Source organism: Corvus moneduloides, chromosome 11 (assembly GCF_009650955.1).
Source record: "Corvus moneduloides isolate bCorMon1 chromosome 11, bCorMon1.pri, whole genome shotgun sequence".
Classification (NCBI taxonomy): Eukaryota; Metazoa; Chordata; class Aves; order Passeriformes; family Corvidae; genus Corvus; species Corvus moneduloides.
The window spans coordinates 2,568,305-3,095,325 of record NC_045486.1 but is presented as its reverse complement, the minus strand read 5'-3'; the positions used below and the strand labels follow the sequence as shown (position 1 = coordinate 3,095,325).

Below are 527,021 nucleotides of genomic sequence, written 5' to 3'. Positions count from 1 at the left end.
CAGCCACACCCCTCTGCCCCAACCCCTATGCTGCTCCCTGGGTCCCAACTCCTCAGGCCTAATCCCATTTTTCCCTTATAAACCATCCCTAGGCCCTGCCAGTAGCCTTGCACTGGGTTACTGTCATGGCAAGAGGTAAAATAAAAACTGAGATGCTTGAATGTGGGGCTTTACAGAAAATGGAGGCCAAACCTCCTGCAGCTCTTGGGACTGTAAAATAAGGTGGTGGCAGATGAGCCTTCCCTTCTCTGTGCACCCCTTCCTGTTCTCAGAATCACAGAAATAGGAATCATGGAAATCATGGAATGGGTTCAATTGGGAGGGACCTTAAAGCTCATCCAGTGCCACCCCTGCCATGGCCCTGGCACCTTCCACTATCCCAGGCTGCTCCAAGCCCCAATGTCCAGCCTGGCCTTGGACACTGCCAGGGATCCAGGGGCAGCCCCAGCTGCTCTGGGCACCCTGTGCCAGGGCCTGCCCACCCTATTGACCCTGAAATCCCTTTTTTCTGGCAAATTTGAGTGAAGGGATCTTTTCTGGAGCTCTCACTGCAGTAGTCTGTGGGAGCACTGCGACCATGTTTAATTACATTACTCTGCAGCCCTGCTATCCCAGAGATTTTAAAGAGAAACAGCACAACTCTTGCCCGGATCCCAGTGCCCTCAGTAGATTTAAAGCCTGTGCAGTTTGAGTGGGTTTGGAATTTATTTGAAAGCCTTCTTACACCAGTACAATTTATCCACAGAGATCAGCAGTTTACATCTTATTGATTAATGCAGTTATTGATTTATTCTGCAATTCTACTGGCCAGGTTTATACAGCACTGGAAAGTGCTATTTTCCAGCAGTGATTGACTTCTTTCTTTATTGACTAAAATGAGCTGATAAAAATCATCCACTTGCTGAGCCAGAAGTGCTTTTTTTTTGTATTCCTGCTTCCAGCAGAGAAAAGTAGCAGACAATCACTGCTGCAGAGCGGAGGAAAGAAGTTCCAAGGCTTAACCCCTCTAGAATTACCTTGCCTGAGTTAAGTCCAACCTCCAGCCTTAGGCAGACAAGAGGCTGGAAGGCTGGGATGGTAAAAAGGCAGGCAGGCATTTGGATTTGGAGGAGGAGGATTAACCTGCTCTTCCTTCTCACTTCAATGCCTGGACGGGTTTTTCAGAGCTGCTCCTAAAGTTGTTGTCACTGTCCCCTTCCCCAGACATTGGGGGTTTCGGGTGGGCTCCTAGGAAGGGCTCAAGGTGTCTCCCCAGAGGATGGAGTGTTGCTTTTCCTGCTGTTTTAGGGCAGGTGCTGTCTGCAGTTGGAGCTTCTTGTAGCACCTCGTGGCTTTGCAGCGCCATAAAGTGGAGCTAACAGCCACTGATCCTGGCTGTTCCAAGGCTTTCCCAGTAGGAGGGAAGAGCCCTGTGCTCCTGCAGCACTTGGCTGTTAATCACAGCCACTCTGAGCTGCTCTCCTGGTGGAATTTCTCCGCCAGGCCAAGGAAATTCCACTTTTTAACAAGTACTGGGGTGCAGAGCTGCACCCTCCCCACAGCCCTTCAAATATCCCAGCGCCCAGGCTAGAGGATGAAATACTTTTATTTCATCTCATCTGTGCTGCTTTCAGTTTACAAATCAGTATTACTATATTTATATACTTTTAATAGATATTTATAGATTTTTTTTATATTTATATTTTTATATATTTTACATGTTTGTATATTTGCATTTTCTGGTGAAATATGTAAAATAAAATTAATATAGATCAATAAACAGCTTCTACAGAGAACATCCATGAAAACCCACACTGTTGCAGTTCAGAAATACTCTCTAATAGAAAAGTTCTTCCAGACCATTGAGTTTCACAAGGCTTTTAAAATTTCTCTTTAAGTCTGACTCATAAAATAAACCTTTGCTCCTGTTTAATATGCACACACCTCTCTCCCAACATCCAAGCATCACAATTATCTGTTAGGAGAGCTGTGCTCTGTTGTTGTAATTATGGCAAAAGATGAAGTTGATTCCATCAAACAATGGATTTAAGGCAGGGAACAGTCTGGGTTTATGGATTTACATTTCCACGCTTCTGCTCAGGAGGAATTTCTGTCCCCAAGGAAGGAATGCAGCTCTGGGCACCTGGGGCAATGCGGGGCACAACCCCCTCCAACGCTGGCCCACACAGGGGAGCTGAGTGCACTCAGCAAAAAGGAAATTCAGAATAAAAGTATAAAACTAAAGGTTAGCAAATAAGTGATCTTTCCTACAGATCTATGAAATACAGGTACATGCAAACTCCCAAGTGGCTGTGTATATTTGAGGGGCAGGAAACAGAGAGCTGTGTAATGAAAACAGCACCACATTTCTGATTGTCCCTCTCTGCCTGAGAAGGGGAATCACAGGAGTGCTCCTGCACTAGCAGGCAGGGTACAGCACAGACATTGCTGCCCAGGGCCCAGAATAATTTGTCTAATTCAGCTCTGGCACCACATTCCCAAGCAGGAGCTCCCAATCCTCCCTCTGCATTAGGAGATGTGCATCCCTTCCTCCAGCCACTGCAAGATTTCCTCCATAAACCCATCCTGCTATAAATACAGCCCTGGCTCTCTCACTTACTGCTTGTTGGAGGACATAAAATAACAACTTGCCTTGCACTTTAAAACCTTGTTTATAAAACATCTTCATAAAGCCACTCAAAGGCACATCTGAAATACAATCGTGGCCGTTGCTCCCCATCATGCCAGCCCTATAAATTGATTCTTCTTTTTTAAATTAAAGCCATCGACGACAGCAAGGCTGCTTTGTGGCACTTCACAACTTGGAGTAAAATAAGCCTGCCAGCATTTATTGATTCACAGCCACTCTGGGCTGTGCTGGCACCTACCTGGGCATTCCATACAATTAAAGAGCCCAGCCCAAATTACGGCATTGGGTTTTAATCACTGCAATATCCAGCGGCTGACAAGGCTTTCAGCAGCATTCAAAGTGGGCAGGATGCTGACTGTGTATCCGTGGGCTGCTCCCAGCCAGGCAGGCACTGGCAGGGACATCTCTGTCCCAGTCGCCTTAATCAGAGAGACTGGACTTTTATGGCTCTGCTTTTGAGGTCTGTGGACACCAAAACACCCTCAGATTTTCCTGTTTTTCCAGGCAAGGCCTTCATTAAAGCAATTTGCTGGTAACCGAAGAGCTGCAATGGTTTACAGAGACTTTCAGGCAGAAATTTGGGTGCCTTCATGGTTTTAAAGAGCTGGCAAGATGGAGGTGCCCAAAAAATTTGGGGTTTAGTCCTTTGCAGCTTTCCTTTTTTGTTGGGTTGCTTTGGGGGGTTTTTTCTGGTTCTGAATAACCTAAACATTGCTCATTTTTTAGCCGAGAGGATTTTCCCATTTTAACATTGACTTAATTATGGAAACCCAGAATGGTTTGGTTGGGAGGGACCTTCAAGCCCATCCAGTGCCACCCCTGCCATAGGCAGGGACACCTTCCACTGTCCCAGGCTGCTCCCAACCTGGCCTTGGGCAGTTCCAGGGATCCAGGGGCAGCCACAGCTTCTCTGGGAATTCCATCCCAGCACCTCCCCACGCTCACAGGGAACAATTCTTTCCCAATATCCCATCTATCCCTGCCCACTGTCAATTTAAAGCCATTCCCCCTTGTCCTATCACTACCCTCTTTAATTTATCAATTAATTAATTACTGGTTTTGAATAATATTTTGCATTTTGATAACTCAAGATAGACTTTTTAAAGTCAAAACTTTAAAGTCTAAACAAAGCACCATTTTAAAAAGAAAAATTGGAACTTTTCTTTGGTTGGATACTAAAACATGAGGGTTTTTTCCTCCAAAAAACCCACATTTCCTTCTGTTTTTCCCTTGTAATACATCTATTTTTGCAGAGAACGGGTGCTGCCAAATCCTTCTAACCAGATTTCCCCAGATCTGTGTTTCCCAGAGCTGTTGAAGCCAAAAGAGGCACCAAAATGCTCTTGGTGTGATGCTGTGGTTGTGTTTTGTCCCTCAGGATTTTTGGGCTCTGGACTTGTCCCCTCAGGGTGGGAAAGATCCAGGAATAACCCCCCCAAAACACCCCCTGTTCTGGGAGCCAAAATTTGGCTGATTGCCCCGAGCTGTTGTTTCCTCCCTCTACGCGACAACTGTTGAGTGGAAATAATTTGAACGTAGAGAATGAAATTAGTTCGAAAAATACCCACAAATATCTGCTACATAATTTTTTAATTCTTTAAAGATTAACAGATGAGAAGTGATTAATTCAAGCTTTGCTTTGCAGATGATCTCTCAGGCCTCACAGCGTACGTGCACAGTCAATATTTTGCAAATGTTTTGATTAATAAATCTTTATATAGCCCACTGCAACTTTGTAGATTTAAATTGATGCTTGCACTCTGCATACTGATTTTCCCTGCATGGTTTCCTGACTCAGCCTCGTTAGTCCAAAGGAAAGAAAACAAAATAAACACTGCTGAGCACCAAATATTTCATTTTCACCACATAAGGTATAAAACCCTTTGGAAGCCACTGTGTTCTAGGCAGAAGGTGCCACCACTGCCCCAGGCAGCTGTCCCCACCTCCAGCCCAGTCTCCCCAACACTGTCCCTGGATTTTTTCTGGGCTATCAGCTCCTCCCACAGCAAGAAAAAATAAAAGAAGGTGGGGATCAGTCTCTTCTCCCAGGGAGCAGGGACAGGACGAGGGGAAACGGCCTCAGGCTGGGCCAGGGGAGGCTCAGGTTGGACATCAGGAGGAATTTCTCCATGGAAAGGGTGCTCAGGCCTTGGCAGGGGCTGCCCAGGGAGGTTTGGAGTGCCCATCCCTGGAGGTGCCCAAGGAAGGGCTGGAGGTGGCTTTCAGTCTTCAAGGATTGGGCACAGCTTGGGCTGGATGATCCTGGAAGGCTTTTCCAGCCTCAGTGATTCTGGGATTCTGGGATTCTCTTCACACTCTTAGGTTAAGCATCTCACCTTTAATGCTGGAGCAGAAGTTTGTTCTTGCTTTGCTATTTGCTTTGAGTTTTGTTTAATGCCACAAGCACGGAGCGATTCACAGCCTGGCTGGAAGAGCTTCCAAATAACCCTGGGCCTGGTGGAGGCACCATGGGCTGAGCTTGCCCTGGGGCGATCTGGGCTCCTGATCCCACTCCTTCCACCAGGTCTGCACAGGTCCAACTCCCCCAACCCCACCTGGACACTGTCAGAGTTGCATTGAGATAAACCCCATGATTGCATAAAGCTCATTGATAAACGTGGTCTGAGCCAAGGGACAGAGCAAGCCTCGTGAGTTGCTCCTGTTAGGGAGAGAAACCAAGCACTAAATCTCTTTGGCAGTGCCCTATCACTGGCAGGAAATATAAAAGACAAAGTGAATAAAATAAAAGAGGAAATAAAAAGGTTTTTATTTGGTTTCTCATGCACAACAGGATCACTGGAAGCCACTTTTTCTTCACGTGTGCTTCCCACAGCCTCTGATTCTCTTCCCTTCCTTTCCTGATCACATTTTCAACCCCCTCATGCATTCCTCTGGGTTGCTTCTCACCTTTTGTCCTGACATTTCTGTGAATGTTCCTGCAGATCCATATAAACCCTCAGTCTATAATCCAGGGAACTTGTGGGACAGGGAAAGTGGGTGCTGTCCTTGAGCTGCAAGGTGGCTTCGTTGTGGATCCCTGTTCCTTCCAATTTTTCTCAGTAAAAGAAGAGTTTAGCAACTCCTTTTCTTTCTCCAGACTGAACTTTGGGGTCACATCCAGTGACTTATCCTGACATTGGATTATGGAAATACAACAGGGACCTTAATTGTACAATTAAAGCATTCCCAAAAGAATGAAGCACGCTCGGGCTACTCTGATCCTGCAAAAGGAGCCATTCTTTGTAAAGAAGCCCTCATAAAAGCACTCAAGTGCCAGAGAGGATGCTCAGTATCATTTGTTTTAGTAGTAATGGAGTAGATTAACAAGAAAAAATTTGGACCCCAGCACTGTAACTCTTGCAGCAGATATTATCATTACGTGCATTTCACATTTTTGTTAATTTTGTATTCAGCATGCCAGGACCATTAATTCAGACCCAGTCTGCAGCTGAATGAGGCAGATTGCTTAAGAAAATAAACCTCTCTATTACTTTTTATAGTGTTGAAATTAATTTACAGTTCCAGTTTGTGAGAACTAAAATTGAGAATTAAAACTATATTTGGTACCTGAGATTTCTCAGAGATTAGCATTCACGAGGCAGTAAAAATATTAACTGCTTTAAATAATGCCTGCAATATTTCTAGGGTTATGAAGCATCTTCTCTTAGCTCATTTTAATTTATCTAGCATCCACCTCTCTAAGCATATTCACACCACTGGAAGATTAGAACAAGATCATTGCATTAAGAGAAATGCTATTTACAATGATGTGTAGTATCTGTATTTCCAGGGGCTTTGGAAGGCATGAAAATAAAGATTTTGATGATGTCTTTAAGGGCTCTCCTGCTGCCTTTGTGCTGCAAGAAAAGTCAAAGTTGAGGAGAATTTCTGAAGCAAAGTGGCATCGAGACAGGAGTGGAGTAAATAAAACCTTTATAGGAAAAGGGGAACTCAATAAAACACACAAACATTAGTTCTGGATTTGTCTCTGAGAATCTAAAGTGCAGATGAGAGAAATGGGGGAACCAGAGTCTTCAAGCTAAGCCAGTGGACACTGTAAAATTATGGAATTGTGGCATTGTTTGGGTTGGGAAGGGACCTCAAAGTCCATCCCATCCCACCCCTGCCATGGGCAGGGACACCTCCCACTGTCCCAGGCTGCTCCAAGCCCCAATGTCCAGCCTGGCCTTGGGCACTGCCAGGGATCCAGGGGCAGCCCCAGCTGCTCTGGGCACCCTGTGCCAGGGCCTGCCCACCCTCCCAGGGAAGGATTCCTTCCCAGTATCCCATCTAAACCCACTCTCTGTTGTGGGAAGCCATTCCCCTTTGTCCTGTCACTCCAGGCCCCTGTCAATAGTCTCTCTCCATCTTTCTTGTCACTTCTCCAGGCACTGGAAGTCCTCAATGAGGTCACTCCAGAGCTTCTCTTCTCGAGGCCAAATCCAATTCTCCTGGCCTTTCCTCATTGGAGAGGTGCTCCATCATGATTTTCTGGTTGTTGTTTCAGTCTCCTCCAAGAATTAACACCCATCTTTGGCTCTCAGGGTTGTGCCCCATCCAGCAAGCACTGCACTGCCAGTGAACACACCCCGTTACTTCTGGATGAAAGCATTAAAAAATCACAATTATTACCCAAAACAGGCAATAAATAATTTTGATGTTTGGACATGTGGGGCTTTTTAAACCTTCAGTGTGAGCCCAAGCCCTCAATCCTGTCAGAAATTCCCTTGGAATGAATGAAAGGCTGAGCTCCTTAAACAAGTGGTTGATACAAGCAGCTGAAGCTTAAAGAAAGCCATCACATTTCATAAGAAAATTGGATGAGTTGGCCACAGTGTCATTGCAGGATTAGGCTCTCAGTCAATAACATCTGTTCTAAAATGTCCCTTGCAGAAGGAAGAAAATAGGATTTAAATTTGAATCCATAGATTGAACAAGAGGCAGAGTGGCAGAGTCAGAGCTAACAAGGAACAGTACTTCCTGTGAGGCTTTGGTAAGTTCTGGTTTGATTTGGCTATTTAATGATTCAGTGAAATATCAGCTTAATTGTATTTGTCTGCAGAAAGCTCTGAGCAGCTGATCCAACCTTTTCCCACATCCTTAAACTTTGAGTTTGATCTGAGAGGCACAGTTGGAATAATTGGAAGGATATTTTGGGGAGGGAGCTGCTACAAAAATCTCCAAGCACTGTTAGGACCATGTGTGATGGGAAATTGCTTTGCAGATCTCCTGCAACAACAATTTAAAAAAAGAAAATCATTGCTTGACTATTCTTCCATATAAACATCCTTTCCTTTGGGTACCATTGGAGAAGGGATGATGTTCCCAAAGACTTTTTCGTTGCTTACATTAATAGTAATTTTTATTATCTCAAATTGGAGGGGTTTCTGTTAGGGATTTTAGGCTGAAAGCATCTCAAGCTGAGATTTTAACAGCTGAGTTCAGACTCTGAAGCACAGAAATGGCACTGCCTCAAGTTTTCGTTAAAATAAAAAAAAAAAAAAGAAAAAAGAGAAGAAAATATACTGTTCCTAATTCTGAAGGCTAAACCCCAAATGCCTGAGTGTCATTTTATGAAAATCTCCCTTACATCAGGAGTGAGTCTCCAGTGTTCCACGGCGGTGCCTTTGCAATAATGGTTTCAAATGGAAACATTTATTTTTCCCTGGTTTTTAGTAGCTACGGGAGAAGCAGGGGGCTAATTACCAATGCTGAGCTGCAAGGGTCAGATGGAGAGGAAAAAATAAAACTAAATGTTTCTGAAAATAGGTGAAGGATCCTGCTGTGGCAAATTTGGATGATGTAGCCTGGTGCTGTGGGTTTTTTAACCCTGCAGTCTATAAGTTATAGCAGAGTTGGTGTTTTTTGAGTTGGAACTGGCAACTGCTTGTAAAGAGACACAATCAGACCTGGGGAAAAGAAGTTATTAAAAGATTGAAGGGTGATTTTCCCATTTAAAACAAAGCATATTGAAGTTTGAATATATATAACATCAGCACCTGGGAATGCAGAGGTCTCTTCACCACAGAAATCAGCAATTCAGCAGCACTGAGACACTTTCAATGCTCTTCTTGAAGGTGGGTTGGCTGCTGCAGGAGAAGTATCCGAAATAGGTCATTGAAAGAGGAAAAGACCGAGTTTAAAATTATTTTCTTACTCTGTTATGCTTCCATGTCATCCTAAGATCCTGGCAGGGGAAACTATGTGGGGCTTCTCCCTGGCTTTTAAAGATGGCCTTGTTGTCACATCACTGTCTGGTAAAAAGGGCAAAATGAAAAAATAAAAGCCCAAATTAGTGGGTGAGTCAGAGTGAACCATTGGCCCTGAAAAGCAGAGGTATAAAATTGTTGGAAAGGAATGTGGAGATGCTCTACGAGCCCAAGCCTGGCCTGGTCTGCCTCCCTGAGATCACTGAACTTCTGCCTGCAGGAGATCTGACAGCAACTCCAAAAGTGCCTGATTAGGTGGGTTCTGACAGAGCCCAAAGCAGCAGCAGGACACCAACACAGTCATTGCAGGACATCCAAAAGCTTGGTTATCCCTTCCCTGTGTCCTTTAGGAGAGCAAGAGCAGGCGGACTTTGGCTCCAACTCCCCTGGGAGCCCTTCCCGTGCCAGGGTGAGCTGGCGTCACTGGCACAGCCTGCCAGACATAAGTGGATATTTGATTTTATCATCTTGCAGAAAGCTTTAGGACCCTTCCAGACTCCAAAGTGAAAGAGTTAAGCCCCTGCAGGAGCACCCTCCTTCCTCCCAACCAGGGATCTGCTCTTTTCCATGGGTGTCACAGCAAGATCCATTTCATCAGACACCAGCAAGCCACGGGCAATTACTGAGCAGAGCACTGGTGGCATAAATGAGATTAAACACCCACCCACATGTACCAAGCCAAAGCAAATGGAAAAGTGGAGGAAATCAGCCCTCAGGGCACACCGGAATACAGATTGGTTTTTGTTCTTCTTTTCTGGAAAGCACTAAGTAAAAGGTCTCCTTCATTGTGATCAGTTCAGATGTAGCATCTCACCACAGCCACAGAAAGGCAGGCACTAAGAAGTTCTCAGAAGAAATAAAGAAGTTGAGAAAATCATTTTATTGCCTGACAGAAGGGGAGGCTGCCTTAATTTTGTTGTCACTGGGAGTCTAAATGTATAAGGACAGCTGCTGTGCTCAAGCAACAATGCAATCAGTTAATGCTTTCAGCAGGGAGACATTAGCTGCTTCTGCCTCCTGCCAGGCAGGGAGAAACAAAGTTTACCGAAAAAAGGGGAAAAAGGAAACTTTTAGGTATTTTTTCCTATTTTTTCCCCTGCTTTTTGTGCAAAGGGAGAGTGAGGCCCACAGCAGAACAGGGAGTGCTTTCCAGGAGGTTCCCATTACCCCATTTTGGTGGTTGGTGTTCTGAATGTGCCTTGTCCGTCACATTTTCTGCAGCAAAGCCACATAATTCCAATTATTAAACAGCACACGGTAAGGAACAGAGAGAGGGTCACCAAAGCTGCTTTCCTTATTGACCAAAAAAAGATCAAACAGCAGAATGTTGACTGAGATATAAAATGAAGCCACAAAACCAGGAAGGATGTGGCCTACATAGAGCCAGAATTGGCATCAACAAAACGAAGACATGTGCTATTTTTACATCCCCAGTTTGAAGTGAAGGTAAAGGAGAACAAACAAGGAACTAAAACTCCGTGTAAACTCAACAATGTGTTTGTGCCTCGGAGCTGGAATAAGGAAGGCTCCTGCTGAAGGAACAATCTACGCGTCTTACCTGTAAAAAGTTGTGTGGTGATAAAAAGGAGAATCAAAGGAGGCTTCTCTTGGAATAATGATGTGGTTTCAGGCAGTTCATGAGGAGCTGGAAAAAGAGGGAGGGAGGGAGGGAGGGAGGGAGGGAGGAAGGGAGGGAGGGAGGGAGGGAGGGAGGAAGGAAGGAAGGAAGGAAGGAAGGAAGGAAGGAAGGAAGGAAGGAAGGAAGGAAGGAAGGAAGGAAGGAAGGAAGGAAGGAAGGAAGGAAGGAAGGAAGGAAGGAAGGAAGGAAGGAAGGAAGGAAGGAAGGAAGGAAGGAAGGAAGGAAGGAAGGAAGGAAGGAAGGAAGGAAGGAAGGAAGGAAGGAAGGCATTCCTGTTAGGCACAACCATCAGTCCATTTCAAATCAGGGACAAACAGTCACAGATTTTTTTAGGCTGGAGAAGACCCTTAAGGTCCTTGAGTGCAACTCAGCACTTCCAAGTACATGGACAGGATTAAGAGAGAAATTCACTCTTTTTGAGGACCTCAGCTCCATTTTCTGCAACAGAATTTTCTGTGCCCTTTCACACTCCAGTTAGAACTTGACTGAGAAACCCAAAGACTTCAGGTCCCTCCTAAACCCAAATCTTAGAAAAAACAACTGAAAGAATCGGGTTTTATAGGCAAATCGAGCAGGTAGAATTTGGCTCTTTCAGTCAGCAAGTCTGAAACATGATGAGAACACTGAAATAGGAGAGGAGGCAACAATATTGCCTTAAAGGAAACGGGAGAACGTGGATCTTGTAACTGGGATACTCTCAGGCCATCACCAGCTGAAATGAAAGAATTTACCTTAGGTAGCTGTAAGATCCAATCTTGATCTTATTCATAATTATTACATGTTGAAAGTTTAAATATTTCATATAGAAGAGATTAAAAGATTGCAAGAGAAACTGAATAATCTCCACAGACTTCAGAAAGCATAAAGGCCAAAGCCAGCCTGAAAGGAAAAGAACACCAAAATTCTGTTGTTAATTAAATCCCTTATTTATCACATTTGTCTTAATTTCAAATATTTATTGATAAAGGATTTAAATAAGAAATGACAGATTAATCCTTTCTTTGGGACCAGTGTTTATTTGAAGGTGTACTGAAGGCAGCAGAGAGAATGCCAGGCAGGCTGGACAGAAAGCACAGCTCAGTGTAGATATTAATCTGCAAAAGTGGATTATGAAAGTCATGGTTAGACATTTTCGCCAGGGTTTTATTCAGTCTGGGGAAGAGCATGGACAAAGAATTCACTGATGTCAAGCTCAGAGAAACCACCAGGGAAGGAGCTGGAAAACAAACCTCAAATCGTTTGAAAAGATTAAACACTGCCATAAAGTAAATTTAGTTAGTTGCATTTTTTGTTATTTTGGGGACATCTTCAGAGCTGTTTTATCCTTCTCTTGCTTTTCTCTCTGGCCCCCATGGAAAGAGCTCAGAGATGTGGCCGTGAGAGCTCCAGGAAACGCATCACCACATCAAATAAAGCCACATACAGACTCATCTCTAAACTGTCTTGTTATTTAAAAGACAAAAATCAGAGCCTGGTTGTGTTTCCAGTCAGAAAAAAAAGGAAGAAAGCTTTGCTGTGGTTTCAATGACAACCAGATCAGGTTTCTCACAATATTGATCAACATCACATGCAAGAGTGTGAGATGGCAAGTGGGGGTCAGGAAAGCAATAAGAGTGAAGTGTCTAAGCAAAAACACTCCTTGGACATTGTTCTGCTGATAAAATGAAGTAAAATGATCTTTGCAAAGTAGAATTCGTAAGCTGCATTTATGATCATCATCATAAATTACACAAATTTTTGTCAAAGGTTCTTCCTGCCCTCTTTGTCTTCAACAACTTAATCCAGCGAGGGTCTGGCTTGATCCAGGCTGTTGGACAAGAGGTACCTGATGTGCAGGCTGGAGAAGATTGGCTTAGAGAGGTCTAAAATGAGCTGTCAAACCCTTGCCTTATGTGCTCTGGAGAGGATTCTGAAGTCACTGAGCCCGAAATGTGTTGGGCAAAAAAGTGGAGCTAAATAAAGACGCAAAAAAATGAAATTGAGAGACTGTCTTGGCTTTATAGAAAATAGAATGACAAAGATATTCCTGTGGTAATCAAGAAAATATGGCCAAGACAGAAAAAAAATTAACTATGCTCAAGCAGAAAATACAGCTGCTTACTGTGAACAGCAGATATTGGATCTGATGGAAAGATCATCTCTAGAATTCCTCTTTCTCAGGAACGAAGCTGACACACCATTTTGTCTGATAATCTGCCTTCCCGTGATGCCACGGTGTTCCAAATGAGATAATGTAATCACTGCATCCTCGCTGAAATTATTGTGTCATGTTGTGAGCAGTTCAGGAGGTGCCACAGATGAGGAAACTGCGAACATGCCAGTGGTAAATGAAAGGCAATCAATTTATTTTAATTAACTTAAGCTTTTTTCTTATTTTTGCCAGTTCAATGTGATGCAACAATTTAAGGTGATGTTCTAAGCAGAAATTATCAGAAAGGCCTCTTGTAGGCTGTTTATAAAGTCTCTTGCTGTTGCTGCAGGTGAATTAAAGAAACATTTTTCAGGAAAGGTGGAGCTTTTTGCTGTATTGGTTTCTAAACAGAGCCCTGAAGAGAAGAAGCAGCAGCCTCTCAGACAGGGTCCGTTCCAAAGGTCAAGTGATTCCTGGGGAAAGGGATTGCAGGATGCTCTTTCCCACTTCTTCTGTTTCAGAAGTGTTATCTGTACATTATAAAAGCAAATTATGAGTAAAAATTATCCTCCAATTCTAGAAAATCTCCCAGATGTTATCAGGCATTCCCAGCACCTCCAAAAAAAAAAAGGGAGATCATGTCAGAAGAGTGTTTTGAACACAGATGGGGATGTACAGTGAAAACTGCGAAGAAAATTAAGAAAGTTACACTTTCTCACCGTTTTTCATAAACATTTCAGTCTTGTTTGATGCTTCCCCAAGAGATTTTATGCCAGTACCTCACTTTGAACAGCATCTTTAATAGAGAGTAGATGAGGTTGCAGCCCTTCAACCCTTGTATTCTTCCCTTAACCTCTGCTTACAATTCCATTTGTGTGAGATTTACATCCAGATGATAAAAAAAGTCTTCCCTCCTTCAGGGCTGATTTATTTACTTTACAATTTCAGCCCTTCTGTCTCTACAAAACAAGGAGATTTTTCCTTCCTTCAAATCAGAGCTAAGGAATACACAAATGAGAAGATGTGCCAACTTCAGCTTCTCTCCTCTGAGCTCCTTTGAATTCATTTCCCTTGAACTTCCGTCTTTAAAAACAGCAGATGACTTTAAACAACCCTCAGAACTCTCTAGAGGCATCTGTAAAATGTTTTCTCCCAGGAAATCAAAGGCAGGAGACCTTTGTTTCTCAAATCCTATGATAAATAAGGAACTCTGATTTAAAAAAAATATATATATATATAAACATGGGAATCATGTTAAAATCTTGTCATGCTGTAGAAAGCTGTACTTAACTTGCAGTTTGGAGAGGATTTCAGGGTGTACTTCAAAGCCTGCTTATTTCCCCAGACTTGCCAGAAAAAAGGCTCTGAGGGGAGGTTTTGTGTATGGGAGAGCAGCCTCTCCCAGGCTGGTTTGAGTGGGGATGTTGAGATGTTGATCTGGCTGCTGACCCCCCTATCCCTCAAAACTGCTCCAGGTTAATCATCCCAAGGAAGGAGATGGATCATCCACTGAGAGTTAAGTATCAGAGTTAAAGCAAAGCTAAATCTTGGTCTTGGATTGAAAATATTTGGGGAAATCACATCCTCAGAGCTCACTGGTGTTGCTGAAGAGCTGACCTCAAAATAAATTAAAATAAAAATAAATAAGGGTTCTTAGTGAAGAATTTGAGAGGGGATGAATCCCAGCATGTTTGAGAAAACTGGCAGAGAAAGAACAAGCAAGTCAGGATTCCCAGAACAGCATCATCCAGACCATAAAGGGAATACTCAGCACTCTACTCCACCTTCACAGATAAATTCAAATTACTCACAAAGTTTATGCTGATTTGTTTGTGCCTCACCCTTGGTAAGAATCCTTGTGCTGCATGAAAAACTAAATGAATGCTACTTAAAGTTTTGCCTTCTTGATTTGCATTTTCTATGAGACAGTAAATTAAATTCATGCTAATCTGATACATGCATTCTTCCCTGAACCATTAAAGGGGAGGTGGGGGCTACACAGTGCAATAGTTTAAATAATTATGGCTGTCACTCACAATTATTCAATCTGTTGTATATTAAGAACCAAGTTGCAACTAGAAATTATCCTCCAGTTCCAGCAAATCTCCCAGATGTTGTTGTGCTGATCAAAGTTCTTAAAATGTTGGATATAAGATGCAAGTTCCCTGGGAATGGAATACCAGAAGGAGCTAAAAGTGGAATATTTGGGTTTTAAGTGGTTGGCTTTGTTTTCATGCTTTCCCGGTAAGGCGCAGCGTGGAACTAGGAATGACAGAAGATTGTTAGGAATTCTTTAACGCTCCTATAAATAAGATCCCATAAGATCCTACATTAATATCCAGGAAAACTTTGGGAATGGATGACACCCAGGTGACAAAGCTGCTCTGCCACTTCCAGGCTTGGCTGTACACATTTTATATAGATTCATATCCATATATATATATATATATATATAATCAAGTGACCTCCAACTGACATATTCTACAGCAAACCCCTGGACAGGAGAGTATCTTGTTCACCTCTATTTTCACTCCAATTCAGTTAAAAAACCAATAATTTTTGGTGTGAATAGAATCCTGTCTCTGGTCTAGGTGGCATTATCTCTAAAAACATGTGGCTCTTTGAGTGATGTGACAGACCCTTTGAAATGCAAAAGTAAGACCAAGTTATTAAAGCTCATTTTTTTCTGCTCAAGTATTTTTAGGCTGCGCTTGCCTTTGATTTCCAGCACTGAAGGAACAATATGGGCAGCACAATAGAGGTCACAGGCAAGAACAGACAGAAATCAGGTCTTAAACTGTACCCAGGCAGATTGTCTGGTTCCCAATCCATCGATCCCAAACAGTGACCTCTGCAGAGTGCCAGGCAGAGATCTCGGCATCCCAATCCCTGCATCCCGGTCTCTGCGGGGAGGGCGGCTCGCTGGCATGACAATTGCTTCTGTGAATAAGACTCAGCTCAGCTCTCAGCCTCAACTTTTCGTGTTGAGGATGTCAGAGGATGGATTTCTGCAGTGCTTTGCAGCCTTATGGTAATGCATGAATTTTAAAAAATAGCAGGAGACTGGGAATGGAAATGGGGCTGATGCCAGCACAGAATTCCCGGGTCTGAGGCGCTTCCAGCCGGTGCCTCTGCTCTCTCCTCAAGCTGCTCTAATGCTGGTCTGAGTAGCCAAAAGCAGTTTTAAGCCAAACTTTTAGTCTGAATCCACTGGGAGTAATGGGCTAATGGGAAAGGAGACAATATCCTGAAATGGATATGAATGGATGCACTCCCAGCTGGTGGGGAAGGCTGAGCAAGAGCTGCAAAACTCCACCGAGCACTGCCCTGGGTGATGCAGAGCTGCAGCACTGCTGAAAGAGAGCTTAGTCCTTAAAACTGGAGCTTTGGAGGGGAATGAGGAAGCAATGAGGTATCTGGGTATAATATTGCAGATTTTGTTGGGCTTTAAGCAAACCCTGCTCTCCACAGTGGCCACGTTTTGCGTGTCAGCTCTGGAAAGTGCAGCTAAATCTTTGTTCTGTGACATTTAGCATCAGCAAAGGTTGTTGCTTTTTTTTCCCCAGTGCCTTCCTGACCTGTCTTTAAAGTCAGCACTGCCATCAGTCTGGGCTGACACACAGAAAATAGTGACATATCGACTTTTACAAGGGGTGCCACAACATGAATAGATGAGAGTTTGGCGCTGCATTTTCCATATGAAAGGAAGTGTCAACAAAACAGAGGAAAGTCCCCACACTTCACCCAGTTAATGAATCCCCATTGTCCATGTACATGCATATATTCAGTGCTCCATGGAATGCATCTCCTGAGAGCAAAGAGGTGAACTTTGAAGCCAAATTAAAACTTTCAACCCAAAGTTTCAAATTGTTTTGAATGTGAAAGCTCATTTCCTCAAATTCTGAAGGAATGAATTTAATTGGTTTGAGCTGTGTGCTGCTCTGGAAGGGAAGACTTGGAATCACGATAATTTGCATCTTCTTGAAAAGTCAAGACAATCTTTCTTCTCAAAGCTTCTTAGAGTCTCAAAAAGTCATGAATTGTACTTCTCCTGCCACTTTCTTGGGAACACAGGATAAGTGAGGCTGGATGGGGCCTCTGGAGGTCTCAAGTCCAACCTTGGGCCCGAAGAAGCTCATCCAAGAGCTCTGGCAAGTTTACCCCACCCAGCATTTATGTTCTCACAAAAAGGAGGAATTTCTCACCCTTATTCCACGTTATCCATAATGTTGGAGTGCCTTCATGTTTCCCAGTAGTCACTGGGCACGAACAATCCTGGGTCCAACAGACGACCACACAAAAACCCTGTTGAGACAAAGGTGTGGCAGTGGGGTGACCCCACACTCACCTGCTGGGCAATCCCCCATCCAGGAGATTCCTCTGAGGGGAAAAACTCCAGGTGACCATTCCTAGGACAAACCAACTGCCCTGTCCTGCTGGCCAGAAGCTTTAGCATTCTAAATTAAATGGCTCATTGGGACTGGTTAAAACTCAAAACTTTAAGGTAAAACTTTGATCAAAATTTGCATAAGTGTCCTAAGTTTGTGGTGCAGAACCAAGGAATTTCTAGAAATGTCTCTTTCCCCTTTCTCAGCTGCTTTCTAGTCCCACAGAGCCACTCAGGGCTGTCATACCCTGAACAAATCCATAGTGAGAGCACTAATTGACTTCGGCTGATTAACAGCTGACAAGTGCTCAGTGGTGCACTAAGCAGAGCCGGCGCTGGCTGCAAAATTGCAAATGCTCAAATCTACCAGAACTGTCACTAACTGGAATTTTTCTCTGGCAGTTCCAATGCAGAGGTCAAAAAGGGAACCAGCACGGCAGCGTGAGGAGCAGCTCGGTTTTGCTGCACAGTTGATATCTGGCCTCTGGGAACACGTTTCCTGCCGTGCCCATAGACAAATTTTCCTAATAGCACATATTAATTCCGTAGCTGATCCCAGCCGTACTACACACAAGTTGTTTCCTCTCAAGAGTTATCATGCATGGAATTATTTATTATTGTATGGAAGTGTTATAATGAAATAATGGTTGTCTCAATGCCCTAAAGCTGTAGGGTCATTTAAATGCAAGTGTCAGATGAAAAGAAAAGCCACACACTGCTTGTAAAACTGCAGGACTTGTTAGATTAACATTTCAGCCTCCTAAAGTAAGTAGATTTGAGCAACGAATCCAATATAGAAAATTGGATGTTGAGAACAGCATAGTCGAGTATTTATGAAATGTCACTTCCCCCTTAGAAATATAGACAAGTGGAGCTGAATATTCGCTTTCTTATCCCATTTCTGAGGATGGGTTTGACACCAAGTAGAGCAGAACTGCTGCAGCTCAGCAGCTCAGTGGGGAAATAAAGCTCGGGGGCATTTCTGTGCTGTACCAGCACTGCAGAAACAGAATCACAGAATCACAGGATCGTTAGGGCTGGATGAGACCTCCAAGATCATTAAATCCAAGATCTGGCCAATGCCCCAATGCCCTCTAAACCATATTTTGAACACCCGCAGGGATGGTGACCCTGGCAGGACCTGAGGCCATTTATTCCCACCCGTTCCATCACTTGTTCCCTGGGAGCAGAGCCTGACTCCACCTGGCAGAGCTCAACCCCACCCTCCAGTCAGGGAGTTGTGCAGAGCCACAAGGTCCCTCCTGAGCCTCCTTTTCTCCAGGCTGACTCCCTTTCCCAGCTCCCTCAGCCGCTCCTGGGGCTCCAGCCCCTTCCCAGCTCCATTGTTCTTCTCTGGACATCCATTTGGCCAGTGGAGATCCACCAATTTTAATTCAGGGGAAAAAAATTGCTCTAAGGTGTCAGAAGTTGGAGAAATGCTGATACAGGTCAAAAGCGGAGTTTCTAACAACCAGCTCCAAAGTCAGGGGTGGTGCTGCAGGTCCCTGAAGATAGAAGCACTAAACATAGTCCAAAACCTTGGGAATATTACCATGTCCATAGATTTATTTTCCCTGCTAAGCCCAAACAGTGGCTGCTAGGAACAAGCCATGACTTAGCTTACCATTAAAAAAAGAAAAAGAAAATAAAATTTAAAAAACTAAATTGCTGTTTCCATTGCATGAGCACAAATCCACCTGAAAATGCCTGGTGATCCCTCGCCATCCCAGTTCCCTGGGAACCTGGCTGGTAACTACTTGCAAGCTTCATTTCCATACAAAAGCAAACTGGGAACAGCAGTCAGTGGTTTCCTGTTAATAAACAGACACACAAGACAAGATCAATTAGCCAAAATGATGTGACTCATTTGTCATTTACAGAACAGCTCATCCACACAAGGATTGTGCTCATCATCCGAGGATTTGGCCTTGTTCTGCTCACAGCTCTTGAAAAAAGAAGTTTAAAATCAAAAACTCAACGACCTGTGCACCCACAGAGCCCTGATAGAAAGAATCAAGGGTTTGGCTCCTTGCTGTCTATGGGATGTATTTTCCTTCATCAGAAATAGCTGCATTACTCATCTCCACATTGTCCACATCCCTGAGAGAAATTCCAAATCATCCCTCAGCAATTCTCCTCCCTCTGGTCTCTCTGGCACCTCCAGAAGAAGAAAAGCAATAAAATGAAAACCTTGAAGTGGTGGGTGAACCACAGTGAATATTCTGGTGCTTCACTAACGTGCACCCCAACTTCAGGATCCATCACAGCTTGGTCTGATCAATCTGTGGCAATCAGCAAAATCTCCCTTTGGATTGTCTTCCTGATACCTGCAAATCTGGGGCTCGAGGTGCTTCAGCCAGCAGCATCCAAACAGACTGTCAAAAAATAGGTTTTAAACTTGTATTAATGAAGCAGGAAATAGAAGGATCAGGAGCCTGGTCAGGTGGGTGAACAAACTGAAATGAAATAAATCCACTTGTTGGGATGTGCGGCAGCACAGGCACAGACCTGACCTTGGAATACTATCCTTGATGTTCTCCACATCCGTGGAATAAAAAGTGAGGGGGAACCACAGGGTCACATCCATAGTATTTATGTTGGTTTGAATATTATTAGTAGTATTAGTATTTATTAGTATTAATATTATTCCTGAGGAATCAACCTCTTTTTTCAATCCTGCCAAGACATAGATCCCAAACACATCCATTTTCACTTTCTCCCCTGTCTCCCAGGATTACAGGGAGAACAGAAATTTCATTTCCCAAAAGTCAGAATTTTACATGCTGGAAAACCTGACACATTTTTCAGGAAATCTTCGTGATTGCCCTAAATCTTTAGAAAACGTGAAATGCACAGAATCCTCCTGTCCACGGCTTTCTGCTGCCCCGGGCTATGGCTCTGGGATGTCATTAAACCATGGAATCCCAGGATAGCTTGAGCAGGAGCCTCAGAGTCTGGAAAACAATTCCCTGAGAGCTGAAAGCTTCATTGCCATCAGCCCGAGGCTCCCTGCTAATGGAGAGAGCGGAATTGCAAATGTAGCGCAGGTCAAGGGAAGGGGAGTTTGCTCCGAGCCTCCTCGGATTCCTCCTTAGATTCCTCCCAAGTTTTCAGAGCAGCCAGAAGACAAAGGCACAAATTGGAAGGTTAAGCTTTAAGATTCATCTTAGTGTTCCTCAATCAAAATTCCAGCCAAGGCACTGGGCAGTGCTGTAGGAACGTGTCTGAAGAAAGCTTTAGGGATGGCATCACCTCTGTTCCCTATTCCTGAACCACCTGTAGTCACAGACAGCGATTCCTAAGGAATTCCAAGAGTCATGGACAGTCCCATGCTGTCCCATCCTAAGCAGGAGTGTTTCATCTGTCCAGCTGATCCCCCTTGGAAATCAAATTAAAGTCCTGCTAATGTGAGGGAGTTTAGAGAAAAATCTCCTGTTGGTGTTTACAGACTAAAGAGCAGAACTGAATTATAGACGACAGCCTGACGGAAGGCATTATATAATGAGGGAAAGACATTTATAGAGCCCATCTTACAACTCCAACAGTAAGAACTTGATGATAGAGAAAATTTAAAAGGCCAGAAAATGCTTTAGGAAGATGGAAAAAAACAAGTGAAAATTCAATACTCTGTTCCACTTCCTTCGTGCTCCCAAACAACAGGAACAAGGTTCTCTCACTGTCACATCCAGAGCAGGATGACAGCAAACAAGGCAGAAATTTCACTTCAGGATCCACCTTGAATTACACAACTATTAAAAAAACCCATTTTATCTCCTTAGCAATACTTGCCAACCATGTGGAGCCGTTAATGGCATAATTGTTGAACCACCACAACCCACTTTGTTGGCTCTGAGGTATCAAAGAAAGAACAGGAATCCCTGCTAACAGCATCATCTAGCAGTGGATTCATTAAACAGAAATGCAGGGAGAAAAACCCAGCTGAAACCACAGAGAAAGCAGTTGGGATATGGCATTTGTTGTGATTATCCCCATTCCCCTTTTAGCCACTGATGTGTCTGAATTGGGCTTCCAGGTACAAATACCTGTCAGAGAAATTCCTGACCTTATCTAAGCACGTTTTCACCTCTTCCCTGATAACACAGAGCTCTTTCCTACGGCCAATTTGTGAATTAAAGAAAAGTGATCAATTAGCAATTAAGGCAGGCTTATTCATTCTGGCAGTGGGTGACATGAAAATGTAAAAGAAAAACCCAAACCAGCTGTGGTGTAATGAAGACAATTAGGATATTATCCATGGTATTCATATCTTTGCATCCCATTAATGCAATGAAATGGCTGGATTTAGGCTTGGAAGAGCTCTGCTGGATGCAGGAAGTGTTGGCTTTGTGATTAAGTCAACAGAAGTAGAAAGGAGTTCAATTCTTGGTCTTGTTAGAGGGTTCATTTGTGAGCCTGGGCTGATCTCTGCAGGCTGGACCCCATTAGCAGCTCCTGCCTCCCTGCTGCCACCAGGAGAAACCCAGGGAATTATCCAAAAGGGCCTAATTTATGAATGTCTTTTGGGATAAGCCAACGTGGTGATAAACCCCTTGAATCTGCCCACAAATCTGGGAGCTCCTACCATCACGGGGGTTTTCCTCTAGGATCTGGACTCTGTTCTCGCTTGTGGTGTTAGGGAGATGCTTCATTCCACTTATGGAATTTCATCTTCTCACCTCTCTTGGGTATTTGGTCTTATAAGGAGGTGAGTTTTTCCAGGCCAGGCTTTGTGTCCATCTCTCTGTTTCCATCTCTCCTGCACAAGAGCTCCAATATCCTTTATTCCATTATCCGAGCCCCTCCATGGCTGTAGTAACAACACTGGGAATTCAGGGACCATCTGTCCAAGTGTAACTCATTCCCTGCCCACTCAGCTCCACAGTCTGTCAAAAACACCCAGCTCAGAAAAAGAAGCCAGAAACCTCTACTATTAAAAGTGCTCGAATTAACTGGATTTCCTTGACAGAATTGGGTTGAGGAATGACTGCACTGGGAAGATCTGGAGGGGCAGAAATTTCTGCCAAGGCAGCAGTGATGGACACTCAGGATGGTGGGGAGACACGGAAGGCTCTTCCCTGATGTTGGAACCCCATCCCAGTACCAGCAACCCTGGGGATCTGGGAAGAGAAGATTCCCTTGAAGAAGAGCTGGGATGGTGAATCCCAGTCCAGTCCTTCCATTTTCATGTTTCTCCACAGCATGAAGAAAAGAGAACGTTTGGTCTTCCGGATGTAGAGTGAAAATTGTCCAAGCATTCTTACTTTGAGGCTTCAAGTAAAAAAAATAAAACATTAAAAAAGTTCTCTCCCCTCGATATTTGAAGGGATAATAACTGTTAAAGAGGAAAACAAAGCAAGGAAACAGGCAGATCCATCAACAGGGAGCCCAGATCAGAGCTCTGAGCTAGCTCATCTTTTCTATTTTTGAGAACAAATATTCAGGGCTTTCAATACTTTCTGTTATAATGGGTATTCTCCTCATGCTTTTTTGCCTTGCTAGGGACATACAGCTTTCTTTCAGCTTTCATTTCCAATTTTATTAAAAAATAATTTATTTTTCCGCTTTCTGTTCAACAACGTCAATCAGGTTTTGCAGTCCTGCTCCCTTGCTCTCATAATACACCCAGCAGCAGGAATTCCAGAAGTGCCCAAGCCCCACTGGCAGCTCCCAGTGGTAATGTTTGATCTGTTTCAGGTGGACTGAAAACTCATTTGTAATCAAAAAAGCAAGAGACACCTGGAATGGAAACTTATTCATTCTGAGCGCTTTGAAACAATCCTCGGGTGGGTTTGAATAGACTGGAAACAGACGAATCTGAGACATCCAAAGCTGTTTTCCATTTCCTGTGAGCCACATGACAGGATTACCCTGGAAATCATATTTTCCTAGGACAAATTCTGTTTGAATGCAGGCTCTGGTGCTCGGTGCCCACAGTTCCTTCACTGCTGCAGTGGCGGCAAAGGTCCCCCCACCTCACCTACCCCTTGCTCCCCCAAATTCCCAGAGGTTTCTGCTTCCACAGGGGTGGAATTTTGACCCCAACAACCATTGCACGTGGATGTGTTGAAAGGTTCAGCTGGAAAAAAAACCCCACATTGCATTTAGGAATGACAGAAAGGTTTGGGTTAGAAAGGAACTTAAAATTCATTTATTTCCAACACCCTGCCATGGACAACTTCCACTATCCCAGGTTGCTCCATCCAGCCTGACCTTGAAGAGCCAGACTCAGTCTGGACATTGAGAAGTTTTGCTCTTTGACATTATCTAAACCCACCCACTGAAAAAAAAACCCCATATCCTTAATATCTATGTCCTAATCACCGAGTTTAAGATGAGGTTTGGGTGGAATCTCAGCAGGCAACACAAAACAGCTGTGAGCAGCAGAGCATTTTCTCAGGCTGAAGCATCAGAATTCCTGGTCCTTCCTCCTCCCCCCCCCCCCCCCCGCTGGTTCCTCACTCTCACTGTAACTCCAGGGCTGCTCTGTAAATTGGATCAGAGAATGATCCGAGTTAGAAAATATATAACCTGAAGGTTTGTTGTGCTTTGAGTTCCTTAATCCGGATAATTCCATCTGTCCTGCTCACAGCAAACCCCCAAACGCTGGGATCTGCACCCTGGAGGCTGCAGCAGGACGGGAGGCAGGGCAGGAGCCAACGGGAAAGGCTCAAAGCAGCTTTGCTGATGGCACAAATGTTTGTGCAGCCTCGCCCTGCATTTTGGAGAGCCATTAAAGCCCTGTGATCAATGCAATTCTTAATTATTTGCACTCCAGTGCTTTATGCAGATAAACTCATCAGCACTCGAGACACTCCTGTCATCTGCTCACTTGGAAATTGGGGATTTGTGACACTGAAGTTGTGTCTCACACTGAACCCCGTGACTTGTAAACAAGATTTACTCTCCTCCTCAGGAAATCAGCTGCTGCTGGCCTTGGATGTCCCTGCAAGTTGTTTTTGGCTGCTTACAGATGCTCAGTTCAGGTACCCACGGGGAGCTTTGCTTTATTTCCATCCCTGGAAATGCCCAAGGCCGGGCTGGACGGGGCTCGGAGAAACCTGGGACAGTGGGAGATGTCCCTGCCCATGGCAGGGGGTGGAACTGAATGATCCTTAAGGTCCTTCTCAACCCAACCCATTCTAAGGCTCTCTGAATGCATGCACGAATGAAAAATAATATTCCTTAGCAGTCCATGCTGTTTCATCAGTAAAATAAACTCTGACTAAGACTTCTGGAAAAAGAAAAAAGTCTCCCATGATGGTGCAGCCCAGTTCTCATCCATACATATGGATACCATCCTTCCCCACAGACATCCTTCCCCACAGACAATTATCACACAAAACCAGAGTTAATAGAACTATGCCTTGTAGTCTTGCTGTCCACTGTGGTATCTCATGTTATGGATGGTACTGCCCATTTTTCCACTTTAAATCAGCCCAAAAACATCGCTGAACCGAGCCTTTGGCCACTCCTGGGAATTCCCACGGGGCAGTGGAGGGATGGACCTGCTGAGAAAGCACCTCACGGGGTAAAAATTTCTCTAAACCACATGAAAATGAGTTTTTTAGGGTTCATGCTGATAGTAGAGCCTGAAATCTTGCAAGAATTCTGTTTCCACTTCACCATCAAGATCACTTTTTATACCAATTCAGCAAATTAAATCTTTCCTACTATCACACAGGAAGAGCTTGCTCAGGAATCATCACTTAAATTTTCTACCCAACTGTATTTATCTCCAGGGTTATCCTCCAGTATTGACCTGTTGTGAGACACGCTTTGTGGCAGGAAAATTATTTGCAATTACAAATTTAAAAAAAAATTTAAAAAAAGCAAGACCCATTCTGTACTGTGCTTGCCTCTCTCATTTAACTTGTAATTGCTTTTATTGACAATTTCTTCTTCCTTCCCCAGAGTAGTGAGGTCATTGAGCAAATCTGCCTTTTTTCTGTACAAAATGATAATTTAACTGATTAAACCACTTGCATCATCAATACACCTCCATGAGAGATTCCCATCCCACACGCCACACTGGGATTTTGTTCCCATCTGAAGACATTTCAGAGTGTTTGATGACAAACAGGACGGTATTGACTTTTTCCCTGTCTCAGGTTGTGCATCCATCTCTTTAGAAAATTACACTTGTTGTCATTAAAAATGCAGCCCAGCTGTCGTGTCAGTCATTCTCCTAAGCAGGTGTTGTTACTTTTACACTGTCACTTGCACAAACACTGGCCTGTACAAGTGATGCCATGATGATTTTTTGCCTTTTCTTTCAAACCCCTGCTATACCTTTTTACAACTCCTGTATTCTTAGTGCTTTTTGCCTACATTCTTGGCCTTGTTTGTTCAGCCAGGAGACTCAACATCTCAGAAGCTTCGTAGCTGGGGATCAGTGTGCCCCAGACCCCAAAGTCCTCTCCAGAACACATTCTGTAAACTGAGATAGAACCATCCAGGGGAAGGCTCCTTGGGGAGGGGGGCTCACTCGAGCCTCTCATTGGGGAATCTTTGATAGATGTGTTAATTAGTAACACCTATAATGTTGTACCAGATCTTTTGGGGTGGGCATTGCTGTGTGCATTTCAGTACATTCAACCTGGGCATGGTGCACCTAAGGATCCTTAAAATAAATACCAAGGTAAAATCCCTTTTTCCCTTCTAACCATGTTTGACTCTTGATTTTAAGACCAGGAAAAGGCATCACAAGTAACAGGACAAAAGGAAGTGGCCTCAAGTTGTGCCAGGGAAGGTTTAGATTGGATATTAGGGAAAAACTCTTCATGGAAAGGGTTATCAAGCACTGAAACAATTCATTTCATTATCTCAGGAATGGTTTCTGCCCTGAAACAGGGGACAGAGACAGCTGGGGGCTCCTTGGGGCAGGTACGAAATTCAGTTTCCTCCCCATTTTCTCCTTTACAGCAGGCAGGAAAAGAGCAGCAAGCCTCTGATGGTCTTTTTAACACCGGCTGGAAGAACAGAGAGTTTCCAGGCAATCCGGTTGTCACCTTGCGACAGCGAGCCCAGAATATTCTGGAGATGCCTGAAGAGAAGCTGCTTCGCACACAATTTTATCCTGCAGCCGCCTTTCACTCATCCTGTGCTGTACTCACAGCCAAGGAAGGAGCCAAGATTGAAGGAGTCTGGAGTAAATTGGAGAAAATCCCATGGGATTCCATGATAACTCCATGATATCCTTCACCCCATCCCTGTCACCCCACCCCATTTCCCAGCACACCCTTTATTTTTACATCCTGTTCAATTCGACCTTCAACACCTGGAGCCTGGAATGGATATTTTGGGAACATCTGCTCAGAAACCTCTTTTATTCCTGCAGCTGGGAAGTTCTCCTCAACTTTGCTGCCTTTTTTTAATCCCCAAATCTTTATTTCTGTAGTTCTTAAAGAATAGATTGTATGACTCAAGTTTCCTTTTTTTTTTTCCATTTCTGTTTATAGTCTTAAAAAAAGAAACAAAAAAACCCCCGTCACTAGTCCATTTTCACACAAAGTATTTAATGGAACAGCAAAGTGAGCTACTCCAGGAGTTCTGGCAAAGCTCTCAAACAAGAGGGAGGCTTATTAAATGATAAATGAGTTTAATTTCAAATTGAAAACCTTTTCTGTCTTGTTGTTTTAATTCAAGTCATTAGCTGTACCTGAGTCTAAATTAGCTACATTTGCCTGAACTTCTGAAGTATTTTTAAACACTCTTTCAAATTCCTTTTGCTTTATCTGAGTGCATCTCGTGTCCCATTTTTAATGGCCTACTGTATTCATTAGGTACTGGGAACCATCTGTTAGAAATTTGCCCAGAACAAATCCAGTTTGAGAAGATAAGGAGGCAGAACTCTGAATTTCTCTGAGCTAATAGCTCAGATTTTGGTGAAAGGGTTTGCATCACCTGCACTTGAGATTTCCACCCTGTTTTGAGAAGACAGCAATGGTGGTTAATTAAAATAAGGAGATATTCTTTAGTCTCCAAAGGATATTTGTAAATCACAGATGAAATTGGAAGTAATTTATCACTGATGCTCTATGAAATTCAGCTGTAGATCCATCTGGCCGTGGTGCTTTAGGAGGCAATATTGCTTGCAGGGCACTTTTTATTGCTTATCTCTCCTGGGGGTTATCTAAGTATTGCCTGGATAATGCCGGCAGCTCTATTTCAGCCACAAAATAATAAATGGCTCCTATTTCTACTGTACGTAATTCAGAACAAGGAAAAAAAAAATCTTTATTCATTTGTCTCCTCTAACTTTTTGCATATCACCTCTTCTAAGCTGGGTTTGTTATCCTTCATGTGGCTGTGGGAGATGTGGGCTCTGGGCCATTCACCTGCCTTTTGTGCAGAGCCTAAATGAAATAACAGCAGAGTGGAGCTCATCTAAGAAATGAACCAGACAAATTTTTGGTCTGCTGCAACCTTGAGCTGCATTTCTTCAGCTCAGAGTTGAATGGAAGGATTGATTCTGGATATATTGATTTTAGCACATTGAAATACATTCAGGAATAGAGGCCATATTTAGTGTTGTCGATGAACACAAATAAATGACCCAGAAACATTTAGGTTTGTATTTCTTTAACAGATGAGTTTGAAGTCCAATTAGGGGTTGCACAGAGGTGGTAGCTTGGAAAAATAAAAGTCTTCAAATTAAACCTTGTTTTGATGCCAAACGAGTCTGGATCACAGAATCCCACAATGCTTTGGGTGGGAAGGGACCTTAAAGTCCATCCCATCCCACCCCTGCCATGGGCAGGGACACCTCCCACTGTCCCAGGCTGCTCCAAGCCCCAATGTCCAGCCTGGCCTTGGGCACTGCCAGGGATCCAGGGGCAGCCCCAGCTGCTCTGGGCACCCTGTGCCAGGGCCTGCCCACCCTCACAGGGAGCAAATTCCTTCTTAATATCCCATCTAAAGCTGCTCTCTTGCAGTTCAAAGCCATTCCCTGTTGTCCTAACGTTACATTCCCTTGAAGAAGTCCCTCTCCAGCTCTCCTGTGCTGAATTCAGATTTCACCAGGAGGGCTCTGCAACGAGCTGCAAGCGGCCCAATTTTACCCAATATTCTCTCCCTGCATTTTCCTCCCATTCTGCCCAGAAAAGCACTGTAGGAAATGTAAAAAAGGAAGAATTTCATAGTAAAGGAACATTTTGATCCAAGATACCAGCAGAGAGACACTGCTGAGGTGAGTGCTTAGGGAGATTTAAGTCGAGCTTATCTCACTTCCCAGTGAGAGCCTCTCTCAGTGTGACCCTGGCTCCAGGTGCCCTCTACTCTGGGCTCAGTGATTCCAAGGTGTGGTGCTGGTGTTCACCTGGACCTGGTTTCCATGGAAAACTTGCTCTGGAATGTAGCTCAGGTAAAGATTTTTCCCCTGCCTGCAGTTCAGGGGAAGGAATTGTTCCCAGAGGTCCTGAGTGCTGTTTACTGTTTTTCCTGCTTTTTGATTAGATATATCTGACAACTCCTGTTGCCAGGGTTTCGTCCTGCTCTGAGCCAGACACCAGGGTTACTCACTGGGGTATAAAACACATTTTCCAGGGCCAGCCTCTGACCCACTGCTGTCAATGAGATCTTCCAGTAAAAACCTCAGAAAAATCCAAGCTCTCAATTTCAAAGGAAGTTATTTGATTTTTAATTTCTAGCAATTTTCAAATATTACTAAAACAATCACTCACCTCCCTCCCTATCCCTTCCCAACAGAGGAAAACAAATCCCAGCCAAATCTGGGGGTTTTTTTCAAGTATTAATGCAGTGTAACCGTGTTGAAATCCCAGAGGAAGCCCAGGAGGGAATATCAGGAGACCTGAGGTCAGATTTGCTCCTTCCCAGGCTGTTGACTTCCAGCTCAATGCAGGAGAATCAGATGAAAAATAGAAGTGTGATTTGAGTGTTCAACTCCAAATAAATACAGGGATGTGCTGGAATATTAAATTCCAGAGGCCAGGGGCCGTGGCAGTGGCAGGGATCCACAGCAGCTGAGCAGAGCAGCGGGGAAGAGCTCAGGAATGAGATTTGGGGGGAGTGGGGAAGCACTGGGATTGCTGGTGGGAGTTCCCCCTCTCATCCGGGTGTGTTGCCTGCTGATAAAGTGCCATTCCTTAGGAAAAGTCACGGAACAGCAAATCAGAGAATGAGAGGAGCTCACTTGGGACTTGCTCTCTCCTCTGGATGCACATGAGCTCACATATGCAGTAACTAATTTTACAAGGGGTGTTACACACTGGAGAAGCCTCAAGTAGCTCTTGGACTGCTGCAAACCGATTCTGAATATGCTCCTTTGAATTCCAGAGACTGATTTGGGTTTGGTTATATTCCAGTCCTTTAATCTTTCAATATTCATTAATATTTTCATGAATAATTTTTCGTACATCACTGAGATATGGGTGCTCTTCCTTCATCTGTCTCGACTTCCATGCAAACCAAGACGTTTCCCATTTTTTAGTTATTTTCCTATATGGTCTGCCATAAAACAAAAACAACCCATGTCACTCAGATGACCAATTCCTCACAGTAAATAGCAAATATTCAATAATTTCAGGAGTCTGCTGCCAACAGCCATGTGCAGGGAGAGGCCTGGCCTAGTAATTAACACCTGATTAACAAATATTAACAATAAATACACCTGCAGCAATCCTGAGCAGATCACAGAAATCAGAAGCAGGAAAATTACTCATTTACTTCAGTAATTTATTTCTAAAGATTCAATCCATGAGTTCAGCTGGCTGTTTATGATTTAGATAAGAGGAGGGGGAAAAAAAAGATATTTGGGGTTTGAATGGATCTTGCAAATGGGTTGAAACACCATTTCATTAAAAGATTTCTGTGAATGTGAAAACACTGTAATGTTACCATAGCTTTAATGATTTCAAGTGATTTTGCCTTTGCAGTTGGAACCACTGATTTTTAATATTAGGTCCCAGTTTTGAACTAAAAAAAACCAACTGTTTTCCTATCCTCCCCTGATATAGAAAAGAAAAATTGCAGTGTAGAACAGGAGAAATCGAATCCGGAAAAGCAGAAAGCAAATCAAAATGATCACAAATGTATTCTTTTTCAAAAATGAGATTTATTAGCCAATCTCTCAGTGTTATTAAGCTGGATGGAGAGTAGCAGGATTATTATGTTTTGCAGCACTATTCAGGAGAGCTGGAAATCTACAGCTATGCAGAAATGGAAAAGCACACGGAGGAATAGCCACTTGAAATAATTCAGTGGGATAGGGAAGGGCTTGATCGCACGGGGGTTTCGTGCTATCAGCACTTGTGGGGAGGGATTGGTTTTCCTGCAGAGAGAGCAAGGAAAGGCTTGGGCTGTGTGTTTGTTGTGATGTACAGATGTCCCTGCTCGTCTGTCCTGGGTGGTTTGGGTGAAAGCAGAGACACCAAAGTGTCCACGGATTCCAGGGTCAGGTGATGGATACGGACTCTGCTCCTCTGATGGCACCTGTGGAATTCAATCTGCTGCTACAGGAGTGTCAGATAACAGGGCTGCAATAAAGGTTCAGCAAAGATATTTGAGGGGAAAAGTTTCTCCTGCAAGCAGTGGGCATGGAGAAGTGCTGAGAGATGTTATTGGGGCTCCTGGCAATCCCATTAAATTTATTAATGCAGTATTGGTATGATGGGAGAAAATTAAAAAAAAAAATCGAGTTCTTTTAAGTTCTTCTCTAGAAAATTTAAAAATCAGCTGGGTAAGAGCTGGTGTGGTTTGTACAGGCTTTAGGAGGGAACAGGCAATAGGACAAGAGGAAAGGGCCTCAAGCTGCACCACGGGAAAATTAGGATGGATATCAGGAAAAATTTCTTCACCAAAAGCGTTGGAAAAGGTTTTCCAAGGAAGCGTGGAGTCCCCAGCCCTGCGGGTATTTAAATGGATTAGTGTGGGCTTGGAAGCGCCGGGGGAATGGTCGGACCTAATGATCTTAAAGGTCTTTTCCAAACAGAACGATTCCGTGCTAATGCCGGTGCTAATGACCCTGCCCATCTCTAAACTCCTGCGGCTTTTCTACTTCCTCCTAAACAACCTCAGTGTCCTGAGAGGTTTGGTTTGAATGTTTTAGGGACGGATTCCTCTCCTGTAAGCAGATTTTCCTGCATGTAACGAGGGTGAAGATAAAATTGTCTGATCAGAGAGATCTCCAACAGACAGATCCCATCCTATCGATGCCATATGCTCGTGCTGGATCTCCTGCAGGAGATGTGGCACTTGGAAGGGATGGGCCATCAAATCCAACTGCACTGGCCAGGCCAAAAAACCACTGCTGGGATTTACAGGATGTTGTGTAGGACTCCAAGTCCTCAGGGCAGATTTCTGCCCAACCTGAGCATGGAAATATGGGATTGCTCCAACCCAGCCCCCTGCGGAGATCAGAGGGATCAGCAGGGCTCTGGGCAGAGCCACAGATGGATTAAAACTCGAATGTTTCCCTTGATTCAAGAATTCCCAAAGGCATCCAGGGGAGAAATGCTGCCTGGCTGAAGAAGAAGGATGTGAAGCTGCCGATGGATGGTGGGAGGTGAGGGAAAGGCAGCTTCCCCTCAGCTCAGCCCTTATTCCCCAGGGTGGAGCACAAGACGGATGGATGTAGGAATTTCTTGACAGAAACTCATCCAGAAATACCAGCTGCTGTAACCTGGAGTAAGAAAACAAGGAAAGTAATTGTGCTTTGGGCTCCTTGCCGGGGCAGAGGAACTGGTGAGAATGTCCTTGCTGTCTTGCAGAAGGATGGGAATGGGGAGAAAGAATCCACCTCAAATTCCAATTTTCTCCATGGACTAAATCATTCAGCCCTTGGAGCGAGGTAGAAAATCCCAGAGGAACTCCAAGCAGATGCTTGGGAAGCAGTTTTCTTCCAGCCCTTGCCACGTGTGACCCTTTCCTCCCTTCAAGCCCCCACACTTGTGAGCAGTTTGATTTGCACACCTCTCACAGACATCCTTCATCTCATCCCAGTGATTGTTCACGCAAAACCAGAGCATTAAATTGCAAATGGGAGATTTAATTAAAATGTTCCGGGTTCTAAGATCAATAATCGAGGTAAAATAGTTTCACTTTCCATTGATATATCTGTTTTTCCTCTCATTTGAAACAAACTGTGAATTACACTTTCTAACATATTGCTCGCTAAAATGCTCCAAAAGCAAATTAAACCTTCTGGCAGCCTTTGATTCATTTTACATATTACATAGAATAACTTAACAGACATATTAGAATACGGCACAAAATAACATAATTAGGCACAGTTTCATGTCTAGAGTTCGAAAGTGTGGAAGAAACTTTTCAAGCCTTTTAACTCATTTAGTAAAACTCAAGTGCTACAGAGCAAATTGTGGGTATTTTGATCTATATGGAGTTTGAGTCCAAACTCTCAGCTCTCAGTGGAGCTCACTTTATAAAGTAACTTCTAATTTATATTCTGTGTTAATGTCAAGAAACTAAATCAGAAATCTAGAAGCAATTATACATAATAAGGTGGAATAAAGTCTGTCAGATAATTTCAATCGAAATCCCTAACACTGGTGCTATCTGAGCACTCTTCTCGCTGCACAGAGAACTTACAGCAGTCTTGCATTTTATTTATTTAAATTTTAATAATACTGGATCTCATGAGAGTTTTTTAAATCTCAGAATTAGTACAAGACCTTCAATTTAATTTTGTGGTTGTGGGTCTTAACTAGGAATGTTTTAATTTCTGTGGGATTGTGCAAGTCCAGCCTAGAACCCCTCTGGCACTTCATTCCCACAAATGAGATCCTGGCCTTAGGAAAGTTCATAGTGAAACTCTGTCAACTTATCTATAGATGAAGATTCCATCTACAAGAATTCTACTGAGAATTTTTCAATATTTGGCGCATTTCATTATGAAAAATAAGTATTGCATGCTTAATGCATGAGAGTATTTCTCCTTCTGAGAGCAAAGAGAAGAGCAGTGAATAATGTTTATCAAACAGGACTGTCTCAGTCTTCGTTCCTGCGCTGATTCGTCTCCGTGTCTGCCTTTGGGAAGTGTGAAGGGAGGGTTTGGGTGTCTCCAAGACAGGAGAAAGTGTTTATTCTCCTCTGAATTGTGAATTCTCCATGAGGAATGTTTGGGCTTCTCTGTGTTTGAATTGTGCCTGGAGTGACAGGACAAGGGCTAAGGGCTTTAAACTGCCAGAGGGCAGGGTTAGAGTGGATATTGGGAAGAAATCCCTCCCTGTGAGGGAGGGTGGGGAGGCCCTGGCACAGGGTGCCCAGAGCAGCTGTGGCTGCCCCTGGATCCCTGGCAGTGTCCAAGGCCAGGCTGGATGGAGCTTGGAGCAGCCTGGGACAGTGGAAGGTGTCCCTGCCCATGGCAGGGGGTGGGATGGGATGATTTTTAGGTTCTCTTCCAACCCAAACCCTTTTGTGTTCTATGATTCCATTCATTCAAAACCTGCAGCTCGGTTTTACTCTCGGCCACAGGATGTTGGTTCAGTTTACAACTTGGGGCCCACCATCTTTCCTGTGCTTTGCAGACCTGTGCTCTTCTCTTGAGTCATGCACCGATGAAATCACATTCTTCCAAAGGCAGGAGCCACTCTGAGCTGCTGAAGTTATCCAAAAGTCATTACAAAGATCCATAATCACGTTTCCCTTCACTACAGAGCGGATGCAGTTTGCTTCTCTTCTCTAAAACTCTGATGCATGAAGTAAAGAAAAGCAAGGTGAAGAGCACAACAATCAACCATGGCAAGTCTCCACATTGTTACTTCAATGATGCACAATCTGTTTGCTATCTGAGCACTGTAAACAGACTAATATTTCCTGAAGTATGGGATAAATCAGCCATTTAGAAGCAGCGAAGAGAAAATGATGAAGCTCCGAGTGAGTTGTGAAGCAGTGAACAAGGATGTATTACACCACGGGAAACCAGCAATATTTGTTTATTATGTCAGTGTGAGGAATAAATCTGTGGGCTAATTTGTATTCTCTTCAGTTAATTCCACTGTTCCGGGCCGAGTTTTTGTGTTTCTGTTTGAGCCTGCACAGCTCTTGGATGGTGCTGTCAGGTATCTCTGGATGGTGCTGTCAGGTATTCCCGGATGGTGCTCTCAGGTATCCCTGGATGGTGCTCTCAGGTATCCCTGGATGGTGCTCTCAGGTACTCCTGGATGGTGCTCTCAGGTATCCCTGGATGGTGCTCTCAGATACTCCTGGATGGTGCTCTCAGGAATTCCCGGATGGTGCTCTCAGGTATTCCTGGATGGTGCTCTCAGGAATTCCCGGATGGTGCTCTCAGGTATCCCTGGATGGTGCTCTCAGGAATTCCCGGATGGTGCTGTCAGGTATTCCCAGATGGTGCTCTCAGGTATTCCCGGATGGTGCTCTCAGGTATTCCCGGATGGTGCTCTCAGGTATCCCTGGATGGTGCTCTCAGGTATTCCCAGATGGTGCTCTCAGGTATTCCCAGATGGTGCTCTCAGGTATCCCTGGATGGTGCTGTCAGGTATCCCTGGATGGTGCTCTCAGGAATTCCTGGATGGTGATCTCAGGTACTCCTGGATGGTGCTCTCAGGAATTCCCAGATGGTGCTCTCAGGTATCCCTGGATGGTGCTGTCAGGTATCCCAGGATGGTTCTCTCAGGTATCCCTGGATGGTGCTCTCAGGTATTCCCGGATGGTGCTCTCAGGTATTCCTGGATGGTGCTGTCAGGAATTCCCGACTGGTGCTGTCAGGTACTCCTGGATGGTGCTCTCAGGTATCCCAGGATGGTTCTCTCAGGTATCCCTGGATGGTGCTCTCAGGAATTCCCGGATGGTGCTCTCAGGTATCCCTGGATGGTGCTGTCAGATATTCCTGGATGGTGCTCTCAGGAATTCCCGAGCCATGGGCTCTTGGGGACAGGGAGACATCACTCCAACCCAGGCACTATCAAAGGGCCCTTCTCGAGGTGTCACTGCCACACTCGGCACCTCTTTGTCTCCCTAAGCAGGGGATTTATCTGATAACATCAAGATTCTGGGCATTATCACCGAATCCCAGATTGGTTTGGGTTGGAAGGGACCTCAATGATTATCTCGTTCCAACTCCCCGACCTCCTCACAAATCAGTTAAACTGCAGTTAACAAATTGGCTCAATAAGTGTCTAATTGCCCTCGTTGGAGCTGCCTCCTTTCACAGAGCTGCTGTTTTGACTCATGATGGATGGTTTTAAAACGTGGTTACAGCTACATGAGCTTATCTCCATCAAATTCCCACAGATCCTTGATGGAGATGTTGGAGGCACAGTCACTCAGCAGTAAAACCGAGCTTTGCAGGGTGACCCCTCTGCCACTGAGTTGTTGCTCTTTGGTCCTTTTATTTCTCCCCGTATCTATTTATTTTTCTTGGTGAGATTTCCAATTCCATTTTTGAGCTCCTGAGCTGATCTGCATAAAAGCTGTTGGCTCCCATTCCGATGGTTATTAGGAGTCAAAATTTGGATGGCTGAGTCCTTGTAAAGAGAAAAGGTAGAATTTTGGCATTTAGAAGATTTATAGCTCTGATGAGCTGAAAAGGAAAAGGTCTTACAGGTTTCATGCAACAAACGTGAGAACAGAGTTAATTTTTCTTCGATTATTTGGGTGAAATGACCATTTTATGAAAACTGGGTGAGGAATCAGAGAGAGCTCATTTAGTTTTCCACTTCTCTCAAATTCTTCTGCCAACAAATATTATCTGAATTGTTTGTTCATGGAAGGCTTTTATAAAGGTCTTTTTAAAACACTCATTTCAATATTCCGTTGTAAAGGGCTGCAAAGGTTAGGAGGGTTTGCTTTGAATCCCACCATCGTTTCTTCATTAATCATCCAATTTTTGGCATTTAATTAATGTCTGTATGCAGGAAAAAAATAAAGAGCTGGATTGGTTCTAATCAAATTGGACTAAAGGTACTTCAGGAAAGCAAAGAAAACAAACACTGGTGTGACACGAAAGAAACCTGGAAGCAAAATTGATCTACATCAAATATGTTATAGGAATCTTTGGCATAAATGGGGAAGAAGGAAATGAAATGTTTTCACCATATTAATTATTTATTAAATCACAAATTTCTTGGTTAGTGACGTTCAGCTGTGGCTAAAGGCTTTCAATTCACGTCCAAAATCCTCTGAGCCCCAAACTTCAAAATGTTCCTCTTTCAATCCACGTGCAGGTAATTAAGTAGGGCGTGGAAAAGTGAAGAATTATGAGTAAATTTAAGTAAGTAATGAAGAGGTGATTTTACACTTCAAGGAGGTAATTCAGAATGAAGCTACTCCTGTCAAACAAATATTGACGGACACTGAGCTTTGGTTTAAACTATAAATTGTGTCCATTTCTGAGGAGGCAGCAAACAAGAAATGCTTCGAGATGGAGCTACCTCCAAGGAAGCCTTTAAATACAAAAAGCTAACCCCAATGAACAATTTGCAATAAATAATGTGTTATTTAGTAGTTTTTCTCTTTGCGACCCGTGTGGCAAAGAAGTGGGTTTTCCAATTGTTTTGTTAATTACAACTGTTTAATTAATGGATCTTGCAAAAAAACAACAGTCTGTGCATTATGAACGATTCAAATGATTCAGTGCAGATAATTTTTGCCCAATTTTCACAATTCCCTTTTTAAACTTACTGATAATACTGTCTTAATTTCATAGTTGTTCTGTCTCCTTTGAAGAAGAATGCTTTAAAGTAATGAAATTTTATTTCTTGATGAAAAGGGCTGGGGCATTTGGTTTTCATTAATACTTGCACATTGTAAAATCAAACCCATTAGGAGCTCAATACTTTCAAATCTAAATCCACCTTCTAAAGAGTTCTTTGTCTCTTTGAAAACATCTTCCAACACGGTCTGCATTCTCGAATAATTTTGTTTTGGTGGCAAATGCCAGATTTAGCCCTTCACACCTTCCACTATCCCAGGCTGCTCCAAGCCCCATCCAGCCTGGCTTTGGACACTGCCAGAGATCCAGGGGCAGCCACAGCTTCTCTGGGCACCCTGTGCCAGGGCCTGCCCACCCTCACAGGGGAGGAATTTCTTCTCTAAATCTCTCCCCTCCTAGTTTAAAACACTTTCCCCTTCTCCTATCACCACCTGCCTGTGTAATAAGTTGCTTTTGCTCTTTTTTAGGATCCAAAGTCAAGTTTCAGAGCCTGCTTTGTTGAGTGTTTCCCAAAACCACAACCAATGTTCTCAGCTTCTGGTTCCCTTGTTGCTTTTGCACTGAGTAACTCAGATTTGAAACAACGCCAGAATTTCTTTCCCAACTGTTTGGGAATCCTTCATTTTAGCGAAGTTGAGTAAAATGCAGTACCTGGGTACATCCATCTTTTCCCAGGGTTCAGCAGAGCTGGAGAGAGGCTTCCAGTGACCTCTGCACTGCCACACAGCCCAGCAAGGTGTGGAGCATCCACACTTTGCACAGAAAGCTGCCAACAGCTCCTCTCATCCTCTGGCATTCCACACTCCAAACAAAGACGTGCCGAGGATGCTTCATTGCCTGGAGACCCCAAGGAGCAGTGCAAGAGCCACTCCCCGGGTTTCCTGGCCATCAGCTTTTGATTTCCAGCTCAGCAGGGAGGAGCAGCGCTGTCACAAGGATTGCACACCCTTGAAGGAGATTTGGGTGTGCTGAACGGAGCTCGTTCACGCCCCGGGGCTGGACAAAGACCATGAGCAGGCTCCTCCACTCCTTTCATTTCCATACTGCACCGAGGCAATGCATTGAATCGCAACACTTAAAATGCCAAAGACTGCTTTGTTTTAATTGTATTTCTCCATGAAAGAAAAAAGAAACACCAAAAAAAAAAAAAACCCGCATTCTGCCCTTCAGAGTTCGGAGTATCCTCGACCTCTGGATGCCTTTCCAGAAAATCATTTCAAATTTCATTACTTGTTTTCAGATAATCGAGTGCATTTTGTGTTCACTGGTTCATTTAAACCTCTGCAGATTCCACGGAGTCATTTTAATGTCGGTTTATTTAGCAGCAGTTAAATCTCACCTAAAGGGAGACAAGGACAGCTCTGTTTGCTCTACCTGCACAATAAATGTACAGAACCTCAGAGAAGTTAAAAAATAACTCAGAATTACATCTGAACAGACAAAAACAAATTGTCAAGGTCTTATCCTCTACTTGTGGAAACCTCTAAAGGACTTACTAAGAAATATAAACCAGAAGATAACAAGGAGTAAACAATGAAACACAAGGCAAATAACAAAGTGGGAAGAGGGAATTGCCATCCTAGCACAGCCTGGAAAGAGGGATTAGAGCATGGACAAGACAGTGAGAGATTTTTATCAAATATCCCTGAGTGACAGACAGGTCTGTTGGGTACAAAACCTTCTGTACAGAACAAGAAAATAAATCAATTCCAAATTCAACCAGTTTGAATAAAAATTATGAGATGCTGTCTCATAATCTTTTAATCAGGTGCCACAGTTAACAAGGGGTGAGGAAAAATGACTACAAATACTCTTGATCCCCTCTTTTGTCTGGGACATATTGATGTAATCCTTTCGGGATGGATGGGATACAAAGAGCTGAAAAGTGCTCCCTCTTCCACAAGTGCAGGGAAGTCCATGGTAATGGATCAGAGAGCTCTCTGTGGACTGTACATGGACCAGGATATTCCCAATTGAAAATGAAGTGGAATTTCACAGAGATCTGCAGACCCCTCCAGTCCCTCAGAGAAACATTTGGTACCAGAGGCATTGACTGGAAACCTGTCTGTAAACTTCTATTTGGGAAAATAAAAACTCCATTAGGAGTAACCAATTATCTTGGGTTTTTATCAAAAACTTCCTCAGAAAAACTTTCCCAATGTTTTGAAGGAAAATTAATGGTGTTTGCAAAAGAAACTTGAATGAAACTTTGGTGAAACAGTAGTTCCTCTCTATCTGATTTAATTGATGTCTTCAAGACATAGACTCCAAACTTTGAGACTTTCTGGGAAAGTCGATGTGATTTGGCAGCCACTAAAATCAAATGTCGATTTCTTTCCTATTTGTGATGAACAAACAGTGCTGGAGAGTCTCATCCAGGCATTTATTCATGGGAATAGAGGTCCAGGTTCACAGCTAGAGACACCCAAGCTGGAAAGTGAGGTCACTGGGTTTGTAGCTTCTGGAGCAGAGACCCAGCACAGAATCCTGCTGAGCCCAATCTATTGTGGATCCGAGGGGTTTCTCTGTGGATTCATTCCCTGAGCCTGCTCTGACTCCTGCCTGCAAGCAAACCTCGAGTAAAGGGAGATTTGGAAGGAAGATGAGCAAATATCAAAGAACTCTGTGCAGCGGTTCCATAATCTTTCAACATTTGAATTCCTTCCTTTGAGGAATACATGAGACACAGGAGAAGGCTCCGAGGTAAAATTCACTCTTACAAGGACCTTTGAAAAGAACCTATTGAGGAGTTAATTAGGCCATTCTCTTCCACCTGGTAGAGAAAGTGTGTGCCTGAAGCCTACCTCACCAGGCAGATACTGTTCTACCTTCAGTCCACTTTAATTAATACCAGCAAATCATTCCTTCCTTTTCTGAGTGCGCATGGAAGCTCATCCTGAGTGTGATAATCAAACAAACTGTGAGAAAAGCGCTGGAGTTGGATGGGCAGTGAGGGGAGAGTTTAGAAAAACTAAAAGCACTGTATTTCCAAGGGAATCACCAGTGAGAGAAGTGGGTTTATGGCTTCTCTTTAAGCAGGGACGATATTTTTTTTAAAAAATTGGAAACCCAAACATTTTTTTGCAGACACTGCAACACCGTGCACATCCAAAGCTTTATGGTAGCGAGCAGCTTTTATCCAATCCCACATGAAAATCACCCTTGAGGAGCAGTGAGCCACAGTATTTCATCAAGAATCCCTGGACCTAAAAATCTGCAAAGCTCTTATGTGCTCCTATCTATTTTTATGTATCTCTTTAAATATGTCTTCAAGTGCTGCTCAGCAACCATTGGGCCCTCACATTGAGATGCCTTTTCAGCAGCAACAGTAGAGAAACACTAAACGTGGGCACGACGTATTTGCCTGAATAAATATAATTATATCTCCTTGTAGTTGCTTGATGTGGTGACTATTACAATTTACCACTTAGCTGGAGAGCTTGCTTTAAAAGCCAAGAATAAAGGCTTGTCTGCCTCAAACTGATGCTCAGTTCTGTCTGAATGCATCCATTCTCTTCCCATCTTTGTGCAACAAACGCCTTTCTGCTCTCCATAATAACAGCTACAATTATGTGGATTTTAGTCTCATGATAAACTTGTACACAGGTGCTAACAGCTGCAAGGAGGGAGTGTAGCAGCTTTTTCTGGCACTGGAAGGAAGCATTTTCTCCCAGGGTGGTTTGTCTCCTGGGGTTGGTGGTTGGAGTTTGGTGGCAACAGATCCCTCAGTGTTCACATTCACACAATGAAGTATTTCTTATCTACGCACAAGGAACCATTTTTCTTAACATTAACTGTATCTCCAAGCTCTCTGAAGGTTCAATTTTGGTACCACTGGGTTGGGGGACTTGAGTTTTGTTTTATTTTATACAATTCAGCAGGACAGGAAGATGAGATGGACAGAAAAATCCTTGAGGCTCCAGCTCCAAACTCATTTTTATTGTTGTATATTGAAAGAAACTCCAATATACATTTTGCTTTTAACCAATTTTCATCCATCTTATTTCAACCTCACTGAGTCCTGAATCTGTCTCACTTTTTTTTACTTTCTCTACTTTGTTCACAGCAGAAACATTGTGAAGTCTCACTCGGGGTAGGTCATGTTGCACGGAGACAAATATCTTGTCTTCCCTGTAGTGAAGCTGAGAATATCTTAAGCTTTTCTATTTTTCATGAAACAGAAGTTCAAAAGTTCATCTTGCATAGGCTTCAGCTGTGGTGAGGAAGAAAGGGAAAAGTCCTCAAGAGATAAGTGGTGTAACAATGAGAAACTCAAAGTCACTCTCTTCCAGGGGATGGTTCCTTTTAATTGCGCCACAATTAAAGTTTTCTTCTCTCTGTCTTTGGAGGTGGGGCTGTGCCAGCTTTTGGAGTAATCTTAAAAAGCTGGCAGTGAAGAGGACGGAGCTGAACTCTGTATATTTTATTTGGGACAGGATTTGGGAAGTTTATTTCAGCCCAAATTGTCACAGAAGTTGAGGTGTGAACTTGCATTCAGCGTTGCTGATAGGGACATAAAAGAATTTATAAAACGATATAATTTGGAATAAATACAGGAGAAAAACCTTGCATTCACTTCACCTACACTCCAAAATCTTCATTCTTTCATACAATTTGATTACCTGTTTGGAGTCATCTTTGAATCTGAGCATGTTTGAGGGACAGCCTGGGATCTTTTTTGAGGAACTTTAGAGTTCCTGTTGCAAGAAAAGCCTCCTGATTCTCTCAACAAATTTTTATTGGTAGGGTAAAATATTTCTTATTGACTCAATCTATGTTTGGGATAGGTGAATCTTTATGTGACCTGTATTCAGTGTTGGTAGAAAAAAGTGAACACACGTGAATCATTAAATTACAACAAAAACCAATATTTCTGCTGTCCTAATTATTATACAAAGTTGGTCAGCAGAACTATCCTGCCCCACGAGCTTGTGCCCATGGTTAATGCCTCCACAGCTGGAATAACTGGCTTGGTACACAAATTGGATATTTGACCTCTGCTATAGTAACAAAGAAACAGCAAAAAAATTGTATTTCTTCCAAATGTCCCATTATTTTGCCTAACTTTAAAAGAGTAGCTCAAAACCCAGTAAAATGATTATTTTTATGCATGTTCCATAGCACATAAAGATCTGATGATAAAACATGGATGTTCACTGGTTACAGTGCAGGAATGTAATTCGAGCCACGTTCTGACCACACAGACACAGAACACACAAATCCTCATTCCAAGCAATGCATTACATTGAAAACAATCCCAAGTTTATGGATAAAACTATGCAGGAATAGTGAGTCATAGCAAGAAGGAGACAGTGATAATAAAAGTCATTTGAAAGGATGATTCTGTTGGAGAAAACCCTACACAAAGGGAGGCTTTTATTCGCTGTTTCCTTCATTTCAGAGCAGAGGTGCAAAGTACCCATTACTCACTTGGGTGTTTATTGTGTACCTGACAACAACTAATGAGTAGCTCCATTTTTTTTCTCAAGAGCACCAGAACTCCTTTTTTTCCCTGAAAACCCGCAGTTTTCACACAAGTAGATCAGTAATCAGAAGGGATTGTGAATCCAGTCTCAGTGCTGGGCCACGCAATTCCAGTTTTGGAGTCTTCTGTAATTACAGTAATTAGTTTCCTGTGGATACAAATATGCAGCTAGCAAGAATTTTTCTTGCTTCTTTCCAGTCCCGTGAGATACTTTTCTCTCTCATGAAGGTATTTGCAGAGTTCTATAAGCTATGAACCCCTGAGACCTTGCAGAGCTTTGTTTATGGTACAGTAGGAAAATATTTTGACAATGGATGTTTTAGGATTTTAGCCAATCACCCCCAAGGGGTGGCTGATCCTTTGTCCAATTAGACTATGAAGAAAAAAGTCTATAAAAGAGTTTGTAAAATAATTAAATAAATCAATCTTGCTGCACAATTCCTGCCTGCTGGATCTTCTCTCCTCCTCCCTGCCACTGCAGGATCCCGAATTGTTTCCCTCGTTTTCCTCCCAGCAGATATCACTGCCTGGTATTTCTTGTCCTTCATGTATCTTGTGTCGTTCATTACTTCTGTCCAAAACAAGTTGTGTCAAATTTCATCCTCAGCCACATCCTTCTGGTTTTGTTCCATCTTGGCTTAAATCAAGTGGTGCTACTATGGAGCGAAAAGGATCCGGTCCAAAGTTGTGGGTCTTTTCCTGGCCAAATACGACAATATGTAAATATCTGAGGGCAGTGGAGCGAGTGAGAATGAAAATTATAAACACTAGTGGATTTAGAAGTGAAATGAAAGTCTGTGCAGGAACTAGGAGAGGGAGGAAGGAAAGATCTGTATGTAGGGAAAGAGGATTCATTGTTCTTCTCTTGACCTAACTTAAAGGAATCTTTTGTAGACACTGTTTGTGCTGTAGATCTTTCTTATCTCACTCTACTCAGTTTTGTTTGTCTAATATCTGCTCAGCGAGTGCCTGACTTTATTTATCTTCATTCCCCTCTATAGTCTCTGCAATAATCCTCTGCTATTATATATCTTTGTTTGACTTACATTTCCTTAGGAGTTTTCCTCTGACGTTGTTCATCTTCATTCCCCAAATATCCGCTAAGCAGCAGCTGCCTGACATTGCTCAGCCTGGATCTCCTCCCTCAGAGTCAGCAGCAGTTCCCTGCACTTGTCCTTCTTCATTTTCCACCTCCCAAAAGCCACCTGCATTTATGTCCATTAGAAACCATCACCTATCAGAGCTCAATCTCTTTTCACTTCCCAGGACATCCAGCAGTCATCATCTGGCACCACTGGCTCCAGTCTTCAGGATTATTTGTTTTTATCCCAGATCCTTCAGTGGATGCTCACAAACAGCCCTGCCCCAGGCTGTCCCACCATGCTGGGAAAATTCCTGCTCTGGATGTGTCACCTGCTGGGTTTCATCAGCACAGAATCCCAGAGTGGTTTGGACTGGAAGAGAACCTAAAAATCATCTCATTCTACCCCTGCCATGGGCAGGGACACCTCCCACTACCCCAGGCCGCTCCAAGCCCCAATGTCCAGCCTGGCCTTGGGCACTGCCAGGGATCCAGGGGCAGCCCCAGCTGCTCTGGGCACCCTGTGCCAGGGCCTGCCCACCCTCACAGGGAAGAATCCCTTCCCAATATCCCATCTAACCCTGCCCTGTCACTCCATCTCTTTGTCTCTCTCCAAGTTTCCTGTAGCTCCTTCAGGCACTGGAAGGCCACAATTAGGTCACCCCAAAGCTTCTCCTCTCCAGGGTGGCCAATCCCACCTCTCCTGAATTTTCTGTTGTGAACCCTGCAGGCCCAAATCCATTAGACGGGCTCTTTGATAGGTGTATTGCTCCTATAAAACACCCTCCATGTGGAATAAGGAGTCAGGCAGCTACAAAATGAAATGAATTCAACTCTTAACCATCATTCCCCAAGAGCTCCACGACACAACTGAGGGATTTGTGAGGACAGTCTTGAGGACACCTTGGGTCTCTGTTGTGTTTCTCACACAGCTTGAACATAAGGAAAAGGAAAATGGGTGCAAACCTTCCCAAAAGGGAGTAGCTGCAAATTCTTCTGTAATATTTCATGATGGGTTTTGTTTTGTGTCTACGGTTTTATGAAAGAATGTAGGAAAAATAGCCTTTATACCAGGCAGCTCATAATTATAAGCAGGAAAAATGGATATATTCTTTCCCACATACCATGAGAAATCTGAAATATTTAATCTGCAGAAAAGATTTTTTTAGGATAAGAAACCCAACTGAAAGAATTTCTGATTTCTCAGATTTAAACACCAAGAATGAAGATTTATTTTCAAATCAAACTTTTAATTTAACAAAAGCATTTTGGAGAGGTGTTATAAACAGATGTGTGGTTGATGAGATCCAGCATCATCAGTTTTAAATATTCAGTCTGTTGTTTTTTCACATTTTCATTGCTCTCTTGAACTCGGACTAAGAAAATATATTAGATTAAAAAATTTGAATTGCTCTTGAAGTGTAACTGAGCTCTGCAATTCTAGCAGTCGTATGTTCATTAGGATAAAGAAACCACATTTTTTAATTCATGGCACTAAAAATGAAGCAATATTTTAATGGGGAAAAAGAGCCCTTCTGAAAAACAGCTGCTATCTTTTTGTTTTATCCAGCCAGGAGCAATAATTCCTGTCTGAGTCTCTGGTGGATCTGTTTGGATGAACATGACTAAAATGCATCTTCTTGAAAATTTTAAATTTTATATCCTATTGTAGCCAAGAGCCCAATTTCACACGTTGAAGTTCTTTAAGTCAAAACCTGTTTTTCCTTTATATTTCTTCTTCTGCTTTCAGCCTAACACATTGTTTCTAAATTAAACACAAGCTGGGGGAAAAGAGCTTTATTGAGACCTCACAAAAGGTGACTGTGGGCTGGAGAATGTGCAGAGACACACCGAGGTTTTCTGTGAAATTCCTGATATTGTGGAGGTCACCAACTGGCCAAGGGTCATCCTGGGAGGAGGAGAGGAGCCAGAGTTCATGGATCTGTGCCCAGGCTCTTCCCAGCTCGAGGATGCAGCTCCCCACCTTCAGTTTTGCCTGGATCAGGGACAGGAAAGGAAGAGTTGCCTTTACTAAATCATGGGAAATACGCTGCAGCAAAAGCCTGCAAAAGTGCACATTCATGGCAGGAGGGATCAAGAGAAGCTGGTTTTTTTTCCCCTTTTTATACTTTTTTATTCTCCTGGTTTGTTTTTTTTTTTAATGAAAACAGTAATACTCAACACAATCTAAGCCATACTCAGCCTTAAAGCCTATTAAACCAATGAAATGATACCCAGGGTGAACTTATTTTGATATTTGGAGATGGAAATACCACAAATAAATAAATAAATCGGTATTACCAGCTCCACCGGAAAATGGATCCTGAACTGAACATTTATGAGAAAATTGGAGTTTGAGGAGGATGCCGAAGTTCAAATCAAACTCTGGATCCAGGCTTCATAAATATTCTGCTTTTTACATGGTAAAAGTGTATTGGGCTTTATATGTTTAGAGGCTACCAAGACTGCATTTTCCCTGCTTCCAAGGTCCTGAATTATAAATTACTTCAGAATTAGGCATCACAGACATTGCTCCTGAAGCAATGCCACTTCCACGGATGTTTTATTCTCTATTTTATTCTCTATTATGTTCTCTATTCTCATGGTCTTTATTTCCATTTGAAAAAATAGCCTCATATGTGTTTATCATTATTCATCCTAAATAAGGGTCAGCCCTTAGCTGGCAGAAACCACAAGAAATATATTAGAGGTTTTTTCCAATTAAGTTCATAAATAGGTAAAGAAGTGATAAAGAAGTAAATAAACAATAATTTTGCACGTGTTTGCAATGTTTCTGAAAGTCTGCTCAAATGAATGCACTCCCACCAGCGCAAATAAATGTTTCACTGGGTTACAATAATAAAATAAAACTCAGCATTTCAACACTGCCATGGTTTAGTAAAGGCAGGATCTCTGCCCCATCACGTTATCATCAATTTTTAGTTGATAAGGATATTTGTAAATATTGAACTAGAAATCCATATGTCTGTATTGGCTGAGCTCTTTGCTTTAGGGTGCTCCAGCACAGTAGGGCTGCATTTATGGCTGCCAAAAACCAAAAGGGCCTTTCTGCAGGAATCTCCCCTGGAGAAGATTTGGGCTTTTCTTGTCTTACACTGCCCCACAACCGTGTCTAATTAAATGTATTTTATAAAAGCTAGCAGGAATTCCTATAAGTTTTTACGTGCATGAGCAGCAGGCTTCAATCCATCACCAGCTCTTCTCTGAGCAGGAAAACAAGCAGGGGAGCTGTGGGAGCTTTGAGAGCGGCGCACGAGGCTCCGCGGCATTGGGGGCACTCCGGGCTCCGGCTGCACCACAGCAGACGGCGCCATCCAGGAGACTTCCAACCTGCCAAGGAGTCGTGGAGCTAAAAGTAACTGGAGGCAGATGGAAAATGAGGGCGACTTCGTGCCCTGCTCCATCTGCTTCCAGTCATCCCTGGGACAAGGTGGTGAAGCCGCCGGCTGCTGGCGGCATGGGAGAGGCGGGGATTGGGAAGGAAATGTTTGTGGCGCAGCTGTGGAGAATGAAGCTTGGAGTCTGCAGAAAGGTTTGAGGTAGAACTGTGTTAAATTTATTGATTTTGAATGTGTCCAGTTGGGAATGGAGCCCCCAGGGAATGCTCCCAGGTGGAGCCGTACCTTGGTGAGCCTTTACCTCCTAGAAATGTGTGTGCCATCAAGAGACAGCAAACAGCTGCTCACAGCTGTCCTACCGACGTCAAATCCCTCAGGGATGGGGTTGGAATTCTCCTGGGCAAGGAAGAATCCACAGGGGTCAGGGCTGTGTCTCTCACTGAGCCCCTGACCCAGCCAGAGGTGATGTTTGGCTTCACTCCCAGCAGCTTTCCCACAAAAGCAGCTTTTAGACACAAAGGAAAGAGCTTCAAGAACCAGAGCCAGAACAAGAGGAAAACAAAAAGGACTTGGACATAGCCCTAAAGGCCTGGATGTAAAGAGCTGCTCTGGGGCCAACATCTCCATGAAATCCTGCCCCGGGGTGAGCTTGGCAGCCTGGGATAAACTCACCATGAAATCCTGCCCTGTGTGTGTTCTGGGATGAGCTGGACAGTCTGGGATAAACTCACCATGAAATCCTGCCCAGTGTGTGCTCTGGGATGAGTGTGGGATAAGCTGCCAGAGCTGCTTTTGCCATGCAGGTTGTTCAGTAGCTTAGGAGCACTCAGACACCAAGGGCTGTGGGCACATTCTTCCTCTTCCCATTCCTGAGATTGCCTCCTGTGCTGGCCATGTGTCCACGCCATGGATGAAACAAAGGAGAACAGCATCCAGCTCTAGAAGCTGCCTCTGTTCATCCAGTGATTCCCAGTTTCCCTGGAAGCACAAGGGACGTGATCACCCATTTACATTCAAGGGCTTCAATCTGAGTCCCAAAAATAAGTTCCCCTTTATTTGCTGGTGTTTGTGTAACCATCAAAGAGGGAAAGACACAGAGTCTGAGCCGGGCAGAGCAGGCACAAAGGAGCTCAGGTCAAGAAGGAGGCAGCAATACTCTTGGAATGCTCCATTTCATTAATCCACATGCATTTCTTACCAGTTCCTGCTTCCCAAGGACTTTTCTGGCAAGTTTCATTTTGCAAGCTTGGCTTTATTTTATTTCTCTTTAAGAAAAAGCCAGGCTAAGAGGTCACCCACTGGGATCTTTTGAACTGCTGCTTCCCAAACTGTGAGTGCCTTGAAAATGATTCTCCAAATATTTTGTGTGGTTCTTTATACCAAGAAAAATATTAATGCTGGGAATATTTGAAACATAAATAAAAATCTTTTTTTAGAAACAGAGGAATTTTTGCTTTTTTCAGGGGTCTGCTGTACTATGATAAATATTCTTTAGTCCTTGTTCAAGGAGCACATCATCAGCTGAAATTTTCCCTGTTTCCATCTGTAGATTCCAGCATTTAAAGGCACTTCTTAGCACTCAGAAAGAACATTGCTATTCCCTGCATTCTGTCGACCTCCGCTGGGTGGTGATTTAATGAGTGGAAGACCATTTCCCTCTGGATACCCTTCCCTTTCCCACCTGCCTGGTGGATCAGCTGAGCCACATCTGTGCTGATTTGGAGAATCCTGGAATCACAGAATGCTTTGGAAAGGATTTTAAAGCCCATCTCATTCCAAGCCCCTACCACGGGCAGGGACATCTTCCACTAGACCAGGTTGCTCCAAGGCCTGTCCAACCTGGCCTTTAGGCGTCCTTATCCCACTGGTCTCCAGCAGTGCCATGAAGAATGATGGACATCATCATTCCCTGAATTCCCTGGTTGCATCCCGGAGCCCAGCGCTCACTTCTCTGCTTCGTGCTGTGTTTATTCTTCCTGCAGTTGACAAAATGTTCTCCTCCCCGCCAAATATTTTCCCATATGTCTGGAAATCTCTGCCGAAGGCTGGGAGCTAATAACAGATCCCTGACTGCCAGCCACAGTGTGAGGCTTTCGGGATTTTTGGTATGGAACAGATTGAGAACTCGCCAACACTGTTTTTTTAAAAAAATAGAAGTGCCAATTCATCAAAAATCTCTGTAGGACACAAAAAAACAACCATAGAAAAACCTCCCTGTTCCTGGAAAAAAAATGGGTTTGAAGCTGTTACATCATCCCACTCCAAACTCTGAGTAAAATGTTTCATTTTTTTAAATTTAATTTGAATTTTAAATTGCCTTTTCTGTTGAAATTTGAAAAGACCAGATGAGTAAAGGAAACTTCAAATTAAAGATGGCCACATGCTTGACATGATCCAGTTTTATTCCAGGCCATTATTTATTTAAAATTTAGTTTTGCCACAATCCAGTACGGTAAAAACATAACTAAATCACTGTTTTTCCACGCAGTTCTGAGGTCATGTACGACAAATCCTGATCCCTGTGCCCATTCGATCAGAATGCAGAGGTATTCCAAATTTAAGGCAAATCCTACAGCCTGTCAAATGCAATTAAAAAGGAAATTCGCTGGGTTTTTAGAAGTTTGTTGCTATATTTTGGATTTCGGAGGGTTCATCCCTCCCTTTCCACACCCCTGGTCATTGTCACTGTGCTGAAGGCAGCCACTGCCTCTCCCCCAGCTGAGAGGAGAGCTCTGGAAAATGGCAGCTGCTTCAAATGTTTCTGACTTTGCTTTCACACTTCCCCAAGCTCCCAGGATAAGCCTTTCCTAATGTCTTTATGAAAACCTGAACATTTGGTCCTTGCAACCCCCAGGGCAATTCATGCTTTTGAAGAATTTGCAAAACCTACTGAAGCCTGACCTTTCTTTTCTGAAATCTTGTTGACTGTATTTAATTCTGTAGACTTTCTCCTGTTTTTGTTTTTTTTTTTTTCCTTCCCTATGTGATCTTCAAATAACTTTTGGCGACTTTCTCTCGAAAATGATGCAAAGTTTTCTGATCTTTTTTTAGCACACACCTAAGGTGGATTTTAAATTTTATGTTTTAAATAATGGGGTCAGGCAGCTCCTTTCCAGTCTGCAGGGAGTTATTTATTTTGTGAATTTATAGATTTGTCAACCTACATTTCGTTCTTACTTAGTTGTTTTTTTTTTTTTACTTTTCCCTTTTAGGTTGTTTTTACAGAAGTTTCTGGCCAGAACCTCAGCTTCAAGCATTTCCCCATCCCTGGAGGTGTCCAAGGAAGGCCTGGAGGTGGCACTCAGTGCTCTGGGCTGGGGACAAGGTGGGCATCAGGCACAGCTTGGACTTGATGACCTTGGAAGGCTTTTCCAACCTCAACAATTTTGGGATTCTGTGATTCCATCGCTTATGAGAAGTATCTTATTGTCTCTGCTTGTGGTTTTGTATCATTTCATTAAAACAAATTAAAAAATAACCCAAAAAGCCCCAACCAAGCAAAAAAACCCAAACCACAATGAGAAATGATTTCTTTAACTCTGGTAAATCAGCAGCAATAGCCTGAATCTTCCAGGAGTGGGGGAAAAGTTGCTTTAAGAGATATTTCCATTTCCACAGAAGTCTCCCCATCCACCTGGTTTCTTGCTCCTCAGCACTTCATGGCTGATACAAGAATAAGCCACCCCTCCATTCAGATGGTCTGGGAACTGAGCCTTGGTTCCTTTCAGCAGTTGAAAACCCACCTGTTTCTGGCATTTTCAGACACTGTGAGCACTGAGACTTTTCCCAGGAACAAACACCTTTTTCTGAAATCATTCCATTATATTTTATAAGTGTCAAAATCATTGCAATCCTCCCCCAGCATTTAAGATTTTTTCCAATGCTGCACCTGCTTCCTCAGCCTATCCCAGAGGTCTGTCAGAGCTCCCACTCCAAAACCAGGAGTTTATGCTGATTTGTTTCCCACCACATCCCGAATATAAAATTGCTTTGCTTCCTTTTAACTCTGTCTAGACCATTTTACTGGATTGGGGAACATTGACATGATGGGCTCTTCATTGCTTCTGAGAAGATATTTTTATTAAGTTCTCATCTCTTCTGCCTCTTGCACATTCTTCTAAATTTGCATTTTGTGTTTGACAAGAGCAGGAATACATCAGAAACTCTGCTGCTGGGCACAGGCATGCCAATAGCATATATTTTACTTTTTATTATTTTTCTCCCTGTGTACTTCTACCTTTCCACAGAGTTTCTGGAATGGAGGAAACAAGTGCTCAAAGGTGCTGATTACCTGCTGTTCAGGGAGGAAAGAGAAAGAAGAGGGAAATTGGAAAGAATAATTTGAAAAATGAATGAAAAATCACAGTACCTTGCTTCCACTCACTGAGTTTTTCCCCTGTCCTTCCTTTTGACTTGCCCAGTTCACACCTGAGCCTGCCCAGGCAGGATCCTCTGCTCATTTAAGGCGGAAAAAACAGATTTAGATGAGACTCCACAGCACCTATGAAACCCAAGTTAACTCTAATAATGATGTATTTAATGTGATCAGACAACTTCCATGTGTCCAGAGATATTTTTTAGCCTCCCTCAAACACATTTACACCATGAATGGTCTCATCTGGAATCAGGCATAGTCTGAAATGTGATAAGAGAGGATGGGCTGCTGAGGGAGAAGGTGACCTTTGCACGTCTGTATTTCATGGCTTTCCCTGCCAGGCTCCTTCGAGAGTGGCACATTCCCAGTTCCCCCAGGCACAGGGACAAGTAATGGGAGCAAAAGTGCAGGACTGTGCTCAGAGGATGCTCACTGAGAGGAGAGAGGCAGGAGTGTGTCCATGGGAGGCTGACACAGCAGCAGATGAGGAGGAGATGAGCATGTCCAGCCCCTGCATTGAGTCCCCGCTGGATGTAGCTGTCCCAGCATCCTCAGCAGTGTGGGAGCACTGGATGTGCAGGAGTAAACTGGGATTCAGTGAGCGGAGCACGCTGTGATGCAGCAGCTGCCATGGCAAGATCAGTCCCACTCCACTAAGCAGCCCCTTCATTAAGGGAGTGTGGGAAAGCTCTGGAAACACTCTGGATTTGTGATTTGAATTTTTTTCTCCCTGAATCAGGGTATTTTTAGCTTGCTCCTGTGTATTCTCATGAACAAAGCAGAGCTGGCACAGGGTATTGCTGGACAAAATAGGAGGGCAAGAGAGCACTGCCACTGGGGACTGTGCCCTTGGACACATTCAATTCACCTGCTCCTGAGGTTTCAGCCCTCTCACTTCCACAGGACTGGAATAATGGCACGAAACTGTGCTGTGAAACCTGATATTTTCATTTTACAGCCATTTCTATCCAGCCTTTCATGAGGCAAAACCCACCTTAAAACTCAGAACAAGCCCCACACTGCTCTGACCACACCAGACAGGTGTAAGCTGCCCCATCCTTTCCCATCTGGATTTGGCAAACACGAGGATTTCACATAATTCTTGCAGAGGAATAAACAATTTTGCTGCCGTGAGTGATGAGCATTTTCCTTTTTCCCTTTCCCACCTGCCTGCTGTTGGGTGCTGCTGTGGGAGGGTCTCCACCTGGATCTGGTGGCCTTTCCCAGAATGGCGACTGGAATTTCAGAGCCACCCACGGCAGCCTGGTACCTTGGGCATCACACAGGTGATGGACGCGGTGGCCACCATCCAGGCGATGGGAGCAGCCACGGCTGCCACCCCGGGCCCTGGGGAACAGCTCCTGCTCAGCAGCTGCTCCACAGGAGGGAGCAGTTCCCATGAATTTCTCCGCAATTTCCATGAATTTCAAAAGCACTGAATCCTTTCAACCCTGAGCCGCAGCTGTCTGCGTCTGAATGCAGGAAGGGAGAGTCAGGAATTCAAAAGTGTTTCATGGAGACTGAATCTGGGGCTGATTTTTTTTGTCTGTGCTCATTAATATATTTGGGTAATTGATGAGAAGCCTAAAAGGCTCCTAAACAGAAAAGATACAAACACTCCTTTTCTCACTGTTACAAAAAACTTCTCTGTTTTGTCTGATCCCAGAGTTAAAGAGTTCCTCAGAAAACCAGAACCCACCAGTTTTCTTTTCTGCTTAAGCTTCCCCTTCTTTCCGAGCATGTCTCCTGCATTTTGCAGGCTCCCTGAACTTAAGGCACGACAGTAATCACTGATCTCTTTGCGTGGCTGTGGTCAAATGAGGCTCTCTCAGCTCTCAGAACCCTGCAGAGAGCTCAGAGCAAAGCAGCAATATTGACAGTTCCCTAATTCTCCTGTTCTCCCCGAATTAAGTCTATTCCATACCACGTCCTTAAAACCTCACTTATTCCCAGGTAGACTCGTGGGTGCTGTCCCCAACTGGACTCCAGGGCCAGCGTGAGGTTGGACATGTAAATATTCGGGTCACTGTAACCCAGACTTCAAAAACCAGCCTGGAATTTCTGAGTGATGCATGGGCTGATTTCCCAAATTGTCCTGTCATGCTGGAGCTCAAGTAGAATTTATTGGCTTGATGGAAAAGTTGCTGGTGCAGTTCTACAACTTGTGCTTCTCACAAAGCCCGACCAGGTAACCAAAACAGCCCAAAATCCATCAGAGGGAGATCCTGCAGGATTTGAGATGCCCTGATCCAGGACTTCATAAGATCGTTAGTATTCTTCACCCTTCTCCTTTTTGCTGGAACGATGAAAATGAAAATTTCAGTGCCAGCAGAACATCCCTGGATTTCACCAGAGAAGGTTTGTGGAAAGAGAGCCGTGGTTTACGTGGCACCTCAGCAGTTATGGCAGGTCCTGTGTCACCTGCACGGGGTGGTGACACCCCATACCTGGCAAAAAGGGAGGTCCTGCCTAAATATTTATTATCACTGCACGTTTTCCTCATTAATCATCATCTCCCACTCCGTGTTCCTTTTCCATCTGGTTGGGCGCCAGGTGTGGGACCCAACAGCTCCAGAACATTCTTTTCCAACTGGTGGCTACCAGTGGCTGGCAAAGGAGGTTCCTTGGTGTGTTTATTAGCTGTTAATTGTTTGACAGCTCGTTATTGACTGCCATCCCAGGCATGGCAGATGGCCAAGAAAAGGCAAAGTGTGGCTCGCTGTCCTCTTGTGGCATCTTGATGGCTCTTAGATTTTAAAGGGAAAAAAAAAAAAAGTTTTCCTTGTAGAATGTATCTGTGATCAGTCAGAAGAAAATGAGATAAAATGTTGAATTCTAGTTTTAGTGTTAATGGAACCTTCTAGTAGAAGGTGGCCCTGGCCATGGCAGGGGGTTGGAATTAGATGATCTTTAAAATCCCTTCCAACCCAAGCCATTCCATGATTCTATGAATTATGCAGGAAGATGGGAGCTGTGGCTGCAGATCTGAATCCTTCAGACATCTGAAGATCTTTTTTGCCAGTGAAAAAAGTATCAAGGGGTAGAAGAAAAAGCAATGAGGACCAATCCACATTCCGAGGAATGTATCGCAAAAGTTTTCTTTTTTTGGCCTGAACAGAATCTTTTTTCAATGTGAAATGTGGTTTCTGTGAGAATTCGATTTTCCATGGGGATTTTTGGGATGCCAGCATTCATCCTGCTGCTGCTGAAACCAAACCAGAACACTGCTGTGTGTGATCCCAAGCCAAACCATCCCTGTCTCCAGGTGAACTGGGTAAAGCTCTTCTCCACCCTTCCTTTGGGAAGATCCATGACGAGACTGACCTTACTCCAACAGAGGTTTTCTGTTCCTGCCTCACCTGCACTCCAGAGGTGCCACCAGGGCTGGTTTTTTTCAATTTGCTGAAGCACCTGGAGTGCCACTTCACACCCCCATCATTTCCCCCAGTTTTTGTCATGGTTTAGCTTCTCAGCAGCGAGATTATGACTAAGCCTGATAAATGTGTGGAAACTTGGTAATTCTCCACCCACTTCCTCCAACTCTCCTGCTCTGAGTCATTCTCTGCTGAGCTTTTGACATTTATTTTGAGTTTCTTCATTGTCGTGTGGCTCCCATAACACCACACAGAGCTGAGGCACCAGAATCATCCAGGTACCACACAGGGGTTGGAACTGGATGAGCTTTAAGTTTTCTTCCAACCCAAACCATGCTATGAAATGGAGAAAGGGTATCCCTTGGGAGAGAAAAAGGAGGCTTAGGTTTCATCCTGAAAAATAACAGTTTCTGTGCACTGCAGTGCCTGTGCATTCCTGTTTGGGACCAAATGGGCCTCAGAGGTGGTTTTGGTATAGGAACTTCAACAGCTTCTGGGAGTGAGTTTGTCACTTAAAGAATGTCCATAGAGGTGACCAGGAACCGGCCAGAAAAAACAGATTTATTCTCCCAACTCACCTGGAAATACAATGGACAGGAGGGAGAAAATGAGTGCCATAGAATCATGGAATATTCTGAGTTGGAAAGGATCCCTGATGATCAAGTCCAAATTGTGGCCCTGTGCAGACATCCCAACCATCCCAGCCTGTGCCATCAGGAGTAGGATTTGCTGTGTGTAAACCAGGAGAAAACCTCTGCCAGCCCACATCCTTCATCAGGGAGACGAGGCATTATGTGTCCTAAATATGGGACCTTCTTCTCTTGCTGAGACCTGTGCCAAAAGCCATGCTGGATTCCCAAAGGGTTTGCGGCTGGGAGGATCCAGCACTGCATGAGCAGCTCCTCAGCAGTGGGAAATCAGGTGTATTCCCAATGCAGCTTGGCTTTAAGAGGTTATGGAATATTCTTGGAATTGACCTGTGCACATGGAGACCAAGGACAGCGGCCACTTGATCCATGAAATGACTCCCAGCCGTTATCAAGCAGCCAAGATATCCCGTGCTGCAGGGATAACTGCTGGGCAGGGATATCACCTGGAGAGGGTGGAGTGAGGTAAAGGCTAAAGCATTCCCAAAAATGGCTCCTCAGCGGGCTCAGGATAATCACTGAAAGAGGAGATCTTGCTGCTCCACGGCTCTGGTGTCCCTCAGGTTCAGGCAGAACCCCTCTGAGGTTGTGTTTGCTGCTCTCAACGCACACCAACTCCTGAATTACGTGCTCTGTGTCAATGTCACCTTTCCTTTGGGTGTTTCTGTGGCAATTGCCTTAGCTGTGGCCAGCATTTTCCTTCATTCAGTGCATTTCCCATCCTGAATCCGGTTATTTGGCAGTGTTTTTCCATGGACCTGGTGCCCCGTATCACAGGATTATGGGCTCTGACTCAGGTTTCTGCTACTGCTATTTTGATTTCTTTTCACCTTCAAAAATGCAAGTACTTAACTCTGCCAGGGCTGTACAAAGGCCATTGAGGAGTGAAGGCAATTGTTGAAAATGCAAAAGAAGACAACTTAAAATAGCAGCAGTACAGTGGGGAACTTACCCACCTCTTTTTCCCTGAGATTTAAAATTCAAAGAGAGATGATGGTATTAACATATACTGAACTACTGAGGAGGGAGGCTGCATAAGAAGGCTGCTGTAGCATAAATGCATCACATGGAATACTTTTATTCCTACATTTTACAGTGATTTTCATGACCGGCAAGGTATTGTTTAAAATGCAGTTTGATTAAATTCAGTCAGAGGAGAAGCACTATATTAAATCTTTCAGAAAGCACTTTGTATCACACTGAGTTGCATCAGTCACACTCTGCTATGACTGCAACAAAAGCCAAGACTAAAATTGTTTAATTTTAGATGGTATATGTTTACAATCCATAATAAGATATCAAATGTTCTCTCTCCAAACAGTTGTCTTTATCACAAAAAAAAATCCTTTCAGACAGTACGTGAATCTCTGTGCTTTTCCTTCTCCACCTCAGATCTTGAAAACATGATGAGTGCACATAGTCATTAATCAGTGACAGGGACAATTCGACCAGTGCAATTACCTGCACTTGTTCTATTAATAATCAAGCACGCCACAAACGCTGCTGCACTCAGGTGTTAATCAGGACACCGTGTAGCTCTGCGTTACTCCCCTCAAAGTGCGAGAGGAAATGCAGATTAATGGAAAATCAATGGGAGATATGGAAGTGTGACACGCACTTGTCAGTAAAATTCCGCTTTCTGGAAAAGACATGAAGATAATGCAGCTGTACAAAAGGCAACTCAATTTATCAGACACTGCTACAGACCTGACTGGTTAATGAACCCAGAAATCCTTTAATATCAGGAACTGAAGAAATTATCGTGGCTGCTGCCTTGTGTTTCACAGTTATGTGCAGCAATGCATCTGGGTGATGAAGTAGCATCCAACTCCTCCAATATCTCACTTTTAATTCTCTTAAAGGTTTAGTGCTGGCAAGGTTCAGAGGCAGGTTCAGTGTGTGCTGTGGTGTCTCTGGTGTGAACACTCCTCATTCCAGGGGTGTCCCACAGTCCATCCTCTTGTTCCCAGATCTGCCATGCCGAGATGGGGAAGGCAAGGGAGCGGTGCAGAAAGGGCTCTGCAGCACATCCATCAGCAAATTAAGCTCCCATGCATTAATGAGCCCGTGCCTGCTCCACTGAACAGGTTCTCCTGATTTGCCATGAAAGTGACAGCATTTTAATATCTGCTGAGGAGCCAGGCCTTTGACTCCTCCGGTAGCAGATTCATTGCAAATGTACTTCCCAGCTGCACACCAACTTTTTGTTCTGTTTTCAGTTAAACAACCCATTCAAACTCTCCCAGAGCTGTGCTAAAGTGGCAAATGTGTAACAGCAGTGAGGAATCTGAGCACCGGAACTCTGTCTGTGCTCCTGCACAGTGAACAGTGTCATTCCCGTCACGGAGGGGACAGAAGGGGGCTTGGCCTGGTGTCTGCCAGGCTGGCAGGTTGATTTTAGCTTCTCTCAAAAGGAGGAGGGACCTTCAGTCATTTAGGATCAGGCATGATTTACTGGGTCATTTCCGGGTTTCATGCAAGCTAGTATCTAACAAAGTATATACCTCAATGTTATCAATCCATTAATCAGAGCTCTCTTCTCCTCCCTCCCCAAATTAACCCACTAATTTCAGTGTTAATTAACCTATCAGTCAAAGCAGATAACAACTATCTTCCACAGAGATAGTTCAACATCTACCTCCCTATTTGTTTATTTATCTCCCTGTTGGAAGAAACATGCTGGGACACCAGTGGCAATGCTGTCTGCAGCCCCTCAGGGTCACCAGGAGTCCCAGTGACCTGAGTCCTTATCAGGGCCAAGGAGCTTAATTTCTGGAGATGCTCATCCTGTATGCTCTCCTATTGATGAGAATGAGTCATGTTTGTAGGCTCATGCAACACAAATGTGTTTGTTCAGTTGGCAGAGGGCAGGGTTAGATTAAATTTTGGGAAGGGATTGTTCCCTGGGAGGGTGGGCAGGCCCTGGCACAGGGTGCCCAGAGCAGCTGGGGCTGCCCCTGGATCCCTGGCAGCGTCCAAGGCCAGGCTGAACATTGGGGCTTGGAGCAGCCTGGGACAGTGGGAGGTGTCCCTGCCCATGGCAGGGGTGGCACTGGGTGGGCTTTGAGGTCCCTTCCACCCCAAGCCACTCTGTCATTCCATGATACTGTAAAAAGTATTGATTCCAAGGCATTGTGCCATTTAAAGTCAGTTACTCACAGGATACAGGAAGCTCCTCTTCAGGCAGCTTTAGGGCTGTGACCCAGCAGCAGAGAGGTGCTACAGCACAGTGTGACATGGGAAAAGCAGCATTATTATGTGGGGAAACACAAAAGGTAGAAAGGATTTTAGGAAATAAGAGTAGGTTTCAGAAAATGAAGCAAAACGATTTAGGATTCAGCTCTGATTGTGAAAAGATAGAAGATACAGTTATGCAGCAGCAAGGACATTTAGAAACAATGGTTAGAGTTTTTAGGTTTGGCTTAGAGAGATTTTGAAGTTGCAAAAAATATGCTTAGCAAGATAGATCAGTTTAAGCCTTATAATGGAATATTGTTATGCTAAGGCATAACAAGCCAGAGCTGTGTTTGATAGCTGTATGGGCGCTGTTTATGATTGGTTAAGACAGCTGTCTGTAACTTTTAGGAGCATGCTAATTGGCTAAATAGCTGTTAAGAATGCTTTGCAACCAAGAAGTTTTCAGATGTCCTTAGCAGCGCGAACTTTGTACCAATTCTGTCTCAACTCAGTGTGTGAGAATGATAATGGAATAAAATAATAAAAGGCTCCTGGAGCACCTGTCCAGGTTCCCCATCCCATTTGTCAACGAAGACACCAACATTATTATACCCCTAAAACCCCAGAAGAGACTTGGCCACACCTTGAGGACACAGATCTGGCACTTGTGGCTCGCCCAGCCCATGGCCCTGGAGGGGTTATTCACACAACTGAACAGCTGAGCAAGAAGGTCAAAGGTAGAACCTGACCTTTACAAAACCACCTCCCTCTGCATTGCTCTTATCCTGAGCTGAAATGAAGTGCCAATTTGTACCACAACATAATCCATTAATTTCTGCCTCTGATGGACTTTGTTGCATTTACTACATTTCCTCTGTTTTGCCCTAACACCTTTACTATCTTGGAACTATTTACCCACAGAGAAAGATGAATTTGGCCTTTTAGATCAAATTTAGCTAACTTTTATTTTGGTAATCTATTTTAGATGTTTTCATTTAAAAAAAAAGAAGAAAAACCATGTTTCCTCCTTTATAGCCCATTATAGTCTAATGATTTCAGGGAAATATCAAATTAAAAAGCTGACAAAAACATATATAGAACCTGGCAATCCCCTCTGGAGTTTTAAAGCTTATGATCACACGGAGCTTGCCAGAGAAGTTTTTATCTCCCCCGAATCACTGAGCCATTACAAAGCATCCTGTGATTATGCAATTAGGTGATACATCATCTGTATTAAAAATGCTTCTGAAAATTTGTGTTACCTGTGAGCTGCATATGAACTGGGGCCCGTTTTCAGCTGTGGCATTGAGGCTGCTTTAGTGAGCGATGCAATTTTTTTTACTCATGTATCCATATTTATTTCTCTCTTTATTCTCTCACTTTCGCTGTCCATGGTCATAAACACGGAGGGAAAAAATATGATCTATGTAATAAAATGTAAATTTGCTCTGAGGCCAAACAACGGAGAAATGTTTCACAGTCCTTGAATCTTGAATCAAATAAAATAAAAGGATAGAAGGAAATTGATATTGGGTTTCTCGGTTTCCAGCACATTTCATTCCCCCTTGGGAAATCTGTAGGGAAGCCAACCATGACCGTGAACTTTCGCAGGTGGGTGGCCCAAGACACAGCAACCACAGAGCCTAAAACCAGCTCACAGCATCCAGTTATCGCCAGAACTGGGGAGAAGGGGTCTAAAGGGAAAGGGGATGACAGAGAGAGGGATTGAGGGATGTGGGGATCCTTTTATCCCTGATAACTGTGCAGCCTGTCATCCTGTGGGGTGTGATGGCTGAAGAATTCCATGCGTGGGGCAGTGGGGTCTCCTCCATGGTCACTCCTTCCCTGCCCCACCTTCTCCCTCTGATCCAATAAACCATTTCCTACCTGCTGCTTCAGCCAAATCATCTCAGAAAGGCCAAAATTCATTGTAGAGAGCACATGGAAGTATTTTGGCCAGGACGTGAAGAGGCAATGCCTTCTGGCCAAAATACTCCCATCCATGTTGGAGTTTAGCCTCCATCCTGGAGGAGTTTAGCCAAACCAGCAGAGTTTGCAGGCAAAAGAAACAAGACAGACGTAGTTATAAATGTGGTTTGGTTCCTTGGAGGCAGCCTTTGGACTGCATTGATTTTCCTCTTATTTAAAACTTGGGCAGTTCCTACTTTTCTGCACAGCAGCATTCCCTGGTTATTCCAGTGCCCCTTCCCCACAGAGGCACAAAACTGAGACGTGACACACACACACCTGCACTTCAGGCCAAACAGCAAGCTCACTAATTCTGCACATTCTGCCTTCCTTCCATTTTTAACTTGCTCTGTAGGAAAGTGGAAAGATTGCTGGATTTATAATATACCGCGATCCAGAATGAGAGAAAAAAAATCATGTGAAGAAAAAACCACTCTGCTGGGCAATCTTGCTCTGAAATAAGGATGGAGAGAAGGGAAAGAGACAATTAAAAGCAAGTGTCCTTTTATCTGATCCCTGCTGGTTTTTTTAGAGCCATGCAGCCGGCAAAGTTACCTCTGATGCTTTTAAAGAAGTCAGGAAAAGGAACATTGGCTCTTAAGGAAATCCAGTTTTTCCTTTGAGTCCTCTTTTTTCCCTTCTCAGAACAAGGCAATGAAGAAGGCAGAAGCTCCTGGTGGGGTCAAGGGAAGGTGATCCCACAGCGAGGTGTGTTGGCCCCTCCATCCTGTGGCATCAGGATTTGTTTCCTTAACATCAGGGGTTTTTTCTCTTATAGGATACCCTCATGCAGGGGCATCCATAGAAAATGGGGACCTTTCCTTGGCCCAAAATAGCTTTGGGTTCACTCTCAGAGCAGAATATTCTGAACTCTACCAGCCTGAGAGCTTCTGCTGACCCCTCACAGCCACAACTCAAACTGGGGCTGTTTGTCATGACCGGCATCGAGAAAGAGTGGTCTGTGGCTCCTTGAAGCCTTCATTTGACCCAGGTGTCAAATCAACCCCTTTCACTATTGAATGGTGAATAATAAATGCTTAAAGGAATCCTCACAGTGGAGAGGAAAAAACAGTACTCAGGCTGAAGCCAGCTTCTATGAAATATTCATGGAAGAACAGCAAGTAGCAAGTGGATTAATAAACCAAGCCAAAAAAGAAGTTTTAAAAATGAATTTGTTTTATTTTTGGACAGTTTTCAGGCAATTAAGAGGGAAAAATTTTATAAAGCAAATCGGTTGTCTCAGGCTCTCCAACCAAACCAGGGAGGTCCTGTAGTAATGTTTTTATATTCCTTTTCAAGAAACTTTCTGCTCCTACTGCTGCAGCTCATGCTACTGCCAACGAGCAAAGAGTAAGATCTTCTCACTGTTATTGAGCGATGATTCCTCACAGCTGGTGAAAAACTGCTCCTGGCTGTGTATGGTGTAACTTACACCCTCCTGCCTTTGAAATCTATGTAGTGCAATAACTTTAATTAATGGGAAAACATCACGAGGTTGGATAACTCAGCGCCGCCTTTCTACCCCTGTGAGCAGGAATTGGTAACACAAAACCATGACCTTTCTCCTGAGGGTTGCAGGGGACTTTTTTGTCTCTTGGCACCTTCACAAATGACTCAAAGAAAGTTTGTGGCTCACTTTGCATCTGGCAATTTCCTGCCTGGCACATGTGGGAGGTAAAAGTATGTGAACATCACATCATAGGGAAAGCGAAGGTGAATCTGGCTTTATAAAGGTGCTATTTCACACCTCCACAGTCATCTGTTGTGCATTTTATTTAACTTTCAGTTATTTCTGCCCACCCAACCAGATCCAGGACCCCTAACTTCTGGAAGTATATTGATGGGAAACAGAAGACCTCTATTTCACATCCAAAAAAGTTTCCCGTGGGAAATAAAGATCTTGTCTGCTTTTCTTTCAGCTATATCAGCTGATCTAATAAAAAGTAGTGTCTTTGCTGAACTTGCTGTGCTTCTGTCCTCAGAGCATTCCAGCTGCTGATAGCACAGTGATTGCCCCAATAAAACATGACACTGATGATTAAGCAGCCAACTTAACTCACGCTGCAGCTGGAGGCAAGTGCAGGCAGTGCAGGGCCTCGTGTGTGCCTACAAATCAGTGGGGTCAGGGGTGTGTGTCCCAGGCAGATCCCCTGACCATTCCTGACCATAGGATCACAGAATCATTTAGGTTGGAACAGACCTGCAGGGTCAAGTCCAAGCTGTGCCTGACCCCCACCTTGTTCCCAGCCCAGAGCACTCAGTGCCACCTCCAGGCCTCCCTTGGACACCTCCAGGGATGGGGACTCCAAATCCCCCATGGCAGTTCCAAGGCCTGAGCACCTTTTCCATGGAGAAATTCCTCCTGGTGTCCAACCTGAGCCTCCCCTGGCCCAGCCTGAGGCCGTTCCCTCTCCTCCTGTCCCTGTTCCCTGGCAGCAGAGCCCGACCCCCCCGGCTGCCCCCTCCTGTCAGGGACTTGTGCAGAGCCACAAGGTCCCCCCTGAGCCTCCTTTGCTCCAGGCTGAGCCCCTTTCCAGCTCCCTCAGCCGCTCCTTATTGCTCATCCCCAGCTCCAGGCACAGCTGTGCATGAGGAATGACCCCTCTGGGCAGTGCTGGACAGGACAATGACCAGAGGAGCTGGTGACAGCCTCTCTGGCCACACAGGAGCTTCCAACCTGTGGGGCCAAACCTGAGAAGGCACAAACCCAAACCTCTAAGCCTTGTGCAGGGCAGACATCCAGCTCTTCCCTTCATTTTTACCCTGCAGTGGCAGTCCTGAGGGCCACACGCAGGACCCAACCCAGTGAGAGGTTCTGGGATTTCAGTTTAAACCAGTATAACAGCAGTGCCTGATGGTTTGTGCATGCAAGGCGAGGGCAAGGCCCATGGCTCCGTTTATTACCTGACCTCACATCGCACCATGGCAAGTCCACCACACCCGAGCCAGGGCTGCAGCTGCCACCTCAGCATTTCCCTCCCATGGTCTGAGTGCCTCTGAAGAGCTCTCCAGCCCGAGGTGTCTCCCAGATCCCAGGAGTGCACAAAACCCCACTGCCACACCAGCAGCACGAGGGAATGACGGTGTTTCACCAAGCACCGGCATTTGTGGTCACAGAGAAGTGGAGGGAAAGAAAAAGCACTCACTGAGAAGGATGATGAGTCTCCTGCTCTTGAGGAAAATCGTTTTACTCGAGACTTTATGTTTCAGCAGAGCTCTTTTTTGTTCTGATTTTAAAGTTACAGATTAATCTCTCTGATATAGGCAGAAAATAAGCCATTAGTTTAGCCAGCTTTAACAAACGTCTCTAATGGAAGCATTTTCAAATATACTCTCATTTCCCACGTATTTCTACTTATCAGAGATATAAAAGTTGGTTTGTGTATGGCACTGCTGAAGCACATTTAGACAAAAAACATAAAGACAGATTTTATTTTCAGCATAAAGGATTTAGCTATGGTTCAATTGTCAAAATTGCTCGACTGAAACTAATTTAAAAAGGGAAACTGTGTTTTTGATTAATCAGAAATTTCCACAAAGAACATCTGCTTTCTGTAAGAAATGTTGACATGGCAAAGAAACAAATTTCAGGAGCACAGTCCAGCCCGAACATAAACGTATTTTAAGCTCCTGAACTTCAGAATCTTTCAGTTTCGCGTCTTTTAGTTGGAGTGAAATTCTCAAACAATTCTGTCACTCTTTAAGTTCGTTAAAGGGAATTAGGAATTACCTGAGCAGTGCTGAGTGTCCTGAGAGGAAACCTGTGGAGTTCATCTCTCCCTGGTGCAGGATGCTGATGGTCCCTCACCAGCTCCCTCCATGTCACCTGTGCTGGGCAGGCAAGCAGGAAAGAAGGAGAAGGAGGAGAAGGAGAAGGAGAAGGAGAAGGAGAAGGAGAAGGAGAAGGAGAAGGACACTGCTCCAATCTGCAGTTTTCCAGGCACACAAAACAGAATGTGGAGCTGTTCGTATGAGCTGGATCAATAATCTGATTTATTGTTCCCTGGGTCTGAGGAGTCCCTGCAGAACTGACGAAATGTAAACCTCACCCTGGGAAAAAAATCAGGTGTTCTTCTGCTTTTTTTTGTCTGAGACTCTGTTTGCAGCTAAAAAAAGAAAATATCATTAATAAAGACTTTTTTTGCCTACTTTATCTGACACAAACTCTCCATAAAAGATGGTAAGAGTAACACCACATTCTTTTGTAAGTCACATGTTAGAGATTCACCATCTGAGCACTCCTTCTGCTTCTATTCTCATTTATTTTGTTCCGAGCTTCCAGTGAACCATGTGGGCTGAGACATTATGGCTTTTCAATAGCTCACTAAATATATTTAGAATGCTTAATTGAAGCTTAACCTTTATTTTGTTCAATAAATGTATTCTCCATCTAACAGCTCCAAACAAGAAAATAACTTTGTTGATGTTTCACATTTTGTCAGCATTGTTTCCCTCTAAAGATAGAGAAAATGAAGCTGCTACAATAAATTGATGGAACAGGGAATCAACAGAGGGAAAAATAATTTCGATGATTTCTTCTTTGCACTGCAATTATATCCAGTACACTTGACAATGAAATAAACAAATAGTACAAATGAACCCATTAATTTCCTTTCTATCCACACAATTTTAATTAGACTCATTTAATTAGTCTTGGCTACAGTTTCTCAAGAACATTGCACAACACACATTTAAGCTACTCTCCTGCACAAAGAGATATTTATCATTGTTTATTAAGTACAACAAATAGCTACAACAGTTCTAGGTAGGCCATGATAAATGCTGTTGTCAAAAACAATTCTTTATCACCAAATTTATTTGAAAGCAAAGTTCTCTGCATGTTCATTAGTTATTAAGCTTTTGCTATTTTAATTGTTATAATAAATATAATGGCATATTTAATATATTAACTAACTTTTTATGATGCGTCATTTTTTGTAGCTGGCAATAAATGTCCCAGAGCCTTGAAATAATTTTCCCCTGTTTGGTTTTGCTCTAGGTAAACAACCTGAATATGAAATCACAGAAAATTGCTCTGGAAGGACTTTGGGTTCATCTTCAGAGGTCGCCTGATTTATCCCTTCTCCCACCTCCCCACTGCTGGTGGTGTTTGGTGTAGAACTGGTTCTTGAGAGCCTCCAGCTCTCAAGGTTTCAAAGGCTCCATAGGTTCCTCCGTTGGTTCACTCATTTCACACCGAGAAAAACTTTCCTGGTCTTACCCAAATATTCCGTCCAGTTTAAGTTAATTATTCTGTGTGGCAGACCTGGAGAAGACATCCATTCTTCTCTAATACACACCCTGTTTCCGCATCTCCTTTTGGTCCTCTCCAAACTCCGCTGTGTGTTTCGTTGTTCAGCTCTTCCTCTCAAGGTGAGATGTGTCGGGTTTTGCAACTTCTTCAAAATGCAATAATTGTCAAGTGGAAATCTCATTAGGACAGGAGATCATAACTCTGGCAGGAATAATAAACCACAAAATTATTTCCACATATTGGCAGTGTTGGGTTAGTGCTTGATCATTTCAGCGCTTTTGCAACCTTAATGATTCCGTGATTCTGTGATTTTATAACAGAGCCATTGTCACAGCTGACAAAATGTGAATCAATTCTTTTTTTTTCTGTTGTCAGTTACAAGTAGAACTGGAAAAAGAGTCACAACAAAGGGTTTGTCAGCTGAAATCTTGTCTTTCATTCTTCGCATGAACTGCCCAAAAACTCGAGGGTTTTCTCAGCTGGGTTTTCTACTTAATGTTATTGACTGAAAACTTTTAGTTAATATCTCCTGGCTTCTACCTCACTTCCAGGCACTGTTCCCAAGTCTTCATTAGTCAGGTTTTCAACACCCTCATTGGATATCTGAGCCAAAGAAAGCCAGATCCCACAAATAAGTTGGTGAAGGCGTGAGCATCAGTGTAAGCTATGGAGAGCCACAGAGCCCTGAGAAGATGAGAACAGAGTTGCACTCAGGGCTTGGAGGTTTAAAAGAATATTTAACTGATGAATTACATCCAAAAATTTGGGTTCCTAAGGCAATACTGTACTACAATCATGGAGTGCTTTGGGTGGGAAAGGACCTTCAAGCCCATCCAGTGCCACCCCTGCCATGGGCAGGGAGACCTTCCACTATCCCAGGCTGCTCCAAGCCCCAATGTCCAGCCTGGCCTTGGGCACTGCCAGGGATCCAGGGGCAGCCCCAGCTGCTCTGGGCACCCTGTGCCAGGGCATCACAGCCAAGAATTTCTTGCCAATACCTAAATATAGAATTCTTCTTTTGAACACATTCTTTGATATTTCCTTTTTCTCCCCTGTAGGTTTAATGCCATTATTATAGGATAATCCTGATGGTGTGCAGTGCACAATGATCATATCAAATGGTCCAGACATTTTTTTGAGTGAACCAACACCTGATGATCATAGGTCCCAGAGAGACAGAAAAATTTGCACAGGGATGTGGGAAGAGAAAAATTTCAGAATGCCTAGTGAAAAACTGAAGTGAGAAGCAGCATTTTTGAAGAAGTTGTTAAGCTGATTTGTTAACCAGGGACAAAATGTGCCTTCTGTGGAAGGTGTAAACGGAAATCAGATATTGAATGTGAAGAAAACCCAGTATATAAACATGAGTAAGTGGAAGGACTTTAGAAGTACAGTAAGCTGAAAAGAAAGCTTAATTCTTAGGGAAAGTCCACTCATAACTGTTGAGGAAAATAAGACACAATAATAAGACAAAAGAAATCCCAGCAGTGTTCTGCGTTTATCACTTCATAATAGTGGTGATCAGGTTGTTAATAACAACGCAGGGAAAGGAGAACTGTTCCATAAATATTCACATCTCCTGCTTTCCAAAGAAATAAGAGGATGGAGTATTTAGGAGTCAGCCATTAACTACTGAGGACGTTAAACAATGCATATAAATACAAATATTTGAAAACTGACAGCCCTGATCCCATCTACAGAGGGTGACCCGTGTAGCCAGATGAGGTTATTTTAGGAGAATGTTGGTTTTCAATACATGATTGATCCTAGAGAAATCCCAACAAATTGTTGGAGCATTAATGTGGTGGCAGTGCTGCAGACACGCAGCCAGCACAGCCTTGGTACATCTAAATGACTTCCCCTGACCTCAGTCCTGGGCAAATAATGGGATTAAAGCTGATACAAGATTTGAGAAGAAGTGAAGATGGGAACGTGATTGTTATTCCACGTGATCCCATGAAATGAGTCCTGTCAAGCAAACAACCCCAATTTTGCTTCACTGATCACATCACCAGCATGGCTTCTGTGCCACTCTGACTTTTGTAGGGTATCTGACTCAGCCTTGGGAATATTCCCATTAAAAATGAGAATTATTCAATAGCAATAAAACAGAGGTTAAATCTATTAAAAATGGGCAGGCTAATGGATCTGAAATGGAGTCATCAGAGGGGAATCATAATTAAGTGCAGTGCTGGGATTCTGTTGGTATCTGCTTACTGCTATTAATCATTTTCAGTAGTGATTGACTGGTGAGAGTTTCAGATGACACAAAGATTGATGTGAAGGTAAATAATCATGAGAGCAGAGAAATAATAATGAGCATTCTGGATTCCTCACTCACCCTCTTCGTTAGAATGAGAATGTTTAATACACTCAGCTTCAAAGATGTGTTTAGAAGACAAGAATGAGGCCATATCTGCTACATTTAGGTTGGTTCTTTCCAAGTTATCCCAAGGAAAATGATTTCATTTTCCACACAGCAAAGGCACAGCAGCTCTAAGAGGATGCAGCAGCAGAAAGGATCCATGTTCCTGACAGCAGAGGGTATGTAAATCCGTGCTGATTTCTCTGGAGATATTCCAGTGGAAAGAATTCGGGGAAAAAACCCCACTAATTCCTCAGGGGGGAAAATAATTGTCCATGGAAAATCAAGGATTTGGTTTGGTTCCTGTTTAAAGGGGGCTCCATTGAAAGGGCACTGAAGCACCTTCGTGTGGGCTCAGGCAGAACCCATCAGGAGCTGTTCCCCATTTCCAGGGCAGGCTCATGTACCAGGCAACCTCGCACGGGAGAATTCTACTGGATAGTGGGAAGATCCCTAATGGAAAAGGCATCAAATTTGAAGTTGACACAAGACATAGTCAAACAAGAAGGAAGATCAATATTTTGAATGGAAGTTCTTTCTTTTTTAGGAAAAACTGGGAGGGTTGTCTTTCACCATCTGCTGAGGCTTTCAGAGGCCTTTTGGAAATGACTTTTTGACCAGCAAGATGAACCACAAGGATTAATTTAGGGGAAATTTGGGTACAATAATAGTATTTAGAAAGATGCCAAAACCCTCTGAACAAAATCTTAATGAATCCAGATTCATTACTCCAGTTGTGGTATCCCTGTAAACAGTTACAGCCAACAATTCCGATCATATTTAAAGGTTCATTGTGTTGACCCATGTGCAGAGATGAAAAACTGGGACAATGATCCAAAAGCAACAGAATTTGGGTTTAAAAGTCCCAAAAGATGCAGCCCTACCAATTGCTGTTCCACTCTTAGGAAGTTTTCCCATGGCTATTTTCTGATTTTCTGCTTCTTATTATTTATTTATTTAAATCAAATGATGACGTCTCCTTCCTGTTCCCTATTCTGTAACTATCCATGTTTGTCTACATTTCTCTATCTGCAATTCCACCTTTTATCATGAATCAGGGCATTTTAATGAGTCTACATTTTATACATATAAAAATATATAATATTTATGTATATATCCTAATGAAACCATGCCAGAAAGAAATTCTTCTTACCACTTCTGTGATGTTTCTCTATTTTCAGCCCTAAATTCTACAGCCATTTTTTACTGCAAAAACACATCTGCATTTCTGTGTCATTAATTCTGTAGTTTTTTAGGTTGAAAATATTAGGTAATAAAATCAGATTCAATGAGTTGCTGGTAAAATTCATAAAACTCTTTGCAACTTAATAATTTTTTTTTCATCATTGCATGTAATCAATCACCTTTTAATCCCCACTACAGGAGATAATATTTCTATTTAAAACAAGTGGCGCAAATGCTCAAAATGTGATTTTTCATTGAAAAAATCAAGTGTTTTGCTAATATCAAAATGTGTCTTTCACACATCCTTCATCTGATGTGTAAGTTAAATATGAATACTAATGAAAAACTTCAAGCTCATCTAACAAGCATCTGTATTCATCTGTTTCCTTCTCATTGTTCAGGTATTGATAATTAATTAGTTACAGCTTCATCTCATGTTCATGCAGGCTTTTAAGAACACTTGACATGAACTTAAAACAGCAGAGCAGCCTTGAATTCATTCATGGCTTTAAGAACAATGATAACTGAGCACGAGATCTCAGTTTCTACTCTCATTAATAGGAGGAGTAGCTTTTATTCACCAAACCCAGCTGAAAAGCTTTGCTGGAACTCCTCACATGAGTGAAAATACACTTGAAAAAGAGCCTGCAGCAGCTGCTTGAGCTACTTAAATAAAAACAGCTTTTGTGGAGAGCAGGAGCGATTCAGTGTGAATTCTGAATGACAGTGGACTTCAGAATCTGTTCTCTGTCTGAAAATACAAATATCACTTGTAAGACACACATTTTTTTCCCCCTTAGCTACTGTAGCATCAAATAAGTGCTGCTATATGTCTTGATTTGCCAACTGAAGTTATGTGTCAGATTTTAGGCAAATAAAAATGATTAAAATATGACAGCTGGTAAATTATGCTAACACCTGGTAACAAATCATTCCCGACAGTTCAATAGTGAACTTCTTAAAGCACAGCTATTAATATTACAAACAGTGCAATGCAAAAAATTGTCGGACTTGACTAACATGTTCAGTTTATCTTAATGTGGAAAAATGTCATGCTTTATTCCTTAGGATTGAAGAAAATTGGAGCCAAATAATTGAGAACACATAAATACTTCTAAGTAACTTCAGCGTAGTTGTTCAGAACCAGCTGAATGTGAAATTTTCAATGTAGGATGATGTTCAGATTGTTCCTGCTGCCATTAATCCAATTAATGTTCCATTTATGGGGGGAGATTTCCAAGTGTGTAAATATTTAGGTGGCCTTTGATATTGATGACATCAAATTCTTTGTGATCTGTTATAAATCAGAATCATTTAGGTTGGAAAGACCTCTGAGATCATGGAGTCCAACCTTTAAATGATCATCAACTTGCCAGCGCCAAGTCTGGACAAATTGGATTATTTGGAATAAGAGTGACCCATCCCACCACACCAGGTTTTGGAAGATCACACTCCTCATTCACATCCCAAGGGAGTCTTTCCAGATGGGTCCATAATTTTTAATAAAATGAATCACTTTTAAACCCATTAATTGTCTCATTTGTTTGTCTGATAATGGCACAGCACTGGACTGCTAAAATGAACCTTCAAAGGATTTCAAACCATGGATTTAATGATTTTGGGGTAATTATCTAACAATACAATCGAAAGACAATGGAAATGTGTTTGCAGACATCGAGGTCCATCCTGCACCTCACAAAGGACTGGAGGGGAGGGAGAAACCAACTCTACTTTCTCCTCATCCATGTGTCTCTCTAGCCTGTTTCCTGTACTCTTAAACTGAACTTTAGCTCAGCATAAAATTCAGCAGAATCAACTCTGTCCCAAATGTTATGAAGGATAGATGAGGTACCATCCAGGCATCTATCCCATCCCTTGACGTATGAGGAGAATCTTCAGCTGAGTATTAAAATGTGAAAATACATGAGCTAGAACCACATAATCTCTCTGCATGATGGAGGAGACTGATTAATGTAACATTAATGTGCTTTCAAAGATGTCATCAGGCAGAAATCTCACAATTTCACAAATGAATTTCATATTATTTTTTACTTTTCATGGTGCCTTTCTGGTTTTATTTCACCAAGTTACAGTGGAATAATTATTGCTGTATTATACATGTGGCTGTGCACAGTTTGAGGAACTAAAAATAAACTATGGCTTTACTGATACATTTTTTGACTGATACATTTTTTGACTTTGTCATAGATAATTTATGGAATAATTTTACACTTCTGCAACACCCAGCTCACGATTCACATTCCAATCCATGAGGTGTCATTTGCAATTTGCAATGGATTCTTAATGAAATTCTTTGGATCTTACCTTCTAAATGTTTCATTTTATGCTTGGGCAGAAGAGAGAAAGTGTGTTCATATACATTTATACATTGTAAATGGAAATAAAGCTATGATCTGGCTCGTCTTTGTAATCTATTTATCCTCCCAACTCCCCCAGTGCTACGGGGAATATTTCTCTCTGCATTACACGGGCAGGGAAGGGAGAAACAAGGAGCTGATGGGACTTGTTCAAGGTCACAACACGGGAAGTAGGGCGCTGAATCCACATGGAATCGTGGAATATCTTGAGCTGGAAAAGACCCAGAGGGATCATGAGTCCAGCCCCTGCCCCTGCCCAGACACCCCAACACTCCCACCCTGGGCATCCCTGGCAGCGCTGTCCCAACACTCCTGGAGCTTTGGCAGCCTCGGGGCTGGGACCATTCCCTGGGGAGCCTGGGCAGTGCCCAGCACCCTCTGGGGGAAGAACCTTTCTTAAAATCTGACCAAAACTCCCCTGGAGACAGTTCATTCCCAGTGTCCTAGAGGCTACAGGGAGAGATACATCCCCGTCATCCCCATCACCCCATCCCAGCTCCAGGCATTCTCCAGATTTGAGCCTCACACCCTCTTGGCTGTGCTGGTCTCCTTCTTCACTTGCTCATCCTCCTTCTCCCTCCAGTTTAAACGAGCTCATTAGCTCACAGGACATAAATTAATGCTGAAGCTTAGTTAAATTCAGTATAAGTCACCTGGAGGAGCAGTCACCAAAAAAAACCATGTTGTGATCACGACAGATAAGAGCTGAACACGTGGTGCCTCAGAGACACCGCAGCCAGAGCAGATCCTGGGTTCCTCAGATAAAGCAAAAGGAGGAATTTTAATTACTGACAGATTATTGTATTATTTCAGTGCTATGTCCCTTTGTGTTGGCTACTGCCCAAGGAAGATGCTGATAAATTGGAATGAGATCAGATATGTACCAGTGAACGATGAAAGGATTGGAAACATGTCCTCGAGGGCAGAGACAGGGAGCTAATTGAGCTGTTGTGTTTTTTTCCTGGTAAAGCAAAGATCAAGGGCTAAACTCAGTCCAGAGAAGGGAAATTCTAAATAACACACTGCCAGTCTAGCCAGAGTGTAACCAGGCAAAATAGCTAAAAAGTTCAAGCTAAACATTCAGGATTTACAATTAACTTTTACGACAATTTTCAAGGGATTCTAGTAGGTTATCCATCCCTAGAAGTTTAGACATGTCAGATCTCAGTAATAACCTCTGACAAACAGTTTTTCACTCTAAAAGTCTTACTTCATTTTGGAATGTGTTGTGTACAGAAGGCAACAAAGAAAATAAATTACAAAATTCACTGTGTGTCAAAATTATGAATGCAAATTAATGGATTGGATTTTGTTCAATGTAATTACAGAACAATTTAGGTTTTTTTGGTTTTAACCCCCACCTGAGGATGCAAAAAAACAATTAATATGGAGGTGAACACATTTTGCAGGTTTCCTGCCATCTGCATTACAGGTGTCTCCTCCAGCACGCATCCAGCTCAAACAGCTGTTCCAGCAAACCCAGTGGGATATTTCCCAGGCTTCTCCAGGGATTTACCTGTGCTCAGAGCACAGGGAGCTGTGGGCAGTGCTGGCAGCGGAGGGAGCACTTTTAACTTGTTCTTTTTTTGCAGCTCTCATTTCATCCATACAAAGCCTCTCTCCTTCCAGAATTTGGCTGGTTTTGAATGATTTCATGGCTTTAAACTCAAATAAAGTAGGGTTAGATGGGATTTTAGGAAGGAATCCTTCCCTGGGAGGGTGGGCAGGCCCTGGCACAGGGTGCCCAGAGCAGCTGGGGCTGCCCCTGGATCCCTGGCAGTGCCCAAGGCCAGGCTGGACATTGGGGCTTGGAGCAGCCTGGGAGAGTGGGAGGTGTCCCTGCCTATGTCAGGGGTGGCACTGGGTGGGCTTTAAGGTCTGGTTTTGATGTTTCTGTGGTCCTGTTTGGGTTTGGATCGTTTAGGCCCCTCTCTCAGCACGTGCAATGCCTTCCCCAGCACGCAGAGTTGAGCAGCACATTATTCAATAAAGAAGCTTTTACCGTGAGGTCTGTTTCCGTGTTGGGCTGATTAAGCTTACATTTGTCGACCTTCAGGTCTTGGTTCAAAGCTCAAGCGGACTTTAGCTACTAGTTAGAGAGTCCTTCATTGTAAAGAGCTGTTGAAACTCCAAGACTCCTCTGGGGGTTGATTTCTGTCAATTAGTTATCTGAAATATGATGATTTATGAATCCCTCATATGGTGTTACTGGATGGGGATGTTTAGCAAACTGCAAGTGAAAACAGTGCAGCCTCCGTGGGAGCAAATGGATGGAGAAAATAATGCTCCCTTCCAGATGATCAAAATGGCAGAGAAAATTATCCCTGCTTTGAGGTCTGTGTTGTGCATACATATAAAAATATATCTGCATCTCACAGTGCACATCCTGCTTCCCCAAAAACTAGGGAGAGGATTAAATATGGATTCTTAATGGGTGCATATTTACAGTCAAAGCCATTTCTCCCTATCGAAAGCATCAATGTGCAAATATAATCAAAGGAGGATGTAAAATTCTATGTTTGAGAAAAGAAGACTTCCATAATATTTTGCATTCCTCAGCTTCATGTGTTTTTACTGTAATTCATTTTCTCCCTCAGTTCTGAACATTCAAGCATTCTGTAGTGTTTTGGTTTTTAAATTTATAGTGACATCTTCCAGTAAATTGTCTGAAGAAGACAATAAAATTGGGCCCTTTGGATTGCTGTGTGAGTGGATCAATGTTCTATTTTCCAGCGTTATGATAATGAGTTAATTTTAAAGATGTATTGAGTGATTTGGCGTTAATTCTGCCATTAAAATTTACCTCATGCCTGGACAACTGCACTTTGCTACAGTGCTTAAGATAAAAAGTACAGGATTGTAAATGGGATTTCTGGAGTGGAATTTAGCCTAAAAATTGGAAATTTGGAGCTGTTGACTCAGCTCTAATCAGCTGGAAGCACTCGATGCTGCCAGGACTGATGTCCCCTGAGAAAGGGGGGGTGTGGAGGCGGGGAAGGGGCTCAGGGTGGCCTGTGGGGCTCACAGGGAGCATCACTCCAAAACCACCTCTGCTCTGTCCTGCTGGCAGCTCCTCTGCTTGAGATCTGTGAAAGGAAAGAGAAATTATATCTCTAGATGGTCTCAGGAGAGGAAATACTGCATGGGACAATGAGGAAATGCTGCTGGAGAATGCTGAGGAGCAGCTGCACCTCCTTCCTGCTGTCCCAGCGAGCTGGGGACAGGATGGGACTGATCTCACCGGGGCTGCTGGTGCCACCTCTGCTTCTCCTCGTGTCTGCACCCCACAAAGGGGTCCTCTGAAGAACAGAGAGTTAAAGCATTTCACCTCAGAACCCTTCCTGTGTGCATCTAAACAGGGCAGAAATCCCTGTCTCCTTAGGAAGAGCAAAGATTCAATACAGTTGCAGAAATACAGGAGGTGAATTTCCTTGCGGTGGTTTTTGTACTTCAGATGATTTTTCCCAAGGCACAGGAATTGAGTGTCAGGCACAGTGATTTTCAGCAGGTAGAAGGTGAGTGAGCTCTAATTGTTGGCACTGCTGTCACACCACAGCCAGGGAGAGAGGCTGGAACTGGGGGAACAGTTTGTCATGAGCTTTCTCACCCCAGCTCCTACTAATTCCTTTCACACCATTTTGATGTCCTTAAATTGTCTCTTTTCACAGCATTTCAAGGTGCCTTTTCCTTTTCCTCTCCTCTTTTTGCAGGAACACTTTGCAATACAGCTCCTTACAGAGCTGCTGCAGACAAAGCAATTACTTGTGTTGCATATTCAGGAGGAGAACAGGAATATATAGTCAGGATATCAGGAAAGGCCATGGATACACATCCTCTGCAAACACTGGTGATGGCAAGGAATGAAGAGGAGAGACCAGCCAGCTCCATCCTACTTTTCCTAAGTGAAAAAATTAGAAGAGGCAAATGGGAGAAAAAATAATTCAAAGTCATCCCTAAAAAGCTTTGAGTTGTGCACAGTCCTTTCCTACCACTATGCAGGCAACCCCAGAGGAGCTAAAGGGTAGGAGGGGGTGGCAGCAGGATCTTGCCACCATTATCACCGTATTTCCCCTTCCCTGCCCTCCATACAAAGAGCTGGATAGAATTCCCAAGCAATTCTGGGCAGCTGTGGCACTGAGAAAACACTTCAGTGTGAGATGTGAGGGGGTGTTTTAAAGCACACAGCAAAGAGCCCAAGAGTGCATCCAAGCACTCCCAGCTCCTTTCCCTGCCTATGCCGGCACCAAAGGTCACACAATTAAAAGCTTTGAGTTTCCAAACTCAGCACAGCCAGAGCAGGAAATCAGGTGAATTACATCCTGACATATCTATCCGACCCTTCCACCACTCATTTTTCCCTTATTACTCTGGGCAGGACGCGTTGAAAGCGAATGAAAACACAGACTGGGTTTGCATGGAGTGTCCTGCCTTGAATGCCAGGCAAGGATAATTCCCTCCTCCAAGAGGGGAGGGAAAGCCAGTGGATAGCAGTGACTGCTGTGGATAACGCTGGCACTGATAACCAGATGAGATAATGCTCTATAAACGCTCCCAGTCCGCCCCTCCTTGAACCAGAACCCAGCACAGAGCCCGGACCGGCTCATTGCCCCTGTCCTGGATGAGTTGTAGATTTTCCCCAAGGCCTTGGATCCCAATTACTAAGGCAATATCATGAAGGAATATTTCTTGTCTTCCTCTGTTTTTCTGTTTTCCCCCCTGTTTTTCTGAGATCCTTTTAAAAGAGAGGATTATATTTGCAGTCTGTTTAAATTCCCTTCCTCAGTGAGGGTCAACAGAGGCAACAATTACACCTGAGGATCTATTTTAAGTTTTGGACAAGCTCTTTTAATGATTATATTCCCATGCTCTTTCAAGGTGTGGAGAAAATAATCATTAGATTCTGTTAAATATTAGGAGAAGGGTTGTCTGATATAATTGGGTAATATTAATGGGTTTTATGATTTATGCTGACATTTCCTTGCCATAGTGGCACACTCTGGTGCGGGGATTACGGACACTGGAGAGATTTTTAGTGCTCTGAGGTTGTGCAGGATATTTTTACCCCATTTCCATTTGAACTATTTAAAAGTCCAGATATTGAAATGCTTAATTGGGTGCTGTGAGTAGCCCAGGATGGAGATTAACTTCCTGTTGATATAAGTCTGAGGAAGCCCTCCTGATGTCCTCAGGAATAAACGACAGAAGAACAAAGAGAGAGCAGAATCAGACTCTTTTTATTCTTAGCTGGTGAAATCCAAGAAAACCAGAAGCATCTTGTTTTTCCATTGGCTCTGAGGGCAATCAGGATTACAACAGGAAAGGTATTTCAGGGAAAGGTATCACTGTGATTCAATAATTGTTCCTTTGCCCAAAGCTCCACATGGCAGCTCCATGGCTCTGACCTCTGCCAGGTTCTCCCACCTGAGTCACTCCTTGGCAGTGGTTCCAGTTCACACAGGAGGATTTTTGTCCTTGGATTTAGTTCTGCAACTGGCCTCCAATACTAATTGCAAAATGTATTTATTATTAACTAGGTATGAATTTTAGATAACTCTGTTGAACATCCCAGTGCATAAAACCTGTATTTCTTTCCATTCCTGCAGCCAGCCTTGCTGTTTGTATCAACTTATTCAGCATTTTTGCGTGATTTTCACCCACAAGAGGAGAGGAAAAGATCACATTCCACTTTACATATTTAGATGTATATGTGCAGATAATTAAAAAGTAAAAACCTACTCGGTGTATTACCTATTGAATTATTTATTATCATTATTGTGATAATATTTTACCGTAACCAAAATGTTTTCTTTGACCATGGGGTCTGGACTTGCTGGAGTAGAAGGAAAACTTTAAATTCCATCTATAACTCAGGCTCATCTCTGCCCTTCCTAGCAGCAATGCTCTAGAGAGTATATGGGAATTTGGTGCCAGTTTTATGGACCTGTTGTGTTTTAAGCCCAGTGATTCCCCAGCCCCTCACTCATTCCCCACCAGCGGGATCAGGGAGAGAATGGGAATGGTAAAAGCTGGAAAACTCATGGATTGAAGTAAAGGCATTTTACCACAGAAAGCAAAAGCTGTGCACACAAGCAAAGCAAAACAAGGAATTCATTCCCTGATCCCATGGGCAGGTGTTCAGCACCTCCAGGAGAGCAGGGCCCAGTCCCATGGAATGGTGGCTTGGGAAGAAGAACATCATCCCTCCAAACGTCCTTCTTCCCACCAGCTTACATCCTGAGCATGGTGTCATAAGGTATAAATATCCCTTGGGTCAGCTGGGGTCACCTGTCCTGGCTGTGTCTCCTCCCAGAATCCCAGGCATTCCCAACTTGCTCTGCAGCGTGGCCCTACAAGGAGCAGGAAAGGCCTTGGCGCTGTGCAATGACAAAACATCTCTGGGTTATCCACCCTGTTCCCGGCACAAACCCAATCACAGCTCCACTGCAGCCCCTGGGAAGAGAATTATCTCTGCCCTGGGTGAACCCACACAGTGCCCAGCCCCGGGGTGCCTGTGGGACCAAAGGTGTGTCCTGGCAGTTTGCAGACAGCTGCCAGCTCACTGTGGGGGTGCCTGGAGCCAGCCAAAATCCACATTTTGTCTGCCATGGAGAGCCACTGTGGGAACAGCTCTATGGCCAGATGGCTCCTGGTCAGTGCCGGACGCGGGCGCAGCCAGCAGCCCCTGGACGGGCTCCGTGTCCCCAGCAGACCTTTGCAGGGAGGGTGGCAGTGCTAAAGGACCCTGCTCTGCAGGGTGGCACCCAGTGCCAGCAGGGAATGACAAGTCTGTGCTGGGAACGAGGGTGGGGAGCACAGCAGTGCCAGTTCTGAGCGCTTTGCTGTTTAGAGGCGGCACTTCCAGCCGCGTTTGAGCCCATGGAATCCGTGAGCTCAGCAGAACGCTGCCTGGGGTGGCTGTGGCACTGGGAATGCTTCCAGGCCTGAAGTCTGACACTCTTTATTTTTTCACTTTTCTTTTTCTCCCTCACAAATAAGGGAGGGAGATATAAATAAAATAAACATTTTATAATGATAAAATGGGGAGGGAGATATAAAAAAAGAAACATTTAAATAAGTCTCATTGTCTTTTGTGGAGAAGCTGTTTGCTAAAGGTCAGTGGGGAATTATTCAGATCACAGAATCATGGAATATCCTCAGTAGGAAGGGACCCACAGGGACCATGAGTCCAACCACTGGCCCTGCACAGACACCCCACCAATCCCACCCTGGGCATCCCTGGCAGCGCTGTCCCAACGCTCCTGGAGCTCTGGCAGCCTCGGGGCCGTGCCCATTCCCTGGGGAGCCTGGGCAGTGCCCAGCACCCTCTGGGGGAAGAAACTTTCCCTAGAATCCAACTTAAACCCACCTGACACATATGGAAAGCTGATGGAATAAATTCAGTGACCTTAAGCAGCAGTACGACAAAAGAGCCGTAGGTGGAGGGCAGGAGCTGGAGCATCATTTTGATAAATGAGATTAAATGAGATTATCTAAAAAGATCAATATAATCATCAAAGGAGCAGCCATGCAGGAACAACCAGGCAGCCACTGCCCATCTTTACCCACAGAGCAAAACCTTGCTCAGTGAAAACCAGGCACCTTCAGCAGGAGTCAGTCTGCAGGTTTGGCTCTGGTCATGGCAAAAATGGTAAAAATAGGATTATTATTGCTGTTCTGACCCCCAGCAGTGGGTCTCAAAGGGAATCAGCAGATCCCTAGTGGGAATCAGAGCTGCTCTGCATGGAGGGCAGATCTCTCCAGCCACAACTCGGTGCTGGATTTAAGAGCCAAGACCTCCACGAGATGCAGTCCATGAGGAAATCTGTGTAAGTCATGACTAACATCCTTCAAAGTGCTGAAATGGCTTTTTTGGGTGTTTTTTAGAACACTTTTTTGGCAGAACTCACAGCAATTAATAATAGTAAAAGCCCACAGTCCACCTCACTCCCTCCCAGGCAGCAGATGCAGCGTGGCCAATGAGCTAATTAAGCAAATAACAGCAAAAAAAAGGAAACCTCAACAAAACCCCAACACTCCTTAATAGCTTCAGATCAAGTATTAATCACTGGGTTGTCTTAAAACGATAGGCCATGGAGAATTCCAGGGACTCATCCTTGATGTGCAGGTTTTAAAAGCTGCACATGGAAACTTTTAGGTTGGAGAAGCCCTCTCAGATCATCGAGTCCAACCTTTAACCCAGCACCGCCAGGTCCAGCACTGACCCATGGCCCCAAGCTCCACATCTACGTGGTTTTTGAATATTTCCAGGCATGGTGATTCCATCACTTCCCAAGGAGCCTGTCCCGGTTCCTGACCATCCTTTCAGTGAAGAAATTGGTGCTAATATTCAACGTGAACCTCCCCTGCTGCAATTTGTAGCTGTTTCCTCTTGTCCTGTTCCTTATTACCCGGGAGAAGAGTCCAACCCTCACCTGGTCCCGACCTCCTATCAGGGAGCTGAAGAAAAGTCTGGTATTTCTCAGATACTCATCTGGCAATAAAGTCATTTTAAATGTAGCTTTTACAAAAGGCTTGGAGTGCAGTTTAATTTGGAATTGACATTTACTGAGTGCTTCATTTCTTTTTTTATCAGCAAAACAGGGATGTGCTTGTGTGAGCCCAGATGAGTTCGGGTCCTATCTGCAGAGCCACAGAAAGCAGAGCCTGGGCACAGACACGGAGGAATCACAAATGAGATCATTTTAAATATATTTGCATCTGGAGACATTCTGCTTTGTTTTGCTCTATCAAAAGTCCTAAAGGTTTGTGGTTGCAGGTGGTATTTGGTATTAGAAATTGCCTGCTACAGAACTGCCCCGCTTATCTCTGCCTTTATTTAATTTTACCAGCGGAATGGATGAAGTTGTAGATCATGGAATAATTACAGAATCACACAATGGTTTGGGTGGGAAGGGAACCTAAAAATCAGCTCATTCCACCCCTGCCATGGGCAGGGACACCCCCACTATCCCAGGCTGCTCCAAGCCCCAATGTCCAGCCTGGCCTTGGGCACTGCCAGGGATCCAGGGGCAGCCCCAGCTGCTCTGGGCACCCTGTGCCAGGGCCTGCCCACCCTCACAGGGAGGAATTTCTTCCCAGTATCCCATCTAACCGTACTCAGTTTAAAGCCATTCCCCGTTGCCCTGTCCCCACAGGCCCTTGTCAAATGTCCCTCTCTGGTATTGGGGTAGTTTGAACCCACAGAGTAAATCTCGCCCAGGGATGTCCCTGCTCCAGGTGAGTCCCAGCAGCATCGGGCTGCCTGTGCTGGCTCCCACACCCAACAAATCCAACCAAAGCCCAAGGTCATGGAAATTTTAGTGGAGCAAGAAGTGCTGCAAGACTGGATAAGGGTGTTTGAATTCCGTAGGAGCACTGGTACCAAACTCTTCCTGTGAAATGCCATTTCACAGTGTCATTTATTCCTCAGTTTTGATCACTCTGTCTCGCTCATCATTAGCATTTTCTTTAGTGCCAGTCCTTGTTACAAGTGTAGCACCTAGTTAGTGCACGTAAATACCTGGAATTATTACCCCATCTTCAGGATCTTTTTGTTTGATCTTTAAGGTTTTATTTCTTTTCTCCCTGTGCACACTCTGACAAGTTTTTTCTAGTTAGCCCAGGAGAGTTTCCCCAGCACACTCATGCTTTTTATGCTTTCATCTTTTCTGTTAATCTGGTTTATCTATATTCCTCTTCCTTCAGCCTTGTTATTTATGTTTCACAGGCTGGATATTTACTTCAGGGATAAGTCATCCCTGTTTTTTAGTTGTTTTTTTTTTTCTAGAAAACATACTTCTCTTTTATTAAAAAACCTATCCTGTCAAAGGTTGCTGTACCATAACTCAGAGAAACCAAATTCCTCCCATTTCCTATAAAGCCTACATTTTAATTAGATGATGTTTTCTTTTTATATTGTCAGAGAATAAAGTTTAAGACAATATTCTTCAATACTTTATGCTTTCAATAAATAATTTATACCGAGGTATATCCTAAGCTACACTGGCTGCTTACTTTTCAAGGGCAAGGACTGCAGAAGGAGAACAGTATCCATAAATATTCTAAAAAAGAGATATTTAAAGGAAACAAATGCAAAGGAAGCTGTTACAAGCAGAACTTTGGAAACCAGATTGCAAAAACTGCATGATAATTTTGATCACTATCAGGCTTGAAGTGAATATCTGGGTCATGTTTACAACAGCATTTTCTCTCTGTAGACTTAAGAGTTTTAGGAAAGAAAAATGTCAAAAAAAAAAAAGGATTAAGATCCAAAATCCTGAGGAGTACAAATTTCCTTAGCAGGTTTCCCTTGGAGCTGCAAAGTGCATGGGGTGGCCTTGGCTAAAGAAATAGAGAACCCCAAATTCACCTGCGCTCCTTTCAATGTTCTAATTTTCAACTAATATAAAAAGGCTTTTCAAGAAAGCAACAGATATCCTGAACTTCCAAACCTGACCTCTAAAAGCAAAACTCTTTAAACCCAAAGTTTAAGCTTAGGACCAATGGAAATAATGATAAAACAATTAGGAAAAAGTAATCAGCTGCAGCAGAGTGATTTTCTGTGTCCATGGATTAACAATTCCCCTTCCTATTTAGCGATGCAATGTTTTTAAACAAACATTTTGACCCAGTTTTTGCACGCTGCTTATGCAACCTCTGATGTTGAATTAAAATCCTCGTGTTTGATGTTTAGTGAATGAGGTAGCACATCCTCTCCTTGACTAGGTGCATTTAGTTTGAGGAAAATTCCCTTTATTTTCCATGCTGCTGTGAAAATCCAGTATGTAACTACACAGCAGAGATATTCTTAATGCCACCTTGTACTTGCATTAATAAGTGATGTATTTTTATAAATTAATGCCTGGTTCCAGTCCCTATAATTCTCAGGCTTGCTAGAACACCTTCACCTTGCACTGTGCAACTCTTTGTGCATCCTTCTTCTACTTTTCTTTTGTCTCCAAGACATTTCTTCAAAGTTTTTGCAGATTTGCTGACTTTCCACATTGGGTTTGGAGTGTGCTCATTCCAGGTTTCAATTTCAGATCCAGCAGTTTGTCGTAACCAGCTGCAATTAGAAACAGAATAAATCCTTCAGGCTGGGGAAGGTGACAGTACTCAGGAGCTGATTGCAGAGGATGGGTGACATTTGCCTCTGGTTTGCACTACAAATTAAAGGGTGATGTTAATAATCAGTCATTCAAGAAACAGCATTAAAATGAGAGTTTATCCCAGTCTTTTGCCATCCTGCATCATTGGGAATCTGCATAGTAAAATGATTAGCTCATGTTGCTCACTGATTTTCATCCAATCAGGAATTCATATATAAATATGACTCTGTGTGCATTTTTGCAAGGGGAAAGTCCCTTTTTATTGTAAAATATTGCTTTTATTGATGCACATTTGCTCCCTGACTTCTCTGGGCACAGGTTTGAGGCATCACCTTCTGTCTTCAAATAATGACAGAAATGAGGTGCCTTGGAAATGCTGTGTATGAGATTTGATTCCTTGGGTCATCTGGTGGGTATGAACCTCACACCTCCAGAAAGGACCCAGGGGAAATTTGTCCTCTTAGAGAGAAGGATCATCCTGTCTGCACTTAGATATCACTTCCCTAGACATGCATGAGGTGATGAATGGGAATTTTCTTACCTAAAACCAAATCTTCTACAGTGAGGGGATGGTTTGAATACTGAAACTGTGATATATACACACTTCGACATCCCGTGAGTCTGCAATCCCATCTCCAGTTAAAATCACTCCCATCTAAAGCTCTGCAACACCAATTCCAGCCTGAGCAAAATTTACACTACCCTGAGGTTTTGACTCATTAAAAAGTAAAGCCCAACACAACTTTACATACAGAGAAGTTGACAGAAATAAATCACTGAAGTTTTGCCCTCTGCTAAAAGCCATGGATCTGTTTTATCAGTTCCATCACATGTTCAAATAGACTTTCACTGCAGTTTGTAGCTTGATGTACAAAGTGATGAAGGCCCATAAAGCAGATGCTTGAGACTCAGGACACAAATATCAGAGAGAAGATGTTACATTTTTATTTAAGTGTAGCTCCGTGTGGCTAAATGGGGGAAGGTACTGAGTGCACGTAATGAATGAGATGGCAAATGCACTGCAGTGCAAAGAACCCATTAGGAGTTACACTTCATTTTAATCAGGCACTCAGCTCGTATTCCCCTGCACTTTGGAGAGACCCCACAAATAAAAGCGTGGCAGAGTGCTTTGCATGCAGTTCAGGCAGTGCTCAGCATACAGCTCAGCCCCCGTGGATTTTTATGGGAAGTGTATAAGCAGCCTGCAAACCACAGGATATTTATATTGATTGTCACTTGGAAGGGAGCATTTAAAAGTTGTTGCTCACTAGAAAGAGCAGTGGCACTGGGGGGGATCACTGAAGCAGGGGGCTCACACGAGAGAAGGAACCTATGGATCTGCAGAATCACAAAGAGCCTTGTTTGTTCCTGTCCTACCCTGCAGCCCATGAGGCCTTCCCAGTCCTTCCTGGTCCAAAGGGCCCTGTCACCTGCAGACTCCTCTGAAAAGTGAATTTATGCTGCTCTTCCAGATGCCTTCCCATTTGAAATGAACCTTCATATGGCAGGAGGCTGGAACTGGACAATCTTAGCTTAATCCTGCCCAAACCATCCCACCACTGTGTGATTCTGCGCCAACAACACCACATCTCACACCCCCAAAGGTGCTTAGATGCATTAAAAGCTTCATGTGCATCAAAACCAGCTTTTTTGGGGAGGGGAGAAAGAAAAACCCTTGAGGGCAATTACACAGGAGGTAAACAAAACCAACAGCTTTGAGCACAGAACTTTATTTTGCATAACAGTGAGTCCTGCTTTAAGCAATTGTGCCCCAGTAATTCCCCCCAGTCACACCAGTCTGAGCCCTGCTGTACACCCTCTAGGAATCCTAGGTAGCTGCATTACATATGTCATTTGTGGTGGTGGGACCTGTCCTCCAGGCAGGGGGTTGATATCCCAGCTCACTCCACATATTTTATTAATTCTATCTTCAACAGTCTCAGCTCTTGGCCTGCTCTGGACTGGGACGAGAGACTGAAAGAGCAGGAGATGCAAAATAAGCCCCGTGCACCGTGACCAGACAATGCATTCCCCACCAGGTTCCTGCAGCTGTAATGTGATATTTACATTTAACACTCGGGGATTTGAAATATCTACTGTTAACACACGGCTTGGGAACCAAGAACCACAAAGAACAAGAGGAGACTCAGAGGCAGCGTTAGGTCTAAAGGTGTCTTGGTGCAGCAGGTGGGAGGTGTTTGTAAGCAATGAGTTAATCAAGGGGAGCAACTGCTCGTTCTGCTTCCCTTGAAAAGCTGGGCTCTTGGAAAGGGAGCAGATAAATGCACTTTCACATCATTGTTCCATAGCTGTGTGTATTGCAGACATGTGTGATACAATATACACATACTGTATGGATATATAGATAAATAGACAAACATATCTGCATCTCTTCATGTGTCTCATTTCCACTCCTTCAGGCAACAGCTGCCCCTGCCCCGCACGTGGCTGTGATTATCTCAGTTGCCACATGATACATTTGCTTTGGTAGGGATCCAGAGTGAGCACAGGTGATTTGGGTTCCCCTCAATTTCCCCTCAATGCTGTCACACCTCACTGAACCCGTGGGCTGAACCCTCGTGGATTTATTTAAGGCAAGGGCAGGTGCTATCTTGGCTGCCTAAGGAAGAGCATCACTGGGCTGTGTCTGACCTGGGGAGCACGTGGATGCAGGGTAGGCAGGAGTTTTGTGAATTTTTGACGTACTGCAGTTATTAGAGCCTGAGAGATGGAGTCTGTGGCAGATCCAGCCTTGCTGGAGAGTGAAGATTTGGGAATAATGTTTAAAATCCAGATGTCATGTGGCAAAAGGAGGGAGTAGTGGAGGTGTGTTTTGCTGATTTTCTGCTGTGGTTATGAAAGGCTGATGGAACAGCCTGGGAAGAGGCTCGGCCAGAGAGCTCCACACTTTTCCTCTCTTCTTTCTAAACTTAAACCTACCAAGGTATAAACTCTGATTAATCAAGTATTTCACCTTTCACTGTGGACCACAGCTTTAAGCTTAAGTTACAGGAATAGGGAAGATGTGTAGGAATTAAATGTCCAAGGAGAAGTCAAGAATGATTTCTTCTCCCAGGGCAGTGAAAAGAGCTAATCAGTTGGTTAAAGCAAAGGGCTCCCAGCAAATCAAGGACCCAAGAACTGGAACCAGTGGTTTTCGATCAACTCTCAACGGAAAAACAAAGCTGCCCCCTTCTTGGTCAATCAGGCGTCCAGAGCTCAAATTACTTAATTCTCTTGGTCTAAGATGCTTTCAATCTCACTTCACTGTCTCTCTAAAGCCTTCTGCTTTCCTTACTTATAATCCAACCGGTTTTCCAGAGCTTATTTATAAAAAAGTCTGATTTTTCCAAACCAGGGGGGCAATAGCACCCTTCAGCAGTGAAAAAATGCTGCTGTTTTAATTGCTGCTGATTGTGCGTCAATAGTGCTGCAGGCATGGGAGTGGTTTCAGACTCTTTAGCCTGTTCATAAAACTTGATAAGACGGTAATAAGAGAAACAAATTTGGTCTTGTAACGGCTTTATGGACACTTGTGTTTTGTGCTACTTAACACTTGCAAAAAGCTGCTTTTGTAATTTAGTCCACCTCGTTGTTTTCAGCTGATAAAACCACAACAGAGCCCTTTTATCACAGTAGGAGACTTCCCTTTCCCCTCAGATTTGGAGCAATAACAATTCTGGGGGGTAATAATTATTCCAGATGCACTGTACCATGTAAATGAATCTGTTGCTTCGGTGGTGCTGCTGCACGAGCGATGCTGATGGAGGACGCTCAGAACGAGCAAATTAATTAACCAAACTGCGAAATCAAATAAATCTCACAGCAGTGACCTCTGTGTCACCCAACAAAGGAAGACATTAGGTTGATGTGTAGTCGCTTTTGTGGAAGTAAAACCACAACTTAAGAGCTAAATGTTCCCATTACGCTGACTTCAAAGAGGCGTTGAGGCTGGGAGGGAGGGATATTTGGTGTCCATTTAGCTTTTGCTGGCTTTGTGCAAAACAGCAAATGCCACACACCAGGGTGTTTCACTGGGAAGCTGCACCAGGGATAAAAATCAAACCCTATAGATGCGCTATAGACGTCCATCAGCACTGGACAATATCTGTGCCTTACATGCGCTCACAGCGTCCTGCAGCTCGTTTAGCTTTGGGAGCACTTGGGTTCTCAGCTGCTGAACCTGGAAATACCCTTCAGGCTTTATCTCATCCTCTCCGGGGTGAGAGTTTCCAGAAGCTCCGAGGAGCATTCACGACTTTGGATAACAGCAGTACCCTGTTCTCTTCCCTCCTATGACCTGGCAAACAAAAGCTGGTATTTGCAGCTCCTTTCATGGCACAGAAGGGAAATTGGAGCGGAGTGTCAGGCTCGTACAGCAGCACAGGTTCTGCAGGGTTGCAGATGTTGCCAGCCACGGTGTTATCAATATATGCTGATGGGACAGGAATTTAGCGGTGTTTTGCAAGGAAATGATTGCAGATATCTCAATCCTGTGAGGGCTTCGGCTGTCATCTATCACGGAGGTGTACTGCAAGGTGAAGGAGTTTTTCACCCAAGGGAAAAAATAATGCACTTTTTACTGGGTTTATTTAGAAAAGGTCAGAGTGATATTAGGATGTTCGAAAGTTCATTAGGATATTCAAAACTGGATGTTTAGCAGTCAGCAAGTGCGTGTGATTTACTGCTGGAGGGGGTACGTAAGGGGTTAAGGGGTCTTTGAGTGGTGCACTGGGAGGAGGAGTCATTCAGTGGGAAATCTGTCTTTGGCAGGGAGCTTTTATGGGATTCAGTGCCACTGACACCCAGCCAGCAATTCCCATCGGAGCCAATTGCCTTGTGATGCCTCAGTCTGCAAAGTCAGTGAGCTGTTGGAGTTTGTTCCCCTTTCTTGTTGAAACTCTTCGTGTCCTAATGGTGACTCAGATCATTGGTGCTGGGGGGCTTCTGCCCTACGAGTTGGAGAGCTGCTAATTCTCCATCTCCTAATCCTTGCCTGGGCTCCAGCAAGTGATCCCCGATCCCCTAAAAGGCACTTTAACATGTCTAACTCCCACCAGGTTCAATGGAGAACAGGAGCAGCAGTAGGAATTCATCCCCTAAAAATTGGGACAATCAAAACTGTCTCAGGAATGTTTTGTTCAGCTCTGGATGTGTTGGTTCTGGGGGGTGACACATTCAGGAGTCACTGCGGTGTCACCAAGGCACAATACCTGTGTGTGGATGATGCTGACAGGTACAAGACAGACATGCACTGTGTAGGAATCACAGGATCCCTGTCCGGAGCATTCAGGGATAATTCCTTTGATCAGGAGCTATCACAAGCTCAATTCCTGCTGGGCTGGTATCTGCAGTATGGATGGTGAATGTATCTGTCAGTTAATTCTGTCTGCAAAGTACACCTGTTTTTCTGAGGTGAGATGTGAAATCTCTACATCTGGGTATCCCTAAGCCAGCAGGAAAGTGATTCTAAAGGTAGTCAGTAATAGTCTCTATATTTTTTTCATGAGGAGGGAGTGTTTTTTATATTATTTTTCATTTTACATCAGGAGATTAGCACTGGAAATGTCTAACTTGGAGCAGCCTGGAATAGTGGAAGGGTGTCCCTGCCCACGGCAGGAGGTGGGATGGGATGAGCTTTAAGGTCCCTCCAACCCAAACCATTCTGTGATCAGGAATAAGATTTTAAATGTTATAAAACTTTGAGGTCTTTCCATAGTGAAGCCCCAGTACCAAGCTGAGGGTTTTTGTTGTGTCCCAAAGTGGCAGCAGGGTGACCCAGGGCAGGATTTGGATGAATAAAGACCAGTAGTGAAGCCAGCAGGAGGTCAGTGTCTCATTGCCTGTGTCCCATTAGGTTTGTAAGATGGACACTTTTAGCTCTGACTGTTCCGCCGTTAAGGGAAAAATATTCCCTTTTACGGAACCTGTTAGTGATGATTTTCCATCAGAGACTTCATTTGCACCACAGTTTCCCTAGAAAACAGCAAACCAGCTTTCGTGGAGCTTTAGTTAATCCTCCTGAGGAGGCCCCTCTGCTGTGGCTGCAGGGTGGGGTCAGTTACAGTGAGGAAGGAATAAATATTTCTCACCCAATATTTGTTTGATAAAGCCAATTTGCAGGTGTTTCCTACAGCTCTTCACTTTCATCCTCTAATTCCTGTTTCAAACCACTTCCCTGATTTTTGGTTTCAAATCTACCCATAAGACTCTTCACAAGACAGCAGCCTTGGGATTTTCCCTTCAGATAAATCTTGTGAGAGTTTATTGCCACTAATAAGTGACATTTCAGTAAGGTGGGTTTGATCCAGCTGCTCCTTTAATTGTGCTAATCTAACTTCATGGAATAATTCCTGATGTAGCAGCATCACTGAAAGGAAAACTGGGCTGGAAGGGTTCGTCTGAAAGGCAGCTGATGGGAGCAGAGTGGAATAAACGGGTTGGAAACTTGCGCAGAAAATTGATGTGGGAAAATCCCTCAAAAATAATTCAGCCAATAATTTTATTTCATTTCTACTGAAACTGGTATTATTTTGAGTGTTATTTTGATAAATCTTAGTCTTTCTGGGTTTGATCTATGTAATATTGTACATACTAATACATTATCCAAGCCAATATTTTAATATAAATGAATTACAATGAATCACGACAAAAAAAATTACACTAAGGATATATTTTGACATTGCTAAACCAAATCAGGAAATTGTGCATTTCTTGCTTGAAAACCCTCTTTAAAATTCTCTTCTGCCCCTGCTGCTAAGCTGAATTTTGACTAAAATCCCCCAAAACCTGTGGACCAATTGTAATTTTAATATTTCCTATTCAGAATGGAAATATACTTCAAGTACCACTCTCAGATTAGATAAATATACTATTGTTTACAGTTATGATAACCTTAAGATCCTGGAAGTGTCTTTAAAAAAAGCTAATTGCACACTTTTATTTGCTGCTAGTAAAAACAGGAGGATAACAGCCCAACTCATTTAATCCCTACTGTGATTTCCTCTGGGCTAATTAAAGTGTTCTCAACTGGTGCCTCAACTGCACAGCTACAGGCAAGCAAAGTGTTTCAAGGCACCAGTGCTGTGCTGCTCAACAGGGCTGGGGGTGAAATCATGGACTTTGAGGTGAAAGTGTCCCAAGGAATTGTCCTGGAGAGGCTGTGCTGGCCCATCCTGTCCTTACTCACATTGGAGATCCTCATTTTTGGAGAGGAGGCCCTGGCACAGGGTGCCCAGAGCAGCTGGGGCTGCCCCTGGATCCCTGGCAGTGCCCCGGGCCAGGCTGGACATTGGGGCTTGGAGCAGCCTGGGCCAGTGGGAGGTGTCCCTGCCCATGGCAGGGGTGGCACTGGGTGGGCTTTAAGGTCTCTTCCACCCCAAACCATTCTCTGACTCTTTGCCACCAAACTTTCCCTGAAAGGACGGGTGTAGTGCTGCCCCTACCTACCAATATCTGCATTTTAGGCAAAAAGAACCTTAAGAACACCTGTATGCCCCATCAAAGCGGGCTTTGCACACAAACATGCCAGCGCACACAAGTATTGAAGGAGATAGAGGCGCTACTGCAGTCAAAAATCACCCTTTTATTCACCAATCCCCGGTCTGTGCCTCGGTGGAGCGGATTGGCACGGCGAGATGAAGGCTCTGCAATGCGTGGCTAATGCTCCGTGGTGCTGATGAAAGAACGAGCTCTTAAGAAAAGCTTTTTCCTTCCGAGCAGCTGCCGTCGACTTTTCCGGCGCTGACATTTGCATTTCTAAGTGCTGTGAACGGCCCATTCTTCACCTCTGGATGCCCACGATGTGCCTGCCCCGCTCCTGGCTGCTCCGGCTCGCTGATGAGTCTTTAATGCCACCATTCCGCGCGTATTTTAATTTTTACAGCTGTTAGAGAGACGCTAGAAGGGAAATACCGATTCTTCAGCCCTTCCCTTTCAGAGTGAAGCGTGGAGCTCCGAGGCAATAAATAACAGTGATTCATCCAGACGATCTAAACCTCTCCATTAAAACACTCAGTAGGGTAAAGGGACCAGCGCTGGTCTCCCGTGGTTTTTGTTTTCTTGAAATGTTAATATTTAGCTCATCCTGTTTTCCATCCGCCCTAAACAGTCGCGTTCTCTCCTGCCACTCCTGAGGTAGAAATGGGGATGTCTCGCTTTTTTTGGGCGTTCAGCCCACAGGGGATGCCTGGAGCCATTAGCAGGAATGGGTTTGTTTGCTTTTATGACATGAATACTAATTATGGCCTCACTTCTGCGGTGGCTGTTCCTCATTCTTCAGAATTGAATCTTTCTCCTTCAGTGTGGATTTGTTTCCCCTATTTTTCCTCAAGGTTTTTGTCCCTTCCACTAGTATTATAGCATAGAATATGAATTTCTGAGAGAGCTTTATTTAATCTCTTCCAGTTCCTTGTAATCCTATGGATTAACTATTTTCCCTTCTATATCTGTAAAACACATTCCATTATTTTTGTTAGGCCAAACAAGAATTGAAAAGACTTCTTGAAACTCTCCTTGTTTTGTTTCAGGCTATGACCTGAAATGGCTGGGGAAAGCAAATGGTCCCATTTTCTGAGTGGAGCTGTCTGCACTAATGAGATTTAGGAAGGGAATATACAAGATGTGATCCAGCATTTAAGTGCTTAACCAGAAACAGTTCAATTTCATCATCACCCAAAGCATGTTCGACAGCTTTATTCAAGCATTAAGTAAAAATATTCCTCCTGTCTTCACCAGAAACCCCACTGAGTGCCCAGAATGTCAGTCAAGGTCTGGCTGTAACGTGACCACGAGCAGAGTGAGGAATCCCGGGGCTGTGGGGTGAAGTGAAATCTCTCCTGGAAGGGCACTTTTCCTTTTGCAGCCCTAATTGTGGAGGATTATGGCTGTTATTTCTTACACCGAATATAAGAATTCATATCCACTGACAGAACTTCATTAAACACCAAGAGCTGTACCAGATTTGGCCTCAGAGCTGACCCAGTTTGTGTTTTACAAGTTTGTACTTGAATGGCTCAGGATTTCTGCAGTCGTTTCCCTCATCCTTGAACTTCCCATGTCCTTGAACTCTCCGTGTTTAGGGAGAGAAGGAGCCATGCTGCTAATAGGGGAAATTATCAGCCCCATCTCCCTTTCTGTGCATTGATAGGAGTGTCCAAGGTAACCTGGCACTTCCCAAGGGAAAGTAGCAGGTGTTTAACAGCCAGAAGAACCACGAGATTCATAACAAAAGATGACTGGGAAGGAAAAAACCTGTCCTTGGCACGAGTGTTGTGTCTGCTGTTCTCTCTCCAGCTTTAAACCAGCGTTAGGAGCACGGTGAGTTCTGAGTTGGAGGCATGCATGTTCAAGGACAAGTAGAATATTCTTAGAATAACAGGCACGTGGCTGACCCAGAAAGAGAATTGAGGATTTAAAATCCTAGAACATAAAATTTGCCAGGAGACTGGGCAAAAGAAGCAGTGACAATGCTGATAAGGGATTATACAGGATGAAAAAAAAATGACCATATTTTGGCAGAGCAGAGTAATTCTGATAGAATGTCAGGGCAGCCAAGGTACAAGTAACTTTTGTTTTCCTGTGTTTCACTTTGGATAAAAATGTTTCACCCAAAATACTCAAGGAAAAACCCACAAAAACAAATTTATGATCAATCTCTGATTAAATACATGTTCAGAAAGTAAATTTTTAAGGCTAACCGGTTATTCAGAGAGACACCAGGTGAAATTCATGCCCTCCTTGCTCTGGATTTCCTTGACACAGAAAGGACAAATCTCAGCATCCTCCCGAACCTGAGCTGAAACTGTGTTCAACATATTTATGAGCAATTCAGCTCCTCATTTATAAAACTAAAAGCATATTCATGCATGCAACATTTGGTTTTCATAGCAGGACTTGTATTTTCAAAGCTGATAGTAAGACTTTGTTCAGATTCTCCAGGCCAAGTGAAAACACAGAACAAAAAACAGGAAAAACATTCCCTTAGGTCCATATCCAGCCAGATTGTTAAGGGTATTTAAGCTATAAACAAGTCACAACCACCAAAATCTCTGTGGAAATGTTGTAGGGAGGGGTTTTTTTTCATCCCAGAACTGCTATTTTTTAATCACTGTGCAAGTGTTGGATGGGTCAGTGGATGGGCATGAGGTGAAGTCCTGGGTTCTTTGAGAAGGCAAACAAAGAATGATGAAGCTGTCAGCAAACCCATGTAAAACTCTGGGAGTTAATGGAGCTGTGCTGGCTTTTACTGGGCTGTAGAGGAGGTCACGAAGGCCTGCAAAGCCAAGAATTCAGGCACAGATTTACACATTTTAGTGATTCAGCCACGCTGATAAAACGCTGATAGAGGAGGAAACCCAACCCGAACCAAATCAGAGCCAAGGCCAACAGCATCACTTGGTAATTGTCCTAAATTTTGGTGTTGATGCTCTGAAAAATCGCTTCAGCTCCCAGCACTCCCTGAGGGGTTGGGAATGTCCAGGTGAAGTTTGATACACACAGGCTAAGAAAGAGGAAACAAATATAGATTGTAGGTTATTTACATGCTAAAACAGCTTTGGAGGCATCAGAGGCAGTAAAATATGCAACCCTTTGTAAACCAGCAACTGCTGAGGTGCAGGAGGTTCTTTGCTGTCCCACAGCCCTGCTGGAGGGGAAGAACCAGATTAATTTGTGTAGCCCTCATCAGATCTGCTCTTTGGGGCTGTTTTGCCCAATGTAGGGCAAAAATAATGTTCCTGGAGTGTGGTCCCAGCACCCGGCCCTGGGGTGGCTCTGCCCTTGCAGGTGATGCTTCCAGGAGTTTCCCTCCTGTGAAATGGAATCATTCCCACTTCCTTCTTGCCTTTTGGATTTTAAACTTCGCCAAGAATACGATAAACTAAGCTGCTCTTAGAAGGTATTTGAAGGCATCAGGAATTATGCCTTTATTGAAACTAAATATGAGTGATTTGTCCCTGCTGAATCCAGGGTACAACCTGCTACAGCATTTCTAGGAGCTTATAATTATTATTATTTCCATTCTGTATGGATCTTAATTGTAAATCTGCCAATGAATTTCCTTTAGCATTGCACTTGCCCGCCTGGATGAGTTTGGAATTTATTATTTCAATTTTATTCCCTCCACTTTTTTTTGTAGGAAATATTTGGTGTTCTTTAGTGAAAGAGCTCATGCTGAATTTATAGCCCTTCCTTCATCAATAAATTCAGAAAAATCAAATTATTGTTCAGCATAAAACCCCCAAATACTACATTATTAAAGTACATTTTGAGACAAGGCATCATCTTGGTTTATGAGAAGCAGTTCAATGCTAGACTAGTGTTAGAGCCTTGTCTGAGACACTTGGAGTAATTATTTTTATTTAAAAGATTGAGAAGGGACAAAAGTAACTACTAGTGACTATTTTTACTACAATAACTTGGTTTTGCTTGTGTTATTTTCTTGTTTAAAAGTGGAGTCACTCTGAAATTACCAAAATTGAGGCATTTTGATGTAAAATTTTATAATCCCTCTATGATGGAATGAACAGCAGGATGGAAATGCAGGGTAGGCTCAGCAATCACCCTTTGCTTTGGTTTGGAACTTGTGGTCTGTAAGATCCATCCTAAAGCTCCCCAAGATAAACCTGTGGCTTAAAAGGCAGCTGAATTTTAAGCACAGGCTAAAAATTATGTAATAAGGTTTTCCAGAGGGCATTGGAAGGGCCTGCATTCATTCCTTCAGTCCTGATGAGAACCTTTGTGGTGGGGAATCCATTTCCTAAAAGACTCCACAAAGGCTCAGTGGACTCAGAATTGTCAATAACCAAGAAGAAAACCAAACCATTAAAAATTTGAGGTTAAAAAAAATAATAAAAAAATCGTTTGGAAAACAAAGGAGTGATTTGTTAATTTGAGCCCTTCTGAATTTCCATCTATTCAGGAAACTCTGCAAAAGACTCGAGTCCAATATCAATCCTAAGGAGATTAAATACTTAAGCATTATATTGTCCTCCAAATTAAGGCAGTTGTATAAGCTTAATTTCCAGAGGATTCTAAATGTGATTAAACAGGATATGCCATGATTAAATATCTTGCTGCTATCCATTTCTGGGTGGATTAACTCTGTTAAAATGAACTCTTCCACAATATTTGTTTCAGATATCTCCCTGGGTGGGTTTTTTTGTGTGTGTGCTCTAGAAACTTGCCTATATTTTGATCGTTTTGCATGGAAAATAAGAAGTCTAAAAGCACAAATATTGCAGGAATTTACAAGTCTGAGGAGCTTCCAGTATTCCAGCCCTCTGGAAGCTGCATTTATTTATGGGGGAACTTGCTCCACACTCTGAAGCTGGGGCTTCTCACATGCCACCTTTGGAGGTTGCTAGTGCTGGATTTTCCAGAAAAAACCCTTCCAAAACCCTCCACCCATTGCTCCCAGCTCTCACAAAACTGATTTCCTTTCTTTGTGTCTGATACCTCTAAATGGGCAAGCCAGTAGTTTTGTAAGAATTAAGAGGCAGTTTCACCTCACACTGAGAGCCAAAAGATTTCTTGGTGATTTCTGTGAGTATTTCCCTACACTTTACAAAGGTATTGAACCTTAATTTACTCTGGGAACTGGTGAATGTTGGAAATGCTAATTTCAGGTAATTTATTGTCGGGGGATTGTGAGGGATTAACTGAGGTCTCCAGCCCCTAATATTCCTTAAATAAGTGCATTTTTGTGGGAGTTTTCACTGGCCACCATGAAGATTTCAGGAGCATTGTATCCTTTCAGAATTGCAAAAGATTGCAGAGTAGAAAAAATTCCCTTTTAAATAAGATTTTAAATAATATTTTTAGCTTTTAACTGTTGCCTGAAAGAGGCACAAGAGGTCCAGCCCTTGTGGGATCGGTTCCAGCTGCTTGTGGAACTTCCCACTCCACTCCTGCAGGCTGTTGTGAGCATTACGTTTTACATCTGTGAACTCTTTCTTCAGCTGCAGGCTTTTTCCTCTGGCAAACCTCACTTCTTCTTCCTCTCACATTAGATCTGGGATTCGCTGGATGTAAAAGGGAGGTGAAAGTGCCTTAACCTGCAGCAGGCAGCAGTTAGGGGGAGCGTTTCCAGGAGGATGGAGGGCAACTTGGAATAAATCACACACAGACTCACAGAAACCCCCTCAAACCTGCATTGAGAGGGAGCAGCATCCCCCCCACCCAGGATGGAAGATCAAACTCATGTCTAATTCACCACAAAAATTTCAGGAAGGCTCCTGCTGTGCTTCCACATGGTTCAATAAGGGATGGTGTGTGCTTTTTGTCTACCTCCCCTGTCCCACTGCTCCGGAGTCTGAGACTTGCAGGAACCAAGGAACCATTTACCAGTTTCTTTAACCTGCAAATATATTAATGGCTGCCGTTTTTATACCCTCATTATCCATTTATTGCGAGGTGAACCACTCCGGGTTCATTAGGATAAGCTGTCTAAACCATTGCTGAGCTTCTGCTGATGCTTTAATGGCTTTTGTTGAGTTCATCCATTATCCTTGGTGCTCTATAAAAATGAGTTCCCTCAGTAGAGCTCCCTCCTGCTCTCTCTGCCCCTGCCCTGATGTCTCTGTGTGTGTATTTGGCTGATTTGCCAGCTCTGCTTTCAGCTGGCCTAATGGCTAAATCAGACACAGATCTGAGGGGTTGAAGCCACAGTTTTGTTCTTCCATTTAAAGCCAGTTCAATTCGAATAAACATCAAATCTACCTGACTGCATCTGCTTGTCAAGTAGGTGGATGTCTAAAATCCAGAGCCTTCCACATATGAATTCCTGAGATTCAAAATCAGCAGTTTGGGCAGCAGCCTTTAAAAAACTCCCTTGGCACAAGGACTGTACAACAGAACTGTGGAAAATACAGGAAAAAAAAATAACAATTTCAAAGAATGAGACGCTATCACACTTCATACTATCCTTCGTTCCCCCAGTCCTCTCTCAGCAGGAGCAGATTGCTCACAGAAATGCCATCTCATTGGAGTGAAAGTAAATAATGCTCTCTTCTCCAAGTTTCTTACCCCAAATGCCAGCATCAGGTCACCAGCAGCAAAGTGCCCCCAGCACCTGCTACCAGTGAATGAAAGGTCTGTCAGCAACCAAGTTAGCACCACTGCTGATCTGACTTGGGGTGAAGCACCAGCTCTAGCCCCGAGCAGCAGGGCCCAGTTTAATGTCACCACTTCAGCTCAGTCCACTATTACAAGTTTCTCAGTACAGTACAAAACAAGCCCTGCAGAAAGGCAGTGGCAGCAGCAATCTGTCAGCTATTTACTGAGCCTTTCCCTAATTCCCTCCCTCACTGCTGTCCCCAGCATCTGTCTGTGGAATATGGGCTTGAGCTCTGCTATACTTGTGGCTTCTCTCCCTGTTTATCCTATAGAAAGGGGTTTTCTCAGCTCCCAGGCTTCCTTTGCATGCTGAGCATCCCCTGATTTCTAAAAGAACTACTGAGATCAAGCTGGGGGAAAAAAAAACCCGAGTTTGTTTCTGTGTACAAAAAGCTGCTCCTCGGAGCTGGCTGTGCAAACTTGGACGTGCAGCCTGGCTCACCTGAGCACCTTGTTGCTTACACCTACTATGGCAGGATCAGGAAGTGCATCCTCAAAATGGACATTTCATGGTGATTCAATTGAAGTTAGGAGCTGAAAGTGTTGTTTTTATGTGGAATGTGCAGAGTCCTAAATAACCAAAAGAGAGATGGGGCTGATCTGGGTAAACATGATTTTTCAGCCCTTACCTGAGACAGCTGTCAAATGGCAAAAGGATCTATTGGCAATATGGCCACTGTTGAGTTAGCTACAATATTCCTCTCTCCTTATAATTTTCCTTTTCACCTGCCAAACACACCCATTTATATGCTTATATCCTGTTATTATATAAAATCAGGATGACAAATTGTATGTCTGCAGCCCTCTTTGTTCCCATTCTCCAGCCCAGTGAACATTCCTGGTGTACATCAGTTTTATGTGAATGTAGGATGTTTGGGGTTTGTGAAAAATGTTGCTTTGCATGATTCATTTTACTGCAGCTAATGCCAGGGAAAAAAAAATACACACAACACCTCTATCGAAAATAATAGCCTGCTTCTTGGACTTTGCACATATATTTCTTTTGTCTGCTTGTTCTTTTGTTTAAGCCACTATCCAGGTGGAATAATCAGGTCTCTGCAAGCAGGAACCTATCAGCTCTGGCATTATAGATCAAGGTTTTCAAGCATCACTCACTTGTGTCAGCGCAGGGGGTTTGTGCCTGGTTTATTTTCAGATTTCCAAAGCTGTGCCCATTCAGGGGCTGCTTTGGAGTGGAGATGGGGCACAGGGTGGGCTCTGAGAAGGAGGCAGAGCAGGGTCCTTCCAGTTCATCCTTTCCCAGTGCCAAGGGAGGTGCTGATGCCCTCAGCCTGAGCTCACACACAGGAGCAGCTGTAAAAAAGCAGAGATGAAACCTTGGTTCCACTTGCGTCAGGCATAAAACTCTCATTGACTCCAGAGGGGCCAGGATTTTATTTGTGATATGAATTTTCTCTGTCAGACAATTTAAAGATGCTTTTATGAGGAAAGGAATCTCACCATCTGAAATAGCATGTTTGCAATTCGGGAAATCTCTGACATATGTTTTAAGAGTGTGTCATATTTCCTACCAGGAGACTTTACAATCCCATAGCTTTGTGGGGAGATACCTTTGCAGGGGCTGTGATAAAGCAGCTGAGATATTCAGTGATGCTGCTGGAGGTCATTTTAAAGTTACAACTTTTTCTTTTTTAACCGACTTCCTAAAGTTCCTTGTGGTGTTTAAGTACAAAACAACCCCAAACTTGTAGGTGTTTTACTTTGGGCCTCTTTCAGTCAGATTTGGTGCTGAGAAAAGCTGTATTTGGCTTTTTCATTTTCACAGAATTCCAGAATGGTTTGGGTTGGAAAGGGCATTAAAGATCTTGTTCCATGTCCCTGACATGTCCCTGACACCTCCCACTGTCCCAGGCTGCTCCAAGCCCCAGTGTCCAGCCTGGCCTTGGGCACTGCCAGGGATCCAGGGGCAGCCCCAGCTGCTCTGGGCACCCTGTGCCAGGGCCTGCCCACCCTCACGTGGAATGATTTCTTCCTAATATCCAAGTTAAACCTACTTTCATTCAGTTTGAAGCCATTTTCCCTCGTCCTGTCACTACAACTCCTGATGATTGTCGTGAATTTCTTGATTTTACTTTATTACTTCAATAACACACCAAGGAGCTGATCCAAAAGCCTTGCACAGCAATAGGTGGATTTCCCTTTGTTTTCGGAGGAGCCTGAATCACTAACGTGAAGAATAAATGCTTTTTATTTTGTTGTTTGCAAGAATCACACATACTCGTGTGCTGCTGCTACATCTGTCTCTAATTGAAAAGAACCTGCTTTACACCAGCTTTGCTTCTTTGCAGAAGTTCCTCTGTCATATTCCAAGTGTGCAGTTATCAGCAGAATCCCATGCAGGATTTTGTGGGAACACGGTCCCTATCTCGTGTCCCTGCTCTCAGTGAGTTTAGCACAAAGTATAACCCTATTAAAATTACAATGCATTTATCACCTCGCTCAGTTCAAAGAACTCACGAGCTGCAAAGAATTTAATTAAAACATAATGATTTAATAGGCAGGCTCCATCTATTGTTTACTCAGGAGGTTGAGTTTCTGTTTAAAATTAGGTCCCAAATTTAATTTAGGCTTCCACCAACCTTGTCATAGAAATGAGACTCCTGGAGAATGAAGTGAGTTGCAGACAGTGAGAGTGGGTTCCTTCCTCTTGCCCAGAATATTTGGAAACCTGAAGATGATGGTGTCTGTATGTCTTTCCTATGAGGATCATGAGGACAAAAGAAGGCACTGAGGAACAAAGTGGTTTTTTTATAGGATCATGGAATGGTTTGGGTGGGAAGTGACCTTAAATCTCATTTCATTCCACCCCCTGCCACCTTCTGCTATCCCAGGTTGCTCCAAGCCCTGTCCAACACATCCCTCTTGCACCCAAATATCCACAAAGATATTTTCTCACCTGCTCACCAGCACCACTGAGGTTGCTATAACCTTGTCCACAGTTGCATTTCCATAATTTCATTTATCAGTCATGCACAGCAGCCAGGACTGGGCAGCCCCAGGCCTGCAGGAGCTTGGCATGGCCCAGGGATTGGGGGCAACCTGTTTCACACTCTCCTCTTTACAAGACAAATCTGTCTTGATCCAGATGGATCTTGGTGTGACTCAAGCAAGATTTTGTACAAGACTTCTATAAAGAGAAAAAAATGTACAAATCCTGCCACAAAACGCATGATTTAATGTATGTATAAGAAAAGGCACTGTGCCAGGTTCTCAGTTTCTGTCACAGTTTTAATGAAAAGTGATTTCAGCATTTGAAAAACCTCAAAAGCTGTCCCAGCCAAATGCCATGTTTCTATATATTTTCTGAGCTATACATCTAAATTTGAGTAGGATATTCCTTACTTCAGTTGATAAAAGACAGCATTTAATAATTCCTTACTATGAAATTAATTCTTATTTATTATAGCCATAGATATCCAATAAAATGTTTTAGGGAAATTTCCTCTACGTAGCAGAATGATCCATGGGGAAAAAGATCTTAATTCAGTTTCTCTGCACAAACCTGTTATGTACTCCCTGCTAATGCACTGCAATCTTAATTCAGTGGATCCAGCAGGCTGCTTGGATAGTCAGGACATGTGTTTTCTCATCAGAGAGCCCAGCTCTAACATCCACACCTTGACTCTTAGCAGAAAATTGAAGCTGGAATGCCCGCTGTGTTTTGCATATTAGTAACCCAGATTATTCAAATTCCCAGCTCTGCAGCCACCAGTGCCCATCTGGCTTTGGAAAATTGAGGATTCTGCCCTCGGAGCAGGGAAGGTTCTGGTCCAGCTCCTTTGGGCTCTGTCAGCCCCACCCGTGCCGGGAGTGCTCCTGGGGGCTGTGGAGAACCCTTGGCTGGTGTTGTGGAGGTGGCCCAGCAGCCACACCTCCATCTGGGCCACATTTGGGGCTGTCTTTGGGGTAAGAGACTCTTTTTTTCAGGTTCAAAAAGCACCAGTCCCATTTTTTTATCCATAAGCTTGGCTGGTGACCCCACAGCCACCAAGTAGCTGGTCCTGAGCACCGTGTCCTTCCCAGGCAGTTTCAGCACCCACAGGCTCAGGTGTAAAATTTTCTGTCACCGGTGGGTTTTCACCACTGCCTGTAGCATTTAACTGTGAGTTTAGCAGAGCTTGGCCAAGTCCTGCTGCCTCAGCCTTGGTGGGCCCTGCTCTGCTGAGAACTGCAGCCTGTTCCTGCTGAGCAGAGCCATGAATTATTGACATTGCCTTCATATAGCAGCTTATTGACTACAGCATTGGAAAGCACCCTATTAATGTTTTAAGCATTTGTCTTTATTTTAATACAAGTAAATTATTTAGGAAATGTTAAAATGCTTTATGCTTTGACTAATGAGAGTGAAAAGTGTACACAGCATCTTCTTTTAATTGGATGTTTACCCTATCCTGTAGAAATCAGGCATTTATTATTTCATCCTTAATTAACTGTGCGTGCAATCCCTGATGGATAGACGTTCAGTCTTTTTCCACGTGATCGAGTCATTAAGAGGCATAAACGTGCAGATTAATATTGTTGGGAAGTATGAAATCATTCTGCTTTTCAGGTTCCTTGGTTGCCCTGTCAAGAACCAGTGACTCCACACAGTGATGTGTTGGTTGCCCGAATTAACGTGATGCAGTACGTGAAATTTGGGATAATGTAAATTGATTCAAGGGGTGCCAAACCCAGCCAGCCTGAAACCAGGGATGGCTTTGAGCATCTCTTTTACCTTTGTTAGCACAGCAATAGTCTGCAAGATCATTTCTGTTGTGTCATAGTGCATTAGGGCCATTTTTAGGAATGTTGTGTGTGGACTTAGGGATGTTTGTGGTGTTTCAGCGTTCTCCTGATTGCCTTTTGGGATAAAGATGTGGAGCAGCCGTTTTTGTTCTAAACCATGTCCTTGCATGACAAAGAGGACACACAGAGATGGGATAAAGGGCCTAGCAGAAAGCTCAGTTTTGTTTTATCTCCCACCTCACCACTGGAGGTTTTCTTTAGAGAAATCAAACTTAAATTTGTGAAAAAACAGCAGAATTACCCAAAAAAATCAGTGCCTCCCCTATTCTGAGGACAAGGCAGCCCCTGGCTTGAGGCAAAACTCACTTTTGGCTCAATCTTGTTGTTATTCCTCTTCCCCCTGTTTTCATTTAGTGTTGTAGCTCTGGAAAGTCCTGATTAACAAAGATTTAAGCTGATGCCTGATCCTGAGCCACGGCAATTTGGGAGTCAGGAGCAGCTGAGTGCTGAGAGTGTTTGAGGCCAGGCCTTTGACAGACAAGCCGTGTAATGTGCTGTACTGTTGTACCAGAGCAAAGGAGCCCTGGCTGATGACTCTGGGAAAAAGAGAGCTATAAAAGAGCAGGCAGCAGATTCTTCCCTATGAATATTTGATCAGCCAGCTGTTGTGGCTGAGCTTTCTTACAATGGTCATGTTTTCTTCTAAAATAAAGCACTTCAGGCTCCAGTTGGAGCAGAGGCAGAGTAGAAGGAGCACGTTCCCAGCCAAGGAGGAGGCGATTCAGGGAAAGGAAACGTGCAGACACCAGGGCAAGGTGTCAGTGAGGGAGAGCTGCTGGGGAAGCATCCTTAGATTGTGAGGATGAGGATGGCAGGTGGCTTCCACAGAAAACCAGTGGTGGCCCATGCACGTAATGGGATGGGGTCGTGTGAATCTTTATTTGAATAGAATTTTAATAGAATTCCAAACTGGTGTGGGTAGGAAGAGACCCTAAAGCCCATCCAGTGCCACCCCTGCCATGGGCAGGGACACCTCCCACTGTCCCAGGCTGCTCCAAGCCCCAATGTCCAGCCTGGCCTTGGGCACTGCCAGGGATCCAGGGGCAGCCCCAGCTGCTCTGGGCACCCTGTGCCAGGGCCTGCCCACCCTCCCAGGGAAGGATTCCTTCCCAGTATCCCATCTAAACTTACTCTTTTCCAGTGTGAAGCCATTCCCTGTGCCCTGTCCCTCCATCCCTTGTCCCCAGTTCCTCTCCAGGTCTCCTGGAGCCCCTTTAGGCCCTGGAAGGGGCTCTGAGGTCTCCAAGCCTGGCTCCAGAGCAGAGGGGCTCCTCCCTGAACACCAAAACCAGCACAGATAAAGAGAAGTGCTCTGATTTTCCAGCCACTAAGCACCACCCCATCAGATCACTCGGTGCCAGGCCATGATCAGATGAAGTGGAGGTCAAGGAAGTCACAGGAATTCCACAATGTTGGGTGACAGAAATTAAAGAAAATTCCTCTTTCCCAGCCTGCAATATCACAGCAATTTTCTTGGCACCATCCTTCAAAAAGGCTTTCCCAGGTACCACACGGGCTCCATAAAACAATTATAAGAGTTCAAACAAACCCCATCACTGGTGAGCTAATTACCCTCCAGGCTCCTGATCTTTTGAGTTGCCTTTGAGGTGCAAAATTGAGGCTTGGGAGTGAATTCCTGCCTCCTTGTGCTGTAGGAAATGTCTATTTATCGATGCACCTTTTACCTTGTGTGAAAATTGTAAATGCACAACTTCTTGTCTGGAACCAGTTCTGTCCCCGTGGTAGCTGAGTTTTAGAAGTTTCCCAGATATTTCCAAATATTCTACTTTTTCTTTTCTGTGGAAAAATACATTTCTTCTCATGAGTAGTTATGAAATATGCTATTAGCCCAGACAGCATTGTTGGCAATAAGGCCTCCTGCTGAGGTTTCAGCACGAGTTTGATAGGAAGAAATGCATCCCTGTGATAAAGGCTAAAGTAAAAAGCAACATGGAGTGTTTAGCTCGGAAAGAGAGCACAGATATTTCAGTGCTGGCGATCTGTTTATTCCAGAGGTAAAGCTGGAAAAACCCTGCACTAAACAGTGATGGTGTGGGATAAACCTGGCTGCTCCTTTCATGCTTTCCAGCAGGAAAAAAGGGGGATTTCTTGAGGCTTGTCTTAGAAGAGATTGAAGCAAAAATGTTTCCAATTAAATATTAAGCAGAAAGAGGGGAAATTTAAGTTGGATGTTGGGAGGGAATTTTTCCCTGTGAGGGTGGGGAGGGGCTGGAATTCCCAGAGAAGCTGGGGCTGCCCCTGGATCCCTGGAAGAGTCCAAGGCCAGGTTGGATCAGCCTGGGATAGTGGAAGGTGTCCCTGCCCACCCTGGCAGAGGATGATTAAGATCCCTCCAACCCACACCAGCCTGAGATTCTATGATATTTCTGCTCATTTCATTTGTATTTCAGGACTTTTGATTCCTCTCATGCCCCTGGATTCATTGCTTCCCTGCCTCTGCACATTCCATGGGTAAATTAGCCTGAAAATGCACTAATTGTGCCTGAACCCTTCCTGTGGCCCTCTCTCACCCTGCTCTGTTCCTGTTGTGTGAGAGGCAGGGAGACATCCAGCTTTCAGTATCACTCCTAACTCGTTTTTACACCCTTGTAAAGCTGTTGAAGAATAAAGAATCACAGTTCTGTTCTGTATTAGCCCTTTGCAGGCAGCTCCTCCAAGCAGGATTCCATGCTATAGATATCATGGAAAAGGTGCCAAGAGGGAAACTGTTCCCTCTTTACAGATGGAAATAAAAGTCATGCTCAGCTGGGATGAGCTCATCTCTCCTGTGCTGTTTTTGGGTTTTTTTTCCCCCAAAATGTAGGTTTATTGTTTGAATTCTGTTCCAGAGTTGAGCTCCATTCCTCCTAATCCAAAAAATAACACCCAGGAGTTCTCTGTGGCCAGAACCCTTCCTGATCTCACCCAGGCAACTTCCCAAAGAGCTTTCTTGTTTGTTTTCAGAAATATTGAAAAATGGGGACGTAAAGAAAAGAACATATTAACTATTTTTATCACTTAAGCCATTTCAGCCCAAACTGTCTTTTTGGAGATGAAAACCCAGCAATCGAGATAGAGATGGATGAGGGAAAAAAAACCAATCCCACAGCAATTCCTTATGTCTTGAGATGTCAACGGGTTTATCATCCCTACGGGGGATGAAGTGCCCTGAAATAAGAAGGGAAAAGTGTTCCTCCAAAGAGTCACGGAATTATGGCTGAGGTGCTTAATCAAGATCACTGCAAATGCAGGTAGAGGGGTCTCAAAAAGCCATTTATTTCATATCCCAGAGATAGGATTAACCACGTCATCCCTGTCCTTAGAAATTTCCACTGATAGAGATCCCACAGCTTGAGAATGGAAATACTGCATTGCTTAATGGGTTTTCCTGTTAAAATGGGTTTTTTTTTCTTTTCCTTGTGTTCATCCTTCATCTTTCTCCCAGATATTTCTGTGGCAGAGTGAAGACGTTGTCTTTGAAGTCTGTCAGTGCCTTAAGTCTGTTCTTCCTTATTTACACCACAGCAAGACCAGGTTTCTAGTTAGAAATGTCATTTTAGATTGATGAAATTGGTAAAATCCTCCACTGTGGATCTGGGTTTTTTCCTGCTTTCTTACAGGTGCTTATATATAAAAATTAAAAAAAAAAAAAAGAAGGGGACATATACATGTATTTCTAGCAACATACACACACAAAGGTTTAATTATTTATATGGTGAAGACACCCAATTGTGTTCATTATAATGTCATTTTCAGGAGCTATTTTTACATCAGCCATATGGAGCTGTGAGGGGTGGCTGAGCTGGCGCCGTTGTTCACAGTTTACCATGGAAGTGCTGCAGATTCTGTGTTTTACAGAAAAAAAGGATCCCTCTGGGGGGAGGCAGGGCAGAGCTCCTGGCTGGTGCCCCCTTGGACGCCCCTTTGGGCAGGACAGAGGGATGGGACAGAGGGGAGGACAGCATCCATGGATGAGACAGAGGGAAAAGTCCTTGGGAAACTCTCTGGGTGTGCTGGCAGGAGGGAGGAGGCTCGTACAGATGTGACAGAAGGAGGCTGGGTTTTGCAGGGCCTGGGATGGGATCCGGGGGGCTGGGTGGAGGTAGAAGCTGTGAAACTGCTGGGTGGCAAGGCAGGGCTTGCAGGGAATCAGCAGGATCCCGCTCAGCGCTCTGGATGCTCCCCAGTTAAAGAACTCCTCGCTGCTCTCTGGAAAATAACCAGTTTTCTGTGCCTGGCCCCTCAGCGCCCCGAGCATTTATCAGGAGTCCCTCAGGAGCTGTTCCCCCCTAGAACACCTGATAAATGCCACCATTATCACCTCGCGTCCCCTGCCTGTGTCCCCCACAAATCACGGTGACACTAGCGAGCCCAGCGCCCTCGCCCTGCTCACCCCAGGGCTCACCAGCTCAGGTATGAGGAATTTGGGTGATCACATGCAAAGAAAACCCTAATCCAGCATCTCCCAAATTACCGGGGGGTGATGGATGGGTGTTTGTGAGAGCTGGGAGGGAAAGGCTGCCTGTTGCGTCCTCTGAGCTGTTTGCTCCTCTCCTTCCTGAGGTGGCCAACGCCAGGAAGAATATAAAAGGGACAATCCCTTGGCTTTGAAAAATGGAGCAGCAAGAAACGCTCTCGGGCAGTATTTAGGCTGTGGGATTGTGCAGCATCTCCTTTCCGTCTCAGCTGCCCTGCCCAGGATTTGGCCAGAGCAATCCCAGTTCTGGGAGGGCTCAGCTCTGGTGCGTAAAGGATTCAAGTACTGGAACATATCAACACCTCTGCTCATTTCTCATGATAAAGAAGGGGGTTTTGCCTTCCTTCCCAAACACAGCATTTCACATAACCTAAAGATTCTCTAACTGTATCACTGTGCACGATTCCATGGTTAAATCACAGAATAAGCTGAGTTGGAAGGATCAGAGTCCAACTCCTGGCCCTGCACAGACACCCCAACAACCCCACCCTGGGCATCCCTGGCAGCGCTGTCCAAACGCTCCTGGAGCTCTGGCAGCCTCGGGGCCGTGCCCATTCCCTGGGGAGCCTGGGCAGTGCCCAGCACCCTCTGGGGGGAGAACATTTCCTATAATCCAACCTAAACCTCCCTGGCACAGCTCCAGCCGTTCCCTCTGTCCCTGGTCACCACAGAGCAGAGATCAGTGTCTGTCCCTCCTCTTCCCCTTATGAGAAGCTGGAGCTGTGATGAGTCTCCCCTCCATCTCTCCAGCTGGACAGACCAAGTGCCCTCAGACCATACCACGAACCTCCACAGGCAGGAGGTTTTTCTACCTCACAAAGTTTTCTCAGGCACAAAGATCACAGCCTGCTCACCTTGCCAGACATTTTCTGTTTCAATGTGAAAAAGGTGGTTCTGACTGACCAGGCGAGATGAGACAAACCCCAGCGTGACCCTTACAAGCCATAGATCTTGGTTCTTCAGTGAAGCTCCTTCCTCCCCATCTTCCTTTCCCTTGGCTCTTGGGGGTTGCTGTGAGTGCCCCCACGACGGGACACACCGGGGCCAAGCCGTGCCTGGGGCTGCCACACCACTCCTTCCCCTCCGAGCAGCCTTCGGGAACCTCAAACTGATTTTAAGTGTCTGTGCATCCTTTTTGAAGGAGAAAATGCATCAGAGCATGTTTTACATGGCGAGCAGCGCTGAGCACAGACACAGCTCCAGACAAAGGAAATGAATGCTTTGTTTATGACAGATTTCTGTTTTTATTCCCAAGGTTCAGAAGTAAATTACTACAAAAATGCAGACAGAACCTGCGATGTTTGGCTCGACATTATTCATCCAGCAATCTGGGAGCTGCAGATCAGTGTGCGAGAGACAGCAGCTAAAATATGGGGCTGCTCCAGCCCCTTCTGCTCTGGTGTAAATCAAGAGTAACTCTCAGTGAAACCAATGGAGCGTAAAATTGGTGTAAGTGAGAATCAGTACTATCTCCTGTACCTATACGTCAGGGAAACTATTTGTTTTAAGTGTTTATAGACCCTGCTAGCCTAAATTGCTTATTTTCTTACACATTAAAAAGATCAAAGGTAGCCAGAGTAATTTTCTAGCACGAGTAAAACAAACATGTATATTTATTGCTGCATAACTTGCAGGAGTCACACTCTCGTTGAGTCTGGAGCCAAAAATAGTGATTGATTTTTTTTTTCCTGGGTTTAATAAAAGGCATCGCAGCACTCTATGAAAACACGCACTCATTTGATTTGATTGGCACCTTCAATTTTGGATGTATATTCTGACTAATGGAATGAATATTGCAATGCACGAATCAATTATATTTGTTCAGTTGTCAGGTTTGTGAGGTGAGAACTGTTTAAATTATATATCATCCAGCTGTCTATGCATTAGGCTGTCTTTACACACGATACTATCATCAATACATTTGTTTTAATGAGGAGCTTATCAGCACCCCCAGCTCATCTCTCACCCACTGCTATTTAGGGAAGCAATGGAGTTTTATCCTCAAAATAAAACATTCCTCACTTCAACACCAGGAGAATACAGCTGATGAAGAAAGAGTTGCTGCTGTAATTAACATCACTTATCGTTATTGAAATCACTGGTTTGCAGTCCTTACTATTTATATTTTCACAGAGCTTTTTGCCCTGGATTTTAGGCAATATTCTCAAAATACTCAAATCTTAATGCAGGATTAAGGGGGTTAATCTCTAAAATTATTTCAGTATGGACTTAAAGCACCCGAGCAATCATTTCGTGATATAATTCAGCAAAGGGATGGCTCTTTGAGGAATCAGTACCAGGAAAAATATTGCAAACTCCTATTTGCTATGATTTTCCCCTTTCTTGACCTTTCCTATAATTTACTAATTTGATACTTATTAAGTTTTTAGAAAGAATTATCTGGTGAAAGAAGAATTGGCTGCAAAACTCGTTAGACAACCAAAGAATCCATGTTTCCTTGTAAAAAAGGGAAAGGATACATCAAGTGGGATTTTGTAGTGGGATTTTTATTAATTATTATTAATTATATAAATGTTGAATACAAAGCTTCTAAATTTGTGAATTTGGAAGAACTGGGAGTACTTTGTCATACAAAAGCTAAATTTCAGATTGCCTTGATTTCGTATGTGGTAGTGCAGCCTTAATTTTCTGAAATTGTATTATGGCCTGTATGTATTTAATACATTTCTGGGGGTTCTTTTGCAGATGACATTACCACTTGTGATATGCAAATAATGAAAATAGCAAAAACATCACAAATCAGTGCAGGAATTTTTTTCAAGAAGCTGGGTGAGTTCTCAGTTTTGCAATTTGAGTTACTTCAGAGATTTGCAAAGGATTTAAAGAACTGAATTTGGTAGAAATAGGGTGAATTTTTGTTTGTTTGACCAGTAAGTTTGAAAAGAGTTGGAAAAGTCTGTTGGAAGTTGGAACTAGATGGTCTTTAAGGTCCTCTCCACCTTTATCACGGAGCACTTAGAATTTACAGATCACGGAGCACTTATTGCTCCTAAAAGATCAGGAAACAAGAAAGGAAATTAACATTCTCTTAGTGCCCAGGCTGGAGCTGTGTCCCCTTTCCTTCAGTCCCATGTCACCATCCCTCTGTCCCTGTCACTAAATCCATTCAGAACATTCAGTCAAGGTTGTGACAATGTTCTCCATGGGGCGGGGAACAACTGGAATAGATAATTCCTAGAGTGCACACTGTCCTGCTTCTGGCTGCCAGCAGCCTCTAATTCCCAGCAAAAAGGAGGGATATTTCCATGGGAGCACGTTCTCCTGCTGGCTGGAGGCCCTGGCAGTGCATTTTCCCAGGTTTTGTTCTGGTCTCCATGAGAGAGAGGACAGGACATGGGGGAGATTGGCCACTTGGTGATTCCTGTGCTCTGAACCAGATCCAGAGCCATTTTTCCAGCTGGAAAACGGCTGCACCGTGAGTTCAGGGATCCCTTGGCAGGATCCAGATCCGCTCACAGAGAAGGTGACAGGACGGGGACCGAGCCCTGCCTCCGTGGCACTTGCTGCATCCTTCAGCACCTCCCAAACACAGCATCAAATGGAGCCTGTGTTCTCTCTTCCCCGGGAATCAGTGTTTTCCAGGGAGTTCAGGGCAGGAATGTCCGTCCGTGTGCTGTGCCACCAGCCACTCGTTTTAACTCTGCTGGAAGGCTGAGGAAATGTTCTTTTCTGAGGCACGGGCTGATGTCTGAACTCAGCCTGCTCCGTGGCCAGGAATGTTAATTCACACACGTGACAGAGTTCTGGGACTGATTCAAAGCCGTTCCTAAACCTGCAGGTGCCCAAGAGAAATGAAGTGATGTTTGTGGAGGAGAAAATATGCAGGAATTATACTGGAAATGCCTTTTTTTGTAACACTGACACTTTTTCACATTGGGAGCTCACGAATGGAAGAGGAACATTCATCTGTCTTGAGGTTGAGGGGTTTTTTTTCACTCACGTGGTGTTCTTGACAGTATTCTCAGGGTACTAATTTGTTACTTTTAATGATAATTCTCTGTCCACGCGAGAACAGGCATTGATCACACCCAGACACACACACACATACACTGCTCTCGCCTGCGTCAAATATTTATGCATCATTATTGGCATTAGGGATATCTGAAACCCAAATTTATAGGAGGCAGTTTTGTAGAAAATGAAATTATGGAATATTTATTCACCTAGTAAGCTGCCCCGAGTCTGTGTCTCCTGCAGAATTAGGGAGTTATTTATTTATGAGCTGCTCTCCTGCTCTCTCCCTTAAAGAGAACCCAGGTTGAACAGGATGTTTGTTTACAAATTGGCCAGAGAGAGCATTGTTCTCAGCTTGATTTGCAATGACTAATGAGCAACATAATTTTTAATCATAGCTTTCCCAGCCTGCCACGCTGACAGGCACGTCCTGCCTGCGTTCCACTCTTCGTGGATGCTAACGAGGGAACAAAAGCTGTGGGAGAAAGATCAATGTACCAGGAAAGAATAAGACTTTTCCAGCGAGCGAGTGCCACGGGAGCATTTTTCATGTAGGGTTTTCTAGGATGTGTTTTTAGCGTGTGTGCAGAAAACGCGGCTCCTCAGGTCGGGCTGCGGAAGGAAATCAGTTTGTCTGTGCTAATGAATCAAAGCCTGGCAGTCACCAGGGGTAAATAGAGCATGAGATCTCGGCATTGGGAGTTCTGCAGGACAGCTCCGAAGACACCCCTGCCTCGACAGCGGGGAAGGCTGGAAGCAAATTGGCGGTGACAAAGCTTTTAAGATTCCTCTCCCCGTGGCCCGGTAGCTCGACACGACAGATGCTCGTTCGTTCTGCCACCTTCTGCACAAAGAGTCCGGCCGTGACCCCTTCCTCTGCATCCCAGGGGATCCCAGGAACTCCCCTCCCCGAGGATGTGGCTGATTTTCACAGCATTCCTGAACCAGAGACCGCAAGGAGCTTTGCGACGTCACGTTCCTCTCCCCGGAATTTGGAAAGAGCAAAAACAACTTCCCAAGTCCAAAAAGGGATTTTTTTGAAGGTGAAAAATGAGAGAGGACAGGGCAGAACAAGGGTGTCAAAACATATCCTCAGCAGGTCCGAGTGCCAAATTGGGCAGTGCTCTGCTTGTCCCCTGCCTGTGTGTGTGTCCCCTGTGTGCCCTGCCTGGCTGGGCAGCCTCAGAGGTCCCCTCATGTGACCCTAAAGCGTTTTCATTCCCCTAATGACAATATACGGATACAGACACACCACTATTCCTTGATAAACTCGTGTTTGAGTGATCATTAAGGTGGTTTCTCTAATACCCAGATAACAAAGCCCTTCCAAACAAGCTGCTTTGGCTTGAAAGTGCTTTTTATCCACTTTTTCCTAGTAACAAAGAGCCTCTTTAAAGTGGAGATGACTCTGATAGCACCAGAGATATTAACACATGTTGTTGCTGCAACCCCTTTAACACTTCCAGGAATTTAATTTTAATTAATTGCTTTGTAATGAGAAGGAGGAAAGTGAGAAATGGATCACCTGCTTTTCTGGGGAAGAAAAGCAAAGTTCGAGACTTCTCGAAAGACTCAGCGAAAGGGAAAACAAGACTGCTACATTTTCTGCTTCTGATTTAGGGCTGGGAGATACTTTGCATTGCATTATCAGCTCATTTTGCATCTTAATCTCCATAAATCCCAGCGGCATGTGCCAAGTGCTACCAGGAACGTGCTCCTCTGCTGCCACTTCTCTGACCATGTATTACAGGAAAGAGTCCCTGTTATGGCAGCAAACCAGGAATATGGAATAACGACGCAGGATTTAGCCAGGAGCCCTCATAAAACAAAATTAAAGGTGCACCAGCCAAACTCGGTGTTTTTAAAGGGCCTGGGTGTTCTCGTTTTGGAAGTGCTTGGGCAGCTTTAATGGAGGAGGATTGTAATGGGTTTTGGCACGTGTTAATGGTGTGTGTCACGTTCTTTATCTGTTCATAATGACATGGCTAATTTCTGATGGCATGTGTCACATTGCATATGTTGGTGAAATATAGGTCACAAACTGAAAATGTGCACAATATTACCAAAATCTATATGATAACGACTTCATATATGTCCCTTATCGCAGCAGCCACGACTGATTATAAATCTGACTCTGGGAAAATGTTTTTTCAAGCCCTGTCTTAAAAGATGGTGGTGAAAAGTGAGGCTTTGTTGTTGCTGAGGAGAAGGAGGAATTCTGTCTCTCTGGAGACATTCCTCGAGATGGTGCCTCTTCCCGTGGAAGAAAGCTGAGAAATGCTGATCTGTTCATGTGGTAGTCGCTGATTTATGTGGTTTGGCAAAGGCTGGAAACAGCTCCTGGGGGCAGCAGGGTGATGGGAGAGCCTGGTTTGAGGCTATCCTTGGAAAACGGCCGCTGGGCACTGCAGCCCTGACCTCCTGCCACCCCCAGGGCTCTCTGATATCATTCTTCTTCTCCAGGGAGGAGCACCAGCGATAAGGACCCATTCTTCAGGTCCCACAGTTCTGTGACATGGAGCCAGAGCTGCTGGAGAGGCAGCAGGTGAGTGTCCCTGTGCTTGTTGTCCTCCTACCGATGAATTTTTGCTTTCCTGAGAGTGGCCGAGTTCATTCAAGTGAGTCTTACAGTGCCCAGTCCAAATTCTTCCAACATTCCAGTTTCACGCTTTGCCTTAATCTGACAGCACATCTTGATCTTGAGGCCTTTTTCTTTAAAAAAAAGTTGAGAGAAGCAATAAATGAATCCTAAATCATCATCAGACAGAAGTAAATCAGGTTATGGGTGGGATGGTGGCCACGTATCTTTTAATAAGTCATTATCTTTTATTCTCATTAGAGAAAGCGCATGTTTAGTTTGCTTTTGCCAGCTAGAAAATAAGGTTGTGATGCTTTGCAAGCATTTGAATGCAACTCTGATCTTTCACAGCTGCTTTTATTGTAATCAAATAAAACTTCTCCAGTAGCTGCCGGGTCAAGCTGTGGGACTGGTGTGAGCTGAGCAATGCTGTCCGTGAGTGTGGGATGGAACAGGGAGCACAGCTTGCTTTTCCTGGCCAGGGAGAATTAGAGACCCTAATGGACTCAGGAGTGTTACCGAGAAATGAATATGAAAAATAGATAAAGTCAGCTCTAAAAGCCAGCTGATTGAGATACAGAGATGTAGATGGAATATGTGCGTGTCCAGTGCAGCAAGCTTTGAATGAAGGAAACATGAGAAGAGATTGGATGGAAAGCCATTTCATCCCAGTCAGAGCCCATCTAATCCCACTTTAATTTGATGGTCAACAATTGGAAATGAAATGGGGGCCTTGCCTCTGTTGCAAACAGCTGAGCTTTCAAAGGGCTTCTACAATTGGAACTTCATTCCATCAGAAATGAGGCACCAGGGGAGAAAGAAAGTTCATCTCAGCCAAGACATTTTCTGAACTTGGTCATTTTACTCCAAAATAATTTTTAAGTCATAAATCCTTTAAATTACAGCCTTCCTCGTGTCTGATCTGCTTCTGCCTGTGCACACTCAGCTCTGGCCAACACCTCCTGGTTTCCTCCTGATCATTTTTCTGGGTATTCCAGGGAGTAGACTTTGCTCTCCCACCCACCAGAGATGCTCCAGCTTTCCCTTTCTTCCCCCCTGCCAGCTCCTCCTGTGGAAAAAGCACATTTTTCCATGTTTTCCAGCCTTTGAGAGGGGAACTTGATGGCCGAGGACTGCTGCACCAAAGGCAATTAGAATCTGCTGCATTTGCATGAAATAGACTCCATAATCCAACCTAAAATGAAGATGTCACTAAGAACAGCCCATGAGGATGCTGAGCCAGAGGAAGCATGACGATAGATAATTTCAAATCCAGCCAAGCTTGAAGAAGGTGTGCCCTTGTCCTCCCCTGAAGTTAAGAAAGAAAGAGCTGCAAAAGCTCCTCACCTGAACAAATGACCCTCACTTCACTCTGTCCCAGCCTTAGTTTTATACCACTTATGAGAGAACATTTTGTTCCTCTTTGGGAGACAACAATTATTAAGCAGCTGATAAGGAAGAGACAGAAAATACCTGCACTATGGACAAACAAAAAGTGTCCTCTTCAGTCCCATTTCTACAGGAATAATGTCCCAGTGCCACCATGGGAAGAAAAACAGTAAATGACTGCTGGGAAATCAGAGTCTCATATTCTAAATTAATTCACTGGTACCATGAAATTCTACTTTAGCTGAAGATATTGACAGCTTTCCACCTTAGAGGCCAGATGGTTTCAAGAGGAAAGTACTGAAGACACTGGGTTTAAATATCTTCTTGGCTTTTGTAGGACTTGGATGAGTGACATGAAGGATGTTTTGTTTCTACTACATAAAGTTATCCATGGTCAAGACACAGCTCAAGAATTCAGGAATTTGTTTCCCATTCCTCTGCAATATTTTGGGCATGATTGATGCATATTTTGCACCAATCCCACAGATCATATTTTGCCTGTAAAGCAGAAGGAGGGAAAGGAAATTCCTGTGTGGTTGTTGCTGTGGGGTTTATTTGTGTAAGGAGAAGCTACTAAAACCTGGATGGGGTCATTGGGATGATAAAAGGGGAGCACAGACCTTGGCAGAGAGGTGTCAAACCCAGGCAGGAAAAAACAGGAGCTGGGTTTTCCCTGGCTGGTGTCCCTTTGTGACACACCTGGGACATCACTGCTGTCCTGCCTCATTCCTCCTTCACCTGTGGATGAGGCTAAGGACACCCCATGATAGCTCTCCTTAGGTTCTGGAACTACTGTGCAGGTTTTATGTCAGGTAAGTTCTGCCTTATGTCAATAATGTTGAAACAGAGAGTATTGCATTAAAGGGGAAAAAAATCCAACCCCACAACAACAAATAAGATATCAAAAAATGATGCAGACTGTGAAAAGTCTGGGAAACATGAGTTTTTATTCTACTGTGGAGCCATCAACACAAACAAAAGAAACAAATTATTTTTAAAGTTCACACATTGAACTCGGGAAGAAAATCAAAACTGCTTTCCCTGCCGTTCTTTTCAATATTCACTTCATGTTTGATTTGGAAGTTAGATTCATCTCCACTCTAAAATGTGCTCCACTTTATCTTAAGTATTGCTATTTCCAAAGGAACAAAGACTATTTCTTATCGGCGTCTTCCGGCCGGACTTCCTAATGCATTTGATTTGCAGCTATTAACCTGGGAGCTCTATATTCACAATCACTTTGTGGTTTCCCAGACCCCACAGGTTTAGAAGTGTATGGACATTCTTATAAAGATTATGACTTTGTTTTGTGCTTAGCAGTGTTTGCCAATATCCTCTTGGCTCGTGGCTGGAGCCCACCAGGAGATCAGCGAGTCGAACTCCTGCACATCATCTTGTTCTGCTTGCATCTCTCTTTGTGCTCAGTGAACCCCTCAAAACACAGAGTTGTGGTTGTTCTAAAGCAGAAGTATCACTGTCTCGTCCTCATATCAGCAGAGATATTCACAAGGAGTTGTTAAAACGTTCTTGTGAGTACAAAATCATGGAATCACTGAGGCTGGAAAAGAGCTGTAGGATCTCTGAGTCCAACCCTTAACCCCTGTAATTGAAAATAACTGCCAGAATTCTCTCAAATCTTTCTAAAAACTGATTTAGGAGCAAAACCCCTTCTTGAAGGTTCTACTGTCATGTCTGAGAACTGCTGGAGTTTGTGGTGTCGGGTGAGGGTGCTGCTGGGAGTGGGGCCAGAGCCCAACCAAACACCCTCAGGAAGGAGAATTGGGTTGAAAGAAGAGCTGGATTTGGGGACCATAAATCCTGGAGCGAGCCCACAGCCCCAGCTCCTCCTGCCCTCCACACCACCTTCTCAGTGCTTCTGGAAACTTTAATTAAGACTAGAATATTTCAAGTAAAAGTTGGTAAAGGCTGCTTTTCTATCACAGGCTAATTTGCATCTCATTTCAAACCATTTGCAAAGTTTATTATGAACTTTCAAAACACATTGCAGTGCTTTCTGTCAACTGGTAAATCACCAGTTTAACAGAATGGCGTTCCTTTGATTTTTCTATGAAACTATCAAATTTTCAGGATGGTTTTTCTATCTAAAACCAGAAGGGATTGGCTACCAGCTTTCATTGAAAACTCTATTCTTTATTCTTGCTATGTTTTTACGAGTGTCTTGCAGATAAACCCTTTAACATGAATGGGAAACGTGTGTTTAAAAAAATAGTCTTCAAATACCAACCTGAAATTTGTCTGCTTCAAGTTCTGTGGAACATAAAAACTCTCAGGGGGGACCATGTGGCCCTGCACAAGTCCCTGACAGGAGGGGGCAGCCGGGGGGTCGGGCTCTGCTGCCAGGGAACAGGGACAGGAGGAGAGGGAACGGCCTCAGGCTGGGCCAGGGGAGGCTCAGGGTGGGCATCAGCAGGAATTTCTCCATGGAAAGGGTGCTCAGGCCTTGGCAGGGGCTGCCCAGGGAGGTTTGGAGTGCCCATCCCTGGAGGTGCCCAGGGAAGGGCTGGAGGTGACACTCAGAGCTCTGGGCTGGGGACAAGGTGGGGATCGGGCACAGCTTGGACTCCGTGGCCTTGGAGAACTTTGCTAACCTGAGTAATTCCATGATTCTGTAACACTCCACACCTTCCCAAGCCCCTGGCAGTTGCACACACTCAGTTTAATCACACTTGGAAAGCTCCTGGATTCCAGTGGGAATTAAGGGTGTGCTTGAAGGGAAGCCTGGGACTAAAAGGGTTCTGGTAACAACCACTCACCCACATGCAAGAGCTGAAAAGAATAACAGGTTTTACCCTGATCCACGTAAATAGTGAAAAAAATATATATTCTTCTATATGTTTGATTCATCAGTAAAACACCAGGTACAGGCCCAGCCTTATAAACTGCAAATATCTTTGTGGTAGTTATATCCAAAAATAGCTCTTCTTTGCAGCTGCCTGGTCTCAAAAGCATTTCCACATCATGTTCCTGCAGACTGGGCTCAGCCTGGGGCTTGGTGCTGGTATTATTCCCAGAAATACCCTTCCTCCAAGGCATTACGCTCTGGTGTCAGGATCTATTGCTTGCATTTTAAGCAATAAAAAAGGGAAATATTATCCTATTAACTGCTTTTTTTAACCCTTCAACTCAAATATCTGTGGACTAAAGAAACTTTGTGTCATAAAACGTTGTCTATTAACGCACTCTCAGACCAAACACATTTTGTGCTTTCAGGGAGTCTATTTTTTTGGTGCATGGGTTTGGATTAAATTTTTGATTGTTTCTCCAAAAATATCTTTACAATCCTTTAGTAAACCTTGGAATCCAGGCAAATCACTCAGTAAACTTCAGAATCTTAAAACTGGGCAACAAGTACCCCCAGCCTCACTTTGGAGTGCGTCTATTGAAACTGGCACCATTCCAATCAGCTAATTAATTTTATAGATTTGAATTCTCCAGGCACAATATCAGAAAGAACACAAAGTTTCACACCTAGCAGCATTTCTGGCTAGATACAGTCAATCAAATCATCATTTGCATTTAAAACTGGTGTAAAATTCCACATTTTCTTCTTCCAAATCCCTGCCTCCGTGCATTAGTGCCTTTTATGCATAACTTGCATGAACTCCCTGTGCACAGCCACGTGAAGATTATGTTTAAATCAATGAGGGAAATATGGGAAACATCTGGAAGCGTCCACATTCCCACAAAAAATCCTTTATCTGCGCAGCCCATTATGTTGAAACCATGGGAAAAGTCATTTACCTCACCAGCTATAAAGTCTGTACAGTTCTAAAATCTTATCAAAAGAAAAAGTGCATTGTCTTATCTACAGAAAATGCTGTAAGCAGCCCATAATTATTTACCATAATTTGCTGTTACTACCATTTACAGTAGAAAAATAAAGAATATTCTGGGTTAATTACATTATGTCTAATTTTGTCTCACTAAATCTAGACGGGCCTGCAATGAATGCTGGACTGTGGGAAGCTGGGATGAAGAAAGGAGAATTCTTTCAGCATGGCTGATTTCTGCTGTTCTTGGCAGCACGTGGAGGACCCTGGGTGGCTGCACACACACCTTGTCCTTAGGTTTAGAGCTAGACGTGGACTGCAAAAAGAATTTTCCCTCTGCCCATTTCCCTGACACCTGCTGGGTTTCTCTCTCTGTGCACCCACAGACCATGGGATTTGTGGTTGTGTGGCTATTGGGAAATTTTTCCTCATGGAAAGGGGGGTCAGGCATCAGCACAGCTGCGCAGGGCAGCAGTGGATCCCCAGCCCTGGAAGTGTCCAAAGGGGTGTGGATGTGGCACTGGGATATGGGTTAGTGAGGAACATTAAAGGTGGGACTCAATCTCAGAGCTCTTTTCCAGTCTTGATGGTTCCACGATTCTGTAACACTTTAGGAGCAGCTCAGCAGCTCCAGCTCTGAAAACTGCTCTGAGAGGCTTTCTCCCCCTTCTGCACTCGCAGATTTGGGGCAAAAGCCCCTGTTTTGCTTCACTGATGGGAATTAATGTCCCATTAACCTCCCCCGTGGTTCACTCCTTTACTACTTACTGCTTTCCTTTCAGCACCAGTGGCAGATGAAGAACTCCCCGTGCCAGCAGCTCTGCAAGAAGCACCCAGCTACAAGAAAGTGCATCTTTGAGCAAAACCCTTCTATGCAGCCATAACCCCCCAGCCAACAGGCAGATCCTGGCTGGAAGCACAGGGAAGGGTCCGGGTAAGCTGATCAGCAGCCCAGCACATGGGATGCCTGATCTGGAATCTGCTTCCCTCTGTTCTTCTGGAGTGCAACCCACAAACCAAGCTGGAGATCCTCAGCAGCACTAAATAAAGCACCCTAACACACAGCAAAACACCCAGCTAATCCTGCCTTCCCCGGGGCGTTCTGAGAAAGCATTTCTCCCTCTGTTTGGTGTTTTCTCATCTATTTTTATTCTATATGGGGTTTTTCCCAGGTGTGTGGTTTCTCACTGCAATTCCCTTCACACACAAAATCCCTTTCCTGACAGCGTAGGAGCATTAGCAGCAGGAGCAAACTGGAAAATCAAGTTTGTACTCGATCCCTGTGAGGAGACACCCTTGAAGTGAGGCCAAAATTTGTTGCCCAGCATTTTCAGGTGGGAAGAAATCTTCTTTCACCTGTTGGTACAGAAAAATCCCCCCAAATCCTCATGGCTGTCTCCTGAGCCTGGTTGGGAACGACTTCAGCAGCTGCACTGCTGCAAACGCTCTCAGTGTGCTGCTGGAAGATTAGTGGCCACTTTACCCAGCCTGTGAACTCCAGATAAATCCCAGAACAGCAGCGGGAAGAAAGCAACATAAGCTCCAGCAGAAGGTCTCCATTTATTGGAAATCCACGTTCTGTGCCTGCTCGAGCGGCTCCAGGGTAACAAACTGCTCTACCTGCCTCTCCAAATATGCAAGATCACCAAAGCAGCTGCTGCCCTGACCTCTCTCCATTGCATTTGTGCTGCTCTGCTGATTTGGAGTTAGTTGTGCCCCAATTACACTGCTACATTTATTATTCCTCTTTAATTCCATCGCTCGTGTGCGGTTTTAGAGGTGTTGTGTCTGAGGAAAGGGCAGAATATGGGGATTCTGTCATTTTTCAGGATTTCCAGTTCATAGATTCCCATTATAGGAAGCTGGAATTTCTGTTTTTAGAAACTCTGCAGGTCCTGTCACCCAGCTGGGACCTGCTGCTGGTGTCACTGGTCTCCACAGCCAGCCCAAGGGCAGCCCAGGGTAAGCCCAGATCTTCCCAACACCGCTGCGATTTTTGGCACAGCCTGGGCACATGGCAGGAGCTCTGAAGGTGTGAATTGCATTGGCAAACGTTTCACCAGAAAGGAATTCCAGGAGCTGGACTTTGGGGATCCTCGTGGGTCCCTTCCAGCTCGGGATGTTTTATGACTCTATGAAAACCTGGCCTGGCTGAGGGTGGGGTTTTTTGACAAGCATTTTAAGGGTAATGAGGTTTCCCTTTATTCCCGAGGTTTGATGTGATTACACTGCCAGAAGAGACACCCAGGCAGAGGGAAAAGCTGCAGCACTGGATTTTCCCCAGAGCTCCCAGAGCTTGGGATCCCGCAGCAGCCCCGGGATTGTCCCCAGATGTCCTCAGGTGTCCCTGGAGGGTCTCAGAGCAATGTCATGAAGGCAGTGACAAAATAAACCCCCAAGGGATCCCACAGCAGAGCAAGACCCATCCCTCCTGTCCCCTCTTTCCCTTGGAAAGACTCACAGGGAACAAGAGGCCCCTTGGGGACATGATGAAGTGTTGGTAAGGAGGTGTAGATGGAAAACATCTTCCAGGGGTCTGAATAACTCAAGCAGAGCCTAAAACCCCCAGTTTGAGGGATTTTCCAACTTTCTTCCCGCTACAGGTCTACACCATGAGTAATATGGGTTTACTTTGACTTCTCATCAGATGCTTCTTGCAGGTAAAAAGGTGATTTATGCCCCTCCCTGCCTTTGTTGTTTTTTGGAAGTGCAGAGTGGAGCCCAATGCTTTAGAAATGCTTAACTGTAAAAAAAAAAAAAAAAATAGCGATTCCTAAAGACGGGGCCACATTTTAATCACTCATTTGTAGAGTTTGAGCCAAGACACAATTTGAGATTTACAGATATTTGTGGGCCATGCCTCAAGGAAAAGCTCTTTACTAATAGATAGAGAAATTAATTGAGGTTTGCAGTTTTTTCACTAAAACTCTGATTTTTTTTTTTTTCCCCTCACTATTTTTAGCTCAAGATGAACCAGTGGACTGGGAGAAGAAATTGAGGTGCAAAAGCAAGGAAGATTGCTTGGGGAATGGACCATTCCAGGTGGTGATGGGGGATTTATCAAAGCTGGGGATCCGGGCAGGAGACTTCAACAGATACATATCCTGAGCAGGGGAAAGGAAAGTCATTAAATGTGCAGCATTTGATGGAGCACACACTGAAAATGAGGGATACAAGGAACATTCCTCTTCCAGCGGCCAGGTGAGACTTTTTCCGTACTTCCCACACAGGGCAGCACCTCCTGGGTGCTAACTGGGAGTGGTCAGGAACTGGAACAGGCTCCCAGGGCAGTGGTGGAGGCATCAGCCCTGGAAGGGTCCCAAAATCCAGTAGGTGTTTAGTGGGTGTTGGAAAAGGTTGGGCTCGATGGTCTTGGAGGTCTCTTAAACCCTTAAGGATTCTGGGATTCCATGGCTAAACTCATCTTTTTGAACTTCTGCTGACCCTTTAATCAGGGAAATAATCTGCAGTCAGCCCTGACTCTGGTTTGGGCTCTGCTTTGAAGATGCTTTTATTTACTTTCCCTAGCAGGGACACGTGATTCCCACAACATTCCCGCTTTTCCAGCCATCCTGCAGGGCTGTACAAGAGCCATGGTCTGAAAAAATGCAAACATCACAGAGCACAAGATCAAATTCAGTTAAATTCCTCTTTTTACTCTCCCTTTTCATTATTCTAAGGCTTAATAAACAGTCCTGTGCTTAGTTTGCTCTTCCAGGAGCTCATTCCTGCAGATTCCTCTCTTTCTCCTATTATTTAGAGCCCATAAAAATGTGCCCAGACCAAGCATTAAATGTTGCTTTTTGAAATATCCCAGCATCCAAAACCCACAGCCTAACAAGGCTCCAATTAGAGGGACACTTGCTGAAATCAGGTCTGATATTTCACTACTGTTTCTTGTTTCTCCTACAGATTGCTTGGGATGATTAAAAACTGATCTCTTTGTATTAGTGGAGATCTCTGGATGGTTTGGGTTGGAAGGGAGCTTAAAAATCATCTATGTCCACCCCCTGCCATGGGTGAGGACACCTTCCAGTATCTCAGGTTGCTCCAAGCCCCGTCCAAGCTGGCCTTGGACACTTCCAGGGATGGGACAGCCATGGCTTCTCTGTCCTAAGGGAATAAATGCCATGGAAAATCCCCCTGAAGCATGAATTCAGCTCTCTACCTGCTGCTTGAAGCAAGAGCCAGAGGAATCCCCGTGGTTAAACCCAGCATCCCTGTGGTTAATCCTAATAACCCTGATATCCGACCCTAATAACCCTGATATCAAATCCTAATAACCCTGATATCCGACCCTAATAACCCTGATATCCGACCCTAATAACCCTGATATCAGACAATTTCTAACCTCCATGGATTCAGCTGACTTTTGACAACGCACCAAGCTCAAAACTGCACTCATTGAAAGGAACAACCCCACCAGGATGGACCAGCCTGGATTTTTTGCATCCATCAGCTGTGGAGAGGGTTTTCATCTCCTTCATCCCTGCCAGCCCTGTGCCAGCCATCTGCTGAGCAGAGCCCAGGGCCAGCTGCTCCTCAGGGGCTGCAGATAACACCAGGCTGGGGGACAGGCAACAGAGAGTTTTATGGGGCATTTCAAGAGTTTGGGGAGGGATCCATGAAGAAAGCAGCATTCCAAGCACAGCCCAGAGTTTGGAGTGCAGTGTTTCCACACCTGCTGAGGCTTTTGTTGAGCCATGCCAGGAAAAGTGCACTGCGTGGCTGCATTTGGGGAGTTTGGGGATAGAGATGACTCAAACCTTGCTCTCTTTATGGCTCTGAACGCAGGCCCTTTGCAGGACATCCAAATATGCACTCTGAGACTTCCGTCTTTTGGGAATTCAATCCATACCCACATAAGTCAAAGGGCTGCTTTGCCATTTACATCAGGGCTTAAGTAGGGCTTTCCTAACCCTGCATGGCTCCCAGGACTTTGGGCTCATCTCCCAGCTATCCCTGCAGAGTAAAATAACAACTTGGATTTGATCCACACTACCTCTCAAGATGTCTTAATTTTATTATTATTATCTTTAACCCAGTCTAGGAGGGACTGGAAGAACCAGGGAGTTGTGGGTTCAGGGAGCTGCCAGTCTGGCTTTGATTTTCAGAGTTAGGAGGGAGTGTCCCCTCCTCCACAGCCTGGCCTGATCTCTTTGGGGACATTTCTGGGCTGCAGCATTCAGCCTTATTTCCAAAAAATCTGGGCTACAAAGGAATGTTCCATCCATGCTTTATCACTCCCTTCTGATCGTGATACAAATACAGCCCAGGAGATAGATAGTGTCTTAACACTGCCCAATACCTGGAAAAGTTTTCCACAAAATCTTTGCAGATTAGAACCTGAACTCTGTCCCCAGCTGGAATTGATTTGATTCTGTGATTTTAAGCCTCTTTCCAGGCACACAGCCCATCAAAGGCATGCACTCACTACATACCTAAATTACTTTAGTTCGAACCTGTATTTTCAGGAGACCTTTACAAGGTCCCTGATATCCTGGCCAAAAAAACCCCCACCTCTGCCCTGCTGCACTGTGTGAATGGCCATGAGGGGCGTGCTCTGTCCATCTCCTAAATCCTAAATTCCATGAACTCCTAAATACTAAAATTGCATGATTTAACACAATCCAGTTCCACTGTCACAAAAACACACATTCCTTACCAATATAGGAACACATAGAGAGGTTTTTTAAATATTTACGTGCACCTCTGCAATTTTCTTCATTAGAAACTCGACATATTTTGAATATTTATGTTTTTCTTAGCTGTTCCTTGTGGCAATTCTGCTCTGGTTGTAAAGTGTGTTTCTTAGGAAGATGAATGATATCTGTGAAGACACTGGCTGCTCTAGTCATTAGGATTTCTTCTTTTAAAGTCATCTTGAAAACAAAATGCTTTAAGCACCTTGCATGTTTTTTACTGGGTTAGAGTAACTACTAAAAATTGCTGTAAAAAAGGGCTTCACTCTTTGTATAAATGATACAGCTGCTGACATGAGAGACCTGTGCACAGTCTAAAATTAAATGCTGTTAAGCTAAAGTAATCAAAACAAGACATCAATCACGTTAAGACGTTAATTAGCAGACCTTGATATTCTCAGCCTTACATTTTGATGGCTTAAAGAGGGTAAAAGGATCAGCTGACATGCATGAAATAATACCGTGCCTGAAATGTGGATTCCAGGTGATTTACAGTTTTGTCACACTTAAGAAACTTCAGGAATGATCCATCCATTACAAACACTGTGAGTGTGACTCAATTTAAAGGGAACGAGTTCAGAGAGATCTAAAAGTGGCTCCTTGCTCTCGGTGTTTACCAATCCTTTCCAGAACCACACGTTAATGTGGGTCTGTCCTATTTGTCTGTGCTATCAGGGCTTTGGTATTTTTTCCTTTTGGCTTATCAGCTTCCACTGGGTTATTTTAGATTTCTGATTTTACAAGCCAGCTGATGTAAGAGACAAACATCTCCTGTGTTTTTACCTAACATATAATTAGACCAGCAAGGGTCTAAGTCTTACAACAAAGCCTTAAAAATGATAACTTGCTTCCCAGTATGTGACTGAGAGATTTAAATCTTCTCTTTAGGGAGAGTGGAAAGTACCAGTCCGGATATTTGAAGATGAACAGCATGAAAATACATCAAATTCACTCAGGTAAGGTACAGGGATTGTGCTGTTATTAATTTTCAAACCTGCAATGGGACTCCTATAAAGATAAATTCAGGACAAAAGCGGCCAGCTATCAAACTTCCACGGGTTAGCAAAGCTCTCTTTGGGAGACAGTGGGAGGATTAGAGATGTTACTGGGAAAAAAAAAAGAGCTGAAGGCTACAAAGGTTTGGAAACATAATCTTATTTTTATTATTTTCCCCTTGCTATTCTTTTTCCTGTTGCTTTTCCTTATTAATATTTATTGATAAGCCCAGATTCTTGTGCAAAAGAATTGAGGTTTTTTCTCAGTTCTTCTAAAACCTCCTTGTCCAGACAGGAGAGGAGGGCAGGTAAATCCCACAGGGAGAGCACGAGTCCGCAATGAGAGCAGAGACAAAAGTGGGATGGGTCCTGAGCTCCACATTGCCTGAATCCACTCCTGGGAGTGCTTTGGGAAGGAATTGAAAAGCTGGATCCCACGTCTTTGAAGACAGCAAGGATCAAATCAGGCAACTGGGATCCTGCCCTAGCATTACATGGCTGCTTCTTGCCCCATTTGTTTGCAGGGCTACAGATTCCACTTGAGCTAAGCCAGAAATCTGCAATGTCTCTCAAACACATCAATAAATATCCCCTGCTGCTGTCCCAGGAGTTGGGGAATTTTCTGAGTGCAGTCGAAAATGATTCCATATAATTGCCTGACAATGGGTTTGCTGCCATTGAACCAGGCCACTCCACAGGAGCTGCAAGGTCACTCATTTCCACAGCAGATTTGTTACAGTCGCATTTTAGGTGCTGTTGTAGAAGTTTGACTGGTTTTGCTCTCAATTAAAAGGCAGAACCAGCTCCATGCACGTTTCAGAGACAACCTCAGAACCCAAATCTGACCAGCAGCTGTCGAGGCAGGGCAGTCAGAAATCACACATGAAGAGTCCGTTCTGGACTTTCCTCTGTTTTCTGCCGGCACAGAAAGTTCATTAATTGTGTGTGCCAGGCTTTTAATCCTCTCCTTTCCCTCATGACTCAGTGTGTTTGTCCCAATTAACTCATTATTCAGCCCTGAAATCTGCCACACAGCAGAGATGCACTTCAGGAGGAATTCAGTTTATTGTGACAAAGCACTTTTTGTGCATAACTGGGAAATATCCTAAAGCCTAATGTGTGCATTTGCACTCTCTATGCTTTAGCAATGCTTTTAGATTGACAAAAACACACCAAAATGCTTCTAAGCTCCTGTTAGTAATGATGGCACAAAGGAGTACATTCCCTCCCATCATCTTTCCATGAAGGAATTCAGATATACAATAAACAGCATCAACATTTACCTCTGTATTTTACATATTGCTATATATATAGGTATACATATGTAAAAAATCTGCTTTTCCTGTTACCATCTTAGTTTGAACACACTCTGAAAACAGGAGCTGGAGGCTGAGCTTTTATCTGTTCCTCAGAGATCTCTGGCTTGACTCCTGAACTCCTGCTCACTCCTGTTCAGACAAGGGGCAGTATTTCTGCTGCCTGCCATGGGAACAGGATTGGGCCGTTAATGTGTGTTTGACACAGCAAAGCAGAATAATTGAAGTCAAAATGGTTTGAGAGGTCTGGTTGGGTTGATTTTAATGAGGATTTTTAAAGCTGTCATCTTTCTCACGTGGTTTTTTTTATTCTGGGAGTTTTTTCCTTAGCAGCAATGTGAGTTACAAAGTATTTAACCAGCCTTTTGTGTTTCCCCAATACCACAGAATCTGTGCAGCTCACCAATTCTAAAAATAAATACAAATGAAAGCCAAACCCTTTCTCTTTCCCTTCTTTAATCCCATCCCTCCATGAGCAGGGAGTGCACTTTGCCCAGCTGAATTTCCCTTCCCTCTAAACCCCGTGAAAAGCAAACAGTAGTGGAGATGCATCTCCACGGCACAGAGAACTCACTTTGAAATTCAAGTGACTGCACACCGAATTTTTTTCAGATCACTTTTGCATCAGCAAGGCAGCTTTTAAATGGCATCGGTGGCAACCGTTCAATAACTGAAATTACAGCGGCCACATTCCATCCTGACGATTGCAAAATTAACTCCTGTCGTTGTTTCAAGAGGGTGTTTCCCCCTGGGAAGAGAGCTGAGCCAGGTATGGGCATCCAGACCACCTTTCATTTAGCAGAATGTATCAGTTTGATTAAAGTTAATAAAGCAAGAAGAGATTTAGCAAATGGAACTAATGTTCAGAGATAATTTCAGTTGGAATAAATGAACGAGAGATGGGGAGAAGTAATTACAGGAATTTGCTGAAGACCTCTAGGGTGAAATGCCCATGACCACAGCACACTGTGTGAAGGAACAGAATGAGAAACTAAACACAGTAATAGGATCCCTCAATTATCCAGGAGGAAACTGGGAATAGCCCGCAGTGATGCTGCCTCTGTGTTTAGAACAACGCAGAGCATTTTAGAGAAGCTGGGTGAGAGTTTGGGGGAAAATCCAGGAGTTACTGTCCAAGTCACTCTGCACTTCGAACAGCTGGAGCAGTAAATTTGATTGTCTGAGGGAGATATCACCCAACACCAACACTGATCCAGTCACAGAATGGAATCCCAGAATCCTCAAGGTGGGAAAACTCCTCCAAGACCTTCGAGTCCAACTTTTGACCCATCACACCTTGTCACCCAGAGGAGAGCACTAAAAACCACGTGCAGTCTTTGAGGACTTGCTGCACTTCTTATAGTTTTATTTGATTTCCTATAATATTGGAATGATTTTCTTCTAGAGTAGTTTTTAGAAAGAAAAAATAATGATAAACAGAAGGGTTTTAAGTCATAAAGCAAATTTTTCACTTTTACTCCTCTTTGGCTGCTCCGGGTTCCAGCACAGTGGCACTTGTTTACTCTGATGAACTCTGACTTTGAAAGACTCCGACAGGACTTAGCGGCACTCTTTTAATCTAAGACTATAACCTGTAATCAATAAGCAAGGCTTTTAAAACCATCAATAATTTATTCAAAATTATTACTTTTCCCAGCCTTCCAGGAACACCGCTCACGAGTCACCGTAATTTCAGCATAAATAACATGTTAATTTTACCCTTCTCCAACACTCACGTTGTTGCAGCAACATGAATTAATCCTGAAAAGCTACAATTCATTGTGCTGGATGAAATATTAAAACCCTGCTGGGTGGTGTCATGGTGCTCGTGGCACTTTGGAGCTCGGCGCTTTCTGGGGCAGCTCTGACCCAGCAGCTCTCAGCACATCCCCCTGGGCTGCCTGCAGGAAGGGGCTCCCTGCATATTTTGTGGCTCCTGAGCGCTGGAAAATGCTGCTCTCATCTGGAAAGGTGCTGTGTGAAATCGTGGGCCCCGAGGTTTGTGGGTTCTGTGTCTCGGTGGTGCCTGGACAGATGTGCTCAATTTGTAATTCAAGGTTGTTTCCTCCACAGGCACACTCAGCAAATTCAGCCTCAAATCAGTGCTTCAAGCTCGTTCCTTTCCTTCAGCCCTTCCTTCCATCCTGGTTTCAATCCTTCATTTCACTGCTTTACCTATAGTAGCACAGATTCAGATGTGTTTTTATACCTTAAAAAACCACTTTGTGTTTCCAACAAGAGTTGCTGTGGTTAATTTACAAAGCAGGATCCAGCTGCACCCCTGACGAGGAATCACTGCAAATTTCCTGTGTGCAGGGAATTTCTGTAGATCCAGCATTATTTTAGGGAGGTTCATTTGTCTGGCTGACATTTTAAAATAGAGGTATAAGCAGATATCATGGGCTACTCTTGTAACAAGCATTAAAAAATCTATTCTGTGCTTAGTAGGAACTTGATAAAAAATATGAGGGAATATGACTGGGAGACTGGAGAACTGCTGTGTGAATACACGTGGAAGGTGATGTCCTCAACAGAGCTGCTAAGCACTAAAAGCACAAAATTCCTGAATTTTTTGCTGTGGATGTTGAGCTGATAAATCTTGCTCATAAGAGTAAGGAGCACGGATGGCTGCCTCTATTTCCAGCCCTAGGACTGGCCTCGTTGGATCCCATTTTCCCTCAAGATTGCATTTTCACCCCACTCTTCAGCTAAGATAAAAATATATGGCTGGGTCCCAGCATTTGGGGGCAAATACAACTTCAGTGCTCTGCAGGACGTCACCCCTGCTTTGGTGACACCGAGCCTCGGCTCTCCCAACGGGCTCTGCAGTCCCTGCCAGCACTGAAATCCATTTCCTCTGAGAGCTGAGCCTCCTCTGCCCATCCTACTGGATTTTAAGGGATCAAGCCTTGGGTTTGTTCCTGTTTTGCTGTCAGTGATGGATTAACATGAACCCTCTAATGCTGCTGGCAGGGCTGGAGCTCCCTGAGCACCTGCAAAGCCTCACCTGGGTAAGCGGCTTACACAGGGATCCTCCCTGCACGGCCACATCTGCTCCTGTGACACCAAACCCTTTCAAGGACAGGGGGCAGGACCCTTTAGTTTTAAAATAATAGACAAATCTGAGCACCCAGAAACAATATTAACAAGCTTTCATTCCCCAGAGGCTGCAGTGAGAACAATGATCAGTGTAAAAGGGAATTTTTGCGGGTTTTGCCTCACCGTTGTCTTCTTGTTTGGCTTTAACCTGCAGAACTTCTCTCCATTATTCTTTCTCTTGTGTGGATTACACAATTAAGTGACAAAGCCATGTTTTTGACATCTGTCTGATTTCCATGACAACAGATTATGAAACCAGGTGTAGTGAGCATGCGAGACGAAACCTGAGAAAAATGATGAAGCTAAATGAAGATTTAATCAATGCGAAGAACAGCAACAAAGGGGGGGAAGGAAAGACACAAGAAAGGTATTTCCTTTATGGAAGACATGTTTTTTTCTATCTCCTTTATAAAATAAATGTATTTTTCTACCTCCTTTCTGCTACCCAAGCATTATAGGTATGGAAAAACCTGTACTCATTAGGGAACGGCAACAGGAGCAGATTTTGAAAGGAAAGGAGCCCTGGTTTAGTTTGTAGCCCTCACTAAGCAGGTCTGGGTCCTTCCTGCAGGAAGGGGAGCATGGTGCCCATATGCCAACCACCAAAATTTTCCTCCTTCCTCTGATGAAAGTCAGGGAAGATGGAAAGGACTGTGAGTGATTTTGTAGGGCCGAGTTTCAAAAGGCTAAAAGGAAACTCCTGGGAAGAGGTGAGGCTGCTTTCCTTGCCTGCTGTGGGTTGGACAAAGCAGACATGAATCCAATTGCAATGAGAGATACTTATGTTTTTAAGAAAAAAATATCTCTGTATTTTGGAAAGGTGGTTGATGGAAAAAAGAAAAATATGCAAAAGGAATCTGTGGGCTCTCCATAGCCGCAGAGAAAAACAGGTCAGAGAAGCATCTGTCCAGCCTGGTCCAGGGAGAGCTGGTTCTCACCAGGAATGGGAAGGATTCCACGGCTTTTCCAAATCTCTCCAAGCCCAGTTTCTGCCGTATTCAGCCCACAAGCACTGAGAACTCCTGACGTGTTTAGCCCCTGATTTCAGCTCCAGCAGTTTGCTTGTACCACTGGCTTAAGTTCATAAACTATGTCATAACAGGCTAAGCTGGACATCTTGAAGGACTGCCAAAAAAAGGGCAAGCAAAGAAAATAACTGTAATCCACAGCCTTTTGAAAAGAAGAGGCATAAATAAGTTTTAAAGCCATGAGCACACAGAGACAGAAATCATGGGAAGAGCCCTGGCTGACTGAGCAAAGAACTGGTATTTAGGCTCTGTGTTGGTATTCCAGAGGCAGACAGTGAATAATAAGGGAGACACTGATGTTGCCTGATTTCCAAGGATAACTCACACGTATTTCAGTGGAGTAATTCTGAACACACATGGATTTCCTTCTGAAATTTCCTTCCTGCAGGTCAGGGGGTCGCTTGGCAGGACTGGAAGCAGCTCTGGGAGGCGTAATTCACTGGCTTGACTTGCAGTGGGGACTGGGAGAGCAGTCAGGGAGAAATCCATGTGAATTTTGGAGCATTTGTCAACAGTGTTAGGAGTTCAATTTGGCACAGGCAGGGGCATAATAATGCTGGAGTTACTTTGGGCCCCTCACAGGCTGCAGCATAAATCTTACAGGAGTTCAATTTGTGTTCATTTTATGTGTGAAACATTAATAGATTTTTAATACACTGGCACAAGATAAAATGAACCTCAGCAACATCAAAAAGAAAAATTGACTTTGCACAATGCGCAGGGAAATACACTGGTGGTGTTTTACACTGCTCTGGGAAGTTGTGTGAGGGTCAGGGTGGGTGAAACACAGGTTACACAGCCTCAAAGATTTGTTAGCTGTACTAAAGAGTTGTTTAGAGCAGCAGAGACCAAGAAGTGCAGGTTTATGTGCAGCTGGCAGCAGCTGAAACACTGCAGGGCTTCGAAAGCACCTTAAAACCAGCCTGCACTGGCTGCTTCCATTCTGTCTCTAGCATTTAATCCAAATTAATTCTAAATCTCCCGTTTTCTATGCTGGGTTATTATTGTAGCTGACTGGGAAGTTAAAACCACCAGCTGAATCACTCAGCTTGGTTTTTAAGGGTGTTAAATCACTCTCAGTATGGAGATGGGGAATGACCTTCTGGAACCTGCTGTAAACCTTGTCCATCGACAGGGAATTGACAGATGGGAATTTTCCTCCATAGGGAGAGGTTTGCTTGTGGACTGTGAAAATCTATAGGAGCTGTGGACAAAATTAAAGGTAAAAACTGTATATTGGAGCACTGGATTTGGGCATTTTCCTTTAGCTGGGCTGTCAGTCAGCTGAGTTCTAGATTTACCTGGATAAGTAAATGAGGGGTTTCTCCGTGTTTCTTCTTCTATCCTTGCCATCACTTTGCTTATAAATATTTCCATTTCCTGTCTGCAAGCTCCCCTTTCTTGGTTTCTGCGTTGCCCAACCAACTCTCCATCCTGAGGGTTGGTGCTGAAATATCAAAATGCTGAGATTCTCTGCTCTGCCCACTGCCCAGGAGCTGCTCCCACCTGTGCCAAAGGAGGAGCAGCCTTCCAGAGCAGCAGGGCCGTGGCACGGGGTTAACTCCAAGCCTCGGCATTATTTTGGGTAGCTGGTGCTTTACATGCAAACTGCATCACAAATGTTAGATGGAGTTATAAAGTTAATATAAAAAGCAGATGGAGAGAAATTAAAAGAGAGAGTCAGGGGAGAAGAGATGAGATATAAAAATAGATGGAACTGGTGAAGCATGGAAGTTGCAGAAAAGCTGTTCCAGATGCCAGGAGCTACTCCAGAGAGAAGTCTCATCCCAGTGACAGGGAGTGGTAGGGAAGTACATGGAGCAATTTCAGGGATAAAGGGAAGAATATGCAAAAATCCTTTAATTGTTGCCTCAAAAAACTGCCAAGTACTGTTTTGAATTCTCATGTCTGGCCAACTATATCTCAAAAGAAACAACAATACTCACCCTCAATATCAGCAGTTAAACAAAATTCCACACCTTATTTATTAATATTTTATCTGGAAAATACAGAAAGATATTTGTCATTTAAAGCCAGCAAGCAAAAGGTGTACCTACTTTATTCTGCACCCACAGAAACTCTTTAAATTTGCGTAATTTGTAAAAGCTCTTAGCACATACCCATATTTATCTCATAATCCATTTATTTGGCCAACTCTGGGACTAAATAAAGTGGGTTCCGTTGTTCCTGCACTGCACCTGCTGAGCAGCTCCTCCCGAGTGAAACACTCTCCCTGCTGTACTTCTGGATGGAAAAACACGACTCTCTGCTTTCACACAAATATTAATTACATTATAGTTTTTATCCAAATTTCCAATCCTCTTCTCTAAGTGGTTAATGAGGGTGGAATAGGAAAACGTGTCATTCTGTTCTAAGCTCGTTGATGACACTGATGAATACAACTTTATTAGGAGAAGCAGATGTTGTCGTACACCCCGGAGGTGTCTCTGATAAGGAGCATTGCCTTTCTGAATTTGCTGATGAATATTATCCAACACTTCAATCTCGCCATCACCCTCGTGTTCTCTGTCTCTCAGACAATGAGCCATGAGCCTGCAGTGCTGCCTGTGATCTCAGCACTGCCCTTGTCACAGCACGAGCCAAGGCAGCTCCACAAACCCCTTTACATCAGCAGGCTGGCTTTGTCTCTCCTTCAAGGCTTTGCAGCACAAGGTGATCCCAGATGGAAACAGGGAATGGGTTGGGTTGGAGGGACCTTAAAGGTCATCCAACCCCATCCGTGGGCAGGGACAACTTCTACTGTCCCAGGCTGCTCCAGCCTGGCCTTGGGCACTGCCAGGGATCCAGGGGCAGCCCCAGCTGCTCTGGGCACCCTGTGCCAGGGCCTGCCCACCTTCCCTCACAGAGAGGAATTCCTTCCCAATATCCCATCTAAATCTACCCTTTTCCATCCTACAGCCACCCCCCCTTGTTGTACCACTCCACACCCTTGTGCAGCGTCCCTCTCCATCCTTCTTGTAATCCCCTTTTCATACTGGAAGTCAGATGTCCTGCCTGGAATGGGCAATTTCCAGGCTGAAATGTGTTACATTCCTTGGGAGCCAAATTGCTTCCCAGAAGATTTTTTAGGCTGGAGAGGCTCTCTGGAGCAGTCTCCCCATCAATACCATGCTCAGACAAAGTAAGAATGTAGCAATTAGATGACATTTGTGGCCATTACCATCAAAGAACAGTATATTAATGATGTTATACAGAACCATTTCCCAGTATTTCCTTAGAAACTCTTGTTGGGTCTACCCATAAATGTCTCATAAAAGCTATAAATATTCAAGAAAGGAAGTCAGTTACATATAAAGACCTCTAATAGGCACTATGAATGAATTCTGAACCATATAATAGCCAGGCACCTGTGAAAAATGGCAAGAGGATGTGATCTATACATTATATATGAGGCACTTTGCTACAGCTGCGAAGATTTCGAGTTATTCAGCAGAGCTAGAAAATTAAAACAAGAGAATAGAACAAGGAAGGCATTTGAATTAAGCCTTGTGTGGAGCTGCTTCTTACTCAGCGATCATTACAATAATTTGTTTTGCACAAAATAGATTTATAAAAGCTCATAAATTCCTGTTAAATGCAAATTCACGTTGCTGGTATTTATTTAACTTTCTACAAGGTGCTCACAATGGGTTTGTGAGCAGTGTAGATGAATCATTCCAATCAAGTGCAACAGGCAGAGCTGGACACTGAGATGTCACCGAGCCATATTTCGGTCATGTTGTGGACACTTTTAATATACAGTCAATAAAATCATGGTAAAAATAATATTTTAAATGATACTGAACTTTTAGGGGTTTTCTCTCTCTCCTCCCTTCATTCTTTTCCTTTTAATCAGCAGCAGCAGCAAAACTTGCTGCAGGTCCTGGGCTTCCATTGGCACCAATAAAAATTTGTCATGAGCACTGAGGAAAGCAATTCCTGGCTGCAAAAGGCAGCAGGAAAGGTCTGGGTTGGGGGGAGCTGCCTGGCATGACCTACAGATTTACAGGATTTTGGGGCAGAGGGCCTGAACCCACAGAGCCTTTGGGGGCCAATGGACCCACAGTAAATTACCCCGAGTGAAAACGTGGCACCTTCACTCCTGAGCAAGAGATTTGCTCAGATGTGGCACGAGATTTGCACGTGAGGGACCACCTGGAGCAGTTCCTGGCTGGAATCCATTGCTCAGGGCCTCCAGGAATGGTGCTGCACAAACAGAGGGCTGATCTGTCCTGGCACGATGCTCCAGTTTGGGGGTGCTGCCTTTGACACTCCGGGGATCAGCCACTGCCCTGAGCCAGCTGTGCACGAACCTGCAGCGATCCCACCCCCACCCTGCTGAGTGCTGTGCTTTAACCTGCAAAATATGCCTGGAAAGGGGAAAAAAAAAGGGTCTGCATTTTCCTCTTCTGCTTCACAGATCTGCCTTAGGTAGGCCAAGAAAATTCCTGGAGGCTGGAAAAAGCGGCTGTGGGCAAGTCTGTTCTCCACTCCACAATAGCATTCCAGTGCTGAGAGTGAAATTTCACAGCAAAATCAGAGAAGCAGCCGAAGATTTCACTTTTCTAGGATCATTTCTCTTACAGCCCGACAGGACATCTCTCTAGGAGGCTTCAGTCACTCCTGTGGCTGGGTAGGCTCGAGGAACTCGAGGTGTCTCTGTGTCCGTAGCAGTAGCCAGACAGGAGAGGCTCCTTGTCCCCGCAGCAGTTTCCCAGCTGTGTGGCACAAACCCCTCCTGCTCTCCTGGGGACAGGTGCCTCTCTTTTTGGGAACACCACCCCTGGGATTTCTGTTGAAGGAATCCTTGTGCAGCTCTTCCTACACCCGAGCACTGATCGAGTGGGAGAAAAGCTCCCTCTACGCCTGAGCATCCTCAGAGCTCCCTTCAGCATCAATGAGAATTCCAGCACTCACTACAGAGCATTCCACTCTGTGAAAAGAGCTGGATTGGTCTCATTCACTCGTGTTTTCAGCCTTCCTCACCTGGTGGTTTGTGACTTTTCAGAGATGAGCTGGATATCACATTTATATGCTTTGGAGGTACAAGGAAACCGTGTAGCAGCACTGGGAAACAAGTGCCACAACCAGAGGTCACAGTCATCAGGGTGTGTTTGAATACTGCCTAATGAGTTACTTTCCTTGCTAAATAAATAATTAATGTGTGCATTTGTTGAAGACAAACGCTGTCACGATCTTCAGGCACCGAAGCTGAAAAAGCTACATGAGAAGATGTGAGCAGAGCATTGTTAAAAGTGTTCTTTCAGATATTTGTGCCATAGCAAGCAACAGCTGCAGGCAAAGAGTCCTCAGCTTTTTGGGGGTGAAGAGACTTTCCAAACCATCAGATTCTTTTTCACCCTCTGGGAATGAGACATTTTCTTTTATTAATGCAACAGTCTGGGGGTCTGCGTGGTCACAAACTACCTACAAAAACTGCCTGTGACCAGGAAAAAAGTTTTCACTTCCAATGCACCTGAATAATTTCCACAGTTTGGCTTTTCTGGATGCCTCAGTGACTTGGAGTGGCCCCTTGGCGATTCTTGTTCTCTTCTTTCTCAATAGATTATTCATCTCTCTTCCAATCTAAGCAGAAACAGAAGCTGCAGTCAAACCTGCTGCCACCAGACCCCTCTCCAACCAGACACACAGCATTCCCCCAGGGAGCAGCCCCTCCGGAGGAAGGAATAAAAACCCACCACAAAACATGAATATTTATCCCTGCTGCTCTGCAGCAGGAGCAATTTCCATCTCTTGTTCTATTGCTGAAGTAAAAAGGGGCCAAAAAATTCCCTTCTCGTGGGAAGGGAAGAAAATATAACCCCTACAACACTTGTGGAAGTCCTGGATTCATCCCAAGGTGCAGCACTGGGAGTTGGCAATGCTGGGGAAACCCACTGTGGGTTTTTGGGGTGACATCTGGGGTCAGTCCTCACCTGGAGGAGTCACCAGCAGTCCAAGGGCCAGGCTAAAGCCTTGGCTGGTGTAAATCAGCCTAAATACACAGGCTTTGACTCCCTGTGGCTGAGAGTCCGGCTCTGTGTGTGACAGCCTGGCCTTGGGAAGGCTTCCCCAGGCTGTGGAGACACTCTCTCCACGCTTGGAGCAAAGTAATGAGCACTCAGGGATGAATAGAAAGAGAACTGAGTTCATTTTCAGATTTGTGGGAGTCCTTTGTCATCCAAACTCCGATGGAAATGATCTCCTTGAAGATTATAACACTCAGACAGAAGCCAGGCACGGCCTGGCTCTTAATCGTTCTCAAAATTGATATAAAATACAGCACAGGAGCTACAATATTAAAAATAAAAAGCTTCATAAGAAGCTCATTCTTAAGCATTTTTGGCTTTGATGTGAGGAAGATATTTTATGTGTCAAAAAATCTACGGAGCTGGGTCTTGGCACCAGTCTTGAGGGAAGGGATTATTCCGTGGCTGTGGTTGTACATCAGCTACCGAAGGGAAGACCAAAGCTATAATTAGGCCTCTCCCAGTGCCATCGTGTTGTGTATCTGTGGATAATTGTTGCAGCCCACATGCTTGTCCATATGTTTTCCTGTGAAGGGTGATTAATCCTCCTCTTCTTCAATACAATATGAGGTTTATGCAGGGAATATATCTTCTCGAGCAGCCGAATTCCTGTGTAACAGGAAAATAAAGCTCCTAATCCTGCCATTCCCCTGGGGGAAATCCAGCCCAGTAAATGGCATCGAGGTCTTAATTTTCAGGAGTTGTTCATAGTGAGAGGACGACCCCAGATAAGGCAGGGCTGCTCAAAATCTGCCATCTGGCCAGGCAGCAGAGCCCAGGGCTTGGGGGAGGTTTAAATAGGCATTGTTTTTAAAGCCTGGCTTCCCCCTCATGCATTAATACCTTTTGGAGAGGGAGAACAGCCCCTGATTGCTGTGGGCTCTGCCCAGGGACTGCACGCAGAGCCTCGCAAAGAACTGGCACCGCTCTGCCAGGAGCGCCTGAGAATTCAGGATTGTGGACGCGGGGAAAGAATTCCCAGTTTTCTTCGAGTAGGCGAACGCAGGAGCCCCCTCTAACATATTTTATTAAGCCCTCCAAAGCTGTGTTTGCTCCGGAGTAATGCACAAAATGCCTGTTTAAAGCCTCAGCCTGTTGTTTTGAGGTGGCAATTCCATGCACTCCCTGACCAGCCCACACCCCCACCTGCCCCAATGTTTCACCAGCAGGGAAAACAGCTAAAAATTACAGTTATTAGTCACTATTCTCCCCTTCTTCTGAGTCATTAACATCAATTACTAACCACTGCATTGTCAATTAAGACTATCACTTGCTGCTATTCACTGCTAATGTGCTAATTGTCATCAATTTACTGCCTCAATTATGTGGTCATACACTTGCCTCGAGGTATAGTGGTGTGATATAAGGATCTGGAGGAGAAAGAGGCTCTCCCTGATTTTAATGCAGGAAAAGAAACCTGGAGGGAGTCTGAATATGCTGGATGGAGTTGCAGAACTCTCCTAGAGAAAAATTATTCTAACACACAGATGATAGTAAGGGGAAAAAAAACGCAATTTAAGTTGTTTTACAAGGCTCTTTTTTATTCTTGACCCTTCCACTGAAAATGAGATGTTATTTCCCTTGCAATAGATTCACGGATCATGTTCACTCAGTAATCATGTATATATTTTTGCCTAATTATATCTGATTGCTTAGTGCCTGTTGTACTTTCTAATGAGCATTGAATTATTAATCTGCTGCCGAGTCTTTCTCAGCATACAAAGGGGAAAGATGTCTGTTGTCATTGAACACAGCCTATTGTGTTCCCTTCAAGCAGCAGCAAACTTTAGGATTCAGCAGTGTGCCGGGTTCTTACTACAGACACAGCCGAGCTCTCTTTGACAGGTTTTAAATAATATGTTTTTGGTATGCTTTATCTGACACTAAGCTGCCCTGAAAATAGTAGAGTAAGTCTGCTAGTGAGCATAAAATCAGACAAACTCCTAAAAAAATATATCCCTCCTGCCTCTATTTTTCAGTCCTTAGGCAAATAACCTTGTAGGCTGCATGGAAGGGTCTGATTTCTTTCATGCAGTTGCTCAGCAATCCAAGGAAATAAAGCAGACATGCTTATCCAGAGCAAGGGTCCAGGGAAAAGGATGGATCCCAGCAAAGGAACAGGGATGTGTTACCCAAAACTGTGATGGGCACTTGATTTTCATGTGCAATATTTATCTGTGATGGAGGATTGGGGGTGGAATCCTGATCCAAACCATCTTTGGTGCTGGCACAGGGTGCCCAGAGCATCGGGGGCTGCCCCTGGATCCCTGGCAGTGTCCCAGGCCAGGCTGGACATTGGGGCTTGGAGCAGCCTGGGGTAGTGGAAGGTGTCCCTGCCCATGGCAGGGGGAAAAAAGATGAGCTTTAAGGTCCCTTCCAACCCATTCCATAATTCCAGGATGAATCTATAATTTGATCCCAATAAACCCTCTCTTTGGCAGGTGCTGCGCTGTTGATGCCTCCCAGCCCACCCACGCACTGAGGGCACCCACCTGTGGGCAGGTCGGTCCCAAAGGAGGGGTCTTGGATGGAGGGGGGACACACCCAGTACAGGCTTTGAGCTGAAACCACTTTGAAATCATTTTCTCTGGAGAGTAGTGTCCCCCAGCTGAGGTTTGGTGGCTCTCCTGCTCCTCCAGGGTGCAGAGGGACCGCTGGCCATTTGTCCTTACCCAGGTTCTCATCAGCTGGGTGAAGCCTCTGGCCCTCTCTCCCTCATGATGTCAGTTCCTCTGGCACAACCTGCCCTTCCCGGGTGGATTTCAGCTCTGTGTGTGCAGAAAACTTTGGAGCATCTCTTTGGCTGTGTCAGGCTGTGCAGGGTGGGGTGTGCAAGCCGAATCTCCACCTCAGCTGGTGTTTTAAAATGTGTGAGAGGAGGGGTTTGGTTTCAAAATTTTAATCTTTTATTGGCTCCCTAAATCTCTTCTCTTAAGAACTCTTGCTTGTGCTGGACAAAATAAATGTCAGCTTTGGCAGTTGGCATCGTTGTTTCCTGGTGATTGTTCCAGTCTAATGCTTAAGCTGATTTTCATCTCTAAAGATGTTCCAGGCTCAGTGCATGAACTTAGATTTTGGCAAAAGGAGTGGAATCAATGTAAGGGATTAATATTTGTGTTGATTTGTTTCAAAGCTTTTTAGATGAGCTTGAGGAAAATTTGGGGAAGAGAGATGAGGTTCAAATGTTTTATAACTGTGGGGTGAAACATTTCTTTGGCTCAGTCACGACTGAAACTTTGGCCTCATTGGAACTGAGTGGCATCAATTTGGGGTAATTTTTCCATATCTAGATTTTTCTTTTGGTTTTGCTTCTTTGTTCTCTTATCTCTGTTCTCTGACAGAAACTTCTGGATAAGAACAACCCAACAGAGGCTGCAGGTTCTGTACATTTTAACTGCTACTTGTTGAAATTAGTTTAATATAATAATTACTTTTTTCCAAATATACTTTTTATGTGAAGTGATTCAGGAATGCAGCTGTCAAACGGGAGGGGGAGGAGGAGGAGGGAAGCACTGAATAATAAGGTGGGAATGATGCACAGTGGAGTCAATGTGTGAGGGCAGCACCCCCCAAATCCACCCCTGTGCCCCTGCGTCCCAACACACCGTGCCAATAAAGCTGCTCACTCCAGAGCGTCCTTGTCCCAGCGTGGGGTGGTGCTGATGAGCTGGGACATCACTGCAGGCTCTGACCTTGAAAATGCAGCTTTAGAAAGTCAAAGCAGATCAGCTTGCTACAGCCAAAGGGAACTTTAACACGAATGTGAAGACACATTTTGTTGATGTATAAATATCTCCCAGACTCCTTAAACTGACTGTGTAAAATTTCATGTCTATGGTCTATTCTCACTTTCTGGCACTACTGGGGAGAATCCCAGACTGGTTTGGGTTAGAAGGGACTTTAAATCTGTGGTAGGTTTAAACATCAAACCATGACAAAGTCCCACCCAGTGCCACCCCTGCCATGGGCAGGGACACCTTCCACTGTCCCAGGCTGCTCCAAGCCCCAATGTCCAGCCTGGCCTTGGGCACTGCCAGGGATCCAGGGGCAGCCACAGCTGCTCTGGGCACCCTGTGCCAGGGCCTGCCCACCCTCCCAGGGAAGGAATTCCTTCCTAACAGCTGCAAATCTTTAGCATCTGGATGCAGGGAATTGCAGCCAGGTGAGGTGGTTGGGTGTGTTTCAGTGTGACAAATCTCCAGAGCGGTGTTCTCCTCCTGATTTTGCTCCCCCAGCTGTAAAGTCCTCCAGGTGTAAGAGAGTTTTCCTTTCCATCCTGTGTCTTGCAGGACCCCACCTGAATTCCAGTTAAGATGCTGATTTATTTGAACTGTAGCAATAAAAGTGGTGACCCTCCTTTATTAATGACAGGGAAGGGGAGAGGTAAACAGCCCATAAATTACATCAGAATCCTCAGAGGGGAGCTCTGGGTAGATCTCGAAGGACAGAGACAAAAGAGAGGGAAAATCAGGTATTGTGGTCAGAAAGTAACTGGGAATTGTTGGTTAATTCAGCAACATAAATAATAAGTAATTGCCAAAGTGCCAGTTGGTTTTGGGGTCTGGTTTGAGGGGGTTATTTGGAGAGGGAGAGCTTTTCTCCCTCAAACCACCTGCTCTAGACCTAGAAATTATTTCAAGAAGTTGAATACGTCTCTTTTTGCTCTTGCAAACTTCCATCCAGTTTTATTATTTGGGTAGGTAATACCACAAATACAGATGGCATTTACCCTTGCCTCGTTTCCTCCCAATCTGTTCTCTTTTCTGGGTTAATACCTTCTCCCACTCTGCTCTTCTATTTCAAAGTAGTGTTTAAAAATATAATGGCAGATTTCTCTTTGCTTTTCCTCTCTGTTTCTTCACATTTATATTTTGACTTTGTTACCTTTGGCTCACCTCATCTGCCCACATAGAAAGCTTTTTTTGTTTGTTTGTCAGATTCTTCTACGTAACTTTTTCTAGAAAAACTCAGAGAAAGCTGTACTTAAAGAACAACTTTCACGCCTTTCAACCCAATTCATTTTCTTTTAGTAAATTTTATTCTTTATAATTTCAAGATTTATGATTTACAAACAGAAGAGAAGCAAGGAGTTAAGGGAGACAAAAACAGGAGGGAGGGGAAAAATAAAATCTGTATTTTAGTTTGGGTTTCTGCCTAAAATGATGACACTGGGTCCATTTTTCTCCAGTACAATGGAAGGTATTGAATTTGGAGATTCATGCATGAACTAAAAATTGGCAGGAAAAAGATCAGTTTAGTGAAATTCAAAGCAAGTTCTTACAATGAAATTGTGTGGGGAGTAGGGGTGTCAGATTGAACTTTAATAGAAAATTTTCCCTCAATTTTTTTTCTGACAGTATTTTATTAAAAAACCCACAAGCACTTCAAGAAGAAAACATTGCTCACAGTGTAAAAGTTCAAACATAGCGCTTTGAAAACAGGAGTGAAACTCTTCTGTCTCCTTCCACACATCATCCTTCATTTTGGAAGTACTCCAAAAGAAATCATCTCAGCCTTTCAAATCAACTTGTTTTACTTTCTTGTTCTAAAGGCATTCTTTAAGCCAGACTCTATTTTGAACACCTTCACTCTCCCTAATAATCATCTGCTTGATGGCTTTACCACAACTAGAGCAAAAAAATCAAATTCTCCAGCTGCACTTGTGATGCTTCCCTGTCCCAAGAACACAAAAAAAGGCTCCTGCCAGCCCATGCTGTCATTTGCAAACTCTTTGTCACATTTTGTCACAGCAGGGATCAATATTTGCCACGGTGCCAAGGCAGCAGCTCCATATGCCGTCTCTTTTTGTGGAGGGCACGCCAAAAATAACAGTGTGGTGCAGCTCCTGGGGGAGGTGGTGCCGTGGACATGGACAAATGGATCTGGTCTCCTCTTAAAGCATCCATGGGCACCCTTCTGTTGGGCCAAAAGGCAACCAGAGCTTTGCCAGGGGTGATTTGGGGTGCAAGGATTCGCCGTGGATCTCAGCGGGAGCTGGGTGGGTGTTTGGGTGTTTAACAGCACTCCAACATTTCTGCAGGCTGATTAATCCACCAAAAGCTTGTAATTATCCCAGCGTTTCCCTCTGGACTCCTTAGCATGTGTTGGTGTCTGGCTGTCTCTTTGTAGCATATGTTCCCCCTTTCCCAAACCCATCCCGAGCCAATCCCGGAGCGCTTCCGCGGGGTTGGGGCCGCGCGGCCGCCCCGGCGCTGCAGGGAGACCTTTGCTCAGCATGGTGTTCATTAAGTTATAGGGTGGCAGTGCCATGGCAACGGGAGGCTGGGGCTGCACTGATCACCAGAGGGCATTTGCTAATTAAAGGCAGCTCCACGCTCATCTCTCGCTGCTCCCCGAGCACAAAGGCGAGAGGCAGCGGGCGCGAGTTTGGCACTGGAGGGAAGGTGTGGAAGGAAGCACTTTGCGTGCTGCCCCTTTTCCACTGCTGTCAGAGCCATTCCCTAATGAACTCACCTTTCTGAGAACCCAAAATGAGGCACAAATGCTCCCCTTGACCTAATGAACCTCGTATGCCTCTATATGCCTAATAAAGGCACCCTTATGACCAGAGAGGAATTTTATTTACACACCAGTTGGCACAAGGTGTTTTCTGGTGGCTGTGGGTGTTGATTTGATTTCTAACCATTAATTGAAATGAATATTGAATTTCCAACAGCAGCTATTTTCTCGTATCGAAGCCGCTTTAGAATCTGAGGTGTTTACGTTCTGGTGAAGTTCTTTGGATTCTTTTTTCCTGAGAAGAAACGGAGGACAGACATTTGCTGGGTTCTTCTGTGCCTTAGACCACGTCCATGACCTTGTGCTTTCCACTTTTGGAAATTACCCCAGGCACTGCATACCTGTAAAATGTCTTTTCTTTCTCTCCTTTCCACACCCTGTGATTCTCAGCAAGGTGTGGTCAGGCTTGGCTTCCCGGGCAACCACACACATCCAGCCACAACATGCTCCTGAAAAGGACTTTTCTCTTTGGGTCCCTCATGGTATCCTTCCTCAAGGATCAGGATTTTCTTAGGGCCTGAGGACATGATTTGAATAGGAATTTCACAGAAATGAGCTGAAAGCTGTGGCTGGTAGGTTCTGAACACCACCCTTTGTTTCTCATTGCTGCAACACCTCTCCTCTGTCACTCACATCTTCCTTTTCCTTCTTAAAGGAGAGGTCAGACGTGCACAAATAGAGCCAAGAGCTGAATACCTCACCCCAAAACTCCTTGTAGAGCAGGCTGTCCTGGGAGCTGTTCCCCTGAGGAATAAGGTTTAGCTCTTCCCAGGCAAAGCAAAGAATTGATGGTGACTCTCTCAAACTGAGGGCAGGATCTCACCAATGTCTCACGTTTTGCCTCTGTATTTTTGTGGTTCCAACCCTTACCTTTCTCATACCTTTTCCTTATAAAGTGCTTTTCACCTTATCTTGGTTTATATCCCATTTATTCTTGGTTTTCACAATAATTACTCACCAGATTTCCACAAAGGAGTGGCCTGGGAATCTGTGACCTCTGGAAATCCCTTCAGGGAGATTATTCTGCAATAGTAACCTGGCACCCAGGGCCAAACCTCTGTGTGCACGCAGGGAAGTGCATCATCTCTGATGCATTCATGTGATTTGACGCCATCGTTTAAGCAACTGGAGATGCAGATGCGGAAGAATCTGTGCAGACAGAAAATTAAATTGTATAGATCATGAACATCTCAGGGTTGATTAAATGAAATGAGAGTGCATTTCCTCTTTCATATGGAAAGAGGCTTAACATTAAAAAAACCCTAATCTTTTCTAAGATAAAGTTCATTAACACAATGATTATTCATTTGGCTTTTATAACGATACTGCTGCTTAATCACCAGAACATTGCTTCCTGTGCTCTAGGAGAACCAGCAGGAAGCATTTGAAGAGACAGAGCTGGTGCTAATGCAGGATGGAATCTCAGTGCCTTTCATTTGAAAAGTGAATTCCTGCTCAGGTTTCTAAAACCCCACCCGTCAAACAGCCGGAGCTTTAAACCCAACATTAAATTTATACAGCAATGACGCCTCAGGTTTCCTGTTTCTACACAGTTAACATCTAAGTTTCCTCCTGGGTCCATTTCCATTATTTATTATATTATTTGCCTAGAGTAGCACCCCAGAGGAGCATTGTAATCAGGAACTGAGCTTGTGTTGGGAGAAATACAGTGCAGTCACTCCAGAGCTGGCCTGGCCTCTTGAGTTTATAATCCTAATAAACAAGGCAAACAGTAATAGAGATAGATAAACAAACGCTGAAGGTAGTTGAGCTGTCTGCTTAATGACTTCCTCTCACCGCAGTTTCCATTCCCCACCTCGTGCTCCTGCACGATTCCAACCATTTCTCCCACAATCCCTGCCTGGCTCAGTCTGGAACCCCAGGGTCCCTTCCTCCCACTGCTGAAGGTCTTTCTTCCACCTTTCCCTTAACCTTTGCTTATCATTCCTGTTCTTTGTTGTTATCTTCCTTCATCTCTCTCTCCTGGCAGCTCCTCAGTGCTGGTGATCTGTCTGTGACTGTCCCTCTGGCATCAGGGTCAGGCTGGGGTCCTGATGCCGCCGAGCAATGGCACTGCCTCTTCTCCCTGGCAATATTTGAGGGCAGGAATTGGAATCATTTAACCCCCTCTCTCTTTTCCAGGAGAGATTTTCCTCTAAGAAACAGGGTGGAGTGTGTGTGGGGAGTGTGGAGGAATGAAGGAAGGAATTGAGAGGTGCCTCCAAAGAAAGAGGAAATATTTGGAAGGCAATCAATGAGGATTTTAGGACCTGCTGATGTTGTAAATATAGGGCAGTGGGATCTGTTTGCAGGCTGCCCTTTCTCCATAGTGAAAGCAAATGCCCCTGGAGTCAGCACAGGCTTCTGCTCATCAGCAGACAGGTTCAGAAAATGCTTTGTTCTTCAGGCTGCTGCTCACAGGCATTTGTTTGCTTATTTTTACTTCTACAAGAAAGGGAAGTCCTATAAAGAACCTCATTCTTGTTCACAGATATAGGGATAGGGAAACTGGCAGACACCTGAGCATCTGCACCTTACTGAAAGGGCTGAAATCAAAGGGGCTTCATCTGAGCCCACCCAGGTGGAAGGAAGAGGAGCTCTGAGTCTCCCTGAGCAGCCTTTCAGCCCTGGTGTGATCTGAGCAGGCTGCCTTCTGCTTGCTCTCATCTTTTTGGCAAGCAAGAGCACACAAACCTTCCCTGTGCCCCTGATTAGTGCCGAGTTTGTTCTGGGTTGCTCATTGTCAGCGCTGCTCTGACACTGGCTGTGACAGATAAAATCACCTCTTACCAGACTGGGATCCTGCTACTTTCCCCAAGAGTCTGCGGGATGATACGTGCACAAGAAGGGGGGATTAAGAAGTGGTTTTTCTTGTCTAGAAGTTTCTAAACCAATTCTCATTCCATTTGTGCCATCTACTCCTAATTCCCTGGGGATAATTCTGTTGCGCTCAGTAGGGACAGTGAGTCCCTTTCTTTCTCTTACCTGCTCAGTGCAGCAGAGGGAAAGCTGGATAAAAGCAATCAGGGAAAATATAGCAACACTTCTGCTCTTGTAGGAACCGTTCTAATCCAAATTAGTTGATAAAAGCATTCTTGAGAGTGATTTGGTATTGAAGTCCACAAAAAAATGGTTAAAATGTTACATCTGAAAACAGAACTTCTGAGTACAGATTGTTGCTGCACAAATGTGTTGGAGTATCTGGGAAGATCAGGTTTAACACTCTGCCTTGTTCTTCCCATTTCCCTCTCAGATCCTTTCATATCCAGCTTCTAGAAGAGTCAAAGGAATGTGGCAGCATTTTTAAATTAAGCTCAGGTGTGCAAACAGCTCTGATCCTTCTGCCTCCACAGCCACACGCATAAGAAAAAAATATATTTACTACAGGTCATTGTTTCTGCATTTAATTTTGTATATATTTGTTTGGTAAGACCCCCCAGTCAGATGCTCTGGGCACTCCTGGCTATTAATTGCAAGCTCAGCATGCCATGCAATTAAGGGAAACAAAACAGGACTGAAAAGCTTCAAAAATAGATAGGAAAAGAGGAAAATGACAACAGCAGATAGGAAAATCACAAAATCTGTTTGCAATCACTGCAGAAGTCACCCAACTCATGTGTTGGCACAGGAGATGAGCTGTGAGAGCAGGATGGGGCAGGGAGGACACGCTTTCCTCAGGGCAGGACTGCCCAGCCTTTCCAGGAGAGGGGACCAGGCACAGAGACCTGGGCAGCACCAAAGCACAAATGTTCTTCCAATCCAAACAATCCGCTCTCAACTTCAAGGAGAATTTTGCTCACAGGCAATTTTTGCTCCCAAGACATCTCTTCCATAGTTCTTACAGCATAAATAGCCCCTCATTGTTCAGTTTTAAAGAAAATAAATGATGCTTTCAGCCCAGTGCTTTTCATCGCCTGTGAGTGATATCAGCAAAGCACTGGTGCTGGTTATGTCTATGGAGATACAGCCTTGCAGTGCAGATGTGTTATTTAAATTACAATGCTGGGAATACATTTGTGTCAGTAGCTTTCCATCTCCTGCACCAAGCACTGAAGTTTTGAGGGGAAGAAAGCCCTGTTTTTTCCTGAGCACCACTGTATTTTCCTCTTTTCACAAGTCAGTTTGTTACATCTGAAGAGCTTACTCATGCATCCCCATCCAGTTCATTTTTATTACAGCTCTGTGTTTGTTACAGATAAGCTCCAAGGATGCAGCTGAAAGCTGGGCTCTTTCCAGTTCCCATGTATTTTTTTTTCCCCAGGTTTTAATCGTTATATAACATTGTGCTATGACACAACCTCCCTCTCGCTGAAAGAAAATTGCTAAGCTCCGTTTATCGAATGTTTGAAGGGTACAAAGTTCAGATAAGAAAAGTTGTGATAGTAATCAAAAATGTCAGTGAGAATTATAAGTTTCTGGAAGTATAAAAGGGTGTTTCTTATATTTCTTTCCTATTTCCCCCTTTTTCTTACAGTATTCTGATTTCCTAAATACTCAATATTTGGAGAAATCTCTTTTCCATGGCCTCTTCCTCTTTTCCATCCCTTTTGAGAGAAAGCCTGGCAGGTGCAGGCTCCGTGGAAGCAGCCAGCGGTCTTTTTGGGTGGTCCTTTTTGCACCTGCCCTCAGTGGCAGCTCCTGAGTGCCCCAATTTCACGGCAGGTGGGAATCTGAGTTGATTGCAGAAGACAGGGGAAGTTTGGCCCAGCAGCTGCTGCCTGATGAGTGACACCAGAGAGGACAAGGGCAGATTTTTCTCAGAGGCACAGACTCAAAGGGCAGCCAAAAAAAGCCACAGGGAAATTCTTGTTGAGTATTAGGGGGGAAAACAACCTTTACAATGAGGGTATTGGACACTAGGACAGGCTGCCTTGAGGGGATGTGGATATCCTGCAGCTGCAGATGATCAGAATTCAGCCCAAACTCGAGCTGCAGTCGGTGCTGGTCCTTCCCTGAGGCCCCTTTTAACCAAAATTTCTCCATGGTTTTAATGCCTGGTGGGTTTCTGTCCACATGAAACAATTATTTAGCTCCCACAGAACACAATATTGGTAATTTCAATCCCTTTTCTTTCCCTTCTGCACCTTTTTTCATCTACACAGTCATTCTTGCAGATCAATCATGTCTCGCTGTCACAGGAGACAATCATTGTGATCATTTACAGAAAGAATCAGCATAATTCTGAATGTTTCACACCCTAAAAAAGGGGAGGATGACAAAGTTGTTCTTCTGTCCCAGAACTGAACAGCCAGTCTTGCCAAACCTCACCCACGGGCAATTAAGCATTCATCAAACAGTACCACTCACGTTCCTTTGGGGTGTAAAGTGAATTAGTACAATATGGATGTCATGATGTCTGTCAAAGACAGGATAAGGGATTGTGGGGCTGAGGGTTACTGCTAGGAACTCAAGGACCAGCTCCTCAGCATTTCCCTCTTGCTAATTAACTTGGATTATCCCTGATGCCGCTCTGGGGCATGGTGGGACTGGAGTGGTCTCAGGGAATGTTGGAAGAAAAGCTCAGGTGTTCAGAAGGGATGAAGGAAAGGGGATTTGTGGTGATATTCCCCAACTGATCTCATCCATTGAGCGTTACAGGCCAACATCTCTGCCAGGAACATCTGACAGCCTGTGTGCTGGAAATCTCATCATTTCTCTGCATGGGCTGGGAGATTCCTGGCAAATTCTCCAGGATCAGATACACTGATTGCATTTACATGGGGGTTCAACCAGATAACAGGAAAATCAGGAAAAACCTGCAGGTGTTTTTGGACACCCCACAGATCCCATTCCTTTCACTGAGGAGTTGGGGTATAAATGCTGTGATTCCTTAGACAGTTATTTTTTATCCCAAGTAGCCAGGGAATGCTTCTAATTATTCCTAGATATCTGATTTTTACTGGAACCCCACTGTCCAAGCTGATTGTGCATCCAGTAGGGGATGAGTGATGGCCAAAGCTTTGTGACAGACTTTGAGCCAGAGAAGGAATTCTCTGAATGTGACCCCCTCGATATTTTAGCCCTCACAAGTCTGACTTCTGTAAGTGTAACATGGCCAAGTGAAAGGCCAAGAACGAATACATCAATATTTTTTTATGGCCATGCCCATTTTAGCCAGGACAGCAGTAAATTTCGGGTTTCTTCCTCTCTTCCCAGCTTCTGCTATATTTTATTCCTTTTCTTCTTCTTTCTTTTCTTTATTGAGTCTAAGAGGAGGAATAAAAGATAGGTGGAAGGTGAGAAAAGGAGAATTATCTCAGAATATCGAGATATTCTGTGACTCTGTGATTTTGGTCCCTATTTACTCTGTTGTTCTCTGCAGTCCAGTGGTTGAAAGCCACCTGAAGAACAAAATTCAAGGAGAACCTGAGCCTAATCCTGTTCTTCTTCTATTATTCATGAATTCTTCAGTGGTAAATTGACTGAAAAAATGGGTAAAACTAATTTGATAATTATAAGTTAATAAAACCTCGATGCTGCTTACCCAGGAGTCAGTAACCATAGATCTGCTCTGTTTAAGCAGTTTAAATACATAAAACTGTTAATTACTAATGCAAATTCATAGTGGAGGAAACGATGGTGCAGTTACACCAAGAGAATAAATGTTATATTTTTCCTGCAAACAATTTTTAGGTCCATGATTTTAAGAAATTCCAATATTGAGCTGTGCAAAATCATTATAGGGCCTTTTGTCTATAGAGTAGTTGGGGGTTGAAAGCCAGTTATGTAAAGATTTTTTTGGACTGGCAAATTAATATATATTTATATATATATATATATATATATATATATATATATATATAGTTTTTCTGGGGGATTGGGGATAGAGGCCTGGATTTGCAGTATCTTGGTGGTTGAGGATCCGAGGCAATCGTCTGCTCTGTCGTAAAGAAGTGGGGCTGGAATCTCTGCAGACAGGAGAACAAAGTCCTGCAGCTCCTAAATTCTCCCCTAAGCTTGCTCAGATTTCAGCTGGGCCCAGGGTGGTATCACAAATCTGCCTCCCTGCTCGCTGTGCCTCACAGCGTTTCACTGAGCTTCCACACAGCCAAAATAAAATGTTACAAGAGGATGAAAGAAATAAAGTGAACTTCAAGGCCCGAATATTTGATATTCTAATATTCATTAAGAGGCAGTAATTATCTGATTGCATCTATTAATTCTGGCACATTACATTGCTTCAGTCTTTAAACTCTACATGAATTTTATGCCAATTAATCAAAATAAAAGGAGCTGGGTTTTATACACCTTCTTTATTCTTAATCCTTTACTCTTCTTCCCTGAGTGTGTCCCTTTCAAGCAGGGACTTATTGTGAGTCAGGCACCTCCCAAGCGGGATGAACTCTTGGGAAACCAAAAAAAAAAAAGAAAAGGAAAATATTTCATGTCTCATTTTCATCTTCAGAGTGGTGATATTAATAAGTGAGCACCTAAAAAGAAACACCTGCATTCTGAAATTAAGGATTTGAGGCACCTCTGATAATCCAGTTCACCTGTGGCAGAAAGTGGAAAGGAAAAAGCATCTTGGAAATATTATTGGATACTGGAGGGCCTTGAGGTTGAACTGATTTCTTCAGTTCATGATTAGTTGCCTTTGAACCAGAAGAATCCAAAGAAAAGCAAATAAAAGTCAGGGTTTCCCAGGGAAACCACTGCAAACTGGATTTGGCATTGTGCAAAACCAACATGAGACATTCAAACCAAAATATTTATAATAATTATATATATGTGTGTGGATATCTGTAAATTCCTGCATGTAATGATTCACTCAGACTAATTAGCTCATATAGAAAGATCTGAGCTTTTTGGTCTGAGTTCCCACATGGATTAAATGGGGATAATAATGCTTCTGTGCTGATTGTAATGAGCGTTGGAGGAGTGCCATGGAATTGTGAGATATTATTTATTATTTACTGGGAATCTTGGCCATCCCCGAATTGCAGCCACCAAAGGGGTGGAAATGTGGTGGGAAAACATTTTTTGTCTTCATCCCTACCTGACACAATAAGGGCAAGGCATCCAAAAAACCCACTCATTTTCCTGTTAAACCTCAGGGGAAAATAGATAAGAAAATTGTCAGATCAGTTTTTATCAAGGGCTAAATATGATCGCACCATTTACATGTAATTTGTTCATTTATGTCACAACCTGCTGGACAAACATATAATTTTAGTTTACATTATCATTGTCACAAATATTTGATAGGTCTCAATAATTTTGCTTTTTTGCTATCTGTACATTTTATTTATATATTACCAGGTCAGAAATTAAAGCAATGGCTCAGTGAAAAAGCTCTGAAATAGAGATGTAATCTGTGCTCTGATATTTATATCAAATTCAGGAAATCAGCTTCCCTTCCAAAAATACTTTGGATATCATTTTGAACACAGGTGAGGTGATACCCGGTGACCTTCATATCCAAGATCTTTAGGGAACTGGATTCCCTTCCTCTCCATGTGTGCTTCCCTGGGTTGGGCTCCACTTTGGGTATCTTGGCATCAGCTCATTTTTAATTCATTTGCTCTTTGTTCTGACTGAGAATCCATACAAATATTCCTGTATTTAGGATTCACAGCGAAGAAATAATACCAGGTCTACTTGCCAGGAACCCCATGGAAGGAAATCCTGTCACATCAGAGCTTTTTTTTTTTTTGCCTCCTTCTTTCAGCTCCAAATTTGCTGTGTAGTCCTTCCAGTGGAAAAGCATGAAATAACCATTTTATAGGAACGTTTTTAGGAGTTGCTTATCAAAAAGATGAAGACAAGGGGACCTGGGTTATAACAAACCTTCCCTGGCACTTAAATACAGAGTTGTAGTTAAGTCAGTGGATAACACTTGGGAAGAACGAGAGGAGACCTCCCTGGAAGCAGCATTAATTCCCCGGAATTTACACTGTTTTGCCATTTATTTTCCAATTTTGAGATTAAACACCCTAATAGAGACAACTGAGCAGATGGAGACAAAGCTAACAGGGAGATATCCAGCAGGAAGGAGGGGCAGGGTTGTGAGGGGAGCATCACGTAGCTCATTCCCTCTTTGTTTGCACAAGTCAATACTTTCCCTTTCCAACAGCACACAAAAGAAAAGTCCCAGGAGCCTTAAATTACTTCTGCAGTCTTTCCAGAGCACCTCTCCAGAAGCAAAATGAATGGGAACTGCTGGGCAGCCAAAAGGAAAAGCCCATCTCAACACATTTTGTTCTGCTCAAGACAAAATACCCTGATCCCAACTCAGCCCTCTGCTGTCGCTGCTCTTGTCTGGCAGAAGATTTAGAGCTGAGAGGGAGAGACTGGGCAGCTCCTGGGGAAACGAGGGCGGGGGGTTGTTTGGGAAGAAACAGCCCGTGGAAAATGGGAATCTGGCCTCAGCTGCAGGAGATCCTCACCCCAATGCAGCCCAAGGTGTTGAGGTTGATGGATTTGCTCTCAACTCATGTTGGGCAATCACAGGGGAAAAAAAATTGACCCAAACAGAGAGGAATGAGTTGGGTGAGCAACAGCGGGGTTCTGTAAGCTCTTCCTTTTTCTTTTTGATTAAAAATGATGCTGTCTTGGTCTGGCAGCTCAGTTTGGAGCATTGCATAAATAATCAGACTTGGATTAATGGTTTGGAGTCTTAAACTGTAAAAAAAATAAAATTTAAAAACCAACCAGAAAAAGAACCCAAAACCCAGCAAAAACCCCCACTCCAAACAGCACATTTCTGAATGGATGGACCACATTCCCAACTACTTTTATAGGCCTGTTTTTAAGTTATTTTCTTAAAAGGCCAACTAAACTCAGCTGGAGCACCTGTGGGCTTCATGTATGGCAACCGTAACAAGAAATCCAAACAACCACTGGTATAACAACTCAGAAATCTCCAAAAACCACGTTTCTGTGGCCTCAAATACACCCTCATCCAAAAATTCCTCTGAGAGACAGTGACAAAGATGGTACTTTAAAATTTAAAACCATTCTATGATTTTCTGATTTTCAAATCAGAAGGCAAGTGACCTCATTGCTGCTGACTTTCCCCCTAAGGGTGAAACCACCACTAAATGGTTTCTAGAGGTGTGGCTGGAAGGTCACAGAGGTCAGCTGCCAGGTCAGGACAGCACAATTTACCTAGAAAATCAAAATTTTGTTAAGAACTGCTGTGCAATGATGAGGACTATCTGTACAAGTAAAAGTGGTGCAGCGAGACAGTCCAGGCAGAGCTCAATGAAATAAAGATGAGCTGAGCTGCAGTTACTCATTTTTACTGGAGGCTTCAGAAACAGGACCTCATCTAGTGAACAAATCAACTTTCTGCATTAATTTTAGATTAAATTTAATCAATTAACGGTGTTTCTTTTTCTTCTTATTTTTGCCAAAGGCCAACTGAGCGGAATTTTCCGTGGAGTCCCCAAGCTACCTTTTTAATCCTGTAGAAATAGAGAAAATCAGGAGACATGGGCTTCTTTTAATTGTTAACTAACACTTTTAAAGGCACAGAAGCGGCTGCATGGGAGGTATTTCATCTCTTCCAAAGCGAGCATGTAATTCCTTATCCTAAGGCTCTATATCCTTGGACTGGTCAGCTCAGGAGCAGCCAGGGGAGGTGGTACAGTACAATAATTGCTTTTTGAGTGAAGCTGGTGGTTGGGAATCTTTAACTTTCCATTTAAAGCGCGGATGAAACCATTCCTGCACAGCTCCTGCTCTCTAATCTGCTCCACTTCGGTGCTGGCTCCTGGTTCTACAGCTGAGCCTTTGAACTCCGGTGTGAGCGGGACAGAAAGTGCCCCGTGCCAGGGATAATGACTGCTCGGGCTGCAGGGATCCCGAGCCTCTCTGCCAGGGAGGAGGGGCAGGGTTGATTCCTTTTTTGCCGTTCTTTGAGTGTGGGGCGCCCTGTGCTGACCTTGCTCATCCTCCCTCTTCTGTCTGTGATTCCCACGGCAGGACAGCCATTCCTGTGGCCTTCTTGATCCCCTCCTCAGCCCATGTCCATCAAATCCGGGGCCTCAGTGAGATGAGAGCGTGGTTCCATGAGAAAAATAGTCCTTGAAAGGCTGGACTGGGAGCAGCTGCTGGAGCTGAGGAGAAATCAGGGCAGGGCCAGGGCTTTGCTGTGGATGAGCTCCTGGAGCCTCTCTCCTGCTCCAGCACCTGAACGAGAGTTTGGGGAGCCAAGTGTCTGATGTGATAACAAAGTGACCTCTTCCCAACATGGCTGCGGCTGTCATTTCTACCTGCAAAACTTTATAGAGAGTTTTATGAGGGTTTTTTCCCCCTACCTAACTATTTACAGTCTACCTGCCTGGCTCAGGTATGACGTCGCACCAAAATACCCCAGAAGCTCAAGGGAAAAAATAATCAGTAATATTTCAACCAGCTCTTCAAAGATCTCGGAATCTTCTTGCTTCCCTTGGATTGGATAATTCTGGTTTTCATACAAAACGAATTTGGCTCTCACCATGAGGATTAGGGGAAAAGCTCTGTTACAAAGAGGGTTTCATTTTGGAAGGAAACGCAGGGAATTGTGACAACTGTAAAAGGCCCCTGCAGAAAGACAGATGCTTTCAATTCAGCTGCTCTGAATTTTTTATATTCTCCTTGCACTTCAGGTGCCTGGATGGAAGGCACTTTTCCCACCGGAGTTTTGGTGCCAATGTGATAAGAACATGAGGACTGATCACGCACACTTTCCTCATCATTTATTTATAACCACCTAATTAAGTTATTACGGACTCTTCTTTTTTCTTACTGGCAGTGAGGATGAAATTAATTTTCTTAGCCTTTCCTTTGTCGCCAGGATCTCTGACTTATCATTTCTCTGCTAAAACTGTTCTTTTTCAAAGGGCATTGTATTATCCACAAGAAATTCTGGGATGACCAATTCAAAACCCACCCCAGGTAAAGCTTCACCAGTAACAAAGCTTCTTTTTTTTAATTTATATTCAATTCCTCTGGCGATATCCCTGCTGTATTTCCTTGCTGCTTCTCTATTATGCATTGCAAGACAAAAAAAAAGCCTAATTTTTTGTTTTCACTTTTCTTTCTTGTGTGTCTCTTACCTCTTCTAAGTCACCCTTTAAGACTTTTTCTCCCAATACCTTTTTCCTTTAATTATTGCAACTTCTGGATCACAAAGTACAGGGCAAAGTCTCTGACAGAAGATTGGCACCTCCTTTGGCAACAAAAACTCTCTTGGGAATGACAGAAACCCATGGATTTGCTTTTCTGGACTCCCCTACCCACATGGAAAAAATCATCCAGCTGCTAAAGATGATACAAAAAAGGAACATCTGAGTTCTTAAGAAAACAAATGGCAGAGTTGACATTCACCCCATGCTTTAATGCCTCATTTATTCTGAATAGGACTCCTCAGTCGTTGCCAAGAAAGACTTCCAGGTTTTAGGGCTAATATTTAAAGGTTTTCTCCTTCCTTTGCACTGTATTTATCTAAAAGGAGAGATTCCCTGTGGGTTTTCCAGGTTTCTCCATCCATTTGCTCTCTGTTACATCATTCCCATCCACCTCAGTGTGATTCTGTTTTCCCACCTTGCCCCAGCTGGGCTCGGATTAAGCTGTCCATCAGTTTATGTTCTGTTTGGCAAAACCACCACACCTCTTAAAATATTTGCTCAATACTACGGTGAGAGGAGGTTCATAATGCTCTGACCTGCCTGGTGAAATATTAATAAGAGAAATCACTTTGTAAGGGGTGGAAGCTTTTTTTTCATTCAACGAGGTCTCCCAAGAAGAGCAGAAAATAGAAATTTTGTTGCTCCAAACCTGACAAAACCCAGCAACCAGCAGGGACCATTTTTCCTGCAAAACAGTCAGTATTCATCCACCTACGAGAAAATAGAGTAATAACAAGTGTCTTGCAAATAGAGTGTTTAAACCTTTCGAGTACAGAGAACATAAAGGCAGTTCCTATTTCCTCGTTTGGAAATTCTACCTTGGCTGGAAAGCCAGGACAAAACACCCCAGACTATCAAAATACCAGGCACTCCTGTTATTTAATTTCCTGTAATGTCAGCCTGCGTGTGCTTAGTTTATTTTTCACACAATCTCTTTTTTTTTATTTTCTCCTCAATCTCAAGTTCATAAATAGATTTTTACCCCTGCATATCTTGAGGATGTTGAATCCCTCAGGGTGATGCCACCATAACTTAACACTTGACTTTAAAAGTAGGCTTGGGCTTAGAACTAATCTTGGTCAGTCACCGTTTTCACTGAAAAGATACAAATATTAATCAAGAACACACAATGCAAATATTTAACACCGTAAAATCCTGGGAATGAGATGCTAATTAGACAGCAAATGTCTACTTTTTTTTTAATTTAAATATGTTTGCTGAGTTTCTACAAAATATATTGGTGGGTAATAATTTTCTGAGCAGTTTTGAAGTTTTCAAGAAAGCAGTTTAGAATTAGGGATGCTGAGATTTTCAACAACCCTTTTTGGATAAGCTGCTTTTGCTTCAGGGTCTCATCCTGGATTTGTGGTGCTTGCCCAAGGGCTGCATCACTTCTGGTATCAGAGAGTTCTTTAGGTTGGAAAAGAGCTCCAAGATCATGTTCAGCCAATTGTCTTTGATCTAGAGTGACATTGGCTTTAGTCTTTTGGTCTAGAGTGCCCCTGACCCCAAAGCCACCAGCAGGATCCTGGTGCAGGGAAGTTTGAAGGTTCTCTGCTTGTCTCCACTTCATGTCTGTACATGGATCACAATTTTAATCCCTCATTTGCCTGCTCTGCTGGCTCCCAGAACATCCAAAACCCCGCTCTCCACATGCTGCCAGCTCACCAGAGTCTGGCAGCATCCTGCTGGTTCTCCTGGGTGCTGCTGGACCATCATTTGGGGAGATACACCCAAAAAAAGCCGAGAATTCTCAGCAAAGAATGAACGAGGTTTCCTTAGATGTTTCCTTAGAGCTCACTGTGTGCAGGCTGATTGCCTTGACGTCACTCCCATTAAAAGTTCTTGCTGGGAAACCCTCTCTTTTGGAATTCTCTGCGTTAATAATTAGCAGCTCCTTCTGGAAGTTATTTACAGGAAGTATTGCTCCTGTGTCACTCCATGCCAGACAAGACAGAAAGTGCTCCACAGGTGTGTGCACAGAGCAGATCTTTTAATATCCTTAACAGAGAAGGAAAACCCAGAAAACTCCCTCCCTCCTGGTGGAATTCCCATGTTCCAGCAGTGAAATGAGTGACACTGGCTGTACCTGAATGCAGGAAGGGAAATCTCCTCCCAAGGCTTTCAGGGCTTTCCTGGAGCATGGGAAAAGCCCCCTGACCTCTCCCCATCCTGCAAAAAGCTTTGTTTTCCAGCACTGTCAGTCTGGCCTCTTTATTTAATTGCATATGAACATACAAATTAAAAATATGAGGTTTAGCTCGTTAAGCTGGTGCCAGGAAAAGCCCATGGAAAGCACACAGAAGTGAAATCCCTGAGGAGGGAAGGAAGCAGTGGGGGAGTGCTGGGAGCAGCCTGGATGGGGCTGCCAGGCAGTGGAGAGGGGGAAAGTTTAATTTTAAACAGAGGGAGCAAAATGTGGGGTCACTTAGGATAACAGGGAACTGCCAAAGAATTAAAGCCTGGAGAAACAGCTGCATCAGGCAGGGCTGGTGATGATGGTGATGATGAGGGGGTTCAAGGGTTCAACCCCTGCACCTCTCTCTGCATCGTGGGGTCAGGTGAGAACAGGCCCCTTAACAGGCTTTTAAAGGCCATCATTTATCCCTGGGAAAGCAAGGCATCAATCCTAATTCCTGTTTTCCAGGCAGAGCATAGTATATGTGTGTGTATACATATATGGCATTGGATAAGGCTTGGGAACATAAACATAGCAAAAAACCCCAGTGAAGCTGGAACACTCCAAATCTTTGCTCCCTCTCCCATCGCTCTGCAAGCCTGTCCAGGTTATTCCTCTTTCCTTTCTCCCCAGGAAACAAATGCTTGTAATTCCATCTTGTAAGAGGCCAAGATGCTTCCAGGGGAGCAACCTCTGTGCCTCCTCCTAGACACAATCACACAGAACAAAGAGAAGAAAGAGCTTGATAATAATAAGTAATTATAATTATAATTAGCACATATTTAGTGCTTTTCATTTCCAAGGCACTGTACAAATATTAGCTAATGAATATTTGGTAAGCAAACATTTTGAGCTTCTGAAAGGATTATTACAAACCATGAAGAAAATGCTTTGCAATGTTTGGCTGACTTTTTCTCCCTGCTACTCTTGCAAGGTTATTATTTGCTACACCTGTAACTTAATCGTGGCAAGACATTTTGTATTTGTTATTTTTACAGTATTTAAATACTGGTGTCTTTGACCAGACTTTAAGGATTTGGGGGTGTAGATATAAGCTCTTTAAAGCATTTTTTAAAGAAAACAGTGAGGGCAATGTGGACAAGCAGTGATTTCATGGGCACAAATATTTTGCCTGCACTTCCTCCACTTGTTTCACTGGGAATATGACCAGCCTGGGGTCTGGACTGATCCTCCCATATTGTGCTCGTGCTCCCCTGTGGAATAACCCAATATCACCCATATCCTGATGTTTTCCCTCTAGTTGGCACAAGGCTCTCCAACCTATCCCACATTTGGCAACTTTGTGGATTCCCACCAGCCAGGGATGCTGAGCAGCCATTTAGGACAACTGCTTTGGTTAGAGGGCACATCCCATGGTTGGTTTTCTGGGATTCCCACCAAGAGGCTGCAAAAAGTGGGATGGGCACATTCAAAGCAGTTATTTGTAGAGCTATCCCAAATCTTGGGGCAGGTATTTCTCTTTTGTCATGGATGGAATTGTTTGTGCTTGGTGATGAGAGGAAGAGGAGATGCACAGGCACAGTGACTGCACCCAGACCTCTCAGAACATCCAGTAACTCTTTGGAGTTCAACCACCCAAGTGTTCACTGAGCCAAACCCCTCAGATTTAAATATTCTGCTGTGTACAGCCAAGCTCTTCTAATGAGCTTTTCTTGATGGCTGTAATTGGTTCCATCTTTCCTCATCCTTGGCTTTGGCTTTGGCTTTGAAGTTTGGATTCATTACCTTGTGCAAGCTCTCTTTTCCAACACAATTCTATACCAGTGACTCCCATTTCATTTGTACCCACGGTGCCTTTTTGAAGCTCACACACTCTTAACTCTTTGTAATCAGTTTTCTGCTCCCCAAATATCCCCACTTTCAGCACCTGCATCGTGAGCTTTCTTCACATGAAGCGATTCAAGTATTCAGCTCTCTCTCTTTCTTCCCTCACCTTATCTGCTCCAGTTTGTGCTTTGAGCAGCAGCCAGCCACCAGATACATCTTGCTCCTTAAATTCTGCAGATCACGTGTGTCCTCTGTATTAGTTTCTCTTCCAATTGCTTCTGCCTCGCTCTCCTCACACAATATGCACTCAGCAGCTGCTTCTGCCACTGCCTCTGAAGGCAGAAGTGATTTCTCCTGCCAATTTTCCACTTTCCTCTTCTCTCAAGGCTTGATCTTGTTGTGTGCTTTAAAGTCAGTAATAATATAGTGCGTGTGACATGTTACTGAAGTGGGGATGAAACAAGGAACACGGAGAGAGCAGCCAAAGTATTTAATAACAAACTGTAATATGCACTGGGCTTGACAGGCCTGGGGAAACCCACACTGCTGGAAACGACACCCAGCTCTGGCAGGGGGCAATCCAGGCCCCAGGCATCAGCCCAGACAGGAAGGGATTGCATGTGGAACCGAGCACAGAGCTGAATCTGGTTTTGTGGCTTTTTCTTTCATAAGTATTTCTGCTTGACCAAAACCTTAGTTATTTGCAATTACCACTGCACAGGAAAGTAATTTTCCACAGTTTTTTAGTAGGAAACCTGTTCTAAGTTGCAGGGATGTCTGATATTTTAGAAAATTCGATGTCCTGGGTGTTTGCTTCCCATCTCACAGGGGTTTGACATGTATTTTAACTCCTGTTCAGAGTGTAAACTTTCCAGGTTAGGACAGCTTCTACTCCTCATAGGGAAAAATAAAAATGCATTGGAATTTATGTTATTTGGTAGCAATATGTAGGTTTAGAGTAGATTTTAAGGAAATTGTTCCCTGGGAGGGTGGAGAGGCCCTGGCACAGGGTGCCCAGAGCAGTTGTGGCTGCCCCTGGATCCCTGGCAGTGTCCAAGGCCAGGCTGGACACTGGGGCTTGGAGCAGCCTGGGACAGTGGGAGGTGTCCCTGTCCATGGCAGGGAGTGGAATGAAATGAGTTTTAAGTTCCCTTCCAACCCAAACCATTCCGGGATTTTATATTGTGTAAAGACAAGGCACACATAGGATGGAAACTGATTTTCTCTCTGACTTGTCTCTACATAAAAGGTTTTCCTAATAGAAAAATAAGTTTATTCAGTGCCTGGCATAGTGAATCCTCAGTTTGATGTAAAAGCTTTCAGGCTCTACATTGCCACAAATAATCTGTCACAAACAGCTGAACACTTTATTTTTTATAGGGATAGAACTGAATGTGAACAAAGAAGATGTAGCTAACCAAAAATCAAAGTGAAAAATCAAGCCTAAGTGGTGTGTGGGGCTTTTGGTGTTGTTCTAACATATAGATTAATATTTCCCAATATTGTCATTTCTCCTCTACTGTTCTGGATGTCAGCAATGTCCATATAATGCAAAAAGGTCATCCAAAATTAAGGCAGGGATCATCTTCACAGTATTTCCAGTTCATGGGGAATACTAAGCACCGTAAGTGCTTAATCAAAAGCGACTTTTTCGAGTGACTTTTGGGGGTCGCGATGAGCTTTGCAAGTTCCCAGCCCCTGAGAGCTCCGTGTCTGCATCTTCACTCCCCACCCACCACAAGCAGCACTGGGTGATGACAGTTTGCTGCAGGATCCTGACACAAGGCAACAACAGGATATGTGCTCCCAGGTTTGGGAGTGGGAACCCAGGGAGAGTCACACGTGGGAAACAGATTTCATTCCTTCTGCCAGGAGCCAGGGTCAGGTTCAGCCTGTAGCCTTTCAAAGCCTGACAAAAAGGCAAACTTGATTCTTGAACCTGCTGAAAAAGCCCTAAACTGTTTAGATGGTGGGGATCATCAGGCTGCTGCTCAGCAGGGAGCTCTGATTCATCAGCGTCAGGGTTTCCCCTCAGCTTTCTGCCTACATCTTCTACTTAGCTTGGCAGGGACACTGTCAGGGAATAAAAGGCTTCTTCCTCGTGTCGGAGGGCTGACATTCATCAAAATGATAATACTTTTTACCTAGAGCACCTTTTAGATGAGGTTCATGAAGCCTGTAAAGACGACGATAAAGAGAAAAATGTTGCAGGATTTTTTATTATATTTTTGGCACTAAAACTGCTACTACATGAAATGAGAGATTTTTCTTTTAGAAGTTTCCTTTGGCTTTAGCTTTATAAATATTCCTTGGTTAAGGCAGTGGACTGCTTTTCACACAAAGCCTAATCCAAAGCTTGCTAAGGTCAACAGAAAGCTGCTTATTAATTTCAGCAGACTTTTGAATCAAGCTCCAAGTGCAAAACTGCTCCCAGAATCAAACAAAAAGTTTTCGGAACACAAAAGAAAAATTCATGCCTTCTAGGATCAAGGTTTCATTTGTGTGGATGGTTTCCTTCATTATGAGGATGGTTTAAATTCCAGTAAATCTTCTGGGAATTTTCCTATTGATTGTGGAAAGGTGTTGTGTCCAGTTTGAAATACTGAGGGTGTTCTCTGACCAGTGTTGGCCACTTTCACCTTCAGGGAAAATGGGAAACGTGATACCCCAGAAAGGGGAATTCCCAGCCCTCTGTGATGAATTGTAGGGGGAACAGAGAGCAAAGTTTAGGCACAGCTGAACTTGTTCCACTGTCTGGAAGCAGCCACCAGAGACGGTGGAAGCAATTTTGGATGGTGGTGGTGGCATCGAGACCCAGCAGTGCTTAAACCAAGCTGTTGGCCTGTTCTGGAGTGTGAATTTCCCAACAGGGAGCAGGGAAGGGCTGGTGGAAAGTTGCCCTGGAAGGTGCCAAGGCCAGGAGATGTAGGGTGGGAGGGGCTGGAGCTGCACCCCAGCTCACAGATTTGGGGTCACCTCTCTGAGAACAGGAGACAAGATTTTCATGCAATGACCTGGTCAGGTATTCCCGGCTGATTTAAGGAAAACTGGAGAGATGCTGGTTGGGCTCAGTTATTCATATTTTTCAGTGGCAAGCAGGAAGACTTTGGTCCAGAAAAGTCCAGTCTAAAAAAATCAGAGATTTATAGGAAAGCTTTGAGAAAGGGGGGAAAGTAACATGCAGAAAAGATGAATTATTCCAATATTTTTCACTGATAACTGTGCTCATTTATCTGCATCAGGGAGAAAGCTCATGGAATATCTCTGCCTCTCGGGTAGTACCAAACTGGACAGGGCTGGTTGAGTCCTCTCCATTGGCCAAGAGCAGCGACAGAAAGAGAAATTGGGGGTTTCAGTGATTCCTCCCCAGCTGTGCTCCCAGATCAGCTATTCCATTGTGCAATCCAGCACATCCCACCCTCCCACCCACTCGTTCCTCCTTGCATGGCCAAGATAATGAGAACTTGGACCTTCTAAACGAGCTGAGATTTCAGTGAGGGTTTAGAGGGCAGCAAAACCTTTCACGGGCAAATGCCTCATTTGCATTTTCTAAGTTCACCTCGCAACCTTGGATATCTGCTCTCTGCAGGCCAAAGGCACAAAGGAGAACAGGGGGTCACTGGATGCCAAAATGCACAGAGCTGTCAATTATCCAGCTGTGACTCACACTTTGGTGTCCATACAAGCCCTTGAATCACTCTCCCTGGGCTTACTGTAAATATAATTCCCCATAAAACTGGTGGTTAAGTTTGTTAACTTAATTCCAAACCCCAGAGAGGTTGGAATGAGATGATCTTTGAGGTCCCTTCCAACCCAAATTGTCTGATCCTACAGTCCCCACTATTACCAGGACTCAATCCTGACCCACTCCATTCTAAGTGGCACAACCTTTCAGGGACAATATTAGGAAACCTGATTTAAACACCCATTAGCTTAAACTTCCTTAAATATAGAGCTGTTTGCTTTTAATTAGCTCTCTCTGTGTGCCTGCCCACATCTGCAAAGACACAGAGGGCAGTGTCTGCTCAGGTTTTGAAAAATGGCATGAAAATAAAGAATGAAAGACACAATTAGTCCCATTAAAGATGGATCTCTACTCTCAGCTCCTGCCTGGGAGCTCCCCAGGCTCTCCCAGACTGCTGAGGGGAGGGGATGTGCTCCCAAAGTGGGGCTTTCCAGTGATGCCTTGAGAGGCCACCTAGAAACAGAGGCTAGACAGGAGTAAGGGAATAAAGGTAGGTATTTATTTGAAAGGCCTTCAAAGGTACCCCTGGGGAGCCAGAGGCCACTGCCAAGAGGGACCCCAAGATGGACCCCAGGTCACGAGTTCTTCACACTTTTATAGGTTTGGTTCATTTGCATATCAGGGTTAATTCTCCAGTTAAAGCTTCAGTTAATGATGTAATTTCCCCTCAGTTTACCCCCTCTCAGAGGCTCTTTGGTTTTTACTTTTTGAGCCTAGGACAGTCTGGGTGTTCTTGGAGAGCAGGCCTGGAGAGGCTTTGTTATGTCTGCCTTGCACGAGAGAGCAGAAGTGAACAGGCTACAAGAAACTCCAGAGTTACACACCAGGCAGTGCAGGATTTGAAAAATATGAAAGTTAAAACCTAAGGCATCACCAGGGAATATGTCCTTAGTGGCAGAAGGAATGGGTTCATCCTTCCGAAAGACAGAAGAGTTGCTTCACAGTGGATGATGGAGGACACTAAAGGAACACTAATAAATAACACCAAAGGAACCACGATCTGAGTGTGCAGAGCTCTCTTCCTTAAAAAACACCTGGGGAATCCAGGAGCTGGGGAGCATAAAGCTGGTCCGTAGTTTATCCTGTAGTTTAGCCCCCAAACCTTGTCCTCCAGAGGGAAAAAGGCTGTGATAAAATTACCTGGGTGAGATCCTTGATCTTTCTTGGCTTCCTCTAGCACAGCCTTGCAAACCTTGGCTAAGATTGCCAATGGAGCAGCATAAGAGGTGCTTCTCAAAGGGGTGGATATCTGCATTTCCCTCGCTTCTAAATCACTCAGGCAACCCAAAATATCTGCTCTGTCACATATCCCCAGTCCCCACAAGGAGATACTCACACAAAAATATTTTAAAATATAATCTTTCAGTCACTTTCTTTAATACAAATATTTATTGCTTCACTCACTCCACTCGGCATCTGACATTTCTCCTGCAGTTTTGTTTTTCTGACTTTCCTGCTTCTCCCAACCCAGCCTGACACCGGGCAGCCAGCGAAAATCACGGGATAAAGTGAAATAAAGTGAAATGCAGTGCTGCTGTTAGGGGAAAGAAGCCTAAAAGCTTTCCAAAGCCAGCAGCCCAGTGCCTCAGTGGATGAACACTGGCATTTGGCACTTTGTAATGGGTTAGGAGCCTCGAAATTTATTGTAAACTTAATGCAGCTTTACAGCCTATCTTCAAAACATTTACACAGCCAGTAAAAGATGATGGATATTTTCAGAGCATTCCTCTTCCCCAGCAGTTCCTGTTGCTGTAACCCTGCACGAGCAGCAGTGATTTGAAATATATTATTGATGTATCTTTGAAGATTTGTTATCTGATCCCTCATGTTTATTGCTGGTATGCAACTGGCTCCGAAGTGTCCTCTTCTCTGAGGTAGGGGTGAGGAGATAGGATCAGGGTGATTGTTATTTGTGTTATTGGTGTTGTGGGTAAGAGGCAGCAGCCCAGCAGGGCTCCATTGATTTAGATCCCAGACAAAGGTGTGGGATAACAGAGTAGCTGCTCTTTACATTTTACTTTTTAAATAAAACAGGGAAACAAGGGCAGAAAGAAAGAGATACAGGAGATAGACAAGCAGCAGAGAATGAAGTGCAGAGGAGATAGATGTGTGTCTGCACCTGTGCAGATAATGAGAGCCATACTTTGCATTTAATGGCAGCCTCTCAATTGACTCTTTCGTGATGGAAGGTTGGAGAGGTGAATGAAGAGCGACATAATTAGATACCAGTGCAGAAATCCAGCTCGGGAAGGTGGGCAGAGTTATGGGAAGGTCAACTCTTTTATGACTATTGGATCCTGGATGTTTTGCTACTCCACACCTTCAATCTGATTTCACCTATAACGTGTTTTATGGATTATGTGGCTCAGGCATCACTCTCTTTGCATGGCCTTATTTATTTCTTCTAAAGCCAGGAGCTGGATCAAACTTCCAGTGAAAAGCACAATGGATTTCCTGTTAGAGCTGATTGAAGCAGGGGCCCGGGATGTTTCCCAGCCCAGCTGGATGTGAGAAGGCGTTAGCTCTGCAGGGAATGTCCCGCCGGCCCACAGCGGCTCATGAGGGAAAACAGCAGAGCGTAAATGGAACAGCACCTTCTAATCACAGAATGAGCAGGAACGAGCAGTGAGGAGGAGAATGACCTGAAGTGTTTACAGAGAGCAGCCAGAGCAGAGGCTGCTGCCTTTGGAAGGGAGAAACACTAAATTCTCCTCTAGCAAGGGAACTCCACGGGAGAGTGGCGGTGGTTTTATAAAGCCGACAGATCCATCTGATCTGTCCTGATTTTCTTACTCATTCCAGAGAGTTCTTCATGTCTCCAAACTCTCAACTGTGCTTTCAGCTCTTGACAATTTGCTCAGTAGTTCTCAATTCAGGTTATTTTCAACACTTAGTGCAGATGCAATAGCAGCTATCAGCACCCTGAACAGTTGGAGATGCTCACTTGAGCAGCTCAGCACTGGCCCAGCCATCAACAACCCAGTGCTGGAAATTAGACAAATTCCAGATATAATAAAAGCAGTTCTGTGCCTTGTCTGCCCCTGCAGTGCTGCAAATGTGGTGAGAATAGGACATGCTCAGCTCTCACGGGGAGCTGTGCTCAGCAGGGAAACAAATGTCTTGTTGTTCCCCATCCCTGGCAGTGCCCAAGGCCAGGCTGGACACTGGGGCTTGGAGCAGCCTGGGACAGTGGAAGGTGTCCCTGCCCATGGCAGGGGTGGTACTGGATGGTTTTCAATGTCTCTTCCAACCCAAACCATTTTATGATTCCAAGATCCTCTTCTATGGGGAATATCTGTTGTATTTATGTGCAGAAATACACTGTCATGTTTTCCAATACTCTGTGCAGTGCAGTCCACAATGAGACTCCTTGGAGCTCTCCCTCAGGCTTTCCACATAATGCACCCCTTCTGTTTGCTGCAGGTTTCTATTTTTATTAGCATTTCAAAGCACGGGCTTTAAAAATCTCAGACATCCCAAAATGTTGCTGCAGCCTTTAGGTTCCCAGGCATAGATTAATCATACCTATATATAACCTGAATTATATGTGGGTAGGCACATATATATATATATATATATATATTTATATATTTATATATGTATATCTTACAATGCTCTGTGTTAAAATTAAAAAGCCTTTCATTTTGTGATTCCTTAGAATTACAGAATCTTAGAATTTTTGGGCTGGAAGAGACCTTAAAGCCCATCCAGTGCCTGGGCAGGGACACCTTCCACTGTCCCAGGCTGCTCCAAGCCCCAATGTCCAGCCTGGCCTTGGGCACTGCCAGGGATCCAGGGGCAGCCCCAGCTGCTCTGGGCACCCTATGCCAGGGCCTCCCCACCCTCACAGGGAAGGATTCCTTCCCAATATCCCATTTAAACCCACTCTCTGTCAATTTGAACCCATTCCCCCTTGTCTTATCACTCCAGTTCTCGATGAAAACTCTTATCCAGGCTCTCTGTAGCTCCCTTTCAGATCCTGGACTGCAGCAATTCCTTCCTTTATTACATTTTGTCATTCCTTCTGTTATACATTCACATCTTTAGGAATGATACCAAACATCCCCAGCCTCTGGGTACTTTCATTCTATTTTCTCCCAATAGGTGACATCTGAGTTTGGGTTTTAATTGTGGCCAATTCCCCTCTCAGAGCTGTCAGGGTTCATGGCTGAGCGACTCCAGCAGAGCTGCACAGGACTCCATGCTCCACCAACACCCCAGAGGTGTCATGACACACCTGGATTTTACAGAAAATCAGTTTTCAGGCAGAGCAATCACATCCTCCAGCTTTGGGATGCTTGGAATTTAATCCAGGAAGGGCCACAACCACTTACTTAATAAATATATTTAAGCTGGAGATTATTACCTCAAGGTGATACATTAAAATTATCATCACACAAGAAATTAAAATTCAATATGGTTCTATACATTTGCAAGGTGGAATCTATGAGCTTGTGTGCAAATCTGTTTGTGCGTCAATTCTGTCCCAAATTAGATCTGATTTCCAGCACATTTTTTCCATTCCTGGGCTATTTTTAGCTCTCTGGGTGCTGTAGTAATAGGGATGCATTTAAAAGATGGTGTTACAAAATGAAATTATGCCTTAGCCACCGTCTACGTTCATACCTTTTTTTTCTAATTACTTTGAATTTTTGAAAAATATTTAATGTTTGCTGGTGGAGCAGATGGAGCTGTGAGCGCTTTCCTTCACAATAACACACTTTGGTTCTGGCTGATGCTGGTGCTTTGTTTCTTTGTTATCTCATTAAATAAAACTCAGGCTGGAAAAATAAGAACTTCGCTATTTTCCCAGCATTTCAGGCTCTGAGGCAGACTAAGCACTATTCAGGGACAGGTGTAGAGAAATTATTGACAGTTTGGGATTATTCTGCAGTGCTGGTTCTAAGGAACAACACCTGACATGAGGGCTTGAAATCCAAAGGCACCTAAAAAGTAGATTTTCCATTTGGTGCTACTTTTCTGGTTGGTGAGTGTAGAGAGTTTTGTTAATTTTACATTACATCAGGAAAGTTTTACCAAGAAAAAACAGTTAAGTTCACCTAAGTTGATTTTTATTTCAAATAACTATGGGTGTGATAACCTGGGCAATTTTCAGCCTCTTTTGCAACTCTGATAGTACCTGTGGTATCTAAATGTTCAAAAACATGAAAAACAAAAATAATGATAGGATGCCATAAAATACACCAGAACACTGTTTATTGTGAGCCGCTGGTCGATGGCAGAGAATGTCGTGTGTGCATTTAAAACACCTCAATAGTTACAAACTTCTGCCACGAATTCCTGCCAGGAATTCTGTGGAGACACGAGACAGAGCTTTGCACCTACCAACAGGATGAGTTTCTCCATCCCATTACCTGGATTTCAGAAATAAGGGAAAGATTTCCAAGTGTGAGGTTCAGTTCTAGGGATAAAAGCATTGATTACCCACCAGATGGGTGCTGGTTTGGTTTTACATTGGGAAGAAAACCTGTGGATAAATTTGTTTTTGTTTCTCCCAGTAGAAACTTTGGACTATTTAATTAAAGGCCTCATTGCCCCATCATTAAATTCAAAGAAGCAGATCTAATGCAAGCACTTAAATGTAATGTCACTTATTAGTCTTTAATGACGAGAAACATCCTTTCTCGGAAGAACAGCTGTAGGAATAGTGCCCATGTCACCCACAAAGTTATAGCTTCTGGAGAGCATTAATGCACATTTAATGACTGTAAAAATATTCCTTTCTGGAAAGGGCTATGTTCTTCCCTGTTCAGCTTCACTCGTGAGGGAGGTTAATTAAAGCCAGAACATCACAAATTCTGTAGCACTCCGGGTCATTCATCTGTACCAAAGTGGAACAGAGTTCTGCAAAACCTCCCTGACAGGGATGACATAAAACTGTCTGCTCCACTGCCTGGGAGAGATCCCTGGGCTGGGAATTCTGCCCAGGCTGTCAGGATCCAACAGCCACCAAATCTCCCATTAAACGTGAGATTTATCAAGCCCCTTTCCGATTATTCCTTGTAAATATGTCTATGTATGCGTATAGAGATATAGAAAGGGTTTCTGTGGTGCTGGGGGAAAGAAAGAACTGCGAGATGGCCAAGTAACCAAAATTTTGAGATTTTTGAGACCCTCCAGGTGTGTGGCACAACACCCCAAAGCGCTGGCAAAGGTCAGGGTTCCCTGAGGGCAGAGAGCCAAGGGAGAGCTGGGCTGGCCAAGGGATGGGGGAAACCAAGGGAAAGGCAGCAACTTCCATTTCTGGGTGAGTTTTTGAATCAAATATGACCACAAATTCAAAGCAATTTGTCACTCACCATGCCTTGTGAAGAGCTTTGAGGTTTATGAATGGAAAATATTAAATAAAGCTAAATAATGCATATTTTAATATGGGTATATACTTAGACAATATGGAAATGAGGTGGGAGAGTAGAAAATGTGACAGCTGAGTAGATAAACATGGACTTGTGTTTTCATTTACAAAGACCTCTGGTATATAAATGCTAATTTTTGCCTGCATTATAAGGCTGTGAATTCCAAAGAGAGATTTCAGCAGTTTGATGTATTATACAAGTGTCTGTTGCTGAACCCACTCCTTAATGGGCTGTGTCAAGTGTTTCCAAAGACAGCTGCACATCCCACAGCTGCCCAGTTCACCTGAGATGCCAAATGGCATCAATCAGGGCATTCCCAGTCAGCACTGGGCACGCTCCCCAGCACACCTGATTTGACAAGCCAGGATTTTTTTATTACAGGCGAGCAAATCTGTTTCCTCTACAACATCTCCATCAAAATCCAGGGTTGAAACCATTCTTATTTTGCTTATATTTGTTTATATTTATATTATGATTGTTTATTTTCCATAAAAGCTTACCTGAAATAGACTTGCAGCCACCCTGTAAAGCCTGAAGTGTTTCCTAAAGCAGCTGTGCCCCACTAAAGGAGCACATCAAGGTGGTTCCAGCTTCTTGTAGCTCATTCCCATTTACTCTTTTCTTACCTGCAGCTTCTCTTAAATCAGTCACTGCTGGGCAAGAAAGGCCCTGAGGCAAAAGGTTTAGGGATGGATGGAGCAGGGGGGTAACATTTACCCTCTCTCCCCCCCCGGATTATGCTGGGATCCTGCTCTCCTCATCCTCACCCTGCTCAGGCACAACCTCTCACACACAGGGACAACACGTAGGACACTCAGAGGGGACATTTATGCCTCACATCAAATAGGACAGAAGCACTGCAGCTCTTGGTTGATGGAAGATACACTTCTCCCTTTTGTTTTTTTTCCCAGTGCTGCCATCATTAAATTTTCCCCATCTCTTTTATTTAAATTCAATTTTATTTACATCTTTGTGTGTCTCATATCTTAAGTGAGCAACGAAAACACAAAGTTGTCAGGCAGAATATGACACACTGAAATAAACGGTTTTCTTAGGAAAAAAACAACCCCACTGTGCAAAGCCAGTCTCCCTGGAATTCCTCCTTCCTTAGGCAGCCGTGCTGGATGCAGAGGAGTGGATGTAGATCATTATTAGCCTGTTGAATGCTTAACTAAAGTGAAGTAGCAAGAGCAGGGCTTTGCTCCCGAATGAAGGAAGTTCCCACTTTTCTGGATGTTTTAATACTCGTTGTGCAGCTGCCCCAGCCCTGCAGAACTGGTGCTTGGCTCTTCCCAGGGATCCCTGCCTGGAAATCCCAGGAAGGGATGACATGGTTGATTAGAACGAATCCAGCTGTTCACAGTGGATTTGACTGCTCCAAGCCCCCTCTCAGTGACGCTGTTGAGCCCCCCAACTCTCCCTTTGCCCTGCAGACTCAGCCCTCGGGCTCTGGGAAGAACCTCAGTGACTGCAATAATGCCACTGATCACCTTCCCTTTTCAGGGGTTTCAGTTTCATGCTGTAAAGTTAAAAGGAGCTTTTCACGATCTGCACATAAAAAGCCCACTGGGTCTGTCCTCTGAAGGACTGGCACTTGTTTTGTCCTCTCTGTTATATCTCTCCCTCTCTAAAACCTCTTTCCCCCCCCCCGTTTCTCATTTTTGTCTCATCCTTACTCTGCTTTACTCACCCTTAAAATTCATTTTGTATAAGCCTTTCTGCCAGTCACCACTCTGGATTTTTGCCTCATGCCTGATGCCTCAATAACTTTTTGGGTTATGAGAGTTTTCCTTGCTCATCTGTTGGCTTTTAATTGTGAATTCAGAGAGAGTAATAACGAGGTGCTGCCTCTGTGCTACCCAGTGGCGAGTTCATAAGCTGCTTTCCTGATGTCCTGGAGGGTATTTGCATTCAGCATTTTCCACGTTGTAAAACTCAAACCTGGTTAATAGGAAAATTGTGACTTGAGTTGTAGAGCTGCTAATGGAAATGGCATCACTTGCCACGAGATATTCTAATTTATGACTCTCTTTAAAGAACATGCTTGCCAATTAGTGTCTTTATTAGAATGCTTACTTTTATCATTTGAAAATACGGCTCTTAATTGGGACCAGCTTTGCCTAAGGGAGAAACAATTGTTAATAAATAAATGAATAATCCAACCCTCTCCATCAGTACCCGTGGAGGGAACCAGCTCATCCCGTATAGCCACCCTTATAGATCATATTATTCTTAAACTCCTTCAATTATTGAGAAAGAATTTCATCTGACTTTTTATTGTCTTCCTGGGAAAAATATAGGCAGGATACTGGAATTTGCTTGTTTATTAAAGCAAGTAGCTCATTAAGCATAATTAACACCGAAGAAACAAGAGCATTAAATTTTCATACCACACCATCAGCCCGATAGCTCCAGGAAAGGCAAAAGCACCAGAGTTGCTCCATCAGTAAATTGATCAGGTCAGTGTAATTAAGGTGCCAATTTTGTTAGAATCTGAACACAAGATGAGGAGTGTTTAGTTGTTTTTCACTTCAAAAATGAAGCAAAGAAACTGTTTGAAAAAATAGAATTTAACAGGATTGAAAACCCCACTCTTCAGTGAGGGGACAGATCTGAACCACAATGCGGCTCAGGACGGTACCGTGGGGACATCCCAGTGTCCCCTTCTTGTCACGTCTCTGTCATTGTGGTTCCTTCTCCAGTGGATGGGGAGAAGGCAGAGCAGGGGGAGTTACAGCAAAACAAAGATAATAAAGTGAGGGATTGCTCCGCTCTGTGCTGGGGCAGCCTCACCCCGAGTCCTGGGAGCAGCTCTGGGCACCACAATAAAAGATCTAAATCTGAGGGAGAGTGTCCAGAGGTGGGACATGGGGATGGAGAAGGGTCTGGAGAGGCCACACGAGGAGTGGCTGAGGGCACCTGGTGCGTCCAGCTGGAGGACACTGAGGGCAGAGCTCAGGGGGCTCCTCCCGAGGGACAGCTCCGATCTCTGCTCCCTGGGACAGCAACAGGAGCCAGCGAACGGCTGGAGCTGGGCCTGAGGGGTTTAGGTTGGATTGTAGGAAAGGCTCTCCCCCCAGAGGGTGCTGGGCACTGCCCAGGCTCCCCAGGGAATGGGCACGGCCCCGAGGCTGCCAGAGCTCCAGCAGAGTTTGGACAGCGCTGCCAGGGATGCCCAGGGTGGGAGTGTTGGGGGGTCTGTGCAGGGCCAGGAGTTGGGCTGGATGATCCCTGTGGATCCCTTCCAGCTGAGGATATTCCATGAGTCTATGATGCATACATATATAAATATAAATATAAATATAAATATAAATATATAAATATATATATATATATATATACACACCCCCTATAGAGCTGCCCACGTGTTCCAACCTCTGCCCTTCGTGATGGGCTGCTCTGAGCTGCCTCTGCCAGGCCCCCAGGGTGGGACAGGGAGACCTCTCCTGCCCTGCCATCTGACTGAACAAACGACACTCAGCTCATGACTGCAGAAGGGGAGAGAAGTCTGAAAGTTGCTTTTGCCTTCCATGCACAAGTGTGAGGTATGATCCTTTGAAAAATACAGAAGCTGGCAGAAAACTCTTTTCCTCAGAGTCATATCTGTGGGATCTCCCTTGGGTGTTTAATCACAAATACCTGTTTGCCTGATGCCCAAAGTGTGTCTATTTTGGAATAAATAAATAAATAAACAAACAAATAAATAAATAAATGTGGGCAAATTAGGTTAGCAGTCAAAGTCATCAAACCAGCAGCGCTATTTCCCGAGCACCCGGCATTGTGCCTCACAAATTATCTCCCAATCCCACCTGCTCCCAGCTCCTCATAGCCTGGCCATCCTCCCTCCCGCCATTGCGCCGTGGAAAAGAGACAGATGGGGCTGAGAAAAATCCAAGCGAACAAATGGGGTAGAAAGTGCCTCCAGCCTTTTTTGAGCAGCATCAGGGCAGCGTTTCTCTTTTTGAGGATTCTCCTTTCCCCCGTTTGAAAAATAAATCTGCTGGAACAGGAGATGTGAGCGGGTTTAATCTCCGGCTCCGTGAGAGCACAGGCACACGCGCACACACAAATGTGCTTTAGATGCTTTTGGGCAGAGGCTCAGCTCCCTTCCGCGGGCTTTGCTGCTGCTTTTAATCTGCTAATTGCCTGATCAATATTGCTATTTGAAACTTATGTGAAAATGTGGGGAACTTTCTAGGGGCAGGGATCCTTTTGCCGTGCTGCAGGACTCCAGCAGCAGTAATTTCAGTAATTAGGCTGCTTTTCAAATAAAGGCCAGTTCCATGGATACATGACCAAGATAAATTATGCCCAGGACAAGCTTATATTTTGCTGCATGCATTTGCCCTTTCTGTGTTCACGTAGGGAAAGCCTGAATAAACATCTTTCCTTCTCCTCCTCCCACCCCACGACACATCTGCGTCCTCTCTAAAGCTCTTCCCTTCCCCTAGCACTCCATATCCTCCATCAGAGGTGACCTTACTTTTGTCCTTTAGAAATTATTCTTTTCTTGTCAATGTTTTTTTCATTCGTGGATTAGTTTACAGAATGAAATTAGGCAAAAAAGCAAAGCAAAAAATCATGATTTTCCAGTGAATGTAATCCCCCAAAAAGCAAGATGTGAAGGAAAGCAAGCAAAATCAAGAAAAGAATGCCCTTGAATTTATTATTTTAGCCTTTTCAGTTATTTTAGATCATCTTATTTAGAGCTTATTCTAATAATTTCTTGTCAATGTCAAGAAAGAGAATACAGAAAAATGAAGCAATTATTTATGATATAATTATGTGGCTATCTCGAAAAAGCACCATCACTGCCGGAGATCTGCAGCTCGTCAGCAGGAATTTGAGCAGAGAAATTGAACATTTTTATATTTTTTGTGGACTTGGGCACCAGCAGAGCCCACGACACTGACTATAGGTTTGGCAATGCCATGGCTGAACTTGGGCAACAAAATCTGGGTCACTCCAAGCATGGAAGTTGTCCCAAGATCAGCTCCATGAGGGACACAAGGAGAGGCAGGCAGGGAGCTGAAGTTTTTCCCACTGGAATCTGCCCCTCATCTGGCTGCTGGTGGGTCAGCAACTGCAACAGTGAGAAAATCCCAGAGATCCTGTGGAGGATGAGCCACAAAGTCACTGTGTTGTACCAGGAGAGCCCCTGTGCTCGTCCTGGGGGCAAAGGGACAGGTTGGGCAGGGCAGGGACAGGTTGGACAGGGCTTGGATCAGCCTGGGATAGTGGAAGGTGTTCCAGGGTGGCACTGGGTGGTCCTGAAGGTCCTTTCCAACCCAAACCATGCTGTGAGCGTGTGGTTTTCACTGAGGAGCTGTCACACGATCCTGGGGGGAGGGAGCTGTGCTCATATGGAGACGTTTGGCTCCATCTGCTCCGTGGTGCCGCTCCCAAGCTGAGCCTAAAGCAACCGAGTTACCTCAGCATGCAAAAACCCCAAATCCCTCCTGCTTGTCACCAGGGAGGCAAATTGTCATCATAAACAGTCACCTGCACTGGGAAAGTTTAACTCAAAAATCAGGGGGATGCTCACTTGGAGATTCAGCTGAATACTCAGCGGCAATCAGGGCCGGTGATGAAATTCCAGATGCAGATCTGCCTGGAGAGGCTTTTCCTGGGAATTCAGCCCTATCTCTGAGCTCCCCTGTGCTGCAGCAGCACAGGCACCTCGCTGTCCCTGCTGTCACACATTCCATCCCTTCTATGGACCCAAACAGTCCAGAGCTCAGGCAGCTGAACTTTTCAGTTCACTTTGTTTCAGTGCTCATGGGGGGTTTTTAATGGTAAATATAATTTAGCACAAACCACAAAAATCCTTGATAGAGTCATTCATGGATTTTATTTCAAAAATCTGTTTCCTACGCTTGTTCATATTCCTTGTTGCTTTATATTTTCCATTAAATATCCAATTTCAGTGAGAGAAAACAGTGGTTATGAGGGTGTCTGACCACTGTGTATGACCAGAGGTTCAGTACAGGTAAATGCACAAGGGTCTCAGTCTAATGAGTCACAGTTCCCAAAGTCCCATTAATTTCAAAAGATGCCAAATACTTCCTTTTATTGGATATCCTCGTATCTGAATTTATCTTTTTTTAATTTTCTATTTTAACCCCACAACTTTATGGAATGAGTTTGTTCGAAATAGACCCCAGGAAAACGAGTAAAAGCTAAAAGTGACAAATGATGTTGATCCCTTTCAACTTTAAAGCGCTGGAATCAGAAGCTGCCACACAGCTCTGTTCAAGGTCCAGCTGTATTTTTGATAGGAAACGTGTTTTGATTCGGGAATTATTTGTAGGCTTCATTAAAATGTAAATTGCTCCATGAAGAAATCTAAAGGAGATTGAGTCCAAAGATATGTAAATATTCAAATGTAATTGGGGTTCAAGCCCTACAACTCTATTTCTGCCTGAACAGTTTAAACAGAGAAGGTTTTCCATCCTTCTTCTTGAAATCCAAGGAAATTTCTCATAGAATCCTTGAATGGTTTGGGTTGGAAGGGACCTTAAAGATCATTGAGCTCCAGCCCCGCTGGGCTTGTCTCCAAAACCAGTCCTGAGGCGTGGAATTCAATAAAAAATCATAAATTGGCAGGCTTGGAGGATTGGAAGAGGAGGGATAGGAGGAATAGGCTCAGTGTGGAAATCAAGATGTGCTTTGGGTGGACCCATCCCCAGATGCCTGCTGCAGTTAAAGGAACATTTGTGAGGCTCATTCTCTCTCTGTGCCCATTTCCACAGAGCCAGGACTGCCACACTGGGCTGGCCCCCAGCACCCCCTTCCCATCCCTGCTCCCTCGTCCCGGAGCTGGGCAGAGCTCAGCATCCCAGCACAGCAGCAGGGAATGGGGGCTTTGGGAACCAGGATCACTTCTGCCTCCCTCCCCCATCTGCCAGCTGAATCTTTGCATTTCAACTACTTACATTCAATGCCCCGTCTGTAAACTGGGCAGAAATCCCCCTGGCAGGGATGTATAAAAAGAAAAGAGCCTATTCATGACTGTTTGGACACTTTCATGCCACCAGAAATGACTTGGTGGAAGATCCTTCGAAATTGCTACTCTGACTTCTGGATGTGAAATCCCAGGCAGTGCTACCCAGCCCAGCCCCTCACCCGGTGTCTGCAGGTGCCCGCAGGGCCAGCCCAGAGTGGATGGACACAGAAAAACCCACACGCACTCTTGGAAATCTGCTCCAGATGTGCAACAAAGTGACACATCCTTTGTTTAGTAGTTTCTGAATTATTTTCAGCTATTTCCAGTCTTGTGTTTCGGTAATTTCCTCTTATTAACATATGATGAATCCAGTGCTGGAAGGAGAAATCCTCGCAAACCAAACATGAGCTGCTTCATCCTGCGCAGTGCTGGCTGTCAGTGCTGCCACTCTGTAACATAAAGAATGTTGGAATAATTATAAAACATACATTAATAGAATGACAGGCTTTGCTTATAGCCAGGACACTGCTGAGGAACAGACTTTCAATAATTGCTGCTCCTTTTACACAGAAATATTTTATGAGCTTAATCAGGGCAGGCAGTGAAAAGACCACCTTCAACTCATTTTAGAGACATGAAAGATCAATAGAAGAGGTTGTTGTTTGAACTCCCCCATCACCTGAGCCTTCCAGATGAGCCCAAGTGCACAAGCGGGCAAATCAACACTTCAGGGGGAGGCTGAGAGAAAGCAGAGTTGTGCTGGGAGAACAACCTGCCCTCTAAGAGCAGGGAGCTGCTGCTAGAGTAAAAGGCAGTGTTGTAACACCTCTAGCAGTGTCTGGAGAGTGGGGGAATGAGTTGTCCAGGTGAAGTGGTGACAGGCTGCTGTCAGGTGCTCTGATGGAACTATTGCAGTGTCTGTGTGATGCTCCAACCCCCCCACCCAGCCAAGGTCACTCAGCCCTTTGGTTGTTTGCTGAGGAAGTGCTGGTCAAGCAAACAAAAGGAGTTTTGAGCAGATTCGCCAGATGCACCCCATTTATCTTGGAGTTCTGCACCTTCCCTCCCTGAGCCCTGCAGCTCTGGGGACACCTTTGAGCAGGAAGAATTCCCAGTGAGGCAGGTGCACGGAAGGGCTGCTGGGGGGGGGGGGGGGGTGAAGGACCCTGGGAGAGGAAATTCAGAGAGCAAAGTGTGGTTGGATAACTAAAGGAAGGCTGGACACACACAGGTGGGAGGGGTGGGGCTGCTTTCCCTAAGCACCCCAGAGCGAGGTTTACAGAATTATATCAGTCTGGAACGGTCAGCAAGGAAATCAGGCTGGGAATTAGAAGGTGTCCAAGCACTATAGGAATAAGGCTCTGGGACGATCAGGGGAGGAGGCACCATGAGATCCAACTGGTTTCCAGGTGGGGTTGGATGTGCTGAGGAAAACCATGGTGTGAGGGGGTTCCTGCAGGTGTCAGAGCTGATGAAGCTGCAGCAGGGCAGTTCCAAGGCTTGGCCATGCTCCTTTCTTCCCCAAAACTCAAGAGGAACCACAGAAAGGTAGAGCCACACAGGGAAGTTAATGAGAAGCCAAGGCAGTGGCTCTTCCAACGAGCATGAAATAGAATTTGAGTCTTTGGTGGCAGAAGGGAATAGGATTTTGATGGTCCTGCTGGAGAGGAAAAGCAGAGGCTGATCTGGAAAATGATAACAGGGAAAATTCAACAGTCCACTTTCCTTCCTGGTACCTGGAACTGTTGCGCAGGCTGCAAAGAGTGCCTGTAGGATGGAAAAGGCAAAATCCCCTCTCAAAGTGCCTCCACAGATGCTTGGACCATCCAGGCCATTTTCAACTTGTCTCTCAATTTTTCAGAAAGCTCTCCCTAATTCCATTACTAGTTATTCATAGGTGCATTAAAAATAGATACCACTCCGTGGGAAGGAGATTCTTCAAGTGAGGTCTCTCTGTCTCCGAAGTCCAGCCTAGAGCGGGTCATTCTTTATCAAAACAACCTCAGCACCACGCCCAGCTTGCCCGGGACAGTGCAAGCAGCAATTCCAGCCCTCGGGGCTGCAGGAGGAGAACGTCCAAAGGAAAAAAGGATAATTCAGTCTGAAAGAGTAGAAGGGCTGGCAGTTGCTTGTTAACGGCAGCTAATTTAGGGGCATTGTTTGGATGATGATCTGAGGCTGTAACTCTGTTGTTAGATGATGTGTCAGCCCTCCAGAGCTGCACATTGCCATTACTTTAATAATCACCCCCAACAAACCAAACTTATGTGGAATTTAATTACTGCAGCCATTTGTTTTCTTCTCTCGTGTTTGGGGGGGCAAGGCTTTTGAGGAGGATGGGAGTTATTCGTTACTCACAGCATATGTTTTTCTTTAGAATCTGAATTGAGCAAATTTCATTAGAGTATTGTTGCAATATTCATGTCAATCAAGTTTCCGCTTAGACTGAATTAAATTGTCATTGTGTGGGTCTTTGGGTTTTATAAAGAAATCGGGTAAAATTCACTAATTTGACGGAATTTTTTAAGGAGACAGTGGGGACAGGAGCAAGAAATTCCGCATAAAATGTAAGGGAGAATCAAAACAAAAGCTTAGCTATGTGTCTTTGATATGTTGACAATTCCCAGAGCTCAAGGTAACCTTTCTCTGCAACACTCCAGGGTTTCCCTTTATTACTGTCTTTTTTAATACAATACCAGTTTTATGCTGCAAGTGCTTTTTCTGGTGAGCAAAAACACAAAGAGAAAAGCAACGGAGTGTTGGGGTCCCTCCCCTGCCGTGTAGCCCTGGGAGAGGGGCCCTGAGGGCACAGACACGGGGCTTCCCTGTCCCTGCTCAGCCTCGTTCCCGTTGGTTGGTTTGTGTTCCCTGCGCGGGCAGAAGGACCCTTGGTCCCGTGACTGGAACAGTTCCTGGGCAGAGCTCCGGCCATGCGGCTGGAGAAATAAACATCTCTGAAACATCTAGCAAGAATCTGTCTGTCCATATATATTTCCTTTCCACGGGACTCCTGGTTTGATACATGCGTGTTGCAGGATCCCCACTGCAACAAATGGTGGAGAATTGAGAGCAGAATGATCCCCGATCCCTAAGCGACTGATTTGTGTGAGTAAACCCTGGAAACTTTGGATTCCTCTTCTTGGTTTTGCTTTGCTATTCCGTATCTCAACTATGGAGGAACCGTGGGAAGACTCTTGGCTCTCAGAGCTGCATATGGACATTTATCTTAAACTTAAAACGATTCTTGAACAACGATTTGTAAATTTTAGCTTGATTCAAGCTCAGAAAGAACTGAAACACTTCCTGGCATGGTTGTTTAAGAACTTTTTCTATGTTTCTTGGGATTTAATTCTTACCAAGGGCTTTTGGAAAACCGTTTGGACACAGTTAATATTTGAGTCAAAATATATGCCGATGGAAGAATATTTTCGTGAATATTATTTAGTTACCGAGACTGCTGAGCAATGTCAGCTGTGTCCTGGCGAAGGGAAGCCTGGCGCAGGGACCGTGTGGCCCAGGCCACGTGCACCGAGCGCTCTGCGAGCAGCAGCGAGGCAGTTCCCGCGTGCCGGCGGAGCCACGCGAGCCGCAGTGTCGGTGGTGGAGCGAGGCGCGGCGGGACCCGGCGGTGCCCGCCCGGTCCTGTGCAGCGCGTGGTGGAGCGAGCCCCGTGAACGCCCGACTGAGAGGGGCGGCGCGCGGGCAGCGGCGGGCGGCAATGGCGGTGGAGCGGAGCCGCGCCCAGCCGAGACGCGCGCTGGAGCAGGGCGCGGGGGAGTCATCGCTCGGGGGCCCGGCCGAGACGTGGGTGCAGCACCCGGCATCGGCAGCGAAGCTGCGACCAGAGGAGGCGACGCACGGAGAACTGAGCGGCGCGGCCCGGCCCGGCCCGCGCAGCCCCGAACGCGACCCCGGGAAGAGCGCGCAGGCACCAGCAGCCCCGACAATTCCAACACGGGAGCGACCGAAGGAGAGAGCAAAGACGCAGCGAGACAGAAAACAGCAGCCACTCGGAAAAAGGAAAAGATCATAGAAACTAAGACCTTAGGGATAGTAAAATGGTATAATGTTAAGCAAAATTATGGTTTTATAACAAGGTGTGACAACCAGCAAGACATATTCGTGCATAGAACTGCTATTAAAAAGAATAACCCTGAAAAATGCATCCCAAGCTTGGGAGATGGAGAGGCGGTGCAATTCAAAATTATACGAGGTAGAAAAGGGTTACAAGCATCGCAGGTCACTGGGCCTGATGGTGTTCCTGTAAAAGGCAGTATATATGCAAAAAATCGTAGTCATGTTAGACAGTATCTCCATTGTAAGTCCCCCCTACAGTCTCCCTTTCCTAATCCCACCTTTCCCTTTTACCCTATGTCCTATTACCCCCAGTGTATTCCCAATCCGTTTTTTCATCCATGGTTTCCCTCACAAAACCATGCTTTTGCCAATTGTTTCCCCAAAAATCCCTTTCCAATGCCGAGTGGGGGATGAAAAGGGGGAGGGAAGAAATTAAACCCTCTCCTGCCTCAGTTTCCCCACAAAGCATGCTCAGAGAATTCTGTCTCCCTTCTGTCAGCCCTAAGATGTTCCAGAGAATCTGTTTGGACATTTAAAGACTCAGGAGGGTGGCTTGTTTTGTTTTGAAACTGTTCTTGTTATGTTTATCCAGTTGTTTTCATTCTCCTTTTATAAAAATAAAACGGGTGAGGTGCTGGGGTCCCTCCCCTGCCATGGAGCCCTGGGAGAGGGGCCCTGAGGGCACAGACACGGGGCTTCCCTGTCCCTGCTCAGCCTCGTTCCCATTGGTTGGTTTGTGTTCCCTGCGCGGGCAGAAGGACCCTTGGTCCCGTGACTGGAACAGTTCCTCCGCTGAGCCCCGGCCATGCGGCTGGAGAAATAAACATCTCTGAAACAGCTAGCAAGAATCTGTCTGTCCATATATATTTCCTTTCCACGGGACTCCTGGTTTGATATATGCGTGTTGCAGTATCCCCACTGCAACAACGGAGGAATATAATGAGCTGGGGAAAGACAGGCAGCAAAAAGCAGATCCCCCCACCACGATGAAGACCCAAGAAAAGTGACAGTGACACTGAATCCTGCCTGGGGTTACTCAGGTTGGGATTCCAAGGTGGGTGATGGATAGGAAGGGATTTGCTCTTTCCCAGCTGTTGTATTCTCTGGCTGTGTAGTGGATTTGATGGAGATACTTAGGCTGCCATTTTGATATTTTAGTCTCTGAATTCCCTTTGCTTGGCCTTAAAACCAAATCTGTATTTTACACCCAAAAATGTCCACATTAATCCATTCCTGATGCAGCAAACAAGTCAGTTGGAAGGCACAGAGGATTTAATTTGATGGTTCCCCGTATCTCAAAGTAAATACTGCTCAGTTTTAGTTAAGAAGTGCCTGAGGCCGGGTTGGACATTGGGGCTTGGAGCAGCCTGGGACAGTGGGAGGTGTCCCTGCCCGTGGCTGGAACTGGATGGGCTTTACGGTCGTTCCAACCCAAACCATTCCATGATTCCATAAAGAGCAAACAGAACCACCAAGAGGAGGTTCAAGGGCTTGGAACAATGCCATGTGTCCTCTGTTTCCCAGATTTCTGGACTCCTTGCACTCCAGGGAGTGCTTGACTGTTCTGATTTTCAGCCGGTTTACTTTTACAGACTGAGGAACTTGTACATGCTCTAAGTGTAAAAGCTGTGCCCAGCCCCGACAGGTACTCCCCACACGATTGACTTCTGACAAAGATGGATTGGTTTCTTGGATTTTAGGAGGCAGGGGGATTTTTGTTCCAGTGCAGAGCAAAACCAGGTCTTGAAAGGTTTGCCAAACACGAGCGTTGCCAGCTGAACACCAGGAGAGGTTTTGTTTCAGCTGCAGTGACTTTGTAAGGCTTGGCCATACAAACACAGCTACAGGTGATGGGCAGGTGAGCATGGAAACGATGCCTGCCTGACCTTTGAGTTTTGTTTTCGTGCTATCTCTGGGTTGTTGTTTTTTAATAAAGTAAAAAAAACCCAGTAGATGTTACCAAGAACAGCAGCAGCTGAAAGGAAAAATCACCTTGCCCAAGCTCTGACTTTTTCACAATCCATGTGCCTGTGCCAATCCAGGCCAAGTGCACTTGGAAGTGTTGTTCCCAGAGAAGTCTTGGTGTGCTGGCACACTGCGTCACAGGTACAGATAATCCAAAACTCAGTAGTCTCACTCGCGGGAATGGCACAGTGTGCAGTGCTCACTGACCCTCACAATTTCTTGTTTCTGGCTGATGGTGTGACGGCGGGAAGTGGTTCCGTGAGCTGAAGTAGAGAAGTTGGGAAGGTACCAATTCAGGACCCTAAAATGTGTCCTAGGAAATGAAAATAATTCCCAAAGGAATGCAGCCCTCCTGTTTCGATTATATCTCTTCCCTTTACTGCTGCACGTTCTGCTCAAAGCATAGAGCAGAGCAAACATATGTTGAGAGATGCTGGCTATTTATAAAGTAAACACTGACAACAAGCAGAAAACAAAAGATAAATGAGGAACATGTTTTGCACACTAATCAAGTTGTCTTAGTTGAGAAAGTGGTGAATATATGACAGCAAGAAGCTTTTAAAGGTCCAGCTGAGGCATAGGGAGGGGATTCTGCCCCTGTGCCCCCTCAGGTGAGACCCCACCTGCAGACCCCCAGCCCCGGACCCAGCACAGGGAGAACCTGCAGCTGCTGCAGAGAGGCCAGAGAAGGCTCCAGGATGGTCAGAGGGATGGAGAGGAAGGAAAGGCTGGGAGAGCTGGGATTGTTCAGCCTGGAGAGGAGAAGCTTTGGGCTGACCTCACTGTGGCCTTGCAGGGCCTGAAGGAGCCAACAGGAAATATGGAGAGAGACTTGGGACAAGGAATGGAGGGACAGGGCACAGGGAATGGCTTCACACTGACAGAGTAGGGTTAGATGGGATATTGGGAAGAAATCCTTCCCTGGGAGGATGGGCAGGCCCTGGCACAGGGTGCCCAGAGCAGCTGGGGCTGCCCCTGGATCCCTGGCAGTGCCCCAGGCCAGGCTGGACATTGGGGCTTGGAGCAGCCTGGGACAGTGGGAGGTGTCCCTGCCCATGGCAGGGGTGGCACTGGGTGGGCTTTAAGGTCCCTTCCAACCCAAACTAGTCTGTGATTCCATGATTCAATTGTTCCCCACATTTCAGATATTTCTGTATAATTGTTCCAGGCACATCCTGGGAGGGGACCTGGCACAGTTTTTAATGTTGGCACCTGAACTGAAAAGCGAGACTCACATCGCCAGAGAGAAGAAAAGGCATCAGCAATGCTCCCAGGAAATCTAGTTTAAACCTGAAGTCAGTCTTTAATAAAACAAACTGAGCAGCGTCCATGCATATTGCTGGGGACACTTTAAGCCAGCCTAGTGATCCAGACCAGCTTGAGCAAAACATTCATTGGTGGAGGTCACCCCAGGCTCAGCTGACGTGTCAGGAAGGTTAGAGATGAAAAGTTTTCTTCATCTGCTTTCTTCACTCCAATTACAAATATCAGCAGTGCTGGAATTCACCTTTGGCTGCGCACCTCCCGCTGCCTCGTGGGAGGGTTCACACGCGGTGTCACCGCCGTGGATGTGCGGCGTCAAAAATGAAAGCCCCTGAAATACAGCACTGGCTGAGGTGCTTATTTCAGCAAGATATCCTTCTTCAAATACGGCTCTCAATAAAAATATTACCGATAGTAGTTTAAATTCCACTGCTATTTGGAGTGTGTGCTGGGCAAAACGACAGAAGAGATCCAAGCTGTTCTGATCTGATTGTGAATATCAGGCTGTAAAAGTCAGGAGATATGAGAGAGTGACATCGTTTTCTTATTTTATTTTGCCTCAGATGAGACAGCTTCACTTTCACTTGTGGGAGGTTATTGTTGGGGAACAACAGCAGATTCCGACTGTGGGAAATCAGACTTCTCCAGGGATTACTCTTCCTTAGGTATTTCTAGGGAATCCATGGGGGAAGTATGAGCAGAGATGACCCAGACCAGCCCTGCTGACCTCCCTCTGTGAGCAGTGAGCAGCGTTTGCTCTCGAGCTCTGCACACGCAGGTGTGAGAACCAAACCCCAGCTGCCTCTGTCCACTGCTGGCAGGGAGCTGGAGCAGCAGCAGCTGCGGGGACACCCTCCCCTCTCACATCCCTGTCCCCTCTGCTGGGAGAAGCTGCGGGGACACCCTCCCCTCTCACATCCCTGTCCCCTCTGCTGGGAGAAGCTGTGAGGACACTGTCCCTTCTCACATCCCTGTCCCCTCTGCTGGGAGAAGTTGGTTCCTCGAGGGAGTGGATCCTTGTCCCTGCCATGTGGGATGCACCTCCTTCTCTGCTGATTTAACTCGCAAAGCCAGCTCTGTCCATGCCTGTCCTGCCTGCAGGGCATGGATCGTGCCCTGCTGGGCACTGGAAGGTGACATCCCACATGGCATAGCCCTCCCTGCCCCACTTGGGCAGGAGAATCTCCCAGCACGTAAAATGATGCTCTTCCAGGGCTGTAAAATCTCAGCAGACTCGAGATGAGGGGGTGGAAGTGAGGATGTGCAATATGTTGCCAGCAAGTGGCGTTATTTTTTTTCCCAACCCCTCCTGTCCTGCTCTGTTTTATAAATCCACAGTGCTTAAAATACCAGGGCGAGTGCCTGTGTCTGCACACACAGAGCTGTCCTGGCTTAAGGGGAGAAGAGCTGAGCTGAGACTGCATGGACTGACTTCACTTCCAGAAAGGAAGTGGCTTCCATTTAAAAAATAGCTGGTTTGGGTTATTTTATTTCATTTTTGCAACTATTTAATACCCATAAGTGCTCAATTGTTCATAAATGTTGTGTTTCTACAGAATCATGGAATCACAGACTGGTTTGAGTTGGAAGGGACCTTAAAGCCCATCCAGTGCCACCCTGCCATGGGCAGGGACACCTCCCACTGTCCCAGGCTGCTCCAAGCCCCAATGTCCAGCCTGGCCTTGGGCACTGCCAGGGATCCAGGGGCAGCCCCAGCTGCTCTGGGCACCCTGTGCCAGGGCCTCCCCACCTTCCCTCACAGGGAGGAATTTCTTGCCCATATCCCATCTATCCCTGCCCTCTGGCAATTTAAATCCAGCTTGGAGACATTTCACTGACTCAGCTTCACAGCCTAAAGCTCCAAGTAGGGCAAAAATAGGACATGGGCCTTTGTTGGCTTTTTGACTGGAAATAAATTATTTCCATGGAATGTAATGCATGTTTTTTACTCATTTATGGTCTCTGCCTCTCTCCATGTGAAACAAAGCCTCTGTGATGTGCTTACAGCAAAGGTGCATTATTAAAGTGCCCATGTAAGTGGTAGTTGGGGAAAAGTGTAAACAGGTTTTGACACTGATTTCCAACAGATTAACATGCAGGAATAAAAAGGGAAGGGAGAGAGGGAGGAAGGAAAGCCAGGCTGATGTGACAGCCGTAACTGAGCCATAATTGCCTGTAAAATCAGAAGGGAGTTGAGTTTCAAGATGAATGTCACGAATATTACCAAAGCATTAAAAAAATATCCAGCTGCTCGCCTTGTCTGCAGCCTGACTGTGCTCAGGCGTACATGGGCTCCATGCGACAGGTGTCAGGTGGATGTTCCATGGGGTAGAACTTGGGAGACTTTCAGGAAGCTCAGGAGGATGGGATTGTTCAACATGAGAAAAATTATCCCCGTGTCAAATAGTGCTGGACTAATATTCATGTATAATTTTTATCTCTACGTGATTCTTTTATTTGATGGCTGCCCCTGGATCCCTGGCAGTGTCCAAGGCCAGGTTGGATGGGGCTTGGAGTAGCCTGGGATAGTGGAAGGTGTGGAGGGGGTGGCACTGGAAGAGCTTTAAGGTCCTTCCAACCCAACCCACTTTGGGATTCTGTGGCAGCAAATTCATTACCATTGAATTTATCCACATCGATATCACAGAGTAGCAAATAATTATTAGAGAGACCCATGATTGCAGCTGGGGGGCTGCAGGCAGCACAGTGCCTGCGTGTAAAAGCAAAAATGAAGCCTGATCAGGTTACCCCAAACACGACTGAGTACCAGATCCATGGTGAGTTTGTGGCACGAGCCAAGCCCTGCTGTGGCCACAGTTCTGCCACCAGCAAGACAAAAACACAACCTGCAAAGGCCTGGTAAAGAACAACCCCAGTTAGGCACAGCTAATTGTTGAGCATTTCTCAGATCTAAAAATAATCCAGAGAGGGAGATGCCAGAGAGACAAACCACACTGAGCTACACAGAGCGCAGCAGAGGAACCTGCAGCAGGCATCAAACATTCCTGCATGGCTGCATCAGCTGGGTGGCTCTGCAGGAGAGGAAAGGCTGTCATCCTTTGTTCTTGCAGCCTTCTTTCCCTCTTCTATCTCTTTATTTATCATCTGTAATTTTAAATCAAGACAAGGAGCAGGTAGCCCCAAAGCAAGGAAAGGACAGACATTCCTCACCCTTATTGCCTTCTGGACACAGCCCAGGGATCAATTCTCACTGTCACACTGAGGCACGTGTCAAGACAGGGATGTTTGAGAAGGGAAAGCTCCTTTCTGATAAGGATGGCTTGGATCAGCTCTTTTGTGCCATCTTTTGTCTCCCTGCAGGGGTTCTGCTGAAGGTGGAGAGAACAGGAAATTCTGCTTTGTTCATGCAGGATTTAACTGGTGTAAAACCCAGCCAGGACCTTTCTCCTGGGACTCTTTGGGCTCTGAGTCCCACAAGCACCAAGTTTCAGAATCAGAAAGTCCCTGGAGCAGTGCAGGTACTCAAAGGGGCAGCCCCTCTGCTCCTCCCTCACCCCGACACGAAGCTTCCCCTGGTCACTGACTCCCTGCCCGGGGCTACCACTCAAGTATCTATGCCTTCTGATGAGCACATGCTCTAAATCTGTCCACATGCAGCACAAAAGGCCCTCATTAATGGGGCAACTCCTCTGTTTGTCGTGGGCAGTGCTATCAATCTTCCCTTCTCCACGTGCATTAGCTGGCAATCGTTTCCACAGGCTGGAGCTCCCACTCTGGGCTTTAAAGCCTCTCCCTTCGTGCTGCTGCGTCCTTCTCAGTGGGCTTTAGCTGCGTGTATCCCATTTCTATGGCTGCAGTGAGCTCGGGGCTCACCCTCCTTGTTCAGCACCAAGCTGCAAGGTGCTTTTCTGTTTTCCATACTTATATTGGTGTGCTTGAATTATTCACTCCATTTCTCAGAAGCAGCATTAAGAATGTAATCCTCTGTTCATAAATCCATTGGAAGACTCTTAATAATGTAAGCTTTAGTGGAACCTCCCAGCCCTGCTTTTCCTCAGGGTTTCCAATGGTTCCCTCGCCTCTCCTGTGACAGAGCGAAATCCGTTCTGTACAGAGGAAACAACTCTTAGCTTTTGAAAGATTTCAAATATTCTCCTCTTCTTCTTCCTTGTAATGAATGCTCAGCCCCTCTGTCACTGCAGGAAGGTCCATAAAACCTGCAGAATGCACAAAAGCCAAATTCAGGACCATTTATGTCCATCAGTCAATGCATGGCCTGGTCCCCATGCAAAGAGGTTTTGCTTCACCAGAGATATTCAAGAACTCTCTGGACAGCACAGGAGTTAATTTTGAGGAGATATGTGATTACAGAACTACTTATTTTTGCAACTAAAAATTATTTTTAAGAGACTGGAATTCCAGCAAATCATTTAATAAATGCATGGCAACATTTCAGGTGGTATCCCTCCACCATCCGGCAGCAGAAGACATTAATACTCTGCTCTAATTTGGGTTGATACAGCAGCTCCACAACTCCTCCTTTAAATGCACTCCCACAAGTGATGGTAATTTCCCACAAGCGAAGGAATTGTAGTGCTATTTGCAAGTTTAGGAGATACAGAGATGTAGATCAGTAAAACAAAACTTGGGACCCATGGAATGTCTCGTGGGCTCGGTGGTCCAGCACTTTGAACCCTCTACAAGATGTTTACACTGATCTGACTTTTTTCTGGCCTCATCACATATCTAAAACCTCTCCTGTGTTTACATAAATATCATAAATACATTTGAGCCTGAGCTGTTTGGGTTTGTTTTCTCCCCCAGGATGGATCCAATTCAGGATATTATTCTCAGGTAATGACTTAAGCGGGAATATTCGTGTTCCTCCGCTGCTAACACAACTTCCATAATAACATGATCCCTTTTAGGAAATTATGTATGCACAATCAGTGCCTTGGTGACTGCTGTGTAAAGCTAAAACTCCAAAAGTGACAGTTAATAACTTATCTGTCGAATGTACCCAACTGTCCTCGGGAAAAAATAATTGTTTCAATTAAAAAAAAAATAAAAGAATCAGCTCTGTTTTATTCTTCTAACAGCCATGAAAGTATTTGTCTTTATTATTGGCAGGCTACTATTCTTCAAATACAAACATACCCTATCATTACTGGAATAAACTTTATCTGTTATTCATAAGGTGCAGGGAGATGTTTTCCCTCACTCTCTTTTTGCCCCTCTCTGCTGTTTTTAATGGATTTCTGCAGAAACCGTTCAAATAAAAATTTGTATGACTTTCTCCTTCCTTGGCACAAATATATTTTCCCCTGTATTTCTGTGCTGAAATTAATACAGTTCTATTTTTGGCCTTCCTTATCTGTACATTAACAATAGGCTGTGTCTTGGTCAGAATTGTCTCCGTGGCTCCCATTCTAGTGGAAATCTTAAAGCCTTTCCTGTTCTCATTACTGGGAAGAGCAGTTCCTATTTTGAAGGGGTTTTCATGAGCTCCCTGTGACTTTCATCCAGCCCAAACCCCACGGGTGGCATGTGGAAAGATCCCACCAAGCCCACGCCGCTGCTCCGGAATCGGAGGCTGTGCTGTGAAAGGGGCAGCTCTGCGTGTGTTTGTGGTGGATAAAAGCACAAAAGTGTCATTGCAGTTCCTGAATTCGGGAGTATTAATACAACACACACTGCAAAAAGTTCCCCCTGGGCAGTTATTCCCAGAAGTTCTCCCATTCCTCGGTGTCATTGTTGTGCTGTTGGCAATTGGATTAGTGGGCAGGAAGTGGGATGACACAAAAGCACCGAAGCTCACGCTTTTGGATGTCCACCTTCCCCGTGTCCCAGAGGAAGGAGACATTTCTCACTCCCTTCCTTGGAATAAGTCCTGACAACCATGATTTGAGGCAAGATGTTGGATAAGACAGAGCAGGGTTTGATTTGATCACTCCTGTCCTGTGACATTAACTCCTGAGTGCCTCAAGTTGATTTTTCTCTGGATACTTGGAACTTTATCTGCCTTAGAGAGCCTGTCTCCACAGGCTTCCCTGAGAGGGAAAGCTGTCACTTATTCCCAGGTCACATCTCATGGAGGATCATGGAGAGGTTTCTTAGAATCTGTGGAGCTGATTGAAGCTAGAGGGGCTTCGTTATAAAATCATGGAATCCTGGAATGGCTTGGGTTGGAAGGGACCTTAAAGATTGTCTCATTCCACTCCCTGCCATGGGCAGGGACACCTCCCACTATCCCAGGCTGCTCCAAGCCCCAATGTCCAGCCTGGCCTTGGACACTGCCAGGGATCCAGGGGCAGCCCCAGCTGCTCTGGGCACCCTGTGCCAGGGCCTGCCCACCCTCACAGGAAAGAATTCCCTCCTCATACCCCACACAAACCTACCCCCACTCTTGAAGCTTAAAGTGCAGATTCCTTCTCCAAAAGCCAAAGTTTTCAGTGGAATATTTACAACAGAAACACCTAGGAGTGCCTGGGAATCTTGGATACCCCTTGGAAGAAGAATCCAAGCTGATGAGGTGTTGGTTGATACTCCTTCATCCACCCAAAATCCATCGTGGTCTTTAGGAAGATCCTGCCTGAACACAACCAAAATTATTGTTATAAAAACCCCTAACTAAGGGATCTGAGGGAATGTTGGAGTTATCAGCACCAAGAGCCATCTTTTGAAGGACTCCAAAAGGGAACAGAGAGGGCATTTTATTCCATGTTTATCAGGTGATGGATGATTAATAGGTCTGAGCACACAATGAATGTGTATCTCCCTTCACATGCTAATCACATGGCATTTATAAATGTCACCACCTTATCGTGGAGACACACTCGGAATTCTGGGGGCTTTCAAAGTATTTGTTCTTAACATTTTTAATGTGGGCATTATTAAGGTTGTGTCATTGGAAACGTCCCTTTGGCGGTGCTTGAGGAATATGGGGAGATTTTATTTGGATTTCGGAGGTAATTGAATTATTGCATTTTAAATCTACTCTCAAAAAAAATCACTGCAGATAATGAAGCTTATCTTGTGTTTCTTTGACTAATAAAACGTAGCAGTGCCTGTCACCTTGGAATTTTAATAACAAAAAAATAATTTCTAATTATTAGACTGAGAAGCTTCAGGGTTTTCCCATTCTGCTTCTTTTTTGCTTTGCGACCTAAGGCCTTAATTTAGAGTTATAAATTATAGTTTTACCATCGGAGAATTGCATGATTTTCATTAAAAAAATTCCGAATTCCACCATTTGGTCATAAAAAATGTGCATTATTATCAACTGTTATTAGGAAGCTAGAGCCTTAAGGAAATTTTATAAAGGTTCAGGGAGAGTTTGGGTATGGGAAGTCCAATGAAAAACATGGAAAGATTCGGGACTCAGTCACTACTTAAGCTGAGCTTTTTAAACTGTGAAAGTCTTCCCCAGCTATAATGTTTAGGTTCTTTGCTGTGCTCCTTGATTCAGACAGAACTGCTCCTGCCTTCCAGAGACTTTATAGACCTGAAGAATTTGGAATTAAACTAAAGAAATCAAGATTCCTTTAGGAATCTGTGCCTTGAAAGCTGTTTTTTATACCTGGACAGTGAAGTTGTTGAAACTACACCTGAAGGCACAAAGTTTGTGGGTTTAGATCTTTGGTTCTTAACTATTTGTCAGTGCTGAATATCCATACTTTCAAAATACTCCATTGAAACTGGCAATAACTGGCATTTTTGGCCAAGGATTGAGGAGCAAACATGGAATGTGCATCTCTGAAACAAGCACTGAGTTGTGCTGGCACAACACCGAGGTTTTGCTTCTGTTTCTTCCCGGCTCCCAAACAGAACACCAGGCCCCCAAGCCGTTTATCCCCCACCTTTCCACTTCAGCCTTGTGTAAAGGATTTATTTCCCTACAAATCCCCACCTGTGTTGTCACAGGGCTGTGCACTCAAGAATATTTACAGGTCCCATCACGAATAACTCTCAGCCAGTTGCTGATTACACTTTTCTCACTGCATCACATTAAGAATTATCAGTTTGATGCATTGTCCTAAAATGAAAATCATACAATGCAAGGCTGGTGATGATAAAAAAAAGGCAGATTTCTCCAAAATTCCTTGTGAGCTGCGTTGCTCGCCAAGATATCACCGAGATACAAGCAGAACTTAGACACAACCCTCAGAGGACTTTACAAATAGCCATCACCACGTAAAGAGAGCCTTGGTATTTTAATTAAAGGTCAGACAAAACTCCAGTGTAAACCTTGGGGATGTTTTGCAGCAGTCATTTAAAGCAGAGTTCCTTAACAAACTCTTACTGTATCAGTAAAATCGTGCCCAAACCTTTCCTAAGATTTACACAAACTGCAGCCTAAACGCCGGAGCCTCTGCCAAGTTCAGGCTGCGAGTTCAGCACCCATAAATCACAGTCTGTGTCTGCTCCACCTCTACACCTGGTTGTAGCAGCGCTGCAGGGCTGCGCAGGGCTGTGTTTACTCCTCTGTGCAGGCGCACACAGCGGTGACAGCCTGGGGACCCTCCGTGTGGCTGTCCCGGGGCAGGACTTGGGCCGAGCTCTGCCTCCTTGGTGGCTCTGTGTGCACACACACCCCCACACCCCCACACACGGGGCAGCCTCCACGGCAGCTCAGAGCGGTTTGTTTGTAGCTAATTAACACCAGCGTGCTAAATGTCGTGGCGATGCTCGGGCAGGGCTCTCCCGCTGTCAGTCACGGGCACGGCGGTGCAGCGGTTTCTGAAGGTCGCGCTGCGAGGCTTGATTCAAAGTGTCAGCTTCGCTGTTACAACCCAGCTTAAAAACCCGCCAGGCACTTTTCCTTGCCAGATTTATGAAGTATTCGAGACTATTTGTTCAAAAGAATATGTCTGAATTTTCAACGGGGGCCTTTGATTGCTGACTCTTTTACCTTTGGCCTTATTTGTGGATTTGTTGGGATAAAAAAAAACAAAAAGCAGGTGACCTGGTTTGCTTGTTCATTCAGGGGTGAGTTAAAGGTGTGCAGGGAAGGTGGCACAACCAAAAGGCTTTCCAGGGAAGCCATCTGTCTGCTCCCACCGCCGCCCTGCCTTCACCTTTCAGCTCTCATTTGCTGCTGGTTGCCACCCAGCCGAGGGTGGGAGATGTTTTTCCTCGCTGCCTGCGAGGATGTTGCACGCTCAGCTGGGTTATGATGATGATGATGCATTCAATGCATGTTCCCTTTGAAAAATTCGGCAGCGTTTCCAGTGTTGATTTCCCTCCAGAGTTATTACACCCCACACAGATTGGCAGCGCCATGCCACAGTGCCAGGATTTATGAGGTGACCTTGGAGACACAGGCGCTCCCAAATTGAAAGCACTTGGCGCTCAACTTTATTTTGGATTGCTGAGCAGGCTCCCCTCCTGTATAAATCAGGATGAGATTACACAAATAATACACAACATTTATATAACATTGCATAACACAAGGGGATTCTTTCCTGCACGGCTCGAGTGCTGCACTCCTGCCTCCCCTCGACTTTGATTCACTCTTGGGCCCAACCTTAAACCTTCAGTAGGGCTCAGGAAAGGCAGCGCTGGCCCCTCTCCAGGAGCAGTGAACTCTGTTTAGGGCCATCCTCCATCATGAAGGTTGGACCTGATGATCTCAGAGATCCTTTCCAACCATGATTCCATGATAAGAAGTACTTAAGGACTGCTCAGGATTGAGCCAACTGCAGGTGGTCCATCAGCCTGGAGATGCTCCAGGGTGTCGTTACTGCTCTATGAAGTGCTCCCAACCCCTTGGACCTGCAGAGCTGACCCCTGCATGGGGTTCTGCTGGGACAGCCACCCTCCTGAGCTGCCCAGGCTGCTTCCCAAGGTTTTGGATGGATCCTTTGGGAGCGAGGAGGTGTGTGGATAAAGAGGCTCTGATAGATGGTGATGAAACACCTGAGTGCAGGCACGTGGAGGAGGAACCTGCGAGCAGCAGTAAATGCCAACCCAACCTGCACTAACGTTAATTGTCATTCAGCTTCTATCGACGTGCAGTTTATTAAACCATAAAGCAAGGCAGCAAGCACAGAGAGCAACTCTAGAGATAATTAAACATAATAAGGGTTTCGTTTAATCCCTCAAAACCCAGGGGAGGCACAGTTAAGACTGAATACCCTCTTCTCACTGCAAGGCATTTTTTTGCACAGGCATTTAAGAGCACTTCCCGGGACAGGATTTCGGGACAGGGGGAAAGGTAGGTCCCACCCTCACTTCTGAGTACTCTTTTTCTTTTCTCCGTGCCTTTACACTACGCCGCTTATTAAGCCTGGACTCCTGACTTTCAAAGCAGTTTGCGGCTCATCATTTGCATTGCAGCAGCAAGCAGAGACCCTGAGGAGGGAACCTGAGGAAGGTTTGGGAGCATCGCTGGGCACAGGGACAGCCAGCAGAGCTTGGGAGCAGCAGGGCTGGCACCCAGGTGCGCTGTGCTCGCAGGCTCATCTCCCTCACAACACGCGCAGTTCTTGGATGAGGAGGAACGGGAAGGGGATGAAGGGAGACGATGGGTTCGAAGGGCTGAGCGAGAGGGTGGCAGAGCAGGCGGGTGAGGAGAGGCTCCCTTTACAGAGCGAGATAATTACGGCAAATCTGGGATTAAAACCGGAGGGCAACGCGCGGAGGGGAAAATTAAAAAAAAAAAAAAAAAAAAGCCGCTAGCGGTAATTTGGGACTCTGTGATCTCCCATAGTGGGACCGGGGCTGGTCGGGGATGGGGGAAAAGCGGGGAGCGCGACGGGAACGGGCTCGGAGCTGCCCGGGATGCAGGTGGAGCCGCGGGAGCGCGAAGAGCCGCACCTGCGCTGCAGCACAGCGAGCCGGGGGCAGGGCGGGGGACGCTGCCCGCGGGGCTGGGACCGAGCGCTGCCGCACGGCCGCGGGCGGGCACCGGGCGGGCACCGGCGGGGCAGGAAGGGTTAACGCGGCCGCCGCCGCTCCGCCGCCCGCCCCCGCGCACGGCGGGGCCGGGGGTGGGGTCTGCGCGGAGCCCGCCCGGCTCCCGCCGCTGCCGCTCAATGCTGCGGCCGCGGGGCTGCGGGAGCCGCGCTCGCCGCGCACCTCGGGGCTGCGGGGCCGCGCAGGAGCGCCCGCACCCGCGGAGCCGCGCCGGGCCGGGCATGTCTCCCCCTCCCCGCCCAGGTAAGCGCGGCTCGGCACGGCGAGGAGGGAGGCAGGTTTAAAACGGGGGGGGGGGGGAAAAAAAAAAAAAGAAAAAAGATAAATAAGGAAATTTTAAGCAAGGCTGCGGCGCGAGGGAGGGAGAGCGCGGCCGGAAGGGCTCGGAGCGCGGTGCCCGCCGGGGTCCCCCCGGTGCTCCCGGAGCGCGGGGCTGCCGCGGGGTGCGGGCTGTGCTGCGGAGCCGTGCGGAGCCGTGCTCGGGGTCGCGCAGAGCCGGCCCGGGTGGGGATGGCTGCGGCTCCCCGGGCACGGAGCGGGTCCATCCCTGAGCGAGCGCGGGTCCATCCCGGAGTGAGCGCGGGGATAATCCCGCCAGGCTGCTCCAGGCGCACGCAGAACTTTTTGCTGGCTCCAGCCGCGTTCCCGGCTGGAGTTGGAGCTCCTTTTGCTTTCCCCAGGCTGCTGCTGCTCCCGTGCCGTGAGGAACATACTGCAGCGTGTTGTTTTATTTATCCCAGACAGGAACGGCTTGCTATCGAAACTACAAATTAAAGGATGCCGCTTGCATAACAAGTGGCAATAGTTTGTACCTTACATACTAATTACCCGTCACCTTTTAGGCTAAGCCAAAGAGGGACTTTTTTTTCCCGAGGAGGGCTCGTTCGATAGAGCAGCCTGATGTCTTGGAGCCACGTATTCCTCTCCCTCGCTGGATTAATGTGGGCAGAGGATTAAGAGCCAGCATGTTGATGAGGCACCTGAGGTGCGGGGAAGCAGGGGACGTTTGGCTGCAGGGAGAAGTCAGTTTTTTGTGGTTGTGCTTGCACATCCTCCGGTTTCCATGGATCGGTTCAGGACCTGCATCCCAGCGGATAAATCACTGAGGTGGGAGCAGGGGCTGGTGGCAGCTCCTCTTGTGATGGTCGCGACACTCGGGAGCTCCTTTCCAACATCCAGCAGCCCCTGCCCCGCAGTGAGTGGGTGGGTGGCTGTTCCCCCGTGCTGGCAGGGAGCCCAGGGGGTGCCGTGACCCATCCCATGGGCATCGTGGCTGTTGGAGCCCCTTCCCTGGTGCCTCTGGCTCCTGCAGCAGCTCCAGCCCAGGTGTGCAGGTGATGCTCCAGCCGGGGTTCCACAGCCAGCACCGGGCGTGGGGAGCAGGATGCTGGGGGCCTGCACTTGAGGGGGTCCCTCAGAAGCCTTACCTGCTACTTTCCTGGCCAGGAAACGGAATTTTTCTTCTTTTCTGGACCTGAGGAGCTGCATTTTTACCCTGCGTTTGTAAGTCCCTGAAAACTGCTTAAATGGCTCTTGAATAATCCTTCAAAGTCACCTCCCCTCTTAAATCTAATACCAAAAGGACTCACTTTACATGGCTAATCCCTCTTTTCCTTGCCATACAGCCTCATTTAGAGGTGGGCACACCACTAATTTTCCCAAAGCAGCCTGCTAGAGACAATGGCTTCCACTGGCTGCAGCAACCTGTCCCTCCCGTGCTGAACTCTGGGCACAGCTGAATCCCTCTGACAAGATTTTGGGGGATCTCAAGAGGTGGCCCTTTGCAGGAAGCCACCCCAAACTCTGGGTGTATTTCCCTTTTGGGAGGCTCTGAGGGTCTCCTGCCCCAAGCAGCCCCTGCCTGGAGACAGCTCTTGGCTGGTTAGAGTGGAGGGAAGCAAGCAGGGTGTGCCTGCAGGTAGTTAGAGTTGAATGATCCTGGCAAAACTCTGGAATTTGTAGGATTTTCCCATCTTTACCTTCTGCAATAGAGCTGAGCTCTCTTCTCGCCCATCTGGCGCTCCCAGAATTTTAAGCTTGTTCTGTTCTCCACAATGACAAAACGTGTGTTGGGAATGTGAATGACAGCACAGCTCACCTGTGCAGGCAGCCTCCTGGAAAATGGGATGAGATGCTGCAGCCTCCAAAGCCTGGCTTTCCATGGGTTAACAGGGATGTCTGGAGCTCCCAGCCCCTCACCTGAGCTCACCAGCGGTGGCTGAGGAGGGCAGGAGTGCCTTCAGTGTGGTCTGCGTGGTGGGAGGGGGTGAGGGGTGGCGTGTCCTTTCCCCTGGGCCACAGGGACATCTCTGGTGCTGGGGTGGGTGTCTCTGAGACCACAACCATCCTTCTCCAGGGTGTCCTGGCTTGATTTTTCCAGTGTTAATCCCTCCAGTGCTTGACTCTTGAGTGCTGATTTTCAGCCCTTGGCTGAGGAGCTTTTATTCCAGAGGGGAGGGCAGCAGCAGTGGCAGCCAGTGAGCAGCTGCTGAGAGCCCACTTGGTTCCCAAACTTGCACCTCCTCGTGCATTAAAGTCTTTCTTGCTGCTGTCCAGGTCTTTATTTACTGGGATGAAGATTCCTTGCATTTCAAACTCACCCCATGTTACCCCATGAGGGCCAGCTGGAAATCAGGGGTGAGCTCATGTAAAATTTCTCCTGGAGATGCAAAACTTCAGAGGCATTTTGTAAATGTTCTGGTGCCACGTGACTTATTTACCTTGGCTTCGGGAGTTGGCTTTGTCTGACAGTTCTGTGGCGTTAACTTGATTTTAAAATGAATATGTGAAACTCAGAGGTAAGGACGAGGCAGAGTGAAGGAAGGATATTACCCCCGAGATGGACAGATCAGTGCCTTTTTATTTGCTCTCATGGTCTTGGTTAATTGTTTGGTGAGCGTGCTGGAGGGGCTGGTCCCCATCAGGGCAGGGTGGGCACAGCCCTGGTGCCAAGCAGGCAGCTCCCAGGATGCAGACGGAGCAGGAGAAGCTGCTGCTTAAAAATACTCTGCTGCCTTTGAAAGTTCATAAATCATCACGGGTCTATTTTTAGCCCTGTTAGAATAGAGCAAGTCTGGGGTTTCTTCCCATACCTTCCCTCGGTGGCCTGGGATGACCTGGTGAAGTCTCTGCAGAAGCAGTTCCCTCTCTCCCTTTGATGTCTGGTGACCTGGTGCTCAGCCCCATGGTCACACAGAGGATTCAGCTGTCTTTGGAGAAGCTTTGGTGCAACAGTTGGGAATTTTCCTTCCCACTGGGAGTCTCTGCCACTTGGTGGGTGAGTGATGCTCAGCCCCTGACAGGAAGGTAATCACAAACACAGAAAAGTGCCATGAATCACGCCAAATCCACAAATGTCAGCTGCGAGTTGCGGGCCAGGCGTGCTGCCAAGGCTGAAACTTGCACACATCTTCACTGGTATCTGCCACGGTGGTTACTCGAGTATAAATACGAATATCATGACAGCAGTGATTCATTCTTTGTATTATTAGCAAAGCAAATATATAATGATGACACCCATATGATTTACTGTTTCATGCCAGTGCACAACTCTTCCTGCCTCCTCCTCCCAGCAGCCACCAAAAGTGGGGATACTCAAAGGAAATGTGTCAAATCTGTGTCAAATCTGCTTCTAATCTGAACACAAATGAGCTTCACATTCGCTATGAACCAAGAGAGCAGCATTTTCTGCACTAAACAGGGTTCTGAGTGTGTTGATGTTGGGAAATAACTCCATTCTTTGCTGTTCCCTGGGTACAGTCATTTTATCGCAATCTGCAGGGTAAAAATCTATCCCAGCCCGACACCAAGAAAAAGAAAGATTTGTTGGGGTGTTTTTAATTGCTGGGTTAAATCAATGAAAGTCAAGCCCTCAGAACCATCAGGGTCAAAGCATTTAGAAAACAATCTGGTGACTGTCACGTGCATAGTTCAGCTTTAGGAAGGTGGAGCAGAAGGGGAAGTTTTGCCTCTGCAACATAAATTGGGATTTTTGCTTGGGGCTGTAATCACAGCATAGATGCATCAGCATGTGGCCTCCAGTGAGGTAAGTGATGCACTTATTCCACTTCAGAAGGACTCCAAAAAAAATCATCTGCAACCATTTAATTTTCAAAATGGCAGGGATTCTTTAAAAAATTGTGTTAAAGGTTTCAAAAACGAGGTTCTGCCACGTTTGTTTCTTCTGTTAATTCTCCCCCAAGCTCCCAGTTGTTCAGCTGCTGATGCTGTATTCCTTGAAGACTTGCCGGAGATGTCTCAGATCTGGCCAAGCATCTTTATTCATGTTCTAGTCTAGCCAGTACCAAGTTCTCCTGAGATATGTTATACCACGGATAAAAGAAAAGCACCAGGATGGTTCTTCCCCACCTTTTCTCCTCTTCGGTTTCTGGATTCAGTGAGACTCAGTCCTTGTTAACCCTCTCTTGGGGCTTTCCCCAATTCTCCTTTGAGAGCAAGACGTGCTTGAAAGACCCCACGGTCAGGCTTGGCTTTCTCCAGATTTCCAGGAGCCCAGTCAGCCCTGAGCTGCTCCTAGCTCCAGACTGATTCGCTCCTCCAGAAGTTCTGTCAGTGTTGTATCTTTGTTGGCCTCGGGCGAAATCTGTGTTTAGCATTTATTTATTTATATAAATGTTTAGCCGAGGAGGAGCTGTGGTGTTAAAGCCCAATTGACATGAGGCTTAGCAGGTCGTTGCGTTTAATCAGAGCCTAAGAAGGGGAACAAAGGCCATCCCGGGGTGATTTCGGTGGGAAAACCTCTCTTGTGGAGGGTGAATGGTGCTGCATGGCAATCACCTCCCTGGGGTTTTTAACCCATCTCTAAGTGCATGGTTTCTTAAGCTCCTCTTATTCAGATCACAGAAGACTTCCAGACAACAAAACACCATTTGCATCTCTGTGCTCCCAGTGATAGGAGTGTGGAGACCCAAAAAGCCGTCAGGGAGAGCCCAAGGGCTGCTGGGGCTTCGCAGGGCACAGCTTTCCCTGCTCTTTGTTCCTGCTGGTGATTCCCATCCCTCATTTTTACACCTTTCCAGCTATAGCTGGAACATCTGGAGCAGAGGGGTCTTCATCCAGTTTGATCGCTGGCCCTTGGTTTGGGTTCTTCACCTCATACAAACAGCACCGAGGAACTTCCATCAAATAAGATATCTCTTCATTCACTGCTACCTTGCTCAGTGGTCAAAACTCTATCTCCTCTTGTCATGAATGAATGGATGAATCTTTTTGGCTTTGTCTCCCAGTCTTTTGAAAATAAATAAATAAAACCCCCTCTGAACAGCACTCAACTCCCAGCTTTTTAAAAGAGTTACTTAGCATAAGAGCAGAACATTTGCCTAAGAGGGTTTCAGTCCAAGAATGACTTTTCATATTTAATTGATCTGTATTGTTCAATTAGGGAGATGGATCATGCCCTCTGTTTTGCATGTATCGCTGGAAGCAGAAATGAATGAAATATGAAGCACAGCAGAGCAGTGATTTCAGACTGGATCTGCTCCTAGTGACGCACAAAGCAGGATTTCCATCCCGGCCTGGGTCTGTGGGAGCAAACAGGGATTGTGTAAATTCATCAGTTACCTTTGCCTTACTAATGAGTCTGAATTACAACATTTGTTCTTATTCTGCTCAGAACTCAGTAACCTTTTTGTTCTAAATCCTATTTATAAGCACCCCAGCTCCTGAATTTGTTGTCGGGAGTATCCCCGTGTGTTGTGCTTTTCTGGGAACAGCTGGCTCGGGCTTCCAAGCCCCTCCAGCTTCCCAGACTCAGGAGTGTGCTGAGCATCCCGGCAGTGCCAGCACAGGCAGGAGTGACACGGGTCCCACAGGGTGGCAGCACTCAGCCCGCTGCTCTGATCCCGCGGAGCAGCCCACAGCCAGCCCGGAGCAGTGGGAACACCCTGCTCCACAACCCGGGATAAGGCAGGACAGGGCTTTAGCTGGGTAGGGGATTTAGCACCTCTAACCCCAATTGCTACACTGGAATTTTCTCAGCATCCCTAACTCTGAGGAACTGACACAAAAATGCATCAAATTTCTCCTTGGAATATCCTGTCATTGTCGGGATTGTGTGCTCAGTACCCCCCTTGTTTTCCCTGCTTTTCCACCCGCTGCTTTCCCTCTTTCCTTGCCCAGCCGGATGCAGCAGCTCCTCCCACGTTTTGGCTGACAGGTACAGCATTTGTGGCTGGCTCAGCATCACCCTCTGCCTGCTCCTCCCCAGCTCCTCTGGCTTCCACACAGAATGAACAGGAGAACCGGAGGATTCCTGTGCTGGATGCAGCACGTTCCAGGTCACTGATAAAAAGTGCTGATTATCTGTGAGGAATGATTTTAAACCTCGCAGGGATGCCTGTCCATGAGCAGTGAGTGCATGGCTTGCCCAGGGAAGCTGTCCTGGGAGTTCTTGGCACAAGGGATCGCTTCTCCGTGCCATTCTACTGCTTGGGGACATGCAGAAGGCTTCCTAGGGGTGTACATGCTTCTGTTCAGGAGAGCTTGGTGTTAATCCAGTTCCTAAATCCACGCCCCTGAGTTTTCACGGGATCAGGCAGGTTTTGTTGTGGTGGGCAGGGATGAGGGCTGTGGGCAGGGAGGACAGAACTGAGCATCCTTCCCTCTCTGCCCTGGGGTCCTCAGCACAGCAAAGCCATGGAGCTGCTGGAGCAGATCCAGAGGAGCCCATGGAGCCCCTCTGCTCTGGAGCCAGGCTGGGAGAGCTGGGTGTGCTCACCTGGAGAGGAGAAGGCTCCAGGGAGAGCTCCGAGCCCCTTGCAGGGCCTAAAGGGGCTCCAGGAGAACTGGAGAAGGACTGGAGACAAGGGCTGGAGGGACAGGACACAGGGAATGGCTTTCCAGTGCCAGAGGGCAGGGCTGGATGGGAGATTGGGAAGAAATTCCTGTCCATGAGGGTGGGGAGGGGCTGGGATGGAATTCCCAGAGCAGTTGTGGCTGCCCCTGGATCCCTGGCAGTGCCCAAGGCCAGGCTGGACATTGGGGCTTGGAGCAGCCTGGGACAGTGGGAGGTGTCCCTGCCCATGGCAGGGGTGGCACAGGATGAGTTTTAACGCCCCTTCCAACCCAAACCATTCCATGGCTCTCTGGTGATCTCTGCCACCCCAACAATATTTCCATATTGTTTCCCAGCACTTCCCATGGAGTATGAAATGACCACATCACGCATTGCTCCCCCAGGGAGGCAGGGATGGGGGAAGCAGGTGCGGAGCAACCCCAAGAGTGAGGCTGGGGCTCTCCCAGGGAGCACCAGGAATGTGCTGGTTTGAGCCAGAGAATTCCTCAGGTGAACTCCGTGTTTAATGGGTCTCTCCTAATCGCAGGTTTAGGGACGAAACACTGGCCAAACACATCTGAGGAGGGAGAGTGCAGAACGTGGCTCGACTCAATATTTTCTCTAGTCAAGTGGAAAAAAGGAAGCCTCACATGAAAAAGCTGGAAAGGTCAAACTAATTTGTACTTGTGTGATAATGGGTAATACCTCTATTGTTTATGAAGCCTGCAGAATCCTTCCTGTGCTAACCACTGTCATCTATCTGATGGTGACTTGGAGAAATTAAAAATGAAGCAGCAATTGTTCCACCCTCTTCATGCCTTAATCTGCTTTGGGTGAGGATTCCTTTGAACAGCTCCGTGCTCTTTATAAATGAGATGGGGTGAAATTTGCTCACTTCTCTTGTCTGCTGTGGATGAAGGAAGGAGATGGTTTTAAACAAAAAAAGATTAATACTGAGGTTGAGAAGAGCCAGACTGAAACCCTGCCTGTGTCTTGCTGCTTAAGCATTCTGCCTGTGCTCCCCTGGTTCTTTATTTTGCTGCAGTCTTTTCTGTTTATTTACCAGGGTAAGTGGGAATGTTATATGCACGTCCAGCTCCTGCTATCAAAACTGGGATTGGCAAGCTCCAAATGCCCCACGGTGCTGCCTCACTCACCCAGGCAGACGTGTGGCTCCTTTTAGCAGCCCCTTTAGGAAGTTGTGTGAGTTTTCCTGGGATTCTGGTTCCTTTCCAGGGAGCGATGACATTACCACCCTGCATAATTTTCCATGGAACAATAGGGAACTGTGTGGGGAGTCCCTCCTGCTCGTGCTCAGCACCAAGTGTGAGCTCCAGAGGAGTGCATTTGCCAGGCTTATCGCTGAGACATTTAATATCTGCAATGATTTAGTAGATCAAATTCTGGAGTTTGGGGCTGGCCGTAGCTGCATCCGTCATTGTTGCAGAACCTTGACAGTGAACAAAAGGTGCTGCAGGGAACCATAACTCACCCAGCAAATTAATGGGTTCCCAGCCTTGCTTGCTCAGCTAAATGGGGCCTGGGAGCCCTGTGGTCTCACTGGCCAAGAGTTTTCCACAAAAAGTGTGTGGGTTTGGAACGGGCCTGTCCTGCATTCCCAGAGGGATGGGGAGAGCACAGCTGCCCTGCCCAGCTGGCTGGGACTGGTGCTTTCCACTGGTGGTGAAAGTGGGGATAAAACCCCTCCAGCCTGTGAGCTCTTCTGGGAACCTGATGCAATTGTTTTAAAGGAATTTCCTTTTAGTGGGGGTCCACAGCAAAAAAAGGGTTTGGTTGAGAAAGTTTTGTCAGATTTTATGATGTCACACTAAGAGCTGTGAGCACAGGATGGCACAGGTCACCGAGCACCACTGGTAACTTTTGCCACTGGGAGGAAGGTGCACTGTGAGGAGATCCTTGATCACATTCCAATGAGCAGGAAGTGCTGGAACATTCCTGGAGGGATTTAAGAGCTGTGTGGATGTGGCACTTGAGGAGATGGGTGAGCAGTGGCCTTGGCAGTGCTGGGAAATGGTTGGACTTTATGAGTTTAGAGGTTTTTTCCAACTGAAATTCCGTGGCAGGTCACCTCCCTGGCCATGGTTTTGCTCTTACTAGTTTTTTTCTGATTCTGCCTCTCTTGCTGATGGATGATCCCAGTTCCTGAGAAGGTTCCAGTCCTCTCTGAGTTGCCAAACTACTTGGCATAGTGGCAGGCAGGGCGTAGCTGAGAAATTCGGGATGAGGAGAGATGATGCTCTGACATCACACTTGGGGTGTGATTTGAGGCAGTGGGAGGTTGACCTTGTTTGCAGCCACCAGCAGCTCCTGGAACTTGGATTTTGGGAATTACCAAGCCCTTCATGGTGGAAAGCTGCCTGTACCTTTGGTAATTGGCTTAATCACCCTCCAGGGTGATTAAGTTAAACATGGAGCAGAGATGGAGGGGGTGGGTGGTGGTGCAAAGGGGGTTGGAACTGTGAGATTTGCCCCAAAAGGGCCCCAGAAAATGTGCAGAATTGGGGAACTGCTCAGCACCACCCCTGCAGGGTTTTGGCCACATCAGGCAGCTCTGTGAGCTCTGAACTCGCACTTCTGGAGTCTAAAATGACTCTGCAGCTCTTGGCAGGTTCAGGCCCAGAGAAGTCAGGAAGTCCTGAGGTTTCTGGCGTAAATCTGTGGGTTTGTGCTCCCAGTCATGCCCAGTTTATCCCTAGACAGCAGCTCTGCTCCCATAGCCAGCTGCATCAGCACTCACTGTATCTCAGAGCCATTTTATTATTAGGATTATTATTGTATTTTCGAACCATTACCTAAAATACAGAACCACTGCCCCTAGAAAAGCGGATTATCCTTTCCTCGATAACTAATTTTATTCCACTCAGGAAAATTTGATTCAGATTTCTGAAACATTGCCACTAAGCAGCTTTCTAAGCAGAGTTGCAGTGCATGACCAAATTAAATTCATGTAGGGAGAAGGGAAATGTTGTTGTTGCAAGTGTCCAAAGGGGTTGGAATGAAAATAATCTTATAGATCAAACTTAAGTAGAGTTCAGATGTTGTGGAGGGAGCTCAGGTCTGTACTTGGAAAATCCCATCTGCCAAAAATAAACTTTGGGGTCATGTTTTAAAATGGCATTTCTAGTCCTGGACCATCCAGCTTCTCTCTCCAGGACCTGTGTGTGGCACAGATCTTGCAAAGGAGTTTGGGCTGTGTGAATCTGCTCAGTAAAAACAAAAAGAATTTAAAAAGAAAGGTGGGGGAATGCTCTTTGAGGCTTTATAAAACCCTTCCCTGCACCAGCCTGAGGTGGCAGATCCTGTCTCTCTGTGACTTTTGAGTAAGTTTGGCCTAAATTTTGTCTCAAACCCAGCATCTCCAGGAGAAAATACCTCATGAATTCTGCAGTTTGAGGCAGAGCAGTTGGAACCAAACTGGAGAACTGGTTTGACCCTTCTTACTGTAGGCTCTGAATGGACTTCGAATCCCAGGTCTTTAGTGATCCTTGTGGAATTCTCCCGAGCTGGTTCTGTGCTGTTTTATTGCAGATGAAGAGCTGAGATGCACGAGATGCTCAGAGATACCGAGATAGTTAAGAACTGGAATTTCTAGAAAGTTCTGCCCAAATTCTTCGTATTTTAGGGTACTGAGCAATTGGAAGAAATAAGTTTATGGCAAAGGAGGAATTTTAGCACTGACTTCTTTCCTTCTCCCCCATGGATTGCATCATAACTCTGTCTGATGCTTTAAAGATTTAATTATTTTTGCACCTGTGGCTTTGCTTTAGATCAGTCTTTCCCTGCTCATGGGATTCAGGGTGTCACTGAATTCTTGCTTTCAAATAATGAATACCTGGGACTGAAAGTGGTTTGGTTTTGTTTTTTTTTTTTAAATGCAATCAAATATGATTTAGCTGACTAAAACATTATGAATAGACCTAAGCATTCACACAGAAATACTTGAGAATATCTATACCAATGTAATGTCATCCATTAGCGTTGTGTGAAATATAAAATATCATCCAATATTTAAATCCAACTGCAGTGAATCCTCTATAACTGCACTGACAGAACCTAAATTTAGTAACTAATTAAATTCCATGGAACAGAAGAATGCATTTCTCCATTTCTTGTAAGGACAAAGATTTGGAGTGTTAGCTGTACTTCTATTTTTATATCACTGAGTAGACTTTGATATAGCTATAACTATATACCTGTGGGGTTTTTTTATTTCTACATCTATATTTCAGGATCTCTGCTGAGAAGGCCCCAAAGTCCAGCTCAGACCCCTCTGTGAGGGTGCTGCTGATGGAGGTGGTTGAGCTCAGGGAGTGGAAGGGATCATTCCCAGCCCAGCCAGGTCTGGGTCCACACCCACTGTGTGCTCAGAGCATCCAAAACTACTCATTTCACCCCAAAAGTCAATTCAGGCATTTTCTTTCCCAGCCACTTCCTCTGGCTGTGGAAGATTCCAGCTTTAAGGCCGTGGTGAAATTAAGTGTGGACCCAGGATCAGGGCCAAACACTTTAAATAAATGATGGACAGCTTGATTTCTTTAGCCTCGCTAAAGTAAGCTGAGGTTCAGACAAACAGGGAGCTGACTGAGGTGTTTAGTTGGGGGGAAAAAAGCCCTTTGAATTCCACTGATTTCCCACAGCATTAACTCAGCACTAGGAAAAATAACTCGAGAGGATCACGGAATGCTTTGGGTTGAAAGGGACCTTAAACATCATCTGATTTCAGGGGCAGGGCCATGGGCAGGGACACCTCCCACTGTCCCAGGCTGCTCCAAGCCCCAATGTCCAGCCTGGCCTTGGGCACTGCCAGGGATCCAGGGGCAGCCCCAGCTGCTCTGGGCACCCTGTGCCAGGGCCTCCCCACCTTCCCTCACAGGGAGGGATTTCTTCCCAATATCCCATCTCCTGCTGCCCTCTGGCAGTGGGAAGCCATTCCCCTTGTCCTGTCAATCCAAGCCCTTTTAATTCTGTTCAGGCTCTTTGGATTCTTTTGTAGGCAAAAAGAAAAAGGAATCCTCTTATACGAAATATATCATCTGAAAAGGACAAAGCAGAAAAGTTGTCATTGCTCTCTGTGAGCTAAAGTTGGCCAAGTATCCCAAGGCTGCTTTGACTTTTGTGTAATTGTTGTGAATTTTTATAAATAAATAATACAACTGGAATAGCTGCATTTCCCATAACACCTGGCAGGGTGTGCAGGTGTGAGCCAATGCAAGAGGCAAAGAATTCGAAGTTACTGACCCAGACATGGTGTAAGCTGAGAAGAAAAGGCAAGCAGAGACCAAACAAGCAAACAGCAGAAGGAGCAGCAGCTAATGAGCATCCATGGTTTGATTGCTTAATGGGGCTGTGGTCTTGAGGCTGGTCTGGAGGAAGGATGTGACTTGGACAGGCAGGATGTGCAGGGAAGTGGGATTAATTCATTGCAGGACGAGCAGGAAATGTGTGTCTGTGTTGGAGGGCTCCTCATATTCCACTCCTGCAAATGGCTCCATCTATTAGCTGGAAATAGCAGCGAGGCAGACAGGGCAGAGTTAGGCTGGGCTTAGCAGGGAGGAGCCTGAGGAGAGGCAGGGATGTGCTGTAGCTCAGAGGAACTTTCTGCTTTCTGGAAACTTCCCTTGGAGCAGTTCCTTTCGCTGGTGGAATATGGCAGTGAAACAGGACACTCCTGAGAATTCATTTATGGGGCTGTTTGTTTTCGCTAATGACACAAGATACCAACTTCTTAAAAATTCTCAGAGCTATGAAAGTGGTCAGAGCAGCAAACATGCTTTGATCCCAAATGCCTTTTTTCCCTTCTCTGTATTTTTTATAATCCTTTGGCTCTTTGGGTCACGTTACAAGTTTAAACACTTCCTTATCCTTTTCTGGATCTGAACTTGTTTGGAAATCATAAATCTGTCTTTGAGGTGGCTTTGATGGCTTCGGGAAGGCAGTGGAGTGATGCTGTGGTGGTAGAATGGGTGGGCTGGATCCAGGGGAGCATTTCCAGCTCCCAAACTTGATGGCAAATTGGCCCAGCCCCTCGGAATCCTCAGTCACGGCCGAGTTCACAAACCTTTACAATCCCTCCACATGTTCACAAGGCTGCTAACACAAACACAAAAGCACTGTGAGGGGGTTTTTTTCAGCCCAGTACTCCTGGCTGGAAATGAATTCCTGCTGTTGTCACCTCATTCATTATCCTCGTCATGAAGAAATAGGTGGTGCAGCCTTCTGCTGTGAAGGTCCCCCGTCTGTTCATCGCCTTAGCCACTGTCACTCATCCCCTTCATTCCTGAACCTTATCATTCTGTATTCCAGGTGTTGGATTTGATCCATCCATCATCTGTCAGTGACTTGCCAGAGACCCCCGGACACTTCAGGATGCATTTTCCATGCAGGTCCTGCCAGAGGAGAGGAATATTAAGCAGGGAGGGCTGGGCAAATCACACACTTGCTCCTTTTTTGCTGTACTTCAGATTAGCCTTTTTCAGAGCTTTTCCCCCAAAAGAGAAGCTGAGAATTTGCAATGGATCATTTTGGACTTGTGAGGAGCTTGTGGGTTTATTTCTATGGATGGACAAACCCTCCTGTCTCACACTGGATTGATAAAACACATCGAGGAGAACTCTGCTCCTCATTATCCAAATAAAAGGAGGGTAAAACTTTGCCCACCGTTTTTTTTTCAGCTGAACTTGGTGATCAGGCTCAGAGAGAGGTTTCCATGGTGCACATGGTTTCCTTTTTCCAAGGACAGCGGTTTCCCGTGGTGCATTTGCTGCTATTGTGTTTAATGGTCACTGCCCTGCAGGTTGAGCAGTCACTCCCCACACCTTGGAGCTTGTGAATGCATTTTCATATTTTAAATCAACATTAGCAAGGGAAAATCCATTATTTGCCCTGGGCTGCTTATGATTTTTAATTTTTTCATGCTGAAATACAGGTTATGCTGCAGGATCTGGTCTGTTCTAGCAGTCAGCTGTGTTATTTGATAACTTTGGGTATTGATTCCTTACATCACCTGCTCCTTACTCACTTATTATATTCCATTTCCATTCCTCCTTCTTCTGTAGAAGTACAAAATGAAAACCTGGTAGCAGTTTCTCGCTTTATTCATTTTCCTTTTCCCTGTTGGAGCCTCATGGATTTCATTCCTTGTCTGTTTACTGAGGACTTTGCCTTTCTCCTTGAACAGGAAGATTCTGACTTAAGAACATTAAACTTTCAATAGAGATTATGTTAATAATATAAAAATATAGGGCCATACTTGTAGCTAAGCAATGTCCAGAGGGCGCCCCATCCCTGGCAGTGTCCAAGGCTGGGCTGGACAGGGCTTGGAGTATCCTGGGATGGTGGAAGGTGTCCCTGCCCATGGAAGGTGTCCCTGCCCATGGCAGGAGGTGGAATGAGACAATCTCTAAGGTCCCTTCCAACCCCAACCACTCCACAGTTCCATGATCCTTAACCAGCCAGGATGCAGCTGAATTTCCAGCATCACTTTCTACACCTTTCCCCTTCCCTTGGCCCCACGAGTGCTACACTTGTGCACAGCCAGGGAGCCCTGGGAACTCATTCCTGATGCCCAGGACTCCTCCCTGGCTCAGGCATTGGGGATGGACCTGCCAGGATCCATCGCTTCCCAGTTTGACATCTTATTATTCTTTCCATTCCCTCAGGAGGGAGAATGTCACAGTGTCATCCCGAGAGCCTGTTCCTTCTCCGTGACTTCCTCCAGGTCATTTCTGTGCTGGTGGTGAGAGGCTGGAGCCCAGGGATGCTTCTCCTCCCTGCCCCTTCCTGCTCTCCCACTCCCTGGGAAGAGCTGCCCTCGCTGGAACGCCGCCAGCTGTTGCTTCTTGCATTGTTTCATTTCAGCCCTGTGCTGAAATCCTCCTCTCTTGTTCCATCTGAAGTAATTAATTAGTCCAATTTCCATTTTTAAATTTAACTCGAGCTCGGGAAAAATTTGCCAGCCCTGCCAAAGTGCTGACATGTGTTTTACCAGAGATTTGTTAGGGAAGTCTTTAAAAATAATTCCCAGATAAAAGTCAAGTGCAGCGAACAAAATGTCGAAATAATCTGAAGTGGCCCTGAATATTTGGTTTGTGTCGATGAAAAATGGGTAATGTGTTCTGGAGAGAAACAGGATGCAAGATTCTTATTATTCTTATTAATTATCCTTAAACCTCTTGGGTTTGGCCTTGCTGCAGGAGATGCTGAACATCTCCCAAAGCAGTGAGATCTGGAGGTGAGATTTGGTACAATATCATTAAACACCTCAGCTCCTGGGTGACCTCACACCTTTGCTCAGCTGGTACCTCGGGGGATGTCACCCCTCCAGTGGGCACAGGTCACTGACCATGGATTCGCTGCTTTTTATCCACTTGCTGTGGCTAAATAAGGACAAAGTGTGAAAAATCAGGAAGGAAATGATGTTTCCAAGCTCTGTGTTTAATCTCCAGGTGGTTCCATCCCGTGCGTGCTCGGGCAGAGTCGTTCCTCGGCTGCCCTCGTTAGAGCTGTCCCTTTAAATGACTGTCACTGTGCCCTGACAACACTTAAGCCATTACCTTGTTAAATATTGCCTGCTTAAAACACATCTCGGGGTGATTTGACAAATGGCTTTCTTCAGTGTAATGTGGAAGAGGAGCTAAATGAGTTAGGAAATGTTAATGTGTCCGTGTTCTTCCCAGATAACCAGTTGCCCTTGGGACAGTATCAATAAGTGGCATTTATGTGATATTATGAATGTGTTAATTATGTGTAGACAAAATAACGAGTAAGCAAAGGTCAAGGACAAATGCAGAAACATGCATCAAAGAGCTTCTAATATTTAAGTCATTACCATTATTGAATATTCAGCATCATTTAAATTCTGAGCGTCTTTTTCATTGCTTATTTTTCAGGCCGCAAACTGAACAACTTCGAGGGCTGTGCAAGTGTTTTGTGCCAAAACTCAGCACTGCTCCAGCAGTAGCTGGGCTGGTTTTCTCCATACCCTGGAGAACCGCCAGGTGGAATTTGGGGTTGGTTTCCACTTGGAGATGTAACCTTGTGACGCTTTCTGCTCTAAATTTGAGATGAAGGAAAGGTGGCCGTGCTGGCTGTTAAACTGCTGAACCTTGAAACTCGATGCAAATCAAAACAAAATGCTCCAGAGACCCTAAATACCCAACTTTGCCCCAGTTCACTGCGCTGCTCCTTATCACTGTGCTTTTACAAAGAACAGGCTGGAGAGTTGAGCCTTTGCTTTTTACTCCCGGCCATGAGGATAAAGCCCTTTTTGGCAGGGAATCTGCTGGAATCCAGTGGGTTTTGTACGTGAGGCAAGACAGAATGTAGCTGATCAATACAGCCATTAATTAGAATTAAAGGCTCAGCCATGGTTTTTGCTTTTACATATTGACATCTGGCAAAACCGTTAAAAAGTCAGTAAGGGTCTAAAAGTTACTATCAGGTTACCCAGTGAGGAGCAGCAGCGAAGCCTCCTCCATCTCTCAGGAACTCCTCTCGCAGGTGCCTGGAGAAATCTCCCTCCCAAACAAGCTGCTGTTCATACATGAAATATTCATGTTATGACATCAAACCATGCTGCACATTATTTCGGTGCAGTAGGCCAAAATTAGATTCACATTTTATTTTGCTTATAAATGCCTGTCAGAGTTGCTAAATCAGTTTGTCTTTGCTGTCTTGAAATGGTGTCAGTTTGAATTTCCTTCACGCTGCATATTGTTTTGGGCAAAGGCACATTCCTTCTCCATCCGACATGGAGTGCCTTGTGCTCTTTAAATAAAGCAGGAAAAGCCCAATAATTAAGATTATTTAAAAAAAAAACCCTCTCTGGGGTGGCAGCTTGGCCTTTTTTAAGGTGATAGAGAAGCTACCAAATGCTGATGCATCGTGATAGTTGACTATTTCCATGTGCAAATATCACTTTATGGATTATTTAATGGTTGTAGGGTATATAACAGGGCGTCCTGAACTCTTGCGCTGATGGAAGTAGAGAGAAGCTTTGAGCAGCAGGTTATGAGTTCCTCAATACAGCTGAGGAGGAATCAGATGATTCCATGGTTGTAACTACCCTGCTCCAGGGAGGATCTGCATCCTTCAGGCTGGACCAGTGGGGCTGGGGAGGAATTAGAGCAGGAAGGAGGATTTAGGGGTTTGTCTGAGCTGTCTTAAGGCACAAACCCCAGTTAGCAGCCCTCAGCTCCCTCAGCCCACTCCCTGCCATGCACAGGCAGCTGACAGGGCTGTGACCTCGTCCTTTAGCTCAGGAGCCAGGGGAATTCATTCACTGTTAGATTTTTGATGCTCTGATACACCATTCATGCATAAATAATCTCATCTTAGTTATCCTGATGCTAAAAAAAAATTTAAAAAGCTTCTGTCCCCAGTCTGCCAGATATTTGCATTAGAAATATCCCATCAGAGGAGCTGTGCATGCTTGAAAGCATCCATTATCTTCTCCCCTCTCCCCTGGGTTCCTGTCTCCCCCCTGGGCCTGCAGCTCCATCCCTTCGGGCATCGCTCCCAGCTGTGCCCCACGCTGCTCCAGCCCCAGGGTCTGCCATGGAGACAACACAGATCTCCTCACCAGCCACTTGGGTGGATATTTACATGTTTCTTTATTATTTAAAAGCAGCCTTTGAAACTTTACCCTTCCTCCTTTTCCACTCTAAGTGCTGCTGAAGTTTTTTTCACATAAAAGCGAGCTGTCTTGTGATTTTTTTAATTCCCCTGGATTTTCCTTGGTCTTTTAGCATCATTCTTTTGAGTTAATACCAGTAGGTTTTGTAAAGTAGGGGTGAGTAGTCTGTGTAAAGTAAAGGTGTATAGTTTGTGTAAGGTAGGAGCATGTACTTCGCTGATGTTGCTGTTTTCATACTTTGAATAACATCAGCATATAATTCATAATCTAACAGTATAATTAATTTCATGGAATATGATCCAAAAAAGCATTGCAACTGAGGTATAAATCCTTGGGATTACCCTCAGCAGTGGCTGGGGGATGTCCAGCAGGTCTGGAGCGAGGAGCAGAGGCTGGATGAGCACAGGCCAGCACACCTCCCACAGTGGGAACTGGTGAGGAGCTGCAGGTCCTGCACCCCCTGCTTCCAACTCCATTCTCATCCTCTCTCTCCTCCTTTTGAGATCCCTGGAGTGCCCCTGTGCCTCCTTGATGTGCTCCCAGTTGTTTTCAAGTACCTGCTTTTAAGCTAAAATCCCCTCTGCAAAGCTCCCCCCAGCCCGGCCAAACCCCCGCGCAGCTCTTCCTGAAAAGTGAGGCCCTCGTGATGAGCTCCTGCATTTTCCATTAGGAGAAACCTTCCAAAAAGATTCTTTTTCCCAATGATCTCTTGATAGCTGGCAGTTTCCTGCATCATTTCTTATACAGAAGTGGTTCTTCGAGGTGTTTTGCTCTGGTAACTGCAGCCTTGGAGCTGGCTTGTCACTGTTTCCAGCCTGAGGGCTGGTGGTGTATTTCTTGCTCAGGTCACCTCATCTTTTGTGTGCTTCTGTATTTTCCTGCTTGCCTTTGTGGGTTTTTTTGGTCTATTCCTTTGGGGTCCGAGAGTCTTTGAGCTTGAACAATGTGACTGATCTGAGCTGTGTTTTAATCCAATGATAAATAGTTAATTTTGGAGGTTTCGGTTGACAGCAAAGCCGCCTTGGAGTGTCAGGCTGCGAGGAGACTTCAGTTTCCTTCTCTGATCAGATAAGGAGCAGATATTTCCTGTAAGTCCTCCCCCAGTGCTCCAGTCCTACCGTTAGAGCACTAAGTCAGATACATGACACCCAATTTCACAGTAATTCCTGAGGAAAAAGCACATTATATTTTTTTAATGGGCTTCCCAGGACTTATTTTGTTTCTTCCTGATGAATATGAATTCCAGTGAGTTCATCTGAATTCTGACCTTCAGATACACAAAGGTCTGGGGGTTCTGAAGCAAGAATATGGTCTTTAAAATCATGTGCTCTCCATGTGAATGCTGTCTTCTCTTCCCATGAAATCCTCATGGAGTGCAGGAATAAAACCGCTTTGAGTGCTCCAAAATTCATCGGTGTGTTTATTACGAACCACTCACATCTTGCAGAAATGCTATTTGTGTCAACATGACCTGTGCCAACCTTTTCCTCTCCAAGTGGCTTTGTTTGGATTGTGTGCTGCCGGTAGGATCACCGCTTCTCTTCGTCTCCTTTTCCTCTGATTGCCAAGGAGCGCCAGGCACATCCCAGAAACTTCTCCTAATGTGCTGCGCCAGGCCTTCCCGAGCAACCTGGCTGAATAAATATCCATTGAATAACTGGAGAATGCATTCAGATTCTTTTTATTTTGATTTATGTTCTATCTTCCTACCTGTGCATCTCCCAGAGTAATTGCCAGTTTTCACCTCCTACAGAGAGATATAATAGAGCTGAAGAATAAGTAAAATGTGCTCTGTTTCTCCCTCTCTCTCTCGCTTTTGTAAGGGAGCCTTTATACTCTCACACTCATAATTTGCAAACTGAAAATCAGCACCTCATTCCCAGCTGGCCTTGCTGGAAGGAGCTGCTTGGATGCTTCCTGCGTCCCCTGTCCTTGTGCCAATGCCAGCACAGGGACACCTGGACATGCAGCCCACTCTGCTGTGTGACATCAGGGTGTCCCAAATGCACAGGGAGCTGGGATCCAGTGTGTTCCTTGTCCCAGAGCTGGTGTCCTCCATCCCAGAGCTGGTGTCCCCTATCCCAGAGGTTGTGTTCCCCATCCCAGAGCTGCTATTCCCTCTCCCAGAGCTGCTGTTGCCACGCTCCACCAGCAGCCGCTATCCCTGCTCCTGCCAGCACCCAGCTCTCCCCGGATCACCCGCCGTGTCCCCGGGATGGGTGGCAGGCTCCTCTCTGTCACCTGGCAGAGGGTGCAGGGGCTGGCTGCTGCGTGGAACACCTCTGTGTGTTAGTGAAGGGCTGTGTGAGATCTGAGAGCTCCTGAAGCGCTGCTCTCACAGCTCTGCAGGGGCCTTTGCTTAATCTCACCAATAATAAGGTCACCTGGGTGTAGCAGCAGCTTTCCATCAATTAGTGCAGCCACGCTCCTAACGAGCCATGTCTAATCACACGTGTTTAACCCCCAGGTGACACAGCCCGGCTTGCTGCCTGACCTGCAGGTCCCAGAGGCAATAATTTCGTATTTTGTAAGCAAAAAATGTAATATTAATAAAGATTTCCAGTGGAGTGGCCCTGTCTTCTGCACAAGGACTGCACTGTAGGTATGGAATGGTTTGGGTTGAAAGGGACCTCAAAGCCCATCCAGTGCCACCCCTGCCATGGGCAGGGACACCTCCCGCTGTCCCAGGCTGCTCCAAACCCTCTCCAACCTGGCCTTCATCTTCCACCTGACCCCTCAAGGAAAGGAAACCTTTTCTTGTGAACCTTTCCTTCCCACATGGAGCAAAACACAAGCTCCAGGTGACCTCACGTGCTGCTCACGGTGGGATTTTCCCAACTTTCTGCTTCCCTGTGGCCATAAACGTGGGAAGACCTCAGTGCATGTGGAGGGGGTGTCTCACTCACCACAGGTATCTGTGACCCCCCTCTCTGTGCCTCTGCTGGGTTAGGTCAGGGGTTAGTTTAGGCTTTGCATTTGATCTCCGTTCAGCTCTCTGCAGCATCAAGAGAGAGCCTGACCTGTGCACCTTTGATCACCCTTCCAGCTCAGGATATTCTGTGAACATCCCCCAGGTTTTGGCTTGGAAAGGTGTGGTGGTAAAGCTGTGACACAGGGGAAAAGCATTCACTTGCCAGAAAGGATTTTCAAAGCTATCGGAGTGTTTGGTTTGGATTTACAAATTACTGACAAAAAAACCAAAATAGTGACACGGTTCTAGTTTGAAATAACAACTTTTCTCCTCACAAAATGGCATGTTATGGGAGCCCACGATAATCCTGCATCATTGTGGCTCCCAGCAGGGGAAAAAATAGTCATAAAATTACCATTCTGCTTGAAATTCACTCTCTGAACACCCTGAAAATCCTGAAGATCTCATGTAGGGATGCATTCAGTGCTGCTTAAGCAAGAGATTCCTCCAGATTGTCCAGTCCTTGAGCACTTTCCATTGGATCTGTTCATGCTTCAAACCTGTGGAGCGCTCATGTGTCATTGGGAGGTGTAAAAACCTCAGAAACAATTAAGACCTCAGTTTCTAATAACCCTTCTGGCACCATTTTTACCTTTATTGAGGAAATAATAAAAAATTAGCCATTTAGGTTACAAAATTGGCCTCTTTTTGCACGCTGCAGTTGTAATTTCAATCAGCACATGCCTTAACAGCCCTAGGAGGAATTCATTATTTCTGTAGCCACAGCATGGTGTCTTTTCTCCTTCCACTTGGACTACATTTCTTGCCATTTGCAGGATAAAGTTTGAAAAGTTTAATTATAGAATGGAAAAGAAAGGGTCGTGAAACAGAAAGCAAAAAAAAAAAATCTCCACTCTTGCAGATTTGTTATAAATGGTTGAGGTTGGCCTTGATGTTCTGAGGGATTATAAGAAAGGACAGGTTGCTGCTCTCTTCCTACCTTGTATTGCCACATAGCTGCCTAATTTGGCATTAATTAAGTGTTAAATTATCTGCAGGAGTTCTGGCTTTTAGGTCAGGTGCATTTAAGCCGAGCTGTCCCCTCATCAGTGGTGACAGCAGGGCTAAAACCAAGCCGTGAGTCAGGTTTAGTGACCACAAAGCCGAGCCTAGGAACTGCTGCACGCCATCCCAAATCAGCCCAAGAGGCTCGGAATGACTAATAAAACCCATCCTCAATGCGGGAAGAAATAAACATCATTACAAGGTCAGTGCTGCTAAATTGCTGTCCTCGCTGTATCATCGGAAAGTAATGAGAAACACCTTCAACCTCACAGAGGAGTCAATCGAAAATCAGCAAACAACCACCGCAGACATCCTTTTTTCCAGAAGCAAGCAGGGATGAGGTCTGGGATAACACAAACACTCGCACCCAGGCACGCACAACCTTTCGGAAAAGGACAAATGCATCCCGGTAATCAGCAAAGCCACCCACTGCTGTTATTTTATCAATAGATGGTGGATTTGCCTTCTGCGTGTTGGCGAAATAATGAAAAAATCCCGGGATTTGGAAGGCGTAAAATTGCAGACAATTTATGTTTATAGCCGGAGCCGGTCACACAAGTGACGGTAAATGGAGTGCCGGATGGAGCTGAGAGGAGAGGGAGAGGGAAATGCGAGGGGAGAAAAGGGGCTGGAAATTCCTCTCTCCAGAGCTAATCAGAACTGAGGGTCCTGTTGCCAGCAGCGGGGAGAGCGTTCCAGATAACGCAGGGATGGGAATGACAGGAGAATCACGTCGGAAAGAGCAGCAAAGGGGGAGTGTGCTGGCTCAAAACACCGTCACCGCGTGCCTGCCTCTGTCAGCCGGGTGGGTACCACCTGTACCACCTCCTTTTACCTATTGATGGAGGGAAAACTCCGCGATTGACTCTCACACCTAGCAGCCAACGCGGCATTCCAAATGTAATCGCTCTAATTTGCGATTGTAAACCTCCCGTTATCAATTAATTTACATTGTACGAGGAGCTATCTGATTATCTTTGTGCGGGGCTGTATTTACGGTGCGATTTAATTGTGAGTAATTAGCACGTAATTGCGGAGGGTTATTTATAGCCGGTAGAGAAAGGGGTGCATTTATGTGCAGTTAAAATAATTGCAGCTGAGAGCAAATCTTTTGACTCTTCCTCCTTTTGGATGCGTCTGACAGTTTGTCTGGCCAAAATTGTTGTCTGGGCAAAGATGGGACTCCTTGGGATGGGTTTGGTTGACTTCTCTTTTACATTTAAAGATATTTTCTCCGCCTCCTAATCCCACCCTGCCCTTCCTTGAAAAGGGAGTGTGTCGCAGGGCTGGATGTGGGCAGGATGAATCCCGGTGAGCCGGTGACCTCCGTGCCTGGCACGGGTGGGCGCTGCCGGTGTAGCAGCTCTAACACAAAAACCCCATTACAGTAATTCCCACTCAGGGTGCACTTCATGAATGCCCCCAAGGGCAATGGTGGCTTTCATGTCCAGCACTAGTGATGATGATTTTATTCCCCTTGCTGCCATCCTCAACCCTCCACCACCCCTCTTAGGCTCCACTTTACAGCCACAGCTGCTTCTCCGCCTCCAGAATTTGTCCTTTTAAAAGAAATCCAGTGTTTTCTGAGCATTAGCATTGCAGAGGAGCTCTGATTCGCAGCTCAGGGGTTTTGTCCTCCCTGGGTCTGGGATGTGTCTGCTGGCAAGGGCTGGGATGGAGAAGGGAGATGCCCCACGCTGCTGCTTGCTCAAGGCCACTTCCTTAGCATTTGGGGATCTCTGATCTGAAGGCCTGGGAGAGTATTTGGAATTCTGAGTAGCATCAAGGAGATCTCATGGGATAGTCCCTGTCTCCTCTAGGGCTGGAGCTGCCGGGGCCTGGGTAATGAGGGGCTTGGCTCTGCTTCAGCTGCTGAGACCCCCGAATTTAAAAGGATTTTCTCTCTGCTCGAAGGAGAGCATCTTTTCTGTGCTCACTGCTGCTTCTGCATTCAGCAAAAGAGCTCCCAGGCACGGCACTGCCAGAGTCCCGTTGTGCAGGAATGAGATGCCGTCGGATCATCTCCTGTAGGGCTGACGGAGCAGCTCAGGAGGTTCCTCTCCTGTCCCACATAAGCCACCAGTAGGAATCAAAGCCACGTTTCCACTCATTTTCTTCCTCTTGGAGCATTTCTGTACCCCAGCATTCCCAGCCAGGTGGAAGTAATGAAGAAGATAATGGTGCAGCTGGGCAGGGCTGGGTGGGCTGACACCCACCTGGAGCAGGGGGAGGAGGTGGGGCTGCAGGAGCTCTTTATAGAAGGTGCTGGTGGAGAACTCCAGACTCTGCTGCTCTGAGCTGTGGGGCAGAGCAGAAGGGGCTCCCAGGACCTGTCCTGGCTTTGTTGAATCAGGGGGAAGCTCTCAGGGAGGTGCTGGGGGGGCCTTTAGGGAGTTGAGGAAGGTGGTGGAGTAAGAATTTGGCCTGAAGGGAGCATGTGTCTCTGTGAGGATTGGGGCTGGGTGGTTGCTCTGGTCAGGGTCAGGCTCTGTGTTTGTTTGTGCCTCTGGTGAGCTCTGTTTCACACAGCTTTATTTACCCTCCAACAATACCTCCTGTGTGGGTCCCTTGGTAAAACTGATGTTGTTATGTAGATAATGCTTTGGTCTCTTGAAAATGAGGCTCATGTGGATCATCTTGGGGTGCTGTTGCCCCCAGAAAGGTGTCTCTAACATCTACTGGTTTTCTCCCTTGGAAATAAGGATTATTTTGTATTGAGAACAATCTTGGAGCTGGGTTCTCCTGCTTTAGGATTTATTTGCATCTTGGGTTGCAAACCATGAGCATCACACTAATGATGGTGGTCAGCTGAGTTTGGGTGTCAGAACCTTAGAGGATCTTTTAGTTAAGTCCTGACCAAACTCTACAAAAGCACAGTGAGGTCTTTTCTATTGCTAGGCTGGAGTAGTTGTACATAAAGAAAATTTACCCAGTGCAAAGCAGCCTCACAGTGTTTTTTACTGGAGCTTTTGCTTTGTGTGTTCCTGTATCTCCCTTCTGTGGCATTTACTGCTTAATTCCTTCCATTCTATTACATCTATTTATGTATTTGTATTTTTACATTTCTGTTTCCATGCATTTTATTAAGCCTATGAAAAGAATACTGAAAAGGAAAAGGAGCAGTTTATTTCTTAAATAGCAACTTCTTTTAGACACTTAGGCCATTTCCCTGTGTCTTGATCCATTGCTCAGAGCTCTGGGGGTGATCAGCCAGGAGATTTTTCCCCAAAAGAATCTCCCTGAAGCTCCTACTTTGAGATGGCCCAACCCAAACCATGAGCTGCTCTACCTTTGAGGATTGGTTAATGTCTTTAATGTGGCACAGAAGTGATCAAACTCAACTTATCAGATGTTTAAATAGTCAGGGGGGAGGGGGAAATTGGGTTTGTTCATCAAAATAGGCACAGAATGGTTACAAAACCAGGTGAGCTTTAGGCTTGTGGCTCTAATTCCAAGCAGCTGAATCCCTGAGCAGCCTCATCCCACGGAGTGCTGGCTCAGGCTGAGGTTTCTGTGGATTAGGGAGTTTATGACCTGTGTAAAAATGTCAAGTCAAACAGCTGCCTACTAAATAATTCAGCATATTGATAGAATGATGGCTTTGAAGATGGAGATGTTGGACTTAACTCTTTCAGGAGGGGCAGTGGATCTGCTGCACTTGGCTCCAGCTGGGTCCTGGCAGGATCCCTGGTGTTCCGTGTCACCTTTGAGCTGAGGATTCCAGTAGAATTAAAACTGAGAGTTAAATTGATTTGACACCAATGGGAATTTTAATTAAGTGCATTTTTCAGTAGAACTGGCTAAAAGACCCAAAATCCTAGGATAAAAATGGGTTTATTTGCAGAATCCTCAAACTTTTTTGTTTTGAAAAGGACAAATTATAACCAACTTATTTTTTTCAGGAAGAGCAAATACACTTGTCAGAATCAGAACTTATATAAAATTTGCTTTCTCCTTAAGATATTTGTAGGAAAAGATTGATCTGCCCAGCTTATTTTCTCTTGAACATTTTCTAGGCAGCTTTGTTGCAGTAATAGAGACTTCAGACCTAAAGCCAGCCTCTGATTTATGTAGCTGTAACAAAACTGTTTGGTGACTTTCTGCTTTACTTTTTAAGCTTTGCTTAACCCCAGGCTTTAGTTAAATATGTTATTTAAAAGGTAAAAGGCACAAAGGGGGGAGAAACCCTTCAATTTTTGAAAGTTTCCAGTGTCTGAGTGCTTGTCTTGGTAAAGCAGATGTCTCAGCATGTTTCATGTAGGATATTTATAAAGATACAACATATTTACACTTGTGAAATGTGAAAAATAGATTTATACCACCACAGAGAGCCCTCGTTACTTTATGAAGCAGCATATTTGCTTAAATGCATTCTTGGATAATGTTATACTTTCTGTAGATACCTTGAACAGCAAAATTCCTATTTCTTAGTAAGAAGTAAATTGCAACTTTGTGCTGGTTTCTCTCCCTAAACCAGAAGTGTTTTTGAAGTTTGGTCGTTTTCATTTAGCATCAAAAATTGCTTTTTCATTTGGTTTCCCTTTCTTTTTGAGATCCCTGATGCTTTGCCAGTGTTGACAGCTCTGTGAGGGGATTTCTACAGCCAGCTTGGACCCCCTGAATATCAGTGGGATCAAAATGGGACTCAGGGATGTGCCCTGCCCATGGCACAGGATTGGAATGAGCTGATCCTTAAAGTCCCTCCCAGCCCAATCCATTGTGTGCTCCTGAGCTCGGGTTTCTCCTGGAGGAGCTGTTGCCCACACAATGTGCTTGGCTGAGTCTTTTATCCTGATTTTTGGATTCTTGAGTTGCCAAGTTCCCATTCTGACCTTCACAAGCAGGATTTTGGCTGCTCTTGAGGGGTTATTTGTGATCCTCAGACTCGTCTGTCTGTGATTCCCAGCCCTCCTCCTTGCCTGTGATCTCCGGGAAGCTTAAGAGAGCATCACCCCATCAAAACAGAGCTGCTGGGAGCCTTGTAAAAGTCTGCCACCCTTATTGTGTTCTTCCTGCTGAAATTGGTTGAATTTCAGCTTTGGGTGCCAAAGGATCAAGGCAGGAGTGCCAGGCACTGGGAACAGAAAAGAGCTGAGTGGCTAAAAAGCAAAATATCCTGGGCTTTTAAAATGGTTTTAAATGGTGTTGGTCCTAGAACAATCCAAGAAATTGGAATTGTAGAACATCCTGAGGTGGAAGGGACCATAAGGATCATCGAGTCCAACTCCTGGCCCTGAACAGCCCCAGGAATGTCCCAGCTGGTCCATCTGCAGCAGCTTCAGCCCCTGTGGAAGGTGCTGATGTGGCCCACGAGGGTGCAAACACACCTGGGCTGCTTCAGAACCCAAATTATCTCTGTCCCCATGGCCAAACCAGAGGGGAAATTGTTGATCCGATCTCTCTGCAGCAGTGGAACACAATGAAGGGAAAGAAGAGTAATTTATTCACATATATAAAAGAGAAAGGGATTTTGGCAAATCCTATGCTTATTATATTTCCCTTTCTTTTCCTCTAATTTTCCCTGAAAATAATCCTGCTTATTCATGATGCTGCTGCAATAATTGAACTCCTGGAGGGAGAGGAAGGGGGGGTGGAAAAAGCTCTCCATCTAAATTACTGCTTGAGACCTGTTCTGTTTTGACAGATGTCAAGCTGGGGAGCTGAGCTTGTTGTGCTGTTGGTATGAGAAGGGCTCAGCATCACTGGGATGCAGACTGAGGGCCTGCTGTGCTTCTCAGTGTGGACAGATTACATTACAGCCCCGTTCTCTCTGGAGGTTTGTTTCCTTCCCCTAGTCGCAACCTACTGACTCTGGGGGAATAGAGAGAGAAAACACTCCCTGGCTCTTTTGCAGAGTGTTGCTGCAGGAGTGGGATGAGAAAGGGAGGTAACTTCCTGCAGGACAAAAAATCCTCGTGGTCTTTTAGCGTTTCTGTGGAAATTCAGGAAGACAATGTTAGTTAAATTAGGAGAAAGCTGAAGGAAGCAATTTGCTTCTGTCCATGAAGCTCCTCTGGTTTTACAGTTAGTATTTAGGGTGTGCTGGTTGTGAGTGATAAATACATGTGGCCTTCACTAAAATCTCTTGGTTTTAGTGAGTGTTTTGAAAGTATCTTAGTCTGGCTGTTCAGGACTTGTCTATTTCTATACATTTTTTCTGAAAAATAAAATTAATTATGTGGTTTATGGGCATTAAAGAGATGATATTAAACTAAATACATGGATTTTCTGGACTTCTGTCTTCATGTGCTGCTTGCACTTGTCACACATCAGGACAGTCCCATCTCTGCCACCTTTCTGGTTTATTTCAGATGGGCTGGTGGAAATGACAAATTAAAAACTTTTCCTTTCTGGTTTTGTTACTTCCTGTAGGTTTTGGGAGTGAACTCACCTTTAGTCGCTATCTGTTGCTCCTAAATACTGAGATTTCTGGGTGCATTAATGACTTAATTTATAAACCATAATTTAGAAGGAACTCACCTTAGGAAAGGTTGTATTTTATTGCCAGTTTTTCAATATTTTGGGGTATTTTATGAATCCTCTGGAAGAAGTGTTTGGCTGAGATGCAATTTCCTAGCATGGATTGCTGATTAATGATGGAATTGCTGTGCCCAAGAAATCCTGGATGCTTTTTGCAGGGAAGGGAGGTTTATTGTACCCTGATCACTACTGACATTCTCCTGCTTTTGGGAAGGTTTTTGGGAGGCTTTTGCTGATGCTGTGTCAATTTTATTACACTTAGCTGCTCTCCTTTGTGCTCACTGCTTAGAGCTGCTGAATAAGGTAAAAACATCAATATTTCCGGTAGTTCATGTATGATTTTCCTGCTCTCAAAATCCTGGATGTTATCACCTTTTCCAGCTGGCTCTTAATGTCAAGGTGGCTTTTGTGGTTATTGCTCCCAGATTTCCTTAGTGGCATCCAGGACTTGCTAAATAATCTTAAAGGTTGATAATGCAACAGCTCTGTTCAGTTATAATTCAGAATTTTTAAAAACAAGAGGTTTTTCTCAAGTTGGGGTAGAGGTTTTCTTGGGTATCCACTCCCTTTCCAGTGGGACATTTGCTCTCCTGGCTTTATCCAGGGCTCTTGGTGAGACTCCAGTGTTAATGTGCCCCTGCTGGTTTCCAGAGCATGAATAAATAGGGATACAGCAGGGAAACTTCAGCTCCACCCCTTTGTTGCCCAAGATAAGAGGTTTAAAAAAATAAAATACAAAAAGAAAAATGCTGCTTATGTTGAGGCACTGCTGGGGTGGTGAGCAGGCTCACCTGGCCCTGAGCCTCCCACCCCAAACACCCCCCAGGTTACGCTGAGAAGCTGCAAATCTTTGAGACTTTCTATCCAGGGTTTCAAGCTTTGATTTTTAATTTTTTTTTTTTTGTGTGTGTTACCGTTGTCACATCTCTGCTCAGCCAACTTTGATCCGTGCTGATGGAACAGAGCAATATGAAGTTACATCTCTTACTCATCCTGTTGCTTTTCCACGTGAAAGAATGGGGCTGAGCACCTGGAAGTGTCTGTTTTGTGGCTGATGTGGCCACCTTCAACTTCAAACCCCTCTGCAGCCTCCCTGTGTCTCTGCACTGCCTGACCTACTTGTGCAACTTCTCAGCAATTCTTCAAAGAAACCAGCTTGGAAGGCAGTAGACCTTGTTTTTTTGGAGAACGTGGTGTTGAGGGAGGATGTGGGCGATCTGAAATGTCTTCGGGTTTGCAAGGACAAGGAGCAAATTAAGAAGAAGCAAAACAAACAATTTAATGGTGATGGAGCTGCAGCTCCAGCGAGGAGAGGCTGTGGGCGTACATCCATTTTATCTCGCTGCACAAGATGATTCCTCACCACAGAAGGTCATAAAAATCTCACTGCTGAGTACTGGAAGATAATTTTGCTAAAAGTTGGAAATGTTTTATTAGCAGTAAATATTTAAGGCCTTCATTTACAGCAATCAGGGGACTGGGAGTACATACCTTAGCTTGCAAATAAGCATGGAATTGTCACCTCAGATAAAAACTGAATGGTAAAACCTGGGAAATGAACTGTCAGGGCTGCTAATTATTATGTGTTGTGTAGACATTAATTACTCAGTGACTGATTTGCTTTTTTTTTATGGGTGACCTTTCCTGTTTGGTGCTTTGTAATTGGTTGCAGGTGATTAGAGAGATTTCTGATCACTTGGAATTTTTGCTCCTGGCACTGCAATCCCAGTAAGAAGACCTTTAATAGAATGGAGTGATGGGAACAAGAAATGAAGGGGAGCTGGTGGTGGCCTCCCTTCCCTGGCAGGTGTAGCTGCTTGAGTTCTGCTTAAGCTCTCATGCCAAGATGTGGCATTGGACACTTCTGCTCTGTGCCATCAGCTGAGACAGGCTTTGGCCAAGCAGAAAGGGTGGAAATACAGACGTTTTAGAAGATCCCGTCAGTTTTTGTAGAGCTGTGGTGGGATTCTCTCGGAGCATGGGCTGGGGATGGCTTGGGGAGCCCACACAGCCTGAGGACAAGGAGTGAAGTTGGCTCTTGTACAGCTTTAGAGCTGCTGCACTGACACCTCATTAAAATTAAGATGATAAACCTGCAAGTGCTTGTGGTGATGGTGACTAAAATGTGGTTGTTTCCTCAGAGAGGAGCTGGTACAACCCCTCCCTTTCTGCTGCTTGGAGAATGAAATGGAGATGCTTTATATTGGTAGCAAAAACCACAAGCCCAAAACGTGACTGTGTCAGGAGAGAACTGTCCCTTTGTGTCATCAAAGCCTGACAAGTTCAGCTGCAGTAACCTCGGGGAAGTTGATGGGCTCTATGCAAATGAGGAGAGGATCTCTTAATCAGCAGTTTGGAGAGGCAGAGGCATCACTCAGACAGTGAAAACCAATTTAATTTGTGTCATTACTCTGCATTTAAAGTAGGAAGGTGATGAACACATCATCCTCCCCGAGCGTAGCTCCTGGAGTTCTCCTGGGCTTTTTCCTGATACATGGACTCTCCACCTGAATCTCTGTGGGGAAACAGCTTTGGGAGAACATCTTTCAAACAGGTGCCTCTTCTCTGTGCAGTCAGTAAGAGGTTTTTTTGCAATCAGTAAAGGTTTTTTTGATAGGGCAGGAAAAGTAATTTTAAGTATCAGACGACAATTTAAAGGGTTAGGCACCTTACAAGTTCCATTTAGGAATCAGCTGGTGAATCCCTTTGACCTGTGTGGCTGCATGTTGATAATAAATCTATAGACACGAGAGTTGTTTGGAGAGATTGTTGGGGAAATCTCAGTGTTCCTTTCATTTGTGAAGCAAATGACAACGAACAAATGGAATTGTGAAGCCTGAAAATCCAATATGAATTTGTAATGCTCATCCCCACTTGATGAGACCAAATAAGAGTTTGAGATATTTAATTTTTGCACTTTTTTGGGTTAGAATAAGTCACAGGAGTTCCCTATTTTGACAGCATTTTGCTTGGAAGTTAAAGCCTTTCAGTCCCTGGGAGAGCTGTGCTGGGGATTAGGCTGCTGGAATTTTTTCTTCAGGAGATAGATGACACTTGCAGAATGATTTTGGCTGACTCACTAAACAGTGTTTAAATGCACAGGAAATGCTTCTGTACATGGGATTTATATTTCAGCTCCAGAAAACTGCGTCTGTTCCTTTGAGCTCCCATAATCAATCCATTGTGTGGATAACACTGCTGGAATTGGTGAGCAGGAGGAAAGCCAGGGATGCTGGGGAAGGGCTGGGCTGCAGCTGGGGGATGGTGCTGATCCAGGTGGTAAAAATTCAGGGTTAATATCCTCTGGCTTTGTTTTGAGAAGCAGCAGAGCCAGGAGTAGGGCAGAGCTGGGTGGGCATGGATTTTGTCCAAGGAATGTCCTCCAGGAGCAGGAATAGGGATGGCAGCAGAGCAGCTGCAGGCAGCAGCTTCCGTCCTGAGGGCTGCTGGAAATGAAGATAAGCAAGAGCAGGTTCAGATGCACTGGATTACTTATTAACATTTATTAATAAGCCCGTAGTGCACAGGATTGTGGTTCTCGTGTTCCTTTAGCTTAAGTGAAGAATGTTGTGTGGAAGGTTTGGAAGTTCATATTGGAAAACAAGAGAAGGAAAAGCTCTTTACAGTGCATGGGGAGGTTGAGATAAAGACAAATCTGCAGTCTGAAGGCTCCTGGAGTGTCTAATTTGAGACTGGAATGAAGCAGAGATGCAAAATCTCATAGTTTTTTTTTATTTAATCCTTCTTAAAAACAGTGAATTTGGAAGTCAGGACAAGTCTGTGGTTTGGCAGGCAATGCAAAACAGTGCCAGAGGAGGCTGTTTCCATAAACCTAAACCCAGAACGGAGCCAGGGACAGTAAAAAGATGAAAATAATCAGCAAATGAGTTGTTGTTGTTGTTGTGTGCTTGAAGTGACCAAGGGAGAATTTTGGGTTGAGGAGTACCAGCCTGATGCTCAGCCGTGTTCCTGTCCTGGGCCAGGCTTGATCTCCTGCCCCAGGGAAACACCATCACCCCTCTCTGCAGCCTCATCTCCAGGAGCTCTGAGGAAAGGTGCATTAGGAATGGCAGGATCTGCATATTGTGCTAATAAACTTCCAGGTGGGAAATGCACCTCAGGTTTCTCTGGGAGTGCTGCCTTCAGCCCAGCCTGCATTAGTTTGTGTCAATATAAACTCGCAGTGTAATGTAGGGATTTCTGCTGGCAGCAGATGAGAGATCAGCACTTCTCCAGGCTCTCATCAGTGCTCCCTGTTGCCAGCTCCCAAAGAACTGCCTCCACAAAAAAAAGTGGAATTTTTCTGTGCAAATACACAGTATTACTGTGAAATGAATCCTCTCTATTTTTATTTTCTCTCCTTAAGTCATTTTTTTTTCCCCTTGAAGAATGTGCTGTTCCTTTACATGAAATGAGGCTTGCACAAACCCGAGTTTCTTTTTAGGTTTTTTTGGAAGTTACAGCTTCAAGAATGACTGCAGTGGTGACTGGGGAGCTGCACTAAAAGAGTGTTGTTGCCTTTTCCTTTGGAGACAACTTCCTCGCCGTGTTCTGAAGTTTTTTTCAAAGCCTTCTGTTGACAAGGGATGCAGAAAATACTGAACCTGCTAAATTCAGTTTTTAGTGTGCTGTCTTCCACAGTGTCACCTGAGGGAGGAGCACAGTCTGTTCCCCTCAGTCCCTGTTCCAGGTTGTTTTTCACTTGGGATGAAGGCGTGTGTTTGAATTCCTGGAAAGCTGTGGCCAAGCCCTCCAGGCTAGGGGAGGTTTATTATTCAGTAAAATTGCTTGGGCACTGCTGATATCTGAGGGGAATGTCATTTAAATGCTCTAGGTTTTCCAGCCTGAAAATTCAGGTTCAGTGGTGCTGGTGAGGAAAATGTACAATTAATTTAATCACCATCTCCAACACAGGATTTTGAAGGTGGGAAAAGCCCTCTGAGATGAGTCCAAACATTAACCCAGCACTGCCAGGTCACTGCCTGAGCACCAGACCCACAGGTTTTATGAAGAATATCTTGCAATTCCTGTGGGGTGAAAGCAGCACATTCTGAATGTGCCTCCTCCCTGGTTTGAGTCAATACCTCTCTGCCAAGGCAGAGTGCTTCAAGAAATTGTCCATAAAAGCATTCCTGTTGTTGGAACCATGGAATTTCTGAAGGATTTGGGTAGGTACGTGCTGCTGGCTTGATCTGCTAAGCAGACAGGATCAGGATGTAGAGGTTTTTCAACCAGTCACCTGCTCCTTCTACCCCAAAATGATGAAGCATCCAAAGTACTCGATGGGCGTATGGGAGATGAGGTTTGTGCTTGAGTGAGTACCCACCCAACGTGAGCAGCTCCAGCAGCAGAAAGCAGTAATGAGCCTCGTAGTAACTGCACTCGCTAGGGGTGTGGGGGAAGAGAAGAACGGAGATTTGATCCAGAGTCTCCCACATAAGTTCCAAAAAAAGCCACCCGGGCCCGGTTCTGTGCGCAGGCCTGGCGGGGATGGAGAAACAAAAGCCCAGAGTGCGGTGAAGTGCAGCTCTGAGGGCTGTGTGTGGCAGGTGCTCCGTGAGACACCTCTTGTGCCTGGCTCCGTGTGCCCACGGGAGTTCAGGGGTACTTGGGAGCCGCGTGGGCTTGAAATCTCTCTGTGCTGAGGAGATCAGGCTTCCCAGAGTCAAACACTGCAGGGATTTTTTCTTTGTTTTCAGCAACCACAGCTTCAGAGGTGTCTAAAAATATGTAGCGACGTTGGTGTTGGAGCGTTGCTTAACTTGTGCGAGTTGTTCTCCCAAACTTTCCCTGACTGAAGTGATGAGTTGAACAGTTACAGTAAATAGAGTAATATTTTGATTGGTACAAAACCTTTCGTTTCTTCTTGATGTCTAATTAGTGTAGCTCTGAATGTCAAATATTTACCCGCTCTCCCCAGCGCTGTGCTCACTTCAGTGGGGCTCCATCTGGCTCTGCCTGCCTCGAGCCTGTTTTTATATGGAAAAGCTTTCCCAGACCAAGGGCTGGTGCTGGATCCCACCTGTTCCTATCCAGGTCTCCTGAACTAGAAGGAAGCTCTTCCCTCTAGGACATCCAGGTGGAAAATAGAGCTGTGCAAACCAGAGGGAGCTGGTCCGTGAGTGGAACTCTCAGGTTGGGAGATGTCAGACCCACGGCCTTGCTAAAAGCTGCTGATGGATGGGAGTGGTACATCCATGATACATGAAGGCAAAATATCCCTTTAGACTACCAGGGATGCAATTCCCCAGTACAGAATGTGGTGTAGAAGCCTTTTGTATCCACAGAATGCCAGACTGGTTTGGGTTGGAAAGGAGTTTAAAGATCATCCCATCCCACCCCTGCCATGGCAGGGACACCTCCCACTGTCCCAGGCTGCTCCAAGCCCCGTCCAGCCTGGCCTTGGACACTTCCAGAGATCCAGGGGCAGCCACAGCTTCTCAGGGAATTCCATCCCAGCCCCTCACCACCCTCACAGGGAGGAATTTCTTCTCAATATCTGATTTTCAGGGATTCCCTGGGACTTCAGTAGCAACTGCATTACAGGAGCAGGGGTGTGCTCTGGTCATGACTTCCTCATATCTAATTGGAATCCAAGCTACAGCCCAGGAAATGGGTGCTTATCTTCAGGCAAAATGTCAGGCTTCATTTTCTGCCTCTCTTATCTGGGATGTGTTGATAGTGCAAAAAAATAAAAGTTTGTATTTCCTTATATTATATTATTTTTGCTGCATTTCTGGTGCTCGCTGAATTCTGGCTTCATAAACATCATCTCCATCTGCCATATGTTCCCTGCGTGCCCCATCCCCAGCTACCAAACATACGAAAGCTCTATGATTAAAGCACGTACTGAACAAGCTTCCCTTTTTTCCTATTTTTTAAAATGTTATTAGCACGTGGTTTAGGTGATTTAATGGGAAATGGCTCTGCTTCAGCCTTTTTTGTGGGGTTTAGGTTGGTTTGTTGCTGGCTGAGAGCTGCACTGAGTTATCAGTGAAAGTTCCAGCCTTTAGTGAAGTCGGAGGTGGAAAACACAAGGTTTGAGTAGTCCCAGGTGGAAAGGCTGAACCCCCAGGGTGTGGAGAATGGAGCATCAAGGCTGGTGGGGGTTGTGGAGAAGAGCCCTCATGGATGGGGGGAGCTGAGTCAAGCAGTGGAAAAGGATCTGAACAGGTTACTGCTTTTGTCTTGTGGCACTTTGAAAATAGCAAATCAAAGTAATCCAAGGCGGCCTCTTTCTCTGCAAAACAAATTAACTACAACAAGAATTAATTTAGTGTTGTAAAACATCAGTATAACCAACTTTGCATTTGAATTTCTCCTTTCAGGTATTGGAAATTTGACTGAAGTCTGCATATCATGCGCTGGAGAAGGTAACAATTCTTTCATCCTAATTCTGATGTGTTGGTGTTAATTTGAATGTCAGAATCTTCTTTGCACTGTTTGTGCTGTAAAGAATCTGCCCTGGAGTTTCTCTGTGCCCTGGCAGGGGGTTTCGATTTTTCCTTTTTAAAAGAATATGTAAGTGTGCATTTAAGTTCTTAGGGGTGTATGTGTTGCATTTATGCAATTCTACAATGGAAGGCTTGTGGAAAATGTGGAACAGTTTGCCTACAGCTATTACTGTAAATGGAAAATTGTAATTTATATATATTTAGCAGGATATATGGAAGTTACAGAATGAATCTTTTATGAAAGGATATTGATATCTTGTTATCAGTAATGATTCAGGGTTTTTTTTCTGGTTAGGCTCTTATTGTTCTTTCAAGAGATTTTCAAAATTGGTGTTTAATTAATCATTGAATGATTGGCTCTGCAGTTGAATTAGTCAAAATACCTGTGTTGTTTCTGAAACTCAAATTTTCTTAATGGCCTCTCAGTTTGAATGTCAAAGGGAATCAATATTGTTAGTGGAGAGGTGGGTTTTGTTCTATAGAACCTGAAATTATCTTGAGGGGGTTTTTTCCAACGCGCTTTTAAGCATGAATTATGTTGTTTCCAAAGGAGAACAAGATGTTTTCAGAGCTTGCAGTTATTGAAAAATAAGCCATGTCTCAGTTTCAGATGTTATTACTGTGTCTGTTCAGAGAGACTACAGATGGTTTCTGACAAAAATATTTAATTTCTTAATTCTTGGGAGTTTCTCCGTGGTCCTGGGTGGTGTTCACAATGAAAACTGAAGATGGAGGTCAAGTAAATATTCAGCCTGGCTCTTTTGGAATGTGCTATCTTGGTTGTGAGGTTTTCAAAGACAGCATGATAAATTCTGTGATAGATCACTTCCTAGTCTTTCTAGTGGTCTGAAAGGAAAAGCTTATTTCTTAATATAAAAGATAACTTTGAATAATGGACTCCTCATCCCTTTGGACAGTACTCCTAAATTAGCCTCAGAGCTCCTTCTCAGGTGAAATCTCATTTTCAGGCTCCCCACAGTAAAAAGGAGATGCTGATCCCCATTTCATGTGGGAAGTGTTTTCAATCTGCTGATGAAAAGTACTTCTGAAGAGTTAGGCAACCTTGATTAATTGAGCCTGAATAAGAAGTGCAGGATCAAATCTCAGGATATTATTTTTAGGCTGCAGCCTTGTGTTCTGCATTCCAAATCCTTAAATGCCAGTTTGATAGGAAGTGCGAAGGACTGGAGCAGACAGTTCTGTGCACGCTGGTAATGGCTTGCAAATGCTGACACCACCCCAGACAGGAGGGTGGAAATTGCTTTCTGTTTACAGAGACACCTAAATATATTGGGTAAACACTCCTCATTAGTGGGGATGTGACTGGAATTTGGGTTAAATGCCTCCATTCTGGCACTGGGAGTGAAGGGGGATTTGAAATAAAAGCTGGTGTGGGGAAGCTCTTGGTGAATGTGAACTGTTCAAAGGTCAGCGATGCGCTGTGGGATGTTTAGGTCTGGGAATGGCACCACAAGGCAGAATTGGGCTCTTGGGGAGTGGGAACAGCCATGTCATCCAAGCTGCTGAGGTGTCCTGAGCAGTGAACTCTGTGTGTCTAAAGTCTGCCCCTGCCCCAGTGGCAGCCAGCCTTGGGATCCAGTGTCGTGCTCTCAAAGAGCAAGCACAGCGCGTTTTTTAGGGGAGAGTGGTCACACACTCTGCTGTACTTGACAAAATGACACATTTCGGGACTGCAGATTCAGCTTTTATACATATTTCATCTCTGGGGGAGGACAGGAGTTTCTATCCCACGCTCCTCAGCAGCACGTGGGCCTTGCTGAGTCAAAGCCAGGCCCTCCCTGAGGAAGCCAAGTTTGGGCTTTTGCTTCTGGGCTTGTGACTCAAAACTGGCTGTGGTTGACCAAAGTGAGTCCAGAAGTGGGGATTTGAAAGGAAACATTTGTGCATTGTGGTGGTATAACTACAGAATTCTACTTGATTACCTGTCAAGCTAATTAAAACAGTGACAGGCCAACAGTCCTCTTCAAGTTTGTAGCATCTGGGCTTTATATTCCACAACCAGGCTTGGAGTGTAATTTTAATTAGAATTATTACCAGCAGACAATGTACAGCTGTGCTGGAGAAATGTCTTAAAACTGAATGTGTTGGGTGAGAGCTCTGGAAAAGGAGATTCTGATGAAGAGAGTCTGAAAAGCAGCTGGTTTTAGGGCATGGTTTGACAAGATTGGGACAGGTTTTGAGCACTGGCAGCTTCCCCTTTGCCTGGTGTGTGACTGTGTCTGGCAGCTCTTGGCTGCTTGGCTCTGCCGCTCATTCCAGGTGGGAACAGGCTCAGCTGGAAGTGCTGGGGGTCAGTGTGTAAGAGGATTACTTGGATAGACACTTCACCGCCTCCAACATGGAATTTTTAGATCCCTCCTTCAAAGACAAGGGTTGGTTGTGATCTCCAGGCATCCTTCTGCTTCCCAGGGTCCCTGTCTTCCTTCCCTGGCTCCTCATTGTCAGATGTGGCTGCCACCATGTCCTCCTACTCTTTTCCTAATCCTCTGAAAATCGGCTGTGTCCTTTCTTCCCTTCTTTATTATCTCCCGCTTCCCTCCCAGCCTGATTCCCTTCTCCCGCTTTTCACCTTCTGTGCCTCTCTGCCACCCCTTCCCTTGGCCGCTTCCTTCTCCCCTTATCAGCTGGGTTCCTCGTGCCACCCAAAAAACCCCACAAATTAAAGCAGAATCAGTTGTTTTAAAGTAGTTTGATAACCTGAATCACCAAAACTGCCATTTTATGGTGGTTTAGGTTGTGTTTGTCAGAGGATGAGCTGTGAAGTTGGAGCTGAAAGACAGCATCCTAATTTGCAGCAGAGTGAAATGGCAACTTTTTGGTAGAAGCTGGATTGTAATTAATTATTGCAGAGTCTGCGTTTTGCTCGAGATTTGGGGTATTTGGGTTTGGTTTTTTCCTAATTCTTTGAGTAATATTTAGGTTGGAGTCCTCACGCCTTGCCTTTTCACCTTAAGATCACAATGAATATTTGAACAAAACTTAGGATAAAGTTGTGTTCAGTCACAGGTGCCTGGCCACATCTTTTCCTTGCAAACAGATTTTGGAAGAACAGGAAATTACCAGGTAACAGCTCAAGGGATGTGCCTCATTCCAGCATTTCAGAGTATTTCCTTTCAGAATATGTGTGAGATGTGTTGTCTGTGTTCCCTGAGCAGGAATATGGGGCTGAAATGACCCCAAGGAATGTCTGGTGAGGCAGCAGGGCTGTTAATTCTGAAATCTGACACGAGGAATACTTTGGTACAAAGCAAGTCTGCCCTTCTGCACTTGTTTGATATTGTAAAAGAGATTATTGTGGCCTTACAAGAAGGTTAAGATGTCGTGAAGTTTAATATACTCTGGAAATAGTCCTGTTAAAGCCACTGCTGCTCGTGATTGATGAGGCAGGTTATGATGGGAGCTCTAAATCTTGTGTTTGTGTGTGCAAATTGCTATTTCCCAGCCTTTTCAAGGTTGCCAACTTTATCTTGTGGTACAGCCCATATTTAAGGATTTCATGTTGAATTAGCCTTTGATTAAGGGCAAAGGAGCTTTGATGATAAAATGCCACTGCCAGTGGTTCTGTGGACCGGCTTGGAATAACTTATCAGTCACTCTCCATGACTGAGGACATGTTGTGGACATGAGGGTCACCCTTTGAGGATTAATTTTTCTGACACAAACAGCTCATGGCTGTTGGATGATTATGGTCAGAAGCAATTATGGTGTTTTTAAACTGTTCATTACTGCAATAAAGAGTTGCTAGGCTGAGTTTTAAGCCTCTGCTTAAATAGCTGGGTCAAGATGTGCCAGCCTGGGTTCCAAGGTGTTATTGAATGATAGGAGTTGCTGAGAGTTCTGGCACAGGTGGGTCCTGGCAGTTTGTTTTCCCTATTATTTTTTTTCCTGTTAATGGAATTTCTGCACCTTTTAGGTGAGTAACTCAAATAGCCAGCTGGCACTTCTGTGGAGTCCCCCGCAAATGGCAAACATCTATTTTCCAGGTATTCTGAAGAGCATTTCACACCTGGCTTAGGTTCCAGGTGTCACTGCCTGTTTCTGATCCTCTGGGCTCCAGGTTTCCATTTCTCTGACTCCTTTTTTAATTCCTGCAACGCTGTCATCAGGTGAGCTGAGAGAGAGAATGGACCCAGTACGGTGTGAGGACTTCTCATGGCTGGAAAAGTGGTGGAGCCTGGAAGCCAAAGCGTGTCTGAGATAAATTCCTGTTTAATAAAAAAAGGGAGAGCCCCAAACACCAAAGCTATGGGTACCTGCTGTCACAAGCGCTGCTTGAAAGGAATGAGAAACTGTCTTATGGAGGGATTAGTGCAGTGAGGAATAAACTGCTGAATCACTGGCAGCAAGGAAGAAATAGAGAGTCGAGAGGCTCTGGAAAAAAATAAAATGGCTGCTGCAATTCAATTAAAATCACAGTAGGATTTGCTGTTGGAGATGGAACATCCGTCATCCCGGATCTTGTGGTGCCTGCTGCCTCAAGGGGTGCTTAAGTGAGTGTAGAGCTCCTGAAAAATGCCAGAGTGACAGTGCTGCAGTAGGAGAGTCCCCATTTCCTCCCAGACAGATGTGTTTTCCCCTGCACACCTCGGAGTTTGGATTGCTGCTCACTCTTCAGGCATTGACACTTTTTCATAGATTATCTGAGGCAAGAGTTGTACTTTATCCTACAGGCTGGAAGAGGAAGACCCTGTGGGAATGCTGCCTGGGCATTATTTTTTCCTTCAAATTATTTGGATTATTTCATAATTTTAGTTATTTAAGGATGTGCTTGTGAGGGGCTGAGGGGCTTGAACAGCCTCCACTTGTGTCATCTGTGATGTCCACGGTGCAAATCCAAAAAATCATCCCTAAAAGCAGCTCTGTCCTCAAGTGAAGGACACAGTCAGGTTGGAGATGGTGGGATTTTAGTCAGATTCAATGCCACCATTTTACTTGGCTTTCAGTGAGTGTTTCTTGCTGCAGGTGGGACGGGAGGAATGGCCATGCCTCTGACCATTACTGAAATGGCTTCTTTGCTATCAAATCTTGCGTTAATTATTTGGAATGCCTTCAATGTGCCCTCAGCGATTTGAAATAGCATCAATTAACATTTAGGAAATTAATTTCTGACTCCTGGAATATTAAACATTTACTTTACAGATGGAAATGAGGTGTACTGACTGTGCATCTCTCGTGCCCCTTAACCCATGTCCTCATAAGGCAAAAAATGCTAATTTGGCAAACATGGAGGTTTGTTTGGGTGCTGGAATTGTGGCACATGGAATTATTGCTGCCAGGTTTGATACTGCACCAGTGCCATTGAATTCTTTGCTCAGATTCAACACCAGGTTGGATGGGGCTTGGAGCAGCCTGGGACAGTGGAAGGTGTCCCTGCCCATGGTGGGGTGGAACTGGATGAGATTTAAGGTCCTTTCCAATCCCAAACCATTCTGGGATTCTGTGATACTGAGAAATGTGGCTAAAAATTAGGTAATCCCAAACTAAAGCAATGTCTGGATGAAATACCTGATGCTGTCAGGCCCTCATGGTGCACTGTGGCACACTTTGATTTTACTCCTCCTTTTTAAAAGATCTGCTATCTCGAAATAAACAACTCAAACAGAAATGAAGGTTCTTCAAGAAATCTGGAATGAGGATTATTAATCTTTGCTTTGCAGATTAAAATATTCAGTCTAATCTTTGCTAGAACTGATTTTGTCACCCTTTTGATTATCAGTAAAAATATTATAGAAGTGATTCTGCAGAAAGGTGATGGAATGTGACTCGCTCAAGAAGTGTTTCCCTGCTCTGTCTTTATGTTGGTTTTAGGTGAAACTTTGCACCCCTTGCCTCTCTGGAAGTGTTTGGTACGTGGCTGCATTGCTTCAAAGGATCCATCTGCCAACTGAAGGAAGGAGAAATATTCCTTAGGGTCAATTTTGAAGTTTGGTTTTTCTTTGAATTTTGAGTCTTAATTTCCTAGGATCACAGTTATCCTTATTGAGAAGGAACAGAAGCTGGGTTTGGTTTGTTTAATTCATTCAAACTGATCATTGTTCCTGTTTGGACCATTTTAAGAGCAACACCTTTACCTCCTTACTTGGAAATACATTTTTGCTTTGATTTCTCTTAATACTCTTTTAAAATGTTAATCTTCACATACCCTGTTGCAAGTGCTGGTGGTTTTTGTTGAATTTGGAAGGGTGATGTAGTACAACTGCCCTGCTCAAAGTTTTCTAGTAAAATGTTATTTTAGTACTTACTGAGTGGCAGCTGTCCTCAATACACCATGTGGCATAAAGAAGGAATTGGAATGTGACTCACTTTTTGTCTCCAGTCTGTAATTCCTTCTGCTCTATTCTCACCACATCAGCTCCCTCGCCACTTCTAAATCCTTTAGGAGTTATCCCGTGAGTCTCGCGGCTGCTATTTTCATTCCTCTTCACACGAAACAACTCCTGGCCATCAGTTCTTTCCTGTGTCCCTCTTCCTATTGGATCTGTGCTTTCCTTTGTGCTCCTGACTCCTTGCCAGCTCTGAGCATGAGGAGTTGTGTGGTGCTTGTCCCTCCTGGAATCCGTGTATTTCAAGAGTTTAACTGCCCGCTGTTGGAATTTCCAGAACGTGGAGCCATACAGGCAGTAAACTGCATTTCATGCACTGCTGAAGTTAATGGGGATTTGGATCAGCTTTGTGGTGCCCTATTTCAAAGTAGTTTAAAAATCTTTTATTTCCTCATTTTCCTCTTAATCTTCGCTCCTCTCATTCCACAAGAATTATCACAATTCTACTGTCTCACCTGCTTTGATACAGGAGATCTTATCTTCAGCCCAGTCCTTGAAGTCTTTTTTCTTCCACAGGAAGCAGACAGGGAAAAAAAAAAAAAAACCTGTTTTCATGCTGAACAGATGTGTCCTGATTTTCTTTTGTTTTTATTTAGGTTTTGCCACAGTTTGTTATCTTAGAATGAAAACACCTCATAAGAGGCTAATGATTGGAGCTACCTCTGGGGTTTTTTTCCCTTTAAAATGTCACTAGAGCATCTCTTTGACTTTTTCTTGGTGACTTCTTTGGCAGCACTGAAGCTGCAGTGGGTTGTGCTTTGTTACACTCCTGGAACTCGAGCCCCCACTATTGACAAACTCATATTGGTAATCCCTTTTGATACAGCTACAGGAACATATTGTTCATCATTTCTTTTTATGCATCAAGATCTTAAACTGTCTCATCTTCTGAATTCAAGAGTTCCAAGTGCCTTGGGTGTTCTTGGGAGCACCTCACTCCAATGTCAGTAGATGGAAGATGAGGAAGATTGGTCAATGAGGGGGAAATTCTTCCCTGTGAGGATGGGGAGGCCCTGGCACAGAGGAACTGTGGCTGCCCCTGGATCCCTGGCAGTGCCCAAGGCCAGGCTGGACAGGGCTTGGAGCACCCTGGGACAGTGGAAGGTGTCCCTGCCCATGGCAGGGGGTGGCACTGGATGGGCTTTAAAGTCCCTTCCAACCCAGACCTTTCTGCAGGTGTTGTAGAGATGCTGTTACCTGATTACATTTCACCTCCTGATTTTCAATTAATTGTTTTAGTCTGAACTCTATTTCAAACCAAGGTGTAAGTGGTTTATTTCAGAGGGTCTCTGCCCATATTTCTGTTCTGAGGTGTGAACCTGGGCTCTCTGCTGAGAGTCCCCAGCAGCCTGGGGTCATGAGGCAGCATCGCCAGCAACCTCAGCCAGGAGCTGTGCTGTTTCTGTCTGGGTAGAGAATTGCTCAGCTCTGGAAGTTGCTGTGGTTTGGAGCTGAGCTGTGGAGCTGGGCTCAGCCCCCTCCCCATGCTGTGCTCTGTGCCTGCAGTCCAAGCTCATCGCGTGTGGCCCTCAGACCCAGCGCGGGCTCGCTGGCTTTGGGCTTTGCACAGGGGATCTCCCCAGGAGCTCCTGTCATCTCTGCTGCATTTCCATGTCTCAGTCTTCAGTGCTTCCTGCAACCTGCTGCAAGTCACAGATTACATTGTCTTTGCTGGTTATGCTGGCTCTGGCCAGGGATCTGCACTTGTGGAGTTGGGTTTGCTATTTCTCTTCTGAGACCTTTCCCCCCACCAGCCACCCTGTGTTTACCACCTGCATTTTAGAGATACATGTCAAGTATTTTTATAACCCTTTATACTGCATTTTCAACTTGGTTAATTGCACTAAAGTTGGCTTTCTGCAGTAACACAAAGTGCTTGCAGTCTTTTTTGTTCTGTTCCAGCCCGTAGCAGGAGAAATCACCACTTTCCAGATGACTTTCATTTCCCTTCCTAAGCCATTTTTGTGTAATTCCGCATTCCGATGCGCTCTCGGCACTAAAGCTCTTTATGCTGTGGTGTATTTTTAACTAATGATGTGTCACTGTACCAGCTTGGATTTTCTTGTATCTATTCTGTAAACAACTAAAGTTCCTTTTGAGGGGGAGGAGGAGGAGAAGAAACGGTGCCAGAGAGTTACAAGTTGTGTTCGTCTTCATGCGAGCAAAAGAGATCAGACTGGCCTAGGACCAAATTAATTAAATGTTCCATTTAGTGGAAGATGTCAGCGGGGAATAGATAATTCTTCCCATCTGAAGTGCTTGGCTGGTGGAGAAGAACAGCTCTGTGTGAGCAAGAGGCCTCTGAATGTTACACAAATGTCAAAGCAGGAGGAAAAGTTCTCAGGCTGAGCCTTTGCTGGGGAATGTTATCTCCCAGCTGGGTTTTCAGCTCCCACTTTGCCATTAAGAGGGGCAGCAGTAGCAGAGTGCTTGGGAATTACAGGAGCCAGGAGGACCAGAGCATCAAAGGGTACTCAGAGGAGTTATTCCTGTTAGTGGATTGCATTGCCAGGTCCAGGAAGGATGGGAGAACACGTGGATTTAGAGGATAAATGGATAGAGTAGCAGTTATATTTATATTTCATGAACTGCTAATTTGGCTATACAATGAAGAGAGAAGGGTAAAGGTCCTGGGATTAAAGGGACTTGGCCAAAGTCAAATAATGGATTGCCATGAAGGTTTTTTTACTCTTAGCAAAGTGTGGGAGGAGGCTGCAGCGCTCTCTTTCTATAATTTTCTGTCATAATTGAATATAGATGTAGTTTCTGAAACTTTATATACCCATAAAATCAGTTACCTGGAATATGTCTGTTAAACTGCAGTGCTGTCATCTCATGCGCTGCAGCAGGTAACTTTAATAACCATTTCCTGATGTAATACTGCCCTCTGCTTAAAGAACGCCAAACTTCATTGCAGAGCTGTACACTTAAACCAAAACATACCTGGGCAAAAATATGCGTGGTTTTTTCCCAGGATTTTGCATCATTTTGGGTTGGAAGGGATTTGTGGGATGCAAAATGTGAGCCCTCATTGGATATTGCAGGTGCACTGTATTGCAGGTGGATCATTTTACCCATCTGGATTCTTATTAGAGCTGTAAAAATAATGTGATTTTTTTTTTTTTTTTGTTATTCTGCTCTAAAATGTTTATATAATAATTTAAACTTTCTTATAAGAGCCTTGAATAGAGGTTGTTAGGAAAAAGAGTTAAACTAATTCAGATATCCATGAAAATCAAAATGGCTCATTTTGATTAATCTGCTTGAAAGAAATGCCTGAAGGGTGAAAAATGATTTGTTTGTCATGTGAAGTGACTTAGTGCACTTCATCCTGCCACTGTACATCAGGCATGGCTTTGCTCAGAGCCCCTGTAAGCATATTTCATGTGGGACAGCAGTATCTTAAATTACTCTTCTCACAGAGGATGCAGGGAAGCAGTTCCCCATTTCTCTTGATTTCTTTATCAGTTTCTGCTCCACTTCACAGACAAAAGCTGGTTTACACTGGTGTTGGTTATCCACACAGCATTGCTTTATGTCAATATTTTGGTTGAGATTTAACTGTGCAAACCTGAGCACAGTTAAACCTTCCCAGGATTTGACCAACTTGATGTGGTCCCTGGTGCCCTCCGTGATGCTCTCGGCACTGGGGCAGCCAAAATTTGACAAAATAAATACGTGGGAGATGCCTCAAGTAGGTTATAAATGCAGAGAGAGGGGTTGAGGCAGAATCACACAGCACACAGATGTCTGGCAGGGTTTCTGCTTCCCAACATGAGCGAGAAATATCAGAGGCACAAATGTCATCACCAGGTTTGGGGCTTTTTTCTCCCAGTTCACGTCAGTCTCAGCTCTCCTGATGGAGCCTCAACTTGTGAGCACTCGGGCATGTCTCAGCCTTAGCCAAGGAATGAAACCAGCTGGGCTGGGGGAGATTAAAATGTTAACAAGAGAATAATCATGATATTGAGTCCCTGACAGCTGTCTGACACCAAGGTAGCACCTCCTGCCCACAGAGGGGAAGGGGCTGCTCAGTGCAGGAGGAGGGTGAGATCACAGAGCCTCCATCATGTGGGAGAGATTTAAATTGGATATTCGGCAGGAATTGTTCTCTGTGAGGGTGGGCAGGCCCTGGCACAGGGTGCTCAGAGCAGCTGTGGCTGTCCTTGGATCCCTGGAAGTGTCCAAGGCCAGGCTGGATGGGGCTTGGAGCACCCTGGGATGATGGAAGGTGTCCCTGCTGATTCAGAATTCCTTTTTAAAAGTCTGGAGTTGGTGACACAGAGTGACAGAGTTAAAGCTTGGTGTTCTATATAAATATTGGATGTTGTATGTTCTGCTTTATTAGGGAAATCTGTTTGGCATTCTGCTACACAGGAACTAATTGGGTCCGTAGTGAGTGCATAAATTAGGGCTGCCTTATGCAGCGCCACTAATTTATGCACATGGAGGTTTGAAAGTGTTCTAGGCATCTTGAGAAGAGTTGTGTGGTTTTGGTAAGTGAAAAAATGGCAAAATAACTAAAGAATGTGCATTTATAGGAATCTGCTTCCCACAACATTCCATGCAATTGTACTATCAGTAAAACACTGAGGGATGTGTGAGGTATTTAAGGTCAAGAGTGTTCCAAGCTCCCATCTATCAGAGCTGACCAGATAATTCACAGTTTGTAATTACTGGGCTAATTTAGCATGATTTCCTTATAATGGAGTGTGTGAGGATTAATATCTTGTATTTTCAAAAGGAATTGGTGAACATTTGTCTCCATAAAGATACAAAGGAAAGCAGTGAGACATGAAAAGGTGTAGGGATAAGTGTGATGTCCTGTCCTTTGGGATGTGGAAAGGATAATATGGAATTTGAGTGTGCCAAGCATATGAGGAGGATCACTAATGGAGACTGGGGCCGAAAGGTTGTTCCTTTCTTTATTTCCATTTAAGTGATACAAACCAAGTAAGATGCAAAGACTGCCAGGTTTGCAGTCTCGGTGGGATTTATTTGGGGTGCCCCAACTCCTCAGCACAGCCATGTTTGAGGCACTTTTTCTGCCTGGAAGCAGCGTTGTAGGTGGATTTGGAGCTTGCACATCAAGTTTCAGTGATAGCCTCCAAGGCATGCTGTTCTCCAGACTGATTCCAACTGGGGAATTAGTACTTCCATCATCTACGAGCACTCTTTTCTCCACGAAGATGGTTTAGGCTTACAGAGGTGTTCTCAATATATAATAATAGTGTGTCTAGAACATACCCTTTAATTAAAACAAAGGAGCTTGAGAGGAATGAAATAAATCCACCTCTAAAATGAGTAAGTGCTCACAAGGTTTCCATTTAATCAATAGCAGTGTCGGCAGTGATTGCGAAAACTTGAGCGCAGCGTTTTAATCAGGGATGTTTTTCCTGGCACGGGGGCGGAAAATACACTGATTAATTAATTTCTATTCCTGGAAGGAGCCAGCCTCCCGGCAGAGCTAACCTGAGCAGCTTGGTGACAGGGCAGCATGCACTGAAAATGTAAAAATGTAAGAGGTCCCCGAGTTGATGTCGTCAGAGCCGAGGCAGAACCCACGGCCGGGCCGGAGCTGATTAATGAGTCCAAAAGAACAAGTGGCAAAACTTGAGTGCTGGGAGAAGCTGGTGCTGCTTTTGATGTCGAGGGTTTATTGAACATTAGTTTTGCCTGGCTGGGAGCTATTTCATGACTTTCTCGAGGGATGGTTTTGGTGCTGGGGCTGTGTTAGACTAGAGAGCTCTGCTGGTTGATTTGCATGGCAGGCTGGCTCCGCAGCCCGTCCTTGCTCAGCACAGGATCCTGCTTCGCTGTGCCCATGGGATACAGCCTTGTCCACATGAGATGGGAAAGGTAACCAGCTTCCTTCTAGGAGCTATCGATGCACTAGTTGCATATAATTAGGGATGTTAACAAGGGCATTATTGTGCTAATTATTATGCCTAATTACAAGGGAAAAAAACCCAGAAAATTTCATGGCCACTTTCTGCTAGACAGAACTTAGGCGTTTTCCAGAGACTAAATACATTAATTAATCTACTGTGCTTGTTTAAATAGAAGAATGTACTAAAATATTTTCTGTTTCATGGGGTAAAAAAGGAGAAATAAGCTAAGTGACCTTTCTGGAGAAGCAACCTATTTAAATAAGTAAAACTAAATAAATATAATTACAGAAATGTTGTTTTTAGTGATCCACTTGATGAAATAGCCCAGCAAAAGCAGCTGTAGGAGAACAGGATATAAACTGGGATGTGAGGAAGAAGGATGAAGAGGAGACAGAAGTATTCTGTATTGGCTTTGGTGGCAAAACTGGCCGATTGTGGAACTCTGGGGTGTAGAAGGGTGGGCTGGGAAGGACTCAGAATTCACTTGGAATATCCCATGGAGAGGTGGCCAATTCCAGGATGCCAGAGCTGAAAACACTTCAGCAGGAATTTGGATGAGGGGCATGATTCCTAAGGAGCATCCCCCCAAGGGTCTGTGTGGTGTTAAAACATGTTTGGAATCTGACCCCAATTTTTCACGCCACTTGAAATCCACGGGAGTGGATGGACTGACACGAAGTCCCACTGCTGAAGTGCACGTCTGAAAGCTCACTGGCTCCTAAAATCACCCTACAGCAGTTCAGTGCTTTATTGGAACCAGTAAAACCTGTGGTGACGTTCGGCGCCATCGCGTTACGCGCCGAGGATTTTGGGTGGTGCGCAAACGCAGGCGGCCGTGGTTTTCAGAATGCTTTTATTGGACAACTGCAATTTGTCCTTCGTTCATTAAAACCCAGGGATGGATGTTGTGATCCACTGAGAGTGACAGGACCTGTGAAGAACTTCCAGCATGGGATCTGGTTATTGCAAACTGTAACTCAGCTTCCCTTTATTGCCTCTCTGGATGTCAGAGAGTTCACGACTTTATCATGCTGTGAATCAAGGCAGATTTTAAGAGGACAAGAACTCCTTAATTTCTTTTTCTCCGAGTTTATTTGCACAAGAGGGTGAGAATTCCAGCCTGTCTGTGCTATTTGAAGGAGTTAGAACAATTGGATCATTTATTTGATGGGAGCTTTGAGCAGTGTCATTGAAGTAAGAACAATTTGTACTTCAGAGAGCTACTTTGGGTAGAACTTCACTCATTTCCACCCTTTTCAGCCCAGCCACAATTGCTGTTTTCCAGGAGATCAGTGCTGTGTATTGCAGGGAAATCATCGAGTCAAGAAGATCTTGTGCACCAACCACCTCCAAAGCTGAGCACTCCAATCAGTTCACTCAAATATTCATTAGGAGAGCAAACCCCTGCTGATTGTAATGAGAATTTTGTCTGCAGAAAGCTTTTGTGACTCGGGTCTCGAGTGGTGCTTTAGACTTCTTAAGAGTCTTTCAGAATCTTGGCTTTAAGATAATCTTTCCTAAAAATAATACAAATTGCTCTAAAAACCTCATTCCAAATTGGTGGTACTTTTCCAGCAGGTTAAATGAACTTTGGACTGAGACAGGAAACTTTATTTTCTAAGGGTTTTTTTAGAATAAATATATTTTTGTGTGCTTGCAGCTGTGCAGCATAAGCAGTCTTTGAATCATGGAGGGTTAATTAGAATAGCCATGTTCTAAATTAATTGGTTCATCTAAAAATTTACCCCTTTTCCTGAAAGCCATTCCAAAAAAGTAGAGTTTGCAGAATATTTAATTCAGTCTGGAGGCAAAACACTGCACAGAGGAAGGGAGGCTGCAGTGAGCACTTTCTTGTTTGACTGTCTGAGAAAAGCTGTCACTTAAAAGGCCCAGAAGCTGCCAAGAAAAGTTTGTGGGATCTCCAGTCTCACTTTTTTCCATCAAAAAGGGCTTTGAATAAACCTTAACTTTTTCTGACAGTGAAATTTTTGGGACTGTGAAATTTCCTGGGAGTTTTTCTGCAGTGAATCTCCCCTGCCCTGCTGTCTTCAGTAAAGTAGCACATTCCCCAAGGGATGGGTGAGCACCCGGGGAAAAGACCAAAGGCTAATGATGCACATTATAATTAAAGCTAATTAGGGAGTGAGAATGCAGATGGAGGAAAGAAAGGAAGCTAAAAACTTGGGGTTAGCTCAAAATCCCAACAAAGTCAAAGGTCTCGGAGGGGCAGGAGTGCCCCCTGGGGCTCCCACCCCCACATCTCTGTGGCACTGGGGGAAATGTTTCTACAAATAATAATAATTAAAATAATTGTGCTGGTTTTGACAGAAAGTGTGGGCATGGTGGTCATTTTCCATCGCAGCAATCTCCCTTTTAGCTTGGCAAAGGGACACCTGGTGCTGCCAGGATGTTCTGTTTCTGCCAAGGTTTCTGAAGGAAGTGGAGGTTCTCAGTCCTGAACAGAACTAATAAAATTTCTGGAATAATAAAATCCTTGCATATGATGAGATGAGTTTTACCTACTGGGAATAGTGTTGGGCTCTCCAGGACTGGGTATTTCCCCTGACTGATGATGTGGGCCTGTGTTCATGGACTGGAGCCTTGCTGAAAGAAGCAAAATTTCCAACTGGCCTCGTTTTAATATTTGGTTTGCAAGTTAAAATAGGGCATTTTGAGTTTTATTTTGGCTTTGGAAAGCTCAGTGACTACTAAAACTTGTGGCATTAAGGGCCTGAAATGCTTCTTTGCTAATGTCTTTTAAGACTAATGCCTGGAAATGTCTGTAAATCCCTGATAAATTTTAAGGGAAATGAAGGTATTTTAGAAAAAAAAATAAAGGAAAGCAGTGTCCTTTACTTATGTAACTCAGAAGTGTCAATTAAAAAATGGCAGCTTCTGGAATGAGAACGACATTGCCAAGAATTTTTATAACTTACTGTATTAGTGAGGGCTCAGAAAGCATTTCTCTAAAAAAGATGAGCTGTATGTGAAAGCTTTCTGGCAAACGTGAGGCTTTTACATTATATTAAATACCTCTTAGAAGGGATGAGTGCCTCGAAATGTTTGTCCTCTTGGTGCTTAAAAGGCTCAGTATGTCCCATAAGTTGCTGTGTTTTATGTTATTTGTGTATGTGCATCCCTCTCTCTGCTTTTCCTGAAATTGTGTCTATTTGTGTCCATAAATCTCTGCTGCACTTGTGCTCTAATGAACGAAAAACTTCATGCAGTGCTCCACGAGTTGGAAAATCCTCTTTTTGGTGAATTGTCTTAGCAACTGCTTCATGTGGTTTTTGTTTCTTTATTAGTTACAGAAATGCATTTGAAATGGCTTGAAAATAAAATATTAATCCGTTTTCTTTTAAACCTGTAGCCCTCCAGTCTGGTGCAGCCCAGCGTTCATTAAAAATAATTTGGATATAAATGGGATTGTACCAGAATTCAGCTCAGAGCACTAATTACAAGTAAAAGCTTTGGTTACACTCAGTATTGGAGCAGTTGTTAAGAACAGACCAGCGCCAATCACCAGCATTAGCAGGGATATTATTAAAGCACATTAAAGTTTATTTCAAGGAATTTCTGGCTTGGGGTAAGATCCAGATCTGGAAACAGCAGTGAAAAGGCTGAACTTGAATTATTCAGAAGGAAGAGCAGGGAAAAAGACCTTAATGTTTGACAGGACTTTTTCAGGAGGGTTGGTTAAAAATGGGGCAAAAGGGACAAAACTTTCTTGGGAGGAGTCTGGGTTGGTAGGTTTTTTTCTATATATATTTTTGTGGGTGTATTTTATATTTTTAGATTATTTTTTCCTCTGTATATTTAGAATTTTGCTTCAATAGCAGAGAATATTTGTCATCCAGCACGTTAAGAGGTGAGGAAAAGAAATAATGCAGGTTTTTGTGTGTGCATGTGCACACAGACCCAACACTGCACCATCCAAAGCAGTTTATTGACACAGCTGCAAAAAGCCAATAAATAGTTTAAGTTTTGTGCCTATTTAGCAAAAAATCTGAGTCACTCGCTGGAAATACTTCATAAAAATGTGGAAATAGAGGCTGTCACTCCCATCAGTGCTTCCAGACTTGTTCCAGCATGCCTTAATATGCATTTTTCTTATTCAAAGTTATTTTCCTGAATTCAAAACAGAGCCTCTTTCCCCTATTTATCAGCATTCTAGCCCAGGCAAATCTTCATCCTGAACTTTGGTACTTATGGTCTTTATTTTGGCGAGTAGCAGGGTGGCATTCCCAAAAGAATCCGCTGCAAAGGATCTTTGGGGGAGCCTTTATTCTTTCATCCTGGTGGATAAAAGTTCACAGTGGAGATAATGCTGAGCCTGAACTCTGTATTCAGTGTTGTATTTTCACAGGGAAATAAAGTCTGTGTTAATAAGCACTAATTACCCCTCTGACAGGCAGCAAACCCCAAATCTGTATCCATTTAGGATGCCAGGCTTTCTGTAAGCTATTTTTCTGAATAATCTGTTTTGTGCATTTATTAACCTATAAATACATTTTTATAAATCTCGATGACATTTGGGTATTTTATTAACCACAATAAATGCCAGGGAAAATTGAATTAAGAAAGCTTGTAATGTGCTTTACTACCACTTTTCAAATTTTGCTGAGCTGTAAATGGTCCTGCTTTATATCAAGGAGAAATCTGTTTGAGGGCTGCAGGAATAATTCTTTTTCTTTCTTGCCAGAGGCCCTGACCTTTAGGTTGATGGGTGGTTTTTAACAGCTTCACCTCTGTCTTATTCTCTCTGATTCTGGAATAATTTGATTATCTGCCTCGAGCCTTTAGGTGATGGTACAAAGTATCTTGTAGAGCTTGGAGGGTGTCGGGCAAAGCTGGACCCACCATGATCCCACAAACACTTGCAAAACACAAGTTTTTCCTTGTATCTGTCCTGTTCTTTCAGTCACAATCTCGAAACAGGTACTAATTGTCCCCAAAATGGGGGATGGAAACAGTATCTGATCCCAAAAGTTGAGTTTTGTCCAGGTGAGAACCTTCCTTTTCGTTTGCAGAATCAATTTCATACTTTGGGCACCTTGCAGTGGATGCACCAACCCCAATTTTTGTGGGTGAAGTTCTTCTCCTTTGCTCTGTGCTTGCTGAAGACGCTGCTCTGGAATTCATCCTTTCTTATTTATGCTCCTTGTTTTACACCCCCTGCCCAACTCTGAGCTTGCACTGTTTGTTTACATGACCCCCCTGCTCTTGGCTGCTAGGGATGATGTTCCCTTCCTTAAGTGTATGGTTTTTTCCCCAAATATTTGTACATGAGAAAGGCAAAGCTGGACTTACCATGGTGTGGCTTTTCTTGTGACCCCAATTAATTTTTTTCTCAGTTAACGAAGTACAATAACCTCATTATTTTAGAAAGCCACTTCATTTTTACGGTAGCTAATCCAGTGCTTGAGTTGAAGTTAGAATTGGTGGAGCATCTTTGGGTGTGAAAATACTGATTTAACTAATTCTGGATTAACTTTTGGTTCCATGATCGCTCCTTGGGTTTAATTACATGGCTAAACCACTTTTTTCCTCTGGGTTGGGCTGGTAGAGTTGATGAGCTCTGTGAGGCTGAGAGCAGAATCTTAATTGTGTGTTCTTAAAGCTGTTCCCCAGTGGTTCAGGGGTGGTTTTCTGGTGTTCCTGTTGGTTCCAGGTGCAGCTGGAGGGTGCTCAGGCTCTGGGTACCACTGAGGGACCAGATCAGCTTGACAGGAAGAGGAAAAAAGAGTGTTCAGGTGAATTCATGATGTGGGACCCAAAATGTGGAGTGGTAAGCACTTTAAGAGATTATTAGTGAAAAATCCACTTTTTTTTTTTTTTTTTTGCCCAGATCCCAGGGCACAACAGGAACCTCAGCAGTGACTGGGGCACCACTGATGCCTTAGGTTTTAACTTGTATATTTTTCAAACCCTGCACTGCCTGGTGTGTCACTCTGAAGTTTCCTGTGGCCTGTTAGCTGCTGTTCTCTCCTGCTGGTCAGGCATAACAAACCTCTCTAGGTTTCCACATCAGGGACACCAGGCCCAAAATGTGTAAACTGCAAAGCCTCTGGAGGGGGGGGCAAACTTGGGGTAACTACATCATGAACTGAGGTTATAACTGGACAATTAACCCTGATATGCAAATGAACCAAACTTATAAAAGGGTGAAGAACCTGTGACCCAGGGTCCCTCTTGGGTGCAGCCTTTGGCCTGCCCAGGGTGTACCTTTGAAGGCCCTTCAAATCAATACCTACCTTTATTCCCTTATAGTCTCTGTTTATAGGTGGCCACCTCAGGCAACACCACAAGCAGCAGCTCCATTGCTGTAACCAGAACAGCTCCATTGAGCTAAAAGTATTCATAAATACAAACTGCAGGCAATTAAGCAGGCAGGAGGATGGCAGAGGCAAGGGCTCGGAATAAAAATATCTGTCTTCATTTATTTATGTATTTATCTTCGCCTCTGATGTACAGAAAGGCCACACCATTTGTCTGTATTGACTTAAAGGTCTCATCTGAGGAGGCACTGACCACCTTATTCACTTATAAATCCTTCCTTTTCTGTAATTTCCCATGGATGGGAGAGAAATAATGCGTTTAGCAGCAGGATCAGTGGCACTGAACATCCAGGGAGAGGGAGGTGTTCAAGGCTCCACTGGATTGTTTAGTTCTTTGGGAATAGTGCAAATGGAGTTTATTTGCATTAAATATTTCCCCTGCTATTTATTGAGCTGCAAGGTGCGACAAGGGATGGAAATAACTTCTTGCTTTTTATCACAGCAGAACTTAACTCTTGCAGGGGTGGCCCTGGCAAGTGGGGAAATACGAGATGGTGAAGCCAAGGCATGATTTGACCCACGAAATGTCTGGGGACATTTTGATGTGCATGCAGAGAAACCTGCTGGAGAGGGGTTGGATTTGGAGATCAGCTTGGAATAAAGGCCTGCCTTAGAATGCCCAGAGCTCTAAATAGGGGTGCCTTTCTCTAGGGAATCTTCCTCACTTTTTAGAACATTTGCATGGAAAAACAGAAAATGCAAAGTCTCCTCCAAGCCATTCCATAAAGGCACTGCAGCTACAGGCCACTTTTAGGACTCTTTTGCTTGTTTGAAGAACCTGGGTTATTTTCTTAAAGATCTGAACAATGAGGGATGACAGCAAACAGCCTGGGTGTGTTTTCTGTGTGGTTTATTTCTGGGTGAGGAGGCGGCTGGCTGGAGACAGACACATCTGTCATCTTGGTTCTGGTGAGCACACATGAACTTCTTAGCCTAAAACGTGGTTTATCTTGTCTTATTTTATGAGTCTTCTCAGAAGTGTTGTAGGTGTGAGGAGCTTATTTTGGTTTAAGCACTTCTGCTCCTCCACAGAGCAGTTCAGCAAAGAAATCACCTTTGTTCCTGGCAGAACGTGGCACGTCCATCATTCAGTATTGCTGTGAGTAATGTCCTCTATGATTTAAAATGCTTTTATGGGCACATTCATCTCCAGGAAAGAGCAGCCATTGACCACTTGCATACTGCATTGCCCCAGAAACCCAACAACAGCTGAATGTTCTCGTCAGACTCTGTTTTATTGTTTTATTTTTTTTTTTAGAGGAATGACTGGCAGGACCTCCCCAGCATTTCCCATTCCTTTTGTCTTTCTCCTGCTTCTGGTGTTGGCAACACTCACCAGCCTCACTTTGCTGAGCAGCAGCATCTCTTCAGAGCATTTTCATGTTCCAGGATTTATTCAAAGGGAAAATAGAGCAGAGACAGAAGTTTGCTTTGTGGATGCACATGCTAGTCTTGAAATGAGATTGCTCTGGGGATTTTGAAAGAGTCCTTTTGGCTCTGAACCAGACACCCCTTGAGGGAGGAATCCTAGCACCTACTTTGGATGGAGCCATGCTGGAGGGAATTCCTCTAAATGCTGCTGCAGGCCAGTGTTCAGCACCATGGTATTTTCAATGGAAGATTTAAAGGGCTTAAGGAAAAAAAAAATCAGCTCCAATTGAAGGTCAGAGCAACTGAAATGGAAGTACTTTGAGTGTGATAATCTCTGCTGGTATTTTATGAACTGTAGCTTTGTATCCCCAGGTCAGTGTTTTCTATCATTGATCACTGTAATCCAAAATCATTTCCCTTCTGTAAAATGTGATGCCTGTCTGGACTGGCTGCTCCTGGGAGAGAGACCAGAGCAGGGATGCAGGAGCATCCCCACCCCTCTGTCGCTGTTGTCCGCGGGGATGGTGCAAAGAACGACACAGAATCCAAGTCCAGGATAAAATGAGATTATTTAATTAATTACAGACTCCTTTATACAGCTTTGTTCTCAAGAGTGGCACAACATCATTGGGTGCTTGACCATCCACCTCCCAGAGTGATTGGCTGAACGGTGTAACATCCATTTCCAAATATTTTCTTCAGTGTACCATAACAAGAGTGTGCATAACAAGTTTGCACCTGTGAGATAAAGTCTTGGTTTACAGAAACCTCTTCACTGTTTTCAGCTAGCTTGTGTGAGGAAGGAGACTCTCACAAGCAGCTGTAAAAAGTTGGGGAAATTTCTCTGCCAGCTCTTTTAGCATCTACCCCCCTCTTTGAGGGCAGAGATCCCTCCCTACCTGTGCCCAGGTGTCCACACTGCACTGACCCCCTGTGCACACCAGCTGAGCTCATGAAATACTTCAGCTCCCATCAGATACTTGTAAGACTTAAAAACAAAAATGCTTCTGGGCTAATCCAAAACACTTTGGTTGGAAATAATTGCTTTTCTGGTAGTTTTTGTAACGTTCATCATGCTCTTATTCTATCTTCTTTCTTACTCCCCCGGCCTATAATTATGTTTTGAAACAGAAAATTTGTACCAAGACGAGCACAAGTGTACAGCTGTTCCTTTAGTCCTGAAATCTATGGAACACCATTTATTGAGCTGCACCCTCATTAGCAGCGCTGCTGGCGTGAGTGCTGGGCCCAGTGCAGACTGGTTCGGCTTCCATTTCATTGGTTTGTTTGGAGCACTGAAAGCAGCAGGAAATGGTGCCAGATTCCAGCAGCCACTTAAGGTTTGCAGAAATTATTGACTGAAGCACACGAGATCTGTGAATGTTTACAGCTGACTTTGCTTGATTTCGCATACGTGCGGTCCCTATATCCCTCTTTGTAAATTACTTGGCGGGTAATGAGTTGCCCAGAGAAGCTCTGGCTGCTCTGGAAGTGTCCCAGGCCAGGTTGGATGGGGCTTGGAGCAACGTGGGAATAGCAGAAGGTGTCCCTGCCCATGGCAGGGGGTGGGATGGGATGAACTTTAAGGTCCCTCCCAACCATTCTGTGATTATAAGATAACAAACTGGAAATAAGGTGGTTGCAGGTTGAGCTGAAAATATCACCAAAAATGTTGCATAATTACTACCACCACCCAAAGGGCTCCATAAAACCCATCCAGACACCATGGCAGATGCTGAACTGCCTCCCTGCCCTTGGTGGCACTGTGACCATGGCAGGTGACCTCTTCTGGCAGAGGGTTTGCAGTGAAGTGCTGCACAACAGTGATGTGGGGAGAGCTGAAGATGGGAGAAGAGTTTTCAGAGTGAAACCAAGAAGCAGCCTTGCTTCTAACAACACCAAAGTCTGGAATTCATGGAAGCCAGGAATTTCTCCTACCTTCCCTTCTGTTCCCTCTTGCAGCTTGAAGGAGACACAAGCAGTGCTTGAAGCCAGAGATAACCCAGGGTTTTGTTAATTATAAGTTGTCTGTTTTGATTTGAAACACTCTTGCCTTTCTCATCTAAAATCAGCTGCTTAATATTACTTTTAGTATTCAGTTTGTAGTGACCAGGGTGCTGTATCTAATGCATAATTGAAGTATTTGAACATTCTACAGGTTGCTGAGCCCTTGTGATGTGCTAATTAACTACCAAATGCTGTTCTGCTTCCTCACCTGGCCAGCTGCCCCTTATTCACAATGCAGAAATGAATCTTTTCTTTACGATTAAGAAATCTCATTAGTCAGGAAAATAATCTGAAAAATCCTGGCAAAAGAGAGAACCTCGAGAGTCAGTTGTTGGATTAATGTTTGTGATTCAGTTTGGAGTTGGGATCCTGTCACACACTGAGCAGCTGGGGATGCACTGTGGGGATGGGGAGGGCTGAGCTCAAGAGGAGTTGCACTGCTGGCTTGGATGGTTGAAATATGGATGGTTCCTCCTCTGTCTGCTGCCTTGGAAAAGCCACCTAAATGCCAAATCCCTGAGGGATTTGGAGCAGCTCTTCCCGCAAAAGATGCTGTGGTTTGGCATTTACTTTGCTGATGAAGGACCGGAGTCCCCCCGGAAGTCTCTGAGTCACCAGGACTTGGGCTCGGTTTGAAGCGTAGAAATGCAGATGGTTCATTAGAATGCCCCATTTTCCCTGTGGTTGGAATAGCTGTGCTGCCTGGCCAGGCTTGTGGAATGGCTCTGGAGCAGGGCTCATCCCACTCATCTCCAGAGGACATCAGAGCTTTCTCCACTTGCCTCTGTCAGAGCTCCCAAAAATTACTCGTTTATTTACTGCCTTTTTCTGAAGAAATGATGAAATCACACCTATTGGCAGATTTCACAGGAATGGAGCCTGCAAATGGTTTATTACAAGTTTTATCCCAATGGCTAAAATATGAGCTGTTAAAAAACCCCCTTTTATGTTATCTTTAGTGTAATGCAGGCTGAAGTTGGAAAACTCAAGGGAGAGAGGCTATTTACAAAGGCATGTAGTGGCAGGAGAAGTGGGGACAGCCTCAAACTGACAGAATAGGTTTCAATGGGATATTGGGCAGGAATTGTTCCCTGTGAGGGTGGGCAGGCCCTGGCACAGGGTGCCCAGAGCAGCTGGGGCTGCCCCTGGATCCCTGGCAGTGCCCAAGGCCAGGCTGGACATTGGGGCTTGGAGCAGCCTGGGACAGTGGGAGGTGTCCCTGCCCATGGCAGGGGTGGCACTGGGTGGGCTTTAAGGTCCCTTCCAACCCAAACCAGTCTGGCATTCTGTGGTCTCCAATTCTGGGATTCTGGATGCCTGGTGTGTGTGGTATGACCAGGCATTTGTTTTTTCATAAACAGATCATAAAACCCCTTTATCTTTCCATCTCTTACCTCCCCACCAGAGCACACGTGGCCTCTGAAGCAGTGGTGGGGCGCATTCTGCTGAGCCTGGAAGAATTCTGTGACGAGTTTAAAATGTTTGAGACATCAATTTGTCCTTTTAATGAAGGCAGAGCAAGATAAATAAGGCATGTATGCAGATGTCACTGGCACTTAGGCATGTGCATGTCAGCGTTGATAAAGCACTAAACTTCAGGGCCAGGGCCAGATTAGCGCCTGTCTCGTCAGTGGAGCGAGGACGCTCATTTAGCACAGCATCATCAATTTTTGTTAGGGCCAGATATTTTTTCTTTTTACCTTCTTGAAGCTGGTTGGGCTGGAGAATTCATCAAAATGGAACTGCCCACAGCCCAAAGAAATTCAAGGCGTGTGTTTGTTCTGTGTGTGGCACTTGTACTTCGGATTAGGAGACAGGAGGGTAATGTGAGCTGTGCAGGAATGCTTTCAGCTGAGGGGAAAATGGCTTTTTTTGCTTTTTTTTTTTTAAGTGCATTATAATGAAATGGACTCTTGTTGCATTTGATCACAAAAGCGCTTCTTAACATGATACTCAGGAACATCATTTTCTCCTCTTGGGCAGCCATAGTTCACAGTTGCTTTGGCAGCTACATTCTATTTAATCTGTCAATTTTTCTCACGTAGTGTAGCTGCTGTGAGAGAAATTGGAGCTGTTATAGTCTGTGCTTTGATACAGTCTGGGAAACGCAAGGTGGGAGACAGCAAACCAAACACAGCACGCCAGTAATTCCTTGAAAATCGCTGCTGTTCCAGCACGGCGATTTCCCATCCCGGGGAGCCGTCACCATTCCTCCTCCCAGGAGATGCCATTGTTTGTATCCTTCTTTTTAATTTGTTTTGGTACTGCCTATTAAATACACTCTGCAGGGCTCAGGGCTTTTCCCCGGTTTCTTGTTCCTAATGATTCCCTGCTCTCTCCGCAGTCTGATTTTGAGCATCCTGGTCTGTGGAAGGTGTCCCTGTCCGTGGCAGGGGTGGAACTGGATGGGCTTTAAGGTCTTTTCCACCCCAAGCCATTCTGGATTTGTCTGTGGTAACAGCTCAAACTCCTCTGTGTGTACAGCCTCAAATGCAGCTGCCTTCTTTGATCTTGGAAACGTTCCTGATGTCTGGGTCAAGCCCTTAAAGTATTCCTAAGTAACAGCAAGTTCTCTGTGGCAAGGAACTGCCTCATTCCATGATCCCGAAGGCATTTCATCAGATTAGGATATCTCTTAACAGAATATTTATTTCTTGGTCTCTTTCTCCAAAAAAACCTCAGTGAACCAAAACTGATTCCTCTATGGAAGTGTGGAGTGACTTCACCAGGGAAGTGTGATGGCCACTCATGGCCATGTGATTTCAGGGAGAAATATGCTTTTCAGACGGTACTTTGGGGGACTTGCATGTATTTTTTTAAGAAAATCCAGGGATGGAATACCAGAGGAATAGGTATATATAATATAGATAGTGGTTTGTATTTTAGGAAACACTCAGTTGCTTTGTAGAATAAGGAATAAACATGCTTTACCTTAAACACTATTCAGTATTTTAATTTTTCTTATGCTTCCAAATCTGAATAAAAGTGACTTTTGCAACAGCTGGGTAAAAATGCAGTAAAACCAAGGCGGCAGCAAGCACTAAATCCTGGGCATTTATTCAGTGTACATTTCACGGAACTGGTGCCAAGTTCAGCATCTCTGGTGGAGCCTGATGCAATTTTCCTGAAGTTAATGGAATTACCCAGGTCAGGATCTCACTTCTGCTCTCTCTCTCTGTGACCCCTTGCTTGTCTTTGCTCTGAAACTTCCCCACTGCTGTTTTCAGATGACTTCACATGTCTGAAACTGGTGTGGATCAAGGGATTTTTGGGTCTTGCTGCTGACTGCACTTCTATTGATGTCCCTAAGTTTAGTGGTGCATTAATTTTATGCAAATTCTATTTTTAATTTGCAGTATTATTGTCTGCTAGTATCATACTCCTCCTGTAGCACCTACTGGCATAAATTACACCAGAGCAATTACCAATGGGAATGCAGCTCTGCTCACACCACAGTGTTTTCAATGCTGCTGCTCACAACAAATGCAGAAATTGGTGCTTAATTGGCCCTTTGTATAGGATATTCTGGGTGTATTTTTGTTAAAAAGGCACTAAACATCCCTACTGACTAGATAAGAATGTGATCTACCTATTTGTCCTGCATGAATGGGAGGTTTCCCCCCAATTAAAGTATTATATGGACACAGAGAAGGGTCAGAATAACTTTGAAAACTTTATAAAGCCAGGCAGATCAGAGATTTTGCCTGTTTGAGCTGCAGCATATTTTTGCCATATAAACCAGTGTTTAATTACGTATTTTCTATGGACTTGTCCCTTTGGATATTCCTCCTGTGCAGGCTCTGGTTGTGCTCATGTTCTTGCAAGGGTCACTCCAGCTGGGTTTGGAGTTTGAGACTTTGCATTGCTTTATTCTGCCGCTGCTGCATCCCAACATGGTGTATTTGTCCCTGGTTGAGTGGGGAGAGCAGAGAGGGGAAAAAATGCACTGAGGTCAGAGGGAAGGGCAAGGCTGAAGGCTGGGCAGGAATGAGATCCCGGATCTCACCAGGGCTCACCTCCCATCCCCTTTGTGGGTCAGGAGGGTGACAGGGCTGCTCCGGGCCTGGAAGCCAGAGGCTGAGGAGCAGGGATGCTGTTCCTGGGCAGGGCAGCTCCTCTGGAAGCTCCAGTGGCTGTCAGGAAAAGCAGGAAAAGCGTGTACAGGGGAAATCGGACTTGCCGTTCTGATCTCGCAAGCGCGCATCAAACTGTGATTATTCTGGCTTGGGGTCTGGAGCTGGGAAAGGGCTCTGGGGAGAGCAGCCCTGGGAGCGCTGGCTGGGCCTCAGCTCTGGGGAGGAAGGAGCCAAGCGAGCACAGAAGCAAATGCAGAGTGTCTGAATGAGGCTGCTGTGAGTGCCTCGCTACCCTGAGGAGTTCTCGGCGTGACCGAGGAGGTGCAGAGGGCTCTGCTGCTGTCCACTGCTGCCTTCCAGCGCTTCCCTCCAAATCCACGGGGGTTTTTCCATGGGTGGTTGTAGGAGGATGGCACGAGGCTGTCTCCAGGGACCACTTGATCTTTTGGGACTGAGCAGCTTGAGGTTTCCAAGGACTTCTGTTGGAAGTGGAGCTCTGGTCCTTGGCTTTGCACAGTGTGGATTAAAGGGATTAAAAGAAACACTGGGAGATGAGCAGCAGCTGTTGAAAGGGAAGCTTAAAGGTCCCCATATGGAAATTTTGTGGTCCCAGTGTGACATGTAATCCTCCCACTCTCACATGCATTAAATTGTCATTGGGCATGGATTGATCCTGGCTGCTGGGGGTTTAATCTTGGCATCTACATGGAATCCTTTATGCTGTTTATACCATAATGTCCCCAGATCCTCACAGATTCCTCCATGGAATGCTGCTCATCATCTCTTGGCAACATGGGAGCTTTTTGTGCATTCTCACTTCTAACACAATATTAAGGTCTAGATATTCAGGAAGTATTGTCTATTCTTCTTCTCTTAAGACCTTTTTCTAAAGGAGAGAAGTGATAGCACAGGGCTGCAGAATAAAGGCACTGCTCCTGATGAAATGCATTTTGATTTGTAGTTCTCTGATAATGATCTCGTGAGGAGCTGATATACTTCTGGTATAATATCTATAATGAAAGCTCCAAGAAAGAACTCATTTGATGCATATCCAGGCAGCCCTGTTACCATGCTCCAAGTCCCAGGATGTTCTAAATAAATAAATAAACCCCAAGGTGAATCTATTATCCGAAATGAATTCAGCACAGAAGGAGTTGCTGCACATCCTGGGCCTGCTCACTCTGTTACAGCTGTGACATGGCTTCCCAGATGGCACAATTATCTTCCTAAAATATTGTGGAAAACTTCCATTTGTCATTTGGATTAGTGCAGTGAGCTTTCCCTAAACACAGGCAGAGAGCTCTGCCTCTCTGTGTTCTTCATGGCAGTAATTAGCAATAATTCACTTGGAATCAGAAAAACACTTTACAGGAACAGGGAACAAGCCAACTTCTTCCATTTCCACTTCTGAAATCTCTGTCCTGCGTGGCTGTATCTCAAATCTTTCCCATCGAACCAGACCTTTACATGATTTTCTTTTCCTGATGAGTGTTTTATGTTCTCCTAATTGGACTGTCATGGATTTCAGATGATGGGCATGTTTTCAACATGCACTAGGCTGCAATATTTACAGTAAGCTAGGATGAGAAAAATTAGGCTGTTTATTCTTTTATCAAGCAGGAAGCTGTAGTAGATGATGTACCCTCAGTACAGCCAGCATCAGGCTCCTTTTGTATGCTATTTATGAAATTGTAGAAATGTCTGGGCATGCCTGAAGTATAAATGATGTTCTAGTCCTAAAACATAAAGCTGTTTACATTTTTTGAGGGGGGAGGAAAAAAAAGAAGTGCTGAAAGTAAAGGTGTAGGATTAAGAAAAGATTGCTCCTAGGAAAAGAGAAAAAAAATCCATCTATTTGTTGTTCTACCAAATCTCTTTGGTTTTGGAGGTTTTTTTGGTTGGGTTTTTTTTGGTTATTTTGTTTGTTTGTTTTTTGTTTTGGTTTTTTGTTGATGTTTTTTGGAGGGTGTTTTGGGGTTTTTTTAGGACTTAATCTGTGCAAGCCTAAATTTGAGGAAAGAAAAGAAATCTACAATAATGGAGCATTGAATGATAATCTGGTCAATGATCCTTAGGAGAAATTTGGGGTTTACTTCAATACACTTGTTACCTGTTGAAAAAATCAAGCTTTGTTACATGATTATTGTTGCTTGATTATCGAATCCCCAATTAAAATATCTCCATAATTGTGGGAAATGATGCCTTAACCAGCAGTGATGTGACACAGCAGTGTGGGAGAAAATACGATGTGAATTTAAGGGACTCTTATTTAGAGAGATTCTGCTGGTGAGTGGAGCCTGGTTTGCTTTTCTTCCGTATTTTTAGGAAAAAGATGGTTTCCCTGCAGCTATAGAAGGGATGTCTGGATGATGGGTTTACTATTGGAGGCAGTAAATACAAATAAAATAAAGCACTTGTAACTAAAAGCAAAGCCACTTTAGTCCCACCAATTGAGTAAACGGAGCTCTAGGAAGGGAACAACCTCCTCCAGGAGAAGAGGAGAGAGGACAGAGCTCTGCAGGGAAATTCCTGCCTCTGGAGCACCACGAGGTAGGAGGCCGAGTGCTTTCAAGTACTGAGGAGAGAAGATTATGAAGCAGAAGCCTCTTGTCCAGATAGACACACTTGACATTTTGCTGAGTGAAATAGAGCTGGTAGGACAAAACAGCACCGACTGTGTCAAAGTTATCCAATCCTTACATTTGATTTTGAGTCTGGCATGGAACAGAAGGCACTGAATTAAGTCATCTTCTGTCTGTGGTGAGCCTGGAATCAGGAGCAGGGAGAAAAGGCCTGACTGAACACCTCAAGCTATGCTTGAATGCCTGGGTTTGGAAGTTCTTTGGCAGCATTTCTCAGTTAAAAAAATAAATTCATCAAAATAAAATTACTTTCCACCCTCCCCCACCACACATTTTGGTTTTCATTGGGAAAAATATCTTTGAAGGGTATTAAAGAATGGCTGGGGCTGGTAAAGACCCCCAGGGACTTCCAGCCCACCCCTGACCAGAGCTGGGGCAGCCTGAGCAGGTTGGCCAAGGCTGCGTTGCATTGGGATCTGAGCATCTCCAAGGCTGGAGAAGCCACAGCCTCTCTGGGTAGCCTGTTCCACTGTTGTCCCAGCCTTGGCCAGGCTCCTTGCCGGACTTGATCCAGTGTTTGCTTGGCTCTCTGGTACTGGGGAGCCCAGACTGGGCATGGGGGATGAGACATCACAGAAACACGCTCTGTGCAAAGGTTTTTGGGTTAATCAAGAGCAAAAACTGCGTGAATGTAGTTTGAAGCATCTGAGGGAGTAAGTACTCTGGAACAGATGACCTTCATTCAGTGGCAGGAAGTTTCCTGGAGGGAGAATGTTGTCCCAAAGCAGACTGGGTTTATTTTTGGAGCCCAGGGTGTGTTGGCAGGAGTTGGCTTCCTTTCAGAACTGATCTTTGACAGGACAGGAAAACCATTCCACATCCAGACTTATTTATATCCTTTTTGTAGGAGGGTCGAGAAATTCTGCCCTTGCAAAGACCTCTGGGTCAAATATGGTGATAGAATCTGAGAGGACTTTATTTTTCCTTACCCACAGGGCCATCCTATATTCCTATCATTCTTTTCTTGGGGGATTTTTTTTTTTTTTTTGGATGATCTGATACAAGTTCATTCTCCCTGGAAGTGGTTCCATCTCAATCAGTCAGTGGAGCTCCTGCAAGGAGGAGGTTAAATGCTGTGTAAGCTCTGTGTCCTGGGCAGTTTTAGCTTAGGGGGGGGTCACCTCAGGAGCTCATGTCATGAACTGACCCCTTGCAGCTGCCACACACACTTCTCAGCTGCCAATTCCACATTCGGGAACAATAAATCCAGGTTTTCATCCTCGTAATGAGTTTCTTGCAGCACAGTGAAAACTCCACGGTTTCTTGTTATCAGCAGATAATCGTATTCTGGCAGTGGTTCTTATCTCTCACGATACACGTCCTGAGGATGTGATTATCTCCTGATACCTCTCCAGCCCGCTCAGCTTTGTTGTTTCTTCACAGTGCAGGCAGCATTTGCAGTCCTTGAGGTTGATTTTTGGCAGTGAAGGAATAAAAGTGACCATTTACTCATTGGTATCAGGCAGCCTCGTTAAACCCCAAGCACCTTTAACCAGGTATTGAAGAGACGAGAATGTATTTAAAAGCCTTCTCCTTCAGCTCGTATTTCAATAGCTCCCAGCGTGCAGAGGGAATGAGGCAAAGCTAGCAGGGATTCTGGAAGCAAACAGGCTTTTTTGTATCCAAACAATCTCTCCTTCCCATTGGTAACTCAGGTTGGTTCTTTTAAACCTTCATGACACCACTGGATTTCCTGAAGGTGCCTGGAATTTAAGGTGACAGCACAACATTAAAAGTTGGGTACTTGAGTAATTAATTGCATTTCCAGATTATCTTTGAGAAAGTTTAGGTCTCACTTAGCAGGTTGTGACTAATGACAGTCTGTTAATTATTCTACGATGAGCTTTTATTTTTTTTTTTTTTTTTAAGATTAAAGAATTAAGCTCAGCTTAAGGGTGGATGCACGGTGCTTGGCAAAGCACAAAAATGCAGTGGTCAGCAGTGTGGAAATTTGGGGATATGCTGGAGAAGGTAAAAGTTATTTTTAGAGAAAAACATAGGAAAAAAGTTGGGAAATCTGTGCAGCAATTGGTGGTGGCAGTAAATGAAATGCAATGTACACTCAAGGATATACATGTATATAGAAACAGAATAGCCCTGATGTGTTGAGGCAATAAATTATTAATACTTTTGAATAGCCATAAATATGCTAATGCTGCAGAGGAGTGCATGGAGTGTTAATATGTTCATTTTTAGTGGGGTCAGAGAGGTTTTAGTACAGGAAGTTTAGGTTTGGGGCATTCTTATATCTCTGTTTTGTGCACTGTAGCAATATAAAGTGTGTAGAGGCAGCATGAGGTTTAACCTGAAACAGGTATGAGATTTGAACAATTGAAGCATCTGAAATGATGAAATTTCAGTCACTTAAAGGACGTTCTTTGAAGGAGAAAAGTGCAGCAGTTGTTTCATTTTCCTCATTACACTAACCAGAATTTTTACTCATTCCATAAGAAGCTTTCTGTGCATGACTTCACCATTTCCCTCAAAATATCACCTTTTAAATGTTACCTTCTTTGTTCTCAACATGAGGTTTGATGTCCAGATTGGGGACATAAAGGTGTAGCCACAGTTTTTGTTACATTATCTGGAAAACAGAGGTTAACTCTTCTCTCCAACATTTTTTTGGGGGCTTCTCTGCCCTTTTTGCTGAGGCAGCACATTCCCTGGAGTCGCAGATCTCTGATAAGCACCTGGCCCTCGGGGCTGCCTTGAAGGTCAGCCCACAAGTGGAATTTGTTGTGCATGGAACCTCCCTGGTTACGGGGTAGGAAAAGTCACCCTGCTCCCTTCTGGGACCTTCCCCAGGGATGGGAATTGTTGCTTGGAAGACCCTGTATCCCAAATAATGTTATTATGCTGCAGGAGGGGGAAGCAGGTTTATGGGATGTAGCAGGCAAACCCCCCCATCCACGTGTTGTTGGAAAGGAACTCCTGGGCTGGTGTTGGGAGGGGTGGAAGTAAAAGCACAATCAGAAAAAGTGGCTTAAAACAAGGAAAAGGGAATTTTAGCTTGAAGATCCTCCACAGTGGAAGCCTAATGACAAAAATAGTGATAATCCATGTGATTGTGGCCAGAAAGACCAAAGTCACCAGGCTTTGTCATCACTAAAAGAAGGTCCTGCATTAGTTAATGAACCAGGGTGACAGGGGGAGGGATGATCTCTGGAGATAACACATCCCCAGGACCAGCTCAAACCCGTTTTCCTTTTGATAAGAGACCCAGCTTTGAGAGTGAGATCAGATTCGGTGCACATACAAAACAGGGGGAGAGAGTGCTATTAAATCTACCCAGGTACTCAATGTGTAAAAAAAAAAAAAGAAAATAAAAAAGAAATCAATAGTCAGAGATGTCTCTCCTTTGGCAGACAGGGATTCTTATTACCAGAGATGCCATGGATCAGACATCAGCCAGGGCAGGGAGGGGGATGAAGAAGATGCTCTGCTGTCAGAGGAGACCTTGTGCTTTTAAGTTTCAATTCTATTATTGATTACAACATCTCTGTAATAAATCAGGTACAAGTTTGCATTTAATTTTCAAAGCCTGCAGATTCCGTTTGTTCTACAACTTCTGAGTGACATAAATCTTTTAATGAACGTTGAAAGAATTGTTTCTTGGGTAGTAACTGCTCATTCATTATTGTCCAAGGAATTGACTTGTGTTTAGAACATATCACGTGTTGGATTAATGGAAATTTCTCAGTTGTCAACAATTTTTTTCTTCCCTGGATTTCTTCTTTCTTTTTTTTTTTTTTTTTGGGTTTTTTTTTTGTTGTTTTTTTTTTTGTTTGTTTGGGGTTTTTTTTTTGTGGTTTTTGTTTGTTTGTTTGTTTTGTTTTTTTGTTTTTTTGGGGTTTTTTAACCAAGATGTAGAAAAACTGATTCAAAGTTTTATGAAGTGCTTATTTGTCATAATGGACACCTTATCCTGGTTTCTTTTATAGACTGGGGGGATTTACAGAACAGTCAACCTGGATTTCCAAACTGTCTGTTGAGAGGTCTTATCTACTTGCATTTAAAAGAAGAAAAAATGCCTGATTTTCTTCCTATCCCATTGTGCATTTTGATGGATTAGGATTGTATCCATCTGTGCACTTTGATTGGCGATACCAAGCGATCAAAAGCAAGGTGTCCCCCCATCCTCTTCCCATAAAACTCTGGAGAGAAACAAAAACTTCCTAGGTAGTAAATTCTTGCAGGATACGCCCATCCCATGGATCCTGTGGGATGGGTGACCTGGTGTTTGGATCCAGGGAGTTCAGCTGTGATGTGGAGAGGGACCAGTGACTCTTCCAGTAGTAGAGGACACAATTCTAGTTGTGTATGTTGGGAAAGGAGCTCCAGCCACCCTCCCTTCTGCTCAGAGCTGTTGTGTGGTGAAGTGGGAGCACGTTGGGAACAAAGCTCAGTGTTTAAATGAGATGTGTTTAAACATCCCAAGGGAGCTCTGATTGCTCTTCCAATTATTCCTTACTCTGAGAAAGACGTGTTACCTTTCATAACTGAAAAAAAAAGATGTTTTAATTTTTTCACTGCTACTTTTCTTCATCAGTTTTATCCTTTCTTTGCTGGAGCAGGAGGTATCACGAGGGCCTCCCAAAATATCTCATCATGGATAAAAGATGGAGCTGGAGCTTTAGACTCCCTTTTCTGGTGGAGCTGCTTGGCCCATGTGAAGTTAAATGTCCATCTTCTTTAATTAATGCCATCTTTGCCCCACAGTGACTGCTTCAACTGCACCTTGTTTGTCACTGAGAGTCTCACGCTTGGGAAGCGCCTGATGATGTGATAGCAGAGCCTTTTTAATGAATGCCACTTAATGGGGTGAAGCAGTTTGGTCTAGGCATGATTAAGTTTGTGATCAAGAGCTTGACTAAGAATTTGATAGTTGATGTTGATTAAGAATATTGGATGGTAATTAATGCATAACTCCTGTCTTTTTACGTGTCTAGAGAATCAAAACAGCTGAGAGCAGCATTGGGAATCAGTGGCACTGCCAGCTCACATGGAGCTTTTAGCAATTTACCCCACTCCTATACTGCTTGTGGACAGCAGCAGGAGAGGGCTCCTTTGGTTAAGTCCATCCCTGTTAATTATCACAGGGAACAGAAATCCCAGGAGGGTGAGGCGGCTCAAACATCTCCAGGATTCAATTTATTTCTTAAACAATTATTATAATGCAACACTTCAACAACCTCTCCTCTCTGTAATTTCTAGGACTGGCAGAGCAAAAGTTTGGATCACAATGTGTCTCTCGCTGCTTCCAGCTGGCACTTGAGGTCTGCAGTGTAATTAAACTGAGTTCCTTCAGGGTCTTCCTTTAATTTTAGAGAGAGAGGACCTTGCTCCATATCCCTGGATATGGGTGAAAACAGTCCTTGGAGTTCAGAGGGTTTGGATAAGGCATCTTTTGGGGGTTATTTTTGTCGAATCTTTTTAATTTAAAACCTATCTCACTCTTACTTCCACCACAGAAGAAAAGGAGTAACAGGATGAGACCTACAGCAATATTGAACAGACTTCAAGTGACCGTTTGCCTAAAGAGTGTAAGTTTAAAATAGTATAAATTAAGTATTATTTGAAAAAGAAGCTGACTTCCATTGTAAGAGAAATTGTGGCAGTCCAAATTCTTGTTTTTCAGCTAAATGAAACCAAATCTGAAATTACTCTTAACAGAGTTCTCCACATGGCTTCGTATTTTTTCCTCCAGATAAATTGAAAATACAAAGCCTTATTATGTGTTGCACTAAAGAGGAATGAAAACAGTATTTTATGCAAATGTGAAGCTGACATAATTGAAGGGAAATAACTACAGACATTAATTTTACTCTGTTTTAATTTCACAGAAATCACCCTTATCAAAACCATACATTTTGAAACAATGAACCTCTTCTATCAAATTAAAAATGAACAGCTTTTACATAGCACTAAGTCGCTTGATTTGGCTCCAGCACAAGAGTTCATAGCTGAAGAGAGGAGAAAACAACATATTTTTAGCATCAGAAGCTTGTAGGGAATTTTATGGAGGGGAGAATGAATCTGTAGAGATGTTTTAAAGCTCCCTGTGAGCACAGTGCCTGCTGGCTTAGTCCATGTCCAAGTACCAGTTTGGTGAGGTAGGGGGAAATGATCCTAAATCTCCTCTAAAATAATACTGGAATGATGCAATCATTGGATCGTGGAGTGGTTTGGAACCATCTTGTTCCACCCCCGTGGGTTAGGACACCTTCCACTAGACCAGGTAATGGGATCATCCCTGGTGTTTGTACCACAGAGCTGCAGCCAAGGAGGATGGTGATGGTCTGCCAGCTATGAGGGAAGATCCATTCCCTGTGCCCGCTCATTCCCAGCCGGCTATCAGGAGGATTGGGAGATGGGTGCTTGGAGAGCTCACCCTCTCACTGGGGAGCCCAAATCTGTCACCTCCGTGTGCAGCAGGGAAATGATGGAGAGGAGAGAGATGAGCAGTGAGAGGTGAAAATGAAGCCGTGGCCTGGCTGCTCCCTTGGGGCAGGGGCATGGAGTTATTTTATTCCCAGTTATTCTGCTCCTCCAAGGCACAGCCCGGCTCTCCTTGCATGCAGCCCCCCAGTGCCCTGCCCTGGCTCCGTGGTGCTGCCTTCTCCCTGCTGCTGTTTGGGGGATGTTACAGGAGCGTGAGAATTGATGTGGCATCTTGAATGTATAAAGAGTTCTTGAGACACATCCAAAGACAACTTTCCTGAGACTGCTCTGGGGCTGACTTTGGCTCTTGGCAGAGAAGATGTCCCCAGCATGACTTGTGTTGTGCTGGGCTTAGCGTGATTCACATGGAAAGGCAGGGGAGGGATGTTTGACAAGGGCCTGGAGTGACAGGACACAGGGAATGGCTTCCCACTGCCAGAGGGCAGGGATAGATGGGATATTGGGATGGAATCCTTCCCTGTGAGGGTGGTGAGGGGCTGGAATTCCCTGAGAAGCTGTGGCTGCCCCTGGATCTCTGGCAGTGTCCAAGGCTGGGTTGGACAGGGCTTGGAGCAGCCTGGGACAGTGGGAGGTGTCCCTGCCCATGGCAGGGGTGGCACTGGGTGGGCTTTGAGGTCCATTCCAACACAAACCAGTCTGTGAGGAATCTTTGTTTAGTCCCAGATAAGGTAAAAATCAAAGTGGTCTTGAGTTCTCCAGTGGGGTGAGGTTAAGTCCCTCAGACCTATGATATTGCAGAGGAAATACCTCTTAATATTAAATCTTTGTGTCTCTAATTCTGTATTTTTTTCCTCCAGATGGTAGAGACTGTAAAACCACGGTATAAAGTACCTAAAATGTTAGAGCAGTGTTAGCACCTCACAAGGGCAGCCCTGATGCTGATGGACCATATGATCCCTGCCCTGATTTTGTCATACTTGTCTATAACCACTTTACATATGGAGCCTTTGAAAGAAGATGAGGACTAAAAACATTGTGAAAGTTGATTGAGTAGCAGTTCAGCTTTCTGAGGCTTTCATATATTCCTGACTACTCTGAAACATCAAGTGTTGGAAGTACAAGATTGGAGCTTTTGTGGCCTAATCAACAGCTGTGTATTCCCCCTCGCCTTATTTTCCTCTCTCCCTTTAGACTTATGAATTAGTTTTCCCCTTCAGCAGATTGTTTTTTCTTTATCTTTCCTACTTAGATACTGTAAAAAGTAATTAAGATAATCTTATCAAAGGAACATGAAACAGAAATTTAACTGATTAAATTTCAGACCAATTAGTCATACAGAAGCCTTTGTGTAGACCTTCTGTGGATTTTGCACCGCTTGTACTTTCCACTTCCTATTTTACAACGGCATGAAGTAAGGAAATTGCATTCCATGGAGATGGTAATTAACTTTGGTAATTAAAATACCACCTTCGTAGCAGATAACCAGTCAGCTTCAGGTCAATGACAATTTTTGATGCGACACATTTCATCTTACAGAAGATTGAAATGTAAGAAATTACAGGAGCAATTTGTTGGGGTGGGAGAGGGGGTTGTTGTGTCTCTTCATTATTAAATAACCTAAAACTTCACCAAGATGGTGGAACAGGGGAAAGGCGGGGGTGAATTTCTGTCCAGGATTTAATATTAAAAAGATAACAGAATATTGTATTTTAGCTTGCCACAAGGAGGAGGCTCAGGGGGGACCTTGTGGCTCTGCACAACTCCCTGACAGGAGGGGGCAGCCGGGGGGGTCGGGCTCTGCTCCCAGGGAACAGGGACAGGAGGAGAGGGAACGGCCTCAGGCTGGGCCAGGGGAGGCTCAGGTTGGACATCAGCAGGAATTTCCCCATGGAAAGTGTCAGGGTCTCCTCCCCCTGCCATGGGAGAGGGGCCCTGAGGGGAGGCACGGTGTTTCCCTGCCCCTGGGCAGCCTCGTTCCCCGTTGTTGGTTTGTGTTCCCTGTGCGGGCAGGGACCCTCGGCCCAGACTGTGAGGGCTCCTCGGCAGAGCCCCGGCCATGGGCTGGGGAAATGAACATCTCTGAAACATCTACCAACAATCCATCCACGTGTATTTCTTTTCCACGGGACTCCTGGTTTGATATATGCGTGTTACAGTAATGCCTGATGTAACAAATGGTGGAGAATTGAGAGCAGAACGATCCCCGATCCCTAAGCGACTGATTTGTGTGAGTAAACCCTAGAAACTTTGGATTCCTCCTCTTGTTTTTGTTTTGCTATTCCATATCTAAACTATGGAGGAACCGTGGGAAGACTCTTGGCTTTCAGAGCCGCATAGGGACATTTATCTTAAACTTGAAAAGATACTTGAAAAACAATTTGTAAATTTTAGCTTGATTTAAGCTCAAAAAGAACTGAAACACTTCCTGGCATGGTTGTTTAAGAACTTTTTCTATGTTTCTTGGGATTTAATTCTTACCAAAGACTTTTGGAAGACTGTTTGGACACAGTTAATATTTGAGTCAAAATACATGCCGATGGAAGAATATTTTCATGAATATTATTTAATTACCGAGACTGCTGAGCAATGTCAGCTGTGTCCTGGCGAAGGGAAGCCTGGCGCAGGGACCGTGCGGCCCAGGCCACGTGCACCGAGCGCTCTGCGAGCAGCAGCGAGGCAGTTCCCGCGTGCCGGCGGAGCCACGCGAGCCGCAGTGTCGGTGGTGGAGCGAGGTACAGTGGGACCTGGCGGTGCCCGCATGGCCTCGCGCAGCGCGTGGTGGAGCGAGCCCCGGGAACGCCCGACTGAGAGGGGCGGCGCGCGGGCAGCGGTGGAGCAGAGCCGTGCCCAGCCGAGATGCACTCTGGAGCAGGGTGCAGGGGGGTCATTGCTCAGAGGCCCGGCTGAGATGCAGCGCCTGGCAGCGGCAGCGAAGCTGTGACCAGAGGAGGCGACGCACGGAGAACTGAGCAGTGAGGCCCGGCCCGGCCCGCGCAGCCCCGAACGCGACCCCGGGAAGAGCGCGCAGGCACCAGCAGCCCCGACAATTCCAACACGGGAGAAACCGAAAGAGAGAGCAAAGACGCAGCGAGACAGAAAACAGCAGCCACTCGGAAAAAGGAAAATATCGGAGCTAAGGTTTTAGGAATAGTGAAGTGGTATAATGTTAAACAAAATTATGGTTTTATAACAAGATGTGACAACCAGCAAGACATATTCGTGCATAGAACTGCTATTAAAAAGAATAACCCTGAAAAATGCATCCCAAGCTTGGGAGATGGAGAGGTGGTAGAATTCAAAATTGGTCTAGGTAGAAAAGGGTTACAAGCATCGCAGGTCACTGGGCCTGATGGTGTTCCTGTAAAAGGCAGTATATATGCAAAAAATCGTAGTCATGTTAGACGATATCTCCATTGTAAGCCCCCCCTACAGTCTCCCTTTCCTAATCCCACCTTTCCCTTTTACCCTATGTCCTATAACCCCCAATGTATTCCCAATCTGTTTTTTCATCCATGGTTTCCCTCACAAAACCATACCTTTGCCAAGTGTTTCCCCAAAAATCCCTTTCCAATGCCGAGTGGGGGATGAAAAGGGGGAGGGAAGAAGTTAAACCCTCTCCTGCCTCAGTTTCCCCACAAAGCATGCTCAGAGTTCTGTCTCCCTTCTGTCAGCCCTAAGATGTTCCAGAGAATCTGTTTGGACATTCAAAGACTCAGGAGGGTGGCTTGTTTTGTTTTGAAACTGTCCTTGTTGTTTTCAATGTTAAGTTTTACATCTCTTTTGTTAAAAATAAACGGGTGAAATGTCGGGGTCTCCTCCCCCTGCCATGGAGCCCTGGGAGAGGGGCCCTGAGGGGAGGCACGGTGTTTCCCTGCCCCTGGGCAGCCTCGTTCCCCGTTGTTGGTTTGTGTTCCCTGTGCGGGCAGGGACCCTCGGCCCAGACTGTGAGGGTTCCTCGGCAGAGCCCGGCCATGGGCTGGGGAAATGAACATCTCTGAAACATCTACCAACAATCCGTCCATGTGTATTTCTTTTCCACGGGACTCCTGGTTTGATATAGGCGTGTTACAGTAATCCCTGCTGTAACGGGAAAGGTGCTCAAGCCTTGGCAGGGGCTGCCCAGGGAGGTTTGGAGTGCCCATCCCTGGAGGTGCCCAAGGAAGGGCTGGAGGTGGCACTCAGAGCTCTGGGCTGGGGACAAGGTGGGGGTCAGGCACAGCTTGGGCTCCACGGCCTTGGAGAACTTTCCCAATCTAACTAAGAAGTTCCTGTTCCAATACCACAAATATTGCAGACTGAAAGAAATCCTTATCACCAGTATGGGGAAATGGTAAAAAAAAATCTGAGTGAAATAAAATGGCAAAAAGATCTGAAAAAAATCTTTCAACTCTGTGATATGGAGGCTTTTTTGTCAGCAAGCACGGAGAAATGGTGAGGAGGGAGGAAGGGTCTGCTGAAGATTAATATCAGAATATATCTGTAGTTATTTGGAAGCCAGACTAAAACTTTTCGTATAAAAATTGCAATTAAATATTTTCACAGATGTCATTATTTTCTACAGATGTCTGCTCGGTCTCTAACTTTAGAGCCTCCTTTGAAATAAAAGAGAGATTAGTAATGAGATGAAAGTTGACTTTAAAATAAAAGGAAGATTAGTAATGAGATGAAAGTTGGCTTTAACTAAAAAGAAATTAGGCCCTTAAAAGGAGATTATTAATTACAGCTGTCTTCAAATAAGACAGAAACAAGCCTTGAGGAAGCAGATTATCAGTGTTGGTAATAACTGAGCCCAAGGTATGTGCACAAAGCATTCAAAGCCCTGGAAGCCAAGTGTTGGAAGAGCAGGTGGGGGGATGCAGCTGGGGAATAATCCTCTTACCCTCATCAATACTCACCCAGGGCACAGATGAGGGTTGGGGGGAGAAAAGCCAGTGTTGCCAATGGCAATGGAAAAAAAAGGAGATCAAAGGCACTGGAGCTGGAAGTTGGAAGCTGGCTGTGCCCAGTGCGAGCAGCTCCACTCCCGAAATTTACTGTGAAACTTGCTGGAATCTCTTGATCAGGACAGAATAAGAAATGAGCAGATTATTAAATATTTTAAGGAACAAAATATTTAGACTGTGGTTCAAAGTTTCTTTATCAGTGCTAAATCAGCAGAGACTTGACGTTCAGAGGGTGTTTTGTCATCCTGGGAGCAGCTGAGGGGAAATCTATCCTTGCTCAGTGCCTGGGAGAGATACGTAGGAAAAACACAGCTTGGAGAGAAAGTGGATTTAGTCCCTGGGGAAGCATGGTGTCATCATCAGAAGCACCCTTTGGGGCAGTCTGGGAAGAGCAGCTGGATGATGCACAGCATCCTGGGGATCTGTGCTCTCATCCCAAGCCATGTCCTGGCTGGATGCACCCCTGGATCTCTGCGGGCAGCACGTCCTCATCCCGCTCTGGAGCTGACACTGCAGGGGAAGGCCAGCCAAACAAATACATTTTTAAGCTGATGTCCCTAAATATAGAGCACTGCTGGGCTTGTGCCAGTTTCTTCCCTCCAAGCCCAAATAAGTTGGGTTTTTTTTCTAATCTTTACCAACAAATTATTTCAGCTCAAGAAAGAAATATCATTTTCTGACTCCATTGGAGGAGAACTGTCAATGACACATATTCCCGTCTGCTTTTCATCTCCCTTCAAAAGCTTACAACCTGTTTAAGTGGGACATTTTAATAGGAGAAATTCTTCACTGAATTTTTTTGAACCTTGGGTTCCTGCTGTGAGGAGCCCTCTCTGGAAGGGGGGGTTACCTGCCCCCAGGTGTTTGGGCAAAGAAGGTTCAGTTTGAAGATCTGCCTGGTCTGGCAAAAGGAGTCAGACTTCCAAGGCAGCTGCTACTTGATTTATGTTCAGAGCTGAGCTTTCCCTTGCTTGATGCCCCAGAGGAGTTGCTGGCCATCCCTAGCAGGAGGGCAAAATCCCAGACTGGGAAAACCTGGAATGACACACTCCTAGCTCACCTTTCCCACTTCTAAAGATGCTTTCTTTGAATGAAAGGCATGGGATTGCAGGGACAGAGCTTTCACACCACTTCTCTCCCGAGTTTCTTCTCTGAACAAAAGTTATGTGTTATGAAAAACAGGAAAAGAAATTGCAATTAGTGACAAGGTGAATGAGGGACTTGACTCATCCTTATTACCCAGACAAGGCTCAAGGTAAATGACGTAGCCCAAGACAAGGAAAAAAGTTAGGCTGAATACAAGTCATTGTGACAAAATCAAGAGGTTTTAGAAAATTATTAAACCTTTCTGCAAGTGGAAGTTCAGGGCTGTCACGGTGAATATTAATGTCTCCCATAAAAGAGGTTTTTGTTCGTGAAGTCCACGATCATACAATCAGCAGAAATTCAAAATTAGTCTTTACAGTATGATAAAGGACCAAGGTAAGATAAAAGAGAAGATGTGTCTGAAGGGAAAAGTCAGCCAGGGAAATAATGCTGTCATATAAAAATATTTTAATATCTATGGCCCCTCCTGAAATCTGTGTGAAGTAATGTTTTACTTACCAGGACTGTGAGGGCATTTATTATTTTTATTTGATGAATGGGAAGTTCATGGAATCCTTAATAAGATGAGATGGTTTCCCCTTTTTCCTTGCATGTGGCCTTGACTCACTGTAGAGCGTTTGCAAACCACAAAAGCAATGCAGTGTGATTTGGGGGTATCATACAGACAAACTGGATCCACTAATGAAGGTATCAGGGATGATTTTCAGAGTGAAACTGGAAGGTCCAGGGCCCAAATAAAGCATTGAGTAAAGATCAGGAACCTCACAATGTTGTTCCCCTGGCTTGATGCTCTCTCAGCTGACACCAAGCCCCCCAGGAAGTTTTCTGGGCGCTTTTGTAGTCCTTTGTGGGGTCTTCTCCCTTCCTTTCTAGGTTCAAAGCCCCCCAGTTTACTTCTAATCTTTCTGGCTTTGTGCCTAGTAATGGCCATCCTGGTGTCATTATGTGCCATCACAGCTTCCTGGTCTGATGGTCCCTGTTTTGCTGCGGAAATTCCCGCATCCCAGATGAGTTCCAGCATCCTCAGCAGAGTAGCAATGCCTTGATCTCAGTTTTATTTTTCCAAACCTATCTAAGCTCTTCTGACAGGAAGATGCCCAGAACAATTGGCACCAATAAATACCAGCACAGCAGGGTGAGGTCGATCCTGATGATCAGCTCCTCCTGCAAACAGCAAATGTATTTGTTCTTAATTCTGTATTTGAGCTCTCAAGCTGAGTAACACCACAACAGATTAATTATTGCAGTGCTGGGTGATCAATCCCCTCCAGCCTGGCCTGACAAGGAGGGGAGGGAGCTTGAGCAGTGGAGTAGAGCTCCCAGAAACAATCTGTTCTGTACCATTTAATTTGGTAATAACCAGTAATTTACAGCTGGGCTCTATTGCCTTAATAGGAATCCTAATGAAATGGAGGCTCTTCTGGCTGGATTTAGGAAGGTCACTGGTGAGAGTTTTGCTATCAAGTGCCTACTGCGTGTTTTTGGCGGGGATAAGATGATGCCAATAAACTTAGGATGCGCTTTTTATTAGTCTGGTCTGAAGTTAAAACAAATGTAGGTTGTAGTTCGTATATTGCTTACTAAGCTTCTGGACAAACCCTCCTGTATCAATGGAAAATGCTTTAAATCGTGTTATGATGAAATGAGCCTGGATGGATCCTGGCTGCAGACTCCATGGCAATGAAGAACTGAATCTGGCCTTGTGGGTTTTTGGGTTTTTTTCCTACTTCTTTGCACTGTCTGAAAATTCAGCCTGAATTAATGTTTTGATGTAACTGAAGCAGAGATTGGTAGTAAGGAGCCTCCTTTCATACCATACTGTTTTCATATTTGAACTTCAGCAATTGATTTTTTTTTCCACACTTGGCAATCTGATCATTTTTTAAATTTAAACAGTGTTTTGCTTCCCCAACCACTTGAGCTTAGGGCTCTTCCGAAATCTAATGGGGTGTTTTGAGGTTTTCAAGAGCAAATGGGGAGACCTTAGGAATGCCTACTTAACCCACCACCTGTAGAGCTGAAAACATTAAAATACTAAAAGCAAAGTATTTATCTTGGTTTGTAAAAATATTTTTGTGGGTAAAACATAGAAAATCAGGCAAAACTCCAGTTCTGTAGCATTGTAGTTGTGCTTCCAACCAGAAGCAACTGGATATCTTAGAATAAAATTATTTTTCCCTCCTACATCTTACTGTAAAACATGAGTAAGTCTCTGAGCAGTCCCATCTGACTGAGAGCACTCTCCATGTGCTTCCAGAAAACCACTCATGTGAGCATTTGGTGGCCACGGCCTCCGGAGGGGCCGGGAGTGGAGAGGCTGGATTGTTTCCAGCTGCATCCACTCCGCAGCAGGTCCCTGTGGTTGTGCTGAGGGGAGCCTTGGGGAGTGGCTGTCTGAGGAAGAGGAGCAGTGTAATTCTCTCTGCCCACGGGAGCTGGGCGAGCAAAGAGCTCAGAGCTGCGTACGAGGCCTCGGGGCCAGCGAGGTGCCCGGGAGAACAAGGCCGCGCTTTGTTCTCCTCGGACGATTCCCCGCATCTGGGTTTTTTGAAGTGAGCAGTAGGTGCAGGGAGGATTACTTATTGGAGCAGTAATAATCCAGCAGGATGTGTGTTTAATGAAGGGCATTTCTCTGCGTGGAGCTGAGGGCTCGTGGATTATTCAGCTCGTGTCGCAAAGCCCGCGTGCGGTATCGGAATGAGCTGCATGCTCCTTCGGGATGGGATGCTCAGCCAGCCTTTGCTCTCTCCCTGGAAAGGTCTCTGGAGCAGACACATAATTGAGATGTGCACATCTCTAATGTAGGGCCAGAGGAGGCACACAGCAGCAGAACCACTTTTAGTGCAACTCTGTCTTCCTGGAGATGAGAATCCCAGCCCCTCTGCACAAATTTCTGTGGGGTAGATGAAACCCAAGCCTGCTGGGAACTGAGGATGTCTGCATGGCGTTCCTTCTTTGGAGTTTAGTTCAGATCTCTTAAATCTAACATTACACAATTAACCTTTTTTTGGCGAAAGCTCCAGGTGCTGGTGTGTCTTAAGTGCCAGAGCTGATCTGGTAATGTGGTTGTTGGTCCTTCCTGAAAAATCCCTATGTGAAAATGAGCTTGAAGGGTCAATGAATCAATATAAGAATGGTCACATGGATTTCCTTGCATTTTTTAAAGACCTGGAGATCTCATGCCTCTTACACCTTGGCCAGATTTCCAGAAAAATGGTGTGCTGTGGGTGTAAGGAGAAAAAAAAAAAAAGAAAGAATGAGCTTGCAGTAAAAATGCCAGGAAAATCTGGGACCTGTGAACTAAGTGCTTGCCGTGGCAGGACTGTCATGGAGGGCAGAATAGGTGAAGTCCAGATGGTTTAGGATGTAACAAATCCAGCATCCATTTCATGCTGCTTTCCACAGGAAAATAGCCCAGCTGTTTCTTTTCAGATTTTGCACCGATTTCAGCCATAAACTCGGTTGAAATCCTTTGTAAAAATTAAACACAGGACTAGTCAGTGTGCTGGGAGTGAATGCCTCATGTAATTGTTGTTTATTAGTATGAAACCAGTGCAGTAATGGTAATAACAAGCCACACATCTGAGTTAGCTGTGGGGAGGTGTTGGATAAGTGGCGTGGGAGAGACGTGGAGCGAAATGTGTAACTTTTTATTTAGATTTTATGAATCCCTGAGCATCTTCTTCACTGATGAGAGCTGAGGGCTGTTGTCACCTCTCAGGACTGAGTCTTGTGTAGCCATGAGTGAGCTCTTTTGGAGAAGATTAGTGAAAGTGTTGCAGCCCTGAATATCACAGGTCAGGAGCACGGCAGATGTTATGATGTTCAGATATGTTCCAATACAGTCAGTTTTAATGACATTTGAAAGAGATAAGTGGTCTGAGGACATGATGGGGTGACATATGGCACAGCAGATATGGGCTTACATCCCACAGCTTGTCTTCGTCTTTGACCTGAGCAGAGGAGAAGGGAACCTGCCTGATAGGAATATTTGAGTCTGGCTTTTTACATTTTTATTTCATCTGGGGATAGCAGCTTTTTAGAGTGCTGATCCCTCCTGAAAGTTAATCATTTTTTAAATGTCATTGGAGCAACAGTGTGGGGAATAAACCTTGGGGTGTGATTAACTCAGTATGAGGGGCTCAGCACCAGTCCTTATCTGAAAGTTTGAATCAAAACTCTGGCCAGAACATGAATGGATTTGAAGGCAAGAAGCACTGCCAGCGTTTCTGTTGATATTTACCCCTTGTACAATAAAAAATGGAAGGTAGGAGGAGGTTTTGTCTTGGATCTTTATTTGTATAGAATCACAGAATCCCAGAATGGTTTCAGTTGGAAGAATCAGAGAATCCCAGAATGGGTTGGGTAGGAAGGGGCCTTAAAGCCCATCCAGTGCCACTCCCTGCCATAGGCAGGGACACCTTCCACTGTCCCAGGCTGCTCCAAGCCCCGTCCAGCCTGGCCTTGGACACTGCCAGGGATGGAACCTTGAAAGTTCACCTAGTCCAGCCTCCAATATTAGTATCATTGTCTAATTATTAACTCATTTTAATGAAGTAATGGAAATTGGAAACTGGAGGGTGGTACCTTAGAGATCCTAATTACACCTGAGTTTCTGTTGAGGAATGTGTGTTGCTCTGTGTGTGGAAGGGCAATCACAAGGATTCTGTCTCCTGGCAAAAATATCACAGTTGAGGAATGGAATCCTGAAGAAAACATAAATTCTGGAGGCTGTTAGTTTCTCAGTGATAACCTGTAAACACGTATGAAAACTGTGTCTATGTATATATTTCCAAAATTGGCCTTTCCCCCCCCCCCATCTTTTCTCATTATAAAAAGCTGTAAAAAGCTGATGGAAAAGCTGGATGACAGCAAATAACCAATTCTCAATATCACTTTATGTTGCTGTAACACCCAGACGCCGAAGGAGCTGTATAAACACCTCGGAAAGCACAATCTGTCTTGAACAGCTTACAAGTAGAAGGAGATTTTTTTTTTCAAAGATGTAAAAGGTAAATTGGTGTTCTGCTCTTGCTGAAGATCACTGAGCACCTCGATTGTTCAAAATCCCACCCAAAGCCCCTCTCAGGTCACATGAAACAGCTGGGATGTGCAGTAGAAGATCTGACAGCTCCTTTTTCCCAACCGTTTTCTTTAGAAGTCACTAATCTGCCTTCTTAAAGATTATATGTGATACTGAAAACATATTAGTGGGTGGGTCACAGACCAGAGGACTCGTAAAAAAGAAGGGAAAGGGGAAAAGGCTGCGGCCGGCTGGTTTCCATCTCCTCCCTGGCTGAATGAAGAAAGATGTTTTTCTCCCCACTGCTCCCCTGTCTCCCTCCTTTCCATTTTCTGCATTATGTTTCCTCCTCCAGACTGTGGCAGTGGAGCTGAATGCTGATGAGACCATCGGCAGCCTGTCCCCAGACAGAACTTTTTAAGGTCATTTCTCCTGGTTCTCAATTGCCTGACCTGCTCATTTCTCTTCCCCAACCATGGGAAGCTGCCCAATTACAAACTGTTATTTTTACGATACTTGCTTGTCCTTCCCAGCCTTAACACTCACAGTTCTCTGTAGTCCAGCTAGAGCCAAAGTTGGTAAGAGAAAGGTTTTAAATTGCCAGTTTCAAACGAACAGTCAGGAGCTGGAGGAGGTTTTGTGTGGTGAAAGCGAGTGAGGAGCTGCTCCCTGTGCTGGTGAGCACAGCTGGCACGGAGGAGTCCTTGGGATGACAGTGACCTTTGGAAGAAAAGGTTGCACGTACCTGCATGTAGCTGTCAGCCTGGGCAAGGTTGTGTTGGGTTTGTAATGCTGGAGCTGTGTGTACAGGGAATATTTTTAAGGATCAGCCTCTTGTTTTCTTGTTCTTCATTGCAGAAAAAGTCTGGTGTTTGCTGCTCTATCTGTTCATTTTATTCCAAATTCTACAGCCCTGCTGTACACAGTAACTTGCTGAAGATCATCAATTATTTATTGTCAGGCTGGTCGCAGGGTTTGTGCAGTGGTCACTTGGAAGGAGAGGTGGAGGCAGGGATGGCAGCTCTGAGCATTGAAACATGAGCTCTGTTATCCTCTGGCGTGGGAGGTCCACACTCCGTGAAACAGCATCATAAACTGCCGAAATAAATTCCCTTAGATCAAATTCACTTCCTTGTTCCAGCAAGGACAAGCTCAGCATCAATAAAAGGAAATTGCTCTGAGAGACAATCTGCAAGTTATCCGTGTGGATGTGTGAGTGTTCTGAGGGATGAGATTGGACGTCAGGATGAAATTGCTCCCTGTGAGAGTGGTGAGGGGCTGGGATGGAATTCCCAGAGCAGCTGTGGTTGCCCCTGGATCCCTGGCAGTGTCCCAGGCCAGGTTGGATGGGGCTTGGAGCAGCCTGGGACAGTGGGAGGTGTCCCTGCCCATGGCAGGGGTGGCACTGGATGAGCTTTAAGGTCCCTTCCATCCCAAACTATATTGTCATTCTGTGAGCTTTCCCTCTGCTGGTTCAGCGATGCCGCTTCAGCCCCGTTACCCATTTGCTCATCTCCTAATTAGCCCTCACTGCAGCTCCTGCAGGATTTCACAGCCCTTCCAATGTGCAGCTGAGCTCCAAATCCCCCCCAGACCACCGTGGAGGCAGAAGGGATGAAATTCCTCTGAGGCCTGGCTGGCCTGGTCCCAGCAGAGCTGCAGGACCGGTGGAACTGGCCCCAGCTCTGGTTTTCGAAGCTTTCAGCAAACAGGAACGTGAATGAATCAGACTTTAAGTATTTACAATTCTCAAACGCCTGAGAAGCTTTTTAAAGGTCAATCTAATTAAGACAGAGTTTGTTTGTACCAATATAAAGTAGATACTATTATTGGAAATTCATTCCAAGGCAATATATGGCATTTTACTTACAGTTTAATTTTTAGTTTTGTATTCTTAATTTGGGAAGAGCAGAAATGATCTTTTGGTTCCACAATGTCTTACTTAAAATGACATTTTAATCTATAATGATTTTTTTTGCTACAATTAAAAAGAGATTCTTTCTTCCTGATGCAAAATAATTAATCAAAGTTTTTGCATAAGAAGGATTCTTTTGTATTGGAAATAAAATTGCCCAGACTCATAACAGCCACATTATTTAGTGGGTCTGATTTTGATTGCCATCTTATGGGAACAAAAGCCTTTTTTCTGTAATTTAAGGGTGCATTTAAATTCAGTTTGAAAGACTGATTTCGTGATGTGTTGCCCTTAAAGGCTATAAAAATTGAGCTCTATTTGTGTCTCCATAAGAATATCAAAGTGAGAAGTAAATCAGTTTTTCTTTGAGTTTCTTGTCATATTTGAATAGTTCTGCCCTTGTGCCTCCTTCAGACAATCCTGCTGTCCTAGACTTTGTCAAGGTGAGGGGAACTTAGACCTTACAGTCCTTAGTAGGCTAAACGTCATAAGTTTTAGAAGATATTAAATTGAGGGAAGGGGCCAGGGAGGAGATAATCAGTACTATTCCATGGACTGCTTCCTTTTTAGTGGTTGTCTTGTAATCCAAAAGCTCAGTGCCTAGAGTTCAAAACATGAGTGGATTTTGTGCTCTGGTTTAGTGGGCAAGGGGGAAATTGCGTCAAAGTGTGGACTTGATGATCTTGGAGGTCTTGTTCTTAGTGATTCCATGAGTCCATGTCCAAATCATTCCTGTTGAGGAATGAACCAGAAGCACAGGGAAAAGTTTCTGGCCCTTGCAAGCAGAGACATTCCTCCTTGAACCAAAACTTCACTGTTGTCAGCAGGACTTAATCTTGACTCATTTTTTTCTTTCTAGTGGTCTTTAACTCTGTTTTCCTCATGTGAAACTAGGGAAATTTTATGTTGTTATCTGAATTTTGTAAAACTATAAAATGAGATGACATACTGTAAAACAAAGATTTCTTTCTGGTAATGGAGTTTTTTAGCCATATTTAATACTTTGGGCTCTCCCCAGATGTGAATCCAGCTTTTAGCTCTGTTGAAGAGAAGTGTTGTCCTCCACAGCAAGGACTTTCCTCTTCCAGTATGATGCCAGTCTTCTCTGCCAACCTGTCTGTGGGTCGTGCAGCATCAATCCCAAAACATCTGAATGTCTGTGCGGTAATAACCTCTCATCTCTTAGAGAACGTGTTTAAGTGTAATGAGAATATGACCCATAAAAAGGAAGTTATAAAAGTTCCCACATCCGTAGTGGAGATGAAAACTCACAAACATCAGGTAAAAAGTAAATTTGAAGCTTAGAATAAAACAGAAACAAAGGGCTGCATCCTTTCCCCTGTTTCTTGCTGGTAGTTGACTCCAGAAACTTTGAAGGCTGTTGTACCACTGAACTAACTGGTTTGTCACTCCGTTGGACCAGAGCAATATAAAGAAAAAGAGTTCTTTTTTCTAGGAGAGCGTATTTTTCTTAATAGTAGGAAAGAAGTGAAGATGTTCTGGCTTCAATATGCATGGTAAAATGTAATATTTAACATCATTATAAAAAATAATTACTAAATCGAAGCCAGGCATAATTACCACAGGTGTGAGTGGAAATGCACAGCATCATGTTGCCTCAGACAGAAGGAATTCAAGTATTTACAGTTAAAAAAACCCCCAACCTTCTCCAGTTGAGTGTAATTTTTCCAGGCTGGCTGTTTCCGGTGTGGGGAAATGCCTCACTCTGCTGTTCTACACAGGAGGAGCTGCTGCCTCCTCATAAATCATAAAAAATCATGGAATGGCCTAGGTTGGAAGGGACATCAAAGATCCTCCAGTTCCAGCCCTCAGCCGCCCATTTGTGTTTCATGCTCTACACTAAGAATCTTTGATGCATGGACTATATAATTTTACTGCTATTTGCAAGCCCATATTCAGTGATTCCATTCCATAGTTTTAAAAACAACAACAGCAATAATAAAGAGATCTTTAAGAAGACAGGGAGGGGATGTCAGATATTCTCCCGTCGGTGTTTCATCCATGTGAGCTGCAGGCAGAGCTGAAGTGACTAAAATCGCCCGAGAAGCAGCAGAACTCTCGAATTCCAGATCTGCTCCATCCCACGGCATTACACGGAGCAGATAAAGATCCCCCTGATAGCTGCGTTATCTGATAGGCCCCAAATGGAGCTGCTCCCTCCTTATCGGAGCATCAGGACACCAATACCCTGTTGTGCAGAACACAAAGGACACTAATGGGATGCTGAGTGTCTGCTCCAGGCCTGCCTGCTGTGGGTCCTGCTGTGTTTGCAGAGGTGCTCTTGGTCTGGGGTGAGGGTTTTGCTCAAAATTCCACTCCAGGACCAGCTACGATCCCGTGCACCTCCAAGAAGTGGGAATTAAACCCACAGCTTTTTGCTGAATGAATGCCCAGCATAAGGAGTCCCACATAAATCTGCTCCTGTGAATGGTGCATAATCAGATACACGAAATAGGTCATAAATAATCATAGGGAAACTCAGCACGTAGTGCCTTTGTTAGTTTCTGTAGCTTCTGAAAGAAAATAAATGCAGTGTGCATTGTAGTACACGAGTAAAATGGCTGTTGAAAGGCTCTTTGTAGCTGGAAACTTGTTGGTTGCTAATTTACTTTGTTTCCACACAGCCAGATGTGAGGGAGGTTTGTGCTAGGAAATCCAATTTCTGTGAGTCCTAGAGGACTCTTAGGGAGGGATGGGAGTGGGAATAGCCCAAATGCTGGCATTTGCAGCAGCATTTTTTGTCCACCAGCTGCTACCAAGCTTTCTCTTATTTCAGGTGGACTCTGGCCATGGCTCATGGTCATCTCTCCATAGAGAGATCTGAGATCTCTCTTCCTGACATCCCATATGACATCCCATATTCCCTGTCTCCTGCAGCAGGGGGAAGTCTGGGGAGCAGAGCAGTTCTCTCCCCAATGGCTCTGGGGAGGAGGAAGAGGCTTGAGAAGGCTCCAGGGAGACCTTAGTCTAGTTCCAGTGTCTAAAGGGGCTCCAGGAGAGCTGGAGAGGGGCTTTGGAACAAGGAATGAAGGGCCAGGACTCAGGGAATGGCTTTCCATTGCCAGAAGGCAGGGATAGATGGGATATTGGGAAGGAATTGTTCCCTGCAAGGGTGCTGAGGGGCTGGGATGGAATTCCCAGAGCAGCTGTGGCTGCCCCTGGATCCCTGACAGTGCCCAAGGCCAGGCTGGACATTGGGGCTTGGAGCAGCCTGGGATGGTGGAAGGCGTCCCTGCCGTGGCAGGGGTGGCACTGGATGGGCTTTAAGGTCCCTTCCAACAGTCTGTGATTCTGATTCAGATAAACCATTCCTGTCTGAAGCATTTCCAGATAATGAAGTTAATTACCCAAACAAATTTCACAAGAATATGACTTGAAAACCCTTAATGCTTAAAAGAAGCATCAGAAGATCTGTAATAATTTCTGTCAGTGTCCTGATCTTCTGATCAAGCGCACAGAAAGGAAGGAACTGTTTTCCTGTAGCAGGGCCCTGGTTTCCAAAACACTCTGAAGCAGGGACGATGACAGGAATTGCTTTTGAGTTGTTCTGGTAATAATGACTGGAGATCAAATTATAATAAGGTCAATCTCTCAACCATTTCACTTTAAAAAAAATCAAAACCAAATCCACTTTTCTCTTCGGACATACGTTTCAGCTCTGTGGCATGGCATTTATGTGGAAAATGATACAAGGTAAGACATGGAGTGCTGTTTAGAGGAAACATTGGAGATTATAAATAGATTAAAGATTCATCTGACAGAGGAAATTTTCAGTGCGCATTTCAAATTGGATGTGGCTTTTTGCCAGTCTGCCTAATGCTCTGTGAGCAATAGCGGGGTCAACTGACGGACAGCTCTACCTGGATTTTTAGAGTTTATACCAGAGATGTTACTGGAGGCTTCTCAGACTTGGAGCAAAGAAAAAATTGCAAGTTAGCTGCAACTTTTAACAGATTTCATGCACGCCAAAGTTTCTGGGTTTAGGAGGAAAAGTTACAGCAGGGCAGCTGTACCTCTGCCAGACCCTGCAGCTGGAGAAGATGTGCCCCTTGTCATGTCCTTACTGTAAAAGAGATAAGTGTTATTAAAGCTGGGAATTGGAGGGAGTTTTGAGCAGCCTAGCCTCATGGAAGGTGTGTGTGGAGAAGTCAATGGGCCTTATGGGCTTCCTCCTCTCTTCTTCAGTCCTCTGCACAATTCTGCTTTCTTAGGGAAAAGACAAAAACCACATTTAAATGGTTTGGGGAATGTCAGCTGTGTTTTAAAATTTACATTTGTGTTTGTTTTCTGCATTCCCCATTTTGACTTTGTTTTCACCTTCTTACTGAAAACGAATATTATTGCCCTGGTTTGCTGGGCTGATTTATTTAGCTAATACAAAAGACAATTGTTTTAGAGCAGGATTTTTATTAAACTTAAATAATAATTCATTTCAAAATGATCAGAACTTTGTCACAACAGTTGCAGAAAGTACAAAATTCTATTTCCAGAAGTTTCTGATGGCATTTTAAACTGCAGTTGTAATGGTGTGATTGGTGGCAATACCTTTAAGCTACTGAACTTGTTTTAGGGCACTGGTATTTACATACATTGTATATGTTATTTAGGATGTGCTTTTTCATGCTGAGAGCCTTGCTCGTTTTTACTGCTGGCTTTTAAGACTTTGGGATAAATTAAAATAACTGGATGACAGCAGAAATGTTCAGAGGTGCTTCAGCAGAGTGGAGGGCGCTGTCAAGAGGTTTCTGGGCTGCTCAGGTGCTTCTTGGGAGCTCACTGGACTTTGGAAAAAGTGTTTTTGCTGTTGAAACGTTTGTTTTGAACACCCAGACTGTGTGTCTGTCCTAGGAAAGCTCAGCTTGAGGGGAGGGTTCTTTGGGACTGGTGGGTTAAGAAATCCTGCACAGCCCGAGGCACAGGGTGTTTGTACAGGCTGATCTAATTGAAGGCTTATCAGAGGCTCTTAAAGCAGTCAGCAGGGCCTTTCCAGTGATCTTTTCTGCACCTTCCATCCCAGTGAGTGGGGCTAAGCACACTTGCAAAGCTTCTAACCAGGGCCATGTGAGAAGCGCGAGCGCGGCCGCCCTCGGCGTGCGCTGGGAGCGCCGGGTGCCGTGATTATCCGCAGGAAAAACAGGGAATAAACAAAACTGTCAGCGACAAGGAACAGCCCTTGCTACAATCCTGCATCTAAATTCACCTTGGATTGGAGCGCTTGAGGCTCAGGTCGCTGGAGCTCAGTGAAGGAGGGGTTTCTGTGGTGTCTCCGCGTTAGGAAGCGCGGCCGTTCCCCTCCTGCCGTTCCTCTCCATCAGAGCTTTCAATTAAACTGCGCTTTGAGCCTTTCCAGGAGGCACAAACAAGGTCCCAGATTCTTCAGGAATTAATGTAAACAGGGCTGATTTTCAAACTGCATCGTGGCAAATTAACTCTCACCCAGCAGCTCTCTGGAGCGGCTCTCCAGTGTGAGCAGGGCTGTCCCTTACTGGCCAAACACGATGTTGGGATTTAATTGAACAGCTTGATTGGACTTCACTGAAGTGCCCCAGAGTGCTGAATATTTCCAGGTGCTGAACGTTGTTGACTCCTCTAAGTGTCAACAAACAAATTCCATTTGAAATGTACCTTTTAGTAACAAATCAAATGATTTGCTATCAAAAGAGTCGCTCTAATAGATAACTTAAGTTCTTTGAATGAACTGCTCACAATAAGTCTCGATGGTTTGGTTTTTTTTAACCCACGAGAGTGTCTGTGTGCATCCACTTTTTCTTCTGCTCGTTACCACTTCCAGACTCTAACATTTGGTGTTTTCATGCCTGTTTTGCTGTTAAAATCATAAAACAATGTTGCTGGAGGGAATGTGGATGTCATCTGCTCCATCTTCCTGTTCCAAGCAGGACAGGTTGCTCAAACACTTTTCCGTTTTGAGCATCTTCAAGGACTCCACAAACTCTGTGGACAGCCCACTGCAGGATTTCACCATCCACTGTAGAAAATAAAAAACGAAAAGTAAAAATATTAGTCAGTCCAGTAGCAGTGATTAGCCAGCTTTTGAGAGGATTCAGAGATTGGGATTTTTCAGCCTGGAGGAGAGAAGCTTCAGAGTCAATTAATGCAGCTTTCCCAGTACTTTAAGGGAGGTGACAAGAAACATGGAGAGAGACTATTTACAAGGTGACAGGACAAGGGGAGATTGCAGGGATGGATGGGCTATTGGGAAGAAATTCTTCCTGTGAAGGTGGTGAGGGGCTGGGATGGAATTCCCAGAGAAGCTGTGGCTGCCCCTGGATCCCTGGCAGTGCCCAAGGCCAGGCTGGACATTGGGGCTTGGAGCAGCCTGGGACAGTGGAAGGTGTCCCTGCCCATGGCAGGGGTGGCACTGGCTGGGCTTCAAAGATCCCAGCTCATTCCACAGTATTCACAATAATGTTCTCATGGTCTCATCTTCAGGGTAAGTGGAGTAAATTAACATCAGAATTACCACATGGAGCAATTGCCTCTGGTAGATCCTTAGAGTTGTCTTCAAAAAGCTTCATTTTGGGGTGCTTTGGATCACTTTGTTTTGCAGCAGGACAACCTGCTGCCATACCTTTTAGCTGCTGTTTGCATTGAAGGAAATTTGTGGGTGTAAATATTTGTGTGTCATGTGGCCAACCACGGGAAGCTCCAAAACTCTGTATTATCTGCTTAAATAACTTCCTATCAGGAGATATTGGAGCTCAAGTAAGATATAATTAGATAGTGGTAATGAAAAACTGTTAGATTATCATGTGTGATACGGAATGAACAATTTTCAAAGTAACTTAGGCTTTTAGGAAGCTCAACTTCAATTTAAGACCTAATTATTTCCACAGTTATGAAAATTTTGCCCTTACACATTTTCCTGAAAACCAAAGCAATAAGTTTCTTTCTTCTTGGCACCATTTTTTTTTTAATATGTTTTATTCTTAAAAAGATTAAATGGTCTAGCTGCATTAATTAAGGTTTTCTGAGGTTTTTATTTGGGTTATGCAACAGCCAGGAATTCCACAGCCCCTCTGAGTATGAGCATCTCCTCAGCTGGTGTTTCAGGATGAAATGTTCTAAATAAAAAGCCACATTAGACTAAAAACTTCTGAAAGCTCGTGGATATTGCTCTAACTGTAAATTACTCCTCTATTTGGGATTTTTTGCGCTGTGTCCTTATCCTGCAGAAGACTTTTAGGCCCTTTTGAAAACGTCAGCTTAGGGGGTGCTTGGTAAATTGAGAAAGAAATCGTTTTCTGAATCATCTTTTTTTTTTCCCCTGGAAGAGATAAAATAACAAAATTGGATTCCTTTACTGATCCTTGTCTTCAGGTGGATCTTGTTCTGTGCATGGATCAATAAAAATGTCTTTAACAATGAGAGGATAAAGCTACAAGGGGCAGAAAAATGAGTCCATTCATCAAGGGCAACATGAAAGGAGGGCTGTTGTAAAGATGTTACAAATATTAATGTGTTGTGTTGCACTCCCAGGGCACTCAAGTCCCATTAATGATAAATATTTCCAGTTTTAAATACCTCCAATTTTAGTAGCTGCAAAAGCTATTTTTATATCATAAAATTAATGTATGCTCAGAATTTTTCTCCATGTCCTTGTCTCCCAAGAAGTATTTTTATATCCTGCTCCATCCATCCTTTCCGAGTACAGAACAGTTTAATTTGCAACCTGAAGTGTTAAGTTTTAATTTTTTCCCTTTGCTCAGTCTCCTACTTAGTCATACATAAATCAGAGGAAAATGAAAGAACTGGTAAAAATGGCTGTATCTTTCTCGAGCTGTAATTTGGCCCCATGAATTATTAATTACAAGACCAGGATAGCAACAGCTTTTTCAGAAGTTGGTTTAAATGTACAAGGCTCACCTTATCAGCCAAGATCTAAGCAGTGGCAGTAATGCAATTCTTACCATTTAGCACTTTGTGGTACGTTGAGAAGGAATTGGATATTAGACCATTTAAACTCTCTGAAATACAACACAAAGCAAGGAAGTGGGTTGGGGTTTTTTTCTCTTTTTTCTTTTTTTCTTTTTTTTTTTTTTTTTTGCCGCTGCAATAATTTCAAAGCAATGAATACACGTGGATTTCTCAAGGGCTTGGTGATGTTGAAGCTGCATCACTGTGAGAGAGACCAGCAGCTCAAAGAGCATGAAAGGGAAAGGTTTTAGCTGCTCGTGGTAGAAGAACAGAAGGAATCTGTGGTGGCTTGAAATTGAGCTCGAATGGATGCAAGGTAGCATTTGCCAAATACCAAGGAAGCTGCTATTGTAAGTAACATTTTATTTGCTAAATAACAGAGCTCTCCAGGTGGATACTTCAGCACCACTTAAACCAGGTGTTAATTTATTTGAAGCTGTATTAGAAGACCCTCAGCTTGTCCCCTAATTTAACTGGCCAAAAAAAGGGTATTCTTGTCTCGGCTTAAATGATTTCATGTTTGATGTAGTCCTAAAGGTTCTTTTCACAACTTTGCCCTTCTCTGATTTAATCTGCCTTTGGCGGTTGCAGAGTCGAGGGCAGCAGCTGATTTAATTGAATCCCATCTTGCAAAATTTAAGGGTGTGTAATGGAAAGTTGAAATATTTCAGGACTTTGCTAATTCTGAAATTTCATTGGAACGTTTTTAGTAGTTCAGCAACGCTGTTCTGCCTCTGTAAAGATAAGTTATTAAAATAAGGAATGTCTTTTGCGATATATCATCATCTATTTTTAAAACTATTTTTGAACTTACAAACAAATGAGAAGAGGGTGTGAAGGAAGTGATTAGATCTCATTTTGTATGGAAGTTTTTAGGAACCATTACACCGCAAAATTTATGGAAAGCAATATTTCAGGGCGAAATCCTAACGACATTCTAATGTGAGCTTTACCTGAGATTGTTTCCCAGAACCGAGATAATCTCTCCGCTGTCACGGGGCTCTGATTTACAGAAGTCATTTTGCTCCCATCTGTTGATGCGCCAGACAAGGCAGGGTTAGGAACAAGCAGTTCAGCAACTCTGCTTGCAGGAACGTAATTAGTCTAAAAAAAGTCAGATGAAGTGTGGCAATTCCTACCCTGGTTCTTTTTTTAGTGCCAAAGGCAAGGAATTTGGTTGGTGATGCTGCAAAATAAAGTTGGAAACCTTCCCTTAACTTTCTTATTCCTTTTTGTTGTCGTTTAACCTTAATATGCATGCAAATCACCAATTTCCAGTGGGAAATGGTTAATTATCTTATCTCTGTGTGTTTGTATGAAGCCATAAATGCACTCATGTGACAGATTTAACAACTTGGGCTGGGGAAGCGCTTGTGAGGCCAGGGCTGGTATGGGGAGCTGTCACAGCTTTCCTATCCCTAGTCCCTATTATTTGGGATAGTTAGTGAATTTTTAGAGTGATTTTTGAAAAAAGAACTTGTGGGAAGCTCTGGACTGGGGGCAGTGGTGGGAATTGTGGTGTCACCTCAGTGCCAGGTGTAAAACATGAGGGAGCAGAGCAGGAGGAGAAGCCACCCAGTCTGTTTCATCTGGAATGGGAAATAGGCTTTTCTTCATTACTAACTGCATAATCACACTCTGCTGATACTTAACATTTGAAAATAATCATGGCTCTTCCTTCATCTCTGCCTGCTGGACAGAGGGAGTGCATTAATTCCCCAGCCCTCCCCAGGAGCCACGCTCGCACTCAGCACATCACCCAAGCAAATGCCACAAAGGCCATTAAAAATTGTATTTCCGATGAAATTAAGCTCTTTTCCTTACTCCTGTTTTGGCTATGCTGTGCTAAATGGGGTTGAGAGCACAGGGAGATGGAGAGGGGCAGCTGAGGGGCTGCTCCTCCATGGGTTTGGAGCAGTGAGGCTTGGCAAGAGCTGGCCCTGGCAGCATCTGGGACAGCCACCGTAGCCTGGGCATCACCAGAGCTGGAGTCTCAAAAACCTGGAAAAGCCCCTTGAGGGCAAGGAGGATAGGGAGGAGGTTAAAGATATATTTCTTCATTGGGAAGCTGTAAAAAACTGACAAAAACTGTGGCAAAACTGCCCCAAAATGTGCCAAAATGCAATGGAAAACTGCTGCAAGGGGATCAGAGGGAACACCTTGTGCCAACGCTCCGTGTGTTGCTGAGCCTTCAGCAGAGCGAGACCTGCCAATAAATAACACTAAACTTTATGGCCTCTTAAAAGGATGAAAACAAATTTGGGTGGCTTTGTCTCATCAGTGCCTTTAGGGGTGCAATTTTCTCTCCTTGAAGAGCTGTGAATTTGAGGGATGTCACACACTCCTCGCATGCCGTGGGAGCTGCCTGGCTGTGGAGGAGAGGAGAGGGGAATGGTGAGGGCTGGGCTTGGAGGTGCTGCTGTTCCAAGGCTTTTCTGGGATGGGCTGGACAGATTCAGCAAGGGGAAACAGCATCAGGTTGTGCCAGGTGAGGTTCAGGTTGGATGTTAGGAAAAATTTCATCACGGAAAGAGTGGTCAAACATTGGAATGGGCTGCCCAGGGAAGTGGTGGCATCACTTTCCCTGGAAAATGAGTGGGTGTGGCGCTTCCCAATGTGCTTAGTGGGCATGGGGGGTTCAAAGGATGCACTTCATGGTCTTGGAGGTCTTTTCCAACCTTATTGGGTTGGATTCTTCACGTGGAGCTCAGCAGTGATGGAGCAAAGCCTCGTTGGATCAGCACAGGTTGGGTAAAAGGTGGTGGCTTTTCATGGTGTGTCTGAGCTTTACCACGGCCAGCGTTTGGCTGAGTAATGGTTTTGAAGCTTTCCTGTAAAATCTGGCATCTGAGGGGCTTTATAATTGAATCTGGGAGCTGGGGGTAGGGAAGGGAAGCAAGGAGGGAGGAGTGGGTGCTTGGGGGGTCACCAAGTGCACCTCCAAGTGAAAACATTACAAATAAATGTGCTTAGATGGATGTTAAATCCCACCAGTCAAACATTCTGGGCAAGTCTTGCTGTAGTCTCAGGTTTACACAGTCTTATTCTGCATTTGGAGCAAGAAGTTCATATTTTAAGCGGCACAAAACATGACAAAACACTTATTGCTGGGAGTGGAAGTGCAACAGGAAATATATGGCCATTATCCAGCTGCAAGTTTCTCCATTTAAATGCAAACAAAACAGGAAAATGAAATGCAATTTTTAGTTTAATCAAGTTTCATGAGTCTTCTGGGAAGCCCAGAAGGATCTGAAAGGAGCCGCTGGGACCTGTTGGCTTTAAATATGAATTTTGAAGGCTGCTCAGTAATAGGGGGGTTATGCTGGGCTTGGTTTAAAAATTAAGCTTTGTGAGCGACAGCTGAGCCTAACTGGGGGCAAAGCCAGTCAAATTAACTTTCATTTCAAAGGGGGATTAAGCCATTATTTTGCTAAAAATGTGTCTGATGCAACAGCTCTGTTCTACAAACAGCAAGTTAAAATAACAAATTTAGCCACTGTAATTGCACTTGTTCTCTTTATTTTAGTACAGGAGGGATGATAAAAAATACACACCCGGCTCCACCAGGCAGTACTGGAGACATCCCCCACAGGAGACCTTGCAAAAAGTTAAACTCCACAAAAATGCCTCTAGTTATTCTGTCCTTTAAAAATAATTAAGGGTGGCAGGGATTAATGATTATTTAAGTATTTAATATCAACCCATCAACACCTGGCAGAGCTGTTGCAGCTAAAGGAAAATCCAAAATGTGTTTTAATAATAAAAAAATCAGTGTAAGAACTGAGGGGTACCAAAGGCTGAGTGAACTGGAATTTTTTTTTTTCCCAGTCACTGGGGCGTTTCTGCATCGATGTCCTCAGCGTTACGTTTCTCTGGAGACCAATTACAGAGGTTCACAAGGTTGTTTTTATTTTCCTTGCTCTTGATGCCTTTTTAATGAGGCCTCCTAGTAAACAGCAAGCATTATGCTTTCCTGTTGTATTCCTGTCTGCCGCCTTGAAACATTTATTACTAATACATGTGGGAAATGATGTATAAATTAAATATTAGGAAAATGTACTTTCAAAAAACAGAAGTACTTGGCGGGGGAGGATATCTTGTAATTGTCGTTGGAGGGACTGGGAGAGGAAGTCATGCCAATATTTTGCTAATGGAAGCGGAGTGAAAGGGAACTGTTAAAGCATCCTTGTGGTTTTGTGTAATAAATAGAGCTAATAGGTGCATGGAGTTCTCAGTGCTCGTCTCTGGGCTTGTGGGTTGGTGTGAGAGAATCTGAAGGATGGAAAAAAACAAAAAGAAGATTGTTCTCCTGCTCTGCTCCAGCCCTGACAGATCCTGGTGGCCACAGCATCCCCCCAGATTCCTGCCAGCACCAGCTCCCTCCCTGCACCTCCTTCTGCTGCTTCACCTCTTCAGCCTCTGGATTGTCCAGATTCAAGTGATGCTCACAAAATATTCTCTAATCACCAAGGCGAGCTAATCAAGCTTAATAACGAAATAATTGTGAGTGACAGAGCCCAGTGTGGAGTCTCCACCACGCTGAAGGCTCTGTTGGGACACTGCCTGCTGCAATGTTGCTGCCTCAGAAACACCCAAGTCAAGTACAAATTCCATAATTACTTAAAGATGTTTTATCTCTGAATTTTAGCTGTTTGCTGCTGCTTAGTTCCTACATTGGCAAATGCTGCTTGCTTTAAATCCTGACTTGCTGGGAGACAAGGCTGTTTGCACCGGGGTTTGGAAAACCTGTCCTGCTCTTTGATGCTCTGGTGCTAGATTGGCAGCAAGGTTTGTGGTGAGCAAATGCAAATCTGGGTTTGATTTGGGGTTTTTTTTGTGTTTGATTGGATTTTTTTTGAAGGGGTGGGGTGTATTGATTTTTTTGGCAGAACTCCTGGCATTTTCTCTTCGCCAGGTGGGCTGCTGTGGGTGATGTCTGATGATACTGAGGGGCTTCATCTCACCTGTTCTCCTTTCATTGTCCTCCTGGCACATCTTCCACACCTCTGGTGGCTTTTGTGGGGGGAAAAGATGAGTACATTGGTAAAGCTCACCTGTATCTGTGTGCGTGTGGATATGTGCATCAGTCCAAAATTTGTTCTAGTAACTGGTGCATTTCTGGCACGTTTGTGTTTGGGGCATGTTTCTCACAATTTCTCTTTGTGTGCCTCTGTTGGGGTGGAAATCTTGGAGAGATTGGCCTCTCCTTGCTCTGGTGGCTCAGGGCAGTGTTGGAAGGGGAGCATGGGGAGGCAGTTGTTCAAGGAGAGTCACTCTGATCCTATGTTTGGAGCCCTCTGGCTCTGGAAGTTGGTTGTGGGTACTCCAAGGACAGGGGTGCAGAAAGTGCTTACCCAGCATGTTTCTGAAGGCCTCTTAAGCAGATCTCCGCTGCATTTCTTGAATTTGCATCTGTGATTGCAACCCCTTGTGCGTGCTGCAAGTGCAGCTCCTTCCTCCTGTTCCACCCTTGGAGCGTCTGCTGGATCCTCGCGTGGGTGTGACCTGGCACTCGCTCCCCGAGCCCTGGCACATCCCTTGGAGGCACACAGGGAGCTCAGCTGTGAGTTTCCCGTCTCTCAGCTACATCATCCCTCCAAAAAGCCCTTCCAGAGGTGTTGGAGGAGAGGCTCACTTGTCCTTTCCTGCGGCACCGAAAGGTGTTTACTTCCCAGGGATGTCAGGCTGGTGGCACTTCTTCTCTAAAAGCTGCCTGTTCCGAGAATATGAAATAGAACTTTGATCACTTTCATCTTTTATCTTTTAAGTAGCTGATTTCATTCTCACATGAAAGCAGTCGGCTTGGAGAGCTAATCAAGCTGCATAATGATGAAAAGGTCAAAATGAAACGGGGAGCTACCATGATTCACAGCAAGGGCTGGGTTCAGCTGGCAGAGCACAGCAGACCATTGGCAGAGCACAAACTCATCTTTATTTTTGAAAAAGGAACTTGGTTCCTGCTTTTCCCTGTCCTTTTCGCTGTGCAGCCGTGTTCTCACCCAGGGATGTTGTCCGGAGAAAAATAACAAGAGTGAGTAGCTGACATCTCTTGTGAGGAAAAATTACCCTGAGAACAGAGAGGTCCCCAATTATATTGAAGTAAAGCTTCAAGGGGATTGTGCTCCAGAGCAGTTTTCCATTCTTCAGGCAAGGCTGGCAACAGCCTGGCCAGAATGCAGACTGTCTTCAGATTTGATCCTGTGAGGAGAGGATGGCGTCACATCCATCCGAGCTCACCGTATCAGGCAGTGAAAATAGAAAATGACATTAAATTAATCCTTGCTGGATGGTTTATCCTCTTCGGAGTGACCCTCTTGAGCCAAATTTGGAAGATCTTCTGTTGTGTCTCCTCTCACCTCTGATGAGGATGATGATGGATGTGGTGCCCCTGTTGCAGCAGAGGGTTGGAACTTGATGGTCCTTAAGGTCCCTTCCAACCCAAACCATTCTGTGGTTGCACAAACTCGTATCCAAGGTGCTGAGCTGGTGCTAGGTGAGGTTAAGGCAAGGATTGGGCCAGTGAATCTCTAAAAATGCCCCTATAAAAACTTGAGCGTGTGTAATGAGAAGCACCTTGGCTGAGCTGGGATCTTCCCAAACTCTTCTGGGATGTGGGGCTGGCATCTCATCCACAGTCAGGGGCTCACAGGGACTCATGGTGGCATTTATTTGACAAGGCATTTATCTTTTGCTGCTGCTGTGTGGGATTTATTTTTCGTGTAACTAATCAAATGAGTGTAGAATGAACCTTTTCAGGAGCACAAGTAGCTTGATTTATTAAGTGGAATTGTAATCCAACATGAAGCATTTGATTACTCCTCGCACGCACTAATCCTTTTTTTATGAGATCAATTTGCCCCAAATATCTGTACATGGTATTTTTTGGCAGCCTTTTTCCTTAAGACCTCAAAATGGTATAAATTATGAGCTCCAGCTGTTTCTCATTGTGTGCTTTCATTTCTGACACACAAGGTACTGGATTTTAAGCTTCTCAGATTTTCCCCCAGTAAGTATTATTTAATAGCTATTGCTGCATGAACATTGATTTTAATTTTACCAGAATAAGTGCATTAAAATGTTTACAAGTTGTTATTTATTACCAGCTGCTTCACGAACATTGGAGCTGGTGCTTTTATTTATTTCTGGGTATGGCATAATTAACTCTGCGTGCTTATCTGGAGACTCTCTTGTCAGTTATTCATAGCCTGACTACTTTGTCTGCAATCTTCAAACCATTTACTGTGTGATGTGAAATACTTCAGTGTGTTCTTGCATTAAGATTTAGAATAATGCCTGTTGGTATTTATAGCAGCTGCTGCCCCACCTTTTATCCTCAGCCTAGGGAAGATTGGCTTTATCCACCTTGGGGAATCAGTTTTAATTCACCCCCCTGCCATGGTGGTCTTGTAAATACAACAAAAAGTTGCATCTCATGAATTATGTATATATTGAAATGAGTTAAGAATGGATTTACCCCTATTTGTGGGTGTGGGTATCTACTTGGTGTGAGTGAGAACATGCTCCCTCTGCATGCTGAGGTTGAGTTATGAAAATCCCTTCATATTCAGCTCAAAATTAAATAAAAATCATTAGAAGTCAGCAAAAGACTTGTTTCAACTTGGTCCTTACATGTGATTACAGTTTATAGTTGAGCATGTGGCAATTACGCAGTTTAATCAGTTTCTGCACAGATATCAACCACTTAAGATGTTTTGGAGTTTATCAAAAACATTGTGCATCCATCTTACCATCTTAAAGGATTTTCAACAGGGGAAAAAAAGAAATACCAAATTCCCAGCTGATTACTTTTTCTTATTTCTTTGTTGTTGCCAGTATTTGTCATATATCAAAAAACTGAAGACATGAAATGAAACCCAAGGAAATCAGTTTCATTTCCTTTAAAGGCCAGGACTGAACATAATCCTGTTCAGTGTCTGTCCATGGCAGGATCCATCCTCTCCCTCCAAGCCAGGTTCTTCCCTTTTGCTGGGAGCGAGCCCAAGAGTGCAGCACAAGGATGGAGAGACATTTGTCTGTCTCATGCATTCCCAAGTATCCCCAAGGAGTTTCATTCCTGAGATTCAAGCCCAGAGGGGTTTGAGCAGCCTGACATGAGCCCAAACAGAGCCCACAGGGTTTGTCCATCACCAGCAATCACTGTCTGCAGCTGCTGATCAAAGTAACGAGGTGGGAGACCACCGAGAGCATCCCAGTGCCAAGCTCAGCTGGGAGGGAAGGCCAGGCCTTCAAGACCTGCCCTAAGAGAAACTCGATTAATAAAATGGACAGTCAGACTTCAGAAAGGCTGAAAATAACAAATCAAACCTTTTCCCTTCAGCTATTGCAGGGAGGAGGAGATGTTTCCCCCTGCTGTCTCCACAACACCCCCATGGCAAAACCCACCTGCTAAGTTACGGTTGCTTTCTCTTTGCTCGAGGGAAAATCCTCTTCCCAAATCCCAAACATTGGTCATTTTCTGCATGTTTGTTTGGATTTTTGCAATTAGAAGCTGTATTGGGATGTCACAGCAGTTTGAGTTGGTTTTTCATGTAGGAGTAGTGAGAGGAAACTTGTTGGTGCATGTTTTGATCTGCTTTGCTTCCTCCCTAAAATGAAACTTGGCAGTGTGATAGCTGGAGCTGATGGGAAAGAAATTCCTTCTAGTTCTTCTAATCCATTGTGCAGACTGTTGGGAAATTCCTACCAGGGTTTCCTCATGCTTTTGATCTCATCAAAGAGAAAAATGCTCTCTGAGAAAACTTGTCACCCCAAAATCTACCTCAGTGGTAAATTTTATAAAAATACATTAAAACTTGAAAGCATTTTTTAGAGGAATTCAGGGGCAGGGATCATTCAGGGAAGGAGGTTGTGGGATAGCCTGAAATGCCTTTGGAGAAGCCCTCCAGAAGGATTTTTCTCTCTGAGACCAATCCTAATGCTTGCATTGATCCTTCTCTCATGGAGAAGGGTGCCACATCCACACATCTGTAATAATTCGGGAAATCATATCCTAGAAAGTGTATCCAGTCCTGAATGCTGTGATTTTCCGGGATTTGATGGGATTTTAGCAGGGGATGAGCAGAACCTGGGTTTTCTCTCCTGTTCTAGAACTGGTGGCTGGGGGAGAGCTTGGACTGGCTGGTCCAGGTGGGTTTCCTGTGGGATGCTCTCCCACCAAAGCAGTGCCTGTGTCTTCATATTCTTACTGAAGGAAAGACATAAATGTGCTTTTATATAATATTTCTGATGGATTTGTATGCTTCCAGCTCACACAAGCATTCCCACTCAGAAGAATTTCCTGCCTGGCATTTCTTCCATAAGTCTGTTTCAACGCTGCCTTACTCAGAAGGTTATTCTGGTAATTTTTTTTTTTTTTTTGCTGCAAATAAACTATTTCTGAAAAACATCTCCTTCCTAAGGGCAGCCAAGTGTCAAACCCCGAGTTATGGATGGTGTCAGCTGCGTGTGGAAACACACGCTCCATTTATTCATTCCAGCTGTGGGAGCTTCGCTGTGCAAACACCGAGTGCCACTGGTGTACCTGTCACTGCAGAGCTTCTAATGAACATTGATCATGTTCACCCAGACGTTGACTTGAATCAAGTGGATGGGAAGGCATTTTTAAAAGCACAGTGGGAAGTTTTTTTGTGCTGTAGAGTGTTTAGGATGAACCTGAAAAAACATCAGCCAGTAAATGCCAGCTTTGAAAAGTTATTGCTGGATGAGAGAAGGATCTGCACATTCAATTTGGTCATCTTGGAAGGTTCATTTATAATTCAAAGTAATTTTTCAGCACACTGTATATATTTACTTTTACAGAGAGAATTATTAAGGTTGGAAAAGACCTCCAAGATCAAGTCCAAGACTTTTAATTAGTTTTAAAAACCCTGTAGTTTAAAATTGTCTTTAAATATTCCCTTGTACTCCCTTTGGGAAGACAACTCTGGTTATTTATGCAGAGCCCAGTTACATAATTTGGGGAAATAACCTTTATCTCTTTGCTTGACTGCACAGTCTGGCCCACCAGACTCCTTCTGCTGCTGTAGGTGCTGGAAAATGTGAAATGTGGGAGTGTTGGGCTGCCAAATTCATCCCAAGATGAGTGGATCTGGAGAGCTGTGCCCTGGAGCACTCAGAGCAGACAGATGGGACCCACTTAATGCCCAGCGCGGTTCAACCCCCCCAAGAGCTGCTCCCTCCTTTGTAGGGCACAGTTGGCTCCGGGTGTCCCACGGGAAGGACAAAGTGACCCCAGCATGTGGTGATGGAGACACAGCAGAGCTTTTGGGAAACCCACAGTCAACAAAGGGATTTTGGGAATCCCAGGGAGAAGAAATCTGTTGTGTGGTGTAGAACTGCCACGTTCGTTTGAAGTCTCGTTTCATTAAATGTCCATTTCTATGTGGGCTGTTTGGGTGAAAGTACCTAAAATAGAGGTGGTTGCAGTGGGTGCTTAAAAACCTTATTTTATTGCAGCTGTAGAGGAGAAAGCCCTATAAGTAAAATCTTTCTAACCAAATTCAGTGCAAGTTTCCTAATTGAAAGAAACTACTCATTGCAGAAGGAGGAAAATATTGAATATTTTTATTGTAGTAAAAACTTCACAGCATTTGGCTCAAAACAAGGACTCAAGTGAAGGCTGCAAGTTAATAAATTGATCTGCAGGCTTGGCATTTGTGGTGAGCAGGGTAAAAAGAAAGAAATCCATAGGTGATTTGTGCAAGAATAAAGCTAATATTAGCCTAGGAGTCACTCTTAAATGTTGTTTACATAATGGTCTCGTAAGGTGCTGAGCTTTACAATTTAATTGTGCATTTGAAGGTAGAAACCTTCCAAAATAGGTGATTTCATTCCTTTAGCGACTAAGAATGCAATGTAAGACTCTAAGCTTTGGTTTTTTTCCCCTCGTTTTCCTTTTCAAATTATTTTAACAATAACCCTTTGACTCTGGAATGTGTGGAAGACAGGGGATATCAAAGTAGAGCAATCAGGTGATAATTCTACTTAACCAGCTTCTGACTTGCAGCATCTGGTGTACTTTTAGTCTGATAGGACCAGAATGATCATTACCAGTAATTTGATAAGTGTTGTCATTTTCCTTTGAAGAACTTATTTTCATCTTTTTCTCTTTTTCTTTGTGAGCACACCTGCTCCCTCGAGTGTAAACCAGCAAATCATTTATGCAGTCAAAATCCTTGCCAATTTGCAAGTGAGAATAAATATTTCTGAGATCCTCGTGGTTACAAAACTTGATGCTTTGCCCACAGATATTCTCCTCTTTTCACTGTTGTGCAGTGGTGTCAGTTTGAGATGTGATAGCCGGATCCTTGGGATTTTTCCAAAGAATCCTTAAAAAAAGTTCATCAAATCGAAGTTCAGCTCTTCCTTAGTTTGGAGCTATGATTGTGTGGTTTTTTTGGGCTTCCATTGGTGATGGAAAAAGGAGGATAAAGCTGCCCAGGTGCTGGGCGTGCCAGAGATCACTGCAGTGGGGATCTTCCCAGGGGGGCTGGAGACACCTCATGGAACGTTGTGGGAATGTGTGGAAATCGTGTCCTGCTCCAAAACCTTTGATTTCCACCTGGGGACTTGTCACAGCAGTTTCTTTCCTCATTTCCCTTTGGTTCATAATAACTCCTGAATGCCTTCACCATCCCCTCACACCTGCCCTGAAAGTCTCTTCCAGCAGTGATTACTATCCACACCCGATCCCTGATGATGATCAACCAAATTTACAGCTTTTCATAACTTATTTCTGTGCTCATCCGGTTTGCTGCCCTGAGAACGAGCTGCCCTTCCCTTTTGGGGGCAGATTTATTAAAGGATCGTTTTGAGGATCCACAGAGAACCAATGTTGTAAAGGAGAATTTTATCCCTGGCATGTTCAGCATTAAGAGATGCGCTTGGAGCTGTTTGTGTGAATGAAGCCACCGAGGAGGGGCAGGATGTGAAATGATCTCTGAGAAGGGAATGGTTGGTCAGTGAGGCAGAGAGCTGCAGGTTATCAGTCCGTGGGTTGGTCCCACAGTGGCGCAGGTGAGGACTGGTAACATCAGGGTTATGTCGGGCTGTGTGTGGAGAAAAACCCTTGATGGAGGCAGAGGTGTTTGCTCAAAGCATCCCCCACGGCAGGCAGAGAACGGTGCTTGCTCAGGAATGTCAATTTTCTTACTGTTCTTTTCTTTAGGTTTTTTTTATATTCCTTATTCTCTTCTTTCCCCCTGGTCCATGAGATTTGTTAATGCCTTGGGTTTCTGTGTCTTTGGAAACAAGAGGCCGAGCCCACAACTTCCCTGTGTTTCCCAAACATACAAATCATAACCACGCCCTCAGCAGTCCCTTCAGCGTCTCTCATCATGGCATTTCCAAATCAAAATGATCTTTCAGAGCTGTTATTTAACAGTGAATTTTCAAGGCACTGCTTGAAGCAGTGCAGGGATCTCCCCGAGTGGGCAGCCAGGAGAGGCGGAGATGGGTGGGGTTTGTCTTCTGCATTGGTGGAGCTGATAAAGGGTTTTGTCATCTCTCAAGACCCCCGGGGCTCAGGCTGACAGGCCTGGGTTGTTTTGTATTCTTCTCCTCTGCACTTGTGTGTTCCTCCCCTGGTTACATTCAGTGAGAGAGGCGAATATTAAACATCAACAAATGAGCTGGGTCACACGTGTGGTGTTCAACACACAGAGATTTTTAGAGAAAGCCTTGTTATTATATAAAATAAAAGTAAATACCCTGTCCAGCTCTCCAGATTTTCCCCTAAGGTTGGAAGGGAGGCAGAGATCAATCGTTGATAGAGATGGCCTGTGGCAGTGGCTAGATGAGACTGTCAGAGCAACTGAGAAGCAATAAAGCACACAAAACTGGTAAAATATTGTGATTCTTACAGGTTTCTGCTTAAAAATCTTTGATTTCTGTGCCCTGAGGCCCCCAGCTCTTCTGTAGCCTGAAGAGGTCTCAGACCCTGAGTGCATTGTTTAATGCCTTGCAGTCCTTTGCGGAAAACTGGTTGGGAAATGAGCCTGTGAAGAAGGAGAACCTTCCCTTTCTTTTTCCTGGACTTTCTGTGCCTGTTGCCAGAGGGGAAAAGGCTTTTAGGAAGATCTTCTAGCAGCAGGTAAATGAAATTATCAATTAAGATGCAATAAAGTGCACTCACATATTTAAGATTTGATTCCTGAGGATGGAAATCACATTTTCTTTCCAAAATTCTGCTCAGCTGTTGTGGCTGGGGGTTGCAGAATGCAGCTGTGCTCACCTGGCCTGAGCAGCACCACAGCCAGAGCCTTAAAAAAAAGAGAAACTCCCATGTTTTCTGTGTCTTGCTGGGAACTTCAGGAGTCTCAGGGAGAGCTGGGGAGCAAATTGTGAAAATGATACGTCCATGTGTAAGATATTCCATATTTCATTTCTTACCTGGCTAACAGAGGGCTGAGAGAGTCGTGACATGTAAATAAGATTTTGGGTGTCCTCCCAGGTACTCAGCTGTTCAGGGCTGCATCCCTGAAGTCCATAACACAGGGTTTATTTTCTGTTTGATGTTCTCTCTAAAGCCTAAAGGAATTAAAGGCTAACCCTCCGTTAAGCTGAACGGGGTTAAGTCACAAGTGCAGGCACCACGTGAAATACAATTTTTATTTAAATGTTTCCTTCCGATGAGCAGCTGAAGCAATTTATTTGCCTAACTTACAAGACAGTGGACATATAAATGACAAACTACCAGTACAACACAGAGAAAATGTTATTTTGGAGACCTCTCCACTTCCTGGAGTTGATTTATGGGCTCTTTTCTGGCTACTGGGGTGGCCCATCCTAAAGAGAGGAGGAAATGGTGCAAGAAATGGTTTAATTTGTAACAGCAGCCTGAGGTTTCTGTCGGCCTTAGTGATCCCCTGCTCCCAACCATCCGTCCTCCTCTCCCCTCCACTGAGTTTTTGAAGTAGGGAAGGAATTTGGAGAGACAAAATTCAGAGCTAAATGATGATTTTACAAACTCCCTGTGTGATGCTTAAGTGGTGCTTCTCGTACTTAAAAATGAAATGGTGCAGCGACGAGTTGGCTTCAAGAGAAACAATAAATCGAAGTAAATAAAAAATTAAACTTCCTTATGCCTGGCTGTCAAAAGTTTTGAATGAATAAAGCAGTTTTAGCATTGTTAAATGAAGTTCATGGCATCTTTCCTGTGAACTGCTGCTTAAAAACAAACAGTTTTTCACTGTCGGCATAAAAATTGTTTCCTTAACATGCCCAGAGGTGAAATGACTGCCTGGAGGAAATAAAGCTGGCAGATTTTTTCTCTCTAAGTGCAGAAAGTCTTGGGGCTGTAAAAGCTGTTGTGTGGTTTAACTAATTTCCTTTAAACTGACGGGAACAGCAAAGCAGAGGATGTATTTTCCCTGGTGAGCTGATATTTGGGGTTGTTTATGAGCTCCTGCAAATTATCACTTCAGGAAAGCAAAACAGGAGGGGAGGATATGCAAGGGAGCAGAGATCGGCTGGGTGTGCAAACTGCATTTTATACGGGGCCTAAAAATAGTTGGAAGCCGGTGTGGGAAGTGGCATTTTTGCTAGGGCTGAACGAACCATCCCAGAACAAAAAATGCCATCCTTGAGCTCTTTTTCTTTCCTGCTCTTTGCTCCATCCCTGGAGCATTTTCACTCCACTCTGCAGCAACACGAAGTGAGGTTCTCATGGTGAATAAGTGAGGGAGGGATTCTTATTTCCCCAGCTGCCAGCAGGGATTAGATATGGAAATCAGGGAGCAATAAGACAACAGACTCTCACAAAGTTTATCCTGGGTGATACCCAAATGTATCCCGAGAGTCGCCCTGTTCATCCTTTCTCTGTTTGAATGGAGAGTGTCTGGTGGGGAACTTGTGTCCAGGAGTATGAGCCTGCTTTAAAAATAAATGGGAATTATTAATTCTTGGAAACAACATCTGCCTGGGTAACATCCCGCTCCCTGAGCTGGACTGGAGGAAGAAAAGCGGAGCATTCCCATCCATCTCACTTCCTAACCCGTGTTTGAAGTCTCTTTTATCACTTGAGGTGCAAGATCTGAGTATTTGGAGGTCATTAAGAGAGGAGACACGAGCACAGAAGCCACCTTGATCTTTTTCTTGAGCTGCTGGTGAATGGTCTTGGACAGGAGAAAAAGGAATTTAAGGTCTGATGGGCTTTCTAGGGACTTAACACGAGGATTGTGTATTCCCAAGAAATATTCCACAGGTGAAGGCTGAAGCTCTGTGAGCCAAACAGAATTTGGGAGGTTTGTGTGCTGTGACAGCGCTGAAATAATCAGTGAGAAGAACTAGCAGTGTTCTGCTCCGAGAATGTTCTGGGAGAATGTTTAATCTCAATAATGACCCCTGAATAATTTATTCACCTAATTTACAAATATTTTCACGGAAAACCCTTGAGGTTTTAATCAGCACTCTGTAAACAATTTGTGTGTCTCAGTGATGAGAATTTTAATGGAAATCTGGGTGTTTTGGAATATTTTGTTCCCATTTAGGAGCTGTTTCCACTCTTTGGGCACCTGCACAGCTGGTGCTGTTACAGCTGTTGGGAAAGGAAAGTTGGGACCCCCCTGCCTGATCCCTTTTTCTTCATGGAGAGCTTGGAGTTGAATACTTCACCTCATGCAAAAATATTCCTTTTCCCCCTTTTATTTAAGTCACTGTTGAGATGCTGTGTATTTGTATATAGCATAATTAGGGGCATTTTGATGTTATTTGATTCTTAAAATGCATTTCCAAATTTTGAAGGAACTTAAAACCTTTTCAGAAGGGTTTGGAAGCAATGCAGATGATCCTGCTTGGAGTTGTCCGTTCTGCTTTTCCAACAGTTTTCAGTCTTTCCAAAGAAATTGAAGCAAAGTTTCAGTGAAATCAGTGCCCAGTTTTCAAGGAACTGCTCCAGAATTATATTTGCTATTTGTTCTGTCACTTCCAACACACCTTGGTAGGAGTTATATAAATGCACAGTAATATTTGCCAATGGAGGAAAACAAAATCAGTTTCTTGGAATTTGTGGAGAAAAATAATTGGATACAAATAAAATACTGCCCTTAGATAATTTTTCTGATTTTTTTCCTTTTCCCCTTCTACAGCATCCATTTTTTTCTTTTTCTGGTCTTCCATGCAAGAGAAGAATTGGATTTGAGATGAGTTGTGCCTGTGTTGTTCCATTCTAGATTTTCATTTAGGTACCTAATAAAATCCCTGTAGGTTGTTGCAGTTTCTTGCCCTTTTCTGTGCTAAAAATAGGAGTTTATATTGTGGAGAAAGGGAGAAAATAAACAATTAAGATAAATTAGTTAATTCCTGTCTCAATATTTTGTATTAGGTAAACCATTCAGGGGAACAAATCTACCTATATTTGAAATTTTGAATACATATTAATAATAGTTACAGCAACAATAAAGAAAAAAATGGGAGTAAGGGAATTAAAGTGACCTTGAATGCAGGTACATTATTACTGTGTAGATATTGTTTGACTTTAATTTTTATTAATGTAGATAATAGCTTACATGGGCCTTATGGCTGCATTACCAGCGCTCTAAAATTTAATTAGATTTTTAGAGCAGCTGTTAATGTCTTCTCGAGGATTATATAATTCAGGGGCAGTGTCAGAAAACTTCAGCCATTTCATTAGACTCAGAAGAAACGGAAATTAGGTATTTTGTCCACAAAACTACCCCAGATTCCTGAGTTCTTCTCATAACGAGCCACTGAGATTGCATTTATTTTATCCTTGCAATGCAGGGGATGGATAACACACTAAACCACGGAGAGGGAAATGCTGGCTGGGAAATACTTTCCAAAGCTTTTTAGGATTTGGAGGTTTGTTTCTTGCTTTGGTAGACCCAAGGTTCAGAATCAGCGATAATAACTTGGAAGAAGCCCATTTTTAAGGTGAACACAAGGCAGGAATAAATGTCCCCACCATGGTGGAATGTAAATGAAAGTGGTTTCTTTTAATTACAAAAGAATGAAGGAGCTGTGGTTTTTATTGCCCTGTCTACCCAAACCATAAATAGAATAGAAATGCAGCAGGATCTGTATTTTTGTAGTTAATTCCAAGAGCACTCTGTGAAGAAGCAGCCGTGGTGGTCCTGGAGAAAAGGTTTTAGAGCTGATCCAATTCCAGCAATGAAACAAATCCCAGTTAAGGAGTTGAGAGCTGATGTTTCAGGCTGCTGTAGCTCAGATGAGGCAGAGTCACTCAAGAGTGGTACCAGGGATGTCTGAGTGCACGAGGGGGTAACCAGGAGCAGCTGTCAATGGAAATTTGGCATTCTGGCAGTGTTTTCCAAGGTATCTGTGTAAAATATGTGGGTTTTCAAATGGCTGATGTGTGGTTTTGTGGTTTGCATCTGCAGAGGACCAGGGCTCAAACTGGAGTGGGTTTGTGTCCTTGGCTGCCCTCAGTAGCCCTGGGATGGATCATCTGGAGTGGGTCATCCTTCTCCCAACCACGTTCCCTCCTCTTGGAGATATCAGGATGATAATCCAGGCATGGAAAAGGCACAGGAAATCATTTTAAGGTGTTTTGTTCTACGTTTGGTCCTCACCTGCGTGTGCAGCTTCCGCAGTTGTCAGGAATCGTTTGCTGTCACCCAGAGCAGAGCTGGGTAACTTTGCTGCCTCCCTAATTCCATCAGGCTTGGAATTATCCATCAGTGAACTTCTCAAGTGCATGGGTGGATTTGGGCCTGTAAATTGGCTTTGTGGATGTGAGAAACTCAGGGATGGCTGGTTGGTCTCCTGGCTCAGTCCAGGATTACTTTCCTTTCAATCTCCTTTGGTTGGCTGAGAGCAGCTTCCAGAGAAGCTTTTGCTGGAAGTGTTTGGAGGTTGTAAAGCAGGGAATGGTGCAGAATAACTGGAGCACATGTTTAGGGGAAAAGTGTGGCGGATAAAAAACTGGGATTACCTGATGAGCAGGAAAGAGGTGCCTTATCCAGGGTAAGGTTCAGTTGCAAGGCAAACCCCTCTCTGTAAAAGGAGAGTTTTTGGAAGGTTGCTGTTAATAAGCTGCTGTTGCTTATTAACATGCACCTGCTAATGAGGAGAATGAAGAAAGTGAATTTTCCTGGCCTGGTGAATGTTGAACTTTGTTATTCAGCGTATCAGGGCGGTGATGGAGAGTTAATGGTGCAGGGTGGAGATGAGAATGGATCAAAGGATGAGATGTGTTGGGTAAAGAAACGATAATGATGAACGACAGTGACCTAATTTATGAAGCAATCCTCTGATATCAAGAGATTCACTAATTTGTAATTATGTGATGAGCTGGCCAAGAACAAAATCCTGTCAGAATCATCCAAAGGCATCAGGAACCGCTGCAGGTTTGCAGCAGCCTTGGTGCTGTGCAGCCACTCCCATCCCTGCCCTGTGCTCCACACGGGACTCCAGAGCTGGAAGCAAGGACCCAAATCCGGTTCTATTCCTTAATGCCCGAGTGAACCAGCAGGGAGGTGAGGGAAGGAGTTATCTCTGAACCCTGAAAGAGAAAGCTTCCAGGCATGTTTGCTGAAGGGCTTCCATATGGAAAGGTGCCTGTGGAGCCCCTGGGGCAGGCACTGGTGCTGCTCCTGAGTCTGCTTCCTGTGCCACAGACTCCTAGAAATGAAATAAGTAAGGAAAAGTGGCCATTTTAATCACTAGAAACTTTATTCTTGGTGAAATATGGCTCTTAAGGGACTCACAAAACCTGCGGTGTGTAACTTTGGGCAAATCTGGAATTGCTGTAGTCCTGAAAAGCAGCTGGAGACGGAAGGCAGGTGGGTTCTGTAGATCCTGAGGGGCGGCAGTAGCATCACCAAGGTGAGCCGTGCTCCAGCAGGGACAGCAGCAAAGCTTCCTGAGGGATGGGATGGACCCAAGGACCAGCATTCCACCTAGGATCCGCAGCAGAACCTTCCCTGGGTGGGGTCAAACCCCCCAGACCGGAAACAAGGCCTTGCCTTTCACCCTGCTGAGTTCTGGGGTGGGGTGGTGGCTCAGGAGATGACAGCAGAAATGTTTATTAGCCAGGGAAAATCAGCAGCCAGCAACAGCCTTTATTCGTTCAGCATTATTGACTTAAATCAAGGCCACAGCCACTTGGTTCATGAGGAGCTCTGACATCACTCCATGCAAAGGCTGACTTTGCTGGGGAATTTGTCCTTTAAAAAAGCTTCCATCGGCCCCCTGAAATACCCAGGGCATTGTGAGAGGTGGGAAACAGAAATGCTGGGTTGATTTCGAGGTGAATGCAGCAATGGGAGCTGCTCCTCCTCACTTAGGGATTGACAGATTCATCAAATAATTCTTCAAACCAGATCTCCAGTGCTTGGAAAACTGGGAGTTTCTTGGATACCTCTGGCTTTAGTTACTCATGGATTTTGTTTTCTGTGACCTCCCCAGCTGAGCCTGAGAAGGTTGGGTGTGAATGGATTCAGGGATTTCTGTTTCTGTCAGGGTGAACACTGTCCATAAATGGACCCAACACCTCTGGAAAGTGTCCCTCGCCCCTGAGGGCCTTTCCTGTATTTCAGATGTAAATAAAAATCAGTTTCAAATCACAGAAATCTTTTCTGTAGCTAGTAGAATTTCCAAAAACATGGTTAATCTTAAAGAGCTTTTCTATTTGATGTTTAATAGAGCTGAGTTAACAATTCATAATTTAATGTATCTGATTAATTTTGCCTCTTTTTCTCGGAATGTCTTCAAAGCACATAACAATTATCTCAAATGTACTTATTCAAAATGACTCAGTGACCTCTCTTTCTAGATCACTTATTCCTGATTCAATTTTTCGTAGCAGTGAACAATTTCTATTGGTTATCATTCATTATTTCCCTGCTAATTGAGCAATCACAAATCCTGTTAAAAAAATAAATAAGTAACAACCCTCTGGCAGGAAGAAACACTAAAAATGGATTAAAAATTCCTTTCTGCCTTGGAAAAACCTTCCTCTAGCTGAGGAAGATCCAGTGTTCATTTAAGAAAAACAACTGATGAAATCCTGTTGTCCTGGGAATTTGCAGTGCTTTTTTTATCCAAGAGATGATCTAACTCTATAAATTGTATAAAGATAATTAACCTGGGCCAGCAGCTGCACCACTCTTGATATCAAGAAGTAGATTTACATAATATATTGCTAAGTGCATGTGTTTATTCCAGTAAAGTTCAGGAATTACACTGGAATTACACCAGGGCTGAGCTGCCCAGCGGTGCCTGTGTCTCGTTACTGGGAGATTTTCCCCTTTTATTTCAGTGTGCTCTTTAATATTAAAATATATAAAAGCCCCTTAGTAGTCAAATAGAGGCCTTAATGTGATGGATTCATTAAAATTAAGGATTTTATTTGGCTGTTATCTTTCTTCCCCTCTCCCTGACAGTCTGTGGTGGTCATTTGAGGTGGCCATGCCAGCCCAGCAAAGCAGTTTGTTAATGAATTTTGCACAAATTATTTTCTCCATTACCACAGCCTCAATAAACACAAGCAATTATTTTATGTGGATCAGGAATAAAAGAGAGCAAAATAACTTACTGGACTTTATTTTGTGGAATTAAAAGTACTTTTCTTTTGGCCTTTTTTCATTAGGGGCCCTTCTAAACGATTGCAAATAAAGGAATGGGAAAAGCAGGAATTGCTGGATACAGCAATTTTAGGTTTAGGCTGTTGAATTACCCTGATTTGATTTCCAGATGTCACTGAATTTTGTTGTATTAGACCTATTGATACCTTTAGGTGGCTTTTTTTTTTTTTCCTGGTTATTTGTAGTCGCATTTTAATAACTTTTTCCTAAAAGAAGCCTTTTTTTTCCAAGTGAAGCAACTCAAAGGTATCAGCACCAAATCTGATCAATGAATACCCCATGGGTACAAAAATTACCTTGGTTTAATACCTCAGGCAAGTGAGATGCAATCTCAGCAAAAGAATCCACCAGGAGCAGGATTATCATTTAAGGAAAAAGGGGGATTAACACTTTCCTTGTACCTTTATGGAGGTTCAAAACCCCACGTGAGGTAAATTTTTCTGTGCATTTTAGGAATATTTTTATTTATAGAAATTAATAGAGTCAAGCTTTATTAGTTCATGCAGCTTTAAGGGAAAATTTGGGTCTTAGAATCACAGAATGGTTTGGGTTGGAAGGGAACTCAAAGATCAGGGACACCTCCCACTGTCCCAGGCTGCTCCAAGCCCCATCCAACCCGGCCTTGGGCACTGCCAGGGATCCAGGGGCAGCCCCAGCTTCTCTGGGAATTCCATCCCAGTCCTTCCCCACCCTCCCAGGGAAGGATTCCTTCCCAATATCCCATCTAACCCTGTCCTAGGAGTGATGAAACCTTTGGAAGAACAACCCAGGCTGTGCTTCCCTGCCTCGTTCAGGAGGTTTGGGCTTGGTGCCATGTATTTGTTCCCATAAATCCATAACATCCCTCATGCTCTGCTGGGATTTGTGTCAGAACGTGGAGTGAGGGACCCTGTGGACTTTGGGCATTGTCCCCATGGCCACCCTGTCCAGGATTTTGGGATGTCTTTGCCCAGGGGAGAGAACAGTGCCTTCTGCTGAGCCCCAGCCCCCTGTCCTGCCTCTGCTGAACAAGGAATGCAGGTTTGGAGTGCAGAGTTTGGAAGATTAACCCCGAAATCAAAATCTGTGGATATGGAAATAATCCCTCTCCTTGCTCTGTGTGTTTTTGAGGAATGTAAGAAACCCCAGAAGGCATCACAAACCTGTTTTTACATAAAACCCGACCACAATAACTTCAGGTGTAGTTGGAACCTCTCCTGAAGGATTTGTTGGTATTGTTTTTATTCATTTGAGGCAGCCTTCTTTCAGAAATGCTGCTCACAAAAGGCACTGTCACATAATGTTAAACAGAAATAAATTTTCTGCGTTCACCTTGAGGGATTTTGGAAGCCACAAATTATACAAGCCATAATAACTTCTGTTTAGAAGGCTTTTGACAGGAGGGGAATGAGAAACGGGAAGCGAGTGTTTCCACGGAAAGTTATTCCAACTCATTTTTACAAACAAAGCCCATCAGCTGTGAAAAACAGAAATAGTGTGTTTTCTTTGACTGCTTTTCCTGAATGCCTGGCTTTAAATACTCGGTCCTGAAGCTAATGAAGGACTTGTGGAGATAATATGCTCAAAGATATTCCAGCAGCCCACACAGCTCCCATCTGCTTGGAGCAGAAGCACAGCCTGCACCAGACATTAATAACAACGTTTATCTGGGGGGGAGAAGTGACGATATTTTGGGCCGCTTTAGGCTGAAACTATGGGTTAATTTGACACCCGGTGTGAATTTGGTTATTTGGAAATGTTAAAACTTCTGGCTGGTGAAAAGTAAATTTTGCTTTACATGGGGTTTTTGCTTGCTGTTCGTTTTCTTGTTGGTGTTTGTTTTCATTTGGTTTTTTGTTGTTTGATTTTGGTTTGTTTGTTTGAGGTTTTTTGGGGGGTTTTTGGGGGGGTTTTTTTGGTGCATTTAAAGAAATTATCTGTGATACTTTCCCTCATTTTCAGTAGAGCCAGAGTGAGTGGGATAGAGGGATTAAAAGCAAATAGTACAGGTTTAAGAGGCTAATTACAATAATCCCACTTCCTAATGCTCTTTGGAGGGAGCAGTTGCCTGGCTTTTTGCTGCAAAGTTTTATCATTTGAGAGTGACTCAGTCCATCAGCTCCGATCTTGTTCTGGGCAAGGTCGGGAGCATCAAGTGTGCAGGTAGTTGGTAATTGGCTGTCTGCAGCAAACAGCAGGGAATTCAATCCTTTTCCTGCACTTGGATGCACTAAACCAACACTCCATGAGGCCACTGGAGCATGGAAAGGTTGCTAATCTCTCCCCAGTAATTATTGCAGGTGTGCCGTGCTCCTATCGGAGGGGACACTCGGCACTTGGCACTTGATGAACTGAAATGTTCCTAATGGCTTTTTTTCCCTATGAATAAATCACATTTTGATGTTCAGAGACTTTACGTGACACTAGGGGAGGTATAGCTCAGGAAAATCTTGAAAAAGTTCTTCTGATAATCAGTGATGTTCCTGGGAATTGGGGATAGTTCCAGCAAAACTGCCTGAAATGTGCCAGGTTCTGTTCAGCGGAGTTGTGCTCTTGGCATGTCTGTGGAAGCAGGGAAATAAAGACATGGACATCTGGAAATCCAGAGTTGGAAGGTGGTCGGAGTTCATGTGGTTTGAAATAAGGACTCACTTTCACTCTGGTAACAGAAAATGATTGCTCCCGAGAAACTTAAATGCCAGAGAATTCAGATTTTGGTGCATGAGGAAGAGAGGGAAGCCAAGGCACAGCATTCTCTCTTTTGTCTCTGAGATTCCTTTTTAATCTGATAGCCAGCACTTCCTGGGTGAAATCTCTTCCCTCAAACCCTCATTTATATTTTTCAGAGTACTTTGCATTTGATACTCTGGTAATGCTCCTCTTTCCTTCCTACAGATGACACTATCAATTCCATCAAGTTATATTGAATCATTGCAAATTCTCTCCATCCCAGGCATAAATTAATGGCTGCATTTTCTTCATGTAATGGTTCATAAAGAGGAAATCAGCTGTAATCTATTTATTGGGTGTAACTTGTTCAGAGGTCTTAGTTTCTTATTCTTTTTTTTTTTACATAAACTAGTGGTAGTTGATGGTAGAACTGAAATTGAGATTCTGTTATGTTCACCAGCTCCACTGCCTGAAAAATATTCATTAACTGTGACTTTGCATTTCTGAATTCTTCTTTTAGATGTAGAACATCAATTAGGAGACCTTTACACACTGTAGCAAATGGAGGCAAGGAGCTGTTTTGTCCCTCGTCCTTTGTGTGTCAGCACAGGGCTGTGTTTGGGTGGGATTTGCACCGGTCCCTCAGTTGATCCGGGTTTAAATGTGGTTTCCAGATGCTCCAGCTCAGGGTGGCACAAGGGCTGGCAGCTACCTGGCTTTGTGCTCCTGTCCAGGGCCAGGCAGGTGACAGAGGTGACACAGTTTGACCTGAAATAATCTGGTTTCTCGGTGTTTGACATTCAGACGCGTAAGCAAACTATTTTAAATGGACATTCAGACGTGTAATCCAACTATTTTAAATGCTCTGCACTGTAGTATCAGGACGTGCTAAGTGTGCTGAATGTAGCAGCAGCTCATTAGTTTGTGACTAATGGCTGCATTAACAGACTTTATTTTGGGTTGGAGAAACCGCGGGTAGGGGAAGATCTAGAACAGCTTGTACAAAGCTTTCTCAGCCTCTGGAAGGGGTTAATCCTCGTTGGCCTTTGCATAAGCACAGAGCCCTGCTGGCTCTTAGCTACCCACCAACATTGCTATCAGAACTCCCCTGTTTTCCTTGGAGCCCCTGAGGTGTCACTTGACAACCTGCAAAGTGGAGGATGAGCTCTGGAGAGGCTGGGAGTAGGTGGTGGCACAGGGGGAGAGCAGTTGGGAAACAAGCTGTGAAAATTCACCACAGAAGCAGCCTGGAGGTACCAGAAATCCACCTTGGAGCCCTGTGGCGGTGCAGCCAAAGCTGCTGGTCCTGGGCTGGCTCAGGGGGCTCAAATCCAGACTCAAGAGGCTTCATCTGGGGCTGAAGCTCAAAGCCAGGCAGGCGAAGCTTGGCCTAAGCTTATGACAGGAACTGCCATCATTTCATCCCCAAGTAATGCTTTTAGCATCTGTTCACAGCCTGGTTTTGTGCTACCAGGTTTAAAGCACTGATGCTTCCACAGGGAATCGGCTTCAAGGTGGAGAATTTCAGCTTTGCCACAGACAGTTGTAGGCAAAGTGACCAAGGCTCAAAATCTTTTCTGAGTCATTGGCTGCAAACAGAATGTCCAGGCAGGACAAGTGAGAAATCTCTGTATTGTATTTGATATCAAAAGGCACTGCCAGGGAATGTCTGTCAGTGGTGCTGAGTGTGATTTCAGGCTTTATTGTTCCCCAATCTGTTCCGTTTACAGGGAAAAGGTATTTTTTGTTCTCCTTTGCTGCCAGCTTTGCCAGTGCTCCATGGGCTCCAAGGGCACCAGGTGGGAGCTCTCTGGCTTCTCCATTTCCATCAGCAATAAAGAACCCACGGGGCAAATTCCCCTCTTAGCTCCACCTGCGAACCCCCCTGATCTCCCAGGAATTCACAGGCAGCCCCTCTGACAATCAGAAGGACAAGAGGCAGCAGAGAAGGGCTGCAAGCTGGGAAAGCATCCATTTAGCCTGGGACAAAGAGGGGAATAACTGAGCAAAAAGTGCGAACATCCCTAGCAAAACATGGCAGCAGAGAGAGCTTGTGGAGAATGAGGTGTGCAGGCTCACGGGATGTTCTCTCAAGGAGGTGGTGACAGGTCCAGTGCTTGGATATTTTCAGGAAAAGGGTGGAAAGGAGTTACCATTCATCATAGCTGGAGATAATTGAGACCTTTGGGGAGCAGTGGTTTGAGAAGTGCCCATAGATTTATTGCATTTTAAATTTCACTTCTTAAAAAAATTAGGACAGCTCTTTGTTCCCCTTTCTTTGATAATCCCACAGGATATTCCAGCATTCCTGCAGCTCATCAGAAGTGCAGCACAGGATAAAGGCTAAGTTATCCCCCTCTATCCCATCCCAGTAATCCAAGACAATTTACCTCACATCTTCTCCAGCTCTAATTCCTGCAGTTTTGCATCACCCTATTGGGATAAAAACAGGAGAACCAAGCATGCACTTTGTAACATTTTCATCCGCCCTGAACATGTTCCTTCATTACAAATCTCAGTATTAAAATGCAAATTAGCACCATAATTAGTTTTATTATGTGTGTCTGTGTCTGGCAAACTGAAATGGATCCTGGAAAAACATCTATAAATTGAAATTGTGAGCTGATACTTTTTTTAAATGCGGAAATTTTTCACAAAATCCTTCAGTGCCCAGCTTGTGCTCTGGGTGACTAAAGGTTGTTCTGCAGGAAGCTCAGTGATGTACTTTAGCAGCAGAATGGTATTTAGTTATTTATTTTATTTCCTCTCCCTTTAGCCACTGGAAAGGAAAGCTCAGAAAGGAGAGGGATGTGCAAAGCAGTCTGAGGGATTTCTGCATGGTTCCCTCTCTGTGGGCGAGAGGAGGATTCGTGTTTCACATCTGCCAATCTGACTTATTTCAGGAGCTTTAAATATCTCTAATAACTCCTGGGGATGGGAGGTTTTTATGAGTGCTGGGAGAGAGTTGTCTGAATCCATGACAAAGGCAGCCTCAGCTGCTGTCTGGACTTGCTTCAGGACCCAAATTCTGTAATTTTTACTCCAAACTCGTTGCCATGTAGGAAAATTTGCAGGTGTGGGTGCTCTGCAGGTTCTTGCTTGTCCACACTGCCCTGACTCCAAGCCGTACTTCTGGGAACTTTCCTTCCCAGAGGAAGCAAGGCAGGGGCCAAAGGAGGGGATGCAAGGCTCAGTGCCAATGTCTCTGCAGGAATTCACCTCTGCAGAACACACACAGGAGGCAGCTTTTCCAGGAATTTCTCACCAGGAAAGAGGAGCTGTGGAGGTAGGGACAGGCGAGGTCTTTGGAAAATTACGTCACCTCCTTTTACCCTACTTTGGTCCCTAAGGAATGACCCCAAAACACAGAGGGTCAGTTCATGACATGCAATTTTGGAGGCTTCCTTGGCTCAGCAGGCCTTCAGCTTCCTCCTGCCCCTCCTCATCCCTGGACTTCGGCAATTTCAAGACCTGAAGCAATTAAAGTGTCTATAATTATCCACAATACCATGTCAGACAGCATTTAACAATCACTTACACCTCAAACACTGCAATCAGCAATTACCTCAGATGCAGAGGCTGAACAATTCGTTATTCAAGGTCTCGTTTGCTTGGAAAAGTGAGCAAAAGTGATTCCATAGGATGTTATCCTGAAGTAGTTCATAGTCCCTGCACAGTCCTGGAGTGTGGGAGGCAGCATCGATCCTGACTGTGATCCCAGTGCTTTAACAGCAGCTCCACTGGAAGTGGCTTTTAGGGATGCTGGAAACATCCGACTGTCACAATATTATAGGAATGGAGTGTGGGCATCATCACTGGGAATTGATAGTTTGGGATTCTTGGCTATAAAGGCACAATAAATAATAGAGAAGGGACAAATCATTCATCTTCTCATTTTTGAGACTCGCTGACTTGCAGGAGCCGCTCCTGGGTGTGCAGCTTTGGCTTTGCACAGATTATTCTCTGTTCTGAAGGGAAACGTTTGCAGATTGACAAACTGCGCTGTGTGGTTTGGTGGAGTGATGCGCCAGTTCTCTTAACAGTTCAATATTTCGTGATCATCTTAGGAATGTTTTCTGTTGGGGTTTTAATGGCAGAGAAATACAGGCAGCATTAAGGGGATGAGCTGCACTGAGCATCCCTGCTCTGCCTTTGATGACTGTGATCCATTTGGGAAGTCAACAAAGATGGAAGAGAGAATAAATCTACCCTTCCATGGCCATCTTTATACAGCCTAAAATAACACATAGGGTAATTTTCCTTCTTTTTCTGAAGCTAAGTGCTTTTTTGTGGATCTCCAGCCTGAGTTTTTCACTCCTGCAGCACACACTTGGAGCTGATAGCTCTCATCTTTTATGGCAGAAATTGCTGAAGCTGAGTAATTAAAGTTATTCTTGACTTCTGTTATTTACTGGAAACGACTGAGCTGAATCATAAAAGACTGAGGATTGTACTTTGAATGGTTTCCTGGATACTTTGCTCCTAGCAAGTAATTCCTTAATGGCATATCCACAACAACAACAAAAAGTGCTCTGGAATGGAATCTGGCGCTTGACTTGTGCTCTTTGTTTCCTGGAGTGATCCCTGGTGGATGCACACCAAGGAAGTGCTGGTTTGCCAGGGTATTGTCCAAACCTCTTCCATCACTTTTGGCTTTCTCAATACTATTTAAAATCTCATACTGCCACAAAAATAGACTTTGGCTTCTGTAACCACCTCATCCTCTTTTTTTTTGTGCACTCCACAACTTCACCTTCCCATCTTTTGCAGGATGGAGCAGGTGCAGTGTGAGAGCAGCACCTCTAACAGGCAGCACAGTCATTCCCTGGGGTGGGATATATGAAATGAAATTAAATGAAATTCACAAATATGGTTGAATAAATTAAAAAAAAATTATTGTCCTGCAGTGTGGTCCCACCAAGCTGTCCCCCTCATTTTGGTTGAGGTGATTTTGCTTGTGTCCAAGAGGTAAAGGAGCTGGTTAGTGCAAAAAAAAAAATTGTGATTTTCTCTCCAAACAGTGAACTTTTGTGAAAAACCAGTTTTCTGTGAGCTCAGACTGGTATGTGGAGCCATTGAAAAAAGCCCTGAGAAGCAGAACCACAGATTCTGATGCTTGGTGTAATTTATTAATGTAGTTTTTTTAATCACAGAGGGGTTTTTCTTCCCCCACTTTATTTTTCAGACTCTCAGAAGGGTTTGGGTTGGAAGGGACCTTAAAGATCATTTAGTTCCAACTGGATATACACCAAATTCCACATTGGTGTAGTTTATTAATCACAGGATCAGTTTTTCCTCACTGGATTCCTCAGTTATTTTTGTTTTAATTTTCTCACTCTAAGACTCTCCAAGAGTTCAGGCTCCTTCAGGCAAGGACAGAAATGTCGCTGCAAAGCTGATTTGCTCCCAACAGAAAAATCTACTCTTGAGCAGAGAGACAAAAACTGTGAAAAACATGAATTTGGAAAAATATGGCAGTTTTAGCAAATAGGCCTGAGTTTGCTGGGTGTGAAGTTGCTTTTAGGGGGGTGGGTTTTACTTTTGGGAAAGGAATTTTTTTGCTTTATACAGGAGGGGTGTGGGAGGGAACACACCCAGGGTGATGCTGCCCAGAGAAAGAAGCAGCTCCAGGAGAACTGTCCCCAGTTTCATTGTGGTTGTGTTAATATAAATAATTCCTGGCCTCCCCAGGCACTGCCACAATGCTCCAATATTGGGAACATCCATTGCTTTATCCAGCCTTACAGAAGAAGGGGTTTAAAGCATTGTTAGATGAGGTTGCTGTGGTTTGTTCGGTGGCTTCAGCGCTTCCTTTTGAATCCCCTGATGCAGCTCTTTTCCTGTTTTCTCCCTCCTCTCATGGTGCTCTCTATCCCAGGATCCATCAGTTCCTGTTTTGGTGATGGTTCTTATGCATATGGAATGATTTCATGATGAATCTCTGCCTTCTTTGCAGTGATGTCTCCTTTATTGCACTGAATTCCACCTTAAAGAAATCATTGAGACATCACCCAGTTGAAAGTTACAAGTCTTCCTGCCTTTGCTGGGCTGTTTCCAAGGGGATACATCCCACCAGGGACAGGCAGAGCTGGAAGGAATCCGGTTTGCTAATTACTGCCACCATTAAAAACAAAAACGAGTCACGGGGCAGCGCAGCAAATCCAACCCAAGGAACAATAAAACCTGAGTCTATGTAATTGCCAAGGAAATGAAGATTGAATAGAACTTAAAGGCAATTAAAGCCTTTGTTTCCATTTTATTATGGAATAAATACTCCAGGATATTTTCATTTGCTTCACTTTTTGTTCGCTCATGGGCTCTGCTTGTTAATGTGACTGGGATGTATGAGAACTGCTTAATTAACCTGTTTTTGTGGGCATCTCTTGGTTTCTATGAAATATGTGTGCTGACAGCTCTGGAACAATAGTACAAATAGAAATGACAGATTTGTAAGCATTGGTCAACTAAAAACTGTTCAAGAAATGCAGTTTTTGAATTATTGGACCAGGCTTCTCTGCAAATTGGAATTCAATTCAGTTAATTGAATTCGCTGGATCTATGGCAATTTGCATAAAGTTATAATAAGAGCGTGGTTATCTTTGTAAAACCTGCATTTTCACAATCTTATATTAAAAATGGAATATTATAATTTTTATTTTGTAATAGCCAAATGCAGCAATATCTCATTGACGTGGGAACAAAATTGAAAAATGTATTTTGCTCTCAATTACAAAGAAGTTCATGTGCAACAATCCCAGGCAGCCCCTTGTGGATGCTGGATGGATTGTTTGGAAGAGGGAGTTGGTCTGTTTGTCCATCACATCCCTGTCCTTTCCTGTATGTATTGCATAAAGTAAATATAGCTTTTGCTGAAGGCCCAGAAGCAATTTCCTTAAAACAGGGATGACTCCCATTTCCTCCGTGCTGAGTCTGGGATCCGTGTCCTTGGGCATCCTCTGGATTGGGGATGAGTGCTGCAGGTGTCCTGCAGGTATTTCCCTCAGCAAATCCCCCTCCAGACCTTTCTCTCCCCGTTTCTCCCCATCTGATGCAGCTGTTTGGGTACATCCGTGGGTGTAAATTCAGCCTCTGCACTCTCAGTGCTTTGTGCCATTCCTGGGACCGTGCAGGGCTTCCAGTGAATCCTCACTGATTCACAAGGACCGTGGGGAAAGAATCTGTTTGCTTTAAGGTAAAAGTGGCAATTAAATATTTGTTCCATTGACCTTAGGAACCGGTGGATGTGATGCTTAAATAAAACTTGTGTAAAGCAATAAAGCTGCAGCTTGTGGAGGAGGAGGAGGAAATATCTGTACAGCTGCCCTCACTGCAAGAAAATCCCGAGGAATTCTGCTTTCTGTTGGGGTCTTTGGAGTGGAGACTTCAAGAAGAGTCTGCTCCATAAGGATGAAACAGAGATTAAGTAAAGGTTTAGGTAGAGGGAAGCGAGGTGGTGCTTCAGTTCCATCCAGTGCTTCCAGCAGGGCTGCAGAGCCTCCGCCCTCAGCACAGGCAGCATCCTGCTCAATCACAGGGATGTCTCCCCTCATCCTTTATGCAGGCAGGCTTAGAGGCCGTGAGCAGGGTTCATTTTGCACTCTCCCCTGGGTGCCAGTGGGTTGGGAATGAGGATGGCTCCCCTTGGCAGGAGGTGCCGGGTGCTGCTCCCTCCCACCAGCACCGCTTGGCTGCTGCTGCTCTCCGGGGATGCAGGGCAGGGAGAAGCCTCCTGCACACCCCAGCTGAGGGCACAGCAGCAGCAGGGACCAGGCAGGGACGTGCAGGCAGCAGGTCCTGCGTCCCTTGTGCAGCCAAACGGGGCTGGGGCACAGAGCATCCCTGGACAGCCCAATTTTCCTCCACCGGCTGCTCCTGGTGCTCTGTTCTGCTCTTTGCTGCAGAGCTGGTGAGACAGGATCCTCTGCTCAGAGCTCAGCAGTTCTGGGCTTTTCTTCTAGAGGCACAGCATTGATTCTTTAAGGAAATCACCCCTCCTCGGGACCAAACAGTGTCTGCAGAAGTTAAAGATCTTCTCATGCAGGATGGCACTGCATCGCCTCAGAGCCAGGCATCAATAAAACTCTCTGAGAGCGAGCAAGAGCAGGTCAGCCAGGTATAGCAGGGGCAAAAGGACAAACTATCAGGCATAAGTAGAATTTTTCTGGCTGTTGCTTTCTCTGGTAGAATATAGGAATTATTTGTGGACAGAGCAGCTTTCACTGGAGTCACTGGGATGGAGGGGCGGGACAGTGCAGTGCCTGACGCCTTTCATTGTGCTTTCAAAATTCTGAGCTTTGTGGCTTTAACATTAATTTCTTTCATTTAAATGCTGAGAAGTGAGTTAAGAGGTTAAGAGAAGGATATGCTTTGCCCAGGAAGACTTTTCACATTGGTTCCTTGGAGTGTTACGAAAGCAGAAATCAGATTTGTGGGATAAACGGCTGAAACTTTTTTAAGTATTTGCTTTTATTCTTACAAATACTTTGTAGCATCCAGATAACCCTATACTTAACAAAACAAAGCACAGAATTCTAGATATACATATAGAAATGTATATAATACATTTGTTGGAGTACATATATTTATTTACACGCTGTGAGCAGCCTCAGTGACTTACAGAAGTGCATTAAGTGATGCTGTGCTCACAGAAAGAGCTCTCACTGCACTTCAGCAGCACCCACCAGGCTGAGGGCTGCACCACTCCCTTCTCCCTCGATCCCTGTGCTGATCCTTCCTGCAGCAGTCGATATCTCTAAAACCAACCTCACATTTTGGGTCCTGCCCCGATTTTTGCAAGGCCCTGAGTGCTCACAGTGACGTTGAGGATTGATAGCAGCGCGTGTGTGGGGCAATGGATTTTTTGGGGACGTTGTGTGGCGTTTGGAAAAGCCACTCTACGGTTTCTTGTGCCTGTCAACACACTGGGTTTAATTCTCTGTCCCTGGATTTTGGGTTCTTCTGGCTGAAGCTCAAAGCCTTGGAGCTGGAATTGGTCTGATCTGAGGAGCAGGGGAGCTGCACAAGTTGCAGGAAATTCTGCAGATGATTTTTCTGCAGATAATTTTCATCCTGGATAGGCACTAAGTCAAAGCAGAGAAAAGCACAGCATGGGGGTGTCCCAGGGTAAGGACAGGGAATATTCTTGGGTTTCACTGGGGAGAACATCCCAGGAAAAGCAGAGCAGCCGTGTCTGGTGACCTTTGTGCTGTGGGTGTTCCAAGGAGACTGAGGGGTGGAATAAGGAAGTGTAACACGGATTGAGCAGAGATGATGGCATTTCCATGGAATGTTGCACCTGTGCCTCGGGAATGGGCATTCTGCCCCACCCAGGCCCACCGGGGATGGGTTGGGAAGCTCTCGGAGTTAGGTGTGAGCCATGAGGGGCAGGTTCCTTGCTCTCAGCATTTTCCCCTCACGGAAAGCAGAACTTGCCCTCATATCAGAATAAAAGGCATCCCCAGTGAGCACCAGTGAAAGGGCTGATAGGAGGATTATGGAAATAATGAATTTTCTTAGGAATGTTGTAATTTCAGCTTTTCTGTAATGATCAGGGGTAGTGCTTCAGCACAAATCATGTTACCAAACCCCAGGGTTCTCAGTAAGGCTTCTGCAAATATACACATTTTCCTTTCAAATTATAAATATCTGTATGTTTAAATATACAGATATATTTTCTTTCAAAATGATAAATAAACCCACACTGAGGTCTTGCTTCTACATTAAGGGGTCCAAAGCTTTCACATTAAGAGGGTTTTTTAAATCTTTTTTGCTGAAACTTGACCCCACTGCCAAATTTTCCTAAGCAAAACTTGACCACTATAATGTGAATTTTCTAAATAATATCTTTTTGCTTGACAAAACCCAACCTGCCCTTGGACACTTCCAGGGATCCAGGGGCAGCCACAGCTTCTCTGGGCACCCTGTGCCTCACCAACCCCACAGGGAGGAATTTTTTTCTAATATCTGAAACCTGAATAAGAATAATAGTAATAATAATAACCCGAAGCCGTTCCCCCTTTTCCTGTCACTCCAGGCCCTTGTAAATAGTCTCTCTCCATCTCTCATCTTTTTCAATGGAAAAGGAGAGAGGTGGGGACAGGAGCCCCCAGCAGGTGGAATAAAATAGGGGATTATCAGCTTTATGCTCACAAAGCTGTAAAAATTATTAAGTGAAAGGTTTCTTTAATGATTTGATAAAGAAGTCCCTGGTATTTTTAAACCCTTGAGGAATACAGCAGAAAACAGTATTTTCTATATCCTTTAAATGCTTTATTGCACATAATTTGAAGACCTTTATTGCTGAGGGCAATAGATACTATCTCTGATTTCCCCTGCTTTAGTTTTGTTAATGTCATTTCTCATTAAACTTCGAGGGTGTCGTATATTGAACCATGAAATAGTTAAATTTTTTATGAGAATGATGAAAATCCTATTGCTTTTGGGTTTCAGAGTATCAATAGCCTGAGCTGAACAAGTCAGACCTCATTCCCAGGAAGCACCAGTGCAGGATCTGCCCTTTTTCTGTGGTGATTTTTCCATCTTGGGAACGTACATTCATTTTAAAGGAAAGCATCTTTGCATCTTTCCAGCCACCCAGGCTCTGGGGCCGTGGTGGGATCTTGGATTTCTCAAAGCTGTTAATTCCTGAGCTGCAGTTTTACCTCTTGGCTTCAGCAACATTGTGCATTTGGTTTGGAACCAGGGATAAATCAAGAATTCTGACTGTTGAGCTCAGCAGTGCTTAGTCCATAGTGCCAGTGGTGCAGCAGAAGTTCTGTGGCACAGGGGGAGGCCAGATCTGCAACACAGGTAAGCTTTGCCTGGATTTATTGCCCTGAAAGGCTTTGTTAGAGCTCTGTTGCTACAATTAAAAGCTCCAAATTCTCAAGGAACCCTTAAAGCAGTTTCCTTACACAGCAAAGGGCTGCGCCATTATCAGCCTGGATCTGAGTATGGAAAAATGGGGATTTAAGGTCAGGAGGAGACCAAAGAAATAAAGTGTCTAATGGCAAGATAGAAAATGCAGCAGTGCAGATTTTTAAGGAGGGCAGGATTTACAGAAGCTGGCTGTCCCAGGCAGTTGGCAAACGGACTGAAAGAGGCAAATTTAAGGCTTGCCAGAAGGAAACCCTATATCAGGGGATAGGGATTCAAGTGCTCTGCAAAGGAAATGTAAATAAGGCAATCTTGGGTCTAAGAGGGCTGTGGGCAAATGAAGTGCACGGGAACAGCTTCGTGCTGAGGATGTGGATGTGTTGTGTGTGGGGAGATGTGGAGTGTAGGACCACTGGGAGGAATTTGGGAACAGCTGCCACACGCACCAGTAAGTTCCTGTGGAAAGGATTACGAAACTTCAATGGTTTATAGTGAGGAGAGAAGTTTAAGAGGAAATTAGTTGCCTTTAGGTGTTTTTTGATGCCTAAATGTGTTTAAAAATATCTATATAAGCTAAAAAATTAGAATAAAAAAGCAGATCCTGCAGTCTGGTGATGAGTGGTAACACTCCAGAGGTGTGTGGGGATTTGGCTGTGGAAAAGGCAGGATCCTGGCTATTTCCTGGGCAGGCTTTGGTAGATACCAGCGAGAAAAAATGATGTACATGAAGTACACAGTGAAAGCACATGAGTGTGAGGGATGTGTCGAGTCCTTTTAGGAGACATGGGCTGGTTGCTGTGTGGGTAATGCCCTCACAGATTCGGGTCAATGTTTTTAGTGATGAGACCTTGTGCTTCAGCAGAGCCCAAAGCATCTTTCTGTGAGCTGCAGGCAGTAAAATGTGTTTAATACCCTAAGCCAGGTACCTAATTAGCTATAGTGCTGATAAACCCATCCCCTCACAGCTCTCCTGGAGATGCAGAGATGCTGAAGTGTTGTTTGTGCCAGCTCTGGGTGTGTTTATTGGGAGAGGGAGCTGTGATGCTCAGGGGATGCTGGGCAGGCACCTTCTGGGCCCTGTTCCCTTGGGGAAACACACTCCATTGCTGTTTCAAGCTTTTTCCAAAGAAAACACCTGCTGTGCCAAGCTTAGAGAGCACCAAACCCCTCAAAATAAACACATATTACAGGTAAAATTGGGCCAGCGAGGGGAAAAGCAAACTGATATTAAAGTAATGAAACACCACACGAGCTACATCTCAACAAACAGCTCTGAGTGCACGTGTCGTGTTGCATTTGTGCTAAGAGATGTTATAAAATTACTCTGGCTTTCTGCAGCTTTCATCTTTATGGATTATTGTGTGAGATATGTGACAAAACTCAAGTCCCAGCCGAGATTTTCCTCAGGAACACAGGTTCAAGTCTACAGATATTGCTGTCCTGGAACTTGTCCCCGTGACAGAGCTGGTGTCCTGCTAGATAAAATCCACAGTTCCCTGAATTCTCTGCATGAAAACCAAGGAGCTGCAGTTAACCAAAAGCTCTGGGTTGTCCCACAAGTGTCTGGGAGCGTTTGTGACATTGGAGGGAGCAGGAGGGGAGAGCGGCTGAGCTGTGCAGAGTCAGCAGCACCGCCCTGCGCGAGAGCTGCGGGTCCTGCAGGGCTCCCTCTGCTTTGGGCAGGCTGCTGTCGGCAGGAAAAGAGAGCCACAGAGGAAATTCAAGCTATAAACCAGGCTGGGTTAGGCCACGCTGATAAGTCTTGATGTGTTAAAAAGTTGAGCTGAAATTTGAGTGTGAATGCGGAATTTAGGCAGCGTGGGGATTAAAACCACCCCGTGTCACGTGTCTGTTTAAACACATAACTTCATTTATCTTCATAACTTGGCAGGTGCACTGATTTGGGCAGAAGGGTTCTCTTTTTAGCTACAAAGTCAGGGGATGTGGTTTAGTGAATTGTTATGATGCTTTTCAATGCTGAGTTTATTTGTTACAGCCCTTAAACTGTGACATTCAACAATTGGTCCAGTGTTGCTGAAAATGAAGGAGTAGTTTTTAAAAAGATTATTTGAAATTTTTTTCAAAGCTGAGCTTTGAAAAAGTTAATGTATTAAAGAGCAAAAGCTGCACACAGTGCTGGCTCTCCCAGGCATTTAGCACAGGTTGGGTTCAGGTTCAGTTCCTGGGCACCAGTTTAAAATACAACTGGTTTAGAACTTACTTCACCTCTCAGTGATTTGATAAATAATTCTGGAAGGATCTCTGAAGTTTTGCAAGTGGGGCATGAGAAGCTAATGAGGTCAGGTGGCTGATGAACTTTTCTGCCTATAAATTATGGATTTGAGGAGATTTGATGAAGCTGTGTGTCTGTGTTTGTGTGTGCTCACCATCTGCTCCCAGGAGAAGGAGGCTGGAGGGTCATTAAACCATAATGGGGTTTAGTGGGGTGGAAGCATCGGAGACAGCTCAGTGACCACATCCCAGATGAGAGGAACAGGAAACAATTTAAACCCTCTGCAGAGCTGGAAGGGGCGAACTCCACGGGAAGCAGCTCATAACACAGGGATGTGCTGCACCCTTGGAGGAAAACAGCTGGGGGCCCACAGAAATGAGGAATATTGGGGTTACACTGTAAAAGTTATTTCTTATTTGACTCCTTCCAGCTTCCTCGGGGTAAGCAAGAAAGGCAGGAAGGTCAGGGAGAAATCCCCAGCTGGTATATGAAAGTTGAGATTCCAGCCTGTACTGTTTAACATGAAAATAAACTGTATGGCTGGTTCTTAGTAGGTTAAAACCTCCTGATTATACGAAATATCTCCTTCCCAGTATCAAACAGAGGCAGCATTTTCAAGTTAAAGACCGATCCAAGAGAGTTAACAAGGTTTTTGCATTTTCCAGGCATGCTAACACTGCTGCAGCCTTAAATGTCAATTGATTTAGAATATCTTTTAACCTTATGTCAATACTGGGGTTTAGTGTAATTTTCCCTCAAGAAATCTCCAGAGGGATCTCTGTGCTTGCTATTAGAGCTTACTTTGAGCCCGTTATTGCCTTAAATGCTGGGTTTTTTCCCCACATTGCCTGGATGTTACATGTGTAAAGTTGTGTTTTCATTACAAGCTGCTGTGTAGCAGCACTCTCAGAGCAGCAGCCAGGACGTCAGGAAACATCTTTGAAGCCTTTTTCCTCTGGCACTACAACCACAAAGGTGTGTTTCCTACCTGTTTGTACCAAATTACTGTGATCTGTCCCCAGGCCGAGGCTGGTGATTATAAGTGAGTGTTGTGACAGGCTTTTAGTGGGCTGCTCTGGGCCCGTCCTCTGAAAACCAACCTTTTGGAAAGTTCTCAAAGTGATTGTGTTCCACTCCTTTCTCTTTGAAACGTGTGGTTGGGGTCAGGTCTGTGCTGAGCATTGGGGGCACATCCAGCTCTGGGGCCCCCAGCACAGGAAAGCCATGGAGAGAGTCCAGGGGAGACCATGGATATGCTCCAAGGGCTGGAGCCAGGCTGGGAGAGCTGGGGGTGCTCACCTGGAGAGGAGAAGGCTCCAGGGGGACCTCAGAGCTTCTTCCAGGGCCTAAAGGGGCTCCAGGAGAGCTGGAGAGGGACTGGGGTCAGGGACAGGACATAGGGAATGGCTTCCCACTGCCAGAGGGCAGCAGGAAATGGGATATTGGGAAGGAATGACAGTGGAGAGGGACTGAAATGGAATTCCCAGAGAAGCTGTGGCTGCCCCTGGATCCCTGGCAGTGTCCAAGGCCAGGTTGGACATTGGGGCTTGGAGCAGCCTGGGACAGTGGGAGGTGTCCCTGCCTGGGGCAGGGGTGGCACTGGATGGGCTTTAAGGTCCCTCCCAACCCAACCCAACCCAACCCATTCCATCATTCCAGGGTGATTCCCCTGCTTTAGAGACATGTCGGTTCCCCCAGTCCTGTCTCTCGTGGGGCTGCAGCCATGAGCAGAGACCCTCACAGCAGCCCTGTGTGCTCCTGCACCACCGCATCGCCTCATCCCAGACTCTGAGACAGCTGCAGTGCTGCTCCCGGGCAGAAGGCAATCTTCTTGATGAAGTTTTTGCAGTAAATTTTATATGTAGGTCAGGATTCATGGAAGTTGCCTGAATTTTTAACTGCATTCAAATTAACCCCTGCGTGGTTGTTTAATAGTTTCTCTGAAGAAGAATGTGGAAAGAGTCAATGGCCATGTCTTTGTCAGAATGAAATGAAATCGTTTCACATCTGGGTTTGATCTTTGTATAAAGTTTAATATCTTTACAAACCTCAAAGTCTGAGGGCTGCCGGGCTCCCTTGTGTAGAAGGGAGCAGACAGAAGGAGCAGACAGATAAACTAAGGGACATTTAAAAAACAGCAACTTTGTAGGCTGAAATTAAACATTTTTATGTCTCCAAACCAAAAACAATTCCATTTTCAGTTCCTGCTGTGCCTTTTCTGGGATTTTCTCTCTTGTGTAGTGATCTAAAAAGAAAATTCAGAGGAAGAAATAATTGTCCTGATTGGAATACTTATTCTTCCTTTTTCATCTATAACTTCTGGCTTACTTTGGGTGTTTTATGGAGTTCCTCTTGATAAAGTGATAGTCATGAAATACAGGGGAATGTAATGATTGTGCTTTAATGAAAATAAAATTAAATAAGGGCTTCTGGTTAAACGCTGGCTAAGGCTTATAACGTGTGTAGTTCTTTTTCAGTGGGTATCCTATCCCTAGAATTGATGTAACTGATGTTACATTAATACATGTACAAACTGTACATTTGATGATGTAGGTATCGATCATTTCTTTTCTCTTCCATCTGGTGACATTTCTATTATTTCTAGTATGGTCTTTTCCAATGCCCCTTGGAACTAATCGTGGCCATAAACTGGGTGATTTCTGCTCCCTGCCTGTAGCTCCCAGTCACTGCTTTAACCATCTGAACAGGAGATAAATTAGCACACTACTGTTGTAACTTCAATTGTACGATTGGAGTTTTACTGCATGCAGTAAATTCTTATCTAGCCAGCCAAAAATTCCCATCTGGAATCTCGATCCCACCTCTGGTGCATTTTGAGTCTCCTGGCAGAGGTTGGGTGGCTTTTATTCCTGCCTGCCAGCAGTGCTGTCCCTGGGAGAGTTTCCTTCCCAAGCCCCCAGCTACCCCTGCTGGGTTACAGCTGCTCTTCATCACCTGCTGTGGAATATCCTGACTTCTTCTCCTGCTCTCAGTCCTGGCTTTGTGATCATCACTCAGAAAAGGCTAAACAGGAAAAGCTTCCAACAGCTGTTAGGGATCCACATCTTCCTTGGGAATCATTTTAAGGAATGATGAAGATGACAATTCCACCATGATTACATTCCAAACTTCAAACCCATGGTGACATTTTTACTCGCCCTTTACTCAGCCTTCATGTTCTAATTCCATACTCTGTTTCCTGGTTTTGAACTCTCATTTTATCTTCAATTCAAGATGTTACAACTTTTTTTAAAAGAAAGGAATTGTCCCAGAATCACCCAGACATCACAAAGAAATTCTGCCCAATATTGGATGTATTGAATTTGAGCTGACAGCTCCATCTATACAGAAGGAAAAGAGGAAAATATAGAATATGGCTGGAAATAAGTTGGCACCTAAAGTTCAGATGCAGATAAAGGTTGAAAAGTTGGCCATTAGCATTTTTAGAGGTATTAAAGTGGGGTTTAATGGGCTGGTTTGACACAGCACTAGGACTTGTGGCTTTTATGGGGTCCAGCTGGTTGCTGTGCCTCTCTGCAACTGGATGGGGATGAATTCCCAAAATCACAGAATGGTTTGGGTCAGAAGGGGCCTTAAAGCTCAGCTCCTTCCAGCTCCCCTTCCGGGCTTCCCTTGACGTGGTTGCTCCCATCCAGCCTGGCCTTGGACACTTCCAGGGATGGAGCATCCAAAGCTTCTCTAGGCACCCTGTGCCAGGGCCTGAGAGTGAAGAATTCCTGCTGCCCCTTTGGAGAACAGCCTGAATTTCGTGTGAACTCCCCTCTTTATTCATCCAGACTCAATCCATACAAGGTGGGAGAAGAATCTGCTGCTCAGGGAAGGGCTCAAAGCAGACAAAAGCTTTAAAGTCTGCAGGTGGCTTTGGTGTCAGAGGACACTGTGTGCAGGCAGACCCGGCCTCAGGTCCCTCCTGGCTCCTTTCCTCTCCTCCTGTGCCTTTTGAGGAGCTCTTGGCAGCTCCTGCAGTGACCTGGGCAGGGAGAGCCCCTTCCCAGAGGCAGTAGGAGCAAACTCTGCTCATCCCAGCCCCATCCCGGGGTCTCCTGCTTGCAGGGTGGAGGGATAGGCAGAGCCCTAGGCAAGGGATAACAGGAACACACATTTCTGCTCACACCTTTTGAAGCTGTTACACACAAATCAATGCCTCAGCCAAGTCTGCAAACCCTGCTTCCTTTCATCTGCTGCCTATGACAAGAAAACCAAGGGCTTAACATGATCTCTCAATAAATCCTGGTGCAGCCATCCGGCCATTCCTGAAACGCCGTGGAGCTCCGCTCGTTTGACATTATCCACTGCGGAGATGATCCTTGTTTTGTCTGGCCAGGGGCTGATTCCTTCAATAATTGATATTCCAGATTGCAAACAAAGCTGTGTGCAGTGCCCCTACCTTGGCTACCTCTGCCAGCTGCTCAGCACATTCCAGCTTGAGAGCCTCTGGCAATGAGGGAGCTCACAGGAGTCTTTATTTATTTCTTTTTCCTACGCTTAGTGCAAGGATGTCTTTAAAAAAACACACTCGTTCTATAAAAGATGGCAGAGGCAGGAAAAGGCAGTAATTTCATGTAATCTGCATAGTCAGTGTAGGGAAATGCCAGAGTGTTTGAAGCCCTCTAATAGGGATCGTAAACACACAGTTTATGGTGTTCTGCTGGAGAACAGCTCCCATAAATTACACCCAGTGCAATTTCTTTGTTTTCATTCTGAAGTTTTATTTCCTTTTATGTTTAGTAATTAAATCAGAGCAGGAGGATTGTGTTGGGGGCACCAAACAACAGCAGGGATTACAGAGAGGTGTCACCAGAGTCACTTTGTTCTGCTGCAGTGGTCGGTCTGTCGGCCACAGGTCCTGGCACTGGCATGGGTCACCTCCCCTGGAACAGCCAGGAGCTCCTGCCCTGCTCTTACCTCAGAGGGTTCAGCCACAGTTTCTAAATCCTTTTCCAGAGATTTGTTGTCAGCATCTCCAAGGAGCTCCCAGGTGCAAAGCCCACACAGGCACGGGCCGGTGGCTCTCGTTGGCCAAAACCTGCAGCCACGCCAGGCACCCACTGGTGTGCCCACGGCAGTTTCCAGCTGCAGCTGTCAGGGTTTGGAGTTGCTAACAAAGGTCCTGCGTACTGAGACACCAATTTGTTCTCTGTTAGAGCCTATTTATGCCCTGAATTCCAACCTGGAATAACCCCAAACCATACTGCTGCCTGAGTAGCAGCGCTGCTTCTCTTTCCACACAAACCGCAAAGGATCTGCTGCTCTGTCTGAGCTGCACTCGAGTGAACAGATGCCTCCAGTGCTCTTCCATTGGCTGCTTGGCTTCATTTTGGAGGATTTGTCTTCCAGTGGGAGGGAAGACTTTGTGTTCAGGCCATGCTGAAGACTTGAGCAGTTCAAGAACTGATGTCAGGGCTAAATTAGTCTGTTCTGTAGGGCCATGGTCAAGGCTGGGTCTCCCATTAGCCCTGATTCCCTATCAGTGTTCTTGGAGAGAAGCTCAATTTTTTATGAAAAGAACAAAATTAAGAGCAAACCCAGACTCTTCCGTAGCAAAATATCACCTACTGGATCTTGACTCAGCTGTGTCTTGAGTTTAGATTTGCAAGGAAACAGTGACCTCACCATTTCTGCAGTCACAAAAATCCCAGAGGATGCTCAAGAGTGGTGCTGTGCCTTCACTTGATATCCCAGGAGTGATCCTGGCCTCGCTGCTGGAAATAATCCACAGATAAAGGGAGGAAAACCAGGCTGGGAGTCTGTAAAGTCTGTGTTTGGCTGTGTTGTCTCCCTGTGTGGGTTCTGTAGTTTCACAGCAGCAGCTGAGCTGCTTGGCTGCGCACCATGAGCTGCCCCAGCTCCGCATGGAAGAGAAACAGAGCACCCGGAGCAGGCTATGGGCAGGAGAACTGCTGAGAGCAGCAGAGCTGGAGGCAGGGGCCTTCCAACACAAAAAAAAAGAGATTTAATGTGGTAAAGAGGACGGCAGGCAAGTGGGAGGAATGGCTGTGAGGAGGGAGCCCGCGTGGTCTGGGCTTGTCCTGGGCAGGAAAGCAACCTGGGAGCAGGGAACGCTTTCTGACACCTCCCGTGGCACCGGGTCAGGGCTCCTTTGTGGCTCAGCGCTCACAGCCCCGCAGGGTGGTTCGTGTCTCTCACAGAGCACTCGGCAGCCCAGGCAGCCCCGCCGTGCTTCCAGGGCTCTCACAGGACTCACTGGGACACGGCGTGGCTCGGCTGCACCAAAGGGCTCTGGGCTGGCCTTGGACTGGCACCATCTCCTGCCCAGTGTGCAGCAGCGCAACCCCAGCTCCAGCCTGGCCCCTCTGGGAAACACATTCCAGCTCCAGGACAGCCTGGGAGCTCGGATGTGCAGCATTTTCTTATTTTCATCTAAAACGTGCACGGTGTACAGGTGTTTTTTCTTTCTTCTGCACTCGGGTCTGGTCTCCCTGCCCCGAGCACTCAGATCCTCCCCAGAGCCTTCTCTTTTCCACACTCAATATCCCCAACTCCCTCAATTCCAGGCAATCTTTAAAATAAACTTTGAAGGGAAAACAAAACACTAAATAATCATGTGACAGGGATATCAAAATGATTGGTGAGGGTTTTGTTTTTTCCCCCTTCCCTGGATGATTTTTGGATTTAACAAAACAGGTAAAAACATTTGAGGTCCAAGCATCTCAATTATCTGGGTTGGGAGCCTTCTGCCAGTAATAAGTGATGAGGGAATTGTTGTTTTGATGGCCTCTGTTCCCAGGAATACACGGAGTGCTGGCTTCTCACCAGCTTTTCAAAGTTAATAAACTTGCTTGTTGTTTTTCTTTTCCGAGTTCCCTTTTGTACTCTTAAGACACCTCCAATTTGTACCTCTGAAGGAAGGCAAAGCTTCCTTCAGCACGAGTTCGTGTGTGTCCAATGGGCTGGAATCTCCCTGAGGAACTCCTGTGGAGACAACTCTCCTTTTGTCTTTGAAATCAAAGGGATTATTTTGTAAGCTCCAGAAGTGAAAAGTAAAGTGTCATTAAGATGCTGATTTTGGAGATGATACAGAAATGTCTTCAATATTTTCACATAATTTTTTTGTCTCCTGGACAAGATGATGCTGACGATAACTTTGGATGTTGCTTATCTGTATTTGTTGAGTGAGTGAAACAGCCCTGATTCCTTATCTTAAAGCAGTGATTTAGGGATAACAGGAACTTCCTTGGCAGCAGAGTCCTGGGAGCCTTGTTCCTGTGGTGCAGCATTCTGTCAAACTGACACAGCAGTAAAGTAACCCTCATTTCTTTAGGAAATTTGTGCTCAAAAGTCAGCTGGAGTTTAATATTCCACTTTATCTGACAACTTTTTTTTTGCATCAAGGAATTTTCCAGTGTGGCTGTGTGCTCTGGTGGGAAGAGGCTGCTTGGAGATCAGCATGGGCTGGGCTGGATGGTCTCTAATCTAGGGCTCTCATTGAGAGCTTTGCTATCAGAAAAAAAAGGAAGAAAAAAGCAAAATTGGACATGTAATGGTCCTCACAGACTATTTCTGTTGATGATGGACCAGTGATATATAGGAGAGAAGAAGAGGACTTAGGGAACACCAACTCGATTATCTTTTGCTTTTTTGAGTTATTTTACTACCCCTAAAGCTGGCATTTTTTGAGGTTTATAATTTATTGCCTGGCTATACAGGATAGCCACTCACTTTAACCTCCCAAAACACTGCACTGAATATGTCACTTGGCATGAAGTTGGAAATTGGCTTTAAATTGGTGAGTTTTGAGGTAACTGTTCCAGACAATCTTTAGTAAAAGTCTCTGTAAAAAAGGATAAATTCTAATTTGTAGAAAATGCCAGGCTAGGAAGTTTCACTGCTTGTGGCTTTTTGTTATGATAATGTAAGTCCATGTTGGAGCAGAGTGCCTCAGAATTTGTGGGCTGTTTGTGTGTGGATGTTCTCTGGGAGCTGCTGCCTCAGGTGAGCATTTCTCAGTACATCCCTTAATGGAAAAGGTAGAACAATAAAGGGTGAGCCCTAATTAACAGCTGCAGCCTTAGTTCAGACTTGCCTCCAGCCACCCCACTCTCCTTCCCTGGAGATGATTTATCCTTACCCATTATCCAGGTTTTCCAGGGCAGTTCTGGGTTTCCTGAGGGCGAGAGACACAGAGTGAGGGGTGTGATGGTGCACTTAGTGTGTGTTAGTGGCTGGTGATTAAAAACCTTTAATGACTCTTTTTTTCCTTTTTTTTCTTTTTTCCTGTGGAATACTGTGCTGTGATTCACAGGGTTAGGATGTGTTTGGGATGGATTCACAGGTTTGGGATGGATTGATGCTTCCATGGAGCTTTCAGTGGTGACCCGGGTGTGCAGGGAATCCTGCGACACCGTGAATGTTAAAAGGAATACTCCAGTCCCTCTAAATCAGGTTTTAAGCCATAGCTTTAGGTTCTGCATAAAGATAAACCGGGAAGATTGCTTCTAGACCGAGTCAGAAAGGGATGGTGTTGGTGAGAGTTATTTCCATCTTTAATTCCATCAGCAGGGAAGTCTCTCCCTGTCTGCCCCACTGCTGGCAGAGCTGTCCCGCAGCCGGGTTGTTGGGAATATGTGGGATGAGCATAAATTAGGGAGAACTTACACCAAAAAAACTTACATAGAATAAACAGTATTGAAACTCCAGAGGTTGTAATTCATGGCTGTGGGCACTTCCATCAGGAATCTTTGCTCATGCTGTTGGAATTCTATTTATTGTGTGGATGGGATGGATGCAGCCTGTGTGAGGATGGAGCTGTGGCAGGTGTGTGACAGCCAGGACGTGGCTTGGGCACAGCTCACCAAAGGCCTGACAGATACAAATGTCTGGGTGAGCTGGGAAATTCCATCAGTTGAGCTGCTGTAATTTCCCTGGCCCAGGGAAAAGAAATCTCTATCCAGTGGATGGGAATGAGCACCCAAAGGGGAAACACCGTGTGAAATCTGACATTGTTTTCTCAGACAATTAATTTTTGGGACAACCCAGACTGGATTTTGCCTGGAATCCAGAATGGGGGAAAGCCCAGAGTGGATTTTACCATTTGGACAACACTCTGAGGGACAGGCTGGGATTCTTGGGGACTTGATGATGTTTGTGGGTCCCTTCCAGCTCAGGCTGTTCCCTGATTCCCATTTATCACAGACACATCTCCAGAACGTGCCGTGTGTGTGTCACTGTTTTATCAGGCACAACATGCCGCTATCTGTTCCACAGTGTGGGAATTGTGTGTGAGTACAACTCCAGAAGGGATAATTTCAGCATTGAGCTAGGTCAGGGTCTGACAGACGTGCTGTGAGAGAGAGGAGAGCTCTGTAGGAGATGCCACAGGTGTGTGCCCACTGCCCTTCATCTCCCTGACCCTTCTTTGCAAATTCCCTTTTTTTTTTTCCCCTTACACAAAAGGGAAAGCTACTGTGTATCTAAGGACTTACAACAACAACAAAAAGCAGCAAAAAAAAAACCCCACCTTTTTTGAGTGCTGAAAAAGAAACCAATGTGCACGTCAGAAAAGGATTGCTGTGAAATTTGCACTTTTGGGGACGCTTCTTTCAGGCACCTTCTATTTTTGGCCATTCAGCTTTGCGGGTCACTGGTTGCAGCTGCTGGAGAGAGCCTGGGCCTCTCCTGACACACAGGCCTGGATTCAGCAGAGGGTTCAGAGCCAGATCTGGGTTAGAAGGCTGAGGTTTTGCTGAATCTGGGCCATGGCTGGTGTTCAGGAGGTGGGAGCTGCCCGTGCCCAGATGCTGCTCCTCTGGAACAGCTCTGTTCAATTCCTTTCACAGGTAAAGCAATTTTCTTTCATTTAGGAAAAGCCTTATTTGCCTATCGTGCTTTCACTCCCTGACCAAAGCTGAACAGCTTCTTTAACCATCATTTATAGAAGTTGGCTCCATGCTCCAATTCGCATCAGTCTGAGTGGCTTCCAACTACCAGAGGCTCAGGGTTATCCTTATTCCAGTTTCTGGATCAGATGGGGAATGACCTCTCCTCGTAACCAGCAGCAACAGGATTGGAGAATCCCAGGGTTTGAAATTCTCTCCATCGCCTTCAAAACATTGGTGCTTCTGGAAGCAAAACACTGTTTTGTGTGCTCAGTATCTGGACTGGAATTTAGCTTACAAACTGCCCAGGAACATCAGGAATGGGTGGTGTTTGGAGAGATGGAAATGGAGAACAGTGTTTTGGTGTAGCTTTGCAGGCTGTTTGTAGTAACTTTACTGGGGGTCAGCCTCTTCTCTCAAGCAACAAGTGACAGGACAAGGAGAAATGGCCTGGAGTTGCACCTGGGAGGTTCAGGTTGGATATTAGGAAAAATCCCTTCACTGAAAGAGTGGTGAAACATTGGAACAGTCTGTCCAGGGAGGTGCTGGAGTCACCAGCCCTGGAAGTGCTCCAAAAATGAGGAGATGTGGCACTTTGTGATACTGTTTTGTGGTGGTGTTTGGTCAAAGGTTGGATTTGATGATCTTGGATGTCTCTCCAACCTTAATTATTCCATGATTCTACTAAGACTCCCAAAGCACCTACCAACCCCATCTTTAAAGGACAGAGATCTTTTTGTAGATGTGCATTAGAAGGTATCTTCACGTTAAGAAAAAGGGGGTATTTTGGAACCTCAAAAAACTTTCTGTGGCTTACTTTCAACCTTTTTTTTTTAATTTTATGCAGATGAGTTGAATTCGAGCTTCTATTAAACCTTTGTGCTAAAGTTTTGCTGGCTCTGGTATTTCTAGATTTGGCCTGCAATATCCACCCACTGTAGGTGGCGTGGCCTATACTTTCCATATGCTTTTTTCCATATGCTTTTTTCCTTAAGCAGTTCAAGGAATGACTGGACGTGGTACTCAGTGCTCTGGTCTGGGTGACAAGGTGAGGAGCGGTCAGAGGTTGGACTTGATGGCCTTGAAAGTCTTTTCCAACCCAAATAACTCTGATTTTGTGCCCCCAGCAGCTGCACAGCCCCACGCCGTGTGTAACCAGAGAGCAGCAGGGTCACCCAAAGCTCTGCTCTCCCTTCTGCAGCCAAACCTAAAGATTATTTTCGTGATTGCCCGCTCCTCTTTCAGAAGCTGGGTAACATTGAGGAGGTTTTGGCAGCACGGATTCATGTCAGTGTGGAGGGAAGCAGTGAATTCCCCTCAGAGTGCTGCTCCTGCCCTCAGGTCACACCTGTGGCAGCCCAAGGGCCGCAGCACCTTCAATCTAACAAGCGCCCCATTAGTGCTGAGTGTTTTGTGCTTACCCTTCACTCTCCCTTTGCTGAGGTGATTAAAAGATGCCTGTTGCTGTCTGTCTGTGCAGCACGCTTCATTAGCAGTGATTTATTTGGGAGCTGAGCAGAGCTGGCACCCCGCAGCACACCAGTGGGCAGCAGCGAAATGTGAGCTGAGTGCTAAGGCTCAGTCCTTGCTGCTGCTGCAGTGAATAAAGGGTCTGAGGTGTGTTCTGCAGCTTTTCCTTCTGAGTATGCACAGAACTGAGAGGTCACGTAGTGAAAACTTATCTTAAAAAGTATTTTTCACGTTCTGAATGCATCTATATATATATATATTAGGCGTAGGTTTTTAAATTTTATATTGTTTTGTCATGAAACATCCAAATGAAATTACTCACACAGCCACGCCCACGAACTTGGAAAAAGCCACCACAAATATTTCTACTCCACACATCTTTTTCCGCACTCCTACCTGCCTGCAGTCAGAGCTCTTAGAGTCAAGTTTCTTTGCCAGAATCCAATTAGGAGCAAAGGTGCCTTTCAAAAGAATTTGCAATGGCTGCACTGCCAGGAGTAAAGTTAAGAAGACATCTGCACACGTGTGGTGGCACTGGGGTTTCTAATGGGCTGCACTTCCAGACTCAAGCTCAGCGATCTCATTTTCATCTCGAAAAAATAACTTGTGTAGCGCCGAAACTACTTCTGCTTCCTTCTGGAAATAAAATATTAAACTTTGTGAGTTTTCAGGTCTCTTACATTCTCCTTCAGCAGCAGCACAAACTCCCCTGGGATTTTATAGTCAGGAAACATTTAGGAATGGGAAGGATCTTTCCAATTATCCATCTTTTGCTCCTGCACAAATGTTTCCTTTCCTGAAGTCGTGGCCATAAAAAGTCAATGTGTTTGAAGAGTTCTCGCAGAGCTCTGAACAAAGGCCCTGCTGCCGTGAACGGCAGGGATGTTTACAGGGAAACATTTTGAGAATTGGACTCATTCACATGTGAAATAGGGAACTATCACAAGAAATGGAATTGCAGCCAGAGCTTGAGAACCACCATAATTTAACCTTAGGAAAATATTTTTAGTGGTAATCATCTAATTTACTTTTCACTGCTTTTTATGCCAAGACAGGCATCATTTCTCTTTGGGGAAACTTTCTGTCGTGTGTCACCCTGTGCCAGACATCAGAGCTGGAAACTTTGCTTTGCTGGTTCTCTGGAGCAACTGCTGAATACCAGGGAAAACTTTAAGCTTTTTCATTGGACTTAATATATATTTATTGCCCAGAGCAGCTGTGGCTGCCCCTGGATCCCTGGCAGTGTCCAAGGCCAGGCTGGACATTGGGGCTTGGAGCAGCCTGGGACAGTGGGAGGTGTCCCTGCCCATGGCAGGGGTGGCACTGGATGGGCTTTAAGGTCCCTTCCTACCCAACCCATTCTACAATTCTGTATTTTTAGCATAACTTGTTTTTGGCTGAAGTTGAGATCCAGTAATTGTGTCAAAACTTGATGGGAGGAAAGAAAGAGCCTGCTACTTTTAATATCTTTATCAGCTAGAAACTAATTTACATTAGTAACTTTGAAATGCTTCATATTAGTGTTAAAATGCTGAGAGAAGATTTATTTCCCGAGTAGAAAAGAAAAAAAAAATCAGTTTGAAAACCCTCACAATAGCCAGAATTTTCCCCAAACGGATGGTGAGTCAGGGCAGCTGTGGCAAGAGCTGAAGTTGCAGTGAGGAGGGGGTAATAAATTCAAGACTATCCAGGAATTTTCTTGAGTCTCTGAAAAACCAAGGAATGGATTTTGGCGAGCCCTTTGCACTCTGGCAGTCTGTGGGTGCTTCCCACGGGCTCCTGGCAGGAGGTTAAGTGGAGAAGTGCTTATCAACCTCTTGTGGTTTTGATTGGGCATCAAAGGCTGTGAGTGATTGCTCATTGCAGAGAGAGAGAAGAAGAATTGTAAAGCATCTCAGTGCAGGGTAATGGAGAGAAGCTTTGTAAGTGACACAAGGGCTTTATTGATGGGCATAATTCGTGGGAAAACGAGAACAGGGAAGAATTTCAGCAGCTGCTGAAATCCACGATTTATCTCAAATTTCACTTAAATTGGTGTAAAACCAAGAGTGACTTTCTCTGGTAGAAATCACTTGTGTAGGTGCTGTTCAACAGAATTTGGTACTTGAAGGAAATGTAGTATTTTCCACAGGTCAAGACTAGTTAGGGTAAAAAAATACATTTCTGGAGTTCGGTGTAAACAGAATGTAACTGCTTCACTATGTCAATCAATATAGAGGTCTGTGACATTTTCCTTCCAAAATTAATAATTAATACTCTAATCATTGCCTTAAACAGTTATTAGTAGTCATTGATTGGTCATTCCTGCTCCCCCCAGCCAGCCTCATCAGTCTGTGTGAGAACAGATGAATATAGGCAATTAATCTCTCCCTGCTTCAAAGCTGCGTCTTCAGATCAGAGGGCAAAGATTCTCACCCTTCCCAGTGCATTGAACTCAACTGCATTGAGTTTATTGGAAGGATCTTCCCAGTTTTAACTCACCAAAGCAGGCAGAGACCTCTGGTGATGCCCCTTCACTTGTTATTACTCATGCAGTTTGTCTCGTAAGCACGAAGGCCCCTGAACTTCCAGTCTTCACAGAGATGAATAAATTATAAGAATGTGCGCCTGGCTTGATTTATTTATTTTTCATATTTAAATGCCTGCTCTGGAGTGGTTCCTTTGATAAACGAAGGCATTTTTTCCCCCTTGGGTTCCTGGGAGGGCAATGGTGGAAGTTTGCAGTGATCAGCTGAGAAAGTCTCAAATTGCTCACAAATTCTAACAATTTACTATTGTAACAGGGGGCGAGGGAAAGATCAATTTCTACCAGGAGATGTTTTAAGGTTGCTTTTTAAAAAGGATTTTAGAGCAGTGAGCATGGAGGTGGAATGGGAAAAACATCCCCCTCCTTGAGCAGTGTGGGAACCCTTCCTCCAAAGTGTTGCCAAGGTGTCCCTCATGTGCTGGATGATGTTTGCAGAGAAAAGTTACAGTAATTCTCACAGAGTTAGAGAATGACTCTGATTTTCCTCTTCATGGTAATCTACAGCATTCACTAATTACACCAGCTCACTCCAGAGAGGCAGGCAGTCAATCTCGTGAGGGCAAAATTAAGAGACAGCAGAAATTTCACAGCAGCCAAGCGAAGATGCAGCTGCAGGTTACAATTCTTAATCCTCATCTGGCACCCAGACACCTGAAATGGTCACAAATCACTGCTGAGAATGATTTCAAAGTCAATATTTACAAAAGATTCTTTGTTGCTCTTCAGATACAACTTTCCTGCAAAGGAAGAACAAGCTGTCAGCAAATAGAAGGAACAACAATCCTCAACCTCCTTGCAATGTGTCTTTTGTTTTCCAGATTAAAGGTTGCCTGAGGTTTCCAAGGAGCCCCGTGGTGCTCTGTGATTCGTGGGCTCATCTCCTCTGCGCCGGGACGCTGAAGATGAGGTTGCTATGGGAGCTGCTGGTGCTGCACTCAGTCATGGTGTGCCTGGCAGGTGAGGTGTCCCCTTTGAACTCGGGATTTAAGAACACCCCTGCATTTCCCACTCATGCCAGAGCGTGCCGTGGTTTGTGTGCCAGGGGTGAAATGCCCAAATAAATCCCTGTTGCCTGGCCATTGTTACCGAATGGATCCAGGTGATGCTCTGAGCAAGCTCCTTCTCCTGTTGGTCGGTGTCTTCCAGCCCAAGCACAACTTTCCAAAGGTCTGCTCTGCCCCTTTCCACTGCCAAGCTGCTGTTGATGGAAGTTGTTTTCCCACATTCCGTGTTAAGCGTTTCCCTGCTCAATTAAACCTGCGTGGAGGGGAGCTTTAAATCCCATTAAAGTGGTGGTGTGTTACAGCTGGGCCCTCGCCCCATTTGACAAATAATTAACATATTCCAGCAATACAACCGTCTCCTGCAAGTGCCCGTGTTTAACCTTTTCAGCCCTGAAAGTTGCAGTATTCAGAGCATGCCCAGAGAAATGAGATTTCTGAGGGATGTGATTTTTTTTTTCCTGGAGCTGAAACAGTCAGCAAAGCCTGTTCCAAAGCCCTGCTGGCCTTGTCGTGGGTGAGGAATGGGTTGTAGGTTCACCTGTCTTGGACCACACCCCAGGACTGTCCTGAGTCTCTCTTTGCCATATCCTTGATGAATTCCTCCTCAGGCTGCCATCATTGTTCTCTCACCTGTGTATTGTTCTGAGGGAGGGTGTCAGGGTTTAATTAACGTTTGTGTCACCCTGGTGTTCATCTGGATTGCTCTAATGTCCCTGCTGCTCGCTCAGACAGTTTTACTGTTTTATTTATTAACTTTTGCTTTCTCCCCTTTTATTTGTGTTCACTGTCAGGTTCCTTTCCCAGCATTTTAGATAATAACAAAGTACTTAGAGCAGTGTTTACTTTTTTCTGCTTAGCTCTACTGAACATAAAGCGACTTTTATTGCAGTACTTAGGGGTACCTATTTTTGAAATTTGGTTCCAAGTCTTTCTAAATGTGCTTTGACAGTTTCTGAGCTGGCAGAAAATTGGATGCAGAGAGATTCTGCAATGCAGAGCCCCCACGTGTTTCAGGAATTGCAACCCCAGGGAAGTTGGGCTGTGGGAATACATCAAAGATGAGCCTTTATCTCAAGCAAATAAATAAAAAAGAGTGGGAAAACAAAAGAATGGAAAATATTTTTGCTGTGATTTCTCTACTTGAAATATCTGTTGCAAACTGCTTCAGGTCAGCAAAATAAGGTTTCAGGGGGGTGTGTTTGTGGGGGTTGCCCTTATCAAAAGATCTGTGTTTAATAAAAATACATCTCTCCAGCAGTGGCTTTCCCCACATTACTCTGCAGCAGCAGTTTTCCTCTTCTTAGGAGTGCACTGAATTTCCTCAGGCCTCAGATTCTCTGTCCTGCTGAGGGAGGTTTAACAGATGTGTGGGGAGAGGAGGGCCAGAAGTTTAGTGGGAGTTTTAAAAGAGGTGCTGAGTGAGGAAATGGTTTCCTTTTGCTGCAGGACATGCTCTGGGTTGACTTCTTTAGGCAGGTTTTAAAGTTGGGATTTTCTGTGGCTGTCTGCAGCGTTGTCTGAGCTGGCTGGAGGCATGGGAGTGGTTTTGCTGTGGGAATTCTGGTGTTGCCATGAGCAGGGCTCCCTCATTTGGGCTGTTTTTAAGGGATGCGCTTGGATGGTTTCCCGGAGCTGTGGGGGTGTTTTGTGTTGTGCTCTGGTGTTGTGAACACATGCACAGGTGGCTGTTAAATATTCTGAAGTTAAGGGGGAAACTTGTGTTTTCATGTTGATCAAATCATTTTCTACCCTCGTGAAAAAATATTAGCAACTGAATTATAAAAAGGGAAAAAAAATAAAATTAGTATGCAGAAAATTGTCTACCAACCCTCCACAGTGCCTTGTGGACCCTTAAATGACTGGGAAAGTTAAGAATTGAGCTACCTGTGAAAATAAGCTTAAACCTGAAAATGGAATACTTGGTGTGCAGGTTTGGCCAAATTTAGAAATATATCCTCTGAGAGAAGGCACAACCACCCCTCCCCCACCAGGTTTGGGAAAAAATAAATTTTCCTCGAAGGAAAGTGAAGGAGATAAAACTATATATTTAACAAACACACAGGAAAGGAAAATAATGCTAAATGATAAAATCTTTTGCTGTGGAGGTAAAACCTGGAAAAGTGTCAGAGTCCTCCCTTTGGTCTCCTCAGAACTGGGGCTTGGCCCAGGGCCAGGCCCTCTGTGCCCGGTGGAAAGTCCTCCCAATGTGCTCTGATATTGAAGCAGTCCAGTAGAAAAGGGAGAAAATCTGAAATTCCAGGGAAGGAAAAAAAGTTCAACTCTCAGTCTTTCTCTGGAGAAAAAGAAGCTGAAACTGGCCAAAAGCTGCCTGGAAAGCAGCAAGCCGGGTGCTTCCTCACTCTCCCGCCGCAGCTGGGAAAAAAAGTCACTAAAGTCACACTGTGTGTGACCTTGAACAAGCTGCAAACTGCTGTGAGAAAGTTTTGCTCAGTTTTTCCTTCCCCCTCTCAGGCTCAGTTTAAAGGCATAAAAAGGCACAAAAATTAATTTCTGGGCATAGGGCAGTGATATGGGATACACATCATAAAGTGACCCCAAGACACTTGGGTTTAGCTCTTCTAATCAGAGTCAGACACGGCCCAGGTGTCAGCCTGGTCTCTGGTCTCTGCTGTAGAGAGCAGCAGGGCTGGTGAGGGATGAGCCTTTGGGGTGTTGCCCCAAAAAACCCCCACGGAGTTCAGTGGTGCCACCATCCCCAAGCAACAGGATCCCCAGTGCTTCTCTGGGGCTCCAGCCACTCCCACCATCTCCTTGGAGTTTTTTTGGTGTGTGTGCTTCCTAACATCCATCTATTCCCTGGAAACTGCATCAAAACTTCCCGACTCATCTCATCCAAGCCATGAAACAGCTGCCAGCCCATGGCCTTTCAGAGCCACCACCTCCTTCCAGCCCACCACTCAAGCTGGGACCACATTTTTCAGACTGTTTTTCACTGGTTGTTTTGGGGTTGCACTGCTAAAAACCCACTGATGCTTTTTGGACTCGATAGTTGGTGTGTATCAGTTCAGGATTTCTGATTGTGTTTCCAGGTGTCTAATTAATTAATAGGTAGCTGCAAATTAATTCTTTGGTGCCAAACAGCCCTGGTTTGTGCAGGCTCTCAGATTCCTCAAATAGCAGCTGTGGTGCTGATGATTTTTAAGAGTTGGAGAGTGGGATGAGAGGCAGAACAGGCCGTGAAAAGTAGCACAAAGCTCTTCAAGTCGTGACCTTGTTAGAAAAGGCTCTCCCTCGGGCAGCCCCACATATCCCAAAAAATCATCTGTGTCCAGCCAGGGAAGAGAGATGGAAACAAAAGGCATTGCAAGGTATGAGCCAAAGCATTGAGGGAGATGTGCCATCGTGTGCCTGTAACGCGCTGGACGAGTCAGAAAGGAAATTTTCTGCGTTTCCGTGACTTCTGTGCCATCCTTTGCCTCATTACCCTCCTGGAGCAGTGAGTTCCTCTGCTGAAGTCGTATTTGCATGTTAATGAGCTGCAGCGGCACAGACACATTAACGTCTGAGTGTGCACATGCATATTTTACAGCGGGATTTAACCATTCACCTTCTGACAGGGCTGCAAGTTAAACCCGGCTTAGCCCCACCCCGTCTCTCACTCCCCTCCCTCCACCCCGCTGCAATGGGGAGGAAATCAAAACTTGTCTGTTCAGATGGGAACCATTTAATAATTGAAATAAAGTAAAATATAACGATAGTAAATAATAATATAAAGTGAAAAAACGAGCGATGCACAATGAAATTGCTCATCACACACTGACCTCACGGCAGATCCCGTCCCTGAATCCTGAACAACCCCTTCCAGCTGCAAGCAGCACATAAACCCAGGAGCTTCAAACATCAGTGTGTCCTGGAGCTCTTGGGGTTTGGTTTTGGGTTTTGGGGGTTTGGTTTGGGGTGGGGTTTTTTGTTTGGTTTTTTTTGTGGTTTTTTTGTTTGGTTTTGGGGTTTTTTGGTTGGGTTTGTTTTGGGTTTTGGGTTTTTGGGTTTTTTGGGCTTGTTTGATTTGGTTTTTTTGGGGTTTGGTTTTTGGTTGGGACGGTGTTTTGTTGGGGGTTTTTTTGGTAGTTTTTGTTGTTGGTGGTTTTGTTTTGTTTTGTTTTTGGTTTGTTTTGGGGTTTTTTTCGCGGTGGTTTGAGGTTTTTTCCCCAAACCTTTTTTTAACAGGAAAATATTCTTAGCAATGCCTGTGCAGGCATTTTTTTTTCCTTCTATCCTGTGCTGATCCAGCACAGCAATACCCCAGCAGTGGTTCAGACCAGAATATTTAGAGCATGGCCGTGCAACTCATGGGAGGGAAAAAATGCAATATAGAGTCAAGTGTTTTCCATCGTGAGGCAAAGCCCCCCATATTTTATATCAATACATTCCCGTGACATCGGGCACCCAGCTCTGCTAAAAATTAAACCTCAGCATTCACAGAGAGATGAGGATTTGAATTTGTGCTGCTCTCCAAGCAGCTGTGGGTTATGTACCAGAGAAATCCAGCTAATTTCATGTCTGAATATAAATTATTAAAGCTGGGAGCCCTGTTGTACATATTAAATGATGATCTCCTCTAAACGAGGCCGCAGTTCAATTTGTTCAGCGTTTCTTTTTCTGGTGCTGTGTAGCTCCCTCCGTACTTTGATGTGAGCAGGAAGCTGGGAAATGATTAATCTGGTGTGGCCCCATAATTAATTAATTTATATTTTGGTCAGTTCTGCAGCACTTTGCATTCTGGAGCCAGCTGCCTAATTAATGTTTGCACAGCAGAGGAGGCAGGAATGACTCCTGTTGCTCCTCAAACACCACCCAGCCCTGGGCACCATTGCAGAAGGGTTTGCAGATGAGATCTGTCTTGCCCTTAATACTTTGGGTGGGTTTTTTCTGATTATTTAGGAGGTTTTTTAAAGTTCGTTTCCAGTCCTTGTATTTGAAAATCCCTCAGGAAGAGGTGTGGCCCCTCAGCAGCATCACCTTGCAGGCAGGTGTTGGGTGAGCAGGTCCTGGATCCGGCTCTCCTCATTGGGATAAGAATGATTAAATCTAGACAAAAATTCCTTTAAACCGAAGCCAGAAGAGTTTTAGCTGCCAGAGTGGGGTTCTACAGCATCGCTCAGCTGTACACAGGTGTAGAGGAGAGCTAAGGAAATGTAATTTATGCTTATTTAGGGATTATGTGGCAAGTTTTTCTGTGATTGCAGAGGATTTGAGACAGCCTCACAAGAAGTCTGTACCCATTTCCTATCCTGATCTGTCAGCAGCAAAGCCCTTGCTGGATGTGACCTGATTGATTGAGGCCATAATTTCCCAAATTATGAAATTAGAGGCCATATCAATGCCATCTTCTCATTTTTATATACAGATGATTAGGTATATTACGTTTTTCTCTGTTGGACTCTCAGGTCCATCTGGGCAAGTTTAATTGCCTTTCTCGAAAGTTAAAAAGGTGAGATGGTGCTTTTAAATAAAACAGGGCCTAGACAGACATTTTTCTAAGCAGATGTTCCAACTCTCTGGCTGTGTATTGATCCCCTGTGTGTTTTATACAATGCCTCATTTCAATTTAGCTCCTTTGCATTTGAATTAGTGTGTAGGTATTGAAATTAAATCTCATTTAGGGACTTCCAGAAATACCTACTTTTCCACGCATCTATCAAATTAGGGAGGATATGGACCCAAACTGCTTATTTATTGCCAGTAAAAATGGATTTTATGGCGAAATTTGAGGTGATTAGTCGAGTGTTTTATAGGTAAAACGCTGCATGATTCTTTGAAAAATCTAAATATTATTGGAAAGGGGCTTAATTTTGTAATGCTTGTGTGGTCATGGAGGAGAACAAGATGTGAGAGATGTGGTGCAGTGGGAAACCTGCAGAGTTGGGCTTGGAGCTTGTGTGTGGTGCTGGGCAAAGCCTGGCTTAGCTAGTCGAAAACCTGCCTCTGTGGGGATTTCCTCCTTGCCTGGGTACAAAATCCCTGCTCCTTTTCTCCACGCTTTGGTGGGGATTTGCATCATTTAGAACATCGGGGGAACCATCAGCTCCCACTGAGCCTTTTGGGATTAAATCCCTGGGTTTTGCTGCTGCCCTTGGAGCGTGAAGTGGCTGGAAATGCTGTTGGCAGGGATCATTTTCACTCGGTGAAAGGTCCCTCAGCTAAGCAGCAGTGAAGGGGGATCATCTGAAGGGAACAAAAGTCAGTCCAAGGTGGATGATGAGGGGCTGTAAATGTGGGCAGTCGTAGAATTGCTGACAGCTCCATGTGGACTTGGGCTGGCTGATGTCGTCTATAGTGAGGTTTCTCCCCACACCTTCGTGCTTTTGTAGGGTTTCTCCCAGAAATTCCTGTCCCCTCCTTCAGCCAGGCCTGGTTGTCACAAAGGCTTCAATTTTTATGGGGTTGGGGCCATTAAGCAGAATGGATGTTGATGAATTTTTGCAAATCGTGCTCAAAGTCAGTCTGTGGCAAATCAGTGGGTGCTCCCAAGAAGTTCTTTTAATGAACAGAGCACAGAATGCTGCAGTTCAGCTGGGCATTGTTTAACGCTGCTTTATTGAAGCATTTGTCAAGTACTGTGACAGGCTGTGCTCTGAAATTAAGAATATGCTCCTGACAGGCTGCACTGACTCATTATTGCAAGTTTTAGGAAAGATTTCCTGTGTGTTACAATGAAAAAGGCAAAACTTGCCCGTTATCCCTTCAGTGCTTCAGTCTGGTTTTCCTCATGTGTTTGGATTTTCTATTTTGCAGTAAAATATACATATTCAGCTTCATAAATCAAGCAAAGACACCACTGTTAAATAGTCTATATCATATTAATTATGCTGTGAAGCAAGGCAAGCATTACAAGCATTTATAATCGACTACTGGAGAAGTTGATAATCAATGAGACAGGCAATTAATTAGCCAGCCAGCAGTCAGCATCTCCAGATGAAGCTCGTGACTTTAAACTTCATTAAACTTTCCAGGTGTCAGGGAAAGTATGAAAAATACAGCTATCTTAATAGGTTGATGTCTCTTAATTCCAATTTTCTGAGTTTAAATGTCTGAAGAGTGCATCTGTTTTAAGGGGTATTGTCATTTATAAACTTTCCATGGCTGTCTTGCACAGCTGAAAGGAAAATAAGCACTTTGTGTGTCAAGGCTTTGAGTTTGTCCAGTGCATGCTGGGAACAACATGAACTTAGATGTGTCTGAAATTCCTCTTATCCCAAATTTAATTTGAACCTTCTGAGTCTTCGTGTCTGCAAAATAGATCCCTGACAGAGTTCTGAATATGATCACTGTTTTTGTTTGTGAAACAGGGATCGTGCAATGGATGATCAGTGAGACTTGGAAAAAGAAACGATTTGTGCCCTTCCAGCTCTGTGTCAGCAGATGCCATGAGGTGCTCCCTGAGAGCTCAGGCTTTACTCCCAGAGCATTCCCATTCCTTCCATTTTTATCCATTCCACGGGAAATGGCATTTTCTCTGGCCTCACACTGGGTGGGCTTTGCTAGGAGACATCTGAGGGGGGACTAGAAAGAAGGCAGGGTGGTGGCTGGGCTTTCTGGGGTGTGAAACAGGGCTTGATGCAGGGACACAGAGATGAAAAGGGGCTGGATGCACAGGTGGGCTGAAGAGGAGAATTACTCACTTCCTCAGCGATGGAAGTGTTGGTTCCAAATTCTCTGTTTCAAGTAACTTAAATCGTCTTTTATAACATCCCTGAAAAGCAGGATTAGATGTGACAAAAATCACAGCATTGGTGTATTTTTGAGCTTTACAGCTGAAGTCCAGGTTGTGGTGTTTTGGCAATAACTGGAACTGTTGTTTTCTTTTCTCTCTGTCATGATTTTGTGATCCCTTAGAATGCTTAACACTCTGTTGCCCATACTGTGCATCCAGGTCTCCAACCTGCTTTTGATTGGTTTGTGACCAAACTCAGAAAAAGTCAATACAGGCAACTCTGAAACTGTAAATATTATTGAAAGGGATGATGCTTACTGCCAATTCAAGTTTAAAAAGCAGGAAGAAAGGCTGAAAGAGAGACAAGCTTTGGCATTGTGCTTTTCTTCCTGAGGGAAGAAGCATCTTTGGGAAGAGGCAGAGATGTGGGAGCAGAGCTCAGGCAGAGGAGTGTCACATCTGCCAGCATGCAAATGATGACTAACACCACAGGGCTGAAAGAATAATGGAAAGAGACTCCCAAAAAATCCCTTACTGACCTCAAAATGGGGAGAGTTGGAGTGGGGAGGGCCGTGAGGGACAGCAGGAGGGGTAACCAGCTGGGTGAGAGGGATCTGGAAGATGCTTTTGCCACTGGGTGTTTGCCTGTGTTTGGCTTCTTCAGCCCCTGTGGGTTGGGAACATTGAAGCACTTCAGGAGAGAAAACAAGTTTGAAAGGCAGAGCAGCTCCTAATCAGACTGTTACGGAGATAGGGATTCCTCAGCTGGGATAAAAACGCTCTCCATGGCAATCTCGTGATGCCTCTCTGAGCTGGGAAGCCCAGCTGTGATTCTCAAGTCAAGTGGCCAAGAACTGTCAGCAGGAACGGCTGCAGCTCATTTTATAAAATGGGAAAACTGTGCTGATTCTCTGGTTTTTTCATATGTACCAGTGAGTAGAGGCACTGGGTGGAGTGGGCTCCTCGGGATGTGCTGCATTTCCCCCTCCCTTTCCAGAGAGGCAGGACAGGCTCTGGGTCCTTATTAACCTCACAAAAGCGAGCTCCTCGTTTCAAAATACGGTCATGAATTTCCAGCACGTGGAATGTACATCTGGCAGGCATTGCCTTTTCTTCCTCACCAGATCTAAATAACATGGTGTGTACTCCAAAGCCTGTGTCCTCTTTTCCCTCCATGAAAAGCAGAGCTTCCCTGAGAGTTTTCCCACTTGTTATAAAATAACACTCTACAAACAACTCATTGGTGAATAATCTGCATAGAATTTCACAGTATTTATTCATACTGACTTTGCTTTACTAAGTGTAACATTTACCTTTATTGACCTCTACTGCATTCCTGAGCAAACTTGAATACTCTCTTTTCTTTTTTTTTTGGAATTTGTTGGTATATTAGGATGGAACATGGAAGTTATTCCCTAATGAAAGGTGAGGGAGAGATGCCATCAGTCAGTGGGAGGAGGGAGAACCCAATGCTTTCCCATGGAAATTACATGAGTTCTGGAAGGGAGCCAGGCATTCATTTTGTTAAAATGGGGTTTGATAATTGAAACTAATTTAACATCGACCCCATTAAGTTGCATTTTATTGCTCATTTAATATGCCTGTCTCACGAGCTCCCAGGACTGGGAAGTGGCTTTGGAATGTGAGTTTTTAATTGATCAAATCTGCAGCCGCACAGGTAAGTGCTGAGCTTGCCCTGTGGGATCAGCACGGTGTGGGCAGCAGCTCCTGTGCCTGTGGGAACAGAGGTGTCCCTAAGCAGAGCTGTGTGTGGGGTCAGCTCTGGGCTGAGGGGAAGAGCTGGGCACTTTGGGCAGGTTTGCTGTGGGGAGATGCCTTGCCTGGAAAGCAGCTTGGGGATGGTCCCTCATCGCTCCTGTGGGTGTCAGGGCCTTTCCCTGCAGGGTCCTGTGTCCCCTGGGCTGCTTGGGAAAGGTCTGTCACACCTGACAAATAATCCCTGTCCTCCACCAGTGCAGCTCAAAATCCCAGAATGGTTTGGGTTGGAAAGGACCTTAAAAATCATCCAGTGCCACCCCTGCCATGGGCAGGGACACCTTCCACTAGCAAACTGAAATATAATCTAGGAGTCAAAAATGTATGCATTTATGCAAGTTCCCTCCCATTACTGGAAAAGAACAAGCTTTGTTTTTAAATTCAGTCCTCTTAAGTAGGAATTAGTCAGACCGGATATATGTGAGAAGAGGATGTGTTTCCACTCAAGCAGTCCCTGGCTACTGCACTTGTCAGGATCAGAGAATCCCACAGTGGTTCAGGTTGGGAGGGACCTTAAAGCTCATCTCATTCCCACCTCCTGCCATGGGGACACCTTCCACTGTCCCAGGCTGCTCCAAGCCCTGTCCAGCCTGGCCTTGGGCACTGCCAGGGATCCAGGGGCAGCCCCAGCTTCTCTGGGCACCCTGTTTTAGAGCACAGTTATTGACTTCTGTCAAAAATGCCCCTTTAAATCAGCTGAGGATCCATGAGTTTTTAATTACATGGGATTCCCACCTTCTCCTGTCCTGCTTCTGCTTTCCTCTGTCTCACTGTTGTCCCACACAATTTCGCTGTTTCCCCACTCCTAAACCTTTTTTGTGGCTCATGACTCATTAAATAATCCCGTAATTGGTTCCCAGCCTCTGGGTGCTAATTGCAGCGAGGCGCTGGGTGATGGTTCCACACACACACACACAGAGTTGTATTTATCAGAAATCACAGAGCAAAAGAAGGTGCAAGGCCGAGGAAGCGCAGCCGCGTGCGAGCAGCCGTGATGGATGTTTGTTTACAAACATGTTCTCCCGGGGCTGCTGCTGTGGCAATGATGAATTACTGGAGCTCTCCCCTTGGGAAGTGGCAGCGGCAGAGGAGCTGTAAGAGTGTGCCTGGCTTGCATCAGGGCCCTGGGGAGGGAGCAGCGCTCCTCGGAATGCTGCAATCCCGAGCAGGGAAGGGCAGCGCAGGTAAAAGGTGCAGCTTAAAGTGCTCCGTGGGTGCTGTGCAAACCAGGTGGGAATGTGCAGAGCCATGCAAAGTTGAATCCGTGGCTGAAAAGCATTAGGGAAATCCAACAGGAGCTGGAATTCAGTGATGCTGGTGGTTCTGTCCCATTCAGGATTGATTCTGCACTGATTTAGCTGCTGATTCGTGATCCAGACCATGTTTAAAGCACAGGGGTAATGTCTCCATTTTTAAACATACACAAGTGGATATGAAGAGAAAGGACAGCAAATGTATTCTTTCAAATCCAATTCTCACCCATCATGAGACAGCAGCATTTCAGGTATTGCTCAACATGGACCCTACAAATTAAAATTTAAAATTCAAACACTACAGGGTGCAGGAAGGGACCACCCTTAGATTTTATACTGGTGAAGGATTTACAGCTCACTTGTACAATCAAAACGCTTTTGGGGCAGGAGTTGCCACAGAGAATTGAGTGGGTTTCGGTGCTGGATTGCTGAGTCTTCTCACCATGCAGCTGCCATCCCCTCCGTGGGCAGGGACACGTTCCCCGTGAGCAGGCTGCTCAGAGGGTGTTGCAGCACTGCTCGGACACTTTGGGAAGGTCAGGAAGTGCCCAGCGCACAGGTGATGGGAATCTGACCTGGGACTTGAGCAAGAGAAATCTCCACCTTAACCTTTGGATACTGGGAGTTATTCCTGGAATAAGGATGTTCCTGGAATAACCATGTCACTGCAGGCAATAATGGTCTGATTGCTGTGTTTCTCCTTTTTTTTTTTTTGGAGTAATATTGAATCCAACTTTAAAAATTTTATTCTATTTCAGTTTGTTCCGACACAGAAGCTCAGTGCTGAAGTTCAGGTGTGGCTGTGCTGGTTTGGAAAGTGCTTGCTGGGTGGAAAATGTGCTTATGGCGTGGGTTTTTCTGGGGGGGACGAGCGAAAAGTGCCTGTCAGTGCTTTGCAGGATTGATTTATGCAAGGTTGTTACGCTGTGAGCTCTTACACCTTGGAGTCAGCACTGCCACTCACACCTCCTGCAAGGTGTTGTGCTCAAATCCATGGCAGAGGCTTCAAACACCTCTTTGTCGTGACTTTCTTTAATGTGGCATCCAATTACTGCTAAAACTTAACCGCCCCTTCTTATTTTTTGGTGGAGGCATTCTCTGGCATTTTACTGCCTTCTTTTCAAAGTATTTAGGGGATGTATGAAAATACAGCAGTTAACGAGGGTTTTGGCATTTAAGAGATGTCATAACAGCTTTGTTTTTCAAAAAAAGCCCATTTTTAAGGTGTGTCAGCTGATAAAATGTGTCAGTCCAAATCAGTGAGAGAAGGGTTGACACAGGGATAAATTCCCAGCTAGAAAAACCCCTTCCCGTGCACTGAGCCACTGGTTTGCACACCTGAGAGCTGCCCTGGAAGAGGAAAAATGCAAAATTTAGACAAAACAGCACAAAATTTTCCACCGGTTGCTCAGAGGTGCTGGAGGACACCAAAACAAACCCTGCTGATGTTCTCTGCAGGATTTGTCCCTTCTAATCCTTTCTTTTTGAGAAAATAGGAGTTTAAAAACTCTTTAAGTTGTTCCTGAAGACTCCAGATCTCATGTAAATTCATGAGTTACTGTGCAGCTGCCCACAGAGCATTTAAAGTAAAAAGAAAAATGTATCAGTTTGACTGTACAAATGTATTGGCAGCCAGTCTGGGCTTAAAGGAAAAACAGCTTTGCTAAACCATATAAATGTGTCAGCAGTGGCTCTGCAGACATGTAATTCTCATCTTGAGCTATCCTCCATTATTAATGCAATCTACAATAGACAATAAAGGCTGCAGACAAATTCCATGCACAGAGTTTAGGTGACAAAAAACCCTCCTCTGTGTTCACCAAATGTCTGCGTTTCTTTTCAGCAAATATTTCAGTATCTATAGTGCAAGGGCAATGCTCCCTTTCTTTATTAATATAATCTCAAATAGACAGTAAAGGCTGCAAAGCCCCTCCATACACAGAGTTTAAGGGACAAAAAAGCCACCAGATTTCTGCACCCACTGCACATTTAATTTTTAAACAACTCTTTAATATTTTGTTGGTTTTTTACGGGGGTCAAATTTAGTTTTCTGTAATAACAACACCTCGCTTCCCATAAGGTGACCTCAGTATTTGTGTGCTGTACTGGTGTAAACATTACATTCCTTTTCTTTGGAACATATTTTTAATGCTTTTTACTCTGGATTGTTTTAGATGCCCAACTGTGAACCAGGGAACCAGATTCAGATGACAAAATTCAATGTACAGTCAGAGAAAATGGGTGATTGGGGTCCTTTATCGGGGGTGGCACATGGACACTAATTATGGCCTCAACTATTCTGTGTCTTCATCAGTTCCAATGATCTTGTTTATAATTTTTACTCTCTCTGACAAGTAGCTATTCAAAGAAATAAATTGGCCATCAGTGTAATTTGCTTCTTGGACACAAAAGGCTCCCAAATTAACAGGATTTTTCCCCCTGGAGAGATCTCCCTTGCCAACTGTGGGGTTCTGCTAATTATTCCTTTGTCCTTTGTTGTTTTCTAAGAGGCTCAGGATGTGCAGCCAGCAGCTCCCGGTGCCCACTGCTGGTGTGCCCAGTGCCAGCCCAGCAGATCCACTGCCCTTCTGTGCTCCGGCATCAAAATAAGTCTGGGCCAGCTTAGAAAAGTCGGGATTTGTGACCAGAATCACCTCATATTCCCAAGATCCGGCCTGTTTTGTCTGTTCCCGAGATAAAAACAGAGGCAGTGTTTCGGGATGTGTGTGAAAACTAATAATGGAATCTTGGAAGCCAGGGGACAGAGCAGGATGCCCATGGCAAAGGGATCTTGATAAGATCTTCAAAACACCTCGTTTGATTAGTGCTGAAATGAGCACCTTTCAGATGCAGCCTTTCCCCTTTGTTGTGCTACAGGTGGTTTTGAAAACAATTTACAAAGAGCCTTTTTTGTCTTTTTCATGCTGTTAAAGCAAATTGGTATGTAATTAGATTTATATAGTGAATAATCTTATTTGCATATCCAATTAATTCTTCCTGTTTTAATTTGCTAGGGTTGGGTTCACAGTGGTAGTAAAAATATAACACCTAAATTATCAAGCATTCAAATTTCGTTTTGCTATAATTCCTTCAAGGTCTTCCATTAAAATTTGGTCCTGGGCATTGTCTTCCTTTTAAAAGCTGTTAAATAACATGGGAAAAGGCCATAAAAAAACCCCAACCCACATGACTTGTGTTGTAAACTCATTAAGTTTTTTCTCTAAGCTGATCAAAGCAAATGCAGTGTGGATTTAGACTTTTTAAGTATCTTTTTATCACGGAATGGTTTGGGTTGGAACGAACCTTAAAGATCACCCAGTGCCACCCCTGCCATGGCAGGGACACCTCCCACTGTCCCAGGCTGCTCCAAGCCCCAATGTCCAACCTGGCCTTGGGCACTGCCAGGGATCCAGGGGCAGCCACAGCAGCTCTGGGAATTCCACCTCAAACCCTCCCCACTCTCCCAGCCGGGAATTCCTTCCCAATCTCCCATCCAGCCCTGCCCTCTGGCACTGGGAAGCCATTCCCTGTGTCCTGTCCCTCCAGCCCTTGTCCCCAGTCCCTCTCCAGATCTCCTGGAGCCCCTTTAGGCCCTGCAAGGGGCTCTGAGCTCTTCCTGGAGCCTTCTCCTCTCCAGGTGAGCACCTCCAGTGCTCCCAGCCTGGCTCCAGAGCAGAGGGAGCATCTCAAGCTCTCAGAGCAGCTCCGTGGGTGCTTTTCCTGCAGACATTTGTCACTTCAGCTGTGGTGACTCCTCACATCCGTGCTCAGAAATGCAGGAGACAAGCAAAGAGCTGGAAGGAGGGCCTTGATTTCACACCAGGGAGGAGTCCAGCACGGATGGAAGAACTCCTCTTTGTTAGGGACTGAAGTGTGGAATTTTGACAGCTGCCGGTCAATGTCTCCAGCTTTATTAGCTGCACACAGGGCTTGTGTTCTGCAGACTTAGTCCAAGAGAAGTTTGGGTTTTTCCCTGAGTCAGGAATAACCTGGCACAGTCCCTGCTTCTGAAGGAAGCCTCAGTCATCCCTTCTGGTCAGAACAGCTTCCACCAGTGGCTCTGCTGCTCCTGCATCTTTCCAGACTTCAGGTTCCACTTGAGAGCTGACTGGGGGGAGCTTCTGGGCCGTGGCAGTACTTAGGAGAGATCACCAGTGCTGAAAAGTCAGCAGAATATATTTATTTAAATGTGCTGGAGCCAGCTTGTTCCCAGCATGTGTGAGACATACAGGTGCCAGCTTCCGTCACAGCTCATTTGGAGTTTGGGAGCAGAGATGTGTTATCCACGGAGTTGGAAACAAAGGGATTGACGAGTCACTGGAAAAGGATGGAGCAGGTACATTGTAACCTGTTGGGGAGGATGAAAGTTCGGTAAGAAAGTTTCACAGGTATGTAGGCTTGGCAGAAAGATCTCTGAATGTAGAAACTGGGGATGAGGTAGAAATGAAAGCAAGTTTTGATATAGAATAAAAGATGTTTTGCTGAAACAGTGATCGCTGAGTAACTGAGAAGGCAAAGGTTGGAGATGAGTTGGAAGGAGATTTTTAGGAGCAGGACAAAGGTATGTGATTACAAACAAAGACATGTTTTTCGTCAAGTAAATAAGCCTCAGGAAGAGCATAAGTAAATAGAAAAGACGTCTTTACCAAAAAGAAAGATATGGCAGGCAAACAAGAAATGTTGATGCAGCAAGAAGAAGAAAGGTCTAAGAATTTTCCACTGTAAGCTTAAATTGTAACTTACTTACTCTTGTGATTGGATAATGACTACAGCATGGTGATGGTAGTAGCTATGATAGGCTATAGGCAAATGTAAAGGTATTGTGTGTGGTGCTTATTGGTTGTTATGTGTTAAGATACTCTGCAAAGAAAAGTCTAGAATGCTTTGTAACTTGAACAGAAAGCGGCTTCAGGTATGCCTACAGCTGGAGCTGGCAGCTGTAGGGCTGGCTCTGGATACCCGCTCCCTGAAATGCTGTAACTTCGCCTATGCAATAAACAGCTTTCAAGAGAGCCACCTGAAGTGCAGACAGCCTTCGTGAGCCTTTCTCCTATAGTAACCTGAATTTAAAGTGAGATTTCAGGATAGGGAAAGTGCAGGTTTGTACAGGAGCCTGGGCTGGCTCTGGCGGGTGAGAGCTGTTACCTGGGAGCAGGAGTGTCAGACCGGTGTCATTATGGTCTGCTGGATACAGCAGGAGGTGCCCCCGGTGAGAAAAGCACCATCAGGCGTTTGATGGTGCCCTCGCTCCCTGTCCCTGCAGCAGCAAACGCCGCGTGTGACCCACGGGAGCTCCTCAGCACGGTTCGACCTCGGGGTGTTTGAGTTCAGGGGGCATTTGGGGGCACAGATGGGGTGGGATGTGGGGCCTCCACCCAGCGAAGGCTGCAGGGAGTGCCCCAAACCTGAGCCCAGCCAGGGCACAGGGAAAGCACCTCGGTGAAAAATGGACAGGCTGTGGTAGGGTGACGTTGTGTCAGTGCGGGTGGGATGAGAAGACTTTGCCTGAACTTAATACAGTTACGCGTTTTTATTTATTTATGGGCTTTTTTTCAATCTCAGAGTGTCCCTCATATTTTGAAGATATTTTTTGGTGTGTTCCCAAGGGATGGAAGGTTCTTCCTAGTGGCTACAGGAGGATGTCTGTCCATCTGTCTAATGCATCAGCTGATGTGCAATAGGCTCCCTATTTTTAATTTTTTCCACTGGCAAACTCCCTGCTCACCTCCAAGTGCCCTTCACCCTTGTCACAATGAGAATGCTGATCTCCCAAAATTAAAGGGGTTTGATCTCAGTTTAATACCCAACTGCTCCATTGCATCTTTGCCAAATGCATCTCTGCTTTATTTGAGAGCAATATTTTGAGCAGCTTGTTCTGCAGAATGTTAATTATTACAAAAACCCCACTGGTTTATTCATTTTTTGTGTAAGAAGAAGACCTTGGGGTTGTGAGCTTTTGTTGCTACTGTTGGGTGGTTAGTGGAAGCAAAATTTGATTACAAGGGGAGAGAAAAGTGGTTATAAGTGGTTGGCACACAAAGCCTAAAAATCCTTATGGTTTCCTTCTCTCTGGCATCAGTGGATGCACATCCTGCATCCATTGAAATCAGAAAAACCACCGTGTGATTCTAGGGGATGGATTTTACAGGGGTAGCAGAAATGATATCAGGGGAGGGGAGATGGGCTGAAAATTGATGTACTCATGTAGGTCCATGGAGCTGCTTCAACCTGAGCAGAGGAAACTGCGGAGTGAGGTTAAGAATTGAAAATGAAAACAGCAACGTCTTTAAAAGATTTAATAAACGAGGCAAATGTGTTGCACAATTGTGTTGCAATGATTTGAAATAGATCTGAAGGAAAATTGCTTTGAATCCTAATCAGCAACTAATAGTTATTAGCTAAATCCAGTGCCAGGGGAGAAATAAATAGGTACAAGTGCTTAGCTATTGCTTCCACCTCCAAACACCACATCTGTTGTCCCAGTTTTGGGCTATTTTTACCTAAAAGGTGAAGTCACTGCAGCAGACCCAAGGCAGGCAGCGTGCAGGTCCCGGGGAACACCTGGGCTGTGTTGCCGCCAGCCAGGATGAAATACAATGAGGTGGCAATTGGTGGCAAAACAATTTCTGTGGATGGGTTTAATCTCAAACAACTGCGCTCTTCTGTTTAGCCAGAACAATAAACTGTGGCAGTGCTGTGCCCCGAGGAGCTCTGCCGTGGCTGGGAGGTGCGAATAGGTGTTCAGGTAATGCATTCCCACTCTTCTTCTCTTGGATTTATCATCTGCCTGCTTTGTAAACTGTTCTCGACTGAGCTCCAAACTGCTTTCAGCTTCCCAGGGCAGGAAAAGACACTGCACACCCCAGCGTGTCAGAAAACTCAGGGAAAATGACCTCCAGCTCTCAGGCACTTATTGCAAACCTATTTTAAATTGAATACACAAGCCAAGATAATACAGGCTGTTTGATAAGAAACATTAGAGAAATCCATAACACGAGGCTTTTTATTATGGGTTTATTACATCAATCTCTCCAGTGGGTAATGGAACTTGTAAATATACTCTTATGTAGGAGTCTCCTTGCGGGCTTTTTATTCATGCTGAAGTAAGCACAGCAAACTTATTTGCTGCCAGGGTACATTGAATTTAAGATTAGTATTTATTTTGGTTCTAAAGAGGTTCTGCTTTTGTGAATTGGAGGTTGGCAGAACAGCTGTAGGAGAGGAGGTGGGAGCTGCAGGGGGGCTTTGGGGGGGAAATGAGTTTTCCAGGCAAACTGCTGGTGCCTGTATGGGACACAGCGAACGTGCCCATTATGAGCCGTGGCTCGTGTGCTCAGAGCTCCTTCAGGAGGGAAAACTTGCTTTGTTTAAGCAGGAGCTTGCTGTGTGTTCATTGACTAAACCCAGGAAGATGAAAAATCGTCCACGGGATTAGGGAAATATTTAAGGGATACATTCCCTGCCTTGCTGTGCCGTGCAGACATGGGCACAGAGCGCTCTGCAATGTAAACATTTGTTCTTTCCTGGTAAAATGCTTTTAATTCTTTTCTAGAGGTAAACAAAGTCACACTGCTGCAGCAGGAGCCCAGCAGGCTTTGGCTTACTTGGGAGAAGCCAAGGGGATGTTTGTGCTGAGTAAAGAGTCGAGGAAAAGTTTACATAAAAGTTCAACAAGAAGTTCAAATCATAGCAACACTAACAAAAACCATGAACAGCTTACATGTTCTTGAGTAGATTGTTGGAGGATGTAGTAGTTAATTGGTAGTTGACTTAATAGAGGGAAAACAGTCCTTGACTAGAGGATGTTAATTGGACAGACAGACCAGAAACCTGCTGAGGTGTCAGCAAAGTCGGCATTAACTCATGATTTTAACAGGTTTTTTAGGGTTCCCCATCCCTGGAAGTGCCCAAGGCCAGGTTGGACAGGGCTTAGAAAAACCTGGGATAGTGGAAGGTGTCCCTGCCCATGGCAGGGGTGGCACTGGATGTGCTTTGAGGTCCATTCCCACCCAAATGTGTCCATCATCCCGTAACAAAGCAGGAAGAGTGTACCTTAGAATGAACACAACCAGGTTTGAGGGATGTTTGCATTTCCAACACTGACTGAGATCTTTCTCTGCTACAGGAGACAGATTAGGAGTGAAGAGTGAAGGATGTGTGTGTTTAATTAAGGTCTGAGGGTAACAAATGTGCTTGAGCTATGAAACCACATCTTTGTCAAACCCACCTGAAAGAAACCATCCTTTACCTGGCTGGGCACTTCCTTCTGTGCTACTGCAGCTCCTAAAATGCATCAGCAGAAAGCCCAGCACTAATTTTGATGTCTATTCCCCCATGTATTAATTCTAGATTATCATTCCCATCTCCTGTGTATTTAAAAAGACAGTAGTTTTTTAGAAAGATGTTTGTTTTCATGTCTTTATGTTTGTTTTCACATCTTTGAGCTGCTTTCGGCCACTTCTTCAGTGCTCTTACAAACTTCCCCACAGCCACAGAGCTGAAACTCTCTCAGATGTGGTGGCTTGAGCAGCAAATGGGTCAAAAGGAATTCTATGGCTTTGAATTCTTGCTGCTCACAGAATTAACACCCTGCCCAGACAGCAGAGGGATCCATAAAGTTATTCCCTGGTTAATTACTGTGTCTGCACATTTCTCGTTATGGAGTATGCTGCCGTGCTTGCTGGAGAAAAGTTAAAACCCAAGCTCTCTGTCCCAGATAAAAGGCTGCTTACAGAAATTCTTACTCGTCTTTGAGGCTTCTTAAAAAAAAAAAAATTAGGCTTTTCATAGTGTGTTCCCAATCCAGTATAATCCTTAATTTTCAAAACATAGAAAGCCATTATTTTTTGCAATTGTAATGAAAAAATTGCTGAAGCAGTGCGCATTATTTCAATTACCCATTAAGCCTTCTCTGCTCTAGAATGAAATTACATGATTTTCTTGCTTTTAACTTCTGACTTGTAATTTATTAAAAGAGAAAAACAAACCACTACAACTCTGGTTGTGTCCCAATTGCCCAAGTCGGACATTCAGATGAATGATGCAAGTCAGCTGCTATTTTGGCATCTTCCTGATACTTTGGGCTTTTTATATTAAAACTCAGGCAGGAATAACATTTATTTTGCACCGTAGTTCTAATCTATGACTTCTCTAAGGCTTTGGCATTATACTGGCTTGGCAGAAGTGGACTTTGCATAGTGACTGATTTATTTCACTTTATTTCATTCTGTGTTGATCACATCAACACAGCAAACCATCATTTCTTGTTGCACAATAAAATAAATTCGGATTTTAATTATAAAGTAACAGGCCTTGATCAGATTGGGAAAATACACATGATCCCCCTCCATTTAACTCTTGCCTCGCTCTCCTCACTGACACTGAATGTGCTGTTTATCCCTGTAGCCTTTTCCTGCTGTCCTTTGTGTCTCACAGCAAAACAAGAGGCTCCTCCTGGGGACATCTTGCTCTGTTTCATCTCGGGGGATGCGGTTGCTGTGTTTGTGCTGGGTGCCTCGGGCTGCTGTGGTTCAGGCAGGAGGTGGCAGAGCTCTGAGTCTGGCTGGGGCTGCTGCTGCCTGCGCTGCTGGCCACGCTCCCCACTGCCCTGGGGGAGCCTTGGAAGGGGTGCAGGCCATGGCAGGGCTGTCACAGGCACTTTGGCTGCTTTGCATCTCTTAGGTAGGAAAAGCTGTCTGCAGCAGCTCGGTCTAACCCGAGGTGTTGGCTCACAGCTCGCTGCATTTCGCATGGTGCCCTAAGAGCACTCTCTGGGTGAGGAACCAAACTCTTGGGAAGCAAAGAAAAATTAAATGTTGCCCTTGGGAAAGGCTCTGTTGGGAAATTGAGGCTCTTTGATGTCATACAATCATGGAATTGTTGAGGTTGGAAAAGCCCTCTAAGACCATCCAGTCCAACCATCCCCCAGCACTGCCAAACCCACCACGACCCCTGTCCCCAGGTGCCACATCCACACCCCTCTGAACACCCCTGGGGATGGTGACTCCACCCCTTCCCTGCACAGCCTGTTCCAATGCCTGACCACCCTTTCAGTGAAGATATTTTTCCTAAGATCCCATCTAAACCTGCCCTGGCACAACTTAAGGCCATTTCCTTGTATTGCATTAAAGACTCTGTTTCCAGGAGCAGTTTTCTCCTGTTATTGAAACACCACAAAAAGGAGCTTCTCTTCCCTAAGCTGAGCTGGGCAAGGGAGTTTAAAATGGACCACTGGAGGTGAACTCTGTCTCTGGGGCATCCACATCATGCTGCCCTTTAGAGGTGAGCGAGGAGTGTTTGAAAGCTTAACCTGCTCGTGTGACAGCAGAGGGAAGAAAGGCTCTCCTCACAAATGCCATCAATCCGAGCAGGTTTGGAGAGTGCTAAATTGTGGTGTAAGAAGTCATAAGTCAGGGGTTTGACAGCGATTACTGATACGTTTTCCCTGCTGTGATATTTGAAAGTTCATAATATTAAAAAAAATTAAAGGAATGCATGTTCTCCGTGGGCAGATTGTACAAATTGTACTCCTGGCTGCTCCTTTGATGTTTTGCTGATTGAACTCTGAGAACTTTATTTAAGCCTCCCTCAGTTTGGCATTTAGTGGTGTTAATTTTAAGGCTGGGCTAGTGTGGGGTCTGGTGTTTGTGTATCTGTGTTTGCATGGAGGGTCTGGTCCCTTGGCAGGGAGCAGAAAAACAGGGATAAGAGGTGACTTTTAGGGCTGGGGAGTGCCTGTGGTGGGGTGGCCATGCAGTGGCTGCCAGTGCTGGTGTGTCCCAGCTTCCAGAGCCACAGCAGGTACCCTCTGTGTTCCTCTGTGTAGGGAATCTCCTGCTGGAGACTGGGATTGGCTTTTGCTCCTGCTCTGCTGAGGGTTGCAGAAACATTTTGAAAAAATAACAATGGAAAAATTGAAGGGCAACTCCTCAAATGTGCCCTGAATTGGAGCAATTCCAGCGACTGCAATGAAGTTATGGAGAGTTAGAGCAGCTGAGCTGCCAGCCCGGAGTCCCGACAGCAGATTTCAAATGCCTTAAATCCATTTATGGAACAGAACCACCTGGAGATTACAGCCTTGGATCCTGTTTACAGGATTAAACACTTTCTTGCTTTAGTAGCAGTGAAAAGTGAGTGAGGTTTTCCTGTCCAGGGTCAGGAGCCTGCCCAGCATCGGGATGTGCAGTGCTTGGCAAGGAAGGGCTTGGGTTTATCTCTCTGTGTAACTCCAAAGGAAAGGTCCTTCTCTTTTCCTAAATATCTTGGTGCTTTTTAAACTCCAGATGCCCAGGATGCCATCAGTCTTGCATCAGACCATTAGAAGCTGATGCTGAAAATTTCTCCTCAAAAATACAGATTTATAATGTGATAAATATGAGGTTTCCCTCTCTCTCCATTCTTTCAGTCACCTTTTAATTTCTTATATTGAAATATCTTTTCTTCTTAAGGCAAGGGCTGAACAACTTAGAAATAGTAAGAAAATTGCAGAGTGTAATATTTGTAATGAGGCAGATGCTTGAAACTTGCCTGTGCCAGTGCTCTGTGATAGAAAGGAGAGCGTTCACAGTTTAATTCTAGTTGGTTTTTTTCCAAAATAGGGAGAAAACAAACCTCCATCAGGTGGAGATGATGGAACCTTGTCACTTGTGTCCTGCTGCAGCGTTGTCTCAGGGACTTGAAAATGTTCCAGAGTTGCCCAAACCAAACAGCCAAGGAGAAGTGTGCACACTGTGGACTGAGTTAACAAAGAGGTGTTTTAGTCTCTGCTTTGTTCACGGTTTAAAAGTTCTGTGCCTGGTGTTTGGAATCCCTGATGGATTCCCTTGTACCCAGTGTGTGTTTCCTTGCCCTAATTGCAGATTGTGCCCCCGTGACCCGGAACAGGCAGATTTCCAGTGCCCCTTGACAGACTGAACCACCCCATGTGCATTTTCTGACCGGTGCCATGGTGCAAATTAGGTTACAGGTGTTTGACTCCGAGTGTGCCAGGCTGATAATTCCTTCCTCTTCCCGGCGAGCTCCCGAGGCCCTGGTAATTCCATCTGCTTATTCACAAATATTTGAGAAGGGAAGCCATGGCCTAAACCTCTCTGTAAATAGCTGGATAAAAAGTTGGCAGGGCTCAGCTTTCCTTCTGACAGTGGCTAATGTACTTAAACCTGAAGAGAGAAAAGGGGCTTCACCTTGAAGCGAAGCGCCAGAGAGCTCCTTTCACCTTGAAGCTTTCTGCAGGGTTTGGCTCCTCAATCAATTGAGAGCCTGGACACGCTGCCAGAGTTGTCTTTGTTTTTCCTGCAATAGATGAGACAGAGATTATAGGTTATTGCCCCAGGGACTTGTCTTTTCTAAGGCTTCAGGATTTTAAAGGAAAGAGGCTTTTTTACTACAAGCATTTCATAACTTTGCTTGTCCGCTGGTGGGGTGGGGAGGATGGCATTTGTTAACCTGGCTTTTACACACCTTCCTTATTACATCAAAGATTAAAATCCATTGAATTTCAGGGAGGTATTGTGGAAAGGAAATATGTGGTTTTAGAATATGCACATGTAACCAATTACTTCTGATTTTTTTTAATATATCCCCTTTATAGTCCCTGTCATACTCAAGACAGCTGACAGTTTTACAGTAATGATGTGTGTTCTTGGCAGACAGCAATCATATCAGCACCTTACATTTTGCTAATAAATCAATAGGTAATTAGCACAGGCTTTTGAAACATTTCTATTCCCAAACAGCTCTATGCAAGAACACCCAGCACTGGTGGTAGCACCATTAGCATCATATTAATCTGATTATTCCTATTGTTTTATACTCACAGCTCTGCTGTGGGCTGATATTGTCCTCAATAGAGCTCTGTGAGTTCCTCTGTTTATTTTCCTGCTGTTGGCTGTGATGGCTCAGGGAAGAGGCCGCGCGGTGAAGAAATTTGTGACTTTCTGCAGCACCGGAGCAATGTGCTTTTGTGGGATACTGAAGGGAACATCTGTGATGAAAATCAGGCTGTTGGCTTGCTTAGAGAACACAAATTGCATCCTGTTACATGAGGGGTTTGTTGTAGAACGGGTCACTGTTTGTGCTGCGGTGGGAGTCGCCTCTCCCGGCTGTCTGGACATGGGAGAGGCACAGGGAATATCCACATTTGTGTGTAGGATCAGGTGGCAGCATTTTATGTGGAACCAGCTGCCTCGATGGCATTTGCTGTAATGAACCACACGTACATAGGAGAAGTTGGGACATGGCTGGGGCACAGGCTGAGGGAGAGGCCTCCCGGAGCTCCCGGAGCTGCCGCTGGCATTTGGGTGCTGGCTCCTGGCATTCCCACACTGCTGGCTCCTGGCATTCCCACCTTCCCTCAGAGCTCAGGACACACTGCTGTGCTTAACCCTGCCTTTAATCCAGGCTGCTCCAGGCCCCCGGGTCACTCCTAAACGGAGACATCAGAGCACTGCTGTCTCCATCTCAAACGCTGCAGCTCTTCCATGCCTGCCTTACGAGAGGGGAGATTTATCCCTCCCTGTCTCCCGGGTTTCTGTGGCTGCCCTGTGGTCTCTGAGCAATGTCTGACACTGCTTTGGAGCTCGGGTATCAGACACTCGTGTGTCAGCTGTCACCTGTCAGGCGAGGCTTTGCTCTGGGCTTGGGACAGCAGCGAGCTGGGACAGGGAAGAGTGGCAGGAGGGCAGAGGGGACAGCAGGAGGGGAGAGGGGACAGCAGGAGGGCAGAGGGGACAGCAGGAGGGGAGAGAGGACAGCAGGAGGGCAGAGGGGACAGCAGGAGGGCAGAGGGGACAGCAGGAGGGGAGAGAGGACAGCAGGAAGGAGAGGGGACAGCAGGAGGGGAGAGAGGACAGCAGGAGGGGAGAGAGGACAGCAGGAGGGGAGAGGGGACAGCAGGAGGGCAGAGGGGACAGCAGGAGGGGAGAGAGGACAGCAGGAGGGCAGAGGGGACAGCAGGAGGGGAGAGGGGACAGCAGGAGGGCAGAGGGGACAGCAGGAGGCTCACAGTACCTGTTGGAGACCTGTAGGTGCTGCAAAAGAAGCCCAGTGTTGTATCAAGGGGGTGTCCCCACAGATGCAGAGCTATGAGGCCCTTCCCTGAAAAACCATACTTAATACACTTTTAAAATAGCTCCTTTTTTTTAATCCTTTTTTTTTTCCTTTGAATGGGAAGCACCTTTAGTGGGTCTTGTTCATTGGGAAGCCTGTGGAATTAGTAGTAGTAGGACTGTGTGGTGTAAGAAATTCTTTGTTTTAATTTCAAAGCCATTAGCACCATTTGCAGTTGATGTTAATAGAAGTGATAGGCAAAAAATAAGGAGTGAGCCATCCACTGGAGCCCTTTCCTGCTCAGGAGGATGGGATGCAGCTGCTCACCTTGAGGAGCAGGCTGGTGTGTTAATCAGCCATGCCCTTGAGCTGTCCTATCCATTCCACTTCCCACTTTTCTGAAGAGCTGCTCTTCCCAAGGTGCAGTTTTGTCTGGAAGAAATACTGACTTGTAGCACTGTATGAAAACACCCCAGCTCACAGAGCAGGCAGCAATTCCCTCAGCAGCAAACAAGGAGAGGATTTTTCTCATACTGGATATACTCCAAGAATTCTCTGTTCTGTTTAGTTATTATCTTTCCCTACGGTGTGGAGTATTCAATTAAACTTTCTCTCAAATTGGCCATAACTTTCAATGGAAATTAAAGGAGTTCTATTTGGGTACCAGTATCTGTCACCAGGCTTAATGTTGAGAGAGAATAGGAATGGTTCCACCTGTTTGGTGTGAATTAACCTCCGCTGACATTCCTCATGTTTCAATTCCTCAAAAGCATGGGAAGATGACAGCATTTAACATCCAACTGCCTGTGCTGGCTCTCAGCTTTGGGGCCCTGGAGGGACACAGCAAATATACTCTTCATTTGGAATGTATTCCAATTAATGTGGCTTTTTTTTTTTTTAATAGGTGTTGTGATTCACAAGGGGGAAAAATATACATCAAGCAGAATGTTCTTCTAAATGATCTCTCACTTTCCATCCAACACCATATGGACACACACCTCCTTCTGTGGTTAAAATGCTTCTTTTATTGTGAAATTGACTGAAATTTCCTAGATCCTGCCTCTTAGCGAAATAAATACACTTCTGTCAGAGGAGGCAGACCCAGAGCAGGAGTACATTTGTTTTATATGACAAGGAGGGGGAAAAACGCTTTTTGGAACCCAGTCTTGTTTGCAGGTTGTCTTAAGCTGAGGGCGGCTCGTGTTCATTCTGGGTTAACTCATTTTGGGCTCTTCAAAAGAAATGTAACTCAGAAAAATAAAATCTGTCCCCAGGAGTGTCTCACCAGTTAGCTTGTCTGGGAAGGTTATTTATTTTATTGTCCTGGGACAGTGAGAAATGTGTGAAGAGTGGCAGCAGCTGTTGAATGGTGTAAAGGGGAAGAGGGCTAAAATAACTGAGCACTTTCAGGTGTTTATGCACAGATATGCTCTGTTCTCTTGTTATTTTTTGACGAAATGGCCAAAAAAGAGTCTGTTAAACACAATCTGATGAGAAGGGCTGGTTTCTGTGGATCGAGCTGCTCATAGTGTTCACCAGTGATAAGCCAAAAATGTGTTACCACTCTTGGAGTGCAAGTCCCTGGACATTACTGCAACGGAAATAAAATTACCACTTTGAATTTATTAAAAAAAGTGTAAAATTCATATATTTCAGAGTTATCCAAACAGCAAAATTTGCTCCCACAAAAGCAGACACTTCAGCAGCACAAAGGCTGTGCTGGCAATAAACGTCTGAGTAACACAACTTTGTCAAAAATGGGCTCTTTCTGGTTCAGGCACTTGTAGTTTCCTATCTGCAAGAATCTAGATGGCAGCTTGTTTTATTTATTAGTGACTCTTTAGTGCTCTGTGAACCAAATCCCCCTCCTCTGTCGGGTTCTGTGACTCAGCCCTTATCACACAGTGTTGGGATCTGGGCTGCAGTGATTTCAATCGCACATCAAGGCTGCAGCAAAGCAGCTCTACAGGCTGAAGATTAAATAGTTTGGACTTGCTTATCTTGGTTATACACAGGCAGCAATAAGAGGAAGAAGAAAGGCACTCAAAATAATTTTAGCTGCCCAGTGTTGCAAAGTTTTTCCTGCTCTTCTGTTCCCCTGATAGGCTGCAGCTGCTCTCAGAGCTTCTCCCTGCCCTGCCCAGCTCGCTTTGCTTGAAATCTCACCAGGATTTTTCCTCTTGCTGCCTAACAGGAAGGGCAGGCACTTTTTTGCCAAATAAAAGCTGAATGTTGAACAGTGCCAGCAGCAGGTGGAATATTTGAAAGTGTTTTCATTTGATCTTTTATGAGCTTCCAGGCAAATTGAGTTATTAGCAGACAAATTCAGTGTTTTCACCTATTTGTGACTATATGTATCCTTAGTTCTCTATCTTGAGTCTGTTTTCGAAATTGTAAATTGCTCACTAATTAATGATGCAGGCTGTGGTGGTTCTTACACCTGTAACTCCCACTGAGTGCTGTGGACCACTCTCATTAGCTCTTGAAGAGCAGGATGCTGCACCTTAACCTCTGCTCCTGCAGCCAGGTGATGGCCTGGACATGTGGGGACACTTTTGCACCCTTAGATTTGTTCCTCTTTCCCACTCCAAGTAGAAGAACTGTTCATTTGTAATGCAAGGTGCGTTTTCCTGTGATGGGAAGAGGACCTGACCTTCGGTGTGATTTGCTGTAAATTGACACCCCCTAATTGAAATAACAGCAAATGACAGCACAGAGAGGGGTGTGAGGCAGATGACAGAGGCAATGCAACACATCCCTGAGTCAGCAGGTCCCTAACTGGATTATCTGGGATGGTCTGGCTCGTGCCACAATCAGACTTTGTGTTTCTGGGGTTTGAAGCAACCCTTACACAGGACCCGAGCACCAGGCCAGCTTCTGTATTTTCCAATGAGAAAACTGGATAAATTCAAATATATTTTAAATCTGTTGCTTTCAGACGCACTCACACAGCACTCAGAGCTGTAATCTTTGTGGGCCAGACTATCATATCCTCTCTTAGGGTGAATGAGGCTGCTCAGGGAGTGAAGCAGCCCTGGGTCTCAGGAACAAGTCTGGATGCCATAATCCAGTCCCATATGCTCTATGGCTATTATTATCTTTTCCCACCAGCAACAGTGAGTTGCACACAGGTGTAATTTAGAGCTGGAGATGATGTGAAATGTGTTTTGAATAATAGATGAGTTTCAGTCAGGTATCGTTAACATATAATTTAAAATAAAGCTAAATACAAGGCCTGTGACTGTGTGCTGAGTGCACCCTCCTTTGTGGTGGGGCCTGAGGGAGGAGACACGGGGGAGAGATGGTTCCTTTCTAATCTTCCTGGCAGAGTCTCTCTGAAATACTTCTGTGGAGATGACAGAATTTGCTCTCCCAGGGTTGAAGAGCTGTTGTTCTGTCCCTGGTAAATCCAGTTGATTTCCCAGTGAAAGCTGTTCCCATTCATTCTCACCCTTCTTCCCTCTGGAAGATCCATCATCTTCTATTCATTCCCTTTTTTCTGTATATTTTGCACATCCCATCATCTCTGTATTTTATTTATTCATTTTCCCCTGACCTCCCATACCCACAAATTTCCTATATCCCCATCCAGGTGGGCTTCCAGCAGCCTGACTAAAGAGAATTCCGTGCTCACATCCCTGCAAGTCCCTGCACACTGAAAGAGCAGAGTCTGCTGTAGAGATAGGGCAGGAAAAGATTGGAAAATGGTCTAAAAATGTTAAATCAAGGTTCCTTGCATTCAGCTGAAAGCCTTTCTGACTGTGAGCACTTCCACTGTGTCCTTACTTGCACTAAACTTAGAGCAGCCAGACATTGACACTGATGAGAGGAAAAGTCTCAGTGAAATCAAGATAGCTGATCTTTTCAGGGGAGAAAAGTTGGTTTCTTTTGTGTGCTGAACAGCCGCTGTGGAGATAAAAGTGTCTGATCCAAACAGGATGGAGAGCAGTGAATTTACGCCGTAGCTTTCTGTGGGTGTTTTGAGTGGTGTCAGTGAATTTCCTGAAATTCTGTGCTCGCTGCAAAGCAGTGGGCAGGGAAGAGCTGCAGCTCAGGGATGGGCCTGTGAGCAGCTCTCACCCTCACCTCCAGCTCTGAGATGGGATAAATTGATAAGGTGAAAGCAGAAAGTGGATGAGAGGAGAGGAAAGGAGATAGGAAGGAGTTAACAGCTCAAGAAATCAAAGTGTATTTTTAGAATGAAGAATGAAAGTCAGCACAAGGGAGACTCCCATCAGTAATCCCCAAACCCAGAGTGCTGGATTGCTGGGAGATGACTCCTGAGCTCTTTGAAGGTCGTATCAGGTTGTTTTGCCAAAGTATTTTCCCTCTTCTACCTGTATTTAGTGTGAGTTTTTAATCCTCTGAAGGGCACGAGTGTGGAATGTCCTTGTCAGGGCTGGTCATACAAAACCTCTTGGGAGCCTCATTCCCGTGGAGGAGTGGGGCTGGTGCCAGTGGATTCCTGAGGCATCAGAGCATGGAGAGGGTAGGGGGTGTGAAAGGGTTTCCATGCCCTCCGAGGACCAGTGCACCCCATGGCTGCAGAAGGGTTTCAGTCAGGGATGGCAGAACCAGTTGCACTGGGGCTGGACGTGCTGGGGACCCTCTGGCTCGGGCTCCTGTGTAACTCTGTTTAACAGGGTGGGGGTTTAATTCACAAGGAAAACATTTCCATTTCTAAAGGTGAAGCCAAGGATTCTGCTTTGAATTGAGCTTTGCTTTGACAACAGCGCCTGTTCCCACTGTTTGAACTTTGGGTGAGGTTTCATTCTGTGCTCTGTTCAGTGTAGGACATTTTCATGACTCCATGTGGGTTCAGTGGTTTTTGGAAAAAAAAAAAATCTGCTGTTATAAACTAAATAAAGTGTCACCAGATCTTTTCCAAGGTGAGTGACACACGGCCTCTTGCTGCTGAGACACTGTTTTGTATTTTAAGCCTGGGAACATGGAGATTCCATGAATGACCTGTCCCATTTTCCCTGTTTAATGCAGATGACAGCACCCTGCACGGGCCGGTTTTCCTGCAGGAGCCCAACAGCATGATCTTCCCCTTGGACTCGGAGGAGAAGAAAGTGAAGCTGAGCTGTGAAGTGAAAGGAAATCCCAGACCAACCATTGGGTTTGTTCAGTGTTTAACTGTTCTTAGAACCATCACACAAGAGCCTTTCTGCTGCGTGTATTGGTGATGTCCCTGGAGGCTACCACAGTGCTGATCCCAAAAAAATCCCAACCAAAAACCAGGCAGCTCCTCCCCAGGGGCTGCTCTGATCTCTTCTCTGTGATCAGGGACAGGATCCAGGGAGTAGCTGGAGCTGTGCCAGGGAGGTTTAGGTTGGATTTTAGGGAAAGGTTCTTCCCCCAGAGGGTGCTGGGCACTGCCCAGGCTCCCCAGGGAATGGGCACGGCCCTGAGGCTGCCAGAGCTCCAGGAGCGTTGGGACAGCGCTGCCAGGGATGCCCAGGGTGGGAGTGTTGGGGTGTCCTGGCTGGAATTGGACTGGATGATCCCTGTGGGTCCTTTCCAGCAGAGCATATTCCATGACTCTGGAGCATTAGGAACAGAGGGAATGGACACCAGGAAATCTCCAGGTATTGCAACTCAACTGCAAAATTTGGACAGGAGTTCTAAAAGGTTACAAAAGGATTGTAAATAGTCCTGGCTCTCAGATTAACCATCCTTTTCCATAAACATGGACAAAACTCAATTCTTTTCAGCTTTAGTAGCTGCTCTGGGGTCCTGGGAGGAAGGTGCTGTCCTCCTGCAGTGCTGTTGCTGCTGCAAATCATTGGTGCTGCTGTTCTCTTTCCTTTGGTGCCTCTCTCTGCTCACCAGTAAATGCCACTCTGAAACCAATTAGAGTCACCAGGCCTCAGCCTCCGGGCTGTCTCCTGACACAGGCAGCAATTTAATGCCATAAAATCCATGGATCCACGGTGAAACACATTTCTGTGGTTTCCCCGTACACTCAGGAGATGGGAGGTGCTGTGTCCCCCTCCTCACTCCATCCTGGGGCCGGAATTCCTCAGTGCCCCACTTTGTGACAGCATCTGCTGGAAGGGAATTTTCTTAAATTTATAAACAAACGACCAGCAAGTCAGGAGAGGGGGAAAAAATATCCTCAGTGGACTTGAATGGGTTAGAGATCCTCTTTCAGGGACTTCCCCATGCCAAATGATTAATTCCAAAGAGCAGCAGCACCAGCAACTACAGAAGCATTAATCATTTCAGAGACTGAAATATATGTCAAGGATATTGCTCTCTCAGTTAAATACTGGAATATTTCAATACCTCTCAGGAAATTTGCATTTTTCTGCCTTCTTTTTTTATTTTTAATAAGTAGTCAGAGCCATTCTAAATCTTCCTTTATTTACTTCATGCTGTGCTTTCAAATACCCAGGAGCATCCCTGAGCATCAGCAGAGTTTAACTTTGCCATTCTGTGCTCCAGGTGGAAGTTAAATGGAAGCAGTATTGACGTGGGCATGGATTATCGCTACAGCCTGGTGGAAGGCAGCCTGCTGATCAATAATCCCAATAAAAGCCAGGATGCTGGGACGTACCAGTGTGTAGCAACAAACCCCTTTGGAACGATTGTCAGCAGAGAAGCCAAGCTGCAGTTTGCTTGTAAGTAAGGAGGCGAGCTCTGTTCCCACAGTGTGCTGGAAAAACTGGGAGCTGAGTGTCTTTTCCCAACTTTTCCTGATGGATTAGAGCGTTCTCTTAATTGCTCATGGAGTGAGAAAGAGGGGAAATGGGAATAAGGGATATATATCATGATTTATCATTATTTAGCTGAAATTATATGGAGCATACAAGGAAATATGTCTTATTTATTGAGGAAGAGGTTACCTAGGAAAGGGTCTGGCAGATGGGATCTCACCATTGATTTTTGCCTTTCCTTGGAGAAGTAAAGCTTCAAAGTGTTAAAAAGGAGCATAATTTCCACGAGGGATGAATTCACAGTGATAGATTCACAAGCCCTGTGTTTCGGTGGTACATCAGGTGTGGGCACTCTGGGTGTAAAAGGGAAGATGGGCAGCTCTGTGTTTATTTTGGGCAACAGCAGAGCTGCAGCTTCTTGTCAAGAGCTGAGGGTAAGAAAAGGCAGGACCTTGCTGTAGATTAGCATTACATGAAATCATGCAAAGCCCTTTGGAGCATAAAGGCTGTGAGAGTGGGCAAATGATGACGCAGGACCACAAGTCATCTTTTCGCTCTTGTGGTTGTGAAGGTGAAGGCAGAGAATAAACACAAGGGCCTGTTCATCCATCATCTGTGTGGTTTCCCTGTGCTGTTGTCCTGGGAGGGGCGTGCAGTAATTACAGCAGGAATATCCTTGCAGGAGTTCAAGGCAGAGCCTTCCCAGGCATGGAGTTCTCAGTCATGGAGAATGGTGCAATGAAAGGTGCTTTTGACTGACTGGGGAGAGAAGCTGATGTGCTCCAGCTACAGAAAGGAGGTGATAAAAATACCAGTAACCCCCAGGCTCACATACTTTAGAAGGACAATTTGTAATGAGGAAAAATACAGAGGGTGCAGTCCTCTGTCTCCCCACGTAGTTTACAATAAATTATCCTTCTGCCCATGACCTGCTGGAGTTTGTCCGTGACTGAAGGCACGTTTTCCCTGGGGATGGGTTATGAGCAGCTTCCTCAAGACCATTCCCATCACTCCAGATTTCAGGATGCCAAGGTGATTGCTTCATAAACACCACCTTGGGCTGCTGCTCCCACAGCAGGCTCTGCCTTCCCGTCCATGGCCATTCCCAACTCCCAGCACAGCAGCAGCAGCAGCACTCCCAGCAAAGCCCCTCAGCATCGCTTGGCAGGGTCACAGCTTCCCAAAATCCAGTGGAGAAGGACAAGCTGAGTGTCAGCTCCTCAAATCTGGGCTTCAGAGCTCAGGATGTGGGATGAGAAAGGAGGATCCTCCGAATCCCACAGCGGGTGGGCAGGCCCTGGCACAGGGTGCCCAGAGCAGCTGGGGGCTGCCCCTGGATCCCTGGCAGTGCCCAAGGCCAGGCTGGACACTGGGGCTTGGAGCAGCCTGGGACAGTGGGAGGTGTCCCTGCCATGGCAAGGGTGGGACTGGATGGGCTTTAAGGTCCCCAAACCCTTGTGGGATACTCTGATCCTGACAAGTGCAGCAGGCAGGGACTACTTGAGTGGAGACAAATCCTCACATACCTGGTCTGACTGTATCGTACCTGAGAAGACTGAATTTAAAAACAAAGCTTGTTCTTTTCCAGTCATGCTTGGGAACTCAGGTAAATGGATACATTTTTGACTCCTAGATTATATTTTAGTTTGCTAAAACAGCATAATCAGATTAGAAACATTTGGATTAAAGAAAAAAAAAATTAGGGTTTCCCAAGGTGGGCTTTGACAAAACAATTTTTTTGTCATCTCTAATCAAAGGGATTGCAACCAGAATTAGCTGAAGTAGGACATGCAGAGTGATTTAAGTTTACTACAAAGGCTCTGCCTCTAAGAAACAATAAAAATGGATTTTTGAAGCTTTACCCTTCATCTGAGCAATCCCTTATTTTCCATCCTCATCATGTGTTGTGTGGTTTTCGTTTTGTCTCATTTTTGTTTCTGCTGGTTCTTCTGAGGCTGATGGCTGGGGTTTGAGAGGTTTTTTCCCCCTCCTTTTAAGAGTTAAATTGTGAAGCTTGGGGCATCAGGAATGTGTGTTGTTCTTCAAGGGCTGTATTATTCTTCTGTAGCCTTTTCAGGGAAGATTAAACTGTGGTTGAGCCATTCAGCCTCCTGTGGAGGGCAGACAGGGTCAGCAATTTCATCCTTGAAATATGTATTTAGGTTACAAACTCATTATGATAAAAGTGCTAATATTTCCCCCGAATACTTGCTTTTTGATATGTCATTTTCATTTCAGATTTGTCCTTTTCTTCATTTTTCTTCCTCCCTTTTTCCCCTTTCTCTTTTCCCTTTCTTTCTTATTTTTTTTTCCATGCTAGTTGTCTCTGAAATTGAACATATTTTCACCGAGTGAGGAATCTGCTGTGCCACAGTAACAGAATATGGATTAATGATACCCTAAGCCCTGTGCTTGTAGCAACACAAGCTTTCAGAAAATAAAAAAGCTTTAAACTCTTGAGTATGGATCTAATAATGGCTTTTCCACAAAGATCTATGAAAATACAGCTGAACTAGATTAAATGATGTACTTTTTCTTTTAGGGGCTGGGGTTTAGCTTGGCAGTTTTATTCACTGTGCTGTGGTTTCTGTTGGGAAATAACCCTGGAATCAATCAGGAGCTCTGGCTGGGGAGCGGCGCGGCTCTGACGCGGCACTTTGGGGGTGAGCCCACCCCTTCAGACATGGGATTAAAGTTGTTTGCTGTGGCCCAGCTCCTGCTTCCGCTCAGGATGGAGATAAAGCTCCCATTGATTTTTAGTGGCACCAGAGCTGGCCCACACCCCTCCCAAAGTGATGAATTTGCAGCTTGTTCCGCCGGCTCAGCTCCCGTCCCTTTGGCAGGACAGGGAGGATGAGCTTCCAGGGTGTCCTTGCCAAATCAGTCCTACTGACCATGGAATAATGTACGGAATAGAACCTCTCACAGGTGCTGGAAGTTGTTTAGTCACCCTCTAAAATTCCCTGGAAGAAGGTTGTGGCAAGGTGGGGGTCGGTCTCTTCTTTGAGGGAACAAGTGACAGAACAAGAGGAAACGGCCTCAAGTTGTGCCCGGGAAGGAGATCAGGAAAAGTGTCTTCACTGAAGCATGGTTAAGCATTGGAAAAGGCTGCCCAGGGCAATGGTGGAGTCACCATCCCTGGAATTGCTCGGACAGTGAGTAGATGTGGCACTTTGTGATCTGGTTTGGTGGCCCTGGTGTTTGCTCAAAGGTTGGACTCGATTTTGGGGGTCATTTCCAACCTTGATGTCTCTGATTTATACCCACACCTCCACAGTCATTAATCACCAAGGAAAGTTCTCTAAATCACCCCTGGAGAAGCTCCTCAGCTTGTTCTGCCCAGCCCTTGCAGCCCTTCTCCGGGGTGTGCATTTGGAGATCTGTGTGTTCACATTCAGTTTCATTTGGTGGCTTCTGGTGCTGCTGATCTTCCACGCTGTCCCAAACTGGCAGCACTGGTGGAAGTGGGTTCAGAGGAAATGGGACAGTGCAAGGTTTCCCTTCTGTTTGTAATTCTCTGCTAAGTGATGTCCAAGCTTTTTTTGATCACAGTGGGATGAGCGAGGCAGGACAATTTCTGCTGATTTATGAGCAGCTATAGGGGAGCATCTCTAATTAGAGATAACTTTGAAATTCTTTTACTTTACTGAGGCTGCACTCTGTGTTTTACTGCCAAAGCTTTGAAACCAGGCATTTTTGCACATCTCCAGGAGCACTGCAGGGAGTCAGCCTGGACACCCCAGTGCCCTCCACCCCAGGGGCCTCCAGGCTGTGTCTGCTCCATCACCACCTCCACCAGCAGCAGCTGAATGATCCCGATGATGGGACCAAGCCTCTCCCAACAGATAACGCCCCTCTTCTCCCATGGAGCCATCCCCTAGGCTCATAGATGAAATATTCTCTCCCTGCTGTGATGACTCAATTTGGCCCTAAACTCCTCAGCAGGATTTGCAGTTTAACCTGAAAATTCACAAAGATGTGGCTAGCTGCAGGATGCTGGTTTGGAAATAAACCCTCTGGGAGTGGGTGAGGAGCTGTGCAGGAGCCATTGCCTGTCTCCTCAGCACCACTGTTTGTCACATGCTGCTGATTTACAAATGGGTATCCAAAGAGGAAAATCAAGTTTGAATCAGTGCTGGTTTTCAGTCATATCATTGTTTTGACCCCTGTTGTTACAAAAACTGCCGGAAAGCGATGTCTGTGAAACTGTTAGAGAAATGTTAGAGAAAGCTGTTAGAGAAATGGGATCTGCTTTTCAGGGTTTTTTTTTGTTGTGGGAGCCCATGAGGGGAGGATGGCTGATGTCTTTCCCTCTGCTCTGTGCTCAGAGGCCTCTCTGAAATCACCTTTCCAACCCATTTTCCAGGAAGGAGTTTCCTTTAAATCTCAAACTTAAACCTCCATGCTAATGCTGTGGATGTTTTCTTCAGTTTCTGCAGGCCAAAATGATATTGAGATGTCCAAGGGGCTGAGGGACCAATTTTAGAACAGAATTAGGCCCCAGGAGAGTGGGGGATAAGAGGTGTGAGGTGTCCTGTGAGGATGCTGGAGCAGGGGTGGAGCATCACTGTGCTGCCTCAGGAGGTTAAAAGGAAGGGGAAAGGTCTCCTTGTTCTCTTCCTCCTCCTCCTCCTCCTCCTCCTCCTCCTCATGCAGGTGGCCTGAGACAGGTGAAATTTTCTGTGTGGAATTGAGCCTGAACTGTTTCAATGTGTCCTCGGTGCCTGAGGGACAGGGTTGGAGGTTGGCTGCCTTCTACCCCCTAACCAGGGGAGCATCCTCCACCTCGCCTTTTGTACCTTTCCCTTTGGATTATTCATGAGGGGTGATCCTTGTGGGCCCCTTCCTGCTCAGGATATTCTGATTCAATCATAGAAACCCTTAACTTTCTTCTTTGTTACCGTGAACATCCTCTGAAGTGAAGGGAATCACACAGCTGTTTCTAAAAACTGGTCCCCACACACATTTTATTGAAAGAATTCATTTTATAGAAGGTTTTTTTTTTTTCCAAAATAATTGTTAAACATGAATTAGCAGCTAGGAGCCAGCATTGCACAGAGCAAAGAGTGGCAGAAAATCCAGTAATAATGTGGTTGCAGTGAGAATACTTTGGGGCTTTGACCTACCATCTCAAAATAATTTCATTGTGGTGGTAGAAAGAGAAAATTACTCCCAACATCCTACTGGAAAGGGTTTTTTTCAATATTCCCATTGCTGGGGTGTTTCCTGTTATATCTTTTACACGAGTAAATCCCATAATTTTCACTGTTAGTTGCTAAGAAACGCATTGTAATGGCTGCTCAAAGTCTTTACTGGTGAACCCTCATTGCCCTCGAGTGCATTCATTTTATCTTTTGGAGATTAATTGGCAAGGAAGTCACTCTTTCAAGAACAATTCATAATGAAAACACTGGGGGGGGCAGCTCTGCTGAATTCCAAACAAACCAACCAACGATCCCAGGGATTGATCCGTGCGTTCAGCACACAAATGGAAGCATTTCCACAGGGATATCTAAAGTCTGAGGGTTGATGGGAGCTGATGTGTTTTAAACCTTCTGGAAATACAGGAGCAGAGGGTTTGGGCTGGAAATACAGGAGCCAGAGGGTTTGGGCTGGTTTTTCAGGAGGCAGCTGGGATTGGTGTGCCTGACTCTGCTCGTCCTCCTTGGGAGGTTTATTTCTCCAAGGTTTTACCTCTGAGGAGCAGAAGCCCAGCCCTGCACATTTTCCTGGCTCCTCCCTCATTCTGGAGCTTTCCTGTGGAGGAAAAGATCCCTGTGGAGTACAGGGGGTGGGAATTTTCAGCATTCTGGGTGGGATCTGCTCACCTGCACTAAGATGAGGAAGTGCCCACGCCTGCCCACATTCCCACTGCAGGAATGCATCCCTGTCCTCCAAGGCTGCTTTGCACCCCAGTATTGAAATATCCCACTCAGCTGTCTCTTGCCCAGATACCCCTTCTGTTTTTTCAGAACCTGGACTTCAAATCCCCGGCTTTTCCCACAGTTTCATTCCCTTTTTCCCGGCATTTTCATCGGCGCGCTGCCTCCCACACACGGTCACAATTCAGAGATGACACTCCCAGCCAGCCACTGCGGCTTGCACCACAAATCTGCTTTAAATCATTAAATTGTCTCAGTTTTTCTTACATCTTCAGAAATCCACTATCTTAACATGACCCAGTTTCCCCTGCATCCCCCAGAATCTCGCTCCTTTTCCCACTGAAGCCTTGCCGAGCCTCTGTGCATCCAGGCCAGGCAGAGGGGTTTGTTGTGGTGCCCAGGGGTGGCTCTGTGGCAGCAACACAAAACTCTGCAAATCAGCATCATTTTCGAGCCAGAATGTCCAGTTCTGCCCGCTGCAGAGACCCCATTTTCCCAGGTTTCCCCAATCCCACTGGGATGTACCATCCCTGTTTTGCTCCGTGCCCTGTGACACCCCTGAAGCTGTCAGGTTGTGAGAGCAGGGCGCAGCCTGTTTGGGGCATCCCCAGTTCTGCAGAGACACAAACATTTAAACTGTGTGGTTTCCTGCCAAGTGTCAAATCCTTGATTCCTCCTCCAGTGCCTTTCCAAGAAAAAATGCCATTTATCTCCATCACAGCCCTGCTGGTCTTACCCAAAATCAGCTCTTCCACCTGGCAGTCCCCCCAGGACTGGGGTTGGGGTGATCTTAACTCAGGAATGAGCACATTTATTTGCATTTTTCCATATGTTCCCACGTCCCAGTGTTTCTCCTTTGCTGAAATCCTGACTGAGCCATGCACAGGGCAGCCATCAGTGTTAGAGACCCAGCTCCCAACCTCTGCTCCTTCTCCACAGTCTCTGATGGGTGGAAAACTAGGCTAAGCCTCATGTAAGCTCCTCTTTTTTCACTCTCCTTTCCCTTTTTTTTTTGATGAATAGGACCAACAGGGAGTTTGCAGCAGAGGATAGATCTATAACCTACTTTACTTTCATCTGGGATAGAAGGACCCTGAACTGAGAGCAGAAATGGAGGATTTTTACCTGCTTTGTTCCCCCCCCCAGGGTTATAAATAAGCTGAATACATTATTACTTAAAGCAGCGGAAGTAATTAGTGCACCTTGTCCTAAAGCTGGGAGTCTCCTAAGGCTGCAGTGTTATTTGGGAAGTTATTTTGGTTTCTGTCTGGGAAGAGCTCAGGAGAGGGCAGGGGGTGTTGCATGGGGAGGTGTTGGAGCCTGCTGAGGATCACAGGTCACTCACAGCACCACATGTCCTCTTCTGCTTAAGAAATTCAGGGAAAAGCAAGACACAGGTTTGACATTTTTTTCCCCATCTCTCTCCTTATTTATTCATTTTGCCTTTAATATGTAAAATAAGTTATATTCAAAATGCAGATTTTTTTTTTTTTAAATATCTGGGGCTGAATTTTTAAAAACGAAATGATGATGTAGGTGGTTTTTTTAAAAATGAACACCCAAACATCTTGCAAAAAGTGATTGTAGAGTAGTAAACATCTGCAGAGCTGTAGGGTTATGTTTTCATGGTGTATCCTAATCACTTTTGCTGTTTTGTGTGGCCAGTGGATGGAGAACAGGACAAGAAACCAGGAGGTTGTGTTATTTGCTCAGTTATTAGGATGCTTCTTGTGACACCTCCCCTCCGTGTGATGCCTCTAAACCTCCTGAATGAAATAAAGCTCTTTACCTAGCTGAAGAAATAATTATAATCCTTGGATGAGCCTTACTTAGTGATTCTAAATCAATGCAAATCAGTATTTTCTCTAAATGTGTGGAAATAGCACTTCCAGGACCCCCAGCCAAGCACAGACTTGGCAAAGGCCAGAGGTAGATCCTGCAAGAAAATTTCTGTTCCTGTTGATGGGATGCAAGGCCAGTGCAGAACAACTTTATCCCAGTGGCTGCTTTATCTTTATTTTGTTTTTTTCTTTCCTATTTTCCCTCTGGAAAGCAAAGCCAGGAGTCAGCATTGGCATGTGGAGGATGGAGGAGCCTTAAATGTGTTTGTGGGAAGTTGGCCCGTGTTGGTTTCCCTGTCTGCAGCGGACATGACTGGCATTTCATTGCTCATTAGGCATCAGAGAGGAACAGAGTGGAAAAATATCAGCACTCTGAGGTGCTGCTGAGCACCAAAATGTGCATTAACGTTGGGAGGCTGAGCCACCAGACACCCTCTGAGGACTGGGATCTCTGAGGGGTGGGCTTTGTTTGGGTTTTTATCAAGTAAAGGGAGATTTCCCTTTGAAACTTCCTGCTGAGTGAGCTTGGGTCATGTCATCCAGAGCAGCTGGGGCTGCCCCTGGATCCCTGGCAGTGCCCAAGGCCAGGCTGGACACTGGGGCTTGGAGCAGCCTGGGACAGTAGAAGGTGTCCCTGCCCATGGGACTGGATGGGCTTTGATGAATTCTATGACTCAGTGATTGTGTTTTACATTATTTTGGGTGTGGATTTGCACTCCTGTCACTGCCCAGAGTGGGAAGGTGCAGCAGAGCCTGCAGGGAGCACTGAGGCACCTTCGATGCTCAGACATGGCCTGAGGGAGGGCTGTGCCCACCTCCTGTGCCTGTGGAATTCTGCTCTCTGCCCACTGCAGAGTCGTCTGTGCTGCAGGAAACTGCAAACAGAGCTTTTATTGTTTTAGTCTAGGAAAAGATAAAAAACTTCTGAGAGTGAAAAAACCCTGTTCGAGTCAACTCAGGGGGAAATGTCTGCCCAGATTTTCTAGATTAAAGTAGTAAAATTTTCAGAGTCCTCAGCACTTTGTCTCAAGCAGAGGAGCTGCTTCAAAATAAATGTTTGAAATATTTCCTGTAGAAAGAAGGCAAACAGGCAGTTTTTATGAAATGGAACATGAAGACAAGGAGGATTTTTTTTTTATTTTTTCATAATATCATAGAGAAGAGTGGTTTGATTTTGGAAAAGAAAAATGGGTGCCTTGTAGGAATTTCTAAGAACTCCTGTTTCCCTGTAAGATCGGTGGTGTGAAGGAAGGCAGATAAGCACTGGGGCTGCCTTGCAGCCCGTTTGAGAGCAAGGATCAAATCCCAGAGAGGTGGAATTTTAGCCATGTGGGTTCAGAAATCAGCCTGTCTTTAACAGATGGTGGTCAGAAAGACTTGGGAAAATTAAAACAGTCTCAACATGAGAATCCAGATAGAGACATCCAAGTCCAAGGTGTTAGAGAGATTAGAGATGTGAGTGGTAAAGTTGCCCAGGCAGTGCCTTGTTAGTGCTCACAGTAATAAAGTCCATGGAAAAAAAAAATTTCCTGCAGGGATAGGGGTGGGGGAAATGACAAGACATTTACCTCTAAAACTTCTTTTTCCCTCCTTTTCTCCTTGGTGAAGTAGAAATCCCAGTGAAATATCTGCTCTAAAGGTCAAATTAGAAAGCTTTCATGCCCAGACTTGTAAACTATTTCTCAAATCAGTGACTCTCAAATTTATTCATTAGAACACCAGCTCTTAAACTAAAATTCTATTAAGCTCTGTATCAAAGGGGTTTTATTCCAGCCCACACAGCTCTCTGTGCAGTCCTGACACACCAGCAAGGACACAGCCTGAAGAACTTCATCTCTGTGTATGGGTGCAAGGGCTGACATCAAGGCCAGCTTGGAAATTAGGTGCAGTTTGGTAGAGACAGTCTTTGGGGGTGGTGGGGCCACAGATACCAGCGGGCCAATCTTGTCTCTTGTGGGTGCCAGTTAAGAGCTTTCAGCCTTCCTTCCTGGGAGTTCTTCCAACCAGTGTCCTCTCACATCCAAAATGGGTTGAGGTGCACTGGGATCTCCTCTCCAAGACTGGTTTTGTGGGCCAAACTCCCACAGTTTGTAGTCAGCAGCCAGTGGAGTGGGGTTGTCCCGTGGGCAGCCACGCCGATGCCTTCCCTGCCCGCCTGGCTGTGAGCTTCACCCAGGACATGAACGGGGGATCTGTGGTGTGTGGAGAGTTGTGCAAACAGGATGAGAACAGCTCGGGAGAGGGCATCCCAATATCCCTTAGCAGGAGGTTCTTTGTTCCATCTGAACCAGGAGGATTCGGCCACTCCTTCTGTCAGTTTTTTTGTTGGAGATGTCATTGCCAGCCTGATCAGATTCCCTTGGGATGAGTCATGTGCTCTTTCATAAAGGGAATAATCTCTTTGGCTTCAATTCGAGGACTGGACATGACCTTAAAGATCACCCTAAATTTTAGATTGCTGGGATTATCTTAAACTGATAGAAGGGGTTTGAGAAGGCAAAGCCCACTAAGATCTGCAAATCTCTTAAAGTCATGCTCAAAAATTGGCTTTGGGTGTCTTGGCTGTGTCTGGTCACCCAAGGGGATTGGGCATTTCACACAGAAAAAGAAATTACACCTTACCTGTATCATTATCTCCTATTGAATGGGTGCTCTAAGGTTCATTTTATATTAGTAAAGGTGGTGTTTTGTCCACTCCAGAATACCCAAAATTGCCAGTGAACATGTGCCAGCTTTCTAAAATATCTGTTCCTAAATGATCAGATTCATTTTTAACCATTCAATTTTCCTGTGTTCAAAGCACAGCCAAGTCTCCAGGGGGAAATACCAACCACAACCCCCCATAAAATACAAACTGGCTAAAAGAACCCCTCAAGTGCTGATCCCACGGATTTGTTGCTCATCTAAGTGAAGTATGAGTGTCCTAACCAAAGACTTACTTTTAGTACAGCTGGAATGACACTAAGGCAGTGCTAATTCCCAGTAATTCCCAGTTTGATGCACAGATATGTGGATATCACCCACCCTTCTCCCTCCCTGTGCTGCTCCTGGGCAAAAACTCTGTGTTCCTTCTGTCGAGGTTCATTGGATATCTCACCCTGGAGGAATAATGATCTGTAGGGATGCAGGCCCTGTGCTTTGCAGGCTCCTTGCTGTTATCACCAACTCAGTTGAGTGATGTCACTGGTGTGTTATCAAATTTGCTTTACAGAAGTCTCTAGAGGAAGACTTTTAAGTAAAATCCAGTAACATTTTTATTTTTCCAAGCCTATTAGCCATGTTTTTCTTTGGCAATTAAAACCCAGTGATGCATAAAGCAGTGATTGATGTGTGTACATTTTTGTTGGAATATAGCAGAAGCAGAAATAGTTCCATGCCAGTTGAACAGGAAGAATAGGTGAAAATAGCTGTGGCTCTGCTTTTCTAATCATTAGGAAAAAACCCTGAACTGTAATGACAAAGGGCTCACTAATGGTGAGTTTTTGACAGCGTGTCATTCAAGGCATTGCACAGCAGAGCTGCCTCCCACACGATACAGTCACAGAAATTGGCTTTCTAAAGGACATGCAGACACCTGCCACCACCAGTCTGCATCATTGACTCTTCATCTCATTTCCTATAATATTTTTTGGGTGGTTTTTAATAGCTCTTGCACGGAGGGGTCTCTCCTAATTGCAGAACCAGTAATTGCAGAGTATTTTGTGTTCTAAAAATAGGCACGTGTGGAAAAAATAAAAGCAAAGCACAGAAAGCCTCCTCGGGCAAACAAAGCCAGCAAGACAGAGCTCAGCTTTCACAAAAAAGTAGGGATCCCTGTCACGTCCCCAGTGCCCTGAGACTGGCAGGCTCCTGAGGGAAGTCTTGGTGTTCCCTTCGAGGTTTCCAGGGCATGCTGAGTTCAGGAATTCTGTTATTTCCATTATTTCTGTTATTGTTGCAGCCAGTAATGGGAACCAAGGGGGACTGTGTAGCTGCTCTGCTGGGGTAGAAGTCTCACCTCTGGGACAATCAGTGGAGCTGTAACTGAGAAGGGATGTAAATACAGAAGTCTGAGGCCACATCTTCCACAGACTGGCATCTTACACTGTCCCCCCCAGCAGGAGCTGATGTGTCCTTGTTTGTTTGCCCATCCTTCGACGCCATCTGGGAAATGTTTCTTTAAAACTTTGATTTCCGTGCTTGCCTAGGAGTCACTTAGAAAAAGAATTACCACATTTCATAAAGCACAAACCCAAGCAGGTCCTGAGAAAAGGCTGCAGTCCTTTTGTTTTGCTTATAATGGAATCTTCTTTGCTATAAAGACTGATTTTTGTAGGCAAAATTTGGGGAAATTTTTCATTACTCTGGACAACTTGGGTAATTGTTACTGTGCAAAGCCATATGGGTTTGATTAAAGTTTCCAAATGCCAATTACTGAGACAAACTACTCAGTCCTGAGGGGCTTTGGATCATTTTAGAGTGCTTAAGCTTTTATTAAACCCCATCGGAGGTTTTGGAAGGAGGTCATTCCATACAGAAATACCCTGCCCAAAGTGAGAAGCTGGTGGGCTGACAGCTGCTGCCGGCACCTCCTGGGCTTTTGAGCGTTTTTGGGGGAGTAGGGATCTGTGTCAGACTGGCATCACTTCCCAGTACCTGCCCAAGTTCTGGCACTGAACACTAAGGCAGCGTTTTAATGGAGGCTACAGAAAAATCTCATTATGCCAGAAAAGCCATTCAAGTCCCCATTAAGGGGTGGGTGTTGGTGTGTGCATTGCACTCCAGTGCATTTCAGAAGCAGATGTCAGGCTTCTGTGCAAATATTAGCTAATTAAGCCTCTTCTGAGAGACACAGTTGAAGTACTTGTCCTTAGAGAGGTGCAAACTTTGTCACCAAGAGCTGAAGTGACTTTCCCAAAGTCATGCGGCAGCTTTTAAATACATCCAGCTGAAATTAAATACTACATGCACCTTTCTGCTTCTGTGGGTCCGTTCAGCTTGGTTTAGAACTGATACTGTCCAGAAAGTGTTTAAAAGGCACCTTAACTCATTCGTTAAGTAAGGTGTGAGTAGCTGCTACTCGCAATAACCTGTTTGCATTCCTGTTACACTGCTGTATTGTCCTCTTGAAATCATTACTAATTGCTAACTACTAATCCTTCTCTAATGCTGGGGTTACTGGAGCTTACAGAATATTTTTCTGTGTTCATTGGAGTCCTTGGTTTGGTGTTGTGACAATAGTTGGCAGGACACTGATCGACAGAATTGCAAGCGTTATTATTTTCTTCCTCAGTTTTTCCTTTTAATCTGATGGGTTTGTGGGTTTATTTGTTGGTTTGGGGGTTTTTTTATTGGCAAATAAAACCAAAAATCCTCCTCTGCTACCCAGGGTTTTTTAGGTTGGAGGACAAAGTGAAGTGGAGCTTGATGGTGTTGTCAGGGCAGACACCCAGAGCTGAACCACCCACTCTGCAGTTGCAAGGCTGCAAGGTGGGGTCTAAATGAAGCTTCTCACTAAAAAAATCTTCTCAATATTATTGTTCATTCCTGTTTAGGTGTTGCAAAAAGAAATCTGTGGGCTTCAGACAGCACAGGCACAATCAGCCTGATGGCTTTGATGAGGCTTTAGCCTTTCTTATAATTATCTTAATCTCGTTATTTCACTCAGAGCCCGATTTGAAGCACTTGCATGAGGCTTTTCCGAGCTCACTCCCAAGGCCTGATGGTTTGCAGCACAAGCAGTGGTGATGAATGCTCTGCTTTATTTGCTGCCTCCAGTTGGTTTTGACCATTCTTGCAGCATTTCCTAGATGTTCATCCAAGCAGAGGCTGCTTTTCCTGGTAGCAATCCTTTTCTTGTCAATATTGATGTAAAAAATAGCACATATATTCCTGCAGGCATTATTTGGGCTTTAGGCTATTACTCCTCCTGCAGCTGTCCTCAGAGAGGATGGCATCCAGCCTTGTGCCCGTGTGCAGTCAAAATGTATAAAAATCTGTGCACTGGCAGGTGGCCAGAGGAATGTAACAGTGGTTTTCTGTAAAATTTAAAAAAAAAAAAAAACAAACCTGTAAATTTTATAGAATTGAGGAATGAAAAGATTCTATCTCTCTAATTGATAATTTCTTTTTCTGTTTTCCTTTTGTCCTAAGACAGAAAAGAAAGAAAGGCCAAAAAAGATTTCTCTCCTAGAAAGGGAGATGAAGCAGTGACAATTACTAATTTTATTTATTTATTTTTTAAGTATGTGTGCAGAAACCATTTTTAAGAGGGGATAAAAATCAAGGCTCAGTTTTCCATCCCTGTAACCTTATAATGATGTTCCTACCAGTTCCTGCTGATAAATATTTATCACCTCTGTGTTTTCCCAACTGCACTGACAACAGGTTTGTAATTGCCAAACCAAGGATCAGCTACGCTGGAAACAAGGAAAAAAAAAAAGAAAGTTGAAATGCAGGAGATTGTTAAAGATCAGAGGCTGCCAAAGTGATTCCATGTCTTGGTGCTCCCACAAAGCAGCTGCTGGTGACAATCCTGGTGTCACTGCTCAGCTCAGAGTCACCTCCTCACTTCATTGCGAGTCTCTTGAATTCAGTGTGCAAGGAGAGCAGAGGGAGTTGTATTTTTGCAGTGCATGGGCCCTGAGGAGAGGAAAAAAGAGAGGTGGAAGGAGGAACTTGATTTAATTAAAGCGCTCTGTGGCTTTACATGCAGCTGGTACAAGAGACTTCCTTGTGGGAAAGGAAGGCTCTCCACACATGGGCCGGGAGGGCATCAGCAGCGAGGCTCCTGCAGGGAAACAGGCTGGGGTGGGATGTAATTGGTTATTTAAGGCAGCAGTTCTTCCTAAATTCATACAACAAAACTCCCCCAGCATTACAGGTGCAGGAATTTTCTCTGGGTGTGTCTGCTGCTGTGGGTAAATCAGCACCTTCTCACCTTTCCCAGCCTGGGGAAGCATTTCCTGATCCTTTTGTTGATGCTCCTCAGCCTCCTGCTGCCTCATGTTTTACCCAGATCCCACCAGCCCACCCTCCAAGCTGATGTTTGCTTTATTTTGTCATATTCCTCTTGTTCTTCTCATAAGGAGAAGCCTCTGATCACCCTTTAACCGAGTTCTTTCTCTCCTGGCAGACCTTGAGAACTTCAAGACCAGAACGAGGAGCACGGTGTCCGTCCGCCAGGGCCAGGGCATGGTGCTGCTCTGTGGGCCCCCACCCCACTCTGGAGGTAAAGAGCTTTCCTTCTCTCAACTTCAGTGTTTGGCAACGAATTGTGAGGTTTCCGTTCTCGAGGAAGAGAATTCCCAGAATTTTCAGGAAGTCCGAAGCACTCACCTGCAAGGAGAGGGCTGTGGCAGGGCCAGCCTATGGGGGTCATGCTGGGTGACTGGGGAAGCTCCAGTTGGGGGTAAATTCAGAGAAAAAGCATTTTACTATGTCTGAGTATAAACTTCAGAGGTGAACTGATGGAAGCTAAAGCAGTGTGTTCATATACCAAAGACATGGCCAGGGTCATGTGCAGCCTGTCTGCTTTGTGGCCTGGGTGTGTCTTCTGCTATAAAGTTGTGGATTGCTGACAGAGCCACTTTTGTGCATCATCTTTTTATTACTATTTATTTTTTTCAAACACTATTGGCACTTTTTTTTGTCTCCTGGATACTCAGGATGTGTCCAGATCACACAAGGTGCCATTGGCTTCAAAGAGGGTGGCATAAATGTTTAGGAAATGCCAAAGACTTCTTTCAGTTTAGCACAAACTTATTTTAAACGTGCCAGTTTGTGGCTTCCTGAGCGTGCGTGTTGCACTGGTGTGTTTAAATTGTGTCCGAGAGGGAGTGGTTCTGGCAGAATACCTGCTGGATGCCCTGGCTGTGCCCGACAAGCTCCATGTGTGTGTCCCTCCCCACCAGGACCCACAACCAGCCGCTGCAGCTGGCTCCTCCGTCAGGGCGCTGTTTGCTCCGTCAAAACATCGGAACATCTTCCTCCGATCCGTGTCCCTTTTAAAGGAATTTGCAGTCCTGCTTTGAAATCTGTCTGGCCTCATCAGCTGGATGGAAATTGCCCGGTGGACCATGTGCTGTTAGGCTGAGCTTATTGCTCAGATAGGAGAAGACAGGGCCTTGAGGAGCTCCTGGGCTCACGTCTGACCAGCTGACAGAGCTGCCCATGGACTTTGTCCCACTGGGGCCCTCCCATTTCTCCAAGGCAGGAGGCTCCCAGAGGGACACAGGGATTGCAGGAATTGTGCACATTTGTCTCCTCAGCACAGCCCTGCTCTGCAGTGGCTGAGAGGTTCCTGTTTTGCCATAAGAAATCCTTGCAGGGTGAGCACCGTGTGTGGAGATGGGGCAGCTGGTGGGGGCAGTGAGCAGAGAGAAGGCAATGGTTGTTCAGGTGCTCCAGGAGGAAGGTTTGGTCTGGGTTTATTTACTGGTGGTACAAAAAACTGCATTCCCAGAAGGTGCTGGTGTTATTTCCAGCATGGGTTCAGTAAGAGGGACAGAGCCTTGTGTGCTGATGGGGAAGCGAGAACATTCCTGGTGCCCGGAGGGTAACGATTTCCCTCAGTCATTTGGGTGATGGGAGATGACTTCCCCTATGACCACCATCCATCACCTGCTCTGTTGCAGCCTGAAAATTCTCTTCATTGTAGCCAGAGCCACAGCTAGGCTAACCTGACACTATCACAGCTCTGTAACCGAGCTGGGCTGGCGTTACTGAGCTTGTTGGTTGCTGGCTTGCACAGAAAGTATTCACAGGCAACTCAAAACAGGTTAATTCAGACCACTTGTTCTGCAGGAATTCATCTGCTCTGTGGCAACATTTTCTTTTACTTTTCCTTCCTCCCAAAGTTAGAAATAAGATGAGTTTTAAAAGTCACAACTGCAAATTGATGTTTCTTGGTAATCGTTGTGTTTCCATAAGCCAACTGCGCATGTCCTGCTGTGATCGAAGCTCTTGGCTCTGTAGCAGCCACTGCACAGTCCCGGAGCCTTCTCCTGCTCAGCCCTGGGCAGAGGGAGGTTCAGGAGGAATATCAGGTGTCAGTGGGAAGCTGCTGCTCATCGGAAGCCGCCGTGTTCCGTGGGCAGCCCCGTCCCCAGGGCCCCGGCAGTGTTGGCAAAGCAGAGCTGTAGAGATCAGCTCCTTCCAGTGCCCCAGTGTAACATTGCAAGTGTTTAACGTTGAGGTGCGACAGGAAAAAACTGTTCAGCTTAGCAGTGAAAAATAATCCAGCTCATGGAAAGTGCGAGCGGCATTAAGAGGAGAAAATGCAATTACTTATTTTAGAATCTGATTAGGGCAGCGAACCCAACTTCATCATCTTTGCAAAAAGTGCCTGATGTCATTAATGACCAGTGCTGAAATACAGGGCTAACTGTGGGAAAAAATGCACTTTCATATTATTTCATTTTTACTTTAGCCTTGTATTTCATTGAAAATGAAATCTGAAAAAATATAATTTAAGAAAGCAAAACTATTCAATCTGAGAATTGCTGTTGCTCTGGTGATGAGGGTATTCACTGGAATAGCAGAAGCCTGAAAAAAACCATCCTGGCCAGGTGTGGAGATTTGGGAAAAGAAAAATAGTAAATTAGAAGGGAATTATTTCCTGTCAGCCATTGTCCCTGGTTGTCTTGGGCTTAAAAATTGTGGCTTTATTAAAAAGATGCTGATCGGCGTCCAGACCATTAACCTTTCAGCTGTAGTTCACTCCGATACTTTGCCACTTGGAAATGTCCATTTTTGAGGAGCTGTCAGCTAAAAGCAAAGTTATGTTGGCCTACACACATTAGTTTTTGAGGCTTTCTTTTTATTTTTTCTTCTAAATGATGCCCAATAAAGAGCTTCCTACTGTTCAAACATTACAGGAAATTCATCCTGAAAATGAGTCCAAATGATGAACAAGTCTTTTCAGCATCAACAAATGGGCTGTGTACAGCTCGCACAGAACAATCTGGGCATTGCCGTGCATTGTCCCCATTTTTGGTTTGAAATGAGCTGGAAATGAAGCACATGGATCTCAGCTCCCCCCCAGACCCCAAATGGAAATGGAATGCGTGTGCGGCGCGGCGGCGGCGGGGAGCCGCTGTTTGTCAGGTCACTGCCTTGTGCTGGCACATTTTGTTAAGCAGCATAATGATGTGATGGCCTCCTCTGATGAAGTGCATGCTGAGTGCTGGAGATTTGGAAAATAAACGTTCATCTGCAGCTCGGGAAGTGAATGGGCTGGAAAGAGGAGTGAATGCAAATCAAACATTTGCTTCTGTCGCGTTTTCTGCGCTTGAAGCAGCACATTGCCAAACCCCCGAGGCCAGTCCTGCCGTATGGATGACCCCTTTGTCTGTTAGAAGTTCCAGTTCTTTTCCCTTCTTTTTTTTTTGCCTTCTCCATTTGTTCTAACAGACTGGTAGAAACCTGCCTGGGTTGTTAGGATTTTTCTGAGATAATTACCCTGCGTGTGAAGGGTGTTCCCTCATTATTTCTGCAGCTTGTTTAATCAAAAGCCCAACGATGGTCATGTGTCAACCATTCCACCCTGATACTCCCCAGAAGAAATCATTCAGGAGTAAACATTGCTCTGGGAACATGGCACTGGGGCCTGTGTAGCAGCACGAGGAGCAGCTGTAGGTGTTTGAGTGGACAAGAGGAAACAGTCAAAAATCCTAAAAGTCTGTGTGTAGCTCAAATGTGGCTTTGGTGTTGGTGCAGAACACCAGGGGCCTCATCATGGCCACTGCAGGAACTGGGCACTCCCCAGTGATGGAGCCACAGAAATGGGTTTGGACATGGGAGGGACATCAAAGAGTTTCTGTGACTTTTGTGTTGAGATTTAATAAGGTACCTCAGCCTGTCTTAGGGTGAGCTCTAAAATTTGGATACCAGAAAACAAAGCTCTCCTGCTTTATATTTCCAAAGCCCTGTGAGATTAACCATTGAGTCACAGAATGGTTTGAATGGGAAGGGACCTTAAAGCCCATCCAGTGCCACCCCTGCCATGGGCAGGGACACCTCCCACTGTCCCAGGCTGCTCCAAGCCCCAATGTCCAGCCTGGCCTGGGACACTGCCAGGGATCCAGGGGCAGCCCCAGCTGCTCTGGGCACCCTGTGCCAGGGCCTGCCCACCCTCCCAGGGAAGGTTTATTTCCCAATATCCCATCTAACCCTGCCCTCGGGCAGTCCTCCTGGTAGGTTGTCACCAAGACCAGAGTACAGGGGAAGAATCTCTTCCCTTGACCATCTGGAGCATTTCAAGCCAAAACAGGAAAAATATCACTAAAACAGGCTTTGTTTTTCGTTCTGTTGCATTTTTAAGCCGTTTAGAAACCACAAAGCATTTCAAAGTGTACAGCAGTGTTCCAGTTAAGCTCCTGGTGGAAATGTTTTCCTTCTGAGGAGCTTTGCAGGGGGAAACAAAGTTACCTTTCCTTGTTTGCTTTTTTCGGTGCTGTTAATCAAATTTGGCAAGATACATTTCTTGTTGAGATAAACTTAATTGAAACAAACAAACAAAAAGCTCCAAAATCCAAAGCAAACACTCGCTTGTGTTTCTCAGGGCTCTGAATTGAAGTTGGGTTCTAACAGGGATATGTCTGGGAAGTATTTGGAGGTTGCTGTCCTTTTATCTCCAAATTTTAAGATAAAATATTCTTTTGTGCCAAATAGTTCTTTTCACTTAAGTTTGTGGGAGCTGAGTCCTTTAGCTGCCACTTTTGTTAGATTTATTTGATAGTCAGGGCAGGGTTAGTTAATGCTTTAACAACTACAGTTTTCCAATTCCTTCTAACATCCCTGGCACTTCGTTGTGAGTCTAGAGCCTAAAAAAATACAGTCCTGGAAAGTATTTTCTACTTGACAGGCTGGTAGCACACCCATCCTCATGCAGAACAAAGGGGCCTGCAAATCCTTCCCCTCCCTTCTTTGGGAAGATAAATGAACTTGTGTTTAGGATTTCTCTCACCCCCCTTCCTGCAAGTTTCTCATGGTTCATCTTTAGAAAGATCTATAACCATGTTCTCATGACATTTGCCTTCCAGCCCTCGTGGGAAAAGCCTGTGGAGATGGAGCTCTGCAAGTGCTGTGAGAAATGCTGAATGTACACAGAGGGCTGGTGAAAATGATCTCTCAATTACTTGATTATTTGAATTCCGTGTTCCCGTTGCATTCCCTGGAGGTGTGTCCTGTTCCGAGACCTCTCTGGGCTTCGCTGTTCCACCCCTCACCACAGCTGCAGCACATTTATTCTCACTCCTAATCTATCTCAATCATCTGGGCAAGAAATAAACCAGCTGAGGGCTTTTTTTTAGATCACAAAGTGCTCAGCTGGGCAGATGGGAACTCACTGGTGTTCCTACAGGATTTGTCTTCTGCCATTTGCTGAGGGCCTCAAAGTTCCTGCTGACCCTGGAACTGAACCTCCCCTCCATGAGTTCTCTCCCTGAACCTCAGTTCCTCAGACTCCTTGTCCCTCTGCTCCTTTCTTACCTTCCTGGGTGTCTGGGAGCTGTGTCCCCTTGAGTGAACAAAGGCAGGATTTCAAGGAAAATCAGTTTTCTCTCTCTGTTGTGCCCATATTCTCAACATGCTTGGAAAATTCCATCTTCCCAAAGAGGAGGAGATTCATTAAAGCTCAGTTGTTCCCATAATTCTTTCCTATCTGATGCCATCGCTCCTGATGGAAGCACAGCCATGGATGGGAACACATCCATGGCTGTGAGCTGAGATGTTGACAGAGAATAATTCCCCCATCTTTTCACAGATTGGATGCATTCAGGTTTTCTCATTCTTTCCTGCCTTTTTTTCCCTGCTGCTATCCAGGAGAACTTTTAGTTTTGTTGCACAGCTTAATCAAGTAGAACTAACTAAATTTTAGCATTTGACAGAGGAGATGGCAATTCTGATTCCATCTCAATCTCAGCCTTTCATGCTGTAGTGAAGTGTGGACACCAGACATGTTTGCAGAAAGCACTTTACTGATTACAGTGCTGCTGAAACCACTTCTGGGCACAGAAATCATTAGTGCTGCTCACTTGTCCGCTCACTTTTTCACCCCTTTTATTATTATTTTTTTAAAGGGATGATGGACACTTCAAGGGCTGGGAACTGTGAGAATGTTTTGGCTTTCAGGGTGGCTGATGGCCTCCAGTGGGATGAAAGGTTTGAGGGGTTTGTCTTGTAAATAATCCGTCCCACAAATTGTGTCTGGTGTTCCCTCGTGTTTGTACAGCCCCCACCACACAGTGCAAGGAGGAAGGGGAGCAAACCTGGGAAAAACCAGACCGGTGCAGGAGGAAAAAGGCAATTATCAGGATTTTTATACCATGACAGGATCAGCGAGTGGGGCATAGCAGGAATCCTGGAGCGTTTCGTGGCCTCACTCCACTACAGTAACCTTAATATTCAGCCTTTATTCTCCTGTTTCTTTCAGTGTGGGATGCCCAGAGCTTTTGAGAAATGTGGATTTTACAGAACCTGTATTCCCAGGATGGGGCAGCTCCCCCTTGCCAGGCAGGTTGTCAAAGGGCTGAGCTACCCCTGTTACTCCTTATTAAGCGACTGATGGTTTCTCCTCTTTCTCTCCTGTCTTAATGTCTTTGGAGGCCTTTGCTGCTTGGTCAGATTTGGTTCCAATTAGTGAGAAGCTAATTTAGAGAGGAGTCTCACACACATGGGTGGGCACCGTGGTTGTAAAAGTTCCATTTCTCCGGGAAACCAAGCAAAAAATCTGCTAAGCTGGTTGGAAGTTGGTTCAACTATTTGTCAGAATGCTACAGGGTCACTGAGCAGCCTGCCACGGGTCACTGCCAAGGCTGGAGGGAAAATATGAGCAGGTAAACTCTCCCGTGGGGCTGGGAAAAGCAAAGAACAAAGAGGCAGGGAAATACTTTTCCATTAGGGACAGTCAGTGATGGATTTGGTGTATTTGACTGTGGTGTTGGGTCGGTGGTGGCAGACCTGGAGCATCAGGAGGTGCTGCAGACCCCCCTGGACTGCGGGGCAGGAGTTGTCCTTGGACCTTGTTGTCCATGGATGGTTCTGCCTGCAGCATGCAGGGAAGGACAGAGGGGAGGCTCAGTTCCCAAACAAGCAGGAAAATGCCCCAGCAAGGTGGTGTTCCCATGAGCTGGGGCTCCACAGCTCGCAGGTGTCTTTCCTGGAATGGGAACATGTAAAATGCCAGCAGGATTTCCTAGATATTCCCAGGAGGAGGATGAAGGGTGAGTGCTGGAGATGTGTGGGAGATGGAGACCGTGAGGAGAGCAAAGGGTGCAGCATCAAAAACTACCTGAATCTCTTACCAGTTTTTCCTCTTAATAGTGATTGCCACTCAGTGTCCCCTAACAGCAGAGAATTCCCAGGTGCAAAGTGTCAACACCCTAAAAGTGTTTTCCAGAGCACGAACAGCTGAGCCCAAAAACCTCTGAGAGATTTATCTCAGGCCAAGATCCAGAAAACAACTTCCCAAAGCTTCCAGTTCCTGCAGTGTATCTCCAAGGCAGGCTCCCTGCTCCTGAAAGCTGGATCTGAGCAGCCTGGCAGCATTTCTGCCAAAAAATTCCCTCAAAATTCAGCCCAAAATTCACTCCAGGTGTCTCTTTCCACAGCAGCATCACAAGGAGTAGGTGAGTCACACACTGGGTTTCTGTAATTCGTCTGTGTCTGGCTCCATGTGATGGAGATTATTACAGTTCAGCAAAAATGGGCTTCATTAAACCTAAAATCAGGCATATGAAACCCTCATTTAAATAAAAAGTGATTGAGAATGGTAACTTCCATTTAAAGTGCATCTCCCATCATTTATTTTTTATGCTCTGCCACAGTCACCATTTAAATTATTGAAAGCAAGAAGTAAAAAGCTTCTCAGGAGATAGAAATGGATTAGATTAAAATTAATCTGACATAATCCTTTCTCTAAAACTGCTGATTCAGTTTGTGCACAAGTTTATCAACATATTTGAGGATAAGGGATAAGGATAAATTCTCTTCTAATTTGGGAGTGCTTTGGCTTGATATTTCTGACAGCACAGGGAACATGCAGCGCTCACTTAATTGAGAGATTTATGAAATTACAAATATTTCCAACAGCACAAATGCCAGGCTCATTACAGATTTATGCTAATTTAAGCACCTGAGTCGGCAAATGTGATCTGCCTCATTTCTGGGATGAATTTTGAGGTGCAAAAATAGGGGCAAAGTCAAGAACAGATACTGGCCACGGGAGTTTAGAGCAGATTTTCAGCTGGCACGTGTCACCTGTCACCTGCAGAGTCAGCCCCCCAGCATTCCTTGTTTGTGCCCCACGGTGGTGTCATGGACACAGGAGGAGGTCTGGGGTCTGTAACTGGGAGGGAAGAGGCTCAGCCCTCCATTGAAGACCTTGGAAACAGCGAAATATCAGGAACATGACGTTAATGGATTTTTTATTTATCAGTGACAGCTCGTGACATCTTTAAAAAGAAATCATCTGCGAGCCAGTCGTGTGGTTTATTCCCTGTTTGGTTGCAGTCAGCACTAAATGAAGATTGAAATGGGATTGAGAGGGGGTAGAGCCAGCAGGGCTTGGCTAAAGATGAGTGAGATCTGTCGTCTGACAGAACCCAGTCAATGGCATTTATCGAGAGTTGTAGCACCTTGTGATGTCTTTATGAAATAAATCAGAGATCAGAGTCCTGCTCTCAGGCTCTGCTAACCCTTTCCCTCCAAATCCAGCTCTGCTGGCCTCCGCAAAGCCCTTGGCAGCAGCCAAGGATGCAGAACATGCATAGTTGGCACAAGCACAGCACTGATGTATCAGATTTGGGGTTCCACATCCCTGGGTGCACACTCTGCTTTGTTCAAGTCAATAGTCCTGGCTGTGGGAGCCCTCATTCCTATGGGGCTGATGCTTTGCTGTTGAAAAATCAGTGGGGATATTGGTTTGGGCATTTTCTGTTACCTCATGCATGTGAAGTGCCTAAAAATGCAACCATGATGTGTTTAAATATAATAAATGTGCAGCCACGATGTGTTTAAATGATATGATAAATGTGCAACCATGATGATGTTTTCAGCTAGTAGATACCAAAGCATTTTATCTGAACACTGTTTATCTATCAAATATGTGAAGAGAATGTTTATTTCCTGTGTACTACAGACAAGTGCCCTCCAGGCTGTGCCTCCCTCAGGCTGTTTGGGCAGATATTTCAGCCTTGGAGTTGTTCATAATTTTAATTCATTGCAGTAAGAAAATTCTCCACAACCAACTTTTACTTTTTTTTTTGTTAGAGGTTTGATCTAATCTCCTACAGCTACAGTAAGAGGCTGATCAAAGGTAGTGAAAGCTGGTATTAAAGGATTAGCTAGGTCACATTGAAATATGTTTTGAAACAAGCCCAGGGACCTTTAGCTTTTCTGAAGCAAGTGCACACACAAAAAAGGATTTTTAGGCTAACTCCCTGTGACTTTAAACAGAAAACAAACTGATGGATTAAATCTGTGAGTCATTCCTTCAGGTGATGTGTGTAGCACTTTATGTAACACAAGCCTGGAGAATATCAGCAGCCACTGAATCTCTCACAGCACAAATAAGGAGCAGAATTTAAATTCAGGGTAGGCATCAGTTGTGCTCGTGCCCAGCTTCCTGTGTTTTTACTCTCTTTTGATGATTGCTTGTAAGTAATTAGCAGCTTCAGCCCAGCCTCCTTTTATCTTTTTCGCTGGCTGATCTCTCCTGTTTCCATTTGCTGCTGCCAGTCCCTGTCCCAGGGGGGCTTTGTCTCTGGCTGTCAAGTGAAGATGAGTTTCTTTGGGAAGATGTTGATGCCACTCTGTGGACTGTATCAAGCTATTATTCCTTTTTTTATTACCAGAATTTCCTCATTGGAACGAACTAAGAAACAGAGAGAGGGAATCACCCAGCTGATCGCTGCTGTGGTGAGCCTGGCTCCTAAAGCTTCCGTTTAAACGAGAAGTGCTGGAAAGTGGCGTCAAATCCGATCCTGGGCGAGGTTCTCCATTGCCAGGAAACACCAAACCTGCTTCAGGAAGGCTCAGAAGCCCTTAGGATAGACACGGGTTGGGTTGGTGGGTGGGTTTTCTTTCCAGGCAAGACCAGGCTGAGCTGTAAATTTCTGTAAGACAAGTTTTAAAGTTTTTCAGACAAAAACCCATCGAGTTTCTCCCCAAACCTGCTGGGCTGTGCTTGATGGGAGGGTGTCTGTGCCCATCAGATGCTGTTGAAATACTTTTGGTATTTAGCTGGAGTAAACGCCCCAGTGCAGGACTCCACCTCCCGACGTTTTCCCTTCAGCACAGATGCAGATTGCTGTGGATTTTCCTCCCTTCAGGCTCAGGCTGCCCCATGGCACAGTGGGATCCTCCTTAGTGCTCCCCTGCCATCGACTGGGGCTGCAGGCTGCTGGGGAGAGATAAGCCAAGTCAGCTGTGTTCAGCCAGCAGATATTTCACTGGTTTAGAGATGCACGAGCTGGAGATGCAGCTGGTACAGGGCATTATTGATTAGGCTTCAGGTAATGAAGGCCTTTTAATTACCCACATCTGAAGCTCTACATACTGGGCGGAAGAAGGGCTGGGAGGCAAACACAGCACTGAAAACTGCTGTGGGAATGAGTCCAACAGAGAAATTGGGTAATTTGTGTGTTTTTCTCATTCTTATAAAGTTCTGACAGCACATTGCCCTGTTGCCTGGCTGCTGAGTAACTGTGTCCTCAGATTTGGCGTAGCTGAGGGTTCATCCAGACGTGTTTTATTAACCTCAGATTAATCTTGTTCATTATTTATCATTCCTTTTATTAAAACCTGCATTTGAGGCCCAGAGCTGTGGTGTGTAGTAGAGCTCAGACTCGAAGGGAGAATTACCAGGTGATGCTTTTGGCCAGGTTGATTTCCTTAAATTGCTCTGCAATTATTTAAAACTGGAAGATAAAAAATGGATGCAGCGTGCTGGCAGGGCAGTGGAATGGTCTGTAGGCCCAAAAAAAAAGGTGTGGTTCATAACTCATGTAGCTTTAACATTAAAATAAAACTGTGAAGGAGAAAAATGGTAAAAAACTTCAGGAATTGCAGAGAACTGGTATGTGTGGAGAGGAGCCTCAGAGGGTTGGGTAGGGCCATGAACACGGAGTGTTGTGCCAGGGATTTGTCTTTCCCAAATAATCCCCTTTTCCCCAGGACACTCTGGCAGGGTGTTGTGGCACTCAGAGCCTCCTTTCCTGCTCACATTTTGAGATTCACGGGGTTATGGGTGCTGATTGCTCAATCAAACTGCAGTGACACCTGGAATTAGGAAATTTCATTTATGAACATCCCCTACAAGCAGATTTTGGCAGATTTTAATAAACAAGTTGAGAATACTGAACGAGTTCACGGGACTCATCAGATAATCAGTTAAGCTTTTACCCAAATTTGCTGTAACCTTCAAAACACTCTGTTAGAGGCTCTAAAGAGAAATTGGAACACCAAGGAATGGAAGCAATCAGAGCAAAAAAAAAAAAAAAAAAAGAGAAGTCTGTGGATTATCCACCAAAAATCAGCTTTCCATGAAGTTTATACAGCAACTGTGGGTATGGCTGGGGGGTTGTACAACGAAATGGTATTACAGCATTTGGATATTAAAACAAAGAGCAGGTGGGAATGTTTGGCACTTCCCAGCCAGCCAGGAACACACCCAGAGCCAAGAAATTTGTCTGTGCTAAAGCACCTAAAAGCAAAGTGTTAAATGCAGTTCCTCCCGACCATCACCTGCACTGCCATAGTTGAGGGAACAGCTTCTCTCCAGGAAAACCTTCACTGTGCTGTTGGCTCCGTCTGGGAATGGCAGGGAGTAAAACAGGAAAGCTTCAGCACTTCCCATTCTGCAAAAAGTAACTGAATTTTGAAAAAAAATTTTAAAACAGCCGTAATTTTGCAGAAGTGCATGATCCAGGGAAGGGCCAACCAAACACTCAGAGGTGTGGTCACTCTGTCTGGATTTAAATAGTTTCTAACAGGGGATGAGCTTCACTTCTCCTTTCAAAATGTCTCAAAATTATTTCTTGTTTCAGTCATAGTTTGGGTTGCTTGGGACAGTTTAAAGGGAGGATTTCATTATTTCCTTAATTTCATATTTTTCTCTTGCCATGGGTAGTGAAGCCTAATTTTTGTGCATTATGATTTACAGAAAACCTTCTGTTTCACACTGAAAATCAGTTCCCACCTGTCCATCTTGAGAGTGACAGAGGAGGTGATAACCTAGGAATTATAGCAATCATTAAAGATTGGATTAATCTCTTTAACTTTCAGTAAAGCCTATAAAAAATAATAGTGTATTGTACATTAAAAATGATAAATGACCCCCCTTTTTTTGGCTAATACTAATTCCAAAATTTCATTCCTCTACTCAGCTTTATGGCTACCATAATCTTGATATTTTAATAGCTTTTCCCATAATAGCCATAGAGACCTTTTTAAGTGGCAGCCCTGACTTTATGGAAGAGACTTAAAAAAAAAAAAAAAAAAATCAGGAAGAGTTTCTTCCACTTAAAGGCAGAGACAAAATACGTGTATGGCTCAAGACAGGCAACCAGAGAACGTTATTTTGGCAAACCACAGGCCTAATTTTAATAATTATTCAGAATTTCTGTGCAGCTTTCAGTAGAGAGTAGATAATGGAAATTAAGAAAAATAAGGTTACAGCATGTTCTGGGTCTGTGCAGGGGATGACCAGGCAGGTGTTCAGTGGCTGCTCTGGGATTGCAGCTCATGGAGTTCCTCCTTCCCTTTAAAAGCATCAAATACAGGTCAGAAATGGAGTAATATCTCTGTTTGAGAGACCTGCTTGAATCTGCTTTAAAGGGGAAATGAAAAGTGTGGTAAATTAGGCAAAAATTATGTGAAAAGGGCCCCAAATTAGACAGGAGAAGTTTGTAATAAATTCCTCAAGGAATTAGAGCCTAATGTGTGATTAGAAAACCTTGAATTGCCTGTTGCTGCTGCTTCCTTGTGCTCAAAGGCTCCGTGCTGGTGACTCTGGGAGACGTTTCCATCAGCAGGAGCCACCCCGGGCTGTGTTTTAAGTGTCTGTTTGCACAGGAGTTACAAATTGCCTGTGGGGTGTTTGCTGCCTGTCACTTCCAGAGCAATTAGGAAGGGAGACCTTATCAAAAGGAATCCATCAAGTTGGGAGAGCCATAAATATTGCACCAGGATCTCTCAGAAAATCAAAGGGAGTTGGAGGGAGTATTTATTTACATGCTGCTACGCAAGCAGATGCTCCCCTCTTCCCTGGGCTCTGTATTCCATTAGTCCCTGGTGTTTGAGAGAGGGAGAGAGAGAGAACTACCCAGTTTTAAATATTATATAGCAATCATGGACTGCTAATATCAAAATCTGTGTAATTCGGGCCATTGGATCTTTCTGGACGCTGATAGGAAGGCAGAGCTGCACCTTCAGACCTTTGCTGTGTTCCTCAGCTGTATATAGCCAAATTAATAGAGTTTGGAGGTAGCTCTGGGGGAAGTTTTGATGCTTTGCCATCTAGAAATGGGTCTCCTTTAGTCTGCCCTGTGCTGGGTTCCTCATTTCGGAGAGATCCCAGCTCATCACCGTTTGTTTCCCTCTTTGATCTCACCTCCTCCTCTTGCATAGCCTCCTGTGACCTGCTTGCCCAGGGCTTCCCACCTGGCCCTCAGCTCCAACGACAGAATTATTCCCGACTTTCTAACGGAGGCAGAGCCAAGGAAAAGCTCCTACAACGATTACAGGGTTGGAAAGCCCATCTTGAAAATGCCGGCACAAGGGCTCTCGATGGCTCTCACCAGCAAAGAGACGAGAACTCCTTGAGCCAAAGGGATCATTAGCCCACAAGCACAGAGCTAGAGGCTGCAATGAAAATATTTAACCTGGAAATTAGAGGGTTCTTAGCAATTAAAGAAATACTGCCTCACAGAGAAAAGCAGGAGCCAAAACCCTGCAGCTTCTGGGGTGTAATTATACCTACAAGACCTCCTGGGGAAGGATGGGAGGGACAGGGATTGATCCAGAAATTCCCTCCCCACTCTGTTGTTCTGTGGTCAGTTCACCATTCCACAGTCAGTGCAAAATTGCAGAGCTCAGGGGGGCTCTGGTGGAAACCTTGTGTGTGAAGAGTCACTCCAATTTCAGCACCTCTGTGCATCCCAGGGCAGGGATGTTTATTTGCCTGTTGCCGGCTGCTTCTGGAGGAGCAAGATAATTGTTCACCGAGAGTAAATTTAAAAAAAAAACCAACAAACTTAACTACTTGCAGAAAATAATAAGCTGGCTGAGAAGTGGTGCCTTGTTTGCTCTGAGTATCCTCTTGACATCAGCATGAGGTTCCTCCTAATGAGATGCACATGTGTAAATATGATGATTAGATATTCCCTCATAAACAAAATTATCGTATCTTCCTGAAAGTCTAGCAGGCATTTTCAAGTCCTGTTGTTAAAAATAAATAAACGAAGGCCTAAAGTCAGCCTTCAGCCTCTTCTGGCTGTAAACAGAGGGACACGAGGGCAGAATGTATTTTCCAAAGTACCTAATGGCAGTTGAGGTCAATTACAGCTACAACTCATTAGAGTATTAAAATAAGTATATGATTTTTGGTATAATTAGTGTTCCCTTAGAAAACTGCAGCGGTCTCATATCCACTTCAGGCTCTTTCAGTGTGCTTGGGCATTTGACTCAGGCAGATATAATAGGGTTAGACTGCATTAACCTCACTCACAGCCTCTGCAGCCGCTTGCAGCGTCTCTCACTTCTTCTTTATTGCTCAAATAACTTCCAAGGATGCCTTATAAAACACAGAGCACTGTCTAATTAGTCACAGAGAAGATTACAGCTGCTTAATTTAGTGTTGAGCTTTTTGCTGATTCAGAAATTCCCGAGGAATAAAGCATCCAGTGGGTGATAACACGACTCGGCAGATCCTCCTCACAATTGGCTTTAAAGGGGAAAAAAAAATCAATTAGGGAAGATGAAAGCAAAGCCATGAGCAGGCTGGAATGTTCATGACAAAAAGGTGAGGTTCCTGTAACATGTGTTTTATTCTGGATGAACCTGAGGGAGTAGCAGGAATATCAGACCCCTGTGCAGGCTCAGAAGCGTCCCAGCTGGAAATTTGCATTGCTAGTGATGCCTTGTTCTCTGGTCCTAAAAATATGAGCCAGACACAGTTAGGGTGATAAAAGGGGTACCTTTATGCAAGGATCCTCAGGTGCACGAAGCCGTCAGGTGGGAAACGCCAAGGACGCCCTGTTGAGCTTTTGACAGGGTACCCTTCCTTCTCGGACCAGGGTAACGGAGCAGAGGAGGCTGCTGTCCTGCTAAGTTCTTTATTTCATAGTCTCACAGCTTTCTTGAAGGCAGAGTTCAAGGGGCTTACATGATAAAGGCAAGCAGCAACAGCAACAGGCAAAACAGCTTCTTCTTCTTCTATATGCTCTATATGCCCTGTATCTTTTCTTACAGAAGTGTGGATTATATTTGTTAATTGACCAATAGGATTAACACACGATTCTAGCTCTTCTTTTCTTAACCTATCCTGGTCTAATTCTAACAGCTTAAAAGCCTTACACAAGTGTTACATAGGTATTGCACAGATTTGCATTACAGTTTCTCTCAGTTCTTATTGTTTATGTGAACACTCCTTCTAAAAAATGTGAACAGTGTAATTCTAGCTAGATTTTGTCTAAAGTAAAGAAATTCTGTGAAAATTCTGCTGCAGTAAGAACTGTGTTTAAGGTCTCTGCTGTAGCTTTTCAATGTTTAAGGCACTTAGCATATATTTCTACTAAAAGTTAAAAAATCTGTATTTCTATTTCACTTTGGTGTGGCTTCACGTATCTCAGCTTGTCCAAAGGTTTTAATTCAACCCCTGTGCTTTGGCTTCCCTTTGGGGCTGAGTCCAGAGGAGCTTTCACTCCAACACCACCCCCCACACGTGACACGTGCACAATTTTCATAGATTCTGCAAATTAGCACATCTGACAAGAACCCCCCAGTTAGAAACCTGCCCGTGGAGTTGCCCCCCAGATGAGATCCAGGCCCTGCTTACAAAAATATGTCTCACAAAGCTGCTTTCAGCCTTGGTTTCTAAGGAGAACCAAGATAGCATAGGGATCCTGGAATTTGTTTTGTCTTCCTGCCTAGGGAAATGTTGAAGCTAAGCTGCAATAAAAGGCTACAAAGTTACAAATACTTGTGTAAAGAATACGGACAATATATAAAAGAAAAAAAAGGTAAAACCTGAAATAGCATCAGCGGCCGTGGCGCTCCTTCCGTGGGCTGTGACATACCCAAGTTTCCCTGCTCAGAGCTTGTCCCTTGTGCTTGCAGAGCTCAGCTACGCGTGGATCTTCAACGAGTACCCGAGCTTCGTGCACCAGGACAGCCGGCGCTTCGTGTCCCAGGAAACCGGGAATCTCTACATCGCCAAGGTGGAGACCTCGGACGTGGGCAACTACACCTGCGTGGTGACCAACACCGTGACCAACAGCAGGGTGCTGGGGCCCCCCACGCCCCTCGTCCTCAGGAACGACGGTAGGAGCCTCCCAAGCTGGCCTTGGAGACTCTCCCGTGCTTTTCGTGACTGGATGTCACCCAGACATTGAAAAGTGGCCTGAAATGTTTATATTGGAGTTAAGGGAGAGATTTTTCTCCTCAGAGTGAGGCTGGAGCTGTGGTTCAAACTCATGGACAGCTAAAGTTGCTCTTCCCAGCTGAGACTCTCAGAGTCAGGCAATAATTACAAAAGAAAACCCTGATGGGATTTGGCCAAAGACAGGAAACAAAATAGATTTTAGAGTCTGGATATACCAGTTTTTCTCATTTTATGCAGCCCAAAAGTGAGCAAAGGCACTTTGTTTTTTCGGTAAGTCTTAGCTCAGCCTGTATTTCCCAGCAGAATTAGGGCTATTTTTAGTGGTCTGTGGAATAATACAAAAAAGGGAGAAGAAAGCAAAAGAGGATTTCTAAATTTATACAGACAATTGATCTGTATCGTCATCATTTTTGAGCAGATAAGAAAAATACTTTGCATGCTAATTTACAATTAAAATTAATTAAAATGTCTCTGTTCAAAGGCTAACAGTTGGAACATTTGTTCCAGAAATAGAAATGCAATGTTAGCAACTTCTCCTGGAAGATCCACTGTCACCTCGTGGTATTTGACAAAAATTCCTTGCTTGGAAAATGCAGTTGCTGCAGCCTCCTGCCCATCAGGCTGACACAATTCCTGTGGATGGGAAATGCTGTTGGTGATGAGGAATTGTCACAACGGGACTGGGAGGGGTGGAGGTGCTGCTTTTCCAGATCTGCCCCCCCTTACAGGGAATGCTGTGTTCCTACAAACACAGAGGCAGCAAATCTGTCCCCAGTGAGCCATGGCATGGATGGCAGACAAAGAGCAATGTTTAAATTTGCCTCATACTAACAACTGTAGTGCTGAAATTATATTTTTAAATATTTCAATAATAAAACTTTTTTTTACAAACTCTACTGGAAGAGCTGGGGAGGGACTTGGTACAGGGGTGTGCCGTGCTAGAACAAGGGGCAATGGCTTTAAACTGATGGGGCAGGGTTGGACTGGGAAGGAATTCTTCCCTGTGAGGGTGGTGAGGCCCTGGCACAGGGTGCCCAGAGCAGCTGTGGCTGCCCCATCCTGCTCCAAAGCCTGCTGGGTGCATCCAGGTGTTGAGAGCTGCTGCTCCTGCAGTGCTTCTCAATTTTTCTTAAAAATGTGGGATTTTTGACACCAGGATTGAAACAGGAACAGTAGGAAAGCACCAAAATAGTCCTGGAATAAAATTGCCATCAGCAGCAGCTGTATGGGCCAATTAAACTCTACCATTTCACAGGTGTTGTCAGGAAATGCCTCTCATCTCCTCAGACAAATTAGCCTCCTTCTGAATTCCTGGGACTTTCATCCCAAAGCAGGTTTTTAAGCCTTGATATTGAAAGAAAGATACAAAAGCCTCTGAAATGCCAACACATGGAACATCTGATGTGCGACACTGGAAGTGTTCTCCAAGCTATAAACCCGGGGTCTATTTTAGTCTTTTATTTCCTCCTCTGTCCCTGCCACCTGCACAGCTAAGTCAGATGTTAAATCACCCAGGAACAGCAGGAAAAATGAGGATTTTCTGCATGGAAGTGATCTTGGATTCAGGATGGAGATGTCTCAACTGCTCTGATGTTGCTCCTATAAAGAGGAGACAGCAGGGCTCACTTCATACCCGATATATATTTATGTAGGTAGGCAGGTTGTCACTGCAGCAGGAGCCTTGTGATTTTTCCAGGTACAAATCCTGATTTTTGGGTGGTTGGAGTTCACAGGAAGGCTGTGAGAGGCCACAGCTGCCGGGCTGAGGGTGGCAGTGGCTGTAGCTGATGTCCCACAGCCCCAGGGAAACATTCCTACCCCACTGTGGGGTTTCATCCCCCTGGGATTTCAGCTCTCCAGTCCCAGCCCAAGGCAAAGAAATGGGAATGAATGAATAAAAAGTGAGAGAAGGGGTAAAAGATCTCCATAAGTTCTGAATAAATAAAAAGTGAGAGAAAGATCTCCACAAGTTCCATCAGCTGCTGCTTTGGAGACCACGGGGCAGTTCTTGGCTTGATTGAAGCTCACCCAGCTAATACTTATCACAGATTTTGGAGAAATTTAGGCAAGATTGCGAAGGTTTGGCAGGTCCCAGTTGGGAAAACAGGATTTGGAGCTTTTTGATGGTGCAGTGTTGACATGCAGAGGGCTAACGAGTGACATGCCACGTAATTGCTGTTCGTGTGGTTTGTAAATGCTGGAATGTCACCACGGAATCACAGGTTTCCTCTTCCATGTGCCAGGCAGCACATGAATGTGGGGAGAGTATTCACATTTTTAATAAATGCATTTAATTTTGACAACTGAGGCTGTGCAGCAGCTGCTTTGTTGAACGTTCATTTGCAATTAATGTGTTGGAAGAAAGATGACATAACCTGCTTTTGTGCCAGAACAGGTCAGCAAGCAAAGGTGGACTTGGTGCAAGCTTCACACTGAGCATTTTCAGCTTTATCACTGGAAAATGAAAGGAAAGAACCAGGATTTTCTTGCATCCTGTGTGAAAAGCAAAGGGAACAGAGAGCAGCACAGCAATCACAGGCCAGCACCAGCAGCTCCGATGCGCCCCAGTGTCACTGCAGGCTCCTGCTGGCTCATTTCTGGTTTTCTGGGATTCATCAGGGCTGACCCAGCTCAGCTCCTCCCTTGGCTGCTGTCCAGGCAGCGCCGCACTGTTGAGATTTAAACTGCAATCATCAATTAGCTGATAATCACTATTGGTGAAATTATATGTGCCGGGTCTAAGACAGTACAGTGAGTGGAAATGGAACCATTTTTCAGGAGTGTAATGGCCTTTTTATGTGCACAAATTTTTAAACACAATTTCATAAAGAGGCTGCCACGCTCCGTGATTTACTGGGGCAGTAAAAAATAAAGAAATTACCCGAGGAGCAGATGATCTCTGTGCATTGAAATCCTGGAAGTTAATAGAAACCCCTATTAACTCCAGGGATTTTAAAACTTCTTCCTAATGGCTGTTTGTTCCGTGTTTCAGTTCTAGAAGATGCTGAACCTCCCTGGTTATTGCTCCCCTTATTTCACAGGTTACCTGCAAAAATCCTGCATGTTCAAAAGCAGAAAGTAACAGAGCCATGAAGAGATTTTAATCTTTGGCAGATGGTGTGGAGAGTTGGTTCAGCTTCTCCTCTGGCAGTAAATGGGAAAAGAGCCCACACTCCACGGCTGTTAGGAACAGGCCATGTTTAAAATGAATGGATTAATTGGGCAAGTAATGATGTATAGAACAGCTCCGTGCTAGCACGGGAACACTTGTGAATTTACTGCTGAAATCCAACCAAGCCTTAGCATCTCCTTTATGTTCACAGGGGTGATGGGAGAGTACGAGCCCAAAATAGAAGTGCAGTTCCCAGAAACGGTTCCATCTGCGAAAGGAGCAACGGTGAAACTGGAGTGCTTTGCCTTGGGGAAGTAAGTCTGGATCCATTATTATTATTATTATTACTATTATTATTATTCCTGCAGCTTTTCATGTTCATGGTGCTGGATTGTGGAGTTTGCAGCAGTTCCTAACAACCCACTTCCCTCAGCAGGAGTTACTTATGGCCAGTTTTCATAGCAGCCAGAGGGCCTGAGGGCTCTTGTTTCTGGAGTAAACACTGGCAACACTTCTAAAATATTGGGGCTGGTAGGAAAATCATCACAGAATCCTAGACTGGTTTGGGTTGGAAGGGACATTCATGACCATGCAGTGCCACCCCTGCCATGGGCAGGGACACCTTCCACTGTCCCAGGCTGCTCCAAGCCCCAATGTCCAGCCTGGCCTTGGGCACTGCCAGGGATCCAGGGGCAGCCCCAGCTGCTCTGGGCACCCTGTGCCAGGGCCTGCCCACCCTAAAATGGATGTGTTGTTACAGCAGAACCCCAAACTCAATTGGGTCAAAACAGCATTTTAATAATAAAATGTCTCCTGCTTTTAAGGCTCTGTGAGAGATACACCACGATGAACACATGACTATTTATGTTACATATAACCCCTCCGTAATAAAATTCCTCTGGATGCTGTGCCAGGCTCCTCACACTGACCAGACCCATGGCTTTCTCTGCACATCTTACTGTGCTTCCTTTTTGTCCTCCAGCCCAGTGCCCACGATCAGCTGGAGGAGGGCGGATGGGAAGCAGATCCCCAGGAAAGCCCGGAGACACCGATCGAGCGGGCTCCTCGAAATCCCCAACTTTCAGCAAGAGGACGCCGGACCCTATGAGTGCGTGGCTGAAAATGTGAGAGGGAAAAACGTGGCACGAGGACAGCTGACATTTTATGGTAAGCAGGCTGCCTGCTCTCAGGGCTTTATTGTGGCCAGTGCAATCTGCAGTAAACATTTTGTGAGGACGTCATTTTGCCAGGATACTTTAAAAATGATTTTCTTTTCAAATGGCACATCTCGAGAAGGGTGTAATTTGAAGTAAAACCTGGCGGAATGGTGCATATTAATTGAGAATCAGAGCAGCTGGAACAAAAACACATCCCTGGAAGGACATTGGCATGGAAACGTGCTGGAAATGCTTGGAAAGGGCTTGTTTGCCTTCTCGTGGTTGGGAGGGTAAGGCAGGAGATCTGGGGGAGCATCCTCATGTTTACAGCTTGGCATTTATGATGTATGGGTTGCCCCAGCTTTCCTGGATAAATGTTAATTGCTGATAACCAATTAAGAACTGCTTTCAAGAGGATCAATGATTGCACAGCAGAGAGAGTTGGGATTTAACAATGTCAGGGCAGAGCCCTCTCCCCTCAGAGGCTTTCTGCACCTGCTTTTCTCTCACTGAAATCAGAGTCCTTGAGCCAGGCACTGTAAAATGTCAAATTTCAGCTTCGAAGGCCTGCTCTGTTAAGTAGAAGATGCATTAATCCCTCTGGTCCTGGTGCCCATCCCCAAATTTCTGCTGGAAACATCCCCACAAGCAAACCCAAAGCGTGGCTTTACCTGTGCAGAGGTGAGTGAGAGTTGTGGCGCCACAAGGGTGCCAAGGTTGGTTTGGTACCAAGGTTCTGTTTGAGATGTTTTGGAGAGGACAGGCTGCAGCTTCCACATCTTCCCCCACAGGAGTGCAGAGACCTCCACAGAAAAAAAGATTCCTGGTTTGGTTGCTGCCCTGTTGCCATCTCCAGGAGCACAACAGTGCTGTTCTTTGTAGAAAATACGGACAGGAATTGAGGGGTTTCTCCCCCAAATGTTCCTGAGGGCCCAGCTCCTGTTAGCAGGGAAGATGGGGTTGAGCTCCAGCAATGAGGAGAATGGTTTTTGATTTGTAGTGATTTTGCCACAGAAAAAGAGTTTGGAAACCAACCCTGCTGGCAACCCTGAATTGAGTTTGGTGGGTAATATAACTTTTTTTAAAGAAAGTAGAGACATTTTCAAATTGGAAATATTTCTAAAAGACATTTCATTTAGAAATCGGAACTTTGGGGGCCTCCAATTGAAATGAACATTTCTCCTTTTAAAACTGAGGGAAATATGAAACGAGAAAACATTAAGAAGGAGTGAAAGAGCAAGAACAAAGTGAAATCTTTCATGTTAAGGAAAGAATCCAGGGTTGATTTGAATGGCTTTTAATTTTTTTAATTAGATGATTTAAGGATTCCGTTTTCTGTGCCGTGTGCTTCTCCTGATTTTTCCCATGTGGAGAGTAAATTAAAAGACTCATCAGTTGTGCAGTTTTGCTCTACCCACGGCCAAAGCTGCCTTCCTTGGAAAGCAGTAAATGGAGCCTTTGGAATACTCCCACCACAGCATATATTGAGTTATAATCTCATTACTGTAATGAATTTATCACTCTGGATCCTACACAAAAGCTGCCACTGTGGCTCGTGCTGGTTTTCGCACCCATCGTGGCATTTCAGCAGAGCAGCTCGAGGTTTTCTGGGAAGAGGAGTGTCCTGCTCTCACTCTCACACTGGGAAGCCTTTGCATCTCTTCCCTGAGAGTGGAGGAGTTCCCGATGGAGAGGTGTCAGCCAGACGCCTCTCCTGCTGCAGGTTTTAAAGATAATTCACTAAAATATCATCCTTGTTGTCTTGAGGATGGTGATTTTCCAGGGAAGTAGTTCGTTTTTTAGGATAACTTGTGTTTGGCCGCCAGCACTGAAAATAGATCTCTTAAAAAAGCCCAACTTGCATTCTGTACTCTGGGCTCTGGAGTTCCACGTGGCAGCAAAATATTTTAGGGGAAAGTAACTCATTGTAAACTTCTATACAAACAGTTGGAAAAAAGAACATAATTTTCCTTAATAATTGGGGGTTTTAAAGCTGAGAAGTGTTATTTCATTACTGAAATACAACAAAGAGCTTTCAAGTTGCTTTTGGAAGTTCGGGGCTGGTGCCTGGAGAGGGCAACCCTCTGGAGGTGCTGAAAGATGCTGGTTTGGACGGATTTTAGGAAGAAATTTTTTATCACGGGGGTGGTGGGGCCCTGGCACAGGGTGTCCTGAGCAGCTGGGGCTGCCCCTGGATCCCTGGCAGTGTCCAAGGCCAGGTTGGACATTGGGGCTTGGAGCAGCCTGGGACAGTGGGAGGTGTCCCTGCCCATGGCAGGGGTGGCACTGGAAGGGATTGAAGGTGCCTGCAGCCCAAAGCAGTGTGGGATTCAGTGGGATCTGGGTTATCATATCCACATGCACTGATGTGCTCTGCAGGCCACAACGTGGCTCTAACAGCACCACTCCTTTAAACCAAGATATCAGCCCCTGAGCATGGCATAAAAGAAGAAAATAGAAGAAAAAGAAATTCAAATTTGCCTGCTCACTGTAGATAACCCAGCGTTGTCAGCTTCTCTCTGTGCTCCTGGAAGTTGTCAGGGAAGGTTGACTTCTGCTGTGTTTCATTCTTGTATCAGTGTTTATTTTCTCCTCCGTTAGCACATCAGTGACACTGAAGTTGTTTGACATCCTTGCTGCAGCAGAAGAGGTTAATTAAACGTGCAAGATCCATTCTTGCTGCATTTCCTGTGCTCTGAGCCCCTGCACCAGGCTGTGTTTTACCGCTCTCCACAAGCGTTTGTTCCCGGGGCTGAGTTCCCCTTGATGGATCAACCTTCCCATGGAAACATGTTCCTGTTAATGCAATTACAGCAACTTACTCCTGTTTCCCTGACTGATGGAACTCTGCATGACACATTTCCTTGCTGTTCCTCTTGTTCTCCCTGCTATTCCTGCCTCAGGTTAATTCCTGGCAAAGGGATATGCTGGGATTCTTGGGGCTGTCCCGTGCAGGCCAACAGCTGCACTTGATCTTTGTGCGTTCCTTCCAACTCAGAATATTCCCTGATTCTGAATTAACAAATTGGACTGCACAGCCTCCTCTTTCCCACCTTTTAGCATCTCTAGCTGCTGGTGCTGCCTTCCTGACCTGGCAGCTGAATCCCGTGGCTGAGGCAGGTGAGGTCCCAGCGGGACACAGGGCAGAACCACTGCCTCTTCTCCCAGTTTCTCCCAGTTTCTCCCTGCAGTGAGGGCCCTCCACGCCATCAGCTGTGTGTTTTGGGATGCACTCCCATTGACCTGATTGTATTTTTAATCTGCCTTCTCATAAATTTTACATTTGCTAACCCTCCGCAGGGCTGAGATTTATATCCCAAGCAAACAGCAGTGCCAACAGTTATTTCTCTCCTGGCAGAAGTACAGTAAACAGGTTACCTTAACCAGCTAATTTAAAAAGAAATTGCCTTTTTGTCCATAAAACCAGCGTCAAGGAGATGCTCATTTATTATTGATGTTTAATTCATGGCAAGTTTAGATGCTGTTCCAGCCAAATCTTCTTTTGTTGATATTTGTGACCCAGAGCCTACTCATCCCTGGGTTTGAACTCCCGGGGTTCCGCTTCCCTGGATTGACTCTGACGAGTCAATGCAACATCTTGAGATCCCCCTTCCCAACAAAATATTTAGTCTGAATAGCAGAAAATATGAAAAATAGCTGCTGGTTGACGTGATCCAAATATAAACAAGTTCAGTGGGGCTGGGAGGGACAGCACTGGGGAGGGCTGAGGAGCTGCACCACCCCTGAGAATGTTTGTTTGCCAGGATTTTGATGTAAAATGTGGGATTTGTCCCTGGCTTTCCAGTCAGATCAACGCTGGGAAATATCCAAGCTCCAAAGCAGCTAAACCAGGAAAAAATTGCGGTTGAAATGTTTTCCAAAAATGTTGTCACAGCACCATCCGCATTAACAGCCAGTCAGACGTATTTGTCTCTAATTACAGTTCTTTGCAGCAGTCTGTAGGATATTCAGCAGAACCCATTTAATTGGCTGGGCCCCTTTTCAGATTAAATCCTTCCCAAATCCAAGTCCCACTAGGAATTTGTGAGGCTCCTTAATTCTGCAGTGAAAAGAGTCCCCTTTTCATCAGCAGGCCTGTGTTTTATTTGGGCAAAAGCCACTTTATGCCACTCTGTAAAACAGCCTCAAATGTAAACCAGATTATGCTCTTCATTACGGCCAGAGGTCTAAAAAGGAAATTTGCACAAGTGAAAATCAGGCAGCTTTATGTCTGCTCAGTTTAGGTCCCAAATCATAAATAATTTGATGCAAATTCAAATAAAGTGAGTTTCTGGACTGGATAAAAATACAAGAAAATTCACATAAATAGGGCAAGTGGATTATGATATTATGACTATATTATTATTAATTGTCTTTCACATCACTCACTAGAAAACCCTGTTGCTACCTTTTACACAGGTACCTGTTAGTAGAGGGGGGAGTAACTCTGCATTTTGAGTTCTTTGCTGCCCAAGGGAAGTCTTGCATCCAGAACAAGCTCCTGCGCAGAGCACGGGCATGTTTCTCATTGGCTTTTCCCTTTCCAAGGGATTGCTGGAACCCTGCTTACAGAGAAACCCAATTTTTAGGAGATTCAGAAAAAGTCTCATATTATTATCATTGTGGCTTGGAGAAACACCTCTCCAGCAGGAGAAGCAAAAATACAAATAGGGAGGAAATACAAATAGAAATGAAATGTGGAGGTTACTCATAGAGCAGCCCACACCTCCCTCACACCCCTGAGCAGCTGCAGTTCAGTGTCAGGATGAAAAATAACTAAATCCAGGAGGATGGGTCCCTATGGATGTGCCTGTAACACCACCAGCCCTTTGGTGCCCACAAAAACAGGGGAAAAAACCCTGTAATGGTGCAGAACAGCTCATGGAACAGGAGGTAAAGGAGAGGTAGGGACAGCGGAAGTGTTTTTATCAGCTGGGTTAACTCCTTCAGATTTTCCTGTGTTTCTTTTCCTCTGGTGTTTAATATTCCAGTGCCAAGCAGAACTCCCAGGCTGGCTTATTCGGGTCAGTCCTGTAGAGAGGCAGGAAGGAGACATCCTGCCCGAGTGGCAATAGCTGGTGATGTTTCCAAAGACTCAGACAAATGGAGGTTGTTTAGGTGTAACATTCCAGCAGATTGCTTTGGTGGATGATTTGCACGCCTTTAGGTTGTATAGATTTCAAACAGTCCTTAACTGGCAGTAGAGGTGAGGAGGAGGGGATCAGGAGGAGGAAAGGAAGAGAGAGGAGAAGTGGTAACTCGAGGTCTGGTTTCACATCCCTGTCATCTTTGGGAAGGAAAGAAATGAGGGATCTGAGGGGTTTGTGCACAGGAGCTGTGTCCCCATTGGGGGCAGGATGACGTGTGCACTTGTCTGCACAAGCCTTACGCTGGCTGCACTCTTTATTTTCAATTATTCCTCTGTTTTTCCCACCTGGTTGGTTTTTATTCCCTTCTTACACTTGGCTTTCTGGTCTTTAGACTGCTCTGATCCTGGGCTCAGTCTCAATCTCCTTCGAATAGAGATAGTAATGGACAAGTCATTCAGCCTTTCATCTGCCATTAATGATGAATTACACAGCCTGCACCAGGTCATCAGCTGCTAGAAATTGGCTTAGGAACACTGAAATCAATATACACCAGCCAAGAATTGGACTCTGGATGTGTATTAGCACCTCATTTGCTTGAGTCTTTTTGGTTGTTTTGAACTCACAGGTGACTGCAGAGTCCTACAGGTTTATTTCTGGCTAATTTCTCATATTTCTCCCTTACTTCTGGGGGTTTGTTACTCATTTCTGAGGGGATGCATCATCACCTGCCACGTCATTTCATTTTCAAATATCTTTTGGGACATGATTTCCGGTTCCTACTTTTGCCTTTCAATTTATTACAGTGAAGGACAGACTGCCTCTGAATTTTTTTGTCTTAGAGAAGTAAGAATATATTTGGGCATATTTTCCTATTTACCTGGTTTTAACTGTCCCCATAAAGGGCTGAAAGGTGATCAAAGGTAAACAGGGTTTTTTCCTCACTATTTCCATCACTTTTCTTCTGTTCCCCTGAGTACAAACTCCAGACAGCTCTCATCTCCTAGGAGGGGGAGATTTTTCTTTAAAGCAATCCTTATGTAAGAGTCATGCTTATATCTCTAAGCCTTTTCTTTCACTTTATAGATTCAGCATACGAATTTTGCTTGCAACTCTGATGAAGTCTTAATCAGCTTGCAGATTTTTCCTCCAGGATGTTTCCAAGGCCAGTACTATCTTGAGTACTCCAAGCAGGGCCAAAATATTTCCTGTAAAAAATTCCTCTTTGGTCAGCACCACTGCAATGATCCAAAGGACTTTTTCTAGACCAGTCACAAATTAAACCTTGCCATTATCTCAGAGAATGTCGCTGTACCAGAAAACGTTGTAGAGAGGAGCTGGTTTCATCTCCTTATTTGAATTATTTTAATTATCATGCCTGGAATCTCGTGTCGTGTTACCTTGGTCTGATCCCCAGTGGGCGCCTGTCAAATTTCATTAGGTTGTGGCGACTCTCCTTCGGTGGCTCAAACATATTTGCAGCGTGAGCCAACCCCTGAGTATTCCCCAGGATGAAGCCAAGAGCTGCTCTCTGCACTGAACTGTTGAGAGGAGAGGTTGACCTAATTAGAAAAGGCTCCCAAAGAGCAGCAGAGAACGAGCTCCTGCAAAACAAAGGACTCAGAGCTCTTCACTGAGATTATTATTTGACCTGTGCTGCTCGCTCTGGAGTTGTCTGCACCATAAATGGCTCTGGGATAGAAAATTTAACCAGTTCAAACCATTGGAGGGGGTTAGGGTGGTGTGGGGTGTGAGGCTGTGGCTTGTGGGTGCTGCACCAAAGGGTGATATAAATTTGGGGGTGGCAGCTTCCAGCACTGCACGTTTCAATCTCAGCACTCAGGGCAGGAGTTGGGATGAACAACCCACAAACTACCCCAAAAACTGCCTCTTGGAGAGAATTTCCCTCATCTGGGGAGTCTGTATGAAATGAGGATGAATTCTGAGTTTTCTGTCCTCACCACAGGAGTTATCCTTGCTTTTACATAGCACACACTTAGTTACAGAGCACAGCTTACCATTCATGGCTTCTCTTCATTTGCAGATTATTTCCAGTTGTTTTGTCTGGGTTGTTTTTTTTTTTGTTTTGTTTTCATGTGGGAAATCTGTAAAACAGCGCTGCAGAAATAAAAAAGGCAAATGGATGTGTGTGGGTTTTATAGAGCTCCTTTCATGGGATCATAAAATTCCCTTCAAAATGATGAGTTAGATGCTGTTAGAATAGTAAATATGTAAATTCACAAGTAATTTGCAAATGTCCTTGAGCCACTGAACCCGTTGCAATTGCTCAGCTCGATGGAATTGTTCAAGTTCTTACTCCAGATGACAGAACTGACTTTCATCTTCCTGCATTTAAAGGCTTTCCCTTTCCTATCTCTTTATATCCAGACAATAAACAAGCTTAAAATATTACAGGGGCAGGAGGGGCAGCCAGAGAAATAAACACCACTCACTTTTCCTTTCACTTCTGCACTGGCAGGATACTCAGTTCACCTTTTTTTTGGAAGTCCCTTGGAGCTGAGACTGTGGAAAGCTCTGCAGCTTCCTCTGCACTTTGTAGGCACATTCAGGGTGCCAGGGGTGGGGGAAAACACAGTCTGAGCTCTCTGAATTTGTGTTTCCAGCATCACATCATCACAGACATACCACTGGTTGGGTATAACCATACCAATTGCCCATTTTGATATATTTTTTATTTATCCTTTTGAGCCCATCTCTGGCCCCTGTCCCTATCCAAAGGAGATATGTAAAGTTGCGACCTGGCTTTGAGGAATCTTAATTTTTACTTTGATTACACGGGGAGAAGTATTAATCAGGTTCTTGGAGACCTCTGCTGGTAATATCATCCTGCTAAGTCAGATGTTCTTATGTCAAAATAGGGCAAATGACAATTAAAAAAATCTGAACTCATCTATTGTTTAATGGGACCTTCTGAAAAGTATTATAGGAATAGTAAGATACTATTAATAATAAGATCTTAGAGGGATAGTATTGTATGTTGTAGATATATATGGAGGAAAGGTAACTCCTCAGCAAGTCTGAGGGTTTGTATGGTCTTCAAAACCATGTGGTAATTTTAGTGGAATTTAGTGGAATCTGGCTAAACTTAAACTCTATTTAAAAAAAAAGCCATCAAACCAATAAAAACGTGTGAAACACAATTAAAAATACAACCTCACCAGTGGCTGAAAACTTCCAGTGCCAGTTTTCACCAAACTCTACCAAAATGTGTCTCCAATACCTGCTTGTGGCCTTTCTAGGTTTATTCAATTAATACAATTATTTGGTCCAAAGGTTTTTCATTCCTGTGGCAAGATGTGGAGTCAAGACAAGACTCAGAGCCTGGGCCTGAGGTAGTGCCCATAACCATGCAGAGTTACTGGAATCACCCTCATTTCAGTGCAGAAGTAGTTCTAAATGACAAATTTTGAAGTCAGAAGCTAAATTTTAGAGCTTTGAAGCCCAAGTCATAGAGACCCTGAGGAGGAAAATGCCTCTGTTTGAAGGACCAGGGGTGTAACTATTGCTTTGTTTTTGTAGGATGAGCGGGCTTTCTGAAGCTACTCTTTTTCTTTAAGGGTTTTTACTAAATATAAAATAAAAGCAGCTTCTGATATTGCCCGTGCCACCTTCAGAAAGCAGCACTGGGCTCAAGGAAGAACAGAAATGTTTAGCCGTTTTTAATTGTGTCATTAAATCAAAGTCATAAACGTGCTGGTAAGGGAAGAAACGTCCATTTGGCAGCACAGAGCTGCTGTTCCCAGCCACGAGGCTTCCCTGCTGCTTCCCTTGCAGCCCAGCCCAGCTGGATCCAGCGCATCGGCGATGTGCACGCAGCCATCGAGGAGCGCGTGTCCTGGGAGTGCCGCGCCAGCGGGCGCCCCAAGCCCTCCTACCGCTGGCTCAAGGACGGGGAGCCCCTGCTGCCACAGGTAGGCACTGCTGGAACCCCCTGGGGAGGGGATCTCTGGGTGCTCTGATGCTCTGCCAGCTCTCTGATCTCTGGGTGCGTGTTTATTTTGGGATGGGGAGGATGGAGGTGCTCTAAAATCTTGGAATCGCAGAATGGTTTGGGTTGGAAGGGACCTTCAAGGTCATCTTGTTCCACCCCCTGCCACTTTCCACTGTCCCAGGTTGTTCCAAGCCCCAGTGTCCAGCCTGGCCTTGGACACTGCCAGGGATCCAAGGGCAGCCCCAGCTGCTCTGGGCACCCTGTGCCAGGGCCTGCCCGCCCTCACAGGAAATTCCCCCATTCCCTCCCATGCTTGGTAGCACCTTCCTTGCGACTCCAGGAGCTGCTGCCAGCGACCAGCAGGACACACAGCAGCTCTACGTTCAGAGCTCCTCGCCAAAATGAAGGATCCACAATACAAACCTGAGGCTGGAAAGAAGAAGAAGGAATGGTTGAATGGGATTTTGGAATCTGTCACCAGAGAACGATGACCCCGGATTAATTATTTTAATTTATGATGCTCAGGTGAACTTCAAGTGATAATGAAACCTTTGGGTTCCTGCTGGTCTTTAGTGGTGTTCCCACTCCTCCTGCTGAGCTCTGTCCCTGTGCAGATGACCAGGAGCTGTGGAATCACACCCCTCCCACCACCACGTCTGCCCAGCCTCTCCTGGAGGGTCATCACCCAGTCCATGACCCCACCTTGTCACCACAAACTCAATCCAGTCACCAAAGCTTTGGCTGCACAGTAGCCAGCACTTTTCCCCCTTCACTTATGGTAAAAGAACACGGCAGCCCATACTTGATCAAACCCTGATAAAAATTGCACAAACATTACATTTCCACCCTAAGGCCAAGTAGAAAACCAATAGCTCTTTATTTTAGAATTTTTTTTTTAAATGTCGAACTCCCGGGGAGGGAGGGAACGCTTTGCTGTACTTATTAGAATTGATAACTCGAGCTCCATATCCTCAGGCTGACAAATGATAGCCTGGTCTTTCATTCCACACACTAATTCTGGCTGCTTCACGCTGGTCACTGGCAGATGGTCCTGTTCTTACATCACGGTAGTGGCTGATAGGAAGTAAAGGAGCATTAAATTATTAACATCTGCATTGCTTTCAGTAAACTGCAGAGGATTTTAAATGTTTCTGTCTGTGCTGGCTAAGATGGCAACCAGTCTTACCAGCCTGCATTGCCATAGGGACTCAAAATGGCTTCAAGCTGTGCTAGGGGAGGGTCAGGTTGGACACCTGGAGGAATTTCTCCATGGAAAGGGTGGTCAGGCCTTGGAACTGCCCAGGGAGGTTTGAAGTCCCCATCCCTGGAGGTGTCCAAGAAACACCTGTATGTGCTGTAGTTTAGTTGATACGGTGGTGTTTGGTCAGAGGTTGGACTCAATAATCCTGAAGGTCTTTTCCAACCTTAATGACTCTGTGATTCTGTGGAAGCACCATTGCTTTAAATGTTTCTGAGATGGGGTTGGCTGGGATGTGCCGCTGTGGAACTGAAGTGCATTTCTTGCTTCAAGCTTATCTCCTTGAAAGGGATATTAATCTAAATGCTTTGGGTATTAAATCAATGAGGGGTCAAGGGAAAGTCCTCCAATTTAAATTGCATTTACCAACTCCTATATTGGTTTTACCATTTAGTCTCTAACCTGACATAAATTTGGCTGGCAGACAAATAAATTGCAGCATGCAAATTCTTCTTGTTACTGCTACTTCCTTTGATCCACCTTGCTATAAAATACAGCACAACAGCCTCTGGGTTTATGTTCCGAGGAGGCATCTCCTTGTTTATTTTGGAGTTTGTTTTGCTGTTCCCCCAGGGCAGAGTGCAGCTGGAGCAGGGCTCTCTCACCATTCCCAACGTGAGTCTCTCGGACGCCGGGATGTACCAGTGCGTGGCGGAGAACAGGCACGGCGTCATCTTCGCCAGTGCAGAGCTCAGTGTCATAGGTGAGTTCACTCCCTGAGTGCTGCCACCCTCCCAGGGGCAGAGGAGCCTCTGCCCACGCTGCTTTTGCCAAGTTGCAGCATCTGAAGCAGAGGGGGATCTTTGACGATTTATTTTGAAGGAAGGAGTGAAATGAAAACTCGAGGAAGTGGAGAGCAGAGAACAGATGTGTTTTACTTCATCCCATATTCCCATATTCCTGCAGGTGACAGAGCTGGCAGGCGCATTCACTCTCCTGCTGGTTAAAGCTATTTATGGAGACACCTGAGCATTGCCATTCAGAACATCCAGGACCATAAATGCCCGGTCCTGGGCTGCAGAGGTGACTCTGCTGAGGATGTGGTGACAAACCTCCCATCTGAAGAGACCTTTCAGCAATCTAATGGCAACCAAAACACTTCCATCCCAAAGAAAAGCAGCTTCTGCCCCGCAGTTCTGTGCACACCTACTCTGCTCCTCCCACGTAATACCAGGAGAAGCTCATGTGAATCCAAGTGGGGAAATAGCTGAGGGGAAGGAGCAGAGATCACAGAGCCAGGAACTTCTCAGAGGTGCCAGTGACAGGACAGGAAGAAGTGGCCCCAAACTGAAACCCTGGAAATGCCACTTCAAACAAGAAAAACTTTATTTTGAGGTTGGTTGGACACTAGAACAATTGTTGGGCAACCTCCTGTGCTGCTCCTGGTTGAGCAGGGGTGGGATGGGACCATCCCAGAGGTCCCTGCCAGGCTGTGACTCAGTCCCAAACCATGTTCGTGTATGAGTGGCAGGCCTGGGAAGTGCTGTGTCAGCACAGGGATGTTGTTTCAAAGGGTCAAACACAATTCCTGATTACAAAATAACAGTTTAGTCACTCTCAAACCAAATGTTCAGTAGCAGCATTCCCTGATTTACCCTGAAGAACAAAGCACGAGGTTTTTTCCAGCTATGGGAGTTTCAATTATTGGTCATTTTTTATCATCAGTGATAGATGCCTGCATAGAAAAAAAACCCCTGTGAAGGATTGTCTGTGTTGCTGTTGGAGAAAGGTACGATAATGCTCAATAAATTAGACTTCACAATGCTGAGATTTATTGGACATGAAAGAAATCGAAATAAACCCACTGATGCTTTTCCTGTCTACTTAAAACCTGGTAAAAAAGGACCTTTGGGAAGAAGGGAGATGTTTTCAGAGGAGAGAGGTTTAATCCTTGTTGGTGGGGACTCCCAGGGTGTCCCTGTGCCCAGCAGCTCCTCATGTCCACACAAAAAACAGATTTTGGAGAGTCTGGTCTGAGAAACCTGTCAGGGAATATTTATTTGGCCAACTTCTCACTTGGGTTCTGCAGCTCTGTTTCTGTCTGTCACAGGAAAAGCGCCCAAACGGTGTCCTGCAGATAAATTCCTGTGCATCTGTGATTTAACTAGGCACATTTTGAAAGGAAAGCAGCAGGTTTGCCTTTCCACTGGAGTTTCAAAGCAGGGCAACATTCTGAGCCCTCCCTGGGAAATTTTCACTTTTAAACAGATCTGACTGTTAAAATGGTTGTTTTAAAAGGTCCTGAAGTTAAGCACTTGCTGCTAGTGGCGTTTAATCATCTCAAGTGAGACTTACAGCAAAATGAAGTGAAAGAGGGAAATGGAAAATTACAGACAGAGCTTTTCCTCAGAGTGATTCTGCTCAATTATTGTTGCCAATTATCTTGCCTGGAGTCTTTAAATAAAAGCAGACTCCTGTGCTGCTGGACACTGTAAAATACATATTTTGAGATGCAGTCTTGTCTTACAGAGTTTTTAGGCTAGATGTTGAAAAACAAATTGAAAAAATGAAATGTGGGCCTAGAGTGGGAAAAAAAGGTCATTAAAATCCCCATTGGACAAACAAAAGGTGTGAATAAATTAAATTTATTACTCCTGAAGTGGCACACAGAAGTTGTGGCAGTGCTGAGAAATGAGTCCAGAGTTTCTAAACACCAAATGACAACGTTTTGAACATCACAGAACAAAACCCACAGTGAGCAACTCATCTGTCTCACACAGGAGAAAGAAAATGCAGCAAATGACTCACAAAAAACCAGTCTAAACCATTTATCACAGAGATGGGAGTAACAGGATTATTCAAAAAAATCTCTTTTGCTCATAAATTTGGGACAATCGTATGAGAAATCAGTTTCAGAAGTGATAATTTATTAATAATGATATATGATATAAATATTAAGGCATTTGGTTCTGGGTGCATTGGTGGGACGTGTCCTCAGGATGTCTCCTTTAATTCTGGAGTGTTTTACAAAGCCAGTGCTGATTTCAGGGCTTTTTTATGGTCTTTAATATCATACCTCTGTTTCTGAGTGTGATTAGACATGGAAAACAAAGCAGCTCAGAGATCACAGAACTCTGATTCAGAAACTTGGATCACTGTTGGATCGTAAAGCCCATCCCATTTTCAGTGTGGGATTATGCTTACTCACCTCTGTGGCAGCAGGAATGATACCCAAAACAATTGAGGCAGATGAGGTGCCCTGAGGAAAAGGAATTTGCTGGGCTTGGTGTCCCAGCTGCTGCAGGTGAGCTTTGGATCCTGTCGTGGGGCATCGAGGCGATGTAGGGCACAGAGATCTCAACTCTCATCTCACCGAGGCAGCAATAAGGCACTCAAGGACAGTGCTGAGAGCTGGAGGGAGCCAGGGCTGGAGCAGGAGGGATCCAGGGAGCCAGCAGGGAGCATGGAGAGAGCAGAGATTGCTGCCACTGCTCCTGTCTGCCAGAGCTGTTCCTAAACCCCTTCAGCTGCCTCACCTTTTGCTCTGAGCTTTCTACATGGAAGAAATGAGTTGTCCTACCTGATATCAATAAAACCTCCTGGCTGCCTTGGGGGGTTTCGGTGCCAGAGCCATTCTGGAGGCTGCTGCCTCAGAGCCCTGCCTGCCATGGGGTCCCAGCAAAGGGATCATTGAAGAGCCTTTGAGGCAGGAATCAGACCCCAAGGCATCTCCTCGTTCCCTGGGCTGCAGAGAGGCTGCAGGGCTTCGAGGGTCGCCTCATGGATCTCTGAGTGTCTGTCACAAAGCACAGGAGTGTGCCTGGGGGGCAGCACAGGAGCTGATTCCAGAGCACTTTGTGTCCTGGAGCCAGCAAGTGCTGCCTTGTTCTGCTTGGTTCAGGACCTGGCCGTGTCAGTGTCTCCCACCTGTAGAGAATTAAAATAAATAACCCAGTTTATGCAACAGCTATGAATAGAAAGCATAAAAGTGCCAGCCTTTCTGGAAATATTAACATTCCTGATTAATTATATGGCTTCTGTGTTTGGGAGAATTTTCCTGCCTGACAAAAGGATGATCCTGACACAGAAAAAGGAAATACTTTATACTCCTCATGCGTGAGTGGTTCCTGGGGGTGCTGCCCCAGTAAGATGTGTATGATGGGGCTACTGGTTTCTCAGGTTTTTAGCTGAACACACATTTTTAAACAAATCAAGTATTTTTTGCAGTGAAAGAAGTGCTCAAGTGTCTGTTTGCCCAGACATCCACGTAGTTCATAAAGTCCAATCATTTAGGAATTGAAAGCACAAAACAACCCTGGAATTTTGTAATGTTCAAAAGAGTCTGACTTTGTTTTTTCCCAAGGGAATTCTGATCTGGTTTGTGTTGATTTTGCTTTCAGCCATTGGTCCAGACTTTTCCAAAACTCTCCTGAAGAAGTTAACTCTTGTTAAAGTGGGTGGTGAAGTCATCATTGAGTGCAAGCCCAAAGCCTCCCCCAGACCTACTTATTCTTGGAAGAAAGGAAAAGACATCCTGAGAGAAAATGAGAGGTAATGTCTTAAAGTAACCATTTTTTTCATTACCTAACCCAGGGACTTTCAGCAATCAAAGCTAAATTTGTCATTAATAGCTTCACAAAATTGACTTGCAAATATGTGAGGAAACAGCCAGTGTTCAGTCCTGAGGAGCTGGGGATAAGATTCCTATTCCCATCGCACCCATTCCACCTCTGTGTGCTGTTAAAGAATCCCTGCCAAGAAGCTGATAAAGATGCACTCCAAAAAACCAAATATTTTGCCTCTGCAGTGCTCTAAATAAGCATTGTTTTTACAAAAAAAATCAATTCCCAGGAGATAAAAGCCTCCACTGCAAATGGCACAGCCCTGGTACATTACTCAGTGTCCTGCAAACAGGAGTTATTTGGGGTCAGTAATTAATTTGGCAGTTCTGACACCTGACTTGAAGATGGCTTTCTCAGACAGGCCAAATAATTTTTTTTCCAGTTTCTTTTTAAATTCAAAATCCAACTTTTCAAATCCTCCTCTGTGGTGTTGATTTGTTGCTGGCTGTGTAGAGGTGTGGTTGTGTCACAGCACCTACGAGCAGCACATGGAGAGCTGTCCTTGACACCCCTCCAAAACATGATGTGACACAAGGATTGATGGGGAGAATCCTGCCTTGTTAGTAAAGGTCAAAAAGCCAGAAATTATAGGAAATTGTTATCTTTGAAAGCTTTAATCTGTTCGAGCTGTTCTTTTCTCTTGGAAAGTCTGATCTTGCTCCACCCAGCCTGTAATGTCCATTGAAGTAGATACTGTGGTGGTGTGTCTGAGTATGCAGAAAGCTACAGTTCATTTAGAGCCAGATGATTAAAAGATTGAACACCCTGTTTCTGACTTGTTTAGCTCCTCTCCCTGATCCTTACAAAGCTGTTGTCTGTGGGCTGTTCCTTCACCCCTTGGGATGAAAAGAGTTGGTGATCGATGACACAAAGCTTCCTTCAGCAGGTAGAGCACAGAGCTGCCGAGGTCAAAATTGTCATAGATCAAAGTGTATTGCTTTTTCAAACTGAAATAACTTGTTCTTGTGGTGAGGGTGGTGCCAAGGATGGCAGGTGTTTGGTGCTGGAAGCTTTGTGGTGTCAGCCCCACGAGGTCCCATCTGTCTCCCTGTGCTTGCTGGCGCAGTCCGTGGCTGAATGTGCTGTGTGCTCTGAGGCTGTTCCCCTTGGCACAGCGCAGCTCCTGCTCCTCATTCTAATTTGGGAGTGGGGCTGCCCAGCCAGAGTTGGGGCAGTGATGGGAGGAGGGTGGTGGGCACAGCGCTGAGCTCAGGGGCAAACCCAGCCAGGTGTGCTGCGGGCTCTCGTGGCAGTGCCAGGCTCGCTCCTCCTGCTCCTGCTGAGCCACAACCAGGAGCCTCTCACCTGGGCACCCAGCCCTGGATGGCAAACCAGATGTGAAATGTGCCCAAGCAGGTGTGAAATCTTGAGCTCCTTCAGCCCAAGGGTTTTCCAGCCAGCGAGTTCATCCAGCAGGGATTACCTGGCGCGGTGTCGGAACGCGCAGCGCCGCGGTGCCTTGGCACTGGCACTGCTCTGACACACACTGGGCTGTGTCTCCTGTGCGGATGAGGGCGTTGAATCCTTGCCACTGCCTTTGTTCACCACGCCAGCCCTGCAGGCTGGGCCTGGGCACCGTGTGAAATGCACAGTTAGGGAATGACATTGTCTGCTGTGGTCGTGGCACTGCTCACCAGCACCGTCTGCCTCCCCGGGCAGGAGGGGCGAGTGCCTGGGCTCTGCTGAGTGCTGCTCTACTTCTGTGCCTGCTGGAATGTCATCTCCTCCCCGCTGTCCCGGGGGACAGCAGCAGTGGCTGGAGTCCAGCTCCACTGTCTCCCTACACCCACAATTGTGCATGGACTTCAAACAACAACTTTCTTGGCTGTTGGGAAACAAATCTGTTGAAATCTAGGAAGAAAGATGCCAGGAAAAGCTGCTGCTGCAATCTCTTCATCTAGGACGGGAAACAGAACTTTTAGGCAGGCGTGGGAGAGGAAACTTCAGTGAAATCTCTGCTTAAACTGACATTAAAGGGTCCTTCGAGTACCAGAGAGGCACCCGAACATCTGGATCCTTCTCCAGCCTGCAGGTTGATCACGTGAAGCTTAATCAATATAGATGATCCTTCCAATTCCACGTGGAGATACAAGCAGCATTCCTGTGTCAGTGCTTGCTCTGAATGCTGATGTGCAGCCTGACGGCTGCCATGGCAATCGCTTCAGAGCTCCTCCTGGGGCTTTTGTGGCTTTTCAGCTGGTGTGTGATGTTAAATTCCTTGCTGGGGACACTGCGCATGGTTTTTTGCTGCTGGGAACTCTGGCTCTGGAGGCTCCTGCTGTCCAGGAGGCAAAACAAAGTGTGTTGTTCAATGTTTGCCCAGAGAGCAGAGACCACCATGGTGAAAAAACAAGAGCTTTATCGGTTTAGGTTTCATATTCTTCTCTGGAGGCTGAGGTAGTGTGTGCTGCACCTCTAATGAATACCATGGCCCGAGGGCATCTCTTACTGGTAGTTGAGAACTGTGCAATTGTGTTATTAGGAATTCTGCCCTGGGGTACAATTATATTATTGCAGTCATTAAAGGCACTTCATCTCCATAATAATGGAAATCCTGCCTTGGAGGCCTGACTGAGTCAAAATTATGTTGGGGGACTGATCCAGAAGGTAAATTTTACATAGGAACAGCTCTAGCACAGATATAGATGTATTGCAGATGCTGTTTGGAAACAAAGGCTATTTCTGCATGGGGGAAGTACAGAGATCGTTTTCCATCCTTGATCTTCCCGTCACATTCCAGTGCAAAGTGAGTGTTACACTCTGTGGGACAGGTCCTTAGTCCTGGTAATGCTGCTCCTCACAGGGCCACTGGGAGAGTAGGAGGAGGTGAAACACGATTAAAATCCACCTGTTCCCAGGAAAGCCTCGCACAGGACCAGGGGATGCCTTTCTGATGAGAATGGCCCCTGGGTTTTCCATAGCCCCCGAATAAACAAGGCTGGTGTCCCAACAAACCCCCAGGTGCTGTCCTGTGGGAGAGCAGCACCCGAGGCTGTGGGAGCTGTGGGGTTTCACATCGGGGCTGAGATGATCCTGTGATCTGTGGCAACAGATCTGGGGCTGCACAGAGTGAACTGGCTTTTAATAACTTCCACCAGACGCTGTTTTGTTAGAGCATCTTAAGGAAATTTCTCAGGGAATTGGTCAGGGGATTTATTTTGCTGCTGGCACAGAATGATTCTTCTGGACCAGTCTGGACTCCTGAATCATGCCTGAGCAGGGAGGTTGGATGTGATGACCTCCAGTGATCCCTTCCAACCTGAACCATTCTGGGGGTGTTCAGCCCTGCAGGGTCTGCATCGCTTCCCCTGCAAGTCTTCCCTCTTTTCTCGGGTCTTGTTTGGGACTTAGGCAAAGGGCTTTTAATTTGCATGCCTTAATGGCAATAATTCCATTTATTTATTCCTCACAGAGTGAGACACAGTGACATTTCCCAGAGGTGAAGCCGTAGGCATTGTGAGGTTCAAGAGCAGATTCATGTTTCATCCTCTTGGTCCTCCACAGCTTCCTACTTCTCCCCTTCTCCTTGGCTCCCCAACAGCAGAAAGAGTGCAGGAAAACCAAGACAACTTTCATTTAAAATATGTACACAACAGTCTTAATTCCTAATGTTCTCCTAGAGCTATTGGAAGTCATATTTACCCTGCCACCAGACATGTACTCAGGCTGGGACAGAAAAATAATTGTACTTTTAAGCCCCAAAACAAATTGCTCTTCTCTCATTCTTCTTCATCTAAAGCCCCTACATCATTAGAGCTGTTTCTTCTCCTTGAATGTACAGTGCCTGCATTGTTTATACAGTTTAATTGTAAGGAAACAAATGCATAAAAAAACAAATGATGTTTTGTGCTGGTAGCAAAGAATGTGAAAGTGTCCAATTAAACGACCATTCCCTATGACTTGTGTAATAGCAACATCTGTTATCTTAATTAAACAAGTTTCTGTATAAAGGGACCCTCTTGGTTCACTTTGTTAGAGCAAGATCTGACCTAGATACTCCAGGCACGCTCACGTTCTTCATGGAAATTTTCCCAGTTGGTCCCATTATCTCGCAGTCCTGACAAGCTCTGTGATGTGTGAGCTTGCACACGCAGAGCCACAGCGCTTACAGCAGGAACATTGCTATTTTTTGTAGCTGAAAACCAACGAAAGCACAGGAAAGCAGCACATGGTGGCGTTTTCCCAGCGAGTTCAGCCACGGAAGCATTCGGAAGCGTAACGAGTGCCCGGCTAACTCAGTCCTTGTCAAACAACGCTGAGGAGAGAGAACTGCACTTGCAGACAGCTGCTCTGATCTGGTACCCAAACTGCCTTATCTGCTCCAAGCTTTCAGTAATTTGGGTCCAGATTTTCCCAGGTATTTCACTGTTCTCTCCACCATAGCCCAGAGTCAGGGACAATCTAGGAGGGTAATTTGGTTTCCAAAGTCGTGAATCCCAGAATGGTTTGGGTTGGAAGAGTCCTTAAAACTCATCCAGTGCCACCCCTGCCATGGGCAGGGACACCTCCCACTGTCCCAGGCTGCTCCAAGCCCCAATGTCCAGCCTGGCCTGGGACACTGCCAGGGATCCAGGGGCAGCCACAACTGGTGTCCTGAGAAGAAGGTGAGGGCTTGACACTGGGAAGGAGCAGTGGGAATGTGACAGGTCTCAGGGCTGTACACCCCTCCATCAGCAAAATCCCAACCAGAGCTCCCTGAAATCCCAGCCTCCTCAGAAGGAAGGAAACCAGGCAGCTGGAGCTGGAAAGCCTCTTGGATATGTTAACACACAGCTGTGCCTCCAGGCTTATTAATTTGGCAGGGAATGTTAATTTGTTCATAAAGAAGAACATCGACCAACGCAGGCACTGCAGCTGCTTCGGAGAGGAGCTGAGGTCCTGCCCCGGGGGACACCGAGCTGCTCCCTCCTGTCCTTGGTCCTTGGGCCATTGGGAATCACCAGCTGATGCTGAAGCAGCTGAATCCTTTCTCCAGGAGCTGGAGTGATTCTGGCCAGGGAAAAGCAGAAAGCTCTCACCTCATTTTTTTGTTGTCCTCTGCACTTCAAAACTGCTCAGTAAGTCTTGTCTCCCTGAAGGAGTTTAGCCATGGTTTTCTCAAGAGCTCACATCCTAAGGACCTCCTCACAAAGCTTGGCCATTTATGGACCCCCTCACTTAGATACTGTTTTATAACAGGAATTTTAAAGTGTCCATGTTGATGCTACATCATTTTGAGGAGGAAAAATGGTGAAATTGAACAAGAAAAGTTTCTCTCCCATTCTTCCAGCATGTCTTGAGTGCAAAAAGTTGTATAAATTCCAGTTTTATATTTGTCACCTCAAACTTCCTAATTAGTGCTTAATTACTTTAAACAGCCAGAAAGAAAATGGCCAGAAGACAGACAGCACATCTTTCCCAGGCTGATGCCAGGGTACAAACCATGGTGATATTTTTATCCTGATTACTTGGGAGATGAATTGCCAGCAGTGTCTTTTGGACACGCAGTCTAGTGACACTTCAGCAGAAAAGGAAACCTCAAAGGATGCTTCCCATCATTGCTTCACATTAATTGTGTTGACTCTTTGTATTTTTTTTTTTACATAAAGCACCTGTGCAATTTCTTGAAGGCAGACAGGTAACCAAACCATCAATAACTTGTCGGGTTTTCATTACATCCTGCCCCGGCAAAATGAAAAATGACACCCTGCAAATGGCTTTCTGAAGTTTGAATCGACAGTGCAGCATTCATCTTACTTTGCAAAGACCGTGGCAGGAGATGGCTCTACTTCATTGCAACATCTGAAATAACTGACTCGTCCACTTATTTTAACCAATTTTCTGCAGAAAGATAATAAAATGAATGAGGAAGCCACAGGATTTGGTGCTCAGAGGTCTTGGAAAACCATTGTCCTTGATGGCCTCCTGTTCATAGACTGTTTCCCAGCAGAAGCTGGTTTTAGCTCTGTGTTGTTCTGGAAGACCAAGGCCAGGCTGGACATTGGGGCTTGGAGCAGCCTGGGACAGTGGGAGGTGTCCCTGCCCATGGCAGGGGTGGCACTGGAAGGGCTTTAAGGTCCCTCCCAACCCAAACCATCCTGGGACTCTATGATCACACCATGTTTTAGCACTGAAAGGGCTGTCTAGCCCTGGCACAGCTGCTCAGGGCAGTGGTGGAGTCCCCACCCCTGGAGGACTAAAAACCTGTGGCACATGGGGACATGGGGCAGTGGTGGCCTTGGCAGTGCTGGGTTAACAGCTGAACTCGATGTTTTTAGAGGGCTTTACGGACCAAAATGATTTTACGATCCTATAAATGTTTCTAGCTAAAGGTTAACCGAGAAGGGTTAGAGATTTGTGTAGAATCCAGGTTCAGTGCTGGTTTATTTTGTATGCATCAATAATTAGGCCGATCCCTAAAATTTCCATTTCTTCCATCTGCTCCTGTGGAAGCAGGAAATGATTTCCTGTTTCCAGCCACAAACTGCTGCCGAGTGCACTGCCGAGTGCAATCCCAGCCTCTGCCAAGTTTCAGCTGGCACTCCTGGAATGAGACTCTCCCTCACGCCGTGACACAGGCTCCTGGAACATCTGCAATCTGTTCCTATTTCCCCAGCAGATTATTTGCAGCGTGGTGTTGTTGTAGTGCTCAGTGAAACACGTGTAGGACATCGTTGCTCCTGCGCTGCTGCTGGACCCGGCTCAGAACTGTGGTGTGACCAAACCCACGGGGCTGCTGTGCCCCAAGAGGTCAAGAGAAATCATCAGGCTTTTACCTTGGTGCTTGTGGATTAATTTTAAAAGCAGAGCCCTGCTTGCAGAGGTGGAGAGGGCGAAGGATCCAGAGCTCTGTCCCAGAGGCATCTGACCTCCGGAATGCAGCAAGACATGTCCCGTGTTGAAGTCCTTGAAAGAAGGAGGAAGATATCCTTAAGAGAAACCTGTCACAAGGGGTCAAGAGAAATCATCAGGCTTTTACCTTGGTGCTTGTGTACTAATTCTAAAAGCAGAGCCCTGCTTGCAGAGGTGGAGAGGACTCAGAGCTCTGCCCTAGAGGCGTCCGACCTCTGGAGCACAGCGAGACATGTCCCATGTTGACGTCCAGATGTCCTTAAAAGAAAGGTGTCATGTGCTGCTTTTCCTGCTTGAGGCTCTCATGGTTTTATGATTATTAAATTCATCTCTAGGTGCTGGACACGCAGCTATAAATTGTTTCTGCCTCTGTGTAAAGCTGCTCCAGGAAGGAGCCAGTCCCTCCCTGCAGTGCCGCTGTCAGAGGCGGCAGGACGGGGTTTGCTCCGTGGTGAGCACAGCCTGCAGCCACTGCTTTCCAAAGAAATGCCTGTGAGCAGTCTCCTGAGTGCAGTTTGCAATTGATGTGTAACTTCCCACTTGTCGTCCAGCTGAAGAAAACAGTGATAATGATTTTAGTAAGTCTGTAGCATTCTAAAGGAGAAAATTATTATCAAATGTTTCCTGGGTATTTTTATCTTATGACTAAGAGCAAGCAGGTAATGATTTTAAAGCTTGGGCCATACTTTGAGATGCACTTTCAAAATCCAAGGAAATCATTACTTGCCTAAAGGGGAAGAAGGATTCCTAATGAACATTTCAGACTTGGTGATATTTTTGATGGTTATTCAAACATTGTTTTGAAGTGATGTAAATGTGTCCTTGGATCTCACAAATCTGTTAACGTCCATTACAAGCCAAGTGTGTAATTTGTCTTTGTACTTTGGGCATTTTTTGTTGGAACCAGAGGGAAAGATGTGTTATCTTTGAAAGACTGTGCCTTTGGGCTTGAATTCGGGTGGTATCAGCTGGAACAAATAAGCTGAGAATGCATTTGCTGCCTCTGCTCTGATCTCACGAACGCTCCCAGAAACAGTTTGTGTCAGCAGCTGATGCACTGAAAATCTTGCATGGATTTTTTTTTCCTCATAAGAGAATATTTTTATGAGCTCCAGTGGAGTTCCCTCTGATTCTTAAGTTCTACAAACCTCCCCAGCGTTTGCTGTGGGTAGAGGGTGGTGGCTTGTCCTTGTCAGGAAGAGTTGTTGGCGTAGGTGGCTGGATGCTGCACTCCAAACAATTCCTTGGACTTCCACTGTCCCTCTTCATGGACTAGAAGTCATTTAATTTCCATGCTTTGGGCTATACCAGTGCCCTGGAAGACTGAGCACAGCAAATATTTCACTGAACATTAGACAGAGTGAGAGCAGGAGTGGCTTTGCAGCACCTGCTGCTGCCTACACAGGATTTTCCTCGCTTGCGAGCGCAGGAGGAGGCATGCGGAGAGCTGTGTCTCTGCTGGCTAATTGTGCAGAAAGGGAGGGTTTAGCCTTTCAGGACATGGTTTTCAGTGTGCTTTGCCCCTCCACTGCCACCAGCAAGAGCTGGTTCAGGTCCTGAGCCTTCTGTTTGGAGTGTGGATCATCCCTGTCCCTCGTGGTGCCCTCACAGCGTTCAGGGTTTATAGCAAACTCTCAGCTTTGTCTATAAAATAAACTGCCAGGTGGAGGGGCTGTGTCAAAAGGGCTGTTTCCCATTGGGGATGGTCTTCATTTCCCACCAAAATCAATGGAAAATTGGCTCTTTGCACCATCAGACCCTTCTAGACTTGCAGAATCTTCCCGTATCAAATTGTCACTGCCTCACGCGTCAGGAACGAAAGCTGCTGTAAAAACAAAGCTTTCCTTTGCTTTACTCAAATCTGCCTCCTCAAATATTTATTTTCATGGCATGGGCTTTCTGACTGTATTTATTTTAATTTTGTGTGTAGTGAAAAAAGAGTGGTTTGGGAGAGAAGGCAAAAGGTTTCTATTATTTTAAATTCTCCATGGCCCCTTCACTCCCTTCAGGGTCCCTTGCAGTGCTTGTGTTTGGTTTTCATTTGTTTCCTCCCTTTATCAGCATCCCTTAAGAAAGATATTTTCCAGAGAACTGTTCTTCTTAGATAACCTAGGGATACTTTTATATTTGAATTATAATTCCAGGCATCTCTGAACAATCTACATGAAGTCTCCAACAGCTGTAAATGCTCCCTTCCTTTCCTTCTGCCTCCCCGCTCCATAAGGACGAGGTTCTGTCACTTCCAGACTTGTCTTAAAAATGTACAGACCAAAGGGAGGATGATGACAAACCACAGCTTTTGTGTTTATAGCTATTAATAATGGTTGGATGCAGCATTATTGCTTTGGACTGCTCCATCACTGCAGATAAACAATTGGTGGAAAAACAAAATTGTGGGAAAACTTCGGATGCCAGATCCATGGCTGGTTTAAGCTGATGCTGAATTCAGTGCTGCTGTGATGTTTGATGTTCCCAAAGGGGCCACTACTGTATTCTCAAAAATAGTTATCTGGGCAAAATACCTTCTATTTTTTTTTTTTTTTCTCTTTAGAGTACTATTTACAGGTTTTTATGGTAAGTACCAAAAGAGGGAGAGTGGCTTTTTCCATGGACAGATAGTGCCAGAGGGCAGGGTTGGATGGGATATTGGGAAGTGGGAGATGTTCTGCTGAACTCGATGCAACAGGATTTTACCTCAGTTTATTTAGAGCAAACATAGTTCTTACCTGAAAATTAATTATAGGGGGTTTGCTGCTAAGAGGCCTGTCAGTTGTCATGGATAAGGCAGGACTTATCTGCTGCTGCCTTCACGGAGAGAGAGAGACGTGCACTAAATTAAATGGGCTTTGGCGGAGGCTCTGAATTATCTCAGGCTCTTCTGTGAACCATGAAAAGACAGGTCCTCACAGATGAATAAACACTGGAGCAGCTCTGGGGGCCTGTCTGAGGCACACCTGCCAGAGCAAGAAGGTGCAGGTGTGTAGGAGACTGTGTGCACAGTAGGAGTGTCCACTCAGGGAGTTTAGATGGAGTTTGGATGGATGATCATATGGAAAACTCATGGTGCTCCAGCACACGGGATCGTCCTGCCTTTCCCTTGGATTCACCCTGACAGCTGTAGAACAGACCCAGTTTGTCCCCTCCTTGCTCAGGTTGGTGTTCTGAGCCCTCAGGCTGTGTTGATGTCCCACTCCATCCCTTTCTTGCCCCTTTTCAGAAGCATCTGGGGTAACAGGACGAGGGTGATGCCCCAGCCTGGAAAGCCCTGCCCGCTTAGGGGGGATGCTGAGGGTTTGGGCTGGTGTTGATGAAGGGTGGGAGGTCTCAGGTGACAGGAGAGAGGGCTGGGTGGGGTCTGGGATCAGGGCTCTCTCCCTCTGTGCACCACCAGAGTTGTGGAGTGGAGCCCCAGACCTTGGCTTTGGCCTCGGGGTATTTCAGTGGCGATGAACATTACGAAGCAGAAAGCTCCGACCTGACTCTTACTGATTTCTGCAACACAAGGTTGGAGTCACACCTGGGGACAGCATCCCAGGGCCACAGGAGTGATCACCTGTGCACTAAACCCTGAACCAGCCCATTCTTCAGGTGATGAGCACCTCGTGAGCTGCGTCCCTGATCTGGGGGGGGCTGTGCTCTGAGCAGTAAAACCTGTGAGGATTTATAAACTCCACTGTTTACCCAAAATAGCCTAATGGTCAGTACCACATCCACGAGATGGTTTTAATAACCCAGTCCCCGCCTCATTGCGTGGCAAGCATTATTTAGAAGGTAGTAAACTGTTACAAAGACATGTGATAGAAATAGAAATAATCTGATAAATAATGCAATTGCCCGGAGTTGTGGCGTGAGGCAAAGTTGCTGTTAGGCTAAAAATTGCTCTAGATATTCCTGCCTCAGAACTCTGGGAAAAGAGGGAACAAATACAGTGCTGAGACTGCAGTCAGGGCTGCCTGGTGCTTCTGCTTTCTCCTCTGCTTCCAGCCCCCCCAGCCCAGGCATGGCAGCGAGGATGAACAATAGGCCATTCATCATGTCGGCTGAAATACACTGTTTTTCACAGGTACATTTAACCCAAATCCTCTCTCAGAAGACGGATTATCTCCTGGAAGAACTCTGGCACCAGTGTCTCTTTTCAATAGCCACGTCACCACTGCCACAAAGGCTGTACATGAAGGGATCAATGGTAGTTTTATCTCAAAGTGCACTCAGTGTGTGTTTCTTCCAGCTGACATTCATTTAAATGCTTACTCTAAGACATCTTTTCTCCCTGTAATAGAAAAAGAATCGGACATCCTAAACATTGTTTCATGGGGGAAAAAATATTTAAAATATTCACTTGGCTAAGCATGAAATATTTCGGCTGCGTGTGTTTAATCAAGAGTGAAAGCAAGGGTAGTTATGCTTGTATTTCATAAATTAAAATGCTAAAATGATTAGATAAGAAAACAAAATGCCTTATTTCATTGCAGCAGTGCTAATGAAACCATTTGAGAGGGAGGAAAAAAAACGAGTCCCTTTGTAATTCTGATCACTTTTGCTCCGAAGAAACACCGGGCTCTAATCTGCAGTGCCGGAGTTGTGCCGTGTCCTTCGGGAAGGGAGCGCACGGCCCAGCTGCCACAGGCACTGCATCTGTGCCCCGTTCTTATCAGATCCCTCGTGTTTCCACCTCCTGAACAGGCAAGTACAGGGCAAGCTGAGAGGGATATATGGAGGGAGACCTGCCGTGCCACCTGGCTGTGCAGCTCCGCAGCGGGGCTGGGTGCGCTTTGGGAGTCAGGGAAGGATTCCCATTGGGAAGGTTGGGGCATGGCCCTGCTCCTCATCCTGCATGGGTTTCCACCTGCAAGGGGCAGGTGGAAGGTCCAACCACCCCTGGCTCTTCAGGGCTTTGCTTGCAGGAGCCACATGGATTTCCTTGTAACTAAACTCCAGAGCAAGATGTTCCGGTAGGTACTGTAAGTCTGGGATTTTAGGGGAACATTCTGTCAAAGTGGGAGGCCAAAGCTGAGCAGCAGGCACGTTTTGGGAGGTGCAGGTAATGCAGCCGGATGCCCAGAGGTCAGATTTCCATGGAGCTGGGCTGCAGATGGTTCGTGGCACTCAGTTTTATGATGTGCTCTGGGAGTTGGGCAGTTTTCCACTGTGGTTTATATTCCAGGTGAGGGCTTGATCTCATTTCGCAAAGTTGGTGATAAAACTCTTACTGAGCTCGACAGGACAATTTCTATCTCTAAATGCATATGTTACTGGCTGAGGATTATTTATCTGCTCCTGGGAATGCTGCCCAGCAGTGGGGAGTGCTGCAGAGGGCTCCATGAATCAGCTCTGCCATGCTCTGTTCGGGGTGGAGGTAACGCAGTTGCTGGTGGGGGATTTACAGATCTGGCAGGTGGATCATGAGCTGGGAATAAGCACCAATAGATCAGACCCCAGTGATTATGCACTGCTCTTTCTCCTTACACTGCTCCAGGTCTGCCTGAACTCTTCATCCATCTCCAGCTGCTCCTGGAGACGCGGGGCGAGCGAGTGTTGCTGTGTTGAGCCAGAGGGCTGTTATCCCTCTGGGATGGATATCCCAGCTCTCCCTGCCCTCTGGCACTGGAAGCCGTTCCCTTTGTGCTGTCACTCCCTGCTCTTGTCACAGGAGCTGCTCTGGGAGCTCTGTGCCTGGCGGCTTCTTTAGGCTGCTGCAAAGTGTCCAGCAATTTCTTCCATTCACTGCTGCAGTGGCGAAATGAAAATGGCCAAGGAGGAAAAGGCTGGGGAGGGGTGTTTTCAGCATTTTTAAAGGTCCTTTTTCCCCAGAAGAGTTCTGATCAAAACACTGACAAGGTCAGCTCTTCCTGCAGTAGAACCCAACGCTTCAGTTTAGGAAACAAGCAATGCTTTTATCTCCTAATTTCAGACCTGTCCATGCTCTCTGTGGACCTGAAATCTCCAGCTGACAACACAGACCCCCAGAATCTCTCTTACAAATGTTCTGTTTAAAATAGATGACCTTTCTTTCTATAAGGATACTAAACAATCTTAAATTTGGGGTTTTTTGAGTTTTTCCAAATGGATATTTTATCTTCTTTGATTTTTCTCTGATATTAGCAGTGACCATGGGCCAGGTTAGCAGCAGAGCAGTTCATTAACCTGTGCAACAAGAGATTTATATTTTTTATTTATTGTTACCACTGCTGGCAGTAGTCAGCGAGCCCAGAACATTCAATAGCAAGTCAGTAGCTCCTTTTCTGAGTTTGTAGTGGTTTAAAGAGGTGCACACTCAGCAGCCAACACTTTGTTCTGATGTGTGTGTTTATGGGAAATGGGGTTTATTTTTATGTCTTCCCAGGCATCTGGCTAGAAAACATTTTGAGGGTGCATTTCAGAGGAGAAAGCACACTGAGCAGTGCTTCATTCAATTCGAACTTTGTGTCTTGGAGGAACTTGTTCACCCAAACTGCTTAAAATTGTGGCTGAAGGGTTGTTTGCTTTCGAGCCAATTAGCAGTTTGAGAACCTCAGTGGCCTGAAATGAGCCTCTCCTCTCGTTTAATGCAGATAAGCCTGCAAAGAAAATTCAGGAATTAGCAATATCAGTGAGAGGCCTTCCTCCTTTCTCAACTAACTGTAACAAATTTCCAAGTGTACAAATAATTATCTGTTAACTTTTAACACATTGGATTCAGATTAGAGGACAAAACATTTGCTGTAGAAAAGCAGCTTCAGCAAAAAGAGCCACATAACCATAAGGCCTCCTAATCAATGAGTCGCAGAGAGGTTTTAATGGTCTGATTTATTTGGAAAAAATCAGTTAACTTGTACAGTTATCTGTCACTTTTAACACTGCTCGTTTACAGGAGCATGGAGGGGGTTACTGAGAGACCAGACGAGAATTCAACGTGCCTGGAGGCTCTCTGGGGAAGGGGTTTGGAGAACTCAGGGCAGGTCTCTCCTGAGCTCTTTGCAAGACATTCCTGGGGTTAAAGGATGTCTGTGGGCTCAGGCTGGAAAGCCAGGGACCACACTCTCAGCTTAGGAAGGGAAGGAAAGAAAGGCAGTGCAAGCTCCCTGAGATGCACCAAGGCTGGTGGTGGATCAGCTGTCCTGATCCAAAGGTGTCTCCAGGGCAATCCAGTCCACATCAACTGAAAACCAGTCTTACACTGGGAATAAGGACAACTTAGCAGGAAACCAGTAGCAGGAGAAAGGCAGAGACAGAAAAGGCATTAGAATTTGAAATTAAATCTGGCCTCATCAAGAGACACAATTAAAATGATCTATGAAAGAGATTAGCCAGTAAATAGCTTTCAGCCATATGGCTGAAAATAAAGCGTAAATAACTAAAAATAAGATCTCAGCTCTACAGAAATAATCTAAAACTGCACTTTTTCTGGGTTTCCTGGGGTGGCAGAAGTGTGGAGGGAGAGAGGGCAGGCAGAGAGTGGTGGGGCAGTGCTGGAGCACCGTGGTCCTCCTTGAGCTGGAGCACAATGCTGAGCTTGTCCTGCTTCATATTGATTGGAATTTTAATGTTTTCCAAGAGCACCTTCAGCTTTCAGAAAGGCCCTGCTTCTTTTGAAGACCTGCAATTGATAAGAGCAGCAAATAGTTCCTGGGGAGCTCCTGGTGCTGCCCAGCTCCTGCTGGAGGCCAGCATGGCCACTCCAGCACAGGTTTGATGCAGCACGAGCATTGAGGTGTGCCCACGGAGTGCTGAAGGTGAGCCCAGCAGCTCTCCACTGCTCCCTTCCGACCACTGAGCTGCAGCAGCTGCCACAGGAGCAAATCCTGGAGTCCCTCAGAAATAAATGACAGCAGAGAGCGTTACTGACTGCAGCGATTTGGAGACCATGAGCCAGCCGAGAAGCTCCTATTAATATCACTGCTGCTGATGGGTGAAACATCACCTCTGCCCCTGCTCCCTGCCAGCTCTTGGGCTGCTGCAGGAGTAGGGCAGGGAGAGGTGAGCCAGGACAGAGATGGGCTCTGCTGTCAGAGCATCCTGTGCCATCTTCCTCCTCCTGGCTTGGAACAGTCACTCAGTCTGTGCCATTTGTTGAAGCAGGTCTGTGAATGGGGGCTCTGCAGCTCGATTGTGCCCACCAAGAGCCTGTGGAATGACAAAGGGCAGCCACAGCAGCTCCCTTGGGTGAGCTGATGACTCCTGAGGGTCACTGAAGACCTTGCCCAGCCCTGTGGCTGCAGCTGGCAGGAGCCAAGGAGCCCCAAGGTGACCTTGGTGCTTGAGTTTGTGCCTTGACTCAGGCTGGGCCTTTATTCAGCTGTCTCAGGGCTGTCCCAGAGCTCCAAGTGTTTCCTTAAAGCCTCCTCAGGAGGGAAGTGCCCCTGAGCCCTCCTGCAGTGGTGCCAGCGCTGTTGCTGAGGTTCTTTCCTCCCAGTTTCTCTGTTCACTTGTGCAGAGCTTCATTGGAATTAAAAATGCAGGAAGGCTTCTTCATTTTAGTGAAATTGGGAAATAATTGAGCAGGACAAGGCAGGAATTAATACAAGGTTTTCCATGAAGGTCTGCAAGTGGCTGAAGGTGAGAAAGGAGATTGTGCTGCAGGACGTGATTCTGAGGAGGCAAAAATGTTGCTAAAAGATGTGATTTTAGTGTGGGAGAAAGGGTTTTCTGGAGTCTCCTTAGATGATGCCTCCACAGGGAACAAGTAATTCGTGTTTCAATGGGATTTACTGGGCAAACTCAGGTTTCCTGTGTTCACTGACTTAGAGCAGAGCAGAAAAAAAATGTCACAGGAGGCAAAGCTCATTGAGAGAGCAAGGGGAGCCTGAAGTACTCTTATGCAAGAGGAGCAGGTGGGGATCACCCAGGAATTACCATTCCCTCCTCACCTGCCTCCTGCCCTCAAGGGACTGCCAATAACAGCCCTGTTCAGGTGGGGAATGTGCAGCTGAGCAGAGGATGGGAGTGAAACAGGATTTTGTAACCTGCAAGCGCCACTGCAGATAAACCCCGTGGGCTGAGTGACACACAGGCAGAGAGGTGGAGAGAGAGCTTGGCAGCTCTGTGAAAAGCCATCATCCTGCTGGAAAAGCCTCCGGAATGAAACACCTGCTCCAGCGCATCTGCTCGGCAGCGGCGTCTGCACCGCGAGGCAGCGAGCGCCGGGTCTGCCACGCAGCCAGAGCACCACGTGCTGCAGAGTTGTCATGGTGAGAGGGCTGAATAGCAAAGTACAGCATGTGGAAAACCTACACGAGCTGATGATGTGTAAATGAAAGTTGCCCTCGAGTAAAGACACAGAAAACTCATGTAAATGATGCATTCACTATTTATGAAGCGCGTCCGGAGAGACTCGCATCAGCTCAGCTCCCCGCGCAGGGCAGGGCTCTCTGCTGCTCTCACCATCCATAATTAATGCAGACTCAAAAGGGTTTTATGTTGGCTTAAAAAAAAACCCAAAACCAAGCCTCCTGTGTGTGCTGTCTTTGCAGAATCACTGTTTTGGATGACGGGAGCCTGCGGATCGTCAACGTCACCAAGTCGGACGCGGGGAGTTACACCTGCGTGGCCACCAACCACTTCGGGACAGCGAGCAGCACGGGCAGCCTGGTGGTGAAAGGTGACTAAATCAACTTTTATTGTGGGTGTCTGAGGCACTATTTAATAGATAAGGCATTCTTTAATATATAAGTTGGATTTATTATCATTATTCCTCCTCCAGGGCTGAATTTCAGCGTTTCAGGAATTCCGAGTGTTTGTTCACGTGCATTCATGTTCTGTCAAATGTTGTTCTCAAAAGTAAAAGCTATAATTTGACAAAGATATGGAAAGGAATAATGTGACCAAGATATTTAAAGGAATAATTTGATAAACAGTGAGAGACACTGACGAATGTGTTGAATTAATTTTTGGCCTGCTGATGAGTAGTCCAATGTCTGATGAATGATTATAGGCCATGAACATAATAGGTTATTACCCTTACAATCACTCTCTTATCTCCTTCTTCTTTGGGGAAAAACCTATATTGGATAACAAATCAGGAAGCATTGATTACAAAGTGATAAATCAATCAGAAAGCTCTAATGCTGTCAGTTTTAATTCTCCCACACATTGGCAGTGATGGATCATACTCAGTTAGAGGTTCTCCTTGTCAACTGTTTCTGTGGTATACAGGAAATACTTAAAATGTTTCAATGCAGGTTTTAATCCAAGGTTTTTATAGCTGGAACACATCCACAGGTCCCTTCCAACCCCAGCCAGTCTGGGATTTTCTGAACCTTGTAGGGAAGCACAGGGCCCCCAACAATTCTTTGGGTTTGGGGTTGTTATGAGTCCCTTGTGTGGCATTTGGTCACGCTGGTCCCTGAAAACAAGAACAGAGACAAGTGAAGACCAGAGTGAGGTCTCTGTAGGAGCTGATTCTGCCTTTTCCTAACCTGGGTTTCCCTAAGGAGGCACCTGCAGCAAACAGCCAGGACAGGGCTGCTCAGGGAGCCTGAACATGGAGGACTTTATCCATTAGCAAAATTGTGGAAGGGACCTTAAAGGTCATTTTGCCCCTGCTGCCATGGGCAGGGACATCTTACACTACCCCAGGTTGCTCCAAGCCCCATCCAGCCTGGCCTTGGACACTTCCAGGGATCCAGGGGCATTCCCTGGGTAGCCTGTGATCAGCCTCAGTCTGTCCCAGAGCAAAACCAGGGAGCAAAACAGCCAATCCAGCCCCAGCCCCTTCCCCAGGCTGCCCAGGGACGGCCCAGGGTGGGGTTCCAGCTGTTCAGCTCCAGCTTGGGCACAGCTGGGCTGTCTTGGTTTTCCACGTGCTGCAAGACCCCGAGGGGGAAGAATCAGGGGCTGCAGTTCAGGGACTGCTTCTCCCACCATAAAAAAAGCCAGTTGTTGGCAGCAGGAGTGATTGGGTTCTGTTATTGCAGTCAAGCTTCTGCAGTCCCTGGCTTTTCCTTCCTCTAGGCCCAAGGAATAGCCTGCAGCTCCCAGGAAAACCTCGGCAGTTGTTGTACCTGATCTCTGCGTTCCCGTGCTCCACAAATCACTTTTCTGCACACTGAGGTTATAAAGGATTAGTGAGGGCTTTTTCCCCCCTCAGTGCTCTGTTTTGACTCCATTCCCTTTGCATTAATGGCAGTGATGCATGTGCATGAAGCAGAGAATAAACTCTTAAGGCTGAGATGTGGATATTAACAACAAACTGAGAAATGCAGTTTCCAAGTCTGGCCCATAACAAGTATAAAAGAGCAGAAACTATTCTGAACTCCAAATGAACTGTGTAAAATATTGTATTATAGAGTGAAATGCTTGAGTTTCTCTGCCCTAAGTAAAACATGTGTGAGTTTGGACAGAAACATGAGTGAATTACTTGTTTTAACTCAGTTTTGTGGTGTACAAAAAGACTAATTGAACAGCCAATGTGGTTTTTGACCTTAAGATATGCTTACATTCTTTTCTAACTCCTCTTATGTCATGGAGTAAAAAACTGTGAAGGTCAAGACATTTTTCCTAACCTTCCTGTGTTCTTCCATTAATATTGCAGGCTACCCTTATTTTTCTTTTAGTTTCCTTTCTCAGGGAGAGATGCCGAGAGTGTCAGAGACAGCGTAGGCAAGGATGGGAGGAGGAGAGGAGTATGTTACACCAGAACCAAGGAGCTTAAAATAACTCTCTGGCAAACAACCAGAGAGGGATGAATAAATATGCATTTTATGCATGAGTAGACAGTTTAAAAAATATCAAATTCTGACAGGTGCCCATAGGGCTGTGTATTAACATTCTGCTATCAGGCTGGGTGAATCCCAGTGGTTTTCTGAACCAGTGCAGCTGTACTTTGGGTTTGTTCTGCTGGCTGGTGCTAAATGAGAGCCTCTTGGCCTCCAAGACCTGAAATCTTAGAAACTTGCATGTACAGTTTGACCTCTAAATTAAAAAGCAGGATTGAGTTTGTAAGGCTGGAGAAGCAGCTCCTTCTAAGGCAGTGCTCAGAGCTCTGTAAAACATGGTGTGTGTTTCCATGTATTGTATAAATATTAATTTTCCATCTTGTTCCCTCATTTTTTCTTGTACTTGAGGCTAAATGTTCAATTCTTCCAACATACAGAAAGATTAGAGACTCTCTGAGTACCGAGGGATTAAATGACAAACAGAGTAAACAGGCACAGCCTGTACAATACGAGTTTATTTGTATTTAATGCGGTGATATCAACTGGCTGGTACAGCAGCAGGCTGAAAGAGGAAACTGATTCCAAGGCACTGCAATAAAAGCTCTGGATTTGGGAAGCACCAGGAGAGGCTCCTGTGCTGATATCCCAGGGAGTGGGACCCACATGAGGTGGGGTGTGGATGCAGCAGCCCAAACAAGCTGGTGATGGGAATGCAGCTGATCACTGTGTGTCACCACTGCTTCTTTTTGGGATGAGAAAGTCCTTGGCATGTGGGACTGTTCTGTTCTGGCATGTTCCCAGACACATTAAATAGTTTTCATTTAAGCCGTGGCCAGCTTTGCTTTGGGGACATTGGAGGTGAATGGATCGTGGTCCCCCCATTGACCCACAGCTGCTTCCCAAACATCTGCTTCCCTTTGGGCTGTGGGCTCAGCTATAAATCCATCTCTATATCTAAATACATCTATTTAAATACATTTTTATTTAAATTGATCTCTAAATCCTTGGTAGAGTTGGTGCCTGTGTGCTCCCGTGGGGGAGTGTAGCAATTCCGGTCACGTTGGTGCCTCTCTGACAAGGGCAAGTTCCAATGGCTTTATTTTCCTGTTTAATTATGATGCACCTTTAACATTTTCCTACTGCTGTGAGCTCGTCTCGTTCGGGCTGTCACGGGAGGGCTCAAGGCAGTAAAAGCAGGAGAACTTTTGCTGGCTGGAATCCGTAGCACTTTAGCAGAAAAAGAACACAAAGATAATGTCAAGAGGTTATTTTTCCCTCACGCTTGAATAGACTGATAGTCTTGATTTTGTCCAGCACAGTGATTCAAATTATTTCCTATAAAATAGCACATTTTTCATTCCGAGCCTATTCCTCTGTGCGAACGTTGAAGCGCTGCATTGCAGTTGAAATTGATTAAATACTGTAAATTCTGGCCCATTATCGAGTAACTTTTCAGAGACTTCAAATGTTGCTGCCTTTAAACCTGGAATTCTCACTGTGTTTGTTCCAGTCCTTTAGGACACAGCATTTGCCTTCTGCAGAAAGGGCAGGGGGATGTGATGGTCCCCTCTTGCCACCTGTGGTTGTCTCTGTTTCAACATCACTTGAGCAGAATTGAAACTTCATTGCTTGGAATTTGTCTTGTGCTTTCCTCGTGTCCATGGGGTTTGGTTTAGGTCGTGGGGTTTTTTTAATCAGTGAACTCCAATAACTGAATTTTGCCAGCTGTTCTCAGCTCTGTTGAGTTTAAAGTGACTTTGGAGTAAGTGGGATATCAGTTCCTTCAAGTGGGGCTTTAGATTTTTCCCCAAGAGGAAGAGTAAACCACACATTAAGATGCTGGGTTTTTTTAACACGAACCAAGGGGAAATTACAGCAGATACTGAAATCTATTGACCTGTTTCAGTGCTGTCCCCATTCCCAGGAGCCTCTCTAGACCTCCCTGATTTTTCCCCCATTGCTTCTGCTTTGCTGCTGTGGAAAAGCTGTCCCAGAGAGCTGCTGCAGGCATTTTCCATCCCTCCCACCCATATTCTGGGTTCAGTGGTTGGTCATATTGAAACACGAGTGGCCCCTCTGTCACTGAGCTCTGCCTTGTTCCTGCAGTGTTTAAGGTCATGCAAAGTCTTTCTTTTTCTCTCCTCATCATTCAACACGATCTTAAATTCACATTGGTTATGCCTCAGCCCTTAAAAAAGGACCTGGTTAAGTGACACCTGCTGTTGAAAGCACAAAATATAATTTAAAAAAGAGAGGCAGAGTTTAAAGGAATGATCCCAGAGCAGCACTTGAGGGGTTGTCCATATTTTCTGGGCTTTTTGTAATTTTCCTGGATAGCACACAAGGTCTGTGTTCAGCTGGTGTCAAAACCAGAATAGAGACTCAACTCTGAAACCATCAAAAGAAGTTTCATCATTCTTCAATTTTGTTTTATCATTTGCTGAACACAGTATTTATATGTAGTCCAGACATGACTGAATATTCCTTTTCGGGTCTAATACATTTTTTAAAAAAATTCCATGGAGGAGAAGTCAATTGAGGGTATGACCTTGTTCTCCAGAATCTCTAAATCGGGGATTTGTAGGCAAAAAAAGCTCAGGGAGTGCCATGGAGTTGTGCAGGCTCTGATTTATTCATGAGAACATGTAAAGCATTCTCATGTTTAAGAAATAAAACTTATTTCTAAGTTAGGAAAAACCTTTCTTGACTTCTGAGTCACAACCAGCAGCAAAGGCTTGATTTTCACAATTGACAAGGAAAGCCATAATCTTTGCCCGTGAAATTGCGAAGGAAAATATTCCGCTCTAATTGGACTATTTCCACTGACACCAATTATTTCTAGGACACAATTAAGGCTCTTTTGCTGGGTTTAAGTAAAATTATGACCCAGAGCACTGCATGAAAGGCACAATTATAAATGTGAGAGCTGTGCATCCACCACGTCTGCTCCTCCCTCCCTCAACCATGGCAGCCCCAGTGCTTGAGCTGCACTTTGCTGGATCTCCTTAACCACCCCTGGGTGGGAAATCCTGAAGCAGAAGCTGATGGTGGGGCTGGACTCCAGCAGCTACCTCAGGGTCCTTGCAGCCTGCAAGAGCCCTTCTCCATATGGCACTTGGAACACAAGCTTTCATCAAGTGTTTTATAGTCTCAGGCAACTTCTCTGTTCACTGCAGCTGCCAGGCAGCCAAGGTTGCTGTGTGATGCTGAGCCACATCACCTTGTGCAGGAGTGAGGGGCTCAGCTTTGAGTTTCAGCACTGGCAGGTGCATCCCCTCCAAGCTTGTTACACCTGGGACTGGTAAAGCCAGGTTTTCCTCCCAGCTCCGTTCAGGTGAGGACCTGAGGTCATCAGAAAAATCAGGTCATCCCTGGAGCACCCCAAGGAAGATGAAAGAGCTGTGTATCCTGTTAACATCGCTGTTTTTCTGACAGTTTATTGAAGTTAAAAGGCTGTGATTATTCTGAGGTGACAGAAGTGGCAAAATGAGAAGCAGATGCCTCCTGTGCTGTCAAGCCTTCCCCAAAGCCTCCCCTCCCTGGGCTGCTCAGAGGCAACTTTGGCTTCTGATTTTCTGAATGTGAACTTGTCAAACACAACTGATCCCTGCTCTGTGACAGGGACAGGACCTGGGGAATGGCTGGAGCTGTGCCAGGGCAGGGTTAGGTTGGATTTTAGGGAAAGGTTCTTCCCCCAGAGGGTGCTGGGCACTGCCCAGGCTCCTCAGGGAATGGGCACGGCCCCGAGGCTGCCAGAGCTCCAGGAGCGTTTGGACAGCGCTGCCAGGGATGTCCAGGGTGGGGTTGTTGGAGGGTCTGTGCAGGGCCAGGAGTGGGACTGGATCATCCCTGTGGGACCCTTCCAGCAGAGCATATTCCATGGTCCTGTGATTCCACAAGTGCTGTGATCTATGAGCAGGGGAAGGTCGGTGACACCCTGAGGAGGATGATGATGCTGAGGATCAGGGTGAGCAGCCGTGGCCCCTCTGGGCACTTGTCCTATCCCAGGTTTGTGGCCAAACACTTGAGCCAGACTTGAATCACAGAACTGTGCATGAACAGCACAGCGAGAGCTCTCAGTTTCTTACTGGGGAGAGGTAAAACCCGGTCAGCTGCTGAGGCCAGAACCAGTAAATGGCAGAGAGAGACATGTAAATGAAATCAAATCCCAGTAATGAAATCAAACACCAATGGGCTGCTCTTAGGGCTGGCTGAATGAGGTAAGTTCAGAGTTTCTTTTTTCCTTGTAAGCGCTCACTGCTCGTAACAAATAAAACTTGTAAACATAACACAAGTGTTAGGCTTCATTAAATTTGCAGCAGACAATTAATTTTTTTTTTTCAGGCAATTCAGAGGTTCTTCTGTAGTGCTGATTTAGTTTAATTGAACATATTACCACAAGCAGACAATAAGAAATATATTGAAGATATCCATCTGGCTCCCAGTGCAAACCTTGTGTGTCACTGGCTGGGGCTGTCACAGGCCTTACTAATTGCCTCATTTTGGCTCTTTTACAATCAGTGTGATTTAGCCATTAACATGATAAAAGCTGTCTTGGTGAAGAGCTTGATATTAAAAAGCATAGATCTCCTGCCTTGCTCTCGTGCCAGTCCTGGACTAATCTCCAGCGTTATTGGAGTGATATTTTTAAAAGCAGGAATACAGATGGATGGACTCCCACGGAGCAGCTTCTCCAGGTACCTGTGTGGTTGTGATGGAGGCCCTGCAGCCCGTGGGAAATGGTGCCTCTGGATCGTGGGAAATGCCACAGATTCTGCCCCCCCTTCCCTGCCACCACCTTCTTTCTCCTCACTGTCCCTCCAAGCCCCAGCCAACTCTCAGGCACATCGAGGGTCTTAAAACTGGTAATTGCTCAGGTAAATAATGGGAGCAACACTAGAGCAAGTGCTGATGCTTATAGATACACCTGATTCAGCACATAAAGTGGGAAAAAATTGTATTTTTAGAAAAGTTCTACCATTATGTCTGAATAACCTGTAGAGGGGAGAAAACCAGTATTTTTGTTCTGTAGTTTTACCTTAAACCCACCATGTACTGCAGGGTCAGCATTATTGCAACCTCTCTTGCCACAGGAAAAAAAAGTTTAGAATAATGCCTTTGAAAGCTCAGCACTTTTGTTCCAGGAATTTTTCTGACCTCTCCCAAAAAAGCAGGAGGTTCAGGAGTTCTGCATCGTCAATAAAAGGTTGGGTTGTTTAGCTCATCACTGAAGATCAGATCCATGCATCAGCTGGAAGAGGAGACGACCTATAGGTTAAACACAGACTCTTAATGAGACAAAAGCAGGTTAATTAACAGTTTTCATCAACTTGCTTCCATTTATTTTAACATGGTGCATTTCAGAAAGGTTAAAATATTTTTCAGTTTTTGAATACAAATGAAAGCCCAGGGTGGTTAAAACGCAGCCATAGATCACATTGAAATCCAAGCAAAGGCAGTGGGTGTGAGTGTGTTTATGTTTGTGATTGGACATAAATCATAATTAACAAATTATTTTGCAGTGAGGCCCTGGCACAGGGTGCCCAGAGAAGCTGTGGCTGCCCCATCCTTGGAAGTGTCCAAGGCCAGGTTGGCCGGGGCTTGGAGCAAACTGGGATAGTGGAAGGTGTCCCTTCCAACTCAGGATATTCTCTCCAGGCCCAGCTCTGGCATCTGACAGCTCATGCTGCTGTTCCACCCCTGGGCTCAGCGATAAGGGGCCAGATCTCAGTCCCTGCAGCTCTGTGTGTCCCTGCAGTGGAGTTACCAGGAATTTCAGGCAGTGGAAGGTCTGCCTCCTTGAGATTTTAGTTCCATGGAACTCCTCTGGTTCCCAGAAAATGGAACATGACAGCTGCACTTAACATTTTAAGCTGTGTTTAAGGTTACATGGGATGCAGTCCCATGTCTCTTCCTTGCTGAAGGAGATCCCGGGTTCTGAGCCTGCTGACACCATGGGTTAAGTGCACTGATGTATCAGATTGGTCTTTATCCCAGGGGAGGGTACAGAGAGCTTGTCCTGGTTCCATAGCATGCAGTGGGATGAACTGCCAGGCAGGAGGTCCATGGGAATTCCACGAATACTGGGTGCATTAGGGTCACACTCCGAGGGAAAACAGTAAAACAGAGAAAACTGAGGTTGTTGTAGCACATGGTGCTGCTGTGGCAGTGGGGGAAGGTCTCCCCAAAGCCACTTCCCCCCATCCCAAAGGGATTCAGTGTGACTGGGACAGGGATGGGGGGATGATGATCTAAACAGGACCTGCACTGGGGAGTGACTGGAGATCTCCTTCAGGTGAGGATGAAGGAAGCAGTGTGGGAGAATAAAGAGGGAAAGTGAACTTTACATCCTTTGAATCAGTGACTCAGAGCAGACTGGCCTGAGGGTGATGTTTCTAACATCAGAGACAGAGGAAGTGTTCAGAGAGCACATCTTCTGTCACAGGAGGAGGAAGGGTGAGAGTGTTGAAGACAAGACTCTGGGACAGTGGCTGGGGAAATCCCACCCCTTTTGTGCATTTTCTCAGGAGCACTTTTGGAAGCAGCTCAGCAGAGGATTTGGGCTGATGGGAGCCTTTCTCCCTGAGCCTGGATTGCCAACAGGTTACCCAGAGTTCCTTATCAGATAATAAAAGCCAGGTGGCACCCAGATAAGGCATGGGACTGACAGACCAGGGGGTATCTAAAGCACTGCTGAACATGAGGGAGGTGCTGCTTCAATATTAGGGACTCCTGTGACCTGATTTTCCCTTTTTTTAGTGCAAGATTATGAGCAATCCCATCAGAGATCATATAGAGACAGGAGTCTCCTGTCTTTATCCCAAAATCGTGAGGGCAGAGAGAACACAAATGGAATAGGTTACGTTCTAGGTGTCCTGGATCACTGTGCTCCAGCCAGGCATTTGGGAATATGACAGGAATACAAATGTTCCTGGCTCAGAAGCAGGTGGACTCTGAAATACATGGAATTTTGTCACTGGACTGACTTGCCATGTGTTGGGTGGGTTGTCTCGGTCTCTGTCAGTCACACACACACTTGAATATGAATTTTGCTTTCATTTGAAGTTTTTAAGTGGGCCATGAAGAACCAATCCAATTTGTAGGGTTTAGTGCTGTGTTTTCTTCCAGCTTCATTGTGAATATATCTGAATAGAGAGTTTATTTAGGAAATCAGCAGTATTTCAGCAGTGAAAAATTCAGTTCCTGTCCTAGATGCACAATGCAAAGTCTCTGTAAAAATCCATTAGTCCTGGGAGCTAAACTGTGTGATGCAGTTGACGATGAACATCATTCCCTGCAGGAGAGAGCCACGAGCAGAAGTGTCTGGGAGAAATGCTCCAGACCACGAGTGACCCCAGCAAAGCTCACCCAGCACTGAAACCAGGCTGAAAGGAGAGGTGGAGCTGCTGTTCCTCCCCCTCTCTGAGGGTGTCTTTCCAAGCTGGATCTTGATTCTGGCCCTGGAATTATTTACATAAGAAAAACTCGTGGCTAATTTGAGGCAAAATGCCATGGAACAGGAGAAATGTCAGGGACGCGTTTTAATGATGCTCTGTGGGGAAGATTTATTCAGGAGAGAAGGAGCTGAGGATTTTGAGGAAGTTATAATGAGGGATGGTCTTGGGGGTTGTTATTTTCATTTCACCTGTGATCCTGCCTCCATCCTGCCCCTGACATCAGAACCAGGGCTCAGCCACAAGGCAGCAAAGCAGGAGCACAGCCCTCAGAATGTGAGGTTTGTCCTCTCTGTGTGCCACTAATTAGAATGAGTCACTTCCTTAGGAGCGAGTACAGGGCATTGTGAGACAATTTCACCTTCACCAGGAAACAAATGAGACCTCGGCCCAGAAAATTTGCTTTCAGTGTTTGTTTGGTTGGTTCTGCTCTCCCTGTCGCTGGGTTTGTTCAGTAATAGGTGTTTGGGTGTCAGACTTGCTCGCGCTGGTGTGGAGGTCTCAATGGGGATGCAAGAAAAAGTTCATCTTAAATAAAAATATCTGCTGGGCACAGTGGTACAGAGAGACAAAACAGTTTCTAATGAAGGTCTGATCCATTTTACAGGCTGGGCAAATAAGGCAGCAGAGACTTTTAATGACTTGCTCAAGGTCAGACAGAAAGTGAGGAGGAGAACTCATTTTATTCCCAATTACTCCAAGCCTGTGCCCACGCTAGAGCAACCTTCCTCTTCATTTGGCACTCTTCCTCCTCTTTTGCTCATCTAATTCTCTTTTTGATGGAATTGTTGAGTTGAATTGTTCACATTTGGCTGTGATCCAAAGTCTAAATGTTCAGACTGGTGTTTAAGGGGCAGGGTCCCTGCTGTGCTCCCCATGGGCAGCTGGGATACACTCCCTGTGGGAATAGAGCTGAAATCACACCCTGCTTTTGCTTTCCATGTCTCCTTGGCTCAGTTCTTTGGATACTTGGAAAATCCTGAGGTTTGCAGCTGCTGTGCTTTCTTTGACTTAAACTTGCGGGCACTTTTTGTTAATGCGTGTTTGCCACAGGTTTAAAGGGAATAGTAGAAAAAAAATAGGAAAAAAATAGGAAAAACTTGTCCTGTTTTCAGAGGTATCCCTAGGTGCTCCCCTCCGGATCCCTCTCCTGATACAAGTGGCACATAGGAAGATGAATGTCTTGGGCTTGATAAATGCTGTGGACACCAAGCCTGGCTTATCCCAAGGCATGGATGACACAAGCAAGCCTTGATCTGCGTGACATTAAGGATGCTTAAGCTGTGGATCATTCACTGGAAGCTGGGAAGTCCAGCCAGGGATTTTCTGGCTGCTCCTTGACAGCTCAAGAGGTATCCGCTCCTAATGACTCTTAATTTGGGATTTATTCTGGCATGGCAGCTAATTCCTAACGCCTTGGTGCTGGTGAGGAGGGTGGGTAACAGGCATAGAATCAGTGTGAGCAAGGCCTAAAATACACACTTGTGCCTTAAAAATGCCAAGACTGTGGCAGTCACTCCATGATTTTGCAGTTTGAGTGCCCTGATGTTCCATTTTTTTCTGCTCTGCTGCTTCCTGAAATTTTTGATTGATGGCCATTACTATTCAAAACATGTGAAAACACCATGGATGCACAAACTGCACAGGGGGAGCTGTTCCAGGGGGAAAAATGTTGTTGGGCACTGTGTCCATGGGCTCCATGGAATTACACCTGCACAATTCCCCTGGGTTGTGGTACAAGGAGAGCAGTGATTGATCCCTGAGTGACTGGCAATTTATCACAGATTAGATATGATTTCTCCTGTATCTGATTAACCTTCTCTGTGCAACGGCCATCATTCCTGCAATGACAGTAGATTATTCCATACTTGAAAAGACGGATATCAGCTCGTCGCAATCAATAGCCCACAAAAGGTGACACCTTGAATTCCCTGGGTTATCCACAGAGATTGTCACCAGCACCTGGATCGTTTGTCAAATACGGAGATTCCACTTGAGGCAGCTCTGGAGTGAAGTGGGTTTTATTTTAGTCTGCAGTGCAGAGCTGGACAAGGATGTTGGGGTTCCTGGTGTAATCAGGCGCTGTTGCATCCTGCTGCAAAGAGCAAGAACAAATTTCCCTGAGTGACAGGTTTGATTGTCATCTCCAGAGCCCATTACATGTGATTTGCTTTGTGACAATTGTATGGAGAGAGCTTGATTTGATCAGATTGCATTGCACTGGGTGAAATGGAGGTGAAAGTGGAGTCTTGTGTCCTCTCGTCGCTCCCTGCACTCTCACTGCAGTGGATGTATTTTCATATATTTTGTCTTTGAATTTGCTCTAAAGGGAGCCCCCTCCCCAGTATCCTCCCGTGCAGGCCCATTCTTAATGTGTTTTCAGATTTAAATTACCCTTCATTTATCATTCAGCCCCACAAACAATGCAGCTTGGGGTGTGCAGAAGTGCAGTCCCCTGACTGACTGCCCGCTCCCTGTCTGGGCAGTGGGAGGCATTAAATCCTGGGAGGGAGGTTCTGCCATCAAGTTTAGAGAGTTTTCCATCTGTGGGAAGCTCTTCGGTGAAGCTGAGGAGGAAACTGCTGCTCTGGGAAGGGCAGCAGCTGCACGAACAGACCACAGGGAGCAACAGCCAAACCCTCCTCTTAAAACAGCCTTGCCCACCCTCACAGAGAATTCCTGAGAAAGGGGCTCAGGCTCCCAGCTCAAAGTAATCCCATGTCCCCACACTGCTGTGGGGAGATTTAAGCCAAACAAGTGGCAAGATAAGGATCCTCCTTCAGCAAAGCAATTTTAGCATGGCCTAAATGGCCAGCTCAGCCCTGTGTGTTGCTGAATTGGGCCTGTGCTCCTCCAGGAAAGGTCAGGTGTTCCATCCCTCCCTTCCCTAATCCCTGCTGAATACAAGGCCATGTCTCACTGCCTTCACTGCAGAGATCAGTGCTGCCTGATGACATGGAAAGCTCTAATCACTAATCACAACTATTTCTAAAATCAGAGCTAAGTGACTCTAGTCCCGGGCCTCAAGTCCCTTTTCTAAATTGATAGTGTCTCCTTTTAATAGGATTATATTTTATTAGGCTGAACTGCCACAGCACACACCAGAGGGTGGAAATGCTGCAGAATCTTCTATTAAGAACGTGTGTAATAGCTGATTGTAGGGAAAAAAGGGATATATTGGCATAAAACCAAGTGCCAACCTGAAAGCATCTGTGTGACTCATCACAGCTCACAGGTGGGATATTTTAAAGGCCAAATACTGTAAATACTTAACCTTTTCCCCATTTCTTTTTAATCTCAGTTTTGGCCATGCCCCATGAAGTACTCAATCTATTCAGCTGTAATTTGCTCTGCTAATTCCTCTATGTGTTCAGTCATTCACTGGGTTTTAATAAAACTCTTTAATTCAGAGCTGTATTTTCCTCTCTCCTGCACATCCCAGTGTCTGATGACAGAGCACTCAGAGCTCCCAGCAGTTTCACCAGTCAGGTCTCAGAGGCTTTTGACTTTATGGTCCAGGATAAATATTTCATTCACAAACAGGAAAAAAAAAAAATTAGAGCACGTTTGAGTATTTTCATGTATTGGACTTTGATTCTTTGGTTGCTCATAGAAACCAGATCCTCCGAGATTGATTTTTATTATCTCCAGACATGATTTGCCTTGGAATCAATACAATAATGTAAAATGTCATTGCAAATAGAGGACATTGATCTGAGATGCATTTATTAACTCCCGCTGATAAAAGCCAAAATGAAATTGGTAAACATGATGGTATTCAAAAAAAAAGAGGCAAAATGAGTCCCAAATGCTCGAGTTAGAGTTCATCTACAAGGAAAACACACTTTAAAGTCTTGTACAGGAAATGGTTTATGCAGATAAGGAAAAATATATCTGAATCTTTAACACTGTAACATTAATCTGAGAGAATTAGGTAATTAGCTGGTTAATCAAACTGGAAATTGCTGCTTATCTGCCCAGATCCTCACAAGGAATATCAGCAGTCAGGAGTATTTCCAACAGACGTTCACTGCTCAGGCAAAAGAGGGAAGGGGAAAGGGGCATGTACTGCAGACCTCAAAATAGGCTGAAGTTTGGAGTTAATGATCTTGGAGTCGTTTACAACTTTAATTATTCTGTGGTTCTGTAAGATCTTGTACAACATTTCCATTAGCTTCCCAGCAGCATGGAAGTGCAAACCTGAATGAAGTGAAGGCAGGGCTGGAAGAAGACAGGAAGGAATAAGTCTTTGGAAAATTTCCCTTAGAAGTAGGACAGTCTGAAGGAACTGCTAATTTGGGGGCTGGGGGGGTAGTTCTGATTTCTTCAGGGTTTTTATGCTGGATAAATATGTCAAAACCCAAGTATTCCCTTCTGCTCCTTCTCCTTCGACTTCCTCCTGTGTGCTGGGATAGATGTCTAAATAAGCATTTAGGTATTAGCTGCACCCAGCCTTGGAAACGCTGACATTATCCCTTCTCTCTTTAATCTGTCTCTGAATGCTCAATTGCACCGATTCGAGGCCAACAACAGGAGCTGCATCTCCCGAGCACGTTCCAGTTCAGTCTCTTATTAGAGTCAGACACTCTGTGCTCCTGCCGCAGCCAGGGCTGCCACAGCAGATCCCATCGTTTGCTGAGGACTGTGATACCCTTACCTGCAAGGCCCCGCTGAATCCATCCCCCGGAGCGCTTCACGCAGCCCCCGGGGCCGAGCCCAACTGGGAACGGGATGCTGAGTCCACCTAACGCAGGCAGGTCTGGAAGAACCCCTGTGGTCAGTGGGAATTCTGCTGACGGGCCCCGAATCTGTGACACCGCGCCCGGCTCTCCCCGCGCCTCCCGCATCACTCAAAAGCTGCTCTGCACTGACCTAGTTTTTTGAGGAAAAAAAAAGCATTATCTGCGAGTGTCAGCCTCTGCTGAGGTTTGTGTCACTTCTGCGGTGCCACTGCAGCCCGTGTCCCGCTGTGTCACATCCCGCAGATTGATGTCGCACGCACAGCCCCGCGTGTGCCTCAAGCGGCGGTCGCGGCGCTGCGGGGCTGTTTGCCCTAAACAAATCATCCCTCCCGATGGACACCCGATCAATGGCAGGGCCGAGCCGGGTGCTTTCCTCGCAGATTGGCTCATTGCGATCCCCAGGCCTTGCCCTCAATCCTGCAGCCTGGGGGGTGCAGTTGGAAATGCATCCCGAAATGCAACCCAGCATCCCGAAAGGAGCCGGGAGATGCGGGTGGCAGCTGATAAAAGAGAGAAGGGAAGCAATTACAGCCTTCCCACGGATGGGAAGTGCTGCTCAGCTCCGTTTCTTCTAAGGAAAGAAGCAAACTTTGTTAAAATCTCTCGCAGGATAAACCAAATCCACTTAATCAGCCAGAAGGACCCCAAGCTCTCGGCACTGCGCTGCAGCAGTAAAGCCAAGGGAGGTGACGCAGGGAAATCGGGGTTTCAGGCAGGACTAAAGGAGGTGAGACAAGCTCGGGTGACCCCAGTGCAGCCCACCAGGGAGGCTGGGGGAGAGCTGGGCACCCAGAGCTGTGCTGGTGTGGCCGTGAGGGAGTCGGGAAAATTAATCCACAAACACCAGAGGTTTATGTCCAAAAAGGAGACAGAGGAGTCCTGGAATTCTTTATTCGAATAAAGGGAGAGGCCATGGGGCATTCCCCTGGGGTCTCCCAAGTTGTTGGAGGATGCGGCCTCCTTTTATCCCAATTTCCTGGCCCCATTTTGCTCTCTCTTTCCCCATGGGCTGAGGTACCTGAGAGGCACAGACTTTCCAAATCACCTAATACAGACCCCCTTCCAATGTGTACCCTCCCCGTTTTTCCTTTTCCTTGTGTCTCTTCTCTTTTTCTCTAAGTCCAGGGATTTAGCACGGCCTTGGGTGAGCAACAGTCTGTGTCAATCAGTGGAATTCCTATGGAATTTATGGTTCCTCCCATTGCGTCTTTCACCCCTCCGCATCTGGCTTTATCTACAGCAGGTCCCAGTGTGTTTGTAAAGCCGCTCCAGCCGGGGACCATCCCCAGGAGCTCTCGGGCTGCTCAGAGCCCCCGGGCTCGGCTACAGCAGGGCTGGGAAAACCATGGAAAACTGGGAAGTGCCGCCTCTGTCACACAAAGAGCGTCCTCCTGAGAGTGCCGGCGTGGAAGGAAGGCTGGGAGGGAGCTCTGCTGCTTCCCCGAGCCTTCAGTGACACCTACAGACCGTCCCTGCCCGTGCGCAGGGGCCCATCCAGCTGCGCTCCTGCCATCCCAGGGTGCTCTTCCCGGGAGCGCCAGGCCAGGCTGAGGATGGATATCAGGAAAAATTCTCCATGGAAAGGGCTGTCCAGCCCTGGCACAGCTGCCCAGGGCACGGGTGGAGTCCCCATCCCTGGAGGGATTTAACAGACGTGTGGATGTGGCACTTGGCGACAGGGGACAGTGGTGGCCTTGGCAGGGCTGGGGGAATGGTTGGACTCAGTGACCTTAAAAGATCTTTTCCAACCTAAATGATTCCACAATTCCATGAAACCTGCAGGCATTTTCAGAAACACCAGGCACTCGCAGTTCCTGCAGCACCAGCAGGAGATGTGCTGAGCTGCTCTGGCCTTCAGCAAACACACATTTCTTGATATCATTTATATTTATATAGAATATAAATCCTAGAATTCTATTATATTTCATATTCTATCTGTTTATATAAACCTATAATATTCTAACTATATTCTAGAATATCACTATTCTATAAAGAATATTTCATATATATTATATATCTAAGATATTCTACAATATAATTGTATAGAATTCTAAAATACAAATTACATACCAGAATTCCATTCTAGAATCTATTCTATGTTCTAAAATTCTATACGATTATATATTCTATTTTACATATTTACAGTCATTATTTTCTTCATTCTTCACATGTTTATAAACACCTGAGAAATATTAAATTTATTAATTAATTGATTAATTAAGTATCATAACACTTACTGTGGTTGTTCTAAGAGCTCCTCTGTTTGGTCAAAAGTGAACACAAAACACAGACAAATTAGATTTGTCCAAGATAATACAGCCAAGTCCCTGAGGACTTGATCTGAAATCTCTCTAGACAGCAACAAAATCTTTCTCACCACCTCCTGTACACTTTTGATAAGGTTGAAAATCCAGGAACAGCTTCACATCCCCTGGATTTCGGTGAGTAGTTCTGCCCAGTCCATATCTTTGTCGCTGTATCTTTGTTATTTTAGCAGGGAATTAAGCAGTTGGGCAACAGACTCTGGAAGGTTTTGGTGTCGTGTGCCAGAGATTGAATAATGCTGGTATTATTTTAGCATGACAGCCGTGCAGAGTGGATTTTTGCAATAAGCAAAAATATCTATCTCTGTATGATTTTCAGACTTTTGGTCTCATTGTTAAGCAATATTTTTCCTCCTTTTCATTTCCTCTGAGGCCCTGTAGAAAAAATTGCTGCATTTTTGTCAACAGAAATGGAAGAGAAATGTTAACTTTAGAGGCAGAGGGAATTCACAGGCACAGACGAGGAGCAGGAGACTGCATAATGTGTCATGGCTCATCTTTCTGTGCCACCACTCTCTGCTCACACTGAAGTGAAAAACAGACAATGAAACCAGTGGTAAAGGAGCTGTGGAACTCCAGCTTGAGAAAGGGATTGGTCCTGAAGCCTGGGGTGGAGCTGCTGCCTGTGCTTAACACAGAACCTGCCACGTCACACATCCAGGTTTGGGGAATTCCCTTTGGAAATGTCCTGTTTAGGACCTTTCCTTCTGCTTCAGCTCCCTAAATACCCCTGTCTGGCACCACATCCATGCTCTGGAAGGTTCTGTTGGTATCACTCATCATTTATATTTATTCTTTGTGGGGATCCTCCTTGCACAAGGAAAGGATTTGAGTTGTGAAGCCATCCATCAGAGAGCGTGGCCAGTTCTCAATAAACATCATAACAATAATCTCAGCCTTATCTTTCCTTTGCCAGGTACAACCAGATTAAAAACTCCTGGCTTTAATGCACCCTTTTTGTTCCAGTTCTGGGGATTTTACATTTAATTTAGGAACAACAGAACAGTTTTTCGATAACTGTGGTGAGCAACGCATGAGTGTGAAACAACTCTTTGAAGTGAGAAGATTCAAATAAAAGAATCTCTGATAAAAAGTTTTAATCAAACCTTTCAGATCTGCTGCACTCTTTTCCAGCCTTTTCTTTCCTCCTTCTTCATCAGGATGGTGGCTGGAAGAGGATTCTGGAGGGTTTATTAATAGTGTTTTAATCCAACAACTAGAGAAAGGATAAACCCAAAGATAGAATAATTCACTTTTTGATTTAAGGACCTTCCTAAGTGATCACTGCTTAGGATCTCTCTCAGCCCTACAGTGTCTCTGTTCCTCAGGAGAACAAGAATAATCCTTTTTTTCCCCTCTTTCTTTGTTGTCTGTAGATCCAACCCGGGTCATGGTGTCCCCTTTCAGCATGGATGTCACGGTTGGGGAAAGCATCGTCCTGCCTTGTCAGGTGTCCCACGATCACTCCCTGGACATTGTGTTCACCTGGTCATTCAATGGGCACCTGATAGACTTTGAGAAAGATGGGGATCACTTTGAAAGGGTAGGAGGAGTAAGTATTAAATCTGACAAAGTGGGTAATGTAGAAAAGGTGACTGATGGAAGGAACTGGATGAAGGCAGCGAGAAAAAGGGGGAAAGAACTGGAAAACTTTCAGCAGAGGTAGAAAACTGGGAAGGGTTTTGCATGTTGCTCTGAGGGAGGTTTGAGAGAGCCACAGGTCTCAGGCGTAGTGACAGTCCATGTTTGCATTTGTCAGGAGTGGAATTCGGTGCTGAAAGGAAAAGGAGATACAATTACAAGCCTTGCTGTTATCCCTTAGAAAATGAAACATTAAAAGATGAACTCACAGATTGATGCCCAGGGCTCACAGCAGCAGCAACAGCTTTTCGGGGTGACTGCTCCTGTTTTGGCCCACAAAGCTAAAGTTACAAACTTTATTAATATTCCTCAGCCCAAAGGCCACAACCACGAGGTTACCCTGAGATTTCCAATGTATCGAATGCTTTGTGTCTGGGGAGAAATTCAGAGAGGTTCTCAGCATCCAAAACATCCAGAAACCTGATTAGTTCTATTCAACAGTTAATCAGACATGCACTTGGTGTTTGGAAAACAAATTACTGCTGGTGTGTGATGCAAGATTTCCTCGGAGAGTGCTGTTCTCGTGATCTTCAGCACAAAAATGCTGGGCAATCAGAATGCTGGCTGGGACACAAAGCCATGAAACTAGTGCTGATATCTCCAGATTTGGGCTGGGCTTCCCTTGCAGGAGAGATGGAGACACAGCTTGGGCCTCTGGATGCCAGAGAGGGTAAAAATCGGATATCCAGAGAGAAAAAGGAGGAATCAGAGTGAACCTGTCCTACACTGTCAAGTTGTTTTAGTGGGGAAAGTGCTTAACAGCCCCCAACCCTGCTCCCCTGCCCCTTGGAGGAGCCAGGATTTTAGGGGTGCTCCCTCTCTTCCCTTCCAGGCAGACTCCCATCATTTTAACAGGCCATGGCTTGCATTACTGGTGTTTTCATCAGCCAGCATAAAGTAAATCCATTAGTCACAGTGTCCTTCATGTGATAATGATGTTTAGGGCACATTAAAAAGTAATTGTAACCACTTTTCCCTACTTTATCAGCAGGACTCAGCTGGTGATTTGATGATCAGGAGCATCCAGCTGAAGCACGCGGGGAAATACGTCTGCATGGTGCAAACAAGTGTGGACAAGCTCTCAGCTGCTGCAGACCTGATTGTAAGAGGTATTTGAATTTTGTTACTGTTGTTGATGGTGGAGTAAAATTTCTTTTTTTTTTTTTTCTCCTACCTTCTGCAATCCCTGGGCTCAGGGACAGCCCAGCATCTTGTAATTAATCTGAGAAAAAAGCTCTGGTTCACGCTGGGGTTCACAACATCAGCCAGAGCATGTAAAGTGTTTCATGTGCTCCCAGAACAGACCCTGCCCACACACCCCCAGTACCTGCTCGTGTCCTGAACGCCAGCCCTGCACCCACTGGGCTTGTTCGTGTCATGAACTGTGCAGCAGAAGCAGCACCCAGCTATTGGCTGCACTTTCTGCCAAGAGATGTTATTCTTGTTAAGAATAAACATGATTTAGTGACCTCACTGATATATCAAGATCTATTCATTACCATGCAGAGGTAATGTGTAAGCTTGACTTTAACAGAGCTGTAATTAATTGCCCTGAGCCTGGATCCTTAGGAGAAATCTGATTTATATTTTCCCACTTGTTAACTTTGGGGAAGGCAAACTTGGGTGCTGCTCTGTCCCTGCTACCCTTGGTTCTCATAAGCAGGAGGAATATTAAATTCTTCACAGGGACATGACCCTTGATGATGATAGAAGTACTGATCTTGTCACTCCCTAAAAACATCAAGGGTGTTAAAACATTGGCACAGGGTGCCCAGAGAAGCTGTGGCTGCCCCTGGATCCCTGGCAGTGTCCAAGGCCAGGCTGGATGGGGCTTGGAGCAGCCTGGGACGGTGGGAGGTGTCCCTGCCATGGCAGGGGGTGGGATGGGATGGGCTTGCAGGTCTTTTCCAGCCCAAACCATTCTGTGATTCTCAGATAGGAGCAGACTGAACCTCAGGCACCACTCGGGCAGCAATGGCCATGGGGTGGAGCAGAGGGGTCTCTCCCTGGCTGGTGATTCCTGCAGAGCTTCACGGGTTCAATCACCCCAGCAGTGAGGCAGAACATCCTGGTCTCTCCCACCATGGTGCTGGTGCATCCCCACAGTGCCTCCCAGTCCCACCCAGGCAAGGAGAGCTGGAGCTGCCCCAGCTGCTCTGCAGGGACCCCGTTACCTCTGTCCCCAGGAGGGGAAGATGACCAGAGTGCTCCTTCCTTGAGTCACTCCGATTCTTGTGCAATGCCACAGGTCCCCCGGGTCCCCCCGAGGCTGTGACCATAGATGAGGTGACGGACACCACGGCCCAGCTGTCCTGGAGGCCGGGGGCAGACAACCACAGCCCCATCACCATGTACGTCGTGCAGGCACGCACCCCCTTCTCGGTGGGGTGGCAGGCAGTGAGCACAGGTAAGGCCCTCACCTGCCCCATGGGGAGCTCCACGGATGGAAAACTCATCCATCAGCACCCACACAGCGCTGCTTGGACCAGCTCTGGCCCCTGATGTGAAAGGCAATTTCCCTGGCTGCAGAGCACTGCTCTTATTAACTAGTTCCAGGTTTGGCAACCCAAAGATTTAGGGTGCAGTCAATGCCATTACTCACCCATTTTTCTCATGAATGTTTAAGGGAAAACAGAATGAATTCCTATCTCTTGTTGCCGTGCTGGAGATATACAACAGTAATTGCGGTCTATAAAGACATCCCTCAGGGACAGACCGTGTCATCCCACCTATCTTTAAGGAGAATTATTTCCCTGATAGAGGAAAAAATCCCATGATGTAATTGCTCATTCCGTCAGGGGTTAATTTTGTTCCAGTAACCATTAAACAGAGACAACCATGTGTTTTAAGAAGAGAAAAATAAAGCCCCTCCAAACCTGTTATCTTTACACTCTGCTTCCAAACTGTGGCAATTTTGGAGCAGCTCTTTAATGGCAGGAATTTCTGGGCTAAAAGCACTGTGGTTTAATGCTGCCTCTTTGACTTTTTTGCAGTTGTTAAAATCTTAGAAAGATGAGAAAAAGTTTATCAATCCTTATTTGTATTTATGTTAAGCCCTCACCTTTAAGGAAATCAGATTTCCCTGTGCCTGTTTCCCAGCAGTTTTTAATATCCCAGTGGGTTTCCTTGCATCCCCAGTTCCAGAGATCATCGATGGCAGGACGTTCACAGCCACGGTGGTGGGGCTGAACCCCTGGGTGGAGTACGAATTCCGAGTAGTGGCTGCCAACCTGATCGGGATTGGGGAACCCAGCAGGCCTTCGGAGAAGAGAAGAACTGAAGAAGCTCGTAAGTAGTGCTGGGCAGAGGAGTTGAGGGTGAAATCTTTGTGGAATAAATGCCAAGAGATCCCTGAGCTGTAGGAAAGCCCTGGCCCTTGGCTCCTCTGTTCCGTTGGAGCCCATAACGGAACTGAAGATGAAACAGGAAAATAAATAAAAGCCTTTTTTTATGGAGGACAAATGTTTAAACTAAACAATTAGAGACTGAATACACAAGTTAATTGGCATACTTTTAATATACTATTATTGACATACTTCTAATGTGCTGTTTGCCATGGCAAATTAGTCATTTTAACAGTTCCTGGCACCAGCAGGGAAGGCCAGCAGTGTCCTGTTGCTGCAGAGCTCTGTTCTGTCTCCCTGTGGGTTTTGGGTTTCAAAGCTGTCACATCCATCTTCTGCATCTCTTTTTTTGCAGTCCCTGAGGTGACCCCATCTAATGTGAGTGGAGGTGGAGGCAGCAAGTCAGAGCTGGTCATTACTTGGGAGGTGAGTCTCAACCCAGCCCCCAGCGAACCTTCTGTGAATTTCAAAGGGTTGGCAGTAAACCAGACCAGGTTGCGTGACAAAAACAGCCCAGCTGTTCAGGTGGAGCTAAAGGATGTCCCTGCCCCAGCCCCTGGGCAGGGCAGCCAGCAGGGAAGTGCTGGGCAGGGACCGTGGGCAGCAGGATTTGCCACCAGCTCAGCTCCCAGCGCATCCATACAACAAATTGTGGATGGCCAGGAGCCACCCGAGGGATAAAATATGCTTGGAACATCCTGACCTGGTGGAGAATGGCAGTGGCTGGCTCCCAGCTTCCTCCCTCACCCTCTCTGGGATAGAAGGCAGCAAACAGTTAAAAGCCAGCACGAGGCGTGCTGGCTTTCATTGGTGCTGATGGCAGCCAGCAAGAGGAGATGCAGAGACGAGAAATGTTTAATATTCCTTAAGGCAGATGGGGTTAGAACTTTAGTCATTTGTCTGCTCGTATTTCCATGTTGTGATGCGATGCAGCTGGCATATTTCTCCTAATAATGAACTCCACTAGACATGCTAACACTTCCATTTAGCACTATTTCTGACCAAGCTGGCAGAATGAATCGCCAGAGATATTTTTAAGGTTATTAAAAACTATAAATGGGTTTTTGTCCTCACCACACAACTCAATGTGCTAAATTTCCTCCTCTGTTGGACTAATTAGTTACGCCGTGTCTCCTAAAGATACTGCAATATGTTTCAAAAACACACATGGCCAGAACATCAGCCATTGGTTTGAGATGTAATTTGCACAAAATATAATTTGTATTTTGACAGAAGAGTGGTTTTACTCTTTTAAATGTCCAGAGGCCTTTTCTTGACGATGTTCTCTGAGCCCTACAATACAGAGTAGGATGCAGTCACGAGCAGTAACCCGTGCTGAAGCTCTATGGACATCTGCGGGACAGTGGCCCATAATTATGGATTATTTTAATACTGGAACCTTTGTGTTTAATGCAGCTTTTTAGGGGGATGCAAGCCTGAGAGTAGGAAGTGTCAGTGTGTCCAGGGTATGTTCTTTGGGGCTTCACATGTGATCCCAAAGGCATGAGAGCAGCTGCACGTGTGTTGGGGAAGCAGGAACCGTGTCCTTGCTTCACCCCAGCAAACCTCAGGCTCTTCACAAAGCCTAAAATTATATCACCAATGGAGGCCCCATCTAGTCAGGGAGGGAAGGGAAATAAGCTTTCGAAGAAGTGTCTTCTGGAGGTGCTGCTTCCTGTTTCATGGAGCAGAAAGGCTCTGGTGCAGGCAGGGTGGGATGAATTCAGGTTGGATGTGAAGTAGGACCTCATGCACCTCCATCTCCAGTGCTGTGTTCACAGAATCACAGAACCGCAGAACTAAGTAGGTTGGAAAAGACCTCTGAGATCATCAAGTCCAACCTATGAATGAAGAGGACCAAGAGGAATCTCCAGGGTGCAGCCAGGGAGGTCGGTGTGTGCTGAAGCTGCTGTTTGTCCCTGCCCACAGACGGTGCCCGAGGAGCTGCAGAACGGGGGTGGCTTTGGCTACGTGGTGGCCTTCCGGCCCTTGGGCACGGTCAGCTGGATGCAGACGGTGGTGGCCTCGCCGGACGCCGCCCGCTACGTGTTCCGCAACGAGAGCCTGCCGCCCTTCTCGCCCTACGAGGTCAAAGTGGGCGTCTACAACAACAAGGGGGAAGGGTCCTTCAGCCCCGTCACCGTCGTCTACTCAGCAGAGGAAGGTAGAGATGAGCCGTCCCCACCTCCTCTCCCTCCTCTGTGCTGCAGGGTTTGAAAGGGTTTGGTCTCCACCTTGACACATCCTTTGATACCTCAGCCTTGCTCTGATTTATAATAAATGGCGAACCGTGATTAATTCTTTTCACAGTCATTAAAATAACATTAATCGTAATGAAATCTTTTGATATTAATGGAAAAGTAATATGTAATCTGGAAAGAATTCCGCAGAGATTTAGCATGAATTAATGTCCACTGATTAGAAAATGTTCCCACTTGTCCTAATTACAGTACATGGTATCCTGGGTTGAGTTTAGTAATGACATCTTATTATTTCTGAGGGAGAGGCCCGACATGGCCTGACAGGCCATCGGTTTGAAATGTGGACATTTGTTTGTTTCCTTCCTTGTGCAATGAAGAAAATGAATCCCCTGACGATTGGGACTAATTGAACATAGAATTGAAAATCCTTACTTCTGTTTTTAACTGCCCAGAGCCAACGAGAGCCCCAACCACTGTTTTGGCCAGAAGCCTTTCTGCCTCAGACGTTGAAGTTTCTTGGGCTCCCCCGTGGGAGAACCAGCACAAAGGAAGAATACAGGGATATGAGGTATGGGAGACAGAATGCAGGATCCCTTCAGCAGCAAGCCTTGAGGGGACACAGAGATGTCCTTGTGCTGCTCCTACTGCCTTGAGTGTGTTCCTGAGGTGGATTTGCTTCCCTTTGCCTCTTCAGTGCACAGAGATTTCTCTCACATGGTTAAAAATTCCACCTTTCTGTGTGGGATCTGGCTGGAAAGGGAGCCCTCCCTGAAGGTGCTGCCATGGCCAGGCTTGGGGAGGGAGCACTGCAGCTGGGCTTGTCCCCAGCAGGGACAGGGATTGTGGCAGGGAGCAGGAGCTGTCCCTGGCAGCAGATCTGGGTCAGTGACAGGGACAAAGGGGTGCTGCCAGCCCGGGGCTGGGCACCACCACAGCCCTGCTCTGCCTCCCAGGTCCGGTGTTGGCAGCACGACGAGAAGGAGGAAAACGCCAAAAGGATCCGGACGGTTGGGAACCAAACATCCACGAAAGTCAGCAACCTGAGGGGCAATGCCCTCTACCACCTGGCAGTCAGGGCCTACAACACGGCCGGCACTGGCCCCTCCAGCGCCGCCGTCAACGTCACCACCAAAAAGCCACGTGAGTGTCGGCAGGGATGCCGTGCAAGGGCCCAGCTGCTGCTCCCCTCTCTCATTTCCGAGCTCTCTTGAGTCTGAAGGAGCTGTCAGACTTGCCTTTGCCAGGTTTTTGTGCAGAAGATTTACCAGGCTCAGGCTTTTTATTTTACTTTTTTCGTGAGGCTCTTCCTGGTGTTAAGTAAGCAGAGCATGCAAAACTGAAATCTCAGCCATGCAGGCAAATTAAATATTTATCTCAGCATTCAAGAGGGCTTTTTTCCTCTGGTTTCAGGCATGTTGAGCAAGTGACTGAATCCTTTTTTCATTTAAAGCCCCGTGTCGTGTCACACCTCCCGTGACCCTGAGGACACAGATCAGTGGAGCAGCTCGTTAGCTTTGCAGAGGGACAGGGCTGAGGCAGGCTCAGCTCTGCTGGGAGAAGCCCCACTGGCACTGGCAGGGATCCAGCTGGGAATTGGTTCCCCTCAGTAACGGGGTGCTGTGTGTGTTTTGGTGTAGCACCGAGTCAGCCCCCCGGGAACATTGTGTGGAATTCATCTGACTCCAAGATCATCCTGAACTGGGACCAGGTGAAAGCCTTGGACAACGAATCAGAAGTGAGGGGCTACAAAGTGAGTATTTCCATGGTACTTGCATGATTTTCCAGGTCAAATCTGGGGCATTCCTCCAAAACCAGAGGCCATGCCCTGTGTAGCACAAGCACATTTCTTTTCTGCAGCTCCCACCTGCAGGACTTCGCTCCTGCCTTCCATGGAAACTTCCCAAAGGCTGTAGTTGGCTCCTTAATTGCAGATAAATAAAATGCTTTTTAAATAGTTCCCATTTCCTTCAGAAAGCAAAGCCAAGAGGAAAAGAAAGAGAATCCTCATTAGAAGAGGTTTTAATAGGACATAATTTAACTAGAGAGAAACCTTGGGAAGAATTCAGCTCCACCACCTTCCACAAGGGTTCCATTTCACCCAAAAAGATGTTGCCCTGGGGGCTGAGTTGTGCAAACATTTCCTACCAGAGCCTGAGCCAGTGCAGGACCTGGCCATGCTCCAGGTTCTGTTCCCAGTCTGGAATGCCAGCAGCTTGGCAAGCCTGTGCCAGCTCCCCTCAGTTCCTGCACCAACTTTGAAGTGTCTTTGGTGCTCTGTATGGGCTTATCAAAAACAAGTAATTTCTCAGGGTTTTTAGTCCAAACCTCAGATGAACCTCAGCAATCTGGACCAGCTTTTTACTACACATTTTATGTTTGAAATGCAAATTAAGGAGTTGGTTGAAAGAGGGAGAGAGAGACTCGTCACCCTGAAAAAGCATCTAGAGGGTTTCTAAAACATTCTCCTTTAACTTACTGTTAGGGTAGCACAACCAGATGGATTTATTTCCTGAATCATAGAAAAACATTGCTTATTTTTCTTCTTTTTGCCTAGAAATCTTATATTTTATGTCACAATTTATGATATAAATTAGTACAACTCCCACAGCTCAGAAGGTCATTCACAAAAGTCATTTATTCTGGGAAACCATTGGTGGCACTGCATCAAATATCCCAACTCAGTTTCCAGAAGCAGCATAATAAGGAGTTTCTGACCTCTATAAGTAAGTTTTTACTTATACAGGGGTTTATTTTAGCTTGACTAAGGTAAAGGTTTCTCTGAGGGGCTCCACCAGGTACCGGTGCCGTGTTCGGTGCTGCTGATCCTCCTGCCAGTGTCACCCCCCTGCCCAGGCACTGCCACCTCTGTGCTGGTGTCCCCAGCAGATCCCACGGGTCCCCTCTGTGACCACACCATGCCTGAGCATCAGGGGCAGGAACAGAGCAGCAGCACCTCTGGACACCCTGAGGTGGACGACTCTGAGGACAGCAGGTGGCTCTGCCCTTTCTGCCTCCTGTTCTCTCCTCCTTGGCCGCAGGTGTTGTACAGGTGGAACAGGCAGAGCAGCACGTCTGTCATAGAGACAAATAAAACCTCAGTGGAGCTGTCCCTGCCCTTTGATGAGGACTATATCATCGAGATCAAACCCTTCAGCGACGGCGGCGACGGCAGCAGCAGCGAGCAAATCCGAATCCCAAAGATATCAAGTAAGGATGGGAGGGACTGGGGTCTGTGCCACAGGGTCCCACCAGCAGATATTCCAGTCCCTGGCCCTGATGTCATCCCAAACTCAAGATTCAGCCATAAGAAATGCTATCCTAAGTAATTCTATTTGTATTTAAGGTTTCCAGGCACTTTCCCCTCTCAGTTCCGTGTTCATATATGCATTGAATGTATTGTTTCACTGCAATTCACAATAATCAAATACAGCATGCAGAGGCTTCTAAATTTATAAGGCTACTATACAGCCATATCCCATTGTGTGCTGGATGCATAAATATTTATTTAGGGAAATGAGGTGGTGTAGAAGAACAAACACAAAGAGTATTTTATTACACAACATGGCTTTTGCAAAATCTCCATGTCCCATCTTCCATTAATAATGTCCCAGTTTACAAGCTGCATTAAATCAGGAGCCTCTGCAATGCAGGAATATGGCATTAAAATTACAGCGATGTAAAAAAAGCCTGGGTGAGAGCAGAGTTCTCCCCACCGTGGCTGTGTAAGCCATGCAGAGGAATTTAATCAGCAGCACAGGAGAGGGAAGAGGAGCTGGAACACGCCAGCTCCCATTTGGCTCCAGGCCGTGGGTCACTGAGCAGATACACAGCTCCTCCGGGGTGGGAGTCCTGCCAGGCTGGTGCCACAAGGAACAGCTGGAATATGGTGCAATTGTGAAAAAATACCAAATAATGATAAGCAGGCAGTGTGTGAAATAATAGAAGTGTGAAAGGAGCCCCAACACAACAGGGACGGGAATTGAAATGAAACCAAAAATTCAGTTGGAGAGGTGACTGTAAAGAGGAGGGTGCTGAAGAGGAGGAGGGGGCTGTGCATGGGGGCTGTGCGTTATCTGAGGAGTGGAATTTAAACCGCGGGGGAGGTGGGTCAAGGAAGAGTTCAGGGATGGTTCTCTGCTCACCTTTGTCTCGTTCTCCCCCTCTCCCTCTCTCAGACGCCTACGCCAGAGGCTCGGGCTCGTCAACCTCCAGCGCCTGCACCCTGTCAGCCCTCAGCACAATCATGATCTCCCTCACAGCCCGCTCCAGTTTATGACAACAATGACATCAAGGACTTCTTCTTTATAATATAAGCAGCATTTAGCTAGTTGTTTTGGAGACACCCAGTACTAAGTAATATTGTGGTTTGAGTACATCTTACTACTGGAAAAAAAATGTTTATGCTTCTTTAGGAATGGCATTATACAGTACTTCCTCAAAGCAAATATAGCTTTGTCTGAAGTTTCCTTGGAAACTCTGCAATGCACTGAAAACATCTGTAATATGATGTTACCAAAGCAGTTTACATATGTCCTTATATGCATATTTTTTATTATATATTTAGTGTTTTATAGAATTTTTTAAAGTTAACATATGATGTAGATATTAATTTTTTTCCTCTGCTCTAAAATGCTACGGACGACATTATCACAAAAATATTGTTTGGGATTTTTTCCTTTACGATGGAGAGTTCAAAGTTGTTCTTGGCAAGTTGGCTGGAGCTGACTGTACAGTTTTACAGGGCAGAACTGATCCAGACCCAGATTGTAACAGGCTGAATTTCACTGGCAGTTCCAGCGACTCCTGTGTTGAACCAAGTGCTTCTAACACACGTTTCATCCAGAGCTCTGAGCAGGACAAACTCCAAACACTCACAACAGCAGAATCTTGGAAAACCATGTGGTTTTTGGTTGGTTGTGGACTACAGGACACGTAGCCAATATTCCGGCATCGTGCAGCGACGAGGGGCTGGCGTGAAATTGCTTTGTCTTGATCATAATCAGCATCAAAATGGGGTGGGAATGAAGATCCTGCAAAGCTGTGACCTCTGCCTGTGGTGACACTACAGGACGGCCACCGGAGCAGCAAACGCCGCAGGCTCGCTCAACCCAGCTCAACCCACCTCTGGAGATCTAATTCCAAGGAAATTCCACACCTTTGGGGATTAATTCCGAGGAAACCAGAACACAGCCACACTGAGACATAAAGCTGCTCTGGGCTCGTTCTTTGGGACATGACTCCTCATCCTTGGTAACTCCACTCTCCAGACAACGCTCGGGAATTTGGCCCAGAGCGGGAGCAGTGCCGCCCCGGCTCCAGGTTATCCATGGAAAAGTGGGATCTCCTGGAGATCCCTGCTGGAACTTTGCCTTTCCTTAGAAACTCTTCCCAGACGCCTGGAGGCAGAAGAGAGTCACACCAGAAAATGACAATATCCACACTGGAATAATTCTTCTCAAGAGAAGGACTGTTTGTTACTATGGGGAATTTTGTAAGTTCAGATGGGATAACGCTGGAAAAGGCAATGGAATTTTCTACACAATTTTCAACTTTCAATGTGCTGCAGTGGTATTTTTTCTTTTTTTTTCCTCCTGATAGCTTGAATTTGCCTGTAACTTGTCCTTTTTGCTTACAAAATAATACAGTTAACTTTTAGACCTTCTAAATATATTTATTCAGTAACTCATAATCAGGATTCCACTTGTGTAAAAGTCAGGGGTGTTGACCAGAGAAATATTGTCAGTATTTCAAGCTGTGTTCCTTTCTTAGTTTGATATGGTTACTTCTATGTAAAAAAAAAAAAAATAAATAAAATAAGAAAAACCTAAAAAAAAAAAAAAATTCACAAAACCAAGAAAAATGAAATGAAAAAAAAAGCTTCTGTAGTTTTCTCCCCGGTGTAAATGATATTTATCAGTGATCTAGCAGATGTAATCTTTTTTTAAAGGTATTGGTAATAAATATTCTGTCATTTGTAAAGATACCTGTCTTCCAGGAGCCTTTTTCCTCCACTTTTTGTTCTTCCCAGTGAGAAATTTCACCTCAGAGCCTGCTGAGACTGTCGCTGATGTGAAGATCCAAGAGTTGGTTTAAGTCAAAACTTTGTGGAGGCAGGGGAAAAAAAATCCATTTATACATCTTGGGTCTAATTCTGCTCCCAAAACTGACCAAAAAACGTGAGCAGGTGAATTTTGGGTCTGTTTTGTAGAGCCGAGAGCTGTCCAAGCTCATGGGGATGGTGCTGTTGGAGCATCTCTGACCCCATGGCTGGAGCAAAGCCCCTCCAGAGACTGCTTATCCTGGGCATTCCTGAGGATTGTGGGAGCACTGCTTGAAACCACTACATCCACCAAAGCCACTAATCCTTTCAGGGGCAGGAGCTGGATGGTTCTCTCTGCATTTCAGAGGAGCAATGCAGCTCTTTGCCATCAGGGAAGCATAAAAATAAACCGGCGCAGTAGCACAATTCCACGTGCAAAAAGAAACGTGAAATTGCCATTTCCAGAGGCGGGCGAGGAGCAGCTCCTGGGGCTGCTCTCCCGGAGGCAGCAGGGAAGAGCTGAGAAGGATGAATGCACGGGGCTGGGAGCTGGGTTTGAAGGGAAAAAAATTAGGAATGAATATTTCTCTGCTGCTGATGGAGATCTGGGGTGGTGGTGCCAAAACTTCACATAGCCCCCCGTGTGGCCTGGGATCCTGGACAAATTCCCTTTTCCCTCGTGCTGCCTGGAACGAAGCCTTTGCTCCAGGGACCATGACCGTGAGGAGGCAGCATGGCCAGGAATTGTCCTCATCCTGCACCCTTGGTTCTCCAGCACAGGGGAGATCCCCCCACACCTCTGCCACTGAAGGTGAATGGGCTGGCCCTGCAGCCTGACTGGGGAAACGCAGCTACTCCTGCTTTACACCAGGTTGGTTTTATTTAGCAGCATGTGTATCAGTGTGGCTGCTGGCTCTCCAAGCTGTCCAGCCCTGCCTGTCCCCAAGAGGACTCATCCTGGAAATACCAAGGACCTGACATGCAAAATATATTTAAATATATTGCATTCATCTCTGCAATAGCTTGCCATTAATGGCAATGGAATTATATGTAGAAATCTTAATTATTAAGCCACTTGAAGGCATGACATAAAGTACATTCCAATAAGTGAATTCTCTCTAGTCTCATTTTTAGGATTTCACTAATGAAATTCTGATTTTAGATTGGTAAAGTTGGGCCCCTCAAATTCATTAAAAGCATGTGCAGGAGAGACATTGGAGGCACAAACGTTTTATTAATGAGCTACATTAATTTTGATAGAGCAGTACTACTTCATCCAGATGAGAACTGGCCCATTTATTATAATTATTTTTAGTCTGTGGTACCTGGGAACTCCATTTCTTTAGGCATCTTCCAAAGGACTTATTGGCTGGATCAAATCTTTATTTTTATTCTTTGTTAACATGTTTAACCCAGCTCCATGGACAGCAGGTTTCTTGGAATTAGAAGGAATTCTGCAAGACCAGAACTTCAAGGGCCACAGCCAGGGAGGGCAAAGCCTGAGGTTTATTTGAGAACTCCCTCAGTGCATCACAGAACACAGGGAAATAAATTAGAAACTGGGTCTCAAACCCAGGTCATTTAAGATGGAACAACAGAGAGCAAAGGAAAACAGGCTGCAATACTGGGCTTGGATTTTCAGAACTACTGGAGTTCACACCCAGGAGGAGCCCAGCTCGTTCAGCTCAGAGTCTTAAGAGCAGCAGGAAGTCCTTGGCACATTTCCTTATTGACTTCCCATTTGCAAACTCTCTGTTCCCAGGCTGGTTTGTTTTCTTGGTGAATTTGAGGAAGTTTATCTGTTTGTGCCATTTTTCTCTTCTTTTTTCTTTCTTCCCCCACTTAAGCTTTAATCTCCCGTGCCAGGAAGCACAAACAATCCCTTGTTGACCTCTTGTAGATGCTGCCAGCCATGTCAGAGCCAGCAAAGGAGCCTTGGATGGGAAAGGAGCCACCTGTGAGTGTCCCATGCCTGCCCAGTGCCAAGGTTCCTGGGGAGCAGCCCCCTGGGCCGGAGATCCCACCCATCCCAACAGGATTCCCACATTCAGGAGGGTGAGGACACAGGTGAAGCTCTGTTTCCTACTGAACTGTGGTACCTGAGGGTTCAGCAGGAGCAGACACAGGGTTAGCTTTGCTCACAGGAGCAGTCAGGCTCTAATTGCGCATCAGGTGCATGAGCAAGCTGACTTTTGTCTTAAATAGCCTAAAAAATCCAGAAGTTTTGGGGGTTTATAAAGTCCTGAGACAGATCACAGAATCATAGAATATTCTGAGTTGGACAGGACCCACAAGGATCGAGTCCAATGGTCACTACAGAGACCAAACCACAGCCTCAGTGTGATCAGCACCATGCTCTGACTAGCTGAGCTGATCCCAGGTGTTTCCCTTCATCCCAAATTGGTGCTGTTCACTTACAAAGCAAGCTTTAAGTGCCTTTGAGCATTGCAGAGGACACTGGCCCTGCACAGTCCCCACACAGGGTGGTCTGGCTGCACAGTCACACCTGCCTTGACCCAGGAATTGCATTTCCATGGATGCTTTTCAGGTGGAAATTCACAGTGTCTTTACAAAGTGTAATCAGCAAAGGCCAGGTGAGTGTCCCTGCTCTCATGATGGCCTTGCTGTGCAGCACTGGGGATGACAGAGCTGAGGGTGACGGCACTGGGGGGTGACAGCATTGGGTGCTTCACAACTTTTTTTGTTCTTTTCCCAGTGTTTGACCCCCCTTGGTCACTCCCAGGACCACCTTGCTGCATCCACAGGACCATGCCAAACCCAGTTCACATCTCCAGTTGTCAGAGTAAGGTAAAACACATATCCAAAAGATTAAGCTGCCACCCAGAAAAAAAGAATCCATTAGCTCTTTTCCAAGCTTTTTTTTTCTACACAGCCCTTGTGCCATGTACTTAAATCCTGCTTGAGCTGGCACTTTTTGTTTGGTAACATCTCAAGGCACTCATGGAAGCAAGTTCTCCTCCCCGGTGGGAACAGGGACACAGGAGAGGTGACACAGAGCCCTCTCCAGCATTGGTGGGTTACATTGTGGGGACATGGAGCATCTCAGAACACGGAGTCATCGAGGACGCTGCAGTAGAGGTCTTCAGCCAGGCTGCCCACCTCAGTCTCCGTGGAGCTGGTGCAGGTCCGTGCTCTCTGCAAAGCAAACACCCCTTTGAGCTGGGAGCTGGGAGGGTGGCTTGGGCTGGGGGAGAGTTAAGAGTTCAAACTGGTGCATTTAGAAGGGATTAACCCAAAATGTTTCATGGTTTAGGAGCTCAGAAGCATTGGGTTCAACAGGAGATTTTCACCCTCCTGCTGAAGCTCTCACAGAGCTGCTCATCCTCTGTCCCCTGAGCCCTGCACCCCCAAATCTCCCATTTGCCACCCCTCTGTAGCCAAGGACAAAGAGCACCAGGAGGAGATGGAGGGCACAGAATCACAGAACTCTGGAAAAGACCTCCAAGATCACCAAGTCCAACCCTCAATCAGACCCCACCACACCCACTAAATCCCATCACAAAGGGCCACATCCACTTGATTCTTCAACACTTCCAGGGTGGGTGACTCCACCACTTCCTTGGGGAGCCTTTTCCAAGGCCTGGCAGCCCTTTCAGTGAGGGAACATGGTATGAGCACGGGAATTTTTCTGAATACGTGGCAGCAAACCCCATTTCTGGGGCCACATCCTGACAGAGCTGCACAAACCAGTGTGCAGGGCTGGTGAGCTGCAGAAGAAAGGAGCAGCTGAGCTGCTGGGAAGCCCTGCAGGGTGGCAGGTGACAGAGCAGGGATGAGCAGGTTCCCACGGGCCAGCACCGTGCAGGGCTTTTCGTCACCTCACCTCCTGTTTACACCAAATTTAGGAACTGAATGTCCCCAGCAAACAGCTTCCCTCTCCCTGGTGATCTCAGCAGGGACCTGGGTCATGTCCTCACCTCTCCTTGCCAGTGCCACCAACCTTGTGGCTGTGGTGCCAGCAGAAACCTGAAGCTGGTGTCACCTACCATGCCCAGCTCACTTCAGGTAAAGAGACAACTGCAAACAAGGCAGAGCTGCTTCTGAGGATGTCAGCCTGCCTTTGCAAGCTCACATTTTCTAGCTGCAGCGTTAATATTTGCTATTTCTCACATTCTTAGTTGTGATGTCCCAAGTCATGGTATTTTACACCATTTAATTAAAAACAAACATTATATGATAATCTTTTAAGCTTGTTTGCTCGACCAGACCATGGAGTAAGAACAATATGCAAAAAACCAAACCCCTGTTCCAAGGGGACAAATGAAAATCAAGTTGCTGAGCAGCCCTTCCCCTGAGCAGACAATGAGGGTTTATCTCATCTGTAAGGTAAATGTATTTATCAGAAGTGACAGCAAACGTAGAAAGGCTTAAATCCAGCTTAACAGCAGGAGCAAAACATTTTTGAATTGTTAGGCTGAACAAAATCAGCTCTCCAGGAGTCACCCTCCAGTCCCGGCCAAGGCAGAGCTCTCTGCCTGGCTGTGGAGAAACTGCATTTCCCTGCAAAAGGCAGAGCCACAGGTGTGGCTGAAATTCAGTGTATATGAACAGAGCACTCAACAATAGCAGTTAAACCTCTTGTTCATTTTTAACCCTTCCCCAGACACCACATCTGCAAATGAAGCCACATCCAGAGCTGCAGCCGACTGGGACCTATCCTGGGCAAAGGAAGTGGCCACACAGCGAGGTGAGAATCCACCACGGCAGCGAGGATGGCAGAAACAGCCTCAGGAATTGCTGAATTCCATGGGTTTAGTGGGCATGGCATTATCCAGTCAAAGGAGACGATAGATATGATATGATACTATGATATAATGGTCTTGGAGGTCTTTCCCAGATTTAATGACTCTATGATCCTATTTGCTCCCAGCCTTACAGGGAAAAAAGCAGCACAGAAACACAAGCATTCCTTCTAGTTTCAAAAAAAAAAAAAAAAAAGAAAGAAAAAAGTAACTAAAATATTATTTTACCTCGTAGTCAACTGGGAAGGGATCTCGGAATTTGTTGCTGGGCGTTGGGATGGGTGGGAACAGTTTGCTCCATACATGGTTTCTGTAAGAAACAGCAGTGGAGGGATGTGAGGGAGCCGCTGTCCCTGAGGGATGTGACAGAGCCGCTGTCCCTGAGGGATGTGACGGAGCCGCCGTCCCTGAGGGATGTGAGAGAGCCGCCGGCCCTGAGGGATGTGAGAGAGCCGCTGTCCCTGAGGGATGTGAGAGAGCCGCTGTCCCTGAGGGATGTGAGAGAGCCGCCGTCCCTGAGGGATGTGAGAGAGCCGCCGTCCCTGAGGGATGTGAGAGAGCCGCTGTCCCTGAGGGATGTGAGAGAGCCGCCGTCCCTGAGGGATGTGAGAGAGCCGCCGTCCCTGAGGGATGTGAGGGAGCCGCTGTCCCTGAGGGATGTGACGGAGCCGCCGTCCCTGAGGGATGTGAGAGAGCCGCTGTCCCTGAGGGATGTGAGGGAGCCGCTGTCCCTGAGGGATGTGAGAGAGCCGCCGGCCCTGAGGGATGTGACGGAGCCGCTGTCCCTGAGGGATATGACGGAGCCGCCGTCCCTGAGGGATGTGAAGGAGCCGCTGTCCCTGAGGGATGTGAGAGAGCCGCTGTCCCTGAGGGATGTGAAGGAGCCGCTGTCCCTGAGGGATGTGAGAGAGCCGCTGTCCCTGAGGGATGTGACGGAGCCGCTGTCCCTGAGGGATGTGAGAGAGCCGCTGTCCCTGAGGGATATGACAGAGCCGCTGTCCCTGAGGGATGTGACGGAGCCGCTGTCCCTGAGGGATGTGACGGAGCCGCTGTCCCTGAGGGATGTGAGAGAGCCGCCGGCCCTGAGGGATGTGAGAGAGCCGCTGTCCCTGAGGGATGTGAGAGAGCCGCCGGCCCTGAGGGATGTGAGGGAGCCGCTGTCCCTGAGGGATGTGAGGGAGCCGCTGTCCCTGAGGGATGTGAGAGAGCCGCTGTCCCTGAGGGATATGACAGAGCCGCTGTCCCTGAGGGATGTGAGAGAGCCGCTGTCCCTGAGGGATATGACAGAGCCGCTGTCCCTGAGGGATGTGAGAGAGCCGCCGGCCCTGAGGGATGTGACGGAGCCGCTGTCCCTGAGGGATGTGAGAGAGCCGCCGGCCCTGAGGGATGTGAGAGAGCCGCTGGCCCTGAGGGATGTGAGAGAGCCGCTGTCCCTGAGGGATGTGAGAGAGCCGCCGGCCCTGAGGGATGTGAAGGAGCCGCTGTCCCTGAGGGATGTGACGGAGCCGCTGTCCCTGAGGGATGTGAGAGAGCCGCTGTCCCTGAGGGATGTGAGAGAGCCGCTGTCCCTGAGGGATGTGACGGAGCCGCTGTCCCTGAGGGATGTGAGAGAGCCGCTGTCCCTGAGGGATGTGAGAGAGCCGCCGGCCCTGAGGGATGTGAGGGAGCCGCTGTCCCTGAGGGATGGCGGGCCCCGGCAGCAGCCGGCTCTGCCTGCGGCACCTCCTGCCCCTCCTGCTCTGCCAGCAGCCCGGCCCACAGCGGGTCCCAGCCAGGGATACTGGTCCCCACTGGGGCCGGGCAGCTGGGCCGCTCCTCACAGGACACCTCTGGGCCCTGGGGACGAGTGGGTGACAAGGAGGAGCTGGCTGAGGCTGTCCCCGGCCTCTCCCCCGCAGCCACAGCTGGTCCCACCCAGTGCCGGGCTTTTAGGGCTGCCTGGTGTTATAAACATATATTGTAATATTGGCTTCTCGCAAGTATTAAGGTAGATATTATATAATGTTAGAAATGCTTTTGCTGTGTGGATGTAGTTTTCTTTCTTTTTCCAAGAATGTTAGCAAGTGTGAGCAGGTAAGAGAACCTCCAAGCGAACACAGGATGAGGCCCGAGAAGCTGCTGACCAACACTTTGTCCAGAGAACAAAAGGGCCCAAAGGCTGCTCCGCCCGGAGAACGGGCGGCCAGGAGAGTCCGGAGCCGCTATCACCGCTCTGCCCGGGGGGCAAAGAGGCCAAAGCTGCAATCAGCCCTGACTGTCTGGAGAATTAAGAGATCCACCCTACCATCAACTCTTACCTAGCGAGCCCAGGCCCAAGAATCAAAAGAAATAAAACCACAAGGCAGAAGAATACGCATGCTCTAAAAAGGCGGGATCAGGGAGTGGCCATGCAGAACAGCTCCAGGAATAGTTTGAATATGTATAGAGAACAGACAGTAAAAATGGTAGAAAAAGGACTAACCTCGAGCATCAGGTGTGCTCTTGGCAGAGCGCCAAGGCACCCGGCCATTACCTCTTTGCTTTATTTTCTGTGTCTCTTATTGTCGTTATATTAAACTTTTTAAATTCTCACAGGAGAGTGGATCTCGTTTTTCACACTGGGACAGAAATGAATTGCCCTGATCTGTCTGCTCACGCTCATGCTCTTCCCAGCGGCTCTGCTGTCATGTACCTCGTTTGGACAGCCCAGACAAGCTGCCTGGTGCTCAGGCTTTGGTTGCTGGCCATAAACTGCCAGAGCCTCGTGGCAGAGAGCAGCCACAAATAATTGTGTGCCAAGGGAGCCGGCAGCGGGCAGGGGAAGGCACCGGGGACGGCTGACAGTAAATGGTTCTGCTTAGTGCTGTAATAACTCATCCTGCTAACACCCTCTGGGACCCCCCTTCCCTGCCTGACATGGCCTGGCCTGGCTGGGCTCACAGGCACTGGGATTTTTGTGATAGCAGGTGCTGCAGAGGGAACTTTCCCTTGCCTTTGATCCATCCCAGAGCTCAGACCTCACATTCCAGGTGCCAAAACGCTCTCACTGTCTCCATCCCTGGATAGCACCATGTCCCAAAGGGGCAGGTTTTCATGGGAACTTGGCCTGAGTGAAGACTGTTCAGCCCAAAATTGGGATCCAGGGCCTGTTCTGGATGAAGCAGAGACATGGCCAAGGTGTGGGGCAGCCGGGACCAAGGGCAGATCTGCTCCTTTGCCCCATTTATTTCATGACAATCCCCCTGGCTGGTGTCTGCTTAGTTCAGTGCTTATGTTCTTAGGACTATTTTTCTTCCAAAAGCTTTCTGAGTTCTGTCGAGTTTCCCTTTATCCTGTTATTATTCTCCTGGTGAAGAGGAATAATATTTTCTGTCTATCACCTTGGAGCTAAACCTTCCTGGCTGAGCTGCTGCTGCTGCTGCCTTGAAGGTGACATTGATGCTTCACTAATTATCAGGTGAAGGGAAGGGCCGCACCACTGCTCACACCACAGACACGAGCTGTGGGATGTCCCCCATTGCTGCATGGGATGAGGCTTTGTGAGGGAATTGTACAGGGTGTTGGGTGTTTTGGGGAAAACATTTGCACTTCTTTTGTTCAAATGCTGGACACAGCCGAGCCACTGTTGGCTGCAAAGGACCAGCCGGCTGGGGTGGAACAGGAAAGTGGCTGCTGCTGGAACTCAGGAGTGGGGCAGGATGAGTGCCAATACTGTAATTGCAGCACCTGACATCATCTCCATCACCTCCCTTCTTCCCAGCTCTCCTCCTAAGGGTCAGGCCTTTGTGCCCTTACCCAGGGTAGCTTTGGACTGTTGTCTTCACAGCTCCTACACTTCACCAAGTCCCCCAAACTTTTCAAAAGGCCACGCCATTCCACCTGCAGCTCATTTCAGCTCTGATTTATGCCACTGCTGTGCAAAGCACCCAACAAGATTTGGTCCCTTTGGAATTGGCATGTTCCTCATTGTGCTGTTTGCCAATAAAAGATTTTGATGGAGCCATATCAAAATTATTTATTGAATCAGCAAAGAGTATAAGTTACACGTGACTTCTGGAAGGGAAACACTTAAGGAGGGGTGCACAAATGGCCACAAGAAATGAGGCAGAAGCACAATTGTGTCCATGGGGGCTGCTTTGCCCCTCAGATCTTTGCAGGGAGGTGTTGGTGGGGTGGTGCCCTCAGAATGGTTCTGTTCTTTTTTGGAGGTTACTGAAAAGTCAGAGTTAGGTGATTAAAGATCTTGTCACAGAAAGCATCCCAGGTAGCTCTGTCTCTACACAGGTTAAGGCATAGCCCTTTCCATTATCACTACTTGGACCTTCAGGCCTTGGACACACCCCACGGGACCCTCGTGCCTTAAATCAGCGTTTCAGGGCCCCCAGTTTTTGTGCTGTGTCTTTCTGAAATTTGCACTCTTCCCACAGGCTGTGACATGAAAAGGCCCGAGATTAACAAAGAGAAACAAGCAGGAGAACAAGTTCTTCTTTTCCCTCTTCTAAGCACTGAGATGAGATTGAGGAAGTATTTGTTTTAACTCTATGTCAGAGTGCCTCTCCTGAGATTCCCCATGGAGTTTTTCCAAAGCTGGCTGGTGACTGCGGTTGTGGACTGGTGAGGCGTGCACAAGAGGGGGGCACCTGGATGGCCACACTGATTTTGGAGTGTCGAGGGCACTGAAAGCCCTCACACCAGCTAATTGGAGCAAATTACTGACTCCATCTTCCTGTGGGCTCTCCTCCAGGAGAAAATGTTATTCCTAGGGAAGTAGAGAAGCTGCTCACTGCTAAAGACAGAGGGCAAACCAGGAAAACATTCAATTGTGGTTTTTATCAGCACTGTAACCCCATCAGCCTCTGCAAGTAAGTGAAGGGAAAAGCCTGCCCAAAGAGTCCCAGAGGGCTCCTTTGCCTTGCAGCACTCCTCCCAAATGGTGGTCTTTATCCCTGATGCCTGAAGTACACAGAAAAATTTATAGTCCCCTTTGCTGTAATGAAATTCCTTATAATGGCTGCAAAACGCATGAAATTTGAAACGATTCCGTGGCTTGAATTGCAGAGCGCACTTCATGAATTTTCAAGAGCAGTAAAAACAGAGAGTACTAATGAAACTGTGATCTAGGGAACCTGCTCGATTTTTCTTTTTTTAATATCGGCAGGTACAAGACTGTGTTTCATCTTCTTACACTTCCCCGTCCTCCCAGGGCAGGCTGGGGATTAGAGAAGGAGAAGGAGCAAGGAGCAGCAGGGAAGGGTGGAATGAGGTGAGCAGCTCCATGAAATTCAGTGCAGCAGGGAGGTAAAATTTTCATCACGTTGGCAAAGAGAGAAAGTAATGAGCCTTTGGGTGCTGGGGAATTTTATACTGGAGAGAAACTCCTGGAAGCAACCAAGGTAGCAGCAAGCAGCTGAACCTGGAAAAGCTCCCTGAAATTTGGGTTAAAATCATAAAATGCATTAGTACAGCATCTCCAGGTTGAGTAGAATTCTTTCCCTGGATTTATTTCTCCCCCTGTATCTGTTCCAGGATCTCCAAGGGGGTAACTGTAAAATCCAGATGCTTGCAGAACTCCACAGGAAAACGTGGAGCTGTGTGACTGCTGCTAACTGGTGTTGGTTCTGCTGTCCCAAAGAGAGAGGAGATGATGCTGGAGCAGGGGATCCCCAGCTCCAGATCAATCCATACAAGAATCAGGTAAGTAAAAGCAGTTTGGGGATTTTCAGCAATACATCAAGGCTGCATAGCTGGGGACAAGTGTGTGAGACATGACACGAACAAACTCCCTGGGGACTTCACTGTCCTGTTCCTACCAGGACTCCTTCCTGAGCAGTGCTCTGCTAATTCATCTGCCCTAAGAGCAGGTTACAGAGGCAGAGCTAATACCAGCTATCCTCTTGTAACACTCCTGTAGACAAGACATTTATCAGATAAAGGAAACCCAGCATGGAGAGGAAAACAGCCAAGGATGCATTGGGATGACCAATAAATAAAGAGGCACTAAAGAAATTAATAAGGAATTAGCACTTCCATTAGTGGGAGCTGTGTTTATTGTGGACTGATAATTGCTGCTTGCTGCACATTTCAGGGGAGAAGCTTCCAATTACATGGATTCTTTAATTCATCACTCCTGATTTTACTGTCACAGACACAAATCCAAAGGGTAACTGGGCTTCCTCACTGCACATTTGGGGAGTTTGGCATTTGCCTTTACTATATGGCATCCAGAGCCTCTGCATAATTAAAAATGAATTCAATATTTCAAATACTCAAAGCAAACACCAGGGATCTGGATATTTTGGCCATGAGGGATGCTCTGAGCAGCTTTCAGCAGGGATAAATGAAGACTCCTGGGGAAACCACTGACCCAATCAGGGGCAATTAGTGAAGAAATGAGATAAGGACAAGTAGATTTTTAACAAATTTTAACAAATTCACCTCACTCAGTGTATGGGTTTGCTGTATAAGATTAAATTAATAACTCTCTTACTCCACCAGTTCTGCTGAATGTTATTATTGATAAATAATGAGGCTGATTATTTGTGCTTTGTATATTTAGGCAAACTCAGCTTTTTCTCAGAATTAAGTGAAGCTTGTGACATCCCCCCCTTGTTGAATACCTGGTCCTGAGTTATACTGTAATAAAAAGAATATGCTGATACTTACATTTTGCATATTATAGCAACAAGCAGGAATGTGCAGGACGTGGACACACAAAGCAGAGTGAGAATCCAGGCTATGGAATTATCCAGTTTATTTTTCCCTGAATTTCAAGGGAAGAAAAAAAGAAATTAAATCTATTCATTCAGTGCAGATTATTCGAAACACATTCTTTTTAAATATTTCAGCAGCTGTTTAATGTGGTTGTATTCAGATCACAAATTAACATGCAAACGTTGAAGACTTGGTACCTAGAATAAGAAATGAAATGCAGAGCGTCAAGAAGAGTTTCCATTCTGATCTCAACAATATTTTTCTTTTATTTTGATGTGAAGGAGAGAACAAGTGGCTGAGAAAGTGGCCTGGGCAGGCACCTGTATTGTGCCAATGAACTGCAACAAGCCCCTAAAAACTCCTTTCCATGAAAAAAACTGAATTAAGTGCTGTCCTTGCATATTGTTGTGATTTAAGTAAATTTTTAGGGAAGATCAACTTTTTTTTTGCCATCAGAATGAATTTTCCATGTTTGCTGTGTGTGCCAGGTGGGGAGGCCAAGGGGGTGTGTTGGAGAAAGGAGGCAAAACACTGAAGATTTGAATTCCTGATACAAGAGGAGAAATGTAGTAAACAGGAGAGTGCAAGGAGTATTTTTTAAGTGCAAACAAGGAAGTTAAGAAACTGCAAAGATAAGAGCAAGGAGGATGTCTAAGAACAAACAGCTGATAACGGGCTGTGATAAAGGAACTGTTCTTTCCAGAACAACTTGTTCAGCAAGCAGGAAATACAAAACAGTGGGGCAAAATCCAAAGATGCTAAAATCCTGCTCTTTTTTCCCTCAGCACTTAAGGGGTGAGGTAATTTCAGTAAAGTAATGGCTGACATGGTCTGTCATGTTAACTTCCAGCATGAGCATCACCGTGATGGCAAGGAAACACCTGTAAAAGCTGAAGGGATGCAAGGAAAGGCCTTGAGTTTAAAGCAAGCTCTGGAAACATTCACAAAGCACTGTGTAAAACCAATCCTCCTTTTTTTATTTTTAATGGGACAGATTTAAATCCCCTCAGCATTAACAAGTCAGGTTTTTCCTTCAAATCCCTATTTTCCTGTTTCCTATTAAAATTCTGTGATGCTGCACACGCTCCTGATTAGGCAGCATTTGTTCCCCAGCAGTGGGGATGCTAAAAAGATGCTAAAATCCTGCTCTTTTTTCCCTCAGCATTTAAGGGGTGAGACAATTTCAGTAAAGTAATGGCTGGCATGGTTTCTCATACTCATTTCCAGCATGAACATCACAGTGATGGCAGGGAAACACCTGTAAAAGCTGAAGTGATGGAAGAAAAGGCCTTGAGTTTAAAGCCTTGAGTTTAAATTTAAAAATCTCGGAACAAATTCACAAAGCACTGTGTAAAACCAATCCTCCTTTAAAGTAGTTTTAAAATTTTTAATAGAACAGATTTAAATCCCCTTGGCATTAACGAGCCAAGTTTTTCCTTCGAATCCCTATTTTCCTGTTTCCCATTAAAATTCCGGGATGCTGCACACGCTCCTGACTAGGCAGCATTTGCTCCCCAGCAATGGAATAATGGGGATTCTTACCCACAAAAACGACTTCACTCCAGTCACTCCACAACCCTCTGGCACGACAGATGTGGTTGTGGTTGGCCCTTATCCTTATGGAATACCTGCTGCTGACATCGATCCGCAGTCGGAAGCTGTTGGAGGAGATTTTCAGTATCTGTTAGGAAAACAACATTGTGCTGTTAGAGATTAATGAAGACTCAACCATTCAGAGAACAAACTTGAGCCATGTTTATCTTTCTATTGTTTTTATTAACTGTGAGTGACCTTGCTTTGGAGGTAAGATCTCCATTTTTATAGCTGTAACTTCCCCTAACACACCAATATTCCAGGGAAAATTCCTGAACAATGCCTCATTTTCCCGTTCTTCCTCCAGAGTCTTACTGCAGGATTTTCAAGATGGTAAAAACTGTTCTGCACCCAGATGCATGAACTGAATGAATCCAATTTTGTCCTGCTTTCCCAAGTTCCTTGGGGATGGCTTGTTGCAGATATAAAAGACATTGAGGAAGAGAGGAAGGTAAATTCCAGCTGTAGAGGGCAGGAATGCTGGATAATCTTGGATGCTGGAGGAGCAATTACCTGCTTGTTACCTGACTTCAGGTTGATGAGATAAAATTCATATTCAAAACATTCCTCATGGAACGGAGAAATTGGCTTCTCCCACGTGGCCAGGAGATCATTTTGCTCCAGGGATATGCTGATATTTCTGGGAATATTCACTTTCTCTACGACAAGAAAGCTGTACTGGTGAGTTATTTATAGACTGGTTTAAATACTAAAAACTGGAGCATTTTATAACCTGATAATGTTTCCATGTAGGACCTATAATTATTGAATTTATTTCCCATTTTGGACTGGAAAGATAAGGATTTAGGAGGAATAACTATATTGCTGGTAACAGTTATGGGAAAACAGTTTGGAAAATCCACTTTAAAGTTTTGGAAAACTATATTACTGGGGGGAAAAGGAATCTAGTAAATTGATTTCCACAAAAATATTAAATTAATGATAGAACAGTTAGAAAAACTTCATTTCCAGGGGAAAAAAAATGCAGATGTAACCAGGAAAGTAACTGAAAAGTAGAAAAATTCAAAGGAATTCAGCTGCTGTTAGGGGGATGATTTCTACGAAGAAAATATGTGAACTTTTCTCTTAGTGAAGTCACAAAAAAGAGAACTGTTATCTGTTTGCCAAAAAAGAAAAAGGCACGGAACTAATGAAGGAAAGTAAATTATTTGTGTGGATGAAAGATGATAGACAATCATGGCTGATATTCCCTTTCATTCCATACTCTCATGCCTTCCTAAACAGGACACAGTTAGCTTGAACACCACGTGTCTTATTCCTTTTAAAGAAAGGCTGCAAAATAAAGGGTAATAAAAACTGTGTTTTAAGCTATATTGACGAAATCAACTGAAAATTAATACTGGGAATAATGCTTTGGCCAACAAACAGAGTAACTAATTTCCTTTTCTACCTTTTAGTTTTGCCATTCTATAATTTGAAATAGATGATTAAAATCAGATTTATTTAAAACAATCCAGTTATCTCTTCCAATTTCCTTAAGATGACTATGAAAAATCAACACATCCTTTCACCTGCATCAAGAACCACTTAATCCAGCAGAATTTCCTCACAAATCTTTTGACAATCCTGCGAGACATTTTTTGATTTTTTCTTTTAATGTATTCCTACTCACCGATGGCATTTTGGTTAAATAACTGCTGAAAAGGCTTGATTGCAGCACGTTTGCTGGAGCCATTAATGTGTATGACAATGAGGTTGTCAATCTCCCCAGGTTGAATCTGAGTACTTGAAAATCTGCACTCAGTATTCCTGCTCCACTTGTCCTTGATGTAAGTGTGACACTCCTCAGTGTGTGCCCCATACCTAAATTAAAACACTGGTGAGACAGGGTGCTCTTAAAGAAATTCACTGCTGGCTGGAAAAGGAGAAAACACCAACCTGTAAAACAGAAAGTACTCGGTGTCTTCTGGTGCCCCTTGGCCAGGGAGCCAAGTGCAATGGAGAGAGACATTGCCAGGAAGGGTGATGTGAGTGACACAGGACAAGTTAGTGACAGAGGTCTCTGCAGCACCTGGAGAGGCAAGGAATGACAGAGCAGAGAGAAACCTCACTGCAGAAATCCCAACAAGTTCCTGCTGCTAAACCCCTTTGATTCCTTTAGAGCTGAGTCTGTTGCAGCCCATTCTCTCCCTTATCACACAGGTCTGGGGGTTAGGGAAGGCTGGAGATTCCCAAACAGAGTAAGCAAAGCTGTGCCACACAACACCGTGTATGCCATGTGTCACAAGGCAACAATATGCTCAGGTGCACCACAAAGGGTTAACTGAGCCTTAGCAAGGCATTGTTAGAGAATTTTATAGGTGTTATTGACATTTTGCACCTCCAGATTGTACTCCAGGCTCCACTGCAGTAGAGAAAGGCCTGGAGTAAATCCTTTTGTAGCAGGTAGAGCAGAAAATGCTGTATTTTTATTTTAAAGCACTACACGTGTCACCTTTTAATGCTTAGCCCACAGACCAGGATGTAGCCAGGAAAGTAACTGAAAAGCGGAAAAAATTCAAAGGAATTCAGCTGCTGTTAGGGGGATGGTTTCTACGAAGAAAATATGTGAATTTTTCTCTTAGTGAAGTCACGAAAAAGAGAACTGTTATCTGTTTGCCAAAAAAGAAAAAGGCACGGAACTAATGAAGCTAATTATTTGTGTGGATGAAAGATGATAGACAATCATGGCTGATATTCCCTTTCATTCCACAGTCTTTTATTCCTTTTATTCCAGAACACAAAATCCAGCCCTTCTCTGGGTTTTTCTTACCTGGCAGAGGTGGGAGGTTTCCCTTCACCCAGTCACTGCCCATCTGAAGGTCCTCCTGGAGGAGCAGGGTCCGGACACATGCAGAGAAGCCGTTGTGAAGCGCCACTGTTCGGACACTGTGAGTCCTCCTGGTGTCATACTTGAGATAAAAAATATCAAATAAACACCACAGGGGATGGGAGCCAAAATAAGGGACCTGCAAAGACGGAGCCAGACATTGGGGCAAGTTCAGTGAGCTGAGCTGAATGGGGAGCCAGTACTCAAAGCCAGGATCCATCATCCCCTCAGGATGAAAACTGCAATTCCCAAGGCTTGTCCCAGCAGAGCTGAGAGGGAGTCTCTGCAGTGCTCAAAGTGTGTGCTTAGATAAAAGAGAACAGCCAGGATTTCGCCTTCTTAGGATCCTTGATTTGTTTTTTATCTTACCTCTTCAGGCACTGGGCTCAGGATTTTCACATCATATCTAATGGTGGAGTTGTTTTGTTCTTGAGCAGGGTTTGGTTTCCAGTGTATCAGCACTTGTGCTAATGCAGAGACTGTGAGGGTGAAGTTAACAGGTGGGAAAACCTGAACTGGAAGGGAGAAAACAGAAATATCCATGAATACCCAATCCAGAGAATTCTTTAGATCAATACCTGTTTGCAAGCAGTGAGGAATACAAGCAAATCATTTCATTTCAATACTACATTCTCTCAACAGCTCCTTATAAAATGTTTCTAATATTTGAAAAAAAAAGTCTTTAAATAACCAAAACCCCATCAAATAAGAATTTATTAACACTTAGCTTAAAAAATGAAATTTTTACAACAGCTTCAACTTGAAAATTGCTATGATATATTACATTTGGGTTATTAATTAGGTTCAGAGTTTTCATCTTGGTCCTCATTGTCACACAGACACGTAAGAAATGGGGCTGATGGAGTGATCAACTGCATGAACAATTCTCCCCCACATCAGAGGTTGCATGTGAGAACAGAACCAAAATGATGAAGAGAGGAATTAAGCGCAAATGGAAGAAAACACAGAAGGATGGGAACGATAATTTAAAATGACAGGGCAAGAAGGATTCCTGGAGCTCCCATGGAAATGAGGAGGATCTCATGCTGGGGGAAAAGTTAGCATATAAACAGCAGGGCAGTGAAATAATCAATCTGCTCCCCTCCAGTTCTTCAGAGCCTGCCTGCCCTTATCTGCCAAATCCAAGGCAGCTGAGGGACATCAGCACCCCTTGGAGTGTCCAAGGCCAGGTCGGATGTGGCTCTGAGCACCCTGGTCTGGTGGAAGGTGTCCCTGCCCATGGCACGGGGTGGAACTGGATGGGCTGTAAAGGTCCCTTCCAACCCAGACCGTTCTGGGATTGCATGATCAGCCCCCAGTTCTCTTCTCCTGTGATTCCAACCTTTGATGCCCAGGAGTTCAATTTTCAAGCACACACATTGCAGTAGGAAAACTGCCCCAGCAAGGCTCAGAAAACCCCAACACCCATTGTGTCTCCATGACTCGAGGCTCTTCCCTGCCAAAGCAAACAAGGCACCAACTGGGAACAATCTGTCTGGGAGAGCGTAGAGCTGTCCCAGGAAGGAGGACAGCAATGGTCATCCCTGGTCCCGGGCTCATAGCATGCCAGGGAGTGCTTATCCACACGTAGAACAGTGCCCAACACACAGCGGGGCCCTGGAGCTGGGAACTCCTCACCTCCTGCACCCTGAGGTGTGTTTGCTGTCCAAAGGAGGAGCAGGAAAACTTGCATCCCACTGGCCATCGTCTTTGGATGGTGGATGGGCACAGCCAGGCATCAGCACACGTGTCTTGTGACCATCTTACAGGAGCTAAAAATGAACACAATCCAAAGGGTGAAGCACACAAAGCACGGATCATGATCTAACCCCGTGATCAAAGGAGGGAAACTGCTGCCTTGCAGGGATAGACTCTTCTTTTCTTGCAGGAAAATGCTTCTTGTGGGAGCTAAATTCAATACAGGTACCACCGAGCACATTTCATCTTGCTCCCTTTGCCAGCCCTCTCTGAAAAGTTGCTGGTTTCAAACCTCCATGTGGGGATGTTCAGAGCATCCACAGAACTAGAGCATTTCTCCATGGAAGGTGAGTCAGGTTCATGTACATTGGCTTTGGGGAGAGTCCCATTGCCTCCAAGGACAGACATAACCATATTTTTAGCTCCCACTCTATATAAAATAGCTGCTTACTGGGATTTACTTTCTAGTTACTGCTCCAATAAAGCTCTCTGAAGACACAGTCAGTGCTCACCTCAAGGCTAATTCTCCACCCTTAATTACTGGGTGTAAGAGAAACTGCTTTGTTTGTTTCTAATTTAAATGAACAACTATTTTTAATGCTTAAACCCAGCATTTTCCTATGGATTGTTTCATGAATTACTGGGAGAAAAAAAATCTCTGTATAATCATTCATGTATAACCTAATATAAATATGGGCATCCAGAACAGCAGCTTTCCAAAATGTTCTTACAGAAGAGAAATGCACCCTCCCGGCCCAATCTCACCACCTCCCTGGGGCACTACAGCAATTGCTCACACGGAAAACATAATATTTTCCAATGGTAATGAGCAGGAATAACCCAGGGACTGGAAGCACTCCCACTGATCACAGTTGGAATAATTCTGCTGTACAGTAACTATTTTTCAAAATGCAGTCTGAGTTCATTAAAATGACACATCATCTACAGCAGAGTCTGTTTTTAATGTCCAAGTCCCCTCATTATCTATATTCACATTTTGTGCCTCTCTGCTTTCCTGACAGCCCAAATGTGCACGAGGCCAGCTGAAACTGGGGAGTTTGCTAATGGATTACTCCTGGGGAGCCAGGGTTTGATTTTATGTACATTGGGTTATGGAAAGACATCTTGGCCAGGCATTTTGCTTCTTCCAAAATGGAGCAAATCACAGACAATGGGAAAAATTTCATTTACAGCACACATTTACGCCTGCACAAATTACTGGCATCAGGCTTTCCTTCTTGCTTCAAGAAACATCCTTTCATTTACCTGATGAGACTATTAAATACTCTAATAACTTTTTTCTCTAGTTAGAAGTAAAAATTCATTATCCTCGCATCCTTGAAAATAAAAACCAACTTTGGGAAAGAAGCTTCATTAGTTTCATTGCTAAGAGCACTCACTCTTGGTTTTTTTTTTAAGAAAGCAATGACTTCAGTACATTATTTAATAAAAATATCTTCAAAAAGCCTCATGTTTTGCAAGTGCTTAGGACTCACATCTACTTGAATCATGTCAGTGTGTTGGTTTCAGGCATTACCATAACTACAACAGCTGACTCTCCCTTGCATTTATTTCAAGTGGGTTTTGCTACCTGTGGATTTTTATTTTTTAATTTGTCCACAAAACATTAAGGGTTCTGATTCTTCTTTTCCCCATACTTTCAGAAAGATCCTAAAGATCTCCTTTTTTTGCTGCCTAAAAGCTTGCATGTATTAGATCTTACATTTTCTGAGCAGCACATTACTGAACTGAAACTGGATATAAAATGTTAGTGTAATGCAGATGAGTCTTAAATTATTATCCTGTTCTTTTCAGCTTATTTTTTCTTGCTTTGTTTCCCAAAATGCTATTTTTCTTTTTCCTGCTGCCAGACTAAGATTGAAAGCACAGCTTTTAGAAGCTGTATTTCTGCAGCTGTGTAAGACCACAGCCTCTAAGAACAAATTGCAGTCTGTAATACCCTGTTTCATGGGAGAAATGCTGAAAAGAGAAACAAAATAAGTGTATGCAAGTAAAGATGGTCACTAGAAAGACTTCTAGGATTATTGAGGATTATGCTCCTCACAAAAATGGATATAGTAAGTTTTCAGGACAAAAGTTTTGATTATATTATGCTCTGGTTATATAGGTAGAAAGCAATAAGCAGAGGATAAAGGGGATATTCCCTTTGTCCTTTTAGAAGGACAGTAGAAATCCAAAGCATAGGAACCAGCCTCCAAAAGGTAGCAATTTTCTCCCTTACAGCTGACGGGTCCCAAGACCTCACAAGCAACCAAGAAGCAGCAGACTCCAGATGTTTTTCCCAGTGTAAACTGACTTTGAAAAGCAGGACCTCTGCAGTCTTCAAAGCAAGCACAAGGCACACCCAAAGCACACGAGACACCCCAGGAGGTTACCTGTGGATCTCAAACTCCTGTGAAGAGTTGGCTCCGTTTGTTCCCCATCCTCTGGGTGCTGTCCCTGTGGGTTTCTTTTATAACTGCTTATTTCAGTATCAACGGGATTGGTACCTCAGAAGTGATGGCAGAGGACAAGCGAGATAAGCACGCCTTGAAAAAGGGAACTGTGGGTTTAACCACAGTGTGGAAGGCTCCATAAAAGCACGATTCAGCCCAGAAACGGGTTTATTTTATTTATTGAGGGTTAGTTACATACAGTGGTCTTGACAGTTCTCTCATGACTTTTCAAGAGCAGGAATATGCTGACTGACTCCAAAGAACCTGCAGTAACACTGCTGATATCCCAATTTGTTTTTTCCCTAGAAAATCAAACCCGAACATTGCTGGGAAACTGTGCGTGTTTTGTCCAGGTTTTTTTATGCCATCTTGTCTGAAGCTCTGGCCATACAGCCATGCAGACACCAGTAGCATTTTGGGAAGTTACCAGTACCAGAGCAAAAGCAGCTTCCTAATGTCGTGCTGAAAGCTTTGAGCTGTGCACCATAAGGTCAGATAACTTCTCCATTCCCAGAGAAGCTGTGGATGCCCCATCCCTGGAAGTGTTCAAGGTTGGACGGGGTGCATGGAAGGTGTCCCTGCCCATGGCAGGCGGTTGGAACAAGATGATCTTTAAGGCTCCTTCCAGCCCAACCCATTCCATGATTCTATGATGGTAACACAGGTGCACAAACAGGACAGGCAGCAGAATCCAACCCAAGGGCCCAGGGAAGACGCTGCAGAAAGTGGGGCCATATGTGATGGAGTTATAGGAAGGATGAGAAGAAGGCTAATGCCTCACCCTCATTAACAACCTGGAATCCAAATTATTAATGTGCAGGTGACACAGGCTTGGAGGGGCGAGTGTTTTGGCGCTTAGGCTAGAATTAAGAAAGCTCCTGCCAAATTGGTGAAAATGGGTGTAATTCAATGTGGGCAAGATCCCAACTGCATTTAGACACTATCAACTGTACATTAACAGCTGTAAATAATCAATTATCACTGGTAAGTTATCTGCTCCGCAGAACAGGATGGGGGTTTGGGTCACACGCTGAGGAGGGCAGCGGCGGAGTCCCCAGCCCTGGGGCGATTTAAAGCCGTGTGGATGTGGAACTCGGGGACAGGGTTTGGTGGTGAGCCTGGCAGTGCTGGGGAGCAGCTGGACTTGATGATCTTGGAGAGCTCTTCCAAAATGATGCCTTTGTGATTCTACGATTCAAACATTTAAATGCCACCGAGTTTCTTCTCACCGGGGCCAGTTATTTTGCCATTACCAAACCACGTATTTTTTTCCCCTGCTATGACTCGCTTTCCCGTTGTAACTCCTTTTCTCTAAACCCAGACGAAGACACGGTAAATCTTTTACGGTTTCTATTGAGTTTTTTTCATAAATCCTCCCGGCTGGGCGCGGGGCGGAGCGGGCCCGGCCCGGCCCCTGGGCGGAGCCGCCTCCCGGAGCCCGGCGCGGCTCTGAGCTCATCGCCCGGCGCCGCCGATCCGGGGGCTGTGCCCGCAGCCCCGCGGCTGGCTGGCTGGCTGGCTGGGTGGCTGGGTGGGGAGGTAGGTGAGGGAAGGAGGGGCGGCGGCAGCGGCCGTGCCCCGCTGATGTGGGCTGAGCTCTTGGTTGTGCCCCGCAGGGCCGGGCTGCGGCTGCTGCGGCGGCGGCACGGCGGGAGCGGCACCATGAGGCTGCAGGCGCCGCAGTTCCAGGCGCTCTTCACGCCGGGCCTGCGCAGCGTGGCCGGTGAGTGCGGGCTGGGGAGGCCCGGAAAATGTCCCTGAGCACAGCCCCGGGGTGGTTTGGGGTGGGAGGGACCTCAAAGCCCATCCAGTGCCCTCTCCTGCCATGAGCAGGGACACCTCCCGCTGTCCCAGGCTGCTCCGAGCCCCAATGTCCAGCCTGGCCTTCGGATGGAGCAGCCACAGCTTCTCTGGGAACTCCATCCCAGGCCCTTACCACCCTCACAGGGAAGAATTTATTCCCGGTATTTAATCTAAACCCGCCCTCCCTCATTTTAAGGCTGTTCCCCCTTGTCCTGTCACTCCAGGCCCTGGTGAAAAGTCCCTCCCGAGCATTTTTCTGTTTCTCCAGGCCGAGCACCCTCAGCCTGTCTCCAGGCACGTGTCGGAGCTCGTTTTCCCCTGTGTCGGCCGATTGGTGCTCTGCTGTTCTTGGAGAACTTTGGGTTCATGACTCACTGTGCTCTGCCATAAATAATCTGAATACTTTTCCCTTGTCAGAACCCTGACTGTTCAAAATGATCCCCAGCCCAGAGTCCCCAGGACCAGTTAGCGACCTGCCAATATTTAGGTTATCAGAAAAGCTTCAGAAAAATAAATCAGAATGACAGGGAAAACACCTGTGGGTGCTCAGCTGTGCCACGAATTAGTGCATTTTGCATGAAGCTGTGAGGTATTTGCTGCTCCCTGCATATTTGAGTGTGTATTCCTACATCTGTGATCTTAATTTTGTGAGAAGGCAGGCTATGGCTGATTGTGCCATGGGTTTATTGCTTTTTGGCTTACCTTCCCTTCCCAGAACTGTTTGAGAAGAAGAACTATGAGCTGAGAATAGCAGGAGGGGCCGTGAGGGATTTACTGAGTGGAGTGACACCACAAGACATCGATTTTGCCACCACAGCTACACCAGCAGAGATGAAGGAAATGTTCACAGCAGCGGGGGTTCGTCTGATCAATAACAAAGGAGAAAAACACGGAACCATCACTGCCAGGGTTGGTTTATGATTCGTTTGGATCTTTTCTACCTGTCTGGGGATGTGCAGCATGGCCAGTAGAAAATTTGCTCCTTCTTTGTTAAACTACTACAACAGAGGTTTAAATGAGACCTTGCTTTACAGCATGGAGTGATTTTTTTGATTGTTCATTGTAGAATTGAAGTAATTATCGTACTATAATGCTGCTGTGTCATCACCAGAAAAGATAATGTAGGCTGCCCACACAGGATCCTCATGTTTCCTGCTCCTGATTTCCTCTCAAATTCTGTTTCCTCTACCTTGCTCTTAATCCGTCTCCTGCAGGAAGATTTCTGCAGGCTCTGTAGAAAATAAATAATGTAAAGATTATTTTCAGAAGTTCATCTCTCTCGATTGTCAGCGCTGTATGCAGACATGGCACACGCTGCTGTGCGTGTGTCCCCCCACTGTTTACAAACACAGGGCTGAAAAAACGAGAGCAGCTTTCACATTTCATTTCATGGTTGTGCTGAAGTAACGCTGTCTGTGGGATTTGCAGCTCCATGAACAGAATTTTGAAATTACCACTCTCCGAATAGATGTTGTCACCGATGGACGGCACGCAGAGGTGGAGTTCACCACTGACTGGCACAAGGATGCTGAGAGGAGGGATCTCACTGTCAACTCCATGTTTTTAGGTAAATTTGAAAAATGATTATGGAGATGAAACAGTGACGTTTGAGTTTTGCCAGTGAATTCTGTCTCTGTGTCAAAGGTCTTTAGAAACATGTAAGATGATCTGACAGACCAGGTCAAATCACACAACTTCTCCTCCAGATTTCCAAATGAGAGTGTTTCATTGTGTCGGCCACATTTGTAAATTCATATTCTTCTATTTTTTCATTTTTTTCTAGGTTTGGATGGGACACTGTATGATTTCTTTAATGGCTATGAAGACTTGAAAAGCAAGAAAATCAGATTTGTGGGGAAGGCAGCTGAGAGAATCCAAGAAGATTATTTACGAATCCTGAGATACTTCAGGTAATAGTTGTGCCTTTCCTTGATAAATGAACTGTAGAAGGCTTCAGAAACATGCAAAAAGATACCAGTGATGTAAAAAGAGTTGTAGTTGTCATATTTCCTTGCCCACCTAAATGATATTATGATTGTAAGTGGAGCAGTTGTTCTAATCTAACGTCCAGGGGTTTTATTTGGCAGATTTTATGGAAGAATCGCAGAGAAACCTGGAGATCATGAACCTAATACACTGCAGGCAATTAGAGAAAATGCCAAAGGCTTGGCTGGAATATCAGGAGAAAGGATTTGGGTGGAACTGAAAAAAATTCTTCTTGGAAACCATGTCAGTCATTTGGTTCAACTTATGTATGAGCTGGATATTGCCCAGTACATAGGTAAAGTGAAATGAAGATTGATTTCCTATTCCTATGTCTTACACAGACAGAATTTTGTGGCAAAATGAGATCAAACTTGGGGTTACACAGAAATTAGATTTTTTTTTTTTCCTGTGTTAACATCCACATTTCTTATTAGCACTTGTTTGCACTTTCTGTGGGTTTTTAGGGCTACCACTTGATGGGAATTTAGAGGAATTTGCCAGAGTCACTAAAAACATCCAAAATCTGTCTCCAAAACCCATGACTGCCCTGACGTCCTTGTTCAAGGGGAAAGATGATGTCACAAACCTGGACCTGAGGCTGAAAATCTCCAAGGAAGAAAAAAACCTTGGCCTTTTCTTGGTGAAGCACAGGCAGGAGTTAACCAAAGCCCCGGGGCCAGAACCACTTAGACCATACCAGGACTTCCTAATGGATGTAAGTGTAGTTCAGATTGCTTTATTTGGGGCTTCACGGTGAACTGAATGAATTTTTAAGACATTTATAAAATCCAAACCTACTGTATCTTAGCAACTCTGAGCACCCTGTGCTCTGTAGCAATTTTTGGACTGATTTAAAAGTCAGTCAGGTTGAAAAATGTCACATTCCATCATCAGTTTTGTGTGATCTTACCTGGGACTGGCAGTTTGCTGTGCTGTCCTGTTGAAATAGGAAACAGGAGCTGGACCTCAGGGGAATTCGGCTTTTTTTGGTGTGAAATTGAGCTTTGAATTGTGTATGGAAAATCAGTGCAATTCCTGGTGTTCTTGCCAAAGCCCACCGTTCCTTAGGCAACCTGTGATGTTCTTCCACAGCGAAGTTAATTCACATTTCCAGGTGAATTCTCCACTTTCAGAGCAGCACCTGAGACTGAGGGCAAGAACCAGTCCCTGTGGCCAGGCCTGTCTCCCACAGGAAAGCTGATGGATAAGGGTTACAGCTCTTGCCTGGAATTCAGGGAGTCTCCAAGGATCTCCCAGAGCCTCCAAGACTCAGTTTAAAAACCTGTGAGGCAGGAGAGATCCTTGCATCCAATAGCTCTTGCCTAACAAGGAGTAATGGGAATAGCACAATGCTGAGCACACTTGGAGCTCTTTCTGCTGTTTCATAGTGAGCCCTGGATTTTTTTTTTCCTTTTTTCTCCTAGTCTAGGGAAGCTAACACCAATTCCAAGATCTTGGAGCTCCTGAAGTACCAAGGAGAAGAGCAGCTTTTGAAAGAAATGCAGGAGTGGACTGTGCCCTCTTTCCCTGTCAGTGGCCACGATCTGCGGAAGATGGGGGTGTCCTCGGGAAAGGAGATTGGGACAGCACTGCAGCAGCTGAGGGAGGAGTGGAAGAAGAGTGGGTACCACATGGATAAGGAGGAACTGCTGAGCTGCCTGAAGAAGTTGTAAAGTGAATAATGACAGAACAGTTTGTGCCCTGATGGAGTGGAAATGAGCTCCCAGGGAACTGAGCCTCTCAGCCACTTGAGCATCTGTCACAATTAACATTTTCATTAGTAATTCCTGACTTCTGCAAGGAGAGGGTTTGTTTTTGTAACAATGTAAAACATTGTTTGCCAAATTCTACACTCTCAACCTCTCTTTGCTCTCTTTAGTGGTAAATATTTACTATTTTATCGTGACTTAGGGCACGAGAGGTGAGAGCAAGATTTTTCTCATTCTGACTTTCTATATCCAAGAAAAACCCTGCAAAAATGGTTGGTTGTATCCTCTAGATAAAATCATGGAGGGTTTTCTATGTGCCTAGGAGAATGTTTGGAAATAATGGGCTCTACCTTAACTCCTTTTGTACTTAAAGCTGGATAACAGATGGAAATACTCACTCCAGCAGTTCCCAAACAGCCTCGCCATGGAAAACCAGGCTCTTTTCTAGAAGGATTTTTATTTTCCAGAGTTCCAGAAACAGTTTTAGGTTGAAAGGAGGACTTGGCTGAGTATCATGAACTTTGAGTAGTTTTTCAATAACTTATCACTGAGTAATTAAATCCATGCAAGCTGGTGAAGGTTCTACAGTGTATTTTCAAATTCAGGTGTGAGGCAGGCTATTAATGTTAATTACATTAACAAGGGGAGATGCAGCTCCTTGTCCAGGGACTGTGGGGATTTGGAGCAGTGCTATTCGTGGCTGGTCTTTATGAATGTCTTCCTGTCCCTGGGGTTTTTGGTATGCTGTTAAAAAACCTCTGAGAGCAGCTCGTGTGTGTATAAATCTTCTTGCAGGTTGAAGTTTTCCTGCAGAACCGTGGTAACGAATAAACTCCTTTGGATTTCCTTTTCCTCGGATATCATTTTGCAACACTAGATGGCAACACCGGAGCAGTGCTGAAAAAAATCAGCATTTTGGGCTTTCACACAACTTCCCAGCTGCCTTTGATTTTCCTGGGACGTCTGGTCCTTTAAATAAATTATCCTGAAGGTGCTTGGGAATTTGTGGGAGACAGCAAGGGAAGAGAGGAAGTGCTGTTTGTCAGTAAGGCAGATCTCACAAGAGCAGGATGGTGCTGAATGAGGTAATTAAATTGAAGCCTCCTTTGTGCAATTTATGGAACTACTGCAATCTTGGGAGGGAGAGTGACAAAATTCAGGTAGAGTCCTTTGAAGAACATTTCACCAAACTGCAAGCGTTGGGGCAATGGCTGTGGAGGTGGTAAAGTATTAACACTTAACTTTACCCAGTATTGCCCTTGGAGGGAGGATTTTTAAGGACAAAAGCTTGAAATTTATTATCTTGGCATGGACCAAATGGATACTTTGGACAAAGGTTAGCAGGGAGATCTTCCCATGAGTGATGAGCTCCAATTTCCAGCTGTTTCCCAGCCCTCAGAGGGGCTGGTGTGCCTGGATCTGATCCTGGTCCCAGATTTAATCACTGGTTTATGTCTGAAGGACTGTTCAGGGGTCAGGGAACGTTTGTACAACGTCATCCCCCAGAATTAAGGATGACAACCTAGATCCTCCATATGAACAGCAAGGAATGATTTATTTAAATGGATGCTGAGAATGATTAGACTGAAAAGACTTTAATAAGAATTCTTTACTACACAGTGTAGAGAGTTACAGCTGCTATAGAGTGCACTATTACATCAGTCATTTCAAAGCCAGCTTAATTATTTGTTGGGGTTTTAGTTTAGTCTGTTTTTTCTCTGTTCAAGGAATTTTCTCCCATATGCATGTTGCTAGGGGACAAATAGCTGTACTTAAGAAAGACAAAAGGGGAGTGGGGCGGACCTGGCTACTCCTTTGTCTACACCTGGGTGTGGGGTCAGTTCGCTCTGAGCGTCCGGGGAGAGAAGCTGCAGAGAAAGGAGCTGCTGCTTCTTTCTTTTTGGCCGTTCTTTCTTCCTGCTGGAAACAACGCCGGGACCCCAAAAGCCGCTTTCCCTGCCCTGCTGGAGGCCGGGCTGTGGCTGCCCTGCCCCGCTGCTGCTTCGAGCTTTCGCTACGCTGTAGCCCTGCTCGCCCTGCCTGCCTGGGCCTCCGTGGGTTTTTCCCATCTGGATACATCTCGTCTGCCACCCGGGATTTGCGTCCGTCCCTGCCGTTCCAGCCTGCCGTTCTAGCCTGCTGTTTCAGCCTGCTGTTCCTGAGAGCCCGGGATCAACTGCCCAGGGGTTTGTGAAGCCTTTGTTCCATCCCAAGGGCACCGGTGCCGCGTGCTCCCCGAGCTCGCTCCGGAGCGCCCCCTGCAGCCGCGGGGGAACCATCGCACCTGCCCTGCTCACCGGGAGCCGCCAGCGCCCCTGCCGGCTGCGAGCGGAACTGCACCCGAGGGGAAAGGGCCTGACAGCCGAGAAGGCTGGCACTGGGTTTGTGATTGTTTGCTGTTACTGCCAGAGTTGTTGTTGTTTGTTTGACTGGTTATATACATATATATATATATAGTAAAGAACTGTTATTCCTATTTCCCACATCTTTGCCTAAAGGCCCTTGATTTCAAAATATAATAACTTAGAGGGAAAAGGGGTTATATCTGCCACTTCAAGGGGGGCCTCTGCCTTCCCTAGCAGACACCTGTCTTTCAAAACCGAGACATTATTATTGATGGGTTTAATTGGAGATTATTTGGCCAAGCTGGTCACTAAAAGCAGGGGCAAGCCCCTGTTTCCTCCATCCCTCACTGATAACACAAGGTCCTGCTACAAATCTCCAGGGCTCAAGAAAAATGGCAAAACCAGGTTATTCCACGAGCACCCTAATGAACAGTCCTGCTGGGAATTCAGTGTAGGGAGCACCTGTGTTCCAACACCTCCTTTAAGGATCAGCTCATGCTTGAGGTTTCCCATTGGTGTATTGAGCATCTCTGTTCATCTTCCTCAGAAATTAACCCCTGGGAAAATGAAAGGCATGAAATAAAAAAATCTCTGTCAATATTTTAAGCAAGTGGTGCCAGTTTGAGATCTAGAGAAATGATGGGTTTAAATAAACACTTCTTTATAGAGTATGGACTATTTAAATAGCAAATGAGGAGAGAAGAGATGAAGCAGTTCCATACACCCATGGTCAGGTAAAGTTCTCCAACAGCTTACTTGACTAATTAAATGACATTCACCATGTGTTTTAATTAAAGTTACACATCAGCAAACCCACAGGGCCTTGTAGGTTGGTGACTGTTCCAGCTTCCCACTGCAACACCAAAAAATGAGTTGGCCACCACCATTTCCTATTGACCCCCTTGTCCTCAGAGGGACATAGCCCAAAGTTTGCAGAGAGCAGTGAAACAAACCCTTATTCCTGGGGGTGAAGGGAGTTCCCATTCCCAGAGCAGCAGGAGGGGGTGCAGAGCCCCAGAGCAGGGTTGGGGTGTCCCCCCACCCCAAAGGGAACGGCCCATGGAGGGCAAAGCCATGGCCAAAGCTCTTCTCTGCAGCTGGTGCCGAACATTAACCGGGGCTTTTCAAACCCTTGCCTGGAGATGCAACGAGCTGTGAAAATGATGAACAGGCCCCAATGTCCTGGGAGCCTCCTGAGGGGTGAGGGCCGGGCCACAGAGCCCATAAACCCTGGGGCTCAGCAAAGAGGGGAGGGGAAATGGGAACCACGAGGGCCCTGGAGCGTGCAGGGAGGGCAGGAGCTGCCCTGGCTGAGCATCCTCCCTGGCTGAGAGTCCCTCCTGCCCTGCACATCCCTCCTTCCTGAGCAGCCCTCCTGGGGCACTGCCTTACAACCCATGCCTGGAATTATTTCCTCTATACACACAAAATATATATAAAAAAAAAAAGTATATATATATATATGTATATAAAATAAATAAATGTATAACGTGTTTAGCTAGAATATATAATAATAAATACAAATATATATAATAGATCATAATAAACAATAAATATACAAATATAGAAATAAATATAGATATACAAATAAAAATATAATATTTTTATAAATGAATAGAAATATTTTTATATATTATAAATATATATTGATATATTATTATTAGATAATATATAAAAATAAATATGGACTATATATAATATACAAGTATCTCTCATATAATACATGATATATTGTATCTTATCTATTATACATTAAATATTATCTATACTATAATTATTATGTTTATTATTATATATAATAATATTAAATTATATATTATTACTATACATAAGATATTGTTGTATACTATAATATCGATTATATCTAATTATATATAATATATAGTATATATATTGTATATTTTATTTATTACATATATATATTATATAGGGGTGTGTGTATACATATATATATAAAATATATGTGTGTGTATATATATATATAAAATCTATTTCTCCCTCTCTCTATGCCCCTAACCCCAGGGGGCAGCTGAAGGGACTGGCCCTGTCACCCAGCACAGGTGTGTGACACTGCAGAGCAGCTTTACATCCACAAGCATCACCAGCACCCGCAGGCCTGTTCCTCACTTCCCGATCATTAACCATCGTGCCAGCCTGTGAAATTTGTGCCTCAGCCCCCCCAGACCTCGGCTCGGGGCTGTTTAGGGAGGGTGATGCCTCCTGCAGCCCCAGCTTGTGCAATAAACACGTGTTGTACAGGGGAATTGAGCTGGGGGAACATAAAGCAGGACTGTTCTCCTTATTTCACATCCCCATTGTGAGCTCAGGGAGTGTGGGGCAGTGACACCAACCTCCTGCTCCTCCCACACAAACTGGGGCTGGTACTGGGGAAAGTCTGTCCAGAGCCTTGGATTCAAACCGTGTCCAGATGGAGGCAGGACACAACACCCAGACCCACAGGAAACTTCTGCTCCAACTGCTCTGGAGTTCTGTTCACCGCCTCTAGGAGAGCTCTTGGATTAAGGATGTAACACACCTGCATTGCAGAGCCTTTCTAATTTCCCTGTGGATTCAATACAGCTGGAGACAATTTTCAGGTACCCCGTGCTCTGCCTGGGCTGTTTGGGTGGGTGACGTTCTTAAAAGCTTCAATAAGCCTAAAAATCCCACACAACACTGGAGCATGAGTGGCTGCAGTACAGTAACCCCTTTTCCTCCCTTAAAAAGCTGCTCCCAGCTCCAGTGGGACACAAAGGATTACACTCCCCTGGTGGGGAGAGAACAGTGTCCTCCATTATCTGGCTGGGCAAGACAACAAGGATTTAAAGCTTTGTTGCATAAAAAATACAGAAATTTGACAGAGAATAAACCTTTCTTTCCAGCTGGTTCTGGACCTACAAAACACAAGAGGACAGTGCTACATAAAGTGTTCTCGAGGTGCAAATCTTACCTAAGGTTTGGGAGGAGAAAAGAGCAGCTCTCAACTTGTCTGTAAAGTGGTCACATTCTCCTCCTCTTCATGAGGAACTTCCAATGCCAGATTTATCCTTCTGGGAGAAGTGGAGGTGGGACTGTGGTCAAACATCCCGTTCTTGCCCTCATAAATGGTGGGGGGCAGCCAGTTTGTATGGAAATGAAGGGTTTGAGTCACAAACAGGGACATTACCAGGGTCAGAATGGTGTCACTCCAGTATCACTCCCTCCAGCACATGCCTGAAGGTCATCCAGCCCCTGGTAATCCCTTCTCCACGTATCCCATGGCATTTCTCCTGGAATTCCCTTTACCTCATGGCCTCATTCCCAAGGTCCATCATTAACTCTGCCGTTGTCACGAAGTCCTCTTGTCACAAAGTCCCCATGGTTTTGCCCAAAGCTTAGAAAAAGTTACAGACTTTTCCAGTGGAGTGGCAACCACCCTCAATTCCTGCTTTCCAAACACTTGTAAGGAAGGGAAAACATCACAGTCAGCCAAGCTCTCAGAAGAAACAAACATCTTAAAATCCAGGGAAAGCTCATGGTGCACTGCAGACCTTCGGCCAGAGCAAGAAATGCTGCCCTAGGGAAAAATCCCGCCCCAGCAGCACTGTCCGTGTGGAAAACAATTCCCTGGGAATTCCCATGAGGATTCTGTGCAGGCTTGAGGGAAGCCTGGAATTCTGCAGGTGTTTAGGAGTTTAAAATTCTTCCCTCTTGACGACCCACCCTCTCTCCCACGTTATTCCTTACTTTCTCTGCCCTGGGCCAGTCCAGCCAGCACATACTTGGGAGTGAAACTCTTACCTTTTGCAGCCAAACCTGTTTAAAATACATCATAAACTCAAGTGCTGCCTTTTTCCCACCCCAACAATCAGCAAAACCAGGTGAGTTTTGAAACAAATTGAATTTTATTCTTTGCAAATGTTTGCAAGCCACAAGATTTGTCAGAAAAGTTGTCCCAAAAGGCAGAGAGAGGAAGAGTTAAAGCAGAGACTGGGCTACCCCTGGAGCAGTTTACAGAGCAATTAAAGGTGACAAAGAGAGGAACAAATGAACTGCAGCACATCCAAAAAGAGCATTAATAAAAAACAAATGAGTATCTGCAATGTTTCAGGCCCAGTGTGCAAGTGGTTCTATGTATTTGTCCAAATGAAACTAAAATAAATGAGAACTTGCAATGTTACAGGCTCTGCCTGGGGGTGTTGGTGATGCTGCAGTGATGGCTTGAAAACGAGCGAGTCTGTGCCACAAATCCCGTGATCCCTCAGTCCTGCTTACCTGCAGGACACTCCTGTTCCCACAGGATGCCTGTTTGTCCCTCAGCCCCGACCCCAGCCCCATTCCCACATCGCAGGGATGGTGATGGGAGAGGAGAAAAATGATCCCCTGGGGCAGCAGCCAGCAAGTCCATCGGATTAATTAATTCCTGCATGAAGCTACTCAGCCAATGAATGGGGTAAATGTAAATATTCATAAAATCTGACTTCCTTTGATTAGCTCTCATAAGCAGTTGCTGTCCGTATTTTTCCATACTGATGTTCCAAATTTTCCACAATTCCAACCAATAGTTTTCTCTTCAAAACAGAGAAAAGCACAGAAAATAGGAAACAATGTATGGAGCCATCCCCAACTCCACACCCTGGAGTGCTGCACCCTCTGATCCCTCCCAGGGAACCCTCTAAGGACTGGATTCACCACCACAGGATTCATCAGCAACCCACGCTGTCAACCTGGAAAGCGTCGTGGACTCGAATGTGGCAAACACTACACAGGGTAAGCACATGGAACAGCATCATCAATAAAATCTAATCAGTGTTAATTTCCTCCTGACTTACCTCGATTATATTAGCTTACATTTGACTATATACACAAAACACCAAAAATATGCCTATTCTGGATTCAAACACTGCCATTTTTAGTTGACAATCCAAAAGACTCAGCCAAAACCCCAAAGAACTGAACCCTTACGAAGTTCAGTGACAGCTGAGAAAATCCTTCTGAAATTCTCCTTCCCCACCCCTCAGTGAATGCTCACACCAAGGCAGCAGAAGGTGCTGTGAGCACCCTCCAAGTTCTCAGCCCCACTGAGGGTCACAGACACAACAGATATGAGGGATTTTGAGGGGAAAAGTAACAAAATAACCCAAATGTGCAGCCCAGATGTGTTGTGTGTGCAGGGGTGAGGGAAAGCCAGGCCTGGTTCCAGTGGATTTCCAAACACAGAGGATTCAGAGTCTCCCTCTCACACCAGCACTTGGCTTTCAAACCTTATAATGAATCATCATCTACATCCAGAATGTTTTCTGGATGAAAATGAGCCTCTGTGTGCTCAGAGCCACATCCCAAGTATTGCTTTTCCCAGTTCACTGCCAAGTCAGGGCCCTGCAGATGGAATTGAACACAGAATCAAAGATGTCTAAGGAGAACAAAAGCAGCACAGAGGTAGAAAGCTTCAAAGAACTAAACCTGAGTTACACAATCATTAATCTCTACCTACCTGGCATGACAAACACCCAGCAGCATCCAGCAGCACGTCCATGGTTTGGGGTGTTTTTCCAGCTGCAGGTACCACACTAACATGGGAATCAGCTCCTGGTGTGCCAGGCTTGGCCTTGGCCCTCAACTGAACTGATCTGTCCTTGCTACACCTGCCTGGAGCCCGACAGAGAACAAGCAGCCAATGGCTCTTGTCTTAAACTTAATTAGTTTTGCATCACTGTGAAGAAATAAAGAGTGGATGATAAAAGCTTCACAAGAAAAACAAGTGTTTATGTGGACAAACATACTGAAAAAAATCTCCATTTCCATCACCAAAGTGCATTCTGAGAGGGAAAAAACCAATAAATCAGTGGCAAAAGCTGCCCCAGTTTGGCACCCAATTTGTGGAGCACAGACAGCCCTTCAGACAAAATAAAAACCAAACCAAAAATCTACCAAGAAACAACCTCCCCACAAAAAAGCACTGCCTTATTTCTGTTTTATTTAGGAACTTTGGCTCTTTGTAAGGTGATAATGGGAAATTTTACTTTATGATCTGATAGTTAAAACAAAAAACAATTAAAGAGATTTTTCCTTCCCCTTGTCACAACAAGCACTACTTAAAAATCACCTCAGTGGGGTGTTTTAGAGTCCTTCCCAAAGCCCTGGACACCTACACTGGTAAATTAACCAGCAGTAATTTGGGGAAGTAATTGAAGCATATGGAACAGAAAGTGACAATGCTGTTTACCCTCTGGGACTGACCTGTGCACTTCTTACAAACAGTTTAAAACATGAGACTTCTAAAGTCAAGTGGACTAAACAGATGAGACAACTTGTAAGGAACAGACACTTCCCATGGGTTCCATCCTGGGAGGCAGCTGCAATTCCAGCTTTTGCCCATTCCAGCACTGCCTCCAGCAGTCAGAAACTCAGGCTGCTTCTCTCTTCCATGGGTATTCAGCAAAGAGCTGAGAAACAGCACAAGCAGCAAACCTGAAGGACTTCACAGAGTTAGGAACAGGGATTCTCAGCAAACCACTTGTAAGTGTATTATGGCAAACACTCCACAGCAGGAAACTGCTACCTACCACCCCGGGAATATTGCATCAATCAGACTCTGCTTATTGTGATCGTAGTTTGATTTTAGTTTCCATCCCCCTTCCTTCACTGCAAGTAGGAATTACACAAGGCTGGACAAAGCCCAGTCTCAAGCGTGTCCACGTGGATCAGAGATTTCCTGGTGTCCCGTGTGGGACCTTCATTCCTGGTGTCTCCTGGCACCCCCTGTCCAGGAGCAGTCGGGAGCTGCAGCACGCGGCTGCGCAGCGCTGCCAGCGCGGCGAGCCTGGCATTCCCCGGGGATGGCAGCGTGGTGCCCGGGCTAAGGAAGCATGGAAGCAGGACTGAGCAATGCACGGGGGCGGCTCACAGGCACAGCAGCGGCGAGCGGCCGCGCTCCGAGTCCTCCTCCCCGTCGCCCTCGGGGATGCGCGGCAGCAGCGCCGAGCGCGTCAGCCCCCAGAACTTGGGGGGGGACAGCTCCTTCCTGGTGGCCGTGAACTTCCAGCCCATGTGGCTCCCGCAGATCCTGCACTGGGCGATGGTCCAGGCGTACCTGCCACGGGCACAGCAAAGGCTCGGTCACAACACGGAAGGAAAAAGGCCTTTGGAAAATGCTTCAGTGGGTAACAATCCCAAAGTGGGTGTGGGTAACAATCCCCAGCTGGGTTTGGGTAACAATCCTCAGGAGTCCAGTGCCCATGTCCCATCTAAAACCCTGCAGACCTTAAAAAAAGTAAAGAAAAAAACCTCACAAAGGCCCCACCCCCAAAGCCCTCTCTTCCCTCTTCGAAGAGAGGAAGCAACCAAGGATTTTCATCGCCCCAGGTTTCAGCAGTGATGAAATGCTGAGACCCCTAAAGAGGGGTCAGAAAACTTCTCAGAGTGAGTGACTTAATGGGAATAAAAGTGATTTTTGCCCTGCTGCCCAAACAACAGGGACTGCTGCACTTCCCACAGCAGCAGAGCTTTTCTCCAACAGTTTTATGAGGTAGAACATGAATATTTCAAAGCCCTCATAGAAGAGCTGAGAAAACAAAAAAGGAACAGAAATATTAACTACAGATATTAAAAGTCCCAAATTTTCTTCAGGGAGTCTTAAAATGTCTGACAGAAATGCCAGACATCCTCCAAGTCATTGCTCAGTTCTAGGTGATATTCCAGGAAAAAATCCTGGGTGCGAGACCTGTTATTATTAGGCAAACTTTTACATCTGAGCACTTAATTCTGTTAATTAATTAATCTGTTACTGACTCAGAAAGACAGACTATTATTAATTATTTATTATTAAAATAAAATCAAAGATAATCAGATCAATACAAATGTCAGTAATTTTTAACTTCATGTTAACATTTATTTCGTTTTTAGATAAGAAAATGTATTTCAGTAGACTAAATGCATTTATACCTTCTGGTTTGCATTTGCACTAAAGCTCTGTGAAAACAATTATTTCAGCTGTACCTTGAACAAAAGCACCCACAAAGAAACTCCCAGACCACTTTGTTTAAACAGTTTAGATTTAGACTATGTTTTAAAATCTTAGTATTTCCCCATTTAAAAAATATTAAAGATAAATTCTGCAATATTTTATGTGATTTGTCCGTTTGATTCTGTATTTTGAATAAGCCTAAATTTACTTCCTTATTTTTCATATGAGCAAAATGATAACATGTGCCTAAAAAATTCAATATTTACTATTCCACCCTCCCAGAAATGCCCAGTTTGGGTAATTTTCTAATAAAATGCTGCTGCTCTTACCCAGGAAACCAGCTGTGCTCTGTTGAGGGCCGACCACTGAGGCTCAGGTTGCAGGCTTTATATACAGTGAGGGTTTCATGGATGTATCCATGGGGATTCACATAGGCTGCCATGGGCCCACACAAGGATAAGCTACAACACACAAGGAATTTTGTCAGAGAGCAAGGAAAAATAAAAAAATACCCCGAAGGGTGGCAAATGTGAAGAGGAAAAACTGCCAGCTAAGTTTAAAATATTTCTCCAGAGCAAAAAAAATGCTTTTCATAGGGGGGAAAAAAGTCCCTTGAATTATATTATTAAAAATGGAAAGCAAACAGATGCTAATTTAAAATATCATTGGTCAAATTTTCTTAGAATTGCAGGAAAGTATACAATGGGCCCATCCTGTGTATTATGTTAAATAGCAACTCCCAAGAAAAGCGAGGAAAATGTAACTTGAAAAGTAAGCAAAAATGTTCATTTATTGCAGCAACTTCTCAGCACCTTCTGTTAAAAGTTCATCATATTGACATGGCAGGAATTGTGGTGACTGCAATCCATTATTTGATTAGAAGATAAGAAATGGCTTTTAATTACCCCATCAGCTCCTTATCACACTGGATGAAGGAAAACTGTGAGGAGTCTTTGTTAACCCAAACCATCTCTTAACCTTCCCATTATCAGAGGGGCTGGGCTGATAGGAGTTAATCAAGATTAAAAACACTGACAAGGCTGACAGAAGCAGCAATTATTTGGGAAATGTAATCGGTGTTAATCATGCGAGATATTGTATAGGGCAAACAGAGAATGGGGTCAGCCTGCAGTTATCAGGAATTAAATTCTTAAAAGAAAAAAGGGATCCCAACATTTAATGACATAAATGGGAACCATCCCTGCATACCAACATCCTGGCAGCCTGCTTATACCCCCTAATTAATGCATTTTAATCTGCTCTTGAGGCCTGTAGGACATATAAATGAAGTGCTGAGAATTAAAATTTTGGATCTCAAACTTTATTCAGAAATACCAGGATGAAAAAGTCTTTATGTGGCACATTTATATTTCAAATCATTCAGTGTGAAGGTGCTGGGGGTGTGGCACAACACCAACTTCTGTTACAATATACCTGGAAATGCTGAGATTTCCTAACTTTTTATTAAAAAATCTCGAATATAAACTCCCTATAAATATTTATTTAAATTTTATTGGAGCTCTGGCAAACACAGCAGTTTTAAGACATAACCCAGTTTAATCCGCTTTGCTGTGCCTGTGTTTCTGACCAAACACCTGCCCAAGACAAAGAGTAATAAACTCACCTGAATATTTCATTCTTGGTAGTTATTTCTGTGTCTTGGCATTGCTTACAACAGAGAGATGTACACTGGGAAAGAGAAACACAGAGGACAATTTCATTAATTTCCAGATGCTTGTCAGCAGTGGGAAATAATAAAAATGTCTCTCCCTCAGAACAGACTTTGGACCAACTGTTTTGTTTATCTGAACAACACTTATATAGGATATTTTTCTACACATTTTACTTATTTAAAAACATTAATTATTCTCCAAAAGACATAACAATGTTCATATACTCCCCTCCCAAAAAGATCCACACACAGAGAATTGGATCTGACTCCACAAAGATAATAAATGAGCCAACCTTTTAAGGTCTCTAAAGGCTAATTTAGAAAAAACAACTTTTGCTCTTCTGCAATACAGCACAGAAAAGGCAAATGAGACAACTGCAATCATTAAGTCTTTCTTAAATTTGAGGGTACTGTAGATCAATGGGTTTAATTTCCTCACAAAAATAGGTAAAACATATTGATCTCTCTCCTGGAGATTATAACAGATTAATCCATCTTCTACAATTTCTACAAAGTGGAACTGAACAATTCATCACTGAAACTGCCCAGAAAAGAGGCATTTAAATCAGCTCAGCAGAACACTCCCATTAATTATCAGGACGTGCATTACTTGTACTTCTTTTTAAGGGTAATGCCTATGAAATTACCCCCAAAATGATCCCCAGTGTTTTGGAATAAAACGCTGCACCCAGGGAGAGGATCTTCACCTGTGCTGTTATAACCTGGAGTTTGTGCTTCTGAGCCCCCCTGAGCTGTGACTCCTGAGCCCCCCTGAGCTCTGACTCCTGCACTCTGTGACACCACACACTCAAATCACTCTTTCCTCTCCCCCCTTCTCCCTTCAGAGGTTGTTGTTGCATTTCAGCTCCTCCAGCTCCTTTCCTGGAGGTGCCTCTGGTCCTGCCCCACTCTCTGCTCACTGGAGATGAGGAAGGACAAGAGCTCTAGGACACAGATATTCTTTATCCCCTCTGGAAGCTCCCCTGGCCTCTCTCTCCTGCCAGGAACCTTCCCCACCTCTTTCAAACCACCCCCACTCAGATTGCAACCCAGTGCTCACACAGCACTCTGAGAGTCCAGTTTAGCCACTACTTGATTCCACGGCTCCACTTCCAAACCCATCTAATGCCTGCAATTAGCACTCTCAAGTGGAATTCACGGTGTTATACCTGGGAGTCAGGCACACTCCTTAACATAAGCATTGGTAACTGGGTTAACAACAGGGAAAGCTGATAAAAGTACAATAGAATTCACTGGTATCAGAGACAAGGGAAAATGGATCAGCTCTCAGGATCGGTTTTATTACTGGAAATTACATTTTGAACGAGCCAGGGCACCCTAAAGAACCCTGGCTAAAAACGACTGGTTTGGGCCAAAATGTTGCTAAATAAACTGTGAAAAGCCATAATGCACTCACCATTCTGACACTAATGCAGAGCAGTTAAACACATTTACAGACCAGAATGCCACATGTTGGTGAACACCTTTTGGGTATAACCTAAAAAGCAGCTTTAACTTCAGTTTATGAGGGTAATTTAAGTTTTCCTGTCTCTCTGGAATTTATAGAAAATGTATCATCATGGAACACGAACGGCTCTCAGCAGCACTTGAGTATCAGGGTATTTTCAGAGTTTCAACTCAGGAAAGACAAGTGAAATTTAGTCTGATTACAGCCTCAGGCAAAAACCTGCCCATTTTTTTCTCAGAACTTGGAAAAAGTGTTTTCTGTCTCCTTCCTTTAAATTTCTAGTGCATGAACTTTGGGAAGAGGATCACTATTAAGATGACATTCTGGTTCACTTTTCCCCAGAAGCAGGCAAGAATTTAATGACAGTGCTTTTTAGGCAAACAGGCAAAATTCCCACTTCTCTGTATCCATTAGACAAACACAGCATGGTTATTTAGAAAATGTAAACCATAGTAAAAACTGTACTAGACAAAAATAGAACATTTAGAGCATTACAAGGCCATGGCAATGGAATGAAGGGAAGGGAAACAAGAACATCTTAACAAGGAATTGCCTAACAAGTCTTATTAAAAAAACCCTTTTTTAGTCCAATCTTTAGATTTGCACTCAATACTACATAGATTTTGCTACAAAACCCACAAATTTCCATGGCAAAAAGATACTTGATCGTGGTGTCAGTATGGGGCCATGATGGCTGTTAGCAACACTGGACTTCTAGCACCATCTCTTGGCTAAAAAAGTGCTGTGCCACACCGAAATACTTCTAACAAAAGCAAATATTACTATATATATTGTATGTTCCTTGCTTGCTGCCAAACATAATCCAGCACTGAGACGTCATTTTCTCTCTGAGCAAACTTCTGAAGAAATAACAGAACACTCAAGGATTAGCTGGAAATTCCATACATTTCTGTAAGAGATTCTAACAGTCACTCCTGTATTTTTTTGGCAATTCAGTGGTAAATAAAGAAGAACTACTCACTTTGTTCATGATATCTAACTCACAGCGGAGCCTCTGCACAGCACTGCCTATTTTGAGCAACTGGATACGTAAAGCATCATCAATGGGCAGGCAGGCAGCAACTCTGTAAGAAAAATCTAGAAATGAGAAAGCAGCAGGTCTGTTAGAATTAACAGAGAAATAAAATAAAACCAACTATTTCTATTTACAGTACAACAGGTAATTATCTAAGCTGGGTTTTCTTAGGAAATTTAAAAGACAATTTTAAAAAGTGAGTTCATAAGACCTCGTACCTACTGGGTTCGATGGAAGAGATTCATCTTTAAGGTTTTCATCCCACTCATGGAGCTGCCTCTTGACTCTTTCCATCAAGGTTTCCTTTTGTTAGAAGAAAAGCCTAATTTAAATACATAGGTATTGCTGTTTTCTTAGGAAAAAAAAACAAAAGGGAAGCAAAATGTAGAGTAAGCTCTTTTCCCTAAGTGGAAAGTACCTTTTAATTAAAGAATAACTAAAGAATCACTTTGTAGCTACGTATTTTAACAGTTTTTGCTCTGAGACAACACAGAAGGAACCAGAATCTTTACTATCCCTCCCAGACATTTGTTCTGGCACCAGAGAACAAGGACACAGAGGGGGAAGCCCTTCCTGATCTTTTCACACTACAGTGAATATAAAATGCTTTAAAATGGAAATTATGAGCCAACAAAACCAAAGCTTTTATATTATCCCATACTTAGATATTACAACTACAAAACTCACCGCAGGTTATTGGATTTAAGGGTGAACTTACAGCATCATAGAGAGAGTAGAGCCAGGGGGGCCAAGATGTCAAACTGGCACAGTGGAACTTCCTCTGAAACCAAACCCACAAATACTTATTCTTTAACACCAGCAGGTTTTAGGGAGTTTTTTCTTTTAAACAAACAAAACAGGGGAGACAGACCTGAATATTTAAAGATACAAGACATTATCCCCATCAGGACTGGCACTTCACTGTGAAGCTTCCAAACCCATTTTCAGATGCACTGAAACACAGCCTTCTGAACAGGACAATACATGGATTTTGTCACAAAACCTGTCTCTGCACTAGAGGTATTTCTGATGTCTGGTAATAAAAAATTATGTCTTTCAAAAGGGTATCTATCTGAAACGGAGATATAGTTCAAAATTTAGGTGCTATTAACAGTGCATCTGTTCCTAAGTCTCCACCAGCTGTCCCTGGAACCACCAAATTTCCACCAGTGTAATGTCATTTGCTTAATTAACCAATTCTCTCCAGTGATTTCTGAACACAGAAATTTAGAGCTTTAGTTAATAGAAGTCTAAAAAGCAGCACACAGCATAACCGCATTGCTTTCCAAAAAGGATCTCATATTGCACTGTAAATACGTACAAATTCAATTTTAATCTCCCCCTTGAGGGCAACTCTCCTCACTTACAAATGACCCCAACAGAGATGGAGGTCAGAGGGACAGTCACCCTGCTCTGGAGCTGCACCCCAGGTTCTTCCTACAGTGGCTTCACTTCATTTCAGCTTCACCTGACAGAATCAGCCTGGGAAAGGGATTCCCAGCCCCACAGCCCAGTGTTTCTGGGCTCACAGGAACTTGGTCAGGAACTCTGAGAATCAAGAGCTCTTTGTTATCAACAGATTGTATTTTTGTTTGGTTTTGGTTTCTTGTTTTTGCTTTGTTTGTTTTTGAGGGTACAAGAGTTCAAAACCATTGAAGAAAAAAGCAAATCCAAACATGAGGAGAGTCACCAGGATTCTGTATTAATTTCTGGAGGTAGTTCCAAAGATCTCTACAGAGACAGAAGATTTCAAGGTATCTTCTCTGTGTCAACGACCGAAACAGTGGAGCAAATAATAAATACAGATATAAATACAGATTTCCCAGAAAGGTTGTGGACTCCCCATCCCTGGAAGTGCCCCAGACCAGCCTGGACAGGGCTTGGAGCAACCTGGGATAATGGAGACTGTCCCTTGCCCATGGAATGGATGGGCTTTAAGGACCTTCCCAACCCAAACCATTGTGTGATTCCATGAAAAGCAGGAGGTTGGAATCTGCCTTCCCAGCTGTGCCTACTCCTCTACAGATGGAATTTGATATTGATTTTCTCAAGATGCCACCAGAAATTAAAACAAAAAATACAAAACCAAAATAACCAAACCCCCAGAGTAACTTCTCACCTTTTGGTACTTCTGCCACCACTGCCGAATGGCTCTGTCCTGCCAGGAAGTGGGTTTGGAAGAGGGAATCACATGGCACCTGCTGAGAGACTGCAGCTGCACTGCTGACATGGAGGGAGGCAGCACTCGCTCAGGGAGGATTTGTACTTTAGCCTGCTGGATTCTGAGAAAGGAAACAAAAAGATGAGGTGTACACACATTTTTTAAATGTTTTTTTATGGATTTTACAGCTTATGGGAACACAGGCTGGTGCAATGGATTAATCAGTCCACAGTACCAGAGAATTTAAACAACAACCCATTCCATCAGAACTTCTTTTTATTTTTGAGCACTACAGGTCTGTTGGGATAGTGGTGGACAGAAATACAGACAGATTGGCAGTGGCAACACAGCAGCATGTTCCACAGTCTCAGCACTAAAGATTTAGGTTTTTGTCTCCTCAAGTTACTTTTGGTATAAATAGTAACTTTCCACCTCAGTGCCTCAGTTTAGCTGAAATGCAGTTTGCCATCTTCAAACCACAAAAGCTTCTGTGCTCAGCTAGAGGTCAGAATCAGCAGAAATAGGATACAGACTCTGATCAGATTTTAATATCCCAGCATCAACGAGGTCACCTCTTCCACAAAGACCTCAGCATATGTTATGTGGCTACTAAGAATGCTGTCCAGCAGGAAAGACTTTATATTTTATCAGGATTATGCAGCAGAAATCCTGAAATCTTCAGGTGTTTTTCATTACAAATTTCCAGTTTTCTTACAGGGACAGCACTGAACTGGCCACTTTAATAGTTATAAAATGAGTTGCCACAAGCACTTAGGAAGCAGAAACACCAAGAATTATGGAAACGTTCTTCCTGCTAAGGATCTCTGGACACTGAATTCTCAGTAACAAAGCTGCTGTTCCTGCAGCTGTCCAAGTACTGCCACCCTGTGTCCAAGCAGGGGTTTTCCTAAGCTGTAACATTTGCAGTCTGTTATTTGTAACCAAATGTTAGAGGGCAAACAGCACAAGGATTCTTAATTTCTTCAGCTGCAGGTCACAAAACCACAGAAATGCTGCTCCCAGGCCTCTTTCTAAAGCAATGCCACCATGCTGAAGTGCAGGATACAGTGAGTAGCTCTAGATTTACAGATTTGGAGCAATACTTTACAAGCCTTGCAGAAAAGATTACAGAACCTCTAGCAATTGTGCTAAGAATTGTCACATGCTCCTAGATCAGTGCTGGAGCCTGAACCTCTGGCCAGTGACACTGCCATGGTGCACGGCATGATGCCAAGAACCTGAAAATGAGGGAAGACTCAGCATATTCTTACTGCATGTTCAGGATCTTGATCACTTTTAGAAATGGAAAAAGGCATTAATTACATAATATGTAAAAACTAGTCAGAAGAGCCTCGATATCACAGCCATCACACTGGAACATGGAAAAAAACTGGAAAATAAGAGAATACTCCTAATCAAAGCTGACTTGAGTATAGAATTAACTGCATAATTTTCTTACCCATCTGACTGTGTTCTTATTTCAAGCACCTTGAACCTTTGTCTTCCTATTGCTTTCACCTTGACTGTTTCAACTCCATACTCCTGCTCTTCTCTGTAGGCATAGATTTCTGCTGTCGTTCCAAACTGTGCTTCCCTCTCATGTGCATTACTGAAAGTAACAGAATTAAAGGTGAGTTAAATGAATTAACCCCCCTCCAAACAGCACTGCTCATTCAGACTCCAGTCTGTCTGCACTGAGTGTACATGACTAGTCTGATCAAAAGAGTAATTTTGGTAAAATACCTTCAACCATCACAACCATTATTTTTCCATTATAAAGCAACTTCTATTGTTTGGGTTGGTTGGGTTTTTTTGCCAGGTGACTGCTTTATTTTAGAGTCTAGATGTGACATTCTGGGAGCACAGGGATCACCAGTGTGTCAGCATTTCAAATGCAGACACTCCAAGTACCAACACTCTTTAGATTGACTTTATAACAGGAACTGTTCCCACCTCCCACACAATTAATCCATAGTAAATTGCGGGGGGAAGAGGGAGGAACATTCCCAACTTCTTCTGGCACTCATCAGCCTTTCTCTTTTCCACTTTTCTATCACCTCCTGTCTCTCAGCTCTACTGTGCAACATTTGCCAGTGCTTGTTAATTCACCCACAAACAATACAATACAGTTCTCAAAACAAGAATGTGACTTTAACATTTCAGGTCAGGGCTTATTCTTTAACAAGACGGAACAAACAGTTACTGAAATGAAGAGGATGCTCAAACAAAGAAGCAGATCAGCACTTGCTGTTTCTCCACACAAACACGTGATGCTGTCAAGCACCTACATTGCCATTACATATTGGAAGGCAATTTTTGTTAAACAATTTCAACTTGTTGCTGAGCACAGAGCTGATGCAACCATCTGCTTTTGCTTTAGTATCCACAGAAACCGTGCTAAAACATGCTGCATAAAAAACATCTCCCCATGGATTTTACCTGTATGCAAGGACAGCAAAGGTTCTGTCTTTCTGAATTAAATTCCGCACCATGCTAACCTCTTGGGGGCGGAAGAGCTGCAGCGGCAGCGTCTGGCCGGGGATCAGCATCACCATCACCCGGGGCAGCACGGGGATCACCTGGCAGCTGTCGTCATCGTGCACTGTCCTCCCGTGGAACTCTTCCATGTCCGAGCCCAGGTACTGCCAAGGGCAAGGGAGGGACAGTCAGGGAAGGGGCTGGGTGCTCAGGAAGGACAGGGACACCACGGTGAGCAGAGGGATGGAGCTGCTCTGCTGGGAGGAAAGGCTGGGAGAGCTGGGGTTGTTCAGCCTGGAGAAGGAAGGCTCCAGGGTGATCTAACTGTGGCCTTCCAGGGCCTGAAGGAGCTGTAAGAAAGATGGAGAGAGACTATTTCCAAGGGATGGAGGGACAGGACACAGGGAATGGCTTCCTGCTGCCAGAGGGCAGGGTTAGATGGGGTATTGGGAAGGAATCCTCCCCTGGGAGGGTGGGCAGGCCCTGGCACAGGGTGCCCAGAGCAGCTGTGGCTGCCCCTGGATCCCTGGCAGTGCCCAAGGCCAGGCTGGAGAAGCCTGGGACAGTGGGAGGTGTCCCTGCCCAGGGGGTGCAACTGGATGCCCTTTAAGGTTTTTCCAACCCAAACCACTCTATAATCTTACGATTCTGTGAAAATAAAATTAAGTTTGTGACTTGTAAGAACATTACAATAAAACTACACAAATTCCATTAAAATCCCTTCAAGAGATATTTAATGGACAATATATAAAAAACATACCACATGGGATGTGGGCAAACTGGTATCAAAATTAATGATGTTTGGCTTCTCAGCTTCTTTACTATCTTGGTCTTCCACTTCCATTTCATTGTCATCCTCTTCCTCGCTCTCTACTGATAAGCACATACAGAATATTGTGCAGAAATCAATCAGCAAAGACTGACAAAAACCTGAGAATCAGGGAAATGCATTCAATATTCCCAGGCTACAGCCCTTCACAGGGAAATAAACCTGAGGAAAAGAATGTTCTTGCTGTTACAGCAAAATCGTCATTCTATAGAAAGGGTCAAAAGCTGGTAATTTATTTCTGAAAGGCTAAAGAACAACTTTCCTTGGAAGAAATAATAAACAAAGGCTGTCGGTTCAGGTTTTCACTGCAGTGGTACTTCCTTATCTCAGCTCTAAAGGTTTTCTGCCTGCACACCAGGATGCCAGGTAACTCCATTCCTTGTAGGATGATGAGTAAAGTGTCTGAAGCAGCACAAACCTGAACAATCAAACTGCAAGTGAGTAAGAAGCAATGGGAAGCTCTGTATTCATGCAGAGACTCTTGCTGGTATTTCAGACAACTTAATTGCTGTCAGCCTCTGCTGTGTGTACACCAAACACGAACCCAGCAAAGGCAGCTGCTAAGGAACAAATTACAAGGCTCCAAGGGATTTCAGATATAAAACAGCATTTAAAAACCACTACTTCTTTCCCATTTCTCAGACAATCCTAAAGTAATTTTCAGGCAAGAGGACAATTAAATTATCAGTCACTGCATTACTTGACCCTGTTTCTTTGAACACAAACATTATTTATACACCAAGTTATGTCCAAAATAGATGTTAGCATAAACCAATCTGCAGGATCCTTACACCAAGAGCTGCTGGGTAATGGATAATCCCAGTGGTGCTGAAAAACATCATTTGGACCTTCAAAGCCATTACAAGATGGAAAAAAATATTTTTGCAATAGTCTGTCTAGTTGCCTGCCTTTGCAATTAGTTTCTTAAAAAATAAACCAGAGCTGAAAATTTAAAAGGCAGAGGGATTCTCTCATCCTGAAGGCTTCTGTAGGGAAATCTCAAAAACGAAAGATGCTGCAAAGCAAAGAATTTTCCTTCAGAAATGGGAGCACCACTGATTTTACTATTTCTGAGAGTAGGAGGACAAGAGAACAGCGAAGAAGGCATTAAAAGCTGATTCTGGAGAACCTTTTTTTCCCTCTTTGGCCTCCAAGCACGTTTGTTAAATGCTCTCACAAAGTGTTTAGTCACTGGTCTTATTTCAGCTTCACCTCACTTACGTTTTTTTAAATAGTGTGTAGTTTACAGAAGCTGCTCTTACAGATCCTATATTGTATTTATCTCAGCAAGAAATGATCCAGCACAACAGGAAAAGAGGTTACAGACTCTCTTTGGTATTGTACCTAATTACAGTCCTTTAAGCAATGAGACACCATCTGCCTAATGACTGCTAAAAATACTCCACATCTATATAAAATTTCTTATATTCAATTAACAACCCTAACCATGAATGACTACAAAATGTTTAAAATGTCCAAGACGTCCATTATTTTGCTCAGTTTGATGGAGGGAAAAAACAGGAAGTTTTTGTTTGGTTCTGGGGCATCACTGTAGGATGGGGGAGGGGAAAAAAAAATACTCTGATTTTTCCATGTGCTCCCATCCGGCTGCATCCATCATTAGCAGTTTTAACAGGGAGAGGCCGTCCCACTTGTTTTTCTGAACGCAGAAGGAATTAGCAGCAGTTGATTGGAAAGAACTGTGCCCTGCAAACTTTTGCTGGCTGTTGCCAAAAGCGCACAGTGGCTGCTGTGTGGTGCTGGTGGCTGAGGGACGATGACTCATTTCACTGCAGCAGCACCATCGAGCTCGAACCAGAGAAAACCCCGGCGCCTTCCCTCTCCTCCTCCCTCTCAGCTGGCAAAACAAGCTGAAGCTTTTACACCCCCAACTATTGGGGTTTATTTTTTTTTTAATTCCAGGATTAGCAGCACCTCCAGCACACAGGAACGAGGGAAGGCGAGCGGTGAAGGCTCCCCCGCATGACAAAAATCACATTTTCCTCACGCTGGTTCACTAACACAACCCAATCCACTCTCAATGCCTTTGTGCAGAAATGAGGAAAGATGAACTTCCTTTAAAGAAGAGGGACAAGGTTATATATAGGTCATATTAAGGTTATATTACGGCTGTATTTCCTAAAATATTCAGGAAATAGCTTCTAGTAAGGCTGTGCTTCCTAAAATATCCAGGAAATAGCTTATTGAGGTGATATTAAGGCCGTATTTCCTCAAATATTCAGGAAAATAGCTTATATTAAGGTTATATTAAGGCTATATTTCCTTAAGTATTCAGGAAATATTTTCTTATTATTTAAAACATGTTAGTCTAAAGAGCTCACAGAATTTCCTGCCACTGGAAATGACCCTGGTTCCTGGCAGGATTTCCTGCTCTCTTTTCCCCTGCAGGCTTATTCTGAAATAATGCTTCTTTGCAGTTAAGCACAAGCTGCTTCCCAAACTATTCGATCTCCTCTCAGTGTGGAGGCACCATATCCAGAACAACACGTTATTATGCAACAATTACGTGTAATTCCCTGGCTGAGGAATTGCACTGGCGTGTGTGACAGGTAAGCCGGGCAGCACATGGGACCCAGCCAGTCCCGAGCACCTCTGCTTCCCTGCTTATTTGCACTGGAGAGCGTTTAAATGGAGCAGAGACTTCCTAAAACAACACAGGTTTTCCTCGGGCTTTTGGTTTCACAGATGTCTCAGTGTAGAGCGAAGTGCCTGGTCTGCCCACTCTGGCGGTAACCCCACCGCGCGTCTCACCCCAGCGGCGGCCCCGAACACCCGTGACCGCGTGTCCCTTCCTGCACCGCACATTTGCGGCCTCGGTGGAACATTGGCAGCCTCGATGGGTTTGCAGGAGCCCAGGAGCAGAGGCCGCAGGAGCCCCACGGGCCGAGGCTCGTCCTGCGCCGCCTTCCACCGGCCGGGAGCGCCCACAGCTCCGCGGCCCGGCACCGCCGGCCCTCCGCGCTCCCCGCACCGCCCGCGGGCTCTCCCCGCCTCCCCTTCGCTTCCCTTCTCCTCTCCCTCTCCGCTTCCTTCCTTTCCGTTCCTTTTTCCTTTCCTTTCCCTTCCCTCCCCGCCCGCCGAGCCCCGTCCCGGCGCTTTCCCCGCGGGTGTCCCCGGCCCGGCCCTCACCGGGCACCAGCTGGTTCCCCATGTTATCTCGGGGCTCTCCGCCTCGGTCCTCGGCGGCCATCGCTGTTTACCCGGAGAGCAGCCTGGGAAGGCGCCGGGGCGGGGGCAGGAGGCGGGCGGAGGAGGAGCCCGGGAGCCGCGGCCGGAGCGGGGCCGGGAGCCGCTGCCGGTGCTCGCACCGATCGTGAGGCGGTGGCTCCGTGTGCCCGTGGCTCCGTGCGCCCTGGCAGGGACAGCCCTTTCCGCCCGCAGGGCTCGGGGCTGGCGGGGGACAGCGGTTCCTCCTTTGCTCACGGGGCACGGCCGTGGCTGACCCGGGTAGGGCGGCTCCGGTGGTCCCTGCGGCGAGTCCCCAAAGCGCTTCGTGCCCGGGCCCCGCTGTGAGCATGGGAGAGGGGCTGGGTGTGAGTAAAACGCGCGGTGGGTTAAACCTCCTGGGTAAATGGCTTGAAAAGAAACTGCAAACACAGCATTAGATAAAAATCTTTCAGCACAAGAGAGACTTGGAGAGGGTGCAGCGAAAGGCCAGGGAGGTGCTGCGGGCACTGGAGCATCTCTGCTATGAGGGCAAGGCTGAGTTGGGGTTCTTGGCCCCCGAGAAGAGACGGCCGAAAGGGGATTTTTATCCGTGCACACAAACTTGAGTAATTTAATTATTAAATGTATTAGTTACGGTACCAAGAGGACGGAGCCAGGCTCCTCTTGGTGGTGGCCGGCAATGGCACAAGAGGAACGGGCAGAAACTGATGCCCAGAAGTTCCACCTGAACACGAGGGAAAACTTCTTTCTTGTGCAGTGACCGAGCACTGAACAGGCGCCCAGAGAGGGCGTGGAGTCTCCTCACTGGGGATATTCCAGAGCCCTCTGGACACAATCCTGTGTCCTGTGCTCTTGAAGCTTGTCAGCAGAGCCCTGTCCTGGTGTGAGGTTGGTGTCATCACCAGAAATGGTTCACGGGATGCAAACCCGGCTGATACACCCCAAAAAGTTCGGTGCAGCTGCCTCTGCACTGCAACTCTCACACAAATGCCCAGTCTCATAATTTATTATCATTACCTTCCCCTTTAAAAACCCTCAAACAAAAAAGCCATGTTGCAGCCCTGGATTTTTTCTCTTTCTATTAAAATGTTTAATTTTTATTGCTGAAATTTTTATCGCATTCTTCGTTACAAATCACTACATCCCATGCAGTGCTCCTGCGCATTTCAAATTCTTCTATCTCAGTCCTATGTTGATTCTCCCTAAAAATGCCTTTTTCTCAGGGAAAAATTCTGCACTTTCTGCTTTTCAGAATCCCCCATTTCAGTTCAGCAATAATATTCTCCCTGCATCAGTGACAGAGGAGACCAATGATTAGCCAGCAAGCAAAACACTAATTTTTATTTTTTTTAAATCGGATTTAAAGTGGTTTAGAGAAACACATTTAAAAGACAAATAGCACTCTAATTTCTTTACCATCATGGGTGGAAAATTCCCAAATAATCATTATCTCTGCTGACCTGACTGTGCCTTTAGAGCAACAATCAATATCACATTTGCCAAACGAGCACAGACATGCCCGTGATGATACATTAAGCATTTATAAAATACAATAATCACTTAAATGATTAAGTTATGATTCCATAACTATTTCTGCATTGTCTCAGTGTAATACACATAATTGCAGGGTATTGTATCTGATAATTGACCATAATAAAAAAAATTAAAATGTTTTTGTTGTCAGGCTGGCCAACTAAAGAATTAAAAAATGATGAGCCCCTTCTCCAAACTCCGGGATTTTATTAAGAGATATTATGCTAAACATTGTTTAATTCTTTTGATATGCTAACATACTTTGATTTCTGTTGGGTTTTTACTAAATTGCTGGGGGTATGTTTGAGTTACACTTTTAGGCTTGTTTCTGCACTCTTCAGTGATAGATCTTATTTTTCAGTGGCTCTTGGGATTCTCCAAAAATTCACATGACCCAAGGAGCTGAGGCTTCTTTTAGGAAACCCTAAATTCAACAATAATCATAATAAAATGCTAAGTAGTAGAAAGTCTGGGAGTATTTTGGATGCTGTTGCACCTCTTTATCCCCCTAACCCTACTAACAGCTCTATCTATGAGCGCTGTAACTCCAGCAAGTGCCTTAAATATAAATTCAACCCCCAAACTGGGCATTAACTCTAATTTAGACTCTAATTCACACACATCACTATTCACCAGCTTTTCGTACAGGGCTGTAGTGAAGACACTGACGATTTGGGGTGAAGATTTCTTTTGAGATAGGTGACTTTTGTTGAGTTCCACATCACCATCAGGATGTTTACTAAATGCACTAAGGTGTAATTAATTTTGAGGGTTTTAAATTAAGCCTGCTAGAAAACACATTTACCATAGAAATATTGGTATTTATTATCACCAAAAGCTATCATTAGTTTGAAGAGTCATTAATCTCACACTTGAATCCCTCCCAGCACAAGGTGTGTTCCCAAACTCAGACTGGGAGTACTGGAAATTGTTCCTATTTCTCCAGCAGGATTATCCTCACGTCGGGTTGCAGATAGATTCAGGCTGAAGAGCAATGTGCCAATCCCAAACAATTTCAGTAAATCTGGTGAGGGCAAGTAGTTGTGTATCCCAGAGGCCATCAGTTAATCTGGTCTGAGAATCACCCAAACTGCTGTCATTATGTGAACTCAGAGCGCTCCAAGATCGTGCAGGGCTTTTTGCTTTTGAGCAGCTGCTTACCAAAGATACACACAGCCAGCTGGGATGAACTGCATTTTATTTAGGAGGGTTGTTTGTAAGAGGGCTGATTTAGAAACAAAGTTTAAATTTCATGCCACCAGCCCTGAGGGATTTCATCCCCAAATTCATCTCCAGTGGCTGGTTGGGAATAGTGGCTCATTGCAAAGTTGCTCTTGGTTAACCACTGAGTAGTTTGGAGTCAGAGGACGTTAATCACCTTTCCAGAAGAAAAAGAAACAATGTAAAGGATATTAAAATGATGCACTATTTAGAAGTTAATTTAGTGTTCATTTCGAGTTAATTTAGTCTTCATTCTGGGTCGTACTCGGGATGGGGAAAGCAAAGGATTGAGTGCTTGTTCCCTGATTACAGGTGCGGTTCTCAACACAATGAGTTTGCAAACGAGCACCAGCGTCCCCCTTGCGAGTCATTCGCTAAACAGATCATTGCTCTACCCAAAATACAACGATACCTCCCCAAAATGTGCCATTTGGTCAGTTTAGTATTTAACCACAGTACTTTCGCTCCCGTTTTTCCTCTCCTGAGTCCACTTCCTGACTATCCTCAGGAGGAAAACCGATGTGACTGGTAAGAAGACAAGGAGGAACTGAGAGCAGCTCTACTGACAAAATCTTCGTGTGTGAAATTCCAAAGCTCCTTTCCATCCCTCAGCTCCCCTCTCTCCACACTGGTTGAGAAAAGAAGTTGTCAATGTCTAAGCAGCCAATGCACTCGCTCGTCCCCACCTACATCCTTGAATCAAGTGGCAAATTCAAATATTCCCGGTATTGCTGAGAGAAGAGGCACTAGATGGTGCTGTAACATCCCCTTTTGCAGGTTTTCTCCGGCAGAGTTACTCAGCTGGGCTGCTCTGAGAGCTTTGGGGCTTCAGTTCTTAGGGGATTCTCTGCAAACAATGGAAAAGTTTGATCTACGACCTTACTCTTTCAAAGGAGGGTTTGTGTGTTTCTGCAATGTGCTGGTTAGACCGGGCTGTTTAAAAAGGAGTCTGGGTAGTCTAATTAAAGTGGTAAAAGCCCTGTGTATGTGTGCCATTGATGTCTGCCCCACCAGTACATTGGCTCGTTATCCACCCAAACCTGCTATCCCAGCAATCTGTCCAAGTATTCCAAGATTAAAAGTAACTCCCCACCTTTAGACAATTTATTAAACACTGACAGTAGAAAGCAACTGCAGGACAAAAAGAAAATCTGTACTTCAGACATGAAAAAAGCCAATTACCAGAAGTACATGAAGCCACTTTCATACCAACAGCCAGGCAGCCCCAACACTGAAGACACTCATCCTGTCCACTTGGCCACGGAAATTCCTGGCTTTTCAAGTGACCAGCTGGACTTGCTACTCCCTTTGTCACCACCTTGTTGCACCAGTTAGGGAGATGCGTTGCCTGCCAGTCCCCAGCAAACTGGGAAAAATCCCTTCTTTGACTGTAAAAGCAGCCCACTTCTGAGCTGTCAGCTCTGCACACACCACGCTATCAGCTGTGCCATCCCAAAAACTTTTCCATGTCAATATTAAATGTACTCTAAGAGGACACAAACCACAGAGGAAGGTGACTCCAAAAGCGTAAGAATCAGTGATGGGCAGAACTGCTCTGGAGTGAGAGTGGCTGGACAATGCTGGGGAGTTAAAGAGCAGCAGAGGACCAGTTTATCCCAGGAAGCTGATTCTTGCTTCAGCTGGCATCCCACGGAGAACAGGGCATATTTACAGTTCCTTTTCATATTTGCTGCCTGGGTCAGGCTGGTGACAAAGGAGCAGCTCTGAATATGCAAGAGGCCCCAGACAAAGGGCCCATTAGCCAGACATGCCCATTACTATGCAGAGAGGCAAATTCTCCTGCCACTGAACCCTCGCCAAGCAACAAAACTATTTGGCAAGTGTGCAAAACCCATATTCCACACAAGTGACAGACAGCATGGCAGGGAAAGCAAATGGGGCTATAAACACAAATTTGGTTCAATAAAGGGAATGAGAAGTGAGGGGAAAACTCTGTAACACTGTCTGGAAGGGGACACCAAGGCAAAGGGACCCCAGGTCCTTTGGTAGCCGTGAGGAATATTGCTGTAAATCCAGAGCTGCCAGACACTGTTCCCAGGTCACTGAGATCTTTCAGGTGCAGGTTAGCACAATTCTCATGTATCCATTGCAAAGAAGAGTTATCAGAGATAAGGGTTTGATATTACCTTTGATTTTTTTCTGTCACAAAATTTGTGCTCGTTTTCATGTTAATGAGGTCCCAAAATTTTAACCAGCATAAACAAGAGTGATTCCACTGAATCTTACAAACTATAACATTGCTTTCTCCTTCTCCATTGTTCCTGCTGGCTCTGTCAGTAAGTTCAATGTGTATATAATTTAATGTATATATAGTTCTGGACATGATTTCCCCAGAAGACCCAAGTAGCCCTGTCTGAACAGGAGTTTATGCAGAGCTCACTGCAGTGATCCCTACTCACAGTGTTGATTTTATCCATGTATTTATTACCCAACAGAGACAAACTGTTCCCATATATTATGTAAAATAATGTAAATGGGTGTATATACATTTAGATAGAGGGAGCTTGTTCATAAATCTCACTTCAGTTTAAAATACAGAGCACTGAGTATGAGTTAAAAGTACTGTTTTTCTTTCCCTGTGGATTTAGAGCAGGCTCCTGCCATTATCCGTGCAGGGAAATCCCTCAGAATTCAGGGAGCTTGAGAGAAGTTAATATGGTGACATTTACAACAATATTGTCCTTAATCTTGGGAATTTATCCTGGAAGTTCGCCTGCAGTTTGTCTTGGGGAGGAAGTCCAGTAATTTCCACAGATGATGGCAGTGAAAACCTATCACTGAGTCAGGGAGGGAAAGAACACAGCAAAGGCTTGGAAATCAAGACCTTTTTGGATTTTTTCACATCATAACTTACTAAAATTTAGCAGAGACTGAGCACACTGTCTTTGCAGTCTGCTTAGTTAGGGTTTCTCCATTTCTTGGGCTGAAAGATATTGTTAACATCATTCCCCAACTTTTCTTAGTAGTGGCACTGAGAATTGCAGCACTCGGATCCAAAGGTGGGTGCACTGCAAAAATGGGGGAAAAAAATGCTAAACTGTAATGGACATAAACTGCATGTAATGGACATAAATGCCAAAGTCTGCTGGATTTCTGCCTGGGGGAGCAGAGGAATGGACTCTCTAGATGTGCTCTTATGCTTTTGCAATTCTCATTTTCATAGAAGCATAAAATGGTTCGCTTGGAAGGAACCCTAAAAATCCTCTCATTCCACCCCCTGCCATGGGCAGGGACACCTTCCACCAGCCCAAGTTTCTCCAAGCCCTGTCCAGCCTGGCCTTGATGTCACACACATTCCAGCCATGCAGATCCATGACCTTCCCAGTCCTCTCTGTGGCATTTCCCAGCAGGAGGCCCCAAGCCTCCATCCCCTTGGAGCAGCCCAGTCCCTTTGAGAGCTCAATGAAGCCTTGGAGGTGTTCAGATTCCTCAGCTCCCCCACGTTTCAAATCCTTCCAGCTGCCAGTTTTGTCTCTGCTGAAAGGAAAAAAGGATCTTGCTGTGAGGCAGCCTCTGTCAGATCACCTCTCTCACGTACGAAACCGCTCACAGAGTTGTATTTTCTCTTTACCAGCATAACCAGCACATCAAGAGGATTCCCCTACCTGAGAGAACATCCCAGTCAAACACTGAACTCCCTAACTGCTGTAAAGGACTTTGGATAAAGCAACAGTGGGAACCTCCGCTGGGAATGGCAGGGAAACACACATTCAGAAACATGGAAATTCTCACTCTGCACAAGATGTTCTGGGTATTTGATTTCCAGTGCCTTCAGAGGACTACCTGAATATTTAACTGGCATCAAATCAGCTCTCAACTGAGAGTTTGCTTGTGCCTGTGCATTCTGAGAGGTAAAAAATAACTCAGTAATCAGATTTTAAGCTGTTATCTAATTGCAGAGAAGGTAGCACTGCAGAAAAACCCCAGCACTTCAGTCCTTAAGAGTTCTCACACCAAATTTTCACCTTGTTTAAGGGCAGATGTACACAGATTCCAGAAGGAAACAGATGTTTTCGTCCCATCCCAGCTCCTTCACGGGGGTAATTGCCTGTAAATAGTGAGGTTATTAAAGCTATTAGTCCAATATCACTACCTACCAAGCATGACAAATTAATCAAAGTAGAAGTTCTACCACAGAAGTCCCACTGAAAGTTCATTTCCTCCAATGGCCGAGTGTTTAAGGAGATTTTCAGCAATAGATAATATTTTGTGGGCTGTTCACCCAACAGGTGATTTCCTTCAATGTTCAGAATCACTGGAAGCTCTCCATTTTACAGTACTAATACTACCCTAAAATTTGTCACTGATTTCACACCTCACAAGTTTTAAGATCCTGAAGAAGCCAACAAACTCTTCCACAAGGACCTGACCTTCATTCAATGACCTGCCATGATCGGTGGATATAAAAACAGTAACAACCAAACTGAGATACAGATTTCTCTGGTTTCCCCTCTTTTTTATTCATTCTATTTTATATAATTCAAATGTTGTAGGTTCTTACAATATACATATTGTCTAAATATGTATCATACAGCTAGGCATGTTTTCTTCTGAGTGTTTTTTAAATAATATATTTTGTACATGCAATTTTTTTGGCATTTAGTCACACTAGAATGGAGGCCAATTCATTTTGCCTTTGCCTAGATTTCTGAAAATTCAATCAGTCGATTAATCTTTTATTACTAATATGGACATACAAACAATTTCCTAATGGTTCTAGAAGATCGTGGCTGGATGGAAAATTGGATGTATTCTCTCATTTTAAATTTCCTATTGTTTAGGTACAGAATCTCACCACCCATTCTGTGTTATGGAGGCAGATCTGAGGCACAAAAGGCGTGAGACTGCTGGGAATTAATTTCCAAAGTCAGGTAAAATGTCATTCCATTGTTCTTTTGTAAATCATTCCCCCAGCACCTGTAGCATAAGGAAATGAAAAATGGGACAGACTATTAAGCTAAATGGCCTTTTGGAAAGCTGGAGTGAAAGCTTTACAAATGATGTATTGTGGGAGGGCAGCTCAATGTTTTCTGTGGTTTCTTTATGGTTTATTCTCCCCCCAGATAAACTGGGATTGAAGTGAGAAGAGGCCTGACCAGACATGTTTTCACTGACTCCATCATTAGGGCCTGACACTCCACTGGAAGAGGACCAGCCATTTTATCAAATGCAAAACACAGTAATTCCCTTTTAATGCCCTATTTGCTGGGAGCTGGAGGCTGAGTTGAGAAAAGGAGCCTTGTGTCTCCTGAGTGCCTCTAACTGTGCTCAGCCCCGGCAGCCAGAGGGACCAGGATCGATACCACAGCGGAGCCTCATCCCAGAGACCTTCACAGCTCACAAGGACAGGACACTTTCTGCAGCAGTAATTGGTGGCACAGTGGGATTTTAACCCTGGCATCCAGAAATGCTGCTCCAGGAAGTTGGGGATGACTCACAGGTTTCCCTGCTGGAAACTCTCCGAGTGTGCTGTGGCTGATTTACTCCATAACCACTGCTTCACGCCCTAAGAGCCACTGGGGCAACTGGTTTGAGCATAAATGGTTCACTGGTTTCCTACTGCATCCACCTTCGTGCTCTTTCCAACCATTTCATTTCTGGGAGTAGTTTTGCAGTAATTCTGGGTCTGTTTCTCAATAAAGCTTCTAAACACAGTGGATTCGGGGATATTATTTTTTCTTTCATTTTCAAACCTGAGAGATCTCCTTCCATCTTCTTATAATGGGTCAGAAAAGGACAAATTGTACATGGAACAGCTTTGCTGATCTTAAGGCATCTGGGAGCTAATTTCCAAGGGAAATTCCAGCTGGCAGTGGCTGTGAGAGTGTGCATTCCTACCTCCAGCAGAATGTACAAGTGCGTTGGAAACAAGATGAAAATGGTAGTCCAATGTTATTTAAATTTAGCCAAAAGAATGCAGTTTTGGGTTCCATAATAGTTCAATGTATCCTCTCTTCACCCCTGGGAGCTGAGCAAACACCACGTGGAACAAACCTGCACTTTCCTGGGAGTGGCAAAAGTCAGGGTCAGACAGGAAAACTGCCCCATCCAGCAGCCCTGCTGGAATTGTGTTATCCCTGACACTCCCTGGCTGCCAGACACACCCAGGGAGCACTGCAGAGCTCCCTCCTGACTGAATTAGAGGCGATGTTTATGATTTGGTTAATTACAAGAGAACTAAAGGCGGCTGCCATTCAATGCAGACATTAATTCTGATCATCGCAGAGCTTTCCCGGGGCCGTGCTCTCCGGAGCTGCAGGGAAAATCCTTCCTCTCCAAGTGCAGCCCTGTCCCTGCCACGTCCCCAGCAGCAGCCTGGAGGAGGCACTGGGCTCAGGTGTGCAGAGGGCATCACACTGGGAGGACTGGACAGTGTGCTTGCAGTTCAGAGATCATTTTATTTCTTTAATTCTAATGCTCATTTAATTTTAATCCTCCCCTGCGAGGGTGGGCAGGCCCTGGCACAGGGTGCCCAGAGCAGCTGGGGCTGCCTCTGGATCCCTGGCAGTGTCCCAGGCCAGGCTGGATGGAGCTTGGAGCACCCTGGGATAGTGGAAGGTGTTCCAGTCCCAGGGAGTTGGAATGAGATGATCTCTAAGCTCTTTTCCAACCCAAACCATTCCATGGTTCCATGAGATCCCTGCCCAGGCTGGAGGAACGGCCTGACCATGGACTTATCAAACATTCCACATGCAAAGCCTGGTGCTTGGGAAGGAATAATCCCTTTCAGACCTCAGACTGAGGCTGACCAGGGGGAAAATCCCTGCTGAGGATGCCCTGGGCAAAATCTTATCCTTGGACCAACTGCATTCCTGAGCCACCTGAATAAAAAGAATTCAGCCTAAGGACTGTCTGGATCTCCTGGAGCAGAATCAAAGGCAAAGAATCTATTCCATTGACAAAATAATTAAACCATTAATAACTGCATGCATATAACTTTGGGGAATGAATGATATCAATTAAATTCAATTAACATCTGCACAATGCTTTGAGGACATAGAAATGTCATGTAACTCCAAAGAAATGTTAGAATTAATCCTATTAATCCTATTTTTAGGATTTATTAATCCTAAAATAGTTTTTGCTGCATTAGCACACTGCTAAATGTGAAAATCACTATAAGCAAAGACAGGGGTACTCCAAAGATTTAGGGTGATTGGTAATCCCTTTGTATGAAAAAATAAGGGTTTTTTCCTGAAATCCAGCTCCACTTGAAACTGGCAGTTACAGGTAAATCAATATTGATGCCATTTAAAAATAACCATATTCTTTGTATAGCTATTGATTCCAGCAGGAGTGACTAAAGGAAGGATATACATAAATATACCAAAAAGAAGAGTTGGATATTAATGTCATCTTTTATCATCGTGGGCACTAACATGGCTGGAAAGTATTGATTACCTTAAAAGCCCCTAATAACTAAAGAACTATTGACTTAATATTTTCTCTAATCCTCCATGAAATTTTACAGTAAGTCCTGATGTATTTTCTGTTAAGAGTTTTAGGGCTGAACTATATCATGTACTTATCTGGAGTGTCAGCTCTGGGGCTTACACTGCAGCTGATGAGAGCTCTGCTAAAGGTGAGGAATAACTCCCAGGATTTAAGTCTGGTTTCAGGGATTTTGGAAATAGATACATCTGCTAATGTCTATTATTCTATAGCTTTTGTCTTTTAAATAATCTTTATCATTAGGGAATAATCTAATATACATTTATTCAGTGGAAACAGGGGTTCTGCTCATAATTACTCAACTACAGCTGTTCTGAAAATTCCCCCAGCGTTGGATAAGTGTCTCAACAGCCTTTTTTATTGCTTCCTATTTTCTTAGCACACTCACAGCCTGCCTTCCTGAAACTCCAATGGGTGATGCTTACCCAAGTTAAATAAGGGAATAGGGAATGGAAACTTACCCAAACACCTGAACTTTTCCAATCCCTCAAAGTGAGTGCATCCTCTACTTCCACCCCCTGCCATGGGCAGGGACACCTTCCACTGTCCCAGGCTGTCCAAGCCCCAATGTCCAGCCTGGCCTTGGGCACTGCCAGGGATCCAGGGGCAGCCCCAGCTGCTCTGGGCACCCTGTGCCAGGGCCTGGCACCCTCACAGGGAAGGATTTCCTCCATATAGCCAATGGAAATCTACCCTCTTTAGATTAAAGCCATTCCCCTTGTCCTGGCTACATCTTGGCCCCTCAGATCCTGCATTGTCATGGAGCAAACAGAGAGGTTTTCACTTTGGTTCACATTGGTTTGAGTTCCAAACAAACGGCTGACAGTTTTCCAGCCCCCATGGATGCTCCTGAATGCCCTTTGCACTGTGGTTCCACTGATCTGGCTCTAATATCCCATTTCTACCCATCCCAAACTGTCCAGCCCTCCAGCCCTACAAACCTCACCTCCCCAAAGTGCCAATGCAGAGAAAAGCTTTGCTCGCCCTCAGCAATTCCCCTGAGCCAAATTCTATCCATTTCAAGCCTATTTACAGCAATACCTTCAAGATCTCGCTACCAAACACCAGAACTGCAAGAATATCTTTGCTTTTTCCAAAAAGACTAGAGACTTTTAGATAAGAACTGGTTGCAGAAACAATACTGAAAGAGAAGTGCAGTTCTAGAGCTCCCTGTGCCTGACATCCTTCCCATCACCTGAACTGCATCCCTGGGTGAACTCCCATTTTCCAAGACCTCTTTATGGAGTGGAGGTGATACATAATGCGATCCAGCAAAGAACGGACTTTTTTCCTTGCCTCCAGTAAAACCAAGGACTTCTCTTGACCCCATGAGCCACATCTAATCCTTAGTGATTGGTTTTGGCTCAGTCCTGTAATCACTTATTTATGGAACTCTCTCGATTACAGCAGCAGCCTCATTAAAACAAGTGGGGCAGTTTTTCATGTGCTCCTTGCAGGGCTGGGACCCCTCAAAGCCTATGAAGCCCCCGGGTCCTACTTTAAGCTGGGCTTTCCCCTGGGTCCCGCCAGGCCTCCGGCGGGATCGGCATCATCCCCATCACAGGCTGAGGAGGCAACTGTGCTGGGAGCTCACACCCTCGCTCACACCCAGGGCAGCTGGCCCTCCAGCTCTGTCCTTAGAGGAGGCAGAGCACAGCACTAATTATTTTAATGACTGCAAATGAACTGTGAATTTCTTAAGAGCCATTGAAGCAAAACGCTTTGAGTCCATCTCCCCACATTAATACCAGAGCGCTGGAGATTGCTCATATCTTTGAGATGATGAAGTACATCTGCTAGATTTCCCTAGCTAATAGTAGGCCAAGTGCTAAAATATCAAACTTTCCCTCACATCCTTCTGATGAAATGGAGGAAAAGGACAAAAAAGAAACCCCCCATAGCACCTTCCACTTGAGCCGTGCTGAGCTGGAGTGCTTGTGTGCATCAGTGCATCCCCAGGGACACCTGGCAGGGAATGGGCAGGGCCACACTGCTCCTGTGGCAGCACCCGAGTGGCACTGGGATCCCCAGGTGGCTCGGGATGCTGTGTGGGATGCAGGATGCTCGGTGGGATGGGAATGCTCTGCTGCACAGGGCCTGCATGCGTGGCTGGCTCTGCAGCGTGTCGTCTCCAGACCAGCAGTTATTCCTCTATCCCTGTTTGCTGATTCCTGCTCTAACTGTGCTGTTCATTGCTGATTTGCTTTTTCTTTGTATATCCAAGGAAATGCAAATATGGAATTTAATCAGGAGGATGAGACACGACAGCCAGTGTTTGCCAAACAGTTTAGTGAGTGTGAGCACCTCCATTAGAGACAGAAGTTTGCAGCAGCTCTAACAGACAATATTCAGGCAGCTCTGAGCATCCAAGCAGAAAGAAATCACCTAAAATCATGATTCATTTTTTAAAATGCTGCCTGAGCTTGACTCCCTTAAAAATAAAAACGTCATTACTAATTCAGGGAAGTTTTTATTCAGTCACAAATGCTGGCATGCAAGTGTGGTACACACAGACATGGAGCAGCCCTCAGCCCAGCTGGGCTTGGGGTCAGAGCTGTCTCCAGAGTGCCCTGGAAGAGCAGCCCTGGACACAGAGACCTCATCCAGCCTGTCCTAGAGGGGCAGAGCCATCCAGTGCCATTAACGGCTCCTGCTCTGTGTGGAAGCAGCATAATGTGCATCAGATTGCAAATGGAGCTGAGATTAAACACAGCTTTTAATGGCCCTGCAAACACATCTGGGAAAAACATCAGAGCATGCCCCACTAAATTAACTCCTCAGTTTTGCCAGTATGGCCCTGTTTGCATTCCACTGCAGCCCGGCCTCTGTAGATGCCTTACCTCAGCTCAGGCAGTGCTGGAGTTCCTTACTTCAGGAATAAATGCTCATTTTTGCTGTCAGGCATAAAATGGAACAGAAGGATTTCCACAGTGCTCAGCCTGATGCTCCTGATCGTGGGTGATGCCAACCAGAACCCTCTGTCTCAGAGGCTGGGGTGCACACACCACAGCCCAGCTCCAGGTCCGTAATTAGCAAAGAGTTCAAGGAATCCATTCTTTTTTCTTTCCTCCTCTAGGAATACTCTGAGGAGATTGTGTTCCTCAAAGACACTTGTTATTTGAATAGATTTAGCCCATTTCATTTCAAAGGCTCTGCTGGAAAAGGCCATAGAAGCTGAAATTCCAGGCTCAAGTGCCATCAGTTTGATAACAGGGTTGGAACAGGTTTCCCAGAGCAGCTGTGGCTGCCCCTGGATCCCTGGCAGTGTCCAAGGCCAGGCTGGATGGGGCTTGGAGCAGCCTGGGACAGTGGAAGGTGTCTGGATGAGCTTTAAGGTCCCTTCCCACCCAAACCAGTCTGTGATAAGTGACACCACAGTCTTTCTCCTCCCTGATTACGCATCTGCTAACACTCTGCTGGAGAGAATATTCAAAAGGAAAAATCAGGCAGAATGACTTCTCCTCAGTGTTAGTATTCCCTTTCCAGGTCATCCACCAGCACTCAGCCCTGTCCCACAGCAGCCATGCAGGACCCTGTGGGCACACAGAGCCCTCTGCAGTGACAGCAGCAGGATAATTCACTTGTTACACGGTGTTGCCCACCTTGTAACCAGGGCCAGCGGTACAAACCTGCCCACTTCAGCAGAACCCTCAGCGGGGGTCATTGTCCTTGTCCTGCTGCCTGTGCTGCAGCCTCTGCTGGGACACCAGCAGCACATCTCTGCCCCTTCATCCACGCTCTCTCTGGTTTTAAGCACTGAATAATTTACCAGCACAGTTCTCTTACTGCAGCATTGCTCAGCTCACATCACTTTGGTGGCTCTTACTCCTTAAATTTAGCTGGGTGCTCTGCACATGCCCACGGCTGATCCCAGAACACAGCCCGTCTCCAACCCCTGTCCCAGCATCCCAGCTCCTACCTTGTCTCTGTGATAGAAATCATCATATTTCATTGTCACTGCTACA

General features: G+C 45.1%; 4 protein-coding genes across 9 annotated transcripts; 2 read left to right on the top strand and 2 right to left on the bottom strand.

Moving 5' to 3' along the window:
• The first annotated feature begins 193,701 nt into the window (after nucleotides 1-193,701).
• CNTN4 (contactin 4) lies at nucleotides 193,702-464,121 on the top strand. Of its 3 annotated transcripts, none has more exons than XM_032120665.1 (25): nucleotides 193,702-193,792; nucleotides 228,781-228,825; nucleotides 297,907-298,032; nucleotides 335,936-336,074; nucleotides 365,867-365,993; nucleotides 367,322-367,497; nucleotides 382,371-382,466; nucleotides 398,576-398,779; nucleotides 402,164-402,266; nucleotides 402,935-403,119; nucleotides 411,992-412,128; nucleotides 413,980-414,109; nucleotides 417,747-417,897; nucleotides 434,249-434,376; nucleotides 452,329-452,504; nucleotides 453,585-453,702; nucleotides 454,842-455,000; nucleotides 455,732-455,881; nucleotides 456,293-456,363; nucleotides 457,867-458,101; nucleotides 458,591-458,706; nucleotides 459,092-459,278; nucleotides 459,776-459,888; nucleotides 461,177-461,345; nucleotides 462,314-464,121. In XM_032120665.1, the coding sequence occupies exons 4-25, from the start codon at nucleotides 336,020-336,022 to the stop codon at nucleotides 462,412-462,414; spliced, it is 3,087 nt and encodes a 1,028-aa protein (XP_031976556.1). In that variant the 5' UTR covers nucleotides 193,702-193,792; nucleotides 228,781-228,825; nucleotides 297,907-298,032; nucleotides 335,936-336,019; the 3' UTR covers nucleotides 462,415-464,121. The 3 variants fall into 3 exon arrangements, with proteins under 3 accessions (XP_031976556.1, XP_031976554.1, XP_031976555.1); XM_032120663.1 differs by having other exon boundaries at nucleotides 453,582-453,702; XM_032120664.1 differs by lacking the exon at nucleotides 297,907-298,032 and having other exon boundaries at nucleotides 453,582-453,702.
• Nucleotides 463,772-484,374, bottom strand: IL5RA (interleukin 5 receptor subunit alpha). Of its 2 annotated transcripts, XM_032120666.1 has the most exons (11): nucleotides 484,149-484,374; nucleotides 481,693-481,826; nucleotides 480,424-480,569; nucleotides 479,998-480,136; nucleotides 479,124-479,256; nucleotides 478,858-479,048; nucleotides 477,738-477,883; nucleotides 477,174-477,312; nucleotides 475,584-475,680; nucleotides 469,170-469,251; nucleotides 463,772-467,334 (listed from the first exon to the last, which is right to left on the bottom strand). In XM_032120666.1, the coding sequence occupies exons 2-11, from the start codon at nucleotides 481,757-481,759 to the stop codon at nucleotides 467,242-467,244; spliced, it is 1,233 nt and encodes a 410-aa protein (XP_031976557.1). In that variant the 5' UTR covers nucleotides 481,760-481,826; nucleotides 484,149-484,374; the 3' UTR covers nucleotides 463,772-467,241. The 2 variants fall into 2 exon arrangements, with proteins under 2 accessions (XP_031976557.1, XP_031976558.1); XM_032120667.1 differs by lacking the exons at nucleotides 463,772-467,334; nucleotides 469,170-469,251 and adding an exon at nucleotides 472,921-473,132.
• A 1,304-nt stretch (nucleotides 484,375-485,678) lies between these two features.
• On the top strand, nucleotides 485,679-490,564 carry TRNT1 (tRNA nucleotidyl transferase 1). The gene is made up of 7 exons (XM_032121046.1): nucleotides 485,679-485,931; nucleotides 486,727-486,920; nucleotides 487,440-487,578; nucleotides 487,795-487,921; nucleotides 488,099-488,292; nucleotides 488,462-488,712; nucleotides 489,422-490,564. The coding sequence occupies exons 1-7, from the start codon at nucleotides 485,793-485,795 to the stop codon at nucleotides 489,668-489,670; spliced, it is 1,293 nt and encodes a 430-aa protein (XP_031976937.1). The 5' UTR covers nucleotides 485,679-485,792; the 3' UTR covers nucleotides 489,671-490,564.
• Nucleotides 490,565-495,912: 5,348 nt separating this feature from the next.
• On the bottom strand, nucleotides 495,913-512,898 carry CRBN (cereblon). Of its 3 annotated transcripts, XR_004242356.1 has the most exons (12): nucleotides 512,791-512,898; nucleotides 509,572-509,684; nucleotides 508,773-508,975; nucleotides 507,793-507,942; nucleotides 506,292-506,454; nucleotides 504,891-504,953; nucleotides 504,391-504,475; nucleotides 504,119-504,234; nucleotides 501,621-501,685; nucleotides 500,326-500,457; nucleotides 497,525-499,123; nucleotides 495,913-497,409 (listed from the first exon to the last, which is right to left on the bottom strand). XR_004242356.1 is itself a non-coding variant. In XM_032120835.1 (11 exons), the coding sequence occupies exons 1-11, from the start codon at nucleotides 512,849-512,851 to the stop codon at nucleotides 498,934-498,936; spliced, it is 1,341 nt and encodes a 446-aa protein (XP_031976726.1). In that variant the 5' UTR covers nucleotides 512,852-512,898; the 3' UTR covers nucleotides 495,913-498,933. The 3 variants fall into 3 exon arrangements, 2 of the variants coding, with proteins under 2 accessions (XP_031976726.1, XP_031976727.1); XM_032120835.1 differs by having other exon boundaries at nucleotides 495,913-499,123; XM_032120836.1 differs by having other exon boundaries at nucleotides 495,913-499,123; nucleotides 509,572-509,681; nucleotides 512,791-512,887.
• Nucleotides 512,899-527,021: the final 14,123 nt, after the last annotated feature.

What these genes read in the sequence shown, in the direction of transcription:
- CNTN4 (XM_032120664.1), top strand. Translation starts at nt 336,020, where the DNA reads ATGAGGTTGCTATGGGAGCTGCTGGTGCTGCACTCAGTCATGGTGTGC. An exon ending in AGCCAAGCTGCAGTTTGCTT is followed by an intron (nt 367,498 to 382,370) that starts GTAAGTAAGGAG and finishes CTCTCCTGGCAG; the next exon opens with ACCTTGAGAACTTCAAGACC. An exon ending in AGCTGGTCATTACTTGGGAG is followed by an intron (nt 456,364 to 457,866) that starts GTGAGTCTCAAC and finishes CCCTGCCCACAG; the next exon opens with ACGGTGCCCGAGGAGCTGCA.
- IL5RA (XM_032120666.1), bottom strand. Translation starts at nt 481,759, where the DNA reads ATGGCCAGTGGGATGCAAGTTTTCCTGCTCCTCCTTTGGACAGCAAAC. An exon ending in AAACCTCCCACCTCTGCCAG is followed by an intron (nt 479,257 to 479,997) that starts GTAAGAAAAACC and finishes TTGCCTCTCCAG; the next exon opens with GTGCTGCAGAGACCTCTGTC. An exon ending in ATTTAACCAAAATGCCATCG is followed by an intron (nt 477,884 to 478,857) that starts GTGAGTAGGAAT and finishes TTCTTGTCGTAG; the next exon opens with AGAAAGTGAATATTCCCAGA.
- TRNT1 (XM_032121046.1), top strand. Translation starts at nt 485,793, where the DNA reads ATGTGGGCTGAGCTCTTGGTTGTGCCCCGCAGGGCCGGGCTGCGGCTG. An exon ending in CGAATCCTGAGATACTTCAG is followed by an intron (nt 487,922 to 488,098) that starts GTAATAGTTGTG and finishes TTTATTTGGCAG; the next exon opens with ATTTTATGGAAGAATCGCAG. An exon ending in ACCAGGACTTCCTAATGGAT is followed by an intron (nt 488,713 to 489,421) that starts GTAAGTGTAGTT and finishes TTTTTCTCCTAG; the next exon opens with TCTAGGGAAGCTAACACCAA.
- CRBN (XM_032120835.1), bottom strand. Translation starts at nt 512,851, where the DNA reads ATGGCCGCCGAGGACCGAGGCGGAGAGCCCCGAGATAACATGGGGAAC. An exon ending in GTTTGCCCACATCCCATGTG is followed by an intron (nt 508,976 to 509,571) that starts GTATGTTTTTTA and finishes TGCCCTTGGCAG; the next exon opens with TACCTGGGCTCGGACATGGA. An exon ending in ACCAAGAATGAAATATTCAG is followed by an intron (nt 500,458 to 501,620) that starts GTGAGTTTATTA and finishes TGTGTGTTGTAG; the next exon opens with CTTATCCTTGTGTGGGCCCA.